At 38.4% G+C, this 576,716-nt stretch overlaps 1 protein-coding gene and 2 long non-coding RNA genes across 7 annotated transcripts; 1 reads left to right on the top strand and 2 right to left on the bottom strand.

Moving 5' to 3' along the window:
* Nucleotides 1-91,422: 91,422 nt before the first annotated feature.
* Nucleotides 91,423-158,410, top strand: LOC121072020. 3 transcript variants are annotated; one of them, XR_005820941.1, is made up of 4 exons: nt 91,423-91,510; nt 147,225-147,440; nt 151,909-152,027; nt 157,711-158,410. It is a non-coding gene; the product is annotated as an uncharacterized LOC121072020 (long non-coding RNA). The 3 variants fall into 3 exon arrangements; XR_005820939.1 differs by lacking the exons at nt 151,909-152,027; nt 157,711-158,410 and adding an exon at nt 147,631-148,842 and having other exon boundaries at nt 147,225-147,404; XR_005820940.1 differs by lacking the exons at nt 151,909-152,027; nt 157,711-158,410 and adding an exon at nt 148,343-148,842.
* LOC121072021 lies at nt 124,867-147,302 on the bottom strand. Its single transcript, XR_005820942.1, has 3 exons — nt 147,223-147,302; nt 125,164-125,171; nt 124,867-124,877 (listed from the first exon to the last, which is right to left on the bottom strand). It is a non-coding gene; the product is annotated as an uncharacterized LOC121072021 (long non-coding RNA).
* Nucleotides 158,411-193,013: 34,603 nt separating the features above from the next.
* On the bottom strand, nt 193,014-478,274 carry CNTNAP5 (contactin associated protein family member 5). Of its 3 annotated transcripts, XM_040561102.1 has the most exons (25): nt 478,173-478,274; nt 477,546-478,040; nt 402,673-402,783; nt 396,255-396,448; nt 348,237-348,384; nt 339,806-340,009; nt 336,826-337,010; nt 333,384-333,527; nt 321,434-321,698; nt 318,626-318,775; nt 317,403-317,574; nt 300,584-300,690; nt 288,654-288,773; nt 275,501-275,701; nt 248,146-248,302; nt 238,878-239,005; nt 238,520-238,690; nt 236,234-236,452; nt 228,329-228,568; nt 226,515-226,739; nt 213,051-213,181; nt 211,605-211,689; nt 201,909-202,127; nt 196,987-197,058; nt 193,014-196,074 (listed from the first exon to the last, which is right to left on the bottom strand). In XM_040561102.1, the coding sequence occupies exons 2-25, from the start codon at nt 477,619-477,621 to the stop codon at nt 195,878-195,880; spliced, it is 3,921 nt and encodes a 1,306-aa protein (XP_040417036.1). In that variant the 5' UTR covers nt 477,622-478,040; nt 478,173-478,274; the 3' UTR covers nt 193,014-195,877. The 3 variants fall into 3 exon arrangements, with proteins under 3 accessions (XP_040417036.1, XP_040417035.1, XP_040417037.1); XM_040561101.1 differs by lacking the exons at nt 477,546-478,040; nt 478,173-478,274 and adding an exon at nt 453,135-453,250; XM_040561103.1 differs by lacking the exons at nt 211,605-211,689; nt 213,051-213,181; nt 477,546-478,040; nt 478,173-478,274 and adding an exon at nt 453,135-453,251.
* Between the last annotated feature and the right edge of the window lie 98,442 nt (nt 478,275-576,716).

Below are 576,716 nucleotides of genomic sequence, written 5' to 3'. Positions count from 1 at the left end.
ATAATACCTGATTACAAAGCCATATTTTTGCTCCAAATGAATCTGGCAAGTTCTGTCCATCTCTAGTAGCTATGAAATACCCTGTTGTCTGGGCTGGTTTCAGTGTTGGATCTCTGATAAACACAAGAAAATGCTTTTGTATTTGCCAACTAGTCAGGGGTTAAGATACTGTGCTTTGGCTTAGGAAATCTGTTTTATTCCTGGTTTCAACACAGCCTCCTTATTCGATATTGACCTAGCTGTTTTATGCATACTTTCTTTATATCAAGAGGGCTAATGGCATTTCTTTAACCTGCAAGAGTATTACAAGGATAAATCTGCTAAAGCATCAAAAGAGCTTCAATAGTAGATTACAGAGGGTTATTGAAGTGGCTAAGAAGAGTGATAGACATAGAATCATAGGGTGGTTTTGGTTGGAAGGGACCTTAAAGATCATGTAGTTCCAGCCCCCCTGCCATGGACAGGGACACCTTCCACTAGACCTCGAACACTTCCAGGAATGGGGCATCCACAGCTTCTCTGGGCAACCTGTTCCAGTGCCTCACTACCCTCATAGTAAAGAGCTTCTTCCTTATATCTGATCGAAACCTCTTTTAATTGAAATCCATTTTCCCATGTCCTATTGCTGTGCTCCCTGAAAAAGAGTCCCTTCCCAGCTTTTCTGTAGACCCCCATAAGTACTGGAAGGGCATGGTAAGGTCTTTTAGGCTAAATAACCACAGCTCTCTCAGCCTGTCTTCCTAGGATAGGTGGTCTGGCCCTCTGATCACCTTTGTGGCCCTCCTCTGGACTTGCTCCAACAGGTCCATGTCTTTCTTATGCTGGGGGCCCCAGCACTGAAAAAAGTACTTCAGGTGGGGTCTCATGAGAGTGGAGTTAGAGGGTGAGAATCACCTCCTTCAACCTGGTAGCTACACTTCTTTTAAGGAACCCTATAATACAGTCAGCTTTCTGGGCTGCAAGCCCACATAGCCAGCTGATGTTGAGCTTCTCATCAACTAACACCTCCAAGTACTTCTCCTCAGAGGTGCTTTCCAGCCATTCTGTGCACAGCCTGTATTTGTGCTTGGGATTGCCCAGAGCCATGTGCAGGACCTTGCGTGTGGCCTTGTTGAAATTCATGAGCTACTCACAGGGGTTAATCAACGTTATAAAACAGTTTTTTTTTAAAAATAAACAAAATACTTTTATTGTGTAGTTCTAGTTAATGCTTCTCCATCATTATTCTCTGCAGATATTTTTATCTGTACTGTAATAACTGCCAATATGGAGAGACACAGAGAAATGCTGCCTTTCAGAAGAGTAGCTTCCAGCCATGTTAGCTTTGCTGCTTTAGAGGTCTTTTTCTTGAGGTGTTTCTGTTCTGCATTGCTGGCAGGATGTCAGATTCCCTGCATGCTCATTTGGACCTGCTGCGGTCTTTGGCACATCCTCTGGTCTCGGATAAAGAATTTCAAGGTTGCATCTTTTTTTCCTTTTAACTTTTTTTTTTTTGTAAGTTTGAGAGGGACTGCATTAATCAGCTAACACGTCATTCTTTGGGGGCTCTTGCATGTGGGAAGGTTTTCTTTTGATGACAGTTATAACAGTTTGAAGTCGTATATATCCATGGGTCCCTTACCAGCTATAGCAGCCAATTAATTACCAGGAAAAATCATTGTTGAAGCAACAGTCCAGCTATTGAACTAAAGCTGTTTCTCTCATTTATTTCACTTGAGAGGGCACAGATTTCTTTTTCCATTATCTCCTGCTCACCAGAACTCTCACCTCTGACTATAGTGAAATGGTGTGGTAAAAGGATGGGCTTGGGCATTCTACTCCTGGATAGTTTAGTGACCTGTTTGGAGAAACAGGGTGACCTATGTTTTGTGAGGTAATGGTACTCAGCCCACTGAAGACCTGCAAGAACCATCCCTCCCTGATGCCAAACGTCTGTTGCTGCAACTGGAGAATATCCTGGCCTGTCAGTCAGGAAAGAACTGAAATGTGAAAGAAAAGAACAAAAGACGAGTTTTTTTTTTTCTTTTGCATTTTTCTCAGCTGAAGAACTGATCTCAAGCTTTAATTGTCTTCCCTTGACTTGTGTAGGTAGAGGCTTTATTGCAGATATGAGCAGGAGATATTCACGAGTGATGAAAAATAGAATGGCATTTCTTGATTAGTTGCTGTCTCTTTCCTATAGAAATCTGAAACTTCTTTCAGCTACTTTCCATTAAAGGAAATTAGATGTTAACACTGAAATAGCACATTAGCTTTTCCCTCATGATCTTTAGGACATTGTGCAAATTCAAGTGGTTTGGATAGTTCATATAAAGTTTGGATTATCATTCAGTCTGACTGAAACAGTCAGCAGGATTAAGCTAGATATTTTATTCAGAGTAACTCATGCAAAATAAGCAGCTCTATCGTCTTCTCCCCCTTTCCCTGGAATCCGGCCAGATTTCCTGCAGTGTTGTCTAATAATATCTACTCTTTTAATTAACATTAGATACTGTGCTTAGACAAACTAGAACTAAATTGCAAGTCACTCAGATTCTTCTTTCTGGAATAAAAAAGACTGCAATTTAACAACTCTCTTCGGGCAGAAATGATTTATATTTGTGAAGTTATACTGGTAGTTTACAGACGAGCTGTAAAGATAAACACATGCTTTTCTTTATTCTGTGTGTGGTTTCTCAGTATGTTATATAAGCTGAAAACTAGATATGGGGCCTGTTAAATAAAGACAACACAGCTAGAACACCAGGCTGTCTGGAATCCTCTTTATTGTAGTTCTTTCTCTTCTTTAATAGACTTACTATTTGAAGACTAGCTGTAATTCCAGATAAACTTAAGAGTAACTTTTGGATGCAGCTGTTAATGATAAAGTAGATGTATTTTGTTTGTGTGTGTTCAAACTGGATACTCATCAGAAAGCAGATCTACTGTGATTTGATTTTTTGCAGGTGCAAAACTTGCTTCTGTAGCATGGAAGGAGGTAGAGTCCTATTGTGTTTAAAAAGAAAAAAAAATGAAAAAGAACTGCTAAGGGAACCTGAATTTGCTGTTGGCTTCTTAGCCAAAGCAAGGAAATATGTAGCAATGCACATATTCACCTAGGAGCAGTATATGTAAAGGGCAAAGTTGCAGAGATGACAAGCTAGATGTTTTGAGTTGTGTTTTGTTGCTGGAAAGCATAAAGAGTGTTAGGACTTGCTGCATTTTTTCTAAAGAACAATTGGTGACACACTCTAAGGTCAACATGTTATATCTTCTCCATGCTCTTCTAAAAAGTCAGATTAGTCTTTTCAGCAGTAACCTTTCTCACATTGAGTACACTTGCTTTCCTGTCTTTAAAATTCATCCTCTCTATTTGTGATTCTGACAGCTTGTAGGATTACATTTTCCATATATCGATTTGGATGTGCTCCTTTTGTCATGTTTGGATTAAAAGTAGTAGTTTTACTTATGCTAAGATAATATACAGTATACAGTAGAGATAACCTTTTAGCAAAGTCTTTTGTTTTTAAGTACCTGTGGACACTATTTTACCATTCAAGCTCAACTTAGTGATAATGTTGTCATTAAAAAAAAAAAAAAAAAAAAAAAGGCAGTTTTGGTTGAAGAAAAAATATTTTTCTCATCTTTAGATAGACAGCATATCTACTGAGGAGACCAGGGAAAAGTACCAAAATGCAAAATAGAAAGGTTTGAAAAATTGTGAGTAAACATACCAAATATTTCACATGCACTTTGGAAACTAGTCAATAAAAAGGGTCACATTGCAGTCATTTTCCTACCTACTTTATAGGGGATAGCACTTCTCATTCCAAAGGCTTCCATATCGCAGCACAAAATCCATGTCAGCACACATTCATGTACTTCCTGGAATATAAACCTGGAAGAGACCTCCAGGGTCACTGAATCTAGTATGTTTACTGTTTGAGGCAACTATACTATATATACAATCTGGTTCCTTTTCAAGTTGTTATCAAAAGACAAAACAATAAAAATTACTCCCCTAGTAAGGCAAAATTAGTTCCATGATTTTCTTCTATACAATTCATTTTTAAAACATATAATTATATAGTCTATGAAGTACTTAAAAATAGAATTACTAAAGTAATTCAAGGCTTGTCATGACTCTGAAGTTATTAATTTATCTGATTTTGAAGACTTAGCACTCTTTTTAGCTTTCCCAGAAGAATAGGAAAAAAAGTGCATGGGGTGGGATGACAAGAAAACAACCAATGTTCTAAGATCAATTTATAAAATTAAGTCCTAGTTCTTGCATGTTACGGTTTGTTATCACTTTTATTAGGATTGAATGCTGTTGTCTGGTGTGTTATTTTAGAAACAGGTATTAAATACAGGGAAAAGTCATTTCCCTAATTGAATTGAATCTAGCAAGGTGATGGGATACCCAACTGGAACCAGCTGTTCTGCTTATCAGTTGTTCTCTGTCCTTTGGGCAAGCTGTTTCCTATCTATCAGGTTTGCATATTGCCTTATATTAAGCTCTGTGGAAAGATTTTTCAGTCACGTGAATGTTTTTATTACTCTGGTGTGTTTAAAAAAAAAAAAAGGGCTTCTTGCCAGTTTGCCTACTTTTCCAATGATTTTTGAAGCTATTGGTCAACTGCCACTAGATTTTGATGGGTGGAAGTCAGAAGTATGTGAAGCTTTGTAGTATGCTAGGATCTACATTTCACAGTTGCGTGGCATTCCTCTTACTAAGTGACCATTTTCTACCTTGCAATGAGTGAGTACATGAATAGGGATTATGGTTATTTAAATCTGAACATATAAATCAAGATTAAGCTGGAGAGTATAAGTAAAAAGTGAATCACAAACAGCTCTATGGATGACTATTAATGGAAGACAACCACCTGCAGAATACCTGCTCAGATCTGAAGCAGCTGAACCTCTCTCTGGAGGTACTTGTCATTTACTATACAGAGGTGAGGAAAACTGCATTGCTAACTAAATTTGGGTGGAATTGATCAGTCGTGGGCCTTAGCATATGTTTGCCTTGAACCTCTTCAGACATGAGATACTCTCCAAGGTGTGATGATTTTGTCATTATGCAGAGTGTAGGTAAGGGGTGTGGGAAGACTCCTGTATCCAAGTAGAAAAGAAAAAGAAAATTAGACAAAAGCACACACTCTCCTGTGGTCACCAATGAAATGGTCTTTTTTTTCTGATGAAATGTAACTGTTAGTGGACATCAAAGTGCTTTCTGTTGCATTTGATTCTAGCATTTGTTGAGCTTTCCCTGACTGTTCATTAATATAATTGTGAGGCAAATGCCAACTTCAAACTAAAGGTGACCTAAATGTCGCACCACCCTGTAAGAATTAAAATAAAGTGTGTTCAGGAATTAATGAGGGTAGTGGCCACATTTCTTATGCATAGCAACTGGTAGATCTCATCCCTTGCCTCCTAGACACAATGTCCTCCCCAGTCAGCTATGTATTGCCTCATCAAGTCACCGTTCTTGCAATTGTCAGCTGTTTTTTATCAGTTTCTAACAAACCACACAGATATGGATTGTGAAAGTTAGGGGGTTTTGTGTTAGGACTCTTTACAACAACAGAAGCCGTCTTTCCTTCAACAAGATCTATTCATTGTCCCTTCTAATGCTTTCTCCAAAATCATAAGATACACTTGACTTTCCTCTGATATACTTAAGAATAGCTAGGTGGCGGCTTTTACTTTACAGGTATAGTATTTCTACTTTCCTCTTTCGTACTGCTTTTTATCCTTGGTGAAATGGCAAAGGACAGTGCTGTGACTGACAGGGTAGCAAGAAAAGAGGAGGAAAAGACTTTGAAGGGTGATCAGAAGTATGCAATTTACAGGTTACAAATTTAGCAAGATTTATTTTAAAATAAAATATCTTAACCATTTTTAATGTGTTCATGGTATACCTGAGAACAACAAAATTTGGACTGTGACTTCATTTGGAGGAAACTGACTTTGAATGTAGTAATTCACAGAAGGATGCATTGTTTATCTTTGATTATGTGATAGCAGAAGAAGGCTAATGGAGTCCTTTACAGTTAAAAGGTATAATTGATCTCAGCCCATGGAGAAGCCCCCAATGGAGCAGGTGGATGTGGCCTGGAGGACGCTGCAACCCATGGAGAGCCCCTGCAGGAGCAGGCCCCAGGCCAGAGCTGCAGCCCATGGAGAGGAGCCCATGCAGGAGCAAGGGATCTGGGGGGAGCTGCCACCCATGGGGGTCCCATGTAAGAGCAGTTTGGTTCTGATGGAGGGATTCTGTGATATGGAACCATACTGGAGCAGTTCCTGAAGAGCTGCTGCCCATAGGAAGCCTGCACAGGGTCTGTTCAGGAAGGATGGCATCCCATGGGAGGGGACCCCACATTGGAGTAGGGGCAGAGAGTGACTGTGAAGGAGTGGTGGAGACAGAGCACTAGGGACTGACCGCAGCCCCATTCGTCATTCCCCTGTGCCACCTGGAGGGAGGAGGTAGAAGAGGGTAGATGTAGGGGGGAGGGTTTTTTTGGTTTGTTTTTAGTTTCACCTTGCTCTAGTCTGTTAGTAACAGGCAATAAATTACATTAATCTCCCTATGCTGAGTCTGTTTTGCCTGTGGTGATAGAGTGATCTCTCTGACCTTATCTCAACCCTTGAGCCCTTTTCATCGTATTTTCTCCCACTTTCCCTTTGAGGAGCGGGAGTGAGAATGATTGTGGTGGAGTTCAGCTGCCCAGATGGGTAAAACTACCACACGTTCTAATAGACACTGAATTTCATCTGCAACTTTATGGTGCAATCATAAGGCCCTTCAGCTGTTCCCTTCACAGCCTTGAAGAAAGAACAGTTGAACTCTTGGGGCTTATTAACGGCATTTTCCTATTGAAATTCTGTATGCAGTGTAGCTGGCCGTTCCTGCTGTAGAGGAAACTGATAGGCAGACATATTTGATAGATGTATGGCTTAATGTGGATAATGTTCTTAACAACCGACTTAAGCCTTTTTTTTTTTTTTTTAAGATTGCCAAATGATGTCAAATAAGAAAACAATTTTAGACTTGTGATGCTGAATAATTTTTGACATTGTGCTACTATTTCTTACACCCAGCCTTGCAGTGAAGAACTGTGGAGAATTCTAGACATCTCATTTTAATGTTACTATTAATAATTATTTTTTATCAAAGGCATTTTACATTATTTTGCAGTTGTTAAAGTAGTCATATCATTGCAATACTAAGATTGTGATTTAAATTTTTTTTGTCCATGTGATCTCTTTTGAAGAAGGTTGATGGTGAATCATAACAATCCAGTGAAGAGTTGGTCTAAGAAACATTCTTCGTCAATCTAAGTCTTTTCCAAATTTGAGATTTTTCTAATATTGAACACATAAAATAAATATTAAAACATTTAATAGACATCTAAGAGTGCTATCTCTCAATTGCACAGAACCCATATAAAGTGAAAAATTTCTGTAAATATATCAAGAAATACAGTCTCATCAGTCTCCAGTCATTTGAAGTGACACACTTTAACACTGAAATTTAGGGGAATCTGACAAGGTCTCATGCTTTCATAAAATTTGGATACTACTTCCTTCCTGCAAGTGCTTATCTTAATAATTACCATATCATTACTGAAATGTCTGCCCTTTCAAGGACTTTTTTTAATTAAGGCGCTTTTCCAGTAGCTGGCCATTTAAATTCGTCAGGGATGAGCTGTCATGCAGTGTGGTGAGTGGTTACCATAGATTTCTCCCTCCCATCTATGAGATACTTTCCACTTAAAGTTCACATGAGATAGAAAGGGATACCTCAGCAATGACAAATGAAATAATAGTGACAGAAGGGTTTTCAATTTATCAGAAAAAGGCATAATGAAATCCAGTAGCTGGAAGAGAAGGCAGAGACAGTCTTATTAGAAATAGGGTGTGCAGATTTCACAATGAGGGATGGCTGTCTATTGGAAAAGCATATCTAAAAATGTAGTGAGATTTATGTTATCTGGAATCTTTGTATATAAAATGAATAGCTTTCTGAAATATATGTTCTAACTTCAGGAGAAAATATGAGCTGCTTGTAGATTTTTTTCAATGACATTCCCTGTTCTGTTCAGTAGATCAAAAAAAAAAAAAGTCATTGCAATAGTCATTTTCTCACTTCCCAGTTGATGAATATATGTTCTATTGGTCCGCAAAATATTGAGTTTGGACTAAAATGAAGAGGGGGGAGGGAGAGAAAACATAGCTGCAAAGTGATGCACCTTTAAATCTTTCTCACTTTAAAATCCTATCTCTCTTTGATCCTTATCTTTCTTGCTAAGATGGTGATAGAGAACCCCTATAGGTACCTTTCACTCAAGCATTTTTTCAAAATATTTATTTTATTTTTCAAAATATATACTTTCATAATATATATTTCAAAAACATTCTTAAAGTACATGTAAACTACTTTTTAAAATTTAAAATTAAAACATGTAAAAGCAATGAAAAAACAGTAACCCCATCTAGAATTTTAACCATTCTTTTTATGATAAGCTAATGAATAAACCAACAGAATCTAATCTTCACGTGTGGTGAGTGGTTGAGTGTGACCTCTTAAGTATTTAGTCCAGGAATTTCAAAGACTGAAACTTTCAACTGTATCTGCAGTAGGTCAGAAGAAAGGTGATCAGTATATATTCAATCACCTTTTAAAGAGGGATGTAGATAGACTCCATCTTCCTCCACAGATAGATAAAAGTTTTTTGGTGCAGAAGTAGTTTTGGAAAGAAGGGGTAATAAGGAGACAGGATTGTTTCTATGGGTGGAACTTAGCTGATTTTTTTTTTTTTTAATAGCATTGTTCTTATGGCCCTTTGAAGAATTGCTTTATGTATAAAATTAATAAAATAGTTTGTGCTACTATCTACTTCAGTGTCTAGAGATCTAGTCATGTCTATCATGTTTAAAGTGTCTTCCCACTGTGATCCACAGACCCTGGAGGGATGGAGGGCTGTAGTTCTATTGAAGACTTTTCAATACAACATTTTTCATGATAAATTTGGAGTTTGCTTCCTATAACGTATGTGTCCTACCACTATAGCTGAATGGACACATGATCTTAACCCTAGAAACCTTTGATATGTAAGGTCATCCATTAGATGGATTAGAGAGTCTAGCATTGCAGATATACAGATGACTTACTACTTAATGGTTTTGTGTCTTGGGCAGATGAGGATTTTTTTATTGTTCTTTGTCCTGGTTATGTATAGTATCCTCTAATACGTATATATACTCCTATAAAACGTCATTTCTGTGTGAAAATTATATTTATTGATATAAATGCTAAAGACTGATAGAAGATTCACACGCACACACACCCCCCTTGATGTGCTAATATAAAATTTACAAAGTGGTTTAGTGTTTTGAAATTTGGAGTGGTGCTTCATGCCCTTCTCTCGCATAAAGGGACTGCAGTTAAAGGACATTTTTTTAATTGCAGTTTGGGATAACTCTCCAAGTGCTAGGTACAGGGCAGCCAGGCTAATACAGAGCTATTAGCAGGTGACTGGACCAGCTGGAGTAGAACTGCCACCTGCTACAACATTCACCATTAATTAACTAACTCATCATTAATTGCATGGCCTTCCAATGAAGATTATCTGTATACTGCAATAAAATCTTTGCCTCAGAATGATAAATCTGAACTCTCAGGGAGACTGGTTGTGGCCTAATGCTAGACATCAGAGACGTGTCTGGGCATCTCATCAGGACATCTCCTCCTCCTCCAGAGAAGGAAGCAAACACCCAGGAAATGCTGAGTGGATAGAGCTAGATCACAGCTAGTGCTGTGTGTGGTCATAGCACCAAGTCAACTGTCCTTTGGGGTCAATGGGGTCAGTTTTCTCTTGCTTAGAATCCTGTTCTGCAGGGCTATCTTGAGTGCAGCTTTGTCATGCCATGGATGACCTAGTTTTCTTGAGACAAAAGGTGGTTACGATCAAGAGATGAACCTGCATGCTCTATGTGAATACTAATCAAAAGCAGCTTTAAAGATATCAATGCAAGAGCTTCTGCTCTTTTGCCTTCTGTCAGATGGTCATGTTTCTTTTTGTTGTTGTTTTTTGTTTTTCCCCAGCAGCGACCTGCAGGTTAGATATTTAGCATTCACCTCCTTTTGTAAGGAGTGCCAGTCATTTTGCAGAACATGACTTGAAGCAGGATTTGAAGTATGAACAACAATTTTGATACGTAATGATTGTTGCCAAAAAGGAACACTTTTTTGAACTTCAGCTTCAATGAGAAAGCCATCCATAAGGTAGCACTGTCTGGACTTAAACTCCTTCTGTGCAGTGCCCCTGAAAGAGAAACCCGAGGAAAGGTGATTCTCTCATTTGTACCTATACAACTGTTGATATTTTTACTCCAGGCACTGTTAAAGTTGGGTATCTATATTCAAATAAAACATCAGGGTAACTCAGTATGGTTTGTGTTTTATGAACTTTTTTTTTTTTTTTCATTGTGTCTATGGGATATAAACTCAACATTTTCAGGTCCAGTTCTATTGGACCTGAATGTATAAATCAAGTTCAGTTGCAACAGAGACTTTTTTAATTGGGGTACTTTATATGTATTTTCGGCCTGGTTTCTCCTGGATAATTTTAGCTTGGTACTTTCTAAGACTTTGTCTAACTGTCAGAAGATGACATGCTGTTTAGCTAGAATAAGTAATATAACAAGCCTGAAAATCTCAGAGAAATAGCAGATTTTTGCATTTCAAATGAATATATGGACAGTACTTCATTTTGATTCTTAACTGCTTCTCTTGCAATAACGCCCAATAACAATTCTTAGATTGTAGATATATAGTGTGTATATTTAGTATGTACTCAAATAGTAGTGTGTCCATCTGAAAGCTGATTTCTTTTTTCTTTAGCTTTAATAACAATATCATATTAAAATTCATATGGGAAATTTCACAGCTTATTTTTGGATTGAAGAATACCTAATAGATGTTTAATATGATATTAAAATACTGCGTAATTTGAAATCTAAAAATTACAGTTGCTCTGAGGTGGAATGATGTGTTCTTCAGTTTTGGAATGGGAACTACTATGAATATGAAAATAATTTGAGAATGCAATGAATTTAGTTTCAGTTTTATGTCGTAGCAAAAGAAATAAAGGCAAGCACAAAAATTAAAATGATTATAAAAAAATAAAGTAACAGACATTTATAAAAAGCACAAATTGAGTAGGAAACCCTCACAAACTAGGAAAGAATCCCTACACCGGAAAAACAAAACAAAACAAAAAAACCCCACCACCTTGCTTATTGTGTTTTGTGTTGATTTAAATAGAGGACAAATAGCTTACTGGTGAACTAGTTTAAAGAGACTGGGAAAACAATTGTTTTGACTAGCAGAACTTCAACGTACATTTCTATACTTTTTGCTTCTGATATTGGTTTGTCTTGCAATCTGTTGAGGTGATTCCAAGTCTGAGTACAGAAACAAAGGAACAAGATAGTTATTCTGATTAGAAAAGGGAATAGCCTGGATGGAAAGTTTTGTTTTATAAAATATTGGCTTTTTTGATGAGAAAGAAAAAAGCCCTCATTTTTCTAGAATGCACAATTTTCATTGGAAAAGCAGCAGTAGCAATACATATAACATGTTTAACAGATAGGAAGCCTGACAGCTGGCATATGGGTGTAGGTTTGTTGTTTTGCTGGATTTTTGTTGGTATTAAATTAAAAAAAAAAAAAAAAGTGAATGTGTGGAATTGCATTCGATTTTTTTTCTGCTATTTTGTTGTAAACTTTCCATATATTATTATTTATTATTATTTTTTTGCCATTGCTGGCATTCATGATCCAGTGATGGATTTATCCTATGTTGTGACATCACACCTTTCATAGGGAAATAATTTATTTCAATGAAAATTAAGTGTTTTCAGCTCTCCTAGTGATAAAATCTTGACCCTGAAAATTTCTAAAATGGAGGAGTAAATATTTTGCACATTATTTGAACATCTTTTGGCTGAGGTTTTCCCAATTGCAAAGAACCTTCTCTCCTCTAAGATTCATGTAGCATCTGGGAAGTAGTACATTGTACATATGTACATTTGTTGTAAACGGGCATGTTATGTGTGTGGAAAGGGCACAATATATTTCCTTGTAAAAATAAAACAGTGCACTGAACCAATACAAAAGGCGTCCTTGTATCATCATTCAGACTTGAAGATTCCTATTCTGTTAACACTCTTTCAGTTTTTTACTTCTTAGTAATATGATTAAGCGTATAAATTACAAAACAAAATGCTAATAGAAAAATAAAGGTTGTATAGACAACATAGGACTAATTTATTCCAGTAATTAGAGCAATATTTTATGCAGTTATTCAAAATAAGTAGACATGCAAGTTATTCTATCACTTAATAAATTACCATAAAGTCTACTCTAAATCTAATATCTTTCAATTCATCTAAGATGATGAATATTCTGTTATCAATGACTTAATCTTCTAATAATTTCCACACAGCAAACTCTATTTTGGCATAAACACAAACAGTAATAAAGTTAATGGGAAATGTTTTTCTATACCAATTAAATTTAACCTTGAGGAGCAGGCAGTCAACTGATATAAGGTGAGGTATACTTTTTTAGGCTCTTGTATAGGATTAAATTCTATGATTGTGTAAACGGAGTCCAAGGAGAAATAACACTATCTTTTTAAAGGGAGGCTGATACAGTATTATTTCCATGAACACTTCATAAAATTAATTGTGGAATTTCTGTTCAAGACCTTTGTTTTGGCAGAAAGAGATGCTGCAGGTTATTTTGATTAGATACTATTTATCAAATTACTTTCTATTTATTATGAAAACTTCGTTTTCAATCTTTTCAATAAATCTCTGCAATTGTGACTTTTTTTCAGGAAAATAATTTGTTTCATTGCTACAGAAATGTTTTATTTTGATCTGTAAATTAGAAAAAAAGTTTCATTTTGCTATATGCAGAAGCCTTGTTTAATAGTTTTATGTACAGTACAAGAGGGCTTCGACTATTGCAATCTTAAAATATCTATTACTGTATCATGTCTTGAAATGGTATGTCAATAGTATATAACAAACTATAAAATAAAGGGGAAGTTAATTCTGCATAGCAGGTATTTTAAAATAAATTCCGTTTTGTTGAGATGTCATATTTTAGCAGACAGGTTTTATCAAACCACATTTTTTTTTCCAGTTTCCCGGTATACTATTTGCTTTCTTACCATATTGGAACAAAAATATAACTTTGGAACATTAGGATTTTCAGAAGGCAGATTTTTTTTTTTTTTTTTTTTTTTTTTTTAAAAAGGTGTGTAATCTCACCAACTCAGTTTGGTCAGCGTGAAAAAAGCGCATAAATGTTAAATGCAGTGTTTTGCATTGCTTTCATCTTATAGATTGTAGGATGACTGCTGTTTCTTGTGAGAACTCTTTTTTATTTTACTCCCAGAGAGCAAGGCACAGAGGTTGGCCTTATCCAGCCTACACAGGCAGTGAATTAAATGGGTCTTTCCAGGTCCTCCTAAGCTTAGCATCCCCATGTCCTGGCTGGCCATAAACTCTGGTCTGATCCCTGCTGACTGAGCCTGTGATTTGAACAACTGTTCTCAGTTGATGAGAATTGACTGGTTCTCAACACTGTTTTTAGGGCTGTTTATTTTTTTCATAAATGACCTGGTTTGCAGGACTTGAAGGTATACTAAGTTTGTGTATGATGCTAAATTGGGAGGATTTGTTGACTCTGTCAAAGGTAGAGAGGCTTTGCAGAGAGACTTTGGAAAAACTAAGAATCTAAGCAATCACCAACATTATGAAGTTTAACAAAAGCAAGTGCCAAATTCTGCACCCGGGCAGGGGCAACCCTGGATATACTTACAGACTGGGGGATGAGAGGCTGGAGAGCAGCCCCACAGAAAGGGATCTGGGGGTTTTGGTTGATAGCAAATTGAATGTAAGTCAATAGTGCGCCCTGGCAGCCACGAGGGCCATGCCCTGGGGTGCAGCAGGCACAGCATTGCTAGCTGGCTGTGGGAAGTGATTGTCCTGTTCTGCTCTGCACTGGTGCAGCTTCGCCTCCTGTACTGTGTGCAGTTTTGGACACTACAATATAAGAAGGACATAAAAGAACTAGAGAGTGTCCAAAGGAGGGCTACAAAGATGGTGAAGGGTCTAGAGGGGAAGACGTATGAGGAGCAGCTTAGGTCACTTTCTTTGTTCAGAGCAGGCTGAGGGGAGGCCTCATGGCGACCTGCAGCTCCCTCAGGAGGGGAGCAAAGGGGCAGGCGCTGAGCTCTGCTCTCTGGTGACAGTGACAGGATGTGAGGGAACGGCACAAAGCTGAGGTAAGGGGTGTTCAGGCTGGGTACTATGAAAAAGGTTCTTCACCAAGAGGGTGGTCAGGCACTAGAAACGGCTCCCCAGGGCAGTGGTCACAGCACTGAGTCTGCTGGAGTTCAAGAGCTCTTTGGACAGTGCTCTCAGACATATGGTCTTAATTTTTGGTGGTCCTGTGTGGAACCAGGAATTGGACTTGATGACCCTTGTGGGTCCCTTTCAACTCGGGATATTACATAATTCTGTTTGGGGTTAAATGTTGGCCCTGTTATTTAGCAATTTAAGGTACTTTAACCCTTGTCATCTTACTAGTGTCAGCTGGCACGTTCCTTGGTTCAAAACCAATAGCCATTCAGGCAACCTAGGACTACAGTAATGATTCGATTTAAACTGGGATATCATAGACTAGGCTCTTGTTTTCATGCCGTGTGCCTTCATAGCAATATGAAGAAATTCAGCAATAGTAATTGCTAACATACGTGGTTCTCAAAGTAATGAGTTATCAATAATAACATATAAATAACTATAAATAATAAAGTATCAAGAATATCTTCATTGCTTTAATAATAAATATTATCTCAATATTTTCACACAGTATCTTTTGTGATAACATCTTTTTTCCTTGCTTATCATAATGAATTGTCCTTATGTGATTTATGAATGTGGCATATTTAGGATGCATAGTAAGTATTTAGAAATACTTCTATACAGTAATTTCTCTTGTGCTAGTTGAACCAACAAAACTGATTCTGACCAAATCAGTATTTCAGAATGAGCTCTTCAGAGAAAACCTTTCCTGAAAAAATTAGATTCAGCTAGTGGTATCACCTTTATTGCTATTGTTGTTTCACTAGACTTAACGCTGATAGTAGAATAGTAAGGACTCGTCTGTGAAGAAATACTGAGGACAGTTCTCTGAAATCAAGCAAACTTGTTAATTTTCAAGTGGATTACTAACCTATAGTAAGACTGTGGACAATGCTCTCAAAGAGGATTAAAGCCATTTTAAAGTTGGTTTAACATAATTTACTTTGGAAGTGAATGGAATTATTTTTTTAAAACCTTGAATGGCCCTGTAAAGACCAGACCTACAGTGAAAATACCTAGTTAGTCATTGTAATTTAAACAGGCAATGAGAAGCAAAATGCAGAGATGAAGTAATCTGTCCTGCTAGTGCTAGAACTCAGGATCCTTTTGCTTCCTTCCTGTCTGCCTTTCCCAGGACAGAGCTGTCTGCCCATGTTGAGGTGATACTACCTGCTAGTGTTGCCATAGCTAAGGAAAATGTGTGGAGGGAAGGGACATTTCTGGCAAGATTGTAAACCTTTCCCTTTTCCTGTGTGCTTGGATGACAACTGTTTACGTAAAGCTTTCCATCACTTATGAAAGCAGTGGATTTAGGTACTACTTCCAATTAACTTCATAAGTCAATGCAACAAGTTTTCTGAGACACAAGCTACCCACTCTAAAAAGGGGTTGAACACCTGAAGAGTAGTTAAGAGAAGATGCTCTGTATGAAAGGGAAGATGGGAACAAAATATATGTGATGGGGGAAGATGGCCAGTTGGGAAAGGGTGATAGATAAGGAATGGAAACAGATAAGAAGCAGCAGAGCTGTGAATGTTCTTACTGGCCAGGATGAGTATCTTGAGAGCTGTCTGTCAAGGGCAGTCAGAGGAGATTCAGAGATAAGAGTACTGAGTGATAACCAGTACTGCACCACCAACAGCCCTGAAACAGCAGTAGAAATTTCAAAGGATCTTAGAGCTGAAGCCAAAAGATTTTTAATCTTTTTTTTTTTTTTTTAATGTGTGTATAAATATTTATATTTATATAAACATTTTCTTCTGGAAGTTCTAAGTTGATCTCAAACAGGCATATCATATCTCCACTACGTTTATTTTCTCTCAGCCTTCCTTCCCCACTTTTTTTCTCAGGGGGAAAAAAAATAAGGAGGAGGAAGGTACTGGAACTATGCGAGATGAGGGAGAAAAGGGAATCCTTCTTGTCCCAATATAATTTTTAAAAGCTAAAAAAAAAAAAAAAAATGCAAATAGTGGTGGAGTTTGATGTTTATTCTAGAAAATAAACCAATAGGAACAGCAGGGAATTAATTCTGGTCCAATTCAAATAACAATACAGAAGCAAATAAGTCACAATGACAGAGATTTAGCTGTTGGAAGAAACTACGAGAGGAAATTATAGATTTTGCAGATTTGGTGTCTGCAGATGGGGTTTGTTAATGTGATTTTTGATCATCTGTTCAATAAATATTCATTGTTTTAAAATAATTGGGTGTTGCATTTATCTGAAAGTGGAAAGGAACCTGTTAGCTGCAACCAAAAACGTTCTGGAGAAAGAAGGCGAGTGATTGGGCAGCAAATAGCAATGTTGCTAGTGTCAGACAGTACCTGGACTGCTTCCTCCCACAGATTTCTTGGACAGAAAAGTAAAAATGGGTGGACATGAATAAGGGTAAATGCAGGACAGGGATGTGAGAGTAGTGGCAGGCAGGAGTTTCTGCAGAGGAGAGCTACAAGTTGGTGTGAGCATATGCATAGAAATTAAGCATGGAACTGATGCAGGAGGTCTGGAGTATTATGTATGACATGTTCTGAAAATTCCTTTTCAATTGTCTTGTTTTGTTTCTTAGTAAAGCCAGGAACCCTCATTCAAGTAAAGGCTGGACTTCTCTTGGTAAAAATGTGTTTTAGTTGAACATTAGTCTTTTTTTTTTTTTTTTTCCTTTTTGGTTGAGTATAGAGTGAAAGGTGACATTCTCTGACTTGTTCTATGGGAAGGCAAACTTGAACTAATGATCCCTCCTACCATCAAATCTATGGATCTATTACTGGCTCAGTTTACCCAGATTAAATGTTTGTCTTCCTCTTTTCTGGCACAGCAAGAATAACAAGGGGAATACTCACGTTCAGGCTGCTGAAAGAAAAATATAGAACTGCAGGGTTAATTATCTTTTGATTGCTTTTATCCCAGCTTTTCTGGAGCAGGGTTTTAATGTTATTACAGTTAATGCTGTCCTGCATAAAAGATGCATAGTTGCAACTAGAATTCAGCAAACTGTAACAGCAAAAGCCTGGCAAGTGATTAATGCATGCATGGCATTTAGACTAACACATTTTTATAACCTAAATGGCATTGACACTAGTGGATAGCAAGCTCTCAAAGAGTCATAGAAGATTATTATAGATAGTCGCTACTGGTTACAGTGATGGAAGTAACTGATTAATGACTTGTAACAGTAGAGAAAGACCAGAGGTTAAAGCTGGCAAGGTAGTCAGCCTGTGCTGATGGAAGACAGATTTCCTGGTTTAGAAGAGGAGATATTTTCATAACCTCAAGAAATATTTAAGTGGATATGTGCAATAGCAAAACCAGACAGAATTAGGTTTTCAGTGTTATTGAATGGTCTGTATCACCTCTATGGATCTAATGAAAGATCAATGAAGATACTATAAACAATTTTTTTTTATTTTTTATTTTTTTAAGAAATGTACTTTTTGAAAGTTCAGCTGGTACCCTGTATGAATCAAATGCTCACTTGGTGGAAATCAGTATAGTTCAGTGGAATAATGTTAATTCATAGCATTGCAAAATTTGGTTTTGAAACTTTGGGACTTCTTGTACATTTGCAACCTGTTTTGTTACCCTCCAATTGAAATCATCATTCTGTGAGCAATGGAGGCTGCTCTCTGAGGGAACTGTAAAGCATGAATAACATAATAGCAAAGCATCGGTTACCTAGTGTATGATTTTATCATCAGCAAGTGTGATATTCACAATATTAACTTGGCATCTACTGGAAGTGAGCAAACTTCTGTCTGCTTGTTCCTCTCAGGAAGACTCAAGTTATGTCTTCACGCTAGCAAATGCTTGTGTGTTTCCCTTCCCCGAGGTTTCTAATTGATTATGAATAATAAGTTTCTTAAACTGATTGTATTTATAATTGTCATGATATCTATCTGGAAATACGTCATTAGAAAGCAATTGTGCAAATGCTGCTCTGCTTCAAGTTTTCTAACAGTATTCTTGCTAATCTGATCCCTACAAATTTAGGGGAAGTGATAGTTAAGCCATATTCATCTTTGAAAAGGTAGCTTTTGTGCATTTCAATGAAATGATTGCTTTGTTAGGAAAGTAATGTGTCAGCGGCAATCTTGTCAATTATCATACAGTCTTTAGTATCTCAATATTAAAAGAAATTATTGAGAAAGTGATTAAACTCAAGCACCCCAGGAGTTCTTCAGCTCTACTAGATCTGACTTTATCCAAGGTGAATTACTGACCATGTGCTAGACTTGCCTTCTGGTAATGGCAAAAGATGAAAGTCAAGCCTGTGATTGGCTCCTTGTGCCTCCATTCCTTTGCAGTGGTACCAAAGCTATTTATGTCATTGGGATATGTAAAACAATTCAATTTTGTCTATGAATCTTGAAATCCCTAGAAGCCCGTTTAGTTAGGAAACAAAGATCAGCATGATAAAGAAGTCATCTGAATTCAGAATGAGCATGAGTTTTGATATATGCTTTTTCTTTTCCTTTTATAAAATAATACTACTTGCTCCATGGGATCACAGTTATTTTGCTATGCCTAAGGAGTTTTATATATCAGACATTAACTGATATTAACTCTGGTCATCTCCCGCTGAATGTGTACATGCTTAATATCTGTTTGTAACCTGTGGTGTTTGAATAAGGGTTATTTGGTATTCTGTAAGACGTAAGAATTTATTGCTTTTCCAAATGCCTTTTGCTTATATAGACAGAAATAGTTAACCAATAAAGCTTATATTGGCATTTTAATAAAGGAAGGTCCTTGGAGAAGGAAAAAAAACAAAACATATGCTGTAAAAGTAGTGACAATTCTAAAACTAAACCCTGGAGTTTACACCTGAAGGATGATATCAAACCGTCTTGTTTTCTGTGCTCCAGATACTGCATTGCTCATCAGTCCATGAACTTTTCCATTTACCAGAGTCCACACACCACCTTGACAGCAAAACTCTGGCTCAATGGATAAAGGGTTGGAGAATAGCTAGAAGTGCGAAGAGTTTTACCTGTCTCCAAGTGATAGACGTAAAATTACAGTAAGTGCTCATGTAAGACTGATTTTCTTTTGGGGATTGAAAATGGGAGGCAGTGCAGGAGAGGGTGGTGAGAGTAGAATAATTTTCAATGTTAAATTGTGTGGATTCAATTTACCTAGAGAACAAGTTAAAGAAGAAATACCTTTGACACATTTTAAAAGAAGTGGTCACATTCTAATTCTGAAAACTCTGTTATTCTTAGAGCAAAACCAAGGCTGTACTGTTAGCACTCTCTGTGATATTGGTTCACGTGCTCCATAACCCATCAGGTTTTTAGCAAATAAACCTCACAAAGACTCTGTGTTGAAGCCCAAGCAGTGTAAGTGTTGCATCCCTCAGGGACAGTGCAGACCATCGTGGATATAGGCTTGGGTGCACTAAATTAAGTGCACAGTCTTTCTGGTACTGTGTGGTGCATTTTAGCAGGTAGGGAGACAGGCAGGAGGATTCAAGTGCAGAGGAACTGAGAAAATTATGAGATCAGGATTTAAGGTTTAAAGCATGGGGTTCCCTTCTTCAGGATATTACACGTCTGAGATTTATTTCCCTTGTTTTCCCCTCTGGAGTCTTAGCTAAGATATAGTTTTCCATTTGAAAAATATATGCCTGGATACCTGTCAGTGCATTGTCTGCATCTAGTATGTCTGTTGTATGCTGATACTTCTCCAAGCACAGCAAATTAGTTGTAAGTCCGACAATTCATGAAAGTGTGAGAGAGTGCCTTCACATGAATTCTTCTGCTGATTTTCATAGGCGTATTAAATCTGCTGTGTCCTAAAGGCACTGGCATTACTGTGTATGGATATGTGTGTAGATTGTATTCCTATCTGGGAAATTCAGAGAATCTATCGCTTCTGAGGAAGACAGCGTTTCACTGTTCATCTGGTCCTAACCTTTGTAAGAGTGTTCAGGCTCTAACAAACATCTTGCTCAAAAAACAATCCATAGATGACAGTTCTAGTACGCCATAAATCACAAAAGCAATGAAGCCACTACTTTCTGACTAAAAGGACCTTACATGATCTGCCAGCAGAAAGAATTTCCTGTATCTATCTACATTGAGCTGTGCTTCGGATGGGAATGATTTCTTTGATCCAATTCTGCTATCCTCCTAGCAATGATTTTGCAGGACTCCTCTAACCAATGAAACCAATGAGACATCAAAACCAGTGATTTCTTAAAGAATTGCTAATGCACCAGTTGCATGTAGTATGGAATTTAATGTTTGGAAGACCTTGTAGTTTTTGACTTTTAGATGTTCTTTCTTCATCTGAAGGTCTGAGGTGAGGTGTACATACTGCTCCAGTTCAGGTCATTTTTGTGGTGGTTGCAGTTTTGTCAGCGGTTTGTGTTAAAGCTTTTAGGGAAATGCGTGTTCAGATTCCTTTCTTGTCTCTAAGATTGATTAACAAGGTTGGGTGTTTTGGTTTTGTTTCTAAGACCACTGCATATCAGGCAGAATTATCTAAATAAAACAATGTTAAAAGTTAGTGGATAAGAACTTGCAGAGGAATTCTTTGAAACCTGTCTGCATATATGTCTGTCTTTTAAGTCTGCTTCCTCCCTTGATGGATTTTCAAGATGGTACTGTGCAATATATAGCAAAAACCAATTTTGCTCTGATTAGAATATTGGGCTGAGTTAAGGTGAAAGGTAGACCTCTGTCCTGCTAAGTCTTGAAACAATTGAAAGAATGTGTCCAGTTCAACCTGTCTTTTTTCTTTTCTAATGACATTACTTCATCGTTTCAAAATCATTGTACTCACTGACTCTAGCGCCTACCTCTGAAAACTCCAGCTAGCAGAATTTACAGTCCACCAGACAGAGATAAGCAAAGCTATCATTGCAATCTTTAGATGTATGCTTTTAGCTGTTACAAATTAAAGGTTGTTGATCCTTTGCCAGTCAACAGATTAGCAACAACCGTATGCATTAGGTACTGGTAGAAAAACAATTCAAACTTGAAATGTATAGATCTTGCAAGAGGGAGTTTATTTGTTATTTATGTAACTAACCTTTGCAATTTTGCTTTGTTGTTTGGGAAAATGTAGTATCCATAAATAAAACAGAATTTCTAGGCTTGTGATCAGTCAGCTGTTATTTAAAGAATATGAAAAGTGCTTGTTTCAAATTCAGAACCCAAATAAGTTTCAATGTCTGACAGAGCTTCTAGGTGTCCCTGAAAGCAAGATTTATTGCCTTCCTTTAAGGTAGTACGTTCTGGAAAACTCTAAACGCAACTGAACTTAAGACTAAGTCAATGAGTTGCAATATTCTGAGCTTGCCTGGTTCTCTTCTGACCATGAGTCTATTGGGTCATATCTACAGCAACATTAATATCATATCTTTGACATGGTAGTGCTGATTTGCTGATAGTGCTTTGACAAAAGTGCTAATTTGACCTTTTATTTTATTAAAAAGTATTAATGAGTTATAATATGAGGAAAAACCAAATAAGCTCTTTCAATTTGGTACAGACTTGAACAGCTGGAATGACAGCTGAGGCCAATATGAAGCATTTCAGAGAGCTTATCACAGAAAACCTTACTATTAGAATGCAGAAATACATAATTTCTGGTTACTCAAATCAGACTTGACCAACTTCGCTCCCCCCTTTTTTGAAGCAGCTAGAGACAGAAGCATTCCTATTCAGACAGTGATGTCCCTGACACTCTTCTTTCCTTTCTTTAGGTCCTTTCCTGCTTCTTTCTCTGCCTCTGGCTCACACTGCTCTGCCAGAGCTCTTGCTCATATCCTTGAGTGCTAGCTGCAGTGATAGCAACAGCAAAGCTGGCTGGGCTGGAGTATATATGTCAGAAAACAGTTTGCCCCTCAGCAAGCTGCCTGAAGTAGGTTCTGCTTTTTCCACATCTTTGCCATGGCACTGACCAGTAATGCTTTGTCTCTGAATGGTACTTTTGATTTTGGGTGAATCTAGTAAATGTGTTTCTACAGGGAGATGGGGACATGTGGTATGCATCTAATGCGAGAGGAAAAAAAAAAAAAAAGCTATGCTGTTTCATCCATAATATTTCTTGATACAACTGTTAAGTAAAAGCAAATTGCTAGAAATTCAGACTTTTTGACTCTGCTGTAATAACATTCAGGGAAAAATGCAGATGCTGAATTCATAAGGAGTTTTATTATGGAATACTTTAAGTGGGAGGGTACCTGTGGAAGTTACTTCGTGCCTACTTCGGCTCAAATTAGGTCCAGCTAGATCAGCTTGCTCAGGGCTTTGTCTATTTGAGTTTTGAACATCTCAAAGAATAGAAAGTCCTCAAACTGTGTTTAACTACAAACAAATACTTTTTTTGTGTTTCCTTTTTTTTGAAATGAAATTAACATTTCACATTATATCTGAAGATATGCTGCTGCAGCATCAGAGTTTCTTCTGTCTTAGATGTTTGCATGAATCTTTTCCCTGGTTCTTATTGTTGGTCCATATATAAGATGTGGTCTAAAGTCGTGGATTAGAGGGATAGTAGCGTGGGCTACTGCCTGCTCTGTATAGGGCACTGTCTGCTCCTCTATATCCCTTCTCCAAACTGGTTTATGTTAGACTTGATGTCAGTTCTTTATAGGTTTATTGCTTTGCTATAAATTAGTATTTCACAATTTCACCTGCATTACTGATCCTCAAATGAATGTCAGGGAGGTGAAATGTGTATTTTAGAGCAACAGGAACCAGGGGGGTTCTCCAAGCTTTAAGGGAAAGAGAGGGACAACACTTATTGGGTAGGTTTCATTTATTTCAGTCAATTACATATATCTAAGTGGGAGGGAAACTTGGCCACAAAATGAATGTGTCCTGCTGAGAGAATCCTGGAGCTTTTAAGATCCAAGTTTACTCTTTTATCTGCAACTGGAAGTCCACCCCCCTCTGACAGCACTGTTGCTCTAAGAGATTGGCTCAGTGTAGCCCTGGAGGGGAGAGCGCTACAGACAGCTCCCACTGTCAGCACAACCTTATGTTCCCAGGTTGTCTCTCCTCCATGTACTCAGACATGGCCGCCCTTACTTAGTAAACATAATATTGCAAAAGTCATGAGGATAATGTTGCAGACTGAAAAGTAAACATGCACAGTATGTCATCCTGTCATTTTGTATAATCTCAAATGTCAGGTCAGTCTCCATTACATATAAGACCAAATGTATCCTTCCTTCCCTCCCTTTGTGGCAAATTCTAATCTTAGTTCCTCTATGTTCTACGTTTCTCTTTTTCCTCACCTCGTGGTTCTCAGCAGCTCTCAACCTGATTCATGTGGTGGTATGTCCCCCCATTTTATGTGGTTTTGCCAGACAAATGTCTGATCCACAACTCCCAGATGTAGTAAAACACAGGTGTGCCCCAAGGCTGAGCTTTCTACTGTAGACACCAAAGTTTATATCTGAATCTGAACTTTGCAGAAGTTGGGAAGTAGTAATACACACCCCATAAAAATTAATACAATCCTTGTTTTTGTGGGAGTCAGGATTTCACCTCAGGAGCAGAAAAAGTTTGGAATTTAGATTCTGTGAGATAGACCAGAGTTTGCTAAAGCTTGAGGTAGGAGGGGTGGGTGTGCCGGTATCCTTCCCTATAAACCGTCCCCGAATTGTAAAACTTAAACTGTGAAGGAGAAGATTTGAAGATCAAATTTTTCAAGAAAATGCAAGTGACCGGTATTGCTTTAACAGTACTTCACTAAGAGTTAACACTACATTAAAAGTTAGCAATAAAAATATTTCTGTGCCAAAGGAGTGAACAAAAATGTCCTAGGATCTTTGTGGGTGGAGTGGACCCTCTTAGTTTAGCCAGCTTGTGTACTTTCTCTTATGTATTCATTAGATTAATTGGGTTTTATTGTGTTTTAAATTTTTCCTGCATTGCAGCACAGACTCTAGAATTTCTAAGGTTATCTCCAGTAAGATGAATCAAACAGAAATTTACTTCAGTTCTTCCAGATTGCCCCTCCTCCAATGACTCACTCTAAATAGGTACAAGGGATGCATATCCTTTCAGCAGTTTCCTTATATCGATTTTTCAAGATATTGGATCCTATATTTCAGTAATTATTTCTCCCAGTTTATTCTCCTATATTTTATTGGTATCTCCAGTCTTTTGAGCACTTTGAGATGCATAAAACAATTTACAAATGCAATTAGACAGAGATAAAACATGCACAATGAAATAAAGACATCATAAAAAGTTAAAAAAAATCTTAATGGTCTAGTGACTGGGGCCATGGGACAGCACTAGGAGCTTGTTTCTTCTTCAAAAACTAGCCTGGACAGATTGGTACAGAACCAGTTCAGTGAATATAAGTGCTTCTCTGCTAAAATGCTAAACTGGGGACAGTGGGGTTCACTTCCCAGCTCTACTAAGTATTAAGGGTATAAAATTCCACATATCCGCCGATTCCCCCTCTTTCTTAGGCTCCCAGCTGAACAAGGGGAAGAACACTCCCTCTCCCACCCCAAAAGCCTTTGTATTCAAGCCACAAAGATTCATTTGGCAGAAGGTTTTATTCTCACTAATAGAAAGGAGAAGATGTGAGTAGCTAGGGTCACCACGTGAAGCTCTGTGTCTATGTGATAGCTGAGTAAAACAGCTCAAGGAGATGTTTTTTGGTAATAAGGTCTCCTACACAGCCCTATGACAATGACCTCTCTTGCTGTCTCCTTGGGCATGCCATAGGTTTTCTGTCTTGAAGTTATGCTGTTTCATAACAAATTGAGGAGAGAGGAATTTGTATTTGCTATGATTACATAAGGCTGTCTTATTTTGCCAGTTCCTAATGAGGGATTTATGTTTCTAGGACATGTTTAGACACCCCCCTGCCCAGGCTGAGAGGACAATTTATCCACCTGTGCTTCTTAGCACCTGCCTCCTGCAAGCCTCTCCATCCCTCTTCTGCCACTTCACTGGAAGCCTGTCCAATTAAATACAGGAGGTGACTATGGTCTTGTCAAATGTTGATTAAACTTCAGCTTCCAAGATAAAGGACTATTGTTCTTCCAGGTCTTTGTGTGAAGGAATCTTGCCCTAATATATGGTTTCAATGAAAGTCCTAAACAACATAACAAATCTAGTCTGAAAATATAATTAATTCCCTTTAATTGCTTGGTGTTTCAAATTTATGCTTAAAGGATGGAGAATCCAAAGCAATCAATTCTTGGCATCAGTGGACATTGCCATTTATTGTTTGGGTAGAGGAAATTCTTATGATTTCCTAGTCAGGAATATGGACTTGATTCATAAAGCTGTGTAGTTATGCCCTTTAGTTAATGTGCAGAATTCATGTTTCTCATGCTATATTATACAAGAAACCAAGTAGTGGGAGGGGGGAAAAAAAATCATCATTAAAAGATCTTTTTTAAAGTTTAAACATTTATGAGGAGCAAAGAGGCTAGTTATTTTCCTATCCCTGATCATTTTTTCTGTGGTCCAGTTCAGCTAGATACCATCTTAAAATGTGTTACATCAACAATTATAAATGGAGGAGTTTGTAAGTTTGTATTGATTTACTGAAATCACACTATAGTGACAGTCCACTTACAGATTATGTCTACTGTGAAGGTTTTTTTAAAAAAAAATGGAAAAAAAAGTTTACTCACTGGATACTTAAGTAAAAGCAAAATCTAAGAGACACTTAACACATATCAGCTCTATGACCAAAGCTTAAAATCTGTTAATTTTCATGTTCTGCATGGTTACTGATTCAGGTTTTCATTGTGCATCATCGTTCCACAGGTAGAGTTCTCATCCAAGAAAGCACTTAACAACCAAGGAATGCTCAGTAGATTTACTTTTTTGACACCCAGTTTTCATATTCTGTTTAAGTTCTGAGACCACCTCCTTATCATAACATGGTGCTCATGCATCTATTGGCGTGTTCTGGTTGACTGGGACGAAACATTAATCTGTGTTAGCAACCAGATTTACAATAAGTTTTATCAATTACTATGGGGCCTAACATCATGACACATCCCAAAGAAATGAGAACCAGGTGCAGACATTGACACTGAAAGTCTGGGAGCAGTGCCACTGCTCACTGTCTTCTCTCTTGCTCACCATCTCTAATTAATTTGCAAGCTGTATCTTAGTAATGTGAATCCTTGATTCATCAGCTAATAATAGGTGATGGCAAAGAGAATAGGAAAGCTGAAAAAGGAAAAAACAAAAAAAAAAAACCACAAGGGGGGGCAGACAAAAGACTGATCAGCTGGGAAAAAGTAGCAAATTGAAATAACGAGGTAAGCTTTTGTTCTAAAATTTTGAAAATGATTCTTTAGAGCATCCCTTTTACCATTTAATAAATATATATATTTACCTGTGAAACAATAGGTCATCCTGAAGTTTTTGGAATGAAAAACTGAAGTTTAAGGATCCTTTAGGATATGCCTTATTAACGTTTATTATTGAAAACTTATTGAAACTTATGTACTTATCACTGCCTTTGGCTCAGAATGTTTTAACCTTTGTAATCATAGCCTTATAATAGAATTTTTTAGGTAAATTACTGAGTGGAAAGCATTGAAGAAAAAATCAATCTCCATATGTAGGTTCTGTCAAATGTATATGTGTATTGCCAATAAAAGTACGATAGGTCTGAGAATGTAGCTGTTCTGTTTGTTGCACTGATTGCCATTAGCTGATTTAGGTAGTTAATCTGAGCTCTAGAAATACACCAGAAAATTTTCCTAGTGCATAATTCAGTTATGGTGAGATACTGAAATATTAGTGGTCAATAGCTGGAATTGAGACACTTGCAACTAGAGATCACTCAGTTGTTATCAAATTGTGCCAGTAAAGATAATCTCACTGTACACCAGAATTAGTCTTTGAAATCTCATTGTCTTCACAGGGCTGAGTTAAGGAGGAAAGACTGTAACAAGAAAGCTAAAAGCAATCCAGATATGGACAAGCCTGTGAGGAAAAGTATATTTTAAATATAAGAATCTTTGGAGAATTCATTCTTCTCCTTTTGCACAAAAAACCCTCAGACTGGTACACTTTCTGATAGCCACAATATTGCTAATTGTTTCATAAAGATAATGAGTGTTGTGTGATACATATCTTAACACATCCTTACAGTGTGGGTTTCAGCACCATTAAACAGCTGAAGCTTGTATTTAGTGTTTGTAAATCATGGGGCTTTTATCTAAGGATGCCAGTAATTAATTGCTGCTTGCTAAAGAACTGTATCAGGAGGTCAACTGTTCTGAAATAGAATAAAGGGGAGGGCTCTGCTCAGCCAGCTGCTGGAGCATTTTGGAGGTGCTACTCAGTTTAACTGACCATTGTGATCTGGGCTGGAGACGAAGTCTATTGAACTATTTTTCACCCCTCTCTAAGCTCTCTCCTTGCAGTTTAATATTGCAAAAGAAAAGACAGCTCTAAGCTTCGAGTCTCTTCTCTTGAGCACAATATATATCACGATTAAATTCCTGATTTTGGTACGTCTGTAGTCTTCTGGGGGTGAACAATTTGCCCCACTGTCATCCTATTTTAGAAGTACTTCATCATGGCCTCCTGGGTAAGAGGGCAGACCCAGTGTGAGCTGTATCTGGGGATATGCAGTGTGAGGACTGTAGGGGCACTTACAGTGCGCAATATGGCTTTTCTTTGAAATGTTAATGCAAATGTAACGATTGGGAAGGGAGAATTGTTTGGTAAATCTTTGTTGTTCACCTGTGTAAAATGGATGCTTTCTGCCACTAGTATAATAAGAGCTGAGGGCACAATGATTATTTTTGTTACACTGCTCTTTATTTTCATAGTGAAACAAGGCTGACCCTAACAAAATAAATGTCATTTTCCTGGGTTTCAGGAATAAAATTCTTTGTTTAAACTAATTGTCACCCTGTCATTTAGGGTTGAAGACTGAAGACCAGAGAGAGACTGGAAGTTGAGGATGGAGGCTCAGGGTGGTCAGGGAGTGGGGACAGGTGGGAGCTGCAAGGGGTGTAAAGTGTGGAAGGGGTATGGGCAGAGTAGTGTCAAGGATTACAGGAAGATAGTGTGCTACAAGGGACAGTAATAGAAAAGAAAGCAGCCAGTGAGTAGTACATGGCACTAGAGCTTTTAGGTTTTGATTTTGTTCCTTTGTAAGGGTGGGAGATACAGGACAATTTTAGGCAGTTGCTCTCTAATGCTTCAAATAGCAAACAGTAAATATCGTTCCCTTTTTGCCTCTGTGCAGAGGTGTAATGCTTAAGCCCCTACTAAATGTGAAAATGGAGCTTGAAGAGAGAGATTCTGACTCCTAATTTTTATGTATATATGGTTGGCAATGGTGTTTCCAAAGACCTCAGGTGGAAGTGATGCTCCTGAGGTGCCATTCAGCTGAGCTGGTGGCTTCTGGAATTTTGTACTGATCTCATACATTTTCTGAGATGTTGATGTGTCTCTACTATGAATCTCCAAACCTTCTGAGATTTGTCCATAGCTAGAGTAATTTCTTTGCTGTTGTGCACAATTGTTAGGCAGCATACTGAGAAGTGCTTTAATAAAGACATCACTTTAAAGTAAGCTACTACCATCTGTTCTGCCCTCTAATTACAAATAGGTGAAAAAGGGGGGGAGAGAAAGTAATTCATGAATGCATCATAATGGCAGATAGGAAAAGAAATGGCATAAAACTATGCATGTTTCAGAATATGGTCTGCATCACTTACATTGCTTTTGTGATTCATACACAAATGGAAGATGAAACTGCTCCCTTGAGAGAGGAAATACCCCTAAGGTAGTGATTTGTTTTCAGGATATCGGAAATTTAATCTGGAATGGCATGTTTGTAAATAGGTATGCCAGAGCCTTCTCTTTTGGTGTCAGTTACTTAGCAGACAGTCTGGAGAAAACCACGGATGTCCTCAGTAGTTTGTGTTTGATATAAAATAAAAGACAACGTTCAGAAAAATCATCTGGTAGGCAGTGGGTTGGGACTCAGAAGACTTTAGTTCATTTCCAGTTTCCATTCACTTCAACCAAAATAAACAACAATTGGGTATCGAATTCCCAGCATAACTCTGGATTTGATGCTCTGTGTGGCTCACATAGTACTTGCTTGTACTTGTAAAATAGGAATAGCAACGCCATATTTCATAGGAGTGTTGTGAGGATTCAGTCAATTTAGTGTTTGTGAGAGACAGGCTCCTGCCTGACAGGAAGCGTATACGATGCACTGAGATATGAGGGCTTTGATTTGATTCCCTGCAGCCTTTTCTGACATGCTTAGTTCACCAGTATATGCTGCTTTCTCTGTCGTACTTAAATCTTTGTAACAAATACAGAGTAGGCTGATACTGAAGGATGCTCTGTAATCCCTCTGTTGCCGTGAAACTACATATCCTCATTCCCAAAGGTGCTGCCCACTGTGGTTCATGCTGCTGCAGTGGAACCTGAAAAAAACTCCTGTGGTTGTAATGCTAATTATAATCCTCAGCCATGGGATGAGTGGCCAAGCAATGAAACAACAGCTGCTTGAAGAGACTTTCTTCACCCTGGTTATCTTGGACGCATGCAAGCTCTGAGCCTCTCTCTCTTATAGCAGCTGTGTTGCTGCTTCTGGTTGGCAATTATGCACTACTTTAAGCTGGGGAAACCCTGACCTCCTGAAGCAAATCCCTGCAGGTCTTGCAATATGTTTATGCATTTACTTAAATTATTAGAGGAATTATCTGAAAACATCTGAGTGCACTACACAAACTGAGCAAGAAACAAACTCAAAAGCACATGGAAAAAATGAAACTTGGATAACAGTTAATGAATCCTTTGTCAGGCAGAATCAGCTGATATCTGATCAGCGTGGATGAACAAATTACTGTGTATTCACAGAGCTTGTCCTAAAAATGTGTCAGTACTTTAGTATCAAATATATGGCTGCTGCTTCTCCTTTTGAATACCATAGATCCTCCTCCCCCAGTTTCTCCAGTTGGGATTCTGAAGATTTGGGAACATATGTCTGTTTTCTTGTCTGTGAATAGGTCTGTTATCTCCTGTTCTGTTTATATTCTGGTAAAATAAGAAATAGAGAAGTCTCCTTCTTCCCTTCCCCCTCAAATACTAGGGGACTGAGACGTAAGTTTTACCAAGACAATGGTATCCAACAGCTGCAATCAAGGCATTTTCTGTGCTAAGGACTGCCAAAATCCCACCTATGCTTTTGAATAAAAGGAATAATACACAATTCTGCCCCAGCTTGCAATAATTTTCTGCAGTCACATGATGTAAGGGGATTTTAGCCATGGCGAATGCTCTCACATGCTTGTTTCAGTTAATGTCTTAAGCTCAAAAGGGATTGCAAGCATAGATTTAATCTTGTCCCTAAAACTGCTTGAATCCTTAGGCACTACAGAAACGTAAATTGCTATTAAGTTTGAATCCCTAACATAAAGCTAAGAAGGCTTTGTGTCTGTCTTTCAATGCATTTTGCTATATGTAATTGTTGCAGACAAATGATGGTCCATAAAACCCTTTCAGGCAGCACATGAATGTGTAACTTTTAGTCTTTCCTTTAAACAAAGCAAAATAATCTCAATCAGGAACTGATTGCAGCTGGCAACTCTTTAAGGATGCCTTTCTTATAGTGCAAGAGCTCTCCATCCCCATATGTAATAAAACAATCAAGGAAGGCAGGAAAGTAGCATGGCTGAACAAGGACCTGCTGGTCAAACTGAGGTGCAAGAAGGAAATGCACAGGCAGAGGAAGCAGGAGCATGTGGCCTGGGAAGAGTACAGAGATGCCATCTGGGTGTGTAGGGATGGGATCAGAAAAGTCAAGGCTCAGATGGAACTGAGCTTAGCAAGAAATGTAAAGAATAGCAAGACGGGATACTATAGGTACATTTCTCAGAAAAGAAGGACAAGGAGAGTGTACCTCCTCTGATAAATGAGAAGGGAGAACTGGTAACAGTAGACATGAAGAAGGCTAGGGTACTCAAGTTCTTTGCCTCAGTCTTCAATGGCAGTCAGACATTCCACATGTCTCGAGTCCCTGAACCTTTTGGCAGGGGCTGGGGAAGCACATTCCCTTCCACTGCAAGCAAAGAGCCGTTTTGAGCCCACCAGATGAAACTGAACAGGTACAAATCTATAGGGCCCAATTATATGGATCCCAGGGTCCTGAGGGAACTTTTGCTAATATACTTTTAGAATCATGAGAATTATTTCCAATAAATTATTTCAAAATTCTTTGTGTACTCTTGAGTTTGCTCAGAAAAATGCCTGGAATTTTGAGATGGCCTATGGCAATAAAATTATTTCTATTCCTTTATAAGGAATGAAACCTAGCTTTTTTATTTTGATGTATTTACATGTGTATTGCTTGCTGAATATTTCTTAGCATGGGAGAAATATTATTTCAAGGACAAAGGCTAAGTAAACTTTATTTTTGTTGAATAAGCATAAATGTTAATAAAAGCAACATGCTTGCTTGTGGATTGGTTATTCAAACTGAGATTATTAGCATGAAAATCATTGCAGGGAAAAGATGCTGCCTTATTACTTAGCAGATCCACGTGTGTGTGTTCAGTCATAACATTTTCTCTATGAAATAACATTTCATTTATTTATTTTTCTATTAGCTCTGCAGTACTAGCTTATTTTATATAAACTAAGTTGTCTTATATTTCTCTGTGCAACAGTAAAGTAATCCCTCAAATATTATATTAAGGCAAGGAGAGAACCATAACTGATTGGTATTGCCCAGTCTGACCAGACACATAGCAGCGGTTTAATGTTTTATCAAGGTGTTGGAGGGAATTGAAAGTGGAGATCTTGGGCTCAGGTAGTCTGGCACCTGAATTTTTGTCTTAAAACGTGGTCGTCCCACTACCATTCCTTCTATTCCTCTGCTTGATCTGGTAGAGAATGATTTTTTTCTCTCAGATGGTGTTTCCTTTTCAATTAAGGACTCTGTACTCTCAATAAAGATCCATGATTATTAATCACACATGGAAGGAGGCATGCAGGCTTTGAACAGTGGGTAAAGATCAATATTTAGAGAACTTTCTCCCAGTTCCCCTTCCCAGACTCCTAACTCCTCCTATGTATCTGTGGGCATCACTGCAACCCGGGTTCTGAGGTATTTTCATGGGCAAACCACTCTGTTTAGACATGGGGCTTTTCTTTCTTTCCTTTTTTTTTTTTTTTTTTTTTTTAATAAAGCCCAAGAGCATTTTTTTCAGAGCTGACAGACATCTCACCATGGTAATGAGAACCTCATCTATTTCATCTGAGAATGTCCAAGGAACTGAGCCATCAAACAAATAAGAGAATCTTTCATGTTTGCAAAGTTGACTGTTCTAACACTTTCACTCTTTTCCTGGGGAGGAAGTAGTAGTTGTCTTTACAAGAGGGTTAATTATATAAATGAAGCACTTTCTATTCTGAGATACAGGCTTAATGAAGTGAAATCTTGGGACCTTTTAAAGTCTGATGCATGGGGAAATAAATCCAAACAGTACTTGGGCCAATTGGTTAAATGTGTTAGGTAACAGAAGAAAAGAGAGAGAGCGTGTACACAAGTTTGAATGGAGAGTTAAAAAATAATTTAAAAAAGTAAAAGAAGGTAAAGAAAAAAAGAAAACCTACAAGGTAGACTGAACATTCATATTGCTAGGGTGATCCCAAAGCAGAATGCAGCCATTATTTGGAGAGGAAGGAGTTTGTAAAGAGGTGACAGGCTGAATTGATTTAAGGAGCTGAGAAAGAAACAATTATTTAGGAAAAGAAAAGCATAAAGATGGGTAAAGGTTTTCTTAAGTCCAGAACAAAAACCAACACAATCTCTTTTCTGAGGTGGCGTAAATGTTTTTTTTTCAGTGTTGCAGGGAAGTGTTATACAGAGTTCAGTATTGGGCATCCTGTGTGCAAACATTTCCAATACATCCATCATTTTTGTTCAAAGGCTGCATAGTGGCAATTGCTCTGAGTGTTTGTTTGGATCTTTCCTCCTAGGTGAGGATGGGGTGAGCAGGGAACAGACATTTTTCTATTAGAGAAATCTATGGCCATAACAAAGGCATTCTGGGGCAGAAGAAAAGTCCTGCAGATTCATCCTGAGTCCCACTGGATCCACCTTAAATACCCCTAAAAAATCATTCAAATTCATGGGTGTTTTACATAGCTTCAGTTATGAAGTTATATGTGTATTCGGAACATCTGCTGTCAATTTAGAATAGATATCTTGTGAATATTGTGTTTGCAGATGTGTTAGAAAAGGTGATGTGTTAGAAAAGGTGAATCCTAAAGGTACATAAACCAGGGGAGAGGTTTATGGTATATCTCTTTTATGGTATAAGGAGAATGTTATGTACATTTCATATCTTTCAAGGTCTAACTGATGCTTTTCAAACCTTTGTGTTGTGTTTCATGAGGGCCTGATCCCTCTGGTGTGCGTTAAGCATGTGTGATGAGATCAGAGCAGAGCATTATCCTACCTACACTACTGAGATCCTGGGGAATGTAGGCTGAGAGATCTCTGGGTGCCTTCAGTGGTTTGGAACTGCTCTGCTGCAATCTGTGAAAGCTGTTGGTGTCTGTGGCTGTGCTGAGGGAGAAGGTTCGCCCAAGGGGATAGCTCCTGAGGTCACAAACTGCAGCCACCCAGAATCAGGAGTATTCTGAAATTTAAATTTCAATTGGAGGACCTCATGTCCTTGTTATTACCCCTTTGTATCCATCCCAAGTTCTCCAGCATGAACTCGGACAAAATTTCCCTTTTGGGAGTCTGACTCCTGCCATTTTTGAACTCCCACTGTTCTTTCCCTCCATTGAAGAATGGTTTAGGTAAACTGGGCTTTTTTTTCCACTTATTTCTCTTTGTTGTTGTTGTTGTCATTGTTCCTTTTCTGGAGAAGGAAACAGAATGATGAAAACCAGAGAATTCTTTAGTGTTCTTAATTGCATAGTCAACATCTTACCTAAATTAGAGAATGCTTTTCAGTATGTGATTTTTATTTGGTTATTCTTTTAGCTAAGTTTGGCTAATAATACTACACTCACCAGTTCTTTACTTTAAAAAAAAAAAAGTCTTTTTTTTTTTTTTTCCTTTCTGAAGTCTGTCTTTAAGCCTCTTGAAAGCACTGGCACAAAATGAGGAGTCAGCATCCTCCCCCTGCCCACAGAGATGCATCCAGTGCCTCTGTTTCCTCTGAGAGCAGGTCAGGATAAGTGTCTCCAGCTGGCTGAATGCTGCAGAGGAGTTTTCACCCTCTGCTATGATTGGCAGCACATTTCAGCCTGTTTTATGTGAACAAAGCCAGGGAGTGAGAAGCAATAGGGCAAGGATCTGCTGAGGCTTCAAAGCCAAGCTTTTCCCACTTAAATGTCAGTCGACTACTGCTTGTCAGCAGCACGGAAAACCCTGACAGGAGGAAATTGAGTCTTTTCTGCTCATTTAATACCCACATAGCAGTGGGCCATGTGCAGTGCTGTGTGGGGAAACAAAGCATGACCAGAATGAGCAAGAGGAGACAAGGCTCCGGCCTGCAGGCCATCCTGTCTGCAGACACCGCAGCAGGCCCTGGCCCCACCAACTTCCTGTTTTAAGAACCTACCTTGGAGCAGGGGGAGTTTCCTGATCTGCCTGCTGTTGGACTAGAAAACAGCCTCACTAGCTGGTTTTCCAAACCTTTAGGCAGCCCAAAAACAACCTGTTCTGGGTATTTTTATGTTTCCCAGAACATGTAATCATGCATATGGAGCCAAGGGTGCATTGTGTCTGCCAGGGCAGACTCTGGCCCCATTTATGAGATTGTCCTCTGGGCCAACATTGAGTTTGGCAATCTTGAAACACCAGCAAGACTCTGCATGGGGTCTGGGGGATGAAATGTGGGGTCTTCCCTTGTAATGGGGCTGCACGGCCAGGATTTTAAGAAAGAAAACTTACATTCCTTGCATGTGTTACAGACTTTGGAGGGGATTCTTTGGAAATCAAGGATACTACTCTTGTGAGGTGTTTGGGAGGAAAAGGGCCCTGACTCTGCTTGCTTACAACTGTTCTGATATCAGGTTGAGTGCTTCTTATCATAAAAATAAAGATTGTAGTCAGGGTTACTCTGATGGGAGCTAATATTTCATCTAGTTGCTCATAAGCCAAGTGCTGCAGATGATTCACCATGGGCTGAAGTTCACACTGCAGGTATTACTGCCTGAGCAAATAATGCTATTAATTGTTTCATTTAGTTTTGTTTGTTAATCTCTCTTGGATATGTTATTTGCTGTTGTCATCAAGATAAGTTTACACCCTACCAAACTGCAAACAAGGACTGCTACCCCCACCAGTTTAATCACACCAGTGCTTTCAATTAGCTTAACTCTGATTTACATGTCTTAGGAAGAAGAACGCCATACCTAACAAGTCATTTCTTCTCTGTGTCAGAATAGCAATATCACAATGAAGATCTGATCTCAATGACTGGAATAGAACTATGAATAATAGTATCTAATCAAGATATTAATTAAAACTTGTAACATCATCTTAATGGAGACATGTTGCAAAGTTAAATTGGATTTTTTTTCCTTTTAAATTAGCACAGTCAATTAACAGGTGTTTTCCATATGCAATTATTTTCAGTGGAAAGAAAAGCTGAGTAAAACAATAAACCTGTATAGGGTTAGATTACAGTTAGGTGCTTTAAGAGGATGAAGAGAGAGAGCAGAATGGAAATGCGGACCAGGATGCTCTGGATAAGTTCCAGTTTACTAATCACATCCCACTTAGTCAAAGCTGTCTGGTAGTTTCAATTAGTTGCTGTGTTCTTGTATTTCCTTGGAGGGCTGGGTGCTTTGCAACATGAAATTGGAAAACTGCTTCCCCCTATGTGTGCCTGCCTTTAACTCTCAAGTGACACAAATCTCAAATAGAAGATCTATTTCAACTTCATTTTTTGTGTGCAGGAAAGGCTTTTCACTTTTTCTCTCCCTCTAAGAATGTAGATAAATATGTATGTTTTCTTTAAAGGATGCCTACATACTGAGTCTTCCTTTGGGTAAAACAGTGCCTTTTGCTTTCATTATGGAACATTCCTGAATAAAAAATTCTCATATATTTTTTGCTGAAAAATCTGTTTGTATATTTTCCAGCTCTGTTTGCATAACTGATGTCCTCAGTAGGCTTATTCAGCTCATTACTCAGACTGATTTTGAATGTTTTGATAATGATGTTCTAGTATTGAGTTTCCCAAGCAAGAAGACTTTGTAATCGGCCCCTTTTGACGGGCTGGTGATGACAAGGGTTAAGAGAGAGATATTTCTGTCTAAAGGCATGGGATAAAAGACAAAGCTGTGTTTGTCCAGACCAAAACATATTTTTTGTTATTTTAGCATTTGCCATGTAGGCCATTAAGCAGTTTTAGTTACTCAGTACAGTGTGGCTTGATCGTGAGATTTAGATCCTGTAATGCTAAAGGGATGGATCAACCCTTCAAAAGGGGACATCAGAAATTAACTCTCTTCACCTAATTTCAAAATGAATATTCAACATTAAAGTGAATTAAATCTGTTTCATTCAAAATCCAAAGACTGCCAAAATCAGTGGAAGACTTTCTGTGAACTTCAGTGAGTTCTAGTTGTAAGTGGAAAGAATTTTCCAGGAATAAGAACGTCAGAACAGTCTTCACAATTGGATTGGAAATCATAGGAACAGTTTGCATTTACATAGAACTCTTACCCTAAGGATTTTGTTCTACTTTGAAAATAGAGTCCTTGAACAAGCTTTAACTCAATTTAAATATACATGCATGTAGAAAGAGATTGTTTTATTTAAGATGTGGTTTGTTGTTGTTTTCCCTGTTGATCATAACTTCTTAATTGTGCACTTTTTTCCTTCCTTGTGTTTTTTCAGTATTTTTCACCGCCTCTAGCCAGGCATTAGATTTCCTAAGGCAGCCAGATCCCTGTCTTGACAGGTTATTAATTATCACAGCTGGAGGTGGGGTGTTGTGGCTGTTCCTTGCTGTTTGTCATTTGACAATAAAACTGGATGAAAACTAAGGCTTTGGAAGAAAATAGGAATAAACTCCAACATTTTTATATGGTGCACATTGGCTGAACAGCTGCTGGGTTGTTTTTCAGACCATCTCTGATGTCTCTTATCCTTCTTTCTTGAACTTCTCTTTTCTGAGCTCAGATACTTTAAAATAGAGAATAATGTGATAGCAGCCCAGTACAGAAGGTAAAGAATCGTTGTTGAGTATCTCCTGCCATACTAAGAGATATTTCCCAGAATTCTGCTGAGTGAGGTCGAGGTGGGGCAGTGATGACAATATACATTCAAAACAATCAGAAGACCTCTTCCAACAAGAAGTCTGGTTACCAGGAATTCCTGGGGAATCCTATATTCCCTATATTAAGCTGTTGACTAAAATCACTCTTTTGGTTGGTGATTCATTTTGTTTGGAGTGTTGACTCAGTCACTGATTTCGTGAATGTTTGCAGTGCTGAGTGTGAGTGGCTGGGATAAGGTGGGTGTTTGCAGAAGGATGTTCTTTGGGTTGACTGGAAGCTTTCTGCCAACATCTACACCACTTGCACAGTAAGACAAAGCAAGGCTCTCTCAGGTGTGCTCCATGTGTCACCAGAAAACTCAGCACAGAACCTTTAGAAATTGTCATCTCATTAACTTCTTCAGGCACCTTTGGGACTGATTTTTGAGCAGGGACAAAGAGAAGGATTTGGGGGAGTTTGTGCAACCCACACCAGCACAAATGATTTCCTGAGAAAGGTTAACTCATATTTGTGTGAAACCCTGAAACCCCTTTTTTTTTTTTCTCCAATGATACTTCCCGGGTTTAACTGCTTATAAGGGTCTGAAGAGCATTCAACATCCAGGAGAGGGCAGTGCTGCACTCAGGCATCATCTAGGTCAGGTTGGAAAGCCAGAGCCATTGAGAAGGATTACAAATGTTGAGAAATTATTCTCATGTTATCATTTCACTAAATTAATGGCAGATTCTTCTTCCACGTTTACATTAATTTTATTTTTGTATCTGGTCAGTATCTGTCATGGAAGACAGTAGATGTCATTAAGGTAAATTCTGACAGCGGCACTGACTTGCTGTTTCATTTCTCTTCATAGTTAGAACGGGATCTCGGAGGAGGGAAAGGGAAGGCTGGTGATGCTAAGGTGGAAGTTAAGAATATTGCTAAAATGGAAAGACTTTATCACCCAAGGAACATTGAAATGCTTGCTGAAGGTGAACAAGCTCTGTTTCTTTTCCCCTTTCTCTAGGAGTTTTGCAGTGCCCAGATCCTTCAGCCAGGGTATCCATCACCCTTAATTCACTCTCAGACTGTGCCAGGCTTCCTCATTCATTTCATCCCAAAGGACCCCAGCAGTCTCAGCTACACTCAAATGTAGTCTCTAAATCTGTTTTGTTCTGATCTTTTCAGTGCTTTGCAGCATGATACCAAAGCCTTACATTGGCACTGGAAGGAGGTGGGGATTGAGATGATAACAAAGCAGTGGCCTGAAATATGGAAGAGACATACTGTGGGTTTGAACTAGCTGGAGCCAGAAGTGACAAATGCCCAGCTCATCCTGACCTCCACATGGGAAGAAAGGGAGAATGACAGACGCACTTCGGCTCCCTGGGAAAGACATATGAGTCTATATGAATTGAAGTGTCCCTGGAGCCACAGGAAGGGTCTGGCACTCCATGCTGGCAAGGGAGGTGTTTAATGCCCAGCAAGATGATAGAATGGGACATCAGCCTGCGTCTGTGTAAAGGCTTCTGGCAGCACCTGCTATTTATCTCTTCTGTACTTGTTTTCAAAAATAGCTACCTTTCTATCTGAGTTTCTCTTGCGGAAATGGAGTTCCTCATGGTTGGCTCCTGCCTCCCACCTCACTGCTGCTCACTCAGTATCCCAGGGGTGTCTACCACACAACAGCCTCCCTCCTGCTCCCAAGAGTTACAGATGTGAGCATCACCTCCATAGTTTTGGGCATGCATATATGCTTATGACCATCACTCAACCTGCTACGTGAAGCTTAAATTTCATGGTTCAAGTGACTTGAAAGGGCTGGAGAAGGCAAATTTTCCATGGGCAGCATTTTAATGTCTCTTCTTGTACTACCAACCCCCAAAATTCATCTTCCTCTTGCATAGCTGTGTCACATTACCAAAGACAGATTTCCATGAGGAACAGGCACAAGGGAGAAAGGGTGAAAGGAGTGGTAAATGAAAAGAGTGAAGGCCACATTCAAAACAAACAGGGTATGATTTTTCATGCAAGGGGTAGTTAAGCTGTGAAAATACTTGAAGGATGTTGTGGAAATCATTGATTTGTCTGGCTTTGGGGGAAAACTGGAAAAAAAGTATTGAAAAAGAAGTCTGGATCTTCTTCACTTCTTCCTGCTAATACTGTACTTTAGAAACAAAACATAGCTTGGGAAGTGATGCTATGAGCATTTACCACCCTTTAAAAGTATACTATTATCTGAGGAAAAAAAATGGAAAAAGTTGCCAACTAGATTAATTTTTGTCTTTACATTACCCAAACCTATAGTGCTAATCTGTCATGTTACATATTAACATCAACATTCAGAGGAAAGTTCTTTGCAAATTTGTCTTTAAGACAGCCTAGAGAACATGCTCAGTGAATGACTTTTTTTTTCAATTCACCTCCTCCCTGCAGACATTTTAGAGTCACAATAAGCCTGAAGCTGTGCTACTTGAATAATGATCTCAGATTTTGCAAACTAAGCAGGGTCAGGACCGGGGTTTATATGACTGGAGAAACCTTCAAGCCTAATCCAGCAGCCCTCATGAGGTGACATGAGAATTTCACAGCTGAACCAATGCCACTGGATGATGGGTGTTACTGATCTGCTGCTTTTTTACAGAACTTTTCCCTTAGGTAATACACTTACCTACATATGAGGATATTCAATGATGTATTTGTGATTGGGGCGCACTCCACCTAATGAGAAAGCTTTCAGACTTCTCTTTGGTCATTAGTCAGAAAGATCCCATCAAACCCAGCAAGGGGACCAGATAATTTAAATGTTAATGTGGGGAGAGGTGAACATAAAAGCTATTCACAGCCAATACATTCTATTTGCTCGATGTCTGCTGCAGGGTCTGAAGTGAAATTATCCCCAAACATATCTGAGTGCAAATAGCTGGGACAGAAAATGGCAAAGTATTTCTTAAGCCAGTGACAGACCCTTTCAAAAAAAAAGGACTTACTGGGGGCTTTATCATCATTCTGTTTCGTACTTTGAGAGAGAGACAGTCATTTGGGTATTACTGAATTGTTGTTATTTTGAAAACTTTGGAAGAGTGAAAGCTGAAATCTGAGCAGTCATCATCTGATTATACCAGTTCCTCCTGAAATGTTGTGTATGTAATAATGCCTTTTCCTTATGGAGCCTAAACTGATGATAGTCATGCTGTTAAAGTGCTGCCATATTGTGCAAGGGAAGAAGCAGATGCTTTCTGCTGGGTGGTGTAATTTTTGTCAGTTAAATTTCTGTAAAGGTGATGGGCTCTTTGAAATGTTATATCCAGGAAACTCTATCTCGAGTTTGAATATTTGCCGTTGGGATCCAAGTACAGAACAGTTGAATGGTGGGGAATAACTACCCACCACCACCACCACCTTGTTACCTTACTGATCCAGTTATCTCTGATGGATACATGTCACTGCCAGCCTCCAATTTACCATAAGTAAGTCGGTCAGTACCCTACCAGTTTCCATTCTTCCCCCATAATTGCTTCTCACATTGAAAGAAATGTTTTTTTTTATTACTCTCTGCCAGTGTGTGTTTACCACATAGCTCATCTAATGGATTTATTTTCTCTGCTAGCTTGCTGGCATGTCCACTTCTTAGTTCATCATCTGTTTCTTTCTACAAGGAAAGGCTTCCTAAGTGTGTCTGTGTGTGTGTGTGTTTGTATAAAAGGGATGCAGACTTCCATTTGACAGTCATTCCTTGCTACTATCTCCTCAAGTTCAGCTACTTAAGTCTCAAAACTATGCTGCAGTTGGGTTCATGTGAAAGACATAAGGCAGATAGTTTATTGAGCAGCAACATATTTCAGTTGTTAGTATTTGCTGCTTTATAGTTTTGCATGTATAAAATAAGCTTGCAAAAATTCCCTCAGAAAGGAATAATCTGGGAAAAGTGATTGAAATTTTGTTACTCTTCATTTTTCAAAATTGAAAGCTGTTCTTCAGTCAGAAATCAACATTTTATAATAAAAAAACGTTCTTTAAAAAATCAGCTAGATTTTCTGGGAAAATGCTAATGAAAATATTGTTTGTGTATAAGAGGAAAATCCAGTAGTGTATTAAATGAGAGCATATTTACATGGTTAAAATCTGTGGACTGTAATCTCAGTGCAGCATTTTAACTCTAACAAAGGTAGTACTTTTAAAGATTGAGCTATACAATGAGTCTGCATGGGGCAGAGTTAAGGCTTCTCAGGCAACCTTTACTGCTGCACTCTGCTTTTTATTTTATCATGCACACTGCACAAAGTACGACCTAATATACACCAAATTTTCATGCAGTGGGCTTGCACACCACATCAAGGTAGATTCCTGTGCTGTTAGAATAGGTACAGAGTCAAATGAGGCTTAAAAATGTACTTTTGTCTTTACATCAAGCTGGACCATCTTGATCAGCAAAAAATGTGTCTCTTGTAGCTCTGGTTTCTGTGCACTGAAACAAAGCAATGCAGTGCTGACCTTCTTGTGTTCAGTGCCCTCCCACTCTCAGCTGGCAAAAGCACCCCAAAAATTTGAAAGCTTCTTATTGGCTTGGTAACCTAAGGTCAGCCTCATGGTTGGCTTAAACTAACATGCTGTCTTCTGAGTTGGGTGTCCAAGCCATAAGCATAACATTTCCTAACAGTGTCCAGTAGTTGGGGTGATATCTGGTACCAGAAAGCAAACATCAAAGGGGATTAACACCTTACGCTCCCAAGTTAGATTTTGAAAGCCTGTAGTCTCTCTGAGCTTGTCTTCTGCCTGCCAAAGGAGTAAGAAAGATAAATGTCTGAAGGCTTCTGGAGTGTGCAGCACCGGGGATCACAAATGTAACAAAAATACTCTAAAAAGATGAAAAGGAAATCTAAGCCATCCTGGTTCTCAGCACTGAAAACCAGTAGAAAAATCTGGGTCCATTATTTTTTTCCTAGTTATCCTTCTATAGCTATTGTACCAGATATACAAGTTAGTTAATGCATCAGTAATTTATTCCACCATTCCCAGCATTGAAATCCCTTGCTGACATGTTGATGAAACTCAGCTCAGTTGGAGAGTCTAATTAAGTGCACAGCAGTTTATAAAGCTGGCTAAATTCAGATAAGATCCACTGTGAAACAGAAAAGTCTGACCAGCATAGAAAGCCAGGCTTTCTGTAAGTCAGACACTCAAAAAAAAATAAATTAAAAAATTAAAAAGAAATTTTGATAGAAAAAAAAAAAAGGACCAGTTAAGTGTGTCTGTATATACATATATATATATATATATATAACAAACAAAACTGGAGCAGAGTGATTGTCAAATGGGGTAATAGCAAAACCCTTGGTGTTTTGTTAAATAACAAAAATAAAGTAGCGCAGTGGTTTTTCAGAAAGTCAAGTCTTGTTTGGCACATTAAACCACAAAAGAATACTTTTGAGCCTTGGCCAAATCCTTTCTCTGCTGAGTTCACTGAAATCTCTTTATCTGAATCACTGCATAACATTACCATGTGTGTTTATGGTAACAGCTCTACAACCCCTCTTGGCTGAAAAATTAGTGAAGCTGTCTATGTATTTGATTAATTGATGAGTAATCAAATATCATCTAATACCCAGTTGCTTCAGCCAGACTGCTCATTAGGACTGAATTACAGAGCTGAGAGATGCATACTTTTCTTAGCTATCACTGAGGTGATATTTTACTGTTGGCCATATTCGTTTTCCTGCTGCCTTTGTATTGTTTGTTTTGTTAATTGGGGGGCAGACACAATAGCTGCAGTTTTGCATTGGATTTAATGCAGTTTAAATCCAAGCTGCTCTAGAAAAGGGTGCTGCTGCTTTTCATTTCATCACAGGCTATTTGTTCTCCCATCTTCCTTTTGCCAGACCCAATGCTGGTGTAGGTGTCCGATGAGTCAGATCAGGGAGCTACTATGGCTAGAAACAAATCTGCAAACAAACAAACAAACAAAAAAAACCAAACACGACAGCAACAACAAAAACACCTGTGTGCTCCTGAGTGCCCTGATCCCTCTCATGGCACAGCAAGGGCTGGACCAAAGAACGGGCAGGAATTCACTACCAGGTGCAGTGAAATTATTTCTTTCAGCAGCTGTGATGATTTAGATCAGGCTTCCAAGTTATTTTAAGCCATCCTATTACTTACTAGAAATGTATGCTGAAACCTGGCACAGGTCTGTGGTGGTCTTAAAAACACTGTCATAACATAAACAGGAAAGATGAAGTATTCTCTGCTACACAGAGCACAGTTTTGAAGAGTCCTTTGTATCCGAAACCCATATTGATAAAGAAATGACTCACTTCTGTAGCCTCAATATAAAAATGTTGTGTTAGATGTAACTTTAATGGGAATCAGTGCTCAGAAATACTTTATGAACAGAGTAAATTGCATAAGCTGGAGATGACACTGGTCCTTCCCCTGAAAATCTTGGTTCTGTATAATTAAATCTCACCTGTCAGTTTTGCAAATGCTCCAGAGATGAGCAAAATTATTTGCTATTAAATCTTACTAAATTAATTAGGCTATTTTGATGGACTAAATTTGGTTCATTTCAGAAGTAGTACTTCAGTCTCTGTAAAGTCACGTTATCATTCTGGGGGCATAATACTGTCTTTGATAACATACGTTCCTTTCTTGCAGATTTCTAGCCTAAATCCAGACCTAAGAGAAAAGCAGAGTTTTTGCTTTTTTCTTTTTTCAAGTTATTTTTTTAAGTTTTGAGGGGATTTTTTTTTTTTTTTAGCATAAACCACGTCTAATTTTTGCATTATGCTTTGTGTAAGCAAGCTGGAATGAATGATTGATAGTATAATCATTTGGTAATAGCTACTACAGAACAATAAAGATTTTGCCTTCTTTTTAGTTTTCCATCTGCAAAGTGAGGATACAGTTTCTTTCTCAGAGGAGCATTACAAAGATTTGTTCATTAATGCTTGCACTGAAGTTTGTCTGTACTAAGTACTGTATAATTATTTAATGTCCCAGTTATGGACAGTTGACACCGTGCCACATGCTCAGAGTACTAGTCATTTTTTATTTTTATTTTTAGATTCTGAAAAACTGAATGACACACTCTGAGTGTAATGCATCAAATATCAAAGCACAAATGTTATATTCTGCTAATACTAAGAATAATACTCTAGTGAATGCCATGTTTTGTTTGCTCCTAATGCACAATAGAAACACTATCATTTTGTACAAACAAAACTGAAAAAATCCTGCTATAGTTGTCTGGAATCTCAAGAAGACCCTTGGATGTTCACTCTTCTTCCTGTGGTCTTCATGTTGTAAAGACTGTGAATTGTGATCATGGTATGGATAAATTCACCTTTAGAGGATGGAGTTATATATATGATTAAATTTCAGGTGTGCTTAAAAACATGTCTGTAGTGTTGAAAAGTCTAACAAAAACTCATCACTTATTAATTGGAAAGTAGTTTCAGCATGTTCACTCAAGCACAGAAAATAGGAAAACTGAGTCATTGAATGTTCTAGCAGGAGAAACACTGCTTTTTCATAACAATTCAGTGGCTTCCAGACACAACACTCCATGCTCTCTGGTTTTAGCAACCACTTGTAATGAGCGCTGTCATTTTGAATGGGTTACATTTATTTGAATTCACTTGCCTGGGTCTCTGAGCAAAATAGGTACCAACCCAGCACCAAACAGCCCTGTTGCCAGTGGATGGAAAGAAAAGCAAGGAAGAGCATAACTCAGTGATCTAGAAATTGTGAATGCACTTTACATTAAATTTTGTTGGATATATATAAATGAGATATAAATCAACAGAAAATGCCTATGTGACTCAGTCACCTCCAATACCCCCTCCTATATACTGTTGCACTACAGAGTCATGTTCTTCCTTCAGTACACTGATGCTTTGACCTTGCTTGTCCTGTTGAATTTGCCCCAGGAAGGTAGGTGTCTTTCTGTGCATCCCTCAGAGCACAATGGTGGGACAAAAAGCATCACGGACTGACCATAGCCCCCATTCCGCTGTGCTGCTCGGGGGAGTAGGTAGAAGAGGGTGGATGGGGGTAGGGTGAGGAGGTATTTTTAGTTTGTTTTTAGTTTCTCACTGCTCTAGTCTATTATTAGCAATAAGCAATACGTTACATTAATCTCCCTATGTGGAGTCTGTTTTGACTGCGGTTATAATTGGTGAGTGATCTCCCTGTCCTTATCTCAATCCATGAGCCTTTTTTCATCATATTTTCTCCTCCTGTCCTTTAGAGGAAAGGAAGTGAGGGAGCAGCATGGTGGAGCTTAGCTGCCCATAGTGTGAAACCACCACATGGGCTTTGGTTGGAGATCTTTGAAGGGTGTCCTTGCACATGTCCTTTGTTTTCCTTGCACAAAGAGTGGGCAGCACACAAACAGTCTAGGTGGTCATAGCTTGTTAAAAACCCACCCTGGGAATTTTTGGATCAAAAATACAAATGCCTAACGAGATCAGATGCTGCAAAAACTAGATTGCTTAATTAGTGTTATTTCACAGCTTAAGATTTAGAAATGAAGAAAGCTTTCAAGTCCTATTTTAGGTGCTCAGATTTTTCTTTAGATCAGGTTTTTCTTGTGATTGGAAGAGATCCGTCTCCTTCAGCAGTTCAGTTCTGATTGTGTCTGCATTATCATGGCTTTCTGTAGTCGCTCCTTGGACTTTCTATCTCTAAACCGTGATTGACTGTCAGAAATACAGCCTGAAAACATAGATCCAATAGTTCACTAAAAGAAAAGATTAATGTAAGATCCTTAAGATGTAAGATTTACTTGCCATGACTTACCAAGAGTCTGTTTCATGAATTGTATGACTTCCACCTCTCCAAAACATACCCCTACCTACTTTTGCCTCTACATTTTTTATTTATTTATTTTTTTTTTCCCTCTTGGAAAATATGATTGTTTCTGGATGTGTTCAGCCTTATGTCTGTGATCTCATCCAGCTTCCTGACTCTCTGCTACCCACCTTGGAGGGCTGCCCATCATTCTAGTATGTTGGCCGCTGGCTTGACGGAGTTTATTTTGTGAGACACTGCATGCCGTACAGCAGGAGAGCTGCAAGAGAAAAGCTTTTGCCTCCTCTGGAAGTGAGTTACCAGAGATCAGCTGCCTCACAGTGTCTTGTTCCTGCTTGAGGCAGAGACTCTTAGCTCCTGAACTTTTCATTTCATTTCCATACATATTGTTGTCCAAAATTAATGCCTTTCACATTTCAGCATATGAAAATATGCAGTCAGAAAATCAGCACATTTGATAAGCAAGCAGATCATGAACTACCCGTGAGCTGCATCTTGGCCATGACTATTATAGTCAATAAAGAGAAGCTACAGAAAAATTACCCATAACATCTAAATATGAAAGCTTTGAGAAAGGTATTAATGTTTTATTTATCTCTTGAAAAAACAAAGAGATGTCTTTGTCTCTCCTGAAATCCTACCAGAGGTACAGCAGGGACGAATCTGCTCCATAAAAACAAAATTACACACAAGAAAATTAAACTAATAAAAAGTGAGAAAGAGATTACAATATCAATAAAAAACAATAGGCAAAAGAGAAAACAACTCCCCCTCCTTATTGTTATGCATCCAGAATCAGTGTCTTACACATTTGTTAAACTTTTATGGCACTAGGAATCTCAAATACTAATTTTGTTCAGCATGAAAGTGCCCTTTTTAGCAGGATGAATATGATGCTCCCAGTGCAGCCAAGAGCAGGCATCTGGGGAGATGCTAATGTTAAATTCTAGTCTCCTGGAGGTTTGTGGGCAAGATACAGTGCCTTAATGTTTCTCCTACCCTTTCTCTGCCCTAACCTGCTGACACTGCAAGAACATCTGTTCAAAAATCATCTGTTGAAAACATCTGTAACAGAATTTTAATGTTGACATGTTCTGACTTTCATTGGCAGTGAAGCTAACAATTCACTTTCCCCGAAGGTAAAATATTTTGCCTCAAAAATGAATTGGTGTGCAAGTGGAAATGAGGTGTACATACTTTGTGAGAAGGGCTGTTGGGTGGTGTGCTGTCATGGCTTTCCATGTGCCACGAGACTGCGCTTCCAAGGGGACACTTTGATGGGGCACCCCTCTCATCCTACTAAAAGAGGGTCAGATGAATCACAGTGAGGGTTATCCTAGGGACAAGGAGAGAAACAGGCAATGCAACAGCATTATTTATTGGCAATGGTGGGAATTCCTGTTGGAAAAAGAATATCCTTCATCATTCTGTGAAAAATAGGGAATTAAAGTTATACAAGTGACAAATTGAAAAACCTGTGTACAGTTATGAAAGACTTTGCTTCAAGGTCTTCATATGGGTAAGTATACAGCTGAGCCCAATATGACTGGAATTGCAGCACCCATAATAGAAATAATTAGCTATACCGGTTTGTTTGCAGAAGTTTTCGTTACTTGCTGAGCTTTATTTAGTGCCACTGTGTGTATACTAACAACGCACACTGTTCTCCAGGCCTTTTGAAAAAGTATGTCATTTAAACAGGCAAACATTACAGGGTAACCTTAACTATTGGTAAGAAGATGGACTAGAAATTATGTTCATGGCCATACTTGCAAGACTCTCTGATGATAATAATAATAATAATAAAAGAAGATATCATGCCGTTGACAAATAGAAACAATTTTATATCTAATAGGATTTAAGTAATAAAGGCTGAAGGGCTGCAACAGCTGCAAAGAGATTAGATACATTATGTTTTCTCAGTGTAATAAAACTTGTCAAATAAAGCTGAATAAAATCTTCTTATCTGTGTCTCTGCCTTATTTTTCCTGCAGCTTCTTTCCTTTCAGCTGATTGTGGGAATCACCATTTCTCTGGAATGGTTACATGCACGACAGTTCAATTAGAGTCAAGTTAGTGAAAGTTATTGCTGGATTTGCTTTTGGTTGGGGCTTTCTTAAGCAAAGGACATCTGCAGCATTTGGAAAGAATGAAGCAGATCAAAAAACCCACTCTGCCAATCTGTTACCAATCTCTGCTGGTACTTACTGGACAACTGGGCTGGACTGTGTATAGCACTTTAGTATAATCCAGTTTAGCCGTGATTTACACCATATCTGGATATGATTTAAAAATAAAAGGTATCAAAATAAGAAGACAGCCTTCCCCAGTAGCACTTGACTCTGCCTTGGCTACTCCAACGTTTTCCTCTGTGAGGTCTGTCTTTTCTCCACTCTCTGCTCTCACCTCTGATACATCTCCAGGCAATGTCTGGAGTCCTCCTCCTTTCTTTCTGCTCCTTCTACCTTGGTTCTCCCTAGGTAAAAAGCAAGGTGTTGTCTTTCCAGGGCTGGTGTGCTAAAGTTTGCTGAGAGCTTTAAGATCCACAGATGGCATTTGCGTTCAAAAGTGTAAGTTGTTATTATTACTGTTAATAAGATGTGACAGGCTGACATTTTGGTAACCTTTCCATGAAATGTAAAGCCAAAACTTATCTAGGTTACACACACACTTGGATTTTCCATGTGGTCCATCCTTCCATCCAGGCCTTTTTTTTTTTTTTTTCTTTTTTCTTTTTTTTTCTGAACTTGCATTTTTGTCTGATTTAAATTATATGAGCACCTAAACCTGAGGTATTATTGTCTTAAATACTGACTAGGAAAAATGAATGATGATGCATGTTTGAGCAGTGTTTCTGTTGCCTTCAACACGTATTTGAACAAAGCATATTATCTTCTATGGCAAACTAGTGACTCTAGTAAGAAAAGCCAAGGGATCAGTCCAAGCTGATGTAATACATAAAGACACAAACATCATCCATAAATCAATACGTATTGATTTAGGTAAATGAGAGATTTGCCCTCAGGTAAGAAAGATCTTTCTTATTTATATGTATCTATTTAAAATGTTTCATGCACGATTTCTGGGGGAACATAATCCAATATTAATTAAAATGTGTGTTGCGTTAGTGATCACAATCCCCCCCCCCCTTTTTTTTTAATTAAATATTTTCTCCTACATTTTTTCCCTCCAGATAGAAAGCTCAGGAAACCTATGCATGGTGCCAATATGATAGCCAGTTACGAAAAAAAAATCTGAACCCAGTTGCTGGTGCTGAAACTGCTGTCAAAATCTACAGTGTATTTGTATCTGAATTTCTGGACATTGTTTCAAATACTTCTTTTCCATGGGGTAGAGGGGGAAGAGAAATTTCTGTATGCATTTAATCTAATAAATTAGCTTTGTCTCAGTCCTAATTGAAAAGAGCTGTGAAAACCCTGGGAAAATAAGAGGGGGTATACATCCTATGTCACCCTGCTGAGAAGTGCTGCAGCCAGCTCTGAGTGAGCCAACATGACTCCTTAGGGAGGTGACCGTATTAACCAGATCGCTCCCAGCCTCTGAGCTAGTATTGCAGCAGGCTGTACATGCAGGTTTATGGGAAGGGGTAGGGGTGTTAAGATGCCTCTGTTCCTTTACTAATGCTGCTATTCTGTTCTGTTTTGTTTTGTTTTTCTCCTGGAGATTACCTAAATTACATTGCCAAGACATCCTTCTTTTGGCTTGTTTGTGATGCTGGCCATGAGGATGCCCTCCTGTTTGACTGATACAGTGGTGTCTTGTTGTGATCAGCCTGCCTCAGGTGCAGTGGGGGAAATCTGACAGCTAGAAGGGTGCGTTAGTCTGGATTTGTGGAGTGTAAAGCAGCAAGGCCACCCAGTAGGTGGTATACACACATCACACTTGGCATCTTGCTCATCTGATCACAGCTGCAGCCCTGGTCTCCAGCATGGCCAGACTTTCTACTGAGCAGGCTGAAGAGGGAGTGCACTGTCTCATTCCAGTGGTCAGCATCTTTAGGGCTTTTAGGCTCTCTCCTCCAACCCCCACCTCTCCATCTGTATATTACTATTATTACTACTACTACATTATTCTTCCTTAGAAAGTTAGGGAAGTTATAATGGCAAATACTCTTCACTGGTTTAAATCACAAATAACTCCACTGATTGTAGAGCAGTTTGTTTGATTTGTTTCCGTCTGTAGTTGTGATCCATTTGTTGAGATGGCCTTAGAAATATGTGCTGATAAAATGTATTATATTAGTAGTCAGACAAGTAAAAAGAAATTAGAACATGAACATCTTTACATCTGTCTCCCTCCCCTGTAAAGTGAGATAGTTCCCAGTGGCTCAGGTATAAATAAAGGCAGGAAAGAGCCTAAATAAATTTGTTACTTTCCCAGGTTTTTATTTTTTATTTATTTTTGGGGAGTGGGGTAGGTATGGTTTCGTTGTTTTGTTGTTTTTTTTTTTAAATCCCTTCCCACTGGGTTCCAACTGTCCCAGCGTGAGGCACCTGCATGGCTCAGCCCACTGGGTGCAAAACTATTCATGTTTTGCAACAGAGCAAGCTTGTTTTTTTCTGGGAATACAGATAGGAGTCAAGAGTACATGGAAAATGGAGAATTATATCTTCTGCTTAAATTTCTCCACCTTCCTCTCTCCCTGCAAGATTATGAAAAAAATCCTGTGTGCAAGTAGATACTTGCTTCATCTCTTGTCAGAAGTTCACATTTTAATATTAGTTTCTTTCTATTTTGTTCAGGTTCTCTTCTTTTCTTTTGCTGGTAAAGGCTTAATGAAAGTTAGCCTGCGAGGAAATGGTGGGATTCAGGCTGTGGATAGTTTGCTGCCACCAAAGTCCTTTGAGCCTTATAGTTTGTCCTTATCACTGCTATTGAGTACAACTGCGGCATTAGATTACTTTCTGGCATGGGTTTTCACACATGATTGACAGATGTAACAAGCAGCTAGGCAAGAAAGTTAACTTGTTGCAGGACAATGGATGTGCACATTAGAAGATTTCTGAAATGCAGAATGTTATGAAAGGCCATAACCTGATATTAGCAGTGGAGCTGGCTGAAAACCACTTGGTGCACAGAACTCTTCTGAAAATGTTTTGTTTGGGGTTTTTATTTTTGGCTAAATTTGCTCACTTTTTGTAATAGATCAGTAGCCAGTTCCTCAAGGTATTTCTTACATACCAGAAGCTCCCAGGACACAGGAACCAATTAAAGGCATTGTTATTCTTTCTTCAACATTAAACCAGGGAAAGAATTGACAGAAATTTCAAGTTCACTGCATGTGCAGGAGGTGGTTACCATTTCCATACAACTTTCAGACTAACTTCACTCCAAGTGGAAACACATGCCTGAGGAAGACCCAGCATGGCCTGAGGTGTGATCCTCTCCAAACTCTGCTTTTGATTCCCACCAGCATATTTTATTTGAAACAGTCTGCTTTTACTGGAGATACTCACACCCAGTCAGGGAGCTACTGAAATGTGTGACTAGCATGTAGAACAGATTTTGAATCACAAAGCTCAGCGTAGCCGTGGCCGCTGGTTGCAGAAAGTCCCTTGTGACTGTCTTTACACCAGGTCTCAGATCATGTGAACATTCCTGCTAGACACTCATCTTTTTTATATTGGACATTTAGAAGTCAGACCAAGTGGGAGTCCCGGTGTCCCTGCCTTGCACAAGCAATGTTGTGGTCTTGGATTTTACCAAACTGAACTGATGCTGCTCATATTCCCCGACTGATTCTGTATGAAACGCAGCACATTGGTGGCTGGGAAGGAGCAGGGGAAGGAAGCAGAACCAGAAGGCTGTGATGATACCTCTGGTTTGCCCTTAGCTCATACTCAATATGCCTTGCAGCCTGGCCATTTTCATGGGCCCTGCTCAGGAGCGTGGCACCAGTTCCAGCATAGTGTTGTGAATAGATCTTTCCTATTTGAAAGAAGAAAGAGGTATTGTGCTATAAACCTGAGGGATTTCTGGGCCTTAGCTTGGCATTTCTGATTTTGACCTGCCCCTTTTGTCTTTTGCAGTAACTCATCAGTTTTTAAGCAAACCACGGTTGCAATTTTAAGCATAAATATAAGCTTTGTATTTCTCAGGAGTATCCCTATGAATTCATGGAGCAAAAATGATTTATAAAAATCTAAGCCTTCATTTACAATATGCAGAAGGTCCAATAACCATATTATAGATGGCAACAATGTATAATTACAATGCTGTCTTACCTCTGCTCATCTGAGTGATGAATCTCATTCCCAGCCAGTTTTGACTGAACAAGGGGGGTTGCTTAGATGACTTTCAACATGTGTTTTTAGTTTGAGCAACCCTCTTTTTTTTTCATGTGTTTCCGTCTCCATCTCTTTCCATTGCATCTTTAGGCAAGTGAAGACTTCTGACTCCTTTCTGCTTCACCAGTGTTTCTCTGCAGTGTTTCTCTGCCAAAGTCATTGTGTTTCAGAGAGATGAAATGGTGCTGGTTATAGTGCAGTTTGTATTACACAGTTGCAGAGAGGTACGTCCAGAATAAGGGACTAGGGACATTTCTGATTAATATTACTGAAGTTTGCTGTCTGTGCAGCAATAGAGACAGAACTCTGCTACTCTAAATACAACAAGTGCATCTAATGAGAGTCCACCTCGATAAAGAGTGGGTAGGCAAGCATTCATCTCCCTGACCTTAGCTATCTACAGGGTACATGTTCAATCTGACCTCCTTGTCCAAGCTCCCTCTCTAGTTAGCAGAGAGTGTGATAAATCCCTTCTGTTTCAGACACCTCTCTCAGGCTCAGATTAATCATCTCAGAAGATAATCTTTCTTTATTGACTCTAGTGAAAGCTGATGTGACTAACACAGCTTAGATACCTAGATTTTAGATTGCTGATTTCCTTATTCCTTTGTTTGGTAGATTGAGGCCTTCTATTCTGCATGGGTGGGAAAGAAATGGACAAAGCAATCACTCCACGCTGTATGATGCCAGGTAGTGTGACTGTCAAATACCCACACTTACCTTAATTTCTTGTACGCCCAGCTTGGGAGCAAGAATAAGAAATTGGATTATGATTCTTGCTCTCCTGTCATTTCCTCAAGTAGTGGAGTGATAAATCAGCACAAAATAAATACCTGTAACAAATGTGTGTAATAAATCCATTAGATAAACTATCATGAGTAGATTATTTTGACTGGGTTTTTCTTATGTTTACACAGCAAATAGATCTATTATAGCTGGTTCTAATTGTCAAGGTTGAAAGAAATACATTGCTGCTGACTCACCTTTTAATTGGAATGAAAAACCTCTAACAGCACTGTAATATTATGACTTCCTTCTGACCCTGTGGAAGAATAATCAGAAAAGCAACAATATGCAGAGGCTCAAGGTGAGATTATCTGTCTTTCTCACTGGCAGCCAGAGCTGCTCAGAATGTTAATCAATGTTGTTTCCAAGCTTGAAGCCATCTACTTCCAGCAGCAAACACTTAAGCTGTTTTCTCCTTAAGGAGGTTGTCCCAATGGCACATCTTTCCTTTACACTCCACTTCTTGTACCCCTACATTTCCTGGACATAATTGTCATGGACTTTATAGCCCCTCTTCTTCCCTGTCCTTCTCATGAGCTGTTTTCCTGCTCAAGGTTGACAAAATTGAAATAGGGAAGGGTCTTTGCTTTGTTCTGGGGAGGTGCTGCTGGATGTAGATATTGGGCTGGATGCCTCCATGATGCAGGGCCCATGTAATTAATACTAAAAATTCTGCCACTCTATAGGTAATGTTCTATATTCTAACCACTAGAAAGATTAGGCTGAGGTCTACAAACAAATAAACAAACAAACAAAGTAAAAACAACAACAACAAAAAAAACTCATCAGATTTGGCATCATGTTGTGAAATTTCATTTTGGACAGCATCTGAATTGGCTCTTTCCTGAATGGTGTATTCAGAGTCACCAGCAGCTATAAAGTTTGCCATACTATTGTTTAGAGGTTTTTTTGTTCCTCTCACATGGTCTGCTGTGCTGCTATGCTGGAAAAGCACAGGATAGCTCACACTTCCCCGAAAGCTCCCCCTGAATAGGAAAGAGCTCAGCAGGAGAGCAGGAGCTCCCAGTCTGTTCTGTGCAAGGAGCAAGGGTTTGAAACCAGGAGCTGTCATTTGCTGCCAGACCAGTTTCTTTTCATAACAGAGCATTTACAGGCACAATTTGACTATGAAACACTTCACTTCCAGGAAATGACCAAAATACAACACATTTCCTAGCTTTTAGATTTAGAGCCTGATTTAAAGAACTTTAAGGAGAATAAAACTGGTGTGAAATGGTGCAGATTCTCAGTGACCAATGGGAAAAAATCTACCTCCATCACCTAAGGATGAAGCCAAACAGCAGGACAACAGAAAACCAGCATGAAAAAAATCACCAAATAGAGCGTTTTCCAATATAATTATATATTTTATGAAAAGATAACTGCTCTTTTTCAGACTGCAATAAAAATTTACATTTCTGCTTGTAAACAGTCCTCTGGGCACCTTATCTCTGTTTACAAATAATAGTTTCCTTCCAAGTATTTGCTGTGTTTGTTGAAGACATGATAAACACAGGTTAGAGGACATCAAGACTAACATAGCATGTGTTATTTTCCCTTCCCCCCCCCCCTTTTTTTGTTTGTTTTGTTAGGGTGTTTTGTTTTGTTTTATTTTGGGAGGGGGAGTTTGGTTGGTTGGTTGGTTGGGTGGTTTTTGATTTTTTGACCTCTTACTGTCATTGCTCTCTGACCTGGAACATCAGGGAAAAAAAAAAACAAATCTCTGCAGGGGAAAGGTACTCATTTTAAAACTTACTTTGGTTTTCAGTGCAGCAGCATCACAGAGTCGTAGCATTTTTGACACAAATAACCCCAGTCTTTAACCTGCAGCATTTCTTTACATACCAATCAGTAGTCTTGCTAACACATCAGAGAAAAATATATAGTCTTAGATTTTTCTTCTTTGGGTTAAAAAAGAAAGCACTTGCCAGAAAAAAAAAAAAAAAAAAAAAAAAGTATTTTAATGTCAAAGTTATGAGTTTCCTCTTTCTTTTTAATCTCTTCTAGTTTAGTTACTTTAGGAAGTTTTTTGTATTTAAATTTTGGACTTTGAATACAGACTATTCTTACGTTATTTTATTAAACAAACAAAAAATCAATATCAATAGCTGGAAGAGATGACCTGGGGGACATATGCAATGCATATGAGTCCTATTGATCCCCCTGTTGAAGATGTATTCATGAGCAGCACCTTTTGGCATCAGTTGTAATAACTCTTTCCATTAAGGCAGACAGAAGCTGCTCTTGGAGCAATCCAGAGCAGTGCCAGTAGGGCCCAGGCAGTACCAGTGCTGGGCTGCGCTGGGGCTGGGAGATGTTGCCTGTCCATCACACACCCCCTACATGGTCTTGGGCAAGCCATTTGGGAGTGGTCCAAAACCAGGGAATTTCACAAGTTTTTAAATCTGCAGAGAGACTGTGCTGATCTGTTAGTGCTTCCTGTTCCTGTAGGATTTCCCTGATTGGATTTCTGTTTAAGCTTAGCTATGTCTTTACATAAAAAATGTGTAAACCTGTCTTAACTTTAACGTGCCTAGTAACACTACAGCTCATGGTAATCATTCCCCTGGCTAATTCCTATTCACGTCAAAGAAACCACATTGTTCTTGAGGAAGCACAGTCTGGAGTTTACGTATTTTTTCCCCCTTTATAGTATCATTGCATAAAGAATACAACAGAGGAAACGGGATTTGATTTCTGACTCATGATTGCATCTACCTCAGCAATACAGAAGTACCTGAGCTACTAAGATGTGAGAGAGTCCAGATCCCAGTGCAGTTTAATTGGATTTGCTGATCATTAGCTCTGGCACAGATCTAGGTTGAGGCAGTTTAGCTTTATCCAGCCTGAGAGATAAGTCAGAGCAAGCCATGCTGAACCAGAAGCACTGACCAGCTTGCAGCTTCTCTGTCCCAGGAGCCAAGGCACCACTTCACAATTCCTGCTAGTTCATGCCATGCTAACAAGGCTGGACTCTTGGGGCAGAATTAAAAAAAAAAAAAAAACATTTTAGATAGGCATCAAGTTTTCCTTACAGTAGTCTGGTAGCTCTATGGAATAATAATGCTGTACTGACTCTCAGACCTGGCTTCCCATGTCTGGCCAGGCCCAGCATGAGGCCAGTTTTTAGGTGCTGAGCTTTCAAGTAGCCTGTGGGAGAAAGGCTCTTGCAATGGCACATACATATCAGAGATACTGCAACAAGATCAGATAAACAGTCTTGCTCCAGATTGATTCTCAAAACAATCTGGATGGGATTAACAGACACATAAACATCTAGGGGACCCCACCATGCCTTGAATGTCTGTTTTAAAAATTTTTCTGTTTGGGCAGCACAGCCAGCAGCCCTGCTTAGAAGTGTCAGACACTTCGGCATTGGAAATGTCACTAGACTCTCTTGTATGGATGTTTCAGTCACACCACCAATGAAAGAAGAAAAGCACCTAAATCTACCTGTAATCAATCAAGAAGGGTAGTTCACAAACCTCAGTGATCCATTATAGCACCTGTTTCACAAATGTAGGCTCTTTAAACCCAAACTAATCCACTCTACATTTAGGCATTTAAAATGAGATTAAGAACCTGTCAGTAGAAAGAGAGGTATATCTATCTAAGAGTTTATCTAAAAATGTAGTTTCTACATGGGATTTTTCCAGGGTTTGCCAGCTGGTTGATTGCTGGCCAGGCATTTTCTTTCTACATGTTTATTTGACTCACATTGGATATGTTCTGCCTCTGTGACAGCTGTTTCCCAAAAGGTGAAGGTCTGAATAGGTCCAAACTTGTAACTTGCAGCCCATGGAGCTACATCTGCCATTGAAAATGCGTGAGAGTAGAAGCAGGATATCCACAATATGTTTAGAGAAATAATCTGGGTATGAGATAGCACTCAGCATTTGCCTACCTGAAAGTCTATGCTGCATCTGATGAAATGTGCACTCTAGTTAAGTCTTGTTACCCTTTTGTCATGTAGATCAGGACTATTTAGACTCAAAACAGCTCTGTTAGTGACAGGGAGAGGGTGGGGAAGAAGAGGAAACCTAGCAGTGCGTGAAATGACATTTCAATGAGAAGTTTGCCATTCAGCTGACAGCTGAAATCTAAATTTCAGGAAGATCAAGATTGTGGGCAGACATTATATACTGCAAGGGCCTGAATTTCTGAGGGATGAACTGATGCGAACATTTAAAAATGACAACTTGTGGGACATCGGAGCCATGTGGTGGGAGGAATGGCCCGGCTAAGGGAAATATCCACACGATGTTGCCATGCTGTGTTGTATGCTAAGAGGGCTCTTGGATGCATGCATGTAAAATAATTAAATAAATAAATGCACAAATAAATAAATAAAGTACATCGCTGTCACCAAGGGCCTTTTCTGATATTTGTCAGAGAGACATGCTGTGTTTTCCTTTTGAATAACAATGCTTTTCACTGCTGACAGATTCATATAGGAGAATCTCAAAATCTTAAAGGAAAATTGAATAGATTTTTCAGCAGAATTAGAACACATTGAATGAAATATTGCAATGTTTTTGCTGACTTAGCAGCTTCAATAAACTGCGAAAGCTGGATATGGAAAAGTCCAATGTCTCTCTGAAAGCCTTGGAGTAAGTCTCATTTTAATGATGTAAGAATCAAGATACATTATACTGTCACTTCTATTTCAGTTAGAAAAGTCTCTTTCATACCATTGAAGAACTACTGAGACTGATCTTCTACACTACTTTTTACATCATTCTATTGGTTCTTATTACTGATCACTTTAAATTGCATAGTATGGTTAGAGGTTATTATGGTTTTCATCAGAAGCTTGGTCTGATCTCTAGTTTCAGATGATACTAAGAACAAGAGCCCAAAGAAGTGCAAATTTATTCCATGTTATGCAACCCCCAAGGCATGGGATTGGAATTTGATGGTCTTTGGGGTCCAGTCCAACCCAAACTGTTCCATGATTCCATGATTCTAAACTGACAATACCCTGCTCTACCTATTAATATTTAAATACAGAGGCAGTGGAAGGCAGTCAGGCCTATGTATCATGGTTTGAGAACTCAGCAGGCACAATAATTTAGTCCCTGTTAGTTACTTCACACAGTTCTTCAGCACAACTCTACTCCAGCTTTCCACCAGCATTTAGTTTGTATTCCTGAGCTTTGTCCATAGACATTCCTGCCCCCTGTTAGTACCAAAACATTGTTGGTTTTGTTCTGCACAGTTGTGCTTTCTGCCATACAATATAGCACTTCCATCTCAAAGAAATATTTCTCAACCATTCAAGAGTCGTAGGGTTTGTGGGTTTGGAGTGTTTTCTTTCTTTTCCCCCACTATTTCCATTCTTGTCTTTCCACTGTGGTCTTAACCTCTGACAACATATTAGAATAGTTCTAACAGCACAGGAAAATCATGCTGAGTATTTCATAATTGAAACTGAAGCGCAACATAGGGAAAAGAAAAAGAAGAAGAGGTGAGAGAGTCGAGCTATTCAAGCATAAGTGAAAGGAAAAAAGTTAAAAGATGGGACTTGTATTGAACATTTTCAGATCAGCCAGATTTTTTTCCTTAAAGGAGTCAGAATGAAAGCAGACGGGAATATTCAACATCACAGAATTTGGAGAAGGGATCCTTAACCTGCTATATCACTATTTGGGGAACTGATGAACGACTTTGGGCAAGCTGTTCTTTCTTTCCTTTGCCTCTTTCTTTACTCTTATTTGCTCTGTTTTGTCTCTGTTCTGCAAGTCCTTACAGGACATTTTAAAAAGTAGGGTTTTCCACAGCAAGGTTATAACAACTGTTAAGTATATTTTCTGATCTTAAAGGAGCCAAGGAATTATGATATGAAAGTCTCAGAAATGCAGATCTAGCCTTATGTCTCTGAGTGCCATCCATTAAAAGATGATAGAACGAGGTGTAATGCTCCATCAGCTGTTTTCAGCATCCATTCAGAATAGGATATGAAGTTAAGTACGTGTTTCTGAATTAAGTTTCAGATCAGGTTTTAATTCTCAGTTTAATCATGGACTTTTTGCAGTACTGGGAAAGCAATTAAATACAACAGAGCCTCAGATGACCAATGTTAATCTAGGTGATGATGCTGTCCCATGTTCGAGGGATGTTACTGTATCCAGGATCTACTGTTTATAGGTAGTTAAAATCATATGAGTCATATTCATTTTGTAGACGTGGTAAGTATACCAATGTGGTAAGGTCCTTTCTTCAGAGAACAATTTACTGGTCAAATGGAAACCTGAAAAGTTGTTTTAAATTGAAATCCAAATAGAATCATTTTGAAAAGTTAAAAAATGTTTAATCTGCTTGTTTCCTTCTCATATTTTCCATACAGAAAGTGGCTTCAAAAATTTCTTAATTCAAAAAATGACCTATATATTAGAAAAAATCACTGCCCATCACTAAGTAAACTGTCCTGTCTTTTGCACTTACCGAGTTCCTGCCTTCCCTCCTCTGTCCCAGTTCAATATGTGGTCATTTGCATTGAGTGTGTATGATGCAGAGAGCTCATGTTAGTTGTTTTAGGAGGTCTTCAATTAGGTCATTGTCTTCCTTTTCAATATTATTATTGTTTATCAAAATGAGCAGCACTAACTGGAAGTGTTTTTTCTCCCCTTTTCAGGGAAACAAAGGATAACTTGATCCTGCTATTCATTCCTGATTCCTTATTTTTATTTTTTACATTTACAAAAGTTTAACCTCTGTAATCAATGTTTCCAAATAGACTGGGAGGGGATATGGGCAGAAAACAGGAATGTGTTGCAAGAGCTGATTTCCATCGTTAGCTGGGGTGGTATTGGACTTCTATCTTCTCTGTCTCAATTATCCCAAATATAAAATCCAGTCAGAAGCTGTGATCAGATATTCTCTTCTCCATTCAATCAAAACCTCTCTTTCTTTCTTTTAAATGACCTGGATTAAAAGATGTCAGGCAGAACTTTTCTGCTTTGCACTGCCTTAGGACAGGAGAAGGCTTCAGGCAGTGTCCCTGAGACCTATTTGTCATGGGTTGATGTATCCAAATCTACCAGTCTCTTGCTGTGATAAACACATGGGTCATTTACATGCAAAAACCAATCTGGTTCTCATTTTAAGTCCTTTGAAGAAGTGTCTAAGTTTTATTTTCTGTAAAACAGAAACTCTTCTCTCACTGCCCCTTCTGCCTCTAGCTTGCTGGTAGGCTACAGATTACTTGTCTTTAACCATGATGTGAACCATGACAGTAAAAATATAAATGCATATTACTTAAATCCTGTTTGCATTAAGCTAACAACAAAGTGTTGACAACATTAAAGAAGGAGAGAAATAGAGAGGCAGAACTTAAAAAATAAAAATTCCCATTAGAATCCAATTAGCATGCCATTCACCTTTTTCTTTATGGACTCTCAGAAGGAAACATTTATGTATTTATGTCATGACAGCATCACTTTTTTTCTTCTTCTTTGTCATAAATCAAGATCCAAAGAGATTTCTCATGAAACTTAGCTGTTGAGCTAACTCTTGCTTTAAAAATGAACTACCTGCAGATCATTGGCAATTTGGAGAGTATTCCAAGGAAATATGATAAATTAATGCTAATTCTGTATTTATCCCTTGGTGTTTGATGTTGGTGGCAATACTGCGGTAGGTACTATGTTAGGTTGACATGACTCAGCTGCTACATTCCTGTGGTTTAGGGGAGCCTTCACTGGAAGGATGGGAGCATGCTGATTCTGCTTTATGTGAATGTCTGCATCTCCTGGCAGTGGTTGGCATCAGGACTGAGACCAACTGAGGTTTGATTTTAAATAGTGGTGGCACATTATGGTTAGAAGCCAAGTAAATGGTTCTGAAGGATCAAAATCCCATCTTTTCTACCCAGTGATGTGGGAGGACTGCCAAATAGGGACATATGTTCCCTTTTTACTTCAAACATTGAGAATGGGGAAAGGGAACTGAAGTGACAAAATCAGATCAAGGCTGGTCTTTATATTGAAGATTCACTGGGACACATGAATTCATTTTTCTTATTACAAAAAACAAAAAAAGTAAACTAAAGTTTCTTTGGGGACTTCCAATGTAAATGCAAGAAAAGAGGTTATAGACAAATGCAATTATAAGAAAATCCAAATAAAAAGCATGACAGAATTGAGCAGTGGCCTCAGGAACTCAGGGTTGTAACATCTTCACACCTCCATAAATTTTATTTATTTGGCAAAGAATGTTCTTTAAAAGTGTACACAGAGAGAAAAAGTAATTTTTAAGATCCCTTTTTTTTATAATAACCCTGCCACATATTAGCTCAAAAAAACTTAGCTCAGCTGGCTCCACTATTGATGATTATCCCATGAAGCTGAGCAAATCACTTAGCTTCATTTGCCTGTTTCAGCTTGTGCCAGCGATCTATTCTGGATAATTCTAAGATTTGCCCTGCTGTGAAAGTTTATCTTTCACTACACTACATGTCTGTGCAGCATGCCTCCCAATCCTTTGCTGTCACTGTAATGCTAATAATAAAAATAATAAATCATATTAAGAACAATGGGTAGCAAAAGTAAGATGAAATTTTTAGAAACTACAGTGCCACATTCTGGACTGCTGATACTACACTGGACTTTGAGAGACAGAAATCAAGATAGTGGTACTGGTTCCAACAAAGCTGCACCAGTTTACATTACATAATATGTAAGCTTACTCACTTAAAAAATCTTGAACATATGGCTTTTGCAGCTATGATTTTTTTTTCCTCATTTTTACCCTGAAGAACTGGAAGAAAACTGACTGTCTACCAGGAGATCTAACATATTAAATTAGATCACCGACCAAATATATTAGATCAACATCTGTGCTCCCAGAAGAGGCTTGCTTACTGGCAGTAATACAACCTGACAGCTTTAGGATCAATCATCTTATTAAAACTTTATTCTTCTCTCTCACTCTCTCTTCCTTGAAGGAACTTGGCAAAGTTTATTTGTTTATTTGTCTGTTTTTCTATTTCAGAATTTCTCTCACTAATACTTTCATAATAAACAGATTTGCCTCAAGTAGCTTACATTAAGCTGGGACACAATAATGAATAAATATTTGGAATAAATAACACATAATGTCTAAGTCTGATAATTATACTAATGATGATTGACATCCTCCTAACACCTTCCAACCCCAAATCCCAATGCACTTCATTGAATGACTACAGATTTTGGGGGATGGAGTGGAGATGGAGAAAGATCCTGAGCTGCACTAAGCTGTCAAAGCTTCTCTGATGTTGCTTCTTCCTGTTTACCTTGAATTAAGTCTGCTTTTGCTCACAAGGACTTTCATTATTGGCTATAAAATAGGATGATTTTCAGTATAAAGTAGAAAAATTTGGCTCCCTAAGAATATTTTTTATGTTGGTGGCTCACTGGGTAAAGAGATGTAAAAGACCAATACTTGGGAGAATTAGTAGGGCGGTAGGAGTATACACTGCCTCTTGGAATAGTCTATGCCATGGTGATCCTCATTTGCTGCAAAGATGGAGGCAAGCAGGGAACTAACAGATAGCAGGACAGGGAAAACAGCAGGCCATGGGGTAGTGACCCTTTGTGTACATCCCACTTTTTTTTCTGTGCTGAAGAACAGGGGCTTGCCAACAAAAAGTCAAAAGAAAAGAAAATAGGTCTTAAAGGATGTTTACACACCAGGAATGAGTATGAGCTCTGGCATGTTAATGAAGAAGTGTTGCACTGTTCAGCCTCATGATCCTTCACAAATGGAGCAGTTCTTCCCATTGATGGCAGTGGTCATGGGAGACAGGATTCAAAACTTGGTCTTTCCAAATCAGCTTTCCCTGGATGTTCTCCAAATCCAAAGTGAAGATGAGGGATAAAAGGATGAAGGAGTTGCAAACTCCTCTATGCAGAGGATGCAATTTCATACAGAACAGCATTGGAATCAAGCTGGTAGATTTTGGTGAGTGAGAGTGAGGTGTTTTGGAGGACATTTCCAAAAACAGTGATTCATCTTTCTGCAAGAGTATCGTTTTGAGCTCTAGCAGAAAGTGAAAAGCTGCTTCATTTTCCCTTTGAGTAATGCCTGCCTCCAGGCCACTTCACTCCAACACTCACCCACCATGGAGAATTCAGTGTACCAGAACCTCGGTGTGCCACCTTTTGACATAAAGCTCCTTCACTGTATTTTTGTTCTGTTTTGTTGGCTGTTTTTTATTTCTGCTGGAAGCTCTTACGAGTTAACACATTCCGTATTAAGCTGGTATGTGCTATAGTGGCTAATGGTCAAAGTAGCACCTGGGCATCCCTTTCACAGTGGCCTGTTCAGTGCTGCAGTTTGTGGAGCTTCTACAAGTGCCATGGAAAGGACCATGCCTTAGGTGGAAGGGACATTACAACTATTTTAAAAGTCAGCTTTGTCCTAGATCGAATACCAATGAAAGCTGAAAAGCCCCCAGGTATTATACAGAGCTGACACTGAACTTGTGTGCTCTGGAGCAGATCTATAGAAGAGGAGTACAGCGGGGACTTATTCAGGGAGGTACATAGATTTATCCACAGGGTCATAGCCTTTGATGAGCCATATACGTCCTCCATTTCGTAAATGTTTCAGTGGGACTATTCACAAGAGGAAAGATAATACAATGATTTGCCTATATAAGCATGGCAGACAGAAATGCAATGTGCAGCTGGAGAGTGATAAGGGAGATTGATTTCTTTTTCATATTCCTTTTCACTTCATTTCTCCGGGATGGCAGCTGTAGTTTTGTTCATCAGTATCTTGCCTTCTTCCCCTATACAGGGGTGAATTTTCCAACAAGCTCAAGCCTGCTGCAAGTAGGTATATTGAATAATCTGCCTCTTTAAAAGAGAACTGACTTTTCAAGAAAATTGCTTTGTTGTTGAAGTTGTTTGAGTATTTTCCATTTTTTCCTATACTCTTCACCAAGCTGTAAGACCAAGAGCACTGCTCTGTCATACAACTGTCCTGATCAGCTGGTAAATTGGAGAGAGACTGTCACCCAAAGCAGGTTGTTTTTCTGGCTGGCTCTCACTGTTGTTCTACATAAGGTATTAAACACTTAACCACCCGCAAGATTTCTGTGCAGTCTCTGCTTGTGTTTAGGCTGCAGATGAAGCAATGTCAACACAAGCATGATAAATTGGAGGCTTCTTCCGCAAAACACTATCACACACACAAACAAACACTTCATTAGCAAGATAAGCAAAACAAAACCCACAGCAGTCCCCAGGAAGTATCGGTAAATTGCTTCAGTGTGAGAAAACACCCTGCACATCATCTTCAGGCTATCAGGGAGGCTCTGGTGGGCTGGAAGCAGGGAGCCTCTGCCCCTGCGAGAGGAACCTGCAGGGTGGAAGCCCTCCCCTCACCCGTGGGACTGGTCCTGCTGGCCTGTTTCTGGCTGCTGCTGGGGTCCCGCAGCTCTCCAGGATCTGGTGGTTTGCCTGAAAACTGGTCCTATGGAATTACTCAAGAGGAAGCTGCTTGTGTTAAGGCATTCTGCCACATGTGACCCCTCCAACTGAACTGCAGGCTTTGAAAATCCACCACAGGGACTGATGGCCCTAGGGGAGAAGGGAAACATTTGGGATCTCTGGGGTATGAGAAACAATTGAAAATAAATTTAATGTCGTTTATCTTTCTGCAATCAATTTGAAGAGAAGGGCTTATGAACTATTCACACATTCCATTAGGAAATATGTTGCTTTCCTATGATTCTTTTTCTTCTAACTTTTCACTATAATGTTACCTGATTCAGTATTTTGCACCACCCCAATTTGTATTGTTGAGTACAACAGAAAGAGAAGTACCTACAGGGTTCAGCTGTTTTCTTTTTGTTTTCTCCACTTTTGTATTTATTCAGCTGCCTTACCTTTGTAAAAGGCAAGGCAAAGTAATTGCCTTAAAAAAAAGTCTGAGGTGGACTACAATGCATCTTGATTTTTTGAATATGCATTTTTACATCGGCTTTGTCTGAGAGTATAAATCAAATGATTTCAATTGCTGTGAATCTAAAGAAAATAAAATACAGGAAAAGAGAGCAAAAACAGCTATGAGGCTCATTCATAAAGTAGAATTTGGAAACTGAAAGTGGTAGAGGAAAAAACATCAAGGAGCACATATTTGAAAAAGGAAATCAAAAGAGGAAAAAACAAATGATATGTTAAACCTCATGAGATAAAAATAACAGTATTGCTAGATTGTAAGTAGATTTCTTTGGGGGGAATTTTGGAAGGATTGAGGCTGGACTGTGTGATAAATAATTTTATCTGTTTTATCAGATAACTATTTAATATGCTAGCTTTGGACAGCCTCATGTTCATGTTTTCTCAAATCAAAGTGTGGGCTGCCTTCACTCATCCTTATCATTTGCAGATTCAAAGGATTTTATTAGGATAATTCAGTGAAACTAAAAACATACAATTCTTTCCTTTTTTTTTTCCAAAATTTTTCTTCATAAGAACTTGAATAAATTTGTCACCACTAACAAGTTTAAATGCTTTATGTGACACATTATTTCAGAGCCAATGTAGCAACGTAGGAATATTGCCTTTTCTGGAAGGATCTTCCACATGCAATTGTATTCATGCAGAAACTCTCCTTCCCAGCTGTGGTGGGGCTGGCTATTTAAATTGGGTAAAGAGTTACAGTTGTGTGTTGTTATTTTTTTCCTTTTTTCCTCCTTCCATAGCTGTATCATGAGGACCTGTTGTTTTCTGTCTGCTTCTACCTAGTAAGTATTCTGCTTTATTGTTTGTTTGGTTGGTTTCATTTATCTTCATGGGGGAAATAAATGGAATATGTTAGCTTACATATGTTATGTTAGGCTTGAAGTCCAAATCTTTTATTTAGAGTGAGGAAAAAATATTCTTGAACTAAAGCTTATACTAGCTTGTCTTTTTATGTGTGTGTATATATATATATATATATATATATATATATATACACACACATACATGCATATGTATATGGCTTGAAATACTTTCTTTGTATTTTTAAGCTTTGGATACTTTGAAGATGTTTTTTATACTAGGGGATCATGCATTCTGCCCCTTTACTCTTTCCTGAACTAGATATTGTTTATTTTTCCTAGTTCTTTTTGTCTCTTTCTTTAATTCAGGTTCACAAAAGTTTGTGCATCACGTTGCTCACGTCTCTTTCTCTCTCTTTATACTTCTTTCTTTTGTCTGTTTGTGCACATATATATATGTATGTGTATATATGTGTGTATATATATATAATCTTGTGCCATGGGTGGAACCTCAACTTTTGAGCAGCTGGAAAATCTCAGTTCTTAGTTGTGAATATTCCTACTTTTCAGGTAGTTTTCCTTCTTTTATGATACTTTCCTGAGTAGTATCAGGTATGACTGAGAAGCGATCTCACTTTTCTTTCCTATAGAAGTATTTGGAAGAGTAATGTGGGTTTCTCATATGTTAATAAATTACATAACTGCAATGAATTGTAGAAAGCAAAGAAATGATCAAATCAAAAGTACCGTTTTTGTACCACTTTGTTTCTTGTTTGCTATATCATTTACGTTAAATATTATGATTTTCAGGTATAGTTTTAATCTCTGCGCATGATATAATAATTGTTTTCTCAATTCTTTATTTTAAAGTAAATACTACTGAGACTTTTTTAGTTGTCTCAGAATTAACTCTGTTTGATATTTTGGGACTCTGCAACTGTATTTATATCATAAATAAAGAATCATAAAATGAGGGTTTAAACAGAACTATTTATGCCGGAGGAATCAGTTCTGCAATGTTTTATGTTCCCTGTGTGGGTAATATTTTAGTTCCATTCATTCTGAGTTTTTGTCAAGCATTGCATTTTGTGTTTGCATTTGGCATGATGTTAGGTGTGTGCAACATCACGCTCTTCTTCCTGCTCCTCTCCCAAAAATATGGTAGAATTTTTACTGTGATTCTTTTTAGTGTTTCTCTGGGAATTTGGCTCCTCGGTTTTATCACTTGTTTTTCTTAGGTAGACTTAGCACTGCTTCAATACAGAGAAAGCTTTTGGCGTTTAATGTGCAGAAATCTGTGCTTAAAATAACATTATCATTGTAACAAGCCAATAAACCTTGAAGAACTCATTTGAAAGGCTGAAATTATGTCCTTAATTTACACACTTTTCCTTCTTTTTGTGAAGAACAGTGGTGATAGTGTCATCCTTAACTTTGAATTGCCGAGCATCTGTTGGTTGGTGGCACAGCCCAACCCTAACATTATTTAAATGTAATTTTGTGCATCAGAGTATTAAATCATACCCTGAGGATTCAATCCAGCAGCTAGGGCTGTGGTAGTTGTGAGGTTATAATTTCTCTTGTGCTCATTTTGTGTTTAAGCATCTATTTCTAACTGGTTTAGTTTTTCTTAAAAAAAAAAAAAAAAAAAAAAAAAAGGAGGAAGGGAATCCAGATTGTATTTTTAGAAATAACAGGCATGGGCTTAGAAATAAGTGGTAGGGTTACCAATCTGTTTGTTTCCTTTAAACTTTCCAGTTAATTTGCCAGAGCAAGGATACTTTGAATTTCTTGCAGTACTTCATGGCAGGTTTGCGAGTCGTAGGGAGTTCATCTATTCCTAGATTTATTTTGTTTTTCCTTACAACATGAACAGCAAAAACAGATGCATATAAAATATATAGGTAACGTATGTCAGTTGAGGAATACTGAAAGCTAAAAGCAATTTCCATCAGAAGAAAAAAGTGGAAATAATTAGAGAAGAAACCACAAGTCATCTAAGCCTGCAACTGGTCTCCACGTGAAGATCTCTGTTGTCTAGTACTGACATAACGTTGTATCATATTTATGCAAATATAATTAGTCAGAAAATCATCAACTCTGTTTTAAATGGATAGATTGCATTGCTAAAATTTGGATTAAATATGGTATTAAAAACAGGGCTTTCGAGAACATATTTTTAATCAATTATTAGGATTTACAGAGGTCATCTTTTTCAAAACAGTCCAGAAAGTTTATTTAGGTGTTATTTTTTGAGAAAGGGTTTTTACTCAAAACTCTTCTGTTTTCAGCTATATGGGCTGCTCTAATAAAATGAGTAAACTCTGTGTAAAGCTTAACTTCTATTTTTACCCTTAGATTTCACAACTGTTACTAAGATTATTTTTTTAAAAGAGATTCAGCATCAAAGACACTTTCAAAGTAATGTTTTATTTTCCAGTCTTGAGAGACGTTATTTTTCGTCTTTTTAAATAATTACATTTCTTATAACTTCCTAGGCATTTGGGCTTGGAGGAGAAGAGACTGACAGATACACACACAAAATGGGGGGGGGGGGGGGGAATGCTGATACAATGTTGAAGGCAGTAAAAAAAATATCCTTTTACTGTCAGGATTGTTGCTTCTTTTGAATGATTTTTCCATCTTGTTCACCAAAACGTGTAACAGCTTCCTCTGATAGCAACCTTTGATTTTCTTAAGGGTAAGAATATACCTTGCTGAGGCAAAGAAATATGAACAATTACACTCTTTCTTCACATACCTTTCACTTACTCATGTCTCTTTCTCCTAATTTTTCATCTTTCGTATGTGGCCTGGAGCAGAATCTCATCTATTTACACTAATGGAGAAAATATTGAAAAATAGTAGAGCTTTCCAAGCTCCATTAGCTCCATGTGATGCGTGTTGATGAAAGGTGCTGACAGCATTTTGTATCTCAAGTCTGGCAAATGGTTCCACAACCAGCACCAGATCCAATGCTCAAATCTTACCCTTAATGTTATTGCTTAGGAAAGATGCATGATGGGCATAATTCTTTGGCTAGGCTAACTTCAGCGGGAAACATGTGAAGAGTTTGATTACACACCTGCTTCTCATGTGCTGATCTTCTTTAAATAATGCTTGTGGCTTTGCAGGCAGAGAGTGCCTCAGGACCCCCAAATGCCATACTATCTTCAGGCTTCTTGGATGGTTCTGAACAGCAGGAACATTTGTGGAAATCATAGTAGCTGGTGGAACTGCTTCAGAATGACAGCTGAAGTCTTTTGAGTCATCACTGGTGTACTCTTGTTTTCAGATACTGTTGCCCCCCCCCCCCCCCCACTTCCCATGTTGATTTGTTAGACTCAATTTCTTTTCAATTAATGCTTTGGCTGATCTTGAGGAACCTCTTTGTGAGACATGTCTGAGGTCTGTTTATTTCTGGTGGTGTCCAGGACTCTGTCACTGATATCTGCATGTAGATGTGCTTGGCTGAAAACTGTAAAACACTCTTCAAATAAAGCAGAGGAGCAGCAAGTGGACCATATTTTGCCTAGACTTATATAAAGACAGACCTGCAGACCTGTGAGGGCCAGTATGACACCCTAATACCCACACAGAAAAAGATGTGAAAATAAGTCCTGATTTCCAGTATATCTTTATCCAGAAGAAATAGAGAATCAGAATTGAAAAACAATGGTTTTCATTCTCCTTATCTCATTGCTTTCCAAGGCGTTGTTCTATTATGTGGGCATGATGTACACAGCATAGCTGTCAAAACATCAAGGACCCATATCCTGGCAGTTGCTGAACATCTAAAAATTCCTCTGAAGTTTGTGGGAGGTGCAGCTGCCAAGCTGTAACTTAGCTCCTTGAAGGGGTTGACTATAGTGAGTAATAACAAAAGCTGTTACAAATCACAACTACCTTGCAATATCTGTTTTAGGGAGGTACGCTGAGAGTCTTTTAAAAAGTCAAGCTCCATTTCTTTACTTATATTAAAATGAAAGTAGTTAATTTTTGCACACTAGTGACTGTACTATTCCAGTTCATATCCAAAGCCCTTACAAGTGTTCTGCACTGGTTGACTCGTGGAGTTTTTGGTATTGCTTCCTCAATTAAAGTTATGCAAAATTTTAAAAGCCTCACAGTGGACTGTTGACTCTGAGAACTTAGGTACTAAATCTAGACCACTGCATTTGCAGGAGGTTAGAGAGTAGGCAGCAAATCAAGATCAGAAGACTTTTTTAAAACAAACAAAAAAAAATATATCACCAGCTTTGCTCAAAAAGAAGTTGCAGGCGGGACTCAAGGAACCCAGGGAAAGACAAATGGTGTGCTGCTTCATAAGGTCTTAATGATGCTCACTGTTTACCTCAGTGTCGTATAGGTGGGTACATCTTTGCATTATTTTGCTGTCAGTCTGAACCTACTCTTTCTCCAAGGCTAAGTGGACAAAATAACTGTGCAGGCTTCCAGTTCTGGTTCATTAAAATATTCTACTTGCAGTGGAAGAGGCTACTTCATTCTTCCATAATTGCTTTATGTACAGCTATGTTGATCAGTTGGTAAATTATGTTCAGTTTAGATTGCATTCATTTCCTTTTAGCTAAGCAAATCTCATGTTGTTTTAGCCATTTTCCAGTCATTTTGAAAGATATACATAGTGTTTTTTTTTTTTGGGGGGGGGGGGGAAGTAGGGTTTTGTGCCCCGTGTTGTTTTGCAAGCCTTTCAGTGGGACTTTTACTTCTCATTCATGTGAAGCCTTGGTTGTGAAATACATGGATGGGATTCCATGCTGGACTTCTCCTGTGGGGCAAAGGAGGACTAAATGAGTCGTAAACTAGATTCATTCATGATCTCCAAAGAATTTAAATTTTACAATATCTTTGCAAGACTCTTCATGTGGTTTCTTATAGTGCTTTATTCTCCCAGTTTTAAGACCATGCTGCATAGAACAAAAAGTACTGCATTAGTTATTTCATTGATGGATGCTGTAGAGCTGCTGGGAATTTGGAGAACAGAATTGATCTCTTGACTAACTTTCCTTTTGTATTTGTCTTTGAGATCGGCATCATAAAGTAGACAACTTCTATACCAGCAGAAAAGCTTCAAACAACAGGAGTCATCTGTGTGTTACATTTAAACTGCCACCATGTCCTTGTTTCTTGTGTGATTTATTTCCCCCCGCTCCTTGATTTTTATTTTTTTTTCTGGCCTCTCATTTTCTTCCACTCTAAGTAAAAATGATCTGTGTGTAGTTTGCAATGTGCATACAATTTCATACCTGGCACTTAATCAGCAGGGAGCAAAGCCCAATGTAAAATTAGCACTACCTTGTTGTAGAACAGCACAGGAAAAGATGAACTTCATTTTCTTTGCGTTTGTGTGTGATTCTTCTGCCTGATAGTGTGCGTTTGTGTGTTTGGTGGGCAAGTTAACTTTCTCTGTTAGAAATATTAGGTGGTTGGTTTGTCTTTTGAAGGACCATTAAGACAAGAAAATCACCATCAGAACAAATACATCAGGGTTTTGTGGTTTGTTTAACATTCTCTTTCCATTATGGCCCAAGCCTACCATACACAAGATACCTGGTTTAGGTGTTGCCTTGTATTCAGGATACATATAACGCTAGTAGAGATGCTGTGGTTGGACTGTTTGGGTCTTTTGTCTGTTACTGGCTTTGGACCGAGGAATTAAGGCTGGAAACATATGCCACATTCTTGTGTTCAAAATGTAGCATATGTGCATGTACACACAAACACAGCATGAGTTTGTGTGGCAATTATGCTGTTCTGATCGTTACCATGGGGATACAGCCATTTCCCATGGCTTCTCTATATGGAGCTTTTGGATGTGATAGCCTGGCAGCTCAGAAGCTTTGTTAAAGGTGTTTTTTTTTTCCCTTTCTTTGTGTCAGGTGTTTTGTAGTATTTCTCTACAGAAGGATTTTGGGTGTGGAGTTGTAAAATGCATTGCTGTTGGCATCTCTGTAGTAACCTACATCTATGTGTTGACTTCCCTGGAGTTGTCAGATCCATGAGTGAGGTTTGCACATAAGAAGAAAACAGCTTTGTTGTCTTTGTGCAATACTGTGGTTTGCTATTTTATTAGATATTTGTTTTGAAAGAGTTTTCAGCAACAGATATTTAAAATAACATCGTAAACAATCTGAAAACAAAGTTGAAATTTAATATATATTTTTAATATGAAAGTTGAACACTTAAGGTTTTCTTTTCTGTGAGTGAACATCGACCACTTGATCTCCTCACTATGTTGTTGGACTGGGGTTTAAAAGAAAAAAAAAAAAAAGAAAAAGGAAGGAAAGCGGATTCTTCATGCATTTGCTGGTTCATTGCTTTCTCAAAAATATCATTAAGATTTTAATTTGGATTTTCATCTTTGACTGAGAAGGGAAAGCAAAAAGCATATATATTTGAAAGCACAAGTATGTTCTTATACCTAGAAAATGGACACTTTATTGCAAGCCTGCATGCTTGCCATAGTGGAAGGCTAAGGGAAGCTTGCTTTATATCTTAGAAACTCAAACTTGAAGAAAACAAAACACTAAAGGCAGTAGCAGACAACTGAGAGTATTCAGTTATTAAAAATCAATAGATATCACAGATGATGGTTTTGTCTTTTGAAAGAAGTGGAGTTATGCAAATGAATTTTATACAAGCTTTGGAAAAATATGAATGTTGATAATCTCGTAAGAGATTAAGTGCCGTTTGGTGGGAAAGACTTGGTTGTTCTTTTTCCAATTCCTTTCCTAGAGCTCTAGTGTAGCACAAAGTTAAAGCATTGATTAAACAAGTTATTAACCACTTAAAGGCTGTAAAGCATTCTTCTCCTGAAGCAAAAAGCATTCAGAGACAGTTAGATACTCACAAGAACTTGTTTAGCATTAGTAAGTTCAAAAAAATAATGCTGTTTTCACTGACTCTCAAAGTTGGAAGGGAATCCTTATTACTACTTAATTTGATCTGTAGCTTAATGCTTTCTGTGTATTTTTATCCTGTAACTTCTATTTGAGTTATGCCATATATTTTAGAAAGCTTTCAGCCTTGATCTATTAGTGTTTTCTCCTAATGGTTAATTGGGTTGCTATTAACAGTGTGTTTTGTAGCTTTGTGATTTTTTTTGTTGTTGTTGTTTTTTTTTTGGGGGGGGGGGGTAGGGAAGGTATCTGAGGTTTCCAGCCACTTGCCCTCACTATCTTAAAACCTTGACCTATTATCAGCTGTGGGCAAGCTGTTTGAAGGCATAGTATTGGTTAAATGATATTGAGAGGTTTTGTTTGCTTCTTCTGCTTTATACCATGTGTTGGCTTGTCCCCTAATAGTTCTCACAGCTCTTCTCTGATTCTTTCCAGCCTTGAGACCCAGTCATAGTTCTGCCATAACCCTAGGAAGGAACAAAACCCTTTCCTCTCAACCCAGTATAGTTGTCAAGATACCGTGCCAATCCATTTATCTACAACATCATGCTGTTGGTGTTTTATTCCACCAGTTCTTACTCAGGTACCTGGTTACCTCTGGGTTTCTGAGAAAGAAAAAAGTGCTATCTGCTGTTAAAGCCAAATGGTTTAAGAGGTCATGTGAAAATAAACATGTTTGAAGAAGGGGGGGGGGGGGGGGGGGGAAAACTATGAAGAGAGTCCACTTTGCCCCAAACGTAAAATGAGGATTAGTCAAATTGGTGAAACACTTGGATTTCTGCTTAAGTACTATGTTGTCCCAAGGGTCTGTAACTCTCATCTTCTCTTTTGAGCTTCTCACCACAAGCAAGTTTTTTCAGATATGATTCTTTAGCAATATAATTACCCAAGCACTCACCTTAGGGTACACTGATCCAGTGTTGTTTTTCTTTTGTATTTTAAAACTACTTAATCTCTGCTAGCATACGCATTAGAAATGAATGAAGTAATGATGTGGATGAGGCTAAACCAAAGCACGCAATTAATTAAATTTCATTTTCTATTGTGATGGATTCCTGGAGCTCTGTGGGCACTGACCAAAGATACATTTGCTTTTCTCATGTAGGGTAATTGGATTACTAGGTAGTATGAGTCTTTAATCTTTGCTGATAGAGTGAGATAAATGTCTGCTAAATACACTGAGCAAACAAGAGTAGCTTAAGAAAAGAAGTGACAAGAAAAGGTGATGTGAAAATAGAGGCTTAAGCAATGTTTCTTCTGGTGATGGAGAGGTAAAAGCTGTTCTGTTGTCACTTGGCTGGTTAAACATACTGTGTGACAGGGTAGCTGCTTCTCTGTACTCTTTAATAACATCTTTTTATACACATTGAATTTTGAAATAGGATGCCTCTTTTACATGTCTGCAAAGGTGTCTGTTTTTCAGGGAATGGGTGCCTGAAAAATTAGGGAATCATTCTTTGTGAAGAACTTTGAAATAAGGATTGGAAAAATTGAGGTGTTGGTAGTCATTTCTAGGGTTGAAAATGGACACTTTTTTTTTTGTCCAGTGTTCAGGAGTAAAAATGCAGCATGGGTTCACTTATTTATTTTTGTATTAGAATGTAAAAAATATGACAAAAATAAAAATTACTTTGCAATTCAGGTAACGTCCTACCAATCATGCTTAAAAAAAAAAGTCTATCATTTCTGACTAGTGATAGACCTGCATTCAGGCAGAAACAAAGCGCAAAAATAGGCAAAAGATGATGGACTTTTTTGTTTGGTGGGGGAAGATAGGTAAACTGGGGTTGTGCTGGATTGAGATTGGAAACAATTTCTTGTTGAAGATCTTTCCTCCCAGCTTGCAATTTATGCCCTGCTTGAATATAGGGGCAGAACCTGGTCTCTTTTGAATGTTCAAGAAGCACGGGAGGAAGCACAAAAATCATTTCCAGCTGGGAGAAATAGATGCTGAGATCTGTGTGCCTCTGCAGAACTCCAGGGCATTTCCTATATAACCACAGAGGGAGATCTTTGAAGAGGCAATGTGTTCACCTTCTCTTAAAAGACATCTGAGTTGACTGTCTAAAATATCTATGGTTCTTGAAAAACCCGTCCCTTCAAGGAGGAAGTCTGGAGGACAAATAGAAACAGCTTGAGCTCCAGTAAGAACTGGGCATGCAGCCTCCAGAACTATCAATGTCCTGTCCGGTGGTGAAGGCAACTCTGGTAATAGCTCAAGGGGTGGTTCCTATGCTGGGGGGAGTCAGATCACTGCCCATCATTAATTTAGCAGGGGTGGTCAAATTCACACGTTTAAGCTTGTTTGAATACACATCCTGTACTTACTGCATTATAGGAAAGCCAGCAATAAAAAAGCTAAAACCTGGACCAGACTCCAGAGACCAACTTCCCCTCTTCCTCTAGACCACTTTGTGGCTACAGAATTCTGGGAAACATGCAAATGTATCTGAACACTTTCATAAATTCCTGTGAGGTAAACTTTCCTTTCTTGCTATTTCATTAAGAAGTGATTGATGCTTGGCACTTCTGTATAATAATAAAACATTTCCAGAGTTTACGGTCAATAAATTTGTGTAATAAAAAATGCATCCCAGTGCTATTATAGTTCATACTTCCACTTCAACAACTTCTTAGGCCAAGATAATTTAAATATTGGTTGTGCTTTCTGTTTTCAAAGATTTCAAAGATTTGATTTTTTTTTTTTTTTTTAAGCTACGGCATGTTAAGGTTATTGTATTCATCAACTTGCAATTTCTGCTGGAGTCAAAACTGACTTTTTTTAGTTGAATTTTTGATGCACCTTTGTAAAAAAATAATGTGGTTTGGGACTGTGTGACAAATAGCTATGTCTTTCTGGTCTTTCTGTACAGATCTGAATACACCTGTATTTTTTAGTGAGGTACACCACAAAGCTTTTTTTTGTTGTTGTTCAGGTTTCTTTTCATGAAGTGTTTTAATATCTATAATCTAACCCCAAAGCCAGAGCAATCACTGCGTAACTCTTCACTGCCTCTACAGGCATGTGGGTAAAAGTTTCAGGAAATCTACAGGCATGTGGGTAAAAGTTTCAGGAAAGAAACGCTATGAAAGCATTCATTTTTCTCCAAAGCATAAAGCTTTATAAGGTCTTTGGTTTTATTTATATTTTGTATTCTGTTTAGTTTCGGTTTGATTTTGCTGGAAGCACCTATTTTTTCCGACCTTGGATTCAGACAGCAACTGTAAATGGGTCTGATAGAGGAGAGGACTGCAACCCTGCTTCCACTGAAATAATAACATAGGTTTGTGTTAGGAACTCTGTAGGCTCCTAGCAGTTCATGTGAGGGATGGAAATAGAGGTCGGAGACCAGGTTAATGTTATTTCCAGTGCTAATAATCCTTAAATGTTCCAGAACCACACTTCAGTTAGCTTTAGAAATTAGCTTTAGAAGTTTTAAAGTGCCTTTGTTTTCCTTTTAAAACCTCCTTTCAAGACTGTTTTTTGAGACTTTTGGATGTGGTTAGGCAAAGTTTTTGTTTTGCTGCTCGTCTGGATGCCTGAGAAACCTTAAAGGGTCTGAAATGGCATTATATCTGCCTGTGTGCAGACGAGAATTAACATCCTAATGTTTGCTTTTCTTTTCCTTTTTGAAAATATAAGGAAAGAAATATGGTCTGGACTGGAAAAAAAATTCCTGAATTCCCCTTCATTACTGATTTAAAAATAATAATAATAAAAAAATGTTCACTCTTTTTTGTTTTTAGCCCTCTTTTCTCCCCAAACTGAAAATTTTGGTTAAGAAAAATCTCTAAAAGAAGGCAAACTAGTAGAGAAGTGGAGCTCCTCGCTTTTCAGAAGCTCCTTGCTTTTTTCAGGTCTATCTTGTGAGAAACTACTCTCTAAAAATTAATTCTGAAGGTAATTTTAAAGACTCTTCACTATAGCAGATATCAGGGCTTTATACTACTCTAGGATATTTGCTTTACTGATATGTTTTGCGGGGTTGGTGGGGAGTGATGGTGAGATGTGGGCAGAGGGCGGGGGGAACCAGAAAAATTACAACCAAGGTGGAAGGAATGTGGCAGTGCTCAGGATCTCAGACCTCCCCTGACAATGGATTTATCTTGCCAGGCTGAGTCTAACGTAAGCCAGTGTTTTCCTTAGAAAGAATAATTTCCACAAACCAATTTTCCCATCATCCTCAGAAAGGTGTCTGCAAAACTGGCGAGCATGTGAAATGGATTCTAACCTACCTCTTTGCTTTCCTCTTGAGTTGGCTTTGTGAGACAAAAACTACGATTAACACCTTTTTGCTTTCTATTTTTGATAAAGCTTTCAATGCTTTTCTTCAAACAGTCTTGTTAAGAGACCTCTGCTGGGTCTGGCGCCTTCTACCTCATCTCTGTTATCTCCCTGCATACTCATGGCATACACGGCAGCTTTTTCTCCCATAAAAATGTAGAATCACATCACTAGACATGTCCAGTCCCATGCAATAGCTCAAATCTCAGACTTCTGTTATTTCCTTCTAACTCCAGAAAGGCCAGAGCCATATTTTGTACACTGAGGCACTCCTTCAGCCTCACTGCAGCTCTGGCACCCCAATGTATTGTCTATTACCAGCTTCTCTCCTCCTTCTGAACTAACACATAACAGTCTCCTGCAGGGAAAATTGATGCCTTCAAATACATCCATGAATGCCAGAGATTCATTTAGGCCAAGAAAGTTCATTCATATGATGTGTTTGGTGTTATTCTATAGAAATACTCCAGTAGATTTGTAGCTTTTGAGAAGCGAGTTTAACGGAGGAAAATATGGCAATTGATGGCCAAAAGGAGACTGCATAGGGGAGAAAATACGCGGCCACTTGTAAACTGCAATCTGCTGAAACCCAGAGGGTTCTTTTAAGTTTGTCTTTTCTCTGATTTCTGTTTGTTTATTCTAACAGAACATGTTTTTGTCCGGAAGATATTTGGGGCCTTGAATAAAACATACAGCATTCACAAAGAGCTCTATTTTGAACTGGTATCAACCACTTATGAAGACATTGTGGAAACTGCCCAAACAGAATGTGAAGATTCTAGCTTTTAAGGACAGGCTTTTCTTTTTGACTGAAGAGGTTATACAGTGTATTTAAAAAAAAATTTTTTTTTTTTTTTTTTAAAAATCCTCCTTGTAAAACCTGCATCTTGCTGCTAAAAGAATCAGGAGTCTCTGACAGATGGCAAAGATAGGACAGTTTTACAGCCCTGGACTTAAAAGCTGCTTGTGACCTTGCTGCATGAAATGCTGCTTTTAGGTAAAGAACTTGAGCATAAATTAGAATAAATTTTCTTTGTATGGGTCTTCTTTGCTTTATTTATTCTATTATAGTCAAGTCAAATATCACTACAGGAACAGAACCACACTGTGTGAGACACAATAAACACACAATAAGCTACACTTTCTATGTTGAAGAAGCCAAGCAGGCCAAAGAGACAAGAGGACAAAGAGGTGGAGTAAAGAAGAGCCAGCCCCTCCGTAAGAGCTGGGAACCTGAAATTCAGTCCTTGTTCAAGGTTGCTCAGGAGCTGTGGTTTAACCAGGCTTTCTGAATCTGAGGCTAACATAGCAATTGTGGAAATATTGCTTCATCCTTAAGTTTGCAGTTACTTGACATTTGTGCTAGCGTCTGATACTTGACTTCAGTGTTTCAGTTTTGCTAATGCCATGCTGGCCTGCCTTTATACGAAAAAGGTTTTAAAAAAATGCAGGATAGGGACTGTTTGTTGCAAAGACTTCGTGGTGGTATGTGAAAAGAACTCTGCCAACTTTATTTTTAGTAATTCTGTACCCAAACCTTACTATAAGAGTAGAGCCCTAGTTGACTAATGTGATCAGTGGTCACTTGTACTGTTAGTTGAGATAATGGAGGTATCTTGTCTTTTCAATGTAAATAGCTTAGGGAAGTGTTTGCTAACACAAATCAGGAGTGTTACTATGCTTTCTCTAAACTGACTTGTTTACAGTAGAAATCAACTGCCCCCGTGCCAGTAACTGGCATGCGATAAGGCTGGAGAACCAGGCTGGGGAGCGTGGGACTTGGCAGGTGTTAAGAGAACACAGCAGACCAAGGTGGGCACACCCAAGCTGTAGGGTCTAATCTGTTATAATTACTGGTACCAATAGGGTCTGAGTATTTTTCAGAGAATCTGGGGATTGCTTTATTTAGGTTTGATCTATGGGATAAACTATCAGAATTTTTAGAGGGGCACTTTGTTTTCATGACCTTAATGTCTTTCTTACATGCTCCTCCATTTGGGGGAGGGAAAGGGAGTGAAGCCCAAATAAGGTTATGCCTAGAAGATATACAACTCTGCACGGAGGTACCTCTGCTGGGTAAAGTTACTGGAAGAGGCCACCTTGTGGAAGCCAAAAACACAACCACACATTTCTGCAAATCGCCAGCTCATGAGCAGATGGACTTCTTGATTTGGGAGGCTGATTATCAGGTAGTACTCACTACGTAAAAAAAGAACGGCCCCTTTTTTGACTTATTTGGAGACTTCTGTCACTGCAGCCTCATGAGCTGACACACAAAGAGCTTAATTTGCAGCATTTAACCTAAGAGGCAAATGGCTTTGCAATTTCAATATTTTTAAAAATACCTCCCTCTGTCTGTCTCTATCTCCTTTCCTTCTGGTAGCCAACTGCCAATTCCCTAATAACTACTGGGAGTCTATTTAGAATAGGTTTTAGAGTAGCAGCTTGTTGCAATATCAGTAATGATTCTCCAGGCTTCTGACTTGTTACTTCTTTTTTTCTGATAGTGCTGGTCTTTGCTTCCGTGCTTTTCAAATAATCTCATCGCTGTTAACTATTTGGTTTTTATTTAGGAAAATTAGTCATATTTTTAAGCGTGCACTTCAAGTTACCTTTATACCCTTACAGAAGGGGAGGAAAAAGGTTGTGACGAGCATCTATAAACAAAGAATAGCTGCTGTGTGACAGTAGCTGAAGTGACATTAGAAAGGAAGCCAACAGCAGGTCCTGTGAATGCTGAGATCACATCTGTCGGTGTGACTAGTGGTCAGGGTGTGGCTTGAATAAGCCAAAGAAAGAGAGGGCAATATTTTAACAGGTGGGTTAAAGAATGAATTGCAATGTTTACTTCTGTTTTCTTTGTCAAAATAGAAACATAAAACACCCATAGCCTTACAATGGAATGAGCTCCAGATTGTGTTCAGAGCCTAAAAAATAGAAACATGGGGTACAAAAGGCATTCTTGATGTTCATGTATGGTCTTTTCCTACCTGAAAGAAAAGATTAAAAAGAGAAATCTTGTTAAAAACACACAATTCTGTGCAAAATAGTTCATTTAAATAATAAAAAAAAAAAAGTTTGAAGTTATCAAATAGAATAGAAGAGGGACCTGCTTTTAACTAGAGAGGGAATGTGTCAAATGAGCTGTGAATAAGTGTGGTGAGTTTTCTATTTGGGAAGGCATCGACAAGTTGTTTTTAAAGTACCTGAATGAGGGTTGAGTGGCTATATGACATCTACTAAATTAAAGGAGTACTAGTCCGTCTCCTGAGTGATCCCTAGCAGTCACCCCTCTTGGGATCTTAGAGAGAAAAATGTTTGAGTCTTTGTGCTTCCTGGCATAATGGCAAGGTATTATAGCAGAGCCCAGGAAACTAGTCCAATCATGTAACAGAGCCTCCAAAGAAAAGGGAAATCAAAAAAAAGTTGTGCTCAGTAAAGGCAACTGACTGGTAAAGGCAAAGGGTGCTTCATCAGTGCATTGAGAGGACCAAGAGCCATTAGTCTGAAAACAGCATATGTTAACACAGTTTATAAATCAGTGTTTTCTCAATGAAAGGAGTGGTGGGTAAGCTAGTGTTAATGTCAGACTTATGTTAACATGCACCAAGGAAATCAATACAAGGTAACACGGTTTGCATAGGGTAAATAGATTTCTGGCATGCTTGCTGCTTTTGATTATCCAAAATCACGTACACAGAACTGTGAGTTTGTAGTGCATTGTACAAACCAGAGGGTAGTTTTCCCGTGTGGAAAAACCAACACATTTCAATAAAGCATCAGAAGGAGCTTAGAGCCAATTTTCCTTGTTGCTTGGCACAGGGGTAGGGGCTGCCCTTTGCTACAGCTTGTTTCTTTGGTTTGAATCTTACTCACTTGCACGTCAGCTTGTTCCTGGAGCACTCTTTAACTCTGCCAGGAAAGTGTAAACTGAATTCTTCATGTGGAGGTGGAGGGTGTGGGGGAATTCTTAGACACAACCAAAATAAAAGCTTGTACAGAACCTGTTCTCAGGGGACAAACGTGCACGTAAGGATGCTCAAATATCTTCTTTTTTTTTTCCTGTGCAGTTACATCTGAAAGGCCATATGCAAATCTAGTCAGAAATAGTATTTGATCCCAACTGGACTGATTTCAAATGCTTTTTGAAATCCTAATCTGTTTTCTCATCAGTGGCTGAAATTTTCATCAGCAGCAAACTCCAATGTACTTAATAAAAATTGGGAGAATTTGCATCTCTGCAGCTCTGAGTTTTCCCTCTCATATTGTGGCACTACCTGTTTTATACCTTTAATATCCAGTTGTTCATTTAGTGCAACTTTTTCCTAGGAGAGCTGTTAGTGTGCTTGCTCTCTCACCCCTTAATGAAACATAGATTGTTTACAGCTAATGAAGCTCACAGAAGCCCATTTTAATTTGAAGCCTAATTTTCCTGGGCCCAACCAAAACCTATAAACCATCAAGAGCATAAGTGGGGCCTGACTAAAGGCCTGAGGTTTTTCAGTCCTCAGTTCCCTCTCCTGCACTGCCAGAACTTATTTCTTTTCATGAAGAACCAGGGATGTGGTGTTCCCATCAGGACTGGGCAGTGGGGAAGCAGAGGGGCTTTGCCAACCTTTGTCTGCTGAACTAGCTGTCATGGACCAGGGATTTGGTCTCTCAGCAATGTCTTTGTGCCCTAAAGGCAGGGAACATCAAGCTTCATATACCAGTTTTCACTTTGCAAGAGTGCAAGCTTATTTTCTTGCATTCCCAGGTGTGGAGATGTCTCCAGTTTAGAAACTGCTTTTTTCCTTTTCACCTGTTTGGGGAACTGTTTCATTAAAGCAAAAACTTTCTCAGTAAGAAAGATACAGAATCACTTCACCAATGAACATATTTCTTTCTATTTTGCTCCTACTCTGAAACAGCAGAGCAGTTTTGTACACTGAACTGCTAGGTTGTATTTCCCCTTAGCAGGATCCATCTTCCAGATCCTGAGGGTGCACAATGTCATTTTGTGGCAGGAAACTTTTTTACAGAGATTCCTCCTTAGTTAAGAAAAGTAAGAAAAAAAATATAAAATGTTGCTCTTTGCTCCAAGTTCACTCCAGACATTTATTTTCAGACTGCATAATATTTGGTTTCTGCACCTCAGGATGGAAGACTGATTTTTTTTCTCTCTTCTCACTACTTCTCCCAAACCCATCAGTATTAATAATCCAAATAATAAATCTAAAAAGGATTCCTCACCCCCCTTCCCTTACATGAATAGCCTGTGTGTTGTGTTTTGCCTGATATAATATTTCTGCTTTGTTAAATTCAGAAGCATTTATTTTTCCTTCCATCATTCATTTTACTACATTAAGTTAGTGGTACTGTGGGGATTCAGTTGATTAATGACTAATTTCCATTCTGTGCATGCTCAAGAGGAACCTGCTCTCACGGTACTTGCCTCCAAAATAATTTAATCTAAAAAGAGAGGAGAGTTTAGGGGAAGCAAAACCTTCATGTGAAAACAGAAGCCCAGTAGAACTACGATGGAAAACTGGGAAGTGCTAACAGCACTTGCATTGCGGCACTTTCAGGGGTGGGAGAGCACTGCCCCTACACTGGATGCCTGTGTTTATGTATCCCCTTTTGACTGTCACAGCTTATGAAGACATTACTGAAACGATCAGTTGCTGTTCTGACCCACTTGGAGGTTAAACCTCTGCTGGTTTAGCTGGTCATCTGAATTCTTGGCAGCTTGTTTTGGTTTCCTCCACAGAGATCTAGATGGGTAAACACACGATGATAATCTTCCCTGCCTTGAGAGGGAACAGAAGCAGGGATGGCAAGTGCATTGCTCTCTGTTGTGCTGCAGGTTGGTTTGCTGAGTTAAAAATAGGTCCCAAATCCAACTGTCTGCTTAGTTCTTCATTTCTTCATATTCACACTTATAAGTATGTGCATCCTGCTCCTGGTCTGAGCTTCTCCAAAATAGCCCAGAAATACCCCCTGAACTGCCAAATGTGTGCTCTGAGACATTGAGAACAACAACAAAAAAAAAGGCAGACAGCTCCCAGCGATGACTCCAAAACTCTAGCTGATGCTTGGAAATGTGTAACACTTCTGAGTGCTTCTGTCGTTGCAGGGACAGAATCTGGTCTTAGTTCAATGAATTGCACTTGAAAGTTTGTGTTAAAATTCAGATAGTTTCTGGTAATGACTGATCCATGAAAAGACTTTTTTTCCCCTCTTTTATTCTGGGGGGGAAGTCATGCCTTCCAGCCTTCCTCTGCAGGATCACCCCATGTCTTTTACTTATATTTTCAGCATTTGTATAATGTTAATGTAGCCTTAATAATAATACAAAATTCAACAAAAATAATGCAGGCATTTTGGCAACTGTCCTTTTTTTCCCCTTCCCTGCAAGACATTAACCATTTAAATTAGTATGTCAGTAATTGAATTGAAAATGCAGGCACCAGATCTGAATTCTCTTGTTTCTCACATCACAAGAGCCATAGGCATCTGGCAAAGGATGCTGACAAACTGACCTTGTGTTACTTCCTTATGCTTCCTCTGAGAATGCACTGAAATATCTATTAAAGGAATGTGGCAATCATAGATCCTTTTATTTTTCTTGTTGGAGATGAACCAGAGGCAAAGTTCCATTGCTAAATCAATTAGAAAGAAAACTACAGGTGCTCTTGTAAGGCTGTTCACAGGAAGACAGATTTCCTGATAAATCAGTTCTTCTGACACACTGGTAATGAGAAATTAAGAACTTCATTGTACTCTGGGCCTGGGCAACTTAAATTTTTTTTTTTTTTTTTAGTATAAAATATACTGGAGGGGAAAAAAAAATAGTAATCCCTAGCAGAAAGTAACTGTAGATTTTTCTAATGTGTGCATTTACATTATCAGTCTAGACACAGATAGATTGTAAATATGCTGATAGGACTTTCCTTTGCCAACTTTCAGGATAGACAAAAATATTTCCTCTAATTATTAGCAACTAAACCATCTTGTCAAAATACTGTGAAGTAAAGTTTTGAAGGGAGGAGATAGAAATAAACATGCAGCACCTTACTAATAAGTCAAGAGAAGACAGAAGAGCCACAACATGAGGTCAGCTCCTAAATACAGCGTATCTATTTTGATCTGTTTTCTTCTCCTATCTTAGGTTTTGACCCTGTGCCTGTGAGTAGCTATGTCAATGAAGTTTTAGTCAGCTGTGCTGGATGTCCAGTTGTATAAGTGTGGAGGTTCTGATCCAGCAAAGTCCAAAATTACTTGTAAGAGCTGTGGAGTGATCACTGTCAGCTGTGATGGGAAGTGAAAATGTTCAAATGCCCTCTCTCTCTGCTTGTGACTAAAATATCTGACTAGGCATCAAAATCATTTTGTTGTGCTATTTTAGATCACATAAGTGGAAAGCAGTCTCAACCTTCAAAACCAAGAGTCATGCTCTTGCCTTGTCTGTTTCACTGGGGAGTTACCCTTTGCAGTAGGATTGGGAAAGGAGAAGCAGGATCCCTCAGCTGTCACAGTTCATGGTCACAGTGCAAAACTCCAGCACTTAGACATGAAATGCCAGCATGAAGTATAATTGCTGAGAAGTCAGCACCTGTTCCTTTTTGTTGTGCCTGGTGCAAGGAGGGTAACCTCTGTGCAAAAGGTGAGGCTTGCAGCTGAAACTGATAAGGTGTTAAATTACCACAGCAAAAATTTCTAGTCTGTATGTCTGTCTATCAATGTCTCAAGGAACTTTGCTGTGACCCCCCAAGGGCAGTGAGTGTGGTGTGCTAGTCCTAGCTAGCTAGAGTCTCTTGCAGCAGAAGTTGGACTCCACTTTGGACTATCAGATGGTATCTGTTTGTCATAACTTTATGATAGCAGATGAAATTGATTAGCTGTTCATAGACTGGTTGCAGAAGATTATTTTTCTTCTACAGGTAATTACATTTCCCCATGAAATTTCACAAAGGCAGTTCTTATGCAAACACATGCATGCACTTACTCTATTAAAAAAAAATCTTTATTTGCTGTTTCATTATGTTACAGATAGGTAATCTGCATGTCTCTAGGGATACATTCTCTTTTCAAAGCCTGTTGGTCTCATGTTTTACTAGATGGACTGCTTGCTGTCAGTCCTTCCTTTTCCTGCTATATCTCTTTGTTAAACACAAGGAATACTTTTTCACAAAACAGAACTAGATTTTTTTTTTCAGATATAGTAGGTATTCAACGCCATGCTCCCTAACAGAGCAGAGGAGGTCAGTAGCTAAAGGTCTTTGTGTTTTGCTAATGTAAACCAGAAGAGTTGTGCTGAAGCCAGTAGAACTGAATGAGTTTGTATCAAATGAGGAAGCACTCAAAATATTTGACGCAGTGAATGCTTTTAAAATGCAAGCTAGTTGGGCTTTTTTTTCTGGTGACTATTTCACTCAATTGCATCTCATGTACAGTTCATATTATGTTCATGATGGACTAAACCATACCCTGTTACCATTCAAATCTACATGGACCTGACTTTATGGGAATGACAAGCTTATGAATATTAAACAGTCTTTTGTTTCTATTTCTGAGGTCAAAGGTAGGAATTAAGTTGCTAGATCAATAGGCTAATATGTGCCAAACTGTGGCCTGCCAGCACAAAGTAATTGACCAATCAACACAAGCTGGACCTCACCAGAAATTGTGTGCTTTACCTCATGATTAATTGGTGTAAGCTCAAGATACTTTGTCTGACCTTTACTAATTAGTTACAAGGCAAAATCTCAACCAAGTGGGACTCTGCATCCAGACAAATTGCTGCAAGTCTTTGCTGCAGTGGTTTGTGTAGTGCTAACGGCGTTCTGGCTGCATCCTCAGTTGAAGTTCCTCCCTCCAGAAAAATGGTTTAAAAATTAGAGGAGAGAAAAAAAAAAAGACATTCTAGGATGATTTTTTAACCTGAGTAGAAACACTAATGGAAACACTGTGAATGAGTGTCTGGTGGAGGAACCCCTATCACCCCTGGATGTACAAGTTGCCAAGCAAGACTCTCCTCTTTTGCTCAGACACTTGGGGTGGTGTCGTACAATTCCTGCTTACTTGATAATGGCCATTTTTCTTTGCCGCTTGCTTTGAATACGTACAATTTGCAGTATTTAAAGGCCTGCCCATCACCTCACCAAGTTCACTTGTGAAATCTCTACTAATCTCAATAGTATCGGGGGCATCCCCAGTAGTTCCACGTTGCAAAATAAACCCTACAAGTCCCGTTGCCGGGGGCTGCTTGAAGAGGACATTCCCTAGCAGCAAAGCAATAAGGTTCTACTAGTCCTCACATCTCCAGCTAGAAGCTCTTTGGCTCTTGGCCCTTATAAGCTCTCTGCTCACCACATGTACGTGTGCCCAATAGTGGTGAACCTTTAATGTTTCACAGGAAAACCCACACCCTTTAGATGATGATCTCTTGCCTCTTTTCTCATTTTAATCTCCTGGTGTACATCCTCCCTCACCAATGAGCAGCTTTGCATAACAGAAAAGCGCTGCTTACAAAAGAGTAATTAAGTTACAAGCTACCAGTAATGGTGTATGGCAACAAAAAGCATAATGCTATACAAAGTAAAACACCGGGGGAGGGAATCAAAGAAAAGGCAAAGCAAAGAAAATCATGTGTGTTAAAGATAAATCTTATGTCATGACCTTAAAAAACTCCAGCTGGGATTCTGCTATTCAGAATAGCCCTTGAAAATGATTTTCAAAGGTTAGCTGCATGTGAAAAAGGAACAAAACAAAGTTTGATCATCTAGGGATTTGCAAACATGTTCATGGGAGCCACCGGAAGGTCCTGTACAAATGACCTGAAAGGAGGGAGAAATAGTTCAGCTTTCCAACCAAGCAAGCAGGAGTGAATGTTCTGCAAACATTTGAATATCAAAGGAGGCATTTTAAAATAAAGCCCTGCTTCACAGGAAGCCAATTTAATGAACCCACACCAGAAAAAAAAAAAAAAAAAAATTACAAGACTGGAATACATTACTAAGTGAGATCACTCCATTCTGAGGCCTGCCATTTCGCAGAGGTTTTTCTGCGCAGGTCAAGGATCTGAACCTCACAGTACAACTAGTAGGATGAGGGAAAGAAGCTCAGGTTCAGAAAGGACCTGGATTAATGTATAACATTTGAGAATGCATCTGGAGCCAGGTGCTGCTAGAAAAACAGTAGACACTTGGCATGCAATAATCCTTTCAGCAGGTTTAATGAAGCTTTGTCTCAGATGGTCCCTTCTGGCTTATAACTTCTTATTACTCTGCATCCTTGCTGATTTGTCTGTTGCTGATGAAAAGCTACTACTACAATTCCTAAAAGCTGGGCTGGAGCTTTGGCTTGTTTTCTGATGTATCTTTTCATGCAGATGAAGGTAGAAAGAAACCTTAAGAAGCAGTCTTAGAGATAGGCACCTTGAGTGCAAGTTCCATGTTGGTGAAGGGGAAATTATGTTCCTATCAGTTCAGCACCATGTAGTCCTATGCACCAGCAACATTCCAGCAGGCACTATTTGTTTCCCATTTTTTCTTTTATATTTTCTGGAACTCCCAAGTAGTAGGGCTATTTATGCTCTCTTAGAGTCCCATTTTGTAAAAAGGAACCCCAGATACACCCAGTTTCGAGCAGTGGAAGGCCCTGTGCAAGATTTCTGCACGTCTTACTGCCAGAGCAAGTCTAAAGTACAAACGGGTTATCTGAAGAGTTAGACGCATTCATGTCTCTTAATAGTAGCCTGGTTCTTACTTCCAACTCCAGATGTCTCTGCACCAATAATTACAATAAATCAGGAAACTCAATATGTCCTCATTATTCTATTCCTCAATTAGCTCTAGACCCCCACTGGAGCTGGGAGACTGAATTAGTTGGACTCAATTCCGTGCCAGTTCAATGCTTGTGTCCACCATACACATAAAAGTTTTTCATAAAATAATCTGGTTTTGATATAAAAAGCCTGACACAGGCAGGAACAATGTAACTAAGCAAGAAATGTAGGCGTAGAATCACAAGTATGATGGGAGATAAAGATGAAAAAGAATTATGTCAGTATAGATCCACTGAAGGCAATGAAAACGTGCTGATTTACACCAACTGTAGTCTTTACTAAGGTAACAGTATAAAAGTATCACTGGGAGTATAACAAATGTTTCTTTCTAGACACAATGGTTTGCAGCCAGCTATGGCTGTGAGTTGCATGTGCTTACACCAGGGCTTAATTTGGCACAATAGCTATAAACATGATACAGCTTAGAGAAAGACTTATGCTGTCTTTGTAGGTAGCTGACAGCAGAGATCTCCCAGTAAAACCATAGTGGTGAGGTACAAAAAGAGACGTGAATGGAAGCTCAGATGGTACAACTACAGTAATCTGTATGACAATATTTGTGTCGCCTAACTCCGCCTGTGTGAGCAAAGGACATAGAGGAAATGCATTACAAGAGCCCTAAAAATTCTTGAATCTGGGATGGGCATGCTATTTTGTCTTCTGATGAGCTGTTGGAAGGGATAATTCTCCAGGGGCTGTCAGATGAGTTGTTCTCCATGTATAAGCTACCAGACTTAGCAGATTTGGTCAGTGTGTTTCCAGTCTGGTTCCTCTTTTCCTGCAGGTATAGTAGGAGTGGGTTTGTCTTTTGGTTTGTAGCTTGAGAACAGAAGATGAGGAAAATCCTCTCTTCTAAGAAAAACTGGTGCAAACTGGCATTGCTATGATTTTCCTTGAGACATTTGGATGGGCCCGTGTCCTTAAAATGAACCACTAGAGCTGAGCAATTTGTTCATACCATCTACCCTGGTGTCATGTTGGGGTGTAACAAGTTGGACAAATCCAGAGAAGCAGCTCTGGATCAGCAGGAAGCAACAACAATGGAGTGTGCCATAGATTCTGTGAAGGAGTGAAAAACCTGTGCACCTCTGAAAACCAGCAAGCATGTACAAAATAACAGTAGTTCAGATCCATCACTTACCTAAACAAAGATGTGGTAAAGATGGCCAGGGTGGCTGCTGCACATCTTGTGACCTGGTTCTTCTACACAGAATTGATTCAGTTTGCAATCAACAGCGCTGACCTGGAAACAAAACTGCTTTTCATATTTTAAATTATTCAGTTATGAAAATTATTTTTAAAAGAAAAAAAGATCCAGAGAGAGTTGTATTTTAAATTTACTAATTCTTTTAAATAATAGTGGGGGAGGGAGAATCTGGCATGTAGCCATGGATGGAGATAGGACTGTGGTTGAGATGAACTGTGTGTTCCCAGATTAGTAACTCTCACTGTGTTGCTTTACCTTGGAGAGTAACAACCGGGATGAGACTGATGGCTAAATTGGCCCTCAGAAATGCACAGAAGATATAAATGTGATCTGGAGAACTCAAGTTGGAGCATATGCTTTGCACACAGGGAAATGAAGGCAGCTTTTTTGCAGTCAAAGCAGATCTATAATTATAGATATATACTTATAACTATTATTAATACAAGAAGGTGGAGGGAGAATGTATGTGGAGAATATTTCTAGTCATTAAAGTATGTACTGGAATAGCTAGCAGTGCTGTGGTTGGCACACTGTGAACTTCCCATGTTTTATCTCTGAAACGATGTGAGATCACCCATCTGCTTCTGTTCTGCAAGCTGGCTTCTCCTTGTGAAAGAAATTGCTTTGTGTATCCCATCAGGACATAGCTTGAAATATTAGCTTGCACTGTTGACTTTCTCTCTATTCTCTCTAGCATCAGCCTTATGAGTAGACACCACCAAAGGATTCACGTGTGATCTGATGTGTTGTGGCATAGGAACCTGCTACAACCTTCCATGTTGTCAATGTAAGGAAACATATTCAACAACAGAAGCTGGAGTTAGATTTTTTTTTTCCTTTTTTGATTTTTCATTTTTCCTTGTTACAGTTGGTATTTCCAGTCTGAGAGAACAAGGAAGCAAGAAGGGAAAATGGGCAGGGAAGGGGAAACAATGTTTAGCATGCAATCCTCACTTTTGACATCCTTGTCTCATTTGCGTCTCTCTTTTGTGTGTAGAGTCTGTCTAAATGTCTCTATAGTGACGTTTGCTAAAGACTTTCCCATATGTGAATCTGTTCTCCCCTGTCTACTCTATTTGACCTGACATTTTCTATGCCAAATGGTGTCTGCATTAGGCTGCATTGTTAAAATTTTCAGGGGGGAATGAGGAGGGGAAGTACAACTGTTATACATAAAGGTAAAAAAAAAATCGGCTGTATTTTTTTTATTTATTTTTTTTTTGCTGGTGGTGGTTGGTTGTTTGTTTTCCTAGTAATTAAAACTGAAAATTCTCCTTGCCAAGTTGAGGAAGGTAGCAAGGCCAGCATATTCTGCATGTCTTCACCCCCTTTGAATTCTACAGGATGACAGCACTATGTCATTCCAGTCTCTCTGTTTTTTAGGGAGAAAACTACTAAAACTTTAAAGTAACCTCAAAATCAATGTTTGCAATTTTTTTTCTTAATTTGGTTACAAATCCTCAGAAATTTGTGTTGCAGGGTACTCAGGTACTGAGCAGGGCTTCTGTCATGCCGTGACACTGGAGAGTTTTGCTCTTCTGGGTGTTCAAGATGATGCCAATTAGTATTAAAGCAGCATGCCAAAAAAAAGCAGAAGACATTTAAAGGGCCAATCAGAGGTGTTATGTCCCCAGGGTGGGTTTCTATATGGCAGGGTTGCATGCACAGCTGGTAAAGGATGAGGCTGAAGCAATGAGCCCAGGGGCCTTGCCTTTCTCCTAAGGTCTCTTGCTCTTCTGGTTGCTCAGAGATGGGTCAAAGCCAAAATACAAATGTGAAGTCACAAATTCAAGGGTATTTACAAAGCATCTAAGGAATTAGTGTGCAAACCATGTTTTGTGGCTGTAGTTTTTAATCACTTTTCTCTTTCTATAGACTCTTCATGGTCTCAGAGAAGACTACAAAAATGATTCATCAAAAGAAACCCAACTAGCCCACAACATATATGCTAGCAAGAGAACAGCGTTAGGTAGGAATAAAGGCAATAAATGTATGTCCTAAGTCTTGGTTTTATGTGTTTGTAACTTTGCACAAGACAAACTGCTGAGTCATCTCTGTCCCCAGCTTTAATTTGCTTCTTGATTTTAAGAAAAAGATTAAGAAAAGCTCCTTCTAATTCCTCAGAGTGTTCTGCATTCAATTAAATATGCAGCAGGTCAGTTTTTCCACTGTGAGGCACTGGAGAACATGTTAAAGGATTATATTGTCATTGTGGGTGTGAGATAAATTGTGAATAAAAGATGAGGCAAGGGCAGGGGGGAAGAATCATGCTGTAAGAGGAGAAAGGATTTACTCCCTTAAAAGAAGCTTCCAAATCTCTGTCTAATCTTAGCCTCTCTTCTGTGTCCCCTGCTACTGCAACACCTCCCCTCCTCTGCCCCCTTTTCCTTCTCACTGACCTCCTGTGCTTAGAAGGTGAACAACGTCAGAATTTAAGCAAGCCCAAGCTAAACACTTTGACAGTATGCAAATTATTTGCCTTAACTCTCCCAGTATCATCACAGCAAAAGTTCCCATTACAGTTGGTGTGGATGTTCTTGTATCTAGTACCTAAATAGACAGTTTCATTGAACGTAAGTAGGACCAAAAGGCCTTGCCACAGGACTAATACCCCCAAGGTCACTTGGGATTCTGGTGTGGGGTTCCCTCTGTGCTGCTGTAGTGCAGGTGTCGAAGCAAATTTGAAGGTAAGCAAGATGAGCAAGTCTGTCTAAAAACAAGTGATCAGGAGCAAGCAAAAAGCTTGAAAAAAACATGTAATCTTGAGTTCTTTTTTTCTTTTAAAGAATAGTGGTGATTTTTTTAAATTATTTTTATTTTTTAAAACAAGCAAAATACATAAAGTTGATTTTATGCTTGTACTTGCATATTCTGATGTGGTTGTTGTTCCATCTTTTTGCTTTAGCAACTTTAATTTCATTTTATTTTTTGAGTTTCAAGTCAATGTGAAATTAATGATATTAGGAAATTTGAGGTAATGTTGAAGACCTGAGCCCAACTGATATTTTCAGAGAAAGAGGAGGGGTTTGGGTTACCCCAGGTAACCCAATGCAGGTCTTCCCTGTCTTGAAAAATATCCTAATGTCTCTGTCCCACAGAGAAACTACTATAGCAACCAGGCTAGACAGAGAGACTCTCTCCATGATGTTTGGTCTAATTTTTCAGCTCTCTTTTGCTTATCTTGTCTTCTAGTACCAGCAAGAACTAGTTTCTGCTTACCTCAGTGATGTTCTACAGATATCTTCCCACCTAAGGTCATCACTAGTCTTATTAGAACAGAGGTCTTAATTTCTGTTTGCTAGTAGTGATAGGCATTGCCCAGTGCTTGCTTTTCACTTGTCTTTTTCATCTTATCAACTTTCTATTCATTCTTTCTCACTTAATCAAATTGATGTCCTCCTCTGCTAATGGTGTATCCATTATTTGTAAAGAATTAAAAAAAAAAAAAAAATAATACTAGGGAGAATGAAAAAGAGGTACGGCATAGATAATATTCCTCAGTTATCTCAGACTCAATTTCACCACCGAATATAATGCAGAGTGCAAATATCCTTCACTTTGATTTGTGATACGGCAGGTCTTGGAAGGGTCTGGTGGGAGAGGTGTTGTGTATACATTTCATTAGGGCCCTAAACTGCAAACACTCAACAAACAAGGCAGAGTCAAGAGGCAAATGAAGGTCTAGAGTTGTGAGTAAAACTAGATGGTACCGTGCACTAGGTCAGTAATCACCAAAAACTAAAATGAAGCTTGCTGACTACCAAACCTGACTTTGGACCGGTCTTGCCCAAGCTGCACAATGGGATCCATCCTCAGCTTCATTTGAAAAACACATTGTGGAACAAGCTGGAATTAAATAACTACCACAACTTCTATCCCATATCTCTTGCATTTGAAGAAAAAAGTATGCTTATACAAGAGCACAGTTTTTACTGTTCTTACAGCCCCACTCTCAGCTAAAGATATTAATGTTATTCTCACAGTATTTATTTATAAAGAAAATTTATTCTGGTTGGTGGGGGGTGACATTTATGCTGATTTTACCACAGCCTTTTCACTGCCTGTGTCTTTTATTATAGCTGTATTTCTTTCATTGCCTGCTGTTCATCCCCTCTTAGAAGTAAAATATTTTAGCAAGCTGACCATCTGATGAAACGTTTTTTCTGCTAGGTTCAGAATATATTTATGAAGTAGCATTGGAGGAGTGAAGGCATATAACATTTTCAGACAGTGTGTCACAGTATAAGGGTGATGTAGGTTTATGGGAGATATAAGAGAAAGGAGGGAATCACTTCCTTAGGGTGATTAAGCAGATTTTATTTACAGCACAAACTGGACACATGCAAATTGAGTATCCATTAAACACAGCATTGCTTTAGATTTCAGGCAGCTGGAGATGAATGTTTGGTATTAATTTTCACCTAACATAGAAATGTTAGATCAAGTTAAAGTTTAGTATATATCAAGTGTTCTTAAGTTTAAAAAAAAAAAAAAAAGGCAAGAAAAGCAGAGATGTTGCAATTATTCTTAGAGAAACTACTACAAGTACAATAAAATGAAAATGCAAAGTCAAATTTCAAGAAAAGTAAACCATTTAAGGGAAGGAAAAGTGCTAAGCAGAACCAGGCAGTTTAAGCTCTGCCCTCTAGTTTTTCTCCAGATATGTATATATGGAGAGTGTGTGTGTGTATATATATATATATTTTTTTTTTTTTTTCACGCTATTGTGGTAACTGGTGAGAACTGGGAGAAGGCAGGTCTTTGCCTGCATCTTGCTTCTCCCTTCATCTTCAGGGTTGCTTCCCAGAAAAGTCATCTGTGATCTGTGCTCCCTACTGATGCCACAGTGCATAGGAAGGGAAGCAGCTGGGACTCACCCTCCTTGTGCAGAAGGCATCAGATGATGGCCAACCAAGAAATGAGGCATATTCACCCAAGGATCTGACCCGAGGTCCCAGGGGAGACAAAGAAGATGAGACCTCTGCTGGGTCTGGCACTGAAGCTGCTAATTAGTGTGAGGAAGAAATTAATAAAAGTGAAAGGATGAATAAGTGGCAGCCAGGACCACACCTAGTGATGACTGAGCAGTCATGGTGCCCACTGCTCTTCCATACGTATTATGAAACTGCTTTTTGCCCACATCAAACCAAATACAGAAAACCCATAATGGGAATGTGGCTTAAAATGAATTTACTTGCATGATGGCAGAACAGGGACCAAAAACCCCTCTCCTCTGGTGAGTCTCAGACCTGTTCCCAGCTCATGGTCTTTCCTATGCAAAATCCCATTGTCATCAGTCTGAGCCACTGCTCTCCATAAGGAACAGATTCTGGGAGTGAGGGCGACAGGATCCTGACCTCGCTTGCAGATGTGCAGATCAGGTGCATTTCTTGAGAGTTAGACCCATGTTTCTGCAGGGCAAATAGGTAAGCATGGAGCAGGCTGGCATTTACGCCTTTTACTCAGCACCACATGCTTTGCACATGTTCACCTTCACCATCTCCCCGGTCTTTTTTGCAGGAACAAAATATGCTGAAGTATAGGAGATAAAAATCTCACTGGCTTTACAGGTTTCAATTAAATATATCTATTAATGTTATCCTCATGCGCTTATTTATAAAACAGAATTTATTTTTTTCTGCAAGTCATTCCCATAGCTGCTGCTACTGCTATGAAAGTGCTTTCCTTGACTTCATATTTTAGTATCAGCATATTTCTTTAGCTACTTTCTATTCATCCCACCTTAGAAATAAAATATTTCATTGAAATGTCCATCTGATAAAATATTCCTCCTTAGACATATATTTACTCAAACAGTATTTGAAAAGTAAATTTGTATAACGTTTAAGGCAGAAAGTGGTGCCAACGTCAATAAATTAGTGGCAGGCTAACCTGCAGGTTTGTAGGCATTCTCTTTCTGCAGTAATATACAGTATATCGTTGTTAGTAGCGATATACATGCTCGTATAGATCCCAATTCCAGCAAAACTTATGTACATGATTTGAACAGAGTCAAGTGCTCTAGTTATCCAAACTGGAATAGGCTTTTATGTACATACCTGCAGATTGAAGCTTCCTTGGACCATTTGGGGTCTCACAAAATCATGTCTTTTATGAATTCCCAAACTGTGTGAAGAGCAGAAAAGCTTCAGTAAAATACAGAGGAGTATTTATTACGTATTAAGATGGGGTTCATTGCAAACTTAAGTATGGATTTTAATCTAGAACATACTGCATTTTGGATTCAGAGTTCAACTGCATCCCAAGTCCCTGAGCAGAATTTCCCATTGACTCACAAGGGTTTCACCAGGGATCCAGGGCAGCCAGCTGCCAGTGCCTACATCTCAGCGCTGCAGGCGAGTTCTCCTCCCCTTTGGCTGCATTATGAAGTCTGAAGCCTGGCTTGTTTCTTGCTCATTACTTAAGTGAGAGACAGTCAAGGCACATCCGTAGCTGAGACTGGATGAGTTGCTAGCATTTCACTGTGCACAGATCCCTGCTTCATTCACATGCTCTAGAGCTTCTTTCTATAGCCTCAGCTGTATGTCCACTTGGTCCAAATTGATGAAGCTATGTGGATTGAGTGGTGCAAGATATGCTCCCTGACGTGCTGTAATGAGACTTCAGTGTGATTGAACAAGGAATTCATGAACACTTGAATGTGACACATATTATGAATTATACAGGCCAGAATAAAATGCAAGACTTTACCTCACTGTACAGGAGCCCATTTCCACAATCTCCTGTTTAATGCATTACATGTCCTGTCCAAGGAAGCCTGAAAACACAAGGGGATTGAGTGCAGCGGAAAGTTGCCATAGCTGTACTGCTGGCTCTCAGGGTTGCTTTTGTGTGGGCATTTTGGCAACTGGGGACTGTTTGTGTATTACAGCAAACAAGAGACTCTTCTATGTCTGACCACTGTTTATGAAAGGCTTTGCAAACGACATAAGCTGTATGTGTTATTTTAGCCCCTTAGCTGGCTCATTACACAGTAAATAAAAGCTCTAGGAACTGGAGGAGAAAAATACAAATGGATTCAAAGGTAAATATCTCACGTCCGCAGCTCTTTGCTAAAATTCTTGTTACACTGGCAGAGCATGGAAAGAGGCTTTTCTCTTTATACAGAAATCCTTTTTCTGCTGTGATTTTTTTTTTTTCCTGATGTGATCTGATTTAGTCTTTACCTAAGAAGGAGCAGGGAGGTTTTGCCTCTCAAAGAAGCAAAGTGCCATGTGTTCTCTCTCCAGCCCTGCCTTGTCCTTCCCAGAAGCAGCAGGTGCTGGTCCCTCTCCATTTAGCAACTGCTGCCTTTCACGGCATTTAATTTGGGGTCCTGTGGATCTCACATCCCAGGCCTTTTCCTTGTAAGCACGAAAGCATGACTTGCGCAGGAATAATGTGTTTTTACACCAAAGTGCTGTGCAGGTCACCCAGAGTCATTTGCAAAGCAGAATGTAAAACTGGGGTGAAGACCTAGAGCACTTCCTCTCTTCTTAGCTATTGTCTGTGTAGGCAGGAGACAGCCCATGTCTTGCAAATGCCACGAACATTTATTGTATATTACTTTAATTATAATAACACTTGGGTGCGAGACTCATCTTCTCCAGGTCTTCAGTTTTCCATGCACTCTTTCCTCAGAAGGGCTAAATCTGCAGCAGTATACGCTAATATTTACCAGCTGGTAACCCTTGGTCTAGAGGGCAGCTTCCTGCTGCTGAAGGTACTGGCTGGAGCACCCTGGCTCGGGACTTGGGGCTTTCTCCATCCCCACATTGTGTGTGACAGCAGCAGTCAGCACAGCCCTCCCTCATGTCCTGCTCTCTCTGCCTCTGGTGCTGGGTAGAGTAGGATCAGTGTGTGGTATCCCTAGGCATGCTTCTGTCACTGCTGCCTTCCTGCCTCCCCTCTTGTGGCTGACCAGAGGGATTTCTCTTGCTGTACAACTAAAGAATGGTGCAATGTCACAAGGAAGTTAAATATCATCTTTGTGTGGTACTTCTGAGCATGGGCTTGGTAGCTTAAGTCTGCATTAACTCAGAGATCCTGCTTTCACAAATTGCTTCTGTTTTCTCCATCGTAACTTCAATGTATCTTTTTAAAGATCAATGATACTGGAATGCTTATGTTCTCTCTTTTTCACTTTTTCTCTTCACACTGGTTATCCCAACCCTGCTCTCACTGTCAGCGAGTGAGGAGCCGGCAGACGAGATCTGTGTGCCAGCGGAGCTCCCTTCCCAGGGGTACCCTGCATTCACCTGTCTGCGCCCCTGTTTAATGTGTAATCCTCTGCTTCTGACAAATTAATCTTCTCTGTGCGCAAGCACCAACTGTGACATTACAAGTAGAGGATTACGCTTGCAGGCAGGGAAGAGGTAGCAGAGGAACGTGCACTTTAAACATCCCTTGAAGTTCCTGTTTCTCGTGTATCTTAGTAACAAAGAATTACAAAAAGATGAAAAATGAGAATTTCTAAGATTAATGTAAGACAGCACTTACCAGGTACTGTTTGAAGGCCCCTGTAAAGTTTTGTTGCTGCCATGCAAATCCATCAAGTAAGTGAATACTGCTTCTTTGAAAACCTGTTTGGGAACATCTCTTTGACACAGGTTTTGGGCTTTGAAGGAAATTTTAAATAAAAAGCACATTTTGAGTTGAGGCTAGTGGGCCTGTCTCCAGCATGGGTCAGTGTTGCTGGGCTCAGGTGTCATAAAACCTGATATGGATGGGGACATCAGCCAGATTCAGAGTACTTCCTCATATTTGTACTGCTTTTCCTTCCATTTACTGCCTCCCAATCGTGCCTGTCAGGACACATCTATCATTAAACTCAGTTCAACCATGGGTCCCCATGGGGTTAAGGCTGTGGTTTGTGACACAGGTGTGGTGAGAACCTCAGATGTCCACTCTAGTTTGCTCTGTTGAAGGGAGCTAAGGCATGCTTCTGGCTACTCACTGCTCCTCTCCTTCCCAGGCCTTTTTGAACAGAAGAGGATTAACAGGATTTGCTGTAAGGTGCCTGCTGCCCCTATTACCATTTCTGTAGTCCTCATTAGTTTCATGAAAGCCCTTTTTTGCCTTGCAGCAACTGACAGTAGTTCATTGAGGGTGGAAGTGTGAGTCTCCGGAAGTGAAACTGAGTGTCTTAGAAGTTTTATATAGCACTGGAGTGTTCAGGCAATAAGTATCTTTAGCTATGTCCTTTATGTGTGTTGGTGCAATACTTATGTACTCAATATACCCAGAGTAGTGCTTCACTGTAACGTGGAGCAGCATGATGCAGATATTACTAATTCGTAGAATCACAGAATATCCTGAGTTGGAAGGGACCCACAAAGATCATCAAGTCCAACTCCTGGCTCTACACAGGACCACACAAAAAACAGAACGTGTGTGAGAGCGTTGTCTAAATGCTTCTTGAACTCCAGCAGACTTGGTGCTGTGACCCCTTCCCTGGGGGGGCCTGTCCCAGTGCCTGACCACCCTCTGGGTGCAGAACCTTTCCCTAACACCCAGCCTGACGCTCCCCTGTCCCAGCTCCATGCCGTTCCCTCGGGTCCTGTCGCTGTCCCCAGAGAGCAGAGCTCAGCGCCTGCCCCTCCGCTCCCCTCGTGAGGGAGCTGCAGGCCGCCATGAGGCCTCCCCTCAGCCTGCTCTGCTCTGGGCTGAACAAACCAAGGACTACAGCTATTCCTCATACATCTTCCCTCTATACCCTTCACCACCTTTGTTGCCCTCCTTTGGACTATCTCTAATAGTTTTATATCTTATATTGCGGTGTCCAAAACTGCACACGGTACTTGAGGTGAGGCCACGCCATACTGGAGGTAATTTCTCATTTTTGGTCTTTTGCTTCTAGCTCTCTTGTTAAAAAGCCCAGTTGAATTATCCCAGAAATAATCATTGGTTTAGTATCTGATAATTTATATGGGAGGAAAAAAAGTGGCTTTATTCCATTTTATAGTGCAGTATCCATATCCTATTGGTCCTCTATTCCCATTCCAATCAGCTTGTATTTTTTCAGTGGCGGGATATGTAAGACTAATATTGAATAGGCATAGAAAGCATATAATTGATAAACAATATTTGTCCTTGTATACAGCTGGACATACCAGAGGGTAAATTTGGGTATACTTAAACTGAGGGACACAATTCCTACTGCTGATCCAACTTTGCAGAACACTATCCAGGATCTATAAAGATTGAAACAGGCAGCAAGTATAGTGCAAAACCATTTCTAGTTCAGCTGTCTGTTTGTACTCCAAACTATTGAAACATCCATTATTTGGGATGACATTTTTAATTTCACCATTGGTATATTTCTGCAAAACTTTGGAAAAATTCCTTGTACTATATTTTAAGATGCATTTTAATTAATAACCGCTTTTGAAATGAAATCCTTTGTCTCCAAGCAGGAAAAGAGAGAGAAAGAAAAGCCACATATCATAAATATTTTTTAAAATGCTGTGATGCATTAATATATTCAGTTTTTTCTTAATAAAGATTTTGATTATTAAAAATACAAATTGTCTGATTAATTATAAATTATAATTTGATTTATAAGATGGTGTTACATATTAAATAATGCCAGATGGTGCCATGAGGGCATTAGCTCCCTGTAATAGATTCTGGATGACAAGGGAATTAAAAGAGGACAGAGTCCGTGAACCAAATTAAACAAGCAATGAAAACTCTGCCAGAATAAAAACTGTTCCCAAAGCATTTTTCTCTCTCTTTTTAAAAGTTTTTTTTTTTGTTATGCTTTCAGCCCTTATGATTACAACAGGATTCCAAAGGCCATACAACATGGATTAAATTTTCAATAATTTCACATGCATTATAAGCTTCACCCAATATGTTTACATTCTTTACTAAAACACAAAAATCTATTATTTACCAACATTTTACCAACACTTCTTTTACTGAATGTTAGAGCAGCCGCTCTCTTTACTCATGCTACTCCTTGCTAGGAAAGTTCCCTTTTTCTACCTTAGTTCTAGAAGCTGTGGTACATCATTAATTTAATGCGCAGTTTCTCTTCCTATGCAGAATTAAATTAATTAAATGGCTTTACTTATAGATATGCTTATCTATAAACAAAAATATATGCTTATACATGGAATGGTCTAATAACTACTAAAGTGAATGAAAAACTTCTAAAGAGGCAGGAGGGGGTGGAGAATAGAGTATGTAAATACACAGTTTGAAATTCCAGTGATAGAGACCTTTTTTTTAGCACTGAAGTTGAGGGGGCATTAGTACTTTCATTGCTGACTTTTAATAGAAGTTGCCTGTGTTAAACTCATGTGAGAAAGGGAATTCTGCTTCTTCACTGACCTGAATATCTCTTCTCTTGGCCCTAAGTTCCGATTTCATGTTGGTTCAGTGTATTTAAATATCTGCCATTTCCTATGCTTTTCTTTGCCATGGTATGCCATGTCTTCCATCTTAAAGGAATATTCTAGAGGGAGCTAAAATATGCATCTTTTAATTGCATGCTTTATTTTGAGGGGTATTCAGTAAGAGGTTTCTTGTTTGTTCTTTGCCCAGTGAAATATTGCCATTATGTGAGCACTGCATATTGACTTAGTAATATCCCCTAGAGCATCCTACGGGTAGCTGACCTACAGTGATACTTTCATACCTCTCATTCTCAAAACTTCCAGTTTTAAATTTGGTGCCCTTATTTGATGTCATTAATTCAATATCTACAGAGACTTTCCTTTTCCATCTTGGAATTTCCATGGATTCTGCTGTAGCAGGAATACAGAAAAAAGGTGTATGAGAGACTGACAGTTTTGTAAAATAGTCCTTGTTAGAATGTGCAATAAACATCTTATAAGCCTAATGAATTCTTTATGCTTAGCAAGTGTGTCTTTCCCCTGGGGGCATTGCTTTTTTTTTTTTTTTTTTTTTTTTAATGAAGAGAACATTGAAATAGCCTCATGTATTTTATATTGAAATGTCTGATTCAAAAACACCAATTTCTTTTTTCTTGTGCTCTTGATGCTCTTGTTTTGATATATCATCTTTCTATTGAACAATGACTGATGACTTCTGTTTCTGCCTAATGTGTAATGTTTATAAATGAATCAGAAAAGCAACGTTGCACGTATTTGCATGAGAATATAATGTAATGAAGTTGAACCAATTTTATCTCTGAAATTCCCTATTTAAAGTGCACTAGACTTCAGTATAAGATGATTTAAAACATGCTGAGCCTGGTTATTTTTTTAAACTTGGATTTTCCACATTAGGTAATTCCAATTTTCCAAATTTCTTTTAGTACTGAACAAGACAAAGCTATTGTATCACTCAATGTATGAAGAAACGTATGAAGAAACAGAGGTTTTTTGTTTTTTTTTCTCTTCCTGGTAAGGTTAATTTTTTTGTTGTTCTTGTCTTATGATATAGTTTTAATATAATAAACAGTCCATTTAACTTTGAAATGAAGAATTTCAGTCACTAAAAAAGAAAATCTAGTAATTCTGGTACAAACATGGAAAAAAAAGATTAAATATTCCAAAAGTATAGGTGAAAATCACATTTTTTCCATTCCTTTTTAAGAAGTGTATGCTTGCAAGTTCTTAAGTAGTAATTTTCATTTAGTCTCCAAAAGCGTAGAACTTAAATAATATTTCTACTCAGGCTCTCTGTACCAAAGGTAGTAGGGTGATCTGCCTGAATCTCTTCAACATTACACCATACAATTTTTAGCAACTTTTATGTTATTTTTACAAATTGCTTCTCTCTGATACTCTTAAGCTTCAGGTAAAGACAACTAATTTAATCTTTGCCACACCTAGAGGGTGTTTCCTGAAACTCTCCAACCTCAAATCGTGATCTTGTCGTGTCTCAAGAGAATCTCACAAGATCTTACTTGATCTAGTCTATAGACACAAATTGCTGTAAGGAGACCTCAGCTTTGACTCAGCACTGTGTGTGTGTGTACATAGCTGCATATATGTTTTAATACATAAAACTCAAGTAATTAGTACTTAAAAAGAGTCATCTCACAAAGCAAACAAACAAAAATATCACCCTTTCTTTCATCAGCAATGAATGATGGTAAGGGTCTGTCATGCAATAAAAGTTTTAACTTAGTTTCCTTCCATTTTGGAGCTTCATCTCTGTGATTTCTTCATGAACTGCTCTCTTCTCTTCCACCTCTAATTTCATGAGGTGTAGGGTCTCTGTGTCTTACTTTCAAATACCTATATACCTAAAGGTCTCTGAGTCATCTAAGAAAAGGAATATAAGCAGGCAAACATAACATTGTGACCCGTCATTTGACATTCTGATCCTGGTCTGTATTACCAAACAAATGCTCCCACGCTAGTGAAGCCGGACTGCTTAAGACGGCCGTGATGCAGTTCAAAGGGACTTGAGTCTTTGATTTGCTTCCTCCTGCATATGTGGTTCATCTGTGGAGAAGAGGCACCCCATGTACTAGAGGCTACCAGAGGTCAGCAAGATAAAATGGACTGGAAAAGACCTCTGCCTGAGCATATTGCCTGAGTATTTCCAATTGCTCTCTGAAAGCTATTGCAGTGGAAGGGGGTGAGAATGGGGAAACAAAAAGGATAGGAAATATTGGAAGGATCCAGTAAAAAAGGGGACTGAAAGCACTGGAGAAGTGAAGTTGAAAGGAAAAACTGAGAGAGGATGACATATCTAAGGAAAGGTTGCCCAGTTGCTCCTGTTTCCATTTTCTTGTATTATATAATCAAGCTATAATTAAGCTCTCCAGAAGCATATTAAAACTGACTAAAGGAAATGTGTGTCTTCTGTTTTGTTTTATTGCATTAAGTATTGCACAACAAACTTATGGAACGCCATCCTGAAGGGAGGCTTTTATCTGAATCATGTGAACCAGTTTCATTGTAGACACATCTCAAAATGATCGCATCTTTAGTTTTCAGGACTAATCTTTTACTCAGCTCAGGTTAGGAAAAATATTTTGTTAACTCCATAGATATTTCTGTAAAAGGTACCTTTATGAAGTATTCAAGTTTATCTACCAAATGAGGAAGACTACTGATGCCATTTGCAACTGCTGTTCATATATCGCAAGTAATTAAGTCCACAAGGATTTCTCCCTCTCCACCATAATTAGTTTCAAGATCTGTTCCTGAAAAATGTTCTCTAGGAAAAAACAATTTGAACTAATTTCCTCCATAAAAAAAAAAAAAGAAAATTAAAAAAAAAAGAGAAAAAACTGTGGAAATTAAAAAATTAAAGTTTCATCTATTTAAATTTAATGTCTCATATTTAGGATAAATTAATTGTGAGTTAAGATATAAATTATTTGAACTGAAAATAGCCCAGCATTGTTATTCTTACTCTGGTCTTTTTTGTTCATGAGTATTTTTGATACTATCAGTCTTAAGATGTATAAAATCAGGAATAAGTTTTAAATTGCCAGCTCTTTAAACAACATGATAATCTATAATTGTCTGCTTCCAAAGGCATGCAGGTAAACTGCAAGCTATTAAGAAGTGGGGCAAATAGAGAAATTACTCCCAAGTAAAGTTTAACTGTTTTTTTGTATGTTTGTTTGTTTTTTTTTTCCCTACATGTAAATCATCTGTAGACGGGAAACATTTCTGAATAGTTTTGTTCAGGTATGTAACTCTATTAAAAGAATTGTTCTTACACTAAGGTTGACCTAGACTGGAGTTTTAAAAACTGAAATTTGACAAAACATGAAAGATTGTTGAACTAAACGTGCAATTAATTTAACTTGTATTTCTAACACACACAATACCAGCCATAATTTTTCTAACCTCCTCTGCTTTCCCTCTCTATTCATTGCACATTTAAATTCATTATGGAAAAAAATTGGGGAAAAAAATCCCTGATAGTTATTTTTATGATCAAACACCTTTTCCAATTAGTCTTGGCACCTCACTATAATCACGATGAATGTTATTAATTCAGCAGTCTACATCCTATTAAGGGTTTCATCAGAGTAGTGTGTTCAGGAACTTAATGGCTTTTGCATATTAATGCCACTGGTCTTGTATCCGTACTGCTGCGTACTATCATGCATTTGCTCTCATACATGTGCATACAAACATATAAACTTACGATTGCATACAAATACTGATCAGATGAATGAAAGGCTACGAAAGAGCATTTTGAATTTAAGCAAGCATTTTAAGTAAATTTATTCTACACTGAAAGTGTTCTCCTCGTAACAAAAGATACAGTGCCATTAGAAATCAGTAGGATATCAGGGCAACACAGAAAAAGAAAAGGAGTAGTAGTTGCTAGGCATGGTGCTCAGGCCTTGGGGTATTTGAGCTCATGGTAAATGCACACTTTAGGTATATAACTATGAGGGTAATTTAAATAAGAGTGATTAAAGCAGAGATATGGTGCTTTGTGAGAAATCTTGAAGGTTAGCAGTGATTTGTAGGGCAAAAATTTGAGGAACCACTGGGCTATACCAACCAGTCTGACAGTCAACTTTTCTTTCTTTCGACAACAAAATAAGAAAATGTATGAGCTATCCATCCTTCAGAGGATTTTGTCTCACCCTGTGTGTATTACAGATCATGCTCCTTATTTATCTTTTCTCTGGTAAACCTATAGTTCCTCCCTAATCTTCGAAGATAATCTAGACATTTTTGAAAATTTAAGTGATGGACAGTCAGTTGATCGTGATTTAAATTGTCCCACTAAAAATGACCAATATTTAAATGTCTATATCCTAGACATACTTATCATGTCTATCTAAATTATCTCTATTTCTTCTTCCATACTGTCTTGTGTTTTTTTTTTCTTTTTTCTTAATTTATTCAAAATTTCTTCTATCTTTGGATTTTAAATATCTGGAGCATCTCCTGCAAATTGCTGCAGAACCTTGTATGTTCCTGAATTGCTCTTTAATGTCAGTTTGGCATTCCTCTAGAACACTCCTTTTTGTATGTCTGTTTAAAGATTCAGCAGCACATACCAAAATTTTGACCTGGACCTGAGCTGCAGTTCCTGTTTCTTCTAAGTTGTTGAGGGTGTCCTGCTTGTTTGACCCTTCTCAGAGGTAAATTCAACCACATCACTCCCTTCTGTAGTGTTTTCTTAAAAACAAAACAAAACTACAAACCCCTATGCCCTGATGGCGTTACTGTTGCAGCTCTTGAGCAGGCTTTGACTTGGAGGGAACAATCCTTGCACTTCAAACTTGAGCTCTTTCCCTGTCTTCCAGAAGGAGCATTATGCAAGATCTATTTAGATATTATGCCCTCATCAGGAAGCACATTTAGAGCTGAGCAATGAAATAGTCCTTGTATCACTAATTAAAATTCAGTGGTGAGGTTGTTTAATTACTCCCTCCACTGAAAATTCTTACTTTACTTTTCACATTTATTCTGGTAATAACGTGTTGAAGAGCTCATCAGGCTCTGAAGGAAGGCAACAATTTTTTCTCATGTACATAATCATTAAACTGACAAATAGGCACAGCACTATACAGTTATCAATATTAGCACTGCAGCCCCATCACTATTAAAACTCTTTGTGGCAGGGGATTAAAGTGCATAATGGGGGAAAAAATGGTGGGAAACAACTAAGTTTGAGATCCTTCCCTCCTAGCAGCCACCTCAAATCAATTCGTACTGAACACTCCTCCTTCCTGTACAGAAGCAAGATGAGTGCATTTGATTCTGAAGGGAGGGAAAAAAAAAAAAAAAAAAAGTAATGGCCTTATTTGCTTTTTCTTTGTGGTTTAGGCTAAAATGATCTCCTTTCTATTTCTTCCTTTTTTTTTTTTTTTTTTTTTTCCATTCATGATGTTAAGACTTCAAAACTGGTAGATGAATATAACTGTCTGCTGCAGACGGCTTTGAAATTCAGTTACTGGCTCTCACTCCCAGTGAAATAAGTGGTGTGGAGGGGAGAATTCCCAAATTATCTTGTTGAATCTTGACTTGGGTTAAATAACTGTTTTTCAGCTGCTCAGGCATCTTCTCTGACTTCAGAGAATCAGAGTGGAAAGGAAAGACCACCCAATTTCACAAGAATAAGCTTGCCATCCACAGGCTGTCTCTGTGATCTGTATAAATAGGGCCTTATAACCAGGTGAAGTTTTCAGGAGTGTCTGGTCTTGCTATACCAGGGAGAAACAGAACTGCAGCAAATGGAAATAAAAAAATACCTGCAGCTGTGTTGATCATTGCAGTTAGGGTTATAAGGCTATAAGCATAGCAGGAGATGGGGGCGGGGCGGGGGTGTTGGTTCTCATAAGTGCTCTAGAAGGGTGAGATAGTGGCTGAGAGAGGGATCTTCAATGCACTGTGAATGCAATGTCTCATGGCAGGTCCAGGGATCAGGGGTAGGATAATGTATGTTTTGAAAACCCAGCTCGGTAGTTTTGAGGCAAATGAGAGGAAGCCAATGATAAGGTAAGAATTGTGATTTGGAGCAAGTTTATAATATGAAAGAAAAGGGGAAAAAATATGGTATTTCTTCAGTAACTGTGTTGATGATCTGGAAAGGTTGCTGAGCTATTACCACAAAAAAAAAAAAAAAGAGAAGATGAAGATCAATTAGCATGATTAATGCTAAAGAAAATCCAGGTTCAGTTTGTCATTTTGGTCATGGCAGTTTCTAGCGCAACAATCTGGAGCTGCAGATCATTGCTTGCGCTACAAGTAGGACATGGCAGCACTGCCAAGCCGGGTGGTTTACTAGCACTAAAAATCACTTTGAATAAAGAAAGAAATGACAGCAAATTTAGCTGCTTAAGAAAACAGCAGCATGATAAATAATGTATGGAAATGGGATATTTCTTTAAGAGATGAAGGAAGGAATGCTGAAGCTTTTATTGAGCAGTTAATGCCCTCTTTACTTATTATCTTTGGAGTTTTTAAACCTTTTGGCAGTTAGACATGTTTAAATGAAAGAACTTCTTCTCTTTTACCCTGGAAGAGAGGGACCATAGATTAGATTTGACCTGAAGTTCCAGGTGGTTAGTTTCATTTTGCAGAGTTTTTCCTGCAGAGTTTGATGCTTTTTGTTGTTTTGGTATTGTTTTATTACGGATAAACAAACAGGAATGCAAAATTCAAGACCTGGACCTGGAATGTGATGCATACTTTCCGTGGGCATTTTTGCCTTGGAAAGGCCAGCATTCCCTGTGGTATAAAAATTACCCCATTTCCAAGTTTGCCAGTGACAGGGCAAGTGAAGCAAAGTTTTTCACTTCTAGCAGTCACACCTCAGGCTGATATTTTTAATTTGAGACATCTTTTCTTACCATGATGACTTTGGGCTGATGTTTACTCAACATTATTTTTCAATTTTGGGGGGTATGTAAAAAGTGATTAAAAGGTAGTAAATCCACATGGTTTATGTACTTTTGGCAGCATTTCCAAATCTTTTGATGTAGTCTTACAGATAATGCATAATTTCTGTCCAGAATCTGTTCTGTATCTAAATTTCCCTGTTGTACCGTACAGTTTGGAAGCAGACTGTTCAAGGGACTGTGCTAAACTGGTTAATTTGGATCAAACCTCTGAAATGCTTAGAGGAATTGATTTACACTGGATGTGAGCTTTATTTTGCATGCTTAACCAGGAAAAAAAAAAAAAAAAAGCTTTTAATGGGTTGTGGGAGGAATACATTTCAGGTAATGGAAGATAGGCTTTGTTTTGGTGCCTCCAATTACTGTTCATTGCTTTGAAGCTTGTTGGATGGACTTTCTGAGATGAGGTGGTGGGAGCCTCACCATCTTGAATTGTTAAAAAAATAAAAATAAAAAATCCCATGCTGCAAGCAAAGTCATTGTGTCCAATGAGATAATGAAGTGATATCTAATGAGTGCAGAAGACCCGAATTAACTGATTGCTCATCCTTTTTGTCTCTTACTGAGTTACAAAGATAATATTACAAGGAGTTGAGGAAAGCAGCATACTGAAAGGCAGGTTGCTTGAATCACTTGTGGACAGCAGAACATTCAATTCAGATTTACATTTTCATCAAGGGAGATGATTTATCCTAAAAATCAATATTGTGCTGGATATGTCATGCAGCAATTATACAGCACTTTATGTTTTCAAATCAAGAGATGACTACTTGCTATTACTAACCTTTATGATATCTTTTGGGGGTAAATCAAGTGAAAGCTTTTTTCCCCCAAATTATAGTCTGGCACAGCAAACCAAGCAAGCATAAGAATCCTTCAATGAATATTGCAGTGTAGTTGGCAATAGCTGAAATGCTTCTATTCAAAAATTATATAGCTGGTCCCCTCCCCAAAGCTGACTGAGGTTAAAGACCTTTCACAGGTTCCAAACTCCAATTTGTTGTGCCACGTAACCAAGGATCTTGAGCACCATTGTACTCTGTGGGATTTGCTGCAGTCTAATCTTCTTGCTAAGAGTTGTTTTCTCTTTATGTCTCTCAGTAAGTACTGCTCAGAATGCAATAAGGTTTTGTATTTTCTCACCTATTTCCTTAAAAAAAAATAAAAAAAATAAAAAAATCCACACACACTCAAAAATAAAAGAACCCTATGCTGAAAGCTTGTCTAATTACACTGAGAAAGTACAGCTGATTTGTAAGGAATTGGTTAGCTTTCATATTTTCCACCTACAGGTGTCAATAATTGCATGCAAAGCTGCTTCTGGCTAGAGAGGGCCCACCCTCTGAAACTATATTGAGATATTTCCTTTTGGAAGGATGTTGCTGTAATCAGTGACCTCTCAAAATGGAATAAATTAAGTGTCATTGTCCCTGCACTCTGATATGTCTAACTATATATATATAATGTGTGTATGTATATGTATTGTTGTCTGTGTTTTCAGAATTGCACCATTTGTAAAAGCCCAATTCGGAAAATCATTTGTTGAAAGGATGCTGAAAATTCAAGGTGTAAAGGGACAAGATAATCTCAGCTTTTGTGTGAAAAATAATGTGACTCATTGTCTTGTGTGTGTGTTTGTGTATGTGTGTAACAGTGGATTACTACCTTTTCTGTGTCATTTTTGGACCAAGAAGTATGTCATTACAAAATACTTAGCTATTGACTTAACCGTGAGAAAAGCCCTGTGATTGAAGGGTGGGGAGGAATTATCAGCTCAGCTGGTGAAATCATGTGTCCTAATCAGCAGTCCCTGCAGCTGGAGACATGATGCATCCTTTCTCATGTCAACTTTTTTCTTTCAATTTGAACGTATCATGAATACTCTTAAATAGAAGATAGATTTTTCCTCGGTAGATCATAGCTTGCATCATGTCTAAGAGTGAAACATATAGGTCAGAGAAGTCCACGTGTTGATTAGGAAAATATTCTGCTTGATCAGTAAGGAGTACTGAAAAATTAATGCCTACAGAAGATCTAAGGTCTTCAGTGTAATAAACAGCTGTAGCAGTAGTATGTAAAGACATCTCCTGAGTTAGTTAAATGCATGCTGTTGCAAGCAAAATCTGTAGGACCTGAGCTATATACTTGCCCATGTTTTAGAGTATGCCTGAAATATTCGTAAAAACAGCTGCTTGAGATTTTTTTTTTCCTGAGAACATGTGAGGTGAAATGCTGTGAATCTATTTTTAATGGGAAATAATGAGCTTTTCAGCTGATGCAACTTGAATACTGGCTTTTGTGCTTCAGCAGAGCTGATGACCATAAACAATCTCTATCTGAATGTAGATGTTAAATCCCCAAACCTTCAAGTGTGCCAAGCAAGGGTCAACACTAATAAAGGCAAGTTTCCATGGGTTTGGTTATGGCATCTAGCTTCTCCAGTCCCTAATAAGCCTTGAGCTCTGATTAAACATTTCTAGCACGTGGGCTATTTGCAACATCTCTTTCTGTCTCTCCTGTGGATTTGCTGCTATTTAATAATGTCTGAATACATAGTGCAGTTTTCTGGTGTTGTTGTTGTTTGTTTGTTTTTTTGTGAGATGATTAGAGATATTTTTTTTTTTTCCTATAGCTGGTTACTGTTTATTTTCATGTGAAAACTTAATATCATTCAGCGTAATCTTCTGCTGTCAAATCTGATTGATACTTGCCAAACAGCGAAAATTTATTTTATCTCTCTATATATATGTAGGGAAGCACAGTCACATGCACAGAGGTTTCTTCAGGAAACGTACCAGTAACAGGGCTGAATAATTTGATTTTGGTTCTTGGATTGCTTGTCCATCAGGTGCCTCAGACTGATTTAGGTGTTAGGGTAGCATGTCAGAGTGGAGACCAGGGGATGGGGTTGGGGTCAAATCACCAGTCTGTGTAATTAATTTTATCCTTTTATTTCCTTCTTTCCTTCAGAAAAATAGACTAGATGGGGGATGGAAGGGGGCAGGAGGGGTGTTAAAAACATTCATAATAGTAGCTTTGGAGTTTAAAATAGGGAAAATATGATGAAAACTACTTAACATGCTATCATATCTTTTCCTAGACCTTCCATAACACATTCCTCACCCTTTTTTTCACCACCCTCCAAAAAAATCTGTATGTTACTGAGCTCTCTAGGAAGAAATGCAGTATTTTCTACCCCATTTTATATTTTGTCCCTTTTTTAAAATGAGAAAAAATTGTTCTGAAATCTGTTTTGTGATATTCTGGATCATCAAACTGTATTTTTGTGTGTGTGTGTTTTAACTTGCTTTCGTTTATGGTTATAGTTTAATGACTAAGTTTATACAGATTCCCAGGCACCAAATGTTTTGCTGGGTCACCAGCTGGGTCTGCAGTTTTATAAGCTGTTTTGTTGCCAGAATGTTCTCAATGGATATAACATTATCAGGTGTGAGGTTGTAAGGATGAAATAGAGAAAGGAAATAAACAATAGAGAAATAAAGAAAGGGAGAAGGCAAGGTGGCTAAGTGAAAAGGGAGACTGGTCTTCATGAAGGACATGTGTCCAGTGCCCTGCACAGTAAGGTTTCCCTGCATCCCCACAAAGTACCAGTGTATGGCTATGGGTTGAACTGGATGGCACCACTACTAAAATCAGTTAGTGTTTTATCCTTTGCTTCTGTGCCAAAGGTACAACTAGCATTTCTTTTCTCACCCTCCTATAACGTTGAAAACTTCTACTACAGTTCCTTCCTTCTATATTTACCTGATATATATTTTCCCCAGTTGTTATCAGCCTGTGACATTATTTCTTGAGCAAAATCGCTTTGTATTTTCTTTTGCTCTTCTTCACAATCCTTTTACAGTCCCTTGTTATTTCTGTCTTGAGTCATGTTTGCAGCTTCTCCTCAATTTAAATCATCTGTGAATTTAACATGAAGTTTGTTCCTTCTTCTGGAATATCGATAATTAAATTAAACAATCCAGATAGACCCTTTCCATTTTCTTCATTACACTATATTAAAGCCCAATGGTAATTAGTTAATGAACCCTTTGATTTTTTTTTTTCCTTCTTAGACCAGATCTGAAAATTATCATCAGCACAGAGCACATTAGCTTGGCTGGGCCTCTGCTAGGTTAGAGAGGGCAAAATGCAAGCACTAAAAGCACTGCAGTCTGCTGAATCTAAGTGCAGAGAGAACATAACCTGGCCTGCTTAAAGAAAATAGCCCTCCTGATACAGCCCCAGACCACACTCCAGCTCACTATAGATAAAAGAAAGCATCACTTCATATTTTCTTTAGTGGGGATTTTACTAAGGTTAGTCACAAATTAGACTCCTACAAAGCAGGGAAGATGATTGGCAAGACTTTCTTCTACTTGTTTTCTCCTTTTTCCTTTGAAACTCCTTTTGATTTCACCAATGTAAAGAACAGGCAGCCACATCAAATTAGAGGGCTTGGAATGGGAGGATCAAACAAATGTTAACAAGCTGCAGGACGGAAGAGAAATTATTTGAAAAGTGGAGATGTTTATGTCTTTTCTTCTCCTGTTCTTTCCCAAAACAATAGTAAAGGTTTTGCTAATGTTGCTGGGAGAACATGAAGGTCTGCTCTAGCAAGCACATAGGAGTTGAGGTTTACAGAACTTTGGATTTCCAACAGCCTTGTGCCACGCAGATTCTGGGGCACAGAGAGATGAAATGATCTGCTTATGGCCATGCCATGCAGAAGAGTCCTTGCTGCCAGTTCTCTGTGTACCCTTTTCTATGAACTAATCCCATGTAAGGCTGTGGAAGTGAAATAGGCCCCATTTTCTCATAGGAAGGGAAGTACACTACGTTTTTGCTGACCCAGGTGGCTCTGTTTATAGGTTAGTGCCAATTTTGTTTCTCTTAGCTTGAGCTAGGAGGAAGTATTTTCCAAGCTTTCATATTTAATTCTTGAAAAAGGCTAGGGGTTACACTGTTCATCTCTTTAGAAGCATCCAATATTACCCATTTTTAAAGAAAGAACTTAGGTTGACCATTCACTTCCAGCTACAAAGAGAATATATTTGCACTTTTTATGTCTTCTATGTTTGTATTTTAATGTAAATATTACAAAGATGCAATGTGCAGAATGGCACATGCTAAAGTGTTTCTATGATGCATTTAGATGTTCTGTCTGTGACTTCAAAGCATTCACTTCTTGAATTATTTGTGAAGAAAGAAATGTATGGTAATAACCTGTAATCTGTTTGCATAACTCCCTTGTGGTCTGTTGTACTGCTGCACAGGATGTGTTGGTTATGAAATAGTGCTTTGTCGCACTGGCAAGGAGATCTGAAATGGAATGGAGAATGAGAAGAGCATTCCCTTCTGTGGCTTGTGCAAAAATACTCTCTTTTACTTTGTCCAAAATGATTTTTAAAAAGTCCTGTGGGAACATTGACAATGACTTTTAAAGATGATGCCACTTATGAAGCTTGTTTTTCTAGGTACATGTTACGAAACAAAATAGAACAGTCTGGGAAAACTACCCAGACACTTCAGTGCCTCTTTCCAGATGAAATGTGGATGCTGTAGATTTTATTGAAAATCCCACAAGATCATGCCAAATTTCTCCGTAAAAATCAACAAGAGACAATAAATGGCATTACTGGTTATAGAGAATTACAGTGGAATTACTCAGGTTTCTGTACTCAAAAGTCACAGGCAAATCTTGTCTCCGCTTTATAGCTTGGTGGTTTCTCCACTGGCTTCTAGTGAACACTAAGTTGATTGCACTCTGAGACCCTCATGGCAATAACCAGCCAAACACTTATGGACATACTGAAAGCATTTTCTATCAGGAGCCAAATTTATTTTTCTTTTTTTTTTTTTTTTTTCTTAAACCAGCTGAGACAACTTTGACAATTCAAAGGTGAATCTGTTCATTGCCAAAAGATGTCCAAATAGAATGCTTCACCTGAAATCTGAACAATTATGTTAAAAGGTCTGTTGCTCACTGGTGGGTCTCAGAGTTCCAAGGCACACTAAACTTTGTTGACTGAACTTCACAAGCGTTTCCACTTAATGCAAATTTTTCTATTTTTTTTTCTTGCCTAATTGCTTCCTGTGTATCTGTGTATTTCTGCTCTGTGGGAGAGTCAGAAAGTGATTCTGAAACAGGAGGATGTGATATTTATTCTGTAGGCATTAGGAGTTCTAATTACTCCCTGACGATTCTCATTCACAAAGCATTTTATTTATGATGCTTTTTCTTAAATGATTAAACATTTATTGGTTAAATGTTTGCTAAGTGTAAGGGCATCACATCCTTGATGCTGGCTCCCAGTAGAAAAATAAGAATAAGAAAATAGTAGGTAGCTGTTACAGGAAAGTCTTTCCCAATAGACAGTAGCTATTTATCAGAAAGATACTGGCTTCCCTATTTAAAAAAAAAAAAAAAAAAAGTAATTATACCACTTTTTTTTTTTTTAATATGTGGTTCTATCTAAATAGCTTTGGTTTTGTTGTTGTTTATCATTGTTCTTGTTTCACAGCTGTTCTGTCTGCTCTTCATCACATAAATCCTTTTGAGGTTTGCCTTTGTTTAAAAAAAAAAAAAAAAAGGTATATATATCTGAGATAGCTCGTTAGTCACTGCTTTGTTTCCAAATTGGCAACAGTGTCTTTTTCAAGTTGTCACCTTCAGCCTGCTTGAGTTCAAATGAAGTGTATGCAAAGAAAACCAAACTGAAGGACAGAGTGGAAATCAACCAGGGAAATGCCCTCAGTGGCTGCCCTAGAGACATGGGTCTCGTGAATGTAACACGTGCCTTTCCAGTTTGCTTTGAAACCATTCTTTGTCTGCTGCTTTTTCTCCCTTCTTCCCTCATTTCATTTTGACTCCTGGGATTCCCTTTTTCTGGTTTGCTCTTCCCTTAATTGAGGCAGAGGCAGCAAAGTAAATCACCCTCGGTAGTGCATACACTACCTGATTTGAAATACCCACAATCATCGTGTATATTTTATTGTTCCAACAGAACATGCCAAAACAGGAGGGAGAAAACACTTATCTATGTAATAAGGATGCCATGAAGCGTTGGGCTCCACATGGGCATAGGACTTGAGGCCATGTAGGTGCCATGTTGAGGCCAAGCAAAAAAGTCTGAAGTGTGTTATCCTTCTTGGCATAGTGTAGATAGGTAACCAGAGTAGCTCCAGCAGCAATGATGTATGTCAGTGGAGGAATAACATGTAGTACTGTGGACAGGCAATAGAGCTCCACCATGCCATTGAAGGCTGAAAGGATACTGGTCTGGCTTTACTCCTTGCAGCAAGGACTGGGTAAACCATGTAACTCTAGGGTGTAACATCTCAGTCCTCCACTCACTGACCGGCTCTTGAGAGCTGAACATCACCAAGAAATACAGTTTTCACTGCTGAGTGCACTACCAAGAGTGCAACTGTTCCTTTTGCATGTCAGGAGCAGGCAGCATGTGGGGCTGCAGATAAAAAGATACAATGGAATTGATTTCTTCAGAGCACTCCTATTTCCTGTGCCTAGTCTGCTGCGTAACGTGTGAATTCAGAACAGCTCCACCAAATCCAGGGGAGACGGATGGCATTTACTCTACTGCAGGCGAGATCAGAGTGAGGCTGGAAGATGTATGCATTTTAGTGCCTGTAACATTATGCACACAACCCGAGAATTCCTGAGCTCAGTTCCTGCTGTTAAGTACCTTCCTCACAACCTGCAAAGGCAGATTCTTTAATTAACCTTTAAATGATAATTATTTCACTGGCAGTGCACCAAGCCAGAATCAAAGTAACTCAGTTCATACTGTATTACACTTGTCTCCTGAAGATATGTTAGATTACCTGGAGTAACTCAGTGAAGCTGAAGGCTGCTTCCCCTGCTTTTGTGTTGTTCCCTAGCAGATCTGTGGCAAATAGGATAAGGATGGGGGAGATATATGGGGCAAGGCAGATGATGTGCTTTCCTGTGAAACATGCTGAGTGGAACAGGCAGACAATGCTGTCAGTAATCATTGGGGAAGCAACACAAAAATGTACCAAAAAGGGAAAATGCAAAGTAAAACTCGTCAATTGTAGTGACTTTGGAAATTACCTAAACTAACCACCTTGTGACAAGCACTGAAGTGCAGGTAGAGAAATGCTTGCTGTGATACTTGAAAGATACATCCCACTAGCATTAAATCAGTGCTATCACTTGCTGTCATTTTTATAAGCTGAACATGGAGTAGCTTGGATTTACAAGGGGCTGGTTTACATGGATGGCCTCTTGGAACTGCAGAGAGCAATGGGGCAAGTCCTCTCAAAATGAAGGAGGTAAACTGATTTCCCAGGCTTTTTAAAGTGTTTCATTTCTATACCATTCAGTCATTCCTCGCTGAATTTTTTGCAATGAGCCCATGTTGTATGACTTGAGGAAGTCCTAAGTACGCAAGGAGATACAGGCAGACTTTTGCCTCCTTCAGGCTCCTCATAACGTTGTGTCTGTAAAAGCTGAGGTAGAAGTGAATCTCCTAGCTTGAGTAAGAGATACCAGTGAGGTGAAACTGTGTCTAAATGAATTGATTATTTTCTGCAGACCCATCATTTCAGGGAAGGCAATGATGCCAAGGCAAGCAGCTCCCCTTTTTCCTACAACCTTACAAATTTCCTCTAAGTCTACAGAAAGCAACTCCCATGAGATAAAGAAAGGAAAACAATTTAAAATAAATAAGTAAATGAAGCCTCTGCTTCCAGGGCATTTTCCAGATCAGATTGGAAACGTTCTTGGAAGTGATGGTACTGCCTACTGATATTTAAGTCCCAGCTGTCCCAGGAAGCTGGATGCCACCACCTTCTCAGCCTTTTTGATTCCCTCAGCAGCATGTCTCAGATGTATGTCTTCCCCTCCACTATAGCCATGCTGTGGTTTTACACACAATTCACTAGTTCCCATTTATTCCCATGTGCTCATCAGCAAGTCTCTCATCTGAATGACTGGAATATATTGCTGTCTCCAGGCTAGTAAAGTAAGAATAAATGGATGCGACCACATTCCATATCTCCACATTGCAGAAACTTTTGTCAGTCCCTGAGGTAGACTGGGCAGAAGCTGAATGAATAACAAGATCATTTGGGGTCATGGTACAACGATTAGATTCCTACAGCCTGTGTTACTGTAGATTAGTACTCTGGCTCCCTGGAGGAAAAACAAATTTGAAATTCAAAACTACAGCCAGATGCCAGACAGGCCATCATAAGCAGCGTGTGAACGTGAGAAAAACACGTCCTTTTAAGGTACTGAGATCTTTTCCCAGAAAACCCTAATCTCAATCCTAAAGGGAACGGTCAGTTAAGCTTGAAATGCCCTGTTGCAAATGGGACATCTCTGGCCTCTTGTGGGGATCACAGTGGCGGTTTGGCGAACTTTGGAAGTGGTGTTTTTTCTTGAAAGAGGGAGAAAGGCTAGAGATGCACAGCAGCTCTAATTCAGTGACAGAGATTTCAAAAGCTTTGTGGTAAGGCACATAGCAAGGGACAACTTTGACAGACAAGATCAGCAAGAGACTGCCTTTTCTGTCCTGGAATCACTTATGTTATCCCCCTAGTGTATGTGTGAAGGACCATAAGGTGCTGCCTAAAAATGAATGGGTGCAGGACATGAAACTGTCCAGAGAGATGGTCTTTATTCAGCACTGACAAGGGAAGTTTTCCAGCTTTTTTGATGTCTGGCTCTAGTTTCATAGCTTTCTGATTACACAGCAAAATACATTCTGCAGGTCAAAGCTGATGCTCATTTCTAATCTGTATATTTTCTCCTGACACAGGGGTTTATCAACATCCTTCTACTACATAGCTTTTACCAGCATAGTAGCTGCTTTGTGTATGGTTTGCTTACTGAAAAAAAAAAGAAAAACAAAACAAAAAAAAACAGTCTTATGCCTGATTTACAGGCAGCCCCTTAGAGTGCTTGATGGCAAGTGGTTTTGTCCAAAGTCTTGGCGTCATGTGATGAGAAAAGTTCAGATTTCTCTAGACATGCTGAATACCTTCCATGGAGAAATACAGTTGTGGGAAGCTGAATTTCTAATAGAAGCATCAAGCAGGGAAGCATAATTAAGTCCCATATCATAAGATGAACAAAATAATTCTTCTAATCGGGCACGAACCGAAACAACTCCCTGTTCCTTCTCTTTTATGTGGCAAAAGAAAGAGAAACATTTCATCCTGCCAAAAAAACAAAAACAGCAACAAAAAGGTGTTAGCAAATGTGATCTTATTCCAGCAATGCCCAGCCTAAGAGAACAATTTGTGCTTCTGCCAGTAGATACTGCAATTGGATACTATTTTGTAGCAGCAGAATTGTTGTAACTGCTGTCGAGGCACAGCATGCTGCTAAAAACCTGGCAACTTTTATGAAAGCCGTTTATATTACTGTAGGCTTCCTATTAAACAGTGGCAATAAAAAGCTAAACTGTTTTAGGAATAAGATGCAGATATTAGGGATGAGTTTTTCTGCAATGGTAATGCCTTTTGGCAAGCATGCTAGCATTTAAAGAAAAAATAAAGATAAAAATAATATATATGTATATATATATATATAATCTCTTAGACTGTCTCACTGCAGCCTCTATGGTGAGCAGACAGGCAGTGAGCAGAACTCCTGTCCCCAGTACGGAGCCCTGTTTGCAGGGATTTGCACTGAATTTGGGATTAATCATTCATGAGATTCTAGCGCAGAACACTCCTCCCAGGTAGCAAAGACTAGGAATGAATATTCAGAAGGGAAGGTACAAGTTTCTCAGCTGCCCTTTGATGCCTTGCATCGCTCCACTAGCATAGTGTGGGTGTAAGGGTATCACCAGTGCTGTTGCAGTCAGCCAGCGAATGACAGCATCAAAACATGGCTATGGAGACATCTAAGGCTAAATTTGCCTTTTCATCTTGAATCCTCTTGAGTACCTACTGGCAGAGCATAGCTTTCCAGATATTTCTGACAACCCATGTGAGCTTATATATTAGGAGTTTAAGACTGGTCCAATTATTTTATATTTTATTTTATTTTTATTTTTATTTTTTTAGTGCTGTTGCTTGGTAGGGCTCTTTGGATTCTACTGTACTTTCCAGGGGAGACCTTGGAAATCAGACCACACTAATTTATGGGCCTAGCTGTAGCAGAGCATGTCTGATCTCCAGGTTATATATTTGAAAGCTTTGAACTACATTAGTTTTCATACCAGGTATAATTTCTACTGGTTTCTAGGCTTAGAGAGGTTTTCTTTCAGAGCCTGATTCAAAACAAACAGTCTCCAGAAAATCCGTGAGCTGAAAGTGGCTGGAAGCTGAGAAATGTGCTTACTCTAGTTGTATGTTCTTCACTAGGCATCTCCTTTTAGTCACCACTGGAGACCAGTTATTAGGCTTTGTTTTGAACTACTGAAGCTGTTTCTTACTCGTTTTCTTGTGTGCTGGTGATGCTTTCCAGTCAAACAGCTGTTGGGCAAAATGAAAGGATACATACTGGGAACTATCCTGTTATTTTTAGGCTCCAAAAACCTTTCATACATGAACAGATGTATACTGGAAAATCAGTCATGTAAAGTGCTACACCTGGCAAGACTGTTTTCTCTATCCCAAAAGTCCTTTTACATTTTAAATAAGGTAAACAAGAGTCTGTTTCATGCTTCTCTCTGTGTTTAAAAATATTAATACACATACTCATAAAACACAGAATTTAGAAAATCTGAGGTATTGTAAATTTTTGGGAGATTTACAGTCATGTACAGTTAATCATGGGCTAATGGCGAAGTGTGGGAGCTGGGCATGAAATTAGTGGAAGTGAAATTTCTTTTTTCCCAACAGAAAGCCATTGCAAATACATTGGCTGCCTGTTCCCCGGTGGAGCAGTACAGCCGGGGTTGGCAGTAGCCTGTCTAAGATTAGGTTTGAGTTCATTGTCTGCAGTGCTAAAATTATGCCTACTTAAACTGTGCTCAGTGCCTATTATTTATCCTACCAGGAGCAAGATAACAAGGGGCTATGATATCTGTGCTGACTCTCTTGATCTTAAATGTTTTTTTCTTACACTTTGTAGGAGGCTGTGAGTATAAATAGAGTTAAATATAGTTTTCCCCCTATTTCTTTATTGTTCCACAGAAGCTCAAATTCTATCTGCTGCATTTAGTATTAGCTACCTTACAGGGCTGGGTACAATGTATAACACATTTTTTTGAAAATTAGATATTTTTTCTCCTTCTATTTGTGGAATGTGGGTGAGCAGATCACCTTTTTTTCTCAGTTACTCACTATGAGAATAATTAGGGACACAGAAGCATGAAGTTTGAGGTGAAAAAGGAAGAGGGAAGGATAATTCTTTGGATGTATACAGCTTTAGGGACAGCATTTACTGAGATTCAATGTTTGAGCTCTTTCCACTGGATTCTCTAACTTCAAGGTTTTGTGTCTCCTGTTTGAATAGTAAGCAAGCAGGAGCAGCATTGCAGAGCTTTTTAAAAAATAATTGCTCTTTGCATTAAATCTGAAATATTCTCTTAGAATTGAATTTTTTAGTAAAAATTTAAGCCCATGCACGAACTTGTGAGAATTGGGTGATGAGACTTCTAGAGATTTATGAATATATATATAAAGGAAACTTATTTAAATGTTTGCTGAAAAATGTGCAGAACATAACTTTTTTTCCAAGCTAATCCCCAGTTTATTCATTAAATAAATGTTTCTGCAGTTTTCAGTTGCTGAGGAAACAAATCCAAAAACTAATCAGGAGACACAATATCAGTAAATAGATTGGCCAAATCTATTTGAGGAGAGGTGTGGAGCTAAGAGGGCTAGGTTCTGCCTTCATAACCTCCATTCCGTTTTCCAAGTGAGAACTTGAACCCCTGGGCTTCTTCTGAAAGCTGCTTTCAAAACTAACTAGGGGAGACTGGGAAAGAGTGTCAAGACAAAGCCTCCAGCACATAGATGTGTGCTGCCATTTGGTCTGTCTGAGGATACCTGAGTGCCTGTGTGCAGCAAACCAAGGGGAGGCAGAACCTGCAGGGTACCAGAGTCTCTCTAGGAGAGCAGCTGGATGTCAGTCAACATACCCTACAGCTCTGGGATGACATTAAACATGTTTTTATAGAATCATAGCATCGCTAAGGCTGGGAGGCACCCCTGGAGATCACTTAGTACAAACCTACTCAAAGTAGGGACAACTACAGCGGGTTGCCTGTGGCTGTGTCCAGTTGGTTTTAGAGCATCTCCAAGGGTGGAGAGTCCACAAGTCTCCCTGGCCAACTTGTGCCAGTGTTCAACCACCCTTACAGTATTCTTTTTTTTTTTTTTTTTTCTTTCTTACATTTTGAGGCATTTAAATGCCAGGGCATCCTGAGCTATCAGTCCTGTTATGGCTAACCATTAAGGACACTGGTCTTGGTGACATGGAAGGGTCATGGGAGTGGGAAGTGGAGACAGCTGTGTGCAGAGCTAGGAGCAACCTGCCAATGACAACAGAGGTCTCAAATCAGTGTTCCAGTAGTTGTTAAAATCAGAGCACATTGCATTAAATTCCTGGTGGTCAGATTCATGTAAAGTATAAGGTGATGTGACTTCCAGTTACCTGATGCTCAGATTTCCTTGCATCCCATCAGGGGACCTTATGGTCACCAGTGTATGCTGTAACACTTACAAATAGATCCCACTTGTCCTGTGGGGCACACAGTTTCAGAGGGCTGGGAAATGCACCCGTCACTTCCCTGCCTCCACCAGGAGGGCAGGATCTGGGAAATCTCAGCCAACCTCTATCAAGTAGACAGAACATCAGCATCTTACACACAATTTCTAAAATTTGCTAGTGGCATAAACATGCATGAGCAATCCACAAGGCAGGCAGGAGTCAGTTATGCTATAGAAAGACACCCTAGGCAAGAGCACATTGATGGGGCTTTCTGCAAGGAAATAGAACAGCAAATAGCTTCCATATTCAGCGCAGCAGCCCAAGGATGTGGCTGCATGAACTGGTTAATGCGAGGTACGTGGGGGTGTGAATGTAGAGCAAGCATTCCTGTGGTCCTGTGTGCTCGCTGTTCCCGGCAGTAAATGCAAAGCAGCTCGTCCAGTTCCTCTCTGTGTGCGGCGTGGGCCCGTGGCCAGCTGATGTGCTATACATCCTCATCCAGCCTCACCTCCGGTACTCACAGCCTTCACATGCATAAATAAATCAGCATATCCCTCTGACAAGTTTTTTTTGGGGCGGTAAATTTATTTCTCATAGGAAGATGCACATTTTGCCTAGGGAGTGAGGAAGGTGCGCAGCTGTGTAAAAGCACCTGCACGAGCAGCCGGATCAGAGGCAGGGTCTGTCCCGCTGGGACTGTCACTGCAGCAGGGTCGTGGGGCTGCTACTGGGCAGCCCTGCAAGCACTGGGTTGGCGACGTGATGGGGTGCATGCTTGCGTGCTCCCTTCAGCATCTGTCAGGACCTGTTGACAATGATTTATTTCAGCCTTTTTGAAGCTCCCGTTGCTGTCTGCCTCCAGTGGCAGCAAATTTTGGGGGGGGCTGTTTGTTGATTTGGTTTTTATTCGTGCATAATGGCGGAGCTTTGTCCTCCTCCAAAGATCCAGCCAATATTCACCTGATGTGATAGGCATCAGTTTCCAGCACAGGAGGCCAACTACCAGCTCCCTTCCAGCCATTCTCTGGCTTGCTTTCATCTTTCCACAACAGAAACAGCAACAACAAAACCACAGTTCACCCAGGGGCAGGTTAAACAGTGTTGCAGCATTGCCTTTTGCTCCAAGGTGAGTTGCATGCCTGCTTGACAGAAGTAATTAAAGGCAGCACTGTCACTGTGCTCTGAGAGCTGTCTTTTTTTTTTTTTTTTTTTTAATCTTGTGACCACTGCATATTCAGGAACTTAATGAATGTAATAGCTGGATCAAAGCTGTGAGGAAAAAATAAATCTGTACACAATTTTTGAGTAAAAATCTTGCTATCTCCATGCTAATCCCTATATACATAATTTTATATACATAGGGTATGTCTTTGCGTAATGTAAGCTCAGAACAGGACAAAATATGATTTGATGATTCTAAACACTTTAGTAAAAGGGACCATGTCTCTGTTTTTTTTCTTCTACAAAGAAAATATGGCTTAAGTACTTAAGGACTTAAATGATGCAGCAGCCTGGTACAATCAATGGGAATTTCACCTTCTATTAACATCTCATCAATCAAGTTTGATTGGCATGAACAGTCACAGAAAGGGAATTTTGAAGCCATGCATGTACTGGTGGAAACAGGATTTTCAGCTAGCACTCCATCAAAGAAGCTGTGGAAATAGTAATGTGATACCACTGACCCTTTGAACAAAATGCCAGCTCAAATAGCTCATAATCATCCATAGGCTTAATATTTGAAGCAAAGAAATCAATATAGAATTCTAAATAGTGAATATATTTGAGGATCTCTATTCTCCCCACAGATTAGCAAAAATGAAACATTAATTTAATCATATATGCTATTGGGAATTCACTGAATTCTGTTCTCTGAGAAGTGATGTGGGCAGGAATTTTCCCACTGTAGATCCACATAGCACCTTTCAGGGGAATAATTTAACCTCCTTCCATTGTGATCAGAAGAACTTTGCCATTTTATACCAGCTGGAGTTGGTGAAATTTTTTTGCTTCTTAGAGCAAGCACTTGATCAGTTTGTTTGACTGTAATTTTTACAATAAATACAAGCATCTTGGGTTCTTCAGAACAGGAAAGAAAAAGGTTCTGATTTCCAGGTAAAACTATGATTATTTTCTTTTCCCTTGTGAGGAGTGGACAAAAATGAAAATTTGATGGTTTTTTTTGAGGACATTTCACTGTTTTTTTCATCATTTTTCTTTACAGAAAGCTTAGGAAAATAAATGTGTTCAGTTAAAGTGGATCTGTTTTTATTTTTAAAAAATCCATAGAAGCAAGAAGATACAAAAACATATTTGTCCTCACACAACCTAATTCTCAGATGTAGTCCCTTCTCTGAGAAAATTTATTTGGATACCAGGGAAAGCAGGCTATGGAACTCCCCTGGTGGCTCTTTTCTACTGGGATATCACTAATACTGTTCTCATGAGATTTGCTGGCTGGTTCTGTAGAAATCAGAGACTTAGGTTGTTCTGGAAAATAAATATATAAATAAATCCCACACATCTAAAGAATAAATAACACTATTCTAGTGCACCATTTATTCTGTCTTTGCTTGGAGAAAGCTCACTTGAGAGGACTGAAAACACCGAGTGTTTTGTGTTGGTTGGCACTGAATGTGGCATGATTCATAATTGAGGTTGTCAGGATGCTTCTCTTGGTATGGGAGCCAGCTCAAAAACAGAGCTGGCAATCACGGAAGATCTCTGTCCTATCTTTGCTCTCCATGTGCCTTTTATTCTTCCTTCCAGCCCTTGAGAAATCTCACTGTCCATGTTTAAAACACATAATTCATTTATTTGGCTTCACTTATTTACATTCTGACAAATCCTTTCTAATCAGACTATTTACTAAATTTGTTTTCTCCAGAAATAGCACAGCATTAATGTGTGGCAAATGACATTTCAGCTTGTGACATCTCTCACTTAAATTAGTTTGAAGTGATTCTAAGTAAATTTGTGATTTCATTAAACATGGGCTTTAAAATAGTATTTTCCTATTCAGTATTTCACACTGTAATGAGGTTGAATTCCTTCCCATCTTACCTATCCCCAGAAGTGTGCAAAGAGCTCAGCGACTTCAAGGCTTAAGCCATTAAGATTTTGTAAGGAGATCTATGAGAGTTGAATCTTGAAGCATTAAGAAGAAAAAAATGATAGAACCATGTCACAGTAAGTCCAGGCTCTTAAGGACCAGATAAGGGGAGAGGGTGGGAAGATCCTTTGTAATCTTTACATATCTCACAGGTATCAAAGAGTAGTATATATCTGTGTATCACTCAAGTGCACTCTAATCCTGCTTTGAAGTCATAATAATCCATAATTTTTTATGCATTAAGTCATTTCATCTGTCTGCTAGTAAATAATGTTTAAAAAGCATAAAAATTCAGCAGTTTAAGAAGTAAACATTAAAAAAGAGACAGTAATAGACTAAAATTGTCAGGAGGTTCCAAATAAAAATATTAGTTTTCAAAAGATTGAAAAGAATAAGACATTAACATCTCTCCACTTCTCATTGGGGAGCAGAAAGATGAGCTTGACCCAAGAGAAGGCCACTTCCATCTTGGGCATGGCTTATGTTCCTTGGGTGGCCTCTTGCCAAGCCAGGACTGATCCTCACCCTCAGGTCCAGAGAGGAGACCTTCTGCCCTGCTTTGGGCAGTGGACGTTGGTCTCTTCCTACCCTGAAGTCCTTCAGCTTCTTTCCGAGAACAGTGTGGACAAAAATAAAAATAAAATAAATAAATAAATAAAAAATGCAAAACCACTTGTGATAAAAGCTTGAGGCCAGTTACTGGTGTAAGGTTTATGCTGAATGCCTCCCAGGTATGAAGAAGGCCAAAGTGTGTTGTGACAACGTTGGGTTGGCAGCTTTCTTTGGCAGTGGGCTTGGTGTGCAATTCGAACATGCAACTTGCATACCTCCGTACAATCAGCAGAAAGCTCTCAGACAGCCAGCAGTGTGAACAGGGAGTTTTATGTACCCCCAGTAGGCAGTTCTTCTACTGGCTGGAAATTCAGCTAAGCTAAATATTGTTCAAGATGTTTATATTATATGATACTGGGTTTCAGCTGCGTACTGTTACATATATTGAGGCTTCTTTAAAATATATATATATTAAGGAGCAGCTGTGGTGTCTACCACAAAACATTTTAAAGTTCTCAATCCTAAGAAATGATGAGAAACCATCAAAAAAAGTGTGATGGTTCTTTTAATCGCAATAAAAGTCTAGTTTCATTTTTATGGATTTTTTTATCATTTCAAAGTACTCATTTTGCACTTAAGTCACATTTTCTGTCTTTTTCTCCAAAAGCACAAGCAATAAAATCTGCTTAAAAACATTGAAAAAGCTGAAGAAGGAAAATGAAGGCAGAAGTCTCATTTGATTCAATGTTGTTGAGCTTAAAACATCAAATATTGTGATAGATGGTTTATGAAAGCCAGAAATGTTGGTCTTCTTTTTTCTAGTAAAAGAAATCTCATTGAATGATAGATATCTCATATTTTATTAAAAAAAAAAAAGTAAAGAAAAAAAAGAGAAGCACTCATTCAAGAAAGAAAAAATAAATATCAGTTAACCATTGTTATTCCAATTACAAGTTATTAATCCTTTGTTTTCATTGGAGAAACTTTTTTGTTTTGTTTTGTTTTGCATATATTGTTCTTATTAAAAGATTGTCTTTAACCTGAAAGAACTTTATAAGTTTTGATTAAGCAAAGTGACTTATCTTCAGGTTCCAGGGGAAAATGAGCCTGTGGCAAAAAATACATAGTTACACTGTGACTTCTGATTTCAGTTATTAGAAATCCTTGATGGACCCTTTGTCTTTTGGTCTGAGCCCATTCCTGTCTTTCTTTTAGCAGTATAACAAAAAGGCACACAAGTTTAGAGTTCAAAAAAATCTTTCTATATATTTGATTTTGTTTTGGTTTGTTTCTATCTTTGTTTCTAAATCACCACCCTTGACAAGTAATCAATCTTCAATACAAGCTTTATGATTAATGGCTCATGCAGCTGGATCAAAAAAGCTTGTGAGAGTCAGGTTGTTATATCTGTCTTTTGCAGGACCACAGGATATAAATAAACATAGAAAATTTAGGTTGAGTGTGGTAATAAAAAGCCACATATCTTGACTTCTGTATTTAGCTGCTAAAAGGCAGGAATGAACACTTAATACGTATGGAAATTTCAGTTCTAAACTGGAAACTTTATTTATTGATTCCTGATAGGCTTCTTATGATTATTACAAGTTTGAACAGACAGAAATAATACTGAATTCAAACACTATTCTGAAATGCATTTCACGGGTGAGGCGTCATTGATAGAAATGGAAATACTCTGAATGGAAAGAGGATTTTACGTGTTGGGAGAAGCCATTGCTGCCATTATCTTTAAGGCTTGGTCCACTCTCCTCTCTATTTTTTCCATGAAACTGTTTTATGTGAAACAGTGGTTCTGCTGCTTTTTTGGGACTTATTTGTCACTGAAAGGCTGGATTATTCCCTGTTGCCCATGTTAAGTAGCCATGTAACTACTGCATGGTGCCCATGATAGTAAAAAGGATGGTACTGTTAAGTGAGGAGGGATAGTTTTATGGCTGGAATGGTATGTATTTACGTGTGTTTGTTTTAAGCAAAATAAATAAGTAGATAATAAGAAAAAGTCATTATAAAAGGGTACTACCTGAGATACAATTACTATTTGTTTGGCAAATATGCAGTATGGCCATAAGTACCATCTTTCTGACAAATCTTCCAAACATAACAAGCCCGAGAGAGTGATAACTATACAACTTTTCCCCTTGCATAATCAGAGTTCATATTTGTTTCTATAGAGGCGGTTATGGAAGAGCTGTGAAATACAACTATATCTAAAATGTTAAAATTTTCTGGCAGTGAGAACAAAGTGTCATCTGAAATTTGAGCCGCATCAAAATATGCTTTTCATGAAGGAGTCTCCACTCTCAAAGACAAAACTGAGATGTTTCCAGCTTGCTCCCTTACAGTATGTCAGTCTTTTCTTTTGACCTCTGCAACTATAGGACTTCCCAAGTCTAGGAAATGTTGACTGAGTCCAGCAAACTTTGAGGAGTCAATGAAGTTTGTGTGTAGGAAGAATGTTGGCATAAGAAGTCATCTGAACAAACAGCAGGAAAGTAGCTAAGCAGTCCATCAGCATTCTGTAATTCTCATCTAAACTTCTGACAAAATTGATAGGTCTTGGCTGGCCAATCCCAGTCAGTGGAAACTATTACACATTCATGAAAGTTTGCAATCATTTCCAGTGACTTTCAGATGACTCATGGTTATAGAAGTCTTCAAGGAGGAGAGTGGTAGAAAGAGAAAGGAAAAGAAGAGGAGGGTGTATTCTAGCATTAACTGAATTTTCTCTTCCGTTTTCCTCCCAAATTACTGCTGTTCTTTGCTGTTAAATTTCCCACTGCAAAGTGTTTGGAGGGTGTTTTTGATTTATGCAATTATGCAGAATTATGCATTATGGTATTATGGCTCTTCATTAACCAGGGAGATTTGAGCTTGTTGATTGGATTCTGCCTTTTTCAATGTGTCCAAATTGGAGATGAGCAGAGTTGTTTCCACTAAAATTCTTTTAATTTTAAGAGCAGAAACTCAAAATAAATGCTAGAAATAACAGATAAAGAAATAAAGAAGGCAGTGAGTGAAATACTAAGGAACAAAAATACTGTTCAAAAAGCTATGATTAAACATTTTCTGATAAGCTGTGTACAGAGTTGCTTTTTCACAGAATTGTCTGTTTGTCCTACATGTTTAGATGCTAGTGTTTTCAGTTTTTTATTATTATAATAAAAATATTTTTAAGAAATGACAAAAGCAGTTAAAAATATTTTTATCCAGAAGAAAAAAAAAATTAAACCCTAACCAAACAATATTACATAGTGTTTACTCTGTGAGTACAGAGTAAATTTCAGTCTTTCTTAAAGTATAACAAACAAAATCATGTTCGTATGAATTGCACATTTTAAACAAACTATTATTTTCCATTAGTAAAACTGTTTTCAGCTTTGTGACTTTTAAAACTGAAGCTATCAAGAAGAAACACCTTTAGCTAATCCATTGCATTTATATCTTTCTAAAAGAGGTTGAACTTGGAGTATTGATTTACTTCAAAATAAATAAATAAAAAGCTCTCACTGTCTACCTAAACCTTTTACTTTTCAGACTTTCTAACTTCAATGCTTTACTGTATCATAGATTTAAATCTGACATTTAGAGTAAGTTTCAAGAGAGCTTGAAAGAACCTGAGCTGTACAAGTCTGTGCCCCTTAAAGTCTAACATCTGAGTCACTCTAGTCCAGATCTGCATTAAAGAGAGCAAAGCTGGGTAGTCTGGTGTTTTCTGACTTAGGATTTGTGGGCTGTTATATCTGATCTGTTTAATCATTACAGTGACATGCAAAAAAAGAAATACTGATGCTTTTTCTACAGCATTATCTCTGCCACACTAGCCTAATAATAAATGTGGGACTCCTGCAATATGGTGCAATTTCAATTACTTGGTATGGTATAAATTTTCATAAACTAATATACTATTTTTTTCCTACTTCAGAAGGATTACATTAAAATAGCAGTGTGCCAACCCATGCAAGCTGTAAATCTGCCAGGCAAGGCACCAGCATGGTTTTTCAGTCCTGCCCCTTCCAGTGTGCCATGCAATGTCTGGTGCTCCTCCACAGCTTTCACCTTCTTATCTACTGAGATCTCCATGCCTGACCACATACCTTTTCATCCAGAGTCTGTTTTCACATTTGACTACAGTCAGCGTTAACACAGAAACCAAAGAGACAACTCCATATTATCTAATCTATCCTATTAGTGTTTTTAATTAAAGCTCTCCCTTATCTATTCACTGCTCACATGTATTTAGTGTTGGATTTATCCCAGTGCATCTGATTCTTTTTCTTTGGTATGACAACAGTCATACAGTTTTCCACAGTTATCAAGATAATATATTAGGGAATGTGGGTATATACGTTTATAAATATGCAGTTGTTCTTTAGTTCTTTTTTATTCTGCTGATTTGTAAGTCTAGAAAACAAAAAGAATGGTGCCTTATTTATTAACTTGTTTGTGCTTTAGATAGCAAAAACGATATGAGAAGTAGGTTTATTTGTGACTGTGAGTCTGGCCTCCTGTTTGTTTTGATTGCATTATGCTTTAGAGAAATATTTTTTACTTGTATATCTTGATAACTTTAGATCCATCTGAAAAACTAACATTTGGGCAAAGGAGGTATTAACCAAAAGTCCATGGCTTTTTTTTTTTTTTTTTTGTGTGGGGGTGTTTTTAGCTGTTTTTGTTTTGTTTTCAATCAGCATCTCACTACCTTTCTAACAAAAATATTATAGATTTCTGAGTCCACTCTGTTTGTGAGCAAAGGTGATAATTGTCCACAATGCAGTAATTCATCTGGAAAGAATATGCCTATCAGTAAGAACTACAATGTGTGTACAATTTAGTGGATGGTGGAGTGACAGAACAAACTAGAAGAACATTCTAATGACCTCATGCCAAACTCTCTGGTATGGTACACCTCAGTTTCCCTAGCTAAGTGCAATGGTAATGTGTTGTTTTTACCTCTTTGTGAATGTTAATATCAACAGTTTAAAAAATGGTTTGGAAAATACTGTGACAGAGTTGTGTACTTCATTGAATTTACTTGAATCTTTCAAAAGCTGAAACATTGGTCCTTCATGGCCACAAATTACAGAAATAAAAGGAATTTTGTTTTTATTATTTTAAATCATTTATTCCAGCTGAAAAAAAACCAGCTCTTCTGTTCACACATGACCATCATATTATCTACCCTACCCCTGCATATTTTTCTTTTTGTAGCCATGGTAATTGCAATAGCCAGGGTACATGTGCACCTTTGGTCATTGTTCAGCAAATATCTCAGCGGGTAGCAGAGACAGAAGAGGTTTCCCTGTACAGAAGATTGAGCTTTTATTTTTTTTTTTAATTTTTTATTTTTTTCAGTTATTATATTGTCATGGTTTACAAAAGCACCAAAAGTTTTCAAAGATACCCAAAATCAATTATTCTTTTTTCAAACAGTGCCATGGGAATGACTGACTTAATAAATAAATAAAAAATGATAGAGGCGAGGAGTGAGAGGAGATCAAGATCTGCTTTTAGCTTATCGTGATGATCTGTGACTGGAAATCTGCATGTCTAATGACAGAATATATGAGCAACAAGATGCTCATTCCAGCTGCTATTTGAGGTTGCATTTTCTTCCATCAAGCCAGGTCAAACACAGATTACCAGCTGTCTGACACTCCCTTTGCAAATAAGGAATTTTATTCCTTGGATATTTACTTTTACAGTGACTTCTATGAGCCCCTTGTCAGGCCCAAAATTTGGATTAGAGTCACATTTATAGTAGCTAAAGAGCTTACCTGATGTGTAGGATTTATGATGGATGTTTTCATGGGGATTTATGGTAAAATGAAAATCCAGGTACCACAGAAGCAAGCAGAAAGACCAACACTAATGTCATTAGAAACTGGATTAGACTGTTTATTTTTTTTCCTAGAAAAAAAAAAAAAAAGACATTTCTAATGATAACTACAAGGAAAAAATGTATCTAGAATTTAGAAGCACTCTTCCTTTCCTCCCTTCCTCCCTCCCTCCCTTCCTTCCTTCCTCTCCCTGAAAAATGGTGATCATCTGGCGCTTTCAATTTCATCTTTTCAGCTCCTGTATCTGTTCTCTAGTTATCATCCATAGTCAAATATGAACCAATTTTGGTTGTGTGCACTCCATATCACTCTGTTATTTGGAAAGATACATTGCTCTGTATTTATATTTAGGCCAAAGAGTTTTCTTACAGTTTTGCAGTGAATCAAAGAGTTTTCTTATACTTTTGCAGTGAACATTATACATAAAAAGACAATGTAGATGTGATAAATAGTGCAGTTTGAGGTGATTACAATGGGAAGAAGGGTTTGTATAAATGACCAATATATTTCAAAAAGTCTTCATCTTTTGAAAGTGCAAAGATGACTAATTCCTATACTTGAAATGAAAGAATTCCAGAAATAGAAAAGTTTCATTAGTTCTTCTTCCCTAATCACTCACAACAGCCATCATCTGCCTACTTGGAGAGTGGGTGGAGGAAGTGTTCTGAAAGCCCATCAAAATCAATTTAAAGATTTTAATGAATTCAGTAGATATTGAATCATCTGGAGTCAGCACTGAAGGGGGAATGGCAAATATTCTGCAAAACTTAAACTTGCTTTGGAAAGTCCTGAAACAGTCACTACATTACAGAGGCACTCAAATCTTCATCCCATTCAAATCTACTTTAATCCAATCTTGAACCTCATAGAAGCAAAGTGTCATTACAGTAGATCTCAGTACAATGGTAATAGGGATAATAATACTTTTTTTCCTTATCCTAGCCATCCATTTTCAACTAGGAGTGCAGTGAGGAGAGTCCAGAAGAGGACAAGAATGCCCAAAGTTCCTTAAAACATGATAAAAAGAGAGAGAAAAAAAAATAAATTAGATTCTTATTTCAGAGAAAGAAAATTCAATGAAATTGTTGTGGTGGTCCTAAAATATGAAAAAAGTCACTGAAATGACAAAGAGAATAAAATGTGCATTTGTGGATGTGTTGGGATTGGGAAGCCATGGACTTTTGAATCAAAGTACATCCAGTTCAGGCTTCTGGAAAAGATCAGGAATCAGTGGGGGATTGCCAAAGGACATGTAGGATATAATGAGTTAGATAAGTATTTGGCAGGGGAAGGTTACATAAAGCTAGTCCTTCTTTTATGTTATTTTCTTATCCTCAAAATGAAATTGGTTATATCTGATGGCTTGGAAGATATTGTCCTTTTGAACATGAATTATCTACCACTTACCAAACCCCTTCAATTTTAAGCACTTCTCATTTATGATTCTCATGTTCATCTACTATACTCAGTTCCACGAGAGCCTGTATATTGCAAGTGATCTGAATCCTTATTAACTCAAAGTGATATTTACCTATTTGTACATATCTCCTTTTATTAAGTATTCCTCCTGCAAACTTTCATGACCCTTGTGCTGCTGAGCTTTTTTGGTAGTGGGTTGTGGATTTGGTCATATTGCTGTTCAGTGCAGGCTGTTGACCTTATTTTATAACTTTATGCCCCAAACATTCTTTTAAAATTGTAAAGTAATTCCAATTTAATTTCATACACATTATTGTCTTTGGCTACTAAGTACCAGACAAAGTAAGATTAATCCTCTTTAAGGAAGAAAAAAAAAAAAAAAAAAAAAAAAAAAAAGCTCTTGAAACTATTATCTTGAAGCTACCATGCCTATTTTTTCCCAAACTCTTGCATTATGCAGGCTCAAAAATATTACAATAACTAATGTTCCTAACAGGAATGTACTGTGTTTAATGCATAAAATTATCACAGTAACAAGATAGCAAAATTAATTTTATTTTCATCAGTATCTTACATATTACTAGATATTTTAGAACTACCGTGCATATGATTTATTCTGAATTCATGTTTTTAATGTTTTACACAGACCTTTGGCTCAGATCCTCCAAAGCACAAATTTGAAACCAATAGTAAGTTAGGTAAAGTTAGGATCTTCATTGATCTGAAATTATACCCTAATTGACAAGTCAGTTAGGCATGTGTTTAAATCCATTCTTTTTAAGCAAAAAATTTCATCTTGGCTTTTGGCAAAAATTCAAAGTTAAGTATAAATGTAGTTAATGAGTCTTCAAGCATATTATAGAGTGTTTCTCTAGGTAGGTTAATTAGGCCCTGGTAATGAACAAGACCATCCTGATGGTAAATATTGTATTTAAACTTAAGCATTTCTATGTTTTTGGCATTTCTTTTTCTTTCTTTCCTTTTGCATGTGTACACATCTGCTGACAGGGATGGGCAAAAATCATATATTTCACTTCTTTTTTTTTTTTTTTTTTTTTTAAGGGAATTCCCTGAGTATTCACAGGCTCTCAGCTGGGATTGCCGTTTGATACTGCCTTGAAAATGAGGGTCCTGGTCTCACAGTAGAGTCCCCAGCACTGTCTCACTGCTGAGGAAAGTCTCCAAAACCATAATTGGAAATAGGATTGTTTTTACAGATCTGCTACTAGGTATTAATTCAGCACAGAGGTCAAAGAATGTACTAAATGTAATGTTGAACAGGAGCAAGTATCTGTCATAAAAGAAATGAAAAAGGAATACCAAAGGGACAAAGATGAAGAAGCAGCCATTTTTCCATTTCAATTTATTAATGTTACAACTCTTCAGAGGGCAGTATATATATCACCAAGCACTGCTTCAGAAATGTAATACTGACTGCTTGGAAGCAAACTCTCCATGTGGGTGTGATCTGATACCTAGCCAATGTGTTTATAGCGTCAAAGTTTGTCAGGGTCCAGTGGGCTAAAAAGGTTTTGCTGCATGCTTCAATTTTGTTGAGGAGAAGGAGGGTGATTTTTTTTTGTGAGTTATTTATCTGTAATACTGGAGTGGAAAGGTTCAGAAATAGCCTACAAAAGTCTTCCATGTAAAGCAAACCTGATGTGAGCAGGAGACTCAGGACAGCTATTCTTGAATTTTTAGACATGGAAAGGATTAGGATATCATTCAAATAATGTCAACAAATACAAGACAAAAAGATTTCTGAAAGTAGACAGATGTTTTTTATCAGAAAACAGTATGTGATGGAAGGAAGTTGAAGACAATTGAATCCCGAGGACAGGACACCCATTTTAGACACAATGTATTTTAATTGTTGGAGTAATTCATCTAGGGATATGATGAATTCTCCATCCTTGGAAATCAAAGACTGGAAACCTTTTGAAAAGTAGGTTAAATCAGAATCATAGTTTTGATGTAGAAATTGCTAGACAGAGTTATTTAGCGTGTACTATGGAGGAAATGATCAGCTTACACCTCAGTCTATAAAAATGGTTAATCTGCGTAGCTAATTTTCATAATTTAGTTTTAGTAACATATAAACTATCAGACTGTTATCTAGAATACTTTTACATTAGCCTTTTTAATGGTACAGCTCTCTCTCTGTGGCATAGCCTCATGTTCACATCAGGTTCAAGTTTTACTTTATATTCAAAAAGAAATAAGAAATGCATTTTTAATTAATTTGCTTATCTAAGTAAAAGCACCTGCTTATGGGAGTTAGGTCTCTAAGAAAGAAAGTTCTGTTTCTTGATATGACATTTCAGAGGTTGAAATCTGATTTGCACCTACCAGGAATTCAGCCCAGCAGTGACATGCTCTCACTTCAGATTTCCTAAACCTGGCAACTCAACAGCTAAGAATCACCATAGACAAATGAGCCAAAATTTGGTCAGGCAGGCCATTTCCCTTGGGAAGCATTACACTGAAAGTTCCTACTTTCTTCACTCTGCATATTTTTTCATAACAAGATATCACTTGTACTGCTGTGACAGATGCTGCCAAAATTGCTGTTTGTGCTAAGTATAATAAATTCTATCCAACTCACAGTGCTCTGGGACCTGTCACTAAGGTACTAAAAAATTCCTTAGGAGGGTATTTTGTATGTGAGAGACGGTGGGATCTATCACAGACCATGCAACCAAATGAAAATAAAATGTGTGACTTAAGCAAACTAATAACAGGAGAATTTCAAAATACCATAGTTATCTCCTTTATTGACTGCAGGCATGGGAAACAGAAACACTGACCTTGCAGGATGATCCTTTCAGCTCTACTGGAGGCCAAATTCCAGTGTAAAATATATCCTAATTTTAGAAGTGAATTTTTCAATCCATTTTATTATGAACAGCACTGTTGTGACTGACCTTGAAATCTTTGCCTTTGTGTAAAATTTCTCTGAAACACGCTGCCATTTCTTTTTTTTTTTTTTTTCCTCCCCAGTCTCTGGAGGTGGGATGTATGATTGTTAGTTTTCATCATTATTATTTATTCTGTAGTGAGTCTATTGTGTGATTACATCTACCAGTACCTATTACCATCTACAACCCAAACAGGATTACTGGGTGAGACAGGCCTTTGGAGAAACCTCCTTCAGTTACTCGTCTTAAATCACACTGGGTCAGTTCCAAAAATAACCCGCAACCATTTGCGTGCTGCATCCTAAGAGAAAGGGCAGTCAAAAAGACAACAAACAGTTTCTACATGAAACAGAAATGATGGTACTATCATCTTTACTTCAAACTCTTTTCAGTCTCCTGTGATCCTTGCAGAGATGTGACACATTGGTATGGTCTCTAGTAAGTGCTGATAACACCTTGCTTTTGGTACAAGGATGCCACTGGGAAATCTCAGAGATAAGCAGCAGTTAAACTCAGGCTGCTTATTTAAGGGTCACATGCGTTAGGTGTATTATCCACAGCCACTTGGACATATAAGCTTTGCCTGTGATTGCTACCTACGTCAGTAGTACATAAAAGATAGAATTCCCAGCTTTGAGTATGTTACCAACCAGTGCAGTGGGGGAGAAAAAAAAAAAAAGATTCAGAGTTTGATCCGCTGCAATCCATTACAGCTCTTGAATCGCTTGCCAGCATCGCATGTGTGCCAGCAAAGAGGCTCATGCAGGCTGCTGATCCTGACTGCACCGCCAGGCTCTGCCCAGCAGGTGATGGTGCATCCACCCCAGCCGGGGGTATGGCTTCGGCTGGCACAGCGCAGTGCCCTACAGAGAGTACCCTGTGACCTTTAGGTTAAATGTAAGGCTAATTTACACCTGGAAAGGGCTGTTTGTTAGCCTGTTAAAAGGCTAACACACATACTCTAGCATACTCTAGCTGTCAGCTGTGCTTATTCAGTCTCATACCAGCCCTAGGTTTCAGTGACACAAAGCATTCAGCAAATAAAATGCTAATGTGGAAAGAAGAGTTCTCTATGAATCTATCTATAGCTTCTCTAGCATTGCTAGTACTGGAAAGCTCAGTGCATTCAACATCTGAGTGTCATATAAGGCATTGGAGTTAGTGAGCAAAACAATTGCTATCCACAGTCACACACCACATGTACTGCGAGCATACATTCCCTGTGGCAAGGACCTTGTGTACTTTTATGTTTTCTACCACACCAGATGCACACACGGTTCTTGATAAATATTTAAATAACAACACAAGCAGTAGCTCCGCTTTGATTTCATACGAGGCACGCTTGTTCCACCAGATATTTTCAGGGACGAGAAGCTTATAAGGATGCTTGTTGTTCTGTGTGGTAGCAGCAGGGTTTTGTCTGGTTATGTGTGCATGAATAGCCTAAGGAGTTCGCAAATGTATTTGATTTGCATTGGGTGAAGAACCTTAGAAACCGCTGTGATGAACAATGAGAAGTACAAATTAGTATAGCAAGCAATCAGTTGGTGTGTAGCTCTCTTATTAAAGCAACAACATATTGTCCTTCGAAACTAGATGGCCTTATTTAGTTTCCATATGATGGTGAATGCATGATCTGAGATCAGAAATTGGAGATAAGAACATTTTGTTGGTTGCAACCTGCAGCTGCCAGGTCCACAGCATCCATTTTTCATCCCAGAAAGGATTTTAACCATGTTTTTTTTTTTGACAGCCAGGCCTACCTCCTGGTGCTATGAAGACATCTGCATACAGTCTGCATTTGCTTGATTTATTCACAAACATCTGGATGGCTGACACACTTCTATCTCTCATTCCAGGATGAGGTGTAGACAATCCATTTTCCCAGTGGGAAATTAAAGATAACTCTAGCCCAGCCTCCAGAGTATTTATTTACAAGTATTTATTGACTGTTCTCTTTGGCCTTTCTGAAGCTGACTAATGATTAAATAGGGACCTCTAACACGTCCTTGGAAACGCTGATTGAAAATGGTGGATCAGCGATTATACTGAACATGGATAAAAAAAGTAGTCATATATCACCGGGGTTTAATCTCTTTTATAGCAAGCAGAGCATATTGATCAGAATCAAAATGCTTAAAGTTAGGTACACCTTAAATGACAGTATTGGCACCTAGACATGCATCAATAAGTCTATTTTAATGTGTCTTATATTATTCTGTCTAAATTATTTCATTGGCTCTTCTATCATCCTTCTAAAAACCCATTGATTTCTTATTTTCTGTTATTGTTTTTTTTATGCCAGGATGCTCTTTTTTGTATTTGCAATGATGTTGCAGTTTTCTGATGCTGTTGGAACCTCAATGAAATTGTTATTTGTTAAGTTACAATTCCTGGGAATAAATGCATAGTAGACCTAATTTACTAATTATCTAATATCTTTTTGTTTTCATTCATTGTGTCTTTAGATCTGTGGTGCAGTTGACAAAGAAGTCTTAACTGGATGTTCCAAATTATTCTTACATTGCAAAAACAAAACAAAACAATAATAATAATAATAAAGTCAAGGATGCTTCTTCCTGTTTTTAGAGCAATGAGGGAGAAAAAAAAGTCATTTCTTGCTATTTTCTATATTCTTTAATTTTTTCTTGGTGAATAACTTGGTTTAAAAGGTAAAGACTTTACATTTTCTTTCTTATCGCTCTTTGCTCTGACTAACATCAAGAAAATGGTAGGAGAACATTATTTTGGATAAGTTTCAAGCAGCCATGAATGTTAACTAAGTATAAATGCAAAGGGGCTATTTCTGTAGATCGTCACCTGCAATACAAGACAGTCCAACTACTGGAAAGGACAACAACCAATTTTGTGCTGTGCGTGTTCCTTTTCTTCAAAGTAAAAGGGCTTACAAATGTTATCAAAATTTCAGTCTCTGGAAAATGTCTCCAAGGCATCACACAGTAGCTGGAAAAGTACTGAAATTCTCTGTTGTGACTGTATGAGCAACAACTTCTTGCCCCTCAGGGTCATTCATAGTAGAAATGGGCTGGCTGAATAGACAGTTTATCTATTTGTTGGCATATTTATAGATATGACATATTTAATAGATCCATTTAATAGATCCATTTCATAACAAAAGCTAGCCCATTGTATGTTTTTTTGTTTGTTTTTTGATGTTGTTTTTTTGTTGTTGTTTGGTTGGTTTTGGGTGTTGGTCAGATGGTGAAAAACAGAACTGTTCTCTCATTTGGTTTGTTTCATTTGACAGTCCCTTTGTAGATTAGTCTTCAAAGTAATCATGTCCAGATCTTAAGGAATGTACCCTGCAAATACAGTTCTTAATAGCTAATTTATGATAGTCTGCTTGACTACATAGAAAAACATCTTTTATACATAGGCTACATTGCTAAGTTTCTATACAATTATGTGAAGGGACTATGCATTACTGATATTGTAGTAAAAGCTTGAAGAAGCAAAAACTTCCCAGCTCTTGCATTTTTAGGATGAGAAGGGTGGTTCACAGTTCACCATTTAATACTCAACTGGAATCTTCAGTTTTTTCTTTTCCTCTCTGGGACACTTGCAGCTGGTTGTAGATATAAACTGCTGTTTATTAGGCTGTTATTACAATTGGTTTGCTAATTCTTCATCAGATCAGACAGTAATTGTTTGCATTGTGACAGGATGGCAACGAGCTGATGTGACATGTATGATGTTATATCTTACAGAAAACTAGAACTCTTTGGATGTGAATTAAGTTCCAGTGTCACTTACAATCTGTTCCAGAGCTGCTTTCTTTGAAGTGAAAAAAAGAGTATTCACACTTCTACCGTCTGTGCCATGTAACTGAATTTACGTAGAACACTTTAGGTCATTTGAAACAAGCATTTTGGCACTCGGGAACATATGTTCCTTAAATAGTCCATCAAAGTCAGAATGCTAACATGACTTGCTGTTTGCTGCTGCTGTTGTTTTTTCCTGAAAATTACCCTTTCATGCAGACTCTGACAATTCTGATGAAATTGGAGGGAAGCACAGATCCTGTACCAAGCCTGATTTTAATCCGTGTTCCTTTAATCTGTGAGACAAATCGTACTGTACTCTTAAGTACTGTCTTCTAAATTAAACATTTGCCAAGATGCTCTACTAAGGTACTCCATGATGGTAAATGGATGACGTGAAAATCTCTGGGATTGCCATTGTAATAGGATAAACTGTTCTACATGTCATCCGTAAAGACATTAATGTATTACATTTTGTATTGGATTCACCCATGAACACTCAATTATTTGCACTGTAGGTTATCTTTTTTTTTTTTTTTCTGTCATGTGTTGTCTATTAATATAACCTCTTGCCTCTTGTTATGACTACAAAGCCAACAAGGCCATAAACGAGTAAGAGGCATTCACTTTGCATACTCGTGACACTCCATCAACACAAATCACTGTAGGCTGTATGAACATGCCTCTACAGCCAGACCTGACCTCAGTCTATCCTCACTATTTGCTTTCTCTGGGTCACTCTGGACATGTCAGCAGGGGTTTTCTGGTTTTCTGAACTAGACAGCCTCAACTATCACCTGTTAGAGTGTTCCCATGCTAACATAGCCCTCTCACTGCTGGTCCAACAGAGAAGGACCATTACATTCTGCAGTTTGATCTCCTTTGAGCAGTTTTATTCAATGTACTATACTCCTCAGCTGTGGTCTGACTTGTGTCACCAGCAGCCCTTCTCCTCAAAATACTGTTATCAATGTGGGAATACTACACAAGTATTGTTGTCACTGCTCTGTACATCAAGATTTTCAATCTATATATGCTCTTGCTTAGGCAGATTTTGAAAGCTTTAAGTCTTATCAGAAGACGTGGACCATGGGCACTGGACTGTTTTCTATATATATGAAGAAATACCCTCAAATTCTGCCAGGGGAGGTTTAGACTGGATATCAAGAAGAATTTCTTCATAGAAAAGGTAGTTAGGCATTGGTACAGGCTGCCCAGGGAAGTGGTATAGTTGTGATCCCTGGAGGTATTTAAGGGACTTGCAGATGTGGCACTTAGGGACATGGTTTAGTGGTGGACTTGGTAGTGTTAGGTTAATGGTTGGACTTGATGATCTTAAGGATCTTTTCCAACCTAGATGATTCTATGATCCTGTGATACTCTGTCCACTGTCTTGGCAAAGAAGTCAAGAGTAGTTAAGGATAATTCCTATGAACTGGAGACAATTGAACTCCGGGGAAAGGCTCCTAGTGCATTAACCTTTGGATCGGATCCCTACTTAAGCCTAGCTGAAGAACTGATCACCAAAGCTTTTCTGCTGTCAAAATGCATCGAGGATCATTTGTCACGTTGCTATCCTCTGTAGGTTTTGTTCAAAGGGAAAAAAAATCAGTCTGTCTAAATTGTCCTTGGGGAGAAGCTTGAAGACAGACTTCAGCCATTTAGTTAGGAAGTGGATGAAAGATTCGTATTTATCAAGACAGCTCAGAGTATTGGTTATTCTCTCCTACTTGAAGATGTAGACTAAGTAGTCAAAGATTTTAAGGCCCAAAGAAGTTATTTTGATCCCACCTTTCTTATAATACAGGTGATATAGTCATCTACATGTTTACCATGACAACTATTTCTTGAGCTTCACAGATGTGGATTTGTCAGAATGGGAGATAAGAGGAAAGTAAACTCTTTCTAACCTTCTTAGCCCTATTATAAGAACAACAGATGTGAGTGTCTTCCTCTGTCACATGAGTACTTCATTTACTGATGCAGGTTTTCTCTGCCTGTGGCTATCCAGTCCTCTGTGTTTCACTTTACGTTCTTGTATATCTTTTCCATTTCTGCAAATGGGAAGAAATCAAAATGCGTGGTGACTCTATAAAATTTGCGTACTATACATACTGTAATTTCTCCAAACATGACATATTGTCAGCATGTGTAAGTTATTTATTTGCAAAAGGTGTGAGATGAGTTCCAGAGCAGTCTATATTGCTAGGAAATAACTCCCTCTTTGAACACACCAGCTGCCTCCCTTTTTCACTGGGGTGTTTGCATCATGTCACCACCTGACATCATTTGCCCTGGAGGCTCCAGGAAGGAATAGAAAGGTTGCCATGTTAATTAGAGAAGAGCGATAAAACCTGATGTTTTATTTATTTTCTTGAAGAGGGATTTGTGTGTCTTATCCTGTTTTATGGTAATATTTTTATGATGAATTTTTTGAAATTTAGTTCAGAATCAGTTCCCCTGAGGAACAAGTACTACGGCAATTGCAGAGACCTTCAGTGCTTGAGATTTCTCATTAAAATTAACCCACCCCTGACTGCAGTTAACAAAGAGTCATTATATCCTTAAAAACTTAACTTTTCTCCTGATGAAGACATAAGTATATTCAAACATATAAACTATGTAAGCATTTATCTTTAAACGATTACACTGTGATTAAAACCACTAGTTTAGAAACAATGCAAATACCTGAAGGTTGCAGCAATTTATGACAAGAAAGGAACTAGAAGGCAAAAAGCATGGAGTTATCCAGGTCTATTGTATATTGATTCATGATCTGAACACTTTCATGGATCTGGGCATATGGTGGATCCTTTGCCTGGTAGGAATAGAAGGCAAGCATGACCATTCATGCAAAGTGGACCTTGGAGTAACTGAGTGTTGACAAGTCTCATGGAGTCTGGTGTCGCACTGCTACAATTACAGGGACTTATCATGTTTGAATGGGGTCAGGAGAGATCTGGGCATAAGAGTGTCCTGAAGCAATGAAACAAACTCAGGTCTCCTCTTGGAACAGAGCTAGACTTGGCCTAGAGGGGCCTAGTAAGCCAGGGATGAAGACAAAGAACAGTTATGTTTTCCTTGGCCTCAGATTTGCCGTAGTTCAAGCTTAGGATTCAGAGGCACACACTAAGTTGTCAGACATAATGAAACTTTTGTTGGAAACTGAAGTTTTCATAGCTTTCTTATGATCCAGAGGAATCAATGGGTTAAAAATCAAAAGGTAAAGACCTGACATTTATAGGCATTTTGGTTTAAATATCCATTTGGTCTAAATAACTTGAATAAACCAATCGCAGCTGCAGCCTTGCTATTTGTATTATAGAAGTCCCTAAAATATCCAACCATGGATGAGGTCCCATTTTTCTAGATACTTTGTATAATTCACTAAGAGGAGATGCCTTCCATAAGCATTTATAATCCAAAAGAGAGCTTAGGTGAGGAAAATAAATAAAATAAATAAAATACCCAATAAGAGAAAGACCGTTTAGTGCAGACTAACTTTAGGCATATGTTACAATCAATTGCCATTCAACAAGCCACTTAAGTATTTGTCTCACTGGATTTAATGATTAGCTCATCATCTATTTGGGGCAAACACAGTGTTTTACACTTGTATAAACTGTTTACCTCAGCAGGATTCTGGTTCTTGATTGTGGCTACTTGAAGCAATTGCAGTATGAATGACAATAATAATCCTAATGATTCTCATTAACAAGGGTCACACGCTGCAGAAAAAACCTCTGAAAAGCATCTTTCCTTTTCCAATTGTTTTGTACAATTTCTTGTGTTTTTTTCCTGAAAAACTCTTGTGTTTACCTTTGAGCTCTTTGCTCTGGCTGTGATTTTAAGCGTCTGTTTTTATGCAAATTGCAGATTATTGACAATTTTTCAGTGTTTGTCTTATGCTGATTGCATTAGCAGCATGCCTTCTGTATTTGCAGTCTTGCTGCTAATAATGTTACAGATCATATAATGACGCTAATAAGGAAAGCAACTGTGTCACTTTCATTGTCTATAACACCAATGTGCATGGATGAATAGAAGCTGCTGTGATAATTTTGGAAGGGCTCAACAGCCCATCATGTGTGGGAGGTTTAACCCATCATGTATGGCAGCTTTTTGCAATAGTCTAGCACTCTTCCATTGTTTAGCACTAAGTCCATTGCTTACTGAGAAAAAAAGAATGAATTTCCTCAGGGTCTATCTTTAGATTCTATTAAACCTATTATTTGGATTGAAGAAAATTAGTCAGTCCAAAGAAAATGGTACAAAGACACAGTTTTTGCTCTAATTGTCACAGATTTGAACAGTGTATTCTTGCCAAAAAAATTAAATGCATCACTTTACAAAGCTGTTTATGCAGCATGTGAATTATTTGGAATAAGTTTCATTATGGTGATTAATATGCATGACACTGCATCACAATATGAAACCTATCAAGCCTAGATTGTTTATTTTATTGTTGTTGTTCGTCTGATGGTATGCAATTTAAGAGCAAAACCACCCCCTCTCAATAAGATTTCAGTGTCTTTTCATAGGCTCAATCTCAGTTCATATATCCAAGATGTGATCATGTTTTTGAAATGTTAATTTATATGCATAACACCTTTGTTACATACATTTCATAAAGAGCAGTTGGGTTTATAGTACACATGGAAACTAATTTTCTCATAGTTAGACTTCTGAGCTTTGTACAAGTTTAACACTACAAAGTTTCCTTTAAAGACCTTAAATTAACGCTGGCTCAGGACATGTACTCATAGAGCTGTGACTCGTGTTCCCATCTGAATAACCCTTACTCCAAATGAAAGGCAAATTGAGTTGGAACTGCCTGGTTTTACTTCCTTTTTTTTTTTTTTTTTCCTAAAAACTTTGCAATGCTGTGAATTTTATGAAAACCTTGGCACTGATGCATATATGCAGCCTTTTGAGAAACTAGGCAAGAATCCAGAGTATGCTGTAAAGCATAAAAAACAGGGAATTTCTGGTTGCTTTAGGTTTCATTTTGAATATTTCTGTGCATTTTTGGTGAAAAATATCTCAATAGAGCTATACCATGAAAAACTCCGTCAGTCTTAATTTCCCTAGATCTAATCTAGCTAGACTTCACTGAAGCTTTGTCATATCTTACTGTAAGTGAAATCATTAATTAAGATGAAAAAAAATAAAAGTATTAAAAGGACTGTAAGGTGCATAAGAAACTGGAATGCAGGGAAGGAAAAATATTAGGCTGAGGTGAGCTGATATCCTCAAACTCCCATCTTGTTTAATACTTTCTATTGCACTAGTCGTTATGACTAACAGGGTAAATAATGCTTTTGAAACGTGTTAACATTTCAAAGGTAGAAAGGAAGCCAATAAAGAAGGAGGATCCAAGTACTAAAGAGAATTTGCTGAGTGACCTTGAGGTCCTGGAGTAATGGAAACAGAAGGTCATGTATGCCAGAACTAATACAAAATATTGAGCACTGTCAATATTTAGCACTAGGAGGTAAGGAAAATGACCTGAGTGTTTTGATCAAGCTTAGTATGACTATATAATACCTATAGAAAGAAGCAAATATGGCACTAACATATCTTAGGCAAAGTATTTGAAATAGAAAGAACAAAGCCTTAACAATCCTGTGTAAAGCCTGTACAGTACTTATTTTTATTCCCTATATATTTCTGTTCATCTGTACTAAAGAAGAATTAATTCAAATGGAAACGTATACAGAGAACAGCTGAGGAACTGGAAACCTTCTCATATAGAAGAATGAAAGATTTTGGCTTTTTTCACCTAATAAGCTCAAGACTATGACTTCTTTCTGTAAATTTCTCAGGAGATGGACCCTGCAGGAAGGATATGAAATAAAGGACAAGGTGGACAAAGAAGTATGTATAAATGAATTCAGGATGGAAATCAGAATAAAAACACTCATTTTTGGAGTTATGATAGTGTGTCTTATACTGAATGATGAGAAACCTGCCCATGTAAACATAGATAAACACAGAGCTACATTAATGCAGAGAATTACTCAAGATAGCAACTGCTGCTGGGACTTTGACAGCCTGTGATAGACCTGATGGCTCAGCTGAATCCTGTCTAGCCTTATGCATGTCTCTCTCCTTAGCTGAGTGTCATGCTGTGAATATGACTTGCTCTTGTAGACTTTCACATCAACAATCAAAGTGAGATGTGAAAAGGGATACTTCTATTATAGACTCACACCTTCTAAAATTTTGTACTTCAAAAGTAAATCAGAAGAAATGGAGAAAACTCCAAGTTTCTATATACATTATAAGTCTAGTTGGCAGGGAAAACTATAAGTTACAGAGAAATTATAAATATGTGTTTTTGTTTTGTTTTGTTTTTGTCAAGTGAGTAGATTTTTGCCAAAAAAAAATAATAAAATAAAATAAACATACATCTAATTCTGCTATAGGCCAAAAGACATTGAAGTTACTCAATACACACATAGAAATGAGAGACCTGGCGCTGCCTAATATATTCTTGTCTATAAATGACGCCCTATCTTTCAGGGCTGTAGTGTCCTTTAGGTCACTGCGTGTTCAAATGGGGAAGATCACACTGCATGGTAGTACAGGTGTAAGGAGTGGTGAGCTGTATTTCTTTTCCTCTACAGCACAGTTAAGCTCTGGCACATGTCCACCAACATACAAGAAAGGTGAGTTGCCAGAGTGTTGTGACTCAGTAGAAATATCTAGTGTCAAATCTTGTAAGTCTAAATAATACAGAACATATTAGAGGCTAATAAACAGCCATTAACCACCCAGCTTTCAGATTTACCAATTACCACACTCTTCTAGGCCATGGACCTGCTTGCTGTTGCTGACAGCATTGCATTAATGAATCTCAAGTCGTAACCTCCTTGAATTCATGAATAACAATTTGACTCCATGTAACTTGATTACTATGAAATGGAAACTTTAGTTGAGTCTAAACATTGGTTATGAGGTTGAGATGGGAGAAAGACAACCCTATTCCATCACTGGTAATTTAAACTCATATAAAACCAAGCACCTGTCACAGTGATAAATGGATTTTCTTGTTATCTTGCTGTCGGTATCATTTCCCAGTCAGATTCTGATCAAACACCCAGACAACACTGTGGAAACTAAGGTACAATTGTCTTCATTTTATTTTTCTTCCAGGGAAATAGGTAAAGGTCACAAGATGCTTATAAATATGATTGATTTCATTTTCTTTAAGTCATTCCCAGAATGCAGATTAATTTGCTTGTATATGCAAATGTAAGATTTTATAGTCATCATAGAAGAGAGCAACTTTCATTGCTTACTGTCTCCAAGCTTAAGGCACAGCCATCTCAAATCAGGAGGTGTCACAATGGGTTACATCTTTCAAGTTCCTTTTCACAGGATAGGGTGAAAATAAATCAATTTTTGAATCGGTTTTACTTTAGATCAATGCCTCAAAATTTTGAGGGTGTCTTCAGCAACTATAATATGAACAAGTTCCTTTCTTACTATGCCAGTGGGTCTTGTGTCCAGTTGTGCTGTATTTTTTTCTAGACTTGAATATTCTTAAAAATTACTCTTTAGTTTAAACCTTTGGGTTCTAGACCTTGCTGTGTATCAGAAGTAGAAAAGATTGAGAAAGGAAGAAACAAAAAATAAAATAAAAATAAAACATTAAACTTGGAAGAATCATCCGTCCCGCAATAAACAAGATGTCTGAATAGACAATCACTGTGACCGTTTCTGAATGTAGAAGCTATGCACAAGCTGTCACTTGGTATCAGTATGAATGAAGAGAACTGTTTCTCATCCTGACCTATCTGACAGGTTTAACATTAGCTCTATAACACTACAACGTATTTTCATTCTTTCATAGCTTTGGTGCCATGCATTCAACATGACTGTAGTGAACTTTCATTCTCTTTTGCTGGACTTTGGACATAAAATATAAATTTGAATGTTATGGATTTTATTATCAGTGTCACAGAATAACTTGTGAACATAGATTGAACTCTCCAGAGATTACAATAGTACTGCTGCTTTCTTTTAAGATGTAGCTGAAGAAGGAGATGTTAATGGTGATTTCCTCTCTTTTACAGAAAATCTGAAGTAAGCAGAACACTCAGATTCTTTCAATCCCTGCCTCTGCCGGATGCTGTTCCACACCTCTTCTCTCCATAGAGTCTGAAACATGTAGCAGACTATGGTCTGATCTTCCCCTTCTGAAGCTGTCTCCTTGTAAAGGAAAATACTTATATTAATGGATCATACAACAGGAGGTGAGAGAGAGAGGGATCCTCTATGTGAATTAACAGGTCTGTCTCCTTCTGGGAGAAAGGAAAGATGGTTTTAGAAGATACTTTAACAATTGGTTCTGTATTTTAACTGGTGGTAAAAGAAATAACTGTCGTGAGAGAAGAAAATAGAGATGCTCTTTTAAAAGGGGCAAGAGGGTTGTTTGTGTACTGCCAATAAAGTAATTCAACAGTCTGGTCCTTTCCTCAGGACACTTTCCTCTGGAGGGGCAGAGCCCAAACTTGATGGAGTGCAGCCAGCCCTCACCGCTTTCTGTCCTTGCCTTCCAACAACAGACACCACAGTTCTGCAGTAGTTTGTGTGAGCAGGAGGCAACTGGAGAAAAGTCAGAAGAGGAGATGGGGATGTGCAGAGATAACACAATAACTGTCAAAATATTTCACTGAAGAACTTCTCCAAGAGATGGGAATTTGAGTTGTGTCAAAGATAGAGAATTGAAGCCGTTTCTTGAGTGAACCCTCATCTGCTAAGTTGCTGTATATACAGGGCAAGTAGGAGATACCTCCCCATCCACATAGGCTTGGAAAGAAAGGAATGAGAAGTGCTAAGCTCTTTGAAAAAAAAGAGCCTCTAAGATAGCCTTTCAGGAGCATGTTTCAGGTTTCAGTCCGACAGCAAGTGGATAAAAGATGTCTTTTTCTTCTGTCATATTGCCTACCTATTAGGTCTAAGCTGTTCCTTCTCAATATGCTTTGCCTGCTTTGGATCCCATTCAAGCATCTGAATTTTCCTCTAGTTCTGGACAGGGTTTCAAGACCAGATTTCTAATACATAGATATTATAGCACTACTCATTAGGTCATTAATGACATCTTTTACTTATGTAGGACCTATGTGATTTATGAGGTTGTTTAAGTCAACACAAAGAATAAAAAATATTATGCTGTTACCTATTTCCTCAGGTTACCCTTTCTTTTGTGTCAATGCCCAGGCAAGACAGTCCATAATAAATGTGACTCTTTGGGATGCAGAAATGGAACTTGGCTGGAAATGTGTAAAGTTTTGCTTTTAGTTAAGTTGAATGTCATCCTCTCTTTGAAGAAGACAAAGAAGACAAGGAAGGAAAGTATAATTTATCCACTGTATTGACATTTGGGTTTGGAAAGTACAAAAATATGTGAGCTGCACATACTATTAATATTAATAACGTTAAAAAAAAAATCCCTCACAAGGGCTTTGTGTTAATCTTACATGATTCAACTCTTGGTTGCATAATGAAGATCTTACATATTTAATAAGCAAATTGAAGTAGGCCTAAATGAGTGAACAACATAGCACTGTAAAAAGAAACAGGGAGGAGGGAATTCTTGTCAGATGAGGTTGCTGAAAAAAAAAAAAAAAAAAAAAAAACCCCGATCTACTGACATTTTTATGTCTCCCATCAAATGTCATTGTGAATTGAAAGCGGAATGTCTGAAAATAAAAGCAGCAGTAAGTTTCTATATAACCTGATGAATGTACCTCCATTGTTTCCATGAAATCATATTAAAAAGGTCATTGCTCTATGTATGAAAATACCATGGCAGTTGCTCTATTGCTCTTTCAATTTGGAATAAGCACTTGAATGTCATCAAAGAGAAATAGCTGATATTCTGTAATTAAAAGTAGATTTTGATTTACAGTGGGGAAGAGGATAAGAATGAATGCTTCCATACAGCTGATGTAGACATGCAGCTTATTCAGGAATAAAAGAAACTCTCTGAAGGATGAAGGGAAAATATGATTAAATTAAAATGTCTGGGGTATGAAAATGTGTATGCGAAAGGAACTGAAAAATTCCCCCTTCTTGTGGTATTCTACAAGCAACTCCTTTGGGTAAAGCCTTTGCCATAGCAACAGATAAAACCTTTATGAGGTGCAAAGTTTTGCTGAGAAAATGAAGGTTTTCTATTCCAGTTCAGTTGATGCCTTGAAATGAAATTAAGTCTGGTGTGAGTATTTAGTGAATTATCATCATTTTAAAGATGCATTTTTTAAGACTATAACAGTGAAGAGTCTGGGATAGTTGTAGGGAATAAGCTATATATGAAAGCTCTATTTTACTGCTGGAGATGAAAAGCAGAAATCAGAACACAAATGAGCAGTGACTTCATTTACCCTTCACTCTGCCCACAGTTCTGTCACTGATTCTGTCTCTTCCATGTCTCATTAGGTTTGATATCTGCTTTACCATCTTCCCCTTTAGCCTTTCCATGATGTTTTTTATGTCCCTCTATATTTTTCACATTTTTATGAATAGTTAGATGGAAGTACAGGCATAGTTCTTGGCCTACAGTGTAACATTTCTTCCTACTTTTGCTGGCTCAGTTCCTCATTTTGCGTTAAATCTCTTCCTACCTAACATTGTATTCTCTATTTCTCTAATGTAAAATCAGAGATCCAGACATCCCCTCTTCTCTTGTACTTGATTTTATTTTTCAGACACCAGCAGTGCTCTATGGTACTTGCTCCTTCAATGAGCTTTTGCTTCCATTCAAGGTGAGGGTCCCGATGACCTTTTTGTAGGATTCAAGCTATAGCATTTTCTCAATAGTGCCTCTATAGATAGATTGAAATTTTCTTGTTCTGTGCATAGGAGCATATAAAGGCTCCTAAGAGCAGAGAGACAGAGGTATTTGTTATGTCATCATCCTCTTTACTGAAGGGCTCTGGCTCTTCACAAGATACAGGCAACTATCTCAGAGGATTAGGGTGAATCATAAGAGGATCCTCTGCTTGTCTGACAGTCCTGTGAGTTTCCTGGCATTTATACTCTTGGAATTTAGTCTGTGTCAATTATACCTGCAGATGGAACATTTTGTCCAACTATGCCAAAATACTTTCTGGTTTTATCTTGCCTTTTTTTGTCTTCACCTTCAGGAACATCAGAGTTCAGTTTATGAATGGAAAATGCCTGTGCTGTAAATTGCCGAACACTTAAACAAATGCCCCCTCCCCTTTCTGTGTTTCCTACCCTAGGCTGTGTAGTTATTTCTCCTCTTTCGCTCCTTTTTTATTCCTCTTTTTATGAGGGATCTGTCCTGACACTGTGGAACTGGGACTGCAAGATTAGAATGACAATGTGTGAAATGGAAACCTCTGTCTATCACTTTGCAATCAGCACTCTGCAACACTCTTTCTTGGCTGCTATCAAGTCCCTGAGTTATGCTTTTATCAGCTGGTTTTTTTTTTTTTTTTCTTTTTTTTCCCCCTTTTTTTTTTTTTCATCAACTCAGTTCTAGAGTGCTGCTTTTTGAGAGCTGGCAGCTCAGCTGAGCTGCCTCTCCCTTGACTCTGTTTTGAACACAAATGCTCAAGGTCTCAGAAGCATGGAATTAAAGAATGCATTGAAATGGGGCTCAGAAGTTGTGCTCGTGTTCTTGCTCTGTGTCTGCAGAGGGTTGTGTTTTGTTCAGTTTTCATAGGACCAAGGAACCTTGCCATTCACTGTGTGTGGTTACAAATGAACTCTGGAGAGAACAGGGCAAAGTAACAGTGCTTGTAGATCACATAATCACCCTGCTCCTCAGCATCGCCTCGTGACTGTGGCTGAGGCTGCAGCGCTATTGTGTCACTGGACTGGTTCATGGGATACTTAGACTGACATGTAGACAGAATCATAATGCAGGAAGGAGAGGCCTCCTAAAAACTACCCAAAGCTTGAAATTTGTGTAAAATAAAATGAAAAAAAAAAAAAAAAAAAGAAAAAGATTCTCAAGAAAATCTTTCAGCCACTCTAATTCAAGACATTTCTTCCTTGTAAGTGCCAAAATATGCTATACTTTACACTCTCCTTTCTGAAAACCTTGGGGTGTGTGATTAAACTTACTTTCTAGGATAATTTTGGTATTAAAGTACCTATTCTACTGCCTGTAGCACTTTATTCAAGGAGAGGAAGCAGAAAGGAAAGTGAAAGCAAAATCAATTAAGTGGGGAAAAAAATCAGTTCTTTCTTTAGAAAGCCATTTTTAAAATTAATTCTCACATGAATTATTTGCATCTAGTTGGCTTGTAGCAGCAGGGAAGGTAATGATGGTGCTTCCTGGCTCTTACTATCCTGCTGGTTCAGTTCAGACAAATGCAGTATGTTGCTTACTCTGCTGATACACCCATGACCACCACACTTCCAGAAGTGTGAATTGCTTTTGTCTGACGTGTTTCCATATTAATTCATATTGTTAAATATATTATTTTTTTGCGTATTAATAATTTATTCTTTTCCCAAGCAATTGCTGTGGTTCCCAGGCACTCTGCATGCATTACAGCACCATTGAACTTTTAGTAATGGAACAGACTCATGTGCCAGATGCTTCCCCAAGTGATATGCTATGAAGCTGCATTTTGTGTTCAGTGCAGGTTTGAATGAGTTGAAATTCACTCATGTCCCAGTGAAAATTTGTGTCACATGGGTGAAAAGTTACGTCCCAGGAAATTTTACATTTTAGTCTTCTCAGACAGTGTCCAACTGACCATTTGTCTATACTCACAGCCAGGGCAGTCTCTTTTATCCTTTGAAGCAATCGAAGTTATTCTTGTTGGCTAGAAAGTCTGGGAGTGATGCTGGAGGATGTTGCACCATCTGCTCTGCTGTGTGACACACCAGACAAGGTAAATGGTTAGGAGGGTGAGACTCCATCGCACTGACATTTCCTCACACCTCTCCTTAGGAAGCCACAGCTAGATCAGGGCTATATTCAAAATGTTGCTGACTTTCATACAGCTTAAACTAGTAATTGAATGTTTTGTTCAGTAGGGTTTTGCTCTACTGAACAAAATAAATCAAATCAGTTATAAGTTTGCTCCCTCCTTCAGATGGGTAAATGCTCTGGTTCTTTTTCTTTCTCTTCCATTCAGAAATTAATAGGGGAGGGAAAAATAAAGTTTACTGTAGATACAATCACAGAGACTTTAAATTTCCTGAATGTGTCATTTGTTAGGCTGCCTGGTAAAAGGTATACGCACCATAGTGATTTTCTCTCAACCTCGGCTTCCTTGCATACTGAGGACCCCCTGTGTGTGTTACCTCTGCAGCAGAGGATTTGATTTGTCTCCTTTATGCAGATGCATGGGGGACTAACCTCACTCTTTCCATTTCTCTCTGAAGGTCAGAGCCCTGAAAAAGGGCCTTGTCTTCCTCCTTTCTGCAGGCAACTCGTGGAACTGAGGGAAGCAAAATACAGCATCGGCAGGTGTGCATTCGTTGAAAATGTCAAGACTACTCAAAAGCTTGCTCTCTTTAGCAATTAGTGGCCCTGCATGTCAAACAAAGAATCAACCACTTAATCTTCTGCCTTTCTTCACATTATGTTCAGTCTTTGAAGGTTTAGGAAACAAGGCACCCATCACAAAAACATGGCCCAAAATATGTTCAAGTGAGGCATCTCATAAAATCCAAGGCCTGCTAGAAAATTCAGCTCACAGGTGAACAACAGAAATGATGAACTCTGAAAATTCAGGCTCCAAACTACTGCTGTTGCTATTTTCAAATTCCTTGAAGTGATTTACAAGCCACTTGGGCAAGTGGAACTACTCTTACGTCCTTTTCAAAGATGGAAAACTGAGTCATGGAGAGATGAACTGAGTGAAGATTGGCTGTGCCTGGGCTCACTACACAGACCTGGGTCTCCTCTGGGTGCCAGGCTTGCACCCTCTGACCCTATAGAGAGCCAAACAGTGCAACGTCTCCTGTCCATGGCCAAGCAAATGTTCTGTGGAAGTGTCAGGATGTGAACCCAGGTCTTCCATTCTCAGGATACTGCTTTTATTTTTGTTTTCCCCCTACATGCATCCTCCAAGGCTCTATCAAGCAAACAGGTAGTAATCCATTACAGACTACTGTTACAACTAATAGCTGAAGTGCTCTCCCTACTTTTCGTCTTTATTCATTCATACCACACAGGTAGTGTATACGCAGTGGTTACCAGAACATCTCTTTTAGCCGTGTTTGGTGCTTAGCAAGCTCTGAGCAGAGCACAGCACTGACCAAGATGTCCAGAAATGTGCAGACAAAGGCAGGATTTCCTATGGTGCTTGCCCTTCTGTGAGGCATGGCTGACATCGCTTGTGAAATATCTTCAGTTTACTCAGTTATCCAAAAATACAGTCTATCTCTTTGTGTAATACCTGCTAGTTCATTACTTTTTTATGCTGTTAAGTATAGCTAACTGTAGAGCTTTGGATTTTGGCATTTGTGTCTCAACAGGAGAACTGTAAGCTCCTGGCTTTATATATTTATTTAAAATTCTCTAAGCAATGGTCTGTTTTGAGTGATGTTTTAATATTTTGAGTTCAATATGAATTCTTTGTGAGAGTCAGAGAATGAAGAAATCATCCAAAAAAAAAAAAAAAAAAACCAAACCACAAACCACAAACAAACAAACAAAAACAAACAAACAAAAAGCCAAACAAACAACCAAAAAAACTTAACCCAAGGTGTCTGTCCTTCATTTCAGGTATCCTGAACCCTAAGGTTTGCTAATACACATGGGCAGGCTAAAATGAGGGATGTAATTGCTCTTCTTCCTCTGATGGTCAGACCTTTGGGTCTTTTGGTTTTTGGTTTGTTTGCTTTTACTCTGTATTTTTCAATATTATTCAGGAAAGTGCAGAAGAAAAGACAGAATTTATTTAGTCCCTTGGAAGAAAAAAACCCTCAGCGTTGACAAAACCTGCTATGCCCATGCCAGCTCTCTAACAGCTTGAAAATCAAATTAGGCACAGAATAGTTGGAGACAAACTATTAACATCTGTAAAAGATTTTAGCAACAAGTTCTAGAAGACTTCTACACCCCATGGGCCCCAAATCCCTTTATTCTCTTTGTTTTGAACTTGATACCTAGTAGCTTCATATAGCATACCTTAATTTTGGTACTGGTGAAGAAATGAACAGTCAGTTCCCAATGTCTCCACGCTCCTCCTGTCTCCATGGTCTTTCTTCATCTGGAGGATTTTCTACACATCTGCTAAGCATTACGGCTTCTCTCTGAACATTTTCCAGTTCTGATATATCTTTGAAAATACAAGGCAGGAAGGGCTATTATGCTGCACGATGCACATTCCTAGGTCTATAGCATCATTTCTACTTTTCCCAGGGCCATTTCAGCCTAGTTGTCTTCCCTCTTCTGCAGTCCACGTTCTCTTTAACAGCATAGCAGCTTGCACCATATGTGCTGTAGAGCTTGTCCTGACTTTGTTGTGAGATGAAAGGGACCACAAGCTATTAGCCAGCCTGGTAAATCTTTTTGTGTCCCCTGAATAGGTTTGGAGTTAATTTCTGTTGTCACTGTCAAGTGACAACAAAGTGAAGGTAGGTTGGGCTAGAAATCTGAGCCAATGTGGCACCTCCTTTATATGTAGTTTGAGGTACTTGTTTTGTTGGTCTGTCCATGTCCAGTCCCAACTTGAAGAGGCATCACCACAAATGGAAACTACCTGTGGGGGAAAAAGCTCATATGCATTACAGTTTGCGCAGGCTTTATCATTTCACTTGTGCTTGAGCCCTGTGTGCAGGCTTGTGGCATATTGCTGCTACAGCTGTGTGGTTGTCAACATTAAAGCTTGAGTCTGGCCCACAGCAGCAGGTAAATTTGCAATTGCAATTTTAAAGACTTTTCCTTTTTTTTTTCCCTCCCCAATATGACTAAGCTGACTTGTGACATTAGGCTGCTTTTGTTTCACTTCTAAGCTGTAAAAGTAATCTTGCGAATGTATGGTTACTACTTCCCAGCTGGCATATAATGCAGATATTTTGAATCAACTCAGATCTTGGATTTTTGTCTTGTTTCAGTAGAAAGGTAAAGAGCACCACAAAAAAAAAAAAAAAAAAAAAAAAAAAAAAAAGAGAGAGAGAAAATCTAGGAAGAATGATTTAAAATCAAGCAATGGCTTAGGAAAAATATTTGTAAAACTTCATCTTGCCTTCTTAAAATTTACTGGGCATGATTTCCATAAGCTACTTCTTACTAACCAGAGTGGATGTAAAGACATTAAACTTTCAAATATGGACAAATTTTATATTGTCAAACACTCTCAACATTCTCTGTCTTTTCATTGTATCATACTGAATGGAAAGCATTTGTTTTGATCTCCGATTGAAAAAAAAAAAATCATCACAGTGTGTAGCTTGTTTTTGTGATAGTACTTAATGCCTAGTAGGGAATCTTGTTGAGGGTTTTCAAATGTCTCTTTCAGCCAGACACTAAAAAAAAAAGTTAGAAGTGAAACAAGAATGGTCTAAATGAGCTGAAGGTGAGGAAACGTTTCTAGGGAGAAGGTTGATAAAACTATAGAAGAATATTGAATTTTATGCCGTGGGTCATTTAAAATTTGACGGTACAATATATCCATTGGAACACAAACTTGTGTTGGACTCAAGGGGTAGATTAAATACTCTGGTTGGCTTTGGAGATGAGATTTTTCAAAAACAGTTAATCTACTCTTCCTATTTAAATGGTAATAGTGTTTGGTCAGTATTCAGTGCACTTTGAATATCCCAGATTTTGTCTATGGTTTTAAAAGCTGGATCTTCAGTTCTTTACTGAAAGGAAACACCCTCTGTCTCAAAGACAAATTTTCCTGAAATTAAATGTGTTGATATGTACCAGGTTGCAAATATACATATTTTTGTTTTGTTTTGTTTTGTTTTTGTTTTTGTTTGGTTTTGGCTTTAATATCTGGAAACCCTTCACAGAATCTGATGTTTTCATAGAATCATAGAATCATCTAGGTTTGAAAAGACCTTCAGGATCACCAGGTCTAACCATCAGCCTGACCTATCAAGTCCCATCACTAAACCATGTCCCTTAGTGTTACATCCTCATATCTCTTAAATACCTTCAGGGATGTGGACTCCACCACTTCCACCAGCAGCCCTTTCCAGTGCTTGACCACACTCTCTGTGAAGAAATTCTTCTTAATACACAGTATAAACTATAATTGATGAAACTTCAGTTAGTTTCCTTGCGTCATATCACTTGTCACCTGAGAAAAGAGACTGACACCCTCCTCGCTGCAACCTCCTTTCTGGTATTTGTAGAGAACAATGAGGTCTCCCCTCAGTCTCATCTTCAGCCTCATACTAAACAACCCCAAGTCCCTCAGTCACTCCTTGTATGTCTTGTTTTCTAGTCCTTCACCAGCTTTGTTACTCTTCTTTGCACAGCAGCAGTATCTTGGATCACTGCTGAACCTCTTCTGTGGTTCCTGAAGAGGACTATTGTGTGATTAACTTTCTAAGTAAGATTCTCATAACAAATCCATCACTCCTACTTTGCTGCATCCCTGCCCTTGTAAAACTTTGTGTTTTTTGACAGTGGGAAAAAAAAATCTTACTTTAGAAACATCCCAATTTGATCAGCATTGGCAAGAGGAAACAAGCTTACGAAAACTAATCTGATTTTTTTTTTTTTTTTTTTTTTTTAAATCAGATGGGAACCATCAGCACCAGTCCATGCTGGATCCAGGCATTGCCACATACAATACAGGTCCAGTCAAATGCACATTGCGGTGTTTCCTAACCCTGGCAAGTTCTCTGGCATGCAACTGTCCTGCTTGATCTAAACATGCAGTATGAGCTCCTTGTAATCACTGTAATTTTAAAGACAGCCTTGCTGGGAGTAAGAGGTTGGACTATATCCTTCCAGAGTTCCCTTCTTGCCCAGGTTCCCCTATAACTATGATTCTGGAAGTGAGAGTCCCTTCAATCGTACCCTCAGCTTGTGTAATATTTTACTGAAATTATTGTAGATCTATAGATCTGAAACCACTGAAGGTTAGCTCTGGTGATTGACTCCTGAAACTGCTAAGAGTAGGGCACAGTCAAGGCCATGTTAAGGTTTGAGGCACAACTTGGCTTTGTCTGAAAATATCTTCCAGATTCATTCCAGCCCTGGGAGGCTTTACCACCTTAAAGGTGGATCCCAATATTTCCACATTTCTGCATGCTTTTCTCTTGAATGGAAGCACTGAAAGGTTTCCTGCATTTTTTCCCTCAGTTCCACTCCCTGTTGTCACTGCTCTAACTCAAAAAATATCAGAGAACAGTCTGATGGAGCTGAAATAAGATATATATGGTTCTTTAGACAGTTGGCAGGTCATAGAGAAATAGAAAAAAACAATAATCAACTGGGAATAGGTGAAGTGCATGATTACTGCAGTCCCACAGATGACACCTTCCACCTTTTAAACTACCTATTAACAAGGGTTGAGTGAAAACTGCAAACATTCATCCCTGTGTTATAGTTTTCTCTACCATACTACCACACTCCCTAAACTGATTATTTTTTCTTTCTAGGCTGCCTCTGGAGAGGGGAAGATGTCTGAAGACTCAAAAGACTAGTGAGAGAGTAATCATTGGTTCACACTGTTTCCCTTCCAGCAACTTGCTGTAAGCAAGAACAGAAAAAAATAAATAAATAAACACACAAGACAGAGAAAGAAACAGAGCCTGAGGAGAACACACTCATATTGTCATTTAGATGAACTATGCAGCTATCTCTCTTGACACACCTATTCCACAAACATGTTTCTTCTCAGCCTGGTATTCATTTTCTGTCTTTCTTGATTACATTAGTGATTCTTTTTTTTCCCCTCCTACTCTGGCTAGAGTCTCAACTACTTGCTTATTTTTTGACTAAATTAGCCAGGTTGTTTGTATTGATGTCCCTCAGGTGACCCAGCAGCTCAAACTAATAACATATATTTCTTTGTCAAAATGTTACTCTCCATGCTTGTTGAAGACATTTTATACGTCCAAACTGCAGTGATGTATTTCAGGGATAATAACACAGAAGTGGAATTAATGCCTTTTGGAGCTTTCCTTTCTTGCAAGATTGGACTGGCCTAGATAAATGGTTTTCTCAGAGCTTATTTTGGCTTTTCTTTTGTTTCAAAACCATTGAATTTAATAATGTTGTTTTTCTCCAGACTCTTTATAGAATTTTTATGTTTGTTTCACTCAGTTTGTTCTTATACAGCAGGATTTGCAAGTTCTGTTTCTAACTAAAAATAGAACAAATTGAGACATTCAAATATCATGAAGGTGTGATTGGTTTCATTTACAATGCAAAGTGCCTGGGGCTGCGATTTATGTATTTGTAGAGTTCCTGACATAATGAGGTTTCTTGACTAAGATGAGGAATCTGGTCTGTTTGAGATCCTGACAGATGATTGAGGCGATGTTCATGGTAAAGCTAAAATAATTCCAGAAAGAAGGTGGAATTATTTTTGGATCTCCCTCATTTACCTGATCATGAAACTTGTAGGAACATTTTACATTAAAAGTCTGACAAATTTGATTGAAAATAGCCGATAGAGTCACATGCTACCAAGGAGGACAAACACATAAATGGCAGATAATCACGGGAGCTTTCTGCATCTTAAGAAACGAGGATAGAGAAGGAACAGTGAAGAACAATAATTTCTTAACTATCCATTAATGCAGAGAAAGATGCAAGGTTTTGTATATCACAGGGTGCTATCAGAGTCCATTGCAGGTAATGCATAGCAACTCTGTCCCACATTCCTCAGTAAAACATTAATGGAAACTAAGATCAGATTTTTCCCTCACGTGAGATTCCATGTGCATACAAAAGGAGACTTCATGTGAATACAGGAGGAAAAAGTCCTGGCCCTACAGATGTTAGGATATGACAAGATACGAAAGCAATGCAAAACGGTAAGAGCAAATAAATTCATCGTATTCTTAACACATGGAGAATTTAGACATGTTTTAATTACTCCTCACAGAGACTTATGTGTCCAAGGCCTACTGCATTACTTGCATTTTATGTACTTCAGTCCTTGTGAAGTTTTGGGTGTGGGTCATTTCCTCAAAATCATGCACTCACTTGTTGTAGACTTGGGGTCTGAATGGGACTGAAATAATTTTCACTCTACTGTGTTACAAAGAACTGCCTAATCTCTGGGTTCACATGAAGTAAGATTTTTTTGACTGCGTTATATCTCATCTTATTTAGATTATTTTGTTTCTATAATTTTCTGCTGGACAAAACTTGAGATTTTATTTGCTTTTAACACAGAGACAATCACTAGTTCATGCAAAACAAAAAGAGCTTGAAGTTCCATCATAAACCATTAGCATATCTAGCCTAGTTTCAGGGTTATAAAGCATAACAATCTGTATAGTTAGAGCTCAGTGTTGTAGAAAGGGTGCTGGCTTATTTTGCCACAGGTTTCCACTAGTAGCTCAAGATGATTATTCAATTCCTCTTCTAGATAAGGTCTGTATGGACATGTTAGCTCATATGTTGTGCATCACACACAGTCCCTCCCTTAGCCACACTGCACAAATGGTGGCTCCAGTGCAATGTGGGAGCATCCCAACAGTGAGATGACCAGTCTTCTTGCTGGCTCCATCCTTCCCAGTAGTGTAGGTACAGCTGGCTTCCTGCATTGGCTCTGCGAACTCAAACATATCTGCCAAAGACAGCACAGATAAAGATGTTCAGTTCCCTGACAGTAGGGACATCAGCAAGAGGCAATGGATATTCCCCCACATAAACGGATCATGCTTCATTTATTCAGTTTTGGGGAAAAAAATAAAAAATAAAATAAATAAATAAAATAATAAAAAACAATGAAGATCTAGAAGGCACAAAGGCAATGGAAAGCCAGTCAATATTTTTTAAAATGGATATAAACTACCTATAGATACATGTATTACATTTATAGTAGAAATTCATTGATTATTTCTGGTCTTCAGAGGGACAAAGGTCTAGAACTCCCTCCAAACAGTTCAACAGAGTTTAAAAGACCTAATCTGTTTTAAGAGAATACAGATCCCTTTTCAAAAATAATCTTTCTGAATCACTTAGTAATTTCCTTTTTCAGCTGAGGAACATGACTTACCTCACAGGGAACGTTGTGAGGAAAAATGAACAAATGACTGTGTGATGCTAAAAGAGTTGTAAAATACTAGGTAGCTAGAGGGGTTCGGCTGTGAACACATCCAGTAGCTCAGCGTGTAGGATGTATCATGTCTGCTCCTCAGGCCATTCTGGAGTTTATCCTACTCTATCCTTTCAAATTAGCCAGATTCCAACAATACATTTTAAAATATATGTGAGTCAGAACAGAGTGAAGGAGGAAAGAAATATTCTTTTTTGTTCATACTGAAATGGTAGAGTCACATATGTAAAATGAGCCACAGTATTTGAAATCTCACAATCATTAATAGAGCTTTGAATGTGGTTGGGTGCTAATTTGTATTTATCATTGAAGCAAAAAGTGTGGCAAAAAGCAGGCGTCAGGCTTTTTGGGGAAAAAAAAAAGGAAAAAAAAAAAAAGCAATGAAGACTTACAAGGCACAAAGGCAATGGAAAGGCAGTCAATGTTAATATTAAGAGTAGACACCACGGTATCTACTCCAGTCATTTGTTAATGCTAAAAGCATTTAGAATATGTCTAAGAGTTGAAAGATTTTCTGATCAACTGAAAAAAATGTGAGGGTAAACCATCTTCCCATGTTCACTTCTAGGCTAAATATATGAAACCCCAAAACAAGTTAGCTTTAATATAATCCTAACGTTTTCCACAGGCAGATTTTAATAGCTTGTGGGTGTTCTGGGAGGCAAAGCTCTTGAAATGTTTCAGGCTATTATCTTCCTACCAAAAACACAGCACTAATGCTTGTTTTCAGGGATCTCTGCCAGAAGTCAGGTGTCTTCTCTTCTCAGCCAGTAAAGCCACATCTTTAGGTGTGTATCAAATGGCCCAAGGAGAATGAGGGGAAAAAATAAAGGAAGTTGTTTCTATATCAAGAAAACAGGGATTCTTAACAGGTGTAAAGTTACATAATTCCAACATGCATTGCAATTACAACCTGATTTACCCATCATCTCCATAGTGGTTACCTAGTATAGGAAACATAACAGGATTTCCTATTCTAATCCAAGGAAATACTCAAGTGCCAAGGTAAATTCTCCTAATGTGATGATTTTTGGTGGCAGTTTGCACTGGGGGCACCAGCCATCTCTTACTGCATGCTCTGGAAAGTAGAAATAAAGCCAAGTTGTCTCACTTGAGCACTTATCTGACATGAAATTTTCATCTCATCAGGCATAGCATCAGTGCCTTGAATTGTAGGCATTTGGCCTTCTGCTGCTGTAAAATGTTATGTGAGCTCTAACGCAAACCAATGCACATTTTTCTTGTGTCGGTGTTTTTCTTTATTCCCATACCACCATAATTCTTGGCGAGGTCACACAATGGGCTCTTTTGCCTGCAAGCAACTGCTTCAGAGCTGATTGTAGAGAGCTCCAAAATCTCAGCTGTGGCACCGGTTCTCGTTTATCTCACCAACAGGAAAGGGAGAGTTAAAGAAGCTAGTTATTTTTCTCTTCTTTTCTTCCTAGCATTTTGAAAAATACTCAATATGTCTACGTGTTTGTATATGAGTGTGCAAGAGTGAACACCCATTGGCTTGTGACTGCTATAAATTAAGCACATATTGAGTCATCATTCTTTTCAAAAGATTCTTTTTACAAGAGTAGATTGTTGTTTACTGTCTGACTCCTCTAGCCTCAAGAGAGAGCTGCAGATATTTTTTGTTTCTTTATTATTACTGTTGTTGTAATTGTAGATTTGTTCATTTCTAGGAGGTATTGGGAGTACTTTGCACAGATCATTGTTTATTGCTCTCGTGTTTAGGGAAAAGAAAAAAGTGCCCAGGATACTTACATGTTTGTAGTAACACGTGAGCATGTCAAGATAAAAAATATAAGCATAAGCTATTTTTACTATAATCTTCTAAATACTTTTCATGGTTCAGAATACAGTTTTGTCTCATGCTGAAATGTTCGCTAGCACTGACATTTGATGCTTGCTGCCGTTATGCCTCAATCATCAAACTTCAAGTATTTTCCCATGATAAAATCAGGATGTATGGCAAGACTGGTCTGAGTTTATATAAATTGCCTCTTCCATTCTCTTTGGTTTGTACTTTTGAAAAAAGTAGATATGTATGAAGCAGCCAAATGCTTCTTGAAATTCAATGAGATTTGAGACCATGTCTCTTTGAATAAGTACCCAGGAACTGACAGTGACCCAAAACAGTCCCTACAGTCTTAAAATTAGCCTTCATATTTTCCTAAAAACCTTCCAACAGCATAACTGCAAATTATATTAAAAAATATATTTTTCCCTTATTCTGAAAGTACATTGAAGCATCTTGATTTTACTCTACTGAGGGATGGGTCCATGTTTCCATAGTGGTGGCTGCACTCCCACTAGTATTAGGAATATATTAAGGATGCCAAAGAAACACATATTTCTCATCTCTCTGTACAGGCAAATCTGCCAACAGCCTGATTTGCACTGCCTACCTTATAGCTGAGGACAGTCACATAACAAACATGAAGTTTATTCACAGCTGTAAATTTGATTCACCTTGCTCTTCTGAGTTAAAAAAAAAAGGGCTTGTTTGCCGCCTTTCATTCACATGCATAGGCTGAGAGCCTGGCTCCATGGAAAAGCCAAGGAAAGCTCCTGTTGTGTTCAGTAGCAAAAGGAATTTCAAATGTTCTCAGAAGTGTATTTAGGGCCAGCAATTGAACTATGCATATTTTTTCAGCCTTTTTTTCAGAGCTCAGCTGCACTTCATGTTGTTGCACTCTCCAAAGAAAGTTTCTGAGCTGATCCCTAAGTGGTGAGGAAAACCCTTACAAAAACCTGCCCCATGCTTCTTCAGTGAGAGCTGCCAGGAATTTTTTCTCTATGGAATTTGTAACTAGAAAGATGTTATTTTGGGCTTGTGGATTTGTTGTTGTTCATGGTGGTGATGTTTTTTGTTTTTGTAAAATGTAGCTGCAGTGGCATTCACATACCCTGTGATTCTGCAGTCCTTCAAAGTTTACTATAGCTGGAGGAATGGCTAAATGATGAGCCAGCCTCCCTGTTGTCAAACCACAGCACAGACTTCCAAAGCGAGCCTGGTGCTACTTTCTTTCCTGTCTCCATTGATTTGTGAATCCATACTTGTCAGAAAGTGTGATTTTGTTCTTGTTTCTCACACTTCCCCCAAGCTAACTGTGACAGTTATTGTGTTTTGGATGTGGTCTCAGGTTCCAGCTGAGCCTTATACCTTTGATATAGAGTGTGAATTTGGAGAGGAGAGGAGAGGAGAGGAGAGGAGAGGAGAGGAGAGGAGAGGAGAGGAGAGGAGAGAGGGGAGGGGAGAGGAGAGGAGAGGAGAGGAGAGGAGAGAGGGGAGGGGAGGGGAGGGGAGGGGAGGAGGAGGTGAAGCTAGGTTACAATGGCTATGAACCTTCATGTTTGATTTGAGGTGGTTTACCAGCCTGGTCTTTTCTTCTTAAATTATGCCTTTTAACCCACAGCAACCATTGCAATTGTTCACCTCGTTTCATGATCAGGGATTAAAGGGTGAAGGTATACGAGAGTTCAACTGTTCTGTAACAGCCCATCAAACAGCTTCTCTCTCACTGGACTACATGCTAGGCTGTATCTTTGGTTCATCACACCCCAGTATCTGTCGTTACTGACAGGAAATAGAGGAAGGATGGGAAGGTAGGTGAAACCTGGAATTCAGGAATTTGGGGATGGTTAAAGAAGACTTCCTCTGTTTGATGTCTTAATTCCTTGATAAATGTGAAGAACATTACAGAAAAATAAGCTTGGGCAAGTACAGGGGGAACTAATATTCAGACATGGAATTGGAAGGAGAGCAGAATCTCTACATTTGGCCTGGTGAGAAAGTTTTGCCATTATGGGTGAAATTACTGGTTAACCAAAATGGGGAAAAATTAGACACAGGACTTTAGGAAGATCTTAGAGTTGATCTTTATTATGTTTACATATAAATTGTGTTTATACAGTGTATTATATCTGGAAGTCCTGAGCTTAATTCAGTTATCAAAGTATGGTTGTGGAATATAAGGAAGACAGAAATTCTGGTCTGGTTTCTTGAACTGATACGATATGCTCACTGTCCTAGCTTCCCTCGGTCTAAAATTGAAATAATCTATCTTAGAGACAGCATGATGATGATTTGTTTCATATCACACTCTAAAGATGAACTATCATTTTGAATCCATCCTTTCTTACAGCTAATGTGTGATGATAAAGAATCACTGTACCTTTAAAGTAAAGGCAAAACATGAAACGAGTTGCTTCTTTGGCATTGATGAGTTAACCTGGATTTTTGTATCTCAAGCTATTCAGATGCTGGGGACCACGATAAATTGCTAACATTACATTTCTCTGAGGCTTCCTATGCAGCTCCTCTGAAAGGTTAATTGTCAAACTTTAGTTTGGGACTATATAATATACTTCCCAACTCCATAACTTGACTTAAGTATTAGCGTAAATGTGGTGGATGATAAAAAGAGACATTTTTCATATTTCAAAAGGTTGAGTTCATATAATTATTCATGATTGAGTAAATAGGTTAGTGAGGTTTTTTATTTTTATTTATTTTTTATTTTATTCTAGCACTATAAATACTCACTTTAAAGCTTCTATATCTCATTTGATAGCCATTAAAGTTGATGGAAAGGTATACCTTGATAGCCATGTTCTTCGGATCATATTCTTTACCTAGGATGACTGTAATTCACATTCCTTCCATCATTTGGGATAGTCTTTTCAAAACAGCCTCAAAAGAATGAAGTGTAAAACCAGATAGTGTTTACACAAACATTTTTGTCCCCTTTTCTCTCCCCTTCAGTGAATTGATGGAGGAATGGTGCAAATTACTTTGATTGTTGCCCTATTTGTCCCCATCTGTTAAAGAATTATAAGACATCTTTATGAAGTCCTTAGAAATCTACTGAGGGAAAACTGCTGGGGAAGAATGAGGTAGAAGAGGCTACTACTTGTTTTCTTTTCTCTTTAACATTGTGTACATACTTGTCAGCTGGACACCTTCTGAATTTCACCTCATATTGACTACAACAAACTTGTTTTAACAGTAAGAATAATAAGATAAAGAGGGCTGACACTGGCAATGCCCTGCAACAGGTTATTTAGAAAGGTGCGAGTTTTCTATCATTGAGCATTTTGAAGAAGAGTTGAGAGAAATATCCATCAGAAAGGAAGCCACTTTTATTGGGAACACAAAGAGTAGAGAGCAAGCTCAGATTCCTTTCCAATGGAGATTGTTTCTGGAACTGATTCCAAAAGTAGCTCGAGGCAAAATAACAACAGTTCTATAACCCAGGACCATTCTGATGTTCAAGCTGATGTTACTATAGCTGGTATCAGTACCAATACTAGTGAATAATTTGCTGACAGCCATTCCCTTGGAATAACAGCCTTGCAAGGAGTGACTCCACAGACCATATCTAACGGCACTGAACATCAGTCACTATACAAAGCATCTGCTCTACTGCTGCTCACCAGGTGCATGGCAATTACAAAGGATATGGAGAGGAACCCAGCAGGGAAAGTCCCTCCTCTCAGTTGGAAAGTTCTTTTATTAGGCTTTGCATGAAACTAGTTGTACATCTCTGAACGTACAGTGAACAGTAATATATGGGCACTTAGATAGCTGCCAATTCGCTAAACCACGCAACTGGGTAGAGGCAGGGTCTGGATGGAGCCTCTGTTCTTCCTTCTCCTCATGTTGTGTCCAGCACAGCTAAATCACCACTGGCACATGACTTACCTATGGCAGGGAAAGATTTGCTGCAGGTGGGTTCCCTAGAGGAAAAATGAACTTTAACTTGGTCAGTTCTTTGTGCTGGGGGTTGCACAGCCTTGTCCACTCCCTTACTTGGGCCAGGGAGCCCTAGGTAATTTCTAAAATCAGTCACGTATATGCATATATATATATATATATATATATGCCTGTGTGTATGCATGCATGTGTATATGTAATATGTATGTATACCTATCTATAAAATATGTGTACATATTTGTGTGTGTGTACCTACATACACTCTATGTATAGGAAGTGAAGCCACAGTAAAGAGATGTCTAAGCTAAGCAGACAGTAAATGAAGATGATGTTAGTTTTGGATGGTGCTTTCCTGGCAGGAAAAATCCTATAGATCACTCTGTCACTGGACTGTGGTCTGGAATTGGCAGCATCTCTGAACAAGTCCACTGCAGAATATTGTCTCCTGGAGATAAAAGTTCAGTGTCTATTTCTGTAACGGAATTTTGTCTCTCTGAGCACAGATTCGGGACACAGCTGCATTTAAGTGAACCTTGTTATAACATTTCTTAGATCATACCAGAGAGACTTATGACCTTCATAAAGCCGAGAAGGACAAACATTGCTGCTTTAAAAGCTTTTAGGAACTGATCATTTTTCATGCCCACTTGTCTGTGGCAGTTGTAGTAAATTTGCTGTTCTCTGCATGGCTCCAAGATAAACTTTCCATTATTACAGAACCACAACAAAAATTTGTGTAGTAATATATGATTCTGGCTTCAAATGCAGCTGTACTACTTTGGTTAATTTCCAATTAATTTAGTAGTATTAACTGCACACAAGTGGTTCCTCTCCCTACATCAGTGACATCAGGAAGTCCATGGAAAGGGGGTTGTTTCTAATCTACAACATTTTTAGATCCAGATGTCCCTAGAACTATTTTTTTTTTCTACACTAGGAAGTCCTCTTGCTGTAATCCAGAATCCTTTTTGCTATGTATATTTAGTAAGGGACTGTCTTTGCCCAAAGACCTTGCAATACCAAACAGCATATGATTGCTATTGTTTTCATTAGCATTATTATTAAAATATTGTTAATAATATAATGTTTTAATAATAATAATGATGTTCTAAGTAGTACAATTTTCCCAACCTTAGGATTTATTAGGCCAGAAGTGAATTAACAAACAGAAAACCCCACTGCCATAGCAGTAAGCAGTTCTAAAGATGGATCTGGACCCGATGGAGCTGCCTGCTATACAAAAAAAAAAAAAAAAAACAGCGCTCTTCTGACACCAAATATCTTACTACTTAATGTAGTAGTAAGAACAGGCACAGACTCCATGGGAACAAGGGTAGATTCGTGGTAAATTCTCTTGAAAGTTTGTCCATCAAGGGCAGCAGAGTTCAGCTTGATCTCACTTAACAGTGCTGCAACATAAATAATTAACATTTTGCTAGAAGTGTCTAAAGTTTACTATTCTCTTCCTTTCTAGTAGTTTCATAAACAGCATTTTCATTTTTTATGAATGGCTAAGGAGAATTTGCCATGGGAAAGAATAAGGTTAACCCTATGATAATTCCAGGATGCTTGCTTTGAGGTGTTCTGGCATGTTTCTGTTTGTGTAGCAGTGTGACAGGAATATTTTTTCCCCAGGTGGCAGTTCCAAGGAGTTCCAGCATCAAGTCTCTGAGGCACTGCATGCACAGGTTTACAAAAATGGCTCTATTTCATTTGTGATTAGTAGCTCAAATAGATTGGAGATAGAAAACAGGCAGAATATCCTGTTGTGGGAATTTTCATAGATCTTGGTCAAAGCCGTAATATGCGTATTTATTGTTGTTAACCAATAACACAATTGAAAAAATATTATCCCTCTGGAATATAAATCTGCATAACACTAAAAAAAAAAAAAGGAACAGAGCTACAGAAAGCAAGTCATTTTCTATTAATTATGACAGGAATTATTTCTAAGATCTATATAACCAAGTTATATTAATATTATGAGATAGTAATACAATATGTTATGAATAGAAATGGTAGAAATGAAGAGTTCAGTACATTATTAAAAAAAAAAAAAAGCTCCAACTCACATGAGAAATAGAAAAAAAAAAAAAAAAAAAATCACTTTAGAGACCTGATTTATCATAACAGGAGGGGTTGAGATGTAGTTAAGAGTCACATCAGGATACAGTTTCCGTGTGGTGCTCTGTGTGCCCAAGTCATGTTTTCCAGTCATGTAGTGGTCAAAGCTTTTTTGTGTAAGTCTGTGGACAGGTGGTGAGGTCCCCTGCAAGTGTGGTTAATCAAAGCACCATTATTCAGATACACCCAAAGCAGAGAGATAACCAACAATGTCCTGCCAGACAAACACTTAGAAGAACAGACTCAAGCAGTAGAATTCAAGAAATTCAAGATCTAGGGAATCTGTGAAACTCTAAAACTTAAAAAAAAAAAAAAACATAAACGTGATTTTCTTTATTTCTGATCTTCTCTGTTTATAGTAATAATGCTAAAGAAAACAGCCTCAATGTACAGGTACTTATTTTCTTTCAGAAAGAAAAAAATAAGCATTTCTGTGAACTGAGATATTACAAATATTGTAAGAATCAAAACATTTTTTTGAGATCTGGCAATACTGCAATGTTTTTGAATTAGAGAAGGTGAGACCTGTGCCGTGTGAACCCTTCCTGCAAGCTCGGGGTCACTGACTCTGTATTTACTTCATTTATAACTTCCTCAGGGTGGAGAAAAGCTCCTTTTATTTATTTATTTACTTATTTTTAATACAAACAATGGATAAGATGTGTTTTCTGTACTTCAGTAATGATGATTCACAATGTGGTATCAATATTAATGTTCTTTAAGACATCTGGAAAATACTGACTGGAAAATTAAGATGAGATTAATGTTCCTTCTGATGTTTTTACCTTTTTCATGCCTCATCATCATGCCCACTGTACCATGAGATCAACAAGATTAGATATCTTTGAAACCTGCGCACCAACAGAATGGGATATTCAAGCTGAGGCAAGAAGCTAAGAAAAAACTGACCTGCAAGATTAAGGTACCAAATTAGATGTCCAACAGGGCATCTTTGTTCTAAATAAATGAGGTATGAATCCATGATGCATAGATGTGTTGAATTCTCCTTAGCTGAATTATAATTCGCAAAAACACTAACACATTTTGTTGCTGTTTTATCGTGGTTCAAGTGATAATGAATAATACTGGTCAACAAAGAAAGCAAGGGGAGAAAGAAAGAAGTGCTTGGAGTAAATAAAATGTTATATATATATACATATGTATACACTATATAGATGTAAAACAGAATATTTCCAAAATGCATATATATATATACACACCTGTGTAAAAAAGAAATAACACATCATGACTGTTCCTAGACAAGTAGGTCAAGTAGTGTTGGGCTTAAAGTGCAACTTCATAGGTTAGAAGTTAGGAATAATGCTAATAATTGTACTTGTGGATCATGTGGAACTTACATTGCTGAAAATAATTATGAATAGGCTGGACAAACATCTACTAGTCATGATATAGTTGTATTTTATCCTTAAGTTTAGATCACTTTTTAGCATCCTGTCAGCTCTATGATACTATTTCTTTCTAAGATTTTAAACTGCGAACATCAGCAATGCATTTAATCAAACTGGCACAACATTTAATGGACAACTTCCTTCTTTGGATATATCTGTTATTAAAAAAAAAAAAAAAGTTACCCTACAGAAAACATGCTCTTTTGTCCAGCAGAGAATAAGAGTCATTGCAGGATGTAGCCAGATAACCTAAAAGAACACATTAGTTTGAGAGAGAGTGCATAAGGGAGGTGAAATAAAATTTTAAAGTGGTCACCTTGATTCTTCTAAGCCTGGAGGAAAAAGAATAAAGAGATGCCAAACAAATGGGTGTGTTAGCAGTTAAATGTTTTACAAAAAGGATGCTTTATCATGACAATGGTAATCAATTAAGATTTTTTTTTTCCTTTCTGACAATTACTGGATGCTTATTGCTCATTTTTTTTTAAGTTATGCAAACACCTAAAAGTAACTAATGTACTTTCTTTATGGCAGGCTCTGAGTTTCGTGCAAGAATATTGAAGGACTTCCAGGTTCAGGTAGAAAGGAAGTTGTTTGGAAAGGACACTAATAAATAAATTCATTCTAAAATAAATGTTGAGTAATTCAATCATCAAAATGTATGAACAGAGTGAGCTCCAATGTGAAATGCAGTGACCAAAGAAATTAGTGGAACCAAGTTGCTAAGCAGAGATAAATAGGGGTCTAATTAGTTTTATACATCTCAATTGAGGTACTTATTCATGTGCAAAAAACTCACAACATTAAAAATAATTTGATTTAGAAATTGTTTTCATGGAAAGCATTTGGTATGAAGTTTTTGTATCAATGTAATACAGTGACAGCAGAAGATATTTCCAATTAAACACTTGAAAGCTTCATATCCATAAATTAGTTGGTAGGCAATAGAGTTCATATGAACTGCAGTTCAGAATGGGAAAATATTTTCTCCTCAGGAAATTCAGGCAACTGAACAATATAAACATACTCTGCAAATTCTGATAGGTCAGTAGTTATCTTTGTAGTTAAAATGAAATTATTTGATATGTTCATCTGCTCTCTTCTACTGGTGGATATCAAAGTAAACCCAAATATTTGGGTGCCCACATGACTCAGGGAAGCAATAGAAGTATGTACATCCCTTTTTAACTACAACTACAATCAGAATTAATCTGGGATGTTATTACTTTGAACTTTCTGACCTCACACAGGTAAAGTAAACCAGATAGTAACTAGATTATCGAGTACCATGCCCTAGTTTTTTATCCTGTTTCCTTCACACCCCATTCTTGCTGCTCAATAGGACAAGAGTGGCAGGAACAGCCTATTTAATAACTTCAAAGCTGGGGAAGGATGGGAGCTTCAAACCTATTTACTGAAGCTGGAATTAAATCTTGATTTTTTACTGGATGAGGACTTTACATGCTGAAGTTTGCAAGAAGGTGACCTCAGCTCTGTCATGTGAGGAGTCTCAGCTGGTTAGTGTGTGGTAGCTACCTCTAACTCAACTTGCTTCCTCAAAACCTTTGCAAGGACAATTCCTAGAGCACTAGTTCCCAGCTTTTTCTCAGCCTCAGCTCCTTGTTCTTTCCTTTATACGTATGTTATATGCTATCCTGTTGCAATGCTGGCACGTCACCTGTTGGGACTTTATCACCTAAATCGCCTCACAGCTATCACACTCTACTCAAAACTCACTGGTTGTATTATCACCATACTCTGTCCAGAAATGCTTATCAGCTGAGGCTGAACTTTTAAAGCCATGAAAGTCAAAGGCTTTGACCTCACCATTTGGGAACCTAGGATCTTTACCACAGCTCACAAATAGATCCATGTTGGCCACATTTCTAATGGAGGGACTTGCCCAAATGAAGAACTTTAGAGTTTAGCACAGGTTTACCAGCTAGTTTAGGCTCCAGCTTGGGGCAATATACTTCCAACATCTCTGCTTTTATTTCACATAAAGAATTCAGTCAGCACAGAAGCTATGTATTTTTTCTATTTTTTGACAACAAATGTGCTTAATAAATAAGTACAAGTTTAGACAAAGTACTGAAAAAATCAGCAGTTATTAAAGGAATTGTCAAGGAATGCATTTGCTGAACTGGTCTCAGATGAAGGCAAACAATGACCTTCTGGGTTATTTCTTAGAAGGAAGCAAGGAACAGAGAGGTACTGCTTTTTGCTTGAACTTAATGAAACATGCATTATTCAATAAAAATAAAATAGTTTTCTAGTTGAAAAGCATGCTTTGAAAAAATTAGATATGTCTTATAAATACTAACATAACTAAATGAATGGTGAATTTTGAAATACAAAACTTCAATCAAAATTGCATTTCAGTAAGTGGAAGATTGCATTAGTTCAGATTAAAAAAAATCATTAAAAATATAGAGATTTTTCTAAAAGGGAAGGAAGTCTGTTTTATAGCCTTCTAACAAAATTTTGAACTATGTTTTTTTTTTTGTTTGTTTCTTTTTTTTCTCTCAAAACAAAGTTTTGTGCTTTAGCCAGCATAATGATCTTTGAGTGTTGTGCATGTACATGTGATATTTTTTATATTCTATATCATTTGCATCCAACTTAATGCCCAAAGGTTCTCTCAGCAAAGAAAAAAATATGGAGAAACTTATCTGTGACAAATCTATGTAATGAATGTTGAAATGAATGAGGTGGAGACATGGTTCCTCTTTCTTTTTTTATTGGAAGCAGACAGAACACTCACTTTACAGAAAAAAAGATCGAAAATTTTCTGAACAAAAATGAAGGGGAAAAAAAGCATTGCCTTATTTCTTGGCCTTATTTGATGCTCATAGGGATATATTGTTTGTTTGTTTGTTTGTTTGTTTGTTTGTTTTTCTATCGTCATGTTGAATTGAGATGTTTTGGTCTCGGGCTTCAAATCAACAGAATTAGTTTTGTGTATATTTAGTATGATCTGAGTTACTTTGATCTGCAAGAATTTTATATCAGATCTGGAGTTAATGTTAAACAAAATGTTTCATCTAAAGAAGTATTCAGCTGAATAAGAGTGTTGGAGACTTGATCTATTGAATTGGACACATTCTTTTTTCACATTCTCTTAAAATACAAAATAATGCTAACAGCATGTTTATATATATATATATATATAGGTGGGTAGATAATATATATCTTTAAATATCTGTGACTGTGTGCGTGGGTATGTACATAACGTTATCTGAAGATGTCCAAGAATAATTAGATAATGTCTTCAGAAAATGTGTTTTACTTTAAAACGTTTTCAAGGTATTGAAACAAATCATCCACTTATAAACATAATGCATCTCAAAGCCATTGACTTTGTAATATCTCATATCAAATAATTTATAGTCTTTCTTGAGGGTATATGTTAATTTTCTTACAAGAACTAGAGCCTAGCTTCTTAAAGATTTTACTCTCTAATTCCCAGTGAAATCTGTGAGGATTAAGGATCTAAATTGGCATTAGACTTTTAAATAATTTTGAGAATTTGAATATAGTCTGTTAACTACAATGACATTTATAGTAATTAAGAAAAATAATATTCAGATTATAAGTATAAAGTAATTTTCATCATCAACTGAAACTTATCTCTGGAAATACAGCTAAGGCAGTACCTGAAATCTGAGAACATTCAGCTGTGGAATGAAATTGTTGTATAAAAGTGGCAATGGAACTGAGCTATGGTCAACACCCTGATAAAGGCTGCTTGTTAAAAATAAAGAAATATTTCAGTATCTGTCTACTGGTTCTTGGGGAGCTCAGTGAATGTCACCAAATTCTGCCTAGCTACAGATTTTAGCACCATGTCTCGTCCATGCAGATGACTAGATGAGGCTACTAGACCCAATCCCATTATAGGGCATGTACTAGTCCTGTCTTCCCATATTTTCATTTAGATGCTGCTGGTTTGTTTGTTTGTTTGTTTGTTTGTTTTGTGTGTGTGTGTGTGTGTGTGTGTGTGTCTGCCCCTTCAAATACTTACTATGTGCTACTGGGTGATTTTTTTTTTTCAGCTACAGAGGTGGCTGCATTCATTTCAGCAGTGGATAAAATAACTCTTGCGCAACATTGGTGTTCATAAAATGCTTGTGGGCACTTGGGATGAAGGTGATGGATATGTTGTACAGGGATGAGAGCACTCTCCCCTTCCCAGTTGACGGGTGGATGAATTGTGTTATCTGGTATATGTATACACGTGCAAGTATATTTATACAACTTTTAAAAGTGCTGCTTTTTAAAAGGCCATTGTAAGTTTTTCCATTTCTACTAACTTGGTATCGCACAGCAGTCCCATGCATTTACTTCCAAAATCACTCTTCTGTTGTTTTTCTGCTGTTGTTCATTTGTTTTAATCCACCAACTGTCCTTTTAATTAGCTGCTGCTAATTAAAAAACAAATAAAAAAGTAATATTCAGACTATTGTCAAAACTGGCAATAGTGTATGGGTTAAGTGAATAAGGACAAACAGAAGTTTAGCTCATTAACTATAGTTGAGCATTGCTCGTAGTTGTGACAGGGGCCTCATTGCCATGGGACCTAGCACAGAGGCTGGATCTGACCAGGTGTATGGGGACACAAACAAAATATCACGAGTCAGGACAAGAATTGACAGACATCAGCTACTCAACAGGTGCTCTTAGGGAATGGCCAGCATGTCGTGTAAATGCATTAGGTTTTCCTGTGGTAAAAGACAGGTGAATGATGTTAACTGTGTGGTACAATGGCTGAGAGCTGTGAAACTTGGAGAGAAAGCTTTTGCATGGAGGCCAAGCACACCGCAGCCAGCAGTGTAGCTAATCATAACCATTTGCACTGCTGGAAAAGTCATGGGACTGGTGCCAAGCAGCCCAGTAAACCAAGGCTTTTGGGATAGCTCAATGCTGTATGTAGGTAGGAATTGCTGCATTACACCAAGCAGTTACTGCTTTAAGGATGTTACAGATGTGTCATACAAGAGACATGGCCACGCTTGGGCTATCGCTGTGCTTGCAGCATATATAAAGAGGCCAAAAAGCATGCAGTGTTTAGCTAACCTTTGAGCCTGTGCTACATACTACACTGTGGTATGACACAGCAAGTCCAAACAGCTCTCTGAATGGCTCTATGGTCCAAGTGTCTACTGCAATATTTCCAGGCCAGAATATTTAAATAAATAAATAAATAATAAATAAATAAATAAAAAGCAAAACACCTAAAAAGAAAAAAAAATCCAAGCCCCCAAAAAGCTTTCCTTATTTTTTCAGAAAGGCTTTGCTAACTGCGTACAAGTTAGAAACTGTTGCATAAATTGGGTTCAGCTATAAAGGTAACTGACCCTGAGGTACCCAAGATTATTTACATTGTGCAGCGAAGTAGCCAGCATTTTAGTAGGGTAGCATAGGATGATTGCATTGGTAGGAGGTAGGTAATAAATATCATTAAAATTCTCAAAATTTGGATGATAAATTGTAATATGAGGGCAGCTGTGGATAAGACAAACAAATTTAGGTAGAAGTATAGATGAAAATGGCAACTGGGGATAAATAAAATATTAATCAATAAAATAAATATTTATCTAATACTCTAAATATTTATCTAAATAATAATAATAATAATAATAATAATAATAATAATAATAAAGCCAAAGAAGACCTAGTAGTGGCAAAAATGTATTAAGCAGAGGATATAATTAGAAACGACAGCAGCTACCACATACAAAGTGTTCAATGTGATGTTAGGCCTTTGCTGATGTTGTTTGACAGTGGACTCCTCTGTGAGGAGAATTCAGTATTTTTAAGAACCTCCATGAAAAGGAGTTTGGCTAGTTTTAGGCAAAGGGGACAGTCTTGCTTTACATAAAATTGCTACATTACCGGTATTAGAGCCAGCCTCTCTCAGATCTCATAGGAACCCAGAGACATTTACCTCAGGTGTTGACTATTCTTTAAGCATATTTGACAATTTCCTGGTACAATTTCTGCTAGGAATATAGTGTATTGATTATTTTAGGGGAAGCTTGCCCTAGTAATCAGTTGAGAAAGAACACGAGTCCCTGATGACTTGCAATGGTCCTGGCTTATCCCTGGTATTTTTAGGCAAGCTGAGAAATGAAGTCTCTAAGGCTCAACAGTTTCATCCAGGTTTCCTTCAGATCCAGAAAGAGTTATTTACTGTTTTCTGTTGTTGGTGGTTTCCCCCGCCCCCCCCCCCCCCTTTTTTTTTGTTTAAAAACAACAACAACAAAAAAAAAAAACAGCAAAACTTTACAAAAGCACTAGCTTTTTTAATCTTATCTGACCTTTGGTGCACAGATGTGTATTTGCTGTTCTACATTGACCATAATAACTTTTATGCTCTACATATCCATGGGGGGAAAGCATTAACAATAGCAATAATAATAAAAGAAAGTATCCACAGAGTTCTGAGCAAAATGATTGCATCTGAAATTGCTCTTTACTTCCTCTAATGTCCTGGATTTGGGGATTAGCCAGTAAACAGGAAAAGCAAATTAACCTTCATCCAACTCTTTTATGAACATCTCAATAACCTCCAATATGAAAGAGGAATGCAACTGAACAAAGATGTAGATTTTCAATATTAAAAGTTTGTTTTTGTTATAATTAATATATAAGGAAACAACCAGGATACTGAGGGCTGCTGTGACAGTTTTGTCTGGGGTCTAGGGAACAGAGAGCAAGCAATTTGAATCTGAATAGTACAACCATATTATGAAAATATCCTTTGAGATAGTAATTTATTATATTGTATTGTAATATAAAATTAGGACTTTTACAATTGTCGCTGTCTCTGCATAATGTAAAACCAATCTGCTGCCCCTAAAAGCCATATCAAGACAGGACAGCCAGTGAATGCTTTACATCTTGGGAAGGGGAAGGTTTCTACATACACACAAAAAAAATTCACCAAAGTTTGGGTGTTTGTACCAAATAATCTAGCGACAGTCACTACCAAAGCTTATTTTAAGTCCCGGTTTCTTTAATATGATTTGAAAACTACTCCCATCCTTTTGATAAGGATTTAGCTTGCTGTGTGAGAATATACAAAAGTATTCTTCAAACCATATAGCACAGACAATGCCCGCAGATATTTTGACTACTGGTCAGGGGGTTATGCTTTTCTATATTAAACTATTTTCCAAGCCTATTATTACTGAGGGGAGATGAAAGTGTGCAATATCTGTGATCTTTTGAGGAAGCTCATCTCCTTATCAGTGTGGGAACTGTGGGTGTATGAAATATATTGAATGTTGCCCACCTACTAAGGGCCATTACGAATTGGTAATGGTGGTCAACACTACTAACATGCTCTGCATACCATGTAAAATGATTTCTGCCAGGAAACAGTTAGTCTCTGGAATTTAGGAATGTATTATCATAATGGCTTCTGAGAGACTGAGGGTCTGAACACTTTAGTAGATGTCCTTAGCTACTTCAGGGTATGAAAGTCCCTAGGTGAGAGAGCTGTAATGATAGTTTTGAGAAACTTTTTCAGAACTGAGAAAAGACAAAGCTATCTTGAACATGTCTTTTACACTATGCCTTTACTAGTAAGTAGTTATCCTTGTCTAAGCAAAAAATAAAATAAAATAAAATAAAATAAATAATCAGCAAATGTTCTTGAAACTCAACAAAGTTTTAACAGAAAAAAATAAAAAGTGTTTTTCTAAAACATGGAGAGAAAGGAAGAGAATCAGGAAAAGAAATAAAAAGAAAATGAAATTGTTTTTAGTAAAACTAAATAATATACTTCTTCTAATTAGTTTTGCTGATGTAAATGGTAGACAATATCAAAGTGAACCAACAAAGGTATTTTGCTCCACTGTGTTCAGAGAAATCCAATGTTTAGAGTGCTTTGGTAGGAAACAGACGTGCAGGCTCTGGGGCTTTAGTTACACAATCAAGGAGGTCTTGATTTACTGAATACACATGTAGCATTTCAAGACTTTTCCTTCCATGAGCAAAGAAATTGAAGCCAGCAGTTCCAGAAGCAGAAAAACGAATGAAGTCTTGTTCTGTGTGGATTTGGATGTTCTGATTGAATTCTCTGCTCTCATCTAATGAAAATCTGACTGAAGCTTTTCCTGGAGACAGTTCAAGCAGCAGCCTTGCCTCAGTGAAAACAGGAGGCGGGGGGAAGCCTCTATCTTCCTGCTTTGTACTTGGCTGTGTATTTTATTGAAACTCATAGCAACAAAAAATGATTAAAAATTCACCTTAATTGCAGACTGCCATACGTATTATCCATTGATTTCAGAAGCTGCAGGGGGAAGTGGGAATGACAGTGACAAACACAGTCTGAACCTTCGCATATGTCTGATGTCTTTAGGTGACCAGGTTAAAAGCAATGCAGGTCAAACGCCTTACCCTACATGCACTATCACAACACTGCTAAAACGATGCATCACTTCCTTCCTGTTCCCATTCTCATCCTTTAAAGAGGATTCTACATAACTAGAGAACACTTGCCAGGTTACCCACACCCAGGCCTTTTAGCTATTTATGACAGTACAAAACAAGGGATATTTGTAGATTCGTGCAGTTCCCAGGTAAAATACCAGTAGATGGCGCTTGAGAATGTGCAGTGCTGTTCCTGGGTTTTGTAGCACGATGAATCCCGTTCCTGTGCACCGTGACAGTATTTTGTGGGTAGATCTTTTCCTACAGCTCCTAACAGGAGCCCCTTCACAGGAATCTCCTTCCTGCCAGATGGAGACAGCTATGCTTGCAAGTTCAGCAGGGGTGAGAGAAAACATAGTGGTCCTGTTAGGGGACACTGGTTTAGCTTGCAGACATTCTATTTCCTTCTGAATGCTAAAAGGCCAGCTGCTGAGACTGAAGGAGCAGGGCTGTGCTTTTTGGAATGTGCAGGCTCACACCTGGCAAGTGAAAAGCAAGCTGGGTGGCATATGCCTTGCATGGCACACTGCAAGCAGTCTGGGCCAGAGGCATACCAAGACTTGGAGCTACCACAACACAGTAGGTCTGGCCTCCCCCATGTTGAGCCTTCTTGTCATGCACAGGAACCAACACCATTCGTCACTTGAATGACAGGTATTTTATTTCTATTGCCGGTGGGACAAGGACAACCACTGGGATATTGCTATCTAAAGTAAAACCACAGCAGTGTGATGATCTTAATCTTAAAACTGAGAAAGAAATCCTTTTTCAATGTACCCTTGGAAAATTTGACTTTTCATATTTCTCTTCCAATACAGAGATCCTCTTATGTCTCTTGAATGACAGGCAACGTTTGCCTCTGGGACTCTGAAACCTTAGTGGAAAGTTCACCTGGAAAATGAGACCTCACCTGAAGCTCCCCCTTGTTGCAGTGCTGCTCCCTCCCCTTTTGGTCAAATCATCCCCATCTTTGCAGCAAAATGCTACACGGAGAAGGCAACATGAACAGTGGAGGGTCTTTAGAGAGTGGCGACAGTAAAAGAGCTTTAAATTAGGACTATTGATGTTGGTGGAAATCAATGATGAAGCTGCTGCACGTCCCCTCTGTTTGTCATGCTGCCATTTGAAGAGATCACAGCTATCCCACAGTGAAACACGTGGGGTGACATTTAAGTGGCTGCTGGGGGGAGATGCTTCAGTTTGCTACTCCAGGTCACTTATTTCAAGGGCAAGGTAGAAAAAGACTGCTGCTCCTGCTGACCAAGTCCCCACACTTCCCTCAAAGCTCTTCCATCAGTACTGTTATGCTGAAAGGCTTTTAAACCACTGTACGGAGATTACGTAGATATTTTTCATACTGCTTCTATGCTACAGAAGTGTGGTAAGTTAAATGTTCCACAGACTGTTACTCCTTTACATGAGAAAGCCTGGGCTGGAGATATTTATTGTGACAGAACAACAAGAGATAAATATCAGGTGTGTGTGTTTATAAGTTTGGAACTTATGCAGTTTTTCATGGATATGACTTACTATTTTCCTAGCAACTCTCCCACAAGGGACCTCAGGGCTGTAGATGGAGGCAAACAGCATGCCTTAATGTGAGAGAGAAATCCTGCTAGCACTTTGCCAGAGTAATTGACAAAATTATGCATTTGTGCCCCCTTGGAAAGCACAGCATTGCAAAGCGCCTTTTCTTCCCAAATGAGCACCTGAATAATGTTTTTGATAATTTATCCTGAAGCAAATGCATGGTGTTTTTGAGAAGGTCAAACCTTTTTTGTTTTCTTTCACGTGCTTGTAAACAATTTCACCTTTACTCTTTTGCCACATAATAAAATACATCTGAGCATCCCTTTCTGGGCTTATAAATATGACACACTTCTTACTGTGTAGAAGATTTTGAATAATTTACTCATGAAAATGTTGACAAAATCTTCACATTGCTTCACATTCCCACAAATTGTTTATGTGTAAATAAATCAACATTTTTCCACTAAAACCCCTCTCCATTATTGCCTAAATTTGCATTTGTTTCCTATAAACCTGTTCCTGTAAGGCCATTTGAGAAACACTAATTCATGAAATCTTGCAGCCAATCTTGGTGACACAAATCTGGATTTCCATTTTATAATGTCCTAGAATATTGGTTCAAGCACAATAAAATCAGTAAGACTATTTCCATGAATCAAGCACACTCACAGACCCATAGCAGTGAAGGACACAGTTTTCTATTCTTTGAAACTGGAACAATAGTCCTACCTGCATCAGCTTGTGCTGGAGCAAGTACATATTTTGCCTAAGTCACACAGTGAGTGAGCTAGTGGAGCAGATTTGAGCAGTTAAATTACAGATTCACCTCTTCCTAAATCCTGAAGAGAGATCAAATAATCTAACTTAATTTCCTATAATAAGCCCTAAAATACGCTATAAGATGTAGAATAATCTTCTTGCAAAGAAGTGAATAGGTAGATGGAGAGAGAGATGGGGAGTGAGATCTTTTTTAAGTCTAGGTGACCCTTGAACACAGATTGAACAGACAGAGAAAAAATGATTAACTGCAGAAATCAGCAAACAGAAAACTGAATGGATGTATCTCTGGAGCATGTGGGTGGGAATACATTGGTGTTACAATGCAAGGCAAGTCTCAGACTTCGGGGGCACCTGGCTACCATTCAGCGAAAACAGAAAACTACATCAAAACTGAAAAGCGATAATCCTCAAAATAAATAAATAAATAAATAAATAAATAATTTTTGGGTAAGCTAAGAAATTGTCTGGGGGAAATTCCTGCTGAGACACGATGGTAATGGTTTGGAAGGTAATACAGTAACTGTAATCCCAATGAAGCTGTGTATTAATAACAAGGGATGCTAGTTCTGGGATAAATGCCCTAGCTGGGTTACCAAAGTACGTCACTATCTATTATTTGGTGGAGAAAAAAATATAAGCAGTTAATTAATGCTTTGGGGACTTAGGGGGATGAGAAAAAAACAAAACAAAACAAAACAAAACAAACAAACAAAAAAAACAACAAAAAAAACAGTGTTCTCCTAGGTCCCCAGTGGAAATTTTGGGCTTGATTTGTTTCTGAGTTGCATTGAATTTTATCAGGTTTATAATGACATAAATGCAGAGCTCTCAAGGTGATCTAGTCCTTAATAGTTACCAGTGAATTTGGCCCACACCTTGCATTAGTTAACTGTCCTATAAAGATGCTAATGAAGTGAAGGGTAGGTAGGTAATTCTTTGCTAGCATAATTCCACTGAACTGTAAAGTAATTTATTATGGTGTAATTTGTTTGTTCTGAATTTGTTAGTTTCTTTACTATGAGGGTGATGAGGCACTGGAACAGGCTGGCCAGAGAAGCTGTGGATGTCCCTTCCCCGGAGGTGTTCAAGGCCAGGCTGGATGGGGCTTGGAGCAACCTGGTCTGGAGGGAGGTGTCCCTGCCCATGGCAGAGACTGGAACTAGGTGGGCTTTAAGGTCTCTTCCAACCGAAATCATTCCATGATTCTGTGAATAGCTTGATCTTAGTGGAAAGGCCTTTCCATTAGGTGAAGAAAGTTAAGACACCTATTTAGCAGAAGGTATATTTATATATTTATGTATTTATGTATATATACACACATATTTTATAATAAATGCATATATTTTATATTATATATATATATATAAACAAAAATAAATGTAAATACAAATAATGAGAATATAAATACGGAAAAACTCAAACACCCAGTTTCCAGAAAATGATACAGTTGGAGAAAGGAGAGCTACCCGACTGACAAGAGAGTTCTGACCTGTTTAAGCCATTGGAAGAATTCCTGTTGCTTTCCTAGGGACTTTGGCTCAGGTGCTGATGAACTGCTTAAAGGCTGCTGAAGCACGTGAGTGGCAATGGAGAGGCAGGGGACAGCTTGGAGCTGAAATGTCAGTATGTCCTGAAAGCCCAAGTGTAAGTTTTTTGAAAAGCAGTCAGCTTTACTGTTTCACCTGAATGTTGATAGCTCCAGCCTGTATAAGGTGAACATTAGCTGTAAAAAAACAGCTGTTCAATATTTTTTTAACTATGCTGATTATTTTTAGTTCAATGCCTCTTTAAACCTTATCAGTATGCCTCTGAGAAATCTGCCTTCTGGCAGTTCCCCCTTGAAATATAAATGTATATATATATATATATATATATATTTTTTTTTTTTTTTTTCACCGTAAGGTGCAGATGCTTAGCAGCAATCCTGTTTTCCTCACCTCTTTTCCAGAGAAGAGTGTATTGTATTCTTGAGAATATAGTATGAAACTTTATCCAGACTTCATGCTTGAGATTTTAATGTTTCAGAAAATTCAGATTTTTCCTTATCTGGCTTTTACTCCTTACCCTTCATGCAAAACTTGATATTTTGTTGGATTTCACCTTGCAAATTATGGCACTTACATTTACGTATTGAAGACTGAGCTAAGGGTGAAATCCAGCTGCCTAAATATTGGCTTCTAGTGCCATTGTTGATGTTTTTGGAAAAACTACCTCATCTCCAGCTACTATTCCAGAAGGGGACTAGTCTCGCAAAAGTCCTCTATCAATCATCTCTGTCAATCGTGTGTTTGTGTCGGGTATTGCAAATGGCACTAGAACCTTATTTTAAGGACAGAAATTGAACCCCTAAATTAGGTACCTCAGTCTGGAGCTGAATCCTATCCTTACTGAATAGTCAGGATAGATTTCAACCTCATGTTCATGTCTTAACCTTGCCAAGCAGGGAAGGTCAGTGTCTACACTCAGAAAGGCATCAAACTCTATTTAACTATTAGATGGGTTCTGTTGCTGGCCTTTCTATCCATGTTTGACAGGCATAGGTACCTTCTCCATTACCTTCTCAGTAGACATAAGACCTTTCTAGTCCTGGACATGTTTCTATAGTTATGGGCCTACAAATGCTGTAAGTTTGTGTTTGGTTTCTCAGTCTGGTATATTGATACGTCTCACGAGCAAGCAGAAGTGAAAGTGCATGAATATGAGATCTGCACTTTCAAAATACATGTGTAGGATGGGCTTCCAGCTGTGAAAGACGATGGTTTTCTAATTATGCATTAAAATTGTTAAACCTGCAAAGTAACACTGATAACAACACAGATGTTTTTGCATATTCAGCATCAGGCTCTTTGACGGTGCTGAGCACCCAAAAGCCCTGGGAAACAAATAATATATTTGCGTGATTCATGCCCACCCATCATGCCCAAACTGGTTAAATTAGTGTGATATTGGAACTTCAAATTTAAACTCTTCTGCAAGTTGCTGGAAGGTGTTCTGGTCAAATTTCTTGAGTCTGAGCATTTCTTTTTCATCCTGTTTCTGGATCCCTTAGCATAACATCTGCAACTTAGTTTTCATTTATGTTTGGAGACAAGGGCAAGCCTGTTATATCTTTGCATTTTGGCAGCCCACAAGTTAGCTCTTCATAGTATTTCTCTAGAGATACTTTCTTGCACTAGACTCTATGAAAGGACCAAATGGACATTCAGTAACAGAAATTCTAGTCTGAGATGAGCAAACATTGACAGGTTTTTGGCATAAAATGGAGAATGTCAATAGATGAGACAACATCATGGAGGTTTGGATCTCAAATGCATAAAGCCTCAGAAATATGCAATCACCAGTCTTTTAAATAGATTTCAACATTTTATGAGATTCCTGTCAGATCCAATGCAAATTTAAATCTAATTAATTCCCTACCAGAGTAGCAAACCCCTTTGTTGGTTAGTTTACATTAATAAATTGGTAGACTTGACCTGAAACATAATCCTGGTCCAAAAACTCCATTTTGACTACAGCTTCAGGTCTATAAACCACCACCTTGGTACAGATACACAGTACTGTTGTGAATATTTCCCAGTGCTGCCTCACCTCCAGCTGGGCTCCTTCGAGCGCATCCCCCATGTCTGCAAAGAGCTGTCTCTTGAGGGGCATATACATATAAATATATATGTTTGTGTGTGTGTTTTTATAAAAAGATATGTATACATATATAAAAACTCATATGTGTATATAAATATATGTTTGTATATATATATAAACATATTTATATACATAGGCATATATATACACACATACATCTATATATATATTCACACACGTATATTTTAAATGTGTATGTATACACGTGCATCTATGCATACGTATATGCAAAGCAATACTTAGTGTGAGGAGTGACTGACTCTTTGTTTTTCACAGTGGTGCCTCAAAGCGATAAGCTGGATTTCAGATCCCAGGCAGGACCGACTCCTGCCCTCACAGTTAGATGGAGTCCCTCGCCTTTCTGGCTACTGAGCTTCTTTAATTTGATGATGTCCTCTCTATGGATCACATTGTAAGGGCCCTGCACAGCAGTTTGCTCTGGAAAAATAAGATAAAAATCTCTCCATCTTCACATCAGCTTGCAGGCTCTTAGGAGGCCAGGGTGAACTAGTGAAGGGAGATTTCTGCTCAGCCATATGGGCTTGAGGAGCTTCTCCCTCCTGGGCACCAGCAGTGGTGGCAGGAAACGGCTGGTGAGAGGCAGCTCCTCTCTGCTGCATAAGCAGAGGAATGGCCTGAAAGGCACAGCCTCATCCTTGATTATACCTGGTGTGTATGGGGAATTTTTATAGATCTATGTAAAACCTTACCTGTGGGACTTAATCGGTCTTGTGCATAGAGCTCAGGTAAATCCTATCTGTGGAAGACAGCACACAGGTGCGGGTTCGGGTGTACCTTGGGGCAGAGCAGTCCCATATGCCTGCCTCTCAGTGTGACTGCTTCCCATGGCTTTCTGTGACTGAGGGAAATAAGTAGAGAAACTGTTCCTGGTTTTTCACTCCTCTGCAAAATTCAGGTGAGGGATGACCCTAAAGAATAGTAGGTCCTAACCAAGACTGAGAGTGGATCCAAAATTAAAAGATTATATATAAAATAGTAAATTCCCTAACTGCCAGTAAGAAAAAAAAATATCTTACTGTCAGTCCACACCCAGCAGTTGGCTGGTCAGGGATGCTGTGATATTTTAGGCATCAGCACCAAGGACCACCACCTAGCACTGATGTCCATAGGGAAGTAAAAAGTCCATATATATGTTTCACTTGTTTGTTACCACTCCTATTCCTACACAAAGTCCAATATTCTGCTCAAGTGCTCAATCCTTCTTTCAGGAAAAATGCCTCACTTTAACTGAATAAACTTGCTAGTAGACTGCTAGCTTAGGTTATTGAAGTTGAACTATTTCATGCTGAAGCCTTAATTTGTTATATAGCAGCTTGTTGCCTTTCCTACATTGATCATCCATTTTAAATGCATGCTTTCCCCATCAGAACATGTTCATTTCCTGATCTGTCCTGTTTATTACACTTCATTTTACAGCAAAGCATGTAACAAAAACAAAGAAACAACAATAACAAAAAAAAAAAAACGCTTCCCTTCCACATTAAAAATTTTATTTTTTTTTTTCTCTAAAGCTGTAGCTTAGCCATGGCAGAGATGCAGGAGATGCATTTGGACACCTTCTCCTTATTAAGTGAAGGATAAAGCAGAGATCTGCCACGCCTGTCAGTTCCTAACTTCCTACTGCCCAACATTTTGGAAAGTGAGATTGGACTGGAAACTGGTCTTTTGGACAACTAGCCACCCTTTTGTGCCTCCTAATGAGGCAGAGGCACTGTGGTCCATCATATGGTGTGATATTTTGTGCCACAGCAATACTTGCCATGTGTGAGCTGTTTGCAGTAAACGCTAAATCATGTTGTTGGTGCCCTACTGCTGGGGCATGTCTTGTGGCAAGGCACAGCCACCATCACTACAGGGCTCTGGTGATGTTTTGTTAGGGAAGGCTGCAGGGAGCAGGGCTGAGTAAACAAAAAATTGGGGGCGGGAAAAAAAAAAACACTACAGATTGGTCCTGACACCCCGGCAGGTAAAATAAAGCATGGAGTTCTTGAGATTGTACAGGGTTAAAACATGGTGTGCAAGAAAAGGTGTAAGGGAAGCGGGGTTGGAGTGTCTGAAAAAGAGGAAAACTGAAGAGTATGGGGAAGCTGGAGGGATGCCATAGCTGTTAGACAGAGAAAAAAAAAAAGGCTGCTGCATGACAGGAAGGGAGCAAGATGTTCTGTCCCTTCCCTTGGGCATTGGTCAAGATATAATGGGCTTAAATTGAGGCAAAGGCTATTTAATCTAGACATCGAGAAAGAAAGAGCAATGAGCTTAAGCCAGGAAGAGTTAAATACAGACATCACCAGCATGGGAGGTTGGAGGAACAACGTGACCTTGTATAGTTGCTTTTTTGTGAGTTCTTGCTAGACTAACAGGTATAGAAAAATAAGCACTGACTGCAGCAGCCTAATACTCATGCTGTGGGGAAAAAGCAAACAAATACCACAGCTAACTATAGAAGGGCTCTCCTACATTTCTTTCACAGCAGAATTCACTTAATGGTATTTGCCTATATATATTTGCCAATGGGCATTTGGATGAAGCAACAAAACTTTAACATAAACCACTTGCTACTCATGTGGCTGCTGCAGGAGAGGTGAATTTTTCATTCTGCCTGATAGAAAAGGACAGCAGGTGCTGAGGGTGAGGCAGATTTGATGAAAACTGTATTTGCCACCCACCGTGATATCTTGTCTCTTCTTCCAGACATGGCTAACTATCCATAAACTGCAATTAATGATGTTTTATCAGCCCATCAACTACATACATGCATTTCCATTACACTTGTGCAATTATTTAATGCAACCTTTTGAATAAAGGTTCCAACTTACCATATGAGAAATCAGGAAGAAGAGAAGCAAAATAAAGAGAAGAAAAAAAGAAAAAAAAAAAGTGGGTGGGTGGGAGGGCTACAGAAGCCACCTAGGGAGTTAAAAACAAATAAAAAAAACCTTCTCCCTCTCTACTCAGAAAAAGAGAAAACAGACCAAAGTGATGTTTCCAGACTGTAAACTATGCAAAGTTAATTACCAAGTGTTCTTACAACTTCCATTTCTTACAAATAAAATTGTAAGAGTTGGCATGGCCTTGCAGGGTTTCATAAGGTTACTGCTGTAACTCCCACTGTATTATCCATGAAGAAAGAAGGCTGGGAGATTTGTATGGGTATTGCTCTTACTTGCTCATCTTTTTCTCTGAGAAGGAACCTGGTGTGGGGTTCATTGCAACTTGAAGTTTCTGCTAAGTGCTCTATAACGCCTTTCTCCCGCACCCACCAGGAACAAGGGAATGCCAGGAGAGTGCTGCTGGGTAGGATGGCAGTTGTGTCTGCATGTTGTGTGGCTGGCTGTGGACTGGGACACCTGTAATAGGTTGGAGCAGCCTGTGAGACGAGCACTCAGGCAGCGTTAGTTGCAACAGAACCCCAATGTAGGTACCACCAACCTACCCAGCCAGACAGCACACCTGTGTGCAGGACCACGAACAGTTGTTAATCCCATCTTCTGGAAGGTATTCCATCCACAACTGAAGGGGGAAAAAACAAAAAACAAACAAACAAACAAAAAAAAACAGAGAAGTTCCTAAGATAACAAAACCCACAGCTCATCTGCTAATACATAAATATTTAATGGTAAAATCTCTGAGATTGAGCCAGTCCCAGTTTATCATGCTGGGGATGCATGTGATGGCAGCAGTGTGTGAGTGAGAATCACTGCGACAGGCAGAAGTGTGATCCTTGCACGAGTGGATATGTGGATGCAGCAGGACACACGTGGCAGGCTGGGAAGAGTGTATGTGCGTGTGCATGTGTACCTGGAAGGCTGTAGAGCCATGCCCACACATGCTTTCTAACCCAAATTAAAGCACACCTCCAGACATGACTTTTAACCCCTTAGACATCTGCGCTCTTGTGCACTCCAGGGTAAGTGTTGCAAACCAGCATTAATGAGTTATGTCAGGGACATGGGTGATGAACAGATGTGTTCGGACAACAACTTTTAGCAATAGCTGAAATCAATAAATCCAGGTTGTCGACTCTTCAGCTTTTATTAATATCCAGTGAGATCTGTTGGCTTAAAGTTAACACATAAAAGCCTGAAAAGTAATTTTCCCATATTCACCTCTTTTTTAATGTCCATCCCATTCTAAAATAAAAACACAGCAGGAGACATTTGTCTTCCACACAAAATCATACAAAAAGTCTCTTTTTATTAAATATACATTATTTACAGTTTAAGTCTTTCTTCTGTACAACAGTAACCATAGAAAACAAAAAAAGCTAAGGCTAAATTTTTTCAATCCCCGAACAGTGTATTAAGACGTTACATTGTCTACAAAACTGACGTGGACTGAGGCAACGTCCTGTGGAATTCTCTTTAGAAAACCAGGGGAATCATCTAAATCTCCATTTTACTTTTTACTGTAACTGAGAGACTCTTGCATTACCCTTGGACAGACCATTAAAAAAAATAAATAAATCTCTGCTACTGAAATGAGCAGTGTTCTGAGAGATTTACTTAATATAATTCAAGTAGAACAAAGTAAAATGAATGATGCAGGGTTCCTCTCTAATTATTATAAGCATTTAATCTCAGCTAGATTTCAGCCTGTGAAGGTTTTTTTTTTTTTTTTTTTTTTTTTCCTTTTTAGGGTGCATTTATTTTTCAAGTAGGATACAGCTCACCACAGTCCACCAAGAGGTGTATTCCATTAAAAATGCATAAAATCCTCTTAAAATCAATGTGTTGGCTCCCAAGTTGGTTGATAACAGCCCATCCTTCCCCCTGCTCACATTTCCAGAAACTTCTGAAGGTGACTTAAGCCATGACATGGGCTTAAGTGGAGCTGAAGTTCATTGCCTTATCCTGAGTTTTATCCACAGTTCTACGAGAAGACGCACATAATTGCAGTGAATGCAACTCTTGTTGACAGCAGTAGGGGATGATGAATATAAGGTCCTGACTTGAATTCACATATGTCAGGCTCAGTTTGCAAGAGATCATCACTGCCCTTGCCTTGGGCAATCTAAGGCTAAATTTGTCTGTGAAGTATCTAGACTGACCTCAACAGGATTACCACCAGGTTTGAAGCTGGCTCTGTTTCTTTCACAAAGTGGGTTTCAAAGCAGGTCATGTGTAATGATGTTTAGCTTCTTCCTATCATTTACATATAATGGCCTATGTCAAATATTTCATTTGCGAAACTCACAGAGGTTTATATGGCTAGATATCTGAAATATATACTTATATATATATATATACACCTCCTTGCTCTTCTAACCTCTGTCTGAAAGTTCATGGAGTGGGCTCAGGTAGCCAAATACTCCTCTGTGTTGTGAGGGGCTGCAGCCAACTGTGTCTAAGCTTTAACTCAGAAGTGATCAGCTTTCCTTCTTAATAGGTGTGCTCAGCATTGGCAGCAATGACAAATCATGTCAGAAAATGGTTTGCCTAAATGATGCAAGAAGAAATTCTAATGGGCTGTGGCATGCAAAATAATAAATAATTTCCCATGCAGAAATTGTATCAGACGGACTTTCATTAGGGTTGTGGGACCGAAATCCACAAAAAGAGGAATGACTGGCATATCAAGAAGCAAATGGTGTTGGGATGTAAAAAGCAATCAGTAATTTTACAAGAAAGCTGCCACAAGCATCCAAAGTGAGAGAGGGACAGGGAAGAGGAGAGCCTCTAAGCAAAGACCATTCTTTGGATCACCTGTTGTACCCATTAAATGATTGTTTGAGGGAAATAATCCCAAATTCTTCTCTGAAGTAACTGGGAGAGCACCAGTGATTTAACTGGGGAGATTCAGATTAATACGATTTAGAGGTGGTTTGAAATTCTCTCCCATGATTGAAGCACATCTCTGATACTTTGCAGATCATCAGGACAATTCAGGTTATGTTTTGGCCAGATAATTGGTAACCCATTTTATGGCACAAATATATTGTGGAAAAGGATCTGAAACCCTCATATCCACTCGAGGATTACCATGCATGGGTTCCAACAGCTTTACCTTTCTGAGAGCATTCCTCTCATGCACTGCCTCGCTGTGTAATTTGGCAAGGTAATGTCCCCATTCCCCCTTACAGGTCACCATCCCAAGATGACTACATCTCCATGGTGGAGAGCAGTCTCACAGCTGAACACCCAGATGACATTTTGACATTCATGTCATTTCTTCATATTTCTGGTTTCTGCGACTGCCAGGAGAAAAATCATAACCTTAGCATAATAACGCAAGTTCTTCTATCTTCTACCACCAATTTGATAGCCCCATACGTTAAAGAAAAAAAAAAGAGAGAAACAGACAAGAAATCAGAAGTCAACTAGATATGGAGTGAGTGTCAATACAAATTGTTGCCTTAATCCTTCCTTAGCTCGGCTTGTAGACTCAGTACATTACAAACAACAAACAATGAGCTTACAAATTACAATAGTTCACCAGAAAGTGTGCTTTTTTTCCAGTTCTTGTTTTTGTCAGAGTAACTTAGTGCAAAAGATCACAAAAATAAGGACCAATACACAGAAATATCCAAAAAATCCAAAATCCTATAGGCATGGCTCAAAGTAAACAATCAAAGGAAAACAAAACAAAACAAAACAAAACAACAACAAAAAAACTTTCAGTCCTAAAAGAAGAGTGTGTTTAGAAGTTTCATACACAGAAGGAGCACAGAGAAGGGGGCAACCCACATCAAAAGTGGATGTGGAGAACTTTTCATTGCAAAAGGGAGCACAGCAAAGTTCAGATCCAAAAGAAACAAAATATGCTTTGAAGCTGTGTGGCTGCAACAGTAACTTGTCAAGAAAACCCCAAAGGACATGGTGCAACTCTAACTGTAGTCAACCAAGAGGCCTCCCACCAACCTCAAAAGACTGGATAAAGCCATATTTTGGCAGGGATGTAACTGTATTGCTTGGCTTGTTTGATAAGTAAGCACTGCAAAACTGCATGAAAGCTTTGAAAAAGCACTTGTCTCAGAGAGCCTGACAAGGTCTCAGCTTCTGCTCAACTCTTTTACAAAGTGTTGCTTTTGGAAAAATAAATAATAATAGTAATATAATGACCCTTTGTGTCTGTGAGAATCTGGCAGTGCAAAACAATACTTGAAACTCATCTTCTTCAGTGTAGGCTTAGTGTAGGTGAAAACAAGAAACAACAATGTCATGAGACGGTGGAGTACAAAGGAGTCAAATCCTGCCTCCTCTTAGACTCTGCTAACCCAGGGTAAAGGATGAACTTCAAAAAGTTGGCTTACACAGATGGAAAGGAAGGTTGATTTTGTTCTGAAGATGTGATTTTTCAAGGATTCACCTCATTTAGAAGTTAGGGCTTCTGGATAGGCACTTAATGTAATTTGAAAAATCAACAGGTATCAGTAAATATCTGCATGGGTCTAGCAGATACAAGACATGACAGGCAGGAGACTTGCCTCCTTACTGGAGCTGCAAAGGAAATCCAGTGTATCTCAAATGGCACCAGACCCATGGGTAGAAAGGCAACTAGGGGGTCTAGGTTAGCTTTAGATTACAAAATCTGTGTAGATCTGTCTACATGTATGCTTTTTGTCAAAGCTCCCACACTAGGTCAATGAATGGATCCTGTATTTTGAATACATCGGAAATCTATTCTCTCTAAAATCCACAGGTTACTGACTGGATGGTCATTGACTCAAAAGGGTGCTTTGATGTGGTTTTCAGCTGTAAGTAGACATGCATTTCTTAAGCAGAGATGACTAGTGTAATTCTAGTTGCTAGGATGTTCCTTCCTCAATTCCAACTGGCACCTCTGAAAGTAATGTATCTTGTAAGCCCTGTGCAGATGTGTCTACTGGAGTTGCAAGCACAGTGTGAGATTCCTCTATGTAGACAAACAATGCTATAAGCAGCTAGCTTATTGCCTGGAGCTCTATAATCAACAGGGAGAAAGATGCACCTCTTGAGAGTGATTCATTTCATCTTAAAGGACGTCTGAGAAGTTTGCCCTGTCCTCACAGGCCAAAGGAAAGGACTGAATGACAAGTGTGAAACAGGTAGCTTGTAAAACCAAATGAAAAACAAAACAAAATGAAAGGACTCAAAAAAAAAAATCTTCAAGTGCTTTGTGGTCTAGGACTCAATCTTATGCTTAGCAAAATCAATAGTGGACTTCATTATGAGAAGATTCATATCCCCTCACCCTAGTGAAACCATACGATGTATTGATTGTTCCTCACCCAATATGTGAAATGTGATCAGCTAAATGCTAATATAGACAAACACCTCATTAAAATACAGGTTTGGCCTACACTGTAAAAACTTAGGGACTACTAAATAGGATTGGTTCAGTCTGGCTAGATCAGATTAAAATAAAGCAGAGAAAATGCACGTCATGTTTGAATTTTGGCCATCAGTTTTAACTGAAACATCAGGGAAAACTTGTGATTGAAGATGATCTTAGCACAGCTCTAAGTTGTTTTTTTTTCACAGCTACTTTCACCCAAATGAGAATCCTGGTTTAGCCAATGAGGGTTAAAAGCCTGTCCTTTGTTTGCCTTTGTTTTTCATTGTAGACATACTTTAAGAGCCATACCGTGACAAGAAAAAAAATGGTATTTAAAACATCTCAGAGCAAAACAGATGCAGAACTCCAAGTGAAATTAATTTCAAACAAGTGCTCATCCTGTTTAGTCACTCTAGCATTGATACACATCCTCAGGAGACTAAATTCCTTCGAAAGCCAACACTTCACTGAGGTGGCAGCCTACATGTCTCAAGAGCTAGTATTAGGGTTTACTTTATATAGTAGGTTTGAGATACTTCTTAATTAGAAAAATATTAATGTCCTGATTTAGAAGACAGTATTTTAAATGGTGAGCCCCTACAAATGTGTTCTTTTGTTCAGCCCTGTATCATATAGATATTCACATTCATTGCATCCATAGGCATAGATGCATGTGTTTCTTTATACCTATGCATGCATTTATGTATGTGCAGTTCTTTTTTTTTTTTTTTTTTTTTTTTTTTTTTTTTTTTTTTTTTTTTTTTTTTTTTTTACAGAAACATACCAACACATCTAAATTTAAGTTCTGATTTTTTTTTTTTCCATCCTGGACTATAATTAATGAAGGTAAGGAAAAATAAAGAAACTGCTTACATTGTTTTGCCAGGTCTGTGATTGCACATGACATGCCGCCTGGTCCAGGACTGAGCCACCATGCTGTATCTGAAATGATTGCAGCAAGGCTGCATTTGGTGATGGGAATCTACATTTGGTGATGTGAACTTGATCCTCCATAAGAAAGTTCACCATTTTGCAGAATCAGGTTCTGAGATGGCTGAAAGTGATTTAGTCACTTGACAAATGAGAGGACTATGCTTCATTGCTTAGTCTCCCTTCTCCAGCTACTGCATTGTTTGAGCTGCTTTGCACTTTATATCTGCACTTCGTAGTACTGTTATTCCTATAAGCTAGCATGCAGCAAAGCAGATGAATGATTTGTGTCTATTAGTTTGGCCAGAGAAAAATACACCTGTTGGCTTTCCCCTTCTTCCTATTCCATTCTTAATAAAGCCAGCTAGGTGCATTAGGTCTTCAGAGATTTTTTATGCAGAGGTCATTTCAAATAAGATGACTCAAACATGGGCACAGGGGCTCACGGGCTTGCTTATTCCTCCCTTCTCTCAATGAAAAACAAAGCAGCTTTATCTGGGAAAACAAAGGAAGGAAGAAGAAGAAAGAAGTGCTTTGCCAGGATTTCACAGTGGAAAATAAAGCAACATAAAGGGAACACAGCCAATGAGTCCATCATTAGACATCAGACCATACAGAAACACACTCAAATAATCATATATTATAAAAACATCCAGAATGAGACAAAAAGGTTGCTGTCAATCATGGTCGAGGAAGAATGGCATCAATACTAATTTCAACATAGCTGGCTTTGTGAAATTGCTTCGTTAGACTTCTGGTTATGGGGCAGGTCTCATATATTCCTCTTCATGTAAGAACAATACCAACCCAAGATTACTTCCTCTTCACTGTAGTCTACTTCTCATAAGTCTTCAAAAAGAAGCAACACATAAATACCACTTTCAACCTGTCATTTACTAATTCCTTTTTATATGACCCCTCCATCCGCTAAAAATAACCTGCTACATAACTCTGTGATCAGTGTATTGCCTGGAGGGGAAGAAAAAAAAGTTGCACATGTAATTTCATCAATAATTTGCTGGTCATTACAGCAATGCAATGATTCTTTGATTTTAATCTATGTGAAAAGGATCAGTATATGGACAACCTGGGATGACTCTAGAATGATGTAGGGGACAAGAAAAAAAGAGCTTCAGGTGCACAATAATTCTCCTGAATGTATTATCATCCAAAGAATACTGCAATAAGTAGGAAAAAACAGTCACGTGAAGGGAGTATGTTACACAGACACAAGCAGGGTATTAAAAACCCCACTTAGGTGGGACCTCTCAATTTCTTAGCCTTACAGTTACTGTGACTGAAAAGAAAATTTTTCAGGCTTGTATTGAAATCCATGCAGCACAAGTAAAATGGGCAGGATTTGAGTCTTCAGTATTGTTTTCAATCAGGAAAGGACAGAAGACTTGAATTAATCTTCACCACCATTTCTCTTAAGTGCAGTATTTGGGATTTTTTTTTTTTTTTTTCACAGCATTCCATGATGTTCTTCCTTGTACACAGGGTTCGCTAAATATTAACTTTTTTTGACATGACATTAGATCTCTCTCTACTTAGCCTTGGAGAAGATATTCCAATTTCTACAAACAAGAAATACCACTCAATCTTTCATGCAGTTTTGGTTGTGTGTTTTTCTGAGAATTTGGATTTTTATTATTTATTTTTTTATAACTGGCAGAAGGTGGATCTCATGTTTAAGATTGAACTTTTTTTTCTTATATATTTTTTTCTTTGCCAAAGCGGCAACAGTGTTTAACCTCAGCGCATGATAATCCTCCATATGGCATGAACATATGCTGCATTTCTAACATTTCAGACAAATATAGTGCACCTAAGTCCTAGCAGCTTCCTAAAACCCTTGGAGACTCAAGCTACTAATTTCCATGCTTCATCTAGAGTTATGCTAGAGTATGTTGGGTCTATAAAGCCAACCTTATGAGATGGAGATGAAAGAGGCATATGGGAATGACATTTATTGTTGATATATATATTGTTGGAAAAGTATTGGTAAGCCTAAAAGTTACAGTAAAAGGACAGGAGGCTGGGGGAAGGAGCCTAACGAGAAAGAGAGTCTTATTTTTCATTACCTCACACCAGCTTCTCAACTGGTATAAATTAATGTAACACCACTGAAATCAATAGCTATATATATCAATTCATATCATTTGAGAATTTGGCTGGTTCTTTGTGATTGTTGTAAATGAACCTGTAAAATAAGTCTGGTGTTTTGGTCTCATTCTTTCCCTCTATCCTGTCCCAGTATCTGCAGAGCTACGTACTCAGCTACTTTACCTCTACTTTACACAGTCCAGCTCTAGTGTAAAAGTGATTAATTAAATGGTTTCAGAGAAAAAATAGAAGTAAAAGTAGGGCCTTTGAAACATCCAGGAACTCAAAGAAGAAACCAGGTGCGCATGTGGATCTTATTCTGTGTATTGTGGGATAACACGTCTCTTGAGCTGCAGAAGTAAACTATGACTGCCGGGTTCTTTTGCAGAGAATGAGGCACTGTGATTGTTGTCAGTGTTTCCTGTGCAGGGTGGTCTTTCCCAAATGAAAAAAAAAAAGTTAACAAAAAATGAATGTTAAAAAGAAAAGAAAAAAGAGAGAGAAAAGGAAGGAAAGGAAAGAAAGGAAAGGAGGTTGGTTAGGGGACTAAGAATAAGAAGAAATTGCATTGTCCATCAAATGAAATATTCCCGTTTGCACTCGCTCACTGTGTTCTGCAAGTCAATGTCAGCTTTAAAAGAGCTCTCAAGATTTTCTGGGTGTTCCTTCTCCTTTGTCTGGCTACTTCGATGTGCCTGTTTGTGCTGATAGAGGAATCTGCTCATGATGGCGATGATGCAAAAGATGATGAATATCACAACCGCTATTACACCTGAAGAGGGGTAAAAAAGGAAGGATATAAAGGGTAAAATATAAAACCAAAAGACTCAATTATGTCAAAAATACATCACCATTGCAAATCAGCTAGTGGATGTGATATAGCAGCTCTCCTCAGTCTGTACAGTCATCTGTCTCTATCACGCCCTCTCCGATAGTCTTTATTGCTGTTTTGTCACTTTAGGTGAGACTTAAAGCAGCAAGCATTGATGTAATTGACCTTTCAATTTGAGTCAAATTCTGCCTTCACTGGTAGTAAAGTTGGTTCAGTGTGTTTGTTTATAAAAAAAAAAAAAAAAAAAGAAAAAAATCTGTATGCTCAAACAAATTCCTGCTCTGTTGTATTTTCTTCTGTGTTATCTCTGAAACCTTGCATGAGCCTTGTACACTTAGGTTTATAGTTTCTAGATATTATCAAAGACAGCTCCCTACTGGGTGTCCTATAAAATAAACAGAGATAAATTGCCTTCCAGGTTGTTAAAGGAAAATGAAAATCCTACATGAAGCTATAAAGACAACTTTCCCCAGTATATAAATGCTTCCACATGACCTAGCAAGTTCCACAACATCAACTTGCAAATTGGGAGCTCAAGAAGTAGAGAATGTGTGAATACCCTGTTGAGGCTCTCATCAGAGTGGTGTGTAAGGCAATTACCAGTTACCCTGGTTGGTACCCTATACCATGTATACCAATACCAAGCCCAACACTATGGCCTTAGTTCATAACACAGGTACCTATCTAGGTAACTTGATATAGATGTGTGCTAATAAATTGAGGAAATACTAGACCTGCATCAGATCACAAAAAACAGCTGAATTGGATTTTATGGGGCCCAAATTTAAAGTTACCTAGATGCTTGCCATGACAGAATTATATTTCAATTTTAATTTTTAAAAATGAAGTTACCTCCAATCACAGCAGAATCACTTCTGACCGCATTGGTGAGAGGCTCCCTTTCATCTGTCTTCCCAAAAGGATCTGCAGTTGGTTAAACAAAACAGGACTTATTTTCTGTATCAACTACATTAATTTTCACTGTGGCTTAGACAGAAGTGTCCTTTTACCCTCATGAATTGTAATGTGTTTTCAAAAGATGTGATTTGGGGGACTGAAGAATCAAACCAGAAAGCTCTCTGAAAAATAAAGTGAGCTCGCAGGACAATTTTCTTCTATGTGTCCAAGAGCAAAGTCTGTTAAGGATATATTTAAAAGGAAACAGAAAGACTCATAACTACTCTAACATCTGAAAGTGTTTTCTCAGTTTATCCGTAGAGGAATCACAGAGAGACATTTGAACTAGCCTTTTTTTTGTTGTTTTTTTTTTGTTTTTCTTAGTACCTAACAAACAATATCAGAAAGAAGCAAAAGGAAAACTAGACAGGTACAGACCTGACCTACATTTGTAGGTGAAGATATACGAGTCAAATTCAATCCCATAAAGAGAAGCAGTCTCTGCTTGGAACAATATCTTGGAAGGGATGTTTTCCTCTTCATTGCAGAAATGCAGTGGTCAAATGGAATTCAAAACAGACAGGGGTAATAAATGAATTCCTATATTAAAAACTCCTAGATGTTGAAGCTCTCTTCTAACCTTGCTATAAATGACTGCTGTCAAAAACAGTGGGCCAAAATGTCTACATGCTGGGAGTTTCAAATTCAGATTCAAAACTGAGAGGTCAAGCCCTCGCTGAAGTCAGTGGAGTTACGGCACTGTACCTACTTTTGTCCTTTTTGTACTTTTGTACATTTTCTTTCACCTCTTTTTTTTTTTTTTTCCTTTTTCTTTTTTTCTTTCATCTCACCCTCTCCATTAAAGAGCCAATTTGTGTTTCTCTCCTTTGCACACCTCCAGGCTACCATTCAGTGCATGTACTCTGGAGTTAGGGATGACTGTCTCTGCCATGTATTCTATTGCTTTGCCAAACTGATCTTTCCAATACAAATGTAAGACTGATCGAGAAACTCAGAGTATCGCAAGGTTTATTGCAACTGAACATTGCCTTAGTACCTGACAAAGTCACATTTAGGTACTCCATCATCCAATAAGATATTTTTTAAATAAACACACAACTATTTTATATTTGCGTATCAGGAGGTGCTGAGTTTGTAAAGATGGTGGCTTTGGGTTGTTTAAGATCATAATGAGGGTACTTTTTCCCTTATTCTCCTCCAACATTCATATGAGCCCCAAAGACATGCAGAAGGCATCAGTTTCAAAGAGGCTACTGTGAGATTTAGAGGTGGAAGGATTTCTCATCAAATTCATTCTAAACAGTCAGGGTTCACTCTATCTGCAGTTCATTGTCTGAGCTACAGGCACAAAAAGGACTTTGGGGGTCAACTGAATATCTCCAGTACAACTGTAGTACACCCATAATCACCATGAATGTAATTGCTAATTTTGACAGATTTGGACACTCAAATTGAGACCTATTTACAATGTGTCCCTTGTTTGGATATTGGGTGCTTATAGTGATGTTGCCAAGCAACAAATAGTCATGGTAATGCTTCATCTTATTTGCTATATTCGTGGGACTGGAACAGGGATAAAAATTGTTCTTTTACACATAAGTGCAGATAAAGTATATTTTCTGTCCAAGTCCTCAGATGTCTCCAGTGAAATTAATGACAATAAAAATACACACCTCTTGAATTATCAGTCCTACTGTAACTGAAGAAATATCTCTAACTGGTATTTGGTGCGTGGTATTAGTCAAGTAGCGCCATGAAAGACTATTAACTGTGTATGGAAAAGTGAAATTAAATATCTACCTTAAAAATATGTAATTCATGTCAAAAAGGTACGTAAGTTCTGATTCTACATGTTATCAAAGCTCCATTGCTTTTTGGTGACTGTTACCAGAATTTAAGCACTGAGAAGAAACCAAAGCAAATGTTGCAAATCATTTTCAGAATGGGGGCCAACAGGCATAGGTCTTAAGAATTATGTTTTGACTGAGAAATAAAATCAAGATACAAGGAGATAAGTGTTTTTTACAGGGGAGCAGATGGCATGTAACAGCTGAACCATTCCCAGTGGGAACACAATAAACTGTGAAGCTGAGGAAAAGCAACACTTTGTCTCATAAGAGAATTTTTCGGGACAGCCTCCTCCTTTTAGATATAACTGATGACATTAATGTGAGTCATAAGAGTCACAGTATTGATGAAGTTGGAAGACCCCTCTGGAATTCATCTAGTTCAAACCCCTGCTCAGAACTGGATCTATTACAACAGTTTCCCACGGCTGTATCCATTTGGGTTTTGAAAATACCCAAGGACAGAGACTCCACAACCTCTCTGGACCTACTATCATTGCTAAATTTTCCTGCCCATCAGGATGAACCATTCTTGATCTTGGAGAAGGTGATCCTTTTAAATCAAACAGCTGTCCTGGACCCCTCTTCTCAGCAGCCCAGTATCTCATGAGATTCTTCCAAACAGGTCCCTCTCCTGAATTTTGGGATTGAAGTCATAACTACTTTTTTCTTTTTTTTTTTTTTTTTTCTCCTTACTTTAATCCCATAGCTACTACAGCCAAGGCTGCCTATGACTCATCTACTGTTCCTCTTCATGAGGAAATATCAGGTTCAGCAGAACAAGCACAATGAGACAGGGACTTGTACCATCTAGGTTGCCTTTCAGAAGCAAAAATATTTCTATCTTTGGTATTTTTACTTTAACTGTATGAAGACCTGGGCTGACAAACAGTTCAGAATTCCACCATTCTCACAGCTGCGTCTGCTGTGGCATTTACAGTATTTTAATACACTAAAACAAATAGTACAGTAAGAGTCCAACATCTTTATGCCATCAGTGTAGAGCTCAGAATGCCAATATCTCTACATGTATCTCAGGAAGGAATAAGGTGATTTGCACATCTTTGTTAAATATCAAAATCACAATGTCAGGTTTCGTTTTGTGTTTCATAATCAAAAAGCGCGTGCATGGATAACTGAGCCACAAGTGACTACATTTTATTCATTATCTGTTAGCTATGGGACTTCCTTGAAGACAACAAATATTCTTGTTTGAAGGAAAGAGCTTCAATTGTTTTCAGCTTTTAAGTACAGAAAGTTTTTTTTTTCCACACACTTACATCGAGATTTCCTAAAGATCATTTTTGTTGCATCTGTACACTAGAAAACTGACACAGACATGTAGAGTCAACTTTGAGTTCTATTTTTCTTCTCAGACATACAATAACGAGAAATCAGGAAGTGATGAATTGAGATATAAGTGGTTGAAAGTTAATCCTTAACTATCTTCTTTTTATTAAAATGTATCCTTTCCATGCATAAATGTAATTCTCAAGTACATCTGTACAAAGTATAATTTGCTACAGATTTTTTTTTTTTTTTTTTTTTTTTTACAAGAATCTACCACCCAGTGCTCTTACTATAGCACATAAAGTCTTCAGAACTAACTTGTTCTAAAGATCTTATTCAGGCTTTAATCAAGACCAATGTGAATGGTGAGGCAGTACTGTCATTTAATTTATCACATTGAGAAGAAAACGTATTTTAAAGCACAGAGAGGGTAAGATATGTTTGGGCTTTTATAATAATTCTACATTTCTGATGTGACAGTACTTAAACTTGACATTAAAGTGCAGCTGATTATAAGATTTAAATATATAAGTGCAAAGATGCTAAATTCTGCTCTGTGTTCTGTCCTGCAGTTCTGAGTCTCAGGTTTTACCAATTTCTAAACTCCAGAAATACTAGATCATCAGGAGGACTGATCACAGGGCAAGGAGTTAATATTCTCAATATTATCACACATACGGTATTTACATTTTTTGTGTGCTTCAGAGAAGATACCTTAGACAACTCTGGGTGGAGAAAATAAAGTTGGGGGCAGGGGGGAGAGAAGCGCACACACACACTGCCAGCCGCTCTCCACAGAGTAATCAGCAGCTTTTTTCCCTATGCAGAATGCTAATAGCAACATTTTTTTTTCCCCATTTACTATCTTAGGCAGAAGCTGCAGGAAATGGAGATTTGATGCAAGGAATCATATTATGACATATAACAGAGTTTTATTAGTTATTAGAAGAGAAAGTGTCTTCAGAGGTCAAGGGGCAAAAAACAGCTCTTAATTTATACCCCTTTCTGGTCATTAGGAATTCTGCTACATGCAGTGGTGACTAAAGCAGCAACTTGATTGCCCCTGCTTAGTGGTGACAATGCTCCCAGCTGCTCTGAGACTCCTTCTCTGCATACAAATTCACATATGCAAAATTCTTAAGATTCCCAGAGGGCAGTTTCAGGATTGAAAGACATAAACGAACTGTTGGAATCATCTTACTGGTACTGCTCAAGTACTGCTCCTTCCCTTCAGCCTGAGAGAATAAATTACAAGCATTCAATGGAAGTGATGCGTATGTGTCAAGGGGTTTGTACAAAGAGGTTTTGCTCCTTTCTGCTAGGGTGGGAACAGGTTTGACTAGTTTGTCTTATGATTCTTACTGCTGATCAAAACTGGGATATGAAATCTGTGTAACACTTATGTTTTCCTTTGAGATCTGCAGCACTGGAGCTATCTAGAGTGGACGGGAATGTCAAATCAGACACTCAATACTTCAGATGCTCTTTCCACTATGGTGGTGAGAATTTTTTGTTATAGGTATGTTTTAGTACAATGCCTTTTAAAGTGGCATTGGCTAATCCTAAGGCCCATCCTTAACACTCCTAATTCTGAGAGAAAAGGCAACTTCACAGTTCCAAAGTTTATAACACTCTCGCAATTGCATTACAGCAAAAATGAAGGAAACCTCACACCCCGGTATTCTTTAATTTTCCCATTCCCCTCTTGGCAGGTCATACCTGATGAGGAATATATCGTGGTTGCTGTGTTCACATCAGCTTCCATCAGGGATGCACAGCTGGATTCAGTCAAGGAGCCCTTGACAGTCACAGGAGCAACGCTGGGATGGCGTAAGGCAGCTTTCAGGGGAGCAATGTGGTTATACCGAACAGAGGACAGGCAGCCAGTGAATCCATAGGCATTTGCCTTTGAGACTTCAGGGTCCAGTGACAAACTATCTGCAGCACAACAGAAAAACAGTCTCGGGATTGTCTGTTTTAGGAAGACACATTAAAAAATTAATCCTTTTATTGTCTTACCTACTGTTTTACTTCTCTTCGTTCAATTTCAATTGTTCAGGTTCTCTTTAAGCAGCCCACAAGTCCTCCCTGACATGACCCACAACGTTACCATCCCCAGTGTTTTCTCTACAATGCTACTTACTTACTTACTATCAAGTTGGCTTGGACAAAAAAAAAAGACTGCATTGTGTTCCTTTCCTTATCCATTTTTCCTATTGTCTTGACAATACCTAACACATTATAGGTGCTAATCAGCACAACAATAATTATAAACAGTAAAAATAACAACACTGACTATCACAGGATCTTGGGGGTGATCCTCTTCAACTTTTTTGCATCTGTCAATAACACCATGTTCACAGATGTGTCTTTGAGGCATTCTACTTCCTCCACTCTTTTCACAAAGGATCCATAATTGTCTATTATGTAATGCTTCATGTGGTCCAGTATTGATAGGTTCCTAGTAAAGGCTTCCACTCTTCTTCAGGCATCTATTTTTTAACTTTTCCAATCCACGTAATCATGTTGCTAGCATTAACACTTCTTATTTTTATAATAGAGTTCCTAGGAATCCTCCTAATTATGAGCTAGGCTGTCACTCTGCCAGCCCTATTCTACTCATAAAATTCAAAACTATAACTCATTTAAGTCAAAACCAGTATCCCCATGCTCTTTTCCAGCCAGAAGATGAGATGGTGCAATTAATGTATGTGTCTGCCTGTGTTCATTTCACAAAGAGAAAGCAAATTCAAAGGCATGTGCTTTTTTTATTTAGTTCTAAATGTTTTAATGTCAAAGGTTGTTTTGAAAAGTCAATGAAGGACGGTGAAGCCATCTTCCCTTTCCTCCAAGCTCTCATTTATTTACTTTCCAGAAATTGAAATTCATACTGCTCAGGGGTCTGTAGCATGATGCGCTTTGGTATCAAGGTCAATCAAACCAAACAAGACAAAAACCACAAATGCACATAAAAATAGTATCAATAGTTATTCAAAGTCTTCAAATTTACTTGCTAATGAAAAAAATCTAGCATTCAAAACTTTGGAAATAGTTCCAATGACATTAGAAAATAAGGATTCTCAGCTTTTCAAGTTTATTTTCATAGCTTCAAAGAGTAAGATGGTAAAATTTAAAATAGGTTCCAATTTTCCTACCATCATTCAAATACAATGATTTACAAGCTCTCAGCCAAAAGAATTTAGGAAAAAAGTAGAACTTCTCTTACATCTTTGTAACTGACTTTTCTACCAGAAAGACATATACATCTTTTATGTATAATAAAATACCAAGACTTCTCAAAACGAGCACAAATCACAGGTTAATTTTGGCACTAAGGATCTGAGTCCATAATGTCACACAGTCAGAGGGAATAAGCCAAGAAAGATTTACTAATTATGTTTGAAGGTTTTCACAGAAATACAATTTGGAAGAGTTTGGCCATTCTTTCCCAGGGGTCTTATAGGAGACCCCTCAGTCTGCTGACCTATCACTGCCAGAGCTGTCATGGGGAAAACTTCTGGGCTGTGGGCAACTGCCAGAAGGAGACACAGGAAGGAAAACAGTGAGACTTTGCCAATGGAAAAATTGCAGCCTTACAGAGGTTCGCATTTGCTCTTCTCAAAGTATGTAGGAAGCATTGCATTCAGGTTTTTAATGAGATTTTGGCAGAGGTATTATAAAACAGACAAAGAATCATTCCCAAGTTTCTGCAAGAAGATTTATATAAAACTAAAAAGGCTGATTTACAGTATTTGTCTTCTTTGTTGAATTTACATAAACCTTTGTAAACATTTGTAAACATTTGTACTCTCAGCCTTTCCTGTTTTCTTAGCTCTGACACAAAAGGTGGTTTTGTTGTTATCTTTTAGGCATCAAGAAATCTAAATTGTTCTGTTCTGCCCCAATGTGCAAAAGGTAAAACCTAAGAAATAATGAATTCTTTTTTCATGGTATGGTAGCTTGAAAAGTCTAAGATAGAGTGCTGTTGAAGGCTTTCTTTAAAAGTCAAATTAAGGGCAAATTCCCGTAGTCTTTTGACAAAGTCAGCTTTGCATGAATAAGAACTAGATTTGTTGAAAAGCTTTGAAATTTGAAAAAATAAAAAAGTAATAACTAAAAAAAAATAAAAATCAAAAAACAAACTGAAAACAACCCCAGAGTCCTCTGATAAAAACTACACCTGCACAGATACAGGCTTCTTTATTATAAGGCTTTCAGTGCATGATTAAGTCTTTCAGAAAGTTGGACTTTCACTGAACTCAACAAGAAGCCTGCACATCTTGGATGTGAATGACTTGTGATGCCCTATGAATTTCTGTGTGGATAATGTAAAGCTGTGTTTATAATATGATTACCTGTGGGAAAGGCTTATTAAAGGTTGAAGGCCATTCTGTCACTTGAAGTCTTGAAGAAGAAATTGTGATTTAAAATCACAATAAGATGTTTTTCCAAAAGATATTTTCACTACATGACGCAGTGCTCAGTAAAAGAAATAGCTCCATGAAGCTCCAAGGTCTGTGTTGAACTAAGGTCGTGTGAAATGTCAGTGGCCTTCCTGTGACCTCATAGTGCTGTAAATCTTTCCATGCATTAGACTGGCTTGGAAAACTATGCTGAATTGCTGCTGATAGTTCGATTTGATCTTATGACATTTTAGCATAGTGTTTCTGTTTGTGGTACAGGAGACTGAGTAGAGACTGAGTTACTTTGAATTATCTCTGTATGGGGGGGGTGCTCACTGTGAGAAGGCATTTATTTTTTTTTTTTTGGCTTTTGAGTAATTTAACTGTTCATTACCTGGAATTTAGGTTTATTTTTCCATAAATTTATTTTTAGGAAAAATTTATTTTTTAATAAATTTATTTTTTAGGATTTTTTTTTTTTTAGGAAAAAAAAAAGTTCTCTCTGTTGAGTTGTGCATAAGTTGGTCTAACTTTTTGTGGGGTCCTCTAGCTGCTCACTGGAAGCTGTCTGCAATGTCACAGATCAATAAAATTTGCATCAGTTTTACTCTCCTGTTTTCTAGTTTAATGTGTTTGCAGTAGCTTTCCTTGACAAAGAGAATTAGGTAAAACATGCAGTTGTATTTGCAACACTCTACTTATTATATCCACATAATTTCTCTGCTGATTCATTTCTGTTCTCCAAAACAGACATTGTGTTGTACAGCTGGTTTTTGTGCACCTCTGCCATTTGTAACACACTTGTTTTAAAATGTTAAATAAAGCAATCTTAAATCTTAATATCTCAGTAATGGGGAATTAATTTTCATCATAAATAGAATAACAGAATTCTCCTGCAAATTTCTAGGACCATGCATGAGGTTGCTCAGCAATGAATCAGCAAATTAAGACAAAATAAAGGATAGCTAACATGACAGCAAACTGGAATCAAAGAGAAACCAAAAGTGTTATCTGTGTGCAGAGAGAGTGGCTCAGAAGACCTTTCTGAAAATAACACTGTAGAAAATAGGACCATAAGCATTACCTGGTATACTTATCCTGTTCTTTCTTTCTAAACATTAATTTCATATCATTCAAAATTAAATCAGAGATGAATGTTTACTTGTGTGCTCACTAACATCCAGAAAGGCCCATCACAGATTTCCTTATTAGAAACTTCTTAACATCAGTGAGGATATAAAATGTTTTAAATATCTGCACCCTAACTAGCTCATTAATCTAAACATACTACTTAGATACTTTTCACTTAGGTGGAGGTGCAAAGGATAATTTACTCTATATACTGAAGCACTAGTAGTCCTTTTTTTCCAGTCTGAGAAACAGAGGGATGCTTTTTGTGGAAGTTATACTATATACTTCACCTCAGTTTACCAAGGTGCTGAACATCATTGGCAAGATTACTACTTGGACCTTGTCACTAGATTTGTTTCTGTGAGCCAGAAATAAAAGACTCTTGTAATCTCCATATTGCTCCTGTCTCATATAAGTTCAGTCAACAACCAGGTACCATGTAGTTACCTAGAAATATACACTACCCTGTCCTTCAACAACCTCAGTAAACATTGCTGATACTAATTATTAATTTAGAAAGGGAAGAAAGCATATCTTGGTTTAGACTGCAAAAAGGCATCCATGGAGAAATTTCATTTCTTGGTATGAGTCTGCCACAAAGGTGGTGGTGTGAACAACACAAACTTTTTCTAGTCAGAAATATTGAGTTCAGCCACTTTGGCTCTTCCTTAGGAAAAGGATGAGATTAAACAGGAGACAGGGCTCCAAGCATTCAGCATACCTCCAAAACACTTCTGAAACAGAAAACAACAGCAAGAGCAAAGCAAAGGGACTTTTTCTTTCAAGTTTTCCCAGGAATGAGCAGAACACTCCAGGCTTTACTTACTGGCAACTGAACATTTCATGCCAAGTGAAAGATTTGAGAATTTTTGTTTCATTAGGCTTAGCAGAGATAATTTCGGACATGCATTTAGTATGTTTTCTAAATGACAGGTTGTCATTGAAAATGAAGTGCTGCTTTGAATGGCAATGTGAAATTTATTACATCAAAATTTTTGACATTTGAATCTTAAACTGTCATAACACAGTCAGCCCTATGTGATTTTGCATGGGCTCAAAACATTATCCATAAAAAGGAGAAAATATGCAAGAAAATAGAGATTGTGCAAAAGAACACATGATTTTCTCATGAGCAGACAGTTAAAATCAATTCAAGCAGCAAAAATTCAAACTAAAAATAAAATTTCCAGACAGAAGTAAATAATCTTGGACACATTTAGGCAATATTATCATTGGGAAAAAAAAAAAGAGATTTAAGTGTGGTGCTAGGATTTTAAAGTAAATGATACTGCTGGAGAAAAAGTCTGAATGTATTTCATCTCTTTTTAATAGAAACATGATGGCATTGTTGGCTCAGACCTTGGATTGCTTCAGGCGCTTATGATAGCCAAGCTTTTTTATTTTAACTAGTGCTATCTTGGTCCCAAATGTCTCTCCTAAGTAGCTATTCTCATTTTCCCAAATACTTTACTAGGCTACTACGGGGAAAAACAATTTTAGACTTAAAACACACCCAAGCCATCTTTTTCCAGGATAAGTTCCTACTAAGAAATAGGCATTTAGGGTGGGAAGAATCTTCAGTAAAGGAGAGAGCTTTGCAGTGACAAGACAAATCCAGACTATAACTCTTGCTGTATTGTAGAAATGGTAGAGTACGATATAGTCAGATAGTGACTTTAAATTTCTCAAGAAATTTGTGAGCTTGAGAGCTTAAAAAAGGGAACGACTTTCCACACAGGGGTAAAAAAAAAAAAAAAAAAAGAAAAAAAAAACCTACAACTTATGTTCTTTCCATCAAAACCCTCCAAAAGGAGATGCTTCTTCAGGGTTAAATTTTGCATCTCAGGCTTGATGCCAACTTACCCACTGTGATTTAATTATCCCATTATCATCTCCTGTACTATGACACCACTCCTGGATTAATTGTACTGTGATCTCTTCTGTGTATGGATTCCATTTTCTTCTTGTGAACTTTTAGTAAGAAAATGTATTATACAAATAATAAAAATTGTACTGCTCCTACACAATGATTTTAATAAAATTACTTTTCAGATAAGGTGAATGATTCAGTGTAAAGACTCCTACAACTTAAGTGCGTTTCAGTTCAAGCTTTTAGAGATAAAAGGTATCATGATCATGTGCTAGGCTACACAGTTCTTTACATCACTAGTGTGGGAAGTTCTGCTAATTCATTATTTTGAGGACACAAATAAATTAGACAGGTCAACATGAATAGGTGCTAAGGAAATCTTTGCAACCTTTTTCTTCAGAATACTCCTAAATTCCTTTCAAATCTCCTTTCTATTTCCTTTACTCTTGTAATCACTACACTAGTAGTGTATTAACTTGCTCAGAAGCAAATATGCAAAGAATTAGATTCATTACCCTGCAATTAGATTCATTTCTCAGCATCACTGATTGTTTTTCCAGGTATTGTAATGTCAAAAGATTTAAATATGGTGAAGCACAATGAGAAATTTTCAAAGTGGGAAAAAAAAAAAAAAAAAAAAGAAAACAACCTAAAAGCTGCTGCAGATATGGTCACATCTTAGGTACTTCTGAGCTGATATAACTAGTTCAGAATAGAAATAAAGAACTCCAACACTGAACTAGAGCCACTTTCAGATCCTTTCATTCACTCTTCTTTCTTTCAACACCATACACATTATGGGGTAGAAAGGAACTGTTATTCAGACACTTATGAATCATACAGTGAACCCCAAAACAAATAGATGATATTTTCCATTGGGATAACAGCTTTTTTATTCTAGACAAGACCTAAGCATATGTAAATGTGTATCTGACATCAGAGAATTACAGAATAATCTAAATTGAAAGACACCTCTAAAGGTCACGCAGTTCACTCCCTTGTTTAAAGTGGAACTGGCCTCACAGTGAGGTCAGATTGTCAATAGAATAGAGCTCACGTGGTTAAGTTCAGCAGTATGATCTCTGTAAGGAGCACTTAAAGTAAATGCACTGGGACTCTGGCTAAGATTTCACTAAGGCTTTGCCATAAACTGTACAACCCACTTGGGGTCTGAATCCAGTACTCGCTAAAGTCCAGGAAACGAGTCCTATTGATAGCGATGAGCTTTGGATAGGTCCTTTTGCGTCTTAGCTCTATATGTGTGAACAAAAATGACAATGAACTGTGGGATAATAATATTTCTCTATCACTGTTGGATACTGTGAGGATGAATTCAACAAATGTCTGTTGGCTACTTGAATGCTGCTTCTTTTTACTCCCTTGTCTTCAAAGCCACACTTATATTTAGATTGATCTTTCTAAGGCAGCTATATGGCCCCATTACTGTGGATCTGAACAGCTCACAGCCTTTAATGCTTTTATCCTCCTAGTGCCCCTCTGATGCAGGGATGTTCTATTATCCATGCTTTACTGATAAAGAACAGAGATACTAAAGCTGAGATTGGTTCCAGTGGGAATAAAATGCCTACTTACCTTTATATCTGTACATAAATGGCTTGCCCAAGGTCATTCAAGCAGTCTGTGGCAGAGTGAGTGTCCCTATATTTGAATTCCAGGTGAACCCCCTCTGCCTTAAATGGAAGGCTTTTTCCTAGAATTCAGAGACGGGTGTAGGGCAGCCATTCAAACATACAGCAGATTTCAAAAGCAGAAAAAAGTATCAGAGTGTAAGTAGCTTTTGACTAAAGAAAGTCAAAAGGGGCTGGGGGCAGTGGGAGACTTAAAAACTGGTCATTGAATAAAACTGTACTTTTCAAGAGTTCCAACTATGCTAGCACGGTTATCATAAGAAAATCTAGTAAGGAAGAGGTTTTAGTCTTGTGAGATGTCTTGCTGGAAGCCCTCTTAGAGATTTCTCAGCCAGAGGAAAATGAATGGTAGAGTCAAGAAAGAAGATGATATAATCATGTGGTTAAGCAACCGTAATAAACTATTAGAGCAGGCAAATGATTGCTTGCAGTGGTATTCAGGTTAGAAGAGATAGAATTTCAGGAGAGTATAGTACAGATGTGTAGGGTACAGTTTTTCTATATGGTTCTATATGGTTCTATTTCAGTGGTCACTTAAATGGTACCTAAATCCTAGTGACATTCAAAACAAACACTGCCGAAAGTCTAGATCTACTACTAAGCATCACATGCCTCCAGAAGTTTATGCTTTTACTGAGGGGAAAGGGATGATGAACAAGGAAGAAGTTGGAGCATATTGATTTGGGTTAACAGTATTCACCTTTTGGTAAGCCATCATTATAACTAGCTATGGTTAATATTTTACCCGTAAAATATTAGAAATTATGAATGGACACATTTATGTAAGTTCTACATTCCTAAAATGATAAAAGTCTAGTTCCTCATTTGATACTACAAGGCAAGCACTCTTGATTTTGTAGCAGTCAGGCTTTTTTATTTTTTTATTGTCAGTATTGGACAGGTTACAACTTCAGTAAGTTTGCAGAAGATACAAAACAGGGTTGATAGACCAGATGATCTCTCCAGCATTCAGAGGGACCTTGACAAACTGGAGAAATAGGAAAAAAGTAATCTTATGAACTTCAACAAAGAAAATTCAACGGTCTACACTTGGATTAAGAATAACCCCATGCACCAGCACTGACTGGGGGCCCAATCAGATGGAAAGCAGCTTTGCAGAGAAAAGACCTGAGGGTCCTGGCTGACAACAAGCTGACCATGAGCCAGCAGTATGCCATTCAGCAAAGGTGGCCAATGTTATCCTGGCATCCAGGACTGCCTTGGGAAGAGCAATGTCAGCAGACAGAAGAAGATGATCCTTCCCCTGTAGTCTCTATGGGTGTTGCATAACTGGAGTGCTGGGTTTGGTTCTGGGCTCCCCCGTAGAAAGCAGACAAGGATTTACTTAGTAAGTCCACAAAGGGCTGCAAAGATGATTAAGGGACTGGAGTATCTTTTGTATGAGAAAAGGCTGAGAGAGCTGGGTCTGCTCAGCCTGAAGAAGAGAAGAATCAGGGGAATCTGTGACCTGCAATGTGAGGTCATGAGGACTCTCCTCAAAAGAGCTACAGATGTGGAATAAAACTTGGCAAATGAATCCCTAACACAGAAGAATAGTCTGAGGAAATTCATTTAATATATGAAGAAGAAACCAGAATTAGAATTAGGTTGGAATTAAAGTGACTTGCTGGGATGAATTGTGAGATTCCTGGTACAGCAATAAGATTTCCTATCAGCTGGATGAACAAGTTCATGACACTAGTGTAATTACGAAGATTAACTACTGCTATCATTAATGTTATTACTAGTACAAAATCCCAAGAAACTTTGGAGCGAGAGAGAAAAAAACAGAGGAGGATGTATCCATTAGAATTTGTCTAGAGACAGATCTGTGGTGTTCAGTGGAACTGAATGCCAAACCCCTGGAGATACACATCTGGGCTTTTTGACATTTTAAGAAACTTGAACTTGTAAAATTACTATTTTTGTGGCTACATCTAGCTTCTTTCTGTGCTGCTGAGTTGCAACTTGCAACTTCAGTTTGCTGGTTATATGTTTGAAGGTCTTTGTGCTATGTTCCATTTGCTGTTTAGAAAAGCCTTGGTTTACTGATTTGTTATCTATACCTGGCGCTTTAAGGTAGAGATCATGACAAGCAATGCTCTTTCAATATTTCAGCACTACAGCTGACCCTTGAAAAAATGAGATTTTAGCTTAGCCCTTACTTGGGTTGAAAAGTGTCAGGTCCCCAAACCTGCCCATAAAGGCTCAGAATATTGCTGCATTCTGACCAAACATCAGTTATAATTAAGAGGAAAATCAGTTCTGTTTTAACAACTCTATTAAAAAGCCAGCACACAGCACAGGTTAACTCAAGCACTATAATAACTGATGAGTCCGAAATATTTTTAGTAAAACCTACCTGTGACCTTGCCCAAGGTAAGTGATTTGGTGGCCTTAAAATCAATCTCAGAAAAGTTGTGTTTGAGTTTGAGAACTTGATCAACCTGGAAGAGGTCAATAAAATTAGTTCATTAAAACAGCATACAGATACCCCTAGATCTTTCTCTGTACCGCAAACTTGTGGGAAGGCTCTCAGCTGCAAATAAGTTAATTCTGCCCCCAAGCGTGATTCAGTTTCTAAAGATAGCAAAGTGAATGTGCTTTGATTTTTGCATGAGAAGCTGACGGTTCACAAGTATAGTCATGTAAAGGGATTTAAAGAAACTTCCCCTGAAGAAAAGCTTAAAATGTTTAACACTGAAATTCCCCTGCTTCCCAAATTTCATGTCTAGTCACTTCAGAGTGCACTCAAAGGAGACCTCTCTAGGAATGTATCGTGGAGAATTAGTTCTCAATAGAAGAAAACCACAGTGCAGCAGACAATAGAAGACTGGTAATAGAGAAAAACACTGACTGTTAGCTTAAACCTCCTTCCTAGATAATCAGGCTTACCTATTTTAGTTGCTGCGTTAACTGCGTATTATTTTAACAACAAGAAATGGAAATTGCAGAGGAAAGAAAAACCATGGTGCTCCATGTGTTTCTTTTGCTTTCTCATTCTATTCTTTCATTAACACATGGTTTCTCCTTAGACCGACCCTGCCACTCCTCTGTTAAATGATCATGGCCCAGACCTAGCAAATTTGTTTTGTAATTCGAAATGATGTAATTAGCCTCAGAAGGAAAGCAGAAGGAGCAGTAAGATGGTACTCTTCATCCTGCCTTTGAAAAACAGGCAATGCAGGAGAACAGGGGCAGATGAGGGGTCTCATCTCCCATGAAATCACCACAGTCATAGGGCACACTGAAGGGTGGGCCTACATCTAGCAAAGGGACAGGACATCAGCAGTCACACAGTGGCTGCACCCCGCATTCCCTCAGCCCTTCCTCTTTGAGAAGATAAGGCTGCTGTGGTCACATTCTCCTTTGGGGCATATATACCTAATGAAATAACTTTCCCAGGTGCTCCCTCCTTGGCTGTTTTTCTCCATATGGCAGCTTTTTAATGATATACACTGTGTGATCCCTTTGGGCCTACAGGTCACACAGATAACCCTAGGCCCCAGCACTGCTCTAGTGGTCCAGATGAATTTCTGGTCAAGGGTGTTTCCCAGTTCACAGATTGTAAGAGACAAGGGAGAAATCACTCTACTGAAAATACCACTGCTGGGCACTCTTCAAGGTAGGGTCTGGGCCAGGCCCTGGTCTGGATGGAGCTTTGGTTTAACTCACAGGGCTTTTCTGCTGCTTGACCTCCTACTGGCAATCAGGCACTGAAATCAGTGGGTCTGTTTGTGGCATGAAGTATTCCTTTACACCGAACATGAAACTGGGAATCTAGCCCTGAAAATAAGCCAGGACATACCTGAATGATGAGCTCTCTGCCTTCTCTGTTAATCTTCACATGGTGCAGCTCTCGGTTGGCAAAATTTCCAGAGTCAATTGTGAAAATAAGGAGCCCATCCTTACTCAGCTTATATCGGACCTGTAAACTTCCTTAAAAGCAGAGCAAAATTCTATAAAACTTGTGTCCATAATGAGATACTGTTCAATACCTTTACATAACATATAACTCATTTTCTTTTTATTATAGTGGAGAAACAAGGTTAAAAAGTCAAGGAACAGGTTGAAGAGAAATGGAAGAGTTCACACTTTAATGAAAAGTAGGAAAAAAAATGCACTGGAAGAGTTTTTCTTCTTACTAGCTAACAAACTCTGCTGTGGAGAAACATAACTTAATTGAGTAACTGAGTATAACAAAGGAGATGGTGTCTGTCCACAGGTCAGACATTTAGCATGGCCACAAGAGCTGATGTACAGTAGTCTGTGAAGGATTGCTTCCACCAGAGGGCATGCAGGCCTTGCACTATTCCGTTAAACTAATATTGGTGCATTTTACTATTCCAAGTCAGGACTTCATCAGGATATAACAGCCAATGCAGAAGACAGTGACGACTGCGAGAATTGTAACTTAATTCAAAGCATTTAAAGGCCCAGATTCATTATGATTTATATGCAATGTGAGAAAAGATGTATTGCAAATGATTACCAAAAAAACACTTTGGTTTTCTAAACTATTTGAAAAAATAAATAAAATTCATTTAAAACAAATCCCAAGCATCTCTTTCAGTCTTTGCAGAAAATAAATACAGCATTGTGACTTCAGAGACACACCACTGACCCTTGATGTAGTCTGGCATTTTAGTGAGGTGAATGAGCAGCCCTGCTTGGCTCCTCTATTCGGCCATATTAATGCTGCAAGACTGACTTCTTGTCTAGAGTTAGAGGCAGGGGACGGGACAAGAGGTGGTTCTCCTCCACTGCATAATGTGGACATAACTGCTCTCCTTACCCTTGACCTTAATGCAGGAATAAGTGCAACTGCACTACAACAGCACTTGCAACTGCTGTCCTTAAGGCTCTTGCAAAACTACTTTATGAGTATAAAACAATGTATAAACTTCCTGCAGAGAAGGAATTTTGCAACCTCTATGCAACTCACAGTTATGTCAACAGTTCTTCCAAATTGGACCCAAAGTCCCTTTAAAATCATCTCTCTTCCTTTGCCTCACCAGGATGTTTGCTGCTCAGGCTCCTAAGAGCTGCTCTTTTTGTAACATTCTGTGTAATCCCAGATGAGCACTACCTCTCTCTGAGCTTTGCGGGATAGAAACAAAGCTTTCATAGATGAGAGGGAAAATGAGAATGAACTACTAGGATGAAGGCTTTTTAGCTGACTGAGAGGTCTACTGGATCAAGTCATGGTTTAAATCAATAAATAAAAAAAGTATTTAAAAGGCATTTACTTTCTCACATATAGTCATGGATGTAAGAGGGAAATTTCTGAAGAGATCAAGGTCAGTAACAACTGCTAAATTATGCAGTGTGATAATATAGTTCCTGATTCAGCTGCCCTGATTCACAGTGCAAAGCTCCTGTCCCCTCATTGCATGTCCAGGACAAGGAACTACTGTTTATCACCTTTAAAGTTAAAGGTCCAAACTTATATCATAGTCCCATTTTCTTGTACATTTTCTGAGTGATGCATCAACAGGGAATAAAAGTGTGAACATCTGATAATAACGTTAGAAAGACATGAGAAAAGAAGCCCAAGTGCAAAAAAAAAAGTTAACAGAACTTCTTCAGACTTGTTCATTCAGTAAAAAGTGGAAAGGTTGTCTGAACCTGCATGTTACAGCTGAGATGACTACACAGAATGAAATGAAATGCATTGTGACAGAGTAACAGACTGGTCCTAGTTGAAAATAGCATCCCAGAAGAAGCATTTTATCAGCCACTCACACCTCTTACCTGCAGTCTTTGAAAAGGGCCTAGTGCAAAAAACAGAACACAGCCAAGATTTGGTCTGTGACCTTGTACTAGATGATTAGTTTGAAAATCTAAAAACACACTTGTCTGTTCTTTTCAAATGCTATGATCACACCAGTATATAAGATAAAAAATGGTACTACTACATCCAGGAGATCAACATAGTAACCAGCACATTTGTGTTCAAACAGTCAGCAAGATATGCAATCTATCCAGGCTCTTAGCTGCTTCAAATAGAGTGAATACTCATTGTCTTCATCAGAGAAACACCAATTTCTGCTTTAAAGCAGAAATCATCTGTTCCATAGAGACAACGGAGGAGGTTCTTGACATTCATTAAGAAATAATCTTAATTTCTGTAGTGGTATTATTTTACCTTAAATCATTAAAAGAAATAATAACATCTTATCAAATTGCTTTGAATATCAATAGACACTTTTTTTTGGATGGCTGTTCTTCAAAACCATTTTATTCAAGTTGGCATTTTGCCTGTGGTCAAATTTGCATTAATATAAATCATAAGTATATGGGCTCATGTCTCCAGAGATGTTTTGGCATTTACACCAACGGAGCTGAGAGCTGATTTTGATATGCATTCAGTATCAAAATTTTTAGTGTTGGCAGAATACGGAATCGTTACTTTGGTAGATTACATTGCCATTTTGCTATTTGACAGACAAAATAAATTGATTATTAATTAAAATTGTTATTAAGACTTTTTTTTGGCCTCTGAATTTTGATTATCTGGTCTGCTGGCTTTTTCTATCATATCATCCCAGTGTCACTAACCACAAATAAAAACCTGTGCATAAAGCAGCTCCTATTCTCATTTTTGCATCATTTCTGCCTCACAATAGGGATTCACACTAATCATAAGCAGCATAATTTCTGGCAGTCTTGTTGCAGTCATGCTTGTCATCCTCTTTTCAGCTCCCTGTGTCTGAGCATGCACACCTGGAGTGCCATAATGCTCAAGCAATGCACTGCCTGTTGTGTTTTCTTCCTTCTCTAATATGTGTGGAATTGCTGGAGGCAATTTCTATCAAGTCCATAAAAGAGGGAGGGAAGGAAAGAGAGGTATCATGTTTTTGGCCTTCGGCAGTGAAATTTTCCTGGACATATTACCTCAGTAGTATTAGATAAGAGTAGATTCACACTTAATGATTATAGCCATCCCTTTTAGCTTCAAATTCTGGAGGTAACTGCCACTGCAGACTACGGATCACCATGCAGATACACTGCGCTACCTCCAGAACAGCATGACAGAGGAGCAGGCATAGTTTATCTGCTGTGTGACCTCTTTTCTCCACTTCTGCAGGCAATGAGTCCACATGGGCTGCAACGCTACTATGACAAGGCCACTACTAGTATCAAAGCTGGCTTGCTACACACCACTGTGGCTTTCAAACTGTAATTTGCAGTAGTATAATCCATGACTGTAGGGCTGAATGACATCTTTCCACTCATATCAAGTGGCTTCAGAGCCATTTTAACAGGATTCCACAGGGATCCCCTTGTACAGAGGAATGTTCTGGGAAATAGACACAAAAGGGAAGTATTTATGCCATCCCATATTGGTAAATATGTAGGGGATGATTCTTCTGAAACAAAACACTCCCAGGATACTCTTTCAGTGGTGATATAGGTCAGGGGTAGTACTTGCTAGCAGTACGCTAATGATCAAGTATCAGCATAACTAAACCCCAGGCAGCTACAGAAATAGCATGGTGCCTTCAAACTGTTTCTACCCCTTTCCTGGGGACAAGAAAGATGAAGCAGCAGCTCTTGAGTCTAGTAATAATACAGGGATATTATGCTGGTTTGAGACTTCAAAGTGCTCAGCCTGAAGAAGAAAGTTATTCATAAGCAAGGTTCTTGTCACACATACCACCAGGACTACCGGTCTTGTGTCATTTTGTCTTGAAGAACCAAACAGCAAGAAAGGGAATGACAAGCCCTTGGGGTCTGAGACTTCTCTGCGGGACTTTCATTTATAGAAACGGGTTTTAAATGAGCCCAGATTGAACCCAACATCTAAAACAAGTTCAGTAGCAGTTTTTAATGACTTAAACTGGCTGGAGCAGCTGGCAAGACATCTTGCACCCCTCCGAGAAGCTGAGGTTAGCGCAGGGAGCATGTGCGGCTGACACACATAAAATGTACAGCTTTATCACCATCATGTAACATCAGGAAAAATCACTTAAATCAGGGCAGCTGACAAGTATAGTTTGGGAGAAGTGTGTATGTATAAAATATGAAACACTGCATTAGGATAAGGACCTCATAATACACCTGCATGTCCCATTGCCACAGAGGCACCCAGAAATACAGAAGTACCAACAGGACCTCTACGAGCTCTCTCACACTGGCAGTCACCCTCGTCAGACAGGAAGGTGTTACTGATGCTAACCCTACCCACCCTCAGCACTGAGCTATTGCTAACAGACAAAATAATAAAGGACAGCACCAATTAAACAACAGGTGGGAAATATTAGTAAGCCTATTGATATTGTTGCTATTATGAAAAGAATTAAAATATTTAGCCCAGAAAGTCATTTGCAACTCGTAAAGTGGAAATGTCGCTTTTTCATTCCTGATTGCAGAATAGCAAATGACAACTTTCAGTCATCTCTACCAGAAAATACCTCTCTGGCAACTTGTACAGCTTCAGTGTCCCTCTTTATAGCCTAGATATTTAAAAATGAACAAATGCTTTCCTGGTTAGGAGCAGCTGGCTAAGAAACCTGCTCCTTAATTAGCAGCTTCTCCCCAGGGATATTTACTCAGTAAATTTACTCTTCCGTGGAAGTGCCACTGGTGATTCAAAGAACAGGGCCCATCTCCTCTGCATCCACTGGCTTTTAACTAAGAAAATACTTGCACATTTTTAGGAGATGACTCTTGCTATTTGCTTTGCTCAGAGAAAACAAAGAGGAGAAACTGCTGAACATGTTTGCTGATACGATTTCTCAGCTACAGTGTTGGTTCAGATGACATTGTTTTACACGGTTAAAAAAATAAATCATGCCTCCCAAATTCTGCTAATCTCTCATGGCAGTGAAAAAGGTGCTTATTTGAATACTACCCACTCAAGACTTGAAGCATTCAGGACTTACAGATCATATTCAAGACATCGTATATTAATAACACACTTTCACATTGCATTTCTTCAATTTAGAGAAGAAAAAAAAGCAAAACAACAACAAAAACTAAGCAGCCCCCTCCTTAAAAACAAACAAGCAAGCAGAATAGGAGTCTGTCTGGAGGCCCATGACCTCAGCTTGCTTTGCAATCCTGCTAGGCAGCTGGAGCAGAATTAAGAATTTCACTTAAACATCAACAAATGCAGCAAGTTCCCTTATACGACTGACAAATTTGTTTAACCTTGCTAGACATCTCATTTCCACCAGCCTCCAGTTGGCTTAACACAGGCTGACCAGCAATTAAAAAGGAACTGGCAGATGCATCTTACTCCAAAGCTAGAAAATATTGCACGTCTAAAAGATGACCCAGAGGTCCACAGTTGTATATCTCATCATGCAGTGGCTTATACACCAAGGTTATTCCAATGATTTTAAGGGGAATGTTCTATACAAGACAACCCATATTCATGCCCATGTGGCTGGGCCTAAAATGGGAAAAGGGCTAACCCATAGATATGGAATATACTAATCACTGTCCACATGAGTTCAGCTCATGGGTATCCTACCATCATACACAGCAGTATATTTGTGTACCCTGGAGGCAATGGGGAGAGCGCTGCCACCATTCCCGATTTACCAACTTGTTGACTATTGACAAATCATTTTCCTTCTCTGTGCTACATGTTATCTGTTGGTGAAGTAGATGAATGCTAACATCCTTTGGAAAATTACAGAAAACCTCTGGATGAGCAGCAGTTTCAAATAATACTGTTACCCACTATCAGCATTATCACTACCTCTCCATGTCTAGCCACTTCTTTCTGGTGAAGGACTGGTTGCCTTTTCTTTTACACTGTGATGTTACATTAATTACTTTTTTCCCCAAAGGTGATTTAATGTAAAGATGAAGAGTTCAGGGCATCAGATGAAATTAAATCTCCCTGAAATTACCCGCTTTCTGGTTCTGAGATTTATTCTGGTAAATTTTAACCTATACTTTTTCCATGCATGCTGTGGAATTTCAAAAGTCAATTTAAGACCCTTCTTTTAACAAAAGCTATCTGTATAATACTATTGGATCTGATGCTCAGATCTCTCCTCTTGTCTTTGAACACACACTGTATGCCATTAATCTTCTCATGGTCAGACACTCAGTATGGTCCTACAGTTCACTCATCTTTGTATACAGCGAAATCTATCCAGGCTTTGATCTTACAGAGTACTTTTCATTTAAGACTAGTGTAGCAGCCAGGCTGGCAGGAGGAGCCTTTACTTTTTACCCAGTGAACAAAACAAAGTAACATCCTATGAATTATATTTCACAAGTTTGACCTGGCTTTGCAAATTACACATCAACACCAACTCTGTGCAAAGAGCTTGCAGGCAAAAAAGACCGAGAACCTCTGCTGTGATACCCCAAGGAATTCACGCCAACCTGCCTGCACCAAGATCCTGGCTCATACCATTAGGCCTCTTTGCAGTAAGGGCACACTGCTGGCTCATGTACAACTTAGCATTCATAAGGACTCCAGGCCCTTTTCTGGGAAGCTGCTTTCCAACTGGGCAGTGCCCAGCATAAACTGACATCTGCCAGCTCTCTCAGTACTCATGTGAACTCACGGACTTATGTTTGTCCAGTTTCCTCTCTCACCGAGGGTACATCTTGCTTGTTCCAGATTTTCCCCCTGATCTCTGGGACATAGGATTCCTGAAGGCTGGTCTTGCTAGTAAAAACTGAGACATAAACACCCATTTTCCTCCGGCAAAGAGGAACAAAGTCCCTCTTCATTATCCAGTGTAACAGCCAGCATAACTCATTTTTAATGGGAAAAATTAACATGCTAATAGGGATGTTATAAGCAAGACAGAAGAAGGTTTGCCTGTTCCAAGTTGTGTGGAAACAGCTACACTGCTCCACAGCAGCACTTGAATTTCTACCAGACTACATATCTCTACATCCACAACACAGATACTTCATAATTTAGGAATAACTGAGAAATGACTAAGATCAATCCTCATGGCTAAAGTTTTTGGCAAGTCAGGTTGTAAAAAGACACTTCAGAATTACTGAAGAACACAAACACACACACACATATATAATCTGCAGCATCCACTTAAACAGGAGCTTCTGACTCTGTCCTTCCTCCCCGCTCCTTTTGGGACAACTCCTTAGAAATCCAAAAATAAAAATGACTTTTTAACAGCACAATGTGAGCTTGACATTTCGATCTTCCAGGAGATAAACACCTCCTTCAGTCAAATAAAATGTATGTTTTCTTCCTAGCTGATTATCTGCGGTCATTGGTCTGGGGTTTTATGTCAGAAACCAGTAAGTTCAAAGTCAGTCTGTATATATGCAGAGCAAAGATCAATTATTAACTGCATGCTCAGCCATTCCTGCTCAATGTAATCCAATTACAGTTCCCTTGTTTCTCCCTTGTGGGTCTCCAGAACATCTCCTGACCCTTCAGCACAGTAAAATGATCTCTGTGAGTACAAACATGTCCATGAATTGAGCTAATGAGACAGATCTTTCAGTTCTGTCCTCTTGGAAAGCAGATAAAGAAATCTGCCAGAGTCCTTGGCTGAATGCTATGACTGCTTCTCCTTTCAAAGAAGTCTTGTACACTTAGAGATTTAGAATGGCATATGGTAAAACAAAACAAAACAACCGAAAAAGGCTTTGGGTGCCAAGTCCACTCAGATGACTCAATGACTTTAGTGCAGGATTTGAACTGAAAACTCTAATCAGTATGTCCACTTTCTGTGAGGTGTGCATACAACAAGGGATCATCCAAGGGACCAGAGATGTTTCTAACAAGAGAAGGTTCTCTGTTTACATAAAGAAACTGTTTGGAAGATCTCCTGCCATTCAATCCTTCCACTTATGGTGCCACAGATAGTGTCCCATTCACAGTCAATCAGGGGCAATTTTTTTTTTACATTCAGCATTCCTGATCAAACTCTCACTGCCCACTCCCCCAGTAAACAAAATATTTCAGGACCAACTACAGCAATTTTTCGAAACGATTTTTTAGAAAATATACTCTCCTATTTGCCGTATAAAAGCATTTAATGATTTAAACCAGAGCTAGGCAAGAAACATTTCTTAGTCTATTCAGAGTTGCTTGAGAACTAGTCTCCTCAACAAAGCTGTCTTCCTCACTTCCCAACATGACTTACTTTCCTGCTCCTGATCTGTTAAAAATAACTATACCTGAACCTTGGCACAATTTCCCACTTCACAGTCACGTAAATTATGCAGGTTGTTCAATGGGTGTTGAAACTCTTTAAACCAGAAGGTGTTCTCAAACAGAGAAAGCCCCAGTGAAGACTTGAAAGTCACCCCCCAAACCCACCCCAATGTTGCAGTAGATCCTATTTTCTCTAATTTAGCTTTGCTCCACTGAACCCTGCAATGCACAGATTCAAGAGTCCTTGGCTCGAAGAATGAATTAGTTTATTTTGGCCTGACTTTAACACTGAATGACAAAAGCTTTGTTTTTGTTTGACAAAAATTGTTGGAGACACAGCTTACCAGATTTGCAAGGCAAAAACTACAAGGATAATTTACATGCCTTCAATAGAAAGGCTGTTGCTGAGTTTGAGACATAAGGAGATGAGAGTAGATTACTAGTTTATTAAAAGGCAAAATGTCAGTAGCTTCTCAATGATGACATTTTCTTTTTTTTTAAGACAGTTAATTTAGCCCACCTCTATTACAGCTTTTGGTTTCTTTTCCGATTAAGCATCAGCTGATTTCAAGAACTTTTAGGACAGGGCTGTAAGGCTGATCTAGGTCCTGCTACTATATTTTGAATACCACAATATCACAGAGCTGATAGAAGAATTTTGCAAGCTGTTTTCAATTGTACTTTTGCTTGTAATGTGCTTTTTTCTTGTCTTTAATCCTTCCTATGCAATTTCAGAGACTTGCTTTCCCAAAGAAATTGGGAACAGAGCTCACTCTCATGACAATAGGTCCTGAATAGAGGCAATAAAAAAGGGACTCAAATTGCTTAGTTTCTTAGGAGATCAGATAATAACTTCAGATACATTTCAGTCATTCTAGAATAGTTTGAGGTCCTATCTCTTTTCTTTGATGTTGGCTATCTGCTCTTTTTCTAGATTTGGAATTGAAGAAGCCCAACCATACTAACAGACAAAGGCAAGAAAGAAAGAAACATTTTCTAGAATTCATCATCATATTCATATCACATTTGATTACTTGCAGAGGGAAGGAAGAATATAGAAACAAGAGGCACTAATGGTTTCTATCCTGACATTTCCCACTCCCATCAATTTCTATCTTTAGGTATCAAGCTGAGTGCAGTATAATACTAAGTTATTGATAATTTGGTGAAATCATGCGAATTAGCAAAAACGTGGAATGAAAAGGAGAGTGCAGCCTAGTTCCCAGAGCCTCATCCTAAGACTGATGCAGTGCATTTGCAGCCCTGTGAAGAGAAAGTAGTGTGCGCGCGCGCATGTGCATGGGAAAGATGAGAAAAGTGCAAAGGCAGGCCACATATGCAGCAGCTCTGACCAGAAGACAAGACCAGCTGTATTTGCATAACACTGTGGAAGCAGTGCCCTTCTGCAGTGTTGGTATTGCCGGGAGCCATTTATAAATGGACCACCATTACTGTGACAAGCTTGAGAGTGCACCCACAGTGGCTCTGCTGCAGCACAGCTCTGTCCATAGACACAAAATAATCAGGTTACTCAGCTATCCCTCAAGGATGAAAGATCACAAAGCACATGACCTTGCAGCACTATTCATAAGAAAGCACAGCTCTGTGATGTGCAAATGTCTTTCATCATGCTAATTAACGACACCAAACCAGACTCCTCACCATTCGATTAATTAGTGTTACAAGATGCAGATGTTCGAGGGCATATACCCCCTGAAAAAAAATAATCTAGAAAAAGTCTTGTGGATGTCCCATCCTTGGAAGTGTCTAAGACCAGGTTGGATGAGGCTCTGAGCAACCTGGTCTAGTGGAAGGTATCCCTGCCCATGGCAAGGGGGATGGAATTAGGTGATCTTTAAGGTCCCTTCCAATCCAAACCATTCCATGATTCTAAGAAGACTGGGGAGGACAGAAATGCTAAGTTATTGCATCCATTTTCAAAGGCACATGTGTGATATAGAAGACTAAGTATTCACTAATAGCAGAAAGAATCCCTACTGAGTCATGTTTAAAAACATAAACTTTAGAAAACTTACCCATGCCATGACATGAAATCCATTGACCAGAGGTAAGAAAAACATTGTGATATAGATAAATCACTAGAGTGGGAACTGTTTCTAGAAATACTAGTTGCAAGGCACCACTGAGCATCTAATTTAAGAGAAGGAGGTCATCTGTATAGATCCAGAATGGTAGCTCCTTCACTGACACATAGTGGTGCCCAACATCTGTTATATCTTTATTTCCTACATGAAGCACCTGCCCTCTAAGGCTCCAAGCACTGGAAGGGCTTTCTATGTGAGTGGCAATGTGCAGCATGCATAAAGAAATGACTGAGTATGAGGAGATTTTTATTTCCATTCCCAGATCTCAAACTGACCCACTGAGTAACTCTAAGTGAATCATTTTACTACCAAAATTCTGGTGTCTCAATCAGTGTGTACTGTATGTTCTAATGATATGACCTCCTTTACAGTCTGCCAGTGTAAAGTGCTTGGGGTTAAATGTGATTATTTATTAATTTTACTGAAACCAATTGATTTTACAGGGAATATTTCACACCTGACTGGATTAGACCACAGTTGCCCATACAAACTCATTTTCACATAAACTCCTTTCAATATAGTCTAAATATGAACAAGCCTTGCAGACACTTTCACTTCTTTTACGTTATTTAACGTGAGAAGTCTGAACTACCAGGAACATTCTTCTCATTGCCATTTTTATTAACTAATAATTTGCATAGTTGGTTTGTGGCTGATAGAAAAAAGGAGTGACAGGATACACCAGCAGAAGCTTCAAAAATACTTACAAAAGTTTGGTTGGGTTGTGAAGCATTAAAGTATACATAGATTCTTCCAATATAGTTTCTTAACAAGTGGAAAGGGCATTAGGATTATGGCAAAGAATATTACTGCACACCTCTTAAGCGAGAATGCCCATCCCCGTTTCACCAGAAGCCTAACCTTTATTTAACTATCAGTTACATGGCAGGGACCTACCTAAGTCCTACTACACATTGTCAGTCTCAGCAAATATTCTTGAAAATGAGCCAATAAAAGAGAAGGAATTGTGCTCACTTTTAATGGTACAAAGAATATTATTATTCATAGCCCAGTAACTTTATGGCAAGCATAAACCTCTTGGAGGAAGAAAGAGTAACGCAATCTGAATAATCTGAACATTATTTTCATTGGAATAATTTCAATTCCAACAAGACTAAAAAATAAGAGGACATGAGATTTAAAAAACTACTGATATGGAACCAAAGACAGAGAATATACATGACTAAAATGACTGTCCTGACAGAATGACACAGGAGCAAGCATAGAACAAATCTGAAAGAGACTTACAGGACTTAAAAACCAAGGTCAGCTAGTTATCTTAATTCTTTGTGTACAACGCTACATTTTAATTGTCCAGGGTTTTGGAGCCTGACATCTCACCAACCCTTTAAACTAATGTTCTCTTCATTTTACAGATGAGTAAAGATACATACAGAGATGAGAAAGACACTACTGTCCAAACTGCCTCCTGATTCTGAGTGTGCTAAGAGCTGCTCCACCTAATTTCTGGAAGTGGAAGAATCTCTATCTCTTTCTGAGCCAAAGAGGAGTTCTGCAGATGATGCAGCTGCCAAAATGAAACATTTATTGTAAAATCTGTGGTCCTGCTGAGCTACTACAAGAGATCCCAGTGTCCTGTTCCCAACTCCTTCCCCAATCACCATTAGAGAGTTCCTGCCTCTTAGAGACCTCCCAACTGCACCTCGCTGATGGTTGCATTTCATCAATAAAAGGCAATTGACTCATGTTTCTAAGGTCATTTTATACTACTCCGACAGCAGTAAAGGTGATATAAATGGATATTACATTTTCATTTACTTTAGGGCTATTTTTGATTGCTTGATTGGCATAAAGAGACCTCAGTGTAACTGAGAAGCAAATTCCAAGCTTTCACCTCAGCAGGGACTAACCTCTCCAACTCCGGAGCTTTGCACTGGAATATTCATATATCTGAACATCATATACACTGAACACCTGCATCTGAGAGCAAAGTGGAGATGGAAATGTGGGACTGGATGGCAGAAGAGAAAAAAGAAGGTTTCCTCAAGAGTCCCACCACCCTCCTGCTACTTCCCTTAGGGGAGATGGGCCCCAGGCTGATACTGCCCTGGCTGCAGGAGGGGCAGCCAGGGATTTGGCTATTCATTCCATGCCAGCCTGAATGCTGGCCACCTGACATAACCAGGATATAAACTACTGCAAAATCCATACAGAGAATAAAAGTTTTTTTTTTTTTTTTTTTTTTTTTTTTTCTCCTTTATACTTTAATTTGATGGTACTTCAGAGCTTAGCTATTTTGGAATTTGCAAGGCTTCAGAGTGGTCTGGGTCATTCGGTCAAATGCACATATTCAAGCACATAACATTAACTTTCTATTGTTCTGCCACAGGCTAGTGACTCACCAATATGCTTACTCATCATTTCCAGTGCTCCAGTGCCTGATAAGTCTTGAATAATTCAAACATCCCAATTTGTATAGGATGATGCATGTCTGGAGTAAGTTTTCTGAAAGCACTGCAAGGACTCAGAAGCCAGAGCCTTACTGAGAAGACAGAGGGTTTATGCCCCTAAAATCTTTACATGTTTTCGGAATGTGCCCACACCATTTACCTTCTAATAGCAAATGGATGTTCTGGTCAGTGAACCTAGAAGATCTGTACATTTTCTGGCTTTAATACTCAGATGTACTGGCCATATTCCATTGAAACAATGCAGTGAAGAGCAATACGCATGCCAATAGAGAGTGCAAAAGATAAAATAATATATTTCTGCACCAAGTGTTCTTGTACAGTCATGGAATTTCTCATTCCTTTATCCTGGAGGCCTAATGGATCTCACTGTGGAATAAATAGCAAGGAATTGCTATTGTGCAGTCTTGCCAAATGGAAGTCAAAGCACATTTTAAGCCCCAACAACATAATTATTCAAAGACTGAATAGGCAAGTGTAGCACTGAATGCCAAATAAAGGGACATAAACAAGAGTGATGGCTATTTGCATGAACTGAATACCACAAAGCTGATAAAGTTGCAGGTACTATTCTCACAAAAATCATAGCCACATTGGTCTCCCTTTGGTAGCAAATCAAGAGTACTTACCATTTTTGGAGAGAATCACAGCCAAATATTCATGAAAGTAGGTGTTGATGTACAGCAGAAGGCTTGGAGTATGTGCCGTGAGAAAGCTGAATGCAATATTTTCCTTGGGCATGACAGCATCCGCATAAATGGCAGAGCTTGAACTGCTTGCATTTTTTGTGACAGGATAAGGTTCTTGGAAAATATAGGTAACGGAAGTGCTGGCTTCAAATAACGCAGAAACCTCTGAAAGCACATATAAACCAAGGGAATCATTTCAGCCACTGCATTTTCAGATGTCCCAGACAGGCATGCGCATGAGCTGACTGCCTCAGAAGCAGAACATGGCAAAATGCCCCTGGTCCAGCTGACATCACCATTCCTTTGGATGAGCAGAGTGCCCTCCCTTACAGTCTATTTGTCTGATGCATAGAAGGGCAGTGTACAGAGACAGGCCTCTATATTCAACAATTTTAGGGCTTGAATCATAGCTCCACAAGATGGAACAGGTCAAAATGTTGGTCAGTCAAATAAACGCTCGGTTTACTACCTTCTGACAGTTGACATGTAAGGCAATATTCTCTGTCTTCCCCCACAGTAATGACAACAATATATTTGTCTTTTCTAGTCTTCTTTTTAAGCAAAGTCATTATTAAAACAACACATTAATCCAAAGACACTCACTGAGGGAGAGCAGTAGCTTCAAAAGAAGACAAATATCTACCTGTGTGTACTCAAACTATAAGATCTCACAGTTATGTTTTCAACACGCAACACAGTCTGGCCATGAAATACATGCATGTGACAACAGCAGTTTTCCTAATGTGAGACACAGCAAAGTCAGGATGGTAATATCTTCCACTATTGGCTGATTACAAGTACTCTCTCCAATAAAGCAGATCCGCCACTATAGCAGTATCTCCTAACAGGACACTATGTGGGTATTCTATATGCCTCCCGTGACATCCGTGCCAAATCCTCAGCTCATGTAAGTGGGCATAGTTCTATGGACTTGAGTACAACTAAGCCGATTTACACCAGCAGATGATGTGGCCCACTTAGCCTGTCACATTTGTAAGGTGAGGGGCAGTCACGGAAATTAAAACACTCACATTGCACCTTGCTGTTATTGAGCAGTGATTTTGGTAGTTTCTTCCTCTCCCAAAGAGCATGTTATTTAAACTGGTTGCTATTTATTTGCCCTGCTCCTTTTTCTGGTGTTGGCACCGTCTCCTAAAAGCCAGCAAACAGGTTCAGTGAGGACACGCTCATCAGAAACTAAACCATGGAAATCCGTTTTCTCCTGAATGTTGCACATTTATTTTTGATGTCTCTTCTTATGGCCAGGTTTAGATGGGTTATCACAGTGATAGCAACAAAAATAAAAAGATTAACTCTTTTTGTCACATCATTGCTCCAAAATTCTGTAATGAAAAGCCCTTAAGATTTTATTAAGGTGGACAAAGCTGGATGAGGTTTAAAACCAAGCAAATGAAGCATTCATACATGGGAAGAACCATCATGGAAGTTTTCAGCCCTATTGGTTAATGTCTGGACCAAGTTATATGCAACTGAATACAGGAATCATGCAATACAGTTGGTAATTTAAGTAACAGTACAGCTTGAACCATTTTAATTTCTGAGGCCATCCATCACTGAAGTCAACAAGAGGAGGAGTTATAGTCCACTTAACATAAACACTTAGTGATGCTCAGGGTAAAGCTGATATTAGAACACACTCTTCTAATATGGTGGACACCAAGCTGACATGGATGAAATTGTGTTAGATACATTCAGAGACCACTAATGACTTAGGATCAAAGCTCTCTGCCTACCTTTCTTGCAGAACGGTCCTTCATAGGCCGAGTTGGTACAATCACAGTAATACCCATTATACTTCTCCACACATTTCCCTCCATTATGGCACAGGTTACCATAACTACTGCAATGTCCTGGACATCCAGGTTTAACACCAGAAGTCATTTTAGCTCTTTCTTCAAGGTCAAGTTTCTGTCCATTTAAATGCAGAGATCGAATACATCCCATAAAGCCCTTTTGTCTGGAAGCTGTTCCCCCTGAAAAAGAGAGAAAAAATAGGACATGCATTTACTGATGAGTCCACAAAGTAATCAAAGCCCTGAAGTTCAATCCATAGGTATAAATATGAATCCATTAAATTTTAAAAATATTATCTTTTGTGTATCAATGCACACTGTAGCAAAAGATGACAGATGGAAAGCCCTGGAAACTAAAGGTCTCTATCTGTAAGAAAGGACTAACGCTGCGTCTAACTTTCCAGTTGCCCTTCTTTTCTTTTCTGCCTTATCTACTGCCCTGTTTGGTATTTAAATTGCAAATTCATTTGGGAAAAGATTAGCTTCTTTCTCATAAGTACACATATCACCTAATAAATGAGAAACTCTTTTTTTTTTTTTTTTTTTTTCTCCTATTTGTTGCTATAGTATGGAGTATAAATAACACCCTAATCCCAACATCAGATGAGTTACACATGCTGATGAGTCCAGTTATCAAGGATGAATCATGTTCAGTGCCAGGTTTGATGGCTGAAGGGAAATGACTTTGGAGTCAGAATTGATGCATGACTGACCAACCTGATGTTGCATGTGAATATTTGTTGTAGGCAAGAAACATGAGTTTGGGTTACAGTTGTGAAATTTATTACAATTGTTAAACATAATTGCATTTCTTTGTGAAGAACAAAGCTGTATGGATTTTAGCAAGAGAGCAGTCCAGTCTCTACAGGCTAACGAGCATCTTAGCTGCCCACTGAAATTTTGAACAGTGAAATGAAGATAGTTTTCCCTTAGGAGGTGGTCTCTCACAATAATAGTAATTATTGATCACAGTCAGAGTACTTTGTGAAAATATCAACATTTTTATTATTGTAGGCTTTGTTAGGCAGTTACCAATGTTTTTGCTCTCAAATTTACTACAATTTTGATTGCTGCTATGAAATCTAACTCTGGCCGACGAATTAATAGCACTTGTAGCCCTTGAAATGCTAGCTTTATTGATAATGCATCAATAAAGAAGAAAGAAGTATGAAAGAAGTTATCTTTCCAAATTCTTCTTCTATAGAAGTTTGTTCAATTACAAAATGCATAACTGGATCTTTTGATGAGTCCTTGTAGAAGAGCATCTTTTCTGTCACAAATTGTTTAATTAAATCAAGACTTCTGCAAACTATGAGAATGAAACAACAGTCTGAGAAGCAATCTCACCAAAACAGTATTGTTCCATTATACTATTCCGACTTATTTTTCTTTCTGGTAAGCTAACAGCAGAAGTACTGGATTTGAATTAGAATAACTAAATTCAAGATAGTATGTGTAAGAGAGGTTTACTTTATACTAATATTACGGTGTCTTTCTCAGTGAAACAAACATTTTCAAAATCTTATTAAGCCAATTGCTCTTTCCAGATGAATGAACGTTAACTTACTTATTTTAAAGGCCCTCTCTGAGCACAACAATTGGGCCTTTTGCATTTGCACTGTGTACATGTGATCCTTTTCTTTGGAGATTTTACTCCAAAACCAAAACACACCATGCAAAATTTTCAGTAATGTCCAAATAAGAAGGAATGTGATTTCTCCCTTTAAAATTACTGGTTACTCTGTTTTCTCTTGTACGGGTAGTAACCACAAATTTTTCAAGGATAAATGAAAATTTCCTTGACTCCTTTTGGCACACAAACAAATTCCAGCTGGTACATTTAAATGTAACACTTTAAAGGAACTATTGTTAAGTATTCTACAGATGTCATGTTTACTGAACTGCCCATATTTTTACTGCTCGCAGTAGTGCTTTGGAAAGCTGCGTAATACGAGTTTCTTACTCTTCTCCTCTTCTAATGTCTGGAGATTATAGAGCTTAACAGAGACCATCTATCCAATCCTAGATCCACACAGCATCAATTAAGCAAATCTGTTTATTATTTGGGCATTATGGAAGTTTTCCTCTATTGACCAGAACTAATCTTCAAATACATTCTGTGGAAATGTGGAAAAATGGAAAACAAAACAAAAAAAATCTTTCCCAAATTAGAGTAGGAAGAATTAGCAAAGCCTAATAGGTCTGTTGGACTACACAATTTCATGCATGCAATCTAAATGTTTTGTTCAGGAAAACAGATTTTAAGATAAGCCTCAGGTACAACAACAACAACAAAAAACAGGGTTAAACAGGGTTAAAGTTGCAAATGTGCAATGCCACTTTCAGAAAGGTATTTATGCAGCTGAATTTTACTGAAAAGCCTTGGGGCAGAAAAGAGAGAGTTTGAGAGGAGGGGGCAAGAAGCACAACTGAGCACCAATAGTATAGCCTAGTGACACAACTGGATAATATATTAAGGTTCTATCAGTGAACTGAGGATTTGCTTTTAAAAGCAAAGGCTTTTTTGTTAGTAAGAACTGGATTAGGGAGGCTGAAGTGAAGAATGTTAGGAGTGTTCTTGTTTTATGTAATGGATGCAAAGAAAATGATAGGGTATGAGAGTGTAAGAACAACAACTATCATTACTTGGGAGTAGGAGAACTTGCTATGATATTACTCAGAAGACATCCAAGTCACACTTGTTAGTCTCAGACTAAAAGTTGTAGTAAGCAGTCAGGATACACAAGAATTTAAGCCTACTCCTGGCCTTTAAAACATCCAAAAGTGTCCCCAGTTTCTTTTAACAAGAGCAACATCAAACAGGCAAAATATGTCCCTTCTTATTCTCTCCTTCCTTCTCTCTGTCCCCCAAGAAAGTTTCTCAGATGTTGACTCTGCCTGTGGTATGTTGTTTTTGGACCACTTACAAGAGACAGAGATTTCCCCAAGGATTCCTCACACCATTGCTCTCAAGATAAAAGCAGGAACCCAAGCACTTAACTTTGCCAGTCTCTTTAACATACCAAATAAATAGAACAAAAATTTCTGATCAAGGCTGTAGGCATGAAAGTAACCTCTCAGGATTTTTATTTTGCTTCTCTGATGTTACAAGTCTGAGTGCAAATCCTGTTTTAAAAAGAGGTCTGTGAAGATGTCTTTCCACTCTCCTCCCCATCCTGGGGTGTTATGAACACGCCTTCACTGGATAAGACAGCACATTTCATCTCAGACTACAGCATCAGAGAAAATGGTTACAGAACTCCTCTTGGACAACAAAGATATGCCAGAAGGTGCAGTATCCAAAGTCACTCATTTTAAATACTGAGAGTGAGTCCATTGAAGGGAAGGATTTTTGTCTGTTCCTTCAGACCAAATTGGCCTGCTGCTGCACAGTTTGGTCAAGTTGATATTGTAATCAGCTAATCATTGATATTGTAATGTGATCAGCTTGTAAACTTGTTCAGGATTTGATCCTTCTACTGTAATTTTTTTTCAAATTAACAGAGGAACATAACCAGGTACAAGGATATCTATCCTATTGCTGAGGATTATAAAGCAGCCAGAAGCAGTTAGATACCCAATGCCCTCTAAAAGAAAGTGAGAAATGGGTTTCCAGTTCCTTTAGGCTGCTCTAAAATTTGAGCTTGTTTGATTTTGGGTAATCCTCAATGTACTGGCAATGAAAATTCATTTCTCCCTTTCGCATTGCACATACAGAGAAAGCTATCCCAGAAGCCCGTCACATACTCCATGTGTGCCAATGTTGCCCTTAAGCAGACTGTCTTTATTCTAAATTATTTTAACAAGTGCAGTCATAGAAAAACTCTTTCTGATACTACTTAGATAAATACCTAAGTACCTTATGAGTCAATTACACAATAAATACACCAGCTAATCATACAAACATTGCATAATCTACCCTTTTGTCTCTTACTGACTATTCATAACTATTTTGCCTTAACAGAGAGAAACCATAATTGAATACGGTCAGACATTTATAGAAAGTGATGGAATAAAACAAGAATTGTAAAGCTGAATCCTGTCACGTTGTATTGCTATTGATAACAGGGAGAAAGGAGAGGTATTAGATTTGAACTGCTCTATTTTGACTCCTCTCCTTTTGCTTTTACCTCCAGGTAAATCCAGTTAGGAAAGTACACTTTCTATGGCATGTGTAAGAAATCATCACTGCAGTGGAATCCTAGGAGCATCATGCACTGAAGATTTCTTGCACATGGTATGTGGCTGCTGACTTGCTCAGACAGAACAAATGCTTAGGTTCTGCTCCCCCAAGGGTGAACATCCCCAAATACAGACATGTAGGGAAAATGCCACCTTGGCAAAATGCAAGAACAGACAAAACCACTGTATTAAGTACAAAGCAGTGCAATGAAAGGTGTCTTAAACTTCCAAGGAAATCTAGGCCTCCTCAACTCCAATCCTTACAAAATATTTAAAGGCTGATTAACTTGCTCAGAACATCACTATCATTGGACCAGAAGTAAACGAAGCACACCTCAAAGACCACTTAAAACTGACTGCTTTGTTAAGTTTTCTTGAAAAGGCTTCTGTTCAACTTTCTTTGTAATAAATCGCAGAAAGCTAAAAGTTTGTTTGTCAGACCAACTTGAAAACAAAACAAAACAAAACCACCATGAATACACAAACTTAGGAGCAAAATCCTTCTATTACTAACAGTCTTAAATGTATCTAATTCTCAGGTTAAGGAGGAAAACTCTGGGCAAAACTTAAGCAAACAAATTGGTCAGAAAACAGAAACAGTTGACAGGGAATTAGTTGATCCAAATTAGCAGAACTCTTTTGAAATTATGTTATGTGCCAATTGCCCCTGTAGTCAAATTTTATAAAAGCCCAGGTTTATATGTGTGATATACAGTATATAACCCTCCAAAAGTACGAGACAAAACAGTCTCACATATGCTGTACATATACGCTGATTGCTCTCAAGCAAAATGAAAATGATCATAGTTTGAAAGCTAAAATGGATATCCATTCAATCATCATTTTAGTGGTACATGCTGCTAATACAGTTTCTTTACCCCAAAGGATCAATAAATCTTTCCAAAAGATAAATAAAGTAAATTTTGATATTGAGCTTTATTTATGAGATTTACAAAATATTTGAATTGATTCTGGAAAAGAATCAAGAACAAAAAAAGGTTCTATCTTAATGACCTTCACAATGAAAACAAAGTTCTATGTTTAAATGAAAAAAATTTATGAAGATTAAATTTAAATATACTTGGAAAAGTTTTAAAACGGCAAATCATGTCAGTTACATAGATCATTAATTAAGAATGTGAATACTAACTGTGGAAGCCCCTTAATCACTGTCAGTATGCATACTGCTGCAGAAACAAATATGTTGTGGATTATGGAAGAGGAGAATAATATGTGCTGCTGTTTCTTTCCTTTTTTTACAATCAATGTTGTTTATGTATTTATTTTTCAGATGGGATAAAATTCACTCTGCGTGGTTCAGGTATTAAATCAATTGGTTCCTATTAGAGACTGGAATGAGACCTTCAGCAGAGACAAATTATGCCACATCTGTGTATTGTTGGACTTCTGCCACCTTTCCCTGAAGTACCTGGGGACTTCAGGGAAAGGGTTAGAATCAGAGACCATTCAGGTTTCCATCTCTTCTGGCTGCTCTTAGAAAAACTCAGAACATCACAGACAGTTTTGACCTCCAACATTGTTTTCCGTGGTAGAGTTAAGGGCCAAAACCCACTCTTATAAGCAATAGTATTTACTCAACCTTGCGTTCAGGGTTCAGTAAAAGTGTGTATGAAAAACTGAATGCAGTCAAATTACTGAAAGTGAGAACTTTCTATCCCTCTACTGAGATAAAGTAACTATGTCCTAGGGTATACTGTAAATACTAGGTACAATCAAAGAAAAAAATACATAGGGTTGAAAGTTGCTACTGGAGATCAACTGGTCTAACCTCTTCCTCAAAGTATGCCTACATTCATAGTTAGATCATGTTGCTCAGGGTCTTTTCTAAGAAAGTTTTGATTGTCTCTAAGCATGGAGATCACACAGTCTCTCTGGGCACCTGCTTCAGTGCTGCACTACTCTCATTGTGAAGATGACTGTTTCCCTTCCCTTTCTGCAGCCTGCAGGCTACAACCCTGCTAATACAGCCTTGTGTGCAGCCCGCAAAGGCACACTGTAGATTCACTTCTCCACCAAGGCCAGCAGGACCTTTTCTGATCAGTGGCTACCCATCCAATCAATCCCCAGTTTGCATGGATGCATCACTATTCTGCCCGAGGTATGTGGCTTTGCATTTGTCTTTGCTGATAACCTCCTACTGGCACATTTCTCCAGTTTGTTGGGGGTCCTTATCTACCTTGGATTTCCATGATGCAACTCATTGATTATCACTTTAAAATCACCATGAAGTTGGTTCCAGTAACCGGTTTATTATGCAGAGAAACAAGATTATACGCAGATACTGCTTTTCAGATGCGAGACAGTAAGCAGCTAAGACATATCTGATAGATGACATGATAATACCTTCATTTTTACTCCTTTAAAAAGAAACAGACCAAAAATTTGTAAAAAACTATCAATTCATTAAGTTCTCTAAGTCTTCTGTTTGCAAACTGTAGCTTGGTTAGACTTCTCTGATGTTTCTAAGGTGCCTAGCAGCCCAACCCTACTGTCCTCAGGCCCTGTCTCTCATGGAACCTCTTTCTAGGACCATCATTTGAGGAACAAGTGATAAGCAGCATGCTTCACACCAGAAAGCAGAAACCTTGTACTGTGACAGTTTTAACAGAAAATAAGTTCTTCAGTGGACTTTTCTCAGGCTGAGAGAACGTTTTAGGTATGAAACAGTTGCTATGAGGGAAGGGCTCCTGGTCAATGATACAACTCTATTTATTAACAAATTCATTCCTTCTGTTCAGACCCCAGTAATTATTGCACACATATGCTCTAACAAGCTCAAATATATACCTCAAAATCTTCTTAATTCAAGAGGTGTGGATACACAGGTAAACTTTACTAAAATTAGTTGACAGATTGAGGTTTGCCATACCATTTCAGCTAAATAAGAGAATTCATTTTAAGGAAAGAATTGGTAATTATTTGCACAGCCCTGAATAAGAAGCAGGTTACAACCTACTCCATCACAGCATGGAGTACTCAGAGAAGCAGTGTTTGAATATTGGAAAGGGAGAAGACCCTTTGTTATCCCAGATTATATTATCAAATACAAGCTTGTCCACTTCTAGTTTTCATTTACATGGAAGACAGAGAAACAAACTATATGCAAACAGAGGTTTTTGTTTGTTTGTTTGTTCTGTTTTGTTGAAGAACACCTTCAGTTAAAATGGCTGCATTTGCTTTGACTGTGTTCATAGTTCTCTCACACACACACTTTATAGCCAAATGGCAGGCGTGTTTGAAGGAACAGATTTTAAGCACATATTGTCATCAAGCTTTGCCACTGTAACTTACAAGAATGTATGCCTTTTACATTGCATCGCAAAAGATCACATTTCCTACAGCAAATTACATAGTCAGTGCTGCACAAGAGGAAATAACTAATTCTTTTGCAACAAATATGTTTCATGCACTCTTAGACCCTAAAAATGCCAGTTAGTATTGTAAGGCTAACCTTTCTGTACTAAGTGCTTTGAGTGTAAAGGTAGTAGTTTGGGTTTGATTTATGTTGCTTATGAAGGAGTGGAAGAGGAGGAGGCAGAATTAGGTTACCACACCTAAGCTCAGCAGTGAAACAACAGCATTAACAAGGCATAGACATAGAAATACTGCACACATCTGTAGAAACCCTTAAATGGTCCCTACCTACAAATAATTGGCTGTTGAGCTGCAAGCGGAAGTGCCCCTCTGCAGGTGCCTCCAGGACCTTCTTGGGGAGGTTATCCACTTGCAGAGATGTTTGCTTGAGGTTCCGCTCTGCACGGACATAGTGCCACTGGTTGTCATTCAGGGGTGTGGAAGACTGCACGATCGCTTCTGTGGGGCCATTCCCAACATCTACAGAGAAGATTATCTCTTTGGGGGCTGGAACACACAAATAGATGTAAAGAGACAGTAAAGATCTGAATTAAATAGTGGTTTTGACATCAAGAAATCTTACATAAATATAGGGTCCATTAACTTTTATGTCAGCAAATAGTACAGCATCATTTACCTCCCATCTTCTACCCAGCAGCTTATATGTAAATCTAAGCCAGCAGCCTCACTGTTTGATCTCTGCTGTGATTACGCTTGGCTGTGGGTACCCATCTTTTTTTGCTATAACAATTATGGTGCCCTAGAAATTGTAATTTATTCTCTTTTGGAAGTAAAAGTGCCAAACACTGTACTAAAGTCACACAAAAGCACTTGGACAAATAATGCTGAGATGGTGGAAAGGATGAAGGAACTGTTTCTGACTAAATCTTTCAAAATGCATGTTCTTAACAGAACTTGGTTATATATGGTTGGAGAGAAACCTTCAAGCATTTGTTTGCATGCATAAGCCTGACCCAGGAAGCAAGGGAGAAACAGAAGGGAAAAAAAAATTCACTGGTGATCCTAAACTAAAGGGTCATACGTAACATGTCCAGAGATAGCAAGGCTCCTAGAAACAGAACAGTAACTGAAAAACAACAGTAATATGAAGGAGTCCATCTTCCTCTGCTAGAAGCCTGAAAGGGGCCAGAACTCTTTAACACTTTTGTTACTAATTATTTTTCTTCCTAAAATGCTAAATACATCAAAAAGGGCAAGAACCAGGCCCACAGACCGCACAACAACCAGAAGGTTTTGGATTGAAAATTCGTAAAAACCTGTTATTTTCAAGCCCAACAAATTGGATTGGTCTGGTTTTGGAAGCTGCTTCTTAGATAGTTAAGATAGGAAACACTCCATAGGGAGAGACAAAGATCTATTCTGAGCCCCTGCATCTGCTAAAAGGCCATTTCCTTTTGAAGCAGCTGGTCTGTGGAGCTTCCTTGATACAAGGCCTTTAGGCTGCAAATTCCATCTGGCAGCAAGAAACACACCACATAACTACCAATGAGAAGCCCAAGTTTAAAAGAAAAAACTTTCTTCAAATTTTTAAATAACTCATTTCTCTGGGAGCCCAGGTATAACATACTTTCAGAAACTTTCACTAAACAATCCTCTTAGTGGCTTGCAATATTTGTCGTATATTTGACACCAAAATGCCATTTTTACTTCTATTTCTCTGAGAATGAAATGCAGTACACTGAAGTACAACCAAATTGGACTTTGATGTGCAATTAACAGTAAATCATACCTCATTACCTTGTGATAATGCACCATGACATTTACCATCGGTTTAATGAATTGAAGGGCCTCGGGGTCCATTTTTATTAAATTTTATGTTGGGGTTATCATAAGCATATTATAAAATGCATAGCACTCAGTTTGTTTTTCCTAAGCTTGACAGAATTTGGAATACAGAAGTCATATTTCATGTCAAAGCCACAGTACCCTTCTGTCACTAATAAAAATTTGAAGTCATCAGAACAGGAGTGAGGTAAAAACCTACTCACTAATTAAGTTCCCTACTCCTCTCTTTTATACATTAAGTTGCAGTTGTACTGCAGTCATTTATTAGATTTTGAAGTATTCAATGCCCATTACAGCTTACCCTGCATTAGCACTGTGGTCTTCATAGGCTCTCACCTCATAGTACAGTACCCTACACAGTGAATTCCTCTGAAACACTAGGATTGCGTCGTACTGGACATATCATTGAAAAATAAATAAAAGTAACCATGAGAGTTGTTTGTATTAAATTTTGCATCTCTCGACTAAAATTGCAGTCTACAGGCATGTCTGGTGAGTAGCTCTTTCTCTAAGGAAGTAAAATGGGGAAAAAATCCTGTAAATTTAGTCACCTCTCGGTTTAGGAAAGAAGAACTGAATCACAATAAGGTGAAACAAAATGACCAACATTATACAGAGACACTCTGACAGGAGAGAGAGATCTATGTCTCCATCTTATCCTCTCCAGGCTCTTCCAAAGTCCCAAGAAAGAAGTAAAAAGTCCTTCCCAGTTTCCTGCTACTGTCAAATTGGGCAAATACATTGTGATTTCCCCATGGTGAAACTTACAGCTTATTTCAACTCGTATGAAGTCCTTAATCCCCAGGTTTTCCAAGAATACCCCAGAGGGAGCTGTGGTTTTGAAGAAGAAGGAGATGTCCGCGCTGACCTCGGCATGGAAGGTGGGGAAGTGCAGGTAGGAGGCCTCTGTGTTGAAGGAAGCTGCGTTCCAGAACTGCCCTGCAAACACAACCCCCTTCTCTGTAGTTAAATTGGCACAGGACAGCAGCTGTGAGCTGCACGTGGAAAGACAGCGTTCATCAGATAAACATGTTTAAAAAACAAACAACGAAACAAAACAAAGTAACATCAAAAAAAAAAAAGGGACGTCCTGTTCCTCTAGAAATTGAGAAGAGCTAGTACTCACTGTCTCCATAGCAACGCAAAGGGCCAATTTTCCAGGCAGCCTCAGAATTTGATCTGTTTGTGTCAGTGATCACTATCTGAGTTACAGGCAAATGGTCTTTGAAAGCAAGGAGGCCGGTATCATTTGTCCTGGATTATAATAAACAAACAAAAAGAGACATTAAGCACGGACAAATCCCCAGCATTCCTCACGTAAGGCAATAGTTGAAAGATGCTTACTTAAATGTATTTGCAGACTTACTATAAGACTTGTGATCAGTACACATTGCTTAAGATACATACATGCACACATATGCTCTATGCTCAGACACAATACTGACCCCCTGAAGACACTGCATTTTGACACATGATACTGTCTGGTATGAACTCTAGCTGAGCTGAATGCTGGTGAAGCAGAGGCAGAGTGCTGCCCTTTTGCCTGACGGACATTAATGTAAAACAGGCTCTATTGGGTTTCCTCAGCAGGATGAATTTGATGTGGATCAGGTATAAGCCCAAATCTGAATTTCTGTTAAGTTAGCCAGAGACAGACAATGGCATTTGTGCTGGCTTTATGCTTTATCCTAGCAGGAGGAGGACATGTGATACCTGATGCAGCGTGCTGTTAGCATGGGGCCGCCAGACAATACCTGATCCAGCATGAAGATGGCTAGTATACAATTGACTCAGCACACTGCAAAGACAGTTGAATTGGCAGTGAGTTTGCAGTGGATCAGCCCTTTACATTACACGTCTGAAATTTTTGGGTCAGCAGCTGAAATAATAAAGGCTGATTTACTGTATTGCCCAACTACAGTCTCTTGTTTGTATCAGCTGCATTTATTGTTGAGCTATTAACTTACACATGGCTGCTAAAAAGGAAGAGGATGGGAAGATTATTTTCTTTTTAGTCTGAGTGTCTTGGGGAAAGCAGTGTCCTCAAAGTGAAGCATGACATTTCATGGCAGCCCTCTGGTCCCTAAAATGATTCAGTAGCTTTGACTCTGGCAGGGTATACATTCATTCCACCTTTCTTCATGAACTTAACCAAGTCCCTCAGGCATCCAGCCCTGACCTTACCAGAGCTGAAATCCCCTCTGGAGGTATTTCTCTATCTATTGATTACAGAGAGGCAAGTGCTACTGCATCTCATCTCCAAAGTGATGTGTCCATCTTCCCCTAACTCTTACTCAGGGCTGAAGTCTGTTGTGAATCCACGCACGTAAGCCTGGTACAGCATTCTTCATGGAGCCAAACCTCAGTAGTTTTGGAGAAAAGGAACCCTAGGTCTGCATGGCCAAGCAACCTGCATGCAGGGTCTGGACTGATCTCACCCATATGCTCAGAGGGGTAAACTTCATGCTGCACACAGGGATGGCAACAATGACCAGACACAAGGTAACAATAATCCCAAATTTATAGCCACTCTCTTTTATGCATACATGAAACAAAGCCTCAGGAAACAGATTGCACTTTTTGAGTGAAATCATTGCCAAGGAGTCTGACATCCTAGGCAGGATCCCAGACTATATGCTGCTCATAATGCCACCTTCCACAAATGTACCCCTCATTATAGTTCCAGCTGTGGGAATAGACATGATATTTCAGCAAAGAAGTAATCAAGATGAACAACACAGCTGTGCTCTGACAACCTCGGATGTTTACTTGTCTAACTGCTCTATTCTGATTAATGTTACAAGACATAGAAGGGGCATTTTCATCTTTTTGATAAAGGCTGCAAACATTTCATTTATTTTTCGTTGTTTCTAACTGCATGCAGCAACAGTTAATTGTCTTGTAATTCCAAGGAGAAAAGGAAAAGTACTTTCTTTGACCCTAACATTTTTTCTTACTTCAGTCTGACATGTAGATAATTACAAAATGCAGAAAGATGAAATTCCCACACATAAGACAGAGTGATGCCTTCAACATAGACTGACACCTTCAATAGAGACCGACATGGAAATGTACCATGTATGAAAATCAAAAGTACATGGTCTCCAAACCTCTTCATTGAGGCCTGTCAGAAGCATTGTCACGTAGCTTATTGTATCAATCCTTGAAAGTCAGTGTAAATGCTCTCAACAGATTATGAAACAGTTGTAACAGAAGCTGATCTATTTGAGTATTTCTTAGGAAGATAATTAAATAAAGCATTTCAGGGCATAGTAGGAAGAAAAGTAGGTAGAATGAATGAAAGAAAGGCAGAAAGATTTACAGAAATAGGACATAAAATATGCAATATACATATGAATAACTAAATGACATTTACATTAAAAAATAAAAAAAGATTTTTCACCAAATATCCAGGGGTTTTTCCTGCAAATTTATTTTTATTCAAAAAAATAGTGCAGAGTTTTGACTAGCTATGATCAATATTACAATCAAAATCAGTACCTTCCTGCAGCTACTGCTGAAGATACTTACAAAAAAAAAAATGAAATGGTGATATTTTAAAGATATCTATTCCACATCTCTGAGAACTGCATCACTTATTAGATAGTCTGTTATATTGCATGAAGTTCTTTTATATTGAACTTTATGACTCTGAGTTTTTACTAGTTATAAGCCAGCGTTACTGAGAACTTTAGTAGCACAGCTCAACTGTGAGAAAGAAAAATATTCAAAAACAATAAAAATCATCACTTTTATGTTAATGTATTGAAAACTCAATCAAGTTTCTCTGGAAGCTCAAAAAGCACATTTCATGTATTTTAATCTCTCGCACAGAAGAAAAAAAAAAAGACTTGTACAAGAATACGTCTCATACAAGCAGACACTGAAATAAAGCCTATCAGAAACATTCTACCCTTGAGAGAATGTGTTTAGAATGGAAACAACATACCTATTGTCACAGTTAATTACTATTACTCCATGATGAGTAATCAAATTTTTGGTGAAAAATCAACACTTAGGATGTTTCAGCTAAGAAAAGCAAAAAGATATTTGAAGACACTATAAAGCGACTTGTGGAAGCTAAAGTTTGAGTATCTTGAATTCACGGCCTTTTAAGTTAAGCTTATTTCAAATTCAATTTCTTATAAAGCACCATAATTCCTCTTCTCTTTATGTGGTGCATCATGGTAGCCTCTCAAACACAATGTATTATGTCTCTGAGAGGAGCAAGAGAGTTTCATGTACCTGTACAATCATTTCCTGCAGGCACTATTGTAGCACTACAAAATACAAATATTCCAGGATTTGGACAAAACATTTGGAATTTTGCCTGAAGAGGGCTTGAGGGTTCACTTTTAATCTACCACAGTTGTCAAAGAAAAGGTGTTATTACCTGATTAGAAAGCACCTGCGTTACAATGTGCACACATAGGATTTAGTCTTTTAAACAAAAATAAAGCCTTGTTAGATTCACTGCTTTTGCATTTGTTCCCTGAGCTAGATTTTACATATATGTATTTTAATTTAACACTTCACATACAATTAAAAACAGATTATACTTGGTTTTCCACAGCTGCTTCTCAGCTTTGCCAAAAACACTACTTTATTTCTCTCAGCAGGCTTCACATAGCACTCCATGTCCACTTCTACCAAGTGCACTGTTTGCACCAGGCTACGTCCCACTTCTCAACACCAGTGGGTCCTGCCTGTGCGATGCTCTTTGGCCGGGAATGTGAGTTAAGACCTGGTTTCACACAAATCAAAACAGTCTTTATCCCATTCTTGAAAAGAGTTCTGTATGCACAGAATATGGTGCAAATAAATTTGGGAAGAACTTCTGCTTACCTGACTAAGCATTTGGTTCTACACAAATTCAGGTGAAAATTTTAATGTTTTTCGGAGTGTGGAAAGCAGCTTCAGGTAATGCCTCTTTCTCTAAGCTCTTTGCAAGAACAGCATTATCAATTTGTACTTCCCAAAACAAAAACAAAACCAATAGAGCCTTTTAAATTTAATTACCAAAATACTTTTTAGCTATGGGTATTAAATACAGTTGGATGTCAACTGTGGATCCATGTCTGAGTATTAATGGCATTGACCTAAAGGACTTCCTCAATAAGTTATGAGGCAGGTTACACATCAAGCAAATCCTCTACATGTGAGAAAAAACAAACAAACAAAATCACGTTTCATTGCAAATGCAGCAACACTAAAAGCAATAGTGCACCTGGATACTTTACAGCACAGTACAGGTAGTCCTATCTGTAAATGATGAATAACTATTTTGATGGTAACATTAGGAGACTATTTTTCTTTTTCCTGCATACTAATAAATACTCCAAAAGTTCTCACTCTGTGGTATCCCAACAGCATAAACCATCATATATTGGTAACCTCAAAGTAGCTGTTTCCATATTTTTGTCTACCATATGTTAGACCAGTAGTGTCATTAGACACAATTTCTTCTCATATGATCCGCTATTGGTATGTTTTCTTTTTATACATTAATGAAAATTTTGTTGGGGTCTGTGACTCTGTAGCTCAGATATTCAGGACAGATTTTGATGAATACGGTACATTTGGGGAAAAGAATGCTATCAGCAGCAGATGTCAATGAACAACAGCATTAGGAATAGGCCAGCAAAACAGGCTTCCATCACATAAAGTTTTGAGCCTTGTGCAGGACAGATCATTAATAATCCAAAGGAATACATTTTAATTACTATCTTGCAAGTCACATTAATGAAAAAAACAGCAGCAGAAGGGGACATATGTAACTGGTGAGGGCAAAATGCAGTTGCTGCTGGAATTAGAAAAGAGAAACAGAGAGAGTTTGGTAATGATAGTAATGAACTGATTCCTGACACCTCAGGGGCCTGCTACAGTCAGCTCTCTGCAGGCAGCTTTTCTACTTTGTTGACAAATGCAGCCATGAAGGCAGATATGCAAGACAGCTCTATACAGGCCAGGTCACCTCCGGCAGGGTTTATTTATGAGCTTGCATCAAGTGCTCTACAGAGTTGCCTACCCTGCTTCTGAGGCAGTGGATTCAGCGTGGGATAGTGGCTGAGCAAACAAAACCTGTCAAATCCAGGCTCGTCAGAAACTGGGTTTCTTTGCCCTGCTCTCCTCAGCCCTTCCAGTTTTAGCACCCCAGCTCTGGCAGAGCTCTACACAAATACAGCTTGTCCAGAGAGGGCCTCATTCACCTTCATGGGGCTTTCCTCCTCCTTGAACAATGAACAAAGCCAGATATACTCAATATATCTCAGGGACACACAGTGGGTTTGACAATAGTAGTATCTCACCTCACCCTTTTTTTTTCCTTCCTTCATGCCCTGTGGTTCCCTCATTGCCTGCAGTACCTCAAAGGCATGGTAAAGATGTGAATGTGCATTACTATGGAAATAGGAAGACTCAAAAGCTTAGTTTTCCGGTGACAAAGGCTGTTCTGGAAGATAAAAGAAGAGGATACTCCTATACCAATATCTTGTGTATACCAATATCTATAGAGGGGACTCCTATAATTTGAATAATAAGATTAGATGATCCATATAAAAGAAGGCCCTTCAGTTATTGGTCACAATCAGCAAATGCCCACCAAAGTCTGTTCAGACACCTGAGATTTCTGTAAAAAATGAATTTCAGAGATGACATTCTTTCTGTACAAAATAAAAAGCTGTAAAGTTCCCCAAATTCACAAGGTATTCCAGTGAATGCAGTCAGCAAGAAAGAGGTTTGGTTTGATGATTGGCTTCAATCAAGCAGTTGCATTTGAAGTGAAAAATGGATTCTAGACAGAGAGACCAAAGTAGCAAATGGACTTCTGGACAGTCATGCACCACCATGGCATGAAAGAGGTTCCTTCCATTTCAGTGAAATATTTGGTGAGCAGCAAGACTTTCGCTGCCAAGACAAGAGAATTTTCCTTGAGATGAAAGACAACCTGGGAGAGTTGTTTAAGGATCTGAAGGATCTCTAGAATGGACTGATGATAGTGCAACCCTCCATGCATTTCAGAAATGCTTTATTCTTCAGATCTGTATTTATTCTTCAGACCTTTCTCCAGTAATGCCTACATCAAGAACACACCTTCTTTTTGAAATAGGGCACATCTTTTAGGAAGACAATCTCTTTCAAGGTAACTGCTTGAAGTGATGGCAAATCCGTCTCATCTACACATAACTTGTTCCAATAGTTAACTATTCTCAGCTGGGGAAAGGGAAGAGAGAGGAAGAAAAGATTTTTTGGACTAAATTTAACTTCAGCTTGCAGCTACTGGATCTCAGTGAATTTTCCCACCCACTAGCAAGAGCTTTCAACAACTCTCCTTTTTTGGAGGCACGCACAAACTATAGTCAAGTCATATTTAACACCTTTCGCGATCCCTTACTTGGGGTCAGGGCGCCAGCCTGTGCCTCTCCTCCCTCAGCAGAGGTCATCTCCCATTCTCTAGTAAATACCAACAAGTTACTCCACTGTTTTGCAGTGACAGAACTGGCTGGCATCATACTGCAAAGTTTGGAAGTATGGTGAGGAAAGGAGTCAGGAGCTAGATGGAAAAAGGTATTTTTCACTAAAATGATTTAAATAAAAAGAAAAGGGAGAAAATTCAAAAGACTTCCCCATACAGAATGTAACTAATTATATTCCTGTTCATCTGGCCAGCATAACTCCAGGGGGACTAACTTAGCGTCACGTCAAGTAGGAGACTGGAGTTAGCAGCTGGCTCAAGCGTCTGCTTAGATATCATTTAAAAGCCAGCATACCTAGAAGTGCATATTGTGTTCTGCCAAACACCTGGCTTAGATCTTTTTTTCAGATGCTTTCTCTTGTTTTCTGTTTCTTTTGCTACTCTGAGAAATTAGTAGGTTCTTCTGCACCCAACACCGAGTCTAGGGAAACAAAATCAAAGCAAAATCCTCAGCCTGTCTCCTCTTCCAAAGTATGCTCCAGCCACTCTTGTGAATTTCTACCTTGGAGCTGCACTGAGCAGCCTGATTTATCTAAAAAGAACAAAAATGATTTTCTGGTTTTCCACTCTGCAGCACCCATTTTATTTCATGATAAGGCAAATAAATGCATCTACTACTGTCTTACTCCTTTCAAGATAATGTATAGCAGGTTAAAGTCACAGTTCAGATCTCAGCAGGTTTCAGATTCAAATGCTCATTATATATCAGGGGGTCAGTGTTCAAGCAGAGAAGCACAAAAGTAATCTTCAAGAGGCATGAAATTTCTTAAGTTTAGAAATTCTTTGTAAAGGTCACTTTTTTTTTTTTTTTTTTAAGCTTTTAAACAGGCAACCTGCAACTTAGAATACCACTCAAAAGATGACCAGATTTCTAATGGATTTTAAAAAAAGGAAAAAAGAAAAGAAAAAAAAAAAAAAAAAAGAAAAAACACCTGTACCCCCAAACCAACAAACAGTAGATAGTTTAGCTGAGGAAATTTCTGTGTGTGTCCTGCTATCATCAAGAAATTAGGAGACACAAGCAACTCTGCGAGTTACCACGCTAATGAAGCATGATATGTAACATCTCTCTCCCATGAGGGTTTTCCAAAATCTAATAGAAGTGTAAGCTTATTCTTCCTTAACTTCCTTCTTGTAGATTTTAATTCGCTTTTTCCCCTCAACCTGGCATAAATTTTCACAGAATGTGTAATTTCTAATACTTTGGAGATTTCTACTTCTCTGTCAAATATGTTTGAAATTTACCTTCCTGTGAAAAATCACTGTGTGTGGGAGGGGGGAGGGGGGCAGGTGATAAAAACACCCGGCATAACTTGCTTAGGCTTCATTTCCTTAGGAGACTCATCTGAAACACTACAAAACTGCACTTAGTTTTCACCTTGCATTGGTTAATATGACCTTGTGGTGCACTCTCCTGTGATCTCAGGCTACCAGCACAGCATATTGTAGATCAGCAGCTCACCAAACAAAGAAAAATATGGATGATGAATGCAGCCAGGCACCAGTACAAACAGATACTTTTCATGCTCATGTACAAACCTTACCAAAGTGTTTCTGGTAACCAAACATTAAAGAAAAGATAGATCAACATGCACAGTGAGGCATTTCTGTGCAAATCGATACAAATTATATTCATAAACTAACATTTACATAAAGAGCTTCTCAAAGAAATCCCTCTACAACTATGATTTTTGAACGTGAATAGTGGCTCCAGGGATATGAAGGGTCCAAGTGAACATGCACACTGTCTGGAAATGAGGCCTTATTGCAAATATTGCACACAAGCAACCAAAAAACCATAGCACTTAAAATGACAAACCATTTCTTTTTTTTTTTTTTTTTTTTTGGGGGGGGGGGTGTGGTGGTGTTGTTTGTTTCAAGAACCCTTATGGTTCCTTTGTACTGACTCTCTTTTAAGTGAAGGCTTCACAGGGATAATTTGGACACCATTTCAAACAGAGTGCCCTATTATAGCAAGACACTCTTGTCTATTTCCATTATTCCTAAATTCTGAACTCTTCTATGTTAAAATATATACACTTTTTTTTTTTCCCCCTTCAGAGAAAAGGCAGCTGCTCCTATCTGTGGGTAGTCCAGTAGAGACAGCAGGTGAAGCTGAGTTTTCACATGCATTTTCACGGTATTTCAAATTGTACTTTCAACACTTGTCTGGCATTTCTGTCCCCTCTAACACAAGTACAGAATTAACTGTAAAGTTCACCAACTAGCCCCCAGCTACTGGAGAGTCTCTGAAGATGCAGACAATGGGAGAAGGTTGTGAGGTGTCCTTAGCAAATTCATGCAACATCCAGGCAAAGTTAAGCTCTGAAGCCAAGGAAGGCTTTGAATGTCCATGCCATAAGTCTAAAACTTCTTATGGAGACCGAACCAAAACCTACAGAAGCCAAAGGAAGTCTTTTCATTGACATAAAAAAAAAAAACTTGGGACACAATGTAAAAGAATATTAAGGTACCTAAAATACCATGTTTCATATGAAAAATACAAATCCTTTTGATAGTACAGATTTCTCGTCCGTTAACTGTCTGTACCTGAATTTTACAGTCTACTCCTGAAATTTCTGTTCTCATGCATATCCATGCACCAACTTCCTATAGCTTTTACTCATCCAACTCAATCAATGGAAACTTTCAAACAAATAAAAACAATTTAGAAACAAAGATTTTTGACAACCTATCCCAGCAACTTGCTTTAGCCAGATATCTTGTCTTTGGTTCAAACTAAAAATTTAAGCTGAAATCAGAAGTTCAAATTCTAGTTTGACTTTCTTTCTCATTTGATTATACTCAAACCATTCAGATTTCCCCAGACATAAATTAGCAGAAGATTTAAGCCTTCTTGCCCTACTTTTTACCCCCAGCTGTCACACAGACACCACCTTACACATGTGAAAATTATTACCATTCTTCTCTATCTGCGTCACAGTTGCAAAAATATCTCATATCCAGACAACTTTCTTCCAGTCCACATGCACACTGTTGAATGCCCGGAAGAGATCCTCCCCAGTAAAGATGCTTTTCATTGGCACGGCCAACCCACCAAGCAAATGGCATTCCATCTGGATGAAAGGAAAAGGGGGGGGGGGGGGGGGGGGGAGGGAGGGGGAAGAAAAGAGAAAGAAAGAGAACTTGATAAGCAAATTGGAATCTCCTGAGAATGATAAAGAGAATGGAGGTGGACATGTTAAATAATACTGAAAGAAAAGATGCAAAGTGGAGAAATAACAAACCATAAACTTTGCCCAAATTCCATTTTAATGAATACATGTTGAGGAAGCAATAGCTATATGGTAATACCATTTGGTTTGAGGAGCAGCTGTTTCCCCATTGGTCTCATATGCCAAACACCAAGAGAATCTTGGTGCATTTTATCTGCAAAGACTTTTGACATGCAATCCCAACGCTACTGTCTGCACCAGCTGTGTCCAGAGTGTTTGCATGATGCTAGAGGAGAGATCTGATCACTGAAGGAGTCTGAAAGCAATTCTCCTGCTACGACTCACATTGCATAGCTGTCTTGAACCAAAGACCTCCTGCAGAATCTAACCACTGTGAAGTAAATTCCAGCTCTTAGATCAGGATTTTCATATTACAATTCATACAAAGAGTAAAAATCTTCTGAACTAACACAAAAACTCACCTATTACTGTGGGCCTAATCCAGCTCCTTTTGAAAATAAGAACAAAATTTTTATCAGTTTCTAAGGGAGCAGGACTAGGGATTTTAATATGCTCTCCAAGGGTGAAATTTGCAAATGCTAAGCTTCATAAAATATTAGAACATCCTGGATTACATAGTCAGGTAGGAGATAAGTGGGGAAAAAGATTTCCCTACTTATGAATTAAATTATCTCTGTGAAGTTATCTTCTATCTACAGGAGCTCTAAGATCTATGTATTTATATAAAGCAAGGTAGTTTTTGTTTAAATTTCATAATCTGTTTTACATGAAATGTTAAATATTAATAGCCAGTTATAGTAAGCAGATTCAAATATAATGAAATCCACAGATTAACATTTTGCTAAAATTGACTTTGTCTTCCAGCTCAGCTAACTTTTCCATTGACTTCTTAATCCTTAAATCAAGAAATGTAATCAGTTACACGTACAGGTAGATAGCAAATTTAGCAAAACTGACATATCAAGTCTTTCTGATCAAAGAAACCTGGAAAAATAAACTGCAACACTAATGTAGAAAAATGTATCAATTTATTCTTCTGCTTTACTAACATTATTAGTAGGAAGCATTCCTCATTATACAAGGCAAGAAAGTGTAAAATATGAAATGCAATCAAGGTTAACTGTACAGTGTAAGGGACTAATTAAAATGAGTTTTAGAATCACTTGGCAAAATTAATTCATATTTGTTTTCCTTCTAAGCTTAGGCTGCTGAACTGTAAACTCATGAAAAAAGGAAAATAAAAGTAGGAAGAGTAACTCCATTCTCATGATACCAACAACTAAGACATGAAGATTTTGACCAATACCCAGTGGTACTCATTAGAAAAATCATAATTCAAGAACATTTAAGGATTCATCTTACAGAAATGTGCACAATCATTTTAGTTCTTGTATTTTTGTCAACATAAAGAATGTTTTCATTTTTTTCTTTTCAGCTAATGTTGTGAGAGTTGATGCTGTGGCCAGTGAAACAAGTCTGTACTATATTATTGGGAACTTACTTGATAAAGCTTGGAATAGTAATGCTAATTGAATAAAAGGGTGATTTGTCTAGCAGCTGGAATAGACACTTATACAGAACTGCTTAATTTAATTTTAAAGGTGCCCTTTCTGGAAAAAATACTTAGATAAAAGATAAATTCTTCAGGCTATCAGCAAATAACGGTATTCATTAATCAAATTCAACCTGTGTCTTAGATTCTTTTGGCAGAAATCATTACATACTTTAGCATAACAGTGAAATAATAAACAATCATTCACAGGAATTAAGAATGAGCAGTTTTCTAACATCTTTCAATTTCTGTTATGTATTATCAAGCAATACTGAGCAAACATACAAATAAGATTTATGATATAAACTGAGGAAGTACAAGAAGCACCACAGTTTGAGACACTTAAAACTAAGTTAAATACAGAGCTAAAAACAACAGAGCTAAACATTGTAAGGAACAATCTTATTTTGTCAAAGGAATAGACAACAAACAAACAAACAGACAAAAAAACCTTTTTTTTTTCCAAAAATTCTATTTATTAGGCACAATTCTGTCACCCTTTACTCAAGGTAAAAAAATTATTTCTCCCTAAGTAGTCTCTTTGAGATCAATTGTAGTATTATGGAAAATTATGCCCTGATTATTCAAAACTCTTTTCCATGTGCTTATTTTTTAACATATGAGAAACTGCAGACCTATTCAGCAGAGCTCTTAAATCTATGAGACTTAAGCAATGTCTGTAGTGTTTAGAAATTACTGAAATGTATATTGTCTGTCATATACCTGTAATGCTGAAGTAAAGTAATATTATACTAGCAACATCAATCTATTCCCAAGCTCTTTCAAGGAAGTTTACATCATTACACCATCACAAAGCTGGAGGATGCCTTACATTATGATTGAGTTTGGCTGACAGGTATTGACTAAGGTTCTTTCTTCTAAGTCTGTAGATTTGTTACAATACCTCCCATTCCGTAATCATTACTATCAGTATTATTATTATTATTTTTCAAAGCATTATCAATTCTCTTCCACCTCCAAATGAATCAATTTCCTTTCCTTGATAAAGCCTCAGACTTAGGTCAATTATGTTAATCAAGGTGTTAACATGGACACAGAAACTAATGGCTGTCAACAGAATTCCGCTTTAAAATTTCTAAGCCAAAAAGTCCACTTAATAAAAGTGCTCCTCTTTCTTTATTCTGTGCTTACATTGTACCTAACAATACACTATTTAATCAAAAAAGGAAGTCAAAAGCCTGCTGCACAAACTGAAGTACAATTTTCTATGCATTTTCACCTATTTAGAACTGAAAAAAAAATCAGCTATAATAAATTTATTAAGGTTGTCTTTGAACTTCATTCTATGGTTCTTAAGGAGAAAGTGTGTGAAACAATCCCAAACCAGACAAAGCAAACAAGCCTCACGTGACTGAACCCATCAGTAAAAGAACTAGAGACTACATTATTTCAAGCATTTATCCCCATATTGCTCAATCAGCCTTTAGAAAGTTTTAATTTTGATAATAAAATTCTCAAAAAAGGGAAAGATTTGACATTTCCTACAGAGGACAATAATCATTTCTGTCATGATGCTGTCTGGGAGAATCTACAAACAACTGTGATACTAACATCACTGTTTTTACCAGAATTTAGTAGGACATTAAATAAAGGGAGACAGTATTTTGTATCAAACCAAGTACTGCTGCTTGTTCACAATGCCAGGCACAAGCTGCAGAAAGCAAGGTTGGTATTGGTGTTCTGAAAAAAAAAAAAGAGGTTTCATCTTAGGTTGACCATTTTGATGTTTTTTTCTACCTGCCTCTACAGCCTGGTCCACTGTGGTCTGTTGAGCTATTCAACAGCTGAATGCCCAAAGTCTGAACGCCCAAATAAGACTTTGGAAACCCTGGCATATACAATACTGAAACACACAGCCAAAATCTCAGTTTCTCTCCATCCTGAAAGGCAGAGTGTGAGCTCCTTTTGGATGTCAGTTCTTCAGCAGATCTCCAGTATCTGCTCTATCGATGTGCTTAACTAAACTGTTCATTATTAGTTCCATTAAATCTACTTTAGCAGAAGCAAAGCTGGAACAGACCATACAGTTAATGAGCACAGAGGCTAAGGACTATGAAGACAGTACTGGTGAGACACATAAAGGTTGTTCCCAGTGATCCTTAGAAAGAGATAGGGCTTGAGATCAAATTCACCTGCAGTGCTTATCTGGCTCTTGTGGAGACAAGAGTGGCTGGACGCATATTTGGTGTCCCTCTACCCCCTTACTAGAAAATGTCCGTCTGCCTAAATCTCCCTTGTACTGTCAGTTCCCTAATTTTCTGTATTAGAAGGCATTGATATTGCTAGTGATATGAGTTATTTTATGCTCGCTCGTGTTTTAAATGGCAGACAATGATTTCAAAAATTGTTTGTGTAGGCACTCAGAAGCTGGAGGAGGGGGAGAAGCAGCATATTCCAACAGCATTTAGGTTGAAAATACAATGTATATAGATCCCAAGCAACTTTCATGGAGTCAGTTTACTTTCCTATAGGCAGAAATTCCTGCCATTGGCTTTTATGTTTATAAAACATGAGTTAAAATAAGCCATGCATTTTTAACACTATTATACTTGGAATGTCTTTCAAGATATGTCTGTATCATTTGCCAGGTGGCTTTTGTTATTGCTACAAACAAAAATCTAGTGATAGAAATATAACAAGATAAACTAGATCCTGTGTTAAACTCCTGTGCTGTGCAAACTTAAATTCTGTCTCCAGTAATTACATACCCTAACACAGGGCAGGCTTCTGCACTTAGATACTGAAAATACTGAAACAAGTCAGTTTAAGGCCTTTTCCACCATCACAGCATGTCAATTTATTTTATCTGTCTGTTGAACTACTGAAACCATATTGTATTTAAACAACATTCTCTTGGCAGTCTTATGTTCAGTTTTCTCTCTGAAGTCGAACTGGGTTAAGCAGAGAATGGAATTAAATCTTATGCCTATATCTTACCGATAAAAGAGCAGGCCAATTTACATCTATGCTGTTTTCTCTTAAGTGGAAAGATACACATTATCAAGAGACGATGAAAACTGGGAAAATACTGATTCTAGAATTGAATAAAGCAATCAAAGACAATTCTTTGCTACAACACTCAAACTTAAGATATCAGTTTGCATGAATGACTTCAACAAAATCAAATCCTGCAAATGGCTCACACGGTGTCCTGAATGTCAGGTAAAACAATCAGTTGGCAAGTCTATGTAAACTCGTGTGTGGCAACATCAACCTGAATAACCAAATGCAGAGGCCAATCCAGAGGAAAAATTATGCTCTCAGATGATCCATTTTTAAAAGGCTTTTGAAAAAAAAAATGGAGAAGGGAGTAAGAGAATGAGAACAAGGGAAATAGTGATTCAAAGATTTATTTTTAAGAGTTTACCATGATCCTGTTTTCTCTTGGTTTCAATTTGTTTCCATCACATCATTTCTCTAGCTTTTTAAAAGAACTTTTAGAAATTCAACTGCAGTCTAACTTTCTCTAATTAAACTGCAGCCTAACTCTCCCCTTTGGCCTTTTCAGGAGGAAAAAATAAATAAATAACAAGAAACATTTATATAGTAATTTTGCTCAAAATTATGGATAAAGTGGAGAAATATTCCATATTGAATGGATAATACAAAATAAAAAATTCTTAGAGTCTGTTTATTCAACAAAGAGGTCTATGGTGCTAATGACTCTGAATCTGTATCGGTTTAAATGGCAGTTTACAATTTTGGGAGAATAAACTAATCACAGTGTGATACAAACTCAGGCTGTGTTGCATTAACCAGTACATGCTACCCCTTCTTTGAAGCAAGTGCTGACAATTAATGACAAAACCAAGTTGCTCATAGGTTTATAGACCCTGGTGAGGGACTCATGGCTCTGCCCCAGCAGGTAAGAAGCAGCACTTTTCTTCTGAGGTGGCAGCAGGTGGTACATCACAAGTGAAAGCAAACTCTAGATCAGTTTGTCTTGGAAAAATGTAATGTGTTTAATATGGAGCCAAAAATAATAATAATTAAAAAAAGCAACACACTATGACGTTTCCTTTGAACATTATTGACTGAGCCACCAAATTGTTCAGTTGTTTAGTACCACACTACAGTGCTTTTATATGGACACATACTTGTTTTCTGCTTGTTTCTTCTCCTTTCTGTATAGCTATAATGACCATTTAACATTCGCTTCCTTTTACCCACAACTTCCCCCATGCCAACTGTGAAATTAGGTTTTACTGTCCTTTTTCTTTCTTTAAACTGACACCCACATACCACTGCCCTAATTTTCAGAGATGACAAATGCAACCACAGGAGGTCAAACAGTAGCAAGACAGATGCCATTCTGTACTGAATAGCAATGCTGCTAGCCAACGTTATTAAGATTTCCACTGAATTTGACTTCAATTTGCGGTCAGATCCTGTAATCTTTATTCAGAGCAGCTATCAAAAACTGAAGTAGTTCTGCTAACACCAATGGACCCACTCCCAGGCAAATGTTACCTAGTCACAAAATCTGACCCTAATTTTAAAATATATATATATATATATTTTTAAAGTGTGGTTAGAATGAGGGGAAAAAAGGCACTGCTTTGCTGACTTTTTCTTTCTCATTATTCAGCTTTGCTGCCAAGATGCACTACTGCCATACAAAGTCTCAAGCTGAAGTAATTGCTTTAAAAAGAATAGAAAAAAAAAACAACCAACATGCAGCAGCATTTGTTGTCTTCTCCCTCTGGAACAGCTGTTATCACAGTGTGCTCTGTTTTTCCCGGAGTTGTTAAGACATTCTTGCAGATGAGAATGGGCAGAAAGAAGGTAAATAAACATGGAGTTTTACTTCTTCTAAATTTGACAGAAGCCTAATGAGCAAAACTGCTGAGTTGCAATGACAGAGCTGTTACTGTCCTACACTTACTGTATTTCAGTAAGGCGAAATCATCATCAACCTTTGGAGAGAGAGATCTGAAGATGGGGATAGACATTTGACACCCAAATACTTTTATATGATGGGGAAGATTGAATCTACATCGAGATTAAAATTTTATGCCTAGTGTATGTCTCTGCAAAAGGCCAAAGATGACTGAAAATATTATGAACATTCTGCCAGCTCAGGCTGGGCTGTTTTCTCAATAAATTTCTGGCAAAGTGACAAGTTTCTTGAAAGATCCAAGTAGGCCTTGAGCCAACAAGAGAGACTATGGGAACAGCTTATGCATACAGGTGAGGAAGAAAACCCAACAGCAACAAAAACAACCGAAAACCAAAAATGCGTAGAAGATTGCAGCTTTTAGGACATATGAAAAAAAAAAAAAAAACACATTAGTTTTGAATCCTCAGGAGTTTTGCTTTTGCTGAAGATGAACTGGGTATCCTACGCTGCTGAAACAAAGTATTTTACCATATTTGTCTCCCACATTTCATCTCAGCTTCACTCCAAATCCTGTCCCTCTTGCTTTTAACTCTTTTCTTCTCCCTCATTTCACTTTTCTATCTCATTTTCTTTATTAGCCTAACGCATCCAAGTAAATTCAGATAAAAAAATCTGTACTGCCTTAACAGATAGGCCCATGACATCATTGCACATCCTTCCTCTGTGCTGGGACCAAATCCCTGTCTGTGACCTGGATTCAATTGCAAGTGAATAATGGCAATGGATAAGCCACAATGCAACCAGCACGACCCTGCCTATGCCAGAAGAGCAGGTCCAGCTCAGAAGTATGGATTTGTTTCCCTAAGCCATAGGTGTAGCCAGCAAAAATAATGGAAATAAGATGATGCCATCATTTGTTCTCCTCACACTGCTTAGTCAGCTCCTGTGTGCTCATTCTCATTCTCTTTCACCAGTACCATCTTACCCATTCCAACTAGAAGGTCATCTCCAGCAGTGGGGGAAACGCTATTTAAGTTTTCATAGAGGAAACAATTTCAGAGCCTAGAAATACATCACAGTGAATAGGGGGCAATAGTTGAAACATCAAAGGCTATGGATGGTGCAACAAACTGTAAGCCAATCATTTCACCAAGAAAAAACTTAGTTTTCATCTGTTATTCATGGGAATGTTGACGTGACACAACTTTTATAGCACTGTAAAAATAATATTACGAGCAACTGCCCCAGGAAAGACTGCCAGGAAGAAACATTTTACAGCTCATTCATTCACTATGATTTTCTAGGGATAAAACCAGCCAGATGCAACAACTGTTATAAATGGATCTGGCTCCAGTGAAAAGAGGGTAGCTGTGCTGACCTGCACTCACTGAGGATGAGAGCGTTCACAGAAGCACAGACTGTTTGAAGCTGGATGGGACCTCTTTTAAACATCTAGTCCAGCCCACTACTTCAGGCTGTTCTGAAACAGATTCAACTTGTAAGAACTCCTTAGACAAATTCTGTGGTTGTCATTGATACAGATAAAAGCACCATCTGCAGGTATGCAGAGACTGAAATAAAGCCTTGAAGGATCTATTTTTGAAGGTGGCAGAAAGGGGAAATTAATTATATATTTGATCCATTTGTTCTTGAAAGAGACATAGCAACAGCTCAGGCTTTTGGGATAGGGCATGGATGGAGAGTAACAGAGGAACCCTACCTGCAGCACTTTGCACCTCATGCACTCAGTGGGGTGCAACGGCAGAGCTGTACAGCAAAGCTCACAGATTTGCACAGATCCCAGTCTCATGGACTCTTAGCTGCCTATCTGCCTGAGCTCTTCATCAAGAAATTCCACAGAAAAACAGGTCCACAATCTGGTCTAACAGTAGTCTGAAAGCCAGAGCAGGTGGCCAGTGTTTACGGACACAAGTCAATTGAAATAAAGTTGAGTGGAAATAATATGAGGTTTAATCCAACACTTGCAGGTATCCATGGATGGTTTGCTCGATCATGGCCACAGCAAAAATGCAATTTGATAGACTAAGATGAAAATAGATAAAATTGGGACATTTCTTATTAGAAACATGGAAAACAGGCTGTGGAGAGCAATCTTCGCTTAGTCCCCTGGGAGAGACTCTATATACTAATAACAGTTCTTCTCCCTCCCTTTAGTTTGAAAAGTATCTAAGTAAAAATGAAATTACCTTACTCAACAGAACTGCTTCCTGGATATGCAGTTCTAACTCCCAACATTAATGAGAAAAGTATCCTTATTATTTTTCTTTTTCCCCTCCTGCTAACATTGCACCAGCACAGTCATTAGTGACTGAATTGTACTGTCTTCTTATTTGACAACCCTCCACAAAAGGCAGGTTAATTTTATTGCCATTATACTTGTGTTGACAGCCTATAGGAATAATAAAAACTAGATTTGGGTATAGAGAATAATTATTAGTAACATTGATTCACAAAACAGCAAGAACACACCTTGTCTTTCAGTTCCCAGCATGGCAGACAGTTAGAGAATAACATCTATTTACACGCAGTGAATCTAATCAGAAAGTCATTGAGACAATGTCATTTTCAGCATGCCTTTTTGTAGTGCAACCACAAACTGGTTCCTGTAAGTGGCTGATAACAACTGCTGACTTTCATGGCTTAGATTGATCTTAAAGAAATCACAAAATATCATCAGTAAATATGCTGAATTCCTGAACTAGAATAAAAATAGAAAAATGTTCTTAAGAGAACATAAATTAGAAAAGGTAATAACATATTGTTAATCACTTTGAAGCTGCAATCCCTAATTACATAAATGAGAGGATTTTCTTAAACTTGATAATAGCTATCAGAGATATTACTGGTATGATGCTTCTGTTTTGGAAAGAATCCTTTGAAAATGAGATGTGAACATCTAAAGTTACTTGTAATATTAATTAGGCAAACAAACAGCTTTGTTAGGAAGAAATCTGGTACTGTTCCCCATACATCTTTCTGTAACAGCCAGAGACAAAAATAAAAATAAAATAGCTGAGTGTTTAGATTTACACTAAACAGCTGAAAGAGTCCCTGTGCAGAGTACATAATGCTGTATTTTAAAAGGCAAACATTGTAAACAAACAACAAGAGAGGAGAGGGGATGAGAAAAGAGGAGAGAGGAGGGAAAGGGAGAGGCCAACATCCAGAAAGAGTTTAGAGAGGTACGTTTCCAAATTTTATACTAATTATGCGCCAACAAGGCAGCTTGGACAAGTAGAGTGCTCCTACTCTTCTGTTACATCCCCACTGAACTCTCACAGAGACAGTTGAACTGGGTTTATTTTGTACTCCCAAAACATGTTAATCAGAAAAAGACAACATTCAGTTGTTCTTCCTATGATCCTAACAGCACCCGTCTGGATACCTAGCACAGCAGTGAAGAGAGACCAGCTTCAAGTGCTTTATCAAAAAAAAAAAAAAAAAAATTAAAAAAAATCATCAAACTGCATCCCAGTATCTCTGAGTGGCCACAAGCATTACTGCAACTCATTAAACTTGCTTATAGTCTGATGTGTTACAACACATTATAGAGAAAGGGAAAATAAATTGACACTGCTTTCAACTGCTGAGCAATTCTGTTTTCCTCAATGTTACAATTAATGTCAACAATTAATGCTTTAAGAGGAAGAATCAGAAACTTCACTACAATAAACAAATACAGTCAGTTTCAACTTAAGGATATACTCAAACTGTAGCACTGTGTTGGTTCAGCCGTCCCCTTTTCGGGCTGCAATTACACTTCTGTTGGTCAGAACAGCAGGGGCATCATTTGTCATCCTAAGTAAGGCTGGAGTGCAGCGAAATTGGGCACTTTGGAAAAATGCAGCTGTAGCAGAACATATGTATAGGCAAGACCATGAAATGAACTGGCTCCAAGCCAGTATGTAAGGAGAAAAACAAGAGAATATAAATGAAAAAATTCATAGAATACAATACTCAGAAGAAGGTCCTGTTGATAGATCCTGGACAGCTTTAAAGGTCAAATGACAATCTGTCTTCTCTGTGGAGGAGTTTAATCAATTCTCAACTCGTTTTCCTTCACCCTCTTAACAATAAGTTTACATTTTTAAAATAGATTCTCTATTTAGTTTTTGCTATTTAATTGATGTCAAGTCCCTGTGTATCCAACTGCAGCAAACTGAAGGGTATAGAAGGTGTGTATATACATTCATGCACAGACTACATTGGATAGAGTATGAACTTCTCTGTAGCTCTACTGTAACTAACAGGGATTATTATTCAGCTCAAAAGGCAGTTTTCTGCTTCCGGAGCAGAAGGAAGAACTCAGCTGTAGCTTCACCACTGAAGTAAATACTGGAAATGCAGAGGTTGCAGAATAACAATAACCATGGAGCTAGCCACAGGATGCCACCAATATTGTGTTAGGTAACACATACACGAGGAGATCAACTCAGCCCACTCTAACTCCAGCACAGAAGCATTTACATGTCGGGAAAGGCAGAAAATTGCATTACACACCTCCATCTTTCCTGTTCCTTCCTCCTCTCCCCCTTTTCCCAAATGCTGAAGACAAACATAATGGAGTGGAGACACAGATTTCTTCCCCCACTACATGCATGCACATGCACACACTGCAGTAGAGTTAGGCACTGCAGGGGCTCTGGGAAATGTAGCAGCATGCCCAATTTCAGAGTCAACAACAAACCTTAACAGTTTTCAAACACAGCACTCCCTACCCTCCACAGAAGGCCAGATGTCTTTTCCCAACCCAGCAGAAGATGACCTGGCCTCATTTATTGATTTCTTGGCACTACTGGAGAGCCCTTGACTTGAGAGAACTCCAGCTGCCACATCACTTGAGAATCACGCAGGCTGCAATAAGCATATCACAGAATCATAGAATATCCTGAGTCGGAAGGGACCCACAAGGATCATCAAGTCCAACTCCTGGCACTGCACAGGTCTGCCCAAAAGTTTAGACCATGTGACTAAGCGCACAGTCCAATCGCTTCTTAAATTCAGACAGGCTTGATGCCGTGACTACTTCACTGGGGAGCCTGTTCCTGTGTGCGACCACCGTCTCGGTGAAGAACCTCTTCCTGATGTCCAGCCTAAACTTCCCCTGCCTCAGCTTAACACCATTCCTGCGGGTCCTATCACTGGTGATTACGGAGAATAGGTCACCTGCCTCTCCACTCCCCCTTGCGAGGAAGTTGTAGACTGCGATGAGGTCCCCGCTCAGCCTCCTCTTCTCCAGGCTGAACAGGCCCAGTGACCTCAGCCACTCCTCGTACGTCTTCCCCTCTAGGCCCTTCACCATCTTCATCGCCCTCCTCTGTACACTCTCCAACTGTTTTACATCCTTTTTGTGCTGTGGTGCCCAGAACCGCACACAGTACTCGAGATGAGGCCGCACCAGCGCAGAGTAGAGCGGGACAATCACTTCCCTCAACCGACTAGCGATGCCGTGCTTGATGCACCCCAGGATACGGTTGGCCCTCCTGGCTGCCAGGGCACACTGCTGGCTCATATTCAACTTGCTGTCAACCACAACCCCCAGATCCCTCTCTGCGGGGCTGCTCTCCAGCATCTCGTCGCCCAGTCTGTACGTATAGCCAGGGTTGCCCCTATATCAAATACTTTTTTCCATTTTCTTCCCATGGAATATATATTCAACAAGGTTACAGTCCTTATTTTCAATTGTAATTAATCTTGTGTTCATTTCATCTTATTTTCAGCACAACTGAGATGGTTATGTCTACATGCCTTCTGTATCTAACAGCAGGAGAACCATCATCAGAACTATTCAGCCAACCTATGAGCTTAATGAAATAAGAATCAAGATCTTTATGTACAAGATAACTTTCTACCATGGATCTTTAATCACAGGTAAAAGATGAAAGGAAAATCTTTCTCGAGTGCTGGATCACGATAGTGAAAAAAAAATCCCACAGGATCACCACGTATATCACCAACTTTCCTTCCAACAGGAAGGAAGGCTCCTTAATTGAATGTACTGTCCTCGAGACAAGTACAAATTGATACAAAAGTCATGGACGAGGTTCATATTTTAGAGTTAGTCCCACATTGAACATAATGGGAGTCCTTGAGGGCCAAACTACTTTTAAAATTGTACACAGGCTCCTCCCTCCAAACTCTCCTCTCTAAACATGTCTTTATACCTATGTACATTAGGGAATTAAGAAATATAAGTTACACATTTACGGCTATAACACACTCCTAAAGATTATGCTTTCTCTAGCATCTGAAGAGCAGAACAAATGCAAAGACAAACATCACCCTAATGTGTGCCTAATTATTGAACAGGATGCAGAAACAATCAGCAATATGCAACCTCTTGTAAAGAGGTGTCAACTTCCCCCCCTCCCTCCAACTCAGTATTTGACAACGTTGACTTTGTGCTGTTTATTTTCTTCCACTCACATGCAACTGATCAAGATAAAGCGCAGATGTCCCAAGATTCAGGTTAAGATACAGCTCTATTATGCTGTAAATTCATATATATATAGAAAACTAATGTGCATGAAGGAAGCAACCCCCAAACACAGGAACAAATGTATTTGTCTGAATTTGTGTTTCTTTTCTCTCTACATTGTGACTAAAGTACTTGAGCATATAGCTTTACTTTTAAATAAAATACATAAATGGCTCCCTAACAGCTGGCCTACTTAACAGTACCATGTAAACATCTGTTCACATTCATGCATGCAAATAAGTACATCAACTAGCAAGTCTCTCAGGCTCAGACTAGTCTTTATGAAGTCTTCCCAGAAACCACCGGGGTGGAGGCCAATGACTGTGTGAAGAAAGAGGAAAGGAAATTCTTAAACTTTTTTGGAGAGTCAGTCCTTGAGAAAGATTGAGTGAGAATACCAAAATCATGCTTTCTGTTTTCCACTATGCTTGCTTTAATGGAAATTTTCTTTCCCGTTTATTTGTGGCTATGTCCTTCTTGATCACCTATTTTAGCAGCTTGTTACATAAATGGACACTGCATCAAAATTTTATTCCTCTTTGTTCAAACTGCCTTTCGAAAGTGCCAGGGATCCCATGTCTACTCCTAACTAAATGGGATTCTTGACATTGACTTGAATGGAAACAGGATTAGGCCGGCTGTATGCCTCATTAGATACGCAATTCTATAGCACCCTCTAAAATTCTGCTGAACTTTCCGTTTCAAGCAAATAAAGCAGGTAAACTCAAAGGCCATGAAATGTCACTATTACATTTAGACACTTAAACTGAGGTACCTGATGAATTAGCCATCTTCTTGCCAGGCGTCTTAGAAAACTGCAGCCCCCTAGGGATTTCCCCTGGCTGTTACCACTTATTGCAAAGTCAAAGAGAGAAAGCTAAGGTTATTGTTTTGCCTGTGGAATCAAAATATGCTGAGAGAGCATGTTATTCCCCAGACTTTCAGGTTTATTGCATTTCTAATTCACACCTAAGGTCACCATATGTCAAGTGAGTAGGTATTCTGTTACCATAGCTAGTGTCATCATTTCAACTCTAATGCTAAATAGTCCTAGACTGGAACAATACTGTCTTTGAAACAGCATGATTTAGCTCTTATAACAGAAGATTGGCCTTCTGATTAAAGATGGAAAATTAAATGTTCTGGTTCCACTTTCAGGTTTGTCAGACTCTCCAAAATCGTACAAGTTAGTCAAGCTATCTGGACCTTCATTTTTACACCAGAAAGCCAAAGAACTAAAGGCCCTTAATAAACAAAGCTAGTATAGCAGCAACTGATTCTTCTCTATTGAGACAGGTTAATAAATGAATCGATCTTAGAATAAATTTCATTTTGCATTTAAAACTACCAAGATGACGTTTGAAATCAGCTTCTTGTGACCTGATAAGAATATGCCACAATTCCAAGTCTTCCCTCTGCATAATGCATGAACGTGAATTTGACCATACAATTGTCATTTCTTGTCACTTAAGTAGTCTTACAGTTAAGCAGCCATAATTGTCCTTTGGGTGTTATCTTAAATACATTAAGAAAGAAATTGAATGCCTTCACCACATTATAGCTGGGACACTTTTTCAAAGCTCATTTCTATGTCTGTGAATTATTCATAATACACTTCAAACAGGCTCTTCTGAATGAGGTAATTGACCTTGTCTGCATGAAGCACCTACTACCTTGCCTTGGGATAATTAAATCTATGATGTGGTCCATTATTTAAAGGTAATGTCTTCTCATTAGGTTAGGCGATATATTATCACTCAACTAGTCACCTAATTCTGCATTTAGTGCATTCAAGTTTTCATTGTTTTGTCATGGGTTACACTCATCATAGCAATGTCTCACATTAAGTAATGTGGTACAACAGTATTTGCTTGATAAATGGAAGCAGGACTTTGAGGACTAACATTTCAAGATCTACACCACTATTCGAAAGCTCGGTTGGCTGTACTTTATTTCTGTGGGTGAAAGCAACAAAAGTGTGTCTATATAGTAAAATCTAATGTCATGTCAAAATTTGAATCCAAGTAATATAATAGACTCATAGAATTGTTAAGGTTGGGAGAGACCTCCAAGATCATCTGATCCAACTATCCCCCTACCACCAATAATCACCCACTAAATGACATCCCTAACATACCATGTGGTATTAGCAACACAATTTCATGTACTGCTCAGTGAAAACAGGTATGTACTGCTGACAGGTATACTAAAACACATGTATTGATTCCATATAAATTAACACAGATATTTCTAGAGAGTTTTATTTTGCTGTGTAGAGAAACCCTTGGCTGGCCTGCCATTGAAGATGCAATTAGCAATGCAGGCTAGTAATGTGCCATTTTGGTTTTCTCTTTGAACCTGTAAGAGACAACTGTGACTCCGTTCCTCAGTATGTATTCCTTCAAAAGATGTTGCTCAGTGAAGACCAAGGTAACTGATTATTTTCACATATGCAGAGTGGAAACCTGCTGAGAGAGAACGTTAAACAGCTGAGCACCCAACTCTCTCCTCTGTTCAAACTAGTTTGAACCACTTTAGCAGAATGAAGTAGCTCTGAATCTATTTTAGTCAGCCACTGAGAAAGTCCTCCTGCTTGGGTAGATTCTTGAGTGGCACAGTGATTTGAAGAAGCTCCTGCATCAATCTCTTTCCTGGCTCTGAGAGATGGCCAGAGATGGTGTTCTAATTTATATTGCACCACTCCAGTAAACAGGCTTAAAGGTGCTTTTCCATCCCCTCTACTTAAATTGTGCAGGGTATACCTGTCTGTTTTAGTACAGGAACACAGCATTGGCTTTTGGAATTGACTTTTTGAATTGGCTTTTTCAGTGCTGAAGTGCTTAGTCTCTGATTGTAAATACTGCATTAACAAGCTCTGGATTGACTTGTTCATTTTTCTACTTTACTTATCTGAATTTTTACAGTGTTTCTACAGTTCGTCATTTCTTTTATACTGAAGTACAATTTCATTAAAGATGCAATAACTAAGGAGTTAATCCACCATCTTATTGGCCTAAATCAATATGAACACACTAAATACAGTGGAACTGATCCTGCATATCTTCATAGTTTTCAGTTGCATCATTTGATATTGTAGCTTCTCTTCAGCTGTCCATTAATAGAATGCCATGATTATGTTAGCTATCCAGAGCTTTTTAATCATATTATACAAACATCATTCAGCCTATGAATTGTTTATCTTGATCAGATTTTGAGCATTCACTTAAAATTATGAAGTATTATTTTAGAACAGAAATAAATACAAGGGCATCAAAAAGATTTCAAGGTGGTAGAGTGAACGTTTACACTGAAGACCTTTGGCTGAATTCCTATTTGCATGAACATTCAAGAACAATCTGTTCATGCCTCAGGAACATTTTTGCAAACAAAAAAATCTCAGTACAGTAGTCCAAGATAGTATAAAAGGATTATGAAAACTATCAAAGTGAAATTGAAATGAAATTCCGGTAGGAGAGGAAAGAAATAGCTGCCATTTATCATTTCCCATCAGCTAAAACAAACTAGCCAAGGAACGTATTGTTCTAAGCAAGATTACCTGCAATTGGCCTGTCTGCTAAATCATATTTCATAATGGTCGACTGCCTTCAATTGTGTAACCACAGTTGTGTACTATACACTGATAACTCCTGTCACTATAATACGATTATGTTTACCCATTAGTTTCTGCTTTTTGTGCCACAACCCAGCAACTACAATATTACAATGGGTCTAATGGCTTGTTTCACCTCGTTCATTTACCTATTAATTTTGGCAATGGAATATTTCATGGCACATAAATTTCATCCTTCAAAAACGTGACAACCTGTAGTACAATATGGTCAGACAGAATCTAGAGCTTTGCGCAGAAGTAAAATGAATTGTCCAGGGTGGCATTTTGGAAAGAACATACCTCCCTCTGGAGGCATTGGTTATAGATAAGGTGATTACTTCAGCAATAATAGGATGTAATTATTCACTCAATAAAATTCTGCCTCTATTAAGTAGGTACTTCTAATGTTCTGCAGATTGACTAGTGGCCCTAGCCTGTCTCACAGAGGCAGTAAACAAAATGCAACATTGAATCTCTTTGAATCCTGAACATAAATGTGCATTGTGCAGGAAGTGACCCAGTAAGCAGACACTGTTTTGAAGCTGGAAGTTCCAGGAAACAAGACCCACAACCAGCCCCTGTAAAACACTCATTGCCAGGAGAACCCTCCCCACTTTGGCAATAGATGTTAAAATGGCAAACAGGCAGGCCAAACTGGCTTTTCATAACCAGAGAAAAAGCCAAAGGGAACTGGAACAGAGCCTACTTCAAGAGAAGACAATTTGTCTTAGAATTCACTCTCTGCTGTAATGTTAGCATTCATTCATGACAATCTCCCTATGGGAACCAGCCCCTAAACTTTTGACACACACCAAAATAGTTTCATCTGGATAAAATCAGAGTTTGAAATCACAATCACAATGGAAAGTGAGCAAACGCTGATGTACAAAAAGCCTTCAGTTCAATGGGTGAAATAATAACCAAAACTAACTTGTCTTGTACCAATTCTGACAATGAGCCATCTACCGCAAGAAGTCAATTCCAGTTAACCATTATTCTTCTTTCCCTCCTAAACTACCTGCACAAATATGCAAACACTTACTTTCTCAAAAAGACAACACTATATATATATATGTATGTAGACAATTTTATGGATTGTTCTGACCATTTGAAACATCAATGAAAAGAAAAGTCCATATTTAAAACACACCTACAATGTAATTGACGTTACTTTTTCTTCAGAGCTACTTTTCAAATCTCTCTTCATTTTTGAAAACATTCCACCATGGGCTTGTATTCATCAGTAAAACAAACCTGTCAGACCTAAATTAGGTTCAGTTATAGAAATTTGAGGAGGACAGTCAGGAACCATTATAATCTTTTCTTTCGTATCAACGAGTGCAACTACAAACATTTTGACTGCATTGAATGGCACAGCCTGAACAAAAAGAATAGAAAATGGCTACTGACTGCAGACTAAGCTACTGGGAGTACATTTCATGCACTATTAATGTTAATATATTGGAATCATTAGATGTTTTAAATTAGACATGTCATTTAAAACTCTTTAGCCAAACCAAATATGTAGGGAAAGGGGGACGTGGATTTAAACATTCCAGATAAAGAAACAGGCGGGACTTGAAGCAGCCTGGAAACAGTCTGAAAGAAATCTAGCACAGCTACTACTAGCAGCGTGTCCAAAGATCTATGAAAGACTAATGGTTCAGTCGATTTTAGGATGTACATTTTGTTAAAGTTCCTATTCCTATGTCATGGAGGAGACATACATATATGTATCTGTCACAACGAGAAAATGAGTGCATCTGCACCTCATTTTAGCCCAAATTAATATTTCCTCCTACCACTAGAATACTTGGAGACAGCAGGATCAATATAGTACTCTCTAACCCTATTGATTCTAGTGAGCTTTATATAGGAATCTTACCCTATAAATTTTATAGAGAAATAAGACATACTGTCCAGGAGATGAAGGAAGAAACCTGGATTCTTGAGAGATACTTGAGACTATTCCTGGGGCTACAATACAGATTCACAGCTTTCTCTCCCTACCTGGAGAGGAACACCAAACACCCCCTTATCACCTACCCAAATATAACATTACATCCCATGTAATTTGATGGGTCCATAACGTGCCACAGATCAAGCCTTCCTCTCTGAATCACCATGTCTGCTTAATCAGGTTGCTAGAAAAAAAAACAAATGTACCACTAAAGGACGATGTGCTCATTCTTCTACTAGCAGCACGAGGAAAAGGCACAGGAGGCATCGATATGAGTCTTACACTTGGACTGCAAGACTTCAGAGGTGTAGATCTGGGAAAGAAACATTCGTTTTACAGTTCTTTTTTCCTGTGTGGACAAACTTGGCCATTTGTTTTAAAGTCGTAATTTCAAATAGAACTAATTACCCAAACAATTTCAGGAGATTTCATCATCAGTAGTAGACTCATGCCTTTTTCTCCTCCCTGTTAAAGGACATAAGAAATCTTCCTTTAGAAGAGGACTGCATATAGATTAATTGGTTAACCTTTCTAAATGCTAATGTTAAAAAAAAAAAAAGTTTTCTTCTGGGACTTTTGAATTTTCCTCTTGATAGCAAAGGAAGAAGGCCCTTGTTGCTTTGAGTCCTGGACAACTCAGGCAGGAACACACCCCCTGGCTAAACCAGTTCCTGTTAACATCTGAGTCTTCCTCCTATCAAAGGGACTTGGAACACATTCAGCCTCAAAAGCATTTCTGTTTTTTTTCCCTATTTTCCTGGCCCAGCAGATATTATAAAAGCTTCTCTAAGGAAAATTTTAAAAGGGTTGTTTTCTTTCAGGTCACCGTATCTTTTAGCTACTTGTCAAGACTTAGTCAGATCTTCTCCTCCCCCAAATCAATCTGGGCTGGGGAGAGAAAAATGATTCTCAGTTGCTTTTAAATGTTTCTTGGGAGGGGAAAAAATACACAGCTTTTTTCCTCAAAGGTCTGGAGATGTTTTCTCCTTGCATGCTTGCTTTCCCTCAAATATATGTTTTTTTGTTTGTTTGTTTTTTTGTTGTTTTTTTTTACATAAGAGAGAAACAGACAGTTTGAAGGGCTATTTTTATGCTCTTAATGTCAGATGGTTCAAAAAAGCAAAACACTGAACTAAATACTCTTAGGGAAGGCTCTTGTTCTTTTGCTGTTTGAACACCAAACAAAGTAATCAGAAAATATAGCCTTCAGCTGATCTTCGTTGTTTCCTTTCCTCTGTCTCTTCCTTCATACTTTCAAAAAGAGAAAATACGTTTCCTATAGGCTGTCTTCATGCTGTAAATGGAGTAAAATTCCTGGACTTAAGATTTACTAGCAATGAATCTGAACCTAACCCAATCTAGAAAGACTAAAAACTTGACTCCTTTTTCTGTATGCTTACATTTTCTTTTCTCCTAAGGACACCATATAATTAAATTATGCCATTGTTCATTCTGCGTATATATACCCTCATATCATGTCCGTTTTCCAGGATAGGTCAGAGCAATTGTGGGCTCTGTCCTATTCACTTGCTCCATCTGATCTGATTTTCAGTATGAGCCTTGCTTTGCACGCACTTTTTTTCCCCAGAACTAGAACAGGAGTGAAATGAACCCCAAACACCCACGAAACTGAGAGATTACAACACACAATGCCTTGCTATCCTCAGAGATAACATGAATAGATATGCAAATTATTTCTTTACTCATGTGGCATCGTGGCAACTGAGAACACTTTCACTGCTATGATTTACATCTTCCATGCTCCAGAATTGGAAAATGTCACCACAATCCCACCTACACTGGGCCAAATTTGAAGGGGAAATTAGATAAATGTCAGTAAGGCATTTTGAGTTTAATGGAGCCCAAGATGCTCAAAGTAGGACAGCTGAATGAAGCAGACAAATGCAAGTGTGATGAGAACACACTCCCTGCTGTGGCTCTAATGAGGAAGAAGGCACACTTTTCTACTCAGGCAGCAGTACTGCTTTCTTTCTTGAATGGTGGACAGGTTGCTGTCATAGCTAATGACCCATTATTATAACAAGCAATGGATTCACTGTTTATTTCTAATTGCCATTATTTATTTATTGTTAATAATATGCTGAGTCCTGCAAATTAAAAAAGACTATCACTGGTTCTAATTAGGGAATGCAGACTGGGACAGTCTGAAAAAATGGTATATTTCTTTCCTTCTTCAAATTTTGTTTATAGAAGAGCTTACATGACTGTGTCTGTCAAATCTGAGGTATCATCAGAATTTGTTTTGTTCTGGTATACTTGGGTAGTTCATAAAATGATCAATTTTCAAAATCTTATTTTGACTGCAGAATTCCCTGAACTCAAGGTTTCTCTATTACTAAGCTATAAGGAATTGCATCAGCCCATATGTTTCACAGGTTGAGCAAAAGACACCATCAACTTTACTCCAAACTGGAGGTTCTTCGGGAACAGAAGTCCCATCCTAACAGATTACAGAGATTAAGCAAATATGTTTTAACAACATCAGTTTGCAACACTAACTTCCTTACAGCACTGCCAGTAACAGCTCACACAATAATTCCCAGATTTCAAGCTCAAAATCTGTCATCTAGGTTTACACTTTATTTACTTGATCTATGTGACTTCATTAATATCCCTGGTACAAGCTTCATGGACATTGGAAGAGGTACTTTCCATGTCAGTAGAACACAGTAGATCTATTCAATTTGGATTGATGAATTTGTTTCCCATGTCTTTCTCATTGCTTGGCCTGTTAACTGCATTGCAATCTCAGAGAAGCACAATGGAAATAGAGAAGAAGTAATCCTAGTAGGTGCTATTCCTTCCTTGGCAGCTATAGCACAATTTACCCACTGTCAGGAGGGCTTGTGTATAGGGAGGGAGGTAGAGGGTCAGAAATTGGGATAATATTTCCATTACTTACAGGTGCATGAATGTTAGATGCCAAGTTACCTTCCACATGCAGCAGATTTTTTTATTCTTATTAGGCCATCTGCATTTTAATCAGCTGCATACTTCTAATAATATAGCATCTTTCAAAATGGCCTCTAAAGCCATCCATACAAGTAAGAGGGCTGACAAGAATCCATGTTACATTACTATGGTGAACTTTATTCAAAGTCTCTAAATATAGCACAGTTTATCTAAAGTGTGTTGTGAGAAGCTGTCAGCACTGCCACTTTGGAGGGGAGAGACAAGGTGTGGTGGTGGAAATACAGATGGCAAGTCAGTCATTCTCAAGAAGAGGATCCTAATTACCCAGGAATAATTACACCATACAATCTACACCTGCCACCTATCCACCACTCTCTTTAATATGAACCACTTCTTGAGGGCAGACTGCCTTGTTCTACACTGTTATGTACAGTGACAAATCATCTCCTGGTAATGCAATAACAATTTAAAGTGCCTGGAATGATAGAATGGAAGTTTTATTTGAAAGGCATAAAATAACAGTGAACAAAAACCCAACAGTAAATTACTGCTTGTTATGGGTCATTTTATATCACCTCATGGTACATCTATGTAAAAAAATTTCATCAGAACCCAGGTTTCACACTCCTTTCTCCACAAAGATACTGTTCTAGGAAATAGTATGCTCACTACATAAAATCTTGTTGCAACCACAGCTCAAACACTGTGGGTCAGTTCTGGTGGAAAAAAAAACTGGACCTAATGAAGGTCCAGAGAAGGGCAACTGAAAGGACTATAAAAGCAGTGGGTGAGTGCAGGACTGATTCACTGCATCGTGCAATAGCAGAATTCAAGTGAAGCAAGTAAGACCTTGGTTTAAAACATGGTCTTTTGTACGATTTGTACTACATGGTAGTTTTGTACACTTAGGGAACTTTCAGAACTTGCTTTCCTAGTAGGCTTCATTGGCAGAAAATACAATCAGGTTCATAAAGGGATTAGACAAAGTTATGGACACCTGAACCACAGCAGTTGCTAAAAGGAGTAGGGAATGGTATAAGCTCTAATACACTTGATAGTGCAATTCTGGGTGATGGGAACATGTTGAGCAACATACTGAAAATGTCCAGACTTGTGTACTCTACCTAAGCTGCATCTGTCCAGCTGCTGCTGTTGGAGGCAAGACACTGGTTTAAAAGCACCAGCAGTCTGACCCCGCAGGATATTTCTTAGTATCTTAGGCTCTGACATCAGATCTCACCTGGAACTAAAAAGAAAACCTGTATAGACAAAAAGCTCTAACAACAGTACAGGGCAAAAAGGAAGCACCACTGAACTATCCTAACAACAAGAACCACGTCTAAACTGAAATCTAAACTCAGAGAGCTTAGGACACTCTTCTTGCTGCCATGTTTTCCAGGCAGTAAGAGAGGAACAAAACACAAATGCAGTGGGACAGAGGCAAGGGAGAACAGCTATGCCTGGCATGAGGGGGTCACAGCATGGTACACCTCAGTGCTGAGATAACAGGTCTAAACTGGAAGGCAGAGGGGAGAAAAGGAAGCAGAAATCCAGTGAGCAAGTCCTATGGTATTGGGATTTCACAGGTCTTAACAGGGACAATGAAGAAGTTCAGGGAAAAGATGTGTAGTTTAGGATGGACATTTGAAATCAAAGCTTGAAGCTACATGGTGTGGTAATTCTACTGGAGAGAGAAAAAAAAAAGGCAGAAGAAAAAAAAGACATTCCTATTTCTTTGATTTTGCTCTAAGACTGATCTTTTCTCAGTCTCTGCCTACGTAAATGTGCTATGAACTTGACAGACTGTCAGCCAAGTATTGTAAAGCAAGTTATCCTGCCACTGATACAGCCGTCACTGTATTGTCCTTGATATGGTGTATGTGAGGTGGCTTTCCAAACATTAAGCCTTTGAGTGCACTTGCTATGAACCCAGTGCTTCTTGCAACCTGAGTAAATTCAGTCAGAGGTGGGAGGGTTTGTTCAGTTGCTTTCACACCTTGAAACATCTTGTCTATTAACAGTGTAATAAAATGTGCATGTGCACACATGCACCTCTCCTTGTACATGTATACTTGCCTTAGGTTATTTGCTGAGATGCTCCCCAAGGAAAGGAAATCAGAGCCTTAGGGACCTAAATTTCTCTTCAAATTACAAGCCCAATCTTCCCGCCCTCACCACTCCATTCCTACTAGCTTGTCTTGGTCCTCATCAGATGGTCTGTGCTTCTAAGGATGAGGCAGTGGTAAAGTCTGCAGTCTCTTGCTAAGAGTGCAGACGACTTTCCTAATTAATGCCAACTGTCATACTTGTTCTTGTTATGTAGGTGTCTTTCCAACAGGCACGAAGAAGTCACAAGAGATTTGCAATTACTGGTCATAGATTAAAAGTTTCATTTGCCAGCATCGTGAAAACCAGCTATTACTTTGATGAACAGATATCTATTCCAACATTCACAAAACTCCTGAAAATCCAGCTGATAGCAGAGATGTACAAAAATGCAGTTCAGGGCAATTTAATTTTAGTTTTCAAAGACATGTTTGCAGCTAAGCCATAGTATGACAGTGAGAACTGATAAGGCTGTTCCAGACAGCAGGAGGTGGAGATGAGTAAACTTCTTTGCCAACTGCCAGATTGCATGTCTGACACATTGCAGATGTAAATTCAAGTAACTCAATGGGGAGACTACACTGAATTACACCCACTGAGGAGGTGCCTATGCCTTCAGGGCAAGAGGTAGTAAGAAGGAAAAAGACAAATTCCATGATATAAATTGGAACAATTTTTATGCAAGCCTGGGAGCCTCCCTTGGTTTTTCTCTCTGAGGCAGCCCAGAAAGCAACACTTGCTCCTTTGCCTAGGCACATTATTTTTTCCATTTTTTCCCCACATCAAAGCTGTGAAAGCCGAAGTTACTATGTAACAGCATGCACCTTTGTTGGAGAGTGAAGTCAAGGAAGAAAAAGGAAAGAGAAATCTCTTTATTGCTTCTCTGTGAAACATGGTAGCGTTTAGATCCTGAAGACAAGGATTTAGGGTTTTGGTGCTACTAACTGAGATATCCTAATCACAGGTTCCTTCTCCCTGAAGAAAAAAAAAAAAAGACCCAACAACCCCACACACTAGACGAAGCTCAGAAATGAATTAGATCCCTTGCAGGAAGGGGAACTTTTATAGTTCTGTCAAGATCAGATATACCCCTGGAAGATGTTTTTCCATCAAACACTCACTGCTGGACTTGGTCCAGAGGTAAGTGGTGATATTCAGCAGAAGGGATTACATGACATGATGCTTCCTACTGGCCTATGAATGTGGCATTGTTGTCAACACATGCATTTACATACCGACTTCTGAAGGAATATCTAAAGTGTGGTTCATTAACCACAATTAAACATGATAACTTTGCTTCAGGCATCCAGAAGCCTGTGCCAAATCAAGAAACCAACCCAAAGAGTTTGATTTCCATTCTGTTGCTCTGACCCCCATATCAAACTCACTGCAATTACTCCTGGGCATAAATAATAAAGTTGAGAATATTCTGCAGTGAGCCCAGGAAAATGCCCTGAAGTTAATCACACACAGATCTCACCTTCAAGTTTAGGAATGGCAATTCTTTAAATCTTAGGACTCTTCAAAATATGCATGGTGCTCAGCACCACTGAATCTCTAGGTTTTTCTACAGTATAGCAGCAGTTCACTTCAAGATGAATATCAATTAACAAAATGATATTTAATGCTTCTGTGGAGAATATTTCTTTCTACTATTTAAAAACGTTGAATACTCAGCTAAGAACAAGTATATTCCCCAAACCTTGTAATTTCAGGAGCTCAGACGATTTATTTTTGAGTATGTTCCAAGTCTAGCCAAACTTAGAGCCTCAGGCTACTGAGAAAGTTCAGGATGAAAAATTGAAAGTGTAATTAAAAAGCATACAAAAGGAGGAAGAGAGAGAGCTAAAAATGAGAGTCTGCCACATGCAGAACACTAGATTGTAATTTTTTCTGATTTATCAGCTGGAGCTGTATTAAAAAGTTATGAGTCTCACATGGTCAACTGTCAGGACCACAGCAGCACTGCAGCAACTGCAAGAGAGCAAACCAGGCTGCTAGGCACCATATCCCCATGCCCTTTCCCTCAAGGAATTGGTGTCATACCTTTTTTCCTAGACAAATGGTGAAGGAGCTACCTATCAGGAACTATCTTAGTATGTCTGCCAGTTGGTAAACAGCTGTAGCCCTGAAGAAGTATAGTTACATGCGACAGTCAATCTAGCAAATATTGTTACTTTATTTTCTGAAGAAGTGGGTCTGGATCTCTAAGAAGCATCCCTAGCTTTACAGAGGTGCCATTAAGATGTACCTCCAGCATACACTCATAGTGTTTCTTTCTTTGTGTGCATGACCAAACAAATATCTCACAGAAATGCATAAAAGTAAATATGTGCAGACCTGCTCTAATACTGTGGCCTTCACCCTTAAAAAATTATTTCAGAATTAATCACTGTGGTGATTAAATTTTCATAACATGTGTCAAGAGTGGTGTGGGATACAGCAGACAATGACACTGAAAGTATTGATAAGTCATCCTTCCCTCCTTTCATGAGCAGCACCTGTTCTTTGTTTCCTCTTCTTGCTCTACCCTGGGTGCTAATAGTAATATTTCATTCTTTTAAAAATCTTTAGCAATACAAGCAGTTCTTGGCTAGTAAATTCTGCTGCTGACAAAAGGTGTAACTCACAGCTTATAAAAATAAACTGTCTGTAAGGAATCTGATCACTGGATCCATAAACATTCAGTGCTATAGTAACTTTGCTGGAACCAGTCATTGGGTATTTTTTTAACACAACAGAAACTCCTACTGCAAGCTCCCCTTAAGGATTTCCATGGGATTTCTTCTAACCTACTAACAAATTTTAGAGTTCCTAATAATCAGAGAATCACCAGGACCATACAGACATTACAAGTAACCAGATGAAACTGTGGAGACATCCAGAAACATGCCCTTAATGGCATTCCTCTTCTCTGAATAACCAAATGTAAAATCCTGACCCCAGGAAAGGGCTGAGTAGAAGTGCCCTGAGTAGCCACTGGAGTTTTGCTACAAAGAGACACAAACTAATCAGACCCTCTCTGCTTTGTTGTTGCTGCCACATTAAGTCAAAGCAAAAAATTTGATCCTTTTAGCAAGAGGTTAGAATTACTTTTGCCCCAGAAACTGTTCTACCAAGCACTTTAAACATTATATTCAGGACTGTCAGATTTGGAAAAGGATACACCCTTCCTACTCTGAAACATTTTGAGTCTGGACTCTCATGCTTTCTCTTTTTAATACAGAGTTAAAACTGTAAATGAATGAAAAGAGCCATTTACCATCAGCTAAACACATCTTTACTGCTTTCCAACTAGTACTTTCCATTGCAGAAGCTTTCAGACCCTTTGTACTCATGAACTTACACAGTGGAAACTCCCCTGCAGAACTCTGTCCATCTCATGTCAGAGGGTAGCCACTGCACAGTGGGATCCAAGACAGTCAAAGGCTTTTCACTCTATCCTGTATTGCTAGTACACGTGTTGTTTTCTTTCTCCTTAGTTGCAAGTGCAGCCTGCACCTGCTATATAATCAATAGCAGTTAACAAGGAAAGATTTGGGATCATGGTACTTACTTGGGGTGTTCAGGAGACGTGACTTTTTGCAGTGGTAGGCTGCCTCCTGTTCGCAGTACTCCGCACCGTTTATCACAGCTTCAAGCTGCTCCATGCTACTGTTATAGTTAAAGGACATGGTGTACGGCTTCTCCGGACCAGCTCCTTGGACTCTAGTTAGCTCTGTGTTGTTGTGCTGCACTGCAGTCCAGATCTTATCTTCTGTTAAACAAACAAACAAAACAAAACAAAACAAAACAAAAAAAAAAAAGAGGATTGATTGGGAAGTTAACAGCAAAAAAAACTTTCAACAAGCAGGGAACAAAAATCAACCTAAGTCTAACGCTTTACTGCATTAGAGACAGGATCAGACAGACCCTGGGTTCTGAAATGATGACTCTGTAATGAGGACCTGCAGGTCGACACATCCCACAGAACTTTCTCCCTAAACCAGCTTCAGCAAATTCTACAGCCTGCTGTGCCAGAGAGAAATTAAAAGCTTCCCAGGATCTTTGGGAGATCTTCCACATCTTTCGTTGCCAGCATCTGGAGAAAATTAGATGCATTTCAGCTGTCTTCAGTCCTGAGAGAAAAGACTTAATAATATGGATCAGGATGGTAACTTTCATCTTCTGCAAACATAGCCTGACCTGAGACCACAGCCCACTGTTACAACAACAAATATGAACTGCAGCTGATAAGCTCACAAACTCACCACAAACAAAATTCTTGGCAGAAAGCTACAACTGCAAACATGTTCTTACTGCCCAGTTACAAGTCAGAGCGCTCATTCTACTCAGCTCCCAGATTTTTCTGCACATAAACTGAGCAATGCCCCACTTGGCTGATAGTATAGAACATATGACTCAGCATCTGTAGCTAACTGTACATTTTGATGCTTTTCCATGCTGCGGACCCCATTCTCATTTCTTTCATTGTGTTTGCTGGCAAAGCAAAGAATTGCTCAGGTCACGGACAGCAGAATCTAGGTTTATGCACAATCTGCACTGCAACAACCCAGCTCACAACCAGCATTGAGGTTGGCATGATAAGGAGAACATCACAATTAGAAACAATTAGCTTAGCAGGGAGGCTATTTCCCAGCAGGTTCTGGTGAGATAGCAAGGGACAAGATAACAAGGACAGCCTGAATGACCAATCTGCTGAGCTGACCCAGAGTAAAAGGCAAACTCTTTAATGAGGATTCACAGGACTGAGCCCAGAACATGCTCCATGATGTTATTTAGAGACACATCCAGTAAATTCCTCTTTTATCAAAGACCATGCTCACCCAGGGATGATACAAGATACTGACAAGGCAAAAATAAAGGAAAGGAAATTTGATCTTAAAAATTGTGCATTGAAATATTCAGATGTTTTTACTGACAGATAACCTAGGCTGAATTCTTGCACAGCACAAGCTTTACAGTTACTCCCCGATACGCTGGCACAGAGCCCAGCAGCTTTGTGGCCACTGTAATGAGTTGCAGTTGACCTATTTTTCCCTTGAGCTACAAATATCCCACAGATGACTTCAATAGAACTCTATTAGGCGTGTATAAACCCTAAATGGACCATCTTTGCAAAGACACATAAGTTAATGGATTGTCATTATGGAGGCATTCAGATGACAGGCAAGTAACAACAAACATCTGGAAACCATATAAACACGTCTGGTCCAAGTTAGAGAGAAACCACTCTCTGAGTAATTTACAGCGTAATCTTGAACTTCAGAAACTGTAAGGACAGTTTACACCCAGCAACCCATAGATTTACTCACAACTCTCATCATTTCTGGGACCATGAACAGAAGCAGTTTTCTTATAGATCTATAATTCTGTGACTCTTACTGAGTTCAGGATGCTGCTTATAGATCCTTTGAGTTGGAGCTCAGTGAAACACGGGTGCAATGTGTGACACATAAAAGTTAGATTAAAATCACAAGAAATATTGCAAATTTATTGCTTCTAAAACTTGCTTCAGTGCTTGTAACCAGTCAATGCTGTAGCACAATATAAAACCCTACACAGTCCTGCACAGTATATTGCTTCCACCACATTATAATTCAATGACTTCATAACACACCTCATACATCCAGAAGTAGTGATTCTTATCACCCAGTCTTTTTTTTTTTTTTTTTTTTTTTTTTTTGTTCTTTTCCTGCAAGGATTGACATGAACAGAGAGGATTTTTCAGAAACAGATGAGGGTGAACTCACTTCCTCTCACTGAAGTTGATGGAAGTTTAAGCCCTGCCTTCACTGAAAAACCTATATTACCATTGAAAGACAACAAACGCTAAATTGATGATATTACAGGAAAGATGTTAAAACAAGAGAATGGAATGAACTGTTTGCTGGAAATTCCAGGTGGACAGTCTTAAACTCTTCCACTGAACATCAGTAACAGACTTTTGAGAAACTATAATAAAATCAATGCTCATACTAGTGGCTATATTGCTGCTCAGGAAGTACAACAGCCTATAACACTAGAGTTACAACGTGGTTAACACTGCCATGTTTTCCAGACTTTTTACTTGTACACCGGAAAAGGTGTTATGTGGTTACCTGAAAAGCCAAAAGCATAATGATCTGATAATTTACAAGCAATAAAGGACTATTTAGGAAAAAAAGGGGGGGGGGGGACACTCTAAAAAGTATCATAGCATGAAACAGTCTTCCCAAGCAGTGTTGGAAATATAATCAATTAGCATGTTTGAAATGAGGCTGGACAAAGCACTGTAACGGACAACCACTCATTGACGAGCATATTAAACAGACAGTGCGACCAGTCTCTCTCTTACCTTCCTCTGCGATTGTTCATTTATTTCCAATGGTCTTGTCGTCATTACAACTGCACTCAGCTGTGCCCCTGCAGTCTGAACTTTGACTTTCAAAGACTGCTTTTCTCCACAGGATCTTGTGGAAATAAGAAGTAAACTACAGTTTCTCACTACAGATTCTCCATCCTCTAGTTTGTGAGGGGAAAGGGAAAACAAATCAAACTTCTGTCTACTGAATGTAATTGTGATTTAGCATGTAAATCAGAACAGAGAGGAAGAAAAAGTAGTAGCAGAAAGGAAAAATGCCACAGTTTTATTTCAGATGTTTCCTAACCTACACATGCCTGATTTATTGTATTTATTAGTTTTGTAGGTTAGATCTGTGTTTTGCTGGACACTTCAAGATTCCCTGTATGCTCTGCGTTTGAACTATAGGTAACTAACAGCACAGCTTCTCAAAAATATATATGTTTGGCTCACTGGTCTAGTTAAAGGAAAGTCACAACCACCAGTAAGCACACATCTTGGACAGTAAAAGCTACCTCCATTCGAAAGTTAATTTATTTTGCCTGCATACACTTGGTGTAGAAAGAACACACAAAATTACATCTTCCACTACTTTTTCTTTTTTTTCCTCCTGTTTTTAACCACCCAAAAGGCAATGAAAGAGGCTTAAAAAACTTGAGAGTCTAAAAGGAAGCCTTCATACTGGAAGGGTGACCCAACACACCACACATGCTTGACAAAAGATCTGTTGACAGCAATGTTAGAGGAGGGAAAGGAAGAGAGATGCATTCAGCTACCTCAGACATGCTTCCTCCTACTTCCCAAGGAAAGAAAAAGTACTTCCATCTTACAAAGGGGGATGTGAGATGTAGAGTGACTAGTTAACATACACAGAGTCACACACAACCTGCTGGAAGAATAAGGATTTGCATTCACATCACAGTAAAAGCAGAGAATTTCTTCTTTCAAAAGGCCACTTATTGGTTTAAACGCAGTAAATGAGCCTGAAAATTATTTAAACTTCAGTGTGTTTTGGGATGGAGTGGGAGAGCCAGCACTGCTCCCTACTGCATCTCAGCCAACTGAGAAAGGAACAACAAAACACTGGAGGGCAGTAAATTCTTGAACCATTTCAAGAGAACAGCAAGACCACGTCCACCTGCTTCCAAAGATCAGAAGACAACCTTTCTTCTGAAGACCCTCACCACTTAGGTCAATTCTCAGGCTTTAGTCTGGTACCATTTTCTCCACGTCACACCTGGCAGCACATGGGAAAAGACCATTCTATTTTCTCAAACTCATATCTGCAAATACCTACAAGGCTGATATGAATATCTCATATCTGTAAGGCTGCTGCCAAGACAGAGTTGTCTGCCTCATAAGGAGGGTAAGGAATTCTCCTCCTACAGCTTGGTTACTGTGTACTCTGAAGCCTACAGACAATTATCTGAGAGCTTGCATTTCAGGCATGCTTCAGGACCCACGCAAGTCAGGCGGCCGCAATCTGTATATGCACACAGATCGCTTCAGTTAGAAAGAGGTCTAAAAGCTGTCTGCAACTTACCTCCATGATTTGCAGACCTCTGCAAAGATTATGCCTGTACCATTTGAAAATTGGTCTCCAAACAACATTCCTATTTCACTCTATGAGGATTGGTTTTTTTTTGTGTGTGTGTGTGTTTTTTTAATCTTTACTTTTTTTTGCTTTTGTTTTCATTATATTTTTAAGAAGTGACATGGATGCAAACCAAATTGAGTGTCACTAGCTCCTTCTAGCCATTTCGATGTCTGGAAGCTGCTAATCCAAGTAGATAAGGGTCTCTTTTCTTTATTTCAACAAAGAGGTTATCATTATCTTTTCCTGTTTGTCCATATTACATGTGTTTTTTTCTCCATTTACTCAACTTAATGAGCTCTCCCTGCACTTGTGAATTTACAATGAGAATGAAAAAGCTGTTCTCCAGGAAAAGGTCACTGTTTATTTTCACTTTCTATTATTCCACCTTATTATTTTATTACTTTCTCAGCTTGGTAAAATTCTGAACCACATACGAGCTGAAAGTCATTCAAAATCCAGCAGGAGAGTGCAGCCATACCTTCTACTGTGTAACCTGGAATAGTTAAATGCAGCCTTGAAAAGCAGATTTCCTAAATGCTTGTTAAATTGTTCCATAATTCAAAGGTGACAATGCTTTAATTTCAGGGTAATGCTACAGCTTTATGACTTTGCAGTTTTATTTAATGGACCAATTTACTAGAATATTACGCTGCCGGTATTTGGTCCTAGGAGATGTTTTTACAGCGTGGGACTGCAACGCATTCAGCACATTTCAGACCCTCTGCTTAGTCTCACCCATAGTTCTGTCATCTTGCTGGAAGCCTCCAAGTTGCTTTTGACGGCACACAAATTAAATTGTGGGAAATTAGAGCAGCTGGAAAACTGGCTTTCAATGAGTTCTGTATTGTCTAATTCTCGTTTTTATTCTTCAACTTGAAATATCTCTGTGGAGCACATTTCACCCATACGAACTGCATCACTCCTTTGTGATTTAGGAGGTTTGTCACCAAACAAGATTATTCAGACTGATTAAATTGCCAACAAGCCAAACATACGGTAAATGCTACATGAGAGAGAGAGAAATTGCTCTGAGAGCTCATACGATGCATTTGTTTCATGGTGCTCTACATTGAATACCAAATATTGTCCTGAAAGCTGTACCTATAATTACAGGAGTAACTACACAAAAGACAGACTCTCCTCCTTTGACACTGCATTGTTTTAAGCTGCAGTGACAGTTTAGCCCAACCACTCTACTATACCCCTTGAAGAATACGGAAAGACAATTTCTTAAAGCAAAAAGCTGTAATTCACTAACTCCAAGGAGTAGTCTGCTAGGAAATCCACCCATCATTTTTATTTTTTTTTCTTATCTCCCGTTTTCTTTTCTGCTGGCTGACCCAGAAATATGTGTTTTTGCAGCTTGGTTCGTGCTCATCAGTTTCCTCCTAGTTTCCAAGTCAGCTGCCTCCAGCCAGTGCACAAGCACCGTGATGCATTTCCATGGAAACTATTCTGGGGCAGTTCCCATCTCCCAGCCCTGCGTGCAGCCCACTCTCCGACAGTGCTGGCAGACTGTACCTGCAGGTGCATGTTCCCCAGGGATGTCTACACCCAGGAGAGCTGCCAACCCTTAAATCCCTCCCAGCAGTCAGTAGGCAGCACCTGGAAGGTACAAGGGTTGCAGTGACACCCCTGGCTCCACAGACGTGCAGCCCCAGCAAAAAGGGAAGAGCTGGGCTCCAAACTCCTTTCTGTCCCCAGGCATGATGTTTGCTCAATCTGAGCCCAAGGTTCAAGGGGTGTCTGTCAGCAAAATGATCATGGTAGGTGGCTCTGATGGATGAGAGCAAGACACCTCTTCTGCGACCCCTTGCACCCTCATCTCCCCTGTTATGCTGAAGCTCAGAGATGACAAACCATTACCCTGCCAGCCCACTGCTTGCTGACCCTACATTTATGTATTTCCTGTAATACAGGGTATCTGCAAGCAGTAAGAAACATTTTTGTTCATAGAATCATAGAATATTCGAAAAAACGAAGAGGCAGTCACTGAACTACCTCTTAGAGCAAAATGGACGCTTCTGCCCTGCGCTCACACTCAGCGCAATGGTGACAAAGCTCCTTCATCCCAGGTGAGTTTTGAGAGCCTCAACACATGACCTTCTGCTCTCATATGTTGCAACATATGCCTTACGATGGCTCAGGTACCTGCATGAGTCTAGCAGACAAGAAGGGGAGCCCACAGGGGATCTGCTGTGTTTCTGGAACAGCACCAGGAGGCTGGGCAGGACATCTGAAATTTTCCAACAGGGCACTAGGCACCTGTATCTGGTGCAAACAGATCCCACCCTTGCGAGACTGCTGGAGTAACTTTTAGGGAGCCACAGCCTACCTCTAGCTTCTGAGCACTGTGAATGTGGGAGAAGATCGATTAAGCTGCAGTAGTCCTTGGTTAAAGGTTACAGGAAAAAGTCTGTTACATTCTTCTGTAATAAGATTTCCTTTGGGGGGCCTTCTACATGTGTGAGGGTGAAGAAGGCCTGTGGGACATCTGATATAAAGCTCATCAGAAACACAGCGCTTGCTGAAAACAGCAAGGCAGCTGTTGACAGCACAATGCCTTTGACATAATATAAACATTAAATGTTTATTTCCTTTTATGAAGTTCTGGAATACTTAATGAAAATTCAAAGCAAATGTATAAATTGTCACAGCTACTTTGTGCCAAAAGACCTGCAGTGTTTGAGGGGATAAACTGTAAAAAAAACCTGTCTTTAATCTAAGGAGTAGTAAATAATTTGTAAAGGATTCCCATTCATCATCTTCCCCCACTGATGAAGTCAATCATAATTATAGACAGTAAGCTGCAAGGTACATTCATAAACAAACAAATAAGAATGCAAAGAAAGCAACCAATAAACCAAAACAAATAAACAAACAAAACACTCTAAAAACTTCCTGCACAACTTCAAATCTGTATCTGACTCATTTTTGACAATCTAAGGGAGTTTCACCACTCAAGTTCTCAGCCCACAGTTACATAGTTGCAGGTAATAAAACCAGAATTAAGGGCATGACCTTCTCCTCTTCTCTGTTATTGCTTGAGCCTAACTGGTGTTAGCCCTCCTTTTAACTGGAGAGTTAGAGTGATTTCTGTATCAGTGTAATTGCTATAAAAAGTAGAAAGAGATAATGATTTATTATGGAAAAATAGGTTAATAATTTATATGCAGATGATCTGAGATTTCTGTGTGGAAAGGGGGGATGCCAGGAACGGTAATGCCATCAGTCCCATAATTACATTGGGAGCATCAACAGGGATCCCTGCAGCAAAGATTGATGTCTGGCCAGCTCACCTTTGCATTCTTACTCCAGTCTGTTGCTTGTTCACAGTAAAGCGGAACTGCTACAATATTTTCCTCAAATAGCTGATCAAATATCCTACTATAAGTGGGACTATTGAGACACCTAAAGTATTTAGGCACTTCAGCTACAAACATATCTTGCATCTTGGTGAATTCAGCCCTGTTTGTTTACATACCATGGAATATGTACTACACAGAAGAACAAAATCTTGATCATTGTTAGCTGAATGAAAGAAAAAGAAAAAAGGAAAAAAAAAAAACGGCTAGAGGCAATTTTATAAAGAATTGCAAGTATAACTCTGGTAATCTCTTTTATGTATTTTTAGAATCCTTTACTATATATCCAAGATTTAAGCACAGCTTGCCAATAGTATTCTGAGACAGAAAAAATAGTGTTTCACTTTTCTTGCATGAGAAAAATAGGCAATAATTGCATTTTGAGAGGAGTATGTAAAAACAAGAAAATATTCTTTGTTCATTAATTTTGTTTGTTTTTTCATTATGGCAGTTTCAAAAACAGATCTTGGACTAGCAGCAAGAGCTGGAATAAGGACTAATCTCTCCCAGATCTGCACCTCTGGAGGGAAAAAAAAAAAAAAAAAAAAAGCCATTTGAAGACTGGACAAATATCTGGCCAAGATAAAATTAAGCATTGATCTTATCGCAGTAATTTCTAAGCACTATTGATTTGATAGTCCAGGGTCTTCCTATGGTAAAACAGCATCAGTAAAGAAATACAGCAACAAAATGATTCTGTATTGTAAGCAAATCTTTCAAACATCAAGGGTAAAATTTATACCAGAGGAGATGAGGAGACTCCACAGAGATGAGGACATCAATAGATTTCTAAGCAACAAGAGAAAAAGAATGAGCCTCACAACAATAGAGAGACTTGCAGAAGAGTGGTTGAGATGGTCCATTAGCCATTTTCTGCTATCAACTGTTATCAGCCACTTCAGTGGAAAGTGAGAATTTGTTTGGGCTAATTATCAAACAATCAGCCTACAGGAAAAAAAAAAATATTTCCCAGCCTTGGTGGTTGCTTATTATCCCAAAACATGACAGGATACATCCTCTATGTACCTTATTCAAAAAAAATGTCTAAAGGACCATGCATGGATGACTGGAGAACCCAGCTAATGCCAGAGCTAGTTCACATTCCCATGCAGATGGCCCTGGAAACCACACTAGCTATGTTCCCACAGTAATGAACATAATTAATAATCCCTGCGTGGATCCACACAAACATATTGCTTTTCATATCATCCACCTACATATGCTCATGGTTTGGGTGCATAAACCCAAACATGCATTTCTGATGTGGATTCCTTTTTGTTTATTATAATTGATTAATTTCCCTGTGAAAAGTGACTTTGCTTTGGGTGTAATGAGCATATAGGTTGAAGAAAACATTATGTTAATAAGGTGCTGTCTTTTTTTTTTTTTAACCCAGTTTTGAGTTTGTTGTCTTTCACTGTCATTGAACCGTCCCTTTATTCTTATTGTAAGAAAATGCTAATGAACATCACTTCTGTCAATGACGTCCATTCACTTTGGGTTTTCCTAATCTAAATAGCCATGGATTATTTACTTTTAGCCTCTCTTTGTACAGATATCTTTCTATGCCTTTAATTAGTTACATTAGCACTCCTGACTACCTCCTATTTCAACAAGATATTTTACTTTTACTTGAAATAAACAGCCTTCAAGACAAGATCCTTCTGAAGTGCTTCACATACTCTTTCCTATTCTTGACCAATTTAAATAATAGCATGTCATCTACAATGTTTGTCGCTTTGCTTTTTCAGCTACTTCTCCAGACAATGAATAAATATATTTCTCCACTCCAGTATCAGCAGATATCTTGTGACACTCTACTGTTAAATTTCTTGCCAGGCTGCTTTTTCTCCCTGCAAAAATTTCCTTTCCCTTATTTCTCTCTCCTTCTTTGTCTGTGTCTTATTGTCCAATTCCCTCTCAACACACAAACTTACAATTCTGTGCTTTCTTCAGAATTTTTATTCAACAGTAGGCTGTGAAAGTTGACAGACTACACAGAAATCACTGGGACCATAGACATAATAAATTAACTCCTAATGTTGAAACTTCCCATATCCACATCACATATCAGATGCCTATGACCAGACACCAATATGTGAGAAAGAAGGTGTTAATCTGACCTGGTTAATAACTGGCAAGGCAATTGAACATTAACCTGTTCAATTAATCAGATAAAAATTAGAAACAACTTTAACCAAATGTAAGTGAACATTAAGGAACAACACTTCTCTAGATGCAATGATGCTGCTCATTTCTGATGATCTGACTCCTTTTTTGAATTCATCTTTCACAAATGCAAGGCACTGCAATTCCCACAAGTCATTAGCTCATTGCACCTCTACTTTAAAAAGCACTAAATGAGTCATTTCCCCAGATTTTCCCTTCCACCTCTAAATTCTTCAGCCTAAACACATTTTGGGCACAAAGAGATTACCTCTTCTTCAACTGCATATGAAAAGATCTGCCAGCCTGAATAAAACCAAAGCTTCATTTAACCCAGGAGCCAGCCTCTACCTCAAAGGAGAACAGATACTCAGGGAAGCGAGGAAAGGCAAAAGGTTTTTCTGAAACTCATTCCCAGTGAGCTTTGCCTCACAGCTGCCTGAGATGGGAGTGCAATTAAACTTCCACATTTAATAGCACCTTCTGAATCTATCAGACAAGAGTCTTTTTATTTTCCAGCCTGTTTTTTCCGCTCTGTTGATACACTGGACTCCATGGCGTCCTGTGATAATAAGTTTCAAACTGAATTATTCATTGCATCAAGAAAAACAAAACCAAAAATAACTACTGGAATCCTGCTACCCGATAACTTAACAGTCCCTCAGCTCCCATATTAAGAGAAAAAAAATTATTCCCTTTTTGCTTTCTCTCTGCCACGTATGATCTCCGTGCTTTCCTGCAACAGTTCCCTTCATCATCTCATCAATCCATTTAGTATGTCCACACATGGAAGCCATCCATACTTCTTGACCATCTACATGTTTCCATTTACAGTAGGTGTGGTATGCATTTATTTCACTGGACAATGTTGTCTGTTTTTCCTCTATTCCTTCCATAATATAACAACAGAGAAGGTTTTTTTTTTTAAAAAAAAAACTTTCCTTGAATATTGATTCTTTCTGAAAAACTGTGCAGAAGCATAACCTGAGAGTAACAGCAAAATTCAGAATCTATCCCTGTGCACATAAATTAAAAGTTATTTTTCCCAAATACTTTGCACTTAATCTATTACTGTAAACATCTAATTATTATCAGCATAATAATACGTTCCCAGAGAACATTAAGAAGAAGCTCTTGTGATTAAGGCACCCAAATCATATTTAGATGATACAGAAACACAGAATGGCTCAGGTTGGAGGGACCTGAAATACCATCTAGTTCCAATCCCCTGCCATGGGAAGGGATGCCACCCACTGGATCAGATTGCCCAGAGCCCCATCCAACCTGGAATTGAACACCTCCAGGGACTGGGAATCCACAACTTCTCTGGGCAACATAACCCAATTGTACATCAAACTCTCCTGATAATTACAAAATAATAATTTCTCTCTGTGCCTCAGTCCTCCTTCACACAATAGGAAGAACAGAGATGCCTTTGACAAATGACCTTCCCCTGCCTCAAATGAGAAATCTGGGGGAAAGAAGAAATGCAAAAAAGAAAAGGTTTCCAGGCTAGCAGGTTTTGTCAGTTTTCCCCACCTCCAGTTTTCTCGTAACCAAAATAAAATAAGAATGTCAGCAAGTTCATTACGGACAGAGAGAAAATCTGCTTTCTGGATTTCTGCCAAATAAAATTTATTTGAGGAAAGCAGACACTTTCTGCAAGGAGTTCGTCAAAAATTCTACTTCTTGAGCAGAGATAAAAAGCACTGACAATGTTTTGATCACACATATTTATACAATAAATAATAAAAATGAGCACATTTCCCATACTGAAGATCAAGGAAGGATATTCAGACAAAGGTGAAACTGTTTCAGTTCTTACTAAACAGCAACAGTGAAGGAGACATTTTATTAAATATTTGTTACACTTGAATAAAAAACATGCTTAATAATGAACTGGTGTGCATTTAATTAACATAATGATTGCCCAATTAAATCAAAATGAAAATTTGATTTGAGGCACTTTAAGTACAAGGAGATTAAGGAGAAAATATGAATATCCTGAGTCCTTTGTTTTCTGGACTAAGCTTGGAGGTGATATGTGGCAAAGTAGCTCTGCCAGAGTTAGCACTTTAGAAAGGGTAATAAAATTTTATTTCACCCATACAAAACAAAAACAAAAAATCAAACATGAGACAATGTAGGAAATTTCCTCTACATTTCAAAAACAAAAAGCAGAACGGAGGTTGGACCATATTTCCAACTCCAAATATGGACTGTATTGTAATCTTTCCTCATATCTTTGCATGACAACCCTATAAACAAAACAGAGATAGCTTATTAAGGAGGAGAATTTGCTAGATGGGGATTTTCATTTTAAAAACTTTTATTTTAGAAGTACAGAACTGTAAGTTTGAGGGACCTCAACCAATAGGTCACCCTTCCAGGCTCTTGCTCTTCTACCTGCCTCTGTGGTGACCCTCCCCCTTAGAGCATCTCATCTACATGTGTACCCAGATAGATGAAGGCATTATCTGGAACATTAAAGGCCACACACTTGTAAGAAGGAAAGTACTACTACTTAGAATGGGAGGGTTAACAGCCAGCTCAGTGTAAGGAACATAATAGTCATTCCCAGTTTATTAGGCAATGACCTTCTTGGCCTAATTGTGAATAAGGTTCTGTTTTTTGTGGCTGTGAACATCCTGTTTTGAGACATGTAGAGCCAGCTGAATGTCAGGAGAGGTCACGGGCAGCTTTTTCCCTGCAGTATCCTGACAATAATCTCACGTTACAATGAGAAATAACATATTTCTTTTGTGTAAAGACAACCTGTTTATTTTTGTACTGATTAAAGGTCTTGTCTCTATCATCTCTTTTACAGATGCACAGTTTTATTTTAAGATCTGGCCCTCTGCTTTCAGCTGAAGCTGTACCCTAATCTGGAAAGCAAATGTGTAATCCTGTGTAATGGATCTATTTCTGCAGCATTTGATTTGAATCCCACCTCTAGTGTTCTAGTAAAGCAGAGAAGTTATTCAGTAATGAAAGAAAGATTGAATTCTAAGTTTCCAAATCTTTAGTAAAAAATAGTCATCTCATTAAGTTATGATATTATGAAAAAATATATCAGCAATGCCCTTTACAAGTGCAAATAACATTGTTAATTAATACCATTTAGCAACATGACAAAGTGATCTCTACATTTCTGGTGTCTTCTTAGTAAATGCAACAATAAACACGTTAATAGCATTATAGCCAACATCAAGCACCAATGACAGAGTTAGGTCATTACCTGTTATATTGCAAAAAACCTGAAGTGGTCCAAGTGGTCCACTTCCATCAGAATCGATGTAGAAGAAACCTGACGTCCTCCCTTGATGTCGGTAAGCCTCACATGATTGTTCGTAGATAGCTTAAAAAGAGATACAGAGAAATTGTATCATATAAACAAGCAGAAAATATATTACACATAAGAACACTGCTTTATTCACTATCATAACATAAACTTTTGGTTCACTCCTGACTAATGTGATAGAGTTTCCTGCATTTGGTCCTCAGCACATGCTCAAAATTAGGCATGTATTTTACTAGTTTATTGAATTTAAGTATATGCTGGCTTTAAAAACATGGGTATAGGTCTTACTTTGGATTAAACTATGTAAATACTTAAGGAAACAGATATGAACTTTCAAACATGCCCCCATATAGTTAGGGGAGTGATACATGTGAACATCCATGTAATGATATTTCAAAGATATACATACAAATATACATGATTTACTGCCTGGGCAAATGTTTAACTCTCATCAACATAGAAGTCATATTTCTGTCAGTCCCTAGCTTCCCTTTATCACTGTCTACTATTCCAAATGAAAATAAGCCATTATCCCCTAGTAGAAAAGCTCAAGCTCAGATATGGTCTCCATCCTGGGTGACGCCTTTATGCCTTAGAGCTATTTTTATACAACCAACTCTTCCTCTCTGCTTATCAATATTCTTCTTTTGGAGGATTAGTGCCTAAGAAAATCCATGTGATTAATAAACAAGCACAGCAGGTTGGTAACAGCATTAAGTGAAGGAAAATTTTCCACAGGTCAGTGCAATTCCTTGTATTTGAGTCATATTTTCAGGTAAGATACTGTAACTGTCACTTCACACGGGGCAGAGAAGGAAACCCCTTCACAGAGGGGAGTTATGAGGTATCAGAAAGTCATTGGTATGATCCTGGATGTTGAACAGGAGTGACCTCAAATCCCTCTGCAGGAGGACTGATTATTTCCCCAATTTAAACAGCTACCTGATTATACTGACGAGGTTATTATCCGTAACAGATTATGATTGTTCAACTAATTGTTAACAAATACAATAAAAATTGCAAACTGACTTAGCAGATAGATCAGGACTTCCTTTTTTCTTCCTGTAAGACAGAGTTATTTAGATGACACTGCAGTGGAAATGCAAGCAAAGAGAATAACCCATGCTCTTTCACTAAGCTTTTGAGTGCTACCAGCAGAAAAGCACACGGCATATTTGGGCATTATCTTTGGCTGTTGCAAGGTCAAATCTATCACTTTTCTTAGCCCTTAATTTTATGAGCACATTTTAACCACTATTTGCACATTCATATACCATTATACAGCAAATACAGGATTTACACAGACTGGGAGATACCCAGGGGAACTTGTGAATATCCCATTTGTTAGCCATTGCATATCTTTTCCCAAGCCCCCTCAATTCTTCAGGCATCAGAGCAGTACAGTTAAATTTGATATAGCACAGTATTTGCTGAGTCAAGGTCATAAATACAACTGCAAAGTTCCCAGTGCCTTTCATCCAGAAGAATCACAAGGAGATCTGCATACTGAGCGTAGGCAGAGCACTTTCTCACCACTTTTTAATTGCAGTCCAACCCTCTCCTGCAGGAGGCAGCTATTGTTCTGCACCAGCAGGAGTAATTCCCCTTTCCCATCGTTGTGCATGCACAACCTAGCATACCTCCGTTCCCCAGTTTCCCTAAAAGAAGTTTACCTGATGAAACAAGTTTCAGAAAGACTTAAATTGCCAGCCTGAAGTAGACTTGTTTGACTATTGTCTTGTCTTTCTCATTCTGAAAAAAAGCTCTGCGAGAGATGATCACTCACATTTTAATGATATTTGGAGTTCACTCTTGCCAACAAAATAGAACCACCATTCTAGGGTATTTCTATCGCCACCCTATAAAATAAGATTGTCACCAAATCAATCAGATGCTTGTATCACCAGCTGAAATATGTTTTTGCCTTGTACACCTCTATCCTGACCAGAGAACTTTTGCTGTCAGAACACCTCTAAGTGCTAAATATGCACAGTATTACCCTTCCCAGAGTTAAGAAGATGCTTAAGGTACTCAGCACCTGGTAAGATAGTGCTTTAATTAATACCTGTCCTATCATAAACAGGATAAAGAAAGCTTCTTCCTCAGAGTCATTAACCTGATGTAAAGAGAACTATAGGAGCCTATGAGATCTGTAAATTCCCACTCTGAAAGATGGTCAAGAATACAAACCAAATACAAATAAAATTAAATCTCCAAGCCAGAACCTTTTATTCCAGTATTCACAACTGGAGGAGCAAACAGGGAGTCCCTCGGTTGCCAAAGCGCTGACAAAAGTAACTGGACTATGGAAGGTCAGGAGAGAAACTGTAACAGGTGATTAAGTAAGCAACCAAGGAATCACAGTTTGATCAATTTGCAAAGTTCTCAAACTCCAGTTTATTTAGTGAATTTGCTGTCATCATCATTACAGGACACTTTATCTTTTCTCGTTACGGATTATGTCAATTGCTTCCCCTGAATTGTTTACTAAGTATTTTTGAAAGCAAACGATGGTGCAGAGACATAAAATTAATATGTTGGCTTTGAACTGGCACATCTAGAAGCTCATTCTTCATCACAAACTTTTTCCTCCTAAGTGTTTTTGCTACTTCTTGACTGTCACTTTGGCTGGAGCCTGGATACACTTTTATCCAAATTGATAAGGAAAGATGTGAAGATTCAACCATTAATAACATGGACAGATACAAACAGAGATGATGTAGATGGCCCCTTTGTCACTGTATATTTGGAAACAACAAAAAAAAAAAGCTGAATAGAGCTAGAATTCAGGCTAAAGGTGCTCAAGTGGCATAAATCTGAAAGGATACACAAGCTTTGTATGCTTTGGTGAAGCTATGGTTATGTCTGCCTGGTGTTCTCCTTTCAGTTATGACAATTCCTGCAGTAGGTATTAGGGAGTAGCAGAAGAAGTGGGAAAAAGCTACAAGCCCCAAGCTCTAGCACATAAAGCATATTCTAACTATCACGACTTAGAGAATAGATGTTTTGCTGGACAGTTTATTTTGTAGTTGCACACTGAAAGTTTCATATGCCTGTATTTTAAGCAATTGGTACTACACACTTCTAGACTGGATGGGTCATTGCTTTCAGTTCTCTCTCTCTTTTCTTTCTTTCTATTTTATGCTATACAGTGCATCAAGGAGAAAATGATATTTGTTTTTTAGTCACCAGCAGATCCCCCCACAGACATTTCATGTGCACCATCCATTCCAAGCTCTGCTCATCGTTTTTGCAGGCTGAGCTGATTGCAGGTTTCAGAGTGAAGTCACGCAGCTCCATTTGCTGAAAAAGGCCTTATTACCCCAGTGACAACAACTTGAAGCTGTCTTACGGTTCAATGGAAGACCACATCTCTTTGTGGTCATTCATCACTTTACGCAATCAGGAATGCCATACAAAAGTAAAAAACAAACAAACAAAAAACAGTCAGCTGTGACTGTTAAGACCCCAGAGCCTTAACTTTGAAAATTGCCTTCAGATTTATGTTCCACTTTGTGCCAAACTTCTTTGAAGTAGATGGAGATACAGTTGTTTTGGGAACAGCAGGAAATCATTAAAGAGTCACCAACTATTTATGAATGTAATAGGGCCTAACTTTCAAAAAACAAGCAACAATTGTAATTATGAAACTGCTGACAAAGGCACACATTTTAATGTCAAACATTTGCAGTAATTACACTTTTTTTTTTTTTTAAATAAAGGAGATCTCAGAGTTCATTCTGAGTAGAACTTGTCAACAATTTTCAGGCATTATTTTTAAACTTAAAAAGTTATTCCTTTTGTGAAGAATTTTTAAGAGTGTTTACTTTCACACCTTCAAGTTTGTTTTCACATTTTAAAATGTTTACTAAAATGGGACTAAAATAACTTAAAATAACATTATTTATAGGCTGCTCACTGAAAGTTCATTTTCTCATTAAAATGTTTAACCAAGCAGTTTTTGAAAAGTTTTTTTTTCAAAGTAAGTTACTATTTTTCCCAAAGGAGCAAGACCACTTTTCCTTCTCTAACCATCTTTTTTTTTTTTTTTGACCACTTTTAACTTACATCAACCACTGAAGATAAAATGATAGTTTTCCAAAGATATTTGCTTCACTGAGCCCCAACACAACTTGTGACTTTCAGTTCCTGCTGCATTTCCTCGGGCCCTTTTGGGAATGAGATGCACTGCCATGCAGCAACAGCACTGCAATTGAGTTCCTGCAGGCAGCAGAGGTGAATTTGTTTGTTTCACGAAGTTGCATTACACACAGCTGACAGAGCTGCTAGCAACACATGCAAACCCATACTGTCCCCCTGCAAGTATGATCAATATGCTGCAAGAGCCTTACTGGTTTTAAATATAAGCAATTTCATCGCTCTTCAGATCTCTGAAGTATCTGGAACCTGGTAATCCAGCTGTTTTAATTACAGTCCTTAAACCAGAAGAGATTGTATCCCCACCGTGATGAAATAACAGCATGTGGCTAAGCACAAACGTTTGCAAGGTCAAACTTCAATTGTTTCCAATAAAACATGTGTTTATTCAGTTTTTTTACTGACAACTCATCTTTGTATTGACACTTTCTCCCAGTCTTTCTTTTGCCCTTATCAGTCCATCTGCAGTCAGATTAGGTTTCTCTAAACACACATTTACTGATGCATTGCTGAGCTCCTTTCAGGTAACTCTTCCGCTGGCCTTCCTTAGTACTTAACAGCTTTGTTTCTTCTGCCCCCATGTTTCTAACTTATAAAACCCTCTCTCAGACTACTTTTATTTTCCACCCCTGATTCTCTCTTGGTGAAAAAGATGACTGCTTCTTGTGCAAAGACTTGAACTTCTGCAAATAATCCTCAGGGAACAAAATATTTAAAGCCTCCTCTCTTCAATGAAATAATGAACTTGTTACTCACCTATTACACCTCACCCCCTGGGTGTTGGACTTGATGCAAAAGTTAAAGTGATACCTGGACTTCGCTTTTACTCCTGGGAGACCAGGCAAGGTACAGCTCTCTCCTCCACCCAGCAGTATATTATTTGTATAGATAAAACTAAGATTGTGAACTACAAAACACCAAAAAAAAAAAAAAAAGGAAAAAAAAAGCAACAAAAAATTTAATTTAAATCTCAGGATTTTGTCACTTTCAAATGCAATGGACATCAACATGATCTTCCTCCAAAAAACAAATTTACTGAAACCAAACCTTAAAATTCTCAACATTTATTTCTTACTATATTTCTAATTACTTTGGAAATTGATGATACACAGTTCACTGCAAATACTCTGTGGTGGAGATTCAGAATTTTGGCTGTACAAGATATGATTACCAAAATGAGTCCTGTGATATTGTTCTTTCTAGACTGGATTCTCTTAATCTAATAAAAGTAGCTTTTTTTACTCAATTTACATCAATTACTCAGATGAAGGCATTTTATGGTGATATAATAAATTAAATACATTAAAGATGCCAAAAGAGCTTTAATTCTTGATATTATTGGGATGTACTGACACTGTCCGATCCCCAGACAGAACACTGCAGAAATGTACGTTGCTTTTACCACACCTAAAAACTGCACAATCATGAAATATCATAGGCAGAATAGCCGGATCATCTGGGACTTCATTCCTTCGCAATTCTTTGTATCCTTAGATGCAAAAAGTAAAAATAAACCTTATAATAATAGTATTATTATTGTATTCTGAGGTAAAATATTATTTAATGGTTAGAACAGAAAGGCCAGTAAGACCTGGGGATCCTGTTTGGATCAGCAACCTGCCGTGCACCTTGGACAAGTTGATATGCATAAATGCTCACCACAGACCAAATTAAGCATTCTCATCAAAACTCTCAGAGCTCCTGGGACACAGATTGGAGATGCCTATTTCACCCTCTGCTTGTATACCTCTGGCCTGACAGATTTGCTCTTACAGACTCAGAGTAATGAGTATTCAATCCAGGATTTTTCTAAATAACAAATCAAGCAATATGCAATGAGAGGTTTCTTCTTCTCTTCTCATTTCAACAGTAGAGGGACTAGTACAAGCAATGAACTATGGGAATGGTTGTCATTCTCACCCTTAAAATACAATTGGCGAGTTAAATGCCAGAAAATGAAATCTGTACTCTCAGAAACTGGATTTTGACAGCTCTGCTGTTGACAGACTAATGCACTCTCCACTCTGATGTGCCTGCATGACAGATGGCTTATTTTCCCTTTTTAAAATATGTATGTACTCATCTGATAAATAATGTGTTATTTTCACAGATAGCTTTAAAATGACTTTTACCCCAATGTCACTTAAACGCATGTTGGGAATGGATCCTCCCATTATACATGGGATTACACCATTTCCTACAATTCAAGCTAAGGCTGTCCCTAGCCTTGCGTAGGAAAGGTCGTGTCAGCCCATCCCACTGTCACTTTCCCACTGAGGTTTGAAGATTGCTGTGTCAGTCCCTCATGCCCAGCAGCCCATGGCTGATTCAGGATAACCTCCACATCCTGCTGGGGTAAGAGTGCCAGGGAACCCTTCGCTGTTAAGAGCAAGGTTGGGGGGAAAGGAGAAATTATAGACTTAAAGGACGTTAAGCATAGTATTTCAGCCTTACTCTTAAAGTACTGGCATTCCAGTGGTCATGTCAGGTCACACCTGACAAAGGCAGGCTTCAAAGGGTACTGAGTACCTGAGAACCTCCTATATACTCTGGTCTGCAGTCACATCCCAAAGTGGATTAGTCTCTGCATTATTTACAAGAAAATGTCAAGCAAAGGGAAAACTTTTGTTTAAACAAACACCACTGAGAAATGCAAATGTACAATTTACAGATACACAAACTGAAGGGAAAGCAGTAATAAGACAGTAACTTATTACAAAATAAACAATGAAAATTCATATGCCAGAAGCACGGTGTGAACAGAAATATGCAGGAACACCAAGTACAGTACTGAAGGCTTGATATGAATATTAAACATGTTTTGTTTAGTCAAAGAACACAAAAGTTTTTAAATACACACGGAAAAATCTATTTCAAAGGAAAATTGGCTACTCAGGACATATAAATTACATGACTAGATTACTACTAGACATCTGGCATACTGAAACTCTCTGAACTACATTTGCCCAGCCAGTGAACTGTGTAAATGCATCCCTACTTTGGAACACAAGAGAATTACCATCCAGGGCTTGCTCTTTAAGATGCAACTCCAGTACTGATAACGATCTCGCTGAAGCCATATTAAGCTCTTCAGATCAAAAATTATATATGCAGTAAGCATATTAGTATGAAAAAATACATTTTCAAAGCCTCAAGTTATGTTAAGTTTATGTCATATCAATGACTTTATGACATTTCCATTATTGGATGGCTCTTGCCTCCAGCAATTACCTTGGCCAATAAGACACATGCCTGTATGCACAAGATAGATCACACACCAAAGCAAATATCCAGAATTAAATTACATTCTGTTAATTATCACCTTGCAAAGCTTTGGGACATATTGTTATCCCCAGAACATGAAGAATAAAATCATTATTTTATATTTCTCATCATCCTTTATTTCAATGTTCAGCATTCTTTGGAATAAAAAAATACACCCAAGACTAAAGGCCATCTGAAAACTGTCATACATAAAAATAACAGAAATGCAGAGGGGGAAGATGAGGCTTTCTAAGGGAGTAACATAGCTCACACAAAGAGGAGATTACCAATCATTAACTTGCAATAAAGTTATAACAGTCTGTATCTCAGGGCTATTTTACACTTGTTACTGCTTTCTCTGTCACAGGATAATTACAAGCAGAATTAATAGCATGAGAGAGATGACTGTTGAGGTTTTCAACTATGACCTCTCAATTAAAAATATATCTATATACCTACAATCCCTCTCTGTTTCTTTGTCTCTGTACATATACATCTATAATTCTGACCTAGGTTCAATTGCCTATTGCACATCTAACCTAAGACAGTTCCCCTCTGCAGAAACAGACAAACTGGCATATTTCAGAAGTGGTCCATTGCACAGACACCTTATTTTACAGTCTCATTAATCAAATTCTGAAAGTAGCTGTTAAATAAAGGCCATTCTGTTAAACAGAGACCATTACCTTAGAATATATGTCACATTACCCAACAAAAATTGAGCTGAACCCCACCTAGGCCTTTTTCCCAAGCTGTTTACTAACATTGATGTTTCTATCTCAAATAGAAAAATAGAAGGAAACATTACATTATATCTATTTTGCTACAGCTACTGACACCCAGAAACCACTAGTGAATTTTATCACTATTTTATTTGTATTTACAGCTAAGTTCAGAAAAGAAAAGCAGGACAAAAGGAAACTTCAGAGTAAAACTTATCTGCTGCATTATATTTATTTAAAGGTACATGACCCTATACCCTTTTGCTGGTGGACCCTCACCTGGATAACGTAGATTGCCATAACTCCTGTAACTGTTCAGAAGCTTTCAGAATCAGAAGGGATTCTGAATGAGCAGGAAGATACCTGGTGTTTGCAGTACACCAATTGCCTCTGGGAAGATTACATCCAGGCCATGTCTAGATCAGCTAATTCTTTATATATATAGAGAGAGAGAGAGATACGCACTTCTGCTCTTCATCCACACATCTTGAATTTCAACTACACCCATTTTAAATCACGAAAGACACAATCTTGTCTCACTTATCTGACATGGTCATGTAAACATTGTTCCAGGTGTGTCTTTTATCAACTTATTGTTCTGTCCTGCCGCTGTCTACTTCCCCCTAGTTGTGTCAAATAAAAACTAACTTTGCTTTTCACAGCATATTTCCAACCAGTCTATCTGTCATTTTCCCTGTCAAAAACATCAAACTTCTCTGGTCATAACCTTATATTTTTCAAACAAGCACATTATTGCTTTCTCCCATGTCACTCCTTCACACCTGTGAGCATTCAATTCCTTCCTCTTTTTAATCCACCTTATTACATTTTGCCTCTAAGGAAGCCTAGTAATAATTATGTACCTGGTAGACTGAAACCACTGCCTATGATGCTGATGAAGACTTTTTGACACTTCATCACATGCACCAGAATGTTTTCTTATCTCAGAATCCAAAGGGCAAGCTCTTTGGAACAGGAATAATCTGTATTATAAACTGTTTCTCACAGTAGGATCCAGTGTAAGTCCATGAATGTTTAGAAGAAACCAGTAAGACAGCCTGTGCATCAGCCACAGAATGCTGATGCACAAGCTCAACTATTTAGAGATGATGACAGTCAGTTAAGGACAATACATCTTCAGATATCAGTTCGTAAAATGGTAAGGTCTCACAGTCTGAGCTGATAAAACATAAATCAATCAATTCTGGTTTGCATATACACGTGATACAGTACTTCTTGAAAACAAAGCAAACCTCTTACAAACACCACATGAAAGAGAGGCAAAAATCACAGTGATTCAACTCAGAAAGAAACAAAATCCACCTGATGATGAAACTAGTCACACTATGTTTGACTTGCAGCAGATTGCCAGCTAAATCTTTCCACTGTTGCTGCACAGACCTAAGTCTGAAGGGCCTTTTTGTAAAAGAAATAGCCTCTCCAAGTGGTACTAGTTCAATTTCAGGCCTGTCAGCCTCACTGTTCTAGTAAAAATCAAAATCTGTTGAGATAATGTTTCAAAACTTAAGAAATTAGATGTTTTACTTTGATAGAACTATACTGAATTACCTGATTGGAAGAGCTGCCCCTATATTGAAGATATTCTGGAGTTATACCGTGATCAGATCTGTGGTTTTCATTCACCTGCTACAAGGTACTCTTGTATGTCAACCACTATCAGCTGAAAGTGATAATGTCTCTTGTTCTGTAGGTTTCTTATCAACAGCTCGCATTTGCCCACCGGCTTTGAAATAGTTTCATCACACATCTCAAGCAGATGAATGCATTCCTCCAGACTAATGTTACTGTTTATCAGGATTGCTTGGTTTACAGGGCAGCTGGCTGCACAATCTAGCTGGAATCAAATTAGCTGTTGATAATATGGTTGTAAATAAGCTCAGCAGCTGAATAGCTGTACATCACATGTGTGCACAGCTTGATCCGATGCAAGTCTTAGCATAGATTTTCTTGAGAAACTTATCAGGGTAGTTTTTACATCAGTGAACCTTAAATAACTGCAGACCTCTGTGTGCCTTTGGGATCTGAGGGAGAGCAGACATCAGTTCACAGATGCAGGAGGCTTCAGTAACTCCATGCAAATATCTGTGGGGAAAACTAGTCATAAACCAGTCCTCTGCAATAATGAGATGGTCTCCTCCAGACACAAGCCATGCCAAGCTGACAGAGACATAGCGAGCCTCAGGCCCTGAGCTAATATGATAGTTCAGGTGTAGCCTAGAGGTTAGCATCCCTAATCACCTTTAATGGTCAACAGATCTCTTCCTGCCACAAGGACCCTTTCTCTTCTCATTAACTGATTTGGCCACCTAGCTTTGCACCAAGCACCAGCTGGTGTAAATATTCTGCTACGGCCTCAATCACTGCGTACTTTGGCTCAGGTCTGGATGATTTGAAGAGGAGTGATGTCTTTTGGAATGACAAAAATGCCAGGCAAACAGTAATCCCTCTCTTCTGAGTTATAAACTTGGCATTTTTCTTCACATCCTTCTTCTAGTTTGGTACAGTAGAACATGATTTCTGCACCAAACACTTAGCTTGTTTTGAATTTACAATGTAGTGTTCAGGTGCCTTCAGCTTGGAAGACAAATCTATGAATAGATCTCTCAGCTGCCTCTCCCATGTACTAGAGACTTCACACCACAAATGATTTCATCATTAATTAGCAAACCATTAGGGTCTCTAGAATTAGAGTACCATTGCCAATATTCTCAGCTTCAGACCACTAAGTACCTTTTCTTCTCTTCTGCTTTTTAGCTTACCAGGGAAAAACGCATCTCTCACCAGCCTCATCCTATCTGCGGTCCGACTGCTCATCAAATACCTGGAGAGGTTACAGCTGTATTCCTGGAACTGTTACTCACTTTATCTCCAGTGATAGAACAAAGTTTTACCTTCATTTTCTAACTATTTTTCCTTTTAGTTAGCTTTATGAACAAGCTTTATTTTAGACTCCCTTTTCTATTTTTTTTTTTAATCAGAATTCCCAGTGTGGTGTGTCTACTGTGATACTTTTTTTTAAAAAAAAATACCTTAATAATCCTTGCTGTGGATTTCAGTATGTGCATGCATCACATACTGCTACTGTTTCAGATAATGTATCCTTGCTAAAAGGCAGCAGCCCAATGAATTCAGCAAAAGTCCAAAACCATAAACTCCTGAAAACATTGATTTTGCAACATGAGTTTCCAGATAACGAGCAACAAAGACAGCCCATCCACCTTCTATTGGCCTACACATTTGGTTCAAGATATGAACAGAAGACATAGTACTGAAGAGCAAGTATTTCTTATTTCATACATTCATTACTGGTGCTTGACATGCAATCCCAACCAGAGATTCAAATCACCCAGCTCATTCTAGATAAATTTGACTAAATGTCTAGTGACCAACTCATCTGTGATGTGTATGCAACATGAATGAATGTAAAGTTCTCCAAATCAATGCACAATGTGAGAAAAAATGTGGAAAGCAGTTAAAATAATATGGCTTTGTTTTCTCCAAAATATTTGTCAAGAAACAAGCGAATTTACAAATGGGTTCCCATAGTTTTTCTAGACCAGTTCTTGAACTCTTCCATGAGACATGTCAGGGCATGTCACATCCTACAATATGAGATGACCTCTCACTAAGCTCCTCTCTGTTTTATGTGCACATTGACATATCTGTTGTAGTAGAAAACAATGAATGTGTGGGTTTACTTACAGTTATGACAGGTAGCTCCCATGTAACCTGTATCATTACAGTCGCAGTAAAATGTGGTCCAGGACTGAGAACATTTTCCTCCATGTTCACAGTAGTTAGGCAAACATCTGATCAGAGACAGATTTAAAAAATGTAATTAATTATAAATATTTCAATAAAAATAATGGTCTGGAAAAAAAAAATAGTCTCTTTTCCCATTCAGGCAAGAGTTTCCTAGGGCTGAATCACTGCATATTACCTGAAGTAATTAGGTATTCCTCTGATCTTTGACTCACTTCCATCATAAGCACTGAAGACAACAACATTTAATAAATCCAGCAAGCCAGTAAAGATCACTCTCAAAATAAATAAATAAATAAAAATCCACTTGTCCTTCACTTGTTAGCAATTAAAGTGCCACAAACTATCTGAGCACAGAGGAGGAGGATGAATAACAGTTGAAAATACTACTGAAATCTTGTTTAAAAGAAGAATTCCCAGTCCTCTGATTAAAAAGGAATCATTATCACCAAAATTAGGCTGCATTACATTTTGTGGTACCTCAAATGACATGAAAATCTCAGAAGTGAAAGGGAAAATATGCTTCAGTTATGAGTTCTGTACTCTCTCTTCTTTCCCTTGTTTTAGTTGGTATGCCTCCAAAGTATTATTGAGAAGCAAATTATTAAAAGAAGAAAGAGGCATAACAGCATGCAGCTTGGGAAGTGAACAGAAACAAAAGCTGCGGGAGATAAATTCAATCTCCAGGACAAGAGGTGAACACTGATCTGAACTACAGTGGTGTAAATGCGGGCAGTGTAATGGAGTTACACTGGTCTACATGGAAACAGAGCTTGTTCCATTGTCTTTTCTTTTTTTTTTTTTTTTTTTTCCTTACTGTATATTAGATAATCTCTTTTACACTGTGTTCGAATTCTGAAAAATGAGTAACTTGTTTATAATACCACTGATGCAATTGTGACGGGTGGGTGGATAGAAAACAGACAATCTATCCATCTCACCCACGCCAGCATTTCATTAGGGTCTGCTTGGCTGCAAATTGAACTTCAAAATCCTTTTTATGGCCCAGATTTTTCAGTGCTGCCAGCAACCAATGAAGTCACTGAAGCTACCTAGATTTGTACTAGTTGAAGACCTGATTTTCTTGTAGTTCTCTCATTCTTAGTAAACATTTGCATTTAACTGTGCACATTGCCTTTAACTGTGGCTTTCTGTCTGTTTCTTCAAGAATCCTGACAATTAAAGCACATTTCACTTGTAGAAATTGAAAACTTGTGTCACTAATGGCCACTGTGCTTCACAGGCTTCTGAGCCCCACCAGCCATGCATTCATCAGCTTACTAGAGTCCAAGGTTATCTGGAGTTGCCAAACACTAACTACCCCAAGAAACTTGCATATGTGATAAAAGCCTATCAGACTAACCTTATGTCTTCAACATGCTGTGTGCAAGTACTTGCACATGTATCCTTGTCTCCATGTGTATGGGGCTGAGATTTGATCTGGAACTCAGATTTACTTGATCACTATTTATACCACCATAATAAAATTATACAGACAATATATCATATCAAAGATTAACTCATTTTTATTAATACTTAATCAATTGTTCTTATAGTCGTTATTTATTATTCAAATATTACAGACATAAGGGTTTCAAGAAGAAAATATGATATTTATAACTATCAGTAACATCAATTGAGGCAATTATAAGGTATATTACTCTTATAAAAAAAAAATTTTATGGCTTCCACTAATCATCGGTCTCAAATATAGAATGGGGAAAGAAAACAGCAAATACACTCCTGGATTTCCTGCTCACCAGGGAGGTTTTTGCAGTGCTGTGGAGAACAGTTGAGACACACAGCAAGGGAAATAAAGAAGGTGCGTCTCAAAGTCCAACTCGTCAGTTTATCTGTATTAGACACCATTTCTTAGGCTTTTTACTTAAACATCTAAAACAAGAAAGACAAAGGGTTGGGCAAAGCTGTTGGTTTGGCCTCGTACTGACAGGCAGTCTGAGAAAGGGTGAGCCTTCAGCTTTTAATGGTATGCCGAGAAATCATCCAGCAGAGACAAAAGCCCTGCTGATACAGAGACAGCTTAGCCAGGCCCTCCGCCATCACATCTACTCATGGGAATGGAGAAGAGATTATCTGTGGGTCAATGCTAAAGAAAGCAAGAACAGCCTATGGGATGGCACAAGTAGGACTGGCTGGTGCATGACCTGTGCCCAGCTGTGCTCTGCAGGACTCACCACCAGTTTCATCGCAGAGACTTCAGGAGAAGCACAGTAGTTCAACAGCTCTGCAGTGATAAATATAAATTTTGACTGGAAGAGCAATTTGCTCAAGTTTACACTTCGGTCATGTCTGGTCTTGCCCTCAGCTTATTGCCTTCACTTCTACCTGCTCTTTGATGATAAACATTCACTTATATCACCTGTACAAGAGAAGTAGCTATACTCATATTGCAGAGAGTGATGGAGACAAGAAATATCTGATGTTTATAAAGCTCTTAGGAGAGGTAAAAATAGCACTGCACTATATCATTATCATAATTTACATCATCAGTGTAATGGACAAATATGTTTTCTGCCTATTTTTAAACTAACTCTTATTAATTAACCCCATACAGTACAGCTAATCGCTAGTCATTTGTGGTTTGCCAAAGGCCCGTATCAGAGGCTTAGCCACATTTATTCCATTAAAACAGCTTCCTTAATAAAGGCTTTACAAAGTTGAAGGTCACTTCTCATTTCTGTTTGTCTTACAAATGCAGACACTTTTTCTTCCCCCAACAATGCACAACAGACAAGTTGAACTAGCTATGTAAGCTTTTAATGATATTCATAAATTCAGAATTAAACTTTTTTTTTATTCCTTAGTCTATTTGCTTTAATTAGCACCAACCACATTGATCTTGTTTTGGTCAGATAACTAACCCTTCTAAGAGCTTATGAAACAAATTTCTTCGCAACTCTAATAATTACCATAATCCCATTCTAACTGAGCAGTTGTGTCTTCATTAGAAGTAAAATTTATCCTAATTGTCAGAGAAGTCCAAATTAAGAAATAACTATGATTAAAATTAATCAAGACATGGATAAATCACAGGTTGTTTCATTTGCTGACTGTCCCAGAACCTCATGCTGAAGGGTTCAATATATATATTTTAAAATACAGATATTTTTATTCTAGTGGATTCAAGCAATTCTAGCAAAGATCACAGTGGTATCATAGAATTTTTCAAAGACAAACAATTGCAGTAGGCAGCCCCTGACCTATTTGCAATTGAAACGAACAAACAGATTGAGTCAATTTTAGTGAGTATGACGAATGGGACACTTTGAAACTTAATGCTTTGCCTAAGACAACTTGTGATAGACCAGGGACTGATCTTTCCGATTCCAGACTAATTCACAGAATACCTCATAGTGAATTAATTTTATAAAAATAAATAAATAAATAAATGAAACAAATCATTTTTCCCTCCTTCAGCCAAGCTGGAAAACAAACACCTAAGTGAGCAATTAGCAAAGCCTTCACAAAAGCACTCACTGTCCTTAGATGAAACATCTCCAAAAATGCATGTGCTTCCTTTGAATTCAAAGGACAAACTGCATAGACATTAAAAGGCAAAATTTGGCCCTTTATTGGAATGACGAAGAAATAACAATGACAAAATTACTTGAGTGGGAAGGCTGAAGGAGTTCTACGCATTTGATGTTACACTTGACTGGAAATAAACCTGGTACTTTCAATAAGCACCTCTCAGATTTTGTTACAGTCAGCACAACACATCCTGCCTGTACCACTTTCTATTCTTCCTAAATAAACAGAAAAACAGAAAGCTGAGAAGAAAAAAAAAAAAAAACACTCAATATTAAGACTCAATTTGCATCATTTTGAAGCAACTCAACAATGTTGTAACAAGAACACACACAAAAATGAAAAGCATCTTTTTCAAGACAGCATTTGCTTTATGTTATCACCAATTAATGTTCTTTCAGCATGTTTTCATATTTTAGGGGGTGCAGCTATTTCATGTATAATCAACAAAATAGAATATTAACGCTGATTATTTTGTATAGTAAGCATGCATGTACAATGAAGCTCATGGTGTTACCATAACAGTCTGTAACTTTTCTCTGGTAATTACTTTTTTTTCTTCACTAAAATCAATACATTTAGGCCAATGGCAATAGCATGCCTTTTTGTCTTACTCTGCTGAGCAGTGAATCTGAAACTCCTTGCCAAATTATATTTCAAATATACGAAATGGACTCAAAGGGACACCAAACAAGCACTGGAAGGGAAAGGTAAGATAAATCCACCAACACCTCTACATAGACAAAGTTTATCAACTTCAGGGATTTACCAAGGGGAAAACAAATGAAGATGAGGTAGCATTAGAAAAGAAAGTACCACAAGAGCACATCCCATCTTGTTTATCTCTGAATGTCCATTTGTGGCAAAATAGTGAGCTAGATCTCCTTAAATAAACTGAGAAGAGAGAACTACTAGAACCAGAGGAAGGAAGGGAAAAGAGTGAATAGAAATATCATTAAGACTCCCAACTTGCATCATGCCTTTCTTTTCTCTTAGTGTCAAGCATTACTTATGAATATAGGCAAGCAAAAGAATTAATGCTTTCCAGCTCTTTGGGTTTTCTCAGTGCACATTCCCTCCTCCTTACCCCACTTCTCAACTTCTCTCTCTTCCTTCGGCTTTAACAAACTGAAGAACTTTTAAAAAAACTGCTGTGGCATGCTTTTTTTTTTTTTTTTTTAAGCCATCTACGTTTTCTTCCCTAAATGTATTACCGTATGAAAAGTTATGGAATACAAAAAGAACAAGAGTAACATGAACAAAGGATTTTCCTCTTCCATACTAGAAGTCATTTACTCTGTCACTTCTAATAGATATAAAAGTATCTAAAGAAAAGTATTTGGGGTCATTTAATAATCTGGCACAAGGAGATGTTTTTCTTCTTCCTGAGATTGGCAAAACTTTGATGACAGAACATTTAAAATATATTATTACTATTTCAGGCTCTGCACTTGAATACCACTGTGAGACCAACATTTAGAAGATCTGAAGTTGATGCTAAATGCCCACAGGCACATGGCTGCGACAGAACTGTGTGAGGAGGCTGTTCTGGGATTGGTACAAGTAAAAGGAAAAAAAACTATTTATCTATGCTTAGATAAAAGGCTTTTATTTTTTCTTCCATTTTTTAAGCATTTGATTGCTTTGTTGTTAGAACACCTACATTTTTAATAGAAGTAAATGTGCTGACAGTTTGGCTTGGCATCAGCAGAAAGGATTTTATATAAATAAATTTGAAAATCAAAAAAGGACAAATAAACCATCCTGTACAGACAGCTGTTCCATTTAGAATTCATCATTTTACAAAGGAAAAGCAGAAAAGCCATCTGTGAAAACCAAACACACAAACAAACAGGGACAGGATATTATATCCTCCATGCATACCCACAGTTAGCCTTTAATATACCATGGGGTTGCACATTGCATGAATTTCAACTACATGATTAGCAATGGGGACAAACACTACTTAGGTCCCCCTGGAAATTCAGTTCCACACTTAAGTCAGATTCCAAAAAAACACTTCAGAAGCCCCCTACCAACCTTCCAACAGTCTTCTTTCTCCACAGAGGTCTCATTCAGTGGCAAACCCCTTTTCCAGCGTTACTGGGCCCTCCACTCCACAAGAAAAACAAAAGGTAACTATCTCCAGCTCTGCCACCTTCCCGCACATACAGGTCCATCACAGATAGAGGAAAATGTTCACCCTGCTCAAACTAGTTGTGAAATTACCCGTTACAGAATTTGTTAAACACATTTTAAGGACCAGATCAGCACTGATCTAAGTTACTCTGTAGCACCATCAAGTAAGTGAGATTTGAATTCAGCACCATTTTCTTACTCCACTTGAAAATAAATAAATAGGCAAACTCATCTGAAAAAGAACAAGACTAAATTAACACACAGTCTGCCTGCAGTTCAGATGAAGGATATGAATGCAGCAGGTAAGTCTGAAGAACTTGTCTGTTTGCTCTGAAAACACAGAATCACTACATATCAGTGCACCGTTCATGGTCCTCAATCAGTGTTTTCTGCAGCTGGTGTTGCATATACAAAGCAAAGTTAATAAAAACAAAAACTCTTAAAATTAAGTGAGGGCAAAATCATCTCATGACATTATCCAAATAGTCTGAACATTAACTTTCATTCACATTAGAGGCAAAGGACAGAAAACTGCCCCTTTCTTCAGAGGTAGCATCATCCAATGTGATTGCCTATTTTACAGAGAATTTGCTTTGTACAAACACATTCTTGTCTTATAATTACCACTCAAGGAAATCATCTGACAGTGCAAAGCTCATATACCAGACCAACAGCAGGGAATTCTTCTACATAGTTTTATTACACTTAATTGCCAGTCAGCTCTTAAGCAGCCAGAGAGAGAAATTCTGTCACCAGCTGCATTATCCAGCTAGTTTAACATTAGAATAGATATGAGAAGAGGTGGGGATGTTCTCCAGAACTGCAGAGGTTTTAATTCTGATACCCAGATTTTGGGTTAGCTCAGTGTGGTTTCCTTTATTTATATCTCGCTGAGTTTTTCTGCATCCTGCCCTTCCATCCTAAAACTTGTGTGGTATTGAGTGGGTTTCCCAGACTCTCACTCCAAAATGAGCTACCTGCAATGGTTTTATGTTAGCATGTTTAATTGGTGGTACATTCTTTGGGGAAAAATCCCCCAAGAGATTTTTCACTCTCACAGAACACCATGTATACTTCTATTTCTAACACTTTTTTTTTTTTTTTTTTCCACAGCATATCAATCTTTACAAGGGAAAAAGTCATTATGATACCTTTTTCATTTTTAATCTCCCCACCATATAACATAGTTTGGATTAAGGATTTTTCCCTTTTCCTTTCCATAACATTATTTCCAGTGTTTTGCTTTGTTTTTAGTGAAAAGAAAGGGGAAAAAGTTAAATTTTATAAAGACAATTTGATGAAAAAGAAAGAGCAATTTCTAACAATATTGTATTTTTTGCTGCACAAAAAGCAATTAGTGTTTTAGAAAGTATCAAAACAAACATGAGAAAGGGAAACTTTTTGAAAACCTGTCCTCAATTTCTTTCATTAAAATAGAAACTGAAGGGATCTTCAGTGTGCTCATGTGCTATTTGTACATATGTGCACTGGAGCCTACATGTGGAAGAGGAAAGAGACACACAAAAAGGGACACAGAAAATAATCCATCACAGGACTGAAGTGATATTTTTAAGGTTATATGAGATCAGAGGAACTGTAACCTGGATTATCAGACCTTTTTAAACAACTAGTGAGGATATCCTCCCTGTAGCATTTCAATGGAATAATTCAAAAAAGAAAAGAAAAAAAAAAATCCAGGTATTCTAGCATCCGAAGTTGTGCAGTTCAAACACTCTGCTGACAGAAGTACAGACTCACAAGATTCACATCTACCATATCTACCTGTGATTTACCCAGAATCAGATTTTTTTCTTATTCAAGGAGCATGATCTAAAAAGGTCTGACTCATTGCTATAAAACCAAAAAGAAATGTTAAGACGACCTTTTGGAAAGAGAAAAAAAAATCCAGACTGTCAAATCAGTGTCATTTCTGCAGAAAAGACACTAAATACTGAAAACAGGAACAGCGGAGAGAATGAGAAGAATGGATGCCAATTATTAATGTTTTGATTCCTTCTGCAATGCACTGCAAGTATTTGTATGGGAGTGAACGCAGTATGAAGTGTTTGCTTTTCCAATCCCAGCCTGGGATTGTAATAAATAAAATTAAAACTCACTGGGCATAATTAGCCAGGATATTTCTCATTTGCATGGCCAACTTAGAAAAAAATCATATAAAGTTTGGCTTCAGCTGTAGGGCATACATTAATTCTTAGAAGAGATTAGGGAAATGCAAAAGGAGACTGTACTTTCATCAGATTTATCCTAACCCGCTTCACCTGCAATAGTAATTAATTTCCCAAAGGTCCATTTTGACAGTACAACACATGAAATAACATTAAGTTCATTACTAAAAGAAGGAAAAAGTTGGAAATTATTATTTCTTACAAGTAAAAACTGATAGTAAAATCTAACGGAATCTACAAAGGAAATGCGTAAAAAGTAGGATTTAAAAGGTCAGTTCTATTTGGCAAGGAAAAAGAATACTTTAAACTAATTTATTTAGAAAATATTATGAAGAATTTCCACAGATAAAACATGGCTAGGGATAAAAGGGTAAGGATTAAGGACACTTTTCTTTCACTTCTTTGTGCTCCATGACTGGAGAAGCACAAGGATGCAAACTCGTGAATCAACTCAGTGTGCTCCTCCCTAATGAAGTAAACTGTTAATGCCAACCCCATCGCAGTGATTATTATGTATACCACATGCTGCTCTCTCCACTTGTATTTCCTAGGAGAATTGGAATATGCAGATGAATCTTGGTTTAATAAGGATGGCAATATCAGTGTGTGTGCCTGCCCACTGATGCTACCATGATAAAACAATGCTGGGATTTGTAAGGAGATATCTGAGGTCAAGTTTGCATTCCTAATTGCAAATCCTTGGAATTCCCAGGATGTCCTGCAAGACAAGCCATCATCAGCCCATCTGCTAAGGTGGTTTCAACATGAATCCTTTTGTTTTGTTTTGTTTTGTTTCCCCCTAGGTCACTTAAGGGAACTGAAGCTCGCACCGTTGTCCTTGACAAGTACTGTCAGTATTTGCTATAGTGAGGGCATGGCGCCAGCCAAGTAAAAATAGGACAACCCAGTCAAAGCTTCATCAGCGCAAAATCAACACTAACTGCAGCAATCAGATTAAAGTACCCTCTCAGTTACAGGCAGGGAGAGCATTGCATGTATTTGTGTATTCATGTGGATGTGTGCCTAAAGGAAAGGAGGCTCTGACTACTAGTTCATTTATGAATGACAGGTTCAGCACAGAAATGCCTTTCTTCAGTCCCAAAACTATCACGTCTCAGATACACAAGCACAAATTATGTATAAAACTTATAACAATATAATAATGGGTGGATCGTGCAGAAGCACCTGCCTTAGCCCTGTCTTTGTCCAGGTAAACTTTATTACCAAAAAGTCAACAGCTTCAAGCTTTTTCAGCCCTGGCAGGGAGGGCAGAATCATATTAAAGTTCCGGCTCCTTAGCAAAGCTTCTCTGTCAACAAACAACCTAAAGGCCACATCCATTGTGATGCAGGTTGAGAAGTTCAAAAGCATGGAGGTAACCAACATCATTGTTAAAGATGCAACTATTCCTCTCTTGAAACCCTGATGGGAACAACCATTTGTCTAGAACCATTTAGAGGGACAGAGACTAGTTCCATGAAAGACGTGATGTCAGGGGAAAATGACGCCAGTTTTCTCCTTACTACAGCTGTTTGCTGCAAGATATCCCAACTGCAATACCTCCAAAGCACTTTTCTTTACAGAGTTTGGAGGAGCTGGTATGAGAAACCATGCCAGATCTTACCTCTTTGCGAACTCCTGGAAACAGAATTTTCTCCTCTGTGACTAACACTGCAAAGCAGTTTGTCCCATTACACGCAAGAAGTGGATGAGATTAACGAACCCACGTCTACAAGCTTCAAGGCAGCCCTTGCTGCTGTATTCCAAGGTGTCCATCTGCTGTAAGAGCAGACAGCCTTGCACAGCCCAAAGGGAGCATCTGTGCCATATGATGTAGGGCTGGAAATCCACAGTGTTTCTGGACTGAGGTTTAATGATTTTCTGGCATGTTTTCCTAATATCCATGGCAACTCTTGAGCTGCAATATCTCTTGAGCCCACATTCCTCCATCTATTAACCGAATAAGATGCCAACTGTAGCAAACAACCAGCTCAGTGTCAGGACTGAAGCTAGTACTTCTAGTCCCAAAATCCAGCATTCCAGCCGATTGCTGAATGGGAAATCCCAGAGCTTCTCAACAGTGTGGCCAAGTTCTCAGCATCTGCATATTTATTTTCCTACTCATTTCATTTATTTTTAAATGAGAGGCTGCTTGAAATCCCCCCAAGCTATACCTTCCATTGTTTGCCCACATACACACAGACCAACACCCCCACTAATCCATTGCTATGCAGAAAGAGAAAACAGCACAAAAAGAATTATTACTTAGCAAAATGCAAAGTCAGATTCCCACATATTTTGAAATGAGCAGATACAACAAAACATATTTCTGCACTGAAAAACTGAGTACAAAGAGTTGCCCACGATGAAAAGGATGTTTTAAAAAGAGTAAGAAACTCAGACTTCTCAGTACTAAGACCTATCTCCAGACTTCACTTCAGATCACCAGTGCCTCTACTCCAGTTTCCTTACTCTGACAGTGTCACAGCAAAGATGCTGATGAGATGACTTTAAGAACATCTCACCAAACCCTCTATCAGCTTCCAGCAATCTGTGGCTTAAGGATTCCTGTATGCTTTACTGGCTTTTTCCTTTACATTTGACCTCTACAGCATCTAATGACATCCAATTTGATGCTGTGTAAGATCTGAATTTTGAGAAACAGCAAATACTTCATGATCCACCTCCTTCATGCTGCTCCTCAATGCACAGTCCTGCTTAGCTCTTGTGTCCAGGCTGAAAAGTCCTAGCCTGTTTAATTTTTCCTTGTAGACAACAGTTTGTGGCACACAAGAACAGAGGGTCAGTTTCAGAAACAGCCAAAAGGCCTGAATGACAGACTTATAGTCAGAGCTGCACACAACATCACCTCTGAGTGACCCAGAGAGGACATACTTCTTGGAAAGGATTGGTCAGGCCAAGGCTGAGATCAGTGAATATATCCAACCGGATTTGCACTTCTTTTAGCTACTGAAATAGAGGACGTGAAGTGATCAACACGCAGTTATTAGCTTGATTTATGAAGGTGTAAATGCTTCCAAAAATGTCCAGTGTCTCAGTCCATGCGTCCTCCCAACACCTTATGAACATCTTGCCCTCATTTTGACCACATCTGAAAGATGGTCAGACACCTCAAAGCCAAGAAGTGAGACAATCTCAAGAAAATAGAAAGACGAGTAGAAAGGATTCAAGCTAGTGGTCATCAAAAGAAATATACAGCCTCAGATGAATCCTCATTCTAGACATTATGGAGTCCACAAAGAAGACCTCCCCCCCACCCCCCAAAAAAAAAAAAAAGAAAAAAAGAAAAAAGAGTAACAAATTCTGTCTCTCACAGAACATCACTCTGTAGTTGCAAAAAAATGAATCACGCATTGTTAGAAGCAAAGAGTGAAACAGGGAAACGACAAATGGATAGAATTTGTTGCTCTTCCTCCTCCATTTCTTTACACTCTAAACTTAATATATACACAAGTTAAAAAAAATATATTAAAAAACACCATACCTGAGGGCTATCTGCCTGCCTCCCCACCCTGCCACAGAACTTCCTTAGAGCACCAGAGAGATGCATCTACCAAACAAGTTCTCACAGGTGTATGATACAATTCTGAGCTGAATTCCTGACAGGTTCTTCCCACATTTATATGCTTTTTTTTTTTTTTCTGAAGTAGTGTTATTGTTGTTGACATTTCAGACCCCCTAAAGCAAGAACAAGCCACCGCTGTTCTAGCTGGAGGAGAAGCCTGAGCAAATGCAGAGAATCACACAGAGCTAGAAGGGAACTCGGGATATCACTTAGTCCATGCCTATGCCCCAAGGCAGGATTGTGCATACCCATGTTTGCTGTTTCTCAGAGATTCATGTAACCTGTTCTTAAAGTCTTCCAGTGACTTCACAGTCTCCTCAGGCAGCCTATGCCACAGGTGTTCTCCTGTACATCCTGGCCAGAGAAGATTATTCTTTTCTGCACTGCAGCAGCCTTTTACCACCTGAGGCCCGTTATGCTGCCTTCCCTCAGCAATCTCTTTTCTGGCTGAAGAACCAGCACTTAATCAGTCTTTCTTTGCAGGGAATGTTTTCTAGACCTATTTTATTTGAGCTCTGAATATGTTCATAGAGAACAGAAATTTAAAAGCAAGAGTGCTAATGAACCTGTGATGGCTAAACATCAGGATTAAGGGCCAAAGACAGAAAGAATCTTGTTCTCACCAGACTTTCTTACCAGTCAGGCTTTTCCCTGGAAGCTTTTAGGTTTACTATATCACCTCAGAAGATGCCTTCTTTCCCAAAAAACACTTACAATGCAAAATCCCAGGAGTGAGGGTTGTATGATCCCTCTAGTCACGAACCTAATCTACATCAATCTGAACAGAAAATAAATCCACAAAGAGAGCCTGCATTTATTTGCCAGATGGCTTTTGGTCACAGATTGTCAGTGTAGGACTTGTACTTCTGCAAAAGTATGCATACATACCCAAAGACACCTATTTCCCTCCCCAGAAGTCTCTGAATTCAGGGACTTCATGGCACCTTCACTTCCATGTTTCATCTCTGCCTTGTTACTCTCTGCTCTGTGCTCGGCTGCTGTATTTTTCTGACTCATTAATTCAGCATAAAGCAAAGACACCCTGCTGTGTACCTGGCACTTCTAACCAAGCAGAAATCCTGAAGAGGCAACAACAAAGATAGAGAAAATTAAACAAATCCACTTTCTTTTAAATATGGAGCAGACCTCTATGGTTTAGCAGCATATCTCATTTTTTCTTTACCTGGGGATAAATGCATTGGAAAACAGCTATGACATCTAATGCTTTGTAACAGGAGCAGTGTAAACACCACACTTTACAACACCCTCAGAAAACACAGAGCAATCTGTGCATTTGGACAACCACAGTAAATATACATACTATGAACAAAAGGAAAACATAGTTTACTAGATTAACAGCATAAAGGCAGCAGGGGTAATGCCAAGAGTCCTACACATGCACTGCTACAAGAAAGACTGCTTCCTCCTACAAATTGTATTTTCCCATTCCACAAGGCATTGGGAACAGTATCCAGGAAGAGCTTTGCCCTGAAGGAGGCAAAGGGAATATGGTAGTACTTTCCAGAACTTGTGGAACAGACACAGCTCTGAAGAGATTGGGGGTGCCTCTCCTTGCACAGTATATGTCACCTAAGGACGACATGTAGGTACCATCCAAGGGCATTGCAAATTAGAGATGACTTCAGATGCCACAGCAGGAATATAAGCGATGATGGCACTGCAACTGAGGGCTGCAAACAGGCAGTCTCTTATTAGGAGATAGCACTAACTAGCCTTCTTCCATCGTAAGGACAGTCTGTGTTGACTACTGTGTTCAACTTCAGACTGCACAATGTCTTAATGTCCCCATCAAAGCATATATGACTTGAGTTTCCTTTGCATTACCTGCTAATCCCAGCTCTCTCAGATACCTCCTGGACTACCCTTTCAGGCAGGACCAGAACAGCTACTGGGTGGTCTCATTCACAGAAATGCTGAGGCTGGAAGGCAACTCTGGAGGTCCCTGGCAAGTGTCACCTGCTCAAAGCAGGGTCAGTGACAGCAGATTCACTCAGGTCTGCAAAAGCATTTTCACTTGGCACTGTCTCCTCAGACACCGATGAAAAGAAGGCAAAATTCTGTATATACCTATGGACATCCCCATTTTTTTCTGAGTACTGTTTAATAGCTCAGCTAGTGGCAAGGCATTTATCTCCCAGAAATATGTAATGAAGAATAGAAAAAACAAATACAGAGAGACAGAAGGCATTCATGCAAAGTTCACCTGAGCACACATATATTTCAAATACTAGAGATGAAATGATGAGATATTAAGGCTCAGTCCCTCAGATAGCTCCATTTAAATTAATGGAGGCTCATCGCTTTATACTGAGAATCCTGGCTTGTGCATAATAAGCTTACACAATTCAATGCTTTCTCAAAAAAAAAACATACTGCCAGCATCAACAGTAGTCCCAACTTGTCATCTTTCAAAATAAACCTGTTAATTCTCTTTCTAAGAGCCAGCACAAAGAGTCAGCACAAAGTTGCAGAGTTGTCTAGCTACTGCTTTCAGAGGCAAGGTCTGAACAAGCTCGGCCTACAAGCCTGTAACAAATGAATTGCTTTCTAAATAGAGGCATATTCCTCAAAGAGCTTTCTGTGCTTAGATAACTAAGACAAATGCCCCATTTACATGTTAATTAAGAAACACAATTCCCACATGTGTTAAAATTACAAAAACATGCGCTTTTACAGTGCACATCGCAATAAATCTTATAATTAAGAAAGGGGTGATCATATTTCTTGTGGATGATGCTCTTACAGAATTTTAACACTCCTTACATATAAAGAATGAGCAGGTGCATATTGCATGCCTGGAGCCAGACCCCGACTTTCCTACAAGCCCAGAGCTGCCGCAATATAGAGCACTAGTTAAACTACAGTGACTGGAAATGATGTGTCAGACATTTTGTGCAATGAACCAATCTGAATAAGGCTTGAAAACATACTCGAGCATAGACCGTGCAGACTAGACAGCAAGGCAGACCTTCAATTTGCCAGAATTCTGAATTCAAATCTCCTGTTCTCCCTAACCTTCCATCTATAGTTTGTGTTAATTAATTAGGCCATAATATGGACTGGCAGAACATAAAACGTTCAAAAATTGTCAGGAAGAATGCACTCCGAGAATACTTTCATGTTCAGGCTTTCCTCAGGTTAACCACTGGATTAGGAACAACCCTGTTGGAAAATAACACAAAGGATTTGCCTCTTGTCTGTATTGTCTTAATTCATTTTCATTTAATTTCATCCCTCTTTCCAATGGCCTGTTTCTGCTATGATCACTCTTGACTTCAGTTCTACACCAGCAGTACTTCACCCTGAGAATCTTTCAACAATTTTTGTAACTTCTTGAAATCTATTTTGTAAATTTAACTTCTCTCAGGATGTGAGAAATATGTAATATGATTTGGACAAAAAAAAAAAAAAAAAAAAAAAATCCTTCTTTCTTCCCTGCAAAACAATTTCAGCAGAATTATTGGAGTTGCCAGACATGGAGAGCGCACTGATTGTTTCACTAAATGAGAAAGTTGCAATCCCCACGACTCCAGCGATGCTCATTCCTTTTTGTTACCAGGGGAATTTCAGAATTTCTGTACAATACTATACTACGCTGCAGGTTTCTATCTTTCCCTTCAGGGCAGCTCCACTGTTATACTGAATCCAGCCGTTAGAGAAGCACTTTTGACAATTATCAATTGTCTTTTCCCCTTTTTTAATCTACTTTGTCTTTTTCACGTAGATCATACAGTAGAGACATAAATTTAAGGCTGTCCAGAGAATCATAGTGGAACAGACCACATTAATCTTCACTAGATCATGTATAGCTTTTATTTATGCATGACATATTCAAGCCAATGATTATGTAAAATAAAGTTCCACCTTTCTTATTATGTTTGGACCCTTGCCTTAGATAGTTTATGGTATCATCACAGACATATGCTTGTCATCTTTGGGATGCCGAAGATGAGAATGACACTTGGAGTAGTACCATAGATTTACTTTGCAGCCTGGACTCTGTGACAATGAAGGCATTGGAGATGTCTCATAGCAACTCTGCCACATACCAGAAGAGTTTTCTTCTGTTTCAATATACAAATTGGCATTGAATGGTCCACTTAATCTTAAAGAATCCGTTCTTTCAAGAAAGAAAACACAATGATTTTTAGCTCTTAATTCACAGGAAAGTTTATATTTTTATCCCTTTTGTTAAATATGCTGCTTCTTATCAATTCCATCTACCATTCCAGACACACCAAGTGTGAAATTCATATCTCCCTGAATTTGGTCATTGTTAAACTTAACAGATTTGATCAGCAGAGTCAATATTTTCTCCATACAAGTTAAAAAACACTAGCACAAAAATTTCATTAAACAGAGATTTTTCCCACCTTTCCAGTAACTGCAGCTCTTGCAATCTGATCCTTCCTATAGAAAGCAATGAGATCAGCTTTCAGCTCCACCTCTCTAAGCAGTATGTCTGAAAAACTACTTTCAGTCCTTAACCTCCTAACACATTTCCAAAACATCCTTACTATTCACTTAACTATCTGAAGCATGTGAAATTTTCAGCAGTTCCATTTTCATTTTTCAGAACTTAAACAGATTTAAAAACAAACAAAACCAGAATCTATCCATAAGAAGCAAAGGAGAAATTATGAACTATGTCAAAAAATGTTGGTTGCTTATTTCTTCTCTACCCTTAAATAGAAAATCTGGGCTTTCTCTTAGATTTCAACTTCATAGTGATTCAGATCAGTATGTAAACTAAAATGTGTCTTTGGTAGATACAGACATTTCATCATAATATTGACTTACACCAGATGGTCAATATGCTGCATGAGGTGTACCATATCTTCATTATGAAAGTGCTATGTAGCTGTAATGGCTAAGAAGAAAAATTGTAAACGATCTACCTAAACAAAAACAGCTAGTATATTAAGGGGATGACATGTTCTGATGAATCAAATAATTTTTCCTTCTCTTTCATTTCCCTCTAAAACTTCAAAGCAATCAAATATTGTTTATGCATAAAATTTAATCCTTTCACCAATCTGTAGTTTGATTGGATTTGCATACTCTATTTCCTACAAGTCAATGTGAAGAGAGCCTCATGTAATTGAAACTATTTCCCCTCCAGCTCTTCTATCTTTGCTGTAATATTTCCTATTAGTAGCTTTATTATGCTTAATATCTGTAATGTTGGCAGACGAGAATTTTCACTTAATGTAACCTGTATTTATAAACCACTAGGATGAAAAAAGAACAAACACAAGAAAGAGGAAACAATAATTACCTGTCTTTGATGCCACACAGATCAATGTGTAAATCACTGAAATTCCCCAGGGAGCCTTGCTGAACTAAAATGAGGTCCTTGGGCTGGTTATCAATAAAGATGAGCCTCATACAGCCTTGAAAAGCAGTAATGGGATTTAAACATTGGGAATCAGTGAAATTGTCAGGGCACCCTGTGGGAAAAAAGAAAAGAGGCAGAGAAGAATATTGGAATGTTCATCTGTTTCTGTTGGGATTTCTTGATGCAAGGGCTTGGACACTCATTATTCCAAGTGTTTTTTGAGCTATGCAACTTTCTGTGCTATAAATCTTTCAGTAAGAAAAAAATAAAAAAGGGAAGAAATAAAGGAGACCCACCACTAGAGGTATCAGAGTATGAGACTTTTGCATGTGCTAAGCAAAATCAAAATTCATTTTTTGCATGTTCTTTAAACTTCACAGACAATAGCAATTGACTCCCATAAGAAAAGCTGTGCAAATTATAAAATCATTATGGGTTAAATTCTGCTGCTGAGGCAAGGCACAGAGTAAAACAATGAAATCCTAGGGACAGCAAGCAAGAAAATCATTTGTGTCTGAACCTCCTTGGTATTTGGCCAGTTCTGAGATCCAAAGTCTTCTGCACATGCTCACTTAGTGCTGTATCCAGAGAGTTCATCAGGATCAGAGCCTCACTGTGGTAAGCACAACGCAGAAGTATGTCAGAGCTAAAATAGACAGTTGATGACACTCCCTTTATCTACATTAATGCTTACACTCCCAAAAGCAGGAGGTAGTATTTTTCAAGATTATTCTTTCCATTTTCAGAATTGAGCTAAACCTACATTCATTTCAATGAAAGCACGGTACCTAAATACCTTTGTAGATCTGAGCCATGTGTCAATTATGTTCTGAAGTCTAAAATCACTGAGCCTGATCAGGACAGTGATATCTACAGGAATTTTAATGCAACTGTCAGTGCTCTGTCCTTTTAACCAGAAAAAAAACACTCGTGCCTAGTACAGATACATGGCTTTTGCATGTTTTGCTAGCTAGATGTAGCTACCCTTCAGCTAGTCCACTCTAACAGCTATGTTAGTTTGCAATGCAACTCAATAGGTGGTCAAAAATCAGTTATTACAGCATTTGCTATTAGCTGCAAAGTACACTTGGGAGACCTCAGTGGACAGCATCTAAGAATTTCCATCATGAAAACCTGTCCCATGTCTATCTGAAACAACTTACCTCCAAAATAGTAGCTGTTCCCCGAGTAGATCCTTGAGACAGTGGTTGCATGGCTGGCAGTGGCAGCATTGTTATCCAGCGTCAGGGTAATGCGATGCCTTCTGGCATTGATGTTAACTGAATGCCAAAGACCGTCATGGAGATTGGTGCCTGGGAAAGAAAAAAAAAAAAAAAAAAAAAAGGCACAAAGGGTGAAAAAAGAAGTGCAGGAGACAACTATGTTCTTCAAATCTTTGCTTCCAACCTGTGATCACAAACAAGCAGCAGAACCCAACATGGGCAAAAACAGCAGCTGAAAAGAACTCATTGCCTCTGAAAGTAAACTGGCATAGAAGAAAAGGTCCAAGAAAGGGAAAGTTTTTAGGAGTATTTAAGTAGATCTTCTGCACATTTTGATCCAAACTTCTTGTTATACTGCAGGCACCCAAGCAGGTTCGCTGTGCCCTTTACCTATTTGGTAGTACACTATTAACACTGGGGGGGGGAGGGGGGGGGGGTTATGACTACTTTGAGTCTGTTGGGAAATGCTTGTAGCTCACAGGATTGTGCAGAGATCTCTGCTGAGCGTCTAGGACTAAATGCATAACCGGAATTGCAGAGGATTAGATTCAGTGAAATGGTCATAACTTCTCTCAGTCTCCTTATGAAAGCTGACAACCCCCAATACGTTTCAGTAGGATTTCTGTCCTTAAAACCCTTCAGCATTAAGTTAGCACGCACTCTTATTGATGGATGTACCAATATATATTGGATTTTGACATGGGTTTTCTGAGATCTGGGATTGTTGCTCTGTCCAGGAACCTATAAAGGGATGTGGGAGATTATAGTACTGGGTAGCCTCTTTTTCTGTTATACATTTATGCAAAGTAACAGGGAAATAACACCTCCGTTTTCATATTCTGAAAATCAATGTTGCATCTTGGGGCTCTTGAAATAGCACCACAAGGATACAAAGAAACTCCACATCCTCTATTTTGACAACCATGAAAAGCAGCGGGCAAATCTCTGAGCTCTCACACAGTGGTGCAGATCAAAAGTAAACCAACCACACTTTGACATGCACTACCATCAAGCTGCAGTCTTTGAGACCAGGCTCAGACAACTAGCATTTATTCTCCCCCCTAATGGAATAGTTTTTGTTAATGTAGCTTTCAGAAGAAACAAACTAGCACTTAGTGACACAAAGAGGTGTGAGAACAGTTCAAAACAAAATAAAAAAAAATGTGGGTGTTATGTGTATGAAAAGCCATTTTGTTACAAATTTGAAAATGAGACTATTTCCAGAGTAATGGCTGCTAACGCATGCACAATTTCCATAGAATAACATGCCGGTTTCCCAGAAAAAAAAAAAAAAAGGATGAGTTTTCAGCTAGAACAAGTCCATTATGAAGTGAACTATGGTGCTGAAGTTTGAAAAGATGTCAAGAAATAATAGGTCACATTTGGGTCAAAACCAGGTCCATTCTTGAGCAAGCATGACTTTATTGTGAATATCGACATCTGCAAGACGTGGCGCTTGCAATTTTTGCACATTTTCCATGTGTAAGTAGGCAGTTTAGCAATGTTTTAGATAGAACCAAAGGCTGGGCTCAGGATCATGATTTCAGAACTACATAAAAACAAGTACACCCAAACAAATGTTGGCATCATCTCAGATTTGTCAATCTAATTAGGACTGCAATAAAGGCTGGAAATTCAGTTTTCAATATCTGGTTGCAGCAAACCGAAGCTGTAATAATCCACATGAATAAGGACAGACGCACGGCTGCCTCATTTTCTATCACAAAAGGGAATGAAATACACATACAGAGCAGCTCTGCTTTGACAACTCTGTCAGATTTTCTCTCTATTTCTTTTAATAGACACATCTGCACTCTTTTAGTCTGCACCAGGAATATTTTAATATTACATATTTTTAAACAGATGTTCTTTTTAGAAAATACTGTTATTATTCAGACCTCTGAGTTCCATCAAGTCTATTATCCATCCATGTTTGGAAACTGTGTATTCAGCCTACGTGGAAATGAATTTCCAAGACTCCCACCCAGCATGGCTGCATAGCAGTATGAGATGTGCACGGCCCTGGGCTAGAATACTTCTGCTCAGGAAACCAGCATGGCATATATAGGTCACACTCAGATGACAGCTGGGCCACCCTGGTCCTAGCTCTACTGTACAGCCTGAAACTGTTTCCTTGTCTCTTGGAGACGAAGCACAGCTGGCCTGTTTAATGTTTACAAGCAATTTCCCCTGAATTTTAGGTCAGAGAGGCAGCCACATTTCACCCACTTGCATCCCTACAGCTGCACAAAGCAGCTTGCAAATTGGCTTAGCATTGAGGGAGTTTGAGGAGAGGAAGCCCATGGTCAGTTTCTCTTCTGAGTGTAGTGTAAAAGGAGAGTGTAAAGCAATAGCCAGATGAAGAAAATCAGCTCTGAGGCTGTGTTAACTTGTACTAGGGAAAGGCATAGCTGCCAAGCTGGTTCCCAGCTGACTTCAGCACAATGTGAGGACAAGAAGCATGAAGGTCTTCATGTGACCTGACTGAAGAAAATTTAGCAGGACTTTGAAAACACAGAGACTGAGATAACTGTAGAGTAGAATTAGTCTGAAGATCTTAGGATACCAACTTTACACGTTCAGATCTTCCTCAAACTGCACAGTGGTGGTACTACTGGAAAGTGAGAAAAAAAATTGTAAACATAAAAGAAGATTTGGTGCTTCCTTACTTTGCTATCCTTTCTTCCAGTGGCATTGAGCCTTTGTATTTTAAAGAGAGATGGGTGAAAGAAAACAAAAATAAAGTACCTTCACTAATTTCCATGGGTTTTTCTGTCACTTTCTGAATAAGTAGTGTCAATCTCCCACCGTGGAGGTAAACCAAGAGAGATCCTGAGTTTTCAGACAATTCAGTGGACAGGAGTAAGCCATCTTTATTCCATGTTCGAAACTGGAAACTGACTGACAAGCCATCAATTTGAGGAGTGCCAGGTAGTAGCAAGTAGCTTCTACTGGAGCTGACAAAGGTGATGGGAACAATTTGTGGTTCTGAGCAGGAAAAGGTCACATTCCCCTGCAAATAATAAAAAGCAAACATTATTAACATATTATTTTCAGACCAAAAAAAAAAAAAAACACGTATTTAAATAAGCTCATTGGATTTCTACTGGTGCTAGGTACTAGGAAATAGGTATTTTTATTCAGACACAAACCTTTGGAACTCATTAGGAAATGTATTTGTTCATTCAGTGAAAACATACATGACTTCAAATTTGTACGTTCACCCCAAGCAGAAAATAAATAAATAAACAAACAAACAAACCACTTCCAAATCTCATTTCTTAGAAGGATCTAGATATGCTCCAAATGTTCTGTATCAAGTTCATGTCTGTATTTGCTGCAGGTCAGTGTTAGCCCAGACAGACCATCTCCACATGGCTGCCTCTGCTCTGTGTTTCCCAATACTTCCCATTTCAAGCTCAAGTTTAGCTTTATGTCATTTGGATCTATGCTGACTTCAGGAACTGACACCAAAGCACTACTAGCAAGTTCTCTTGAGCCTTCATGTGCTGCAGGACGTGACACAAAGGTCCCACACAATGACTGTGTACTGATGGGATTACATAGCTGTGAATGAGAAAAGCTGCAAATTAGGAAAAAAAAATGAAAAAAAAGGGAACTAGACTAAATTTATTTTAAGTATAAACCAAAATGCAGCTGTTAACAACAGTATTTTTTCGCCCACTTACACCAATGCTACATAGCCTTAAAAATAAAGTCTCCCTCATTTACTTGAATGTATCGTATGGGACCAACCATGAGGCACGTTTCCAGGGTATATTTCAAATATTCAATATACAACTTGCAGTAGTAGTACTACTGGCCACATTTTCTTTTACCCAGGGTGACACAGCCCTATGCTATTCCAAATAACAAGAGTCAACTTAATGATAATAACAAAAACAATAAAAAAAATTATTATTCTGAAAAGATTCATAAGAAAAAAAAAATCATAAGAAAATTCAAGCTAAAAGTCTCTCAGATCCAGTACTTATAATTGGGATAAAACAATACTTGTGAGATTTACTGGCTGATGGTAGGTCTCATGATTTCCACGGTGAATTTTGAGGAATTTTTAAAACATTTGACACACAGCAAGAACAGTGAAATCCAACATTATTTCAACACCAAACTTAAATGGTCTTTAACTTGATTAGTCATCCAACCCTAAAACCAATGATGCTATTTGCTGAGAAGAGCACCACATTTGCTCACAGCAGTCAGCAAAATCTGCACCAGCATGTATCCCTGTAGTTTATAAATGAACCAACTCCAGTGTTTTGTTCAGCCATTGTAGATTACCCAACTAGGTCATTCAAGCCATATAGTAAAATCTTAACAATATATAAAGCCAGAATACATTCAAGGAGCTGTGTCTTTCAAGGCCACTCCATGAAAGTGTTGCAGCCAGCTTGCTTTGAACTAGTCTGCTTTATAAAATACCAACTGGAATTTGATATAAAAAAAAAAGAGTAAAAGGCTTTCTCCATGGTACCACTTGTTATCAGAGCTGGTATCTCTCTCTAACAGGATAATTATAATGAACAGCACTTGATGGATGTGTAGGAAGTTGCGCAGTGCTTGGGGAATTCCTTACTGAAATCTAAAACAGCTGATGGAACCGGTTCCCTATTGCTTTCAAATGTCTTTCTACCCTTTATTTTAAAATGAAAAATAAATAAAGTGCCAGAAAGAGACTGAATTTATCACTGCATGAAACAGCCCTTGACAGATATATATCTATATCAATCTATGTATTCCCTGCCTTGTTAGGTGAAGAATGCTACATAGCAGATTTAGCAATGGCAAAAGGTATCCACGGGTATATCATGTTACAATGAGTTTTGAGATATAATCCAAAGCTTATCCAAACTTATCTGAACATTAGTCAGGTGGGAAGTAAAATGCTCTCAACCTTTTAAAAGTTTCTACTACCTGCTGGGTATTGTCTGCAGAAGAGATGCCACAGGGTTTTTTTTTTTTTTTGTTATTGTTGTTGCTGTATTTGTACCTCCAATTTCAATCAAATTCAAAGCAGATAGACAAATTACACAAAGCAGTCAACTGCAATGATATAAGCAAATATACGTAACTTTCTGTAGAGCTTTTTAAAGGTTTACAAATTCAAAATGCGATGACAAATCTTGGGAATCTTAGGCATTTATAGTGATTTAAGTATCTCCACACAAAGCAGTAAAGACATTTATAGATCTTATAAATATATAACAGTGGAGCTTGGAGGAAATTTCAAACGTTATCTGAGTCTGCACTCAAGTATCTAATTTGCTTCAGTGGCAGTGGGAGGCTGTAACAAAAAATGCAAGGCTGTAGAGGGAAGGATTTGCAACATTCAAACAGGATTTTTGTCTCAAAGCTCTTTGCAGATTTTACATAATAACAGAACAAACTATAACTAGACTGACTTAATGGTGCCAAAGAAACTGAATGCTGAGAAAAAAAAAAAAAAAGTGTTTGCAATGCACAATAAACTTTCAGACAACCTTAAAATAAGGTAGTAGAGACATTGTGTAGTCAATATCACTTCAGCTGTTTGCAGTAACATCATCGGTTTTAAACCAAGTTATCCCTGATGCACGTGCATGGGCCCAAACATAACGCCAAGTTTCCACCTCTTTTTGATATAAGGTTCCTAACATATGCAACTAGTCCTAAACCCTTTCAAAAACTCAGCAACACTCTTTAGTCATTTGCACTAGCTAGTTATTCATGCCACCTGGGATCCATACAGAAAGAGTGTACTAGGATATGAGCTGCAGGCAAGAGCATGGAGTGAACCCATTGTCTCTGTTGGGACATACAGGCAGGACCTATGCTCCCCCCTGCCATGTTCAGACAGCAGAGACTTTACGCACTGTAGCCTCTCTGTTGAGTACAAAGAGACAGTGCAGGTGTGATCCCACCTGCCACAAGAACAAGCAGGTGGGAAAGCTTAAAGGCTTTGCTGCAATATTCTGTGTACAGTTGCAGCCTGCTGGGAAGGGTGCCAGGCCTGCCAGGTCTCTGGGGTTGCTTGAGGGGATTTCTGGGTCCAGACACCCTCAGGCTCTGTTCATGGAGGCACCAGACGCAGGTGACCAGTCTCATGAGAGTTGGGCAGTGCCAGCTGGGCATACAGCTGGTTCAGGCAGCAGGAAGCCATGTAGAACAGGCCCCTGGGGAGCACTAGCAGCCAGGAGTGGCACAGCAGTTTGCACACAAGATGGGCAGAGCACTCTGCCAGTAGGCCGGCAGCCGTCTTCTCCATTCACCAGCAGCTTAGGACGCCATCCTGAGGATCCCCTAAGCCAGCTCGCTGGGGAAACAAGAAAGAATCATAGAATATCCTGAGGTGGAAGGGACTCACAAGGATCATTAAGTCCAGCTCCTGGCTCCACACAGGACCACCCCAAAATCAAACCATATGTCTGAGAGTGTTGCCCAAACGCTTCTTGAACTCTGGCAGGCTTGGTGCTGTGACCACTCCCCTGGGGAGCCTGTTCCAGTGCCCTACCATGAACTAGCTGGTCTTAAAAGGTCCCCTCCAACAGAATCCATTCTATGGTTCTAACTTCCTAGGAAGATTATTTTGAAAATCCTAGCGGATTATTTTGAAAAATTTTCATTCACCAAAGTGGGATAGGTTCCTATAAGAAAAAACTATTAAATTTGCCTTGAATGGTATTCTCAAATTATTGCAGCAGGCCTAGTCAGAAAAGCAAACAGTTCCCTCTAAACCTGCATCTGATCAGGAGCATTTCCTTTAATTGGAAGCAGTTCTGGAACTCTCCAGGGTACATGCAAGATTTCTGGCAGACACTTGATTTTATAATTGAACCCCATTTAACTGAAAAGTAAATGTTCATTGGCTAAGAAATGGGATAAGAAGATTCTAACCCCTAGAGAAAAGAAAGAAGACGATCAGCTCTACTCAGCTGCTGGGAACTCCAGCTATCATGTGGCATTTGAGAATTCCATTGAGTCCAACATCTCCAGACTGATTAATGACTCCTCTAATAAGCAGTGAAATCTTTCCAGAAGAGTTGTTACTATTCTTACACAAGAAACCTTCTGAACCTATAAATTAAATGGAGATATTCACAATTTGTTCAATGGCTGCCATGACACTCAAGATTGGACTTTTAAGACAAGAGTGCAATCACCCCAGATTTCTGCAGGACCTCTACAGTTGCAGAGGTTGTTCTTGTCTAAGCAAGCTGTGGAATGAACAGGAAACAGCATGTTACAGCAGTTTAAGGAAGAATCAGAACCTCTCCTATTAAAAAGAGAATGAAAGAACACAGTTGCTAAGTGATGAAGATAAAAATGGATTACAAAGACGACCCTCTGATCCATAAGACTGATCTGAAACTGACTGGAGCCTATCTAGTGACTTCTGTAGGACTTCAATAAAACTTGTATAATCTTAATGAACCATTTCAGCCTTTTCTAGCCTTTCTTCATTTAGTATTATGTACTGTTGAATGAAGACAAAAGACTGCTACAACACAACCAGGGCAATTGGCCACAAGTTTCTTATACATCCACCTTACTCTGATGGAGTACTAATCAAAAGTAATATGTGCTTGGAAAATTTTTCAAATTGACAGCTGAACTGAAATCCTCAACATTTAGCCTACCAAAGGATACAGGCCAAGATCACAGCTTGAACAGGAAGAACAATAAATGAGTAGTTTTGAGCTTTCATTCTACCCACAGGTTAGAGCATCAAATAGGCACTTACCTTCCTCATTAATCATTCTGTGGATACTATCCAATAAAAAGATTATCTTGTTTTCTGCAGAGGGTTAGAAAGGAATATTTCATATGACAGGTAAGGGAACTAAAATCCCAGCCCTGGCTGAGATACAGATGAGGATAAACTGGCAAGAATATCTCCAGGTTGGAAATTGAAGGTCTACTGGCCGCAAAGAGAGTGAGGTTGCAGATGGATTTGTAAAGAGAGTAATAGAAGAAAAAGGTGATCACTGATACAGATTTAAAAGGGTAAGATGAAAGACTGTCATTCAACTATGGGTAACTGGATTTCAAGAATGGTGGATGTGCTTTCAAATCCTGTCTTTAAATTAACTACCTCAGGCAGAACAGACATATTGAGACTTATATTGGTTTCAAAAGCTTTTCAAGTCAAGACACTGCTAAGCACTGAATGAAAAGCAAATCAAAGTGAGATACCAGCTCTAGCCTACTCGCATGCCACTGCAAACTGTTTTCAAAAGTGATGTGGTAGCACCAAGATGCATGTTGTTACTTGAGTTAGGATCTGTTCTCTGAATGGCCAAGTAGTTCATCCCAACAGAGGGGCTCAGACTTTCAGAGAAGTTCCTATACTAATGTGGGTTTCTCTTTCTGTGCTCTAAATTTCATTATGGAAGCATGAAAGCTTTCCTGGCCCAAGTTTCACTGAAATTAACACCTCCCTGTATCAATCACCCTTATGATAGAGAATTCCCATCTTCATTCACCCTAGGTATCATGTATGTCAATAAAAGGATACTGGTTTATCCTACCAACTTTTAGTTATTTAGAGAATATTCCTATGTGGAAAAAAAAAATACCATTTAACAAAAAATTGAAACACTGTGACTGTGACAGAATCAAGGATGAGATGCATGACTAGACATTTCTGGATATCCTTTATCTTAGACTCTTAAGCTGACTAGATCACCGAACAGCAATGGAACAAAGGATCTGAACATCTTTATGCCAGTAGTAACTGTACATTAATGTTTCATTACATGGTAGAACAGCTAAGTGTTGCTGGCAAAAGATGGGAGCAAATATAGAGCTAATTTGGAAAAATCATACATCATTTTAGCTAGAAAGAGACAGGAAAAGGAGGAAAAGTGTATAGAAGGAAAAGCAAACAAAATATAGATCACTTAATATTCTCTCTCCTTTGAACAACAAGCAGGAATGAAGCCAGCCTTTCAAATTCACCTTGCCAGAAGTGACTAAGATAGATGTCTTAAATTAAACTGGCAAAATTAGCACTATTCAAGCATATTTTTTTGTTCCAGTTCAGGGTAAGCTGATCTACATCTTATTAGGTTTTATTACCTGGTACAAAACACAGAAGCAAGGAGATTTTTTTTTATTAGTATTACTATTATTAAAACAGAGCCACATCTACATCAAAGTAGAAAAATGCATAGAAAGCAATTCTGATCAGCTTTTATTATTATTATTGTTGCTAGTTTTCTTTATTAGATTTTCCTCTTTTAAACTCCAGTCATTTGTGTATCATAGCAGAACACCAGTCTCAATGGTCACTATGAATTGCCTGTACTCCAGGGCCCTGACCAATGGGCATCAGCTTGCCCATTTCTCTTTTTCCAGGCAGCCAAATACCAGGCAGTTCCCCGGGCCGTACCAATTGGAATAAGACCTTAAAAAAGCCGACATTTAAAGCTTTGGTTTTGCAATAAATTACATTACCACCACCACTTTCTTTATCACCTGCTAACTCCTATGACAATAATTAGCCATCTCTCTTGTTTTCCTCCAGGGTCTAACTGCCTTATCCCTCCTTGAAACATCCTCCTCTGCTCAGCAGGAACTAACCACCCTATTCACTCAATTTGACTATCTAGATAATGTAATAAATTAAACTATGAAGAATTGTTTCTAACCTGTAATTTGCTGAAGGCTGATATTTTCAAAAGGCCTTGATTGTTCAAAACTTTGTCATTTTTTCTGCATGTCAACTAGTGTTATAAAAATATGGTATCTCTCCCTGAAAGACTCGTTTCTCTTGTGGTCATCACTACTATCAAAATCCTAACACAAAGAAACCTTTTTATCAGGAAAAGGAGAGTTTATTATTGCAGCCAGATGATGGATTAAATATTTACAGACTAAAAAGTCTTTAGAATTGTAGATAAAGCCAAGTGAAATCAATGGGAAAATTGTCATTTAAATAGAATTTATTTCAAGGCCTTGATTGAGGTGACACACTTAGTTTCTTTCAAAGCAATCTTGTTACACCATTCAGCAACAATAAAATGAGACCTTAAAATGAATGCTATTTATACAGACTTTCTTGCTGTTCTGTACTGCTGGTATGATGTGAAGGAGACTCATCTGAAGACCCAGAGAGCAGGTAAGAAGATAAAAGAAAGCATAAAAAGATATTTTTTACAGGAACCAAATATTTCTGGAATCTGAGTTCATCTACGTTGTCAAAAGAACAGCAAATTCAGTTGTTCTTTTTTTTAACGTGCATGTGACATACACACTCTCAACAAATAATTGGATGTGTTTTTTTTTTTTTAATAAATTCAACTTAGACTTATAGGAAGTTGTGAAAAAGGTCAGCAAACAGTTTCATCTTTTTTTTCTTTGTTTCCTATAGTCTAGTTGCAGATGAAAAACTAAAAGAGAAAAAAAATGTCTTATGTATCTAATTCCTGGTTCTCCAAACGTTAGTAGAAGCCTTCCTGAATTACCAGCCTGATATTCACAGATATATCAACACTTACAAGAGCACTTTGGTCGAAGAAGACGTGCGTAGACAAGCAAACTCTTCTCAAGATGAAGGTATCTCAAATCAGCTTAATAAAATAGCATGTTTGGATTCTCTATAAAGGGAATGAATTATTAGTTTACATTCTTCTGTCACTAGGTATCTTTCTTTGCTCTTTGATGCTGGCAATTGGTTATTTCCCTGAGGCACCACAGTGATGCATTTACATGTCATCACATCCCTTGCCGTGCTGAACTGTCAGTCCCAGATTCAACATGGCAGGCTGACGTCGAAATTCAAGCATATCTGAGGGCTGACAACTGCTTTTCAAATATCCTGCACTCCTCTCAAGTCAGTGTAGGGTTTAGTCTGCTAAATAAAAATATAGCTCCGATTCATATTCAGCGAAGTTAATGGAAGAAAAAATGGGATAGCGTTTTCCTCAATTTCAGTGAATATGTAGGGTGGAGCATTGAGAAGATCAAAACTGCAATTTTTCATGACCTCTTTATTTCTTTCCTTCAGCTAGAGAACTTCTCATTTTGACATCAAAAATCACTGAGACAGGAAAACACTTAAACCCTGATCTTCACATTAGAGCAGTTTCTAAAGGTACAATCCGAATAGAGCTGTAGGTAGACACTAGTGTCCAGAGGGCTCTGACAGAGTATCCTGGATTTAGTACAGAGAGGGAAATAGTTACAGCTCCTTAACTTCACCAACTCTCAGCTGTAAGATCTGTATGAACCTGGGGGTTCCCTCCAGCCCTCTGCCAAGTGGTACCAGACATTGCTGTGAGCATCGTCTTAAAATTAATTCTGTACCCTCACATAACAGCAGCTGTACTGGGAAAGACCTAAGGTCCATCTTGCCTTTACCAATGACTATAGACAGTTGTTTGAAGAAGAGTACAAGAACAGCAAACACATACCCTATATTTCCTGCTAGTAGTCTCTGAGCTTTCAATTATTTTCCACTGAACTAATCCCTCAGCCAGAAATAGTTTCCACGTGTTTAGTATTGGAATTCCTTAATGGATTGCTCTTGTTAGACCTTGTCCAGTCTCCTCCTGAATCTACATCTACCCTTAAAATGCACAAAATCTTTCAACAGGAACTTCAACATCTCAGATATTAACAGCTCAAATATCCTTCTGTGAAGAACTATCTTTTATTTCTTGTAAATGCGGCGCCTTCTATCATATTTTCCTGCCCCTAACTACTGGCCCAGGAAGAACAAGTGAAAGCTGTACAATTCCTCATGATGGGCAGTTTGTGCTTCTTTTTTGGTGAGAACCTACACGCAGCTAGTAATAGGAAAGGTCTTGAAATTTTATTTTAAAGCTTTTGCAAAGGCTTCCCATGGGTGTAACCCTAGGACCACAACTTTGGTAATTACAGAAATTTAACTTCTAAAAACCCCTTGCAATTAAAACCAGTAACCACTTAGAGAGCAAATAAAAGGTCTCCTGCTATTTTGCCACACAAGGACCTAGGGGAGGGGAAAAAACAAACAAACAAACCAAAACAAAACCCTACAACATGCCATCAGGGACAGAAGAAACCCAGGGGGAATACAGACAGCCTAGCCAAATAGGGTCACAGAGGGGTTAAACATCAGGCAATACAAAACGGAAATTCTGAAGTCAAATTCCAGTTCAAAAGAGACAGTCTGCCTCACTATCTTGAGATGTTTTCTCAAGGGGATTTATTGCAAGTCTGACAACTGCAAATGAGTTATAGAAAAGAACAGGCAGAATGATAATCACATCCACCACCCATGAGTACAACACAGAGAAGTACTCTGTCATTGACAACCTGTAGTTTCTTCCTCTGACTTTAAATGCAGCTGATGTGGGACCATTATTTATTTGGGTGAAGAACTTCTTCCTTCATAAGAGAAAATGTATACCTCTAAAACTGATTTATTATATCATTCTCCTAATTCTGTGAAAGATGTCAACAGTAAAACAAACAAACAAAAAAATTGGTGGGTATTATAACCCATAAGTTCGGCTCAATGACTGTGTCAATGTTCCCAAATGGACAATGAATGAAACAGAGATTGAATGTTGAAGGCTGCTTCCATTTTGAAGGCAAAAAATGTCTCTGAGCATTAATCTGAAATTGGTCAGTTGTCCTCAAATACCTTTTCTTAGAGACAAAGATATTATGGGGACTAACCATGCAGAACCTTCTTTGGTGATCTCCAGCTTGAGGGGAGGAAACATAAGTACACAACAGGTTGTTAGAAGAAATGATTCAAAGCCCTTGAAGTATTTAATTCAACTTCTGTGCTGTTCCTTTCATTGCATTTCCACTCCAGACAACCTTAGCAACTACAGAGGCACAAGGCAGAGAAGCTCGTAGCTCCCTGGGGATATGGATTGTTGCTTGAAAATCTCAATGAACTTGGAGTAAAAGCATTTAGTGCAAAGGAAATCTGGCAGACAAAAGACTACACTTAGCAAGAACAAATTATTTTAATTGAGTAAGTAAATTACTAAGGGGTCGAGAAGAGCAGGAGGATGGGAGAAGGAGATCAATCTGTGATGGCTGGAAGTACCTGAAAATTGCCAGAAGAGATAAATGGTTGTGATGGAAAGAATATTGGAAGACACCAGATTTGCAGGAGCTGTTTGCTATAGAAGGATGTTCAGACAAGATCATGAGACATTTGTGGCAACCTTTTTGTGTATTGTGTGTAAACAAAGTGTCACAGACACAGAACATAACAGCTCACAGACCTTGCAAAATGCAGTGGAGCAGCCAGCATTTTAAAACTTTTTATTTAAATTCATCACTTCTGTGAGGGAGATCGAAGGATGGGGGCACTTCCCCTTTACTTTAAATTGACCAAAGAAGCAAGATTCCTAGACCTTCAATCTAGAATTGGCTGAACTAAGTATTGTGGTAAAAGGGTTTCATTGCTCAGGGATATGTTACACCCAGACAGTACCCAACAGAGAAAAAGCACATTACAAAATTTTCCTTTACCCCTTTAGGAAGGCCTTCACATTACCAAGCTGGCAAAACAAACAGCTAATGACCTAAGAAAAAGGCCAGGCCTTTTTCCTCCCCTTAAAAACTAAGCTGAGGGGAAGAGCAATTTAACACAGTACCTAAGATTTGTCCCTTAGAGTCCTGAGTCAGAACAATCAAACTTGAGGTTATTAAAGCAATCTCTTAGTCCCAAGCCAGGGGAGCATCCTGGAGCAGAGTCTTAACTGCCAACAACACTATACAGGACCTCTCACCTATCAGCGTTCTGTTTTCCATTTCCTTGTGCTTTCAATTTAGTCCCAGGCAGGGACAGTAGGAAAGATAAGGACTTCTCTTGGACTTCGGGCTTTCTTTGTTGCAGCTTTGGTCTGTTCTATGAAAATGCCAAGAAAGCCAGAAGCAGTTTTGCCTCCTGGTTCTCCAGAGACACAGTATTAGCCAAAAGGCTTAATATCAAAACATGGTGTGGGAGTGAGGCATAAGCTAAACAAACAGTTGAATTATTTAAAATTTGTGAACACTGCATGGGAGTATACTGTTCTCCTTTCTTATGAAATAAAATGTAGTTTATTTTGCTCATGATATATTTAAACATATTTGTAATTTTAGACACTATTAAGTATGAAGTTACTTGTACACTTTATGTTAGCAGGCTGGATAAGACTGTAATTCCTTTTGCTTCAACTCCACTCTCCCCCATTCAGAGACACTAGAACCAGGTCAGTGGTTTTCAGAACTGCCAATAACACACTGAACATAAGGGGCGGTACAAAGGAAAATACTTTTCTTAGTAAGAAAAACATTTATTTGTCTCTATAATACCAAATCACACAGAAAAATAAAACGTTTCTACTACTATACTCAGCAATAGTGATGGGGAATGGCTCAAAAAATAGGATTTTATCTGAGAATCAGAAAAAATTCTCTATGACTTCTATCATGGCATCAGAAAGACACGTCTTCATCTTGGAAAAGGAAATAAAAAGTTTATCCAAATTCTCATATACTTCGAAAGTCAGAGAAATAATTTACACATGTATCTTTCAATAAGTCCCACCATAGCAGTCAGTGCTGGGTGGCGCTAGCCTCAGCAATACCATTTTAACAAGCTAATTATACCCATAGCTACCTAAGTCTGAACTCTGTTCATTCAGTATAGCCAGCAGCACCAACAACAGGGAAGTAAAGACGGAAAACAGACATCGTTTCTTACCACAGTATAGATCTGAGGTTTGCGCCTTTTTGCCAGGTCAATTATATTGACTCCATTGTAATAAAGGTTCTCAATGCACCCATGGAAATTTTTCCTCTGAAAGGTTCCTGGTTTCCCTGGGACAGGAATGCCTCCGAAGCTGAGCTTTTGGAAAGAACAAGAACTGCATTTAGTTACCACCCCAAAAGGAAGACAGCAGAGCCCCGCTCCATACAGCCAGCTGGGATGTTATCTCAGGGACACAGCACACCAACAGCATCATCTCTGAGCATAGAGCAGTGCCCAGACTTCCCAGTATGGGAGTTACAGACAGTGTAGTATTGCAGCTGTTGGAGAAATGCTGCTGCGGACAGCTTTGCGATTTGGAAATGGCTTTTATGTGCCATGACACACCACTTCATCAACCTGCTATAAGCAGTCCCCCACCAGGAACACCCAAATTTTCAAGCAGTCTCCAACCTGTGGTTGCTCTGACCTGGAGGCTGTCACCGAGCAGGAAACACCAAGCAATGGGGGGAATAAATTCCTTCTGCCCACAGAGCACTGGATGTACAACTGGAGTTACCCCTTTCCACTCACCATGTATCTGAACAGTTCTGCTTTCAGCCAGTGGAGGGTAGTAGCACACACACATACTACCCCATTTGCATCTTGCAAATGTTTTGCCTTAAATTTCACTGTGATTTGGGCTTTATAAGACTTACACACAGTATTCGGAAATGAACAGTGTAATGGAAAAGTACTGCAGTTTACACAGTTGAACAAAACTTATGCTGTGCTGTTATCTAAGTACTGAAATACATTAGTATTGTGCAGATTACAACTCATCACTTAAGTAGAGGGCTAAAATTTCCAGAGGACAAAGATTCTAAGGAAGTAGAGTTCCCCAAATCCTTGGAACACAATTACTTTAGAATCCTAAGGACAATAGAAAAGACTGAACACCACAAAAACAAAGCTTACGATAAGCCAATTTTCCTTTTCCAGATTAGACAGCTCATATCTAATCACCTTCACTGGTCTTTTTTGCAAAGTCTTGCCAGTGGTACCTCTGCTTTTTTGTTTGTTTCCATTTTTTCCATTACAGCCAGCAGCATCACAAACGATATAATGTGGGCAAAGATCCTGCAGCCACCGCACTTCTCAGTGCTTCCAGCGTGCTGGGAGCTGTGCTGCAATCCTGCTGCATCCATCGCAGCACGGGCACACAGCACTGTGCGACACCACAGGCACGCTGACAGCTGCTGGAACGCGGTCAGCCGTATTCCTCTGTCACTACTCCTAATGGCTCAGCTAATTATTACAAAAGTAAAGGGAAATCTGGGGGTTATTTTTCCTCCCACTCCACCTAGCAAGCCAGGATAAATAAGCAAATTAAACCTCCCTGGATAACCTTGACAGCACTTCTTTGAAAACAAGTCCTTAATGAACTTGTGCCTCAGTTGTATTAATTGATCATTTCACAGAAATAAAGAGTGAACAGACTGCTATCTTATATCACTTGCAGGTTTGTTATTGGTATGAGGGCTTTTGGGTAGCGATTTTTTTTTTTTCAGTGAGAATCATTAGTTTTTCCTTAAAGCACCAGACTTTCCTTCTTTCATGTTCTATTCTTTAAGTCTCCTGCTCAGGGACTCTGCACTGGGTTTCAAAACCAGAAGAAAAATCAATATTCATTATACCACTGCATTATTAAGAAAACAGTTTGCTTGGTGATTGGTAATAATTTTAATTACAAAACTAATGGTTTTATTACCCTCAGTAAGGCCTTTAATCCCCAAAGTGTGCTGAGATAAACTTTCAGTTGAATGTATTGCTGTAATGTTCAATTGAAAGATCCTTTCAGTGCAAATGCAAAGAAAACATTCCACAGAGGTCAGTGCTGACATGCTGATTTACACCAGCTCAAGATCTTCACCATGCTCCCTATTTTGGAACATCTGGAAAAATGTTCTGCAAATTACATTGGAGCCTGAGTTATCCCTAGCTGGCATCAACCCTGCAGCTGGAAGCAAGGAATTTTATGACTCTGGAATTAGGAAAGCTGATGACTCAAGTGTTTGGTTTTCCCCAACTCCACCTTAAAAGCAGATATAGCTTTGACCCTGGCTAGTTTAGTCTGTAGCTGTTCCAGAATCTCACTGTCCAAATAGTTAGGAAGTTTCTCCTACTTCCTCTATTAAATGTTCTCATGATTTGGTACAGAAGAGTTTTAACAGGTGGACAGACTCCATTTTCAGCACTTTGAGAAATGTAAGGAAGGGAAATTCAGCTGGAACAGGACAGGAGCATAGAGCAGGCACCTGCCACTGCCAAGCCATCAACATTTGTCGCTAAGGTGCACTGGGAATTGGTCTTTCAAAAGAAATAAATCCAAAGTGCAGAGAGGAAACTTTTGATCTCAGAGCAATGAACCATGCCAGTTCAACACATCCAGACAAGGTGATGGCTCTGACTGTGCAAGCATAACCCTGTGCCCTATGGGCTAGCAAGACTTGGTAGACAAGTGTGTGGGGATAAAAATTAACATGAGTAATTTGCAAGCAGGTGTGTATAGGTGGGAGGAACAGATAAGATGAAGAACCGTTGTGCATATAGATATGATGATAATGGTGGGGATTTATGTTTGTTTGTTTTAGAGTGATTTTTTGTTTGTTTGGGGGTATTTTTCACTACAAGCCACAAGAACTGAATTGCTGGAGTGATACAAACTGCACTTTTCTTTTTTTTTCCACACTTTGGCCTCATCGTGGGGGAGCACACCAGCATTGGGTTTGCTGGGCAGGTAAGATGTTTCTTCTGCTCAGTCCTTCCTTGGCCGTGCAGCTCTGGCTCCCTAGAGCCAGATACTCAGGATCACATCCCCAGATGTGAAGGGATCTGGGTCACAGCCAGATATTTTGACTGCTCTGCTCAGGGTCTTCCACTCCTACAGGGAAGGGGATAGTCTCTACCCACTCTTCTCCATGCAGAACAGTCTGAGCAAGGTGGCGTCCGGATAGGCACAACTCAGAGCTGGGATCCCCATGTCAATCTGATGCAGTGATAGTGTCCAATGATCCCATTAAAATCATATTGCAGATGATGAGAGCACTTCTTCCTGTGTATGAGTGTTCCCTGAAGACGTGGCCAGAACCAAGGCTTCCACCAAGGCTATACTTTTTAGATTAGGTTTAGTTTAAAGTCTGACATACTTTGAAATATAAGCATAATCCAGTGCCTATTTGTCCAGAGGCTAGCCACTTCCAGAGACTATAGCACGTAGAGTTGCACTGAGGTAGTCTATGATTGTTAAAGGGAACTCTATGGAAAGGAAATATTAAATAAAGAAAATATCTTTGCTGGAAAGAAACAGCTTTTAAGAAACAGTTATTTTCCATCACATTTGTTTTACACCAGTTCAGCCTCATCTCCCATGTTATAACCAAAAGGCTTCACACACCTCATAATCGATATCCAAGTGATCTGAATCCCCCTTCGTTCGGAAATGCTGAGTGTGCTTGTCCACTGTGAAGTTCACTTGCTTGTTGAAGCGCTCTATGAGAACCGAGTGCCAATGCTGGTCATCCAGGAGGCTGCCCAGGGTGACAGACGTGTGGCTGTTAGCGGAGTGCAGGTTGGAGTCCCCTGGAGGGACAGAGACAAGGCATAAGATGTCAGAATTATCTCCAGGCCCTTAAATCAAGGGTTAGGGCTCAAGAGGAGATAGGAGCAATGCTACTCTATGCAAACTGGAGCCCTGCCCAGAAACAGACCCTTCATAAAGCTTCTCTTAGATTCTTTGGCCCTCTCATTTATATCTGCACGTAGACACACTTTTCCTTCCCTGGTGTTTTAAGAGTTCCCTTTGAGTTGCACCAAAGTCTGCTGTCTATTCATACTAACAAACTACTCCTGACATTTCAGTTGCAACTACGTTTTTTTTTTATATTTTAGCAAGAAAATTACACCTGACCATTTTCAGAGGAAAAAAAAAAAAAAAAGAACCACATTCAGTGAAACAACATGATTGCAAGTGTTTCATTCAATTCTAAGAGATCCTTAAACCTGTTCTAGATCTCTGCAAGTTTAGATTAAGAATCATAAAAATATTTAGGGCCTAGCCCTGGTGATTTCAAGCACCCTTCTGTTTTCCAGCTGCCTACATGTCTGAACATTTCAGAGACTCATTTAAAGGGAATGTGTCTTTTATTTTATTATTTTTATTTTTATTTTGTATTAATATCCCAGCAGAATGGAAAGAAAACATGCTCCAAAACTGTCAGGCAAGATGCAAGCACATTCAGGAGCACACGTCAAAATACTTGCCCCTGACATATGAATGGACACGGAGGATATGAAATAGCCAAAATCTGTAAATTTGAGGCTACTGTTGAAAGAAAATAACTCTTATCTGAGAGTATGCATTCACACAGCCTCTTCCCTCGAAGAAGTTAAGATAATATTTTTAACTATACCATACTCTCATCCTAGCACTAAACATTTGGAAGAGGAGGACAAATCAATGGAGTCAAAGGATTCCATATTCAGAGGTTCAGGATGCAGTTATTTGGTCCAAGTAACATTCAAATAACTAATTAGAAAAATATTGCTTCATCATTTCTATCATTTGATGAACAAACTAAATTAAAAGAAAGAAAATACAAGTTGGCAACTAAACAATTACTGAGCTTACGTAAGAATGAAATCCCAGAGAGCTGTGGAAAATTGTTACTAACATTTAAAAGAAAGAAAATTAAGCACAAGTAGAAAAAATGCAGAAGAAATTATCTTGAATTCCATTTTAGTGTCTCCAGTTTGCTACCACGAGTTTATGACTTCTTTACTAGACAAACTTACTGAAGTGTTCTGGAATTGGAGAAGAGGGCTTCAGGGGGAACTTAACAATATGTCTCAATAACTGAAGGGAAAATGCAAAGAAGATAGAACCAGGCTCCTTTCAGTGGTGCCCAGTGCCAGGACAAGAGGCAATGGGCACAAACTGGAACACAGGAGGTTCTGTCTAAACACCAGGCAGCACTTCTGTACTGTGCAGGTGACAGAGCACTGGCACAGGCTGCCCAGAGAGGTGGTGGAGTCTCCTCCTTGGAGATCTTCAGAGGTTACCTGGACGTGGTGCTGCGCACCCTGCTCTGGGCAGCCCTGCTAGAGCAGGGGTTTGGACCAGGTGGCTTCCAGAGGTCCCCTCTGACCTCAACCATTCTATGATTCTGAGAATTGCTACTCTAAGATGTGCCCCTACAAATACCATATATTACTTGATGTTACACCTCCCATTTTTATTAAAACCAGCCTTCAGCAATCTAACCAATGTGAACATGAACCACAAATGGCTCAGACTACTTTATTCAAAGTTATTAAGACTGAGAGCAGTAGTGAGAAATGTGGATCTTAATTCCCTCCCCTCCTTGCCCCCACCCCCATGGTTAACAAAAGAAAAGGTTTTTGTTTTAGCTTTCCATTTAGATGGGCTACGGGGGCTTTCACACCAAGTTAAACATCCAAATACAGTAAATGCAGGTCCTACCCTGACTTAAGCGCCAACAATGCTGGCATGGAAACTTCTGCCCAACTCAGACCTCTCACATATGAGAAATGTGAGTCAGCATGAACTGCTAAGGCAATACCATGGCTCTCCCACAGCTGAAGCTAACGAAGATTCTGCAGTAAGGCTTGGAGACAGGGAATGATCACTCCTACTACAGTAACTCCTGACATCAAAGTGTTTTAGTGTATTCACCAAGAAAAAGCAAGCACCCTTCTACAGAGAGAAACTAAGCCAGCCTTTCTTCTCCTCCTGCAATCCAGCGTGATCACATGCTCAAGGCCTTCCAGATATTCACAGTTCCCAATTACAGCCATCTCCAGGAACAAAGCAATATCAATGTGCACAATGTTTTGATCGGAGTGTTTTCATTTAATTTTTGCGTTCTCTGCCAAGTTCTAATCACAGAATGGAAAAAATGACACAGCGAAAATAAACCTTTAGAGCCCCAAGCCATACTTCCTGGGAATGATGTTCTTAAAAATAACAACAATAAAATAGCAATAAAAAAGTGAAAGAAGGAGAACTTTTTAAAATAAATAATAGCACTTCTTCAATGCATCATCAAACAAAGACCAAAAGTAATCATTAAGCAAGCTCTACTGTGGCCATCTCTAGTGAGGAGAGCCAAGGTCTCTTCTTGGCTCATCTATCATGTGTCCTGCATGACATCAGTCAAGTCTATTCTCTTTTCTTTCCCCTCTCACCTTCTCTGACCAGTATTTAAACTCTGAGTTCCCTGAAGCACACAGCAGGTGTTGCTGGTCTGAGCTGAAATTACTAGATACTGCTTAATATAAATAATATATTCATAAAAGCAAATTGAAACAATCCTTGTTAGAGCAATATGCGCACCAATAATCCTAACTGTTCTTACCCAGGTTGATGTGCAATGAGAGCTTTCCTTTCTGCATTTCTAAGGTAATGTAGTCTCCACGCTGTCCTTCTCCATGGAATAAGACTCCATCCCCCTGCATGCTCTTGAACTTCAAGGAAACCACATCTTTGAATGTGCTCATAAGCTTCTGATTGAACCTGTAGAGGAGGGAACTTCTGCCATCGAAGTCTGCAATATCTGACTCTGGGAGAAAGAAGATGACAAAATGAAGAGGGACAGCATGAGGAGAGGGAACATAACATCTCAGAATCTTTTAAATTATTGATTAGAAAAGTGTACATCTACAGGATGTACATGGCACCTGTGCGACTCTGGAGCCATATTACATTTCATCCATTTCCAATCCTCTCTGTTCAGGTTATAAGGAACGCTAGAATTAAAACAGAATTCCTCTGCAATTTTCCTCCTCATTCTCATGCAAGATTTGTTTTCTCACTTTACTTTTTAAAGCAGACCAGGTGCTTTCCAATGTATTCAGATCTCCAGAGCATCCCTTGTCATGCTTGTTGTTTGTCTCTTAAACACACACAGGATATTATTCATTACTTTGAACACTTCAGTTCTTACTCCACTCACTTTTTCTAGCTTCAGAAGTGTCTGTTGAGCTGTTTCTGCATGTTGGCCATGCCCACATCCACCTTTGCATCCAAATAGGCATCATCTTAGCCTCTAGGGTTGGCTGCTTGTTTGTGATGGGCATTTATCAACCATGTTTCTGCATGTAAATTGACTAGGCTGGCAAGAATTTTCAAATACCAATTCAAAAAACTTTTGAAGGGATTTCATGGGAACTGGGCATCTAACCTGATTATACACCTTTGAAAATCCTATTAGAAACATATTTTCCTCTTCAGCCAGCCTCCAAAACCTGATCATTGTGATGGGAAACAAGCTGACAGTTCTTCAATTGCAATTAATATTTCCTGTGGCAGCAGCAAAATACAGTACTCTCTTTACAGAACAAAGTGGCATTTTAAGCAAAGCAGATTTTTAGTAAACTTGTTTGTTTTTACTTTTAGTAAACTTTGTTTGTTTGTTTTTTCTTTTCTTCCCTCTCCCCCGCTCCTTTTTTTATTCCTTCACCCTCTTTACATTACCAGAACATTTCATGTAGTTTTAAATACTTTTAACTAATGCATCATAGTCAAATATGACTGACATATATTAATTCAATTCTAAGTTTTATCCAAATGCAATTTGTTAAAAACCATGGATAAAGTATGTACTTGTAAATAATAAATCTGTCATTTGGTATTTCCTTTTCTTAAGAAAAATAATAAGAACACCGGAAGAAAACAACAACAACAAAAACTCTGAACAAGCATTTAACATTCTATGTAACTACTGGGTTACATATAAAGACAGAGAATATCTTTGCAGTGAAGAAGAAGAAAGAGCATAGGCTTTGATTGCAAACCACATACTTTAATGATAATCTAAAGCAGTTGTTTTTTTTCATTTTCTTTTGAAAAGTATCTGAAAGGTCCATAAGCAAGAGAATCAAGACTTCCTGGTCAGCAACCGTATTATGATTAAAGCTAGTGTTTTAAGTCACTTAAGCTACCTTGAGAGTTTTTCCACCCTTTTGACCTTTAATGGTAGTTTCACTTTTTCCTCTTTAAAAACCAGAAATAATAGTTGTGGATCTCCCACTCCTTTTTTTTTTTTTTTTTTTTTTTTTTAAACTGGACCCAAATTTAAAGATTTTTTCAATTAAAAGCTATTACACACTCAGAAAATAAACACCTGTTAAAACACCTGTTAATGATTTGTTACTACGGAAGGCATCATTCCTAAACTTCTACATGTCAGAACAACAATTTGTACAAAAGTTTGACAGCACACTACAAACTTGCAGGTAGTTCAAAATTTAAATTTCATCGGAAATTCTGCCACTCCAAAACTGATTCCATTCCAAATAAAAAGACAATTATCTATTCAGAGATTGAAACTACAAATAAATTTAATCCTGGGAAAAAATCCACTACAGAATAAACTAGACTAACTTCTTATCAATGTTGTCAGAATTATAAAATGCTGTTTAGAATCACAAGTGTAACAGTTGTTGCTGTAGGAAGTATTGTTACAGAAGTATTCATGCCATCTGCTTTCCCTGTTTTTACTTTTGATTTAGGTGTTCAAGTTCACCCTCCCCCTCCCTAGAATTGCTGCTTTCTCTCTATTCACACTTTGACTGCCAGTTTCTATAAAGAAAATTCAATTCAAGGTTTAGTTCTTATGAATTTTCCCTAGCTATATTAAATACTTCAAGTTGTTTAAAAAGTGAATTCTAAGTACATCATAAAAATAGTTTCATTTTAACACAGGCAGGAATTGGGAAATAGCTTACTAAATACACATATATATAGTATTTAGCATTTGATTTTCAGTGCATTTTGTGGTTAAAGTAGATTTTCTTGCTAAGTGTCCAAAACAAAGATACTGCAAGAGAAAGAGAGAACTGATTCAGTGGTGTCATATAGCAGTCTTTTTTTCTTTCAAGATCCTCACCCCAAATAATCCAGGCTCTCAGTCTGAATTCACACTTCGCTCCTTGTTCTTATCTCTCCACTAAGCCACAACATAACATGCAATTTCTAGAACAGTTCTGATACCAACATTTACAGAGTGTAATACAAAGGAAAACCTGCTTCAGAAAAATTCTGCTTCACTAATTATCAGTTGTGAGGACACTGGCCAATAAATAGCCCTGAATGAAGTGGGAATATGTCAAATAAATGCTAACACTGGCTTCCAAAAGTCATTAGTGGCAATTTGCATGACAACAAATCATTGGCTTCCCATTAAAAACTGAAAGATCTAGCACAATTCTAATGCAGTCACTGCAGAAAATTTGCTTGATTGCTCGGTATTTATTTAGAGCCCACACATGCCTGTAATCCACTTGCGCAAGAGAACAAGGATTTGAAATTTTATAAATCTCAGGAAATCTGTAGAAATAACAAACTAAAAACATGTGGTTTCATTCTGCACTACCCACTGGTTTACTTGTGCTCACTGAAGAGAGACTTTATTCAGTCTTCATATTTTCCTATGCTGTCCTCCATCAACAAAGCTACAAAATTCATCAAAAGTGAGATCAGGTAAAAGCTGCTTCTTCCATGTTATTCTTCTCTGACCCACAATTCAAACATTCCTCTGCTGTAAATACATACATCCTTCTGCTCACAGGTGAAGAAGTCTCCATACAATAGAAATTCATCAAGCTTTTCTTAAATTCATTAGATGTTGTGGCTCAAGGGAAGCTGGGTACTTTATTCCACTTCAATTTGGTTTCCCAACACAGATCCTAACATTAAAGTCACTTGGAGGTGGTTGGAAACAGTCAGTTGAAGGTGGATTATCAGGCTAAATCAGCCTTAAATAAATAAATAAATAAAAATGGCAACATGTGACCAGAGGACTCAACCTGTGAGAATAGTTATGCTGACAGAAGACAGGCTAGGAGCAAGGTGAGTCTATGGAGTTTACCTGTGCAGCAAGGAGACAGGTGGCAGCAGAGAGGATACTCATTTATCCTTATAAAGATGATCCTCCCTAGTGATTTTGGAAAAAGTAGCCACACACTAGGCAAAGTTATTCCAAAATATCCTCAAGGTACAGTTTCAATTTGAGACAAAAACTCTTATTCTGGCACCCGCATCAATGAACAGAAGCCTTAGCTCCCTGTAGGAGGTAGGAGCTCTGTTCCCTGTCTGAGCAGACATCCCTTCTGGCTGGTCATGACTTGCTGGTTTCAGGTAGTCTTAAGCAACCTGACCTCCCTCTCCACAGATCTCTCAGACATGCATCTCAAGGGATGAATGTGAACGAGCACCTCAGAGGTGACTGTTCTGCTAGGCAGCTTTGACCCTATCACAAATCTATGTCTGACTCCTGGTAAGTGATCCTTTGGGTATTTGTCTTACACAGGTGGTTACAAACACTACTGGTCAGTGCCATCAGACAGACAGTGGTTCTCTATAACGTGTTCTTTTCCATCTTATCACAAGACAAAGGAGGGAAAGGTGGGGGGTAGGGAAGAGAAAGAGAAAAAAGAGATCAAGAATCATTTCATCTAAAAACACGATATCAGATCATATTCCCTGGAGCAACGAGAGCAAAAGATGAGAAATTTGAGTCGTGAACTGCAAATGAAAAACTCATCTCTCAAAGGCAGAAGATACCCTATCTCACACCCTATCATTGTTTCTCCTGTGGTTTCCCAGCCTGTTAAATGAACATACCCCTGATCCTGCTGATGCATTTTGGGCCGTTAACCAGTTATAGAATATGATCAGCATCTTCAATGCAGCTATAAATCTTATCCTATAAAAGCAATTGTGTCAGCAGATTTTTTTCCCCTGCGCTAAGCTAACAAGACTATTCCCAAGTATAAAGATAGTCCCATGCTCCCCAGCATCCAAAGCAATTGGTTTGCCAATTGTCTGAACACCAGCTCTGTTGCAGCTCCAGTTATCTGTTATGATCACACTGGACATCTGGAGTCTCTGCTGCAAATGGCCAGTGAGAGCTAACACACACCTCTTCATGGAAGTCTCCATTTAACTCATCATACATCCCTTTTTCTGAACAGGAAGCATCACTGTATGCTCTTTCAAATCAAGACCATTAAATTCCTATTTTAGTACCTATTTTGAGGATGTGAGATGGAATCTTGCAGGAATTTCCAAGAAATGTAATTAAATTTCATTTAAATACCTACTTGCAGTGTGAGAAGGAAAACAACAATTAGCATGTGTCCTCTGACAGCTCCGAGTGCTTTGTTTCACGTGAACTTTGAACTATATAGGCTAGGGTCAAGCAAACTCATAGGCGTGAAAAAGCTTTGCTGGTAAATATATGTATTTGTGTTCCAATGAAACAATCTCAGCTGGCAGCCAGTTAGAGGGTGAAAATAAGAAGAAAAAAAAAAAAAAAAAAGGAAAGCTCTTGTGTTTGAGATAAATTCATAATAGTATATTAATTATCCCAGGAGTAATGAACTACAACGAGTGCCATTCAGTAGCACAGTTCAGTCACATGGTAAGTCAACCACTTTGTCATCCAGTGTATATTGCAGTTAATCTCTAATATGATCCTTCGATATTTTTTTGTTACTGTGTTCTGGCAGAGACCTCTGTGACCTACAAGACCTGATGCCTTCCATCTGCTTCCTACTACACAGTCATCATTGAAAGCTACCTCTACCAGAAGTTAGCACAAGGTTGTGCTCCTGGGACCTGTTCAGCAGTGTGCTGCACAGCACAGGCATGCTCCACAACTGGAGGTCAGAGCCTTGCACAGGCACAAGAGTGTCACACCCAGTTCTGCCATCACAAAAAAGCTTAAGCAGCAAAGCCACAAACCTCTCCTACAGCTGCCATCTTCTGCTCAAATATGCAATGTTAAAAAGGAGCTGATGAGATCAGAGACAATCCAAGGAGCCACAGGCCATTTTGCATGCCTTGGTGTAGCAGAGAGGTGCTCAGCTTCATGTTTGGCAGTAGTCCCGTATTTTAACAGACATACAGCAGCACATTAAATTCAAATGGCCTAAGCTGTCAGTATCCCCAAACTTTTATTTAAGCCATCCAATGAATGCTGCCACTTGCACAAAAAGAATCTCCAGCTTGCCTGTAAATCATTGCTTCTGCGACTTTCTGCCCAGAATATATCACTATAAAGCAACTCTGTTTCCAGATCAGGTGCTACACTTTGGGGCAGCAGTTGCTTGAAAGGTGGAATATACAGACAGAAGTCCAGCATCACCTGAATTTTAACCTGCTACCACAAGCAGTTTAAGAGGTAGAAATCATCCAGCAGTTGCAGATGCATATTTGTGCAGGATCTGGTTCAACTGTGTCCCTCATAAATGTGTTCTCTTTTTATATTATGCTTCACGACTGGAATCAAAGCTAAAATGCTGGTGGAAACACTTTCTTCAACTTTAGTGGACTTAAGAGCAAGTAGTCTGTTTGTTTACTTAACAAAGCCTTTAAATCATTCCAACAGCATAGAGAGGATTGGGCATAACTGCGAATTAGGTTCTTACAGATTAATTTGTATCAGCTTAAACCTTTGGTACCAGTAGGTGATTAGAATGCTGTTCCTACTTCCAGCCTCACATCCCTTCTTTCATACACACAGACGCTTGCATGAAGGGTCATCTCTTAGAGATGCTGTACATTTGGGCCATTTGTTCTTCCTTAAGTTCCATTTTTTCCCTTGCTTGTCCCCTACTGCCTCTAGTGATTTTATGTCATTTCTTTTAACTTTTTTCAATTTATTTATATATTTCCTGTGCCAGGATTGAACATGGTGGATGAATCTGTATGCTGTCGAGCATTACAAAATGCATTATGTAGGGGTACACCAGCTCAGGATCTGCTGCAGACATTCCATCAGTTTAACAGTAAAGATGACATTTTATAAATGATCATACATCTTCGTACAGTGCTAGAATGCCTGGGTTAGGAGTAGCCAAGACTGTGAAGCTATATAAGCAAAACTTGTAGACAGGTATTGCTTGGCATACACAATTTGCCAGACAGAAATCTGAATGGCGCATTTATATAAATGGAATGAATATTTCAACACCCTGTAAAACTTTTATGAATCCCTTTATTTCTTTTCTGCCTTGCTTCAATCTCACACCTTAATTCTCTACAACCATTTTTACTTCCAGTAACTGCAGGGTACAGGATAAAGAGGAAGACTTAGATGATATCAGCACAAGGAAACTCAGCCAGCAAGTCACTCTGAAGTCTTCTTTATATCACAGAAGATACAACCACAATCTGACATGGAGGTAGTGCCCATATAGTATTTTACTTGGAGAGCACCAAATCACATTCAGCTGAAAAAAATTCCATCTTCAGTTCCAGGTTTTATTTGCAGCAAGTCTATTTGGACTACATTTTTTATAGCAGAGGTTTGGTCACTGTAATGAAAAAAAGTTCCTTGGGAATAGATGATATAGCTGTTTTGGAATGATGACATCAAGGGCAGTTGGTTTTGATTTGCAGGTTTCAGTTTACAGGTCCACTGGTGGGAGTGAAAAAGGTCTCTTGGCATAAGTAGCTACCTGTCCAGACCAGGACATTGCAGGTCTGTACTTAAATGAATAGTCCATAGTGCCTGAGCATCAAAGTAGGTGGAGAAGCAGCATCTTAAAAAAAAAAAAAAAAAAAAGCTGAATGGAACTTTTGGATCAACACAGACTATAACAAGATCCTTCAGGCAAAACCACATGAATTGGCTGTAAAGCCTGAGAGGGCTGATGAAGCCACTGAGAGTCCAGGAGTGTGCTCTCAATTCAGTGGAATCATGTGAATCAAAAGTTTTAAGACAATTTGCACTTTGATACTGCTCAGATGAATCCAAGAACTCTCCCAAATAGGAGTTTTTCTACTTTTCTATTTACAACCCCTTTTCTACACCTCTGAGGAGGAGATAAGGACCTAATCTAAATAGGGAGATGTACAATTACAGTAGCATCACATGATGGTGATCTGTGCCACACCACATTGAATTTTCTGGCCAAAGCTTGCAAATCCCCTCAACTCCCCCATAAAATTTTACCTGTCTCCAGCAGTGTCTCTGAACACTATAAAGTCACATTTCAGAAATAAAACCACAGCCACCAAAGAAACAAATACTGGATTTGTGTTTCCTCATTTGTGCACTTGTCTTCATCTTATGCCTGGGAGCAACACTGGTTCTTTTTCTTTATTTCCATACTCTTCCATGGTCATAGGTCATATATCTGCAGTACACAGAGATAACTACGCAGATGAAACACCCTCAGGTAACAGTGTTCATAAGCTGCTCCAAAGCCCACATGACAAAGTGATACAGATAGTGTCTCAGAAGATCATCACCATATCTTGAAGAAAAACATGGAAGAAAACTCCCATGCAAAACCAGTAAAGCAGCAAAATTCTCTCTGAAGCTATGAAATCATCAGCCTCAAATAGAAATACTAGCTGCACAAGCTGCACCATTCTCCTCAACTAGATAACATTCCTTAAAAACAAAAATAAACTATTACATACTAAAAATACACTTAAGCAGATGGTAGTATCATTCCTAAATTAAACCCTATAAAAAGATCCCAAGTAGCTCTGTGTCCTTCAATGGGGCAGGAGGTTCCACAGCATCAGACCACCTTGTGCTCACAAGCAGCAGCAGACCACTGTGTTGGGCTTAGCTCTGGGAAAGCTTCACCAGCTGAGCTAGATGGGCTAGTGCATCCCCATGCAGAAAGGCAAGGGCAACTACTGAAAAAATAAATGACTACGTATTCCGTGTTGCATTTTAATTCATGCTCTGATGCATCCCTCCTGCAGCACTGACAGCACCAACAAAAGCTCTTTGAGAAAATGTGAGTTAAGACTTTGCCACTTACTATAGGAGCAGCCGAAGACCTCCACTCTCAGTCCTATCTGCCCACCGACATTCCACTTCAGAGGGACGAAGCGCAAGAATCGGGCTTTCATGGAGTGCAGGAGCTTGTGGTGAACCACACTGTCAGCATTGCTGTTCCCTGTGAAAACCTGGAACAACAGAAGCTTTAGTGAGCACTGAGTTCAGAATTAAGGATGTAAAAATCATTCCCTTCCCTGATTCTTGGTCTTACAAATTACTTAAAAATATTTCAATTGTTTTCTTCTGAGTGCTGTGTGTCTTCTGCAGTGAGAAAGGAGGGAGACAGGAGCACACAAAGCATCTCAGCAGTGTGGAGGAACATATACAGGGTGTTGCAAAAGCAAGTTGTAGAAGGGATTACAGAAGATACCACAAGCATTTCTTCAAGCCCAGGATATTCCTGAGCACCACAATACTCCACCAGACTCTGACATACCCAAAGTCCCTTCAGTACAGCAAGGCTCAGTTAAGCATTGTGTCATTCTGCATTCAGGTCAGCAGAAAGAGGTGGACACAAGGCACAGAGATTGACAAGAGCTTGGTAAGGCAAACAGGAAAGTATACATGTACACATGCCACAGAAAACTCAGGAAGACACAGAAAGAGATGAAAGCCTGAGTCAGGACACATGACAGTCAGCAGTTTGACAGCTTGCACTCATGAGAATTAAAGCCTGCACAAACAGTAATAATTAAACTTTCTTTTCTTGACTATTTGATTAATTGCTTGCAACTGCAAGCCAAAATTAATGGCTTAATTAACACTCAATAAAAGGAAATTCTCCCTTGGAATTTTTACTCAAATGTTCATTTTTTCCCAAAAAATGTTGTTAAAAATGATAAAAAAAAAAATTGAAGATCAGGGTGTTCATGCATTACTAAATCCAGCGTGTCACTGCTTTTTTACAACTAAATTCAATAAAAGTACTCTTGAACCTTTATAAGGCACAATACTTCGAAACCTTAACATACTTTTTTCATTTCACCTTAAAAACACTGAACTGGAAAAAATCTCGTGTATGCGCTAAGACTTGTTTTCTACTCAGTCATAATTGCAAAAAAATAGCATATGCCTCAATCTCTAAAACATGGTTAGCAAGTGCATTTCATTGCTATTTTGCACAGCTCTGAAGATGAATAATCTTACTGAAACAATCTCTACGACCCCAGCTACCTCAATGAAGTGAAGAACCCTTCAAAACACGGGACTTATTAGAAGCTTATCAGGCTGAAAAGGGTATATAATTCTGCTACAGAATCCCAATTGTCCCCCAAGCTTTGTTTATCCTGTATCTCTTATAATAAACTTTCTCTGCACAAGATCTTGTTTTCTACAAGGATTTTGTGATGGTTAACTAACCTCTTTCAGATTCAGCTATATTACATAATTAAAACCTTCTGGATGCGGATGCTTGCTGGTCTTAATTCAAAGTTAACCACGTACAGCAGTTCAGCAGCCATCGGATATGTTTTGAGGAGTGCCACAAGTAGCACTTCAAGATGTCCTGGGCTTACTCATACTGCTTTCTAGATGGCAGACAAATTCAAATTCCAGCAGAGATAATTTCAGAGGGTTTTTTTCCCTTGTATTTCAAGTGAAATGATCTTGTTCTTCTCAGTAATGAAACTGTCAGCAGAGAATAAATCTCACAGTCAGAGTTGTGGCAGCATTCGCATTTTTATTATGACACTCACGGATATAATAAGGTGGATGGACGAACGGGAGTGTTGTTTGTATGTTTAGAAAGCTCATTTCCTGAAATCCTGTGATTATGTAAAAACCTCACCTTTCATAAGGAGAGAAAAAAAAAAAAGAAGAAAGAACAAGAAAAGAGTGGGAACAAAAAGTTTTGAGTCCTCCCAGTTGTGAAAAAAAAAAAAAAAAAAAAAAACATAAAATGTAATGACTAGAATGCAAGCAAAAGTTGAAAATTAAGAGACAAAAGAAAAAGAACACCTTAATATAGCAGTACTGTGAAACAATTTCAGGTTCTCTGTTGTTTTTTTTCTCATAATCCTCTAATAGACAGGGCTGTCAGTACTGTACATTGTATCACAGTCCACAAGCTAATAATTTTCTTGTTTATACGAAAAAGAAAACATTCTGGGAGACCATATTGAAAAGCATCGCACCTCTAGAAATACCTCCTTGCAATGAGGAAGTAATGGGAACTAGGTGATCTGTGCCTACGTAGGGCAAACTGAGCAGTCCACAATTTCCTGCTGGTGAAGCGGGTAGGAATACAGCCTGTGCTGACACAGCACCACTCAGTGACCAACGGGTCCTTGCGACCACTGGAAAATTGCAGAGATGTCTCACGACTACCCATAGCTACTGCTAAGGGCAGTTCTGACACCCTTCTCACAGGGCAAACCTGTAAGGAAAGTTTTTATTATTATTATTTTATTCTTTTTTTTTTTTTTGCAAAGCTCATGCAAACCACACCCCCAGGCACACCGCTCAGGAGCATCACCACGGTTCACAGAGGCAGTCCCCTGCTCCAGGCAGACGGTGCGTGCAGCACGCTCCAGGGGCCTCTTGTGCAGTCAAAGGAGTCTTGTGCTTGTGCCAAGTAAAACTGAGGCAGCTGTACCCTGCTGTCTGTAAGCAGACCCAGGTGCCCACCCATAGGCATCTGTGCCAGCACATTTCTTTCACAACACCTCAAGGAAGAGCCAGAATTGCCAACATCCATACTCCAACACAGTCACAATCCAACCTGACATGTAGCTTTCTAAACATCCTTCCCATGCTAAAATAGCTCCCTTCATAAAACAAATGCATCCTTTAGAACAGTGTTTATCAAGCTTCTCTAATAACCAAAGAGCCACTGAAATTTTTGGAGGAAAAAAAAATCCACAGGCAACACATCGACCTGCACCTTTGAGCCGGTTTTGCATGCAGCCAGCACATCGCTGCTTGTTGCTAACTGCAGGGCATCACTGCGTATGCCTTTAGGATTGCTTTGATTTTCACTTTCAACTCCCACTGCTCTACAGATCACCTTCTGATGTTTTATGGAGCACCTGTGGGCTGTAGACCATTGATTGAATAACACCAATTGCACAGATGGTCACTTGAAAACTCAGATCCACAGCTGACACAGAAATAATCTATCCATTAAAGAAGATGAAACAAGGACCCAGTACCAGATTTCTTAGCCCTGGTGGTTCAAATATTGATTAACAGTAAAGTTATCGGTGAGAACGGCAGAAATACTTCCTCTTGAGAAACAGCCTCTATTACAACTTGTTGCTGACAGGGATTAATTCACAGGAACAGAACAACAAACCAGCACAGAAAACAAAGCACCCACATGGCGTTTCCCATGCAACACAGTTGCTCTAGGAGGGAGCATAACACTGAAATCTCACAAGCCCTATAAACACAGCAGACTAATGATTTACCTGGGAAATTTTGCTTCTAGCATTATATGGGGCTTATAAATCAAAAAGCTCCATTAGCACCAGATATTGCCACCAGCTTCTTGAAGGCAAAACGCAGCCTGTTCCCAGCACTAGTGGCTGTGAGGTTAACAGCTTGCCACGGGCTGCGCTGCCTCTCGGACCAAGCTTGTTTCATGATGCCTGGCTGCATGGTGCCCTGCTGTGACACAGACTCTGGCACCGCAGTAATATTTTATGTGGCTTTTTAATGAGCCAGCAAAGACAGGTCCTGCTTGCATGAAGCGGCGACATAAGAACAGCTGCAGTGGTTCGGAGCAGGGTCTGGCCAGCCCAGTGCTCGGTTCACGGGTTATGCTGAAGGCGAATAAATAGAATTCCAATTTAGTACTGCATTAGCAATAACATATATGAAGAAGAAAACTTTCAAAAGATGTTCAAATCTCAAAGCTGCTGGTGATATCTGGAATTTGGAAGTGTAACTCCCTCGGGGAAAAAAAAATAAACAAAACACAATGCAGACAATTTTTGTTTTTTTGTTTGTTTTTTTTTTTTTTGTTTGTTTTAATACAACTTTTTCATTCACAAGGATCCCAAAAGCCATTTAAGGGGAAGCGCTCAGGAAAATGTTGTGCAACTATATTGAAATACAACAGTTGGTCAATAACCCTGCACACACACATTTGTTTCTCTACTTGATGTATTAATTCAGATCCATGCCAGATCATACCAGTGAAAGATCTAATATGTTCAACTTTAGGTTGCCCTTTGGCCAAACTCTCTCCAGGTTTAGACAGACAAGTAGAAATTTAGTGCAAGAAAATTGTCTGCTCATGAAAGCCTAATCAATTCAAAAGATAGCATCAGACTTAGGACTTTATCTCAGTCTCCCTGCATGCACACTCTGCACAGCAAACAGCATCTTATTTACAGATCTCCAGAAGGTGGCTCCCATAATGACTCTGCTGAATACATTTTGCTCTCCCACTTTGTTAGGCAGGTAATGGGATGGGTTCAAATTGTGTATGCAAACAGCAACATAGGCCCAATCAGCCCTGAACAGTGAGCAGGCAGACCTGAGGTTAACTATCTTCTAGGGGAGATATTTTAGGATGTATTGAGTACTCTCATTTCTGCCAAAGTCACTCTGATGAACTGAGCTGAGAACAACAACAACAAAAAAATCAGATTATGAATGTGCAGAGGGCATATAACACAGATGTTAGCAATTTACAATATTTCAACCTCCACTGAAAGAAAATACAAGTACAGAAAAGAGCACTCCACCTTCAAATCTCACCCATGATATTGCAGTATGCTTCCTCCCCTGCCTAAAGAAATAAGGACAGGAGCACACTTCATTCAAGATATCCAGCAGCTTAGCGAAGGAGCCAAAGTGAGATAAAAAGCAGCCAAACCTGTCATAAATCCCAAAACTGCAATACTTTGAGTAAAGCAATGCCATTCTCCCTTTTAAACTTCCTTACTAGAATGAGAAAGATCACAAACTGGAAGGAGTTAGCACTGTGATGCAGAACATGCTTCCTGTTCCATTCCTCCCAGGACCTTCTCTAATATTTGAGTGTACGTGCACTTTAAACAAAACATGAATTTCTAACTAAGAAACAGGAAAATCTGAAATAGGAAGGAGAAAACATTGCCTAGTTTTTCACATTTTCTAAGTTGAAATAAGCTCTGAGTCACAGATGGCTTTTATCTTCTCGAGAGGCAACAGAATTTCAGTCCTACTCAAATCAATGTTACCTGAGATATAACTGCAGAACCATTGAGTATTACATCCTGGTTTTGGGGGGAAGTCACAGTCATCTCTACCTGTATGTGTGGAAAGAGACTGAATGGTACCATGACAAGGACACAATAAAGCCACAAATGCACCATATGGAAACTCAGCAGCCTTTGATTTTAATTGAATGCTACAGTATTTTTACAGAATTATACTGCATCACTGCCTGCTAGCAACACCTAGGGTCTATACAGGTTTCTGGTAGCTAATGAGACTTTTTATAGCAATAAAAATTAAAGAATCCATTTAGGTTTTGCTGCAAAATGAAAGCAACTGTCAGTTTTGGCAAGTCTGGAAAATTTCTTCACCTCAGCCTAGCCCCAAAACTTAAAAGCATACATGCAGATGTAAAAAAAAAAAGGCCTTGTACATTTCACCTTTTTTACATACCATGCACATCAATAGTGAAAAATGTTTCTTTGCTTATGTAATGGAAAAGTCCTGTTCCACTTATCAAGCCATATCTGTTAACGTCATGGAGAAAAGCAATGAAATTGCAATTCATGTCCAGACTGCGAGCCACTAAAAGCTCCAACCCAATTGGAAGGTGAGCTAAGAAATGTGGGGTTCATGGCAGGACCTGGCCCCTGGGAGTTGCTCTCCTTCAGCATGTGGCCTTAAAACAAAAATCCTTTTGCTATTAGTGGGGGCCAGACCATGGGGAGTAGGAAAGGATGACAAGGAAGACTGCATTTTAGGTCTTTGTTTTCACCTAGGATGCAGCCACATTTGGCACACAGAATATAAACTTCTGCATTGTGCTTTCTCACTTTTTCTAAGGAGTTATTATTATTTTTTTCTTCCAGAAAACTCAGCTCAAATGATCTCTAAAACTGAAGTACAAATTTTTCTGCTTTAGGGAGTCAGTGTGAGCCTCTTCCACTGATTTCACAAGGTTACAGTCTGAGCCTAGGAGGACCCAGCTGCCAGCCTGGTCCAGGGGCTGGAGGCCCGAGTGGGAGTCAGGAGGGTTGGATGTGTCCTTTGAGCATGTCACACGCCTCCAAGCATCTCTTCCTACTTCACATCCATCCTCCTTGTTAATGCACCACGTTCTTCATGACAAAATGTGGCCAGTCATTTCTGGTTAGCAATCCAATCTACTGAGCTGAGCTGCCTGTTTCCAGGCTCATGTTTTCCTTTCTAGGTTAAACACCATGACTCCAGGTAGTCCAAAGCCTGTCCTATCTTCAGAAAGAGCAGCCAACATTCTGCTTATATTTTGCTTTCTTCTTTCTTAATAGCTGCTTAATTTTCCTCCATGAAACACTCATCCTTAACAAGAACATCAGAAACAAGCTCTCCCGACACAGTGTCTGAGCTGCTATTAGGGAGGAAAGGGGATAAGAGACACCTGTCAGAATTATCCTCCTGTAACAGAACAGCTGAGGAAATGAGTTACTCACCCTCAGTAAAAAGAGAGTAAGGAAAAAAAAGTTTGGTTTACAAAAAGGTAGTTTAATTTGGAGTTTTCTGTACATAGCACAGTGTTCCAAGGGAGAGAAAATACAATTACATAGCATGGTTCATCCCACTTCATCACTTCTTTATGTAATCTGCACAAGTGGGAAGGCTATTTGCCTCTATCCTGCCCTGTTACACTGAATGCACACCCTTGCCTCTGGTTAGTTACTTCCAAAATACAGGAACAAACACTTTTAACAGTATCATTAGTGGGCTATAATGGTAGTAGGGTGATGGTTGGACCAGATGATCTTGAAGGTCTCTTCCAACCTTAATGATTCTATGATTATCCTCAGATAGATGACTGCCCAACACAAACCACATTTATATAAGGACACTGTTTATTGTCCTTGTGGGAAGAGTTAGTAGAATTGTTCACAGAATTTCCAGTTAAAAAAAAAAAAAGATATGTTTTATATATAAATATATGGCAAATATTTTGCAAGAGAAAACTTAAATCTGCAAAGAGTATCAATTGAGACAATCTACGCAAATTTTGTTTTAGATAAGTCTGTATCAATCCAGAAAACATCAGTTTAATGATGGTGACATTAAAAACATGAAACTTCTTAGGCTAGGCCCCTCCAGGATAAAAAGAAAAAAAATCTCCATAGACCAAAGAAAATGAAACAAAGTATGGCAAAACTTTTGTACTTTGTATTTTTATTTTTGTTTTTCTGTTTTGCTTTATCCCTAGCAAATTTTATTTTTTCTTCTTCTTTTGGTCAGCAGGACCTCTCAAAATGTTGGATTTCTATGCTGGTATAGACAGTCTGATTTTAAAAACAGGCTGAATTAGTCACATTATTTAGGTAAATAAATAATTATTTAATTCACCAAATACTTTTTTTTTTTTGTAAATAATTACAACTTACAGAATAAATTTAATTCTAAGACTTTTTTTTTCTTTTTTTGTAAATAATTTAATAAATAAAATAGAGATAAGAAGACGTATGGGCATTTGTGCATCATTACCCATATTGTTTAACTATTTACATGCAACATGGCATAGTTTTGGTTGGCGTCCATCTGCTTTCAGAGTCTGCCAGCCTATACCTTGGCATCAGCCACAGACCATTCCCAATAGGCAGCTGGGTATGTTGATCTCTTTTGAAGAAAAGAGAATTTACCAAATGGATATTATTTGAGGCACACCAGTGAGCCTCAGGAATAGAAAACGGTTCCTTTCCTTTTCTATTTACTAATGTAGATGTAGCCCAAGTATCTTATCCAACTTGAAGCAGGGCAGGCAGCCCCTCCCAGCAATGTACCAACTACAATTTTCTCACCCTTCTAAGGGACTTTCTGAAAAGAAATGTGATGCTGCATCTCACATAAAGATGCATTTCAGTGATGGAGAATTGATCCCCATCTTCAGTTTTTACAATCATCTCTGTCTTTAGAGCACTTGGAGATGAAGCTGTTATTGCTGTTATTATCACCAATACATAAATTAATAATAATGGAAGCGAGAAGCAGCAAAATTAAACCCGTAAATTATAAGTCTAAGCTAAAAGTCGGCAGCTAATTCCTGCTTCTGTTCAGCCCCCTGTACTTTATCTTAAGAGCAATCCTACATACAGATAGTATTTTAAGCTATATCATAGCAAAGGATAATATTTCCCCAGTACCTTGACTAGATTAACCTTAGCCAACAGACTGAAACCGATCTTTCCACTGCCAACATTAATCACAGGTTTCAGCTGTTCTTTTGCATAAATCTCATGGAGACCTGCATGATTTGTATTAAATTAGTAGGATTAACAATGCAGTGAATGTGTTTGTATCTAGCAATGTTGGGGAACTCGGGGAACCTTCCCTGTACTTAGTTTCATCGAAGTGCGTTTAAATAGATGACGCTGTACATGGTATCTCTCTGGTTATAATTTGCCAGACTGATCCAGCAAGATGACACCAGAGGAGTGTTAGTTATTCCATGCAACAGCAACCTCAGATGAATATTGTGATTCATTATCTTACATTATTCTCTGTTACAGAGTTTTATGGCATTTTCATTTGGATCAGTAAAGTAATATCCTGTGGAAGAGGACAAATAGGGAGCCTTGATTTTCTCCAGTGTGTTATAATGCATTGAAATGCACATGCATACACGTATTTTAAGACATACATTGACTTCTACATTTCTTTTTTCTCCTTTGAATAGGAGAAAGTTCACATCCCAGCCAAGATAACAACAGTTAACATCTCGAAAGGGCACTGCAGACTGATCTCACTATGCTATTTACCTTAATCAAGATCTTCTCTCAGGAATGCCATCATCATAAGGTACACAAACATAAGGTTACTAATAATACTAACAATAGCAACTGTTTCTAAGGTTTGTTATGCTTTGGTTACAAAAATAACATGTAGTTGAAAATTAGAAGGAAAAACAATTTTACACATGTATTTCTTTAGACTTTTTAACCAAGCCTTGTTAAACTGCAAATTCTGCTGTCAATAGACCATGAGTTACATCCTATGTTGGCATAAATCATTACAGCACCCTTTGCAGCAGTGAAACCATATTTGTGTAGATCGACTGTAGTTTTGGCCAGGTGAATTATAGAGACTTCTTGCTTACAACAGGAGGGTTAAACCTGACTGACATAACTTCCTCCTATGAAGCCATTACTGTAATATTTGTAGCATCCTACAGTTGAGTCTTGTCATTCCACTTTCACATTGGGGTCTGTCACTGAACTACATTAATTAATCCCCAGGATGCTAAAGGAACTTAAAAAACCACCTTACATCCTCCTGAAATAGAATAAGATGAGCTTTTGCAACATCTCTGTGGGCATATGTATATCTTCCAAATGCATGTTTGCTCATTGACTTTCAACCACACATTTTATTAGGCCAACCACAACAAAAATCCTGAGCAGTAGGATCTGAAGATCATGACATTCTCTCAACTACTGCATGTAAAAAGGAACTTTATGATAGTGATCTAAGGAGGAGGTAGCCTGGCATTCTGACTCTGAAGCGTAAATTTTGCCTGCATACGCAAAAGACCCGTAACTGTTGTTATGGTAGTGCATTAAATCAAGTCATGATACATTAAGCAGGTCCAAGATCAGAATAGGCCATAAATAAAAAGTGCTTCATAACTTTTATTTTTGAAAATGGAAAGAGGAGAAGTACTGCTCAGTGAGTTGGAAATTTCAGGACTTGTAAAAAACATATTTCAAAATGAGCATGATCACTGTATTGCTGAATGCACAGGAAGGAACTTGGAAGTTGTTTCGTGGAACTAGAGGAGTTTCTATGCAACAGAGGTATCTGTAAATAACTAAACTGGACTGAATTCTGCTGAACTGTTTATTAGACCTTCAAAATGAACAGCATTCTTGTGCTTTTACCAAGGAAGATCATCCTAGAGAAACCACGTCTCTACAACCTTAACAGAAAGATATGCAATGCAGATTAACACACACACACACAGAAAAAAATCACCAGTTTTTAAGCAATTGTAGGTAGTGACCTATAGAAATGCAATGATTGCTGGTTGTCGTCCTCTGCCAAACCCCTCTATTTAAATAAAAGGCAACAAAGAATCTGCTGTGGAAATATTCCTAAACCTTGCACTCTATGACACTAGGTTCAGGAGCCTCACACTCAGTTTTAGAAAATGTAAGAATATTAAGAAAATGAGTTTATTTCTATATGGACCAACCACCCAACATTTATTTTAATGGATACATTCAAAGAAATCAAATTTGAGCTATGGTTTAAGTGAATGAAAAAGCAGAATTATATTTTAAAACACAAATATAATGTCAATTATGTCAATAATAATGTCTCTCAACACTGATTGGATAGTTCTTGTTTTGTTTTTTTTCCTTCCCCTTCCCCTCCTCTCCTATGTATTCTCTTACCAAACTTCTTGTAAACCGTCCTTTCTCCCTTCACTTCCATTCAATTTTTCTGTAAGTAATACCCAGGCAAACGCTTAAAACTAGAACCTTTAGGAGGAGTGTCTCCACAGGTACCAATATTTCCCATTTAAATACAGAAGATGATGGGGGAGGAGGCAGGCAGGGTGGGAAGGTATGTGAAATCAATAGCTCCTTAACAAGTCCTTCTCCTGAGATGTAAAAATCTAACACACACAGCTTTTATATTCCTTGCTAATCTCCTCATCATAGATGAAAAAAGGACCCATGAGCTGGATTCATGAAAGAGCTTACATTTTAGAACAAGAAATAGAAACACCTAAAATTTTCTGAAAATACTAAGAGGAAGACACTGTGTCTTCCTGTGAGGAAGACACATTTTTACTGAAAGCAGTGTGAATAACTACACCTTGAAAAATAACAAAGAAGGGGAGAAAGAAATAAGTGTTTTAGATAATGCAACCCACAGAGAAGGAAATTATCCTATTACAGGATTTTGCCTCAGAATTTCTGCATACTGTGACACGTTTACAATAAGTGGTGGTAGGTTGTGTGTTCATTGTTTAGTCTTCAGCAAAGATGACCCCAACTTCTGCCAAACAGAAGAGTTGCCTGAAAATATAGAAATTTAATGACTAATAAGGACACTGAAACGTCCTCATGTGCACCTGCATCAAAACTATGGTCTTATGCACATTTGAACTCCTCAAATTTCAACAGAATAGCATCAATGAATATTTGAAAGCAACTGGTACACATGCTGAGAAAACAGTGCTAAGACAACAGTTATTTAGAAGACCACCGAACAAAAAGATGACTAAAAGAACATGCAGTGATTATGCAGACTTCCACATCTTTACTATGTGATATCCTCAGAGGGTCTCAGATCAGCATTCTCAGTCTTATTCCCCCTCTATCTTGGTCTTTATGCGACTTAATGAGGAATTAATTCATAAAAATTCCTTGTGAATTTCCTCCATCAGAAAAAAAAAAAAAAAAGATGACAAAATGCACACAGAACACAGCAAACCACGGTCTCAGGATGTTAAGTCCCAATTAATCACAATGTTAGGATAACTAGGGTTATGTCAAAAATACATAGGCTAATGGCAGAAATCTAAAATAAGCTAGGTGAAAACCTTATTTGAGCGAACAGCTTAGCAGATATACCAGGAGCTTAGTGGAAAGTAGAACCTGGAGGAGGCAGAGTACAAATGATACGAGGATGGAGTGGGAAGCTCTGGTAAAAGAGAGGAGTTATGCTTTAAAGAATGGTTAGAACCAAGCAGGGCCAATGAGGTACTACTGATCATTCTAAAATCTCTCTGAAGTTTCGTTTCAGAGCACTAAAACATTATATCCAGGTTATTAAGAACACGACCAGGTGATGTTACCATTTCATACAATGGTAGATATGGTGATAAAGATCCATGAGGAGAGAAAACAGAGACCTCTGTTACCTTTGAACAGATAGGTAGCAACTTCAACCCTGAATTTTAGAAAATAGAAACACACAACTGCTCAAGTTAGCAGCAAAGGTACCTAAAATGCAGACACATTGCATGCTTTAAGCAGCACACAGGAGAAAACACTGCTGTTGAGGAGGTACTCTGCAGCAGTGGCCACACCCCACTGAAGTTCAACAACATATTTCAAGTGCAGAGATACACACATGAAAAAAATAATACATAAATTGAAATTAAGCTGCTCTGTAAAGGAAGAGTTAGTACATAAAAATTACGACTTGTTATACAGAAATTAAAAGCAACAAACAACAGGGTAAGTTATTTTAGGCAGCAAGGAGATAATTTAAAATCCCCATATTAGAGATTGAAAAGAAATACATGTCACTTACTTTGAAAAATTAAAAATGAAAGAAATAAAAACAATCTGTTTTAAGGGAGAAAAGAGGCTGCTGGAAGTAGAAGACTCCTTCTAGAGAAGGAGTCACAATTACATGATAAAAATAGAGATCAAGATTTTCTCTGTGCAGTTAATACCAAATACCAGCATAAATGTAGGAATTCAAAAAAATGATCAATCATTTGATATAAGATATAAAAAAGTAATTAATAACTTGTAAAACAATGACAGAAAAAAAAAGCCTAAAAAAGTCTGCAAGGCAGGCTTGAAAAAGACCGGTACACAGCTGAGAAATTAAATGAATTCTTGACAGCAGAGATCTGTAGGGCAAAACTTTAGGTAATTTCAACTCTAAACTCTTTCTTTTAGGGAAATGGGTGAGAAAAATCAAACCACTGAGTTAGCATGTAAAATGAACAGTAGCAATTCACTACATTCTACTAATATTCTTCCACAAGGAAATTCAGTATAAAATTGACATACATATACATATATATATATATATATATAAAAAAAAAACTGTTAACTGTGGTGTCTATATAGAATATAATGCAAGTTGAATTCATTACCAGAGAAACCAAATATGGCAAATATAGTACCACTTTTTTTTTTTAAAGGGCTTTAAGACACGTCAGTACCCACATACAAGTAAATCTATAAATCATTAAAAATAAAATAGAATAAACAAACATACAAATAATTGCAGAATGACTAAAAGACTTCCTGTTTTTTTTTCCTGAGCGAAGCCAAATCTCATAAATCTATTAGAAGTCTCCATCTGAATTAATTTATTGATAAGAATAGCATAATTGATATTAAGCGCTCACACTTTCAAAAAGTTTTTTTTTTTTTTTTTTTTTTTTATCAAAAATCACTGAAAAACAAAAAGCAAGCAAACCAAGCTGGCATATGACCAAAGGGAGTGTGCCCTTATGGTTAGTAATTTGTTAAAGAGAGGAAAGAAAAGTTGGGAAGAAAATATTCAGTGGATGCTAGGGTGTATCCAGTCTGATCTATAGTATTTCTTAAATTCATAAATGAACTGAAAAAAAAAGGCAAAACAGAAGAATAACAAAACTTTATGATAGCACGAAAATTGCTGGATTGTAAAAATAAAGACCAACTGCGAAAAGCTACCTGCACAAGGATGTGATGATACTGAATGATTCAAGCAGTAAAATGGAAAAATGAATATAATATCAGCAAATGTAAAGTACCACAGCACACAGGAAAAAATCATCCTCATCAAACACACACTAAAGTAGATTGTAAATCAGCTACTGCCATTCAGAAATCTTGAAGCCTTGTGAACTGCTGGGTGCCAGCATCACTTCTAGATCCAAATGTGGCCAAAAAAACAATGAGGGGCTAGAAATTGTTAGAAAAACTAGGAAACAACCAACCAACAAGAAAACATCAATATCATTATACATTTAACAGCTACGTGACTGCAACTTCAGAACTGTGAAGTCTCTCCATCTAACATAAAAAAAAAAAAAAAAAAGGAAAAAAAATAGAGGAAACAGAAACACGTTTGGCCTATGGTATAAAATGTCTTTGAAATGTGGAAAGATTAAACAGACTAGGATTTTTCAGTCTGAAGAAATGATATCTGAAGTGGAATATGACACTGGGCTATAAAAAAATAAAAAACAGACATCACAGACATCAGAGGAGATTGGGAAAGTATTATCCATATTAACCAGTCAAACAACTAACATCACTTTCAGACAAATTGTGGACCCAGAAGCTTTGGTTTTCTTCGGATTTCTGGACATGGTCTTTTCTAGTCAGATTTTATGTCCATCTATATTAAATGTCAAACCTACTGCTAAATTTTGCTGATCTCTTCACCAATCCTCTAAAGAAAAAGACAACAGAAACTACAAACACTAATAAAATATGTAAGCTCTTACATACAGATGGTATATAGAGATTCATAACTATTCGGTGTCTCAAGGGCATTTACTGACAAGCATAAGAGCTGAAATACCTCAACTCTACTCCTTTTCCCTCAGTGAAGAAGATTAAGAAAATTTCTTATTTGGAGTTGGTGACATCTCATAGGAAATTTTGAGTTCCAATAAAAAAGCTAATTTTATTTCTGGAATATTTATTCATTGGCTTACTTTCCAACAACTATACTGAAAAGAACAATTCTGAAAAACAATAAAAAATTAATTTGATTTCAAACTTTCTCTTTGAAAAATGTCACTGAAAATGTTCCTTTCCCTTGAAAAATAAATGGTACTGACACGGGTAGTTTTTCAAGAGGAAAATTTATCTATGAATTGACTAGTCAGAACCTGGAATTATAACTGCAAAGTTATTTGAAAATCAAATACAGAGTTTGTACCGTAAGTCCATCAGTTTCCTTCCATTCCTGCAGAGCTGACCATCTTTATAAATTATATTATGTTTATGAAGCATTAGCAGTTACATGGGTGTATATCAAATAACCAAGAAAAAAAAATTACTTGAAAAATTTTATATGGCTCTTACAAAGAACACATCAAAATATTTTGACTAGTTCTTAAGTTTTTATTATGCTTCCCCAAGGAGCAGATGAATGGTAGATACAAGACCAATAATCTCCACATTTTGGTTTCCAGGCAGGAACCTGTGGGTACCCTATATATTGCCCAATTTACAAGTGAATAAATCTTGTTTGCCTGTAGTTGCCCTTGACTAGATTGATGCGGCCAAGCCCTACTAAGCTACAAAAGCAGCCCCTTTAATACATCTAATTTATGTCTTTGTTCTGCCATGGCTTAGACAGGGCAAAATAAGCTCAGCTGCAACCCAGCAATGATGAACACTTATTTATCTCCCCCTGTGTTCAAGCCAAAGGATTTTACAGCAGCCACAGACAAGTACCACACTCAGCAGCTCTGGGGGATTTGCTGTTTGCATGCCGACTTTCTCCAAGGTTTGCAGTCCAAATGGTATTTCCATTTCCAAATACAAACAGATGGAGAAGGGCACGGTGGGGAATACCCTGGTCTCCAGGACTGAGAGCTCCCAGCCTACCACAAGGTGATCAGAAACCAGACTGGCCAGGATACAGATGCAAGGGCTGCAGCTCCCACACCCTACCTGATCCTGGCCAGCCAATAGGGGATGCAGCAAGGCCCGATGGATGCCCTCTCTCAGGACACAGTTATCCTACAGAGCTGCAACAGTTAGCTGAGCTTCTGCAAGTTTCTCTTCTTCTCATCAGGATGCTCTGACGATAGTCATTCTTCGTTTTTCTTTTCCTCAGTTTTATCATAAAGCCACATTTTGCCTGACATCACTCTACTGTTGTGCAGATGAGGTACTCTTAAATGTTATTGACTGCTACTGATAGCTACTAAGGAAAAACAAAACTGAACATTTTAAATAGATGAACTCTTTTTTTCATTTTTATGTACCCTTATGGTTTATTTTTAAGGTCACTCCTGGTGTTAGTTTTAACCACAATTGGGTCAAATATCACAAAGTATACACTTTCTTACCAGAAAACATGTAGATCAGATCATACTGAATAAAAACTTCAAGTATCTTAAGATGTTGTATATTTGTTCATTCTTGTTTATTCTGCCTTTCCTTCCCTGTCACAAAATAACCCTGTGCAACATTTTTGAAGACTTCCTCCCCTTCCCTCCCTTCTCCTAACCCTTTGTAAGCAATTTGTAGAGTCAGCTTTCCTCATTCATCCTGACATTCATGGCACCCTAGATTATACTGCAAAAGGAGACAAAAGGTCTAAGGAAAATAAATGAAATCCATGCCTATATAAGCCAAAGAACTGCAGAGGTGAAAGAGTTAAAAAAAAAAAAAAAGGCAAAACAATGAGAATGTTGAAAACCAGGGCTTGATCTTTTACTTTATATCATTCCATATCCAAACAGGCTGCCCAGGGAAGGGTGTAGTCACCATCTCTGGAGGCATTCAAGAGACAAGTGGATGTGGAGCTTAGGTATTTGGGTCACAGGGGGTTTGGTAGGTGGTGACTGGACTTGGCAATCTTGTGGGTCTTTTCCAACCTAAATGATGATTCTATATGTAATCCTGTATTTTCTTTTTTTACATTGTTGTCTTCATTTCTACAACTTTGACCAATTACAGCACAAACTCATCCAGCACCTGTGTAAGCACGTAGCTCTCTATGATGGCCCAAGAAACTGGAAGGGGCTGTAAGCATGACCTACTGTTTGCTATACCAGTTTTCAACTAGCCGCTTGGACTCCTGGCAAGGGGCTAACAGCAACATAAACAAATCCAGATGTTGTTTTTAGAAATAAGTAAAATCTTGAATCATAAGAGTGATGTGAGAAATCTCCAGCTTTCCAACATCCAATTAAATACAAATAGTTTATTTCTAATACTCAGGCAGACACAGGCACAGCTATCATAGGGGAGACCTATGGGGCACTTTAAATGTTCTCAAAAGATCTAGAAATCTTGAAGGTTAGGACTTTTGAAAGTCTCGATTAAGTCTCCAGGAAAAAATAAAGAGGACATGAAGGTTTCTGAGTAAAGTGATAACGTGTTAAATAACTGGCTTCCCACCACCAATTTCTCCAAATGTAATATACTGTTTCTGTTCTCAGAGAAGACATTGTTAGATGCTCCTAGCAGCCAGTTGTAGCGCTGTACCCACACCCACCTCTTCCTCCTGCCTGAGCCCGATGGATCAAGACTACTTTGAATCACCTAATTCTGTTCCCCACCATTTTTTATTATTTTTTCCCTACTGCGATAATTTTACAAGGCAGTTTAATGAAATCTTCAGATATTTGAATCAGCAAAGCAGAATAACTTTCAGGTAATTCCTGCAGCATTTTCTCTATCCTAGCAATGCCATCTTAATAAAATACGTATCTACTATTGAACAATGCTTGCACCTCTCATTCACATGGGAGAGCTTTAGGACCTTACACTGCTAAGACCACCCCTGTGTTTCCTGGGGGTACCCTTTGTCTCTTTGGTATGTTTTCAATCTTCAAATTCCAAGCTGTTTGGATGCCCACCCAGGAGTGTGGCCTCTAGTAGTACGTGCAAACACATACATCTTTGCATCCCCTTTCTGGGGACTTAAGCAATCCCTAATGTTGAAGGACCCATAAGAATTAAGATAATTGACGTTACATCCTATGTATTCTTCTTTCTAATCTGGCAGAAAAATCATCTGGTTCCAGAAGCAGTTAATAATGCAACACTACAAAGTGATTTGTGTCTGTAATAATATATTTCCTCAATGCATCATGGGAAGAATGTATTTAATTGAATTACATAAACTGGATTTCTTTTTTTTTCTTTTTGAGTTCTAGTCTTTTGATTTTTTTTTTCTCTGTTTACTTGTGCTTGTTAGTTTTAAATATTAGAAGAAGGAAACAAATTAAACAAGAAAAAAATGAAATAAGGAAATGTTGACATTGGAAAAAGAATACCAAGTTCCTAGCTATTCAACTACCTATCCCAGATGATACGACAGCACACTGATGAGCATTTTACTCAAATACAGAAGCCCCAGCTAGAAGTCAGATTGCATTCTGCCAGGAATTTCAAGGGAAGATCCTTCCCCACAAAATGCTCTAATGTCCACACACAAGACAAAAACTTGACTGCAGACAGTTCCCATCCCTGCTGTCATAACTGGTCACTGAACCACAAGAAAACTTGCCCAGGGTCAGGACAGGAGCCTGTAGTAGGATGTAAAAATCAATCCTCTAACTCAAATTACAACCTACTTTTTTAAATAAACATCCACACCAGAGAATATTTTTAAATGTCTCCTTACTTGGAAGTTACAAATTTCAGAACTAAGCATTTTGGAGGCTGTTTTGGAGTTTAGATAACCTTTCTGATCCATTCCCTCAGCTCCAAAAGGAGCAACTATCAGGCAGTGGAGTAAGGAACTGTAGTTTGCCTCCAGTCCGTTTGCCTGCCACTTACTGCATCATTAGCAGCAATTGCTTCTAGAACAACGGTATACAGCCTATGCCAGCTGAAGGTACTTGCTAACAAGTGTAGGAGTTTTGCAACACTCAGGACACTGAAACCAGAAGATGAACGCTGAAATTCATCTTAACATATAGACAGTAGAGACATCCTCTATTTGTATGTAGCCTCAGGAGTCACCGACACCTTGGGATTTGAAGTAACACAATATCAGGATTTGAAATTGACATATCTTGATTTTAAGGAGAAGAAAATATACATTTTGTGAACGTTAATATACAGCCTCAGTTAGTGGGTCTCATAACTACTTCCAGCCAAAAATATCCTAGTGACAATATCTTGTTTCTTAAATTTGCTACTGTCAGAAACTGCCCCACTATGAACTTGTCAAAATATAATTAATGTCAGCTTCAAACAGAGCTTATTACCCTGTTTAGGCTAAGACTATTGTAACAACCCTTTAATAGTAACTACCTTCCTATGTTTTTCTGCATTGCCTAAATATGTAAGGAGAATAGTAGACTCTTACCTGTATCAAGAGCTCCTAGAGGAACAGCCATTTCCTGTACAAACTACATTGTATTCTCCTCAGTTGGAATGACAGCCAAATATTGCAAAGGATCTGCAGCTTGCCCTGATCTCATTTTTACGAATAACCTCCTGAGTGCTTATATGGATCTAACATATCCCTAACATATCCTTGGCCTGGAACATGACCCAAACTAAACAAATCAAGGCACTGATAATGATTTGCGGAATAATACAAGGAGGTTCCTAAAGCTTCTGGTTTATTTGTTTGGTTTAATCTACTTGTTGTTTGTTGGTTTTGTTGTTTATTTTGCATTGGGGTTGGCATTAAATCCCCCCAAATCCTAGCTGTTAGGAACACATCTAACTGATATTGAGGAGTCAAAACCCTATATTGAGAAACAAGAATTTGCCCTGCTTACCACTTGCAATGTTTTTTTAGGTCACTGAAAATTCTGCCAATCAGATTCTCTGCTGATACCAAGCTCTATCATAATCAAATTCTTCGGAAAAAGGAATTAAACACTTTTACCACAGTTGGACCCTTCACATAGGATGTTGGAAGTATAAAAAGCATTTCATAGGTGCTTGCAACAACCACTGACAAGACCATTCCTGTATCTACTGTACCACTGAATGGTCTCAATCATGCTCTCTCCATGTTCTCAACCAGCCACTTGTGAAGGTCCTGCCAGTCCTTGGCCTTCTGCCTGTTCGCTGTAGGAGACTGCGGCAACCAACTTGGATTTGCAAGGCAAGATGGGATGAGAAGGAGCAGGCTATTCAGCAACAAGCAGTGGCTAACACACTGCTGTCAATGCACAAAGACAGTTCATCTCTCAAGGTTTATGCTACCCAGAATGACAACACTCGCAGAGCCATGCTAGAACTGTATGCAATATCACCTTCTGATTGAAGAATATCGTTAAAACTGTTCTCAGTAATACATTATTTCATCACTGAAAGTCTGCTCCTTTCACTGGGAGATATTTTAATTCACAACTTGGAGTTTGGTTCAGCACTCCTACAAACCCAAGACGCTGCACGTTGTAATCATGATTCTCAATGTGCTTTGGACATATATAAAGGCAACAAAATGAAAACTAGTTTTGCTTACATCTAAACTCCTGTGCTTTCCACTTTCTGATTCAGAACTATGTTTCTTCAGTCACAATCAGTATCTTTCAGGTGGATGGGACTGTTAAAGTAGCATGCAATTTAAAAAACAGTACTGTGGCAAAATAGTAATAAAGATGCTCTTGGAACCTATTTTTAGAAAAGCAGAGGAGATGGACAGCAAACATTTTAAAAGAAATGGCAAAGCTTAAATTTCATAATGTGCAAAAAGGCAGACAGTATGATTTTTGCACTATTGTTTTATACTCCATTGTCCTTTGAAATATTGTAAAAGAAAATGTAGCTAATTTATTGCAGTAACATGACACTTCCAGAAATTTATACTGAAGTAGAAAGATTTGCTCAGGCTACAACTTGGCACCAAAAATTCCAAGACAGCAATGTGCTCTTTTCACCTAATCTACAAACTTCCTGCTTATGACTCTGCTGTCTACATTCTAAAATCTGGAGCCTCAATTTCTTGTGCTTCAGTGCTCAGCTTATCTTAAAATAACACTTTTTTTTTTGTCTGTAATGCCTTGCCAAGTCCACATAACTGTCCAGCAATGAAGGTGAAAACATTAATTAGGTTTAACATTATTACAGATAGTTGGGAAATCATATTTCCTCCCACAAGCAATGTCCACAAACAGTCCAACCTGTGCTGTTCTGAGTCATGAAGTACCCACAGAAATTAGATCCCCTTTATGCCATCAAACTACTACTCATTCTGACACCATAATCACTCAACTCCAGCTCATCTCGAGTTGCACAGGAGGAGGGCTAATTCAGCATTCTTGTGTAGTGTCCTTCCAAATGAATGTGACAAAATGACATGCATGGCCATTGCATCTGTAGCCAAGTTCAAACCATTATGTTCCTCTCACTGGTGGCATCATGTTGAAAATATTTGGCTGTGTGGATCTGTCCTCCCCACAAAAAAAAAAAAAAAAAAAAAAAATTCTATCAACTAGCATTTTTCTTTTCTTCCTAAAATTAAAATAAGAAATATTTCTACTAATGGTGAGAAAAAGTGTTTTATAATAGGTTCTATACATAAGTGACTTTGGCACTTGATAATTCAGAACTAGCCATTACAGGCATTTAGCAGGTTAAATGCTAGGAGCAAAGTTCACCAGTGTGTAATTTAAGAGACACAGACTGCTTGCAGGAAGGGCATAGTTTCCCTGTTGGTACCTGAAGGGCCCTTACCAACCTCCTCTCTGTCCACATGAATATCTCGACCTTATCCCAAAAAGAGCACTTACCAGTCTTTGCTTCTGCATCCCACTTTCCACAACAAAGTAACTTCATGGCATAAAGCATAAGAAATTTATATTATGCTCCAAAACTCAAGTCCTTGGTCTTAACAACATAGCACACCAGGACCCATGGAGCCCCATATTATTTTCCTGCCTCTTAAACTTGAGGGTCCCTGGGTCTTGGATTCCCATCTGTCAGATAGGGGTAATAACAACATACTAGTCTTGGTTACCTACTTACAGCTTCTCTTAAGCAAAAGTCATCTGTCTTCGATGGATGTTTGTGGTGCATGGCAAAGCACAGCTCTGATCTTAGCTGAGAACTATTTATGTATTTCAGTAAAAATGCTAGAAATTATAATGTAAAAAATACACTCTCCCTCTCACGCTAGAAAACCATTGTCCACAGTCCACCATGCAGTTGCCACTAACTGTAGATGTAAAGAAATGTGAAATCTTTGAAAAGTGCTAAAATTAAATAAATATTCTGTAAATATGTGCACCATTGTTTCCAAGAAACACAGAAACTGTAATGGCTAAACAGTGGATTTAAAAATGGATAGAGTCTTGAGTAGGCTAAACTTGAAGCATATATACAGCTTGTAAATAGAAGTTAATGGACCAGTCAGATTTTTACTCACACACACACACAGATTAATAAAGAAAATCTTTACTTTTAGAACTGGTTTGGATGTTGCATAATCTTTTTATGGAGGATATTTTAGGAGGTGTCTCTCAGCTATAAATGAAGTGAATCAGAATCAATGATCCCATGATGCTGTGGTAAGGCTATGTTGTTTGCCGTCGCATTAAGGATTAGAGGAATTAAATGAACAGGCTGAGAATCCAGACTATCACCTAAAAGGTACAGACTCTTTACTTATTTTAAAGAAAGACTTGAACCATACTTTGGTAAAGCCAAATAAAATAAAAATGGTGGGTTCAAATGACATATGCCTGTTTAAACCTGGAGCAACTTTTATTTCTTTGTCAAGATAATCTGCTGATTACCTGAGTGGAAGTTGAAACTGCTGACACAATTTAGAGTGCCACATTTCAGTGGATTTAAGTGTAATCCAGAGACCATTATTATTCTTCCCCATAGTCTCTCTGTGCACTTTTGACTGAAGGCAGAATTGCTAGCAATTAGCATGCTAAATTCTTCATCACAGATTAATCCCTTACTTCCCCAAAGGACCGAGTTTACTTTTGTAAGTAGGCATCCTAGGGAGGATGAGTGAGATTGTCTCTGAGGAGGAATACAGCCCCCTTTCAGGTCTGTTCTCCTGGACCTTGACCACAGAAATAGAACAGATTATTCTAATGCTCGATCCAACCTGACACATTGCAGAGTTCACAGAGCTGACCAGAAGAAGCAATGTAATTTTACCGTGGCCATTCTCACTTCGAAACTATCACCTTCCTTCTGTTGTCTCTCTGAAAAACATCTGATCAAGTTTTTCAGGCTCTTCTACCAACAGCTGCACAGGGGATATTCTGCTTGTGGCAGACATCTGAGTAGCAAGTGCAGTACTAACTGTAGTTTTGAGCCATGCAAGAACCAATGATACTACACAATAGGATTTGTATTTTCCACTTCATTTAAAAAAAAAAAAACACACATGGATATACAGATAATTACATGCTTGCACATCAACGTATACACATCCATCCATACACCATCCTTTGTCAAAAACTTTACGGCTGCCAAGCAAGTACTAAAAAAGCTAGGAAATATCAGCATTCAGTACCATAGAGACTACTGTGGACTACTCCCCTCTCCTCTAGTACATGGTCATTTTTATTCCTGAAGAACCCCAAGTTTCAATCAGCAGTAGAGAATGTTCCTAGAAAGCTCTAGTGCTAATTGCAGTTCCTTGGTAAGGCAGGTGTTGCCTCTGACACTGTCATCCTTGCAGAACATGTGGTCAGCAGCAAATGAGCAAGAGGAGAGGAAGCCAGAAAAATAACTTTCATTTGTAGGGCTTGGAAGAATCCAGGAGAATACACTTTAATCCCACCCACACTACAGAGACAGCAGAAACTACTAGTTATGAGGTATCAGATTTACAGAGATACTATAGGTAAAAGACTGAAGAATTTTGTTCTAAAATACTATGTACTAATTCCACTTCATCAGAAAATGCTTATTAGTGGAAAGACTCCAGTATGGGAGCACATCAACTTAACTGATATTTTAGGCCATTCAACCACATTTTGGGAATTTTAGGCTCCAAGTCTTCATTGTTCCTAATTCATAACTGGAACGTGGACATTCAGATGGAAATGGCAGGGCCTTCTGGAACTCTGTTTCAAATTGCCCATTAGGGAACAAGTAACTGGCTCACTTCATTTAATGCTGGTGCCTCCTTCCCCTTTGGTTTAAACACTAAACCTGTGATTAAGAGACATGTGGAAGGAAGAGATACTGGTTCAATATTCTTAGTGACAAGTTACTTTCACCTCTCAGGCAACTACTTATACTACTGTGCTGCAAGTTATTTGGGTAGTTCCACCTTGTAGAAATACTACAATCACAAGAAAAACATGCAGATCAAAATGGCAAACAGAAGGAACAAGTGTGACTCACCTCATAAGCAAAGGGTTCAGGCTCCAGATGCCAGAAGTATGGTTCCTTATCACGCAGTAATTTTTAAATACAGAACAAGCATCCATTCCTCGGAACAATGAAGGTGTGTTTATTTTTATAGCTACCTCCCATCATCACCAGAGCTGCTTTTTCTGATTCACGGCAACAATTTGCACGTGGCTCTTTGCCATCTCGAATATAGTGGCTTAGTGCCTTAATGATATGTCTAGAGATATAATATCTCTCTAGCACAAGGCATGTTCTTGCTCTCCCTTACTATTTCTTTGAACAGGTCAAAGTCTCATGTTCACTCCATTCTAGAACGGAGAAAAAAACACCAACTGTTTACAATTGTGTTATCTGATTTGTTTCAGCTGTTAGGATATGAAAATGAAGTAAAAAGATTTTTTTCTTAAATGCATATAGAATGCTAAAAAAAACAATTTTACTTGCCTTAAAATAAGCTTCCAAATTAATACATGCTTTCTCTTTGTGACAATTCACTGTCTGAAAAATATCATAATAACCCATCATCCCTTGTGGATGGTTTGAAAATAAACAAATATTTGTGAAATAATCTTCTTGTGAAGTGTACTTCAGAATTTCCCATCAAGAAATGAATAATTATGTTTTTGGAGCTAGGCTTGAAGAGTATACAGTAAATAAAAACTTGGAGTTGCATATTGAGGAGAAAAGAAAGCACCAAAAAGTTGCTCATTAATTAAAGCCTATCCAGCTTCTATGCTGAAAAGAATGGGGGATGCTGTGCAAAAATAGTTTGTGATCAGGTAATTAAAGCCATTCCTACTGAATACACATTAGGGGGCCTAATTAAATTTGCAATGACATTTTCTATCCTTCAGGTTTCTAACTTCACAGCTTAATAATGTTCTTTTAACATTTCTTCATTTATAATAGCTTCTTACAATGTCTCCATAAAACATTTACACATTAAGATTTTACATATAAATTCACCTGTTTAATTTTAAACAAAACAAGAAAACCCACCTTTCATACCACAGATGTAAAATGAAACACAGCAATTTCATGACCACCAAAATTTTTTTTTTTTTTTTTTTTTTTTTTTTGCCCAGATACTTTGAGCCCTTAGAATATGCTGTGGGGTCTCCATGTTCAGCTTCACTCTGCTTTTGGAGTTAACAGCTGAACAGCTCCCTGTTACACAAGAAACAAAGCTGACAACATCTGTACCACAGATCTACAGATAGGTGGGATTAGCATACAAAACAGCCATTTCTCAGAGTTTTATAAAACTGTCTCTCCAGAGCCTTCTGCTTTTCCTATAATCCTGGGCAAAGCAGGTAAGAAGAAAGAAATCTTCAAACCCACTTCACTTTTCTCCCCTTTCACAGAATCAAGCATTTTAATGTAAAAAGCATAAATTTAAGTGTGCCGTTGTGAGAATCTTGTACGTTGTGTTCGAAACTCTCTTGCCCCAGCTCTGCTTCTTTATCCTAATAAAGAGCGAGGATTTTCTTACTAAGATTTGAAAAGCATTTGGTCATGCCCAGTTATATCCAAGGAAATGCAAAGATACAGACCTCTAAAGAGAGGTGTTGTGTAGTCCTTTGTTTACAAAAGTCATTTTTTCACTACCGAACTTGAGATTTTCCCCCTTGCCTTGAGCTCTGTTTTCCTCCAGACGCTCTGACAGGGAATGGGTTCCAGCAGCCAAGGTGCCTGGAAGCTCTGCTTTTTCCTCTGCCGCATTGCTGAGGATGCCCAGTGGCTCAGGCACCCCAGGGCCACACTGACCTGCCATGTACCCAGTGCTGCTGTAGAAACACAGGCTATAACAACTAAAATCTACACCACACCTCTTCTCTGTAACCTCTATCCCTCCCCTAGGATTAATAGAATCAGCCTCCACAGCAAAAAGCACAGGTTACACATACATTAAAAAAGCAATGCTTATAAATTACCTCTTCTCTGCAGTGGACAGTTTAAGCCACCACATCTTCTTATCACTAAGATTTTTCACCATCTAATTCTATTTGCTGTTCCTCAGTGAATGTCAACAATAACTCATTTAGTTTTAATGACATTAAAAGTAGAGTCTGTCCTTGAGATAGCATCTAATTTTTCTTTATGAAAGCCAACATAAATTCTATGTATGAGGTCTCTGACAGCCTGGTAATAGAGGTGTTGTTAGAGTGAGCTAAAAATACAAATGAAGAAAAAAAAAAAGTATCTTTCAGAGGAATCATTAGAGAAATTGATGAGATCTGTTTGCTTTCCTTGCAATCTCTGAGGACCCATTATGTATATAAAACATGGAGTGAACACTAAGTCTGTTACATGAAGATACTATTTGAACAGATCTTGACCTTTCATTCCATCTATGCAATAAAGATAAAGGTTATTACAGGAGTTCTGTGAGAGCCCCTTATTATAATTATCTCACACTTAATATGAGAGTTAGTAAACTTCTAGCTACTTTTTCCCCTCTAGGTATCTCCCATGCAGAAAAATAAATAAATAAATAAATCTGGCCTTTAAGTTTAGATCAAAATACACATAATTAAATGAACCAAACTAACGTTTCCCAGGCAACTAGATCTGCTATTTCCTAACTTTCTACTTGACTTTGTAGCCTTGCTATTTATATTCGTACATAGCTGTGTATCTGAATGCACTTATTAATAAATTTGTCAGAGTTCGCGATATGTACAGATAAGTGGTCCCCACTGAGGTGAATAAATCTATTAGACATTAAGATCAAAATTATCAATACAGTCCTAAACCATACATAGGATTCAAATAGAAACAACAGTGAAATCTACAGGGAGCTTTAAAAAAAATAATAATAATACAGGATAAGACACTGTTTCACAGATGTAATGATATCAAACTACTCAAACTACTACTTTCATACTCTTAGATTTCCTCAGAGGGATTTGAGACCTCTCTGCTATGTGACATAGAATTGGATGAAGGAACAAATTTACCATGATAAACTGAGATACAGAAAACAGGAGCTGAAAACAGAGAAGACCCACCATAATAATCCAACTGCAGAACTGCTTAATGTAGTTTAGTGCCAACTTCAGAAATTTGCACGTTGTAGTTTTAATAGGGGAAATACCAGTCTATGCTTTCTCTGAAGATGTCCACATCTTAGGTAAGGACATACCTCAAACTGGTCAGACATAAACTTACAGTTTCCATCCATATGTCAAACCGTGAGAACCTCCAAAGGCTTCACAATGAAATTAAATAATTCTGCAGAGAGGAGAGTTTTGTGGGAGAGAGAAAACACCAAATAAAGTTGCACATATCTTGGGAGCAGTTACCACAAGAGAATATTTAAGAGATGCACACACATGTTTAGGCAGGCCACCTGATAATATTTTTTGTTTCTTCTGATACTACATGCATCACTAACAGTGATTTTGCTCATCATTTTGGGGTGTTTTAATTACACATTTATCTCAGAAATACAAGATTACCATTACAGAATCACAGTATGGTTGAGGTTGGAAGGCACCTATGGAGGTGATCTGGTCCAAATTCCCTGCTCAAGCAGGTTGTCTTAGGAGGGAGAATCCACCACCTCTCTGGACAACCTGTTCCATTGCTCAGTCACCTGCACAGCACAGAAGTGCTTCCTGATGTTTAGCTCTCTCGTGTTCCACTTTGTGCCCCTTGTCTTTTATCCTGTCACTGGGCACCACTGAAAAGAGCCTGGCTCCATCTTCATTGTGCCCACGCTCTTAGGTATTTATACACATTGACTAGATCTCCTGAGACTCCATCAGGCTGAAGAGTTACAGCTCTTTCAACCATTCCTCACGGTAGAGGTGCTCCAGTCTCTTTACCAACTTTGTGGCCCTTTGTTGGAGTCTTTCCATTAGGTCCCTCTCTGTCTGGTACTTGGGGCCCAGAACTGTATGCAGTGCTCCAGGTGTGGCCTCACCAATGTTGAGTAGAGGGCAAAGACTTACAGTCAGTAAATTGGTCCTGTGTGAATTTTAACTTAAAATAGCAACAGGAAGAGTCCAGCATTCATTGGACCATTTTCTTGCATATTCTTCTTGTTCTGTCATTTTTAAGTACTTTCCTCAGGGGGAAAAAATGGATCTTTTTTTTTTTGTATGAATATTTTATCATCAACTACATCTTATTTTTACTGTCTGTTGGAGAAAACAAATCATCCTATTTACATAAAATGCTGATGAGCCACAAAGCTAGGTCCTGAAGCAAATCAAACTCTTGTACTGTCAGTGATGTATTTCACTATCATAAATGTTACGCGTGACTTTATAGTTTGCCATGCACATGTTAGCCTGCAATAAGGAAAGAGCATTTTTGAAGTTACCCGTCATGACTGCTAACAGATTTTTTTTTTAAAACAGAAATCCCTACTTGAGTCTGATAATGCAAATACAGAAGGCTCATCTAAAAAGCAGAACAAAAGACCTCACAGGCAGTCTCGCTGTCCTGGCCCCTGATTTTGCCCACTGCAGAGACTTTCTGGAAGTTACTGTGTACCCTTCCAGGCCAATTCATACTGATTTCCAGTGGAAATTAGCATGTCAGGAGACATGAAGATGGGGAGAATGGCACGGCTCATGCTGATATCCAGGCTAAACAAAGTCAAGGTGCATGGCTGGGTGTGCTTTCCAATTTCTTTCAAGTCCTCCTTACTTGGAGCAGCTGGAGAACCTTGGGAAAACAGTTCATCTCCCTCTTGAAAAAGAATCAAACACATCCATTTCTTTCGTCATAAATGTCTAATCTACTTAAGAACTGTACTGATAGGGTCTCCCTACATATCTTTAACAAAAAAACAAAGAAAAAGCAGAATAAGCCTTCAGGTATCTGTCCAGGTGAACTGGGACTTGGCATGGAGCATTGGTGAAAAGTAAAGCACTCCATTAAGAAACGTTTGGGTTGTGCTCTTCTATTTGACTTTAGTTAAGTCTTTCTTCTGATTGTGCTCATGATTCTCCAAGTCTGGTTTTCCCTCATTTATTACTGAGAAGTAATGGTATCAGAGTACTGACCTTTACAGTAACAACTCTTACACAAATATGGTGTTTAAAAAAGATGTGTTACTGCAAATAATTGCTTATAGCATAGCTGGAAAGTCAGTATGCCTGGAAGCAGAACAAGATACTTCTTGAAAGGATAGTGGTACACTGTCAAAAACAAAGCAAAAGCTCATATCAAAGATAGAGTAGCTAATTAGCTCCAATAAAGATTCAGTGCTCCACCAATTTATTATTTCAAAACATGACTTTCCTGAACGTAATCTAGAGAAAGGAGGAAGTAAAGACCTTAGCAGAAACAAATTCCTAATGGTGGGTGAAAGAATTGTTCTGCCAAGAACCAGTTTTTTTTGTTTGTTTTTCTTGCTTGGTATGTTTTTGTTTTGTTTGAGTCTGGGAACACTAGCATTTTAATAGCCCAGATGAGTAGTGACCTCTGGCAGGTTTAGGGAGGTGGAAGTGAATTAACATCAATTTCTATCTGGAGATATTTGTTTACCCTCTGTTTTGTCCTGTGTAATAAAAGGTCAGATTCAGCCCTGATCTAGAGTATCATTACATGTTTTTTAATGCTTCCAGGCCACTCAGATCATGAAAACTAGGTGTAATATTACAGCTACTGTGCATGTTACTTTTGAAAGTGTCTGATAGCCTCGGGAAAAGGAAACATCCATCTTGGACACCTAGTAAGAATGCATTATAAACCCAGACCTACCGGAATCTGGGCTAAAATTCAAGCTTACTTTGTAAGGTCATGCTGCAGTAATCACTTACAGAGAAGAATATTAATTTGAAAGTTAGTCATTAGCCAGTGGTGATGCAGGAAAGTTGAAGGTCATGATTTTGCCCAGAAAGCAAAAAAAAATCAAAATCTAAAAAATAAAATTATTTCTCTGGAGTACACTCCAGGACATGTGAAAACTTTAAAATAAACAAACAAACAAAAAAAATGTATAGATATATATGGAAAAGATAACAAATAAGTCTAACGGAAAAGCTTAGAATGCTTATTGTCTAAAGTGCATACTAAGGAATTATTTGAATTGCTGATCCATTGTTTACTAATAGGATCACAGGACAACATGTTAAAGGACTATATGTTAATAATAACCTAAGTTATTAAATATAGTAATGAAATTAAGATGTAGCAGGTAACTTTAGATGCCCTTTATTAGATAGTCCTAACATTTTATCAGGTCAACTAATGTTCTTCTTCTCCTTTAAATTTTAAATAGAAAAGGGAAAAAAAACACCAACCTTATAAAAAATGTTTGCAACCTAAGAACATAAATCACATTAAATAACCGTGTTACCTGTTTTAAAGAGTATATAAAGCTTTTGTCTCTGATCAAATGATGAAATGAAAGTGAACAGCAATATACAACAGACAAAGAGTTTGTTAGCATCCACATACACAACAGGATCTTTGGTGTCCTGTAGGCTCATCAGCCCACACTGCAGCTGTCCTCAGTACAATTCCTTTCTTCTCCTGAAACCTATTTCCTTGGCTCTGCTTTTGATACATTGTCCAGGGCACTTGTCAGGACCTCCCTGAAGACAAATCAGAATATGTCACTCCCATGTGACTTTTTCATGATGACAGCAGTTTAAAAACCAGACGACACTGACTCTAGGTCACAGTAGTGACAAAGACACATGGGGTCAAAATTGGTATTAGAGCAACCAAAAAACAAACCTATTACCAAAGCTTGAAGAAAGTAATTTCTGACTAAACCAAGCTATATTAGTACATGAATAACATTATTCTATAGGTACTTCCAAAGACTTCTGTGAAGTTTTGCCCTCTGTACAGCGGGTCCACAGAAGCCTCAAATGTTACTAGAAAATTACAGAGCACAAAAGACTGATAAATCCCGGAACTGACAGGAGCTTTTCTTCTTATTTAGGGCATCACAAATCCAATCCTAAGGTCCAGTATAACAGACACAAACAAGAGCTTAACTTACAGCTTTCTTTCTAAGAGCAGTAGTAAAGCAGACCAGAATTTTCAGGTAAATGAAAATAAAAAACCTTTCTACATATATGACTATATCCTCTGGCAAAATTATGATACAGTACCTTTCAGAGAACTAAGCATGATGCAGTTGAGATTTTATTTTTTTTCTTATCTGATTCCTGAAAATTTGAGTTCATGTTTCTTACAGGACTGGAACACAAGTATTCCCTTTGCTACATCTCAGAGGTAACATTCAATATATATACATATATATATATATATATATACACACACACATTTTTGTCTGCAGTGCATTAATGTTTAGTAGCTCAATACCAGCAAAAACAGTGCTATAGAAGTTTTTTTTTGTTTGTTTTTTTTTTAAAAAAAGAAACTATAACAAAGAAAGTATGGAAATTACATCCAACAAAACTTTGCAAGAAGGACTAAATAATAGAAGAAACAAAACTCCATTGAAAAGAGTATAAACAAGAAAAAAATCAAAATGAAAGGAGAGAGAAACAAGAAGGGGTCCTACAAAAGGACCTCTGCCAAACAGTGTTTATAAACAGGGAATACAACCCATTGGTCTGAATAAACACTGGAATGTGCTGACCTCCATGTAAGGCAAAGACCTTCATTGGCATCACCTCCAATGTGCCCATGTTAGCATTGATTTTGTTTAAATGCTTACGATTTTTCTAGCTTTCATTTTCATATGTAATTCAGCTGGCTACCAAATACGTATCCTCAGGATTATGGTGTTCTGCCTCACAGTATTCTGCCCATTCCTCTAAGATAATATTGAGAGATTAGAAATACAGTTTTATCAGATTCATTATGTTCCCATTCCATCTACTATCTCACCTGTATGCAAGTTGAGGGGATTTTACACTAGCTCAGGTGTTTTTCTCAGTTTCACTTACTATCTCACAGTATGCCATTGAGACCCAAGGAAGCAGTGTTTGTAGTACATTTTTAAAGGAAAGGCCACATGTACAACACTAAATTAGCATCAGTCCGCACACTGGTTAAGCACCTTTTGCTCCTCGCCTAATCCTAAATGTCAGCCCTACTAATTAGTAAACAAGTGTCCAAGCTCCCACACCTTAATGTGCTTCTCTCTGCCTCTTCCTGTGAAGTGCAAGGGAAGGAGTAGTTGTGAGTGAGAACTAATATTTGAGATAAAAGAACAAAAACAAACAAAAGAAAAGCTTTTGTTTCCTTGCACGTACCTTAAAAATGTTCTGAGTTATCACCCAAGAACAGAGGTGCCCCTGGAAGCCAACAGACAAAGAGGCCAAATGACAGCTCAGGATGGTCTGAATAGAAAAATAACTTCCATAAAGTAACTCCAAAGTTTTGCAGCAAGCCCTGGAAACCAAGATGCTGAAGGACACAGCTGCAGTTCCCACAGCAAGGGGACTGATGGAGGAAACCATTTATGCCGCTTAGTAAAACGTAGATGCATTTGCTCAGACAACAAGTGACTGAGTGGGTTTAACAAGCAGGATAATAGCTCAGGATGTCATTTTGATCTGAATACATAATTAAAGGGGATCAAGAAGAGGCTCAGGTTTAGAAGTGGCCTTGAATATCTGCAGCCTAATTAAGATTGATTTTTGCCAGTCACTGTTCAGAACACGAGGCCTCTGTTTGCACTCAGCTTCCAGTAACACATTGCAGCTGCTAAAACATCGGCACAGCTTCTATATACATTGCCCATATAGAAAACACAGTGGGTTCAAGCCTGGCCTACAACAGCTACGTACAAATCCTATGAGTTGTTATCTTTTAGCTTTAGATTACTCATGACAAGTGCAATCAATAAGGCTTGTTAGCCTGAGGCTCAGAAGGGCTGTACCTTTTTTTTTTTTTTTTTTTTTTTTTTGGAATCTTGGCCTGTACACATAATACGATAGGGCGATGAGGAGGCACAAATGAAGCGTTTTGTTATTTATGATAATATCCATCAATGCACTCTATTACTAAGTGAATTAAGTAGCACTGCAATAACTGGCTTTTCTGCTGTAACTTTGTTTTTTAAAAATTGCACAGAAGAGTGATATTGATCTCCTTAAGTCTACTGCCATTTCATTACAATTTATCCATGATGGAACAGAGAGTCCCTTCTACCACTATCCCAAAATTTATATAACCATAAAACTAAACTCATGTAAAGACTTTTAAAAAGACTTCAGAAGATTTAAGTCATTGAAGTTCCAAACCCTAATTCTAAACCTTGCAGCTAAGCATCTGGTTAACGCAGATTTCTCAACTCTTCAAGCACTTGACCTGGAGGTTCTCCAATTTCCTACGGTTCTGTTTCTCTGCTTGCCCAAACTTGTGAGTCTAAGCAGCGAGATACTTTGCTGCTGCCTAACCTTGAACCAATTGAAATTGTGAGAACCACTGTTTTCTAATGCTATCATCACCCTTAGTGCCATCACAAACTGAAGCAGCCAGTACATAAAACAGATACCCTGGAAATTAAAAACTTGTGCTAAGTTGGAAGAGAAGGACTTGGCTTCAGTTCTACCCTCCTCTGGGCCAGGTTCAGGCTCTTCATTTCATCTGAAAAGCCTCACCACAAACCCATCATTTCCCATTGTCTGCCACTGCTCCTGAGAGCCATTTCATTCCGGCTCACCAAGCTGGAAGATCAGAAAGTAAGAGGGAAAAGAATGAAGCTCTGGGCCATAGCCCCTCAACTTGTCATGGGAAAGTCTCAGGAGATGAGGCATTCGATGTCAATCAGAGCTACTTTAAAAGTAGCATGGCAATGCAAGGGTATTACTTTGATCCCTGAAGGAAGCCTGCCAAGACCTAGAAGAATGGCGCAAGGTAGCAGGAAGTATATGGCTGCATAGAGATGAACAATCTGCACGATTCAAGCGATACAAACACTGGGTTTTCAGCTTTTAACCAACTACAAAGAACCCTGGAAAACTTTAGCCTATCTGCCAAATCTGAATTACGCTGAATCCATTCATATAACCATGTGCTTTAAAACTTGTAGGTATAATTGGGCCGGGAAGATAGCGATTGACATACGATAAAGAAACATGCCTAATCAGAGAATTTAAGACAAACTGATAAAAAGCAGGCCATGTCTCATTGTCTTGGACCAGGGCTGCAAGATGTCTAGGCCTGACTGCTCTGCTACTTCACAAGAGGCATTGTGATGTTTTGTTTGTAATCACTGCGCCTGCTGCTGCCCAGACAAAGAAACCCTCTGGGACCATTTGATGCCGCATTAAGTTTTGTGCCTGAACGCATAAGGGCCCCTAGAAGGCAGCAAGAGGGTCGTGCAACAGCCAGCATTAGGTAAGTAGTTGGCCTTCTACATTATCAGTGTAGAAATATATAGAAAAAACATTGCTATTGAACATAAAGTACTGTTAGACTGCAAGAAGGCATTATCAGTATTTTGAGCTTTTAATTTTATGCTTAGAATCTGTTAATGTACTGGAGCAAATTTATTTCATAGAATAAAGTGCCTTTTCACTAATTTGCCTCTCTGCCTCAGAAAAACTAAGACAAATATTGTCTAACTCCAAGGTGTCAAGATGGCTGAAGTTTTAATCACATCCTACTGTGGAATAAGAATCAAAAAGAAAAGAAAATCAGAAAAATCTGAAGCCTTGAAAGTGCTTTTGAGACTTCCACTGAAATTGTCATGACTAAATTTCAGCATAACATTTTCCTTCTATTTAATATTCCAGCCAGTTTATAACATTATAGAATCAGCCAAAAATACAACATACAACTCAGTGTGCAACTGTGTAGTAGTATCTTGGAAATTGGCTATACACCTAAACATCCACCAGTAGCTTTTTAGTATGCCTTTTTCTTTTCAATACCAAAACCGAGGGTCTTTGGGGGAAAGTAGAGCAGGTGGGACAAAATTTTCTGGCAGCCACAAAGGTATCAAAAACAGTTTATGATAAAACAGTTTTATAAATAACAATGGTTTTTTATGCCCTGAAATCAGCACAAATTTGTGCATGAATGACAATACTAGGATGGGGATCAGCACGGAAGGGCCTTAGTGGGCATGGAACCAAAAATGAAAGCTGGACCCCTAAATTCCATCTGATTTAATCACTGAACATCCAACTTTCATGCAGCAAAAATGCAACAAATATGCAATTTTTAGGTAACCACTGAAAGAGTCTCCAAAGAGGAAATGTAGGTGTGTTCTGCAACACTTCTGTGTGAGGATTTTTATTATTATTATTATTATTTGTTTTGTGTTATTTGTGTTTCTGTTCTCAGTGTTTTGTACTGTGTGTGCACATTTTGTTTTAAACCTGGAATAAACAAGCATGCAATTGATAATGCGGATTCTATTAATAGAACCAACTTTGATTGGGTACATGCAACTAAAGGAAATTTGTTTCCTTACACTTGCCCTTTTTACAATTAAGTGTATGAAATAAGAGTCTGGACTAAATCCAAGTGACTAACCAAATTATGATAAATAGCTAAATTTGTGAATATGTAGAATCAACTGATCACATAATTACTTATACTCCTGAGGCTATCGTAAAAACATGACAGCAGAATCATCATTATTTTCATCACAGTAATTATAAATCATCATTGTCGCATTCTCACAGACATGGCAGGATGAATGCAACATGAAATTCTGCTTTCCCTCTCTGATTTGCTTCTCCACGGTCTTGCACATTTAATTTGTTTTTATATAATACACACACACACATCTGCTCTGCATGTTTGCCAATAACTCTTCAAACCTGTCTTAAATGTCTGTGAACCTAATTTCATAAGATTATTCCTTGCAAATCACTTTGTTAACCTTTATAATAATGTATGCTTTAGCACATACACACATGTATGAAATAGGGCACATATTTTAACAAAGCGGTAACCAGATGTCTGATATAAACCAAATATAGATTATAATCACAGGTTCTATTATAAGCCTTCAAATACTAAAGCTAAGCACTAAAAACTGATCTCCAGCTTTGTAGAGGGAAAAGAAGAAACAGAGTTAGGTGGAAGACAGTGAGAAGTCCAGGGAATGTGCCGTCACAGCTCGTGTTTTTAAAAATCAGACTTTAAATATTCAGTTGCTTCTACTAAGTCTAGCCAGACACAAAACATGGGCAAGAAAAAAAAATACTCAAGAGACAAATAGGCAATCAGAAAAAGAGGAAAAGAAGCGTCACAGCAAAGGAGAAAACTGTGCAACTTTCAAGTTCAGCAAGTACGTAATTGTATAGTCCTTACTCTACAATATGTTATGTTCAGTACCTAATTACAGGTGTGGGATGAAATCCCGGCACTTCTGGAAATTCTATCATAGGCTTATTTGGAATCAACATTTCAGATTTCCTCATTTCTAAATTGTTATGCTTCATGGCTTATTCTGTGTTGTGGTTTAGCCCGGCTGGCAGTCAAACACCACACAGCCGTTCGCTCACCCTCCCCCCTCCCTCTCCGGGATGGGGGAGAGAAACGGGAAAGTGAAGTCTGTGAGTTGAGATAAAGAGAGTTTATTAAGACAGGGAAAAAAATAACAACAATAATAATAATAATAATAGTATTAATAGTAATAATGTGTATGAAATAAGTGATGCACAATGCAATTGCTCACCACCCGTTGACCGATGCCCAGCCTATCTCCGAGCAGCCGCCCCCCCCCCCTCCACCCCGGCTAGCCACCCCTATATATTGTTCAGCATGATGTCAGATGGTATGGAATACCCCTTTGGCCAGTTTGGGTCAGCTGTCCTGGGTCTGTCCCCTCCCAGCTCCTGCTGCATCCCTAGCCTGCTCGCTAGCAGGACAGAGAGAGGCTGAAAAGTCCTTGGCTTGGTGTAAGCACTGCTCTACAACAATTAAAACATCAGCATGTTATCAGCGCTCTTCTCATTCTAATCCAAAACATAGCACCCTGCCAGCTACTAGGAGGAAAATTAACTCTGTCCTAACTGAAACCAGGACATTCTGCAAATGGAAATGCATAAGTTCAGTGCTCATATGCCTGCCAGATCACAGGCCAAAATCCCCATTCAGATGAGTAGTTACTTTTACCTGAATAACCTCACTGATCTCAGAAAGCATTGCTTAAAGTCAGTAACTACTTGCTTCAAGTGATGGTAACAGGAAGTGGCCCAACTAGAAAGGAGATACTGAGAACTTCCAAAACGTCAAGAACCATCTTCAGACTCTTTTCCACTTGATAACTTCCACAGAAAAATTAGATAACTCTCTGAACTCTATAGGAAACTAAAGGCTACTTAATTTTTCATCTTTGATATCCTCATCACAATAATATGCGTCCAGTCTAACAAGGCACATAAAAGACATGTTAAAGGAAAAATAATAATAATAATAATAATGGTGGTGGTGGTGAACAGCACAAGTAGGGGATTTGTGAAGATGTCTTGTGCATCGCTGCAGAACATCACATTCCCTCCTCTAATGAGGGAATTCTGAATATCTTTAGCAACACACCCAGAAGCTACTAGACATGACCTCCACAGCCATCAGATTTGAAAGAATCAGTTTCCCTAACGATAATCATATTTTCCCTTTTTTATGCGTATTTATACATAAATAATGTTGTGCAGATAGTCGGACAGGAGAGCACCTCTGAATGGATCACAACTACCGGTAATTTTCTAAATAATTCTACTGGGATAGTTTTTGCTTTGGCTGATAGAATTTTGTTATGTATTTTTGGGGGGGTTAATTTGTTAACATGATGTGCTCTCTACAGAAGTCATATGCATACTTCAGCTGTCTTCACTGTCAAAAAGGACTAAAACTTGGGAAAGAATCTAACTCTAATTGGACATTACAGGCTGCTCTCAACACCAAAACCAAGTTTTGATTTTCCTTCTACAGAAAACAAAACCAAGAAAGAACTACATTTATCACTGCACTAGCTCCAAATCTTCTTCAGCATAAATCATTCGTTTTTGTGATCTTGTAACAAGAAACAAACTGAAATTAGAGAGTTTAAAGAGAGTAGAAAGTGCTTACAGACGACCACATATTAGATGCAGATAAAAGCCTGAATGTATGCATTCTGAAACACAAATCAAAAAGCAAGGAAAACTACCTATTCTAAAGACACATAATGAATATAATGACAGATGCTTGAATGATCAATGATTCCATTGCAAAATAGCTTGAAAGCCATGAGGTTGGTTTTTTTCTTAAATTTCTAAAGAATATTTTTCCCCCCCAGAGACTGCTTTACTGAAGAAGGAAACAAACAAACAAACCCAACCCACCGAAGTGTGCCTTCTTACTTGGAGAGCAGATCTCTTCCCTGAAGAACCAGTTGATGCAAGAAAAAAACATCCAAAAGATATATCCTTCAATATCAAGAGGATAGATCTTGGTATTGGCTTTCCTGACTGAAATCTATCTGTATTTATTTACTGAGTAATAGACCAAAGAAGGATTTCCAGTGGGCACTTTTTCTATAGCTTTTCTTTGTTTCTCTCTCCTTTTTTTTTTTTTTTTTTTTTTAACTGAGGTCCAAACAAGAAAGCTCCAAGAAGCATCTGCCAAGCATAGTGACATACATACAGCTTGTAGGTATTATTATTAATTGACACTGATAGTGAAAATATTCTGTTCGCTAGGCACATTATATAATATGACTGATATAATATCCAGTATATAATATCCAAATGCTCTTGGGTCTGAAGAACTTGACAAGGAGAGATGAATAACTGTGAACCAGCAGTACAGTACAGAATGAACATCTGTGCCCTGAGACTACCAGGAAAACACAGTCTGGGGTTTGACATGGAGAATGTAGGACACTCATTTTAGACATTTAGCAGTCTCCTGATGACAACATGAGAGTAGAGTTAGAAAACCTTGATCCAGAGTCAGACTGAGGTTTTCTTTTGATGCTGCTACAGAAATCCCACCCCGCAATCTCAATAACTTATTATCCCCCAACATCACCCAAAGAAAAGATCTGAAAGCATCAGCCAAAATCAGCTATTGCCCCAGTGAGATCCCGTAGGACCTGAACCTCAGATTTGTGGGGATTTATTGGATTATATAGAATTACAATGCTTTGCCAGAATTGCTTTTGTCTTCAAAACAGTTCCCAAGCTGAAGGTATAAAGTTCTTTTTGGATCAGCTTTCTTAAATGAACTGGTACAAGTTTGGATGCTTGCTTGACTTTCAGTCAGGACAGTGGCCCTTCTGAGACAACTATGAAGCATATTTTAAACTGATACATCTAGTTTCCAAATGTAAGTTGTTATAAATGAAATCATCATTTTGGTGTATATTTCATGTTTAGCCTCAGTTCTCAAAGGAAGCTGGTCTTTCCACATAAATTCTCCAAAGCCTATCAAACCTTGTCTCAGGGAAGAAAGAACCTTCTCCAGAGAAGGCTCGTCCATTCTAATCACCGATGTGGGAGTCTGCATATTTAGATTAAAAATAAGTGACTCACATTAAGTGTTCCCTAAACACAACTGCTTTGCTAGGTTTTATTTCTGAGCCAAATCTCATTTCTCCTTGAAGCTGTAAAAGCATGCATATATATATATATATATACACACACACACATATATATATACACACACACACGTAACTTTTATAGTATTTCAAGGACTGCAATTGCACCCCAAACTCATGAATATTATTCCCTGAAGGTTGAAAGTTCAAGTAATGCTATTTAAAGATTACTCTGTCTTGGTTTGCTCACACTTTGTTTAATTTCTGATTACAAACTCCAGAAACATAAGCTGACTGCTGCAGAACAGATATATGCAACTCCCCGAAATTGAGAGATGCATATTAAAAAGTTTAACAGTTACATTTCAAAGAAATACAGACAGGTTTACTAATGTGTGTACAGGTGTAATGAAACAGGTCTTTATTTCCACTGCAGGTATTGAAGCTTTGGCCATAACTACAGCTTCCTACCTCTCTTCCCATCTCACTCTTCCTGTCTCAACTCTATTTCAGATATCACAGCAATTCTCTTTCTCCTTCTTCCAAGGTGCTCACCACTTTATTAGCACATTTAATAAGTAAATTTGATACCTATATAATACCACATAGCTTTGCTTAGCCAATGGTCTGTCAATGCCTAATATCTTAATAAAATCATAGTCCTAGAGTGGTTTGCTATGGTTTGTTCATTGCTTGCTTCTTATTATTACACATTATTTCCACCAACCATATGCGAAACTTCTGTTTCTGAGTTTCTTGCTACAGGAATAAACCAAAGTTTAGAAAGGCTTCAGAGCAAAATAGGTAAATTACTATAACAGTTACTAAAGACCTGAACAATCCAAGTCCAACAGGAGGAGCTGATAAACTAGTTAATTATTAAAATTAATGTAACTGACAGAATCAGTAGAAGTGACACAATTTTCAGCAGCAGGACAATTCATTTTATGTACAGTAATGTACAGTAAGACTACTCATTAGCTAAGAGTTTGCAAGTTAAGTGAATGTTAGGACACCTAGACCCATTCTCAGTTTTCCTAAAAGTTACCAAACAACTGCAAAGGAATCATCAAGATCCGCACCTTGGAAGCACAACCAGTACTGACTAGCGGTGCTATTTTCACGAGCTTTCCTTTCAAAGGAAAAAGGTACTCCATGAACAAAACCCCCAAAGCTCCCACTATCTTCCCGCTAGGACTATGCACAAACTCCAAAGGATGTCAAGTTCTTCTTGTGCATTTCACCTTCATCTGGCTGCTACCAGAACACTCGGCAGTACAAAATATAAATGAGCTTTTTGCCCTAGAATCATTCCATTTGGATTAAACAGGCTTTTTATAATGATAAAACCTCCAGATCTCATTACCAACCCCAGAAGCCACTCAATCCTGATTAATATGACCCAGAAGGACCATGGAAATTAGCATAGGTTTTGTTGGGAACATTGTAGAAGAAAAATATTTGCATATTGTATTCTGTAAAGGCTTTTTCTTGGTTCAAAATATATACATGCAGACTGGCTCTGGAAACAATTTGAGGAGTCAGGTAACTTCTCTGCACAGCACCACAGTCAATCCAACTATTATTGTTTCAGAATGGCTTTCAGCTGTGGGTGGATCAGCTTTAGTGCTTATCCCTGGGACGTTTTTATTTGGCTAATCTTTGTAAATTGTTTGCTATGAACAAATTAATGATGCATTTTCCTTTAGCAAAACAGTTTTACTGTTTGTTCTTTGCTTTATGCTGCTTTCTCATTTTAGTCCATTTGCAAATGGTCATTTGCTCACCAGAGGTGAAACTATAAATGGATTGAAGCACTCTTTGTTCCATATTTATTTATAATTTGTAAAGGCACCTTTTTATAGCTTCACATACCATAGAATATCATTTGCAAACAACAATGAAACTTGATCTACTGATGTGGCCAAAAGCCTTCATCTGAGCGGAAACGTCCACTGTTTACCACACGTCTATCTTAGCACACTGCCGCTAACTTTAACTCTCTTAGTGGAACCCTGGAGGGGAAAACAATAGCTTTGTGGCTACGGCAGACAAATCTGCAGGAGACCTTTGGAAGACATGAATGTTCTAGGACCAGCCTTCAACAACTGGAACCATGCACACCCCTCTCCCCACTCTAATCTCTTAGAGCTAGCACTAGAGTCACACCTCATAATCCCTGAGATAATGAAGTATTGGAGAGACCAGGTCATACAGAAAATATGGGATGTAGAAATCGGAAATCTAGGGATATTTCACAGCATTCCCAAGCTAAATAGTTACAGAACATGTAAATTTTAGGCAATGTGCGAAGGAACAGGATTAGGAAGTCAGTGACAACAGCAGTGACTTCACATAGCCACATTTCTTGCAGTTTCCTGGGTAAGGGTAAAATGATGCCAGATACCAAGCACAGAAGTACTGAAGAAGTTATTGATGGGCATCATGATAATATCAGCATTAAATTCTCTAGACTCCATCTTGATATCACTTTACAGTTAAGCAACTATAAAAGCATATTGCAATGTCACAGAATTCATGCAAAAAATCAGTTAGTTCAAGGATAATTTGAATATCTCAACACTGAAGTGTAATTTGTAATCTGTGTATATTTATTTTATTCAGACATAAATCCATACTGAGAGCACTTAACAAAAGCAGATATACTGACACGGTGAATTATTTTTCCAACAGGAGGACTCCCCTGGCAGTATCAAGACAGACAGATTTCCTGAGAACATACTCTGGAGGCCAGGTTTGCAGCCAGCTCAGTAAACTAAACCAGAATTAGAAGCAAATTAGTAACATCCAAACAGCATCTCAGAATCAGATAGTCTTAAGTCAGAGCAGTTCTAAATACAACAAATGGCTAACTGTTGCCTCTTCAAAAGCTGTAATAACATGTCTCCTACAGGAAAAGTGATGAAAGCTCTAAAGAGCCTTGCCTCCCTGCAGCAAGGCTGAATTGGTTCCTTCGTTCCTACTTGAAAGTAGCAATTGTTCTGTTTTTTTTTTTTCTTCGCTCCTGAGAGCAAAAGGTGATGGAAAAGAAAATAATCCACAGATACTCTTTAATACCTATTTGCCTGGCAATAATTACTGTGCATACAGGAGATTAAATATATCTGAATACTAGGGCAGTGGGAAGCATTATAACAAGGCAAATAAACTCATTCTCTCATCTAAGCAAACAATACAGGACCTGTCTTTACTACAGGTAGAATTTTGGTCTTGCTTGGAGGGCATTAGGACTTGGAGCTAAAAGATGCTTTAGAATAAATTAGTGCAACTATAAATCTGACAAGAAGATTAATATTCTAACTACGTTCACGATAATTAACTCACCAAAACAGTTCCACAATCATTATCCAGCTAGAGTGGAAATGGGAAAGTTTACAGCACTCCAGTAGATTTATAAGCCAATTAAGAATGACCCTCCTCTAGATTTCATTAGAAAAGCCTCTGGTTCAGCAAAAGCTCACACACGCAAGCAAGGGTTTTCCTGAGGAAAGAGGATGCAAGGGATCTTTATCACCTCTGTTGAAGACTTTTCCTGCTCCCCTGAAAGCTGCATACACTCCTAAACCATCCTCAGCTTCCTATCACTTCTCCAGTCCTCCCACTGCACCTGCAGGAGGTGGGACTGATTTTGTGGCACTTCTCCCTGGAGGAAGCTCTGCACCATTTGTGACCCGGGTGTCATTGTCCAACACTTCCTATCTTATCATCCAGCTTTGGGTTTAGGACTCACTGTTGCCCCTCTTTCTACCTGAAGTCATCTTCACCCTTCCATATGCAGCTAACAGTGGAAGAGCTTCACCAGCAAACAGTGAGCTCCAAACTTCTGCTTCATGTGTGCAAGTATTTGCACAGAGTATGAACTATCTCCTTGCTATCTATACCATTTTCCACTTTTTTGCCTTTTCACACGTTTTCGTGGTTCTAATACAACAATGTGCTCTACCACTGTCAGGGCAGTCTCCCTTCATCTCCAATTCCTTAACTTTTCAAAAACTTTGAAGAACATCCCTTTTCTCCTTTTGCTACATAATTCTATGCATCCTTCCTCCCCTTTCCTTTGTGTCTTCCTGCATAATTTTTTCAGCTTTGTAAAGTATTTCTCCTTCTAGATGGCATAAAAATTGCTATCTAAAATGAAATAGCATTGTATCACAGCCCACACTTTTGTCCCGTTAATATACGCAATTTGGACTGACTCAAGCTGTGGTGCGTATGCAGGTAAAGTAAATTCTGAATTATTCAACACTTAAAAACACTGGAAAATCATTTTCTTGTTACAAGCCATAAGATTTATGTTTTATGTCTTCCAATCAATAGCTAGTGTGTCCACACACAGCTGATTTATCCATATTGAAAATATAATTATAAGCCTAGTTTGCTCTGAACCACAGAGTCCTTTCGTAACAAGATTATTTAAATACAAATGGGGTTGGAAAATTGGTTTTAAATGGCTAATCTGTCTTGTCTTCAACTCCAGCTGCAGAATTTACTAACATCATAAACACAGCCTGAGTGAAAATGTAAGAGGTTTTCTGATTCTCCTCGCGATCTGTCTATGCAGTGCTCTCATTAACAGTGAAGTTGATGGAAGCTGTATGCATGCCCTGAGAGAAGGATAATAAGCCTTGTAATCTCTATAAAGAGAAAGGGATTTTTACTAGTGATATGGTCATATAAACTTGTGTGCAAACATCCATCTTATCGGCTGCCCAATAAATAACTTATGTACCCAGGTCTCAGATGCACTGAAGGACACATATGCCACTTGGTGGACAAAACCTATACCCAGATGGCTGAAAACAACTTGGAAGCACTGCTTGCAGTATAGAATATCTGACATTTGTGAAAACATGATAATGAAAAGTTTCATCCAGGGATAGATTTACTCAGGGATTTTGAAAGGTACTACTGCCATCCTGCTACCTCTACCAAATTTGGCCGATGGCCCATAACATGAAGGGTGAAAAGGCCATGCCAGTAAATCCTCCTCCCAGAGCACTACGGCATAGCCAACTGGGAATACCCCCCAACTATGTCTCTGGGTCACACAGATGGGCTGGTAGAAATTGGAGTTCCAAGCCAACCCAGGTTGAGTAGAGGTTAAGGGTTCCTGCCATTTTTAACATACATGGTGGAAACAACATCAGACAGTTTCCCTTCACTGAAATGCAGGTGAATTAGAAAAAAAAAAAAAAAAAAGTGAAAGTTCAGATTTCTACCTGAAATCACGTACTTGCCTTGAAATCCACGGAAGGGTGTACTTTTTACACCTTCTTTTTACCAGTTCAATTTATAATAATTCTGTCAGATTTGTTCCCCATGCAGCTGTACTGCCTTCAGAAAACAAAACCAAAAAGGTTCACCAGGCTACCTAGGTCCCTTCCACATAATCCTCCCTTCCAACAGCCATAAATGACTGATTAGTTGTCACCAACGAGCAGTTGGTGAGACATTCGGTAACAGTCACACATCAAAGCACAAACTTCCAGCTATTAAAAAAAAAAAAGTGAAAGCTCTATCAGAGACCTTAACAGGTCCAATGTATATCAATATTTTATATTGATATAGCAGACTCCATCTGAGGAGCTCCAGGCAATAATGATTTAGGTTTCACAGCCCCTTCTGAGCCATGAGTCACAGTGTTTACCACCTCTTAAGCTTGGAACAGCACAGCTTTCTGAAACAAAACAAAAAACGACACACCCAGGTAGATTTCTAGCCCTTTTAGCTATACACAAAGGTTTCAAAAGGAAATGTTAAAAAGCTTGAAGTCCTGAGGGACACAGACAGTGCTAAATTGTTGTCCTAGGGACATGAAAAAAAAAGCTCCAGAGTTAAAGCTGGCAGAGGCTAGCAGGGAGGGAATGCCTTTCCCACCCAACCAGAGATTTCTGAAGGGCCTTATTTTCAAAAAAAACTAGATTTTAACCCCCCACCCTCTCCCTGTGAATGACAGGTAACCTTGACCTGCCCTGACGTAGGAGACTCCCACCTTGAATCCTCACAGATCACCCCGGCCCCCACAAGCAATGGGATATAGATTGCTATTGCTGAAACTGCCTATATTGTGACACTACTGGAGACAACCCGAGAGCACCACTTTCCTATCCTTGTAAAACGATCCTCTCTACCGACCTCCCTTAGGTCAAGGGCTATGCTTCTGTCTGGGCCTTGAGCAATGCAGAACTTCCCTTAGCTATTTAACAGCCCAGATGTTTAGGACAAGTACACTATGGTGCTTGTTCTCATTTCATCCAGGGGTCTTTTATAGAAAAATCTTCAAATAAAGCTGGACAATGTATTTTATCTTCTTTGTCAGTAAAAAGCCTATGGAAAGGATTATTGCCAATAAAACAGAAATGCTACATAAGTTGGAATCATAATTCTTTACATACTTCTGACAACATCTTTGACTTTCCTCAGTGGCTCTCAAGATCTATTTTCATTTAATGAAACATATCCAAAAGTGCCAGGAAAAAAGAGAAAAGAACCAACTTTCCCTTAAGATAGAATAAAAAATGTACAGAAGTAACTTGATCTTCATTAATTCCATGGGCAGGCAAACAAGTTCTTAGGTGTTAACGAGACTTGTCAGTTTAGGTGGACTGCACAGACTAATGAAATGTCAAGTCAGCCCACTTTGGATTTTTACCACCAGATCCTTCCAACAAAGTCTGGCTATGCATCCCAACAATCCCTTCAAGCCCTCTGTCTGGGGACTTAGAGCAAATTCTTCTTCTGGGTTTGAATTATATTTTTGGCAACCATGGTCAGCGTGACTTATAGAAACTGACATGCAGGGAAGAATATCCAAATCCTTCCCCCACTGTTACTTTTCCTCATCCAAATTCCGTTTCATTTTTCTTTAACTATGTACAAAAATAAATATCCTCTATCACTTGTAGTGGTTTCCATTAGAAAAATACATAAAAATTATCCCATCAGAAAGAACTGAAACTTTAGAACTTGTGTCAGGATCTGTCCTGAATCACCTTCATACCTGATCATTTAATAAAACAAGGGAGTTCAGGTTCTTCATAAATCCTGATTCACTGTTAAATGCCTGCTGGGCTTATTCTTATTCTTGTGTGCAATATTTGGTGCCAGATCAGAAACTCACAAAATTGGATCTGTAGGGCATGAAGATTTGCTAAGCTAAGTTTTATGTGTTGTCTTTTCAAGTTTCCCTTTAAGGAAGAAAAAATTCCAAAATAAAATAAAAGGTCAAGAGTTTCCAAAAAGGAGACAGACTGAAAAGTTGGACATGTAGTCAACGATTAAATTTAAGATTAATAAAAAATGTTAAGCTGTCACATGTTATCATCAAGGAAGGAAGCATTTGATGACACTGAGTCTGCAAAAATATCCATGTTCTGGAATTCAGAGTCCCAAGGGTAGAAGTCCAACATCAGATTAAATGATAACTATATTCAGTTCTGAATGAAATTCCACCATTTTTAAATATTAAAAAAAAGTATATGCATTTGGAGTGAAGCTAGCATAATATAACTTTAAAGTGACAGATGAAGCAGAGCCGCACTTGACAACTTTACAATCATCTTTGGGCCAAAGTTGCCTTTCTAAAGGAAGAAGAATTTCACTTGCCTTCCCTAAATCAAACTACGATAAAACAAAGACAGTGGTAATGCAATGGATTTTTAAACCACAGAAGTTAATCATCCTGTACATGTGTTCCCAGTGCGAAGAACATGCTCACAAAAAACATTTAACCATCCCTTCTGTTTTCTTCCTGCTGCAGCCACAACACTTCTAACTCATAATTATGTTCTGGAAATTAAGTCTCCTTTTGTGACACAGCACTTAAGCAAGTTCTTCACCAAAAAAAAAAAAAAAATTGAGACAAAAACAGAAGTCTATTTGATCACCCTTACAATGTTCTCTTTTATGTTCATGATGAATATGCTTGATTTACCATGACATACTGCCATGCTACCAAGGCTCTTGATCCTCAGAACCAGAGGATGCTAGCATTCATTAACGATGTACTAACAATTCACATTTTCCATATGATATTTTAAACTTCTCTGTCCACGCCTGAGGTGGCATTGTTACTGCATGCAGTCCTACCAAGTGCACCTGGCATGGCCACACGTTGAACCTGCAACACGTTCATTAAGCATCAGGCCTATATTAAAATTTTAGGAAAAGCCTTGAGCACTTTGAGCATGTCTGCTAAATCAGTCCACAAGTCACACTGCAGCCCCAGCCTTCTCCAGCTGAGGAGCAATTTACCACCCACCTCCCCCAGCACGTGCTCCCTTGTTCTGACCAGCAAGTGTGCATAAAATAGAGTTAATTTCCATACTTGCCAGAGAATGTATGTAGGTGATTAGCCCCATTTACCCTGGTGTGCCTGAATCAAAGGCACAGAAGTGTGCAGGTCATTTCAAGTGCCCTTTCTATCCTCATAGTTTGAGGAAACAAGTAGTCCTGAGAAGTAGTCCTGAGGGCCTAAACATGTGTGTTACAGTCAGCAATGCAATCAGTTCAGATCAAAGCACCCTGTAGCTCAGTTACACTCAGCTCTGCTTCTCTCACCACTACACCACTCCTCCGACATGAAACTGAAGCTGCTTCTCCAAATCCCATGCCGAGCCTGAGCCAGAAAGATCTGGAGCCAAAGGCATCCGCAGTTCAAACCTACCCAGACAGTGTCATCTTGTCGGTACTGTTTCCAGTTGCGGCCAGTGTCGCTGAACATCAGCGTATAGCTGGTTACCCAGTCGGAGCTCCCATGCCTGCCCTGGGTAGCCACTGCAACAATCTCCACTCTGTCTCCTAAATCAACCTGGAGCCACTGCTGCTTATTGGAGTACAGCGGGGACCAGCCACCAGCTCCTGTAAGAGATAGGATAAAAATAACGTAGATAATGATGACAACACAAGAAATTATACATGAGAAAGAAACATGTTATCAATTCGGGTTACCACAGAGGAGTCTAATTCCTAAACATAAAGATGTTTGTTTAAATTTTTGTGTTAGGAAATATGTGTTACCTGGTGTGCTTCCTCACGGTTTTCTTAATTGACCTAACGTTCATAAGGAATTATGAATTTAAGATTTTTTAGAAAACCTATTCATCATCAACTGGACAAGTGTTAGTGAGGATGATGGCACATTTCACTGACAAAAATATCATACCTGTTCCCTCTTCACATGCTCCAGCAAATCTGGGAATACTGATTTCTAAGTTCTAATTTGCTTTGACATTTTCTTTTTGGCTAATTTTTGAAAGATGAGAGAAAACGTTAGTTATCTTGATTTTTGCTGTATTAAGTGTTTGAAAAAAATGGTTTAATTAAAGGTTGTAAATGCACTTCGATAATACATTGTAAAGCTACAGACCGATAGACTGAACAACTAAAATGAATTAACTTCACACTGAAAAGTGATCTCTTCTACACAAAAGATCCTCGTTAAGTGAACATGTGAAGATGTGGTTTGTTCTTTCAAGATAAAATACAAGGACAATGAGTTGCAAGTTATCAAATTCCATCATCCACTTCTCCATTCAGGAACAGAGATTTTATGATTAGATGTAAGCCAGTAAGTTTGTAACTCATGTTCGTCCTTTACAAGTACTTGAGCAGATCAACTGTCCCTCACACTCTTATACTGGTTAAACAGGAACACGATAATGTCAAGCCAATGAAGCATGGAACTGCAACCACTGCTTGAATTACAGCACTTCACTCCCAACAGTAAATGTGTGCTTATGGTTAAAAAGGTGAATCCTTTCAGATTGCAATACATTATCTCGTGTTCTCTAGCATACTCTTATATCATTATAGTCTGCATTTATTTTCTTTTACCTTGCTTTTGTTTGCACGTTTATTCTCTGTATACATTCAGCATTCACTCCAGCCTTACAAATAAGTGAACAATGCAGCTATGAAGAACAGAGAAGTCATTTATTCCAAAGTAACCAAAGCAGCAAATTTTCAGGCTGTTGTTGCCTCTGCAACCTATCATCTTGTTTGTTTTACCATTATTAGCAAAGCTTACAAAAGCATTTTTTTGTCCAATTATACTGAACAGAATTCCATTGGGAAAGGGGAAATATTGAGTTGAAAATAAAGCATTAACAATTCTGCATGTAAACTACAAGAATGATTCCAAATATACATTTCTAAAGAAAAAGCATCATAAACTTCAGTTAAAAATAGCTGGGTTTACCTTAATATTTTAATCTTATTAACTGATCTGTTTCAAAGCTGCTCCTTGAATAGCATATTAATGGTTGATACCAAAAATCTCTATTTCAATAACTTTGCCCTTTAAAAATTTTCTTGATTTTCCTGGACCACATTGGATTTGCCATCTCACAACTGAAATTATTTTATTTACGAAAAGATGTTACAATTTTCATTATTACAGCTCATTAAAGTAGGATTTAGTCCCAATTCCTGAAAAAGAAGCGTGTTTATTCCACAGGTAGAACTGAGTATCATCCCCAGTCCCTATGTACTGGATGACTCAATCTTCACTTCTCTACCAAAATGTTCCAGGGAAAATTGTTTGCAACCAAACTAATGTATACTGCTTGCTAGCACCATGCTTTGTTTTACTTCTTTCAGCTATAACAGAAGCCTTCATTGCCATAATGATTGTTTTACCTGCCTTAAATACTACATTCTTGACTATGAGCATACCATGGAAGACCTAACTAGAGTATTAGGAATTTCATCACTCACCTCATATCTGACTGCTCTCTTAACTCTGTACAGACACACAACTTAGAGAAGCCCACACGCCAAAAGTCCTAACACTGCTCCCTCCATCCTTCCCCTCCCCCTTTTTTTCTTTTTTTAAGATTCGAACTATACATTGATGTTCAAAAAGAAGTTGCATATTCATCCTGTAAGGAATTCCGACTAATGTACATGGGAGCCAAAGGAAACCTTCTTTTGTACTATAACATCTAATATCTGAAATAGACTCTGAAACAAAGTTGCTGCTCTGTTGCTTCTTCCAGGAACTGTCAGAGCATTGATATTCAGTGGAGAAGTTCTGGCAGGTTTGTGGCACAAAGCTGTTCCCTTCACCACTCTCAAGAGCTTATTCTAGACATTTGCAGTGACTCTTAAAAGAAATGTGGGCACTTTCCTCTTTCCTTCATTGTCTCTTTAATCAGTCTTTCTACAACAAACAGCAACAACTAGATGGTGGAAAATAGCTCATAAGTCATTAGGTGAGTCTTCCATTAAAAAAAAAAAAGAAAGAAATTATATCTTTGCTTTCTCTGTTTTAGTTTCTATATAAGTTCTTAAGCCAAGCTCATTACCACAGGTAATTTCCAGTAGTAAGTTAAACATCATAACAACCATCTACTCTATGTTGTTTGTACTTTCTCCCTCCTACTGCTATGAGAGGCAGTAAGGTGATATGCTTTCCACAGAGGTATTTTGCTTTATTATGCATTGCTGTTTTCTAGTCTGAGCATGGTACAACAGGTTTATATATTGGAAGCAAGTCAAAAGAATAATACACAATGAATGGAAATTTGGGAGATCTGCAGTGAGCTCAAGCTCTCAAATCACAGACTATAACAGCATCTCTGAACTGCATTTCACTTCACATGAGCATATCTGTCTGTAGGAAACGTCATTCTTTAGATGTGAGCACTGCATAATGCAGCAATGACACCTGCTCTTAGCATCATCTCTGCAGGTTTCGTTGGTCCAGCAGTCCAGAAGCCAGACTTGCAAGAGACATTACAGGCTATGGACCCTGATTTTACACAAGAGCAGCAATACGCACATTCCCTTGGGAGGGGAGCAGTAGGGAACACCCCAAAACCCACACTTTCCCTTTCCCCATAGATTTCTTGGAAAGTAACAAAAAAGCATGTCCACAGTGTAGCAAACATTTTATGGCTCTTGGCCCCTCTACCTACTGGTGATGTTCACCCTGGTGAACGTTCATCAGGGCAGGCCTAAAACAAGAATGTATAACATGAAGGCAACAACTGCAATGGCTACTAAAGACAATGCTACTGAACATCCAAACAGATACTAGTATAACTTTTTCTGCAGTTGGGTATAAGGAAATTGAAGAGTATTGTAATTCCTTTATTAATAGTGAGGTATTATCATAAAATAGACAAAATGTGGCACAGATTACAGCCACTGGATCAGGACTTTTGCTTTTTAGGTAACCTGGAAAGTGCTGATGTATGAGGATGCCACATTCCCTCTCTCAAGAGAGCAAGAGACAAAATGTGATCAAAGTCAATAAGTTTTGCACCTCACAACATCACGTCTGAGGGGCAATAGCATTTCCCCATTCTGCCAGCCAGATTTCCATTCCTTCTGCTCGTTGCAAAAAGGCTACATGACCATTCCTCACAGGTACCATGTTTCACATTGCCTATGGATCATTGCAAGGGAGAGCTTCAACACGGTGAGAAAAAAATGTCCTAGTGGAGAAACAGTGCCACAGGAATATATATTGCTCATATTCTCCATGGCAACAAATCATAATGCTAGAAATATGAGAAAGAAGATCATATGGTTTCTCAGTTGGAGACCCAAATGACTCCAAGAAATATGATCAAATACTTTTTTCAAATCATTTGTACATTTTGCCATAATTGTTCCAAAAACTGCACTTAAGCCCAGTGCTATGCAATCAATGCTCCTTGATGTTCCACAGGACTGCTCAAGATGCCCATACTTATTTATAGCTTATTAATATGAAGCAAAAGGAAACATTCTTTTCCATCCTACAGTGCCTTACAAACAGCTCAACTGGCTTTATATTGTGCTACAAACTCTTAGACTTCCTGCTGATGCTAAGCGCATCCCTGCTGCACAGTTTTACTTTAATGCCCAGATCAAACACTTCCCAGCCATACAACAAATTCCTTTTGACATCATGTATGTTTTATACTCCCATACATAATTACCTATACTGACTACTCAGGCTGAGAACTAATAGGAAGTCGAAAAAGCCCTGTTGATACAGTCACATGGTAGCAATTTTCTTATTCTTTTTCATTATTTATTTACTGTAAACAAAAAAGTTGATTAATCCCTCTCGTGGATAATATATTTCACACCCCAGAATCATATTCATCTGAATTATACTAACTGCTTTACTGTTACCAGTACAGATTTATTAGCACTTTAATTGAGCACTTTCAGCAGTTCATGTAAAGCTTTGCTTAGGTTTTTGCTGTTGTTTGTTTGCTAAATGGCACATTCCTCTGCTGCAAGTCTTTTTTTAAAATAGCCTTTTAGTTTTCTGCTACTGAATCAACTTGATGAATTAAAACTTTCTATTGATGTAGGTTTGGACTGTATTTTATAAATTCATCTTCACCTGTTGCTTTCATATTTATATTAACAAATATATCTGGTTTTCTGCCTTGAAGCACTGTTACTTGCAATGTTTTATCAATTACAAATGAAACTAAGCAAACTCGTCAAAACATTCCAACATTATTAGAAATTCATGGCATAGTCTTTGTTAGCAGATATTATTTCTTCCAAAGATGTCTGTTGTATGTATTCAAGTACAAGCCAAAGAAAGTTCTTTCAGCCACCATCTACCACCACTTCCTTCTCTAAAGCAAGATGAAGTATCCACGTGAATACTGCTGGTACTACATCTATCTGCATGTTTCTACAAGAGTCTGTGCAACAAAAGAATGAAGCAATGTAGAATTCAGATTTTAGCTCCTTCTGTTATGTTTAGCTCCTCAGTTATCACCTAAAACTTCAAAACATGAAATAGAAGTTGCTTAAACACCTGAAACTGATTCCCTGTTTAGGACTCAGTTTCAACGTTCTCTGTCTTCCTCTTCCAACGATTTGTGCCAAGGGACAGGTAGGACCTTACTGATGTGATAACGCATACCTAAAGGACTAGAATAAATTACAGCCCCACTACATGGTAGAACACATGGTAGAACAACCTTAGCACACCAGAATAAGACCTATTTCATTTTCTACCCTTATTATCGCTGTAAGTTTACTTGAGATATCATTAATATAACTTTAAAATTCAGTACACCCAGAGCTGAACTTGCAATAGTATTCACTTTGAATCTTCTTTCCTGCACATAAAATTAGTCATTTAAGCCATTTTCAAAATCGTGTAGGTACGTTTACCCACTATCTCAGCTGGTGGCTAAAGACAAAGGCAATGCAAACTCATATCATGCTCAATGTTTCCAACTTTCTGTATGTCAAGAAGCTATCACATCACCTTTTACTTGCTGAGGAACTCTGGTTCAGTAGTTTGAGGTAGTAAGTCCCATCTAACACTTCTCTAATGACGTTGCAACTCCTTATCACTAGTGTCTTACCATTAGGTTTCGCAAATAGTAATGTTAGACAGACAATTCATAGAATATGTTTAAGTAGGAAAATTCTCATTTAAATTTCAATTAAAGTCTCTTAACTAGTAGTATACTTTTTAGTGTTGTTAAGAATTAAAATCATACGTAATGCCATAACACACAGCTTTCCTCTTGTTGAGGCTCTAACTTTGGAATAAGGTGAGAGCCAGCAACCCAGATTTATAACAAACTATCTAATGATATCCTAAATACCGCTATTTTTTTTTTCCTAATATAAAATTTGATCCTAATAGTTTCACTTCATATGTCAACACATTATCAGGGCAATCCTTGTTGCAAACGTCTGCAAAATTTTTTTCAATTTCTTTTATTATTTCTGTTAAGCTGTGTAATCACTGAATTCCACTAGAACATGTATATCTAGTTGCTACTACCTTTAATAAACAACTACATTTTAGAATGGGGTCTCAAGTCTAACGACCTTCAAGCTCTAAAAATTATGGGGAAAATTATTCAAAAGCAAAATAACCACCTGAACTTCCTATAGGATGTTTCTACAAGAGGAGAACTTCAAATTCAATAGAAGTTTTCAACAATAAAAGGAATGAATTGCTCCTAAATAAAGCTCTCAAAAAAAGCATAAATTAACAGTTCTACTCAACTTGGCTCTGAATGCACTGCATACAAACAGCATAAAAAGTTATAAAGAATAACTGTGATTAAAAATATTTTAGGCATTTCCCACTGAAACCTTACCATCTCGCCTGTTGAGCTTTGCAAAGCTGGGACTGTGAGTACTGAAGAACTCAGAGGAACTGGTAAAGGCTGATGAAGGTAAGGTAGATACCAAGGCATCATCACAATTATCTAAAATAAAGCAAAAAACAATACATAGAGAGGTCATCACACGAGCAAAAAATATGTTAACTTCTACTAGCTCAAGGTGGCGTTTGCTTCTACTTAGTAGACAGAGACTGGAGAAGAAGCAATTTGCATGAAATCCCTCAGAACAAAGTATGTCATTGTCATCATCAATATGTCATCAACTCTGAAATTTACCTCCCAGAACAACAGTCCGGTGGGACTGCAACCAGCTAAAAGCAGTTGTTAACACCTAAAAACTTGAAAATGTCTTCCTTCCAGACAATGCAATTTTATGATATACCCTCTCCTTAAAGAAGATAAAACCTCCTGTTGCAAAAGCCACTAGAAGAACATAGTAATGCTCTGTCAGACTTTACGTAACACCTCAGGTGTTGTGTTCAGTAAAATATTTCTCAATGGAGCAGGTACCTAACGTAGGAGTTACAACTTCTTACTTCTGTATGTAAGCAACACATAAAGGATATGCCGCCTGGCCTTGTGCAACATGTAAAAGTATGTTCCAAATTAGCTTGTTAGGTCAGATAAGTAGTCTGCAATGTTTTTCCCCCTCTTTCAAATCCTCTTCTGAGGAGAGCTTCAAGTAGCCTAGACTAACACTCCAAATGATTTTTTGAGCTCATAACATTTGAAGAAGAATGCAATTAGGCAAAGTAAGTTTTCACGTTACAATGCTGTCACATACACATTAAAGACTATGGTGCAGGATTTCAATAGGGAATAACAATTAAAGAAAACAATAAACCCACACCTCACTTTTAATTAAATCTCCCATGGAGGAAACACGGATCTAATTACTGGAAAAGTCCTGCTGGTTAGCCAAATCTTAGACACCAGAGTGTGCTCTCACACTCTCATAGTAAATATGTAATTTGCAAGTGGTGGGGGAAGAGATGCATTAATACTTCAGGGTTACAAAAAGCAAGGAATAAAAGCAGCAACGACTTTCCAATTCTGACAGTAAATGTAGACTCATCCAAAATTGGATGATACCTTTCCCATAAAGATCCAGATTACAACTAAGATATTACTTGTCCTGCAAAACAGCAAGAGAGTTTTGTAATCAAAATCCTCCATATTCTAAGAAGTTAACTGCTTGTCTGATCAACAGGAAAGCAACTCTGTCGGCTACCTTCAGCATCCCCGTGCACTCTGGGCTGAGAGGAAAAGGTGGGAAACTTCCATTAGATGAACAGACTTCCACCCGATGGAAAGAATGTGCAGCCTCTGACACCCCTCCATCAGGGACCACTCCTTCATCACCCCACTCATGGAAGTAAAATCAAAGTCTACCTTAGTAACTGCACAAAGACTCAGATGTGGGCTAACCTGCTATTGGAAATTCCTGAAGCAGACAAATTTCTCTTTATATGCAAATATGTTTGGTTTGTCATTTAAATATGTAACTGAATTTTTAAAGTGGAGAATTTCCCCTGAATAAAAAGAGTTATAGAGCAAAAGTAGGTGGAAATTTTATGTGAACAATAGTGGGAAACTGTTTAAAAATTTAGCTCAGTTCTACATTTATACACAGTTATGAGAGGTTTAAAAAATAATAAAAAAAAGAATAGGCTGTTCAGGAAAAAAAAAAAGTAGAAATGAAGCAAGTATTACACCACTGGGAAAAACGAATAAGCTGATCTCTGCAACTCCAAATAAATGGTTGAGAAGTACAAATTATTGGTGAGGAATGCTAAAAGAACATACAGCACATGGCCCAAAGAGCTTAAAACATAAAGAAGGAGCCCCTTCAATGCAGTAGATTTCCCACTATGGATTTTTATACTGATAATTACATTGCAGAAATGATCATCGTGATGGAGTGTAAACAATATTAAACATAAATCCATTTGATATTCTGAAAGAAGCAGGATGATATATTAGTCTTCTAAATGTGTACAAAAATAATATTCTGATGGATTAACAAATAAGAGGGGATGGCAGAAGTGGAAAACTGTAAATAAAGACTTAATTATTGGCCCAGAAACTGGATTAAAACATTTGAACCACCAGTTTAGAATTTAAATAAGCCCTGTAATACTGGAAAGCCTCCAAACAGAGGAATGTGAACAGTGGACTACATACAAATTGGCAGAGAAGGTAGCCTACGGAAACATAAGCCAGGATGCCTGATAAGGATTTAATGCAAAACAGTGAAAGGGATGATGAGAATTTCAGCCCATGAGGAGTTAAAGAATGGCAGCACTAGGAGATTTTATCTAGCACATTTATCCAGAAAGCATCAAATTAAACAAACCTGATACCATTTTGTTAAAACACTGTAATTGAGAAGGGTGAAAATACACATTTAGTTCTCGAAGTATTTATTTAGTACTCATATCTGAATTAAAAACAGCTCTACATCAAAATCAGTGTAAGCAATATAATTCATAACAGGGTATTGACTGATGGACCTCAAAAAGGAAACTCAAATATGAAATCCTTTCCATCTGTTAGGTTACCATCAGCAAAAATGCCTAATGAGATCCATGAATTAGACAAATTAAGGACAAATATGCCACTGGTGTTTTGACCATGAGGATAATTAACCAACAAAACAGATTACTGAGGTCCTGAGCAGATTCCTCATCACTTACAGCCTTTAAGTCTCAAAGAGAACTTCTGACTGCAATGCAGAAATGTGTGTGGAGTGCAGTGCCCCTTGGCACACAAGAGGTCAGACCATAATTATTCCATCTGGACTTGAAAATCTGCAAATTAAAATAACCCTGTTAAATTCAGCGTCACTTGTGACCTAAACAGGGATTTAAACAAAGATGTCAAATGGCAAATACATCAGGGCACCGTACTCCCCCAGCCTTCTGTAAAATCCAGTGAAGGGGTTGGGAACCTCTTCAAAGGAGGTTTAAGGTCCTAGCGACAGGTCTACATTAAGGTAGTAATGACATCAGTTCAGTGCTTTCAAGAGGGATAGAAGGAACAGTTTCTATGCTGCGTAACTGTCCAGAAAAAGTTATGTGAGTCCAACCGTAGGAGAGTCTCCTCTTGGTCACCCTCTGAGAAAGCTTCTTTTGCCAGACTTTTCTGTGCTTGGGTATCTGAGGCAGAATTGAGTATCATGAATATCCTTCTTAGAACTTTTAAGAGGAGATATGACCAATATTATGCATTAAAAAATACCAAGCATCTTTTAAGCTAAACTATGCTCTGGGAAGATACCACGCATGGAGTTCACAGGCTAAATCAGCAAGAATTTGCTGGTATACTTCATGCAAGTTCAGAGACTGAAATGTCTCTGAGAAGTACTTCAGCTGAAGAGGATAATCTGATTTGAAACAACACCAATGAAACTACGGCTACCACCAAATAAACCATATTTACATTTCAAAATGCCATCACATAAATATTAAAATTGCATTACCTATCACATATGAGCTAGTTTTCTCTAGTTGTAGATATTAAGTCATTGTCATAAGAACTATTCAGTACCACTTGAAAATAGAGGTTGAATATAAAGGAGAAATTTCGATTTAAATAATGTCTAGACTGCTGGCTCACTTCAGTTCCCTGCAGTTGCCTAAGGACTGCAACAACTCAGCATATCAGCCTGTGATCCACCAGTTGTCCATGACTAGAGCCACAGCAACAGTCTCTGAGTTCTCACCATTACCCAAAGGTATCATTGAATATCTATGGGACACCAGCTGTCTCAGCACTGCAGCAAGTGTAAACCATTTCAGAGCAATGTATTCAGGGTGTTCCCCAGGACTTCTGTGGGATCCAGCACAGCAAGTGACAATTAGCTCATCTAACTACCAGGTGCTTCACCTTCATTTCTTTTATCTGTTGCTCCAGTCCGCAGACATACTCACCTGGATCTCTGCTACAATGACATTTTCACACTAAATTCTGGAATCCTCAAATGGATGTCTCTAGAAAAAGACACTATGGGGAAGATTTTTTCTCCAAGTCCGTAACTAACTATAAAACATGTAATTTTAAGGCTTTAGGATATAGGAAAATCATTAAAAATTTGAAGATAGTTCAAAGAGCACTAGAACAAATACAGACTGACTCCTGACAGATAAGAGAATAACAATTGATTGACTTCAGATTGCATGCAAGAACAGCCTCCAAGCGAAGCTGATTCTTGAGTGGATACTCTGACAAGATGCAAGGTCACTCTTCTGCTCTTCCCTCAAAGCTAATCACTCAACATCAGAGGTTGCACATAGACATACAGACGTACAATTCAGGACATGACACAGCTTTTACATGTCAAATGAAATTTCAAACAGTAAAGTGCTTAGAATGCATCAGTCAACAATCCAGGTCGTATGCAGGGCAGCTCTGGCACATTCCTTATCAGACATCAAATAACAGATGTGAGATCTCTTACAAACTTAGATGAAATAGGCTATGGGTTTCAAAAGGTGGGATGTGCACACAGAGTGAGGGTCATCCCTTCAGCCCTATTTCCATGAGAAGCCAAAACAACACGTACCCCAAGATGACAAAGCTATTACGTTTTCTTTTTTGATGGTGCAGAAAAGACAAGTGAAGTGTTTTGTGCTTATACAAGGTCAGAGAGGACCTATATCAAAACTAAAAGCAAAGCCAATATATGCTGATTCCCACCATACACATTTTACAAGATATTGTCTCCCTCATTTGCTGTGAGGGAAACAGGCCTTCATTCCAGTTGCTCCCAGGTTCCTACTTTCTGGCTCCACTTTACAAAGCAGAAGCTTTGGCAATTTGTCAGAAAAATAAGAACTTTTTTCTCTGAGTCAATCACATTATATTTCTATGGAAAACATTGGCTTTAACAAAAATCATTCCACACTACAGAATTACTTAAAACATCTGGAGAAAGAAAATCATTTACTGTCTAGTTGTTTTTTCCTACAATTCCTTGCCAACCAGATAATTACCAAAAAAATAAATAAATAAAAATAAGAGCATCTAATTGTACCTATAAATCATGTTCTTCATGCAAATCACATAGCAATACAGATGTTGACTTGCATTTGAGAAACGTACGTTGACCTCGACTACGCTGAGTTCTGAGAAACAGGCAATTATGGATAGCATTTACAATGTCATGCATATCATTAGAACTGTCCTCAGCAATCTTGCTTCTGAAAGGAATAAAAATATTTATATTCATTGACTTCGTTTTTCTGAGTTTTACTCACTTTTGATTTTTAAAAATGATGATAAATTAACAACAGCAACAAAAAGAGAAACTCAACAGCCTATTATGAAGTTGTTTGGTTTATTGTTCTTGATTCCTGTCTTGCAGCTTTAACTTCCCTCCGAGTAAAAACACAGAAGTTTTCTCTCCCCCTTTTCCCCATATATTATAATTCTGTCCAAAAATATTTATTTTAAAACAAAAACATAAACATTAGTTCAGATTTCAAACACATCAAATTAGAATTTAGACAGTAAAACTTTTGGGCTTCTGTGAGACACGCCAGATAATATCAACTTTACCTAATAATCCATAAAATAGTGAACTTCAGAAAACGCCTTCTGCCCAAATATTTGAGATTAAATTCTATATTTTGTGAAGGCCTTTGACACCTGTGACAGTTATGAAAAAAATAATTTAGAGAAATGTATCCAAATCCTGGAGAGACAGGAGTTCATACGCTTCTGAAGTGCAGCAAGCTTCTGAAAGGCAACTAATATTTTATCAAAATTGGTTTTGCACAGAAACTGTACAGCACAACTTCACTAATTCTTCCAGTACATTTTATGTAAGTGTTGGTAAGTATGACATGATCTAGTTTATAACTTGCTGCAGCTAAATGTTATCTTGAGCTTGAAGAAACTACTTGGAATTTAGATTTCTGATTAGAAGGCATCATGCTAATGTTTCTATCACCCTCTTTTAAGGAAGATCAGTCCCTGAACACACACAGGGTTGTTACCAGCCATGACTTCGATGGGTTAACAATGTTGGTCTGCTGCTATTTCCCTTGTCTGCTTGAAGAGTCAGCGGGACAAAACACATCGATTTCCACTTGTGAAGGCCATCCAAAAAGGTCACTAACATTTCCTTAATGAAAGCTTTGATGAAGAGGACACAATCAGGGAAAGATCACCAGTCCTTGGACTCCATGGATTTCCCATAGTTTGGATTTGAACTGCTTTTAGTAATGCTGTATTCTGAGACAAATGTGCAGAAAATCTTCGACTGTGAAGCTTGCGTTACTTCTACATCTTATACTGCTAGTCAGGATCTCTTATTGGTATGATAAGTACCATACGTACACCAATGATCTGGTCCTGCTGTAAATGGAAAGTCCTTGAGAAGCCAAAGAAAGACTGTGGTCTACATTGCAGCAACCACAAGTATCATGAAATAGTGGGAAATAGTGCAAGACAGTAGCAGACAGAGCTAGCATTGTGCTAGTGCAGCTGAAGGAAGGGTACACAAGCACACAAGCTGTTACAGAGAAAAAATTGCTGCTCTTTGCAAAATATACGAATTGCAGAAGAAGGAAAAGAAGAGATAATTTTAGCCCACAAACTGGTGTGTGTAGGCCTCACAATTGAGTCTAAAAGAATTCAGAAGAGGATAAGTGACATGCCTCCTGCATCATTCCAAGGTAATAAAAGGCTTTTCAAGTGAAGGCAACTGCCTACCATAGGTGCTTCTCCTCAAGTACATGGAGACTGTCACAACAGCAAAAAGCTCCTGGATTAGGCCTGGCTCAGAGGTCTCTGCCAAACGAGGCCCAAGTCCTGCAGCAAGGGCAGGAGTGCTTGTCACCAGCTGTGCAAACCCTTGTCTGTACCAGAATCCCCAAGGTTCAGAGGTAGTTTAACAAGCACTTCACAAAATCATACAGGCCTTTTGTCCACAGCTTGCTATTTAAATATGTCTATATTTATTTTATAGAAAACATGAAGGAGATTTCAAGGTAAATAAGAGGCCTTGTAGCTTCCTCTTGGAGGCCTTGCTTGGAATTTAAAGGTATTTTATTTAAGTGTGACTTTTGTTGCCAAGATATAATTTTATTCATTATTAAAATACCAGCAGAGATACAGATGGTGCTGAAGTTAAATTGTGTGCATCATTTTGATTGCAACTGTAAATCGTCTCTGTACTGGGATTTGACGTTGAAAAGATTCGCTGGTATTTATAGGCTAGATAAAACTCTTCTTAGCATTACCCATTTAGTGGCATACTTTGTTTTAAAGACATAAAACGTGCATTTTATACAATGTCTCCAACAGCGCTCAGAAGTGACAACTGATGTCTTACACTTCATCTATTTTTCTCCCTCCTTCTGTAGCTACAGCTCTTTGTAAAGATCAGAAATAAGTATTTGGATATTACTGTAAAAATTAACCTTCCATCTTTACAATCCAAGCAGGTCTCTGTGTATAGAGGGAATGGAAGCTTCTGTAAACTGCTGGGGGAGAGGCAGGGGGAATAACACACAGACACACAAAAGAAATAGTAGATGCACAAACAGCATAGCGACAGATTTGGAGAGAATAAGATGATATCCATGTCATGAGTCCCTACACAAAGCATCTCACTGGGCCTACCTCATGTTACTAGGCTTTACTACCATAGATATCTTAGTGATTCTGGGGAAGATGAAGACAGAAAAATATTTTTCTGTGAAGGAGAATTCCCTTTTTTCCCCTTTTTCTTTCCTTTTTTTTTTTCCTTCCTAGAGACTGGCTATACTCGCGCAGCTGTGAACTCCATCTGTTAACTGATAGGCATGGCATATTTTTCAAGATATAAGGCACTAGAGAAAGTACTTAACAACACAACAGTGTTCTTTTTCTTGCCTTGCTATAGTGCAAGTAAACAACAATAGTTTAGATAATCATGAACTCTTCCCAAATGACTGTAAATTACATAAGTGTTCTTTAATGTGTCTGTAAAGCTTGACATAAAAGTATTATTCAGAGTATTTATAGAGCATCCTTTTATGATCCATTTTTCAGTCTTACAAAAAGTGGTCAAGTTTGGTTTTGAATAATGCAAGGTTCTCTCAAAAAACTCTGATTAAATATTTGCTCTTATATATTTATTTACACCGAAACAAATATGTCTGCAGTCCAACTCCCACTCACATAATCAAGTAGGAATTGAGGAACAACGCAATCATGACACTTGGGCTTACAAAGCCAAACTGAAAATTTCAAAGAATCATCAATGCAACCCCAGTGAACAGAAGAAATACAGAAGCAACGCTTTGTTTGGAGAAAGTCAAAAACATCTGACAAAACAGTTACCATCAAAAATTACAAAAAATAATCTTATGTTTCAGCAACAGATGTTCTAAGATTCCAGCTCTGTCATAGTCCATGATACATAGGTGATACATAAAGTCTGCATCTGCAGAATGAAGGTACTATTCACGTCATCCTATACTATACGCTCTTCACTAGATCAGACTTTTTTTTTTCCTTTAAAACATAAAAGAATTAACTAGTGCCAATAAACATCAAATCCATCAGAGAAATCTGCTGAATATGAGGATAGTCAGATCCTCAATTACCAAAATCATTGTTATTTCTATATGGAAAGAAAGAAAAAAAATACATAAAAAGGATGCTGTGACTCACTTGTGAACACTCATATTCCAATGAACAAGCCTGCAAAAGCATATCATTGCCCAAAGCTGTGATTTACTCTCAGCAGGTGTAACAGCAGTTGCCAGGGGTTCTTACTACTTTCTACTCACAGAAAATAATAATTCTTCAGCCTATTTGCCTTTTTCATTAGCATTTGTGAAATGCTGTTAATTAAGAGTGCTCTGTTTTCGATCTGGGATCAGAAAGCTACAAAGCTGATCCAGCAGACGGAACAGGCTTTGTATCTGAAGTCTGTCCTTTTAACATGTGACACACTTTAGTGGACAAACACCCTAAGTGGCCCAGGCAAGGACTGAAGGGATATATCCAGAGGTTGCATTCCTCTACTGGAAAACAGACAAGAGATTCTGTCAGCACAGGGCAGTATTTCCTACATTACAAAAAATAGCATCCAAGAACACAGAGCCCCTTTGTCATAGCCACACAGCATCACAAACATCCCTTTTAGCCTCGTCAACATAAGGCTCATTAGTTGAGCATTTTAATGAAATAGCCACTGCATTTCAGCAATCAACACTATCTTTTAGTCTCAGAAGTTTTGACAGAACTCACAGAATTACAAAAGTTTACAGTTATAAAGCATCTATACAACCTTCAAAAGCATCAGGTCACAACTGAAAACAGAGTTCAGGACTCCGCCAATTAAAATATGGATACCAAAAAACAAAACAAAAAATTAAAAAAAAATGTTTTAAAATACCGTAATATGTACAATTAAAACACTGTATTTGCTGAATGGAAATGTTAATGCACCTGCACTCAACAGCAAGCTGCCAGCCTCATTACTAGAGGAAAAATACAAGAAAGATCAGAGGCAGCTGAACTGAGTTCAGTATAGGCACACGCGCAACCTAAAATTAAAATGCAGAGGGGGTAAGGCAGATTTTCTGCTGTTGTAACTCAGCATTAAGATTGTTCAGGAATTCACTGGTGAGCAGTTTTATGCAAGTTATCTAAATACAATTATTTAAATGGGAGTGTAAATACCTGTTTCAATGAGAATAAAGTTTAGGGGTGGGGGGCAGGAGAGCAAAAAAGGCTTTCTGTAGAGATACAGCAGCAAATAAGTTTGCATGCTGAGAGGAACATGAAAACCAATTCAGGAAATGCAAGTGCTTTATTTGTAGGGGGTGACAGGAGTGCACTGGGGGGAGGGGGAGAACCATTTCCTAGCCCAATTTGGGAAGACTGTCAGTGATCTAAGAACCATGGCAGCTTTCACCACCTGATATCCTACCTGGAGACAGAAATATAGTTCTATTTCTCCAGACTGCCTGAATCTTTCATGCAGATTAGCATTTATACTATTCCTCACACACTTATTGACCTTCACATTGACCATTCATGCAGCGGCACTGCTGCAAACTTCAGTGGAGCATCTCAAAACCAACTGCTTATTCAGCATCACACCTGTCATCAGAGACACATAAGCACGGGCCCTTAAGTGAGGCTCCCCTTACCTCATAGTGCCTTTGCAGAGGTACACTACGAGGGGTACCTTCGAGAACAAAAATCAGGATCCAATTACCATAGTGAGTTTCCTTTTGCAAATTCACTCTTGGCCCTGATGAATGGAATAAATGTAAAGGGAACTTAAGGCAGAGTTTACCATTCATTAATCTCATCTCCTTGAGCTTCCCAAGCAAAGTACACTGGTTCCCAAGGGTTCCCATACTCCCAGTTTCCGTGCAGTGCTACAGTTCCCCCCACACCTTGGAGCAAGATCCATGAGTATCTGCATCAGCGTGATGTCCCATTCACATCCTCCCTCTAACCCAAACACCAGTTCAGAAGGGCAATGAATTTGGGTACCCTCCATCACATGAGAAACTTTACCAGGTCTCAGCTTTCTTAAGTGAGATTTTTCTGTTCTGGTTTTCCTACGGACCTCTATGGAAAAGGGTTCATTCACTCAGGCAAAGACTTTCAAACAATTCCATACCTTTGTCTGATAAGGTTATTTTGCCTAGATCTAAATTTACTGCCTCTATCTCTAAGCAAACAACAGAAGCAACAACAAAGGCACGGAATGCTGATGAGTTTCAGAGGCATACCCAGGTAACAATGCATAGCAATTTAAAAGCCATCAATAACCTAGAGGTTGTCCTTTGAATTTTCAAATCAATCATGGTCAAGTGAGTTCAATTTTTACTTTTCCTTTGAATCTTTGATGAACTCATGGATAAAATTGATTAAAGAGGGGGAAAAAGATACAGAGCATGGGGTTCACTAAACATTTTCTGTTCTGAAGAAAACCTCTTCAAATTGTGTAACATGCAAGATGGCATACTGAAAAGCAATTGTAACTCTGAGAATTTCCATACATCCCATAAGGTTGAGAGAATGTTCAATTTGCAGTCTGTGAGCAAAGAATTAACAGAGATGAAGGTAGTAGTAAATGCCCATGTACCACTGCATTTAAATGTAATGTCATTTCAAGGGATGATAAGTAATCATTTCATGTCTCAATAACCTCCAACAAAAGCACCTTATTTAGCCCCAAAATACCCATTTTTAAGACTTCTGTGCAAGTTAATGGTTTAGATAAGGAACTGGATTGAAAAAAAAAGTTAAAAATTCCCATTCTTAGTCAAGGTGAATGCAGTTTTGATGTCAGTTTAAAGATGAAAATTTTCTGCCAGACATTTCTTAGGGCAGCATATTCTCTCCATCAAAGTGGCATTTTTAGTGCCATTGGAGGGGAAAAAAGCAACAGAGATCTATTAAATTGAACATGTTGTCAAGTAAACAGAAGAGTTCATACGCAGGTTTGGATTTTTGTCTCTAACAATTCGTGATTACTTTGGGGATCAGTATTGAGACCCATCTGCTATGGTCTTTGCTTACAACCTTAAGCTCCACTCAGCTCCAATACCTTGCTCTGAACAAGATCCATGACAATAAGTGGTCGCAGCACTCAGCCTTATGCTCACTGCAGGTCCGATTCATGATTTTAAATTCACCTCAGCAGTTCTGTCATTGAGTTTTCTGTTATGTATAAGTTATTACTCAATCTTTGAGTTTCTTTCACCACCCATGGATGCTAAACAAGTATACCAGAAAATTTTCTTTTTCTGTAAAAAGTTCACAAACACAAATAATAGAGTTAAGAGGTAAAATATGCAAAGCATTGTAATGCAGTATTTCTTTCACATAGAATTAAAAAAAAAAAAACAGGTATTCTTTATTTTAAAAAGCGCAACAAATATAGAAGCAAGTCAAAAACCAGAAATAGGAAATTCAACAACATAGCAATTTCAACTTAAATTCTTAATGTATCAGTTCAAAACCAGCAGAACTCTAGCAGTCAGGTACCTTTCTTAAAGATTGTACCTTTTTTTTTTTTTTTTTTGTCTAAAGAGACCATTTTGCATCCAGCAAGCAAAAAGGTTCACCTTCTATCAGTAGTCCTCCTTGTGATGAACTCTGTACATGGAAACTGAAAAAAAAAAAATCCTGATAAAAAACAATCAGAAAAACTGACAGAACTCTGTTCCACTGCCCCCTGTCAAAAACAGCATACAAAATAGAACCATTTTTGCAAAGTTACTGTAAGGAGCCTTTGTAGATACAGCTGTCAGGCTTGGAACAATTTGAGTAATAATTTGATAAGTTTATTTTCAGATATGACAAATAGACAACTCCCCCAGGCTCCCTAATTGCTTGTCATTTTGTTTAGACAGATCCTACTCCTTCCATACTGAATGACTAGCTCAAATGCTTTTACGTATAATTATGGCTCAATCCAAGCACACTTCCTTAAAAACAAAGAAACTGTATATATTAAGGTAATAATCTTTTAAACACAGAGGAACACTAAGCTGTGTATTTCTTACTCTCTTTAAACCAAATTCAGATTCTGCTTAGATTTCTGCTGGTTCACATCCCATTTTAGTACACAAACTCCCACAGGTTTTTATCTCTTCAGCAAAGCAATTAATAAAGCAGGGCTCTAGCCATTAAAGGTTTATTTTATACCCCTCTAAATCCCTTAAGATAAAAAGGAATTCATGTTTATTTTGAACCTTTTGAAATTTGAATCATTTCTGCAAAGTCCTACAGCCCTGAAACTAAAGTCTAATAACCTGCAAGTGTTCACACACACAAGTATACATTCAAGCTTACTCCCCTATGTGGCAAGCTTTTTAAAGATCAAAGAATTACCTCTAGCCTTGAGGCGTCTTGTTTGAAAAACGCACATTAACATTTAATGGTGTCACACGCACCAAACCCCTGCACATTGCTTTGTAAACAAAACCTTCTACAGTGGAAGTAGCTAATCACTAGCACTAATCAAATGGACCAGGAACACATCAAAAGATCCAGGCCAGAGGCTCTAGACCAAGAAATAGGATGTCCAGTAGTCTCACAAGCACCTTTGGAGTCATTTTAACTCAGTACTGCAGCCCAATGAAAAAGCACAAGAGATCAGCTTCCTCTTGATTTTGCCCTGGAGGACTTCGCATTCAGCTCTTCTTTTGTTGCCATTGAACAAATTCACACTTGAAACTCAGAATCACAGAGCAGTTAAGGTGGGAAAGCACTACAGGAAGTCATCGGGTCCAGTACCTCTGCCCCCTGCTGCAGGGTCCCCTACAGCAGATTGCCCAGGACCTTAACCCTAACCCAGAATCCTGTTGGTGCCTGCAAGACTTTCCCTTAACCTCTGGGGGCAGAAAAATAAGATCCACTTTGTAGGTTCATTATATTTGTCCTACCTTACAATAAAAAACTGCATTCAGGAATAATGGAGCTCTCTTCCAGTGTTCTGGTGGGATATAACCTGGAGAAACACCATGAAAAGCCACCTTCTGTGTGGTGCAAAGTTGAACTTAAAGAAAAAATGAATGGAGCAGGAGGGCTTGAGAAAAATTAATTCTCCAGGAGAGAAGAAGTTTCTAATATGCTGTCTCATATTTTTTTATATATATTATAATGCATTAGGCTAAAGAGATGATGATACATATTATGTCACCTGTCTTTTGAGAAAGGTTAAGGAGGACAGATCAGTTTCTCTGTATCTGTGTTCATCCTCTTTGTCTTCTGGTTTTCTTGTGAGAGAAAAATAAAAAATAAAAAAAATCTGTGAACCAGTAATGAGGGGAATGGGGGGAGGAACAGAATGGCTCAAATAGGCAAAGATTCAGGAATACTTCTGAATAGCTACAGGGAAGATGTTTGTTTTCTCACCTTGGGGACTTTCAAAACTTTGAAAAGAAAAGAAGCGTGTCAGAAGGTTAATTCTAAGGTATGTTTTTCTGTTAGTATTCATATAGTTAAAAGAGTCTATGTTGTCCAAAAGACACTGAAATCAGATCACATATTATTAGAGGCAGTACAAAATATCACACAAGATTTTGTTACTTTTCTAATTACTCCTTTCACCTAGGTTGGTAAGCAAGAGAATAACTGTGCAAAGTGATCGACCCCTTCCAGCAAGCCCATGAAGCTCAAGAATGACCTGAGCAATCCCTGTCACACACTCATCCCTAGAAGGTTAAGTGGGTTTTGATGAAGCCATCAGCTTCAGACACAAATGGCTTGAGCCAATGCCAAATGAGGTCAAAGGGATTTTTTCCCCCTCCATTAGCTTCAATGGGCTCTGAATAAAAGCTGGTGGGCTCAAACATTCCTACTAATTGTAAAGGGAATTAAAATCCCAGTAAATCATTCTAACTACGGACACTTCCAACCAGAACGACAAAGGGAATACTATCTGATATACTGTGAACACATATCGCTGTGTGAGCCACTGAATTCATGCCAAAACTGTGATAACGTTGTCCCAGAACTTAAGGATACTACCTCAAGCAATGTGAACCATCACCTAGTCAATGAGATTAACTCCCGTCCTCTTGAATTCCAGGGCAATAATTCCTCATAAATCCAAGTGACTTTTTATGTACTCGCATCAAACAGCCTAAATAACCTCTCTCCCTGTTTCTCAACAGTAATTTACTTTTCACAAAAGCATTTCAAAAGCTCGTGTCTATTGGTGTGAAGCAGAGACTGATTCAAAGGCCATGACACTATATCTTCTATACATGAAAAAAAAAAAGTGAGAAAGGTTTACATGGCCATATATAATGTTATTTTTTTAAATAAAGCTAGAGCAGTTTCCTAACCTTATTCACAGCACAGTGACTGACAAGCTGTCGTAGTACGAAACTTCACATTGCATCACTCTTTAAAGGTTAGTTGCCAACACAATGCTTCTTACCACTTAGTTATTAACTGGAAGACACCCATAGCACTTTGTTGTTGCCCTGGCTAATGCTTAAATATGATCAGTCTCATTACTTTTTTTTTTTTTATTGTTTATTGTCTGTACAAGCATTTTCAGAACAAGCCTGCGTCCCCGTGGCATTCAGAGATACTCCCTGCAGACAGTTGTACTAGCAGGACTACACATGGTAACGTTTGTGGGCGGCACACATGAAAACACGCCAAGACTAGTTAAATGAACTGAGACAAGTCCAAGCTTGCTTATTATTCAAGTAGCATACAGCAGTCGTAACTGAAGTAGGGACCTTGCAGCATAGGAAATGCATATAGGAAGAGATCAGTTTGGAGTGGTGCTTTATATAACCTAGAGCATGCCTGCCCCTTTTGGAAGGGCACGTTACTTTATCTCCACATTGCAAACATGCACCCAAGACAGCAGACTTGAACAAGGTCACACAAAACCCTTCGGGAGAACTGTGAAATGGACTGCCCACCAGAGTCCCCAGACCAAGCAGCTCTGCTCCCATTACTTCTCTTTCTTGTTCTCACAGAAGCAGTCATTTGAAACTCACCAAATGCATGGAAAGTGCAAGAACTGAGTCTCAGAAAATAATGGGGGGAACTAAAGGAGAAAATTAAGAATACAGGTATTAGGAGAATTGAATAGGGCAGATTCAATAAGAAGAGGAAAAGCCAGAACCTTTACAACCTTTCACTTTTAGAAGAGCTCAGATCTGTTAGTATAGTGTTTGAATGAAGCAAAATTGAGTGTTATGAGGATGGTAGAGTAGAAGCTAATTTAGGTACATGTCTGGAGCTTAGGTTGATTAGGTCATTCACAGCCTGAAGCTTTCCGGCCATAATAAAGCCTATTCCAAACCACCCCTGCTGTGTCTCACTTCTGTTTATTTGACTAGTTCTGTTCAAGGTCCAGATTTGGCAGGACCTCTGGTCCCCCCAATGTGCATTTCATTTCCAACCATCTGCTGAAGACTCAGAGTCTCCTCTCTGAAATTTGAAAGATTTAATGACAATTAGCTTGAAAATACCCTTTTTAATTTTATTAACAGATTGTAGAATCATAAAAATTCACAGGGGGGAAATGTATTAAATAGCACTGCCTTTCCCCATCACTAAACCTGCCTACCGAACAGTACGTATGAGACACATATGGGTAGTTGCAAACTTCTTTGAATTCAGAGCTACGACATTAACCCTGTAAGAATAATCACAATGCCCAACTTCCACTATTCTGTAGCTTTATTGACTCAAACAAGAACTTGTGGAGATATGCTAAACTGTGTACAAGTCACTCAAAAGAATTTATCTGCTAGCTTCCTGCCCCCTCCACAAATATCAAAGGCATCAGACATTAGATAAAAGCACATTGTCCTGTAGCTGGTCTGAGAAGCTCAATATAGGACAACTTTCATACTTTGTTTCCTTTTTCTTTAAAGCAACAACATAAAAACACTGATTAAGTTTCCTTGTTTCAAGATACACCTAAGTTCATGACATTTCAACATGAGTCAAGTGTGCTTTGCTTTTACTTCTTGGAAACTACAGACTTTGTTTGCTTGTTTGTTTTTAATATGTTGTGTCACCTCTGCATACATACATACTCTCTCACTTTCACAGTAAATCATGTCACTGGCAGCCTTTGGAAACTTGACTCATACTGTCAATGCAGTAAAACATGGCAGACGTAACTATGTCCCAAACATAAAATCTTTAAGCTTCAACAGCATCTCAGACATCAATTGGATTAGTTCCACTTATCAAAACTACAGGTGGTCAGATATGTCTGAAGAATGCATGTCTGCTTGAGAGTTTGTCTTATACAGTTTACATTCTTCCAAAAGGGAAACTACCTCTTTTGGTGAATTATGAAACCCGGTTGTTTTATTTTTTTCCAATTGGAAATGGCTTTATTTTTTTTCCTCCTGGAAAAGGCATCAGTTTTTTCCTCTGCAAACCTGCACCAAACTGCCTCATATCCTTGGTGCAGAGGTATAGCTCCAGTCTATGGTCAGATTTACCTGTGACTTAGGTTCTGCTGTGTACTCCCTATGTCCAAGCCACTGGTTCCATACAGGACCATCTAGAGCAGGGCACCTGAAGTCTCCTTTCAAAACAATTTCTCACTAAGAGCTATAAAGGCTAGTTATTTCTGATCTAGAATTGGAGAAGAGGCTTGAAATGCCTCAAGGGCTTCAGAAAACTTGGTGTATGAAACCAGCCTAGAGCACTTAGGGGATCTCTTTACTTCACAGTCCTCTGAATTATGATATCCAGAAACCTTCAGTCTCAGTGGCAGGTCAGAGCAACTTCTGTTCAGGCAAAGGTAAATTTTTCAGAAACAAGGCATGAAGTCTTGCATGGACCTCCACTTCTCACAAGGAAGCACTTGTGCAGTGTCCCTTACTAAAAGCACAACTTTAGTATTTTTGGAAGTGTATGGGGAGGGAGGTTGGATATTGGTGCTGGGGGAAAGTAATAGCTAATAAGCCAACCAACTGCAGCGTGAAATATGACAGGTGCAAAATTAGCTTCTGTATTTCAACACCGACCAGAGTGAGAGTACTCATTCATAATTAAGCTTTTCACACCTTACATAGTCCAGACAGAATTCTGGCAACACTTACTATTCTAACACATCTCTGAACAGCAAAGACCTCAGCAAGGAAAAATGTCTTTTGATCACACAAGTAACTAGGTCTGTTTGTGTCCTGCTTTTCTTTTTTAACCACTAGTAAGCCTTTTTAAAAAAACAAAACAAAAAAAAAAAAAAAAAAAACAAAAAAAAACTTCTTTTAACTCAGTAGTATTATATATCTCAGCAAACACCCCCATAAAATATAAGTAATAGAAGAGACTCAGAGATGTCCAATTTCCTGAACTAGATGCATTGAGTACTGCCACCAACTTTTTGCACCAAGGCATTTCAAAGCAGGCTTCATTATATTACCAGAGAGAGGAGCACAAATCTCAGAGGATTCATTTATACTTGTGATTAGTCCCAAGAGGCTATTAGTTGTGGGTGATGTGGAAATAAACCTCTAGTAATGCATCACACACTGTCTCACTCCATATCTAGATCTACACATTTCTGAGGGGTGAGGAGGGGACTGTTGCATCACTTTGTTTAACCTCCAGCATAACTTGGGGTCTGAAATTCTATACTACAATTATTACACCAAAAGCAGCAGACTGTTGTCAAATAAAATACTGGAAAACTTATTTGACTTATTTTATTTCAAATAGAAAAACATTTCTATGTTAATTTCTTAAGAGAAAAGCAAATTACAAAAACAGAAAGATACAAAAAAGATTTTATAGTGTTTTTTTAAATGCATAAGGAACCTTTTTTTTTTTTTTTTTGGCATGTGCAATCTTGTGCTTCCTTCCTGCTCTGTGAATTGCTGTAATCCAACCATTATTTACATCTCTGAACATTTGCAGGGTCAGCACTGACTATATCCAGCTACCCAAAGGCAATTCTGAAAATGTTCTTTCCTGTGCTTTTCCTGCATAAGAACCCTAACAAAGGTGTTATTTAAAGATTCCTCCAAGTCACTGAATGGTATTGCTATGTAAATGAGTAAAGTAAAGCTGTGCTGATAAGATGACAAGAAAAAAAAAGTCACACTGGCTCCTGCATGTGATTCAGCCCTTTATATTTTTCATGCACATCTCCATGAACCTCATTACACCTCTTTGATAGAATCTGCGTTGGTCAAGATCTCCAAACGCTTGCACTCCTGTGTCGCATTGAGGACTTTGTACTACTGCTGATAAACAACCAGAAAAAAAGGGACATGAAGAGGAAGGAGGATTTACTTAAAGATTTTAAATATTAAAGTCAAGCTGATGTTGTATTTGGGTGCTATTTTGGGGAAGGAAAAAACAAAACAAAACCACTATCAGTAGCAGTCAGTTCTTCCCTACCAAAACCAGCAAGGTTTGCTTCTGAACACTGTGCAACTCTGGGAGAAGGAGGAGGTCTAGAACTGCTAACCCCCAGCATCAATAGAAAGGCAGATAGAGGGAAACACAATGCAAAATGCACACTGGTTGAAGGATTTCTTCAAAAGATGAATTACCTCTGACTTGAGTCCCACCTGCAGAGCTCTGAGACTACTCAGAACAAAACACACCAGGGCAATACTTCTTCAAAGTGTTATCACACTATTAACCCACAAAGCATTGATTCTCTCCATGTCTCACAGACTAGACAATGAACAGGAAAGAGTCACAGAGAGAAAAGTTTACAACGCAACCTGCTCCCTTCAGAAGTACTTCCACAGGGCGTGCAACAGGTCAGGTCAACTGCAGATATGGAGACCAACGATAAGGGCAGTTCAGCAGTCCCTTAGCACCCCATGCAATAAACAGAATTGTATGGCCAACAAAACAGTGTCACATCCCAGCACAGATCACCACTGGAAGTACAATACTGTCCACATTACTTTCCCCACTTCCAAAAAAAAGGATTAAAAAGCACCACAAGAACAACAACTTTCACATAAAAAAACACATCCTCTCCTAGAGTGAAGCATAAAGGCCACCTTCTGCTTTTCTCAAGTCTTTTTTTTTTTTTTTTTTCCCCCTGCCAACTTGAACCTTGCTGTTCTGGGAGGAACTGAACATGACTGAGAAAGGGAATTAAGGAGAAAAGACTGAAATCTGTCTCCTTCGAAACCTAAAGATATTAACCAATTAAGAAGAAAAAACCTGACATGCCAGCAGAAAGAAGGAAAATCACATTTTTAAATACTTCAAACAACTGAAAAGTCTGTTTTGTCCTTTGTTTGCAACTTGATGATGTTGAGTCACTCACCTGACAAAACCAGGGACTCTAAACATAACCAATACATACTGTAGGTAATTCATCTTTCCTATTTCTTTCCTACTGGCTGTTTCAAATAGGTATACAATGCTTCTCCACATGGAGCTAGCAAGACGTAGAAGAAGGCAATAAAATTTTAAATCAACTATTTTTCACAGAGTAGTGAATTTAAAAAAAAAAAAAAAAAAAAGGGCAAAAAAGCATAGTCCAGGAAGTAATTACTAATTAGACATGGGCCCCAGTTTGCTTTGTATTCTCCAAAATGCAAATCTTCATCACCAGATATTCTTTCCATATACCCAAATTCTAGATTTTTGAACTCACACACAAGTGTAACCATACTGTTGAAATCCACTGTCTCTTAGCTCAAAATCAACCACCCAACATTTCTAGCAAATCACATTATGAGCCCTGTATACCTGCAAGTAGAAGTCACACAAGATTCCACCTGTGATTTTAATGTGAACAGTTTAAAGAGGTTTAACAACATCATAGCATCTATTACTCCACCCTTTCTTTCCCCCAGGAATCCTTGTGTTATTCTCAATTTCTCTGCTATTGCAGGTATCGTGTCTTGAAGACAAGTTCCATGCAAAGGTTTAAACAAGAAATACTGCAGAAATTATTTCTAGAGAAAACAAAGAAATAAGAACTAATGCAATGGTCAAAATCTAAAATGGGGTAAGTTAAAATAGAAGATATGTGCCTGTCATAGAAGACTTTTACCTGTATAGCTACAGCTAGGATTCTGTATGTTATTGTATTACTAGAACAAATCCACAAGGGTAACTTTATACCAATGCCTTCCCTTCCACTAATACAGCTTAACACAGCTTAGCACAGGGAAGAAAGTGTTTTAGCTTTATCAGTTTGTATTTTAATGTTGCACATTAAATTTAAGATTTTTTATGTTACCAGTAGAAAGCTGTAATAGTCCAAAAATAAATTTCAGAATCAATAATTTACTGCATGCTCAGCGAAAATACACATGGGTTTCTTCTTGCTTGGTTAGGTTTCTTCTGAGTTTTCAGATAAGCATTCTAGATGCTTGAAAGAAAAGTCTTGTTCTTTCATAGTAGGAGGTTACCCATATGCAGCTTAAAGGGTATACCTGTGCCAGGAATTTTACCCAGTGACCACACAATTTAATAACAGAAATATCTACTGGTTGGTATGAATTAAGTATGAAAGGAAACGTGTGTGAAGCCTCAGAAAGCACCACAAAGAGAAAGAAAAAAAGAGGCCTGCATTGATAACAAAGGATCCCATTCCCAGGACACTGCTTCTAGCAGGGAAACAGAGGAACATCTTGCTTATGGCACAACCACAAAGCTTCTGCATCCTCCCTGGAGGAGGACAGTTACGATAGTAGTTGCAGTATATCACACACACCCTTTTTCTTGTCAGACAGAAGGCCAGACCTCCACTGTATTGAAAATGAGGGGAGAGGAAAAAAAAAAAGGGGGGGAAGACTGTATGTAAAGGGCATAGTCCTCCAAAAACTAGTTTGTAACTCCCATCCAGAGGCACCTCTGAGACTTAATGAGTTGTCAGATGGTGTCTCTTGTTCTCTGAAGCCAGCCTGTTCTGATGCACTTGCCCCGTCCTGATGCTTACAAGTACACAGTTATGAATGAAATCAAAGTGTGATAGTACAAACACATAAAATCAACCCGCTTAAACATTTTGTACGTAAATACCACTTTCCCCTTCCATAAGATCTCACTGGTTTTTATTACTCTACTTTCTCTCAACAATTAGGGCTGAAAAAGACCTAATGGAAACCCTCTAAGTGCTAGGAAGAGCATTTTTCTCATGGGAAGAGGCAGGAGAGTTGCAAGGTCCTGGGTCTTTCTGGAGCACAGACATATGGTTTGCCTGTACATTAAGAGTAGGTACCAGCTGAATAAAGAAGAGGTTTTCCCCATGCGGAAACCAGTGCTGTTCCTAAAAGAAGCCTTAACTAGAAGCAAATAAGGCCCATTTTTATGTGCTTCACGGTCATATCTCAAAACAAGACATCCCTAATTGCTAATTCATTGTTTTCATCCATTCATGCAAGGAAGATGCATAGCGTATAGTAAAATATAGTGCAGCCCTGCCTACACAGGGCACATCGTACTTGTAGCATGATGGGAGAAAACAGTACTTATTGTGGGAGATGTCAGGCCCAGTTTTATTGATATTTACCTTTGGATCAGCCCAAGTAAAGCAATGCCACAGGGAACATGAACAAAACGCAGAACATTTAGGTTCATCCCAAGAGTGTTTCAAGCAACGCTAGAAATAAAAACTACAGCTGCTACTATTAGGAAACTGTGAAGGTGCTGAAGTCCCAGTGAATGCAGCTCTTGAGAGGAAAATACACCTCTTTATCCCACCTCCCAATTTCTTTCAGTCCCTTTAGGCTGAGCAAGCATGACTTGGTGATGGATGTGATTTACATGCAAGGACAAGCACATGGAAAAAAGCTCTAAGGAAAAGCCATGCATTACTAACTAGTATGTACTTGGTCTCTCAGCAGAACATGTCTTCTTATCCTGAGTCTTACTACTCAGCATGCTCTAACAAACTTACGAATCCGATTCACAAATCCTGAGGTGCTTTGCTAACTTGCCCTCATAAGAAAGGGTTCAAGAAGTAGGCATTTACCCCTTCACTGCCCTACAACTAAGCCTTTCATTCAATCTTCATTTTTAAGTTTTGTTTCATTAGTAATGCCTCAGGAACAGTTAAACTCAAATGTGATGGAGAAAAAATAAATCGACTCCAATGACTCCAAAATGGGAGGATGACAGGGGAGGAGTGAAAATGTCCTCCTAAGAGCATACAATACAATGTTTTTCGTTATCATTGCTATTTCCTTCCATTACTATTTTTACCCTCTTTTAGAAACAGAGATGCTTTAAAGGACGGTTACTCTGGTTAACATTTTACCAAAACTCTTTCTTCCTCAAATCACATGACTGAGTGAGAACTTCAGCAGAAACAGGACTTTTACTTTGGTCACACACTGAAGAGACTGCACCTGTATCAGGAAATTCTTCTACAGAGCTCTGTACACTGTCTTTTTCAGAATTTCTCTTCTCTCTGTAAAGAATAACACCTGTTGGTCTGAACAGACCTATGGGATGAGCTCCATTTTAGCTTTTGGTTGTACACTGCCTTAATTTATTCAGGTGTTATTAAGCAGGGCAACAGAAAACCTACTGTCCTCACACAAGGTAACTAATTCACCCTGAAGTAACAGAGATAACTCTTCAGCAAATTCACCTGCATAACTTGACAATTAGCTTGTCATGACAAAGACTGCCTTTCACTGCTGATTTACTTCTGCCCACCAAGTATTACCTACACCTATAAAAAGCTGTCTCTTGGTAGTACTGAAAGTTATCACACATGCAGACATGCAGGAAATTGTGTCCTCACCATAACTCCAACTAGTTTAAACGTATTTGCCTTCACAGGTATTTCGGCTAAAAAAAAGTGACATGGATCTCAATTGTTTTAAAGCTTGTAGCTAAACACAAACCTGACCAAAGAGTGTTTTTCTTTTTTTAATTTTTTTTTTTTTTAAGCAACATAGCTATCCTGGTGTGCAAATTGAACTGAAATCAATTGATATTTTATTTCATAAGTTTTTTTAAAGAGTTTCATTGTTCAAAACAAACACCCCCTTTGGCCAGAGCTGGAAATAAATGCACTTAATCACAGTCAACACAGCAGTGAATATTTCCACTGTGAACACTGAGTGGCGAAGTGGAGCTTCACACAGATAATGATACCAATCACAACACACATGGCCTGCAAGCAGCGAGCTACTTCACTGAAGAGCACTTTTCCAGCGATTCATTGCTACAAAGAAGTAAATAAATTCAGGAACACACTTAGAGCTGTTTAAAGGTGTTTTAATGAATAGCTAATACACATTTTTTAATAAGCAAAAGGTCACAAAGTCCCAGAAGTGCCAGAATGATCGATGCTTATGAAACCCTGATCAGACCCTCCTGAAACTGAAGATTTCATGCTACAGCCCCGCCATCACTGGTTATGCTGGAGCTCCTGGGGCACTCAGCACACAAGACAAAAATTAAAGCCTGTTTAATGGAGTCTGTAGGAAGAATGACACGGAGGGTCGTTCTCAGCAGTTTTCCAGCAGACCACTCCTCCTTGCTCATGTTGGAAATCAAGTATCGCATATAGCAGAAAATAGCAGAGAGACAGTTTCAACCCTTTTGCCTTTGCCCAAAAGATCTTTTAGGGAGCAGAAAAAGTAGCAGGCCAGTTTTTAACTGGTATCCCTGTGGAAAGGCTAAAAGGCAAACTTGGGGCTTAGCACCAAGCTAAGCAGGGCCTTGTGAAGGCTGATCTCCTGCACATGCTGGTCTGCAAGGGGTGCCCTGAGAAAAGGGATTTGGAGCAGGTACAGGTGGTTTCCCCTCTCCCCACTGACCAGCCTCCCCCACTCTCACCATTGTTTCACTGAACAAATCTGAACTAACACAGCATTGTATTAACTTTTGCTTACCAGTATTAATGCTCCTAAGAGCAAGAGCAAGGCTTTAAGGACTCAGCCTTGAAAACACTCTAAACCATCATCACCACCCTGGACTCACCTCATCTAGTTTTTGAGCAAAGTAATAGCAGAGTTGGCTTAATTAACCACTTAGGTAGGGACTGGGCAAAAATGGGATACAGACCAGTGTCAGCTCTGACTTATCCCTATTTTCAGTCTCCTGTGTTGAAGGCATTAAGTTTTAAATGGGTTTAAAGGCATGGATTTGTTACACAGAATGAGGATATCATTAATTACTGTTATTGATTGCTTTAAAGATAATTTTAGAATAGAAGAAAAATAAATCTTTGTATTCATCACCTTCCTTTCCAAAATAATTGCCGTGGAAGACATTTATCAAAAAAGCTCAAAGGAGGTGTTCTCAAAAAATCACACCAAGAACAAAAAAGGTTACATTTCCATTTCTCTATTGAGATCTACCTGACCTGGATGAAGATCTCAAAAAGACTTTTTAATAATATGCATGCCTGCAGGGAGGAAAGATGAACAGTCAGTCTGAGGTAAAATAACAGATATTGAGACCTAAAAAAAATCAAAAGTATCAAAGATGCACTAAAGTTCTGTTAATCCTTCAAAAGCCATAGAGGTTTTGGAGGGTTTGAGTGAAAGGAAATTGGAGCACTCCTGCCTTCAGACAAATTAGGTTAGAAAACCCTTTCCTCTTCTTAGTTAGTCTTCGATAATCAGGTTCAAAATGCTATCTTAATTGCTATTGTCATATACTCACAAGGCTTGCAGGAAGCGATGGTTTCAAAAACATGCTTCAATATTTAAGCAGTTATTGTACTACTAGCTTTGTATTTTCATACCAGTAACATTCTATACTTATGTTACAAGCTCAATACTGCTTTAGTCACCTTTTAAGTGAGGACTAGTAAATATACATGGCATTCGTCATCAGAAACACGGTTCCACTTTGTTTCAGATTACAATTCACCTCTGCAGTGAGATACATAACTTGAGGCTTATTCCAGATTTAATTGTAACTTCTTTGGTTAAATAATAAATTATGCAGAGAGAAACAAATTAAACTTCTGCAGCTTCTGGTCTCAGCTCACACTATAGAAGGAAGAGATTCTGTCATACTACTGTACAAGATTTTTTCCAGTTTCAACCAAGAGCTTCAATCATTCAAGCTGGATGGAACTAGAATTAGGCAAGAGTAGTAATGTACAGTTATTTCTTCTGAATATGTCTTCACCATCTAAATAATGATGCTGCTGTTCCTAATAGAAGTGTGGACCTTCCTAATAGAAGTGTGGATCACATTAAAAAAAAAATCAATAAAGTTCCACATCTTTTTCAAGGATGTGTGATAATGCTGGGAACACAGCTTGACTTGTTTCCATCCTCATTCCAATTATTTCAGCCAAGAGTCTGACATTACATATTTAGGATGGATTTATTTTTATTTAATACTCAGCAAGCAAACGAGGACAAATCTTCAACTGTGCATGAGATGTTTGCAGTATCCTCTACCAAGTCTTGAGCACAATGCTTCAAGTTAATAATATTAAATTTATCTTTTCTTCTATGTATCAAATACCCTTATGGTACTACTATACGCAAGTTAAGATTACCTCTCTACGTTCCTAGAGCTCACTGAAAATTTTCTGTCATGATTTCCTGATATCAAAAGGAATTTCTACATAGAATCTCCTGTGAAGTATGTTTTCTACAACTGAAAGCCAAAGTGAAATTTGACTGTATTATTCAAATGCATTATTCAAGTGCACACGAATAAATACATAAAAGCACTACCACCACAACGTAGTTTCTTAAGAGCCGCTGCAGCATCACACTGAAGCTTGTTACTGTAATGTATCAGTGTAGGACAAAACACCACACTCCCAACAAAGCAGAATCACAGCTCCTGTTCACAAGTCCATTCACAACTTTGACTTCTTCACTTGAAAAAGAAGTGAAAACCACAGGCTCTCCATCTCCTTTTGTACACAGGAAAAGGACAGAGTTTCTGAATCAGAATTTACTATGACAAGAGATGAAGGGACAATGTTTCCTAATGAAACCTGTTCAAGGTATTAAATCAATGTGTTTTGTTTTCCTTTTTTATATGAAGCCAGTGGTGTTTTCTCCCTGAACTGCTAATACCATTTTGAACAGCTTTACAGCCAGCTGGGCTGCCAAAAACTTTATTTCAGCATTTTCTTTTCCAACCAAGGGAGCGTAGTCTCTACACACACAGGTCTCATCATCAGAAGACACTGTTTATGTTCAAGTCTTTGCACATTTTCAGTGGAAATATATAAAAATCTGTACACCAAACACAGCATAAAGAGACATCAGAAAGGTATCTGTGAACGTGCTTAAGCCTTGCATTATGATGAGAATTCTCTATGGTCTAAGACAAATAGAAAGAAAGGAAACATTTTTTCTACTAGTTTTGTCAAAGGAGAAAATGAGAAGATAATAGAAAATGACAATATACCTTACACATTTATCTGCCCAGTAAAATAAATAAATAAATAATACAAGCAAGCAAAAAAAAAAAAAAAAAAAAACAGATAAAGACCCCCCCCCAAAAAAAAAGTCCAAAGGAAGGCAACAGTAGAAAAACTGCAAATCTCAGATACAGAGAATTCCCAGAGACTTTATAATGCATGTCTGATATTACATTAATTAATATAACAAGTTATGAATTTCCTTAAATTCCTGTGCTGTTTGTTCTTATTTGCTTAAAAAGAAAGACATTTATTTCTTACACTTCTCAATGTGCAGATGTCAAATTACCATTTGGGGCTCTCCCTTGTCATGCAGCAACAGCCTACCATTCCCAGACAGACTCAATATCCTTGGAGCAGCAATTGAGAAGAGAAAAACTCAGCCTGCATCCAGGCATGTGTTTAGGGGGTAGGATTCTAAACATCAAGGTGAATTCAAGCTTTTGTCCATCATGGGTCTTATTTGCCTAGGTTTTATTATTCAGCAGACTACATTCAAAACTTAGAGAACCAGACTGGCCCGTACTTTCTATTCAGTTTGTATTTTGCCCTTTCAGTATGAGTTGAATGAGTAAGGACTAAAAGATATGACCTCTAGTTTTGAATTATACTTTTTGAGATTGTATCAAGAGCCCTCTTATTTCCAGATGAGCTTGTTAATTTTTTCCCATGAGCATACTTCTTACCATACACATCAGAAGCACAGGGCCCCCATGTACTTTTTACAGTCTTTAGCTAGTGTTTCTCAAAATTGCCCATAGGCTTTTGCGTAACTGAGCACAAGTACACCTTTCTATATTGAAATGGTGACATTGTTCATTACAGCATTATGGCCCTGTGAGAGTTTTAGATCATCCTAAAGAACATAATATCCCCAACACATTAGAAGCAGAAAATGTTCAGTGAAATAATTAGGTCTGCTATCTAGTAGTGAAAAGGAGTGAAGGCACAAAAGTACCTCAGTTTTCCTTCAGCTATCCTACAACAGCCAACACCAGGCAAACAGAGGACTTGGCCACACCTCAAAACAGTTCTTGGAAATGAGCATGGTCATTATTGATTCTATGATTATGCATGCACAGTTGCACAAAGTACGTGGGGGTGAAGTAGATAGCTATGCTTTTTCATTCTTGACTTTATCTTTGAACACTACTTATTGTCCAAGAGTTGTGAGTACAACTCACTCACAGCATTAGACACCTATCTCATGGGTAATTTGAATGCTAGCTAGACTGCCAACCTATCCAAAGCAAGAATATGTACTTACAAGCTGCTACTGTTCACTTGCATCTCAGCTGTAATGTTAACACATACACAGTTTACACTGAATTAAATTTAGCTTTTATTATGCTATTCTGTAGAACAAAGGCATTTCCTTAAGAGGAAGAAAAAAATACAAAAGTACCTGAACCCATAAGCATGTACGTGCATTCTGTTTTATGCAGCTGTTATTGTTCATGTATAACATGCTGATATACAAATTCCAAAGACAATTCACATACACAGTTGTGTCAGATTCACATTGAAATGCACAACAGTGCCAGGCTGACGATGAGCACTGAAAACAGCAGCAAGACCAGAAATGAACCTGACGTTTTACATCAGCAACATTTGATGACACTAACACTGTGGAAAATTGTTCTTAATCAAACCCCAGGTGATTCCTGGGAGGGGGGATGATGACAGCTACATTATCAGGCCACTTCCTCAGCAAAAAGAAGCCCAAGGCTCCTCTAAGATAAGAATATGACCCACTACAATTAAATTTCTAGAGCTACGGTAAATTTAAAGCTGGTAGGAGCAGAGAGATTGGCTGCAGTGAAAATGAGTTTCCCTGTATACTTAGAAAAATAGATAAAAGGTAGTCAGAGCAGGACTAATTTTTCCCCTCACAGAGTCTGTCCTGCTGACGTTATTTCCACCTTCACCCAGACTTTCAGCATCAAAGCAAAATCTTTTTGCATAGACTACCGATGAGGTAGCAAAGATGCCTGAACAAGAAAAAAAAAAAAAAAAAAAACACTCAGCAAATCCACAACTATAAAACCAAAAATATACAAGCCTCGTCCCTATGAAATTTTACTATAAGTTCTTATAGTGAAACAAAATGCTAATGTCCTACAGGCATAATCTTATTTATAATTGAAATATATGCAAATATAACAGTACATTGCATTATTAAATGCAACTCAGTAATAAAATTTGCCTTAACTTGAAGGGTATAATAACCACGATGAAATATCACATATGATGTTTTAATGAAGATTATGGCATGTTAATCTTAAACTGAACAATAGTACATGTAATGCAATCCATGTCCTGTGCACAGCTGCTAACCCTTAGGGCTGGCCTGGTTTTGTGCCCCACAGATAAATACAGAGGTAGCTACAGCACTGCTTCATACACATTTATGGTGACAGCTACTTTTTTGAACACTGAAATGAAGTCATAAGGGCTTTGTTGTACCCATTTCTGGATCTTTTGTGCTCCTACAATGGGGACATTTACTGTCCTAGTGTTTTATTTCCCCTCCATCTATTTTAACTTGTGAGCACATAAATCAACCACCCAATAAGGACTATATTGACAGGTCTTTACAAAGAGCTACAGCTATTTCTAAATAAAGTTTACTTTTCATCCCAAACGAAAAGTTTCAGGAAAGTTGTTATTATTCTACACTACTGCACAAGCCTGAATCCAATTCCTCACAATCATTTAATAGGTGATGGTTCAAAATGATAAAGAAAGGCAATCATTTCTCATGGAAGATAAATCCAGGTAGAGTTTCAGCTTCCACAACTAATACCATCCCCCAGCAAATGGTGCCTGCAAAGTACAAAGATTTACAGTGTAAAGTCTACACATGAAACACAATGAAATACTGCTTAGGGAGTGGCCATTGAAAGTACTTGTCTCACAGAAACACAGCATCACTGAACAGACGAAGGCAGAACGATCAATTTAGTAATTCCTACAGATTCAGGGGACTTTGAACAAGGAAAGACCAAGCGGCTCTCCTGAGGTACAGGCCAAAGCTGCCATGCTTCTAGATAACAACAACTGGATGCTAGAGGAGGAGCAAATAAAATAGGAGCTGTATTCAAAGAAGGTCTTTAGGTCCAGGAAAAAAAAAAAAATATATCAAAACCTTGCCAAGAGCTCCTAGAAGAGCTCTGTAGAACACAGTCCTTCCCCTGCAGCGGTGCCACGCCAGTGACTTCAGGCAACGCTAAAGATTGCTCTGCAAGGCCCTGGCCACTGTGAAAAGACACACAGGGCTACAAACCTCAACACTGCTGATGATTTCCTTCTCCGTAAACTGTATGTTCAGCCTTTTCTACAGTTTTCAGTCAGGCTTAACAGTATGATAGGCAATGAGGCCCAGTTTGTTGAAGACAAAAGCTTAAAACAAACAAACAAAATCCTACAGCATCCACTATGGAAAGTTTCAGTACCCACCCTTAAATTGTATGGCTTAAAAGATGAACCACCTAAATACGCATAATTGTTTAATCATTGCACAAGCAAATACTTTCACATTTAGCTAGAAACAACTTGATTTCTTGAACCTAGTGTCCCTTTCACCAAGTCTCTTGCTTGAAAATAGCATCAACAGGACTTATTTTTTTAAACACTAAAAGCACACACGCACCCCTCACTGGCATCTAAAAGTTAATTAAGGTCTGTTTCAGCACCAGAAGGATAAATAACTGAGTTCTCAAAATCCTTCCTTCCCCACTGCATTTCAGATCATTACATGACAAGAAGCAGGCTAATGTAAAACAAAACCTCTTTTCATGCTAGGAGCTCCTTTTACTAAGGCTTATGACATATCCTGTTTCATCTTAAAAAGACGAAAATATAATTAAAGGAGTTCCAAAAAAAAAAAGGGTTTACCCCCACAAATTCATAGAAGGAATGACTGTATGATGTATTGTATGGAATTGATGTATTGTAGGAATGACTGTATGATGTATTGTAGGAATGACTGTATGAATGAATGAATTTCCTTCCTGACTTATCAAATGAGATATGGTATTTTTTACTTTTTTTTTTTTTTAATAAACATTTTCACATGGATAAATGCTTCCTTAGATCCTCTTAATTCTAGAGCTCTAACATGTCTAAAAGTAGAGGAAAAAAGAATTCCTTGCAGTCCGGCACTGGTGAAATTCAACAGAGGTTTTCAGTGATTCTGCCCTTCCTTCCCCAGTCCCTCGAGAGCACATAGCTTTCCAAGACAGGATCCACAGATATGCCACTCAAACCCAGTAGGTTCATTATGGACTTTGCCATATGGCAGTCTAAAGCTTTGTCTTTAGAAAGAAAATATGAGGCTGTAAAGGATTTTTCTTCACCTTAAAGAAGCAGCTTTCAAACTATTACCAGAAAAACATATTCTCCTTCTTTCACCTCCACAAAATGGCTTCCCTTTTGCTCTTCTAATAGGTCTTAAACTGACATAGGGGTGTGCAACTTCTTACCCCCCTCTTTCTCTTATGCTGCAGGCTGAAAACAAGAAGACAGAGAGGTTTATACAGGCAACTGCACCGGAGACAGAAAGCTACCTCGGAACTGCAAAGCTGCTGAGGTAGTAACCTCAACCCAGCTAGATGTCCACCCAACAACAGCTCCAAAGAACTCTCTGAAAACCTCTTGGTGGTAGATAATGGACATGGTGCAAGATGGCTTTCTGCCACTTATAGAATCCTGCTCCTGCTCCGTGTTTTTCCTGGTATTTAGAGATGTCAGAATGGACATTCCTGAGTTGACACATCATGTAGAAGACCCTCAGCAGACTGTATTGCACTGAGGCACAACTCTGAATGAATTTAATGCCAGTTTTGAATGAATTAAGATTAAATGAAGAGGCTATAATGTAGTTAAACATACCAGGAATTAAAAATGCACAATATGGGCACCTACAGCTGTCAGAGATTAAAAGATGAGACTGCTTGAATGTTTATTATTTGCATTAGCAGCAGCTGGTTACTACAGAAGAAAAAAAGCTGAGCTCCTTGGAAATGTACTTGACTTCTTGGGCAGATCTTGAGCAACTGTATTACAGAAGAACAACCACTACTGATACAGTCAATGGGAGTAAAAACATGAGCATCCAACACAGCAGATTATCTACTGCATATTCCAGGGAGTATGTGTGAACAGTAAGTTCAAAGTTTAATAAAAAAAAAAAAACACACACAGAATTCAAGGGAACCTCTCCTTTTGGTTTACCCCACGCACACTTTTTACCCTTGCTACTTGCATACACTGTACTCTACCACAGGTAACCAGCAATACTAGTAACCTAAAGCTGTCCTTCACCCACTTGGCTTCCAGCTTCTAGAGCACCTGAACCTCCTTTGACGAGGACAGGGCAATAATGAGTAAAATAGTACCCACCTTGGTTTTATCCTCCCAGCCCTAAAGCTCCAAACTGAGAGAACATCATGTCATGCCCTCTCCATGAGTACTGAGAGTTTGGGAAAGAAACTGCAGAGACAACATCCAAGAGTGAAGATGAAGAAGATGCACAGGCAGTTCCCCAATAGAATATCCTTTTTAGGAGACATTTACTTGTAGTTGAAGCATGTGCACAAAACCACAAAAGATTTAATCAGAAACAGAATAAGATATTATTTTAAGCTTAGCAGAAGTTGCTTTCTCAGTACTGCTATAGAACCCAGAGGGATGTGCTTACAAAATGAAATTATTTTTTAAAATAAAAAATATACAGCATGCTTGTTTAACGCTAGCAGAAGTTATAGACATATTAAGAAACCAAACTTTTTCCCCTCATTGTCAGGTCCCAAACAACAACAATGCAGTTCCCTTATAAGAAAAAGAGGAAGAAAACAAGTTTACTTTATTTTGAGAGAAAAATAGCTCAACTGGGGAGACTCTAAGCCAAGTTTGCAACCAAAAAAAAAAAAAAAAAAATCAAACTGGCTTAAAAAAACAGCACTTTAAAAATAAGTTTAAAATGCTTAAACACACAATGAGAAAACAGTTGTAATACCTTCTGAGATGTCCCAGGGACAGTTAAACACACTATAAAGGAGCAATCTCTCCTTCTCAGTAGAGGCAGATAGCAGCTATTTTTAAAGTATATTAAATTTTTGCATTTGCTCTTGAAGTATTGTCCTGCTAAAGACAACAGCGTAATACAAAGGTACCATGATAACTCAACCATGCTTCATCAAAGAAGATCAGCATCACAAAAAAATGATACATGTTCAGTCACTTTAGAATAAAGACCCACTAAGTATAATTTAAGGCACATAAATATCTATTGAAAGTCAGCTAGTATGATTTCTGCTTAAATATGAACAACAATAAAATTCACTTGATATTTTTTGCTAGTCCTATGTTGCACCCTCATTATTTCCAGAGTGCCTTACTCTACAGCATCAAGACACTAAATATAGCCATTTAGAATTATAGAGTATTGTGCTTTAAGAATTTCACAAGCGAGTTTCCTCTTTGCATATCCTTTCATTTTACAAGTTGATAATTCCGTACCAGCAAGACAGGTTTTGATCCTGCCTTACTTTTTCCTCAGACAAAGCAGTGCCTGATTATTTTCTCCGTACATGTTTTGATGATCCTCCTTAAGCCTTCTCAGAACAGGATGTTCTCAGTAAGCTATGAATGGAGAAAGGCTTTACTATAGAACATCTTTGGACTTATCTGTGTAGGTCCTTTCTAACTGAACTATTCTATTGTATCTTGGCTCATCAACAGACTTTGAGATCGAAGAAAATGAAATACGTGAAATACCAACAGGATACACTCAAAAATTCACTCTGCTAAGGATCTAGCTTGCTGTAATAATGCAGTCTGGAGGCAATAAATGCAAGTTATACCATGACTATGCCTAAAGAGAAAAAAAAACACATACCCACCACCGTAGCATGGACACAGGGGTGCCTCACATGCTGCCTGTCTTTTACTGTGGAAGAGTAGCTCCTGGTTTCTTTGCCAACGCAGTCCAGGCATAGACTTACCGTTTGGGTAAACGAACAGACTTTTTGACTAGAGCAAGCACTCTGTTCTTTCAAGGGACAACAGGTAAACACAGCAAGGTGGTCATTTGATGTGTTGGCTTTAAAAGAGGTGCAAATTGTTTATAGCGAGAGGTTCGTGAAGCAGTAAGTAGTGATGTGAGCAGTTGTGATGGACTCAAGATACAAGATACGTCTACCCCATTCAGAACATTTCTTGGTAGTTCCTTGCCCTCCTGCTACAGAGAAATGGAATGAGTTCTTGTCATTCCCCCACCTTATACAACTATCTATCAACCAGCTTGTCTGCATGCTTTAGGAACCAAACTGCAGACGCACATAGGAGCTTATGAGATTTGGTGCTAGCACATTCATGACCCAAGCACAGATCTGTATTGATAGAAGCTCTACAAATACCGCCTCTTCCCAACAACACACATGGTCTGGCCTTCAAAAAACATCTCCTTCCCCTGCGGCACCAATAAAAAACACTAAGAAATGAATAATCCTACTAAAGCCAAAGGAGCTACAGCTAGCATAACAATGACTTCAGTGAAAAATAAAGGGAGTAAAAGATTATTAGTAGCTACCTCATTTTCCAGTTACCTAATTAAATGACTTTAGAAGCCAGGGATATGTTTTTCTGCATTTCCACCACAACATTACTATCTTCAACTGGCAAATTAGCTAGCAAAGGATCACTCTAACAAGCACTCAGTTTAGATTCTAAGTAACAGCAACAACTACATAGATCAGTCATTATCCTGACATCTCAGGGAAAAAAAAAAAAACCAACCCCCCCAAAAAAAAGAAACAACAACAACAAAAAAAAACCAATCCCCCCAACTAATTACAGAGTGAAAGAATAAAAGGAAAAAAAGCTTTTCAATGAGTTTCTACTGCAACACACAAATTTAGAGTCTTTCCTCCCTAAACTGCAGCCATTTATCTTTTAATCTTTAAGACTTGCTTTTTACTAATAAATACTGCAAAAATTGTTATTTCTCTTTCTACTGATGCAGCTCTCTCATTGCCTTACTAACTTTTATTACAGCTGAGGCTTCCATAATTCAGTTCTTTTTCACTCCCAGTCCCTTTTGCTAATAATAGACATAATTTCCCCTTTTTCTTGGGGGAGCACACAGAGTATCTTTTTAGTTTGCCTCATTATTTTTGACACCAGTCCTATTCAATGGCATAAACTCTGCAAGTCCATGCTCCTGCTGTTTCTGTTTGCAGCACTATACATTTGAAGCTTCTTTGGGCTATGGTACTTGCACTGCAATCTCTGAAAAATTCATAAAAAAAAAAATCAAAAGGAAAAGTAGACATGTGGGCAAAGAAATACCTGCTGTTTGTCCAACTTGTTGAAAATATTCAAATGCCCCCAAGCCCCCAAGTAATTAAGGAAGACAGCTTGAGCAATTTAAATATTAAAAACACATTTTATTATTTAAACATCTCGTAAGAGGAACATAGAACAGACAAAATTGTGGTGCAGTCAGGATGTCGAGCTCATAGTATGCTGTCAGAAAGACATAGGATTTTCCTGTATTTGGTAGAAAATAAATTTACAAACTTTGTAGCAGAAAGAGGGAAATTGCCTCATGTTAATCTGAAACACAGGGCTCCAGAACAATGCTTTGGTCACAGTTTGTGAAGTCCCTGCTTTGCAGCCATCACAAATTCATTGCCAGTGTCTACAGAAGTACATTCAGTTCAAATACAGAGATCATCCAGCAATTTTGCTTTATTCTATAAAATATGCAAGTGCCTCCTCCCCACCTCCACATCCTGAGGTCCTCAGATAGGCAAGGAGTCTACTGATGAGTGGCCAGGGTATCAATATAGTAGCTGTGGAGGAAAAGCGCCTTTTTTTTTTTTTTTTGTCTATTTTGGGTGGATTTTTTTTTTTCCTGGGGGGAGGGGGTGGGGGGCAAAGCTACAGCAATAGGCGAAATTCATTTGTGCCTTGAAACATGCACAATACTGAGGTAGTGCCTCATTCCTTAACACAGAGCACTAACATTTTGGTTGTCCCCCCTCACAGCTTTCCCTGTGTTGTGTTCAGGATCCCACCTGCAGCTCTCAGCTGTGCCTGAAGAGTGCAGAGCACATTTTGGTCAGCCCTGCTTTTGCTGCCCATACCAGCATAGGACTGTCTCTGTTAACAGACTGCTTCGCAGATTGAGCCCAGTGTCACACTGTTCCTACTGTTTAATAAGGGGTCATAGTTTCCAAATTAGTTAGTTTCAAAGATATTTTGCCATATACTCTACAAAAGAAGTGTCAGCTTTCCTTTCTCCTGAAAAAGTCTTTTAAAAGCATAGAGCTCTTTTGACCTTTTATTCTTTTCCAAATTAAGGCTGGTAACCTATCTGAGGCTGCAGACAAGAACATGGAAGTTAACAGCTTTCCCCATTGCTTTCTGAACACCAGAAAATCTTTATCTTGATTGGTTTTCACACAGATCCCATTAAAAGTTACAGTTCTAAGCATTCCTACAGGATGTGCTTAATAAGATACCCATAGTTACAGGAGCTATATTTCCCTGACAGATCACTTCCAGGCCCACATTATTACTGCATATTATTATTCAGAGACCAACACATAGCAGCAGCTGCACAAGCTCCACACAATTAATAACATACCTCCACAATGAAGTCAGAATTAAACAGTTCAAAGCTAATTCTCCAGGAACATTAAAGAAACTTGACTAAATAACCAACTTGTGAAGATTGTTCACCGGCACCCCAAACACCATCCCACAGCTGGTTTGGACCAAAATGTTTGTTATTCGCGTTACCTTTGGACTATTAGACTTAACGGCTATATCATCACAAGACAACTGGGCATTTCCAAGACACCACAATGCATCTCAGGACTATACCAAGAGCCATAAACTAATTCCCAGCTTGTGGCTGTTATCATCTGGGGTACTCCTCCAGACCACCACCAACTAGCCCCACTCTGAAGGAAAAAAGCACAACACTAACCTCCAACAGACTCCCTCCTCTTCTGAAAACTCTACATTGGCAGATTATTCCCGTTTCTCAGTCCACACCTCACTGTTGCAACTCAACAGCTTCATCTGCAAGACTTTTTTCTCCCAAATCCAGCTGAAAACGGTCCCACCCCACCAGGTGAAAGACCTTTGCTATCCTGGTCTCCACAGGCCTCACCCAGCTGTAAATGGCCTCCTGGTCACAGCTGAGCAGGGCTGAACCTTCACTCTTGCAGTCCTTTCATTGCAGGCCAGATCACAAAGGCCTACAGCATTTCTGTTATAAAACAATATTTCTAGTTTTTTTTTTTCCATGGTGTTTTGTGAGCTGTTGTATTTCTCAGTTCCTTCAGAAAAAAAGTGCTGCAGGCTTTCTGAGGTCAACAACAAATAATTTAGCTCTACTCCAGTTTATTTTTGAAGTATACTTGGATATGCTTTCTTATGCAAAGTTATATCTAGCTTTGTAGTTGTGAGCCAAACATTACATTACAAACTACACCATTATCACAGGAACGGGTGGGATGGAAATACAAGCTCATGGCAATGGCCTGGGGAGTCCTTGAACTTTTGATACCTGAGGAACTGAATGAAGCAGCACAAGACTATGAAGAAGGCTTGTTTGCAGTGTATTCTCTGAAAGTACCAGGCAAGAACAGTATTAAACCTCAGTTCTCTAGTGTCCCATATAATTCCAGCATGCACTACCTGAAAATAAACTTGTGTGCTTTGGACTGCAGCGCAGTACTACAGAACAGCAATCTGTCTATTTTGCAATGTTCTACCTGCAGGTCCACATCTCAAAAGCAAAACTAAATCTTGAAGATACAATACCAAACATCTCAAGAAGCTGCTATGCCACAGGAATAGAACAGAAATGTGGACCTTGCAGTAAGATGAAACCTTTCAGGTGGACATTTCTCCTTGGTCTCTTCATCTCCCAGCAAGACTTTACAGCAATCATCTTGCCATTATTTTTCCCTGTCCAGCCATAATCAATTTTTCTAAAATATACCTATTTCTGTATTGCTACTTATAAGATTTGAGAGAGGATGTTTACCCCTGATTTCAATCCAAAAACACACTTAAGCATACATAAAACGTAAAGGACACATGTGGTCCAATTGTAGTCAATGAATCAGAGTTTACATACAATTTTTCAGAATGCCAGGTGTACAGCAAAGTTTTGTCTCTTTTCCTACTTACTTCATGAAATTTTAAAGCAAAAGAAAAACTTTGTTTCTTCCTGAAGTTCTAAAATTTCAAATAATAAGCAAGTGGAAGGAGAGAAAACTATTATATGCTTCCGTAAAATACTGCAGAAATGTAGTATGACATAAGGAAGAAAGTTCCTTTTTTTTTTTCTTTCTTTTCAAATTGGTTGATTCATTCCAAAAAAAAAAAAATATATATATATATATATATATAGTCTTTAACACACAGAGGCTCTTTTACATTAAAAAAAAAAAAAAGAACAACAACAACAACAGCAACAAATGTAACCATGCTGAATTAATTTTCAGTTGTGATATCAACTAAGAGAAAAGCAAATAACTTGGAAGGTGCAGGAGGAGAGAATACCCTATTGACACATTACAAAAGAGCAGGAAGCACATTTGTACCTCTGCTGGATCACTCCTGGTTTTGTTAGTTTCATGAATCAGGCTAGTTGCAACTACAAAAAGGAATTCCTATATTTATAATCCAGAAAGCTAGTAGTTAGGTAGTGTCAAAATTTTTATAAGAAAATGTGGCAATTTGAGATAATTGTGCAGCTGGTGCAAATGACTTCTGAACCAAGCACTTCTTGATTTTTTATTTTATTTCTTACTAATAAGCTCTGGATGAATGTTTTACACTAATATTTTTCATTGAGTATAGTCATTCCAATGGACTCTGAAATTATTTTTCTGGTGTGCATTTTGTGCTTTTCCTCACATTGAGGATTTTAAGAAAGAAGACTACTGGTTAATAACTCCCTATTAAACCTGGAAGCTTTTAATTTTTTTTTAAATGTTCTCAGCATATTGCTAATTAATCTGAGTTTATTAGTAAATCCGAATTATAATCTGTGTTTTCATTTGATTACTACTCTTTAACTACAACACAGAGAGACTCTTCCCTGCTAAAAAATGCAATGAAAATTAAAGCTAAGAAATATACCATGGGGTTTGTTGGTTTTTTTTTTTTTTTTCCCCTTCAAGACAACAGGAAACATATATAAAACAATTTGACAGACAGTAATTGCTCTAAAGGAACATGAAAATAAGAGACAGTTTAAATGAATGGTATTTACATGGACAAGATGTTTATTTTTACATTGAATTATTTGCCATATGCAGTTATGTGAAATGGATCCAATTTAAATTCCCTGAATGAAGTCTACCCACACATATTGTTCAAGATCATGGTGGATTTTCCACTGAACAAACCATGAACATAGCAATACCATCTTAATTATGTTGCTGTAGGACATGAAAATATCAAAAGGATAAATTTAATCCCTTCCATGCAGCTTGAATTCAGGGAAGAGGAAATGAGATTAGGGAAGAAAGGAATCTCCCACACTAGAGGTACTTATTGCCAGTCTTTTGTTTGTCTCAACGTTACTCATACAATGGCCCATCACAATAACATACAAATTCCTAAGGAAAACAAGAAGTATTGCATTTTCTTATGCCACAAAAAGCTTGAGAAAGAATCATGGATTTAAAGATTGGAAATTTCATCAAAATATTTCTTATCTTCGAAACCTGAAATGCTGCATAGGATGTATTGATTGTGAGATTCCAAAATAAGAGAAACACAGGTCAAAACTGAGAATGACTTTGAAAGAGAATCTTCCCTGGGATTGCTCAAGACATCAGTGTCTCGTGTTCTGAATCTAAACTAGGCACCAGGAAGCTGTGCTTAACCAAGAGTTTAGGGCACTTAAAACACACAAATTTCTAATAGATAATTATATATTACATATATACATATATATAGATATATGAGAAATAGATACGTATTTATGAACATAACTTTTCCCATTTGCTGTTTTATTCCCTTATTGATAGTATTGGTAGTATCCACTTTTTGCCTTTTCCTAAATTTATGTTAAAAAATGATATGAGCTGCAGAATACCAAAAACCAGCTACGAAAATAAAAGAGGAAGAAAGGCGGCAGAAAACAAATACTTACGGGCTCTGTTGGAGTGGGTTTGCAGTTCCATGTCTATAGCAGAAATCCAAAAGCAAATACAGAAGCCCTAGAATGAACTTGTCTATTTACAGTCAGAGCATCATGAGAGAAGGGATTTGGGACATCTTGCATGGATTTTCTTCAATGAAAAATTTTATTTCAGTTCCAGACACAGCATAGCTGCTTCAGACACACAGTTCATAACATCAAAATGACTGAAGAGAGGTAATTAGACATATAAAGACCTAAATAACAGAAAAGAAATATTTGGCATAGTTTGATCTCTCTCCTTGCCTTTGATGGTACTTTAAAAGTAAAGCCCATGAGATTATTAGTAACAGATGGTAAGACCCCTCAAAGTCTCTCCATATCAGTAAACATATATCCAATTTAAAGAGGGACTTCTTTAGAGGCTAGTAGAACAGATCCTTTTTTAGTGTTGTCTGAACAACTAGTTTCCACTAGTATTTACAGTTTTTCTCAATCAAATTGCTATATACACAGCCTTTACTTGAAAGCCACTCAGAATTTTTTAATATCATTTTTTAATGTAGTTTTTTAGTGTCAGATGTGGCTACCTTTTACTATCCTCACACTGAACGTCTCATTTGCAAAATGCACAGGCTAAACTTAGTGAACGCGATCACAACTTCTCAAATTAGACAACTAGCTCTGAACTTAAAGACGGACACATGTGGAGCAGAAATAACTATCTTTATCTTCCCAAAACTCACTTCTACCATCATGAATCTGTATTAAAAACATAGTACCTGTTCTTTCTAGGAACACTAACTTGAATTAATACAGTTGAAACCAAACAAGCTCCTACTGAAGCAAACAGGGAGATTATGTCAGTACAAACCTAGGAAGAGAAATGAAAACAGATGCTCAGTGCATTGCCACTTTTCATACTTAATAGGCTGAGTGTTCCAACAACAGTATCTGTTAATAGGTTTCTTAATTACAGGTGATGTGAAGTTTTTAAGAACTCATTAGAAGAGAATTACATTTATCACCCAACAATTTGAATGTGCAAGTTCCTCAAAAATGAGCTGAAGTCAAACATTTACCAAAGTAGGGTCATGCTTTTTTGCTTGGCTACAGCAAAACAGGTAAAAAGCAGGTGTTTGTTGGATAGGAACCCCAGGTGAGAGGGAAGAAGAATTGTGCTTCAGAGCAGGTCTCAGAACTATCTGAGGACACCTATTACTCCTCAGAGATAAACAGTCCCAAGGCATTTAGCCAGTGTGATAATTAGGGTCAACTTTATTCTTGCATATAATCTCTATGTATTTTTAATGCATAGGACTAGGAGACAATCATGCATATTAAAAAAAAATAAATAAAAATACAACAATCCACTTCCACTAGTTTCATGGAAAATACAAAGCTCTCCAGAATTACGCATCTTACCTACCGAGTTAGTTTCCTATGGTGTGGGCAAACAACCTCTTCTAAGCCTCATTGGCTGAAGATGACATTTGTTCCGACAACATGTCACTACTTGCTAACATGATATTACCTCTCCTTTACTGGGCAAAAAGGCTCTTGCTCCTCCCCTATGGTCTGTTTCAGCCCAACTCAATTGGTGCTGCTCAGGGAAGCTCAGTGAGCCCAGACAGGTTGAACCTGATGAGGTGAAACTCTCACAAATCCCTCCAGCTGCACAGTTGTGAGAAGGACAGTGTCCAGGGGCATATATATAAAAAAATTAAAGGTGCTGGTGTCTCCAGAAGGTACAGCTGTTTATATTATAAATGTCTGTTCAGTGCATTAGATGGTAATGATGGACTGAAAAGAAAAAAAAAAAAAGGTACAAGGTTGTGTGTGAATAATTAACTGATATTCTGTCCATGGCTCTGTCCCTCCTTTTTTTGCAAGGGTCAAGGCAATTAATCTATTTCCTTCTGTATAAAAAGGGGATTAACAACATTTGTTAATTTACCTTAGAGCTACAGAAATGGTTAGTTAATATCTGTGTTGTAATATGAGTATGTCAAATGGGCAATAAAGACTAAGTATGCTTCCTATCTCCATCAAGAGGCAGCTCACACCCACCTGTAATGTATGAAATATGTATTTAACATTTTAAAGTTTCCTTTATAAATCACTCTCATTTGTCCAGAGGAACCCAGATGGGATCGCGAAAAGCCCTTACTCACAGACATGCAAAGCCCATGAATGTGGATACTGAAGCAAAACTTAATATATCTGAGCAGGAATTTAAAATTTTCATGAAATCTGCTGCTGTCAGTTTTAGAGGAAGGAATAAACCATCAGTTTTTGAGCTATAACCATGAACTTTATCATGATGAAGACAGTTCTTTACTCCTGTTTGTCTCATTGTTTCATCTGGGAATTCTCACCCTTCCACCCCCAGCCCCTCAAAAAATTAGAAAGAAAAAGGGAAAATTTGAGCTCAGATTCTCCACTGTGTAAAATACAAGTGAACTTGCCTAAAGTCAACCTTTGTTGCCATCATTATAGGATCCTTTTTATGGCCAACCAGCTAATAAATAAATTTATAGAATGTAGTAGCCTTTCACCTAATGGAAACTTCCTGTATATTGGTCCAAAACTACTTTTGCATTAATGAAACTGTTATTACTAGCCACAGCCTAAGTGCAATTAATGTAAATGCCATGAAGATTCTACCCATATTTTTTCCACAACTTAATTAGGATGGTGAGAGCTTTAATAGCTCTGCACCTCTTTTCCCTAAATGAAGAAAATCTCATTGTCCTTGTAATTCTTACTTTCATTACAACAGCAGCATGAGAGATGGATTAGGTCCCTAATGAGCCTTTCGAATGAACAGCCCCATGAACTTGCAGAGGCATTGTAGTGAGAAATGTACATTAGTTAGGCTTTGGCCTTTACAAATTAGCAAAAATTCAACATGAAATTCTCTCCCCCCCCCCCCCCCCCCCCCCATTATGTTTTGAAATGCACGATGTTGAGGAAGTGGGGAGAAAAGAGTCTCAAGAGCAACTGCATCAAAGCATAGCATCTGTTAACATCTATGTCCTTTAGCGTCCTTTTTTTTTTTTTAAGACTACTACAAAGATTTTACATCTCATTAAGCTAAAACTACGCATTAAGTATCTTCTTGCCATTTTATTTATCTATTTTTAAGGATACAGATCCTCATATAGCCACAAAAGCAAACATTATGAGCAGGGCCAAGAGCATGCTGGTTTTTGTATTATTGAGAACTTCTGCTCATGTTAGAAGTTCAAGTTGGAACAGAACCCTTAAGTCTTACTGAAAATCTGCAGTATTTTACATGTGTGATTTAATGTCTGTCAAGCTCTGCAACAGGGGGACATCAGGAGCAGATTGCAAAAATTCTGCTTTCTTAACCTTTAAAGCAAGCCACTAGAAAGATCAGGCATAGAAGTAACCTTGAAATAGGAATCTGTCTTACAGTGTGACCTCTGAAATCTTATTAACCCAGTTTCCTCCCCCCCACATGCATTGCTGGCTGAATTTCACTGAATCAGAACGTGTGCAATGCTTCGATCTCATATCTAAATCCCACATTCTGACCTAAAACTTCTTTAGCATTGTAACAGTGCTTAAACTTTTCTTTAATATTTTCTTTCTCTCTATTTTCATCTGCAAAACTGAATCTAACAGCTGTACTTTAAAAAGCAATTTGCAGAGCTGTCAAGTCCATAGTAAATCTTGCATGCAACTGAAAGGAGAACATCTCTAATTAGAAAAGAAGATGCTACAAAAGCGTACTGTGATGGAAGTCCGGAAGTGTTTTTCTTTTCTTCTTTCTTTCTATTTTTTTATTTTTATTTTTTGAAATTTCCTTCAGGTTTATCTTAATCCTTCAGAAGTGTGTATATATATATATGTATATATTATTTCTCCTGCATGTTTTATCACCATCCTGTGACAAGTTACCAGATCCACAGAACTCTATTGAACAATGAAGTCATGTTAAGTGACTGCAAATAGCAATTGCAAAAGGTTCCAGTTATGACTCACATAAAACTTGCCAATTGCAAAATATGAAAAAGCATAAACCACATTTTGTCACTATTGTGAGGAATAACAACTGTATTCTGACATTAAAGGAAATGATAATATCCAACAGTTCTGATGATGCACAGCTTGGACCATGGCTGGGGAATTTCTCAGCATGCCTCCCATCAACATCTATTCCAGTGGTCTCCAGACTTCTTAAAACTAAAAGATTATCAACCCCTGTATATTATAAACTGTTGATTCATAATCATTTGAGCAAGCAATAGCAGGAGGGCACAAAATAGCATCAAAGAACTGATCATAACCAATGGGTAAGTACATTTATTTAACAGGATTCTGTGGACAAAGAGCAGAACACACCTGCTGGTCTACCAGATCGGTATATGAACAACTGCTCCTGCTCATCTATCTGCGCTTTTTTTTATTTCCTCACCTTTTTTCTTTTGCTATATTTGTAAGCTAAATATGATTTTTTCCATATGTTTATACAGCAATGTAACTTCTTTTGTAGTGCAGTATGTCTGAATACACCTGTTCATGTTATTATGAATATTCATAATGTATTGTTTATATTCATACTATAGAAGACTTGTGAATGAAAAATAGGTGTGGGTAGAGGTAAAGGCTCAGGAATGTACATGAAAATAAAACCCAGAATATATTCTGGAAGGAGAAATCCCTTTGCAGTACTCTGAGCATTCCTCAGCGTATGCATGGTCAGCACCTATTGATGGAAAAACTGCTTAAAAGAAAGTTTTTCTCTTGAAATAATTTCTGCAGCTACAAAGAGGAAAGCCTCACCTTGGCAGAGAAGACGAGATGACAAGGGTGTCCCTAGGGGAACGGCTGATGCTGATTTTTGTGATGCACTCTTTCCCACAAGGAAATTACCAGTGAGCAGCATGACAGCCATCACCAGGGCCAGACCCCTGTGCCCCTAGCCCTTCATTTGCATTTCTATCCCTCTGCGCTGGTCTCTACAGACAAGGGCAGGGCCCGTCTTCAGAAGTTCAATCCTGACTACTGAAAAGATGTAACAGCAGGATGAAACATGCAGGAAGTCAAAGGAGGATTACAGAAAACTTGTGCAAAGACCCTGGCCCATGAGGCTTTGAGATCCATGCAAGGTCAAAGTCTCCATGCACAGCGTTGGTGAAGCTGCTCCAGCATGATCCCACCATGGTGAGCCTGGAGGTGGACCTGGCAGTGTGCCCACCTCTTCTCCCTGAAACACCTACGGAATCCCAAAAAGGTACCCAGCCTGACAAACTTCTGTTTGTTTGCAGATAAATTACAACAAATAACTTTTTAAAGTAGAGAAAAAAAGAGTGGCTAATAAATCTCCCCATGTTTCCACAGCAACCTTAACAGAGAGGTTATTTCCTCAGGCCTACTTTGTCAGTCCAGCATGTAACTAAAATTTCAGCAACCTCCACATTACAAAGAATTTTTCACTGTCTTCTCTGGGTCCCTAGAAAAAGTCTGTCATCCCATCAGGGCATGCCTGTGTGCCTGATAACTGCTCTTCTAGTGGGTGGCTTGTGATATTTCCAGATAAATGATTGTACTTTGCCGGCGGGTTCTCCACCTGCTCGTCCCTGTCCTTCCCTCCAGCCGGCTCAGCACAGAGCCAGGACAAGGGAACTACAACAAGGTAGTGTTCAACGGTGCAGTCTAGCCACATTTTACAGATCATAAGAAAATCATCCATACAACTAATGGATGAAATCCATCCAAGATTTAGAATTTCATTGTTTTTATGCAGCACAGTAGGAATTGAAAACATCTTAACAAATGAATGTAGTTTAAAGTGGCCTGAAAATAAAAGATGAATTGATACAACTGCTGGCAGCTGTTTCAAAATTAGTTCCAAGCATCAAGCATGTATCAGGAGAACCAGCTTTTAATCAGGGGAAAATAATTTTCTGTTGGGGAAAGGTTTCAGCAATGTAATTACAACACTATCCATTTACCCTGATAAAGGCTTCCCAAGCGATAAGATGCAACCTGGCAAGAAGACCTCATTTCATCCCAAACTTGAGATTACATCCTAATATAGAATTTAACGTCTAAAGAAGATGCTTTACTGAGCTTTCTGAATAGGTGATTGGTTTCCTGTTACCCTCTGAAAAGGCGACAATGTGTTTTAGAGCAACAGCACTTACTCCTCACTAGGGGTTGAAGAGTAATGAGAGGGACAAAACACTGAATGCAGGCAGTATTTAAAGAGTAGCTTCTTAGTTCAACAAAATGAAAGGTTTTATCTCACATATGTTGTTATCAAGTCTGTGGGAACCTTGCCTTTAATTTAAAAAATAATTACGATAATTAAAAGAAAAAAGAGTTGTGCTTATATGATCTTAGCCACCTAGAAAGGTTCCTTAAAGAAAGTATCTAAGTATTGGCAAAGAGATAAATGGCAGTTCTCAACTACATTTCCTCAGTATTGTAACAGGCTAGAGTGAATACCATTACCCAAACATCTAACTAGTCAGACAAACACACAAAACCTTTTCTTGAAGATCCTCTTCAAACAAAGCAGAAAAGTAAGCAATTCATATTCTTCACGCCTACTAGGACACCAATTCTAAAATTCGGACCCAAATATTTATTTTCATAATAAATTGTATTTGTGTATGTGCACCAAGAGCACCATTAGGCTCCTCTGTTCATATATACAGGGACAGCTACAAGGTTCAGTGCCCCCTAAGGCAGAGCCAGGCAGGGCACCTGACTGCAGCCCTACCAGACAGCTTGATTCCAACGTGGCATTGACTACTGGCCCCCATCTGGAACGTAAGTGACAAATAGCCACATGAGGCACAGAGAAAACCTCTCCCCAGTCTCACCTCCAGGCAAACACACGTAGTCAGACCCTGTTCTGCCACGTAAAAGCAAAGTCAATGCAGGAATCTCAGCTATAATCAGTCATCACGGGAACTTTTGACTGGGATACTTAATGGTGTGAAATAAAACTGTTTTAGAGTAATGCATCCTAGTGCATCCCAGTTTAATTAGTAATATCTCTTTCGGCAAGCTTTTATAAATCATGCTTCAATTAATTAAGTTTATACCTGTCTAAACATGGATGCTTCATGAGTTCATGTACTACTCCTGAAAGAAGTGTGCATTGGTATGGGGAGAGGAAATATCTCCAAGAGATATTAAACTCTTTCTGCTAGAAGACTGGATCAGCATTTGAGATGTATTCAGAGAAGTGGTTGTAAAGGCTACTCTTTTTTCTGGATTTATTTTGCCTCAGTGGATTGCATGAGACCTTGCAAGTTAAGATTTTTTCTAATTGGTTGCTCACATACTGATTTTGAAGTAGAAACCAGAAAGGGCTAGGCATCTCAGGCTTTGCATAATTCGTTGCCAGCAATTTGCTGGACTGTATATTCTCAAATGCATGAAAGCTGAGAAAAATCCACTGTGCATCCACAGAGGTCTTTGCAGTGCTGACAACAGTAAAACCGTAAAACCAAATAGTTTCCTTTGGCAGAAAACCTAAACAGATATAACCTGGAAGATGTCCAAGAAAGCAGTATTAGTAGCACCAAAGTACATGGTGGAAGTCTGATGGAATCATTCTTCTGATCCAAGAAGTGCTTTTGAACCTGCTGTTCACTGCAATTCTCCTCCACTCTGCCAATGTGGGAGCAATTAAAAAAAAATCTACTCGTTTGATCAAATATGAGTGCATTCCTTCTAGGCATCTGCATTTTTCTTTTTTTTTGAAAGCAAAAGTTATATGAAAGAGCTGAATATGCAGAAAAATATCTATATAAGATTATAAAAAAAAAAAAAAACATAATTCCCTTGACTTGAAATACTGTTGAGAGGTGTTTAAGGCCAGTTCATGGAGGCAGTGGCCAGTGGACCAAATGTGGCCTTCAGCTCCAGTCCTTAATAGTATTCTTTCTTCGTATTATTGCTAGTGATTGCCAACATATCTGTTAACGTGCCTCTCTGTGGAAGGTATTTGGGAAACCTTCTTTTCACCCCAGATCACATGCAACACAGACCTCAATACACAGCCAAAGCCAGACAATGTCTGAAACGGTCCCTTCTCCATCAAAAATATGAATGAGAGTTAGATGTCTAAAGGGATGTGAATTTATGGGTGAAGTGAAATGTCCTGCAACTTTTTAGAGGCAACACCCAGCCTACATAAAAAACAAGTATGAGGGGGAAAAAAAAAAAAAAAAGGGATCTTTCTGCAGCCATATGAGAGAATTTCTACTGAAGCCACCTTTGACCCCTGTGCCAGCCTTATCACTTAGGGCTTTCCTTTGGCACACTTCCAGCCCTATCCCTGCTGCCCATTGTACCCTAAGTCCTTCTGCAGTTGATGTGCACCCCTTTTAAATACATTTCCCAAAACCAGTTGCATTTGTCTGTTCTAAGGGACTTTGTGATTCATATGGTAGGAGGGAAGATTTAACCAAGCTGCTAAAGGATAATGTCATCTTTAGATCATGCTCATTATAATTCATAAGTATCTCTCCACTTGACAGGTCTTCAGTTGCAGTTTCAATCTCACACTAGTTTTTTCTTGAGAGCCCTTTTCAATTTTCCACATTGCTAATAGAGCCTGAGGCTAAGGTAAAAATCATTTGGGCTTCTTGAAAGGATCAATAATTTTTATGCGCCATGCATTTTAGTATACACAGCATCACTGACACAAACGCTGTCCCTGCACTGATAAATATAACACATCAAATAACGTCAGAAGTTTCCGCACTTTTTTTTTTTTAATTTGTTCAATAACTACCTGCAATTCCACATGCAGAGAGCAGTGTTCTATTTAACAGAGACCAAAAAAAAAAAAAAAAAAAGAAAAAAAAAGAAATGAAATGAAAATGAAATTAAGTTACTGGAAGATTGATTTAATTTTTTGCCAAGTATTGTCATTTTCTCTGCATCCTGGCTCACATGAGAGACTACACAGAGATAGAAGGTCTAACAGTTCCACTACTTTTAGTTTTTTCTATCAGCTTTTGCGATGGTATATAGTTCACTCGGCTTTCCCTGTCACCCATGCAAGCAGTCAAGGATATCTGATCAAGTGCTTAGATATGCTGTACTCAAACAGTTAGCTCAATAAATTATTCATTCAGCACCATGCAGAGCAAATTATATTTTAGGTGGACAGTTTTCTTGCTCACAGTTCATTCACTTACAAGACAAGCAAGAGACTGCAGTGAAAGAAAGGGAAGGAAAGGATCACTAATACAGAGCTGGTTTTCTCAATTTAAGGCTTCTAAGGAAAGCACTTATGAAGCCCATCGGGGTTAACAAACTGAGTGCTACTCTGCTGGTGTCTGTTTAACCCTTGCCAAGAGCATGTTACTTCACTTAAGGTATGTTGAAGCCTCTAAAAGACTGAAAGGAGATGCACACATTTCTCAGAGAAAGAAAGGCTGAAGGAACATTAATCACACGTTATAGCAAATGGGTTTTTACATGAAGAATTCTCTGAGACGTATCACAGAAACAGAGGTAGGGAAAAAGAGAAACACAGCAAACACTGAATCTCACAGTGTGTTTTTTATTTATTTTCTGCCCAAATATGCTCCTTTCTTTGCCTATGCCCTCCCTGCTACCATTTCCAATACAATTCAGACTGCCTCATCAACTCCCAGTGCTTATAATTTCCAATTTTCATTCTCCTTCACTGTATTCTTGAGATTGAATCTCTGAGAATCAGCACACATGGTCTGATCCTGTGAGCAGGCATTCTGTGCAGATACAGGAAAAAACAACAACGAATGTCAAGTGTTGATGTGTTTGTATTTTGCATCTGCTGAGTTGCTCTCAACTATGCAGTGTTCAGCAGAGCAGACCACATTCAGTTGTGGTGACACGTCTGACTTTTACCACAACTGAAAAGACTTTGTCTAACTGAAAATGCTTCGGTGAAGAAAGCTGTAATGAAAGCATCTAAAGCTAGTCAAAGATTTCTTTACCCGTGGAAAATGTTTCCATTGGCAAATGCCATTTAGTAATCAAAGCCTTTCACAGAAATACTAGTTTTAATTAAATTTTGTTTAGAAAGAACCTAAGGAAAAAAGCTCCTATTTGAACAATGAAATATTTTTAAAAATTGACTACAGCTCATCCCAAATGGAAACATCAAAATGTTCCACTGACTCATAAGTTTCTTATTTTTCCCCGGTGTGGGGAGAAAGGAAGAGAAAGGAGAAAATAAGAAATGGGGACAGAAATGGAATCCATATTCAGAGAACAGAATATGATACGGTATGTTGGGAGCCAGACCATTTCAATGAAACTGAAGCAAGTGCATTAATTAAACCATCTCAATATGAACATTGCCCAAAACAACTTTTTAACTTGTCATCAGGCGGGGAAGCTGATTACCCTTTCCCCGCAGCTTTTCCAGCCTGCTGTACGATAAGTGATAGACCAGTCTCTAACCTGTTGGAGGCTTCTCATATGCTGGAAGGGAGAGCTGTCCTTCAGCGTTTGGATCCAGAAGCACTTCCCTACCTGGATGCATGCCTCTGTTTGTCAGTGCTGGGAGGAGATTAACAGGCTCTGGGTGGCAGGAAAGGAAAATCCCTACTGGGAGAGAGCCAGGCTCCGGAGATGGGAAACACAGGTGTTGCCCACACCACTTAATTGGAAAAAGGGGGTAACTGGAATAGTACCCAAATTGAGCTGGGAGCAACAGCGGGAGGACTGAGCAGCAACCCACACTGTTCCATATCAAGCAGTCCACATAAGTGGTACTAACTGGAGGGTTATGAGCTACCTGGAGACCCACTTAGCCCCCAGTTTATGATGATCCTACTCTCCCTCCCAAGGAAAGTGTTGTAACTGTTCATTATGCTGATTGACAGCTCCCCTTCTCCCTAATGATTTAGATAAAATCAGTGAGGTAAAACGTGAGCTAACCTGTGCTGCACACTTAGGTTATTTTTTCAGTTTACAAATGGAATTTGTCTCAGTTCATCACGACAGAAGTACAAGTAAACATCTTCTATCCTGTGGTTTGTGTTCTTCTGGCTGCATATTTCTTTTGCCTAAGCTATTACTTTGCAGCAAGCCTCAATCGTTGCTTCAAAGTTTTAGGAGACATGCCTTTAATAACTCCTACATTTACTCCTCACTTACTGTGCTACCACCCCTTCATCAGATCAGCTTTCTTTCATCATTGTTTCTGGGCTCATTATTCAACATTTAGCTGAACTGAATTGCATTTACCATTCATTAGGTATTTCTAAGCTGGAGGTGATCACATGATCCAATAGTTCTTGGATTTCATTGTAGCTTATTACATTCTCTCTTCTCATAGTTTAGTGGTATGTTTAAATTTGGCTTTGAATGCCATTGTTGGAAGCAATTTGTATGAATAGCACAAATTGCAAGACATGAAAGATAATGCTGAGAAGCAAAAGGAATCTCTATAGCATCACCTGACCAAGCCAGCATGCTAAAATGATGCTGACAAATTTCCAGTCACTTTGCTGATACAAGACTGAATCCACTGTCTGATAAAAGGGGCTCAAGTCCATGGCTATTAGCAGGCTAAGTGGCAGAGACTCCTAGCATGATATGCATTACAGAGAAAGTAAAATAAATGTTAAAGAATAGAGGAGGAGAAGAAAAAAAAATGCTTCTTTCCCCAAGGTTTTGAATGGTACATTTCCATTTGAATTGAAATTTTCATTTTCATTTAAAAAATTGAAACAGGTTTTGAAGTGAAGAACAATAATCAAGTCTTTCCTTCTTGCTTCTCTATTTCTCTCCCTCCAAATGGAGGGACTTTTTTTTCTTTTTAAACTACTCCAGCTTTAAGAAAATTACAAATATAAGAAATGAAAAAGTGAAGGGAGGGAAAGCAAGGAAATAAAGGGAGGGAGAAGAGGAAGCCTAACTGTTTGGCTCTTTGAACTAAAAATAAAACTAAATGAAAAGTCTTCTTTTTATTAACAATCAAACTCATTTCTCAGTAAAAAAAACTTTTCATTCCATTCTATCAAACCTTTGCATATAAAAATACGTCAAGACATGCCTAACCTATTTCTCCAGTGGGACTCTGTGCATTGCAGAAATAATTATTGTTCTGCAGCTTTTTCTCTGCATATATTCCCTCTGTTAATAGCTTTTGGAGTCTATGTCCCTATGAAAGGGAAAAAGTGGGTTTTAAGCCACCTCTCCCCCCTCTTTCACATCTCCATTTACCTCTGCCTGAAATAGTTATCGTCAAGGAGTCATCACAAATTCACATTTTGTTTTCAAGCAACATTTACATGCAACCTTCATCCTCCTCAGTTCTTTAATGGGGTGAATATTGCTCTGGGAGTCCTCATGCTGTGGGTAACGAGCTCCAGCCACAGAGTCTGAAGTTAGGACCTATCTCCACAGTAACATCTGCTGGACCTACAGCTCTGCACACTTTATTCTAACATTAATTTTCTGTTAATCTCTCTCTTTTTTTTCTTTTTTTTTTTTTTTTTTTTCCCAGACCTCAAGAGCTATTGAAGTTTTAGTTTGAGTTTCATGCTAAAATACTAAAGACAGAGCTTAAATAGGATATGGGGAAAAATATTCATACCAGTTCACTTCTGTAATTCAAATGGCAAACAGTTGAGATACTCCATGATTTCTGTTTGGTCAGCTCACTTAGCAGAAGAAAAGTTCTGGAAATCCCACCACCATGCTGCTTTCTCCTTGTCAGAAATGCAAAGGAAAGAAGCCATCACTGGCCAAATACCACACTTTGAGTCATCCCTTGCATGGTCAATTTGCCAAGACACACGATACAGAACTGGAAACAACCAGGGGGAGAGATTATGGCAGTAACATTACTGATACCAATTGAGAAGTATTCCCCAATTCATACCGTGGTACTTTGATGACACACATGCACACAAACCACTGGAGAAGACACTACATTCAAAAATCAAAATAATGCAAGATGATTTCTCTTATTGGCAGAGGAGTCTTGTGCAGCTCCCTGTAGAGAATGCAAGGCAATGAGATTAGGGATGAAAAATAAGATACTGTATAAAGGCAGAAAAGCAAGCATGAGAGAGACACGAGGGTAGTTGTGGATCATTTCACTTAAGCCCTGTGTTTGCCAACAAGAACAAGCAAAGTAAGCCATAGGATATTTACAACCAATATGTATACGGGTATAGCACAAGGAAGGGCTCTGGCACAGTGTCTCTGAAGTGTTGGTTCGAGGCTCTTGCTTGTTCTTTGAGGCACAGTGTGTCAATGTGTTGATGTAGGCATGTGTGTACTTATGAATATTCATGCAAGTCTGCTGGTTTTATATTGTATTTTCACTGTTCCAGTGTAGCAACTACTTTCTCATCGTGCAGACAGGAAAAAATGTGAATTTTTGAATTTTTCTGTCTGTTCATTTTCCTTAATAATAAAACTTAATTGTGTTATAGACAATTGCATATTTATAAACATGCTCCATTAGCAGAAATCTGATTCATATACTCATGTTTGCACTACTAAATATTTTACATTAAAAAGAAAAAAAGAAGCCTCCTTTAAAAAAGAAAAAAAAAAAGCTGCATATTGTATAAAAGAATCAGGTTACTTTTAAGGAGATCCAAAAGGCCATGTGAAAATTCTATCTTGTGAAAATTTTAATCTTGAACATGTGTTTGTTGTCCGTCTGTTCTCCTCCCACTCCACTCTAAAACAATACAAATTGAAATAATAAAAAAAAAAGTTTGTAAAATAAGATTTTCACTCAGATCATTAGAATAGGAAACATGAAAATACTAGTTCAATAGCATGAATAACTTTTATATTATGTTAAAATATTCCCTGACAAATCTTGTGTGGCTTGACTGAGTCAGCATTTTAAGGAGTGTGTGTGTGTGTGTGCGCGCGCAGAAATGTGATTAAAGCACTACCTTTACTCCCCTTACTTCTGAAAACCATGTAGGAAGTTCCAGAAGGAAGTGGGGCATAGAGCAATTTGGTAATTTGTTCAAGGCCACACCAGCAATCTTTTTTTCTTAATTGTGTCGTTGTCCAGCTGGCATGCTAAATGCAGTAATTTAAAATCTTTGTTACCACATAAGACAACCATATATTTTTCACAGACAGAAAAAAAATGTAGATAGCTAATTCATGTCTTAGATTTAACTGCAAAATCTTTTACAACATTCTAATCCCATGAATTTAAAACCCAGCATGTGAATTTATTTTCATATGAGATACTACATGTAGCAAGTCCCACAGAAAGGCCCAGGCTCTGCTTCATAAAGAAGCAGGAGAAGAGACATAAAGAAACACTCCCGTCTCCAGAGAAGCACATTGTATTCTATTAGCTTTGTACTCTTTTTTTTTTTTTTGGAACACAAGCACCTGAAAGCTGCCACATAAGTAATTAACTACACTTCGTAAATATGTACAAGTATATATATCACTATATATTCTTTATGTATATATATACACACACATTCACACACTCACATATGCGTATACCAATGAGCAAATACAAAGGCACTCGAAGGCAAATTAACTTTGAACATCAGGTTTTACAGGATTTTGGACCTCATGGCTTAGAAGAAAGGACTTTCCAGAGCCAGATAAGTGATGGATATAGTAGATGGGTGCTAGATTGAAGCAGATAAAGCAGACTCTGCTTCCTCACTCAGACCTGCTCATTTAGCCTGAAGATAAGCAAACCTGATCTGCAGTTTCAGATAAAACTATATATTTTCCTTCTTCTAAATAGAGGTTGCGACTCTTTGTTTGGAAGGGGATTTTCCTGAAGTAAGTAGTATTGCTGGTGGTTTTCATTATTATTGTTATATCAAAAGATGCTCAGATCACTTCTTTCTCGTTTATGTAGACTTCACCATAAATCAACACTTCCCATCTTATCAACTACCTCTGATACTAGGGGGCCAGGACCATATCTCTCAACACAACATGGAGGGGCTGAAAACAGTATTTACTCTTGAGGTAACAAGATTCAGCCTCAGGCTGAATTTCAGGGAGCCTATTGTGGTAAGCCTGAAGGACACAGTGCACAATGTTACTGCACCTAGAAAGTGATGAGAATTAAAGGGATTATGGAAGGAAAAGCAGTTCACCATTTAACTTAAGGATTAGTCATTGAATCAGAGGGCTGAACATCAGCCACAGAAGTAGTGGGCCTGAAGACAAATTGAAAGCTGAGAGAGAATGGACTAAATGGCAACAGGGAAGGCAGAGATGTATCAGAGTCCATGCCCTGCACGAAGGCAGGATCTGATCTTTCCTCTGAGACCTCTTAAGAGCACCCTGCTTTTTCTGGTCAGAAGGTGTAAGGGTAACTACGAAGCTATGATGCAAGATGAAATAAACATTGAGCCTGTACTTTCCTACACAATTTCTTTGGTATTCTTAAAATAGGGCATAATATGTACAAAGAATCTGCCCCTCACACCACAGAAAATGTCCTATGCATGAATTGTGTGGTGGAACGGGGAGAGTTTAATCAAAGCAGATTCCCTTAGCTAACCACAATGTCTTTTCCCTGGTATTGCAAAGCATCAGGGCCTTACTAGCCACCACTGACTAGCTGAGGCGATCGGCTGTAGGGCAGGGGAGCAGGAAAACGCGACATGCGAAGCGTTTCCCGCGTCGTGGCCGCTCGAGGCAGCTGGCAGCCCTCGCTGTAGCGGCTGACGGGGCTGGGGCGGAGCCGGGAGCGGCGGCCGTTCCCCCCTCACGTACAAAGGCGGCCCTCAGAGAGCACGAGCGGCCCGCAGCGCGGCGACCAGGCTGTGGCGTGACAGCCTGTCTAGAAGGGCGGGAGGTGGCCCCTCTGTCCCTGTAGTGACGAGGAGCAGGCTGATACTGAAGCAAAAATGGCTTCCGCCCACCGCACGTGCCGGGCTGAGACCAAAACCCAGACGGAGGGGCCACGACCACCCATGGCAGATGCCTACAGGCAGACAGAGCCCTTGAGGACCGAAATAGCTTCCCAGACCCCCAGCTGTGGGGACCTCTAGAATCTAGAAGGTCCCCTAGGGCCCAAATGCAGAATTGGGTGTTGTGGGTGCAAGTGGATGAGCTTTTTGAGCAAGTTGCTGTCTTGCGAGCGGAGCTCAACAGGCTGTGAAGCATCCAGGAATCTGAGTGAGAGATTGATGCGTTGTGTCAAGCGCTGGCACAGGCTGAGCAACAGCCCTGCCTTAAGTCCTCACAAGGGAGTGGTAAGGGAGCCTCCAATCCTGAATCGTCACAGGTGAGGGACTCACAAGACAAGGGAAGCTGAACCCTCGTCTCTGCTCGGAGTAGAAGGAGGAATCTTCCCCCGTGCCACCACAGTGTCCCTATGCAATAGATATGATGCTCTGAGGCTCAAAAAATGAGAGGATAATAACAACAACAATGGTAATGGTCAAGCCCCAGGAAAGGGCAACAGTATAAAGGTGGACCAGCAAACCACACATACAAGAACTGGTGCCACAAAAAAAAAAAAAAAAAAAAAAAAAAAAAAAAAAAAAAACATGAAGGGTGTTGGTAACTGGAGATTCCTCTCCAAGAGGCACTGAAGCACCCATTTGCCACCCAATCTCTCTCGAGAAGTTTGCTGCCTGCCTGGGGCCTGCATTTGCAACATCACAAAAAGGTTACCAAACTCGGTTAGACCACATGACTACCCCCTGTTACTACTCTTTCATGTAAGGACAAATGAGGTTACAACAAGGAAACTGCAAAACATCAAAAGGGACTTTACGTCCCTTGGAAAGATGTTGAGATTGGGAGCACAAGTAGGGTTCTCCTCACTCCTCCCAGCTGGAGACTGGGACCCAAGGAGGAGGCAACGTCCAAATCAGGTGAATGATTGGCTGTGTAGCTGGTGCCATGCTCAGGGTTTTGGTTCTACAATCTTGGGCATTTTTCTGAGTGACCAGGAATGCTGACACCAGGTGGGGCACACCTGACAAATTGGGGCAAGAGTGTCTGGGCAGCAAGCTGGCTGGACTCATTAGTAGGGCTTTAAACTAGACTTGGTGGAGGAAGGGGATGTACCAGTAAGAGATGCAAAAGAACCAGTGGATGCCAGTACTCTAGAAAACAACAGGGAGACACCTGTGAATCGTCCCACAGGAATTGGGAATGACTCCTCTAAAAAGGTAATCTGGCCCATAGCCCAGCTGAAGTGCCTCTACACCAATGCATGCAGCATGGGGAATAAGCAAGAGGATTTAGAAGCCAAGGTGCAATTAGAAAAACTATGATCTAATTGCTATCATGGAGACATGGTGGGACGAATCACACAACTGGAACACTGGAATGGAGCGCTACAAGCTTTACCAGAGAGATAGGCAGGGAAGGAGGGGTAGGGGTGTTGCCCTATATGTTAAGAAGCGGATAGGTTATGAAGAATTGCCCCTGAGAAACAGCCATGAGCAGGTGGAGAATATGTGGGTAAAAATTAAGCATCAACCAATAAAGGGCACCTTGTGGTTGGGGTCTACTACAGGCCACACGAACAAGGGGAGCCTTTTGATGAAGCCTTCTTGCTCCAGCTACAAGAAGCTTCACGCTCATGGGCTCTCATCCTGCTGGGGGATTTCAACTACCTGGATGTCTGCTGGGAAAGCTACACAGCAGGCAGTAAGCAATCCAGGAGACTCCTGGAGTGCATTGAGGACAACTTCCTCATCCAGGTATTAGACAAACCAACCAGAGGAGAAGCGTTTCGAGAATCGTTTCTGGACCTGGTGCTCACCAATGTGGATGACCTCATTAAAGAGGTTAAGATTGGAGACAGTCTGGGGTGCAGTGACCACGCCCTGGTTGAGTTTGTGATCTTGAGGGATGTGGGCCTGGCGAAGAGCAGTCAGGACCCTCAGCTTTAGAAGAGCAAACTTACAGTTGTTCAAAGAATTAGTGGATGAGATCCCATGGGACGCTGTCCTTAGGGACAGAGGATCTGATCAGAGCTGGCAACTCTTTACGGATATTTTTCTTAGAGCGCAGGAGCTCTCCATCTCCATGTGCAATAAATCAAGCAGGGAAGGCAGGAAACTGTTAAGGCTGAGCAATGACCTCCTCATCAAACTTAGGCAAAAGAAGGAACTGCACAGGCAGTAGAAACAGGTCCACATGCCCTAGGAAGAGTACAGAAATGCTGCCCAGACATGCAGGGATGGGATCAGGAAAGCCAAGGCACTGACAGAGCTAAACTTGGCGAGGGATGCAAAAAATAACAAAAAAGGGATTCTACAGATACATTGGCCAGAAAAGAAAGACTAAGGAGAGCGTACCACCTCTGAAAAATGTAGATGGAGGACTGGTAACAACAGCCATGAAGAAGGCTGAGGTACTTAACAACTTCTTTGCCTCAGTCTTCACTGGCAGTCAGGCTTCCCACATCTCTTGAGTCCCTGAACCTCTAGGCAGGGGCTGGGGGAACAGAGTCCCTCCCGCTGTAAGTGAAGAGCAGGTTCGGGACCTCCTGATGCAACTGAACAGCTACAAGTCTGTGGGGCCTGGTGACCATCTATTCCAGGCTCCCGAGGAAACTGGCTGATTTAGCTGCCAAGCCACTCTCCATCATATTTGAAAGTCATGGCAGTCAGGCAAAGTACCTGGTGACTGGAAAAAGGGAAACATCACTCACGTTTTTTAAAAGGGTAGAAAGGAAGACCTGGAGAACTACAGACTGGTGAGCCTCACCTCTGTGCATAGCAAGATCATGGAACAGATCTTCCTGGAAGCAATGTAAATGCACATGCAAGACCAGGAGGTGATCCAAGACAGCCACATGGCTTCACCAAGGGCAAATCATGCCTGACCAATCTGGTGGCCTTCTACGATGGAGTGACTGCATCAGTTGACAAGGGAAGACCGACTGATATCATCTACCTGGACTTCTGTAAGGCTTTTGACATGGTCCCACATGACGTCCTGATTTCTAAATTGGAGAGATATGGTTTTGAAGGGTGGGCCATTTGGTGGATAAGGAATTGGCTTGATGGACACACCCAGAGAGTAGTGGTCAATGGTTCTATGTCCAGGTGGAGGCTGGTGACAAGCGGTGTCCCTCATGAGTCCGTGTTGGGACCAGTGCTTTCAATATCATCATCAATGACATGGATGATGGAATTGAGTGCACCCTCAGCAAGTTTACAGGTGACACCAAGCTGAGTGCAGTTGATACAACAGAAGGAAGGGATGCCATCCAAAGAGACCTGGATAAGCTGAGAAGTGGGCCCATGTGAACTGAATGAGGTTCAACAAGTCCAAGTGCAGGATGCTGCACCTGAGCCGGGGCAATCCCAGGCATGAGTACAGACTGGGAGAAGAACTCATTGAGAGCAACCCTGTGAAGAGGGATTTGGGGGTTCTGGTGGATAAGAAGCTCAACATGAGCCAGCAGTGTGCACTTGCAGCCCAGAAGGCCAACCATATCCTGAGCAGCATCAAGAGAGACATGGCCATCAGGTCAAGGGAGGTGATTGTCCCCCTCTACTCTGCCCTCGTGAGGCCCCACTTGGAGTACTTTGCCCAGGTTTGCAGCCTCCAGCAAAAGAAGGATGTGGAGCTGCTAGACTGGGTCCAGAGGAGGGCCACAAAATTGATCAGAGGGGTGGAGCACCTCTCCTATGAAGAAAGGCTGAGAGGGCTGGGGATGTTCAGCCTGGAGAAGAGAAGGCTCTGGGGAGACCTCATTGCGGCCTTTCAGTGCTTAGAGGGTTCTTATAAAAAGGATGGAGAAGGACTCTTTACTCGTGTAGATAATGATAGGACAAGGGGGAATGGTTTTAAACTGAAAGAGGGGAGATTTAAATAAGTTGTCAGGAAGAAATTCTTCAGTCAGAGGGTGGTGAGGCACTGGAACAGGTTGCCCAGAGAGGTTGTGGATTCCCCATTCCTAGAGGTGTTCAAGGCCAGGCTGGATGGGGCACTGGCAAACCTGATCTAGTGGGTGGCATCCCTGCCTATTGCAGGGGGTTTGGAACTAGATGATCTTTAAGGTCCCTTCCAACCCAAGCCATTCTATGATTCTGTGATTAAGAGAGAAATATTAGAAAGTCACAATTAGAGAAATACTCCAAATGGATTGCATGCAAGAGTCAAATTCCTAATGACTAATCCTCAAGAAAAAAAAAAAGATTTATAAATGTCTTATTAAACAGAATATTGAAGCTACTCAAGGTTAGAAAATGACTCCCCAAAAGAAAAGAGTATAATGAAAGCAATAATAAAATATCAAAATGGAAATGAATTTAATCAGGGAACTGTTTGATTCCACCACCTCATTTTTTGTTTTATTTTAATAATTGTAAAGAAATAGGATTCTGTAAAAGCACTGTCTAAAATACTATCCTGCTCTGAACAAAGGACTGAAGTAACACACATACAACCTTACTTTTAAAATATGTCATGCATAGGTAAATTCTCACACAAGTTTGTAGAAAAATCTGGATATACCTATTCAAAAATCAGATTTCAAACGTCACATGTACCATAGGAAATTGTGAACTGACCAGTCAGCAGAATTCAGGAGCAGTGCATTTTGAGGATTTGGTATCTCATTGGCAGGCCTGAGCATTATTTATTTGATTTCAAGGTAGAGGAACAACTATGTAGATAATGGAAAAAAAAAATTCCTCTAAAAGAAGGGGAAGAACAAAAATTTATTTTCATCAGCTCTATATGTATTTTAATATTCAGAGTCTATAAGAAGTTATTAATAATTAATAAAAATGCTCTTCCAGTTAAATCATTGTGTTCTGATACTATTTACTGGCATTTTTGATTTCAGTGATCATACAGAGCACTCATTTCAGTTCATTCTGTTTACTATTGCTCGAGTGCACTATCACATTTCTAAGTGATACACTAAGAATTATATTCACTGGACTCAACTGAAACATGTTTATACTGTAAAACCAAACTTCAGTAGTCCTAATGAGATTCTGCAGGCATTTGCTTTTTTGAAGCTACAAAGGCAGATATTTAAATGTTAAATAAACAGAGTGCCAGGAATAGAAACATAATGTGACCTGAAAAATGATGATAATTTCCCCAAAGATCCTTAGAAACAACACTAGAAGTGCTCTCTGGTTTTCTTGCTTCTTTCATCAAACATGATCAACAACCTTATAGAAAAGTATTCTGTCATTTCTAGACAACATCAACTGAAACAAATACTTTAGTGACCTGTAAAATGCCAGCGCTCTTCTGCATTCAGAAAGGTCTTTTCTATTACCTTAGATATGTAATAGACACTTAATTCTACTAGAGTTTCAATATTTGAGGGACTCAGCTTTTAATCTGGCTGAAATGATACCTGAACACTTAAGTAGCTTGATGTTGTAGGCTGCCAAATCTGAGGTCTTCAACAAGTTGGTGTTACTGAAATTGCTCTAGCCATGAAAATAAATGAAGTACAAAGTCGGGAAAGAGCAGCAGGAAAGAGCAGCAGAGTTGACAAAAGCTGTTATCAGGAGGGGAAGACTGAAAGCTGTAGGTAGTGCAGATGGGAAGGTCCAAACTCATGAAGGAAGTGGTCCAATTTGCCCTTCCTTCTTTGCACCTCAACCTGTTCCATCATCAGCCACCAACTTTCCAAGGCTCTGGCAGAGATAAAATAGACATGACTTATTATTCTGAATTCCCCTTGAATCTCTTTTTAATTAAATCTTTCCTTCCCCCCAGGGAAGCTTAATCAAAAAAACAACCCATCAAATTACTGACTTAACAGGCAGATTTGCTCTAAGCCTTGTTCATTTGCATAGCTGATGACTGTTTCTCTTTGCTTTGATCTTCTTGGTCATTTCAGAGAATGAAGTGAGGCTGTGTGTTATGTGCTGTTTATTCATAATACTTACACTAAGTAAAAGGATAAGACTTATTTGCCAGTATATGTAAGAATACTACAGGAGACAATTTTTCTCTCTCTAACAAAACTGTCACAGAGTAAGATAATGATATTGTTGCATTTGGCTTTAAAAATACTAGTCTCAGATGTTTTCTTTGGTACTCTGTTTCCTACAAAAATAGCCTCAATGAAATAAGTGAGCTTAATTATTACACATTAATAAGCTTTGGAGTATGAAGAACAGCTCCTACCTTCTTCCATATACTTACTCTCAAAAGTAGGCTAAGGACAGGTGAAGGAACAGGGTTTTTCCATCACCATTATTTCCTACTTGAAGAAAATCCACAAGTCTACAGAGATCGTGGATGTCTAAGAAGAACTGAACTTTGCTACATTCAAAACTACCTTAGCGAGTTTCCTATCCCTTAGTTAAGAGCTATTCCAAAAAAAATTTTCATTCTTTGAGGGTTTGCAGGTTAGTGCACTTGTCTCTGGCTGTTCTCACCAAACTAGCTGTCTCAAAGACAACACCAGACAGCAACATACTTTGAAATATGCAGAAGAAACAGATGTCATCATCTTCTGTAGTCTTTAGAGCGGAGACTCCACTTTTATTATCACAGATATCAAGAAATTCTCCCACTAGGATAAAGACCTTGTGCTTCACATTTCCAGAAACACAGAAAACCTGCTTCTATCCTGAAGGAGTCTAAATCAATTAGTCTTCTCAGCACACCTTGTGGACAAGAAGAACAGGTATTTCCAGCTGTGAACTGTTTTTCTCCTTGCCTGAACACCAAATTAAGTGCCTGTCTTGGAATTTACAAAGCTTAGTTTGAACATGACTTCATAGATTTGTTCTAAATTGTATCTAAGCTAAGATTATAGTTTCCCTTAATGTAAGAAATAAAAGAGAATAACCTTTTTTGTGCATTTCTTTTGGCTACCTCAGGACAGCACTTTATAGTCATATTTATCTAGTTATTATTCTTTAACTTCACATGAATGCACCATTTCCACCAAATAATCATAGTTTAGGACAAGCAGCAAGTTACCTCTACCCATACGCCACATAGAAGTGACTGGAAGGGCACAGTGCTCAAAAAGGGAAAAAAAAGTTTTATTTCCCTGGCTCACAGCCAACCACACAGCTCTCACACTGTGTAACTGTAGGTTTACACGGAGATCCTAAAAGTTGCTGCATAGAGACCCCTAGGGAGGTCACCAGGGAGAGCAACTACAGATTACAATGGTTTAGAGACATGATTATTTGTAGGCACTGTAAGTAATTTTAAAAGAAATGCACTAAGAGTATTATTGCTTATATTATGTCATTGCCTAGCATAAGGGTCTCTTTCTCTAACAGCTGGTAGATGCAGTCTATTATACACTAAGAGATGCACATTTAGCTCTAATGAGATATACCAGGTAAACTCAAGCTCAAAGCAATTAAACACGTCACATAATGATATCCAGGGAAACTTTCAAACAAAAACAAACAAAAACCAAGCATCAAATCCAGGCTTTTCAAATTCAAAGATGGTACCTCTCCTCTAACGCCCACCCTTTCATCCTAACATTTAGGATTTTTATGCTAATTTTCATATGCTACATTTTTCAGTGCAGTAGAAGAACCGATAATTGCACTTGCAATTGTGGTGTTGCCTTGTAAAGTCTGTCAGGTGTTAGAATACTGACCTCAGTGCCTGTGCTAATTAGATGAAGTTGCAAAAAACAGGCACTGTAAATCACACGCTACTAAGGCTTTGGGCGTGGGGGAAGGGAGGTTAGAGAGGGTAGGAGGAAAATCTGTTCTGTTATAGCTCTGACTCACTGTCCGCTTGTAATCAGAGGGAGATCGTCAAATCAGGACTTCCTTATTTGATTCTCAGAAGTCATTGAAGTCCAGACCCAATGACAGAATTGGTGGGGTTTGGATCAAGCCTGTCAGAGCAAGTGAAATAGCATGTATTTGTTGTGAAATGGGATGAGTCACAGAGGTTGATACCTCCTTCTATAAGCTAAAGTGCAAAATGATTTATGATGTAGCGAGCAGATTTTTTTTTTTTTTCCTGTGTATTCTGCTGAGGTCTCAGGAAAGTAGGGAACCTCTTTCATATTCGTTGACATTGCCCAACAAAGCCAGCCGCAGCTCCTGAGCAAAAGTACAGATGAAAAGCACATCTCCATCAGTTGTCTGAAAAACAGTCTGGGCTTTTGCAAACAGTCACTGATGAATGTGGGTGTGTAAAGGAGATTGTAATCCAAACTCATAATGGTGCAGTAAATAAGATTACTTTGACTGATGCACAGCCTCTGTGAAGGAGGCCCCAGGGAACAGTACCAGCTACGAGATGCAGGCTTCAAGAAGACAAGAGTTTATAATTTGCAAACAAATCTAATGTTATAGGTAAAATGTCTTATGTAACAGTCATTTCAGGGACATTTGGAACTTGGGAATATGGCTGACAATACTAGTTTTCAGCTTGATTCAGTTCATCCTTTCCTCCCTGGTTCCAGCCTATGTGCTTCTGCTGAATGACAAAGCCAAACAAATTCCTTGGTGACTTAGAGCACAGAAACCGTACAGTAGCTCTCCACCAGGAAACTGAGCCAAGAAAGCAAGAGAAATTTCTCAAAAGCTCCCTGTACTGTAAAGGCTTTGCCCATGCTCAGGATTTGAGGCCAGTAGAGCCTCAATCAAAGTGACCAACATGATGCATTTCTTCAGAGCAAGAAGGTAAAGATAGGAAAAAATGTGGGATTTTTTAAAAATAGTATCTATGCAGAGTTTTGTGCACTGTCATGAGTAACATCGTGTACCTAATGTTACTAACAAAAAGCTAGCCATATGGTTTCCAGGTTGGAATAAACTGTCATGTGTCCATACAGCAGCACTGGCAACATGAGCCCATAACTGCCTGGAAGAAAGAGAACCAAGAATACCCTTAGACTATCAGCTTTTCAGATATTGAAAGTGCTTTCTGCAATGCTTATACAAAAATCATTATACAATGTAACCCCACGTACTATGGCAACTAATGTTCAACTCAGCAGAACAAGAGGACCCATGAAACAGAAAAACAGTAAAATATATAGATTTTAAAGAAATATATAAAATTATACAATAAAATATAAATATGCATTATGTTTATCACAGAATGGCCAAGATTGGAAGGGACCTCTGAAGATCATCTAGTCCAAACCCCCTGCCAAACAGGATCACCTAGAGCACATTGTGCAGGATGGCATCCAGGCGGGTTTTGAATATCACTAGAGAAGGAACCTGTTCCAGTGCTCTGCCACCATCACAGTAAAGACGTGCACTCTCATATTCAGCTGGAACTCCCTGTGCTTCAATTTGCGCTCGTTGCCTCTCATCCTACTGCTGGGCACAATGTATTATATATACATATTATTTTATTAAATGTTGTTCTGTTTCCTGGGTCCTCCTGTTGAGTATTTCATTATATATTATTTTACTATATACATATATAAAGAAGAATACAAAATTGCATGCAACTAACTTATTATATTGTCAGTAAGTTGGATACAAGGCTGGCACAGAATCTGACAAAAGAGCGGGCCAATACACTTTCAGATGATGTACTCAAGAAGAGCAGCAGTCACCAGGAAAATTAATAGTTTTCAACTGACAGGTGCAAACACATTTAGTATTGCATATAGTGGCAGACAGGTTTTAAGAAAAATAAACTTCACAGGAGAACAATAACAAGGATTTACATACTGGAGGAACTGGCTTCTGAGGAAAAGTAGATCTGAAATTCAAGAGTCATTCCCTTTTGTTTAGACCAGGTCCTAGATGAACTAAGTCTGTGAAAGAAACCAGTGAATAACTGTCCAAGAATAATGAGAATTAATATTACATATAAGATGAGCTCTGCACTTAAGAAGCAGAGATGGGAAAAGGGAATTTGATAATCTATAAATATTTGAATGCTGCAAGCTACTTCTGATTGAAATTCATCAAATTTTCATTTTCTTTTCCAAACAAACAGTCTGTGAAAAATGCCATAGCTGTTTAATTTTGCTAGGAGTTGCTGAAGGAGGTTCTTCGTCTAAAATTAAAAAGCAAACTATTTTGATACAAAATTTACAATAAACAAAACCACACAAACTGACCCCCCTGAATTTTTCAGGGCAGACAGGAAGAAATCCAAAGGCACTCTGTAGTATCTCTCTTCTACCCTCTCTATGATGCTCTGTTTAGTGTTGATACAAACACTCATCCCAAGGAATTATTGAGGATGCAGCATCCTACATGCCCCAGAGGAGGTGCTCTGGCTAGGAGAGGTTCACTGTGAACATCTGCAGACATACAGAGACCATAGAAAGACCATGACATTTATAGGCACTAGAAGAACACTATCATTACTTGTAGAGAGAGTTTGCCTGGGATTACGTAGAATAGCAGAGGCACTACAGGTGCCCTTAAGGCCAGCTTCAGAGGACCACGTCCTGGGAAGAGAAGCTCCCTCTCTATTTTGCTTGCTATTTCTGTTGGTTTTAGCATATCCTTTGCCTTTAGGACTGTGGAGAATGAGTGCTCCTTAGCTTGTTATCCTCTGGGGCAGACATTTCTCATCACCTATTAAATATTTATATCTTCATATAGCAAGTAATGCTGCTAACTTGTTTGACTTAAATTATACCCCACTGGCAAATCAAATTAGAGAAGATTTGAGTAAATCTACCTTTTAAAACAAAAGCTGTTTTTGTCCGTGTTCAGCCATTTGTGGGATTAACTTTTCTAATGGGTTCTTATGTGTACAGTTTTTGTTTTCATGGATACTAGAAGAGGATAAATTATTCATTGGAGTGGGGAATCTTCAACACTCATTTTCATAGCATATTTAGTCCCTTTTGTCCTATTCATAAATCAATCCTGATTACTATAAATGCATGTGTTACTCTTAACCGTTCACTGATGGCTCACTTGGACCATTAATTCAGACCTCTTCCTTGAGTGCATTAGGAAGCTGCCAGTAGGAATGGACAAACTGGGAGAAGATCCCTTGGACCTCCCTTCTCTCCCTACAAACAGTCTTCATCTCCTGCTACTTTCCGTATGCATAATTTTACAGACACACCAGATAATCTCCAGTAACAAAATGCCATTTTCCCCTGCCGCTCTAGTGACAAATTTGCATGGAGAGGAAGAAGAAAATGGCTTTGTTAACTTTCAGTGGGTTGTTTTTATGACCTAGAAAGAGGACAGAGCAATGGCTTGCAGCATCCATACCAGAAGTGGGGGCAATTTATGTCCAAACATATAGAGCCATCATTGAACTAACATGGGAATGACTACATCTATGTCACTGGTGACAGAGATCACAAGGCATTTGTCTCTGTTCCTGGACTGCTGACGAGCTGTCAGTGAAGAATCACTGTCATCAAGGAACAATGCCTCACCATTCACAGAAGTAAATGGAACTTGCCAGTTCTTATCCAAGCAGTACAACGTTTATCAACTCCTTATTGCCCAGCTGGGAACAAAGGAAGGATTTTGCCCATTTGAAAATTATTATTATTTACTACTATATTGGCAACACAGTGCACTGAATACTTCTAGAAAAAAACATTATGCTCCAGAATTGCAAAGCCCAACACTCAATCCTTCTCAATACACACAATAAAACAGAATGAAATACATTTACTTCCTTTCCAGTCCAATTCCTACTGTGCCGCAATGGTTAGCATTGCATACAATTCTGTTTCATGCTCTGGGACTCTGTGCTAGACTCAATGTCAAAAGGGAAGCGTTCCCCAGAATGATACCATAGTTACTCTATGCAGTTTCCACTGCTGTGGGTGTTACTGAGCATCTTCTGGGCACTAGACTGAAAGGAGTCCAGTCTGTCCCACTGCAGTTTGATGCTCTCTTATCCCATAAGGATCACATGGATCCCAGGCAGTTAATGGTTTGGAAAAGAGTGCATTAACACAAGCCACCAAAAACCTTTTAGAGTTGAGAATGGCACTAAATGAGCAATTACAAAGTTAGCTTTTCCTTGTTATTGTTATTAAGAATCCATATATTAGCGATGCTCATAAGAATACCTCTTAACCTCAGCTTTGGAGTCACATTGTCCAGCACAGAAATACTGCTGGCACATTATAAACTAACCACTGGTGTGATATGTCTGATGTTAACTATGACAAGAGGGAACCACAGAAACTCTTCCCAGAAAACCTCCAGCACCTACATCCAACTCATTGGCAAGCTGGTCTGTGTGGTCAGGAGTCTGGGCTTCCCTGGCCCAATACAAGCACACGAACACAATCCCGGAGCTGAAAGCCAGATCTTGAATTACAGTGATGCTGATGAATGATCCTGCAAGTGTATTTACTTAGGTAATCATCATTCATGATGAAACAGAAGCCATTGAGCTTCTGTTACCCAAAGCCAGTTTCAATTAGACGGGAACAAAGGGTAAACCCATTTGTACCCTGGTTCCCTAGATGCTTCCACCAACCCCCAACACTGCTGCACTGTGCTCTCAATCCAAGCCTGACTCCTCTCTTATTTAGCACCTACCTAGGACAAAGGCAGAACTAACACAGAAGGAGGCTAAGGTTATGGCATCACTTTTGCCATGCAAATCACATATTGACGTCTCTTCCTAAAACTAAAGCCCTCTCTCATCCAGGAAATAGTTTCCAAATAGATGGTCCCCGAAAAAGAGTGGAACAAGCATCTCTCTTCCAAAATCATTTCCACAGACAACTTCTGTCATGGAAAAAAAAAAAAAATATATATATATATATATACACACACACACACATTTTCCTTACACATGTCCACGAACTCATTATATTCCCTTGCACTGTCTGGAGCACAATTCTGACATTTTTGATTATTCAGTACCCATGCAGGTTCATGCCCCTGGGGCTGCAATGGAGTCTAAAAGACTGAACACTAGTGAGGTCATCATTATGTTAGAGAAACACTGCATAAAATAGAAGGTACCATTACCTACAAGAATGCTCTTTGAGTTCTGTATCTTATTTTCAGGTGAAATACTACAACTGTACATTCAAAAAGTCAGTTCTGTGGGGTTTTAATTCACAGGTTACAACATGCAACAATAATTGAACCAGCCAGTACTCTAATACCTGGTTAGTATTTTCAATAGTGGGGTAGCTTCACACAAACTTCCACTGTTTTATTCAGTTGCTGTTCCAATAAACTCTAAGCACAAAATTCTGTAGGAAATGGACCGAGTTATCTGAGTTTCAGCATATGTTTGTAATAACGTAGAATAAGAGCTAGTATTATGCAGAGGTAAAACCTCTGCCAGAAAAACATTTTTTCCACTCCTGGTATACAGATCAGTCATGATCCTTCTGACATTTACAAATGGATTCATGCTTTCTCTTTTACTAAGTTACTTTCCTTTCTTTTGGAGCGTATCTATATAGAAGGAGATTTATATCACTACATGATAAGCTCCCTATTTTTTTTTAACTACTTAGAGTGGGTAATTAAAAAAAATAAACCAATGTTTTGGCATTCCCCCCTCTCCCTCCAATTCTATATTACATTGTTTTCATCATTTAAAACATCATCGGTTGTGCTGATCTAGAGAACAGATGGCATTATCAGCCCACAAGAATCTGCACTGCACAGGACAATTAGAAAATTCATAGACAAAATTAATACAAGGAAATTAGTTATCAATTATATCAGCCCAGCAACACATACAAAAAAAATCATTTTTTTTTCCCCTGATGCTATAGAGACTTTCTAATAGATCTACTAATAGGTCTACTGATGCTTTCTGCTTTACCAAGTGATGCATTGAAAACCTTCAAGAACTGCCTGTAATTTTAAAGCTTTATTACATCAGGATTACACAATTCTCTTCCCTTGGTTCAAGTTAGGAGTTTAGTTAGCAGAGAACGCAGCACTCCATATCTCTTAAAGACATTTTACTGACAGCAGAAAGTGTCCGTGCAAATCTACCTCTTCCTTTCTCTTTTACACCTTTCCTTTCTGTGTATACCCAGAAGAAATGCGTCCAGTGAGGATCCCATCCCACAGGCATGATGCATGTGGCCATCATATCAGTAAGACAGCAGTAGTCTTAAAAAAAAAAAAAAAAAGTGAATGACACAGGGCCAGAGTAACTTGCCCGAGTTCTAGCAGTGGCAAAGCCCAGCAAAATCCTTTGTTTTACGAAAGCACGCCAGATTACCTGGTGTGCAGCACAGACAGCTCACTCCCTCAGATGCTTGGTAGGTAGGACACAGGAGGCTGGTAAACCATGGAAAAGCCAACACATTTAGAGAGCCTCTGTTGCATGTGACCCTGGGGGGTGCAGATGCAGGTCTGTGTTTCACCCGTTCTCATCTTTTCCTGAGCAGGTCGCTGGGGGACAAGAAAGTAATTCAAGTTTGCCAAGCAAGCTGAAACCTGTCACGTCTACCCAAAAATGCATTTTGGGGGCTAAAAATAAATAAAACCCATCTCACACTCCCACTGCATTCGTATACTTATTCACTTCAGTATTCAGCCATCCAGACTCCATTTGCTTCAAATAGCAGCAGAGATAGGGGAGAGGGGGGAAGAGGAAGTCAGGAATAATCTGTGGATTTAGAAATGATTATATATAGCTAGGCAAACATGAATATGATCCAACAGCAGATCACAGGACATGATCACACCATAAAGGACCAATCCAATTGACCCCAAAGGATTTATTTTAGTTACATTGATTCTCACATTGATTATACGTTTATCTCTGGGCTTACTTATGATACACTGACTCAGTTTCCCATTGGCAAAAGAATAATTACAGTGATTAAAAAAACATTCATCAACCCTACATTCAGTGGGTAGCTGGCAGAAGCTTGTATGTACGCTGAGAGAGCTTCATGCATGTGTTGTTCTACCCAGCATCACCATATTTTCCACTTGAAGTCTATACTTCGTACAAATGTACCAAGCACATTTGAAAACAATTTGTTCTTGCTGTTAATTTATACAAAAAAATCCTGCTGCATTTGCATGACATTAAGAGAAAAAAAAATGTCCAAGCAGACGATGTATTTGATACTGAGAAGATAATAACCTCAGATAGATTCCTGTGGGCTGGCAATGCCATCTGCCTAGTGGATGCAGAATCCAAAGACCATTGCAGTCTGTGGAAAGACCATCTTTAAGACTGATTCAAAGCCAAGGAGTGCTAGTTGAGTCAAACTGATTGTATGATAGATGATGACAGATGTGCAAGAGAGGCACTCATCAGCAACATGTCCCCTGGACTTTGCTGTGGCAGGAATCTCATTCACAGCCTTTCTCTCAGGAAAGCTCATTATCCTGTATCATTTATTCCATTGTTGCATCAGAAGGCATGACAAAGCTAACATTTGGATATGCTATTCTCCCTAAATAACATAACTAAAAGAAAGAAAGTATGTCTGAATACTAGTCTCTTGTAGGGAATATTTAAGTACTGGAGCCAGAGGAGTAAGAATCAGAGATATGTCTGATCCTGTTTACTCAGCCTGCAAGTGAATAAGCCTCAGACTGCAATCTGAAGATCAATAGTCTACTTGTTTCAGCAGATCTCTTCAAAACTTAGCATTTCTGACCACATGGATATAAAGGTTATTGTTTAACAGACCTCTTGCCTTTATCAACGCTGACCTAATAGGTCTCATCCACGGTGTTACACGTCCCAAATGCACTTACTGATCTTGATGGCCTCAAGTGCTTAGAATCAAAATTTCCCCTGAAAGTTTTCACTTACACTTGTCTGACTCCTGCACAATTACTGTCAATTAAGATCACCATAAAGGAAGACTAAAAACAGTCAACAGTCCTGCCACAAAAAAAAAAAAATAATCTTTAAATCCATTTTTTTCCCTATTTCACAATTAATAGACATACTCACACATGCACTACCTACATTTAACTGAATAGAGTTATTGAAGACAGTCTCCTGTAAGGCCAAATCTAAATCTACTGCAGAGTAGTGGACCATACGTTGACCTTATATCCCAATAAGAAATTCAATAGATGTAATTCTACCACACTCTGAATTTCTGCACGTTCGACTGACAGTCATGACTGGGTTTAATTGAAAGGTTTGAAAGCTTCATGATCAGATAACAAATGCTAGTGATTCTGTGGGAGGAAGAGGAGGCTGTGCTCAAGAATGGAAATATGGCATTGTTACTGAGAATAACTTCTGCAATGGGAGCTAGAAGGTGTCACTTCTCCAGAAGGTGACTTAATCTGCCTCATCTTTCTTGACATGTAGAAAGGTTGGTCAAGAAAGATATAAATAAAAGAGGAGGCAGAATATATTAAATAATAATAGAAGAAAATTCAAAAACACACAACACCAAACTGAGGACCATTAGCCAGGAATGCTATTTCTTTCTTGCAGATGTAGACTAACCCTGCACTGCTATTTCAGGGTGGTTGGGGAAAATGTAATTTCATTTCTCTTTTCATATTTTCACTATTTACACCTCACTCCAACTTAAAAAGGAAAAAGAAATCAAAACAAACAAAAAAACATGTTCAAGAACTGGCAATCTAGACTTACCAAAGCTACTAATGCTTCCAGATCACAGAGTATGCTGCTAAAGGGCACATAATTTGTTATACAGCAGGCAAGGCTTTGTGTCTCCTTGTCTACCTGATGAATGCAGAAGTTTCAGTTCTGCCAGATATCATACGCAACCCATTCCAATATGATGTATGTGTCTATTTAGTCATTTTCTAGTAATTAGTATCCTGGGGAGAAATCCTATTGCCACTCTAGTATCCTAATGTAATAAATTATTGCAAAAAGCCAAGTGGGAGGAATTTCTCAGGTTTTATTAGCATTTGGAAATTCTGATCTTTCTAATGATGTCTACTGACCCCCTAGCCTGTAGCTGTGTTTCAAAGCAATTTCTTTAGTAATTCTTTGTTTAATTAAAAACTATACCAAAGAGGAAATTGGAATCAGATATCTCAGTGGCAAGAAAGGTTTTGACTTGTTCAGGGTTTTCTCTTATTATTTTAAGAGTTTCCTAATTTAGGAGCAAGAAAAAAAAAGTTACCTAGATTAAAGCCAAATTATATTTTCGGAAGAAAACTAAAGAACTTGCTTTCTTCCTCCCAGAAGCATACTCATTTTCCAGTATAAAAAAAAAAATCTGCCATTCTGCTCTTGTTCACAGAACTTGTCAGAAATGAGGCAGTTAAAGCCATTGCAAATACACCAATATAAAATCCAAATACAAGTCCTTTGGCCAAACCACTCAAATCAAGGAAAGCGCAGAAGGAACACTTTTCCATTTGCACTTTGATTTTCAAATAAAAGGACCTCAGCTCCTGACAGTGGCCTGTGCTGAAGGTTCCCATTTACAGAATTTGGGAACATCTCCTTTTGGAAAGTTTACCGGGTATCCAGGAGTTTAGCAATCCTTAAAAACAAGGACTTTTTAGTTCTTCAACTAAACTTTCAGGATATTTCTACTTCTAGGCAGACATAATTCAACATTTTAACCAGTTCATAAGATTTCTTAGCCCCATCTGTGGTAGGACCAAGCATTCTTGAGCTGCAGCACATAGAGAAGAGTTACTTAAGAAGGTGACAAATTTTTATGCTGGATGCAATTACTGAGGTCCGTGCGCACACAGATATCCTCACATCCCAACCTAATAAGGTTTCCAGGGAACTTGTAGCTATTACAGATTCACAGGCTCCTTTGCTCAGCTCCTGGGAAAGCGCTTACAGCTGATTCTATGCTAATTCATTGAGCAATGAATAAGTAAAATCTGTACAGTATAATAAAACTATTGATCATTACTCTTTAAAAAGATTGACTCCTAAATATTTAGGAAGTAGTGTGTATTCAATGGAAATGTTTATTGGCACTGGGAAATTAAACTGTCACCCGTGAAATAGTAAAACTCATTAATGCAGAGTTTCTTTTTAAGTGTTAGGAATTAACTTTATTACTGCATCAGTAACGGCAAGCCTCTGCCTTAAATCGCCTGCCATTTAGCATCCGCGAACGTTATTAAAACATATTAACCATAATTTAATTGAGCGAAAGAAAAAAAAGAACTGAAGCAAGGCTACCCCGCGGGTTTGGCAGCAGCATCCAGCCGGCGGCACGGAGCGTTGTCCGCGGGCACCGGGCTGTGCCGTGCCGGGCCGGGCTGTGCCGTGCCGGGCCGGGCCGTCGGTGGGGCTCCGGCGCCCTCTGGCGGCCTCCTCGCCCCCCGCTGCCACCCCCGCCTGCCCCGCGGCCCCCGACGGGCCCGGCCGCCCTGGCCCCCGCCGCGGCATCCCCCCGCCCGGCGGTCGCACTGAGGGGGCAGGCGGCGGGACGCCCCCGGGGATGCCGGCGACAGCGCTGCAAAGCCCCGAGCCGGGGGGGAGGAAAATGGGGGAGGAAGGAGGGGGTCCTGCTGCGGGCCAAAGCCGCCGGCACCGCCCTTGGGGCGTGGGAAACTTAGGAGGGGACCGAAACGGAGAGGAGAGGGAGCGAGAAGGGGAATCGCAGCCCCCCGGGATGGGCAAGGGAGAGGGGCCACCGGGGGGACCGACGGCACCCGGGGGGGCTCCGCCTGGGATGCTCCGCGGGGTGCCGGCAGCCCCGACCCATGCGGGGCTCGGCGAGCGGCTCCGGTGCGATGGCAGGGACAGGCGCGCAGCCCCGGCCGCGAAAGCAATAAAATAAAAATAAAAAATAAACGCGCCCGGCGGAAGGACGGAAAGCGAGCGAGAGGCTCGCTGCAGGCTCTAGCGGCTCCCGTTCGCATCCACGTCCACAGCGGCAGGACGGCGGCGAGCAACCCCTCCATCTGGCCGCAACTTCGCGTTTCTCAGCTCGATTAGCAAAGCGGAGCTGGGCTAACTTTCTTAGAGGTCGCGTTGCAATACCCTCGGTTTGCAGGGAGTTTTTTGCCCCCTTTCATTCTTTCCCGCCCCCCCCCCCCCCCCTTCACCCCGACACCAGGTAACTCCTGCACTCCCGCTACTCACAAATGGCTGCGGTTAATCCCAGGTGCCAAAAACTGACGAGCAGTAGCGTGAAACCCCCGAGGGCTGGGGAATCCATGGTCAGCCCCGCAGGGGGGAACCAGCCACCCGCCCGTCTCCACCGGACCCGGTTTCCGAGCGCCCCTCAGCTTCTGTGCGCTCCCTCTTCTCCCTCTCATCTACTCCATCGGGCACCCAGGCACTCCGGGTAAATGGGCAGCCGGAGCGGGGGGAACCGAGGGACCGTCCTCCGCGGCCCCCGGAGGAGGAGATGCTCCAAATGCCGGCGGCAGAGCCCGCACCGCGGAAATTCACCTTGCGAGCTGCGGCTGGAAGCAGCAGCCGGGCGCTGGGCACCTCCTTATAGGCGAGAGCCGCGCTGCACTCCACCTCCTCCCAGCCCCCTGAAGTCACTCCTCCTCGCCTTCCAGGGAGGATCCTTATTGCAATCTTCACGCTTTGTTGATAAGCATCAGAATCACGGAGTAAATCAGATGCCTAGAAGGGAGGAAAAAAAATAATAGTAAAAAATTCTCTCCCTCCCCGGGTACCGCTGTGGCTGGAATATTTTAAAGCACCCTCATCTCAGTTGTTCCTTTGCTTATAAATATGTAATATATCCATACATACGAGCATCTCGCGGTACACAGTGCCGGCACAGCCTCACCCCAGGGCGCGGGGTGGACGTGCGATGTGCTCTCCTAGCAGGGGGGGCTCCCTCTGGGCCCCCCCCAGGGCTAGAGCCAGGCCCAGACCCGCATCCAAAAGGTGCAGCCACCCTCCCAGCTGGTGAGGGTGACACCTGGCAAAACCAGCTTTAATGTTGATTGATTGACTGATTGATTGACTGTCTGACTGAATACGCAGCAGCTGAGAAGACTGTGATTATCTTCCAGAGGGACAAGGGGTTAGAGGGTAAAGGCAAGAAGAGTTTGAAAACATCTTGTTTTCCTTTGCGGTCTGTGTAGAGGCAGCTGGAGCACACCCAGAGCAGGCACCCTGTGCTGTTTTCCAGTTGCCTCCCTGCACGCTTGCAAACACAGGATGTAAACATCCTCTCTGGAACTCCGCTTTAATCACTGCTGAGATCTAACCTTGTTGCCTTACTGTGGTGTCACCCCACATCAATACGCTGCTGCATCAAAGTCAGGTCAAAATTGCATTAGTGATTCCACTTTAATCTGCACGGGGAGTGTATTTGGACCATTAAAGTCTTCGTGGGGTAAAGTTGCTAGTCCTCAGCCACAGTCCCTTACCATGGTGAGAAATAATCAGAAGAAATGGACAGTTCACCAAAGCCATCCTGACTCACCCGTGGAGAGTGGAGGTTTAAATTGCCAGAATGCTACAAGCCTCATATGAATGTAAGGAGGATGGAGGAAATACATCGTACTTAGTGATTAGATGCTATACCAAAGAGAGCAGGTGTCAGGGGGACACCCGAAGCAAGACTTTTAAGCACTAAAGGAGTAGTCGGCTTGGAAAGCAAAAGCCCACACTTAAAAAATGACCTAATTATTTCAACTTCTGTTGTTACAAGTGGCACAAGGTTAAATTGGAAGGATAGCTGCCTTGTCCTAAAGCTTTCAGTCAGAGTCAATAAAGATTTAGTCACATAAAACTAAGACTTAGGAGGAACCTCAAAGCCTAATGAGGTCTAAGTCTTTCATTTTTGGCTTTAAATACACCCACACACACCGAAGTGTTATCTTTGACCATGCAAAGACCTGCCCCAGATACTCTGTGCTTTGCTTACTTCTGAGCCCACTGAGATTTCAGAAATTTGGGGTGGGAGTCAGACCAAGGATAACACATCTACATGAGGTGCTTTCCCATCTGAAGGCCCCAAAGGAGTTGTTCAGCTCATCACCCAGGGGATGTTTGTGCAAGGATGCAGCCACCATCTTCTCTGAGAAGGCCCATGTTAGAAGGAACTAGGGAGCTCTGCTCATTTCCCGTGGTGCATGGGGAGAAAGAGTCTTGCCTTCCTGCCCTAGTTACAAACACCTCATCTCCGTAAGTTGCACAGATCATAAACAAGACTCTGGCCCAGAAACCAAGATTGCTTTACTGCATTAGGTCAGGAGGCCTGGGTATTGAGAAAACTATGTTATTAACTTGAGTTTTTCAGGTGAGTAATCAGGCTTTAGAAGTACTAGCAGCACTTTCAGATCTACCACTTGAGTAAACCAAAGCAGTAGAATATATCAGAAAGCTTAAAGCCAGAGTGGATTTTCTCTGGAGACATACAAGTCTTTGACACAGTCACAACTTCACAACTATTTATCCTGAAATTAGGAGAAGAATTCAGAGGAAGGAGATTTTTAATTTTTTTTTCATGCCTTCCCTTTTAAAAAAATAATTAAAATTAATCAGACTGTGTTTCAAATATTTTCTGTGTTTCTTTAAACTGTCTGGCACAATGGTACACTTTTAACTGACTCACTGAACTAATTAGTGGTTTGTTTATAGGAAAGCAGATGTGGAAATGAGCTATGCAGACTAATTAAAAGCTATCAGTAAATATGAGCCCAATCCTACAATGCATCCCAGTGGTTACCAGTACGGATCTGACTGCAGGATCTGGACCCAGGTCGCACCATCGACTTTCATGTTGCACATATGAGGTGCTGGTTTCCCTGAGGCACACCTCTTCCGTAAGCTTCGTATCATAAATGCCAGGCAGGTGCATTAAGATTTGTGAATGTTTGGGTGCCAGAGCACTACAACGGAGAAGTTATGACCGGAGTGGAGGGCTACGCAGCTGTTCTTTGCAGGAAATTATGTAAATAATGTCATGTTTAAGGGCTCTTTGCCAGCAAGATTTTTATTAGAGTAAATTTATTAATCACTATTAAAACTGTTCAGACAAAAAGTGTGTCTCGTCCTCAGATGCATATCTGTGTACCCTGTGTTTGGGGAAAACTCAGCTGTTGATTTAGTCTTAATGTATCTGGACTTTGTTCAAAATGATTGTGATTGCTGCCATTGAAGGCATTGCAAGCCCATCCCTGGCAATGAGTGAAGGCCTTGTTAAGCATAGAGTGCTGACTCCTTTCTAACTTTCACCTCCACTGCGGCACTCAGTTCCTCCTCCTTGAGGAAAGCAAAGCTGACCTTGACAGCGAAGACCCTGAGATTTTCCCTTTCAATTTCTGCCACTTTGACACATTTCATTTATAGCCTTTTGCCAGTCACTCCATGATCAGTCCCTGTCTGTAAAACAAAGGGAACACTACCTCATTTTGTACAGATGTCAGGGGGAGAAATACCCTAATGTCTGGCACATGTTCTGTCTGCAGTTGTGGTGATCGTATGAGCACCTTTATAATTTCAGAGGAAATGTAGATCATGATAGGTCAGCTGGGACTGTACAGAAAGGATTGCATTAGTTCTGGGTGAGAAAACCTAATGTGGGCATCAAGTTCTCCTCCTCACTGATGGCAGCTGGGTGCCCATATTAATGCAGCACAGGACACAAGCAGTATACAACTGGCATGATGTGGAGAGGAGCATTAGACCACTGGCTGATCCTGTCGCAATCTTAGTGGCTTTACAGTGCAAGCAACAAATTGGTGAAACTTAGCATTTGAGTTTTCAGCCTGTGTCCTGTTTGTTCTGCAAGTCTGGAGCTTTGTTTTTTGAGCAGAAGGAACCATTTGTGGGAATTAGATGAGAGAATATGAATAGGAGAGCAACAGAAGGACATGAAAACATAAGAAAGTCTGGGAAAAGCTGGCTGCCACAAGGGAAATAAGGGTATGCATTTTTGAAGGAGAAAGGTTTTTTTATTTAAATGTTTATCTGAGGAGGTAAGTTTATCTGTGATCAGATAAACTTGTTTTCTTTCCTAGAGTCAGTAGACAGCATTAGTACTGCTATAGCCCATGTTGAGATTGCCACTAGAAGCAGTAACAGTTTAACCCTTGTATTCAATCAGTCCAGCTGTTTGGGTAATTACAGACAGAACCTTTATTTCTGACCCAACACATACAGCATCCAGGGAAGAAAGGAGAACAACATTATGTATATGAATTTTGGAGAGTACATACTCCCACAAACCATCGTACAAGGCTTTTGGATCACCTATTGCTGTTTCCTGTTGACAAGGAATTTGTCTGAAGAATATCATGTTTCTCATTAAAAAAAAAAAAACTAAAGCTTTTTTTTTTCTATTTTTTTCCCCCTTAGAGTCTTCTATAAAAAGAAAGGACTCATTCATTAAAGAGAATATGTGGGGAGCTTTCACAAAACACATTGACCCTAACCAGGTGAGTGCAGCAGCAGGCTGCTCATTATCCTTGGATAGTTCCACAGCATACATAAGTCCGGAGGATAAGAAAATTTAATGATCTGCTGGGATAATCTGATGGCCAGTAGCATTTTTGAGATGCATGCTGAGATTAGGGTAAAAGAAATCAGATGTCAGGCTGTGCAGTGATTATTGGAAGACAAAGAACTAAAATCACCTCTTCCTCCCCCTTGCTTCTCCCTACATTATTTTACCACTCTCTTCTGGCATTACGGTTTTCATTATATTATCTTGTCTGCCTATATAAATGCATGTGTCCATCACAGCTAGATATAGCTATCAGACTTAATAGATCAATAGCCCAACTAAATAATAGTACAAGTGGCTAAAAATTGGCTACAATTGGCTAGAGACTTCAATAGGCCTTATATGGGACACACTCCTCCCTGGTGTAATTCCAGTGACACTGTACATTACGGTTCAGGGCAGAGTTACAGAAGTCACAGAGAACACTGTACATGTTCTGCTCTCTGTGCTGGTTCCCCACCAGACATGGTCAGCTCCAGGTGGGCCATCCACAGTTCTCCCCAAACTGTACTGTTTTTTTTTTTTTTTTTTTTTTTTTTTTTTGTTTTGGTTTGTTTTGGTTTGGTTTGGTTTGGTTTTTTTTACTAACCTATATTGTCATCTTGGTACATGTACTGTCCCAGAACCAGTTGTCCACCACTAAGGAGGAACTTGTGAATCCAAGGGCCAGGGACACTAACAAGGCCTCCAATGGACGATGGACTTCCTGAGGTGTTGGCATAAAAGTAAAACTCATTCCTGTGATCAAATCAACCACAATCATCCCTGAAGGGAGAACTCATACACAAACTAAATAATGCATTTTTTTTTCCTGTTTTGAAGTCACACAAGTTAGAATAAAGAAAGTCCTAAAAGGTCCCTGGACAGTTAAGTGTCACAGGATGAATTTAATCCTTGGAGAACAGCAGCCTAACTAATGGGAACATAACATAATAAGAACTATGAGTCCCAGCTGAGGTCAAAGCCCAGCATCTACCCTACAGTACTTAGAAACTTCAAGGCAAAGTAGAGGGGAAAAAAAAGGACAGAAGACGACAGGCATTTTAGGAAAAATCTCTATTTGGTAGGCATTTCAGTTCAGACCACAGTGTCAGAAGGGAGACAAAGTTATCTATATGAATACCTATTGCCATCTGCAAAGAAGGCAGCTTTCTTTTTCACTCATTAGTGGGCATCAGGTCTCCATTTTGCAGAAATTCAGTCAGTCAGTCATGGAATAATATCTGCCATGTCACTGATGTAAGTAATGACATATAATGAATAGACTCTGAGCTAAATTTTCAGAAGCAATTAGTGATTTTGCATGAACAACCAAGGTATCCCTTAAGGGCCAATTTTTCAGAATGATTTGGGCCTTTACCTGCTGAATATCAGTACCATGATCTGTCTGCCCAAATGGGACGGCTAAAAGGAGAGGCATCCAAAACCATTAGTCTCCATTGAACACTCGCACCTTAGCAAACCACTAATCCACAGACTCATGCTTGAGGAGAGAAACAATCACCCAGGCCCACATACATAACGAACAGCTTTGAATGTCTCCATTATTTGGTAGAAGAAGTTTGCAAGGAGTGAAAAGAGAGCTAACATAATCAAATAAATCATTCATGACAAATGGCTCATCCACTGCTCGCACTCAGAAAATTATTATTAGCAACAGCTGGGCTGGGTATGACAACCTATATTCAGGCCTTCTTTTTACTTTTCTGCATGTCCTTCACTAATTTCTGTTGTGGATAGAGGTTGGAGAGGAATGAGAAGAGGGAAGTTGCGTGAAAACTAATGCAATTGTTAGGTCATTTCTAACCTTGCTGCAATTATCATACAGAAGAAGCTAACTGAGAATAATGGAAGGCAAGACTGTAATTTGGACCCCTGAATATACCCTCAGTTACAAGCCATCAGGATTTCTAGGTTTAATCCTGCAGGAGTGAGCAGTTCCTGAGCACTCCTACATTGCTCATTTCTCAGCATACACACACATGGTTTGGCATCCTGAGCCCATCTTTTTAAACCAGCCTGCCATACTAGGGCTGATGCTGTCGTGTTTTTTGACGGAGAGAAATGGAGTAGAAAATGGGGTTAACAGGGTGGCCTGAATCATGGTGTCTCTGAGCTTCTTCTGGACAAGGTCCTTGCTGAAGACTGGGCTGAAAGTTAGTCTGGACTAAACTACATATATATATAAATATAAATACATATCTATTATATTGTGTACTTATATGCATATATATACACACATATATGTACATATATATATGTATGCAGACATTCACACAGATATATGCATAAAACAGGAAATAAAGCAATGTAAACTCACTCCTCGCTAGGAGATCTATTTATTGCACACTTACTGACTTTAAATGTTTATTTCCTCTAGGAAGTAGATGCATTTGCATCAGAATGAAACAATTCCATGTAGACCTACCACTGTCTTTTCAAAGCAAAGTGATTTTAACTCCATGAGGGATAGCTGATTATACCATAATGTGTAGGCCTGAGTCAGATACACTCACATTACTTCTGACTTGAGCCAGCTTGAGGTATAGGAAGCCTCTTTCTGCCAGCCTGGATTGCCGATTACACTGGAGTTAATGAATCCCTCCTACTTGGTAAAGATCTGCTGACAACATGAGAATATTAACATAATGTAGTTATGCAGAGCAGTGGATATTCAGGAGTTCTTTTGCAATCAATGTATTTTGCATTAGTTAAAATAAATAAATAAATAAATAAATAAATCCTTAGTGATTTTCAGCAACCACTATCAAAACTAAGCCAAAATAAAAAATCCTACTTGATGCAGGGTTTTTTTTTTTGTTTGGTTTTTTTGTTTTGTTTTTGTTTTTTCCTGACTCTCAGGGGCTGTTTTCTGCTTGTTCTAAGGATAATTATCTATACTTGGATGATGTTATGAATTCCAGAGCAAGGAAAGGAAAATCGAACTTGCTGTTGAGAGTTTTTATGGCCAGGATTTAAACTAGAGTGAACAAGTCCCTCTAGGTTCCCATGAAGGAGAGGAGGGGTGGAAATCCCAGTCAGTCAAACTTTCTGTTCACTACTTAGATGTGTGTCGAGTCAGCTGAGGTTCAGCCAGAAAGTGTGAAACAGTGCCACTGAGATTTCATTGAGCTGCTGTGAAGGAAGGCCCTCCTGGCTGTGTACAGGGCTGAAAGCAGAGGGTAACGAGCAGCAAATCATGCCCTGGAGCCCACCAAAATCCCAGTCCTCACTTTAAGCTGTCATCCACACAGTTTGAACATGAGATGAATTTGAACTTGAGACCGGATTTAGGCTTACTTTCAAAGTTTGCAGAGACGTATCCAGGGTCATAAGGCAGGATTAAGCCACAGAGGAAGAGCATGGCAGAACCAGGATGTTAGCCCAAGCTGTCTTTGCTTTCTCAATTGGAATCTATGCCATTATCTTTCCTTCAGTCTGCAAATCAGTTTTGTAAGTGTAACAACTCAAGAGGGTTATATTCATCTGGGACAACCGCATATGACTCAAATCTTATCCAAATAGACAGCGAACTACGGCATACACCTTTTATTTGAATTTGTTTCTCTATGGTAGGGGTTACGATGCTCACCACAGGCAGATCCAGGCAGCAGAGAATCTCAGCAGTGATGGGAAGGATGAAAGCACTCAGAAACCTTCCACACAGAAACCTTCAGCGTTGTTTAATATGAAGAAGCAAAAGTGGAAATTAACAGTATGTATTGACACGTACCCTCTACATGTGTTAGTACCACTTATGCCATTGCAATTGTTAAAAGTAACTCAATTCCCATAGTGCAATAGCAGATGGATAAACAAGGTACAATATACTGTTCACTTTATGACAATGATCACACAGTTCCAGCTTCACTGCTTTTAACTGTTTGCATGAAACACTGGTTAATAAAGCTTTGAAAGTCTGGCAGACAAGGATTTATGAATGTGTAAATGATACAAGTGAAGCTATTCTCCAGTATAAATATACCTAATTGTAAAACTATTGAAGCTGTGTCAGGGGTTACCAGGAGCCATTCCTTCTGTCAGGTTCTCCTTGACACAGGCTGAGTGGTGACGATGACCAGCTATAATCATTGCCCTCCAGTTTCCTTCTTTCTGTATCTACATTTTTGTCCCATATAGACTATAAGCCTTTGAGAAACATCCTTTTTGTTCCCACTCTGTGTGCATTCTTACTGTACTCCTAATCAGAATAAGAAGGTGCTTGGACGATACTGCAATAGGTCAATCATTACAGAGACAATTATAGCAATCTGTGAGCACATCAGTGTGTAAAAATTTGGTGGCTGAAGGGGAAATAGGAGTCACAAAGAGTTTAGGAGGATGGAGGGTTAATTCCTTTATCACAAAAGCATGTTAGTGGTGTTGTATTCTGTGGTTTAATTCTACTGATACATCCATTTCATTAAGTGGATACAGTCCTTTTTGCTGACACGTATTCACTTGAGATGATTGCATTATTGAGGTATCTCACAAAAACTGATACCACTTCATGTTGGTGATTTTAGCAAAACTGCAACTTGCTGGTTTCAGATTTGTAGATTTTAAATCCAGAACAGACCATTTAACAATCTTTTTGGCCCTGAATTAGAAAATGTGTTTCATAGGAATTGAAATCTTGGTCAGCATGAGGAGATGAAAGAATGTTTAAGAAAAGATCAGACAGTGGCTATACCTAGTTGAATCCTTTCTCTTTTCTATCACCTCAGCAGTCATAAAAATAAAAGGTCAAGAAGAAATCTGTGATATGCTTGTTAAGTGATATGTCTTGACTGTAGTTCATGCTTGTGCTACCTAAGATTTTCAGAGGAGCTCCTTTCTGAAAATTATTCAATTCCCAGACCCGCTGAATATACAGTGTTGCCCCTGGGAATCGCTATTTTGAAAGCTACATCTTAAACTTTCTGGGTTAGAGCATCCCCTGATGGAACTCTATGTAGCTCCAACTAATTTTAATACTGACTTGCATCAGCTGGATGTCATATGGTGCTAAAATAAAACGCAGAAGCCAAATTCTAAAGGTTTTATATAATTTCAAGCTACCTGGAGAAACCAGTACTCTTTAGCTCTGGGGATCTTGTGCTAGCTTGTCTCACACTGATACAAAATAACACCAGATAAAGAGCCCATGGAGCAAATGGATTTTTATTTTATTTTTTTAATTCTGTGCTAATGTTCACAGTTGTTTTGTTTGTTTGTTTATTTGTTTGTTATTGTTTTATATATATATATATATTTATTTATAAGCTCTTCTTAAAGTGTAGATGATCGGCTATTTACTGGGAATAATCCTGTTAGGAGGATACTGTTGTATACACATCTCTTACTATATCTCATTCTATAAGGACACCAAAATTTGAAACCAAAAAGTGATTCCTGGCCCTATTTTTCTCAGAGATCTCTCCTTTACTACAATCCATAATCTGTATCCGTGGTGTCAAATCATAAAGAATAAAGCAAAGGTGAGAATTTAAGAAAAGGTGACAATTTAAGAAAAGGGTAGGTTTTGCCTTGTTGATATCAAGGGACTGGGTGTGAGGAAAGTATCATACTACATACTCATTAGGCATTGAACAAGGGATCTCCTGCATACCAGAGTGGTCTGAAAGAGACAGAACTAAACCCCACCAAAGACACTAAAAGTCATTGCTTTGATTTGAACATTGTGGGTTTTTGTTTTTGGTGGTGGTGGTTTTTGTTTGTTTGTTTGTTTGTTTTCATGGGTTGTTGAGTGAGCTTCTCTCTCATTCAAGTATGAGGCTAAATATTCTCACACCAGGATGACAGGCTGGGAACTTCCCTCGATTCCAGAACACGTTGAAAGCGAGAAAGATCAGCATCTGGCCATAAGATGTCTACTCTTTGTCTGCTGAATGGCTAAATTATATGCTTTTCTTCTCTGTTATATATTTTCTGAAGATAAACAGTTATTGTAATGGAATGAGAGACTGCAAAGTCATTGTGAAGTCCTTGAGCTTTCTGCTGGCTATGGGTTTCTCCGTTTAAGTCCAGATGAGCTATACATTTGGCAAGCTTTCCTAGGACATTACTAGGAAAGTGTAATGACTGTCGGTCTGATGTCAGCAGGAGGTGCTGTGAAGAAGGGAAAGAAAAAAAAAAAAACGAAACAAAAAAACAACCCACCTCTAATCCCCCTACAGGCATTCAAGAAGAAATCTTGTACTGTTGAGTAATTGCAACTCTGAAAGAAAAAAATAGACTTGGATAAACCTGGAGGCACCTTTTTGTTTTTTCTTTTGAAACCTTCCGTCTCCCTGACTTGCTGTTTTGCTGTTCTGTCGTTCCTGTCACCATGCCATGCTGGGCAAGTTCTTTTTTTCAGGGGGAAGGGAGTATTTTTAGTCCTCAGAGACCCCACTGCGCAAAAATTTAAAACAAACAAGGCCTTTGTTGAGATTTTTTAAAAGTCTTTTAATAAGCAAAGAGATACATTCTTTGTCTGTTGGAAGAGAAGCTGCAATTATCGGGGGAATTTCATTTCGAATGGCACATATGTTCTTCGTGTGGGTGGTGAGGTAGGCAGGCATCTCAGTGGTAGGTTATAGTTGTGTTTATTATATACTTTGAATGTTACTTTGCTGATGTCAGTATGGTGCTTTTTCCCAGGGTGCACAGGAAGCCCGGAGCAGTAAAGAGCCTTCCATGCTATTTTCCCACTTGTAAAGAATTCACAGTTGAGATGGTAATTGTCAAGTTATGCAGTCACAGAAACTGCATCCCAGGGAAATGTGTCTTGCTGCAAGTTACTGCTGTCCCTTTGTCTAGACAGAATATGGCTGAACTTCTCTCTAGTGTTTCCCCACTTCTTCTGGATCTTTCCTGTGTGAAAACTTTTCATCTCTTTCTCTTTCATTCACTTTCTTCTCACCAGTCAACACCCTGTTTCTTCTCAAGTAGTTCAGGGACCAACCAGGTCATTTGCCATCAAATTATACTCTTGCTCAGGATCCTTTTGTCTCTCACACTGTTCCCACTGTTCCTAAATCCATCAGTAATGTGTGGTTTGCTTTTTTTTTTTTTTTTTTCCCTGATTGAAACTGATGTTCCTTTTAACTGCTTCTATCTTCCCTGAAAGTCTATCGAATTTTCCAAATTATGTTTCCATCTCTGCTTTCTGACTCTTCCATTAATGTTCCTCCAGGCTTAGAGGGCTCCAGTGAGAGCTTTGATATCTTCAGTTTTACTTCCTGTTTTCCAGTTTGGGAGAAACACTTCTTTCCCACTACGGGTAATTTTCCTACTCACTCTTTTTCATTACTTTACATGTTGTTTTGTTATTACTATCTTTACAAACCTATCTTCTCCTGTCACTGTCTGCCCTTGAATTAAAAAATGGAGGGCAGGCTCAGTATCTCACTGCATGGAGGAAATATTGCTGATAGAAGAGCTGCAGGGCTAAAGCCAATGGCTAAAATGCTCAAACTTTTCTATGCAAGATTTCCCTACAACCTCGTCTTCTTGATCTATGGCTGTTTTATGACAGTGAAGCAACCACATATTAGATTCATCTGGCCTAGTACTTTCATATTTCATCTGTGTATATGTTGAAATGTATTTGCTATTTGCTGTGTATTTGCTATTGCTCTTTTGTATTTGATGAAATGTGTTGTTGTTGTTTCTTTTTATTATTTATTTATTTATTTATTTTTCCATCACGTAAAAGTCGTTTGGGTGGGACTCAGCCACCTAAGTATGAGCACATAATGTTACTTTAAACATCACTGGGGTTCCTGTTTGGCAGGTTACTGCCTCTCCAGGAGGATATGGGTCTCACACAGGTTGTGTGCTCCATGCAGAAGTCTCACACTGCAGTATGCATTACCCTGGCACACATAACCTACTGCATCTGCGCATTAAATGGCTGTGATTAAACAACACAGTGTCTCCCTTCTTATCTTGCCATCTTAAGCTTTCTCCGGCAACATTTCTGGAGGTCACAGAGTCACACTTGTACAGAAACCAAAATTAAACTGTCCCCAAACGTCCACATTGGCGCAGAACACTGGTCAGGGTGTTCTAAGCTTTATTTTATTCAACTGTTTATATTATCTGCAACTAGAAGCCCTCATCATTGTCCTGGGCATCATATATAAACACTAAAAAAGATGAACAGTGGATTCAGCACCAGTTTAATTGATTTATTTGTGGACCTTGGATCGAAGGAGAATTTTAGGGAGTGATTTGAACAGGGAGAATGAGAAGTTTTTGGTTATTTATAGACTTCTCAAGAGGTACACGAGAGACTGGCTGAGGGGCTTAATTGAAAATGTAACCTGTAAGAGAAAGAGAGTGAAAACATGCACCTGAAGGAGGCACACATTATAGTAAATGAGAAAAAAACCCATATGACATTTTCCTAATGCAAATAAAGGCTGAGTGAAAATGTAAAGACAGGAATAATCACAAAATAGAAAATTGTGAGAAAGCAAAATAGAAATCAAAAAACAGAAATCATGACGAGCAGCCTCATCAGAAAGCCCTATGGATTCCTACCATCATGGAGGTCATACTGGACTGCTGCAACCTTTTCTATGGCTTTCATTAGCTTAGTTCTCACCTTGGGAAACGTCTGCTCACCACCATGGATCTTCTGCATAATATTCTTCTGGAAGCTCTCTCCCCCTCTCTCTGTGTCTCTCTGTCTCTCTCACTCTCATTTCTATTAAATGTTTTCTCTGAATCAGGTCGTATCTGTTTTACAGTACCATTCCCTGTGCACACTAATGTTAGATTGGCATGCATTTGTTTATTACTACAGACCAAAAAGGATTTTTGCAGTGCTTCTTTCAAAGATCTGAGACCTATTATTATTGTACTGAATTACGCTGATTAATATGAGCGTCTTGTCTATATTTCTGTCTTAACAAACAAACAAACAGACAAAACAAAGATATTTCTGTGGAAAAATTAGAAGGTGAAATATAGATCCTTTTTCCTGGCACATATCTTTCCCTTCCATATCCCACATGGAAAAGACAAGACAGAATTTTCCACCTATTATGTCTTAAAAACAAACCACCAACAAAATTCTCCATAATTACAGAGAGTTTCAAAATGTTAGAGATAATATTGAAATGTTGACAGGCATCTAACTTTTAGTGGGGAGGAATGAGTGATTTAGTTTGGATGAGCTAATAATATATTTCCAGTGGTAAGTAACAGCTCTCCATTCCGGATAAAAATGATTATTTTAATAAGGCTTGAAATTGCAGGCATGATATGCACTGTGATAGTATGTAGGATGAACCAGTAATGCAAAACCAAAAACACTAAATGGAGCTTGAGCAAGGATCCTCTGAGGAATTATTGAAGATTACAATAGTCTGTTAGCCATTGAAATTAGATTTATATGACTTTGCATAAAACAATGATTTGCAATCTGAAAAAAAAAAATGCAGAAGCTTCTTTTTCCTTGCCCTTTTCTGTCTTTTAAGATACTTTACTTTTTAATATTTAAAATGTATTTTCACACTTTATTGTTTTTTTTCTGTTTTCGAGGTTGATGCACCACTTAATTCTCCCACCGTTTAAAAACTGCAGGATACATCCCAGGTTGTCATATTAATATTGGAGGTAAGGTCTAGCATTTTCAAGGTGCAAGCTGGGGGTGCTGTGTATGTGATTTGCTTATTATATTTTATCAGCAAAGGTATGTTAGACAGTAACCATCCCTGCAAAGAGGCTCATGGTCTGCTATAAAGCAGATCCCGTGGTAGCCTATGTTCATCCTGGTAGCCAGCTATGTTACCAAGGGCATCTCAGCTTCTCTTTCTGTCTTTGATTCTCTCCTTATCCCTCTTTTCTCTGTAAGCTAAAAGCTGTTTTGGGAGAAGCTGACAAAATTGAGTGCACAAGGCTGTGCTTAGCACAACAGGACCCTGATCTTGGCTGGAGCTTTTTGGCAATGCAGTGATACGAATGCTGCAATGATAGCAAAGGTTTCACACAGAAAGATCAATAGGTACTAGGCATTAGTTCTCTAAAGCTTCCTCTCTTTTATGATTAGTAGGGAACAATTCATATACAATCCATCACACTTATATGAGTTTTGTGAGAATTAATTATATAATGCATGCATAGTGCTTTGAAGATACAAAGGCAGATCCCTGGCCTTGTTAGAGTTCAAATAGATAGCACAAATTAACCTAAAATAACCAAGACAAAAAATCATCTACAAGATTTCTTGGCTAGTGGTGAGCAACTGTGGAGGTTATTTCTCCAACACCAAAAAAAAATCTATGGCTTGTATTATACAAAGGGTCTTAGGAGAAGATCTTTTCTGGCTTAAAAAAATATATCCATTAATTTCTTCACAGTTAAACCACAACTCATCAGCAACATTCACCTACTTGTGGAGCAGAACTGGAAACAGACCTTGATGTCTTTTGTTCCTCTGAAAGCCTTTGTTGTTATTTTGATGGAGAAAGCCATGGAAGAACCACTTCACTCACTGGCAAACCTGATTTTTTTCTGCAGAAGCAGAAAAGAGACTAGAAGAAAATGAGTGAAAACCAAGCCCTCAAAACAGCACTTGTGAGTGGTTTTGATGCTCTAATTTTGTCCAAGCATAAAAAAGTGAAGAGCTGTTTCACAAGCGCTTCTCATCCACTGTTGATTTCAATTCTGGATCACGGTTCTTGCTAGCCTGTATAATACCTCTGTGTGTATGTACATGTAGGTGCAAGCTTTCTCATCAGGGAGGATAGAAAGAGTTGATGCAGCCCTGCTTGCATGAGGTCCTAACGAAACTCTTATTCCTTTCTCAAACCACCCTCCTATTTCCTCTTATTTAAAACCCAAACTCTTACAGAGAAGCTGCTTCTTCCCAGAAAGTTGAGGCCTTAATCACAGAGAAATCCTTCATAAAATAAAATAATAATAATAATAAACAAAAACACCAATAAAAGCCTACAAACAAAACAGTGAACAAACAAACAAAGCACTTATATGAGGAATTGCACAGAAAGCATGAATCTGAGAGACCAAGAAACAAGCGCAGGCCTTCTGTGAACCCAGAGCTGACCTGGAATTGTTAAAGTAAGCTTTAATGTTGTTTCTTTCTCTTTTGCAGTTAGGATTTTAAACAGTCTTTGCTCTTCTAGATTTCTGTACATAGGATTTTTTCTAAAAAGTAATCAAACCAGAATGTTCCTCTTGGAGAAAATGGCAGGGTTTTTTATTCCTTTCCATTTGCAAGAAAAACGAAAATTAAAAATGCTTTTTCTTATATAAACATAAAAAGATTGGAAAGTTTTAAATTGGCACTGTTAATATAGACTCTTTTGAGGATGTTTTCACACAGAAAAGTTTGCAACTTCAAAACAATTTTCTTTCCCTTGAACTAATTTTATGAAATTTTAGAATGCTCTTCTTGTGTGAATGTGAAGGAAGAAACAGTGGTGGTTGGTTTGGGGTTTTTTGTTTGGTTGGTTTTGATAGGAAATGCTCTGACAAGTCAACAAATCTATTAAGATCTACTGCAGATGTTGAAGAGGTGGTGTGAGTGCAGCTGGCATCTGGAAAAGAGAGGGGTGGAAAAAGCTAATCCTGTTGGGGTCATGGATCCCCTGGTGCTTTTCTCCATGGGATAGGTCAGCAGCAGGGAAGAAAGCCAAGAGCTGGAGCAGCACACTGAAGCTTCTGCCCTTAACTCCTGACAGGCACAATTTGCAAAAACCCAGAGCACTTCTCATGTCACTTCCAGTCAATGTCACTGCAGATATTCAGCAACTTGAGAAATTGCTCTGTCTAGTTTGGGGCCAGTCTTAAAGCTTTTCTCATTAGGAAACCGTTGTACAGCAGAACTAAAGATTACTTATTTGCTGCACAGAGACAGATAGTAGAAGGGAGATGTAAATAATTTTAAAGGATTTTTTGTTCCTTTGATGAAAGTTATTCTGGAAGTGGGAAAATACATTTACTGTTCTACTGGCATTTTTGAACAAAATTTTCAAGGGTCCATTTAAGTAGACAGAATAACTGATTTAGAAGTCAGGAGATAAGTTCAATACTACATAGGCATCAGCAAAAGAAGTCATCCTCTCCTTTTTGTGTTCATTATTTGAATTTTGTTTGCATTTTTTGTTCACAGCTATTGTAAAAACAAAATGTAAATTGCGCAATTAAACATTTGGAACAGCCTCTTTTATCAGTGTATAATTCACAGCGTGTCAGGGACATCTAATAACATCCTATTACGGATCACTTATCAGATAGTTGTTGAGTTAACTGCTATTATCTTCTTTGCCATCCCCCATAATTTGATGTGAATAGTTTCTGATATTTGCAAGGTGGTAATAATCTTCCACGTTGTTATGCAGCCCTTCCTCTCTCATTCTCAGGACTTGTCTCCAGTTCCTGTTGCGTTGTTGCGTTATCAATAATATGCTTTATACTGTTTCTTCATGCTTGCCCTTACACTCTTCATACTGTCCACTGCTGGAGACACCATATTGGGCCACACTGGCTTTGTTTTGGCTTGACAGGGCTTCTATTATGTTTGCAATCGCTGCTGCTGATCTGCATGTTTTCTAATGCAGATGCAGATTTACCCGCGATTGCTAAGAGCACTAAAGCTCCTGCATTAGCACTGCCTGCCTGCAGTGGACATTGTAATTGTCTTTGAACACTCCTACCATCCCATTATTCACGCAGCTGGCTGTGGCTGTCTTTAGTGCCTGTTGCTAACTAATGCTACATAGATGTGGGCAAGCATCAGTTTTGAGGACCCAGTTCCCACTCCCCTTTCACTAGCAACAATCACAGCTTTTTGACTTGTCTAGCGCTGGGACCGCTTTCCGCTGCTGCTCTGGGACACTCGCCAGCACAAAGGGTAATGGAAATGGTGGGAGCATCCGTTTCACCCCTGGGGCCCAGAAGCCTGAAAGCCTTGTCTCTACCAGGAGCAGCATCTGCTCCTCTGCCCTCCTGAGCACTCTCCATGCAGTGCTCAGCTCCCAGATGTGCCTGGAGAAGCTGCCTGCAGACAATATGCAGTCACACGTAGGGAGGAGAGGTGGGAAGAGGCAGGAGCCACAGGCTCCATTGTCACTGGCAAATCTCCAACTGGCTTTGTGCCTTCTCACAGCATTTTTCATGAGGATTCAGGTAATCAGGCAGAATAATTCTGGCCAGGAAACCTGGCCTGTGAACTCTCTTTTAGTGTTAGGAAAGAAGTTTTGTTCATGGACAGCTGCTGGTAGCAGTGAATGCATGCTGCTTTCTCAGGGTCTTGAGAATTATAGTACAAAATTCTTATTTCTTATTGTTCCTTTTCAGTTATGATTTCTTAAGCACTTTGGTTATCTGATCCATTAGTGTTACAGGTTTCTTGGTACATTACAGTGCATACATATTCTGTCAATTGTGATGTCTGAATGTGCAGCACTTAGTTAAAAATAACTATTTTTTCCAGACTTGGTTTACCTAGGAATTCTATTTTTAATCAAGTGGTAAAACTGAATAAACAGTGATTTTATAATACTATGTCACAGACTGACCAAAAGTTGGAATTCTTAATGCATCATCACTACTCCTCACTATAGCAGGCTGTTCTCGCAGTGTTATTATACATAACCAGAAATACCCGAGACATGAGGGTTAATCCCTGCCTGTCTTCCTGCAAAATACTCATGAAAAATGGCTGAGGATGTCTCAGGATCTTTCATAATAAAATAGCAGAATATCTTGTAGTGCGTAGGTTGTGGTTTTTTTGTTTGTTTGTTTGTTTCCTGTACAGATACTAATTCAGCACTTGGCTCAAATCACTATAAAGTAAACAAACACATTTCCTAATAAAAAGTGAAGTTTCCCTACAGGATCACTGAGCTGTCAGCTATCTTTCTGCCTCCCTTTATTTATTTTTCAGCCTTTCCCTTTTGCTAGCTCTTGTCAAATTTCTCTGGAATATTTCTCCTGTCTTTGCTATTCTGCAAGAACAAAAAAAAAAAAAGAAAATTGGGGAAAAAAAAGCTAGGAACTTTAAAGTTTAAAAAATAAACACAATTTGGGAACTGTAGAAGCAGCTGTTAGTTGCACAGGCCATAATTTACTAGAATACACATGGCTGTAGTCAGCAAAATTAGTGTTTGCTTGGGTTTGCATTTCAGGCAACTCTCCACTTTGAAACTAGCATATAACAGACATCAAGGAAGGCAAAAAAGAAAGGGGGGGCGGAAGATTTTTATTCCAGCACACTTACTCTCTTATAAATTCCCTTTCTTGAAAAAATGTGTAATTTCTTTCATTTTATGATTACCATCATCATTCTGGGAACAGTAGCAGTGTAGTTACCAGTGGCATAGCCTCATGGAAACCTGAGTTCCAGGTAAGGAATGACTGTGAATTTGGGAGGTTTATGAACTGGCTGAAAAACTACTGTTGCTTGGCTTGAGTACATTTCATTTCCCTTCCAGCAATATGTATACCTAACGTTACAGATCTTGATGAGAGAAACCTGACTTGTGGGGTCCTGCTCTGAGGGCTGTCTGCTCTTCTATTTATTACCAGTAGAGAAGAATTACATTTTAAATGCTTGAAATTCATGGCTAAATGAGCCAATTCCTTCAGTTCAATTTAAATCCACCAGGTAACAAAAAGAAATATACCTAGAGGGGTTTCTTAAACTGTTGGTTGAGCAAAGAGCACCCAAAAGTGACTCCATGCATTCCTCCATTCCCCTACAGCATCCTCTGTGCCTGCCACACCATCTGAAGGCCTCTCCCTGGGACTCCCACACACTGTCACTGAGGTCTTCCAGTCTCCTGCCCCATTTCCATCCCCAACCATCCCTGAGCCCTATCCTTCATTGTCTCTTCCCCATCTTTGTGTCTCTCATTATGCCTTCTTACCTTCCTATATCGTCCTCCTCTCTCCCACCTCACAGCTTGATTTCCATCCATTTTTCCCTTCCTTCCTCTTCCACTGCAAACCCTCTTGAAGGGTTCTCCTGTTTTTCTTCCTGTATGTATTATGCACAACATTTTTAAAAAGAAAATGAAGTTGCTTCTTCTTATATATTTAAACAGAAAGAGCAGACTGCACAGAAAATCCCCATTTGCAGCCAATTAGTTGGGAGGCCCTTAGTTCCTTTAAAACTTCTTCAAAAATTTTGAATTGCACAAAATCCCATTAAATTGTGCATAGTACTATCTAAAGCCTTCACAGGGTAGGGTAATTAGACCTGTAAAATCACAGGTCAGCTGTGATATTGTAAAGTGAGTGAAGTGTCAAAGCTGTTAGCACTCACGTGGTCAGTGCAAAACACGCACAACTGAACACGGCGATGTTTGCTTATAGATCTGGCACAGAAAGGGTAACAGGAGGGAATGGAAGGTGTTCCAGATAAAACAGAAACTGCTAAAAATTTTGGTTGAAAACACAATTTGACTTTAAAGAATTCTTTCCCACGAATAGATATTTGATTTATTTCCAGTAATGGTAATCCTGATTCTTGAAAGGGCCCGAAGACTTAGCATGGGTCCCCTGAGACATGGATGAATTCAGATGATCTGGTTTAATTCTCTGCTCCACCACAAATTCTTAGTAAATCTTAGCAAAACTCTGAGGATAAAATTAAGACTCTTAATTAAAAGCTGAAAGAATTTAGGTCCCCTAATTACTGCAGTACTTTTAGAAATGTTTACTCTTTGACCTTCTGTTTTCAAAACATGTTTCAAACATGTTTCAACATGTTTCTTCGTGATAATGTTGCTAACACAAATCCATTAAATACAGTGAGGTTCACAGGTGAGAGGGCAAAGAGCTATGGCCTCACAGTGACAAAAGGCAAAAAAAAAATCAAACAAGGAAAAAAAATCAGTCAACTAACCAACCAACCAAACAAACAAACAAAACAAAACAAACATACATACACACACAAAACACAGGAAAAAACAACAACAACAACAACAACAAAAACAACCAGCCAACCAACCAAAAAAGCAACCAAATAAAACATCCCAACTATTTTATGGCTGCTACTGAGTTCCTAAGCAAAATGAGTCACAACAAGAGAGTATGAAATATGTGGCCCTTGAACAACTGTCAGTACTGCAAATACTGGCTTTCTTCTTGCTTTCACCTTAACACCCATTGTACTAAAGTGAAAATTAACCCCATTTGCCCTTCAAGCCACTATTCATTATGAAATTACCTATCAGCACCGCACTACCTCAGCAATGTTTGATCATATATATATTTCCATCAAGAGAACTGAACCCAAATAATAAAAATAATGGAAAGAAACAACAACTAAAGATAAATTTTCTGATTAAATATTGATGTAGAAATTATTATTTATGTTTCCTGGCTTTTCTACATTTAGTACTTGTTAGCAGTGTCCCTCACTTATGAAACATTAATGCTCTATTTTTATAGCTCACTTCTGTTCTTAATCTGAGTTATTTTATGAAATGACACTTTTTTTATGGTGTTGAGGATTCAGATTCTTTCTGCATATTGAGCCACACCATTATTGCCACCTCAAGTGCAGCAAGATTTTTTTAAAACTATTTTTAGAAGAACGGAGAGTCTTTGTTTCCCTCTACAGATCAGCTGTTTTGAGAGATTTGAGTCTGTCCATGTTCACAGGATGCAGAATATCCCCCAGATGTTGCTCTAAGTGTTAGGCCACTGTCAGACAGGTAAATCTTTCAAGGCTTGAAATACATGAAGTAGTGAATCAATGCAATTTCAACTACACGTGCTATCAGCTACATGAGATCATAAACACCAGTTAACACCAGGAAGGTCACAGCCAGTCAGACTGTGGTCCACTTAGCTCAGTGTCCAGTGTCCACTGTGCAAGCAGGGCTAGTCACAGATACTTGGGAAAGGGTGTAGCAAAGTCAAAGGATATAATAAAGAAAAGAGTAATTCTTTCTTACAATATATTTTCAGATTTCACCTGATCTGCAGCTCAGAAACCTTCTGAGTCAGAGATAATATCTTGCTGTTTGACAGCCTTGCATAGTGTTGTATTCATGTATTTGTCAGAATCACTTTGTGGGATGCACAGCCTTCTGTAGCATCAGTTATGCAGACACATCCTCTGAAATACTAAATGTTCTTCTTTGTTTGGAACCCATCTTGTGAATGTTTCATTGGATTCCTCCAAGTTTTGTGTTTTGAAAATCCACAGATAATCATTCCTTACTGACCTTCCCTGATCTACTTGTGGTTTTCCATCCAGTTCCTCTTTTTGAGGCCTAAGAGTCCAAGTCCTTTTGGCACTGTAAATAAAAATCATTCCCTACTTTTGATTATTCTTAGAGCACTTTGACATTGCAAGCTTTCCTGGAGAACGAGAAAGGTCTTGGCAGAGTAGGGTTACTGACTATGATTGTTGCACATTTCTCCTCTATCGGTTCTGTGACTACTCTGTATAAAATTCTATGGGAAGTTTCACTTGAAAGTAACTTTAGAATAACTAATCATCAGTAAAGAAGATTGAATTTCTAGAGTCTTGAAAAAGTTCTTTGTTTTCCCTTAAATTTTGTCTTTCTTATGTTCTGAAAAGATGCAGTTCAGAGCAGATCTTGTCCCGATGTGAGTCCAATGGATCCCACAGCTGGTGTTTATTGAAGTACCTTTATTGATTTCAAGAGTGCTACACTGATTTATATCAACCAAAGATCTGGGCCTCTATCTTCCAGCAGAACCCAGTACAAAGTAAAACTTTGTTTAAATGAAGTTAAGGAAGTAATTCTGTTGAATCACATTGTTGTGTCACGTATATATTACTAAAGAGAAATTTTAAAATCCTACTGGCCTTTTAGAGACAAAATCTGTGATAATAGCAGTATATCTCTGTTGTGGCCACAAGATGGCCATATTTCTGAATACAGCGTGTCAGAATTGGTGTAGCACAGGAAGTGAATTTATTTCTTTCAGATGGAGAAGGCAGTCACCAGTGACAGTGGCTTTGTGCTTATGGCACGTGTTGTGTCTCTTCTGCCTGTCCGATATCACTGAATTCAAAAACCTGCAAGAATCTGCAGATGCCAGTGTGTTTTAGTGGAGGAAAGCAGCCTGGAGATTGCAAGCAGTGTGTGAACTGGACGTGATTCCCAATCCCCCACAGATAACACACCAAACTCTTAATTTGGCTGTGCCAGATTGCTCAGTGGTGCAGAGACAACCACCATCAAACCTCTGCCCATCAGGCACAGCAAAACCGCCCCATACAATTCATTTGGCAGCATTGACAATGAGATGCTGAACACAGCATGTTACTGACCATAAAAGAGGATGGAGTAAAGATATAATTCATACATGGTTTTGCCTTGAGTTTGAACACATGATGTGCCCAAGACAATGCTGGTTATTGGATCAGCAAATCAATTAACCAACATGGCAAGCCGTTCATTGGGAAATCAGAGTGTGTCCTGATTGATAAAGCAGAGGTTTCTGATATGTGCCACACAGCTAAGGTTCAGCATTGGAATGGAGGAATGCCAAAACCTCTTTACCTTTTATGTTCTTTTTTTTGTTTGTTTGTTTGTTTTTTAATAAAATAACTCCGTTTTATAAGTAGAAACTGCAAATCACTCAGTAGTCTCTCAGTGATCATCTGAAGTTGGTTCTTTATTTAATCTATTTTAACAATTTAAATTTTATCAAGAACTTCAGAGGTTTATGTATTTATTTGCTTACATGCCCACTGACTCATGCAACAGAGGAACAGGGGAGGGAATTAGTATTTGGAAACTTAAGGGGTCACAAGTCTCCTAAATAAGTTTTAACGTGTTTGTCAGCTCCTTCACCCACCCTTCACAGCTAAACATAGAACTCCGCTGTCTCTGTTTTTACCTTCAGGGAACTGAAACATACAGATAAAATGGGCCTGATCCAGCTCACGATGGATTATTCTACAGAAATTTCACTTTGACTTCAGCAGGGATAGGATCAGGATGGAACAAGCTAGAACAGCGTTGCAGCAACAGCCTGTTCATGGAAGAAATCGGATGATGAACTTTTGACTCCTAGTCTAGTTTCTCAGCTACTTAGCTGCCTTATAAACTTCTCTTTGACCCCAGTTTAAGAGTATGTATTTAACCACTTGATAAATTCAGGGATGTGACTCAATGGGACTACTTATGAATTTATATTTATGCATGTTCTCTGGTACTCTACTAAAAGTCTATTCACTTTTTGAATAGACCTTTCAGATATTATCTTCTCTTTTTATTTCTCAATGTATATTGAAAAGACAAAAGCAAAACAAAACAGAAATCCAAGCAACAGAAGCTGATGTTGACTTGCAAAGCAGCTTCCTGGTTCATTACTATTCTTTTGTAATTATGACAGAGATCAAGAGATCATCAGTAAAATAGCTTGTCTTCATTGCTCATGCCAGCCTCAGTAAGATTATAAAATCTTTTGCTACAAAGCCTCATCTTCTGCAGCTCCTGCCCATCAGTCTAATGGGCATCCCTTTCACAGAGCTACACTGTAGAGCTACACAGAGCACAGGCCTAAAACCAGGAAAATTCCAATTTCTCATGTTTTGGGAAATTTTTCTATTGTATCAAACAGCTCTGCAGATAAAATGTTTGCAGAAAGTAATTTTTGTATGTCAGCAGACTGATGTTTTAACACTATAGAGATTCCTTGTTTAACTGCAGATAATTGAAGGACATTTAAAAATGCACATACATTGTAATTCCAGTATTTTCAGAGAAGTAGCACAGCAAATATTAAGGTAGCATACGCCTATTATTTTCTCTCTGACATTTAAAATTAGGAAGGAAGAAAGCAATTTGCAAATGTGAGTTTGAATTAGATCAAGAGACTGGTGAATATTTCAGCATTGTCTGCCAGAAATGTTTCTGAACAATTCAGCTCTCACAGAAAACTACTGGAACTTCAAACAGAAGCTGTATGTGAAATGCATGCACTGTTCCTCTGATATCCCCATGGCAAGATCCCAGATGCATAGAGAATAAGTGGTATGGAGAATTTCATGCTCTCCTGATCATTATGTAGCATTATCAGAGTCTTCATAAATTTTAGACTTGAGGCAGGACTTTTCTTTGTGAACACAATATAAAAATTCAGAACCAAAAGAAGACTCTCATTCCAATTTCATGAAAAAATAAAAAAGGGAAAACAAGTGAATGGTAAAACACAATCCAACAGAATATTTGATAGTAGGATCAGTCATGGTCTCACAATTTACCTGTTGTCATTATTTTTGCAGGCATCTGAAAAACGTTTTAACAGAGGGCTTGGCAGAGGGCAATGAACTGGCTTTGTGGGTTCCTTGGGAAGCTTCTCCCAGACAGCAGGACAGAGTGGCATGAAACCCAAGTGTTTGTTAGAAAGTAGGGACCAGGACAGAGTGGGAAAAAATGAGTTGGCCCCTCCTCAGCTGGTGAGACATATGGTATGGAGGGTAGACTGTAAAAGATTTTACAAGAGGGACAACTGTCTCATATTTAAAAGTTTTAACAGAATTATTAACATTTAATATAAAAATGACTGTAAGCCTGATTACTCTTCAGTGAAAGAAGTCACTGATCAGCACAACAGTTAAATAGATGCTCATTCTGAAAATCACTATTAAATGTTTCTTACTGTCCCTCTGTTAGACACTGAGGTTGCGTGACCTCTCCTTACTCTGCTTCAAACAGACTCATTAAGCTATTAAGGAAAGTGGATTGAGTTTACCCCCACTCATTTCATCTGAAACGGATTAGGAAATGCTAATCCATTCCCTACAGATTTGGGGTTACTAAACCTTCCAACATCACTATAAAATCTGGAGGATCATGTTTATTTATGACCACATTAAAATAAAAAAAAAATCTTGGGCCTGACATATCCTTTGATCAAACAAGAGATTTAGACTTTTACCCAGCCCTACAGCTTGTGAAATGCCTTGCAAAAGGACATATTAAGGCATTGGCATAGCCTGAATGTCACACACTCCATACAGACAGGTTTCTAGTGGTCCCTGGGGTCCTATCCCTATCCACACAGAAGAGGGCCACACATGAGAACAGAAAGCTCAACTTTGACCACCTGGACAGCATGTACTGGGGGTCTTTGTACCAATGCTGGGGAAAATGAGGGCAGCAAGTGCTGTAAGAGGAAGAATTTCACCAAGTGCTCAAAAAATCCCTTAGCCCAGAACTGTTTATGGTAAAAACAGATTTCCCTGCTCAGAGTTACTGTTTCAGGCTTTCTCTAGCATCTGCAATTATATCAGTTAAACTTGGAGACATTTTCAAGCTCCTCCACAAAGTTTTCCCTCATTATGTATACCTTTGGAAACATTAACACTGTCGCACAAAGAATCCATTCAACAAAGCAAAGCAGTCGAAAAGCTCCTACAACTCCTTCCTTACCAAACAATCTCAGTATGTTAATAAACAACTTTCTGATAGATAGGAATGGGGATTTCATCTCCTAGTGTTCATGAGTGGCTTGTGACATACTAAAGTTCATCCTTGGAGCACATACTTTGCTGCCTTTGGAAACCTGAAAATGAAGCTGTTTTCCCAAGCAGAGGGAACTGAGCTCTGTACCACCCAACTGCTCAGGATAAAGAAGGCCGTGAGAAGGATGTGTCTTTTGGAGCCAAGCAGAGGGGAGCTGGAAGGATGAGTGGGAAGGAGGAATAGCCTTCAACACCCACCAACTCTTGTCACTTGTCAGCTCCAGCATCTACAAACATTTTATGTTTTTATCAAAAGCCAAGGTTGGGTTATATTTGCTTCTTTCCAGGTTTTAAACCTCCACCCAGCCAGTGGTTTCAGTGGGTTGAAGGAGCCCACATATACCAACCACTGGGACTGCAAGATGAACAGAGCAGAGGTGGAGTGGATGGTTCAGGAGAGGTTCCCTCTAGCTGCTCCTCCTGATAGTCCTGTCCTTATGCCTTACAGCAACCCTCCTCAAACTTGACAGTGCTCATTTCCTACTTTTTTCCATTGTGAACTGAAAATACGTTTCTTATTTTTGTCATTGTCACATGGTGGTTCTGTCCATGTGTGAATGTGGGTGATGCACTTGGCTGGTTTGGGGCAGTCAGGTATTGAGATCTAATTGTTTCCATTGCAGAGAGCAAAAGAAAATTCAATGCACAATTTCACACATTATCTAAGAAGTTTCACTTGGGATTTTTTTTTTTTTTTAAAGTGTCTTTGCATGGAAAAATAGCTGACTATGGTTGTAATATAGTTGGTATTGTCAGACCTACATTTAATTCACAAATACCACACAGTTTAACATCACATGATGCAACAACAAAATTAGTAACTGAAAGCACCTTTCTTATCGGCATGTTGAGTTTGGTAGAGAAACCCAAGGATCATTCTTCACAGAGGTCAGATAATCTACTTAGGTGAAGAAAGATCATTAGATAAAGATCTCCCTCTTTAAAATGAGCACCTGATTATTCAATTTGGGTTTAAACTGTCTCCCTTGTACAACTGAAGTGTTATTTTAAGATTTGTTCTGGAGATTGTACCCTGCATTTAAAATTTCCTTTGTGTGTAATTTGTTACCTCCTTTGTTCTTGTCAAACAGACGAAGGAAGGAACTCCTGCCAGCTTTTTTGTTTTGCATTTGGCATATTGCTATAAATTGTACATACAGACCTTCACAAAAGCTTTTATTCACCATCTTTTTTAAAGAAACTTTGTGCGTGTGTATGTGTCTGTGTTTATAATCATGTAGCCAAAATGAAAACAAAAAAGAGCCTGAACCTTAGCAGTATGAGACTTCAGCTATCAAATTGTTAGGCTCATTAAAGAATTTGGGTTAATTCATGAGAAGTTTCACCTTTGAAATCTTCTGGATGCATGCACTAGCTTATACAGTTCCAGCAAATCTGTCAATAAGCCACAATTCTCCAACAATCTTTCAATTTTTTTTTTATGCAGTTTTCCAAATAGTCTGATATATTGAGATGTTCTGCATTAGAATTGAATGTTTTTCTTTATAACTATTATGCTGAGCACATTTATATATGTGTATTGCACTTTAGAGATACAAGGTAGCACTATCTAAGTGCAATGTATTTATTCAGTCTTGTAAATATTCATAGTGCTTCTTATGTCAATAGAAAATAAATTATATTCTGCTCTTGGTTAGGATGATACTGATCCTTGATTATTCCACTGACTATATAGTGATGCTCTGGACTTTAATAAGTGTGTCTAATAGAGGGTTATGGTCTATGTAAGAAAAGATGGAAATAAATAATAATAATAATAATAAAGTTGAAGTAGAAGGCTTTTCAGGCTCTGTGTTCATTCTGCTCTAAGATCTGACCTAGAGTGAGATGACAGACATTTTGCAGTCTGACTTGAAATTGTAACTTGAAGTGTTTGCCTTGGGAGAAACTGCAGGCATGTACAAAACCTTTGTGGTTGTTGTTATCAATTCTAGGTACCTGATGAAGTCTGTTAAAAAGTCACTGGTACTTTCTAATCTAAGTTCTATACTTGCAGATAATTAATTTACTAATGGATACTAACTGAATTCAGATAGTTAAAATCAATATATCGAAGATGGAACTGGAGAAAGGAAGGGAACAAACAAACTTTTCTCCAAACTGTCCAAACTTAAGATATTTAAGAGATACATTGCCTTTGTCATTTGCATGGATACAGGTGAGCACAGTATTGCTGTTATTCAGTATCTGTTACATTTAATCTGGAACTCTGCAGAGACTTCATATTTTCGATACTGGAGCAGTCACCTGGTATATTAGGAAGTGGTAGATGAAGAACAGTGAGTCTAAGTCTTAGTGCAGATGTATGTAGCTAGAAAGCAAAGGTTTGCAGTAAAAGCAGTCTGTAATAACTGTGACTTAGTGTTTTTGAAATCAAAAAGCCTGGGTACAGTTCTAACTGTAAAGAGTGCAGATCTCAAGCTTGCCCACAACTCCTGGGGGTTTAGGTGGAAGCTGGAAGTGCTGAAGCCAGACCCATACCCCTGACGTCTGTTCTAGGGGATCTTTGGAGCAGGCTAAGATGCAGTTACTCCTTGTTCTCCTTTCCTTTAGAGAACAATTTAAAAACTGTGAGATTAACAGAGAAAAGGAGTATATATTTTTGATCCTTTTCTACTTTGAACTCTGAGATGATACCTCACCTACATCTTCAAGAAATTGAAGAAAATCACTGAAGGAGATTTCAGTACTCAGTTCTTGGATATCCTAACCTTCACAAAGGTACCTTGTTATTGCTGGCTCTTACTTCTTTTTTTATCAAAACTTGAAAAACATTTCAGTTTCTTGATTCTCAGAAAATGAAAAGCTTAAACTTTAAGGAATAGTCTTCAAATTATGAGATTTGTAATAGCACTGTAAATGATCAACACCATTAGGTTTTAATGTAAATTGATGTTGCTTTTGCAGTCATTTCATATTAAATTATGCTCTCATTTCTTCATAGGTTTTCTGATGTGGATTTTTTTTCCTTCTCTGTAATTCAGAGATATATTTTTTTCTTCTATAAGATAGCATTGATGTACTTAAAAATGAGACCAAAGGTCGAAATTTCACAGATGTTTTACAAGCAGTTTATGGACTAATGCAAAATCGAAGGTAATACTTCACCTGGCTGTAGTCATTTATAAGCTGACCTGCTGCAGTAAAGTTAGTCACAGATCGCTCTCTTCACTGAGTGCAGCCTGTGAAGGAATATAAGCCTATCTCAGATACCTGTTCCTTTCATCTTCAAATCTTATCTTAAATATTAACAATATCATATTCCAGTTCCTTCATTTCAAATCTTAAGAAGAGGCACATGAATTATGGATTTCCTTCTCAAAGTATTTTTATTTCCTGTGATTGTTTTAATGGTCACGAGACACACTCGACTGATCAGTTCTCAAAGTGATGTCCCATATATTTTAGGAAGATTTACAAAGGTTTCTGTGCTTTGTCTCTTCTTGCTGCCTTTCTGAAGTAAGGTGCCTTTGGGATGCAATTACACAAGCCAGTCTGTGTGTCCTCTTAGGCTTCTTAATCAGTGGGGCAACTAAGCATACTAAACTTGATGGTAGATTCAGAGATGGAAACAGAGATGTCAGCATTTCCAACTTCTTATATCCCCATTTCTTAAAAAATAGTCAAAGGCTTAGAAAAATAAAAGATGGGTCTGGTTGTTGGGACCAGTCCCCCAGGCATCTGCACTGCTTTGGGAAGTTCATGATCCCAAGGATGAGAAGCTGCTGTATGAAGGTGAAAACCTTGGTTTAGGCAACTTGAGCTGCCCAAGTGTCACTGTCTGGACACAGTTACAGTGTCCTGCATGGGGCAGGTCAGCAGAACTGCCAGGGGTGAGCGGTTTGGTACTAAACAAGGGGAGATCTTCCACAGTCATGGGCTGTTCTGCTCACCACATTTCTCCTTCTTTTTCATGGCATTATGGTTTTTCTAGCTCATCCTGTAGGCAGCATATTTATCTTGCCCTCAATATCTCATGGCAGTGAGCCCCAGAGTGTGCTCTGTGGATCAGTAATTCATACTCTGCATTTTACATCTGGACAGAATAATTTTTTTGTTCTGGGAAAGTAAATAAGCATGCCAGATTTACCTTCCTTAGGTCATGTCTCTCTATACTGTGATTTGTCTAACCCTGCTCCTTTCTAAACAACACAATATTAAGCTATTTCATTTTCTCCTATTGTTATCCATAATGGACTTTCAGAGCTAAGAAAGGTGAGAATAAATACGAGAAGAGATCATTGTTTTTTCACAGAAAGCTGATCACATAACTTTTGTTTTACACAGCTCTCAACTGTTTACTTATTTACTGATTTAGCAGAGGAGTAGGAGCAGATAGTGCTGATGGAGACAGCTATAGCAGGAGGGGAGCATAGCTAAATGAGTTTGCAGAAGAGATTGGAAAGGAAGAAGTGAAATCATTGAGCAAACAGCACAAGGAAGACTGCAGAGCAGGATTAGCACGGGGAAAAAAAGCATGGAAGAAGTAAAGGAAGGATAGAGAGCTGAACTTAACAACCTATAGGTGGTAGCACTAGCTGGAATATTTTATTGGCATATTGATGGAGAATGTTTTGCTTGTGATCCAAAGATAAAAGAATAAAGATAAAAGATAAAGATAAAATAAAAGATAAAAAAAATGCAGACCATATCAAAATCATATATCTAATTCTAATAATTATTAAGAAAAATGCTTAAATATTTTTCCAGTGTAATAGATATATTACTTCACTAAAAAAAAAAAAAAAAGTTTTTTTTTTTCCCTACTGAAAATTCAAAACACAAAAAGTATTTAAAATAATTCATATCAGTTACACTAGGTATTTTTAATAGCTAAATGAACAATTAGAATCATGGAGACACAGTTAGACCTGAATACCTTATACAAAGAATGCAGAAGGAAGTGAAACCTGAACGTGCTGATTCCCTATGTTTTCCTCTTTTCCTCCAATGACTAATCACTTTATTAAATCTGTTAGTATTCTTTTTTTTTTTTTTTGATCACTCTAGATTATTTATTTTTACAGTCTAATGTGAAGAGCACTCGGGAGCTCTGGAGGTCCCTATGCATTGACAAACTATATATTTTATAATCGCTAGAGAAGATATTTTATAATCGCTAGAGAAGAAGCTGTTGTTTTGTAATATCAATTTTATAATCTCTGTATCGCAGTATTTCTGTATCAAAGCTGTCAGGCCAATGTCCCCATAGGAGCTCCTGCCGCAATTCCGCACCAAATATGACCATAGATATCTGTATGTAGTTCTTTGTTTTAATGAACTAGTTTAAACAGAAAGGCTTTGGGAACTGGCTGACAACTTTGCTGAGGATGAACAAAGCAGATGAAGCCTCAGTTCCCACTCCTTTACACTGAACAGTGTTGATTAAATGGCATTAAAAACTGTAGGAAAAGGCAGTGCTTTTGCTAGCTCCACACCAGCCAGATGAACTAGTAAGATTTTGGCTGGTCAGATCACAGAAGCAGTGAATGATTTGGGTTTTCAAGCTTAATAGTTTTAATAGAGCACTTGGAAGACGATGAAAACACACTGAGCCTCCTACCTTACTTTGAAGTTAAAGTTTTGGAGAGGGCTTTTTAATATTACTTTTGCAACCCGTATGGAAGAATTGTGCACAAAGGGCTGCTTATTACTGTCATTTGATCTAGATCCTATTAAAATGAAGGGAACAGTCAGACATTTAAATGGATATTTTCAATTTTTACATATCTTACATAATCATAAGAAACAGAGATGAAGGTAACACACACCAAAGCAAATGTCAGTCGTACTGGAAGTAAAATGGGATAATTTTATGGATTTGAAGGATGGTTTAAAAATCTGGGAGGAGACATTTCTCAAATGTCACAACTTTTTGTATAGGCTTAAATGAGTATTTCAGGAGAAATTACTGTACGATCTGAGGCAGACTATGAAATAGGATTTCTGTATGCTACACCTGGCTCTTTTATTTCTCTGTTGTGCACACCCAGTGACTTTGTCTATGTTTTATTCTCCTGTCACCTATCTGTGCAGCTAAATTCTTTCTTAAGGGATTTGTTTGCACAATATTGAGCATAATGGGCCTGACTGCAGTAACTGTTGCTGTTACATAACATTTTGACAACAGATTTTATGTGTGTCCATGAAGACATAATGACATTTTGTGACTCAATTGTCTTATGATCCTTGAAAAAATATCAACAAAAATGTTTTTAAAGTGTCCCCTTTCCAATATAAGGCCAGAAAGAACTGCATTTACAAACCGAGCATTTTGCTGTAAGTTAAACATTTAAATACTTCAGTTCTAGCTTTTTTTTTTTTTTCCCCTTTAGACAACATGTCAGATCATTTCTCCAAATGTAAGAGTAATTCCATTCAAAATGGCACACTCTAGGTTTGCATCTGTAGGAAGGACAGGGAAATCCCTCATTCAGATAAGCCATGATGAATAACTATATATATATATATATATATAAAAATGTTGAAGAGGATTGAAAGACATTTTAATTCAAACTCTGGAGAGAACTACTGGTACCTCCTTGTTTCTGAGGAGTCTATCATAACACTTTGAAGATCAGAAAAGGGGTGGTTACTACAAGTTCCTGTCACCATATCCATCCCAATCAAAACAGTGTCTCAGGTATAGAAATAAACAAAAGAAAAACCAAACCAAACCAAAAAAGGCTTGTGAACATTTTGTGGGAGGTTTGTGCATTGTCTGCCCTTATCTGGAATTGCTCAGTTTTAGTTCAGAGTTTCCATAGATGGTGAACACTGAAACTATCAACAACACCATCAAAGCACCTTTGTGCTCTGAAGACTAAGAACCATTGATCCTGTTTCCCAAAAGACTCTGCTGAGGCCACTGCTTAATTAAAGGCAGAGGAGCCTTTGAAAGAAGCTGACACATAGCAAAGCAGATCATGTGTGGTATGCCTGCATGATGATATACTAGGGACCAAGCTTGAAGTCTGCGATTTTCTTGGGCTCATCTTGGTGTTTTGGGTCAAAGTCTAAATTAAAAACTAAGATTAGACAGATATAGGGAGACTGAACTCATCATCAGCTATTAAATTTAAAGGTCTGAATGCGACCTATTGCTAAAAAGTCTTTAAAATGTCATTTGATGAAAGCTGGGAGGATAGAGGTACAGTAAAAATTACTACCAATTTTCTGTTTCCTTTGCTTTTTGTCGAGTTCACACCTGGAGACAGAAACAGGATACTGAGCTACAGCACTAGTTAGATTAAGCAACCATTCATACAACAGGCTATTCATATGAATCTGTTATTCCTTTAATTTATGTGAGCCAGAAAAGTCTCCTTTGAAGGCAATTCTCCTTTGTCACCTTCCATTTTAAGTTTGAAATTGAGTTGCCTTAGCATGAAATTTGTGTAAAAGGAGACAAGATTATTTCCACTGAGCTAAGTAAGGCAGTATGGGGAGGATAAATCTCTGTGGACTCAGAAGCTCGCTTCACATAAACTTTCACACATCCATTAGTTTCAGTGGACATATATAGACTGGGACTTGAAACCTACTCCTACTGCATAATCTGGGAAAATACATTACATGGAAAGTTCTTGTTATTTTTGCACACAAGCAGAGAAAATGAGGACCAACCAAATATTGTGTGGCTGTTCTCAAGCAAACAGAAAAGGTCTGTGACATTTCCCACTTCACACACCCAAAGAAATTCTGCAGCAGCTAACCTGTTTGTTCAGAGACTTGGGAGAGAGGTTGTGAATCCATGCAGAACTCTACTGATGATAATAATGTGAATAACTTTCTCAAGAGCAGACAGGCTGAGATGCAGTAGAATGCGATAATGAACTGACAAAAGAAGACCTGGTGGAAGATGATACTCTGCCTCAGTTTTTGTCATCAAGACATTTGATACTGAAGGGCAATGCCCAGATCTTTGGACCTAATCAAGTTCTGATTTTGTTGTCTTCTCCTTAAGTTGCCATTCTGGTTTTGTCACCACAGTAGAACATCACTGTCCGTTTGTGGAAAGGTTCTCAGCAGACAATTTTTCACGTGCATCTTCTTTTCAAGGAGTATGAACAGAGAAGATTTTTATATAATGACAGCAAGATGCATTGACTATTTAAAAGAGAGAAACTAAAGGGGAAAAGGCAAAAAGCCGAGCTGAAGTTGGTACCTGCGGGTGTCACTGACTTCAGAACACAACTTTGAACAAGTTCCCTAGAAACTTGCTGTTTCTTCCATGGCATTTGTTTTCCCACCCCAGTTAGCGTGTGAGGCCTTGGTGAGCTTTTCTATGTTTCCACATACGCCATGGGCGTTGTTTCAAGTATTTGCTTTGCTTCCAATGCTTATTGTTTATAGAAGAAATACTCCCTAAAAGGGAGGATGAGTTTTCCTGGCTAACTATACTCTGAAAGGAAATATGAAGTATGCTGATTTGGAGCACTAGCTAGATCTGTTTAGAATAGCCACACAAACATATTGGTAAAGGAACTTCCAGGGTCTCACCCTGTCTCCCACCTCAGTTACAGACTCCTGAAATTCTGGTAGCTAGGCACCCAGTACTTGTCACAGGGATTATTATACTGAAGAGAAACCTGATATCTTGAGTTGTATTCATCTCAATTAACATTTGCCATCTAAAATGGTGTACAGTGCAACTGAGCTTTCTAGTCTTCCTCTATATACAGGGGAGAGAAGGAGCAATGCAGGAGGTTTTGCTGTACCTACTTTGTAATCAGTGTCTGCATCAGTGTCTGGATAGGAACAAGCACCCTCTGAGTGATTAATCTGTGCTCTTCATTGGCTACAGAGGGAGCTGAGATGCAGAAGCATTACGGGGCTGAAGTTAGGAAACATCTTCTATTCTATACAAGTAGTGCATCATTCAAAATCACCTCTGAAGGCCTGTCAGGAACAGGAACACAGCCAGCAGGTCTGTCCTATCTCTTTGTTTATTTAGCCTTTTTTTTTCTTTTTTTTTCTTCAGGAAAAGGAAAGACAAATTACTGGAACCTAAATTCAAGGTGCCTGTTACAAGTTTTATATTTTGCATGGCATAAAATAAGGTTTCCTACTTCTAAAATGATAATAATGATAGTCCATTTGTACTGACCTGTGCAATCTAAAATTCATTCTTCCTATGACGAGAGCCAGACTTGCTTCTTTCTTCACCAAAATAACAATGCTTTGATTTATTATGCTAGGTTTTTCCATAATTACATAATAGAAAACATTTTCCTGGAGTTGTAGCAATCAACTTGTAACAATTGCCCCCACCTCCACCCTATTCTTTAAAAGGCCTAAGGCGACAATGTATTGCAGCTGTTTCCAAAGCTTGTTGATTCAAATGAGGTTCCCACCTTCAACAGAGATCGGTGATGTACTGTGGTGACAGCTCATGTATTTCAGGGGTTAGGGGATGCAGGAGGAGACCAAGATGCTTCAGCAAGTCTTTGGTATAAAAGAAATCTGATTTAGTGCAGTGAGCTTTGGTCAGGCTCTTAGTTTATCTACTGTCTCCCAATCACCACAGAACACATTACCTAATGGGAGGCAGTTCTGTCCTGAATTGAGTTTAGGGAATAATAGATACTTGAAAATTAATGGCAAAGAGGACTGAAAGGATGTTAGGGCCTATACTACCAATTAATCACTGGAGCTTTTGCTCACTGCCAACAGAAGGCAGAAAACATTGACGGAGTTCTTTGTAGAAGTCAATGACAATAATCAAGGGATTTTTTTTTAGGACTTCCACTAGTTTTAGAGATGCTCTGGAACAACATAACTCTCCTCTCCTGCTGGCCAAACATTCCAATAAATAATCTCAATTTAAAATGAAAGGCTATTTCCTTCTTGTCTGAGAAGTGAATGTTATTGAATCTATTGATTTTTTTTTCTCTTCATTTTAATAAAAGCATTGCCAATTTGATTTCCCTCTTCAGATTCTCCAGTTCTGTTAGGAAGCATCTAGATTCTGTTGTGATTTTTCTGTTGTGATTTTGCATGGAGGTTTTGGTGAAGAAGAAGGAAGTCAACAAGCAAGCATTTTTGAATATGGAGAAAAATGTTTTTTTAATGGTTGAAAATAGCTTTTAAGTGAAAATCATGTTTCAGAGTGAAAATATTCAGAACTAGAATAATACTAACAAAATACTACCACTCATTCCTGCGTTCCTTCCTTCATTTTTTTTTTTAAATTTATTTTAAAGAAGGTTTATTATAAGACTCTCTGAAAGGAATAATGAAGTCTTTCATCAGTGATGAAATCCCATCTCAAAATGCATCAGTCCCTGCTGGCTGAATTATACTGAATTTGGGAATTTTACTTTGATGTAACACTGCATGGTATGTGCCATACTACTCAATATGGTTGTTAGAAAGACCTACCTGCAAAGCAATTGCTTTGTATCATACCTGTAGAACAAGAGGGTATTTTTTTGAAACTTTCAATTTTCAAAGGAAATCCACTTTGTTTTCCTCATTTCAAAAGACAATGCAAGGTTCTCTGTGTGTATGTAAGACTCTTCAGGCATCTAATATATGCATAAAAGACTAGCTTCAATTTATGTAGTTGCATCCCCCATTTCAAGCTGCTGGAGACTATTAATTCCAAAGTAAAGCTTTCTTACAGAAAGCTAGTGACCCTGCTTTCTCTCTCAGCAGTCTAACAATAATTTATTTAGTACTTGGTTTTACATGGTACTTTGATCCTGTAGGATACAATATTGTTACTGGATGCAGCTTGAACTGGCCTTTGTATGTCACTGGAAAATCCTGCATCAAATACAGATATTTGAACACAAACCCTGACTTTTCAAACCATTGCTTTTCAGGCTAAGTTCATTACTGATCAGAATCGGACTTGATACCAAGTCATCCATTCAATGCTCATCAACTTCATGTGGAAACCAGAGGTAACTGTAGGGATAGCACAGAAGCTGTAAAAGCTTATTCAACAAAACACTGCCTCTGACTTTGGCTCAGTATGGGTTAATTTTTTCTCCATTACAGTCTGGCCAGTGAAAAGGGCAGTGCTCCTTCCCAAGGACAGGTTTTATTAGCCTTGGCATACTGCTGTGCTGATCGTCTTTCTGTATTCTATGTGGAGAATTAGAGAATCATTTTTATCACCTCCTTATTATAGAGCAAGAGAAAAATATCTTTTTCCTTTTTCACATACTGTTTTACACATACTCCAGGATGTGCCTGGGTGGAGAAATTCCGGGCTTCATGCACATTGTCCCACTCCTGTTGTATGACATCAGTTGAGCAATCCCCACTGTGCCAGGCAGGGCTTGGGGGCACCGTGTGAGGGACAAGCCATGGGGAGGAGATGCTTTGCTCTTCCTGTTTCTCATTCCCAGCTGAGTAAAATTTTTGACTTCCCAGTATGAGGAGTACATCCCATTTGAATGGAAAAATTGAGTCTCTGAAATAAATGTGTAAAGACTTTAAAAAAATCAATTTTAAGAAGCTGGTATTTGTTCATGTGTCACCATGTATTTCAGCCAAAAACATTCTTCTTAGCAAGAAGAAAGGCAGCACTGAGAAGAAATCATTTTCCCTCTGTGAGTGGCAGCATTATTAATCTGTGTGATTAATTCTGAGACTATTAAAGAAACTGCAAGGCACTCTCTATTTAGTTAATATCACTAAAAAATACACATCTGTCACTCAAAATGCTGTGTACTCAGCAAAGTTGTTCTTACGATATTAAATATTTACTATTTATTATGATTGTTACTTTTGTTATTTATTGGCTTGCAGCAGGCAAAAACAAACCAGACAGCTTGTGGAGGAACTAGAAAAACATTTTAAAACCCAGCTGCCTTAAAATGAGGTTCTTATATACAACATTAAATATTTTGGTCGTGGTTTGCAGAAGTCCTTTCTTTCCATTATACATCCACATCCTATGGGGTGGGTGTTAAACAAATGTTCCAGCTCCTTGTTGGGGATGGAAGGAATTAAAAGGAATTTTTCTGGATCAGGCCTGTGGCTAAAAACATCTTCCTGCCTTTCACTGAGCACTGGCCTTTCCACTTAGGTAGCTCTGAAAATAGGACCAGAATCTGATGAAGATTTGCAAATTGTTTTCCTATTGGGATCATTTCCAGCATATGGATCTTGATATTGTGTTTATACATATTTACTTCTATTCTCAGTCTAAGTAGTTTGAAATGCCTGACGCAAAATGTCCTCTTCCTGAGCAGCACCGATGGTCTATAGCTCATTCATGAGAGACTCCACTGGTCCACTAATGTATTTTTAAGACTATGCAAACCTTGTATTTCTTTGGACCTACAATTTTGACAGCAGAAATTGAGTGAGTAAGAAAGAAGAAGGAAACCAACTTATAATAATAGTAACTTATAATAATGCATCTGATGTAACACATTAAATTCTGTCCAAAATACATGCATTGATTTTGACGCAGCTTTTATGAAACTGCTATTAAATTGAAACTGCTATTAAATTGTGGATGAGTACAACTATAACAAATACTGCTTCTTATCATATCAGCATCTTCATTTTCTTATGATTCCTAAGGAGCTGAATGAAGTTATGATAATAATTGCAGTGATGTTCAATTTCCATTTCTCAAAAAACAGCTGAGGTGTGACAGGATGGATGTCTCCCTTCATGAAGCTATTTACTTATTTATTTTTTCACATTCTTCATCTTGCCTTTAATTTCTCACTCAGTAAGGAGTATATTATGTAAGTATACATATACTTAGTATACTGAGTATACTCACTTCCATATAAATTTTAGAGAAAGTGAACAGACTAAATGGACTTAGATAAACAGTCATTCAAGTACTTACTTACTATGAGTAAGGATTTTGTCTATTATAAAAGAAGTTGGGAAAGAAATTTCAACTGCAGAAAAAACAGGTTTCCTATGTATTATGGTCCATTATTTTCTGCCTGGTATGACTTTATTTTTCTGTGTATTTGTGTTGCATGTGTTTTCATACCTCATAAAATTAAGTTGAATTGTGTTCTCAAAGCATTTCCTTCTCAGGTTTTGATAAATGTGATTCTCTCTGACTATATTTCCATAGACTTCACTGAATTGCCTTTAATTGAGACCATTTGTTATGACATGACATCAGAGCTCAAGACCAATGGCTGGGTTTTCTTTCCATAATGTTGCTCCCAGCAAACAATCAGATAGGAGACTCTGCAGAAACATAGAGCCTTTTTTTAACTAGCAGTATAACTCACTAGTAAATATAGAAGGTTATAACATCTTAAAATAATTTATGGTACTGTCAGGTCTGAAGAAGAAAAGACTTCTCTTGGGAAGCAGTTTCAGCAGCAACTTCAAAAATTGTATGTTTGATAAATAGCACCACAACTAACAACGTTCAAAGTGCAAGGATCAAGGGAACTTTAAATAAGGAACTTAGACTCTCAGGTCCACACAAAACTATTATGGAGGAAGATGCTATGACTGAACAAAAGATGAACATTTAGTGTGTCAATGAAATCAACAAGAGAGACATATCTACTGATCTTCTGGGATCTGAGTTTTGACCTCTCTGTATACTAGGATGTCACTGATAGAAAGTGTTTTTTTTTTTTTAAATCCTAAAAAAATAATATTTTCCACTCATAAAATTTTTGAGAATCTCAAACATGTTTCTATCTCATATTGAGGCCCAACTTTTAACATATACAAAAAAAAAAAAAAAAATAGTTGTGAAACGATAACTATAACTGAGATCAAAAGAAATATTATTGATATATGATTGGGTAGTGCTTATCACTTAGCACCGAATCATAGTAAGGTGTGGGTTGGAATGGACACTTAAGGATCATCTAGTCCAACCCACTTCCTTATGTCTAATCTAAACCTACCCTCTTTTAGTTTAAAGCCATAACCCCTTGTCCTGTCACCACACTCCCTGACAAAGCGTCCCTCCCCAGCTTTCCTGTAGGCCCCCTTTAGGTACTGGAAGGCAGCTATAAGGTATGCTGGCAGCCTTCTCTTCCTCCAAGCTGAACAACCCCACCTCCAGCCTGTCTTCATAGGAGAGGTGCTTCAGCATCTTGATCATCCTCATGGCGCTTCTCTGGGCTCATTCTAATAGGTCCATGTCCTTCTTGTGCTGGGGGCCCAAGAGCTGAACACAGTACTCACAAGAGCAGAGTAGAGGGCGAGAACCAACACCTTTGACCCGCTGGCCACACTTAAGTTGATACAGCCCAGGATATAGTCGGCTTTCTGAGCTGCAAGCATACATATCCAACTTATCTGAGCTTCTCATCAACCAACACTCTGAGGCCCTTCTCCTCAGGGCTGCTCTCAATCCATTTCTGCCCAGATTTTGTGCTTGGGATTGCCCTGGCCACCTTGCACTTGGCCTTGTTGAACCTCATGGGGTTTACGCAGGCCCACCTCTCAAGCCTGTCAAGGTCCCACTGGATGGCATCCCTCCCCTCCAGCGTGGTGACTGCATCACGCAGCTTAGTGTCATGAGCAAACTTGCTGGGGGTACACCTGATTCCACTGGCCATATCACTGACAAAAATGTTAAAGAGTGCCAGTCCCAACACTGACCCCTGAGGCACACCACTTCTGGTCTCCACCTGGACATGGAGCTGCTGATTGCAACTCTTTGAGTGGGACCATCCAGCCAATTCCTTACCCATGGAGTGGTTCATCCACCAAATCTGTCTCTCCAATTCAGAGACTAGGATGTCATGCAGGACAGTGTCAAATGCTTTGCACAAGTCCAGGTAGATGACATCAGTTGCTCTTCTCCTATCTAACAATGCTGTGCCCTCTTAGAAGGCCACCAAATTTGTCAGGCATGATTTGCCCTCAGTGAAGCCATATTGGCTTCAAAAAAACCTTTTTATCTTTTTGAGCTGCATTCTAGCTGGTATTTTAAAACAGTAAGTTGTTTCATCTGGAAATGGTTTCAAAATGAAATGCTGTAGTTTGAAGACCTCTTCCCCCCCCCCCCCCCGGCCTTTTTTTTGTTTGTTTGCTTGTTTTTTAAAACAAATTACACCAAGAGGTCCATGAGGAGAGACTCATGGAAAGTACTATTTCCTATGAACTGGCATTTTCTAATGAAGAACACTTTATTAGCAGATTCCTGACAGGTTCTATCTTTGTTTTAGGCTGTGGCTTTTGGAATAATATATTACTGAAGACCAGGAGTCATTTACTTTACCTTTTATAGGTAAGTTCCACTTACCTATAAATGATCTAAGAACAGATGGATAGATGTGCTTTAACATTTGTTCCTCTTGACAACATCAAGGTACATAAAATGTTAAATTTCCTTGAGGCCCCCTTCAGCTCTTGTGCATATAACCACTCTGAGAATTCTGAATTTAGAGGACATCTTCCTTCTGCTACTGTTATCTTGGTTTCTTTGCTAAGACAATATGCTTTGGCAGAGATAAGAAAGTGAGGATTTGCTGTTTGTGAATACTCATTATAACCATAATGAGCAAGATAACACTGATCAACAAAGAATTAAGAGTTTTGTATTTTGGAGAACAAGGCACCCCACTCTATTCATCTGTTTAAGTATTCAACATTGAACAGGTGAATAGTTCTACTGATCTCAGTTTCTTATAGTTTAAACATTTGTTTTCTTGTTTTAACACATGGGCCTTGCAACAACTCAATTTTTCTTCAAAAACTTCTTTAAAAATAAAGCTAATGAGATAAAATAAAGCTAAAAAAGAAACAGGAAAAAATGTTATCACAGATTGAACAAAATCTATGGTTACCTTGGTGTATCTAAATAGTTACATACAGTATTTTCTGTATGTTCATATCTCTCTATATTTGTGCATTATCTTCTTTTGCAATTGGATGCTCTCCTTTGAAACATTTTTATATTGTGGTGTTTAGAACAAACTTCTGAATTTCCCATTTAAATTACGCTTTGAGTTGTGGTAATAATTTCAGTATGTTTTTCATAAGGAATCACTGTCTTTCAACAGAGAAAAATGAATACAGACAATGCATCTCTAAGTTACAGATACCTGGGTATCAGAGAAGAGAACAGAATCTTTCATTTCTAAAGTTTCAGGCCTCATGAACATTACCAGGAAGAGCCCAAAGCTGACGTCAATAGCTTCATTCTGATATCTACTGAAATGGTCTAGTAAATCACACAAAAATATCAAATAGAAAATATTGCTCCAAAAAATATTACCCTCCCACTAATGCAAAATATTAACATTCAGCTGGTCCCCTGTGCAAACACTGACTTACAAACACAAATATACTTCCTTCCATATACCTATTCATCTCACTTCTTTTCTCTACATGACTACTGCAGAGGTGGAAACTATTACCTTGCATCTGGTTTGCATAATAAACAGTCTTGTCAGGACTGTTGTACTGATTAGAACCAAAAAAGCTGAAAATGTTTCTTTTGGTCTCAGTCTTGATATTGGGCCCAGCAACATGTCCATCTGTCTGTCTCCAAGTATTTCAACCAAACTGATCATGGACGACACTTCCCAGGTGTGAAAGTGCAAATTACACTGATGAGAAATCTATGTGTTGAAAAGGGAAATCACTGAATAAGAATAACAGCAGTCCTTTGGAAGGAGGTTGCTTAGTGTGCTCTGCAAAAGTGTTCTTTAACAGCAACAAGTATGTTGCCCATGATCTGACCTTTCAAAGTCTTCTCTTTCAACTCAAACTCAAGGTGGGTGAGGGAAAAAAAAAGATGGAAGCTAAAAGGAAAAAAAAAAAAAAAGGGACTATTTAGAAATGGATATAACCAAGAAAATCTTTTCAGGGGGGCTGAGACAGCTGCTTGTTCCACATAAGACTCTTTCATGAAGTTGTTACCTTCCCAGTATCTCTCTAACAATCTTGCCCTCTCAGCAGTCAAAAATCATCAGAGGTGTATAAAATGTATGCTGTTTGAGTCTCTGCTGTTACACATATACAAAGCAGCCTTGCAACACCTGAAAGGCAACTGGCTTCTTCACTATTGCTGCTTGTGAGTTATGACACAACGGATCTTATACCCAAATTTGTACTCTTCTTCAAGTTCACTTCTTATATTGGCATTTTTAGGATAAGTTAACTGCACTGGGTAAGCTGCAATCCAAAATGCAACGTCAGGGAGACATCCCATCAAAACTACAAGAGCAACCACGTTTTGTTACAAGGTACCAGTCTGCACTCCCTCTGGGAACTGGGCAGGCTTCAGCTGAGATTTGCATTCAGGAGTTTTGTTGATGTGATCCTTTGCCAGCTAGAAAATCACCTCTTAACACCAGACAGGCTGGCATCTTTGTCAAGTGAGTGCATTTCATGATCATAAAGTGCCATCATCAGACTGCTTCCAGACCCCACACTGTGATTGCAGGCTGTCTGCCCTCCCTGTTCCCACTTTACTTAAGATGCCCTCTTGTGCTCATGCTGGAGCTGTTCCACACATTGAACACTTGGCACTTCCAGATCCATTTCTCTTCTTTAAAACCTTACCTCTTCTGAACAATCTGCAGAGACTGTTGCATTTCAAGTGGATCTTTAATGAATTCATATGTACATAACTTTGCCCCACAAAGTCACAGTGGGAATACCAAGCTGCCATTAGCTTGTTGTAAACACAAGTATCAGACTGAGTCTGACTCCTGGTAAGTTGCCATCACCTTCCGAAAGATTCAATGAAGAGATGGCAAAAAAAAAAAAAGAAAAAAAAAAAGAAAAAAAAAGAAAAAAAAAAGAGAAAATTGTTAGCATATTTACTATACCTACTTCCCATCTGTGATGTTCGCTATAGGTCCATCAGGCCAGGTATGGGGGAGGCTGTGGCACATGGCACATAATGTTTCTACAATATTGCAGTCATTGAACTAAAGATGAGTATGAGACGCGTATAAAATGAGATGGAAGAGGAGAAATAGATTTAATCTCAACAGCAAGATCAGCCCTATGAGACTCTTCTTCCCTTTCCTTCTCCCTCTCATGGGGGAAGGTCATCCTGTCTTCACTTTTGGGGAGGTTGCATTCATTTCTACTCATTAGAAGGCTGACTGCTTGGAAGATTTTGAATCTGAAAGGAGTCAAACTCAATCTCGAATAATCTTAATGTAAATTTTCTGTACTCGTGGTAAGATTACCTCATTATTCAGGGATTTCAAGACATATCTGCAGGCCTTTTAAACTGGAATAGCTTGACTTATCCTAGGTTAGCTTATTCAGTTACCCAGGTCCATAGAAATCAAGACCATAAATCACATTTTTTTTAGAAAGATAAAAATAAAATAAGAATGTATATTTTTGTGGTCAGACTTTGTCACAGTAGGCATTTTTTATCTTTTTGTCAGTCTCCAGCAGTTAAATATTTAACGGGAAGTGATTTATACAGCCTTTTCATTTCCTGAAGCCATTTAATGAAGGGCTAAAACTAAGCTAAAAAAGGTTTTTTTTTTTTTTTTTTTTTTTTTAAACAGTCTAATATCAGCAGTACTGGCTCCTGCAAAACAACATATAACCTTAATAATTTATGCAGCCTTTGAGAAAAGAAGGGATTAGTGTGTTGTATCCTCAACCTAGAAATTACTGTTGTTCAGAAAGAATAATAATAATGAAAAAAAGATTAAGCATCCATATCCAGGCTAAAATTGCTATTGTAAATGAGGCTGTAGACTGAGGAATTGACCCTCTCAGACACAGCAGCTGAATCTTTTTGTGAATTATGGGATGCCCCTACAAGTTAACATTTATCCACAGCCTGTGATTCTTCATACTAGCTACAGAAATGATGTGCTGTGATGTGGACCTTGCTGCATATGTAATCTACAGAGTGAAATGAACAGAGCTCTTATAAGTAGCTGAAATGTCCCTGACAAACCGTAGTTCCAAGAAAATCATTTTGAAATCACAGGACTATGAATCTATGCTTTCATTCATCTTTTGGACTCAGAAAGAAAGCCCCACTGTCACATTCAACCCATCACCCTTTCATGTGGGGATGCTTCCTGAGACATAGCTGCTTCTGTTATATTTTGACTTTTAATGATGGAATAATCATTGTTCCCATATTTTCTCTAGGAAGTCTGAATCACTGGGAAATCAGGGAAATTAATATGATACCTATCTCCAGGAAGCTCTTTTTATAATCCCAGGCTAAGTCTGCAAGAGTAAATGCCTGTAATTCTGGCACAGAAACACACGCAGGGAAATGACATTTCTGTAGAAATGCCATAAGGCACAGTCCTTGCTTGCTTTGGGCAAGCCCACAATGCAGGAGCGAGGAAATACTTGCTTTTCCATCAGTTATGCAACGAAGTATTCCCTAGTGGCAGGGTGATGACTTGGGATGTGGAAGATTCAGGTTCAGCTCCTGAATCTGGTTCACTGCAAAGGCAGCAGAAAAGAACACACCCACATTTCATCTGCTCCAGTTTGCAGCCATGTATGAGCACAAAGGCACCTTCCTCACTTAGCCCAGAAGACAAAAGTGGTTAGTTTTAACACGGATCAGTTACCACGCCATTGCTTATAACCTGGCTTGCAAAGTTAGGTGCCCCTTAAGAGGTTTGTGGGTGTCATGACCTAAATCAAAAAGCAAAGGATGAGCAAAATATATTCCCACTAAGCTAGTTTAGATGCCGGTCTGCATTATTAAGCAGTGCATAAATCTCTTCACCCTTTGATTTCTTATTGTATCTTCATACCTGTCTATAAAGCACCATTACTATTATTATTATTATTATTTTTAACACCAGATAAAAAGAATAATAGTTTCTGATCATTTATACTATATGATTTTTTTTCTAATCTGCCCTTTCTGACAGCTCTCCATAGATTCCAGCCACGGGCTTGCATGCTGTTTTCAAATTTATGTACTTTTAACTACAGCCTAGCTGTCTCCCACACAGCTAAACAATTATTCGAATATCGGTTCTTTGATGTTAATACCCACCTTTTATTGCTTCATCAATACCAAGCACAGAGTGAAATAGAGCCAGTGAAATAGAGCCAGCTGCAACTTTTTAAGGTGCAGAGATCATGGTCATGAAGATGACAGAATCAAATTCACCCTGTCTATGGTTTATGGGTTTTGTGATATTCCTCACACCAGTGACATTTTTTTGGCTACAAAAAATGAAATACTAAATTCACCAAATGCACATAAGAAGAGATGCTGTGAGTCCTTCTTAAGACTAAGTATTGAGTGGCGTCAAAGGAGTTACAACATGACAAACCCATGGAAATTAGATGTGCAAATTTTCTATCATATGCAGGAAATAAAAACAAAAACAAAAGCCTTTCCAGCAACATATTTGGTTTCATTTTTTTTTCTTTCTTTCTTTTCTTTAGCCAATTAACTCCCTCCATGGCCTCCTCTTTCTATATTAAGTTTGGCAATATTTTACCAGATTCTCAGCTGGGAAATTTTCAAGCCAAGTAGCTGAGGTGGTGTAACATTACAAGGAAAGCAATTTTGCTCTGTGTCAGTAACTGTGCTTGTGTTTCCTTGCTAGGAGGTCTACTTGTCATCTTTTAAAAACAAATTCTGATGAATAACTTTGTTTCTTTAAGACTATCTGGGGGTTGTGGGCAACTAAAACCTGTTTGTGTACTTATGTCCCCTGTGTTGCTTAAATGAGATACTAATTAATGAGACATAAGAGGTGATCATTACACGGTAATGCTTGAAGTCAAAGATCAAGTACAACAAAATTCTCCAGTACAAATCATGACCTAACCTGTTTTAAATTAATATAGTTTCCTGGCAGCTCTTGGGGTGCAGCTGTTTCACCTCAGCTTCACCCAGAAAAAGGAGGCCTAGGAATGGTGAATAAAAGAAAAATAGATTGCAAGTTTGCCTAGATTGAGCACTGTTCATATCATCCTGATGTCACATAACAATATACACTGAATAATCGGGGAAATTGTATGAACAAGATGAGACTTTCCACTCACAAACACAGAAAAACATCAGATTCAGAGAATCATCTAGGTCGGAAAGGATCTCTTGAAATCCTCAGGTTTGATTTTATCTGCTGGTTAGACAGGGAGTAGCCACACTATTTAATAAAGTCTGTCACTCAAATGATAGAATATGGTACAGAGAGCATAAAACAAACAGGATACAGGAGATGAGAAAACACTGAAAACTAATTATGAGTCCTGGCAAATGTTTTCTGTTGAAAATTTTTGATAGATAATGGGTTTTGATTAAAACTAATATTTTTGCAGATATTAATGTTTTCTACATTTATTAGCTTTATTTATTTAATTCTTTTAAGAAAGCCAACCACTCTAAAAGAGTTTCTGTTTAGAAAATGGAATGATATGTCTATAAAAGAAATATACAAATGTAACTTCATAAAGCATTATCTACAATATAAATATATATATATATATTGGGAATAAAAAATATTTCCAAGTAACCCTATAATTGAGGATTGACCTCTTTACAATTTTCTTCACAGTTTGCTGTTGTTCATGTGTCCTAAACACAGTCACCGCCTGAAAATGCACAACTCCTCAATCAACATAAAAGTTTCAGCAAAATGCCAGGGTGTGTGTAACCCAGCAGCTTCATAACTTTCCCTTTTTGGGACACTGTCACCAGCACAGCTTCTCACAGCAAGGACATAGGACAAGGTCAAAGGCAGCCACCTGTGCATGCACCCCAATTGCTTAGTACTATTGCTAAATGTGAGAAAATAGAAACTCCTGAGAATAACAATTATAATGCTATGATAGCTACAGAAAGCCTGAAGAGGATTAAATGGTCTTTCCCAGAGGAAATTGAGATGATAGACAGTTCAAAACTACTATTAACGACAGGAAAAAATGCCATGTCCACATCCTTATCTATAAAAGGACTCTTCAAACAGTTTTTGATGAGCAAAAAGAGATGAGTAGTTTATGTTCCAGGACTTCCTCTTAGCCATTTCTAAATAATATGAGACATTTCACTGGCCAGTCTCCTAAAGAGCCACTCCAGACACAACCACAACTCAGAGCTGTCTCAGCTGGCCGTATCTCCTATCCACACACAGAATCTCTCTGCCTTGGAGGGTAGGATAGAGCTGCAGCAGGAGACAGCATGGTTAGGGAAGCAACAGCTGAACCATGGAGAATTAGTTTCAAGGTAGAAGAAAGTCAGGAAAATAATAATCTGTATTTTAACAATGTTTACAATGCCAGGGGTTTGTTGATTTGTTCCTCTGCTTATTTTTGTGATACTAAATTTGATTAGAATGAACTTTCCCTCTAGGTGCATTGGCAAACCATAAAGTAGAGATACACTGAAGCCTATTATAAAGTCAAAATCTATAAATAAATTTAGACTTACACAAAACAATACTAGGCATACTGAGCATTTTATTATTCAATACGTCTTTTTACTAGTGGCATATCTACTTAATTCTGAGATCTGTGTTTTACTAAGCCCAGCAAGCATTTAATAACTAGCACTTTACAGCAACTTCTGTATAAACAAATATTCAAAGGTGCTTTTCAAAGATCCTATCTCTTTTCTTCAGTAAACAAATTGAAATGTAAAGCTCTTTGGAAGGTTATGGACATTTTCTAGCTCATGAGAGAAAAAGAAACTTGGATCAAAACAGCACAAACTGAAACGTGGCTGATTCTGGGGGAGTAGAGTGTTTTTACACAGAGAGATCTATGAACTTGGAGTTTTGATAGCTAGATGAGATGTTTATGCTGCCTACCTGAACAACAGAGCTTTCAGTTTACTATAAGTGGGGTTATTCTCTATTTCTTGTATAAATTGACAAAATCCTGATCAAACCCCTTCATTGACATGCCTAAGGCTGGAGGATGTGAATATCCTACGTGGCTGAACTGAATTTGTCTCCCATGGCGTGGGGGTCTTGGGATTCCCAAAATCAGTGTCATCCAGACCTTGCCATGTTACCTTTGCGAAAAGAGAACTGTCCACTGAGACATTCCCTAGCTGAATCCAGAGATTTGAAAAAGTGTCTGTCTGCATTTTAAAGACACATCTCTCTGAATGCTGGCTGCTTCATTTCACAATCATTTCCCCAACTTAAACAATGTCTTGATTCACATCAAAACCAAACTACCATCATGAAATGCATCCATTTATAGTCTATGCCTACTCAAAGTTAGATAAGTAATACTGAAAGAGGCCCAATGTAATATGACTTCCACTCCACCATGATTTTTTGAGCTATTCTGTACAAAATTGAAAGGAAGATCCTTTACGTAATCTCAAAGTTCAAACATGTTAGAAAATAATTAGAAAACTATTGCAGAAATAAAATGATGCATCAAAGGTTTAATTTCAAATATCAGTATTTGCACAAATGAGCATCTTCATGGCCTGTTTTGACTGACAACAGAAAAATCATCCTGAAACAATGGTGTGGGTTGAATACTCAGTATTTTTGAGTATCGGCATTTTCTTTAGATCAGATGCAGAATCCCAAAGGAAGCAACCTGTAAGTTATTTCCTCCTTGCTATTATGGGAATGATACTGTCATTTGATTGGACATTTTCAGGAATCAAGTGCAATACTTCAGGTTTCTTTGAAAAATATCTCTCTGCCCATTTTGTAGATTTCCTGGCAACTCCATGAGAAAAGGAGAGTCCTGTCTTCAGCTGTGGGAAACCCTGAAACTGTATCCTAACCAGTGTCAGCCTGTGTCAGCAGAGGTTCTGCCTCGTGGATTGCCCCCTCTTCCTTTATACATGCTGAATATGTGCAGAAGTTCTTACTCAAGTAGAATTTCTGCTGAAGTCAAATTTTTACCCATATCAATCTGGCCAGAAAATTTTTGAACATTGAATTTATGAATAACAGAAGTTATAACAGACTGTATGTTAACATATTAATTTCAAAGCTCTAGTAAATGCCATGGGAAAATCATGTAGAAGTCACTATTACGTTTGAAGCAAGATGAACAAATGGTTTTCCAGGTAGTAGAGAAATGGAACATCTGAATAAAACTTACGATAATAATATTCCCACTTGAAACTGTCTTAAATATAATGAGTTTCACTTTGTATGCACTTTTAGACCCAAATGTGTGAGCCCTAAAGCTAAATATATTGTCAATCCATAGGCCATGTTAAGTATTAGACTTGCAATTCTTAATTAATTCATTTTGATAATGCAGAGCAAGAAGTACTATCAGCAGATCATCAGCCTCCACAGAGAGTTGTAAATGCCACTGTTCTGCATGTTGAACACTTACAAAATTAAAACATACTTAATTTCCAAATAATATCTATTCTATTATTTTAATAATTAAGTTGTATATATATTATTTCCCTTTATACCTATTAAATCCCAGTCTCTCATCTCATTTTGTTGTATGCTAGGTTTACAAAACCTTCAAATTTGAAAAGAAATTTTCACAGTCTTTTATAACTCATTACACTAACTTAGTTTCTTAATATAGATAAACATATATCTGAGAGACAGCTAGCACATTTCAAGGGGATATTGTGCATTCATTGTGTTCACTGTTCTGTCCTTAGTGATGTATTTTCAACTATGTATATTACTTCTAAATCAAATGTGCCAAACCAAATATCATTAACATAAATTCTAGACTCTAGTTCTGTTTCAAGAACCTCACATACCCCATGGTTTAGTGAGCATCAGCCTAAAGGTTAAGCATGGTCTGCTGTATGAGGAGAGGATGAAACTATTAAAACAATCACTGATTGCAATTTTGGATCTTCTTTTGTTCAGAGATGTTATAAATTTAATCCCTTGTGAGAGAAAACAGGAAGGAATGGGAATTCCCTCATAACAAAGAAGCAACCCATAAAATATCTACCATCCATTGTATTTGTTGCTACTCTTTGTCATTCCAGTATCCCAAAAGTCAAAACTGAACATCTTTGGTTGCTGCGTTCATTTATATTGATTTATCAGGCTGCAGTTTTTACTGTCATTGCCATCACTGTGCCTGGACTCATCGAATGAAATTAAAAAGTCTCAAGAGACAATTAGATTGCACCAGAGAGGTAAATTGGTAGACAAGAGAGTTGAGTTTTCTGCTTCTGTAAGGGTCATTTTATGTTGGAGCATCTAAATGCCAGTCCTGTAGCACAGATCAGATAGAGGTAGCTATGGTCCCTACTCTCTACCAAAGTAATTTGAATAGGGTTTTCCAGCCTACTGAAAACACTGTTAAATTATGAATCCATCCTGTCTTGGGGAAAACAGCAAAATTTAAATGCCCAGTTTCCAGCCTGAGAGTGTCCTTGTGAAAATACATGAAATTAAATGTACTTCACTGTGCTTGCACCAGAGTTGAAGTTGCCTTGGTACTCTTGGTACTTTTTTTTTTTTTTTTTTTTTTTCCTGAATGTTGTGATCATTAGACAGGATTAAAGAAAGGAACTGTCTGGCTATGCTGACAAGTAAGGATAGCTACAAGTTTGTGGGAGAAAGAAAAAGAAACTCTTATGCTGATCCTAAGAGGATTACCTCCATTGAATAAATTTTGCATTACAGTAGGTGGGATGAGCACCAAAGAAAGTTTGTATTTTATTTTGAATACTTATGTGTGCTGTAATTTATTTCTTTCAAAATACAGGAAGAAACTAAGCAATAGTTTCAGTTCTGTCATTGTCAGTGAGATAAACTTTCCAGCCATATGAACAGCTTAGGCAGCCTGTCCCCTCTCCAGAGCGATATTGATAATTGGCATTCATGTTTATTTAAAGATATCTGAATTTCATTTTCTATTTCACAGTTATCAGTGAATTAGAGGTTATCTTTCCTGTTGCAAATCAAGTGTGAAAAGCCTCATAAATGTGCCCAAAGACTATTAACTTGCTGAACAAAGTTTGCAACAAGTTGCTTAAGACTAAGTGACTAATCTAGTGATTCTCTGGCTATGAAGATTACTAGCTTTATTAAAACATTTATATATTTATTTATTTTTGTCACAGGAGTTACAAAGGACTGGAGCTTCCCCTTCACTGCATTACAAAAGTTCAGATGTGCCAATTATTTCCATTCCCAGAAAGAGAAAATGGTCCCCAGCTATTTCACAGTCATAGCTGCAGTGCTAGGCTGAGATTAACTCTCTTTCTCCACCATCTAACGATTTTGCAGTCAGCAGTGACAACATATTCTCTCAGTATCCAGTGGGAATCTTGCCATGGACTTGCAATGAAGCCAAAATTTTAAATGAAGTTGTCAGATGGTGAGGGAAGGAACTATCGCTTTGGCTCTTGGTGAGAATGAGGCAAAGTAAATGTGACCCTGCCTCACACTGTAACCCTGAAACAGCTCCACATGGCATGAAGTGGCTTCAGAGATGCTCATATATGTGCAGAACAACATTTGGGAGTCACCACAAAGAAGTGATTCATTTGAAGACCAGATTGTAAGTGCTTGGAGGCTGAGTGTACAGGGTGGGCATGGCAGGTAGGTTAGAACATTTTGAGCCAGGGGCCCCTGCATGCATCAGCCTAACTCAGGAGCATCTGGGGATAGGGTAACATGACTCAGGACTGTCTGAGCTTTATGGAAAGGCTCTCCAACTCAGAGATCACTGGATACCATCCAGACTTCGCTTCCCTCCTCCAGGTTGTCTTCTCTGTACCTCTATGGACACTATCCAAATCCATAACTAAAGACAGTAAGCGGTTTCTACATACATGATGACCTATGTGGATGATGTATTTACTGTCATGGTCTCAGTGATGACATTTCAAACAGTGCAGAAGGTAACTGGTATCTGAGTGTTTATTCTGTTTTTCCTGAACTAGCCAGAATTCATCCTATTATGGCATTTACCTGATCAGAACATAGTGTTCTTTAGCTCATTGAAATGTAAATGACATGATATTTTTATGTCTAGATTCCTGCATTCTTCTTTACCTAGACTTTTTTTTTTGAGGGGGAGCTTTTTATTTTCCTTTGGCTGATGTTTAGTACATTTGATAGCTTGATTTAATTTTATTTCTAACAGAAGTGTGGCTGATAATCTACTGCTTGGCAAATTACTCCAAATTGCTATTTAATATTAAAAAAATACTGACATCAGGAGAAAAATATTCCTGTTTCTTGCCTTTGAAGAAACAGACCTTGTCATCTTGGTTTCTGTTTGATCATTCTTAACCATTTTTACCTTGTACATTTCACTGTATTATTTTTTAGGCATGTAAAAAATGAGGCCTAAAGTAAGAGCATAGTGTTCTATTAAGTTAAATCTTTACATTATATTCTACTGCTTAGGTTTTGTCTTGAAAACAAACAAAAAACAAACAAACAAAAAAGCATTTAATGAGTTTTTGTGTAATGTTGGGTATTATTCATGCAGGTACAATAGGAGAAATGGTCTCTTACATAACCTATAAGGAAAGAAGTTCAATTGTAGGCATGTAATTTCTGAGGAAAACACATTTATTATTCACTCAGAGGAAACCTGAAGGTAAATAGAAAAGAAAAGAAAAAAAATAAATAAAAGCTACACTAGAGTTTTTAGGAAAAGCTGATCCCATCATCTTCTCAGAGGAAATGTAAATGAAATTAGAACTAGCATATTTTCATACAGCATCTGTGAATACGCCAATTTTGGGGAAAAGGAATTACCTATTTTGACTAGTTATCAAAACCTTTATTATTTACAGCTATTCATAGAATTAATGATATCCACAGTGATACTGAGTGATACCCCTGATGACCATGCTGTTGCTCTGTGTGTCACTTTTATTGAGGCAATTAATGGGCCATGTTCATTTTTGACCAGATCAGCTACTGGAAAATATTCCAGTGCTAATGCAAGCAGGAAGGGCAGAAAACAGAAGCTCTGACTTAAACTGCTTAGATTGGTCCCCTACCCATAGCAACATGGTAGTGTCTGGTGAGCCAGCCTCATGTCTCATGATGGCTAAGGGAGCCAGGCCATCCCTGCAGGCAAGGAAGTCTGTCCACTGTTGGTATCAAGACAGGGAAAAGGAGTAGACTGTCACAGTGTAATAGAAGAGCCCCAAAATGGAAAAATGATATTGATTTACAGGTGCTAGAATATGTTTCCATTTTGGAGAAGAGATTTAAGATATCAAAAGATGGAGAAATGCTGAAACTGAGGCTCTCCTCAAAAAGTGATGACAACCGCTGGAAGGATGTCCTGATTGCTGTAAGCCTTGCATCCACCATGGAGATACCCAGCAGATGAACATAACCACCCAATTTAAAAGGATAAAATTTGGCTCCTCACAGCTGTTGCATAAAAGCTTTACCAGAATACCCAGGAATATAAATTTCTTTGTTCTCAATAGTCTTTTATCCTTTCTCCTAAATTTGAAATCAAGCGCCTGAGCTGGTTGGAAGTTTTTCCCATCTTTATATCTCTCAAAGTCTCCTGTAAATCATACCTCTTTAAACAGACCACTTGGCCCCCCCCCAACAGAAGTATTGAAAAAGCAAGAATGCCACGTAATGACAGGAAAAGGGAAAGATTTGCATACCATTGCATTGCATTATTCCTTTCATTACTTCATTTTGTGTAACGATATACAAGCAAGTTACAGCTGGTTCTCAATAACTACATTCTCCCAACCACAATACATGAAGTTAGTTCATTTCTCTAGAAGGCAGAATCATGAAGTTTCTATGGAAACTTCATAATTAATACCTCCGAGTGTTAAGCCTTTTTCATTTTCGGATTTCTAAGTGTTTTCCAGTGGGACTGCAGGCTCCTGTACAACAAATGTAAGCCTATTGACAACAGTCTGGTCTTTCCTAGCTACAGACCTCTTGGAAATATTGCATGGATCCTCTGAGGATCTGTACATCACAGACACAAAAACCGCTGTCCCAACTCCCTCATGTCCTTTATTTCAACTCATTTAAGCTTCAGTTCAGCAAAAGGCTTAGGTCCCACTGAGCAAATATGCTATGTCCCATTAAATAAACATACTCAAGGACTTGGGTTTCAAATATAACTCCTTATGTTAAATGTCAGCATGTACTGATATGTGGTTATGGATTAGAGCTTCAGCTATTAAATCCTTCAAGGCATAACTGCTGTATTCGTACCACTTTCATGTCACAGTCTACTGACACAACAGAAAAAGAAAAAACAAAAATGGTATTGGGCATTCCTAAGTTTTCTATTTATAACTGGATTATACTTGAATGCATGAACATCTCAGACTTCTACTTCAATAAATTAAGGAGAGAATATTCATATCAAACATCATGGGAAAATTAATTACCTTTAGAGGTCCAATTAAAGTCTGAAATTATTTTTGCTTCTCTGTGATATCAATAATCTTAATATAGGTATTAATTTTAATTTGTAATATTTAAACCATTGTGCTGGCATTTTTTAAAATGAGATGGTTAAATGCAGAAAAAAAAAAAAAAAGATGCTCTGAAAAATGTGCTCATTTATTAAAGTGAGCTGATTAACCTTGATTAGATCCATTGCTTAAATGGTACATCCCTGGTCTCAGACATACTGGGTTCTTACAAGATTTGTGAGAAAGAGTGAAAATGTTGGGGAGAATTTATGAATAACTCTCATGAGAAAAAATCCCAATCTGTGAGTACAAACCACATTGTACCCCAAGGAACCTCCACTTATAGAAGACTATCCTCATGACAGACATCCCTAGCAATGCTCTTTTATTAGTCTTCTATTCCAGGACTACTTATTTTTAATTTCAGAAACATGGACATAACTGCATGAATGATTTATTCCTTTCCTCATGAAGCACCTAATGATAGATACAGGATAATTCAATCTTATTTTGCAGGGTTTAGTGGAAGGTTTTAGGTTTCTTTGTTTTTCCCTTCATCCAATTAAGGAGTAGATGATAGGACTCTGAATAATTGAGGAAGAGAGGAGCATTTTGATGAAAAAGTATTAGGTCCTTGCAACAGATGAGTCCAGTAAATAGCAGATTTTTGTGTCCTTAAATTCTTCTTTCTGTGGCAGTTCCAGTAGGGACTATACTTCTGTTTTAGAAAATAATTTAGAAGGATTTCAATTTTTTGAACTATCATTCAAATGCCAGAAGATGGCCTATAATACAAATGTGAAGACATTTATTTAAGGGATCCCCAATTCACAATCTGATCACCTCCAGAATGATCTGTAAAGGATTCCTTTTTACCTTAGTAGTTGCTTTTATATATAGATTTCAAATATTTTTGTCTTTAATGACTCATTACCTAAATGACAGAGAATTTAATCAGAAGAATATTCTCCAAGTCAAATGCAGATTGCAAACCCACTCTCTCCAAAACTGGAGGGTTTTCAACAACCGCACATTCTGTCAGGCTCACCCACTTAGTTTAATCATGCAAGTAACTGATGGGGTTAGTGTAAGAGGAAAATTCAGGCTGAGTATCCAGAAGGGAAAAACAATAATCTGGACAGAGAAGATGCACTGAGCCATGAAATTAGCCTCCCTGAGGGATGTGGAAGAAACAAGAAAATTCTAACATACCAGAAAGTTGCTGTGAGGCGAGGAACTAGATAGAGGGATCTGAGACCTCAGACTGGCAACCTCTGTCTGACTCCTGGCAGGATTTAACATGTTATTGAGCTTGCTTTCCTGCCAGATAGGATCACCTCCAGAGCAGAATCAGAAGGCTTACCAACTTCAGTACTGAGTCTTACTTCCTAGGTTGAACAGCTGAAAAAAAAAAGGGGGTTGAGCTAATGAATCAAGTTATCAATCAGTGAGTGTGATGTGTACGATCCCTCTGGATTATGACAAGCCTTCTACATAGTGTGGGGGAGGAGCAAAGACAGGAGCAAACAGATTAGAAAAAATTACATCTTAAACTGCTCTGGAAAATTTGTCAGAGGACACCTGTCAGAGCTGTAGCAGTTTTTTTCGTTTTGGTTTGGTTTGGTTTCATTTTAGTTCCATTTTTGACCCCCACAATAGTTTAAAATTACAAAAAGAATAGCAAGGAAAAAATGTAGGCTGAGAAAAACTTCTCGAGAAATAAAGAAATAAAAATAGATTGAAAGAAGTCAGGCTAAATAAAATTGTTAAAGGCAAATTCACACAAATTAACTTCCACCCACTTTTGCCTTGGTCCCCCATATTTAAAGCTTTTCCTCCATCCTAAGTCCTCTGGCGATGGGTAGAATAGCTATTCTTGGCTCTATTTCTTTTCTTCACACACTTTATTGGGTAAGAAAAGCTGCCAAAAAGTGGGAGTTTTATGAAAGCAATCATAAAATGTTATGGGTAATGCTAAACAAATTATGTGTTACTCTACAAGAATGGTCCTTTCTTTGGGTAAAAAACAACAGCTGCCTGACAGAGATCAGGTTACCTCTCTCAAAGCAATGATAAACCTACTATCAAGGGATATAGCTGGCAACTGTGGAGGCTGTTGAAAGTCAACATTATTGCAGCTGCTTTCTTAAAAGTCATTTCTGAAAAGTTAATAATGATTTGATATCTTAATGTCCCAGCTTGCAACACGTGTCCATACGGATGAAGTGTACTGTCCTACCCTGGGATTTGGGGGACCTCAGTTCAGTGCTTACACTTGTGCTGTAGCTGCTGGGACCTATACTAAGACAATTTATGCTCAGTCTATTTAGTTTATTATCGTTTTATTAAGCTAGAACTGCCCCTACTCTCCGTAAAATGTCTAGCATCATGGGACCAACTAATTGGGACCACTCCACAGTTAAAATTGAATTTTAGAAAATTAAAATTGAATTTTAGAAAATTAAAATTGATTTTTTTTTAATAAAATTAAAATTAAAATAAAAGGCGTTGTTAAAAATATTTGGGCTGCTGGAAATTATGTTTACTGTTTGTTTGTTATTCTGTTTGTTGTTGTTGTTGTTCTTAATTATTATTTGGGTTGTGCTTTTCAGGTATATGAAGGGAAACCTATAATGCCATAGAAAGTAGTTGAATAAATTCCAGCTCTGAAAGTCAGCGTGCGCCCTTCCGGTATTTAACCTGTCATGGACAGTTCCGGAGTATAATGCCGCTATAACACAGTGGAATTTTAGAAGTGGGACTTTTGCAGTATTTAAAGTAATTGGGTTCATAATCTCAGAAACTTCCATTTAGCTGGCACCAAAAATTGGAGGTGAAGTTCTCTGGCTGCCTGAAATTCTATTTCTCCATATTCTAAACTAAAATTTACATTAGTCTTTCAGGTCTGACTCACACAACTATCCAGTTCCTCAGCCCTTTGTGGTCCACGCTTTAGGTGTTTCTCCAAGTATCACATATCTGCAATTCAGCAGATGTTCTTGGCTCAGATCTACTGTGTGGCAGTATAAACAGTATGCACCCATCTAAAGTATACTCCAGTTACACCATGCAGCTGAAAAGGAGGAGACCTGGATTTAACTCTTCTGTTTGAGATGCAAATCCACTCTTCCTGAGAGTGCAATAAGAACTAATCAGCTGGCTAATGTGAGTTGGCATTTTCAATTTCTTCTGTAAAAACCTATCCCACATTGCACAGAAGATTGGAGGGAATAGGATAGAGTGCAGCAGAGCCTGACTCCATGTTCTTATGATAGGCACTCACCTGGAAACAGAGAAAAGTGGGTCTTCATCTCTGAAAGCACTGTTTATGCATTTCATTCTATGACTGTTTAATGCAAAAGGTACAAAATTAGGAGGCCATGAAGTGTTAATTAATTTATAACCATTGCTCACTGGCTTTCCTCCTCAGAGAAAAGAACATTTTGTGTTCTGGAATATGAATGACAAGTGCTGCTTCAGTACCATGTCTCTGTTTCACCTGCTTCCAGTTTCACCAGATCACAAGCTTTTTTCCCCATGCTTGACATTTCTTAGACTGTCAGATTGATTCAGTTTCAGGTTACCTTGCTTGTTTCAGGTTACCCTGCAAAAGCCAAGTATGGGGAGCAAATAAACGGCAGATACATAAACGGAGTTTCTAAGGACAATACTTCTAGCAAGTGATTTTTTAGAAGCACCATAAAAAATTCACAGTTCATCATAGCAACTTTAGTATCTACCCGTGAAGCTATTAAGCTGTAACAAGGAACACTGCTGTGGCATTCCTTCCCTTCAAAGTAATCCCTGTCATTGTTGTAAATTCTAAATTATACAAATGATAAACATTCACAAATTCAGAAAATCAGGATTCACTATGAAATTCTAGAGCAAAGGTTTGCTTTATCAGTGTGATGCAAAGTTCAGAAATGCATTGTTGCCAGGGTAAACAGCTCCATATTCCAAGCCTTTTCACCTGGCACTTAGGCAACCACATATATTCAGTGTAATAATTTGTCCTCTTTTTCTGGTAATTCTTTCTGTCCACTTGTAAGAAATGAAGGGAATTTGATTATCTTTGCTCACTAGTTTTTATGTACTGTTTCATCATTAAGAGGGGGTTAGGAGTGTTACCCTCGTGAAAGTCATATTTGAGAAATAGACCAATATTTTAAGACACTGAGCAGCTGTTGAGTGTGTTATTCTTCTGCCTCTAAAAGTTACCTTCATAGGTGAAGGTGTGGTACAAGGACTGTGTAAGGGACAAGAATCCTTTAGTTTGCAAATATGAATATGATTTTGCTTTAATTGGCAGGATCAGACCTTTAGCTTTTGCTGTCTGCTCAAGGAATGGAAGAAGTAACTGAATTAACCTATTTGAAGTGTAGGAGCAAAGAAAAGTCAGAAATCATGGTATTTGCTGATATCATTCAGACAGTTTCTATTTTATGGAATCACTTCTGTAGTGTTTTTGTTGTTGTTTTTTTTTAAAATGATGGGTTGATTTTTCCTGTTTTCTAACTATGTAGCATCAAGTATTGAGAAATAAAGCAGGAGATGCTGTAGATTCTATCTGTATTTCTATATTTTAACTCTAGAATAGTTATCTTGAAACATTACTTTTTTCCTGTGTTGTAGGGAAGAGATTTGATTTTGATTATCATCTGCTCCATTTCTGTTTCAAATGATTTGTTCTAATATGTTAGTAATTCAATAGGAGTCTGTTTTTTGAAGTTAAACTGTGGAAAAGAAAGAACTCTGTCCCACGTGAATTTTGTGTGGTAAGAAACACTCATACTTCCTTTGGCAACTGGAGGGAAAAGTCCTTTCCTTATGTGACATATGGCAATGCCTGAGTCCTGGCTTGGTCTTGGCCCTTCCTGATCCATGCTAGCTCTGTGCACATCTACCTCCACCGGTAGGTCCTTTAGTGTGAATCATATTGGGAGCTTGTTCTACTCATCTACATTGCTCTTGTAGATGGCTTGAACTCACTTTCTGATTGGGCTAATTTTTAATCCTGTCTTCATTTGTCAAAGCTCTTCCTCGGATTGATTTGGACAGCTGATCTGCCTAATGTTGGACAAATCAGGTTAGCAAAATGATAGATGGAATGCATAGAAGAGCTCAAAAGAACTACAAAATGCCAGTGACAGTCCACCCCATGGATAAGTACACTCTTGAGTTCCCTTTTAAATATAGTGTTTCCCTCCCCCTAGCATGTTCTTGGGCATCCCCAAATCTGATCCCTGGGATGCTTTGAGTGGGAAACAGAGCTGACATTGGAGCAACATCTCTGCTGCTATATAGATGCAGTTACTGACACCAGTACTGTCTGTGTTATGTGAGAAGCCATTCAATGCAACACGTAGAACCAGGACCAGCATAAAAAGCAACCAGACTAATTTTTTTCTGTCAAATACATGTGAGAAATAAGAATTTTAGCAAAAAAAAAAAAAAAAAAAGCCCCTGTGTATTTTTCCATTTTCTTTAAAATCACCTGCTTTTCCTATCATATAACAGACCACATGACCAAGAAAACCAAGAATGAAAATCTTTCTTGGTCTTTATAAAAAGACTGGTATTTATGTTTTACTACAAAGATGAATATTTTACCCTGTCTTGTGTCTAACATAATTAGAAAAACATGTCTTCTATCTAATAATTTGCATGTGCTGGAAGAGCAGCTATATTAATCAGTGAACAGTTAGTTACCAGTACGTATTCAGCTATACTCATTATTATGTACAAAAGAATGGATCTTGAATACCTTATATTGGCACAGACAGGTTAGATCACTGCTATTCCTTCAAAGGATTGAGTAACCTTTACCAAACTTGTGACACCAGCCTGAATAAGTAACTGTTCCTTTAACAGCAATAACAGACAGGAAGAGAAAGTTGGGATAGAAAATTATCTGTAAATCAGCAAGTATTTGAGGTGTACTAAGAAACAGAGGCAGATATTACCTAAAAAACATTCTGTTGAAAACAACAGATTTACGCTGATCTTGTCAGCTCCAGCTGCCTGACCCTAAAGCAAACATAACAATTTTTTAAACTATTGCAGCAATGAGTAATTTTTTTGAAACCACTACAATTCTTCAAAACAAGAGCTAGAATGGGACATTAAGGACTTCATGCAATGAGGTACTAAACTCAGGTCTACAAGTTCATTCTTTCTGCCCACATAACATTATAATGTAGAGATCAGAGAATCACTTGTACAGACATATTAGTCTTGAACAAACAGGAACTAAAAAACAGAACCATGAGTACCAATAGCAATACAGTCCATAGAAATCAACATTATCTAGAAGTCTACAGGATCCTGACTTTTAACAGTCTGGGCTGAACTCACAATCCTTCAGCTTTACTATTATTAGTATTGTGCTAATGTGGAAAACTATCTCAAATACAACTTAACAAGTAGACCTACATTCCTCAGAAGCAACATTAGTGAGCAGAGATTTGCAGACTCCAGCAGTTTTTGGTTCATAAATAGTTCTGAAACCTGATTAGTAGAGCTAGCCAGCCAGTTCTTCCTCCCACATACACATTTTGGGTAGGCTGAAGTGCTGTATTTGATCTGAATGAAAGATTTCCTATTCTGAGCATCCATTCGTTTAAAACCTGTAATTGCAGAAATTTCTAAATGTGATGTCATTTCAGAACAACAAAACTATTTGACTCAGAAAACTTCACACAAATTTGAGGAAAATTACAAAGTTTTAAAAAAAAAGAAAAGGAAATAAAGATGTCCTTTTCCAACTTTTTGCCTTTTTTTTAACACAGACAAAAATATTATTCAGATGCCTCAAGATCAGCAAAATGTTTACATTCTGGAATTAATGCATATAATCTAGAATGAAGAAGGACTGTAGCTGAAACTGTCTCTGTTAAGAGAATCTTAAAGCACTGCAACCACATCCACTAAATATTTCTGATTAACATGTTAGATATTCTAAAGACGGTCAATCTGTGACTCATTATAACTGAGCTGGATAAAACCTTCTTGTCAGAGCTGTCAGTGAAATTGGAATTTAGATGCCTAAATTCCTTTGAGGGTCCTGGGCAAAGTTTCTTAATGTTGGAGAGAATCAGATTCAGTTTCTGAAAAAGTCATGATTTTAATAATTCAATAACTGTCATAATTTATTTTTTAGGCATAACAAATACTAAGCAAGAGACGTACTGTTCTTCCAGGAGTCTTTTATAGAATAATGAGTGAAAGAACTCAGAATGACACTATGTTAACCCATATATCATAAATTCCCAAACATAAATGAAAAAATCACCCCAAAAGCCTAAAAAATATATCATATGGAAACAAAAGCATAATATTGCTAGCAATATGAGACAAGAGGTGCATATAAAGATTTCCTACAGTGAGAATGAAATGATCTGTTAAATATTTTACTCAAATGTCTTTTTAAACATTATTGTGGGGTGGGGAGGTGTTGCACATCTGTTAAGGCTGAATATGTGATATTTTTAAGAGAGTGTGCAAACAACAGCAAATGTACTTATTCTCTTTGCTCAGCCTTGGTTCTGTTGGAAAGAAAACCTATTCTCCACTTTCCCCTCTATTAATTCACAGCTGCTATGAGCAAACTTTCAATCGTTTCACAATATTTAGTTTGCTTGTAGTCAACCTTTCTGGGTGGGAATGGGAGTACTAAGGAAGCCTTATGGCTTTTTCTGAAGAGTCATAATTCGGAACATATACAATGTTTTGTTAGTGAATGATGAGGGAAATGACTCAAAATGCAGTGAATATTTTTCCACATGTGTATGGTTGTGTGTGTGTGTACCAAACTTGTGGTGTTAGAAGCTAACAACTGATAACAGAAACAAATTCTAATTCAGACAATAATGTTCTGTCTACTGAATTTCCTCTGCAGTTTAAATTTGAAATGTTATTCTCAAATTATTGTCTATACACAGTCATGTAATGTGGATATGTTGTTTTAAATAGTTGTTATTTCAATTGAAGTTAACGGGTCATGGATATTTATTTTCAAAAAAACTTTTGTGTAGTGAATCAAGCACTAAAGCCTTTATTTCCTTTCCACCATCACTCATGAGACTGGTGTGATTTAACTCTCTTAGGTCTGAAAATGCTTCCCTTAGGGGGGAAAAAATCCTTTCAGCTCAGCAGAGGTAAGGAATTTTAAAGGTAAAAATTGTATTTGATCACTGAGAAGAAAGTCTACAAGAGGAGAAAATGTTACTGTTGCATTCAAAAACTCCTGAATGCAATGTGGACTGAGAAAGACCACCTAAGCACTTTCCAGAATACTCATTTTTGGGTCCTAACATCAGAGATTCTTTGCAGCCATTTTGTGGTCAAAGTTAGAGGAACAAATCTTAGACAACTTGGTGCTCTAACATTGTTGTGTCTTTTACCTCCCTACTTTTTTCCAGCATGTTGGAATCAGACATTTCACAAGAGATCTCAGCTCAGAACATAATCAAGAGAGACATTCCCAGAGTTGATTAGGCTGCTGTCCAAATAAGATAAAGACAGAAGGCATTGGGTCACTTTTCTCTGTTTATGTAAAAAATCAGAGGCAAAACTGGAAATAAAAGAAGTCAGTTTAAGTCCAAACCAGTTTAAATCCATAAACATGGGACAGTGCAAGTTCCCACATGATATATTTGAATGCAAGAGTCTCAGCTGCACAGTAAGACAAAAGCAAACAAGATGTGAAAATAACATGCACCACTTGTGATGATGAACAGACTCTCAGTCCCAAATGTAGCCAGGCACCAGGCTCAGGTGTTACAGTGGTCCTTTGATGTCAGTCCTGTGGATACTGTCCATAAATAATTTGGCCAAGGCCAGTTATTTATTTCACCTATCAAGTTTACATTGATCAGAAAGTAAAAATTTTGAACTCCTACCTTCCTTCAGAGCAGCATTTCAAGGAATGATCCCTGAAACAACCATAATGATGTTTCTCAACTGCTGGGTCAGCAGAGATAATCAGAATCACAAGGCATTGGAAATATTATGAATCTAACAGAAAGAAAACCTCATTCCTAAAGTATTCATATACTTCAGGGCCAAGTGCCTCTGCAACCTCTCATAAACAGAGTTAGCATCGTTACCATGGACACTTTCTACTCTTTCTTTTAATAAGAAATAAGTAAACCTGAAAGCAAGTAGAAACACAGAACTACATGATGCTCTTTTCCCCTGCTCTTCCTATTATTTTTTTTTAATATATTGCCAGCATCTGTATGTGAAACATGAAATATTTTTTTTTCCCTTCCCAACTTTTCCCACCAAATATAAATGAATACTAGTTAAAAGGAAGCAGGGGAAGTATATTAACTCAGCCTCAATAGTTTAGTGAAAGAAAAATCACTTTCTCATGTTGAACAGCACGTCTAAAATCTCCCTGTGTGAGAGGTCAGAAGACCTAAGACCAAAGCCACTGGAAAAAGAACCTGAGGTTACAAGTTCTCTGACACCAAAAGCCAGGCTAGCCAGGAAAAAAAAAAAAAAAAAAAAAAATCATGTTTACTATATAAAAGCAACTTATTCATTTATAATGAAGAAGAGGAAGCAACCAAGAACAAACAACAACAAAACCAATAAACATGCAAATTTCTAACTCTGTTTTCAAAATAAATTCAATTCTAAAACCTGTTTACCCTTCAGACCAGCTGAAGAAACAGGAGAGAGAAAGAAAAAAAAAAAAGTGTAATCTCTAGATTTAAGAAATTGTTTATGGAAAAAAGCTTAAGCTGATGACACTATTGAGTGAATAAGATGATTTCATAATACAATTTGTGCCTTTTTGGTAATGACACTAAAGATGCAGAATAAAAAACAAAAAAACAAAAAACAAGAACAATCATTCAGCAATTCAAGCAAAGTCAAGGCGCTTTTTTTTCTGCCTTTTTTTCTTCTTTTTTTTTTTTTTTTTTTTTCTCCTGGTGCCAGAATTCCTGTAGAAATTATGTGGATTGAATGAAGCTGGACAGAGCTGAGTTCTAGTCTAAGAAACATAGACCACTTATGTCCTTTTATTGTGGGGCTCAACTTTTAGTAAAGTTGAAGGAAAAATTTTCTGAGGTGTTTTCAAAAGGAAGCAGTGAAGGAAGCTACAGACTGCTCTGCACCTGGGAGCTATGAAGGCACCTGGGTTGGTGCAAGAGACCAGGTGAAAGGTGAGAAAGTGAGTATGACCTTTAAGTATGTGAATTGTAAAGTTAGATGTGAATTGCAGTTAAAGACTACAGAGAATATCGACAGTCAAAGCTTTTTTCTGGCTGTTGAATTTGGTGGATCTGCTTTATCATATAAACATCTCCAAAAGGTAAATATTTCACTATGAATTCATCATCACATGTAAGTGCCATTGTTTAATGGGCTGCCACTTTCTGCTGACTGATAAGAGAGTGAGCCAAGCCATGGTGAGAGAGAGTCTTTTCATTGGCTATAGGCAACTAGTTTGAGATGTGATGGTCCATTCTCCATAATGCCTTTCCCAGACTAACAGCAGTGTGTTTTACAGGCTTGGACTGCACATATTTCAGACAGACAAGATGAGTCTCTCCAACTCTTTGGCTCAGGTTGGATGTGATTCATCATGTCCAGCTGTAGCCAGATCTCACTTTACTCCTCCTTTACTTGTGCCTACTAACTCTTCCATCTGCCAGAGAAAGGCTGCTGGGGCACCTTTCAGATGAAGAGGGCTGACTGAAAGAAGAATGAGTCCATATATTTTTTTATAATTTAACATATTACAATGGTTTGGTGTTCATACACTGGCTGTGTAAGTGAAAGCTTCTTTGTGCAATTTGCATCCCTCCTTGCCTTCAGTGGCTTCACAGAGATTTTCAAGTAGGAAATCCACACCCTCTTGGACTTGGTTGGTAACTCTAAGAGTTGATGCAGAAAAGAAGCTGCTATTACTGTGATCTCAGGGAAGTCCCAGGAACATGGATATAGGGCACTTTACAATTCTGTCATACCGAGAAAGAATCACAAAATTTGTCTATGCTTTCTTGTGCCTGACGGCAGGTGACTTCTAGATGAAGCAAGTATCTGGGTGATACTGGAAGTAACATGCTGTTTGTCATTACAGGCATTCAAGTGATACCACTTAGAATCTACAGTAAGAAAACAGCTGCTAAGAAAAGCTGTGAGACCAATCTTTAGCTAATAAACAACAAGACAAATAATATGGGGGCAGATTATTTCTCATCTTTTCTGGGTATTCCCTGAGGCCAGCATTCCAAATTAACCTCCATGGAATATGTGGAGCTGAATTATTTGAAAGGGTAGATGGAGTGACTATCTACTTCAATATTTTATAATAGCTTTTCTATTAAAAGATAAGTAGAGAGGTCTGTGAGAAAGAATACAGAAGTAGAAGTCAGGCAGTCCTGGTTTTCAGACCTCATTCTGCCACCGACTTTTTTCTTTGGTTTTGGGCAAACCACTTCAATTGCATCTCTTAGTATCTCTAATTATAAATCCTAAAAATCACAAAATATATGTTTTCTAGCTTTTCTTGTTGTTTCAAGTATCAGTTACTGCCTGTACAGTGCATTGACCTATAAAATGTTAACTATTATCTTGTCATAAATACTAGGTTTTAATATTGATTCACTGAAATGGTTACTTTACAGCTGTTATAAAAGTTAGTTTTATTAGCTGAACTTATCTCTCTGCTAGTTTTTGCTTTTGTATATTCTCTTTCATCATCTGAGGTTCATTCAGTTACATTTAAATTCCTTCATTTCTGTGTCCAAAAGCAGTTATTCAAAGTTAGATTATCTTGGAGTTTACTGAATAAATATATTTTACAGACAAGGTTTGACTATTAAATTCTGTTTTTTAAGTTTTACATCATACTGCAGAATTGTAGTCCTTGCAACAAACCAGTAAATACAGATTTCTAGGTTTGTTTTGCCAAACAATGTACTTTAAAGGGGATTTATACCTAAATATGCTATTCAGTCTATGAGCAGCTTAATGGATTGTTGACAGAGAAGGTAGAGCTCAAGCAGGATGTAATAATACCAGTAGTTTTCTCACTTTTATAAAGTTTATATAACTTTTAGTTTCATTTCATTCCAGCTGTCTCTTTGCACAGTGCAGTAACAACGACCTTTGTAGTAAAGACTAGAATTAGCAGAGGAAAAAGCAGAAAGAAACTGTAGAATCAGAACACGTATCAGAGATAACAATACATTTCTTGTGGCCAAAGAAGGTTAGATGTCTGTGACTGATTGCAATACGAAGGAAGTTCAGATTATGGTTTATACTCCTTTCAGTCCCCAGGCCTACAAAGTCTTTTTAATGTCTATAGCTAAAAGTCAACTTTAGTTTAATGACTGAAGTGTTTACCTTATGAAATTTCAGAAGATGCTCTTTACAAAAGTAAGAGTTGTATGTCTGGGCTAGATAAGGACACTCATAGAGACGTAGATTGGTTTCTTCTCATAAGTCTTCCAGAGCTGTCTCCTTGCCTTTTGTTTTTCCCCGTTGGTTTTATGTCACTGTTACCTCAGTAGATCACTTCAGAGGAGAACTCCTAAGCCTGCAGAGTCATCATTAATCAGGGAAGGTTTATTTTGTGGATGGCTGCATCTGCATGTATATCTGCATATTGTACACCACCACCCTCCTGCACATTTGGTTCTTGTTCCCCTCCAAAGAGCCTGTGTAAGGATATGCAAAGCTATCCATCCACTCCTAAATCATGCAGAGACTGTCCCCTCAGATGATGTCCCAAGGAAAAAGCCTGCAAATTATCAAAAAAAAAAAATCCCTCAAATTTATATTCTTTGTCTCTGAACAAGATAGAAAAGCAAAAAGAATAGAGACAACCTGTCAACTTCCCTATGACATAAACCTCATAGTCATTTCCCTATGTATTTTGCATGTTTGTTCATACTATATCATAATTACCTGAAATTGCCACAAGAGACACTATAATACCACTAGAAAAATTATCTTCTTACCCAACAAATGAAAAGTAGAGCATTGCAGCAGTAGTACGGTCACTGTTTTTCTTCACTTGTTTATTTGCTTTTGGGTAAAAGTGGGAGAGTATTTTAAAAATTGATTATTGACAGACTTTAAAGTCTGTTGAATTTATATATACATATCTATTTTTAGTGACCATTTTGTGTTTATTTACCTCAGGTAACAAACACCAGATTCCTTATCTTGCACTAATTTTGTGCATTTTTTATTTCTCTGGAAAGACAAATCAGAGCAATCAAACCAGTGGATGTTAAAAAACACTGCGCTATGCACGAACTACCTCTGGCATGCAACAAAATGTATCCAAAACCATGAAGAATCAAAGACATTTTGGTGAAAATATTTATAATGACACATCAGTCATGGTCTTTTTACTCTATCTTTTTTTTGAAGTGTATTCAGACTTCAAAAAATGGTTTCTATAAAACAAACAAAGAAAAAGAAAAACAAAACAAAACAAAAAAGATCAACCAACCAACCAACAAAAAAACCCAAGACACCACAAGGGGCAGATCTGCAGCCACTCCAGTTGGAGAAAGGCCTTACTTATCTATCAGCTTTGAAAATGGACTGAAATCCTGAGGTTTTGCATTAATATTAGTATACTGTACTCAAGGGGTCTTGAATTCATCGGAATCCAGGCACAAATTTACAACTGCCCACATCTATAAGCAGAGTCCCTAAACTCATCACACCTTAGGATCATTTTGGCAGATGGGGGTCTTCTAGTGACACCAAATCAATGCAATGCACAGTGCTGGCTTAACAGTACAGCTTGTATTTAGGACCACTCATTAGAACGGTTGTTCTAATTTCTACATTGTTCTATTGGGTTCAATTGCAGCTGATATGATGTCAACAATTTTAAAACTAACTGGTACCAAGAGGATATTGAGAATTCAAACCCATGCACATGGGTTTGTAAGTATCATTGCAGTCACAGACTGTACCGTGTAGACATGGAATTTTTTCTGCTATCACTCTTCTTGCTAAGGTTCAGCCGAAGCCAACTTCTATTAATAGCCCTGTAAGCAAGCAACGCTATCCAGATATATCACTGTTAAATACGGGTGAAGATTTCACACAGTGTGGGGGGTTAAATTACAGGCATCTAATAAAAAACAAACAAACAAAATCCCAACGACTGCTAGGAGATCCATAAGAAATAACACTTTAATTCTTAGATCTTTAGGTTATTTCAGAAATACCTGAGAAAAGAGTGGAAAGAAGCATCTATAAATTACCTGGTTTTAGGCCAGCATCCTTGCAGCCTAGAAGCAAGATGAAGTCAAAGAAAGAAGGAATTCCAACTTTGCAGATGATTTGGAAGACAGATCAACTTTCTGACTTCAAATTGTCAGCAAACAATGCAAGACAAATGAAAAATCTTTTCTTTGCGGTAAATTCTACATTTAGCCAGTGGGAACATCTGACTAGGAAAGCAATTCAGTGATGATTTCTTGTAGCTATATGTATAGAAATTCTTTTCCTCTGTTTAGAAAAGAAATCCTGAAGCAGCTTGTAGTAAAAAGCAGCGTGCCCAGATTTTCCAGCTAATATTGACCCTCACTTTTACATCTCAGAGGGAGTTAGATAATTGAGTTGCAAATGGTATTACTCAAACATAGATGGAATACAATAAAGGTCAGGAAATCTCATACTTGGTAGATTTCAGGTATACAACCTGTGCTGTCAGAAAACAATTGTCTTCCTAATGCAAAATCAGCCAAAGTGCTTATGATTATATTTTCCTGTATTTCTTGATATGTTACCAAGTGCTGCTCAGTTTCCTTTTATTTGCCTTCATCTGGGTGCAAGACTCTCAGAGGCCTAAGGGAGCAGATGTGGTATTTGCAATTTTATTCTGAACAATCTGGCTGTTTTCAAAATATTCACAGGAAAACACCAGCCACAACACCAGATGTGAGTGTAGCAAAGCAGCATCTTGTGTTTACATTTTAATTTCTCCAGCTAGGAAGACTGGGGTGCTTATGTACTGGGAACACATAATACACGCTGTGTGCTCTAATAATCTATTACTTTTATATGGAACCTTTCACCACACAGTGCTCTGCAAGCTTTCAGGGTAGGGGACCAACCCACTCCAAAAATGGCCCCCACAGGTCTGGAATACACCAGCTGTATATTAATTCTAAATAGAAATAACCTTAGTGTAGGAGTAAAGGGTAAATGAGTACTGCATCTAACAGCAGCTGCTGAGAGGGCTTTAAGTTGGCAGGTCTCTAGATGCTTGTGTGTGTGATTTTTACAGCTTTTGAACATCTGCAAGACTCGCTGACTTTATAGCGCTGCTGCAAACACCTCTAAATAATCAGGTCCCAGGAATCTAAATTCAAGACACACAGAGTGGAAATCCCAGCTCATCTTTTGCTGTGGAAAGGGTGTTTTTCTCTTCTGTATGTTTGAAGGAGCCAAATAATAACAAAGAAAGAAACAAACCCATCTGGCAGCGTGGCAGCCCATTTAACTAGCTGCAGGTAGTAGCCAGGTAAGAGATGTGACTCTGAAATTCATGCCAGGTTTGAAATGTGGTAGAGACACTGTTCTCTATGACAGAAGGAAGGGATTACATTGCACAGAGCTCAGTTGCTCATATTTCCTAGCAGTGGTTTCAGGATAGTGCTTAGCATCCTCAGCAAGCACAAATCTAGGAAGTAAATACAGAAAATTCAAACTGCCCTTAATGGGATGTGGTGAAGGCAGAGGTATGTACTAATGGACAACGGAGATGGGAAATAAGACTCTGTGCCCTGCCAGGAGATCTCAGCAAGTTGCCATGTTTCTCCTTTTATGCTTGTGCAATTAGGTGGGAGAGGATTCAGCTTCGGAGACTTACAATCAGCATGTGACTGGTAAAGCCAACAGCAGCACAGGCAGAGGTACGGAAGAGCTATTTATTCCTAAAAGCCTTCTGGTAGCTGTAATAGAGACTTGGCTATGACAGCTCCTGCTCTAAAACCCAAACTTGCTACCAGGCTGGAAGAGAAGTGCAGCCTTCAGCAGACAAAAGAGCTATGGAGAAAGAATAGCAATGTAACCACAAAGGCAGCATCTCTGCAAAGCTGATCTCTTAAATACTGAGCAGGCCACCAACATCCTCACTTCATTCTGCTCTGCTCCACCTCAGTCTTGAGACCAAATTGTTCCCCTTAAGTGAAGACTTCTAATGACAAGGAGGAGAAAATTGAAAACCCTTCCTCCCGATTAAATCAATGAATTCTCACTGTGGCTGTTAGAATAAATGCTCAAGGAGCCATAGAGCACTATGTCATTGAAAATAGGCCTAGTTTACATTGAATTGATTCGATCCTGGTATTTTATGATTCCCGTGTGAACTCAGTGTGGCCAAATTGGCTCTCTCTTAGGACACTTTATCAGGGAGTTATATCTTTTGTCTAATTAACAGGACTCAGCACTAAAAGACATGACTGTATAAAGGATTTAATGTGCAGGCTGCAGTGGCAAAGGAACGCTTTACAATGTACTGTTACTTGAGTGGTTTTAAGAAAACCTCTCAGGGAAAAAAAGAAAAAAAAATCCTTTCCTGTTTTTCCCGATATCATATCTATGTTTGGAAACTTCCTCCCTAAATCTTTAATGAAGGCAGAATGGGGTTTGAAAAACAGCTGGAGGACATTGATCTACACATTCCAATTTGTTTATGTATAAAACATGCATAAAGGATTAAATGCTGCTTAACAGTTTGTCTGCTTTCAGCTGCTTTCATGCCTCATATCACCAATCCATGTCAGAAGATACCCTGGGGGGCTTTTAAATAATAAATAGGTTCCTTTGGAGGATGTCTTTTTTTAATCTAATATTAATTGGCACACATAATGGTAATTATACCTGCTCTAGAAATATGCTGTGCCACTCATTCCTCCCTGGTCGATGGCATTTGCCCTGTCTCACAGTAGCTTGGGAGACCAGAACTAAGGCTGGAGAGTGACATCAGATTAAATTAAGTGCTCATGCATTTATGTATCAGCATAAAGCAATGCAAATGCATTTATAAGGTATGAATGATTTATCCAGAAGTCGTTTTGATGCCTTTCTGTCGCATGTGGTTAATATGGTGAACAAGTCAGTTCATTGATTCCAGTTCAGAATCCTGGTTCATCTGTCATTATGAAAGGGAAGTTTCAAAAGACTGAATTTTAAGTACTTTTGTTCTCCTTTTTTTTCTTTATCTTTCTTCTTTCCTTCCTTTCTTTCTTTCTTCTCTCTCTCTCTCTCTCCTTTTCTTTCCCTTCCTCCTTCCCTCCCTCCCTTTCTTCCTTTCTTTTTCAGCCCACAGAGGTTGTTTCACCTCTATCAATCTGAATGAACTGTTAAGCAAAAAAATATGACTAGCTCTGCATACAAGCTAAATGCTGAAAATGGTTTCTTCAAAATAATACTTTGCATTTTCTGCTCATCTAATCCCATTTTACACAGAGGCACACAAAATAGATTGGAGAGACTGGTAATTTTAAAAGATATGCAGCTGTCCATGCTATAGGAGGTCAGAAGCATCAAGCTGCGCAGAAAGAACCAAATAAGTCACCCGTCATTCAGCTCAGCAGTGGCAAAATTCCGCTTCATGATGGTCTGAAATCGAAAACTTCAGCTTTTCTGCAGATATGCCACCGATAAATGACAGCTCTGTAGCACGGTGTGGGGATAAGTTTGTAGATAAGATCAAAACAGTTATAGCAGAGATGTGAGCTTCGCTCTTGGATATGCAAGTTTTCTTATCTCCCTATAATATGTCTCCAGTGTTCTTGGTTCACAAAGTAAGATGCCAAGTTTCACAATTGTATCCTATAACATATAAAAGCACCATATGGTCACATTCTTTATTCTTATCCCAACTGTCATCATGACTCCAGGGTCTTTTAGGATCCAGTATCAAGCAGTAAAAGCAGCAGAGTTAAAACTGAGCACTCTACCTTCTCTAATGTGATACATCTTGACAACACAGTTAGTCCAGGCTCTTACCATAATAATCCACCTTAACTCATACGAGCACACTTAGAAAGAAACTCCCAAAAAATAGAGAGCAGTAAGAGTTAAAAACCCATTTATTTACCATTCTGCAAAACCTTTCTGTGGAGGACAGACAAATGCTCTTTTAATTTATACTACTGACTAGAAAAAGTCACAGACTACTTTAGGAGAAAGAAACCAGATCTTCTGGGAGATATTCCCACAGGTATAAATGTAAGAGTGGAAAACCAGTGAAAACATGGATCGCAAGAAAGATTTGCTAATGAAATCCCTAGAAAATCCCAGCACAGGCCAGACTTTGCTTAACTCAAGGCTAAACTAACTTGACTGATCAGATGTGCTGTCAAGCATTCAAGTTATCCACACAATGGAAACAAATGCTTACCACTGATCAAGCAACTTCAGCTTACAGTACAAATCTTGCCTTCTCAATTCTTTTTCGTATTTCTAGTTTAATGTTATTCCTGGCCACTTTAAGCCAAAATTGTCTTTGTTTTCATTAGGTAGCAGAAGAAATGTGTGTACATCCTGTCAAACTCAGTGACTAAAAAGTGGATTTAAAGGATGCAAAGGAAGAAAAAAGAAATCTAAAACTCCAGAGAGACAAGAATGTTAGGCCATTTACTTTGTAAATAAAAATTGTTGTATTCACTTCACTAGAATTATGGGGGCATACAAAAAATAATGTTGATTCTATTTATGCATTTTTTGACAACCTTGTTAGGCCTTTCTCCTCCAAATGCATTCTAGCAAACTAGGCATACAGAAGTTGAACTATTTATCCAATGTTAACAGACAGTGTGCAGAGGAACTTGGAGTTCAGGTCTTCCCACTACCATAGTCCATCACATAGTTATATGAAGGCTTTGCCTATCCAGAAAATAGTTCACAGTATTATGTTCATGTCAGAAAAGCAGTTTTGATTTTATTTTCTACAGAATGGCAAGCCAAAAGTGAGCGCTAGCTCTTTTTCCGTGGAAAGGAGACAAGTGTAATTGATTTCTTATTTATATGATGAGATAGTTGTCCTTATCTTAGTCAAGATTTATTCATACTACTAATCTTCAATGTGATATTTTGGTAAACAGGGCTTGTTTCCCCACTTTTCTAACTGTGTGTGCCCAACTCTTTCAATATCAGTCCCACGGCCATCCCTGAGGATCTTTCAACCCTGCTGCCCCCTAGCCTCTATCCATGCACATTTCTCCCACTGTGCTTGAATACCAGAATTCAGCACTGAATTCAGTGCTGCTGCACTCACCCTGATAACAGCCATTCCAGGCCTCCAGCCCTCACTACTCCTGGACACAGTCCCCATAGGTCTGTTGTTGTATGGGTCAATCTTCAGTAGATGCCTAGGTCACCCAGACACCTATGTTTAGGAACAAGAATCTATCCCATGAAAGAGATTTTTAAAGACACAGGATTTTTTTCTCTTGCTCATTTTATCAATATTAGCTTTGAGAAGTATCATATGCTTACATTGGAACTCCTTGAAAATCTTTCCCTGTCATCTTTATCAGCACAATTTTTCTGCCACGTTAGGTTTAGGAACTTGTCTTAGGTTCATTTGAAAATATAAAATAAAATCATTATATATATATATATATTTTCCTTTTCAATGTACTATATATAGATGTATAAACAAAATCCTAAGCTAGATAAAGATAGCAGCACACAGATGGTGTAAAAACCAAAGCATTTAGCAAGCTCTGAGACAGGCTGTACCCATATATACTTTGCATTACAGCTTGTTGCCAGCTAATATTTTTACACAACATGGTTAAAATCTCACTCAACCTTGTAAATTGTCTTGCTTTATTATCAAGTAAATATTATAGATAGGTCTCTTGGACTCTTCTATAAAATTTGAGTGTCTCTTTATCCTAAAATATTTACATTTTATTTTGTGGGCAAGTGGTTTCCTGCTTTCAAGACACTTCACTGGGTGCATCTCTTTTCTGACGCAAGGATTCATCCAGGATGCACAGTTGTTAGACCTGAGAATATGGGGAGTAGGGTTGCTGAGGTACCAGACGGTTTTCAGTCTGACTCTTCTGCCAGAAAAATATTATCCAGTACATTTGGAATTAGATGAGGGGGAGAGCATTCATGTATTCGTATAGAATCACAGAATGATTTGGGTTGGAAGGGACCCTTAAGAATCATCTAGTTCCAACACCCCTGACATGGGCAGGGTCACCTTTCACTAGATCAGGTTACCCAAAACCCTGTTCAACCTGACCTTGAACACTTCCAGGGATGGGGCATCCACAGCTCTGGGCAACCTGTTCCATTGTCTCACAATCCTCAACGTGAAAAATTTCTTCCATATATCCAAACTAACTCTACCCTCTTTCAGTTTGAAACTTAATTCCTCCTAGGCTTTCCAGACTTGCCGAGCTAAATTCCCCTATTCACCAACTAAACTAGCTACACTTTTCTTTGTGCGAGGTAGACAAGAACTGTATTCAGGGAAAGCTCTAGTTCTCTAAACTGGTATAAAAAATAAAAGAATCTTGACATATTAATGCCATTTTTTAATTACAAAATATATTCATATAGTGAATGTTCAATATTTAACTTCTCAGATTTTAACTAATGGAGTTAGAAGCAAAACTTTTAACATCTTTACACTGAAAAACAAACACACATCAGATTTTTTTTTAAGATACATATTACTATTCTCTTTCCAGCCCATTCTCAACAGTAAATTTGAAAACACTTCAGTAAAAAAATAGAGGAAAAAAGCAGGAAAGAGGGGAGGACAAATGAAAGCCAAGGGAAAAAAAAAAAAAAAAAAAAAAGAAAACCTGGAAATATACTGTGTATTTTATATACAAAAATAACACTTTTTTTTTTCTTTTTTTTTTTTTTTCTCCAGAATCTACAGAAGCTTAGAAAAAGCTGCTGGGATGCCATTATTTGAAAAATGTAAATGGGATTACTCGTATAATTACAGGTCTGTCAGCTTCACATTGATCCCGGGCAAAATACCAGAACAGTAGTACAAGACTCAATAAAGAATTAACAAAAGTTGAAATAATTAATGTCAATCAACAGTTTTATGAAAGATAGATGTGATATCTTTCTATGACATTGAGTTCAGTTAATAAATGTAACAGATTTGGGTAAGGCATTTCACTTCGTACCACACAACTACTTAATTAAGAACAATATACAATCAACACAGAATATGTTCTGTAGATTTTCAATGTGCTAATTTATATTTCTGAATGATTATAAGCATTCATCATCAAATGGTATAACATAAGGTGTTATACCATTATAAGATGTTATACCAAGAAGTTATAAATTTCACCTAGAGGGTGGTCGGGCACTGGAACAGGCTGCCTAGGGAAGCAGTCATGGCACCAATCCTGTCAGAGTTCAAGAAGCATTTGGACAATGCTCTCAAGACACAAGGTCTGATTTTTTATGTGGTCCTTTGGGGACCCAGGATTTGGACTCGATGATCCTTGTGGGTCCCTTTCGACTCGGGATGTTCTATGATTCTATGATAAGATTGGGAACAGTGGGTCTGCCTATCAGTCTGTACAGCCCAGCATCCACTTCCCAGCAGTGGTCAGGAGCAAGTGGCCCAGTTCCTCCCGAGTCTTCATGAGTCTGCAGGACTCATTTTTGATTAGCTCTAGGGACATTTTTAATATAGTGAATTGTGAGAAAAATAATCTATGACTGACATAGTGTTGACAATGCAAATATTGGGGGATTGGTGCACTGGATTCATTTTTAACAAATTAATCTTGGAAAAGGAGTATAACAAAATCTGTTTTAGTACGGTGAGATCTGAAATCAGATATCTGGGAACAAATGTGTTCCTGAGCATGGGATGGCAGGCTTTGCCTCAGAAAAATTGTTTCTGGAACTTGCTTTGGGTTTTTGGCTGCAGTGAAGTGAATATGCATTATCAATGAAATGCCATGACCACAAAGTATAGCAAGACCTGAATCAAAAAACAAAACATGAGTTGAGAACCAGTAGGGCATCCATACTGTATTGTAACTGGAATCCTATGATAATTTTGGAGTTGAAACTCAAAGAGGATATTGAAAAAAAATGAAGAATAAGTTCACTGGAAGGTGAACATTAGAACACATTGGGCAGATTGAGGAGATTTGTAATGGATTCACCATCAATGGTAGTTCAAAAGTATGGATTGTATTTTTTTCCCTAAAAGTTATATTCTCCAACAGGCAGGAGTTAAATCTGGATACCTTGTCAATGCTTAGTCAAGATAAAAGCAGTATGTCAGTGAATGTGCTTCATGAAATGGATATAAGGATTTAGAAACCAAGGCTACACTTTTAAAATTTTGTTATGTTTCCCTATTCTGTTCTGATAATTAATTGATGCTCTCCTGCAGAAAGGAAAGGAGTGAGAAGTAACGGAGGTGATGTGAGATTAAAACATTGCTTTTGTTGTTGCTGTTTTTGTTTTGAGATGGACATAGCAAAAGCTGTTTGGCTTTATAGACCTATCTTTCCCATGCACATGCATTCACTGTCTGCTTCAGGACTAAAGTGCTCTTCATTAATGTCTAGCTTTTTGGGGGGGCTATCACTTTGTCTTTTTCTTGCTTATCTTCATTCTGAAACTCATTATAATGACCAGATTTGCAAGCCATAAATCACGCAGGCAGAACACAAATCAATATAACTGGTTCACTTAGTTCTAGTGGGCGTTACAGAAAATAGATCTAGTTAAAATCCATGAACAATTTCCAAACCAGTGGTGGGAGAAACACAGACAGTCACATTTTCTTTCTAGAGCACCTCTTCCCAGTATGGGAAATTGCCGCAATAACCTTTTCTCAGGCTTGAAATTAAACTATAATCCTTTACAGTGCATTGCCTAGGGATGTTTTTGATGAAAAATAGTAATTAATAATAATGATAATAATAAAAATAATAATAAGCTTAATTAATTATTGGATAGGATTGATCCCAGATGATAATTCAAGTTCCAAATCAAAACTGTACTTAAAGAGCTTCTCAAGCATAAACACACCCATAGTCTCTATGAACTATTGGTATTACGCAGATGACTTAAGTTACAAAAGCATTTCGGGACTGATTAATACTGGGTGAGAGATGAGCTCAAAGAGGTACTTAACATTAAGATCCATTAAGATCAGACTTTGTCCCTTCACTGGAATGGTTCTGAGCAGCCCCACTGAAGCTGATAATATAGTGTCCCAGCATAAGACCATGTTTTATTAGGTTGTTGAGTGAGATGCTGGTAGTATTAGCAGAACAGAAGTATGGTTTTCAAAAGGAAAGCTGATTTGATAAAATAAATTATTTTCCTTCTTATACTCTCATCTGCTGGCACAGTGGGAGAATTTTCAAATTAATCTTGTTGACATTTTTTACTTTTGCTTGTAAAAAAGTGGATTTTAAAACTTTTCATTTGGATGGCAAAAAAAATCCCTCTGTCCACTCAGAAACCCAGCCTAACTTTTCCAAGAATCACTCAAATACTTTTATTACATTCCTCAAGTCTCCTTTAAAATAATTGATTAGACAATAAACATAAAAAAGTACATTAATTATAATGTGAGAAAAATTTTACCCCAACCTCCAACTTGACACATTTCTTCCACAAAAGCTGCTAAATTGCTATGAAACAATTTGATACTGCTTGTAATAAATTTCTAAACCTAAGCTCTGTAGATATAAAATGACAAATTTAACTGCATTTATATTAAAGCAATTTTCTGCCCATCAGAGAGATGAGAAAATTAATATGTAAACCATTAACTTACAGTCAGAAACACTGTGCATTGCAACTGAAATAAGGATTTTTTGGATGTTACCACTTACATTTTATTGCTTTCTCAAAAGGAAAATGCTTACCAAAAATTACAATCACTGCATTTAAAGGAGGCTCATTAAAAGAATATATACTTTGAGGGAAATCATCCATGAATTATGTGGCAGTCATGTTTATAAGCCCCTATTCTTTATATTTTGCTATTTGTTTCACTAGCCTGCAAGCATCTCGGTGCATTTCCAGGGCAGGAGTCAGCAAACATTGGCACGCAGTGCAATGCTAGTGCTCTGTGGTGACCTTTGCTGTTTACCAAGATAAAGCTGACTTAGAGGAATTAAACATTATTTCATATTAAACATTATTTCAATTTATTTCATAAATTATTTCATATTTCATTATTTCATCTTATCTGCATAAAAAGCAGGTTTGTTCCTCCTGTGTGCCAACCCTCCCTCAGCTTTCATCCCTTCTCAATGCCATGGCATTCTGGTTAGCTTTCACTTTCCTTTGGTCGTCAAGCATGTGGCACCACCTTCCTAGGGACTTGACATGACTCCTAATGTATCTGAAATCCCTTTCTTTGAGCATCCACCAGTCTAGCTCAGGTCCCAGGGCTGCAACAGTAGATAATTATATCTTTCTCACCTTGCTTCATTCATAAGAAAAGATCTGACCTTTCCTAGCCTTACTCACTACCTATCTGCCCTCCTCCTCCCAGTTTTTGGTGCTGCTTGAGTGTGGTGTGGAAGCAGGTACCCATCTGGGAGGCAGGCAGGGTTCTCCATCTTTCCCAGGAACCAACTTCAGGCTGGTCTCATGTGTGTTAAATCTGTCCCTAGATTTACTGCAACCTAGATTAGAATTCTGGAGCCAGAATGATGTCCCTGAACTCTGGCTGTCTTCTCTGTGAAGATAACCTCTCATCCATGTGTCTTCTCACCCTGTTGCTTGTTCTCTCAGGGGCTGATTCGTTTCTGTGTTTTGTGGAAAATCAGTCTTGCCTTGCTAAACTGCAGTTTTATCTTTCCAAACCAGCAAGGGAAATAATGTTATAATATTTAGGATCATGGACACTGCTTTGCTACAAGGTATGTTCACAGTTAGTCAGCATTAATCTGTCCTCATTGTCAAGCGTCTTCCTTTTTCCAGCTCTGCTTTGTTTATTCCAGATCCTACTCCCCATCTTTTAATGTGCAAACCTACTAGGACAGAAGCAGTCATCAACCACAGAATAGATGGTCTCCTGTAATACAAAAGGACAGTATGCTGCTGAATAGCCTAAAAGGTACAAGAACAAGTTGCCACCTTTCCTTCTCAGCTTCTCGCAGAGGGATGTTGCTTCTTTGTAGAAAAGGTTATTTCCCTCAATACAGCACCCAGCTGTTCACCTGCGCAGCAGGTGAAGGAGGAGGTCCTCACGGCCAGCCTCTGTGCAAAGAATGGCCATAGAGAACAGAGAGTGAGTGAAGATATAACCCTCTCCACTCATCCCCCACCTCTGAGATCAGTCTGTACAGGTGAAATTTCCACATGAAATAGGCTTGAAATAGTCTAGGCTTAAAAGATGCAGATGGGGGACATATAGGCACTATCATGGAATAACTTATTTGCTTTTTTCTTTTTTTTTTTTTGGCTCACATTGGGTATTTTTTGCCTTTCTATAAAATATAACTTTTATCTCAGTCTGGGAAATCTGGGATACCATTTATATAATGCCTTCTTAGCTAGTGAAATATCCAAAATACGCCATTTATTTTAATGGCAAGCTTTTGTTCTAAAGCATATAGCCATAGGTTCACCTTCTCGCTGTTTATAGCCTGATTAATGAACTCCAGGTTTTCCATTTATGGATTACAAAACCTCTGTGCTGACCAAGTGTGTGATTCTTTATTGACGTGTTTAATGGCCACTTTGGTCCACTCAATTCACCATGAAAATGCCCTTGGCACAAAGGTAAATTAACAAGTCCGTGAACACCTGTGGAAAATGTTTCTTATACTGATCTGTGTGGAAATTGACCCACCTTGGGGTGAGTGGAACAGCAATTCCAGCAGAACTAACTGAAGCATTTTTTGTTGTAGTTGTTTTGCTTTTGTTTTTCTTCTGAAAGAACAGGAGAAAATAAGTTGAATAGAGAAGAAATAATAGATGTGTATTGCCCTGTTCAAGACTTTGAAACACTGCAACTGTGTCCATATCAAAGTCATAGTACATAGACACAGAAAAATAGAGATCAGAAAAAAGGTGTGTTGTTTCCCCCCTCCTTTTTTTTTTTTTTTTTTTTTTTTTGTGCTTGGCAGTACAGACTAGACCTCAGAAAGTCCCTCAGAAAGATGGATTTCAGCTCCTGGGATTTGTGTGTTTTTCCTGGTTTTGGGAAGTTTTCTTGGATCTACTGTTTTCAGTTACACAACATTACCCATGCCTTTAAGGTTCTCTGTAGTCTATTTCAAAGAGCTTAAAGTAAAACAAATGGACTTGTCTCTTACTTTGCTGTTACTGCTCCACCTGAAATGAGCAAAGGTTTATATTGTCATTCACTAAATCAAAGATGCAATCATAGAAGTACAAAATGAGAAAACACTAACAGAAGTGATTTCTTGTCAGCTGAAAGACATTGCTGGAGTTGGACTAAAGCCTGCTGCTGAAATGGTGACCCTGGTCCTCTTTTCCTGTTTGCCAACTTCAGCCTTTCTGGGAGGTGTTTCTCTGACTTTCCCATCAGATCCCACTTAACACAGCACTTCTTTGCAAGTTACAACTGTTTGTAATTTCTATTTTTTCCTCAAGGCTGTTTTTAAATGAAACATACAAACAAAACAAAACACTCACCCACAGCATTTGTTGCAAATATATTAACTTAAATCACATATTCCAAATGATTTTAGTTCTTCATAGTAAGGTCTATGTCATGTTGTTAATACAGAATATAGAAACCCTTTGGGTGCTTGTTTACCTCCCAATCATCTTTTATCAATGCTGAGGTCCTGTCCACAAATGCAAAAATATCTTCCTCAAACTGCTAGGGAGTCTTAACTCCAAGAGATGCTGCTGTCATGGCCTTATAAAAGTTATCTGAAAAAGACTCTTAAAATTGGCAGACAATGAGACATCGCAGTAGCTGGTGGAATAAATCCTCACTGCAGGGTAAATACCAAAAAGCCCCACTCATATTACCCTTTCTTACACTGGTTGGACAGGGGATGCCTGAATGAGTGGGAGGAGAAAGAAACAGTCCTTCAGCAGAGCCCTATCAACAGGGCACCTATTACTCCCTAGAAACTTAATCAGGTCCTGTGGCAATGCTTTACCTACCCCCAAGCATGATTCCCACAAGAAGCTGTTGAGTGCGTGTGGTAGCTGCAAGCTAACCCACTATTTACATTGAATTGCAGAACTGAGAAACAGAGCAGAGAAGCTTGACACAGGAGATAGATGAGTTATACAAATATGATTTCTCCCCCCTCCCAAATGAAGGCAGCAAATTCAGCTGCAATATGCAGCATCAGTATATTTATTGCTTGCAGGTGTTCATGAAAATATATGAGAATTCCATGAGGTTCACAGATTTTAGAAGGAATTATTGTGCACCTGGAAATTTGTCCTGCAAAGTGTGGTATTTGTTTCCTGTTGGTATTTGCTGTCCGTTCTTTTCTAGTCACCATGCATTATTCATAGTTGTACTTGTAGGAGAGCCAAATTCTGCAGATATTCTTCATCAACAAGAGGAAACAATTCAGATAGAAAATCCTCCTAAGAAGGCTTGTTTAAGAGATACAGTATGGAACTTTTTTTCTGCACTTTTTGAGCTTTTCTTTTGAAGCTAAATTTCTGTAACCTAGCTCCATCAAAATAAAATAAAATAAATAATAAAAAAGAAAGCCAGTAACTTTATTATCATTGCCACGTGGAGTAAAGCTGCCCTTGTACTCTGTGTATTGCATTACACCAACCCATTTTTTAAGACTTGAAGGAAGCTGTGTGCAATTCCCTTTCCTTGGAAGTTTGAGAAATATACAAATCCTTATGCAAAGTACGTGTTTCCCTGTTTTGGCTGAGAAGTAGAAACTGCAGAAAACATGCCCAGGTGAGCCCTTTCTTGTACATGAAGAATCCAAACAAATCACAAATACCAGCCAGGCTGCTCTTGTTAGCATAACATATTAGGAGTAGGTCATGGACTTATGAGACACTTAAATGCCAAAAGCTATGGTCAAAAATGTGACAGAAGATACAGCTGTTCCCCAACATGCTTATCAGTCAGATGAAAGGATTCACAAGGGATTCTCAGGACCATATAAAATGTGCATCTCTTCGTGTTGTCAGAGTAGTGCCTATTCCATACATTTTGCCTGGGGGGATGAATATATTATTTAGATGATTAATTTGGCCTTCACAAGTGTACTTCAGCCTTTAGGAAATGTGATGTTCCTATAGTTGTTTGGGCAGCCAGAAGGGGAGCAATTTTGCAAATATATAAAAATTACAAATCCTTTCCTAAAACCAGGGCAAATTAAAAAGATGTCTGAAAATAGGAAAATAAAAACCTAATCTCAACATCGTTCAAATATTGAGAATGACACAATTTTTGTTAAGTTGCATTTTCAGAGAAAAATGTTAAACTTCAAAATGTTAATAAAATATTTCTGGGTTCTACTTTTTCCTTTTCAGTACTATCCTGTACTGAAGTGTTATTTTATTTAATGGTAATAAAAAAAATAATGAAAATTGCATGTGAAATAACATGCATTTCCTTCACGTCTCTGTAAAATATATTGATGCTATCTTCAATCATAACTAATAGCTCATTGTTAATAAATCAGTCAACTGTCAAGTGTCATGGCTAAAACTGGACTACAGAAAATTCCATATTTCTAACAAAATGTTTCATTTTTAGCATAATAGTAAAATGATTATAATTAGAAAGTAGACCTCTTTCACCTTCTTACAGTACAAGAGGACCAGGACTACTTGACATAATGAAGGCAAATTATTATTGATGGAATATTAAGATATTTTTGCCTGCTGGCCTGTCCCAGTAAACAGTGGGGAATCTAACTCAAACCCAAGTGGCATTGCATCACAGAAACCCTCTGTTTAGCTTCTCTGTTCCCATTTTATACATCATGCCATTTTCTTTGACATGCTATGCTGTTATATGCTCAGACTGAATAAATCTCAGATTCATAAAGGAGATGGCCAGAAACCCTGACCAACTTGTCTACAATTCTGCATGGCTCAGCTTCCCCTTCCAACTCTTTTCCCATCTTTTTCATCCTGGGTGCATAATCTGCTTCCATTTTCCTTTTGGATTAAAGCGACTGAGTCTGTACTTTTTCACCCATCACCTTCTCTGAGAAGAGTGAAAACATTTCCATTCACTGGAATTCAACTGCCATGTTCACTCAGCATTTTCTCCACTATCTCTGTTTCTAGCATGGCAAGATGAGTCAGATCTATTCACAATTTGTTTTTCTAGGAGGGAGGGAAACTTAAGACTGCCCCTCTCTGAAAGTGCACATCAAAGCAACAGCTTTCATTTTAAATGTTTTTTCAAGACTACACCTCTAGCAGAAGTGTCTCAGCAGTTTTTAGAAAGTAATTATCTAGCATCGGATAGTTTCTTGAGAAAACATCCTTTAATACCAGCATATAATACCCCAAATTTTCCTCTCGGAATTCCTGCTCCCTGTTAAATGACTATCAGACAATATTACAAATCTCTGATTCTCCCTGCTGCTATTATAACTTAGTATTTAGACATGGCAATAACAGTCTCCCTAGATAGCTTTGTTCTCCTGTCTCCAGAAACAAGGCCAGTCCTCTGTACTCTAAAATAAATAATATTTGGACTGAGGCAGCCTTGAAACACACTAAAGGAATTAGATTAATTAGGAAGTCAACAGCCTTTGAAAAGCTTGTAGTAAAAAGTTCAGCCTCCACCCCATTCCAAGACAAAACCTACAATACACCTAGAAGCTTTACTACATTTTAATATTAATTTGTTGTTAGCATTCATCCTTACCATTCAAATTGAAACCAACACTGTACTGTGGTAGGTGTAAAAACATAGGCAACAGAAACAGACTACACTAAGATTTTCTATTTTAAATACACAAGATAAATGGCAAAAATTAAACCAAAATTCAGAAGCACAGAGACTTGTTTAGAACACAGCAAATCAGGAACAGAACTAAAAAGCAAAACAAACAAAAACCCATGCTTGATGTTTTCACTCCTAGTCCAGTTATTCTGCTGAATCTTTTTTTTCTCTCCATTAATATTTTAGACAGAAAACAACATTAAATTCATTGATCTTTAGGGAAAAAACCCACAACCTCACATAATTTTTCATTCCATTTCCTAATATGACTGGCCTGATGTTTGCATGGCTAAAACCCTCTCCTTCATAAACACTTTTTGTTTCATATGCCTAACCGAGAATTATTTTGTGATAAAATTGTCTAAACTTCCTCATCATTAACTTCTTTAAATTATACTGTCTGAAGATGTTTATGGATTAGCTAAGTAATCTACTGCGGAGCACAAACTGCAAACCAAAGTGAAATTGAGTTCCCAACTGACTGTGAAGGTAATTAATGATTTAACTGCACAACTGTTAGTAGATCTATAATGTAACTTAAAAGCTAATTGAGAACTGTACAGCCTAAGGAAAGAGGAAAGCATAGAGCAGCCACAATACTCCTTTGAGTAGTATTCAGTCAGCCTGCTGTCAAAGAAAGTGGAAAAATAACCATCCCTAGCTCATATAAAAATAAAGACACTATTCAAAAATATATAGTAGCTTTGAGGAATTGGCATTTTATGATCCCCTCATTAAGAGGGCAAATTTCTAGCACAGCACTGAATTCCACAACTTCCCCTTCTCCCTTGCTGCTTGCATTAATATGCTCCATTTCTCGCCCTGTTTGCAATACATCACAACTCACCCCCAGTAAACCAGCTACCCTGAACAGCCAAGGAATGCTTTTCACTTCCATTTTATAAGCTGGTTATTTTAATTAGCTGCAGCTGACTGAGGAAGCCCAGAGATAAGGTAATTGATGGTGTTGTGCTTTGACCTAGAGGAACTTTTCAAGATTCCTGGCAGCTCCTACAGAATCTTTAAGGACCAACAGCTCTTTTGCCACCTTATGTCTGAGCAAGTGTTAATCTTTACATGGTACTTGTGAGTAGTTATCATCCTACCACAGTTAGGGAAATGGATAATGATTTATTCGATGCAAGGATTTGCACAAATACAACAATCAAAAATATACAAATATAAAAATAAATATACAAAAATATAATATACAAAAAAATATACAAATACAACTATCTCTAAGAAAGGCCATAGATCAGATTTACCAGAGAAAACATATGCCTAAATGTCACAAACGTAGCCCTCAGGCCCTGTAACATCCGTAGATCCTGAATTTTTAGTGTAATAATTATTAGTAAAGGTACCACAGACTAACTGTGTAAAACCTGGCAGTACCCAAGCCCTATGAATTTTTCAGTGAGTGTTACTGCTTTCAGCAGCAAGTCAGGCTGGCAAGCATTTTCCACAGCTATTTAGTAGTTTGGACACTACACAAGCTGTTTCAGAACGATGTGCCAGTGCTCCCTTTTGTCATGTAGCTAAAGGGTCACCCAGACATGATCAAGATCTGCAGTCACTCCAGTTCTCTGAAAGGACATGAACTGCATCATCAGTCTGCAAAAGGAGTTGACATAGTCTGTACCTCAGAAGTTGATCTAAAAGAACTAAATTGGGGAAAGCGAGTATACATATGTATTAACGTTTCCTCCAGTGGAAAAGGGAGCTCTTGAATTAATACACTCTGGGCAGCTGTACTACACAGTCATCCAGTGGCTCTCTCTAGCCATGTTTTATAAGCCAGAGTGGGTGCAAGTGTGTCAGTACAAGAAATAGAGCACAGTCCTGGTTCCTTTTTGGACTGTCTCCCAACAGGTCAGAATAAGGCACATGAGTACCTTGACTACTTTCAGTGTCTCCCCATACCCTGTGCTGGCTCTGATAGAAAAGTCCCTTAGCAGAGATTGCTCCACAGATTCATAGGTAAAAGTGATTAGAGCTCTGTGTTCAATTAAGCAACCAAGCTGCTACAGGTAAAGCCCTTCAGGGGCTGTGGATTTATTTGAATTTTTTTACTGTTAGGAGTAAGTTTTTCTGTTTACTGTAACTTAGCTTCATTTGAATGTCCACATAAAAACTCCTATGAAAACACTATGTGTCAGCAGAGGGGCAGGAGCAACAGACAGGGAAGATCCAAGGCCAGCTCTTCAGTGAAGTTCGTTACCAATTCAGTACAGTGAAAGACAGAGGGGATTTGTTTTTTAGATATGACAAATATGTAGGTTCCCTCAAGCCTCATAAGGAGTTTTTCCAGATTCCTGGCACTTTACTTTGAAGAAATAAAATGGCTTAATTTCTAAATGGAAGTCCAGTAGAATGAAACAAGTCTGAAAAGGATCAGATGCTAGAGGGAATTATTAGTGTTTTATAACAAAGTCAGTGAGAAGTGGAACTAACTCTGTATCTTAAGAATTTGTGCTTCCAGTCCCATAATTTCCTTTAACTTCCCTCAAAATTCTTTAAATATTTGGCTAAAAAGATGACAGGGATTCTTTCTTTCATCTGATCTGCATCTGATCCTAGCTTATACACATTCAAGTGCTCGCTGTATATAGTTGTACGTGGTGTCCTGTATATACTTGCTTACTGGTTTCTTCCTCTTGAAATGGGTAAGGGTCTGAACTGTCTTTCTGCAACTAGAAGCACAATTTAAATATTTGTCCTCAAGCAGGTGACAATTTCACTGAAGTTGTAGAACAGATAATAGTCTGCCTGGTATATTTGGTTGAAAGTCATCAGTAAATTCAAAAGGCATTGAAGGTATGATTCATTAAACAAACAAACAAACAAAAAAGAACGAATAGAGAATACAGCCATTGAAAACCTAATCTAAACCACTGGAGGAAACCCATGGTGGGTTGAAATCTTGGCCTTGCTGAAGTTAGAGGTGATTACATTTCAGTCCTGACAGTGTTTCACCTTACATGTTCTTGCAACCCAACCTATGGAACTGTATATCAAAAATATAGCTGTTTGTTTTGGTAATAAAAAGAAGATGCTAGTATATCCATCAGTGTTCCTTCCCTCCCTGATGAATATGTTCTCCACAGTCCCTGCCTCTGAAAGTTTAGTTGTCTCCTAAATCTGGGAGCAATGATAACCCAGTGTTCCGCTTCCTGCCTTTCTGCTTCACTTAAAACTGTTTTATCTGGGGGTATGGAATCCCTCATTTCCTAAAATCAGCACTTAGCTGTGTACTTGAGCCCCACAGTTATAAAGTAACTTACACAGGTCTTTGATTAAACCATGTTTTCAAGCACTGTCTTGTCTTTTTTGTTAAATGTCAGTACAATGCCTGACATAAAGAAGCCAAAGGCTTTCCATGCTCTCTGTGCATTAATAAATGAATTAAATAATAGTAATAAAATGTCTTGTGCAGAGCAATTTGAAGGATCAGAGGAATAGTGGTTTTCTTTTTGCCTTGTTTCAATCAATTTTGCAAGCCAGAATTAGACAGCTGAACAGAATGCACAGCAAATGCATGAACAGGCAGATTGGCTAAGGGTACAGGTTGCTAATCCTCTAGAAATGGCCTGTTATCACAGTTAAATCCCTCCTTTCAGGAAAAGAAAGATGGAGAGAGGGAGAGAGAATGAGAGAGAAACTCCCATGCTTATGTTTGCACTGATTTATTGTTGTTTAATTGTCATCTTGCAATACAAATAACACCTTCTACCCAGGGCATTCTTCAGCTCCTTCTGTCCCCTTATGATCTCCCTGTGTCCTGACCAGAGCTGCTGAAATGTAACAAGTTCTTCAATAAACCAGTGTTAATTTTAATGCAGCTTGTTCAAAGCTTAGAAATTCTGTTGCTGCTGCAGAGGTGGAAGGAGAACTAAAGAAGATACAATCTAGTCAGAAATATTCCCTTTTGTACTCTCCTTGTTGGCAGTGTGATTTTTAGATAAAAGAAGAAATCTTGCTTTCTTTGTTTAGAGTAAGGCCACTGAAGAGAAGGAGAAATGTTCTGCAGATCACCGTCAAGAGAATAAGAAACTTTCATCTGTGGACTTCTGAGTCCCTCTAAACAACAGAGGTTTGCAGTAGCAGTATGCTGTTAAGTCATGTTATTGGTATCTTTGAGCTATTAGCACACACAGGTGAATGCAACAAATACTGTAGAAAATACCAGAAGTGACTATATAGGATAGCAGTTATGAGAAAGCTACTGATGTGTCAGACTGTTCATTAATTGTGTACTAAAATGTCTATTCTGAATTTAAGATTTCACTAACTACTAACAACCCAACCCTTTCCTTAATGTGAAGTGTGGATGCATAAGTGGCATCTGTACAATGACTATACGTAATCAACAGAATTGAGATATGTTCCCAGTGACTCAGGATCTCAGTGTATGAGATACTGAGCCTTACTGGATGTCTTGCACATCCTTTAGAACACAGTTCAGCAACTGAAATTATCTTCCATGTCCTAAAATACTAACAGGTCCTGTCTCTTATTTATAATTTTTCATGTATTCAAATATCAACACTGTTCTGGTGCATTTACTCTAGGAAAGCTGTATGTTGCACTTGTCATGCTGGGTCACAGAAGGTTATTAAACAGTCAGAAGCAAAACACTGGCAAAAGAAAATCAACTTTCTCATGTACTGCTAATGCTTCTGCCCATTAGAACACTAGTTAAAATGTCCATTTCAATTAAGTCAGGTGTGTACATAGCTCCTTTTCTAAAGAGGAATAAATACATGCACGTGCCTTGGCGCTTTGCTGAATGCAGGCCCGATATAGCATTTCTGCTTTTAAGCAGGCATTGGGAACAATATGTTCTTATGATATTAATATAACCCATCTGCCAGTTGCATAAAGGCTGGCAAATTACCTCATCGTTTTTCATCCTACATTACAAGAAAAAAGTGAAAAAGAAACCCACCCCCAGTATTACTGGGATGCTGAAAAGCTGTGTAGGAAAAAATTGATGGTTTCAAATCAACCCTTGCTATACTCTGAGCACCGACATACACTTCTAATTAAAATGTACAAATAATCCCAGAATACCAAAAAGTCAGGACCAAGCAATTTGTGCAAGCATCAGTGATGACAGTCACAACCAAATCCTTGCTGTGTCTGTCTGTACTCTCGGAAACCAGAGAAGAGATTCCTCTTGGCCGTACTACTGACCTGCATTTTACGTTGTCTAAAGAGTGAGGTATTCCCACAACTGTGGTAGCCACAACAAAGAATACTTTCTTCTGGCCAGATTTTTCTTGTTCCAGTATTACAGCCACTTTACCCTGTTCAGACCCCCGTAAGGTCACTATTGGTAGAGCCATGCTGATAGGCAAGAACTTGCTCTACGTTTGTAATCCTGGGACTGAAAGTGCAAAGAGTCAGTCCAAACCCACATACGGCATGACTATATCATGCATGGACAGTTAGATCAGCTGCAGCATTGCACTATTATGCTGAGTTTAGATTCAAACAGGTAATTTCATACAAACTGAGTTAGATGTTTTGCTAAAATAAGTTTCTCTAAACTTCACTCCTCTTTGACCTTGGCCAGAGAAGCTAGATTTTTTCCTTCTAAAGTCACGTTTTCTTGGGAAGAACAATCCTATTCATCTTTTCCATTGCTGTGCCCAAGGGACAGAGAATGACTTTGTTGTGCTTGCAGTTGTAAACAACTCTCAAATGGTATCCAAATTTTGTTCTACTTCAATAAACATGCAAAGGCTGAAGCAATGTTTTGAAATTTGATTCTCCAGAAGTGAGTGAGGGAATATCAAGAAAAAGATGGCTTCATATTATTCCCCATGTGGGCTTACATATTATTTTGCTATTGATCCAAACAATCTTGGAAAAGCAATGCTGAAGTATAATGGAAATTTGTATTTTAATTATATGTAAATATTCAATTTTTGAAGAGGATTTTACATCAGAACATTAGCTGTTCAGAACATTTTTGTTCAAACACAAAGCCATCAGTTTCCACGGTGAAAAGAAATGAATGTTAGTCTTGAGTGGCCACCTACAGAGTACAAGCCAAAAGCCCTTTCACACTTGACAACTATACTCATAGGTTTTGGCTGAGCTAGATGTTCGGATAATATATTCAAATAAGATACCTATTCCTGATGTAAAGATACACAAATAAATACCTCACAAACACCATGCTGGATAATTCCAATGATTAATTTTCTTGATGTTATAATAATAGCTTAAAATTATTAATTTCAGTAGAGCTATAATAAATAGTACCACTGTGCCTTGGGTTCTTGACTCGTGTTTGCTTTGTATTTGATAGTAGCTGTGTTTATTTGGACCGGTTTCAGCATTGCTTTCACTACAAGGGCTTGCATCCAGTGCAATGATTCTAGTGAGATAGGACCTCAGCACAGAAGAATACTTAGAAAAAGAGATAATAAACTTCTTTCATAAGACTTACACATATCTGCAATAAAACAAGCAATAACAACATTTATGGATACTTTTATTAGCTTTTGTTTTATTTTCTTCCAGGAATTATTTTAAATTTGAATCACAATCATTCATACCATAGCTCAAAGAGGAATGATATCATTTTGACTAAGAACTGGCTAAAGGATCATAAACAGAAGTCAAAAATAAATAATCATGCATTAAGATGAGAGCCTGTGCTCAAAAGGAAGGAAAGACTGGTTGTTAGACCTGCTTTAACTTAACAGAAATATTTTACTTGATAATTTCACTTATTAATATTCTTGGAGAAGAAACAAACAGGACATTAATTAAAGTTTGTGGATCCAACTGAATTGAGATGTTTTGCAAACACCATTGAGAAAGGGAAATTTATAAAAAGGGAAAGAAGTTAGAAAAATGAGCAACAAGCAGCGCAGGCTTCCCCTTGGCCAAAAGCAGGTAGTGAGATGAGGGAAAGTAAATGTAATCATATATATTCGATAGGTAGAAATTCCAAGAAAGAAAATATCAATGTAGACATGATAGATAAGTGAAATAGACACAAAAAAAATATGTTGCACTAGAACAGTAAGAAACAAAACACAAGACAAACAGACAATCTGAAAAAGGATGTGTCAGTAAGGACCTGACTCAGAAAAAGAAACACCTGAGCTACAGTTATCAGCAGAAGAAAAAATTCTGGTGTGGATCCACAGTTGTTTAGTTTCATGAATAAGGGCTTTACATCATAGACCAAAGTAACACAGCTGAGGCTGACTCTGGAATACTACTGCTTTCAGGTGTTAGAGATATACCGTCTAAACAACCAGAAGGATATTTGTGGGAAAATACAAAATGAGTTCCTAGCTGTCATTTTTTAAAAGGAAGTTAAATTGTAGAGCTGCCAATGCCTATTTTTAGTCTCACATCAGTGTGCAACAGGTACAGTACATTCCTTTAGATAATATATCATCTCGATTGCCTTATTGTTACAACTAATAGTTCCAACTGGTATCTGATAGACATACAGCCTCCATGCCAATCATGCAGAAACTAGACTAATTCCTCATCTCTCACTAGAAAGAGGAAATACAAAACATGGGAAGAATTAGAAATCCCTGTCTCAGGCTTCGATGAACCCTAACTGAGAAACTAACTGACTCAGCTCAGAGATCCAAGCTGACCTATGGCCCCGTGAAGTTAATCATTAAACATCCAAGTAAGAATGAATGTTTTCATATAAGCAGTATAAAATCTTCAGAAGAGTGAAATGCAATTTGTAATGAACACTTGGCTGATCTTCCATTAAAACCAAACAAAACTTTTCCTATTAGGTCCGCACTCTATTTCCAATGTTCATTGTAGGCTTTCTCTACATCTTTCTCTAGGACAGATTGGATAATACAACTATTGGTAAGTTCATTGCTAATTCTTTGAGGTATGCCATTTTACACGATGTGAAAAAGATTGTGTAGACAGTGGGGCAAATGTAGTCTATGGCATGGCCCACAACTTCTGTCATCCTGGACAAACGGCAGATGTGCTGCACACCCACAACTGAATTAGTATACTAGAACCTGCCTTTTTTCAGAACTTTTGATATGTCAGAATAAATCTATGAAGGTCAAGAATTATAAATGTTTGGTTATTTGGCACTACTGAAAATCAGCCCATATCCTAGCTAACACAGTAGAACATACATTCACTGTGGTATTATTTTAATATTTTTCTAATTTTATGCAATCTACATTAATTTTAGGAATGGAATTAAGGGAATTAAATACAGACAAAGAGCATTTAAGATGAGTAACAACAGAAAAGTCATAGCTGGCAGATCCATTAGTCTGGTGAACAGTGTCCTTTCTGCAGGGAGTGGGAAGAAATTCCATTGCATGGGTCATTTAAAACTATGCTGAACAAAATACCCAGAAATATACATGAAAAAAAAATTGATCTTCACTTGGAGATTATAAAGTACAACAGGTATCTAACTGGTCTCTTTCTGTAGTCTTTAGGACTGACTGATTTCTCTAGATGTCATTAGTTTCTGATTTTTTAAATCCTAACACAGGTGGGGTATATTTGTTAATCAACATGCAACACGAAATCAGTATATACAGCAGACAAGAAAAAAAAAAAAAAAAGAAAGAAAAAGAAACACAAGATTGAGGAGAATTGCTTAAAAAAAACACTGAATAAAACCTGAGGGATTTTATTTTCTGCCATCTTAAGTGTACGTATTTAGTTTCATAAATCACAATTGGCAACTAGTTTAATAGCATAATCCCATTGTGACTAACCATAATTTGGTTGTAAGAGCAACACATGATTATACAGAACATAAATATGTATTAGATATCTGTGTTTAATAGCTTGTTATTCAAAGTGGCATGAAAATCTTTGTGGGAGACTGAATCACATTCTTTTTATGTTCTCCTGATGTAAATCTGGAATAACTCCATGCAATTCAGTTAGAAACCTTTGCATTTTCTGTGGTACAGGTGCTGAATCTGTAAAACTCTGCTATGAACAGCTGAAGTTTTCTGGTTTCTCAACTGAGCACAGAAAAGCTCATATTCATTTATATACAAGCCATGATAGATTTATAGCGGGAGAAAAAGAGTATTACCTTCAAGAGTAATGCAAAAGAGAAAAAAAAATGCAAAGGTAAATTTAAATCAAGAATCCAGCCTTGTTGTCTTTCCCCTTCATTGACAGGAAGAAATGACTTGCCTGAGATCTTGTGACTCATTAAGTGTTCTTGTGTTGGTTTGATGCTTATGCCCTAAGAATTAAAACAGAAAATGAATAACACTAGCACCAGGTGCAAAGGAAAGGATGTCACTGGTAGCATTTTGCAGAGGTCTATTCTGTTCAATATATGCACTGATGATTTAGGAAAGAGAGGGATTTGTGGAATGATAAAAGTTTGCTGATCACTCGGATTTCAGGATAGTGAAGATGAAGGCTGAAGATGAAAACTGGAGAATGACATTATGAGACTGTGTGATTAAGAAACAAACTGGCAGATGTAATTCAGTGTAGACAACTGTAATGGGGGAGGGGAGGTGGAAGAGGGGAAGTCTTATCTTTACATACAAGAAGATGGCTCTGAACTGACCATTAATACTCAGAATTGAGATCTTGGTACTAGAACAGATAATACTAAAAATATCACCTCAGTGCTCAGTAGTGATCAAAAACCAAATATCAGCAAAAGAATAAAGAACAGAATGAAGTATCATGATGACACTTTAAAAATCTCAGTTGCAACAGGAAGGTTTGGTCTGTTATTTCTGAAAGAATATAGCAGGACTGTGAAGACAGAAAAATGATGTAAGAATGCACAAAATGGTGAAACAGCCACCAAAAAAAATGAACAGATATGTACATCTGTCAGTCTAAAAAATAGCTAAATAAGTAATGATAGAGAGCTATAAAACTATGACTGAAATAGGAATGAATACATTTTCACTGTTTCTGCTAGTAAAGAACTTAAGGGGATCAAATGAAGTTGGGATAGTGGCTTCAAAACAAACAAACAAAAAGCAGGTGGTTCTTTACTCAAGCTGTGATCCTTCTTGCATGGAATATTTTGGATGTTAAACTTTTTTTATTGGTGTTTAAGAGGTGGTTGAACAAATTCATGAAACCGAAATCCATTGAACAATGTTAAAAACTGAAAATGAACATTCTTGGAAGCATGAGAATTTGTGCTCTAGTACTTTATGCCTTCTTCAATTTTACTTTTAATACTGTCATGGATGGATCTTCTTTCTGAGCAAATACATCTATTCTTATGTTCTAAGATAATATAAAAATGGTTTCATCCATAGAGGAAAGTTGAAAGATCGAAATTACGGCTTTATTTTCTGCTGTTGTGGCATGTGGCAATTTTATTTATTTAAAGTCTGAAGAACAGAATCTTCTCTGATTTTATCCAAAAAAAAAAAAAAGAGGTTGTAAAGGAGGCTACACAGAGATTCAAATTTTGGAGAAGAATGCTTGAAGAACATCTTTTTATAGGGGAGTTCAACTCTCCATAAGAGGGAAATGAGGAAGGCACAAATTCTTTTAATATGTGAAGGTTGTGAAGGCAACTGAACCCAGTAAGTGCTTGAACAAAACACCCTTGAAGGTATGAGAAAGCACCTTCATTATCTTTAACAGTCACAGAATTGGATAGATTTGGATAATACATTTGCTGATGACTTTGCTGTGAATAATACCAGGTTAAAGGTCTCCTAGGAGCTCAAATAGTCTGCTAGGTTATTACGGTAGAAGCAAGCCAATTTCTTTTAAGGGTCAAATCTATGCAAGAGGTCAGATCACCCTATTAAACTCGATATTAACCACTTCCCTGAGACAGGGGATCAGACTCTCATTTAAAACATTGCCAGTTGGAGGGACCTTTCCACATAAGTTCAAGAGGGCTGAAACTCAAATCTCTAGGTTTGTAGCAAGATATTTTAATCATTCTGTCACAAACTTTTTGTCTGCCTGGGGCTTTATAAGAAAAGAATAAATATAACATTTTACGGAGATCATAAAATGCACCAAGGTGTGTAGCTGTTACAAGATAATTACTTACTCTAGGGGAATAACGAGGGCTATGTACCCTGAAGATATAAGAAATGTGGGTACTTCACCTGAGTACATTCCCTGTAGTATATAATTCTATGCTGAATATGGTATAATGGACTTTTAAGTGGACAAAAACAGAAAGGCTAAGTGGTTCTGAGCTAAGTATTGTCCCATCATCGCACAGATTGGGCTGTTAATTAGTCAGCTAAATTACTTTCTCTGTCCTTTTCATTGGTTTCTGTTAGATGTTTTTTCATCTGCAAGCACAGTTTTCATTTTGCTAAGGTTGATCGTAACCACAGAAGATTACAAGATCTCACAGTAGTTTAATGTAACCCCCTAATTACCTGAGCACATTAACAAAAGGAATGAAATGTTACTTTGCACCAAGATCACTAAAATGCAACATAATACACACACACACACAAAAAGAAAAAGAAAAAAAAAAAGGGGGGGGGGGGGGGGGGGGGAAGGGGAGGGATGGGGATGGACAGGAAATGGACATTATCTGTAAAGCCCGAGTGGGTGGGACACTCTATTTAACAGTTCTTTTCATCTTCTTCATGATTCTACAACAGTAGAATTCTGATCTCACCTGTGCCAGTACAATACACAATATGGCACCAATAGATTTACACCAGTGGAAAGTAAAGTAAAACAGAATATAATTTCTGTTGCTTCTCCCACCAATAGCTAGTTCTTATCCATTCCCCCCTCATTCTGCAAAGGCCTTTGAAAAAGATCTCTGAGATCTTGTAGTAATCTGTGGATTAAGATATTAAATTTTCTTGGATAGTTTATTCATCCCTTCAAGCACTGGCATCTAGGCTTTTAGCCTCAGATTCTTCCTACAGTCTGATCAAGTTTAACCAAATACTTGATGAAGAAATCTTATTGATAGGGTGTATGCTTTTTATTCTACATTTTACTAATATTAAATGTATGTATAAACCAAATTTACCATGCTGCATCACATTCCTGTGTAATCCAGAGGATTACACAAACAATATTTTCAAAACTCAGTGTAAATTCTTTTACCGATACTACTCATTGTTATGATGGTATAAATGACAGGTCTAGGTCAAAATCCTAAACTTTGCAACTTCAGATCCCACATAAAAACACAAACAGATGATGTCTTCTTCTTGGAATTAACAGTATATACATAAGAGACATATTCTTGGAGCCTTTGGTGGGACCTGCCTCACCTAATTTCACTTTCCCTCTAGAGGTTACTACCATTTGGCATTTCCAACCAATGGATTCCACGCATGTAACACATATCTATTTTGGGATTATATGTTTGGTTGGTCCCTCTCTATTCAATGATTGTAGAAGAATACTAGACAACCAGATTAAATTAAATTTTCTGGCTTCTATGTAACTCTAGGTATCTCTTGTGAGCAAATGTATGCATTGTAATTTGGCAAACACCACTAGCTCCTTGAGCCTTTCTGACCAGTAAGCTTCAAAAGAAAACGTTCAGCACTTCAACTGCATGCATTATCACAAACTGATTTAGAGATCAAACTGAGGTCACAGTGCCAGTATGCACTCCAAACTGAATGGATGCAGAATGTGATATATTCAGATTATTCTAGGTTGTAATTTTTATATATATAATTAGAAACAACTCAGTACATTTTCTAATGAGGCTCCTAGAATGTCTTCCAAGCTTGGCAATGTCAATAACATGACCTGAGCTAGATGAACTGCTTAAGCATAACAACATAAAGAAGCCCTTTTCTTTGTTCAAAGATGGAAAGAGATGTGCCTTTGTACTTTTTATATTTAATTCTATATTTATTTCTTCACCATGTTACTTGTAAGACACATTTTATCACGAGGCAAAACAAGACCCCTTGATATCTAGACATGATTTCCTATCTGTATAGAGAAAGTGGATGTTATTTGATTTATATCATTGCCCAGGGGGAGAAGTATTAATTTGACTGATAAGGAAGTAATAATAGGGGCTATAAATTTTTAATGAATAATTGGCACATTTGGACATATGAAATGGTAAAATCATGATTCTGTTCCTGCTGGAATTATCTGTTAAGGAGCACATCTGCACCTGCAGATCCAAAGGGGTTTCCTTAGATTGCAAATTTGAATTTTCTCTCCCTCTTTTCCAGGAATTCTCTCCAACCCATTGAGTCATCTAAAAGGCAATAAATATTCTTGAAGTAAACAGCTCTGAAGCATTCAGGGAACACTCAAAAGCTTGGCTTGCCTCTCTTTTCATCTCTACTGCTTCATAAGTAGTCCAAACTCTCCTTCTGCAAAGGGAGAATTTGTTCCAGTATCTACAGGATAAATTCATAAATAATAATGGTTCATATTTTTTATTAAATAGATGCAGAAAAGTCCGTCATAATCATACAATTATTTTCCTTTTCTCAGAAGAAAAGGTCCATACAACTCTGACAGCACAGGGACAGATGGCGAGGTGGCTCCAATGAAGTTGCTGATTTATACCTGCTAAAGATATGGACTCCAGACAATTTCTGATGGATGCTAAGAAAAAAACCTTGCATTTCAGAAAAAAAAAAAAAAAAAAAAAAAAAAAAAGCATTTCAATCCAGGATGATTAAAAAAGGAGAGATTTCCTATCTAGTGACTGAATAAACATGACATATTTATACAGTAATAAACTTAATTGTGTCTCTCTTTTTCTTCCTGATCCAAGGAAGTAGAAATTGTAATATCTCATAATATGATTAATATTGTTCTTACTGTTCTAATCACAGAAGGCTCATCTACTACAATATTGCATTTGTGTCTACAGATAATTACCTTCCTTCTGAGAGTGGTCTGAATAAGCTAGAGTAATTAAAATAAACTGGCTTAATTTCAGAGTGTATTGCTACTGTACAAAAGTAACCAGCAGGCACATTTTGGGGAAGTAAACTTCAGTATGACTTATTCACTCACAGATGGCAAAGGCAGTTTATGGCATCACGGTTTAATTCCTGGCAGTTGAAAATTCTGCAAAAATTTGCTTGAATATGTAGAGCTTGAAGAATGTGAATGAGGAATCTGAGTTGTTAAGAATATGGCTGCCTGGATCCATAAAGTTCCCTCCACTCCAACACAGAATCATCTGGACATTAACCTGTCAAAAAGCCGTGTAGCCATGTGAAAGGCACCTTTTT

The sequence above is a fragment of the Cygnus olor genome, chromosome 6 (genome assembly GCF_009769625.2).
Source record: "Cygnus olor isolate bCygOlo1 chromosome 6, bCygOlo1.pri.v2, whole genome shotgun sequence".
Lineage (NCBI taxonomy): Eukaryota > Metazoa > Chordata > Aves > Anseriformes > Anatidae > Cygnus > Cygnus olor.
Note: the sequence above shows the minus strand (reverse complement) of the source record. Positions and strands in the feature narration are given on the sequence as shown.

Excerpts from the sequence above, each read along its gene's own strand:
- CNTNAP5 (XM_040561101.1), bottom strand. The coding sequence starts at position 453,216 with ATGCATCCAGGTAGGGAAGTGCTTCTGGATCCAAACGCTGAAGGACAG. Across the intron at positions 213,182-226,514 it reads TGTGATTCTCTCCAAAAATG|GAAGTTTACAGGTCCGATAT; the intron begins GTAAGTACTCTT and ends TCTGCTTTTAAG. Across the intron at positions 211,690-213,050 it reads GCAGAGAGCTCATCATTCAG|GTTGATCAAGTTCTCAAACT; the intron begins GTATGTCCTGGC and ends GACCTCTTCCAG.